This window comes from Danio rerio, chromosome 2 (assembly GCF_049306965.1).
Source record: "Danio rerio strain Tuebingen ecotype United States chromosome 2, GRCz12tu, whole genome shotgun sequence".
Lineage (NCBI taxonomy): Eukaryota > Metazoa > Chordata > Actinopteri > Cypriniformes > Danionidae > Danio > Danio rerio.
In genome coordinates this window covers 24,853,934-25,430,649 of record NC_133177.1, presented here as the reverse complement: position 1 = coordinate 25,430,649, position 576,716 = coordinate 24,853,934, and the positions used below count along the sequence as shown (strand labels likewise).

The window sequence follows — 576,716 nt, the reverse complement described above, 5'->3', positions numbered from 1 at the left end:
TGAGCCGTGTCTCTCTCTCCACTGGAGGGATGCTGGGACGTGGTTGTTGGGGTTCATTATCTGTCATCATTCTCGCTACATACCTCCCTCAGCAGCAAAAAGACTGCAAGTTTCTTCATCCCTTTGACTCATGCTTTCCTTAAGCAGCAGTTTAAGCCCAGCGCTTACAGCTGTGAGCTAACATGACATTTACCACTGATTTCCTCTCTCAATCTCCCTCTCTTTTTATCTTTCTCAGGCTTACGGTCATAACTGGCTGAGTGGGGCTTTTGTTTGTTTTGCTAGTGTTTCACTGTGACGCTGCAGTATTAATATCTAGAGATTCTTCCAACACTACAAGTGTGTTCACACTTTTACTTTTGTTCTATTTATTTGTCTGTACTAAAAAAAAAAAGAAAAATCTAGTAATACATGTTCACTAGGGTTGTACTGACAAGGAAATTTTTGGCTGTATATACTCCTTTATATTTGTAAGCAAATAACTGATAATTATAGGCTATAGGGGAGTGCAAGGCACAAAGTAACGCAGGGTTAAATGTAACACAGTGTTTTAAGGTACAGTATGTTAACCATGCCATGCTTCCTAGGTTTTGACCACAATGTTGGCAGATGTCTTCCTGCCAATTATTAAAAAATGTTGGCGAAATTTTGATGAGAAACAAAGGAGAAACCATTCTTGCTGCATAAAAGTTTTATATATATATATATATATATATATATATATATATTATTATTTTTATTTTTTTTTTTTTTTAAAGAAAATCAGTGAAAGTATGTACGTAAAATCGTATTTTGTTGTGATTACCGTCTTCTAGGCTAAAAGATGAAATCATTTTGAAAGATGTAAAAAACACAGTGACTGCTAGCCAATTTTGAGGAAAACATGACACAGCAGGGTTAGTTGTAACATGGTGTTACAATTAATCCACGCACTGTTGGACACCAATTATGTGAACAAAATAATTTTTCGAATTTTTAGTGTAATGTTGCCACCTTTTAAATAAAAAACGTTTTTAATAGAAACTAAAAAAAAAATGCTAATAATTGCAAATAAATGCATTGTATAATAATGGATAAATGGATTTAAATATGTTTATCCAATAAATAAATAAATAAATAAATTAAGTAGAATAAAAAAAAGAAATGAGCCAATTACTGAGGAAATATAGCTACTATTTAAAGTAAACAGAAATTAAATGAACTGTGAAATCTACCTTTTTAAGCATGTGTTACAACTAACCCCTGTCTGTTACAACTTGCCCCGCAGGTGGGGTAAATAGTAACATTTTTACTCCTAGCACTTTTGGCAATACTGCAGAGAAACCATAGGTCCAGCGATTATACAACCAGTGCTAAATATGGTTTGTCTAGCCCCATTACTTTGTTCATTATTTGACCTAAACCAAAAAGTGTTACTTTGTGCCCCACTCTCCCCTAAGACAAGGCTGCCCAGTGCTGTTCCTGGAGATCTACCTCCCTGCAGTGTTCTGCTGCAACCTTGATTAAACACACCTGTCTTTAATTACCAGGTGCTCCTTCAGATCCTACTTAGCTGGTTCGGTTGTTTTTTAATCAGGGTTGGAGCTGATCTCTACAGAAAGGTAGATCTCCAGGAACATGATTGGTCACCCCTGCTATAAACTGATAAATATTAATCTTATTATGAAGTTACTTGGTCACAAAATAATACACAAACAAATAAAATGGAGACCTCTGGAGAAGTAAACCAACTGATATTTTCTTTTCTTATTGAGCTAAAAACCATAACATTAAAAATAAGCATTTATGTTATAAATATGTTTGCATGTGATGTATGGGCACATTTTACATTTTTGAGTGGATTAACCTTTTAATTAAATTACATTTTAAGCACCTATACCTATCTAAACTGCCTAAACTTAATAAGTAAATGGGACATTATACAAGAAATTACAATACAATTTCACTTATAAACAAATGTGACAAAGCCTGGCCTTTAAGGTTGTCATCTTCAAAAAGCATATAATTGAATGATAGAACATATCCTTAATCACTGTCTGCTTCTTCTCCGTTAAATGATGTCACTTAATCTGAGTGATAGCCTTAAAGCTGTATTGCACGCATTTTATGTTGAACGATCCGAGAAATGGGCCTGGGCACGTTTTTGATAGCATAGTGTGAGTAGGCCCTTTAATTGCACTTACTTACAATTGTGAACTGAAGGAAGAAACTGATCTATGAGCTGTGTACCGATAAAGTTCCTGTTAAGCTCTGACAAAGTCCCATATATCAATAGTTTTTTCTGATCTTTTCTTTAACAAACAGCTTACGAATCCCCCATTGCTGGGTAGATTATTGCTTTAATCACCAGAACATTCACTCATACTATTCACTTATATTCAGTCAAGGTCAGTCCCACACACAGCCGCACTCTACTAGCTTGAAGGGAAAGGCGCTTTCACGTTTTACCTGATCCTGTACTTCATATTTGGTATTGTTTTCGTGTTGATGCCGATACGAACAGGCAGAAGATCAGGACGAACAACAAATCATTTAAGCGACTCTGAGTCAAATCTTTTATTAAAAATATCAATATTTTTAAACAAGGAGCTCTTTAAACTGATTTAAACATCAGCTGAATGTTTTCATTCACTTATAGCTTTGTTGCACACTGCATGGAAGGTCATTTTTCTAAAACCCATAATAGGGGCTCTTTAATCAATTGATGTGAATCATAACAACTTAAACTTGCTATTTCTGAAGTTTTTTTTTTTTCTAGATAACAGTTTTATCATAATAAAACTATTAAAGCTGTTCGTTTAATTGGACTGAGGACATTTGTAAAATGTTTTAATAAAGAACAAAAATCTGAGAATTCACTGTATTTATGTTTTTATGTCAACAACAGGTAGTGTACGTTTCTGATAGAATGTCCCTTATATCTTTTCATAACAGCAACAAAAGTGTATTTTTAATGTATTACAAGAACATTGGAACAATCCAGTTAAAGACAAACAAAGTAGCCTGCACATGTTTAGGTTGTTGGACACTGTGTTGACATTGGCTGGTAAGGCTACACTTCATCAAGTATTTGAACAATAGGAGCAACCTGTCAGAGTGAAAAATCATTACAAAACTCGAGGGGACTCGTCGTTAAAATTCCAGTAGCTTGGTAAAAGCTGTCAACAACCCACATTCTCTTGTGTTCAGTCAGGAGAGTAGGCTCTGTGTGCACTGAATACTCCAGAAATTGAAATTCAAATGGTTCGCTCACAGCTAACCAGCATCAATAGAGTCCTCTCTAGTCCCAAACGACCGAAGACACCTGACAAAAAAGGGAAAGTCCTGAATTCTAAAACACAAATTTGGGCTTGTCATGTGTACTGTAACTGAGAGGCTTCATGACCACCAACTGTAAATCATCTGATTGAAGTGGCTTTTTATTCTGATGGGAAATGAACAGTATAAGCTGTTCATTTCTGAATACCTTTTAATAGACATGAAAGTGAGATGACATGCAGATGTTGTAATCAGTGTGATGCACATACTGCAGTTCCCGCATGCGATATGAAATGATGATTAAGTAAAGCTTCTGCTTGGGTTAGATAGTTCACCCAAAAATAGAATATTTGAAGAAGGTTTTTATTTGACATTGTGGTTTCTTTGTAATTTCTGCAAACCCAGTGATGATAAACAGCCACATTGCACTACGAGTGTGATATTGTGGTTATAGAACAGTTCGATGGAGTAATTATGTGTATAAAAAAGAAAATCAAACATGGAGAGTCTCAAAATCCTTTTGTATGAAGAACTACTTTCTTCCACTATACATTCACATCTGCAGCTGACGTCAGAACAGCAGAAACACTTGCTACTTCACCAACATCATTTTAAAGCGAGTATTTGAATGATTCTCCAGTGTAATGTCTAAAGTGATTACAAAACAGATGATTTTGCTCACATTTTGAGATCATAAAGCTGAACAGCATAAAATGCCATCAGTCTGCAGAGATTTCCCAGCATTTCTCTATTGCAATTGTGAGGTCACAATAAATAACCCTAAAAAAGCCAAAACAACGCAAACACTACAAGATTACTCCTGTGTTTGTAACAAAGAAAAACGCTAAACATGAGGGCATTTTTTTTTCTTTTACTGAACAAGTCTGCTGTAACGAAAACAGGAGACTCATTAGAAACAAACAGATGGCCAACCATTATAGTGGCCAACATACTGATATGAGTCCCATCTCACACTCAATACACTACAATTACTATGGTATAAATGCAGCACTGCAACATAAAGAGAGATCCACTTAGAATGTCACTTACCAATTTTATGTTTTGATCACCTGTAGTTTGAAAACACAACATTTTTTTCCCTCTAAGGGCTTATTATGCGGTCTGTTCCCATCTTGTGGATGGGCACTATCCTTATAAATAAACTGCATAGATGTAATCTAAACAACTACATTCTCACCTGAAAATGCCTCAAAAGTACATTATGTTGTCCATCAGCTGCAATATCTGTTAAACTGTAGTGAGTTTATTGATCCGCTGTCACTCTATGTTGGTGGTGTAATACACAAGGCTGAGGAGGCTGTATATTGCTCTGATATTGCAGAATATTGCATAACTATCAGGCAATCAAATTCGAGAACCAAACAGAACTGCTGTATAAATGAATTTCAAGAGTTCACACATTTAAATATTACTTGATAATAATAGCAGGTTTGGCATGCTATACCGGGAGAGAACCCTGAGCTCGGAAATAATTGAACCCAGGGCTCCCGCCTGGTCAGTGAGCATGTAAGAGGAGTAGATCAGGTACTCTCTGGGAGATCTGGGAGCTCCCCCTGGTAAAGGAGGAAAAGGGGAGATGGGGTGGATGGGTGGTTTCTTCGGAAAATGAAGTAAAGGGTGTCGTTTTAGCTAGGCTACTTGTATTGAGTATGGATTAATCTGATTGGCTTACTAATGATTATAGATGAGAGACCAGCTGCAATCAATTATATCACGTGCTCCTCTCGAAATTAGTTTGTAAATCTACTTCGTGACTTTTACTGTAAATATATTAAAATAGTCTTTTGAGGGTGTCTTAATCTATACAAATAAGAAAAAATGTTTTTTTTTCTCTAAAGTCTAAATTCACCCAAGAATAAGAATTTTCCCATGATCTACTCACCCTAAAGTCATTGTCGGTATATATTACTTTCATCTTCATTTCATCATCGTGTCATCTGATCTTGAATGACAGCAGAGCTAAAAGGTTTAAGCTGCACAACATACTGATGTGAATACATGTTCTTCAGTTTCAGGCTTATTCATATCCCTTTTCTTTTTGGCATAAATTGCAATCTTTAGAATAAAAATAAACATGCAAGCCCAGCACATAAGAAAAAGTAATGCAAAAAACACTGCATCGCCCTCCATAAAAAGCAACTGAGTAATGCAGTTTTAGAGAGTAATGCAATACTGCGTTCAAAGGTTAATTAACATAGATTTGAAAGTTTCAATATTAAAAGGACATTTTCTTGCTCGTACAGTTTTGACCAAACAGTAATTTATAACAGAACATTAGTTAACAGAAATATGACAGATCATTAAAAAATTATATTTAACATAATCACTGTTTACACAAAAAGACAGAATAATAGGCTGAACCTATACAAACGAAAAATTACCCATAGTTGCCAGCTAATGCTAAATAATAATAATAATAGTAATAATAATTAAAAAAAAAATAATAATAATAATGAAGTAAAAAATAATAATACAGTTATAATAATAATAATAATGATAATGATAATAATAATAATAATCAAATGTATAATTATTACATCTTATTTATTAATAAATCGCAAGGATCGCAAATTTTCAGAACTGTAATAGAAATATTTCACAAAATCTATATAATGGATCCCATGTCAATGAGCTGAAAAGTTGCACATACAAGGTTATCATCTCAGGCACCCGATGCACAAGTAGGTTTGTGGTCACAGCTCTGAGGATGAAGGTCAGTCACGCAGGACCATAATTGACCTACAAAGCTTTCCTTTCAGTTCCCAGTCCTGTATCAAACTCTTGGCACACAAAGAAAAAACAGAAACCCTATCTGGATCAGTTTGTAATGAAATTAAGCCCTGGTGATATTGACACAAGTTCCTCACATTTAATACAGAGTGTTTAGTGCTGCAGTTGTGTGTTACTTTCTGTGGCGTTTCAAAAACAAACTGCGCTGTTGTTTATTCTAAATGCTCAGATGTCAGATGGCAACAGTCATTTTAGACCAGGCTGAAGGAAAAGTTGATCATGACGAACACAGACTGACCTCTAGTGGTGCTTTGTGCTTTATGCATGGGGATGAATCTCAACAGGTTTGCCTTTTCTAATTACTGTCTAAATTTGAATTCTAGTTACTGAATACGTGTTTTTAAAATACTTATTTTTTATGAAACCTTAAATACCACATGTAGCTAGTTGGGTGAAAATAAAGCTCGATATTTGGCTTGATTATGATTTTAATTCTGAAACTAGAATAAAATGGTCACAGAGTTTAACAATTTTAGCAACACGATGGCTCAGTGGTTAACAATGTCGCCTAGCTCACAGCAAGAAGATCGCTGGCTCGAGCCCCGGCTGGGTCAGTTGGCGTTTGTGGAGTTTGCATGTTCTCTCCGTGTTTGCGTGTGTTTCCTCCGGGTGCTCCGGTTACCCCTCACAGTCCAAATAGGCCTACATGCAGTATGTATGTGTATGATGCACCTGTAATGGCGTCTGCTGTGTAAAACATATGCGGTTCATTCCGCTGTGGCCCCTGATGAATAAAGGGACCAAGCCGAAGGAAAATTAATTATTAGTTTAACAATTTTAAACATAAAATTTATGACACATAAGGTCGAAGAGGGCAGAATAAACTCAGTGATGCTCAGGTATGAGCAATATACACGCCGTTATGTTTTAGTTCCTCACAAAACTCAAGCTTAAAACTGCAGCGTACTCTTCTGGCTATTTCTTAGGGAATGTACATTATGCACTAATACACATTTGAATTTGTCTTCGAACTGGATAGCTTGAGAATTAAAAGGAATTTTAACCAAAAACTGAGAATTATGTCAGCATTTACTTACTTATAACAAACCTGTATGAGTTACTTTGGTCACACTGTAACTTAATGCACAATTTTCGCTATTAAAAAAAAAACACTAACTTAATTTTTTAGCTTGATGAACTACTATTTAGCTGCTTATTATAGTAAGGTAATTAGGATTAGCTGTTGAGTAAGATTGTGGATGGTCATACTTTATAAAGCTAATAAACTAGTCTTAATAATTATTAATAATATCTTATCTTAATAAATAACAAGGGTCAGCATTTCTGTGTGTAGTTTCCATGTTCTTCCCATGTTGGTGTGGGTTTCCACCGGGTGCTCCGGTTTCCCCCACTGTCCAAAGACATGCACTATAGGTGAATTGAGAAACTAAAATGGCCCCTGTGTATGTGTGTGACTAGGAGTGTGTATGGATGTTTCCCAGTAATGCGTTGCAGATGGAAGGGCATCCGCTCTGTAAAACATATGCTGGAATAGTTGGCGGTTCATTCCGCCATTCTCATTCTCATCTTCCGGATGAGACATTAAATCTAGGTTCTGACTCTCTGTGGTCATTGAAAATCCCATGGCACTTCTTGTAAAGAGTAGGGGTATAACCCCCGGTGTCCTAGCCAAATTCCCTCTTGACCCTTAACTATCATGGCCTCCCAATCATCCTCATCCACCGAGTTGGCTCTATCCCTGTCTCTCCACTAGCCCTGCTGTGTAGTGAGCGCACCGGCGCCATTGTCCTGTGGCTGGTGATTGTGAAGTGGTGATCTCGAAGTGCTTTGCGTATAGCCATACGCAATAAATGCACTATATAAATACACATTACATTACATTCCACTGTGGTGACCCCTGATAAATAAAGGGACTAAGCCTAAGGAAAATTAACAAATGAATGAATAATAAAATCTTACTGAAACTAAAGTGTTTTTACCTTTAAACACAATAAAACAAATTATGTTGGAAATCTGTAACCTTTGACTTCCATAGCATTTGTATTACCTACGGAAGTTTATTTAATTTTTTCATATCTTCTTTTGTGTTTGACAGAATAGCAATCTTATAACTGTTTGAAACCACTTGATACGGAGTAAAACATTTTGGGTAAACACCTTTAGCAGCTGATCTGGCTTTTCGGGATCATTTCATAATATGCAGTTTGTGTGGACTACAATGTTGTCTTGTGACCTCATCAGAGTTTGATTGATGAAGCAAGTGCGTCACCACTAGGATTTTTTTAATTAGAGTGTAGGCCAATATTGGTTAATGTTTCATGCTGGAACTGGATCAATCAAATCAAGTGTAGTCTAGGATACAATATATCATATGATTTGTCTGAATATATGTTATATAGAATATGTTGACACATCCTGCCATGCCACAAATTCAATACGTTCAAATTACTAAATGCATACTTACAATTTCCCCAATGTAGTTGCCAAAAGGGATGTCCTGAGGCACCATAGGATTATGAGATACATGGGGAAGAGGAATTCACAGAACTTGGTTCAGGTATTTAAATTAGATTTTTTTTTTTTCGGCCAAAACCCCTACAGTTCATCATTAAATATGTATTTTACTGTACCCTGCAAGGCAATGCATAGAATAACAAATCAATTCTTCATAGTTTTTTTGCACATCCATCAAAAAGGCAAGGCAGGTTGATTAAAAATGCTAAAAAACAGAAATGATTAAAAGCAGATTAAAAGTATTAAATCAGGTCATAAAAGAATAAAAAAGACTCAATAGTGTGATCTGTCTGATGTAGCACAGTGCTCATTCAGTAAAGAAACAGCTAAACAGATGTGCTTTCAGTCTTGATTTAATTTTGCCTAATGTCGGAGCACATCTGATCACTTCTGAAGCTGAATTCAGCTGCGTTGACGCAGTAGCTAAAAGTGGATTCACCCTGCTTTGAATTCTTGTTATTTAATTTACTTGATCCCACTGGACTGGTGTTATGGTGTGGGGAAAATTTTCTTGGTATAGTCAAGACCTGTTGAACAGTTTGATATTTTCCAAACTCATATGATCTGAACACTGTTGATGGCAATATCAGTGTCTTTATACAGTGTAGCCATTTCGTGATGGTGACTTCCAGCAGAATGACACACCATGTAAAAAAAAAAAAGAAAAAAAAGAAAGAAAAGCTTCTTACAACAGAACTTAATTTGGACCTGCTTCACAACATGAATGTGAACAAATGCAGCAAATGCATCATATATGGAGCAGAATGTTGTAGAAAATCATATTTATATTTATGATCAACCTCATATTTACAGTCTAATTCATTCATTTTCTTTCGGCTCAGTCTCTGATTTTTCTGAGATTGCCACAGTGGAATGAACCACCAACTCATTCATTCATTCATTTTCTTGTCGGCTTAGTCCCTTTATTAATCCGGGGTCGCCACAGCGGAATTAAGCGCCAACTTATCCAGCAAGTTTTTACGCAGCGGATGCCCTTCCAGCTGCAACCCATCTCTGGGAAACATCCACACACACATTCACACACACACACACTCATACACTATGGACAATTTAGCCTACCCAATTCACCTGTACCACATGTCTTTGGACTGTTGGGGAAACCGGAGCACCCGGAGGAAACCCACGCGAAGGCAGGGAGAACATGCAAACTCCACACAGCTTCTTGCTTCTGGTTGCAACACACACACACACACACACACACACACACACATACACACACTACGGCCAATTTAGTTATTCCAATTCACCTATAAAGCCAATGTGTTTGTTCTGTGGGAAAACCAAGGACCCAGAAAAAACACACACCTATACAGGGAGAACATGCAACTCTGCACATAAATGCTGACAGACCCAGCCAGCACTCAAACTAGTGTCCTTCTTGATATGAGGTGACAGTCACCAAATAAAAAAACACCAAAATAAAGCTTTCAAAAATTTATACATTTATTGTCAAATTAACCTATCCATGGTAAGGTCAACACATGTGTAATGAAGCAGATCAAAGAGCTTTTGCAACAAAAATATTTCTCATTTTAAATGACAAATTCAAATCACTAACTTCAGACAGCTGCCAAATTGACATTCTGGACAACTTGATGATGAGGATGATGATGAGGATGATGAAGCTCTCCAGTTCAAACAAATACGGCTATGTAAAAAAACACAATCTCCACCTTCAATTAATTACTGGTCATCATATTAAATTGAAATGTATTTATCCTATTTTCATTACATAAACACATCACTAAGACACATGTTAACCCCTAGGGGTGTATGAATCAGTTTGACAATGGATTTATGTCTTTTTGAAAAAGGAAAACTTTCGTGAGAGAGTTGAAGTCATAAACATCGAGGATGGCTTGAGCATGATTAATTATGGGCTTATTTTAATTTTTGGGTGAACTATTACTTTAATGGGGGTGGTGCGGTGGTGCAGTGGGTAGTGCTGTCGCTTCAAAGCTAGAAGGTCGCTGGTTTGAGCCTCAGCTGGGTCAGTTTGCATTTCTGTGTAGAGTTTGCATGTTCTCTCCTTGTTTGTGTAGGTTTCCTCCACAGTCTAAAGACTTGCGTTATAGGTGAATTGGGTAAGCTAAATTGCTCATAGTGTAATGTATAAGAATAAAAGTATATGGTGTTTCCCATCCCATCACCACATTCATTTTCTGGATTAATTGGCGGCTCATTCCACTATGGCAACCCCTGATTAATAAAGGAACTAAGCCGAAAAGAAAATGAATGAATGAATATTCCTTTAATGGTGTGATTAAAATATTCAGATATCCTTGACTCTATGTGAATTGAACTCTGTTGACTGATAATGCTGTTGCTATTGGTAGCAATAAGAATACAAAACCAAGCAGCTATGACGCATACACAGATACAGCATTTCAAAATTTTCAATCTACAGATGAAAGTAAGAGCCATTTTTAGATGACAGAATACTTATTTTAATAAGCATTTACATATTTGTCATGCTGACATGGAACATGTATGAGGTGTTTGTCTAAGGTTTCTGAAACAACACATCAACATTAGGAGTTCTTGCACAGCCTGCTACATAATAAGAGCCATTTTCTACAAATAAAAGTTGAACATTTTAAAGTGGTCTTTACCGCAGTGCTGGGGTAATGCATCACACGTTATGTAACTGTTATGTTACAATTTTTTTTTCTTCTAGTAATTAATAAAGTAAGGCATTGCCTTTGCAATTCCAAGAAAATATTGAAGTCAAATTGTAAGTGCAGATGTGGGTAAAATTTGGCACCAAATCAGACCCACAGGTTATTCTGCTTGTTTCAGCAGACAAATAAGCGCATAGCAACAACTCCAAGCAAAGACTAAATCCCATCGAACAAGGCACATCTCTAGTCTCAAATTTCTCACAGTTCTAACAGCCTAAATAACCTTCACACAAATAAATCTAACTTTCATACAATGCTTTGGCAAGCCAACATTCAAAGTTAGCATTGACATACTTTTCTTTTTTTAGTTTGTTTGTTGCAGATTGTTCTGTTTGGAAGACTTGCAGCTGATAAAATGACACACTGTTCTCACATTTGGCAAATCAGCTCCTGCAACAGCACACGCTGACACTTCTCATGTTTAGCATACAGAGGGCTAACTGAATCCTACAGTGACACTGTGTTACCCTGAGGGACCCGGCTTTCTACAAAGAAATCCTATGAGGGACAGGTGGATGACAATCAGTAAACTTCAGACAGTTTGAGGAGAGACAAATTTGAGTGAAAAAGAAATCAGCTTGAGCCTCTTTAGTATCATAAAACCAGGTGATCTCTAAAAACAAATCATCAGTAATAAACAATGGTCAGATAGAATTAGACACCGGAAGTTACTTATAGGATTAAAATACAGAGCTGTGAAAGAACTGACTGTATACAGCTGATGTTGAGCTATAACATTATGACCAGGGAAAGAATAACAGGGGTGTTTGACCCCCCCTAATTTATGCTTGACCCCCTTCCCATCCTGAATGACTGTTGGTGTCAGCCCTTTATTTAGTGTGAAAAAGTTAGCTCTTTTCTATAACCATTATATCTTGTCTTATATTTCTCTTATTTACCTTATTCTTTGCGTACGAGCAGGCTCAGCCATTTGACTCTTTTTGGCTCGAGATTTCTGATCTCACTCAGTTCCATTACTTTTTATATGTTAAAAGCTCATTATGCTGCTTGATGTTGCAAACTGATATTTTCTCATTATATTATTTTGCTTCGTCTGTATAATCATGCAAACACTTGTTTGTGGAGCAAGTATTTTGACCGTTTCCTGCCGTTTATTATTCATAGTCATTTCTCCCATAGGCAACTGAATTGGAAATTCTAAAACAATCACAAAAATTGCGCGCTTGCCCACCGTTTCTACATGACTTTCTGCATGCCTTAATCTCCTCCCTCGGCTGCTTCAGACAATAGACAGTCTTTAAGGAAGCATATCTCATGTAGCACTTGTGAGAAATACTACAGTAAGAACTTTACCAATGAGTATTTGTTGTGGAGATGCATCGATCAGTCACACACAATGTCGTTACAAAGTTCACGCACACACACATACACAGAGCAGACACACACATAAACTTGTAAAACTCACTCTTCTTGATCACATTTGATGATGATTGATGATCCTAGCGAACTGAACAGACCTTTTATTCCAGGTTGCTTTGCACACGTCCTGTCTTGTTGATATGATTATACGCGTTACTATGGAGACATGTTAATACACAGCTGTCAATCAATTCAGTGGGCAGGGGGACCACACTCCTACGTCAAGTTGCAGTCGGTCTGAAAACTGCTCCAATTGGTCCACCGTTTTTATGTTGTTAAATTGAAGAAAAAAGAAGAAAAAAACACAGTGTGTGTTTATATCACCCCAATATGACGGTCTATACACTAAATCTACACATGTATGTCCAAACAGCTTGAAAAGTAGATTTTTCACCATAGGTGCCCTTTAAATCCTCAAAATGTATTTTGTATATTGTAAAAAATTGCGTTATTTAAGGTTGTTGAATTACAGACATTTACTGTAAAATAACGGATGGTAAATTACAGATATTTCCAGAAATTTGCATTTTTGGTAAATGTAATTTAATGGCCGTTATTTTACATTTTTTTGCTAGCACCCCAGCTGCTGGAGAAGAAAATTATGATTTTTTTTTTTTACAGTGTACGTAGGAGGAAACAACCTCATATTCATCACAAACTCAGAATTTCTGTTTTCCCTCATGTGGAGTATTTCATCCATGTTTAAGCAGAGGTAACCACTCATTTTTGATTTATTCTATAATACTTTATGTGTAAAAGTTTTTTTTTTTATTACTCATAAAAGTAAACGCAGCAGATTCTTCTAAATTTTTCATAATCATCCAATGTCAAAGTTTGTTTTATATCAAAAATAAATAATGATTGTGAATCAGATATCTGCTGTTGTAATTGGCCAATCAGAGGCTACTGTAGGTCAGTATACACAGATTATTTATTTTTCAAAACACTGAAAACTTAAATAAATGTAGTTGATCATTTAGAGGTAATTAAATTAAACATATGATTTTGGTTTAATGATGCATGGATATTACATAAACTAATATTACTGAAAAAACATATTTAGCCCCTGAGGCGAATATAGTTGAACATGTCATAACAAGACTTCATTTTATAATCTGGGTAAAAGAGTTCAAGAAGGTCTCATAATCTGCATGTTGAGTGCAGAAGAGATGCAGAGTAGCCAAATTATTATTAAAAGGTTTGTGGGTTATTTTTGGTCAGTAGTGCTGAGTTCAGTCATGGTCAGAGGAGAAACAAACACAAACAGTGACAGGGTTTTAGGTGCTAAATATTGCTTTATGTGGTGTTCAGAAAGGAGTCTGGTTTATCCTAATGCTTGTTTCTAATAAAAAATTACTGGAAATTTGATGGAATAGATAAAACTTTGATTACAAATAACAATTTTAGAAATTATATTCAAATGAATGAGTTAGCATTAGTAAATAAATCAACACAACACTACAAAAAAGTAGAAAAAGTATTATATTATTCTGTTCAAAGTATAGAAACATAATAGACACAAAATAATATTATGCCTAATATTTTATACCAATACAAATTGTTTTGTTTAGTATTTTTGTAATTTACCAAAGGCGACGCAGTGGCGCAGTAGGTAGTGCTGTCGCCTCACAGCAAGAAGATGGCTGTTTCGAGCCTCGGCTGGGTCAGTTGGCATTTCTGTGTTGAGGTAGCATATTCTCCCTGCATTGGCATGGGTTTCCTCCAGGTGCTCCTGTTTCCCCTACAGTCCAAAGACATGTGGTACAGGTGAATTGGGTAGGCTAAATTGTACGTAGTGGATGAGTGTGAATGGGTGTGTGTGGATGTTTTCCAGGGATGGGTTGTGGCTGGAAGGGCATCCACTGCGTAAAAACGTGCTGGATAAGTTGGTGGTTCATTCCGCTGTGGCGACCCCAGACTATTAAAGGGACTAAGCCAAAAAGAAAATGAATGAATGAATAATTGACAAATTTCTAAATAGCTATGAAACCTGATTAAAACCTGGTATATAAATGAATGGAGGTTCTATCAATGTTAAAGTTCTTCATGGCACCATCTATGCCAATAGGGATTTTTTAAGGGTGCATAAGAAATGTTCATTTCTGGAATATACACTCACCACCAGCCACTTTATTAGGCATATCTTACTAGTACTAAATTGAGATCTGGTGACCCACACCATTCCCCACACCATTACACCACCACCACCAGCCTGAACCGTTGATACAAGGCAGGATGGATCCATGCTTTCATTTTGTTGACGCCAAATTCTGACCCTACCGTCCAAATGTTACAGCAGAAATCAAGACTCATCAGACCAGGCAACGTTTTTCCAATTTTCTATTGTCTAATTTTGGTGAGCTTTTTGTAGCCTCAGTTTCCTGTTATTAGCTGAATGGACTGGCACCCGGTGTGGTCTTCTGCTACTGTAGCCCATCTGCCTCAAGGTTGGACATGTTGTGCATTCAGAGATACTCTTCTGTATACCTCAGTTGTAACGAGTAGTTATTTGAGTTACTGTTGCCGTTCTATGAACCAGTCTGGCTATTGTCTTCTGACCTCTGGCATCAACAAGGCATTTATACCCACAGAACTGCCGCTCACTGGATATTTTCTTATTTTTGGACCATTCTTTGTAAACCCTAGAGATAGCTGTACGTGAAAATGCCCGTAGATCAGCAGTTTCTGAAATACTCAGACCAGCCCATCTGGCACCAATAACCAAGCCACGTTCAAAGTCATTTAAAGCATCTTTCTTCCCCATTCTGATGCTCGGTTTGAACGGCAGCAGATCTTGCAGGCTTGACCATGTTTACATGCCTAACTGCATTAAGCTGCTGCCATGGGATTGGCTGATTAGAAATTTGTGTTAATGAGCAGTTGGACCTAATAAAGTGAGCGGTGAGTGAAAATTACATTTTGGTTAAACAGTCCTTCAATGAGGGAAAATAAATATCTTAGATTTGTTTAAATATTCAGTGAAATCACTCCAATAATTTGTTTATTTTTACAGTTTGAACTGATTTTTTTGTGGTATTTTAATTAGCCTATTATGAATATGTCTTTAATGAAAGGTAATCTTATCTTTCATTCTTTTTTTTTCAAGATAAGGCAGTTAAGCAAACACAGAAGTTGAGAGAGAAAAGGTCCAGGATTCATGATTTAAATCCCAAATTCATGTCCTCAGTCATTCCCACTGTGCTTCTGGCCTCATTTACCTTCCCTTCTGCATTACAGAGTCCAATCTGTGGATTAATTATGTGTGACATAACATGCAGTATGAATCATCCGACAGCAAACCTAATGGACTTATTGTGAATCCCCTTTCAATTGTCTCTATCTGTTCCAACCAGTAGTGACTGCCTGCTGAAAAAGAACGGGATTTAAACACAAAACTATGCTGTGATTAAGAAGTACATAACATCCAGAAAGTGCAGATACTGTGTGCACAATTTATTAGGACTTATCCTTGACCTTAAATGAGTTGAAGTCTGTTGACTGATAATACTGTTGCTATCAATAAAAGTAAAACACTACAGCAAGGCTATAAAGCATATTCAGATACGCTATTTTTAAAAGTTCAATCCACAGATGAAAATTAAAGATGCACTATATTATTTAGCCGAGTACATCTATTTTAATGAGACACTTTAGGGTGATTTAGGTGTTTTCATGATCACATGAAGCAACCAAATACAAGGTGTTTCTGGAAGGTTCAGGGTGTACAGACCAATCTTTTTTGAGCAATGCAGGGACATCTTGTAAATGCCAAAAAAGCATAATGTTTCTTTACAAAGTGACCTTTACTGCAGTGTTAGGGTAATGCATTACAAGTTAGCTAATTTTTATTCTAGTAACTAAGAAAGCAGTTTCCTTTTTTTTAAATTTCCATGCAGGAAATGTCTAAGTTAAAAAAGTGTTAGGGCAGATAAGTTCAGTAACTGCTTACTGTAGTTCTATAGCTTGCATGTGAGCATGTGTTTACTCATCTCACTCAAACAGTATTTCTTAAAATTAAAAAACTAAAAAACAATAACTTTGTGTAAGAAAACTTTTTTTAACCATACCTTCTATTCCTCATGCAATCCAGAGGGGCAGCACTAAAAGGTTTGTTTACACAGGAAATTGAAACAGACCTGAAACTTGCCTATAGCACTTATTCATTGTTGCTCTTACTGTATAGTTGTGTAAATTGCTTCCTTGTCCTCATTTGTAAGTCGCTTTGGATAAAAGCGTCTGCTAAATGACTAAATGTAAATGTAAATTACAAAACAAAAGTGTAGTTACTTAAAAATGAACTTTCCCAGTGGTTCATTCCGCTGTGGCGACCCCGGATTAATAAAGGGACTAAGCAGACAAGAAAATTAATGAATATTATATTATATAATATAATATAATATTATATTATATTATATTATATTATATTATATTATATTATATTATATTATATTATATTATATTATATTATATTATATTATATTATATTATGTTAAATTATTTTATATTAAATGTAATTAAATTATAGTATAATATTTTATAATTTATTATATTATATTATATTATATTATATTATATTATATTATATTATATTATATTATATTATATTATATTATATTGTATTATATTATATTATATTATATTATATTATATTATATTATATTATATTATGTTAAATTATTTTATATTAAATATAATTAAATTATAGTATAATATTTTATAATTTATTATATTATATTATATTATATTATATTATATTATATTATATTATATTATATTATATTATTTTATATTAAATTTAATTAAATTATAGTATAATATTTTATATTATATTATATTATAATATATTATAATTTATTATATTATATTATATTATATTATATTATATTATATTATATTATATTATATTATATTATATTATATTATATTATATTATATTATATTATAATATATTATATTGTCATTGCAGCTGTTGGACAATGTGATGTAATTTTAGCCTTTTTTAAAGACAAGATTGTAGTTGTAGTTGTTGTTTTTAAATATGTTGCCTATCTGAAAATGTGTTAGCATCATTTTGGAAATGGGACTTTCAGCCTGTTGGCAACCATCAACCCTTTTATACCGAGCAAAGACCAAAAAAATTGGCGGTTGATGTTAAAGTTAAATTGTTCCACAAATCATGATGTTTGCCATCGAACTGTTGTATAAACTCAATATCACACTGGGATATGGCTGTATAATGGCACTGCTAGGAGTCGCTAGTGGGGGGAAAAGGGTAAAAGAGTCCACAGGGCCCTGGCAAATTAGGGCAGCGGGGGACTTACATCGTCGCCCACCCCACTATACTGCATATATACACACACACACACACACACACACACTGTATATATATATATATATGATTCACAAATCATATCTTCAGTGTCCTTGTGTTGTGTAGTTACTTTTTTTGGAGGTGCACATCAGGCTATTGAAAAGTGTACGGCATAGAGTATATGAATATGCATGGGTTAAGAAAACTCTGTGTCCACAATGTAAAATCGACTGTCCCAGAAAAAATAAATAAAAAAATCAACCATTTAAAGTTTTTCTTAATTGATTTAAGGCAGCCATCAACTGGAAATTCACATTTTCAAAACTGTTAACACACAGGCTTAAGCAGTGGCACTCATAGTCAAAAGGACACATTTTGTTAAATGTAAATTACAAAACAAAAGTGTAGTTACTTAAAAATGAACTTTCCTTGACACTATTTACAAGAGCGTAAACCTGATCAGCTCAATGACTGAAGCTGCTGAATCACAACAAGGAGAGATCGTGGTAAAGTGTGACATCAAGGATTAATTAATAGGGCATCAAAGCACCTAGCAACATTATTATTATGCCTTTGGGACTGTATGACACTAAAGTCATCTGAATTCCTGCCACTCATGTTCAAACTTGATTCAGCCCACAGATCAGTCACAGACACTTAAAAAGATGATGTGAGTTAAAAACACTTTTACACAATAAAAAAAACATTAAAAACACATATTATATTATATTATATTATATTATATTATATTATATTATATTTTATTATATTATATTATATTATATTATATTATATTATATTATATTATATTATATTATATTATATTATATTATATTATATTATATTATATTATATTATATTATTCATTTTCTTGTCGGCTTAGTTCCTTTATTAATCCGGGGCCGCCACAGCAGCCTGCAGCCTCGTGCCAATACACGCCTCCCACCAGTGCTGATATACAGCCATAGCACACTGCTACTCTTGTGATATTGCTCATATTATATTATATTATATTATATTATATTATTATATTATATTATATTATATTATATTATATTATATTATATTATATTATATTATATTATATTATATTATATTATAAGAGGTGAAGCAGTGGCGCAGTAGGTAGTGCTGTCGCCTCGCAGCAAGAAAGTCGCTGGTTCGAGCCACGTCTCAGTTGACATTTCTGTGTGGAGTTTGCATGTTCTCCCTGCGTTTGCGTGGGTTTCCTCCGGGTGCTCCAGTTTCCCCCACAGTTCAAAGACTTGCGGTACAGGGGAATTGGGTAGGCTAAATTGTCCGTAGTGTTTGAGTGTGTGTGGATGTTTCCCAGAGATGGGTGGTGGCTGGAAGGGCATTGCTGCGTAAAAACGTGCTAGATAAGTTGGCGGTTCATTCCGCTGTGGCGACCCCGGATTAATAAAGGGACTAAGCAGACAAGAAAATTAATGAATATTTTATTATATTATATTATATTATATTATATTATATTATATTATATTATATTATATTATATTATATTATTATATGTTAAATTATTTTATATTAAATTAAATTATAGTTTATTATATTACATTTATATTATATTGTATTATATTACATTACATTACATTACATTACATTATATTATATTATATTATATTATATTATATTATATTATATTATATTATATTATATTATACTATATTGTCATTGCAGCTGTTGGACAACGTGATGTAATTTGAGCCTTTTTTAAAGACAAGATTGTAGTTGTAAGATTGCAGCTATGCAGTCTGTTTTTAAATATGTTGCCTACACTTGATACGGAAACTCTGTGTCCACAATGTAAAATCGACTGTCCCAGAAAAAATAAATAAAAAAATCAACCATTTAAAGTTTTTCTTAATTGATTTAAGGCAGCCATCAACTGGAAATTCACATTTTCAAAACTGTTAACACACAGGCTTAAGCAGTGGCACTCATAGTCAAAAGGACACATTTTGTTAGCAAAAGGCTCTAAAAGTGCCCAACAAAAGCAAAAGTGAAACAATTTGAAACAACACAACTTGCAAAAAAGTACTGTAACTATACTACACTATAGACAACAAACAGAACTCAGCGTGAATCAGTTCACAGGCCGATCTGATTTACAGTACAACAATACAGCAATTATACTCTTTACACAAGTCTAGAAAATGTGGGATTTAGGTAAAACAGTTCTTACTGGTTACAACAATAATAGAGAATTCTAAATGCATGCGTCAATGAAGTATTGTATCTAGCACCAGATATGGATGGCCTTAATGTGTGCGTCAAGAAAGAATTGTATCTAACTCCAGATATGGATGGTGACATGGTTCCTGGGGGTTAGGTCGACCCCAAGTTATTAAGAGCTGATCTCGGACCTGTGAAAAGCTAAACTAGGGACACAATAGACACAAGACACCATCTGTGTTAGAAACTCAAGGATGTTTCTTGTACGTTCAGCTGTGTTATCAAACTGGTTCAAGACCGTTTTCATCAACAGTCTGATACAATATCCTGACTACACACAGTGTTTCTCTCCATACAAAAAGAATTAATTTAATATTAATTATAATCAACAAACAGATCAATCAAACAGCTAAATTATTGTATACAATTTCAGGACACTAGAACAGGTGTTTTCTTCTTCTCTGCATCGGTACTCTGTTCAGGGGGGCAGAGAGAAAGAGAAAGAGAGGTTTCCATGACCTATGACCTGGTTTTGTGTGTCTCCTGAAAACAAAGTTAAAATAGGCAAAAAGAGAAACAAAGACACAGAACAATTTTACAGTAAGCAATGTTAACTTATTAATTACTTAAATCAATTCAAAGTTAAATACTCATTCATATATTCAATAATAATAATAATAATAATAATAATAATAATAATAATATATATATATATATATATATATATATATATATATATATATATATATATATATATATATATATATATATATATATATATATCAAATCAAATCAAATCAAATCAAAGTGATGGGAAACAGGATGTTGAGAAAAAGGATAAATGTTGATGGATTTGAAGGTAGAACTCCGACTCCTTCAATATACACACACACACACACACACACACACACACACACTGTACATACATATATTGACTGTATATATTCCACATATTATATATTGTAGGCTGTATGAATTTGACTATCTGCAATTGGATTGGATCCAAAATAATAATAAACAAATGTTGTTAGGCAATTCTTATTGAATCCATGACATTTTTTCCAAACTGTGGCTGAAAACGAAAATACTGTAAATATTCCAGATTTACATGTAAACCAAAATACAGTAAAATCTATTAGCGTATAATACATACATAGCCACTATTGACCTCCTCCATCTATTCTGGCAAAGACTGGCAACTGTTTTTATAAGGATTGCAGATGATTGCTCATTGAATATTTGTCAGGTGTGCTTCAACGCAATATAGTTTGCAAAATTTTTACTTTATTTTGCAAGATTTTAATTCATTTACTTACAAAAATAGTGTTAGCAATTTCATTCAATGAAAAACTATTGGCTTGTGCTTTTTTTTACTTTGTTTTGATGTGTTTATTCTTATTGTTGTTGAAAAATATATTTGCTTATTTGAAATAACTTGTCTTTGACAAGAATTTAATTAACTCGCAAAAAAAAAAACGTTATGTAACAGTGATAATCAACTGGTGGGTTGCCACATAAAATGGGCACAGAAAGGTTTGGGTGTGTCGCAAAGCGCTTTTGTGATGCACTATACTTTCATTTTGAAAGATGTGTGAGCTGTGGACGTTTCTGTCAGATGTGGTTCATGTTCATGAGATAGAAACAGACAGGATAAAAGAAATACTGTAGATAATATTGTGTTAGACATGAGTATCAGGCTAGACATTAAACACTCAGTCATTCACTAGGCAGTAACACATAAAAGTAACGCAGGGACAATATTTATCTTAGTCTTTATTAAACAAAATGTCTCTCACCAAAGGAAAAAAGTTAACACTTTACAATAAGGTTCATTAGTTAAGCATTTACTAACATGAACAAATAATGAACAATACATTTACTACAGTATTTATTCATGTTAATAAACGTTAGTTAATGAAAATACAGTAGTTCATTGTTAGTTCATGTTAACCCATGGTGCAATAACTAATGTTAACAAGCTTGGACTTAAATGTTAATAATGCATTAGTAAATGTTCAATTATGGTTAATAAATGCTGTACATGATTTGTTCATGATTAGTTCATGTTAGTAAATGCATTAACTAATGAACCTTATTGTAAAGTGTTACCGAAAAAAAAACCTGACAGCAGTTATACTGTGCTCACAGCACATTCTTCAATTCTACACACGAATCACTTCATCTTAAATAAAGAGCAAAATAAATGAACTGCATTCAACTTATATTTCTTAAACTTTGGTGTTCATACCACTTTACTCATCTTTACAGCTCTTTGTTGTTTATACAACACCCAGCATAAATGCTGACACCCCTCACAGATCGCTCTGTTAAATAAAATGTCTCTACATTTCTGTACATTAAATTAGCCTGTACTAAATCCTAAACTGGAAGTAATTTAATAAAATAACTTAAGATTGAAGTACAGAAACTAGTACACCCCAAACAACACATTCATTTAGTTTTCTCTGGATTAGTCCCTTATATATCAGGGTCGCCACAGAGGAATGAACTGTCAACTTACCCATTATATGTTTTACACAGCAGATGCCCTTCCATCAACAACCCAGTAAACCCAGCCATAACTGGGAAACACCCATACACTCTCTCATTCACTCTCATACACTACGGCCAATTTAGCGTATTCAATTCAAGTATATTGAAAGTCTTTGGACTGTAGAGGAAACCGGAGCACCTGGAGGAAACCCACACGAACACAGGGAGAACATAGAAACTTCACACAGAAATGCCAAGTGACCCAGCTGGGGCTCGACCTAGTCACCTTCTTGCTTTGAGGTGACAGCTATAATGGATGAACCACCATGCCGCTGCCCAATTTATTTATTATAGTATAAAAAGTAATAGTAAACAGGAAAAAATAAACAACTTTGCAATTTCTTTTTTCAAACACCTCATATGAATTTAAAAACATTCTGTTTTTATTACTATATTAGTTGACCACACGCTTAAGCATTCTATTTTTGCACTAAACTATATCTGTTTCTCTCAGAAATCAATGCTATCTCACAGCAATTCGTAACTTTTTCGTTTAGTGGCTAATTCGTATGATTTCGTATGATCTAATTTATACAATTTACTCATTATCCAAAGATAATTGGGTTCAGGGGGCAGGGTTGGGTGCCATGCCTCCTTTTTAAAATTGTACATTTCTGTATCTAAAGAATTAACCACTAAACTGACAAAATGTAGAATACTTGCATTTCCTCATTAGATCAGACTGGAGAATTTGATAAAAATATTAATTTTGATCCAATTCTTATTTATGCTGTGCACTGTATACTGTATGTTTGTGTACTGAAATAAAATGGGTCATTGAATGTCAAACCAGTTGAGAAGTTATATAACTAACAATTATGTAACTCTTTACAGTTATTTAAGCATCATAAATCTTTTTGAACTGTAAATACAGAATCCCTGCTGTCATGAGAGATTTGGAATATTAACCTCACCCCATATCCAACTTGCTCTTAAATCTTAAAACTAATGTCATCTGAGTTTGAATCACTCATGTTCAGACTTCACTTAAACCACAGGAGAATCAATAAAGCTTTCTAAGAAAATGCAGTCTGGGAATTGAATTGGTGGCATGAGACAACACCACCCCTCACCCCTGCAAAAAAAAAAAAAAAGAATGTTTGAAAAGGGACTTGTGTATACATTTATTTTACGGATGGGACAAGAAACACTGGCCTAGACGTTGGATTTAGGTTTTATTTTTAGGTTTACATTCATGAGTCTAAACTCATTTCAAACAGCGGTTTAAACAAATATTGGCATACTCTGACGTATTTACTGGATTATGAATTTAACATACAGTACAATTCTATCCAGGAAAAAAAATCAATGCTCAGGCAGAAACTCCCCAACAGTCCTTCTAACATGTCACTGAGTGCATGGAACTGAAAAGCAAACTAACTTTAAACAACACATGATATGGTTCTTTACAGATAAAGGATTGTTTTTAAGTTTGCACATTAGGGATTAAACAAGATATAATTAATGCTCTTTGTGGGTGCTGAAAACATACATACTCACAACTACTTGTGTAAAGTAATGAGTTACAAATACTCCAAATACTGCAAGACTTCAGTAGTTTTTTTTATCTGAAATTGTACAACCTCAAATCAATAAAAGTTGTGACAGTATATGGAAAACTCAAATAGAAATAAAAGAAGAGATTGCTAAATTTACTTTGACCTGTATTTTATTGCAGACAAAACAACAAACATTATTTAATATGTTTCTCATGAGTTTTTTAGTTTTTCTTTTTTTTTAATAAACACATATTTTAATTTTGATTCAACACTTAAAAGACATACATAAGACACCAAGTGATGAAGTGTTATAGGTGTAATTTTGTCTCATTCTTCCTGCAAACAAGTCTTAAGGTCAACAACAGTACAGGGTCTTTATTGATGCATTTTCCGCTTCAAATTGAACCACACATTCTCTATTAGAGACAGGTTGGGACTGCAGACAAGCCAGTTAAATACCTGTATCCCCCTTCTCTGCAGCCAGCACTTTGTAATGTGTGTAGAATATTGTTTTGCATTGTCTTGTTGAAATATGCATGGGCATCCCTGGAAGTTATATAACTAATAATTATGTAACTCTTTACTGTTATTTAAGAAATTATTGGATGGTTTGTTTTTAGGCTATAAACAACACATCAATCAAAATCTGCCTGATAGCACCATGCAACTGTGCATCATAAATCTATTTCAACTGTAAATACATAATCCCTGCTGTCATATGAGGTTGGGAATATTAACATTACCCCCTATCCATCTTCCTCTTAAATCTTAAAACTAATGTCATCTGAGGTTGAATCACTCATGCTCAGACTTCACTTAAACCACAGGAGAATCAATAAAGCTTTCTAAGAAAATTTATGTCGGGACTGCAGACAGGCCAGTTAAGTACCTGTATCCTCTTGTTCTGCAGCCAGGACTTTGTAATGCGTGTAGAATGTGGTTTTGCATTGTCTTGTTGAACTATGCATTGGCATTCCTGGAAAAGAAGGAAACATGTTGTGCTCCAAAATTTCCCCGTACTTTTCAGCATTAATAGTGCCATCACAGAAGTACAAGTTACCTTTGCCAAGGACACTTGTCCATGACATACCCTGACTTTTGGACTTGTTGCTGGTTACAGTCTAGATGATCATTTTCTTCTCTGGTCCACAGCACACAGTGTCCAAATTTTTCTGTTAAAATAGCTGATATACTAATTAATCTGACCACAGTACACATTGTAATTCTGTGAAGGTTACATATTCAAATATCTTCCTTTCTTTCTTTTAGGAACATTGTTTTTAAAAATGTCAATACTTTTCTCATGTATTTGTTGGCAAACTGGCGAGCCTTGGCCCATCTTTGCTCCTAAAACCTTTCTTAGATGCTGCTTTTGTATCAAATTATAATTACAATCACCTGTTTACATCACCAGTTTCAAATCACATCTTTATTATTTAACCAGTTTACCTGATTACTAGTCCTAAACTGCTTCTTTAATAACAGGAAAGGGTGTATATGTACAAATTAAGTGAAGTTGACCGGACAAAACATAAAATATTTTGTTGTTATATTTTCTGTAATCAATCTGGAAATTGCTTTGAAATGTACTTTTTTTTTAGCGTCTTCCATACTGTCCCAACTTTTTCTGATTTTGGTGTATGTAATAATGTTTGTTGTTGTTGGGGGAAGAAGACAGGGTCGGCGATTCAGGTAAGTAAATCTTTTTATTTTCAAATTCTAGCCACCACACGTGAAGCTGTGTGTGTGTGTGTGCTCTCTCCTCTCCCAACTGCTCCTCCCGTTCTCCTTAAGAAGGGAGTCTCTCCGGCCCAATCACTAAAGACAGGTGTTATTTACCATTTCTGATTGACCTGCTAATTAGCCGCCGGGCTCCTAGCATGCTCTCCCCCCTTATTGGGTGTTCGATCATGCTTACCTCTCCACATACCCCCACTTATACTTAGCCTACTCTTGCTGAGTTTGCGGCTAATGTACAGCACCGGCCGTTCCACTCCCGCCACCTTCTGCGAGAGAACCGCCCCCAGTCCCCGATCGGATGCGTCCGTCTGTAAAACAAAGGGGAGAGCAAAGTCAGGAGCGTGCAATAGTGCCCCCCCGCAAAGTCATCAATTTGGGGTTGCACCTGCCCTTGACCTAAGTTGAAGCCCAGATACCTTACCTCCACTCGCCCAATTGCGCACTTCCGTGGGTTGGCCGTGAGCCCAGCCCGTCTCAGCGCCAACAATACCGCCCTCAGATGTTGCATATGCCGCTGCCAGTCATTACTGTAAATTATCATATCATCTAGATAAGCAGCGGCATATGCTGTTGAAGTGGATTTTATATTCTTTAAAATGTGAAGTTAATCTATATATTCAAATTGTATGTGTATAATCTGCTTGTAGACATACATACCATTAGAGGAATACCATTAGAATGGTTAACCTAGGTGGAATTTGGGGTCAAGGGTTAAACTAGGGGGGTCTTGTGTGATATATGTAGAAATAAGGGAAAAACAGATGACAGAGGTGGAATTTGGAGTCAAGGGTTAAACTAGGAGGGATCTTGTGTGACATATGTACAACAAAGGAAAAAACGTTCGAGGTTACAGAAGTAACCCTTCGTTCCCCGAGGAGGGGAACGGAAGTGCCATAAGTGGATGAAATCCACAATGGGAGGATTCGGATCAGAAGCCGCTTGTCTGGAGAGTATTGAACGAGCCAATGAATGAATTAATTGGCAGCGTAAGCTTGCGCAGGTGTGCGGCATAGGCAATTAGCCCAGCATATAAGCGCACCTGAAGCCAGCAGACGCTATCCTTTTAAGCTGAAGATCCTTTCAAACAGCTAAGGGACAGTCATTATGGCGACGGAGTATGGCACTTCCGTTCCCCTCCTCAGGGAACGAAGGGTTACTTCTGTAACCTCGAACGTTCCCCTTCGGTTGGGGAACTTCAGTGCCATAAGTGGATGAAATCCACGATGGGAGAAGTATGGAAAGCGCCATAATGACTGCACCTTACCAACACCCCCGATGAGGAGATAGTCAAGCAAGCGTGACGCACCCACATCATGGGGGGCGCGGTCCTCCAACGTGTCCCTGGCCCTAATTTATCCTACTTCAACAGAAGTTTTACGGATTTAGATATATTTTTTGGGAAGTCGTGAGCATCTAGATAATTCTAGGAAATACGACAGTACGTTGGGAAGCGTGCAATCCCGATAGGGAGGACGCTGCGGAGGCCATCCGTTACCCAAGGGGGGGATAGATGGCAGAATTTACCTATGGACTAGCCCTAAAAAGGGGGAGTACGCATAGCAAAGAGTGGTTAGCGGAGAGGGAAGACACGGGTCCGCCCAGGGGGGGGACTTAACCGTGGCGGAATAAGCATATGGGATCGCCTAGTGGGGATCACGCATAGCAGGCACCTATACCCAAAACGCGGGCTGACCAGCGGGCAGACCTACAACGTAGTGGGCCAGCAAGTGACTCCTCCGCTGAGTCAGTGCTGGGGGCCACGGAGGAATCTGCAGGGCTCACCTGACGGGGAACTTTACTGACAGATAAAAAAGGCGCACGTACCTCCGTGTTAGGGAGAATGGCGCAGCAAGCGTGTTTCAACACCCTACCGAGTTGTCTCCTCAATCACCAAAGGGTTACCTAATACCCTTGAGGAAACCGGCTCCACTCGCAGATTGTAAAACCTTGCAAATGTGTTGGGTGTCGCCCAGCCCGCAGCTCTACAGATGTCTGTTAGAGAGGCGCCGCGTGCACGCGCCCAAGAGGATGCAACGCTCCGAGTGGAGTGTGCACGTACTCCCGGGGGACACGGCTGACCCTTGACTCGAATAAGCGAGTGAAATGGCATCCACAATCCAGTGGGATAATCTTTGTTTCGATACGGCACTTCCCTGCTGCCGACCGCCATAACAGACAAAGAGCTGCTCAGATGATCTAAAATTCTGAGTACGGTCCACATAAATGCGCAGAGCGCGAACTGGACAAAGTAAAGAAAGGGCTGGGTCTGCCTCCTCCGGGGGCAGCGCTTGCAGGTTCACTACCTGATCTCTAAAGGGGGTGGTAGGAACCTTGGGCACATAACCGGGGCGGGGTCTCAGGATAACGTGAGAGTAATCCGGCCCGAATTCCAGGCACGAGTCACTGACCGAAAATGCCTCCAGGTCCCCGACCCTCTTGATGGAGGCCAACGCAACCAGCAGAGCTGTCTTCAGGGACAGAAATCTTAGAGATACTGATTCGAGTGGCTCAAAGGGATCGGATCGCAGACTCGTGAGAACGAGGGCGAGATCCCAAGAGGGCATGAGAGGGGGGCGAGATGGATTAATTCGCCTAGCACCCCTAAGGAACTGGATGACCAGGTTATGCTTTCCCACGGTGCCGCCAGCTACCGCGCTATGATAAGCGGAGATGGCGGCCACGTAAACCTTGAGAGTGGAGGGCGACAGCCTGCTGTCCAACTTCTCTTGAAGGAAAGAGAGCACAACACTAATCTGGCAATTTCGGGGGTCTTCTCTGCGAGAGACGCACCATTCAGTGAATAGACTCCACTTCAGGGCGTAGGCGCGCCTCGTGGAGGGGGCTCTAGCCTGAGTGATGGTATTAACCACCGCAGTCGGTAGGTTACCTAAGTCTTCCTCGCGTCTAGGGACCACACGTGGAGGTTCCAAAGATCGGGGCGAGGGTGCCAGATGGTGCCCTGTCCCTGAGAGAGTAGGTCCTCTCTCAAAGGGATCCGCCAGGGGAGGGCCGTCGCGAGGAGTGAGAGCTCTGATATCCAGGTCCGGTTGGGCCAAAGGGGCGCAACTAGCAGAACCTGTTCCTCGTCCTCCCTGACCTTGCACAGAAACTGCGCGAGCAGGCTCACTGGGGGAAACGCATACTTGCGCATGCCCCGAGGCCAGCTGTGGGCCAGTGCATCCGTGCCGAGAGAGCCCTCGGTCAGGGAAAAAAACAACTGGCAGTGAGCGTTCTCGGGGGAAGCAAACAGATCGATCTGGGCCTCCCCGAATCGCGCCCATATCAGCTGAACAGACTCGGGGTGGAGTCTCCATTCTCCAGGGCGTAACAGCTGTCGTGAGAGCGCATCGGCTGCACGATTGAGCGTGCCTGGGACGTGAATGGCGCGCAGCGATTTCAGCCGCGGGTGACTCCAGAGGAGCAGACGGCGGGCGAGCTGAGACATGCGGCGAGAGCGCATACCCCCCATGCGGTTGATATACGCCGCCGCCGCCGCCGTACTGTCCGTCCTGACCAGCACGTGTTGCCGCTCCAGCACCGGTAAAAAGCGGTGGAGAGCGAGGAACACTGCCAACAGCTCTAGGCGATTAATATGCCAATGCAGCTGGGCACCCTTCCAGAGGCCCGCAGCCGCATGCCCGCGACACACGGCCCCCCAACCCGTGTTGGAAGCGTCTGTTGAAACAACAACATGGCTGGACGCCTGTCCTAGAGGCACACCGGCCTGTAGGAACGAGGGGTCGTTCCAAGGGCTGAGGGCGCGGCAACACAGCGCAGTAACCGAGACCCGGTGTGTGCCCGCGTGCCATGCGCGTCTGGGGACCCGATCGTGAAGCCAGTGCTGAAGTGGTCTCATATGGAGCAACCCGAGCGGCGTGACGGCGGCTGCGGATGCCATATGCCCCAGGAGCCTCTGAAAGAACTTCAGTGGGACCACTAGTTTGCTGTCGAGCTCCCTCAGACAGTTCAGCAACAGGCGAGCGCGTTCCTCGGAGAGGTGCGCTACCATGGTGATCGAGTCCAGCTCCATCCCGAGAAAAGAAATCCTCTGCACGGGGGCGAGTTTGCTCTTTTCTCGGTTGACCTGAAGCCCCAGTAGGCGGAGATGCCGAAGCACCTCGTCCCTGTGCATAATCAATTGCTCCCGCGAGTGGGCTAAAATCAGCCAGTCGTCGAGATAACTGAGTATGCGAATGCCCGCGAGCCGAAGGGGCGCTAGGGCACCCTCCGCGAGTTTGGTGAAGACCCGCGGAGACAGAGAGAGCCCGAAGGGGAGGACCTTGTACTGCCACGCTCGACCCTCGAACGCAAACCGCAGAAATTGGCGGTGGCGTGGAAGAATGGAGACATGGAAATACGCGTCCTTCAGGTCTATGGCTGCAAACCAATCCCGAGGACGAACGCATTGGAGAATGCGCCTCTGCGTGAGCATTCTGAACGGCAGCTTGTGCAGACAGCGGTTCAAAACGCGCAGATCTAGGATTGGCCGTGACCCACCGCTCTTTTTGGGTACGATGAAGTATGGGCTGTAAAACCCACTCTCCATCTCGGCTGGAGGAACCGGCTCGATTGCACCCTTCGCCAGGAGGGCAGCAATCTCCTCTCGCAAGACAGGGGCGGACAGGGGGTTGACCCTGGAGAAATACACGCCCGTAAACTTGGGGGGCCGTTTCGCGAACTGAATCGCGTAACCGAGTCTGATTGTGCGTATGAGCCACCGCGAGGGGCTGGCCCGCGCTAACCAGGCAGGCAGAGCCCTCGCTAATGGAGTCATCGCTACAATCGCTGACGTACCAGCGGTGGGGCAGCGCGGAGTGGGTGTGCTGATCCGGGAAGCACGAGGGTCCCGCGGAAGAGCTGGAGGTGAGATATTTGCTCTCACTCCGTACCCGAGCTCCGGAGGGGAGGCTCGAAGGGTGGGAGAAAGGAGACCGTCCTCCCAGCGCTCGTGAGCCACTGGCAAAACGCACCGAATCTGCAAGCTAGAAAGCATAGCGTCCCAGACTGGCAGATTTCTGGCTGTCACATCCGGGGAAGTGGAAAAGTGATCTCTCATGATATTTTCATGGCAGTAAAAAGTGCCGTTGGAAATGGGGCCCCGCCCTCCAGCGGGGAAAGAGCAAGTTCCCTCTTCTCCAGATGGCCTGTCCCAGGGGCGCTTCGCGGTCCGTTGCCGGACTTAGCGGCGTTCTGGGCAGGGGGGCTGCCTGCTTCCGAGGTGCCCGACGCGCTCGCTTCGCCGGAGGCGTGTGCGGGGGCGGAGCAGCTCTCGTAGGCGGGCGCCTTCGGCGAGGAGCAGGTATGAATGGCACGGCGGGCGGAGCGGGCTACGGACCGCCGATAAGACATCACCCACCAACTGCTCTCTCACCGCCTTGAATTCCTGGGTGAATTCACAGAGAGTGTCGCCGAACCTGGCTGGGGATATGGGGAAGTCAAGAAAGCGGACTTTGCCGACTTTGCGCATATCAGCCAGGGGTGGCGCTCCTGGACCACTAATGTGGACATCGTCCTCCCCAACGCACACGCAGCGGACTCAGTAATCCGAAGAGCTAAGTCGGCGGCGGTTCGAAGCTCGTAAGCCTGGGTTGGACCCACCCTCGTGCAGCTCGGCCAGCGCCTGCGCTTGGTAGCGCTGGTAGGTGGCTATCGCATGCAAGGCGGAAGCAGCCTGGCCCGCAGCTATGTAAGCTCTAGCTCCGAGGGAGGTAGATAACTTACAGGCTTTGGATGGGAGACGAGGTAGACCCCGCCAAGAAGAGGCGCCGCGCGGATTTACCGCCATCGTGCACTCAACCTGAGGAATCGCCACATAGCCCTTGGCTGTTCGACCGTCAAGAGTGGTTAGGGTGGAGGGACACGCAGCACGAGCAGAAAAAAGTGCTTTACAAGACAGCGTGAGCCTACTGTGCACCTCCGGGAAGAAGGGAACGCCCCTCTAGTCGGTCCGGCCGCGGAGCTGGGGGATAAACCATCTCCAACCCACGGCCGAAGCAGCCCGGGAAAGCACGGCTAACATGTCCGTTTCAGGATCCGTAGTGACAGCGCTCACCAGCCCGAAGGGGGCGAGCGGGTCTGGATCATCATCGGACAATGAAAGCCCACCCTCCGATGCCGCGGAGGACATCTGATCTCCGGTGTCAGCGAGTGTGAGAGGTACCATCTGGTTTGACGGATCACTCCCACTACCCGAAGCTTGGATGGAGCGCCGTGAGGAGCAAGAGGTCAAGAGGTCCGCGAGCCCGTGGGCGGCGGATTATCTCCCGCTGAAACCCTCAGATCTGCCCGAGCGCCCGCTGCTTTGAACAGGAGGCAACTGGGGTGGCTCGCTCTCTTGCGAAAGTTGGCCGCGATCTTAGCTGTGCAACGGTCATGGCATCGCAATGACGACATGAACCGCCCTCGAGCACCGCATTAACATGCTGGACCCCCAAACATGCAATGCAGTGATCGTGTCCATCATCCGGAGCCAGGAAACCCCCGCATCCAGAAACGCACAGTCAAAGTGCCATCCTGAAAAGGATGTGCTGCACGACTGTGTTGCTCTTTTAGGAAAGCTGCAACAATACGCACCGCTCTGGAGGACCGGACCCAAAGAACCGCAGGCAAGGGAGAAACCCAGCTCGACCGTCTGCCACCGCGAAGACCCACTCTGGACCGGGAGACACACTCGTTCGCTCTGAAGTGCTTGAACAGCAAGAGGAACCCTCATCGACTCACTCAGAAAGGATCTGAAGCGAAAAGGATAGCGTCTGCTGGCCTCAGGTGCGCTTATATGCTGGGCTAATTGCCTATGCCGCACACCTGCGCAAGCTTACGCTGCCAATTAATTCATTCATTGGCCCATTCAATACTCTCCAGACAAGCTGCTTCTGATCCGAATCCTCCCATCGTGGATTTCATCCACTTATGGCACTGAAGTTCCCCAACCGAAGGGGAACAGAGTATTTAAGCAGGCTAGAATTTGAGTTAGACAGAATTTTTCAGATAGAGATGCTACTGGGGGTCTCCTGAAAGTTCTCCTTTGTTGTCGACAATAAAGTATACTCTTCTGATATTCATAACCTCCAGACTGAGTTTGATTTAGGAAGAGAAAAACCAAGAAACCACTACACTGTGTGAGGGCCGAGTATTTTGTCCATCAGATGCTGAAATATCGCCGGTGCCCCGAACAGCCCGAACGTAAGTGTCTCAAATTGGTGTAATCCAAATGGCGTAGTGAAGGCTGTTAAATCCAATGTCGAGTAATATCGAGCAGCACCCAACCGGTCGAGCAACTCGTCAATACGCGGCATTGGATAAGCGTTGAATTTCGACACAGCCTTCACCTTGCGATAATCCACACAGAACCGGACCGAGCCGTTGGTCTTATGTACCAAGACAATCGGGCTGGCCCAGTCTCTGTGGGATTCTTCTACTACTCCCATTTTCAACATATTACTCAATTCGTCCTGAATCACTTTTTTCTTGTGTTCAGATAGGCGATATGGCTGGGTCCTAACAACCACGCCTGGTTCAGTCTCGATATGGTGCTGGATCAGGTTAGTACGACCGGGCAGGGCAAAAACACGTCAGAGTACTCACGTTGGAGGTGCCGGATGTCGAGGAGCTGGCTCGGTGAGAGATGATCACCCCCAGTGACCAGAATGCTCGGCCGTTTCCTCCGGCTCCCTCCACTACTTAAGCAGATTAACGTGATAAATCTGACGCGAGTCAGTCCTATCCGAACGAACCACCTCGTAATCGAGATCACTGACTCGTCTTGTGACCACAAGCGGCCCTTGCCACTTGGCGAGTAATTTAGAGCTGAAGTGGGTAGCAGTACAAGTACTTTATCTCCCTGTGAAAATTTACGGAGTTTAGTGCCCTTATCATATCGCCGGTGTTGGTCATCCTGGGCCTTGAGCAAATTCTCTGTAGAGAGCTGCCCCAGTGTGTGGAGTTTTGCTCTAAGGTCCAGGATATATTGAATTTCATTTTTACTTTTAGAAGGCTCGTCCTCCCAAGCCTCTCTAACAATATCCAAAACCCCTCTAGGCTGTCTGGCGTAGAGAAGCTCGAAGGGGAAAACCCCCTTGGAGGCTTGGGGAACCTCCCGCACAGCAAATAATAAAGGCACCAACCATTTATCCCAATTTTTCGCGTCCTCGTGAACGAATTTACGGATCATTGATTTAAGCGATTAAATCTTTCCACCAGCCCGTCTGTTTGTGGGTGATAGACGCTGGTGCGAACAGATTTAATGCCCAATAATCCGTAAAGCTCACGCATCGTGCGTGACATGAACGCGGTGCCTTGATCAGTGAGAATCTCCTTGGGGATTCCCACTCGGGAGATTATACGAAACAGCACCTCCGCAACGCTCTTTGCTGAGATGTTACAGAGCGCGACTGCTTCCGGGTATCGGGTTGTATAATCCACCAGAACTAATGCAAACCGGTGCCCGCGTGCGGATTGCTCTAATGGCCCGATGAGATCCATACCAATTCTCTCGAAGGGGATCTCCATAATTGGTAAAGGGCACAATGGCGCTTTTGGGGTGGCCGGTGGATTTACCAGCTGACATTCACGGCACGCAGCGCACCATCTGCTGACGTCACCGTGAATGCCCGGCCAAAAGAATCGGGTCTTGAGGGGATTTAATGTGGCCGCCTGACCTATATGTCCAGCCATAGGATTAGATTGAGCCGCCTGAAAAAGCATTTCCCGGCGGCTCTTTGGTACTAATAGCTGGGTTGTATCTTCTTTTGTCTGAGTGTCTTGGGTCACTCGATACACCCTATCATTAATAACCGCAAAATACGGATAGGAGAAGGGTCGATCAGGCTGGAGGATTTTCCCATCAATAACCTGCACCCTTTCGAGTGCATGTTTTAGCGTGTCATCACGCGACTGCTCCAGGGGAAAGTCCTTACACCGGGAAATTCCCAGCCCTTCCCCTGAGTCAGTGCGCGACGTCACCGCCTGGGATTCCCCCAGCTGGGCGACACGCCCCCTATCCGGCGATTTCTTCTTCCAAGAAACACCCGCACATAAGAATCCCAATAATCTAATAAATCCAGGCCAATTAGTTCCCAGAATTAGCGAGTGTTTGAGGTGCGGGTTAACTGCTACCTCTACGCTATGCTTTTTCCCCCGAAATTGAATATCTATTGCCGTTAGCGGGTAGCGAATTACATCCCCGTGCACACACCTTACCCTTACTTTGCAGCTCGTATCCAATGCCGGGTTTTGAAGCAAGCTTTGGTGGATGGAGGTTTGGTTACACCCCGAATCCACCAAAGCTTGATATGTACCCCCTTTTATACTCACAGGTATCCGGTATAGCCCGTCGCGACCAGGGGCAACGATTGGCGTGGCGGGAACGCGAATCAGTGCATTCACCTCCTTCACGGAGCAAACTTTTGGTGCTCTATCCTCGTGTCCGCGGCGCCAATACCTCGGCCCAGACTTTCTCACTATACCCCCTGGGCCAGCAGGATCAACCGATTGGACCGGAGAGAGACCTGTCAATGTCTGGGGAACCGCCAGGGGTCGTGGCTCCACCCCTCTGTCCAGATAGGGCCCTACCCCTCTTGGGACGTTCAGCGGATCCGCCTCTGTGCACCGCCGTCTGGGTGCTGGTATAGGCGGTCCCCGCAGTCTGGGCCTGGGAACAGGAGGAGAGAGAGAGAGAGGGGGGGAAGAGAGAGAGAGAGAGAGAGAGAGAGAGAAGAGGTTCTTTTGCCGACCCTGGGCTTCGCCACCAGGTGATCCTCCATCAGCCGGATGGCCGTCTCCAGATCGTTTGGCCGGTGGCACTGGACCCACTCCGATGTTCGGGAGGGGAGGCGGGTGATGAATTGTTCCAGTACCACGGCATCCACCAGTTGGGCTGTGGTTTGGCCATCCTTCATCAGCCATCTGCGGCAGGCGTCACGGAGCTGCTGGGCAAACACAAAGGGCCAGCCGTTTTCAACGAGCTCCATTGAGCGAAACCGCTGCCGCTGTTCCTCCGGGTTATGGCCGGCCCGCTGGATAATGGCTCGCTTTAAGTGAGCATACTCCAGGAGATTCTGGCTAGCTGCTGTGCGGCGATCTGGGCTTCACCCGAGAGCAACGGGATGACTCGTACCGGCCACTCAGCCCGGGGCCAGCAACACGCCTCATCCATCTTTTTGAAAAGATCCAGGAAAACTTCCGGGTCATCCTCCAGCGCCATTTTCTGTAGCGTGATAGATATTGAAGCGGGCTGGATCTCCTGGGTCAGCAGACTCCGGATTACCTTGAGGTCCTCCCGTTGGGCCTCCATGAGGACTTGGAAACGATGTTCTAGTTCTTTCTTCAACTCCACCAGCGCATGATGTTGTTCCTGATGGAGAACCGCGAGCGCCTGGATGACTTCCGCACATGGGTTAGTAGACGGAGTAGACATTCTGGCAGCGAAGTTTCTTCTTCTTCCCGGGCTTCGGCACCACTGTAATAATGTTCGTTGTTGTTGGGGGAAGAAGAAGACAGGGTCGGCGATTCCGGTAAGTAAATCTTTTTATTTTCAAATTCTAGCCACCACACGTGAAGCTGTGTGTGTGTGTGTGTGCTCTCTCCTCTCCCGACTGCTCCTCCCGTTCTCCTTAAGAAGGGAGTCTCTCCGGCCCAATCACTAGAAAGACAGGTGTTATTTATCATTTCTGATTGACCTGCTGATTAGCCGCCGGGCTCCTAGCATGCTCCCCCCCCTTATTGGGTGTTCGATCATGCTTACCTCTCCACAGTGTACTTCACCAAGTACTTAAAAAATGTGTACTTTAACTTTTTTTGAGTATATATTTAGTGCTGTATCCATACTTTCCTTCAATCAGCAGTCTACTTTACAACAGATTCTACTTAGAGTGGCTAAGAAGTTGTTCTCAGTACCGGAGCTCCCTATACGCAGAGTACCCAGGCTGTGTAGGGCCTCAACTCCAAAGGAGGGCACCATCTGAGTTTCTCAAAAAAAAAAAAAAAAACATTTATTTAATAATATTAACATAAACTGAATGTAAATAAAATATATATCGATAAGATGTTGTTAAATACATTTTTAAAATTAATTTTATGCCGAAGACGAACGCAAAAACAAACAAGTGACATAATTTTTTTTTCCCTTCGTAAAGGCTGATTTATACTTCTGCGTCAAACACCGGTGTATGCTACGGCGCTGACGCATAGCTCTTCGCCGTGGCCATCGCCGTCACTGACGTGTACCTCTCAAAAAATGTAACTACACGTCGCAACAACGCGTAGCGTAAGCTCTGTGATTGGTCGGCTTGGTAGCACTGACGAGTCAGGGTGGGACCGAGAGCTGCACGAATGGCGCGAACCTAATGTAGCGATTGTTTACAAGTGTGGAGTCCCGTGAAGGAGCTCTGGATGGAAAGTTTTGTTTTGTGTTTACCTCATAGTTAAAGTTGCTGCACGTCCGCTGGTTCCTGCCTCAAAATGAGCGAGTTTGAGCCACTTGTACATCCCGGAAGTGTTCAGGAAAAGCAGCGAAGAAACTCGACACAGAGGAACATTTACACCTGACTGCCAACTAGAGTTTCGGAAGTGTTAATGCAGACCAACAGAGACAGCGCGCAGAAGTATGAATGCACAGCCACGCGCGTTGCTGGTGAGAAGTAATATTTTAAATTCAATACGAAACTTAACAGGCAGCCAGTGTAAGGAGGATAAAATTGGGGTGATATGATCATATTTTCTAGACCTGGTAAGAACTCTGGCTGCTGCATTTTGTACTAGCTGAAGTTTGTTAATAGAGGATGCTGGGCAGCCAGCAAATAGAGCATTACAGTAATCAAGCCTCGAAGTCATAAAAGCATGGACTAGCTTTTCTGCATCTGAGATGGATGGCATATTTCGTAATTTAGCGATATTTCTCAGATGAAAGAAGGCAGTTTTTGTAACATGGGATATATGATTTTCAAAAGTTAGATTGCTGTCTTATATGACACCCAGATCTTTTATAGTAGAGCTAAAGCTAACTTTGTATCCCTCTAATTGTAGATTGAGTTGCGAGATCTGCTGTGTACAAGATTTAGGCCCAATAAGTAATCTTTTTTTTTTTTTTTGTCGGAGTTTAAGAGAAGAAAATTGTTGGTCATCCAGTCTTTAATGTCTTTGATACACTCAGTTAGTTTAGACAGTTCAGACGTCTCGTCAGGTTTAGTTGAAATATATAATTGAGTATCATCTGCATAGCAGTGAAATCTGATCCCATGTCTTCTAATAATGTCTCACAGAGGTAGCATGTAAATTGTAAACAGTAAAAGGGCTAAAAGTGATCCTTGAGGCACCCCATACTTTACTGGGCTGACTTGTGAAGGCTGTCCATTAATATTCACAAACTGGTAACGGTCAGTTAAGTATGACTTAAACCATTGTAGAGCCTGTCCCTGGACACCTGTAGACTTTAAGTGATTTATGAGGATATTGTGGTCAATGGTGTCAAATGCCACACTAAGATCGAGTAAAACTAATAGCGAGACGCACCCTCGGTCAGCAGCTAAGAGTAAATCATTGGTTATTTTCACTAATGCAGTTTCTGTACTGTGATGAGCCCTGAAACCTGACTGAAACACTTCAAAAATATTGTTCAACTGCAGAAAAGAGCATAATTGAGTAGAAACAACTTTTTCTAGTATTTTAGACATACATGGAAGATTTGAAATAGGCCTATAGTTAACTAAGTTGTTGGGGTCCAGTTGCGGTTTCTTAATAATAGGCTTAATAACAGCTAGCTTGTAAGAGTTTGGAACATGGCCTATAGATAAAGAAGAGTTGATAATGTTAAGAAGAGGTTCTCCTATAGCAGGTAGCAGCTCTTTCAGTAATTTTGTTGGAATTGAGTCCAGCATACACGTAGCTGGTTTAGAGCTATTTATAATTTTATCTAGCTCTTCCTGTTCTATGATTTTGAAGCACTGTAGGTTACATGGAGGTTTAATGCTGAAATTTGTCACAAAAAGAAGATGAGGTGGCCTGATCCGGCACTGTTCCAGAGACATCAGCAGCTGCACAGAAACAGACGCAGGATGCAGCACTGAGGATCATCCATCTCTACAGGTACAGAGAGGGCTTTATTTCTGACCTCTGTAAACACTAACACTACATTAACAAAGGGCATTCTATGTTTTCACATGCTTGGTATGCAGTGTCAAACTGCAGGACATTCAGCCACAACTCCACGCACTCAACACAATTTCTCAATCCAATTAGAATCGTCTTCTGTCACGCTATGTAATTTGGTAAGGAATCTTGGGGTGATCCTGCAGCTGTCCTTCAAAGAGCACATTGCGAACACAGCTTGATCATGCAAAATCAGACCCTTCTTAACAGATGATGCTATGCAACTTTTAGTCCAAGCCCTTGTCATTTTAAGGCTGGACTATTGAATGCTCTTTTAGTTGAACACCCATCCTGCACCCTTCACCCTTAAGCTCATCTGGTCTTCAATGAGCCAAAGAGAGCTCATGTAACACCTCTAATTATCTCTCTGCATTGGTTACCAGTCGAAGCTCAGATCAATTTCAAATCATTGATGCTTTCTTACAGAACAGCCATCGGCACTGCACCCTATCACCTCCATTTGCTCCTGAAGGTCTACATCACCTCCAGGAGCAAGCACCGTCTTGTGGTACTACCGCAAAGAGGCTACTGTATAAGTCACTTTCCAAAGCCTTTTCATTCAATGTTCCATGCTGTTGGAATAATCTTCACATTCCCATATGGATTCATCATTCAAACAACGAATAAAGACCCATCTCTTCAGAGATCACCTGAACCCCTGTGAGTACAACCAGGACCACCTGTCCCCCAATCCCCCTTAACACACAACAACCCAAACAGAATGTGCCCTATACAGGTGAGTGTGCTTGACAAAAAAAATTAAAAAATAAAATAAATCCTTTACTGTAGCATTTAATTTTCTTAGCACTATCATTTTTTTTTGTATAATTAGCACTTCCTGTGGGTACTGCCCCTTCATGTTGATTTGCTAAATGTCTCCTCAATTTTAAGATGCTTTGGATAAGGCATCTGCCAAATTACTAAATATTAATGTCAGGAGATGTAGTCAGGGATCTAAACTATATAATCGGTCACAGAAGGAGGACTGAGACCAGAACTGTGAGTAATGCAGTTTATTGAAATCAGTGGCGGATTAAATTTTATAATTGACAAGAGTCTAATGCAGCTTGGCAATGGAGATGTGGATCGGATGTTATGGAGGGACCGAAACAAATGGTGGAACTAGGTTCACGAAGGGATCGTGAGGCAGGCACCAAACCAGGAGGGAATCACGCTAGGAAGGAGACGAACGAGACAGGTAAGTAATTTTCAGGAAAAGCTAGACATCATTTACCATGAGCGTAGTCCTTCTGAATCTGTATATCCACGAGACTGGACCCTGAGTGAGCTGAAGTGCAGGTATTTATGGGGCTGGAGTGAATGGCTGATAATGTGCAGGTGCGGGACTAATCAAAACTCAGGTGATGGTGATCAGAGTGATTGGGGTACTGTTAGCGGGGAGAACCTGGCCTGGCTGTTACAGCTTAAAACTCACTACACTTTTTTTTACTCAAACTTTGGGTAATATTTACTGTAGAACAGATACCGTGAATTACATATTTGGTATGTAATGGTTCTTCTGCTTGAGTATGATTTCCCTGTACTCGTTACATATTCTAAAACCTAATGGGATGAATAAATATACAAATAAATGTACAAATAAATAAGTATAGTAGGCCCTTTTGCCTGATTTAGCATAGTTTTTGCAGGTTGCAGAAAGCAACTGTCCTTTTATCTCTACATTAGCATTGCTGCTTCAAGGTTATAGTTTTTTTTCTGTAATCTCTGGCTGTTTTCCTTTTATGGCTCAGTGAGGGGGTCATAGTGCATGTGCGAATGTACAGACATGAATAGGCATGGGGAATTTATGTTTATTCAGCCAACAGATGCTGTTGTCAAAAGCAACAAATCAGTTAAGAGAGGAAACAATTTATCATTTTTATTGTTTTGTGATCATTCTTTTTTTTATTTATGGAGAATATATATATATATATATATATATATATATATATATATATATATATATATATATATATATATATATATATGTATATATATATATATATATATATATATATATATATATATATATCCTTACATTTACTGTTGCTTAGTGAAGTGATTGTTGAATGTATGGATTTTTCCCAGTACTGGGTTGCGGCTGGAAGGGCATCTGCTGCATAAAACGTATGCTGAAATGGTTGGCATATCATTTTGCTGTGGCAAACTCTAAAATAGTGATTAAACTGAAGAAAAATGAATGAATACACCAGTTTACTCTAGTTAAAAACTAAAGTATTCTACAGTGTTTTTATTTTTATTTCTTTGTAAAACAGTCCCATAGTGGGTAATGTTTTTATTACTTTAGTATTTGTATTATCACAGCAATTATAAAACTACCACAACAGTTAATTTAAGTACTTTACTATATGGTTCGAAAATCTATATTATTTACTATAAATTACTATAGTATTTTTTTATATAGACAAAACTTTGTAATAACCTTCCTTTAATCAAAAGCTTTAAATTCTGTTTACAAGCTCAAGATTAAGTTGAAATCTTATTTTCTTATGGCCTTTTAATTCTTATAGATAAGATTATTGTTATGCATAATAAATGCATAAATGCATTCGTTTATGCATTTATTATGCATAACAAAATTAACGAGATTGACAACAGCCTAAAATGTGAATAATGTGACTCACATTTTGATGAAATTACTTTTCGGTTTAGCTGCGTCTGCAGACTTGCACTCATTTTATGAGCTTGGCATGACATTTTCGGATGGCTCATTATTATTACCGTATCTCTTTCATTTCATAATCTTGTCTGGCAGACAGCCATTCAAGTGACTGTTGAACGCAACTGTTATGGTTGGTTAAGTCTGGGTATATCTTTCATCTAACAACAGACACATGTCCATAACCATTTGATAGGACACACTTTTTATACGAGTAGGTGAAGCAGGTTCTGGATTAAACAAGATTATTCTGAAGATTTTTGTCTAAGAGGTATTACATGATGGTTCAGACTGCAGAATTTTGGCTTTATTTAGATATATAAATGGATATCCATCCTGGAAAATGGGTAAAATCTGGTGGTAAAAACATATAAATTGCTTTAAATATGTCATTAAAGGATTTTTCTTCTAAACATGTCTGACAATATATGCAATGCAATATTATATGTGTTTATGTAAAATTGCAATGTGCACAGTCATATGCAATGTTGAGTCTACAAAATTGTAGTTAATTTTTGTACTTATGAAATTTATACGATTTACTTAAAATTGTTTGTCTTGTTTCTAGTCCAAATATCTCCGTTTCAAAGCAAAGACAGGTTTATTTCACTTACCCCACTGGCAAATAATTTTACTTGAGAAAAAGCTCATAATTGTGATTTATTTCTTCTAAAGTTGAAAACAAAACAATGTTTTTACTTGATCTAAGAAGTTTTACTTTTACAGTATTTATACTAGAAATGAGACAAAGCATAATAAGAAAAGCATTTTTTACATTGTGATTATTTAATTTCTGTACCTGAATACTGTTAGACTGCAGAAAACCGTTATATAGTGCTATTCAAACTTTCTTGTGAAACTAAATTCATATCACAATATTTATCGGAGGAAAATAAAATATTACAATTTCAGTTTTATGCACCAATGTGCAGCCCAACAATATACTGTATATAACTATACACTATATACTGTTTATACTATACCGTTGTTTGTATACTGACATTTAAGGGAGTGTCTGCTGTTTATCGTATGATATTCGCTGTTGTTATTGAGAAAAAATACAATAAAACGACACATCGCGACACAAAAATAAAACAAAGCCATATTTGATCACTTTGATGTTTTAAAACCTCTTGTTTTTTTGTCCTTGACCATATATAAAATTATTCGTTGCCAGCAAGAGCTATACAAATATTTCACAGGTAATTTTTTGTAACTATGCATATAAACAATTATTTAACAGGCAACTGTCAATAATGTTGGCACCAGGGTTGATTCTGATGAATATAAGACTCACTAAATGTTTATTGCTGTTTATTTTCCATCAGCCTTTGGGGTAAATTCTTTACAATAATGTTACAACTCATCCCTTTTTGAACTCCCTAGACTTGCCTCATTTTTTAGAGTTATATAATTGTTTTGCACATCCAGCCAAAGCTCTAGGGAAAGTTTTGATAACACTCCCCTTTTGATCTGACTTACTTTTTAACATGCAAGTGAAAAGTTTTCAGATGTTATATAACAAATTAAATGAGTTTCAGATGATAGCAATTACAGCATTCCAACATTCAAATAACATGATCGTAAATCAGTTAATCAACTAATATGGAAATTTGCTAAATTTGTATAATTATAACATAATTATGTTTTTTAACAAGATCTCGTTTCTTAAATGGATAAACATTCTTTAAAGAACATTCTTTATTTAAAATAAACACATTTTTAAGCTTTTTATTTTTAATTTCTCATTCAACTGTTTCTTCAGGGATTTGTTCAAGAGTTTTCAAAGAAATTTATTCTACAAATAACCAGTATTTACCACGTTGGACGGGCACCATGTTAAGCATTCTGCTTCTTTCTCAATTCCTTAATTTCATCAAATTTCCGGCTCTTGAAAGACGTATAGTGAAAAACAAAATAATATGATCAACATTCAATTCAATTCACTTTTCTTTGTATAGCGTTTTTACAATGTAGATTGTGTCAAAACAGCTTCTTATGAAATACCATAGTAAATTGAAACAGTGTACTTCAGTTTTCAGAGTTTAAGTTCAGTTCAGTTTAGCCAAAGGTGACATTGGCGACGAAACAACTTCACCAATTGGCGAAAGTGAAGAAAGTGAAGAAGAAGAGAAATCAGGCTCAGTTGGGCACGGCAATACTGGCCAAACGTCTTGTGCAGAGCTGCAGTCTAGGCGCTGAAGGCAGGGAGCTGGACCTCAGCGAAGATTCGTCAGTCCCTGGAGCGTCACAGGAATCAGTCTCCTGCTCTCCACTCCTCCATGACCACCTACTGTGTAAATAGATAAATCAGTTTGATAGATAGATAGATAGATAGATAGATAGATAGATAGATAGATAGATAGATAGATAGATAGATAGATAGATAGATAGATAGATAGATAGATAGATAGATAGATAGATTAGTTTGAAAAAGGATAGATAGATAGATAGATAGATAGATAGATAGATAGATAGATAGATAGATAGATAGATAGATAGATAGATAGATAGATAGATAGATAGATAGATAGATAGATAGATAGATAGATAGATAGATAGATAGATGCATGCATGTCTGTATTAGTTAATTTATTTAATTCTTTGTTTGAGTTAATTTTTTTTTCATTAATTTGTTCTTCCATCCATCCATCAATCCATCCATCCGTTCGTTCGTTCATTCATTCATCCATCCTTTTATGTCTTTTAGTACTTAAACATTTGAATCAATACCTTGACCAATTCTGACATTTCCAAGTATTTCTATTTGGAGTTACAGCTAATGTTTAAAAACAAATGACTATAATAAAGCAGCTTTCTGGGAAATTTAGTTTTTGAAATCATGTGAAAAGTTACAGCAGCCATAAAGTGTCATGAATGGATTTATGCTAGGTGAAGCCCCTCACACATTTTATTGGTGTGTACATTTGTTTTCTCACACATGGTTTGTGAGCCTGACAGACTTAAGTAGGAAGAGGCTTTTTGGGGATACAGTTGGGAAGGATTTGATTGAAACAAACAGTTTGTTTTATCTGCAGTTTCAAGGTCAAATAAATGCCTGGCCATCACAGTGTTAATTATTAAAGCTGATGAACATGGCCTTCATCTGGACCTTATCAATGGAGGTAACTCATTTCAGCGAGACACGTCACACACATTGAGATTCAAACGCAGCATTTGATAAGATCGGCAGCAGATTGACACCTGAAGCTGGTTACTTATGTGTTGAACTGTCAATAATATTCATGAAAAGCATTTGATTCATTTGAATTCTAATTCAAAATTCTTGGAGAATTTAAAAATATATAAAAATAAGAAAGAAAAAAAAAACAGCGTAATATCTAAGCGCAAAGATAATACTTCTCCAGAAAAGGAAAGAGCTAAAACATGATGGGACAAGCCCTTACAATATATTTGTGCAATGTAATCCTTTAATTTTTTATATTTGGCATGCATTTGTGCTGCCTTTGTGTCTTTTAAGTGTGTGCACATATAGTGTAAGCGCCTATAGGCACATACTACTAGCACACTTATCAAAGAGATAGCTAACCCACAAATGAAAATTCTCTCATTATTTACTCATTCTTTACTTCCAACCCTGTTTGAGTTTCTTTCTTCTGTTGAGCACAAAGAAAAATATACTGAAGAAAGTTGGGGCTATTGACTTCAATTGTATTTTTGTTATGTTGTATTTTTTTTTTTCATTCTTTAGAATATCTTGAATAACAGAAGAAAGAAATTCATTAGAGTTTTGAACCACTTGTGTATGAGTAAATGATGTTTTCTGGATGATTTAAATAACAACAACAACAAAAAAATGGTGTAATTGCTTTGGTCAGTGGTGTAGTTTGTTCAGTTGCCTCAAGGGCTCATTCTAAAAGCGTAGCCCTGTATATGTTTCTGGAGATCATGAATTATGTAGCCAGAGCTACAGTATGTATGGCTGGAAACTGATCTATCTATTTATCTATCTATCTATTTATCTATCTATCTATCTATCTATCTATCTATCTATCTATCTATCTATCTATCTATCTATCTATCTATCTATCTATCTATCTATCTATCTATCTGCATGCAATGGAGCGGTATGATGCCATTCCTTTTGCTTACCTGCAAGTAGATGGCTTTTCTGCTGTTACCAGTTTGTCCAGTTGCTCAACTTGTATAGTATGTCTCCATACTTGAGATGCAAAGTGGAGTTGACCATGATGATGGGGTTTGAGTTCATTGAAGAACCCCGAAGAAAGCAGGTAAGACAAAAACTGAAGCCAAAAAGTAAAATAAACAAATAAAAAACACAGTGAGAATGTGGTGAAATCTGAACACATGGTAAAAATAAGGGGGCTTTTCTTTTTCTGGATTGCTTTTTAAAACACTGTTGTTTGTGTTTAGGGAAGAGGGTGGGCTCTAGTCAATCTGTGCTTTTTAAAATACTATTGGTTGGGTTTAGGGAAGGGGGAGGGTGGGGTGATCGGTCAGTCGATTGGTCAGTCAGTCAGTTAGTTAGTCAACAGCAGCATCTAGTGGATTTATGTGAGAACAACAGGCACAAATGGCACTCACAAGAGAAATTTGAGTTAAGAAAAAGCATACATAGCAGCTTCTGGCAGATTCAGGAAAAAAAAAAAAACTCGCTCCTGGTACATATTTTGCTCTCTCCAGAAATGTATAGAGAGAAATGTAATCAGAATAAGCCTGGGTTGAAACTGAAACATGCCAAGTGTATTTCAGCACATGAGAGCATTAATAGGCTTAAATAAGCTATTTAAACAACACCGTTAAGGATGTGAAAATGATAAATTTGTCCGTTTGAACTTGCTAAATTCTCTGTGCCTCTTGTTGTTTCAGGTCTATGATAGTGTCTATTGTATGAACTGACTGAACTCAAGATGCCTTTAAGCTTTAAGCAGAGCACCAGTTACCAACGATCAGTGACCGTTTATCCAAATGTGACCAGTCAAATTAAGGTTACAAGAGTATAAACCTCTTGTTGGACAAATAAACAATCTGCCAATTCATACAGCTTTCTGACCTCTCCTCAAATTCAATTGAGGGAGATTCTTTGAAATCTGCTGCTGAAAATGTGACTAATCATTTGCTACACTTGCTCGTCTGTCAACCAAAACACAAGCTGTAAATCATTTTAGACACACACACAGACAACCTTTTATTCAACAATACGTTTTGTGTTGCAATCAAAACAAAAGTTGTGAATTTCCTGTTTTTTCAAGGTTGTCTGAGCGACCTATGATGGTGAAATACAGGTTTCTGCAGAAATTGAACTGTCTAACACTCATGTTGCATAACTAGAATACAAATGCGCAGAAGTTTACTTGCCTAAGTATGCCTAACTCTTGCATCAATGACTTTAACTCCTTAACTTCTGACCCTTTTTTATGCAGTTTTAAGATTTAAGCTGAACTCATTTTGATAAACTATATTTCATATATCACTTTCAACTCAGAAAGTGAGGGGACAGTAAAGGGGTTAAGATAGTTTAACCAAAAACACACACAAATCAAAGACCTTGAAGCTGTTTCCCAACTTTGCAATGCTATCAAAGTACAGTCTACTAGACCTCAGGTGGAGGTGTCCATGGACTCCGTTCAAGGACACACACACACACACACACACACACACATACATACACACACCTATTGGGAGTTTTTTTTTTTTCACTTAAAGGCATCTGGCACGTTTTCAGCAAGTAGCGTGGTGGGCAGTCTTCAATTATGGAATTACAGTACGTCAGAGGCTGTGGCTTGCGGCTTGTGGTGAATCATATAAAAACAGTGCTGAGGGCATTTGTCTGTATCCTCAAAGAATACAGTCAAGCTCTACTTCCACCTGATTGTGTCTCACTAGCAGTCATGATCCTAACCATTTCCTTCATTTGGGCCATAGTGGTTGGTCTTTGCTGTTGTCTTTGGCTTATTACAGGAATACGCAGAAGGTAAAAACTCACAGATTTGTGACTAAAAGTTTTGTAAAGTTTGGGGATATCAGTGAGTTTATTGAAGATATAGAATTAGTAAATTTAACCTAGAGTATGTGCCTACAGGAGTGAACTTTGTTCTTAAACTGTGGTTTGTAATTGTTTAATGCTGTGTGTTTCAGACATCCTGCAGAGCCTCCATTAGAGAATGGCTGGATTCCCTTCCTTGGCTGTGCTCTTCAGTTTGGGGCAAATCCTTTAGAGTTTCTTCGCAGCAGACAGAAGAAGCATGGCCATATTTTTACATGCAAGATTGCTGGGCAGTATGTTCATTTCCTTTGTGATCCATTCTCCTACCATGCTGTCATCCGTCAAGGAAGGCACCTTGACTGGAAGAAATTTCACTTTGATGCCTCTGCGAAGGTAAATGAAATAACATTTGCTATGCTATGTTATATGCTACAGCAATATAACTTTTAGATTAGCATGAGATGACGTGTGTGTGTGTGTGTGTGTGTGTGTGTGTGTGTGTGTCCTTGTAGGCATTTGGTCATGAGAGCATGGATCCCAGTCAAGGTTACACCACTGAGAATTTGCATCAGACTTTCCTGAAGACCCTGCAAGGGGATGCCTTGTCTTCTCTAATCGAGACCATGATGGAAAACCTCCAGGGCACCATGCTGCAATCTGGAATGTTGAAGGCCACAACCTCTGAATGGCAAAGTGATGGTATTTACGCCTTCTGCTACAAGGTCATGTTTGAAGCAGGCTACCTGACCCTCTTCGGAAAGGAACTGGATGGGGACCAGAGCATTGCACGTCAGCAGGCCCAAAAGGCTCTGGTGCTCAATGCTTTGGACAACTTTAAAGAGTTCGATAAGATCTTCCCAGCTCTGATCGCTGGGCTCCCCATTCATGTTTTTAAGAGTGCCTACAGCGCTCGTGAGAAACTTGCCAAGACTATGCTCCATGAGAACCTCAGCAGGCGTGCCAATGTGTCTGATCTCATCTCCTTGCGCATGCTTTTGAACGACACACTATCTACCTTCAACGAGCTGAGCAAAGCCCGGACCCACGTCGCTATACTTTGGGCTTCACAAGCCAACACTCTGCCTGCAACCTTCTGGACTCTGTTCCACATGATCAGGTAAGACTCATACTTAAACTGTACAGTAGTCACTTTTAAGGGTTATCAAACAGCACAGATAAATATGTTAATTGTATTGGCGGAGATAAGAATGACCTTGAAGAGTTCTTTGAAAATACTACAGACTCGTTAGAATGATAGGTTTTCTCGAAGAATATGTATGACATGTACTTATTATGATGAATGTTCTGCTTGTTTGTAGGTGCCCTGCGGCAATGAAGGCTGCAAGTGAGGAGGTGAGGCGAACCTTTGAAAGTTCTAATCAGAAAGTTGATCCTACAAATTCTCGGCTTGTACTGACAAGGGAGCAGTTGGACAACATGCCAGTTTTAGGTAGGAAACACTTTGAAAATATTAAAATGCCTATGAATTCGAAATTCTTAACATAGCAAAAGGTCACGTGAGCTAAAGCTTCCCTTTAATTTCAGACAGCATCATTAAAGAGGCGATGAGACTGTCCAGTGCATCCCTTAATGTGAGAATGGCCAAGAGCGATTTCCTTCTTCAACTAGACAATAAGGAGTCTTACCACATTCGGAAAGATGATGTAATTGCTATGTACCCACCGATGATTCACTTTGATCCTGAAATTTATGATGATCCTTTGGTGAGTATTCCGTTCTTCGCTTAGCATCTTTCACCTAGAATTGTTTTATTTTATTTCACAGGAATGACTTTTCTAATAAATGTTTATGCACTAACAGGAATTCAAGTATGATAGATACATTGATGAGAACGGGCAGGAAAAGACCACCTTTTACCGTAATGGGCGCAAGCTTCGTTACTACTACATGCCCTTTGGCTCTGGGGTGACCAAATGCCCAGGACGCTTCTTTGCGGTGCATGAAATCAAGCAGTTCTTGTCTTTGTTGCTATCGTACTTTGAGATGGAACTTTTGGACTCTGATGTGAAAGAACCGCCGTTGGACCAGTCTCGGGCTGGACTGGGTGTACTGCAGCCCACCTATGATGTTGACTTTCGTTACAGACTCAAATCTCTCTAAGTTTCTTGCTTGTATTTATTGACTGTTGGCTTGTACTGTAAATAATGTATATTTTTGAAATTTCTTAGTAGACAATTGTAAATAGCCCTTGTTGTCTTTTCTTTCTTTTTAAAGTGGATTTGGTAGAAATGTCTGGAAGTTTGAATGTCACTTTACGTTTTCAGTATCATTTACTGCACCTTTATTATGTGTATACACAGTATTTCTCATAGTTCTTAAATTATAGTGTAGTTTTCATTCTTTTATATTGTAAATTGTTTAGGAAATGTAATAAACTACACGCATCTGTCACTGTCTGTTAAACATTTTGTAAAATAATGTGCTTTGTGATTGTACTGAACTTTATTTTCAAAGTACAGACTGAATTTTTTAAACCAAACATCATAGTTTGTCTTATTTACTGGCTGTAAGGTGTTTAATTGATCTAACATTGAATTACAAACAGAAAATGATTAAGTTCTTTACAAAAACATTGAAATGATGGTTCTCTCACAGCAACTTTAAATGATACACAACAAGGTTGCATTCGATGGAAAGTTCTATATGTAAAAATGCAATTTCTATTTGTAATGGCCAAACATCTTGAAAGGAATATTAGTTAACAAAGAAAATGAGACTAAAATTCGATAAGTACAAAAAAAGTCAACATCACTACACCTCTTTATCCCCACACTATGTGCAGTTTAACAAGACTGCAAACTTGTTTAGCTTCAGCTTTTTGTGACCAAAAAGAACATCCTAAATTGACATAAATTAGTCTGCTGGTACAAGATAGCTGATTTTATTATAATTTATTTTTTTTGGAAATAGATTTTTAGCCAGGTAGACCAAGTGAAACTTGTAGTAGATAAGTAAAACAAGACCAGCAAAATGGCTTAGGCAGTTTTTTTTAAAGATATGATAATATAACTTTAAACCAGTCTGTTAAGCCTAATATAAAACAACAGAAAATAGAAAATTAGTTCGAATACAATCTGCAATGGTTACTGTTGGCCTCTTGATCAGGTAATTACCCAAAATACACTAGAAACAATTATAGTGGTGGCGGCGCTGTGGCTCAGTGGTTAGCAGTGCTGCCTTACTGTAAGAAGGTTGCTGTTTGGAGTCCCAGTTGGGCTAGATGGCATTTCTGTACGGAGTTTGCATGTTCTCCCCATGTTGGCGTGGGTTTTCTTCATATGCTCCGGTTTTCCCCACAGTCCAAACACATGTACCAATAAGATTGTGAATGCGAAGTGAATGCGAGAGTGTATGGCTGTTTCCCAGTACTGGGTTGCAGATAGATGGACATCCACTGTGTAAAACTTAATAGTTTATTAGTTGGTGGTTCTTTCCGCTGTGGTGACCTTGGATAAATAAGGGACGAAGCCGAAACACAATGAATGAAGGAACAATTTTAATGGACTGGTAATTTTACAGATTAACAGTCATTGGTTTGTAATGCATTCAGTGGTGGAAACCAATAAAACATCTCTCATAGTATCTACTTTTTTATCAATAGGGAACCCTGTTTAAAAGTATTCCTTACATAGACCTAAAACTAACAGATAATCACATATAGTGCATAGATGTATGCCAAATTGATTGTGTCAAGGGCACCTGCTCTGTTGTTGATAAGCATGGGCACATGGAATGGAAGTATTAAAATGACTCTTAGTAAACCCAGGCTGACGATACATCAGCTGTCTTTAAAGTTCAGCGTGAGACTGTTCCTCTGTGCACTGATGTGCACTTTGACCTTGACCTGATTGTGTATCTAATCTGCCAACAAGAACTACAAAAGGTCACTCTGCAAAAGGACATTAAGTTTAGATTGAACACCACATGCAAAAACTTAAATCTTTAATTGATTATGATTCACATTCATATCAGTGAAGCCATGATGTGTCATAATACAGGCTGGGGTCATGTAGCGGATGTGCAATAGTTTAATGTTAATATGTATTTCTCTTGATTAGAGTGATTAGAATGTGTTTTTTTTTACAGTGAACCTGGTGACTGTCAGCTGGCAGATGCTGTTTGTCAGTGCAAATAGTAGATGTGAATTAGCTGTTTGCTTGTGAGCCGGATAACCTTATCTTTTATAGGGCTGTAGACAATGTTTGTGCAAGACAATAAAAGGAAATGCCTGTCACGATATTGAAAATTGTAAATTGTAACAGCCATGTCAAATATTCCATGTCAACTTTCTATAGGAATTTAGTCAAAGCATTAATTATTAGAATTAATAATCAAAGGCTGTAATTGAAAAGTTGAAGTATATTCACCATTTTACACTACCATCTTCTTAACTGCCTCATAAAGATTATCTCAAGGCCACTGTAATTTAGGGTAATGTTTCAGATATAGAGTTCAGATATATGGAAATAGACTATGGAGAAGCGAAGTTTCTGCCATATAGCTAAAGGCTTTTAAAGGCGATTTTTGCAGACTGTTTAATGAGTTTACTTGCCTAACTTTTTCAATACCTGAAGACAAACATAAATAATTTAAAATGCAAATGAGACTGAAGCAGTTAGAATGCAGTTGCAAAAAGGGATTCAAATGTTTGAGGAGAAAAGTCAGCCTCATCTGGCAGAGCCAATAGTCTTTTTGTTTACCATTGTCATGTATAGTGAAACAAAAAATTAAACAACACTTTATAGAATGCCTGAATAGAATGTTTTAATTGCTGTTTTTAAAATGAGAAAGAACATTTATCAAGTTGCTAGTGTTTAACAGTGTTGCCAGTGGTTTTAATGGTTCACAGCTGATGGTTTGTAATGTTTAAATGGTATTAGTAGTGGAAACCATTAAACAACCATATTGTTAAGAGATCTGTTGTACTGAATACTTCATTTAATAGATCCTGTTATTACAGTATTGTTCAGTATTACAAAAAATATTGAAACAAAAATGAGCAAACCTTTCAACTTGTTATTATCCAATTCTATAGTCCCTGAGAGAGCTTGAACAGACTGTAAGACAAGAAACCCCAAAATGTAAAAATTCTGGTTGCCTTATATTTTTTCAAATGAATCAAATTAACCGAATGACTCTGTTAACCTTTTATTATTTTAAACTGACTTAAAACAGCTTGCATAACTTATAAATTGAAGTTAGAACATGATTAACTTAGTTCAATAAGTTACAATTAGCTAAAACATATGTCATCATGACAAATTGATTATACTTTTTTTTTTCTTTTTACAAAGGATTTCCCATTCCTGATGCCAACACTGAGAAATCAGTTTGGCTGAAGTGAGGCCAATATAATGCATGTACAGACATTAAATTGGTAAAACTAATCTTTAAATATAGTCTGACACCTAGACTTTTGTGTGCAAGGCCAACCTCATCTGCATCCCGACACTTCTGCATTAAAGGCTGCACTGCACTTTTCATTTACAGACATGGTTTTCTGCTATTAATCATCAGTTTGATTTTGATTCAATTACATTGGATTTCCCAAGCATTGTTTTGGATGAGAATATTGTCTTTGTTTAGGGATTACCTATTTTCTATTTACTTATTACCTATTTAACACTTTAAAGACGTTTAGGATCTGAATACACCAAGTGATGAAATGTTTCAGGAGTAATTTTAAGTAGTTTCAAGGTGTGCAACAGTACAGGGTCTTCGTTGTCACATTTTGCGCTTAAAAATGTGGCACACATTTTTTTATTAGAGACAAGTCGGGACTGCAGGCAGGCCAGTCAAGTACCTGTATCCTCTTCATCCACAGCCAGGACTTTGTAATGTGTGCAGAATGTGGGTTTTCATTGTCTTTGTTGAAATATGCATGGCTGTCCCCGGAAAAAAAGCCAGCATATTGTGCTCTCTACTGTTTGTACAGTACTTTTCAGCATTAATGGTGCCATCACAGAAGTACAAGTTGCCACTGACACAACCCTATACCATGACAGACCCTGGGTTTTGGACCTGGATGGCTGCTGGTAACATTCTGGTTGATCATTTTCTTCTTCCCAAAAAATATCTGAAACACTGATTCATCTGAGGTGACTCTGTGGTGCAGTAAGTATGCTGTCGCCTCACAGCAAGAAGGTTCCCGGTTTGAGCCTCGGCTGGGTCAGTTGGCGTTTCTGTGTGGAGTTTGCATGCTCTCCCTGCGTTCACGTGGGTTTCTTCCGGGTGCTCCAGTTTCCCCCACAGTCCAAATACAAGCGGTACAGGTGAATTGGGTAAGTTAAAATGTCTGTAGTGTATGAGTGTATGTGAATGAGTGTGGATGGATGTTTCCCAGATATGGGTTGCGGCTGGAAGGGCATCCGCTGCGTAAAAACCTGCTGGATAAGTTGGTGGTTCATTCTGCTGTGGCGACCCCGAATTAATAAAGCAACTAAGCCGGAAAGAAAATGAATGAATGAATGATTCATTTGACCACAGTACACATTTCCACCCTGTGATGGTCTATCCCAGATGCTTTCGAGCCCAGAGAAGTCAATGGCACTGTTAACATAGGGCTTCCTTTTGGCACAGTACTGATTTCACTGGCATTTGTGGATGTAACATATTTTGGTATTTGACAAAGGTTTGCTAAAGTAATCCTGAACCCGTGTGGTGATATCGCTTCTAGATGAATGACGATTTTTGATGTAGTGTCAGCTTCGGTTTGCACCTGGGAATTCCTCCAGATTCCTTGAATCTTTTAATTATGTTATGCACTGTAGAAGGTGAAATACCTAAATGTTTTTCTTTGAGAAACATTGTTTTTAATCATTTCAATAATTTTCTCACATATTTGTTGGCAAACTGGCAATCCTCTGCCCATCTTTGCTCTTAAAGGACTAGACCTTTTTCGGATGCTGCTTTTGTACCAAATCATGATTACAATCTCCTGTTGACATCACCTGTTTCAAATCACATCATTATTTAATTATTTAACCAGTTTACCTGATTGCTAGCCCTAAACTGCTCCTGTCCCAACTTTTGTGGAATGTGTTGCTGGTCTGAATGACAGGAAAGGATGTATATTTACAAATGAAATGAAGTTGACATTAAATATTTAGTTTTCATATTATCTGTAAGTCAACGTAAGTTTAGAAATCACTTCTTTCTTTTTTATTTCTATTTTCCATGCTGTCCCAACTTTTTCTGATGTGGGGTTATAGTTCTCTATTTAAGAAATGCAGTCTAGAGAAATTAAAGTTACACTAACTAAAAACAATAAGTTGTGATAACTAGAAAAATTATCTTGAACTGACAAGAGAAAAGTTTTAAGAAATAGAAATATTAAACTATCTTTAAATTGGGGCTGCTAAAAATAAGTTGGGGCAACTAAATAAATGAAGTTATAAGAACTAGAAAAAAATTATTTGGGGCAACTAGAATACTTAAGTTGTAAGGACTAGAAAAATTAAGTTGGGACAGCTAGAAATATTAAACAATAAGAGCTAAAAAAAACTTTATTATAACAACTAGCAGAAAGTAATAAAAATGAAATATTTGTACAAGCCTTTGTTAGTGAAAATGAGTCAACAAATTTATTAGCACAAGATAATGTTAGAATAGTCAACAGTGACAAATAGTATAATAGTAACAAATTATTACTATAACTATTGCATAGTTTAAATTGATTACTAATAAGATTACACCAACAAAGATTTATTATTCATGAATAAATGCTTAGTATATTGTTATAGGTCATGTGATCGAATCCATTATCAAAAACATCAGTGTTTGTGTAAGTAAACATTAGCTAATTAAGCTGTAAAGAGATGTGAAGAGATGCATTACAATACATTAAAATGAACAAATATTATGTAACACTTAACAAAGTCATTGTTCACCATTAGTTCATAATAAATAATTCATTAACTATCATATTAGTACATGTTTAATTAATATTAAAAATTAAATAATGTTTAACAGATGTCTTGTTCATTGCTAATTCATGTTAACTATTAACTAAACTAATTAATTAATTGACTAAATTAACTAAGCTAAAGTAATTAACTGAAGTAAATTAACTAATTATGTAACGTTAATAAATACAACATTGTAAAGTGATACCAGCACATTATATATGTGTGTTTATCTGAAGAACACAGCATTTGTAGTTGTATTTATAAACTGCTCACTAAAGTCTAGACGTAGAGTTAATGCTCAACAAATGATGAGTTAACTACAGTATCTGGAAATGATTAATAAGAGTTTCATAGTGTACTGCTATTATAGTGTGTTTACCAGAAGTTCTATTTTATTTCAACCAAGAGCTGTTTAGATTCACCTTGTGTTATAAACTTGAGTAGTTAAAGGCAATGATTTTCCACACCATTTTCTAATAAAATCTAGTAAAACTATAGTGTTCTAGGGTAATGGCAACCTGCAAGATAAAAAAATAGCAGTTAATTAGTCATTTAGGGCTGCATGCACTGTGATCGACTGAGACGAATAAAAATGCATAAATGACATCAAATTGTTTGTTTATTTTTTTATTTCTTTATTTATTTATGTGTTCATTCATTCATTCATTCATTCATTCATTCATGAATTTTTTATTTATTTCATGAATGAATGAATGAATTTAATATGTGATGAATTTATTTATTTTTAATTTTTTAAATGTGATGCTCAAAGCCCTCTTGTCACATTTGACCTGGGTTTTCAAAATGTTTCTTACTTTTCTCATAGTTGAAGTAGTTTTCCTTTGTGATATAGGTTAAAAGCAATTATTTAAAATGTTAGTCTTTTGTACAATTTTACATGTCTTTAATGCATTTTTTATGCATCAGGGAATAAAAAATACAAAAATATAACACTAACTTCTAAATTGTAATGTTTATTGCTACAAGTTTGATCATGTGCATAGTTTTGATCATGAAAAATTAACTGTGTTCACATTTCATATGTTATTTGTTTAATATAAATCAATTTTATTACTAGACTGTCGAGAGCCTCTGAGCAGTTTGCTGAGAATAATTGGTTATCATCTTTGCTGGTCTTTCAGACCTGGTTTGGCCCTGTGGCTACAATTGTTCTCAGATGAACACTGTGTGCACAGCAACAAACCATATAGTTAAACTTTCTTATGTGAACATTTAATGAAGTGTATGTTTAGCAAGCGTATATTCTGAGAGCCCAAGCCAAATCATTGCTCAATTTAAAGATTTCTGTGGATTGGACACAGTGTTCTTGTATTTTGCGCATACATCATTGAGAGAGCATAGACGGAGAGCATGTTCGTCATCAAGAGAGAACAGACGTCATTAATGGAGCAAAAACATCATTTGTTCGTAAATCTTTTTAATACAAGAAAGTTTTGAGTGGTTGTGGGCAAACCCAGAGCAGATGCAGAAATCAAACATGATACATGTAGTTACCAGGTCATTTATTTTCTGCTTAATAGCACTAAAAATCATACAAAAGTGTAATGACTGATCTAACCAGTCTTAAATACTAATTTAACAATCAGCACTTTTGAACAAGTTTCAATTCAATTACTTTAATTGCTAAACTAATTCTCTCTCACACACGCAAAGAAGAAGCTATCTTTCGAATAAAGACTCACAGGAATTGCTATGCTTTCCAGTGACATTAAAATTACATGAAAAAATGCATTCCTGTACTGGGTTGTGGAAGGGCATCAGCTGTATAAACCATACTTTATATCAGAATAGTTGGCGGTTTATTTTGTTTTGGTGACCCCTGATAAATAAGAGACTATAGCTGAAGGAAAATGAATAAATGAAAAGATGCAGGGGTTTGATTTTTGCAGTAGTTTTTTCAGGAAAAAAAGACTTTCATACAATAAATTATACATTAAAAATTTTGGTAACACTTTATAATAAATGCACACTGTGAACCATTTATGCAGCAATAGCAAATAGTTAACTCATTTGTTAAGCATTGACTCTACATCAATAGACATTAGTAAGCAGTTTATAAATGCAGCTACAAATCCTGTATTCTTGACTTAAAAACAAATACATTTGTCTTTATTATATTTTTATATTTTATTAATTTTTACATTTTCACTACTGAATTAAGCTTAATTTATAAACTAATTATTAAAGGGTAGTTCACAAAACTGTATAGGATTTTGTTAATAAAGCCTTTTTAACAGAGTAACAATTACTAAATAAATACGGCTGAAAACGAATATGTATAAATGATGATTTGAATAGTTTCTTTATCATATTTGAATTCAAACAAATGGGCTATATGCAAAGCTTGTGTTTTTCAGCCAATGATGAACTTCCAGTAGAAACTTAATGTGACTATTTTCAATTTCATGAGGTTCCTTTAACAGCATGGATGTAATGTAATTCAAATATAATCAGTTAAACAGACGTAAGCTTCCATTTGGTTGTTAAACTGTAAAAAGAGACGAAATACTGTTTAAATGCAGGTGTCATATTATCAGCAGGCAGAAACTCCATTGAAAATACTGGGGTAAAATTTATTTCCATATTTTAAACACATGGCATATAAAAATATAATTTAATGTAGTGCTTCTTGTTTGGTCTGATTCCCACTTTATATTGTATCTCAATCAGGCAGTGAAAATCACTGTTTTTTAAAGAAATCAGATCTTAAACGGTGTGATTTTGTATAGGATGACAATTAACCGGATGCCCTAGGGCTTTCTGACTAAATTCAAAAGTATGTGTGCAGTGCATATACCCTATTAGCCACTAAATCAAAAAGTTACGAATTGCTGTGAGATCCAGCTGTAATGATTAACAAAATAGGATAATACACGCACATATACAATTGAAGTCAGAATTATTAGCCCCCTGTTTAAATTATCCCCCAATTTCTGTTGAATGGGGAGCAGATTTGTTACATTTGTAAACATAATAGTTTTAATAACTCATTTCTAATAACTGATTTATTTTATCTTTGCAGTGATGACAATAAATAGTATTTGACTAGATATTTTTCAAGACACTTCTATACAGCTTAAATTGACATTTAAAGGCTTAACTAGGTTAATTAGGTTAACTAGGAAGGGTTAGAGTTATTAGGCAAGTTATTGTATAATGATGGTTTGTTCTTGTAGTCAATAGAAAAAATATATATATAGCTTGAAGGGGCAAATAATTTTGACCTTAAAATAATATTTTTTTAATTAAAAACTGCTTTTATTCTAGCCGAAATAAAACAAATAAGACTTTCTCCGTAAGAAAAAATATTATCAGACATACTGTGAAAATTTCCTTGCTCTGTTAAACATCATTTGGGAAATATTTAAAAAAGAAAAACAATTCAAAGGGGGCTAATAATTTTGACTTTAACTGTATATATCAATAATACAGCATTTAGCTGTATTTGTAAACTGCTGACTAATGCATATTAATGTAGAGTTACTTAACAAATAATTGATTTATTTTATTATTTTATTTTATATAGTTTTGATACTGTGGCTGGAGCACTTCTGTATAAAAAAATTCTGTCTTACATAAATATGGCATTAATGCTCAAAGCTTTTAATCAACTTTACCCCTAAAGGCCTGGGTTTAAACGGTCTTTTAGCTGAAATTGTAGAATGAATTGTAATGACTGATATAAGGAAGTATCATCTTGCCACACTTGTCTAAACATGTACCTGTAATAAGGGTTTCCCCAGGTTAAATGACTGAGCTTGATGATGCCAAGATGTAAATGTAATTTTAAATATGACAAATACTGATTAAAAACTGTTAGAAGAACATCTCTCTTTTCTTGGCCATATCTCCATGCAGTTTATTGCACTTCACTGCAAGCTGAACGTTACTTCTCTGTATCTTGCACAATTCTCATAGAACTCATGGTCTGACATGATATCTCGCCAGCACTGATGACATCCACATTGTTCTTGGACGTCATTGTGATGTTGTCAATCCCGTTTTTTTCCAGACAAAGTAACAAGCTACTGGTGTTGTCTTTCTTGTACTGCGAGCATGATTGTTATTGTCTCATTAAGAGATTTCTAAAATCATTGTTCCTCATCTTATCTATGATGCAAACTCCATGTATTTTTCGAAGTGCTGCCAGTTCGAATACAAGTATCTCTCAAGGCTTCCTAAGTGTCGCTTTGCAATCATACAAGGCAATCAGGAGTTTGATAAATCTGTACAGCCTCATTTTGGTCTTGTTTCTGATGTTTTTGTTTTTCTAGATTCTAATAATAATTTAGATCACTCCTCAATTTTAAGACCACGGCTGTCATTATTCTGATGTTTGAACAGCACTCACAGTTTGCTGTCAAATCTACACGTTAAAGTTCTTCCCTGTCAAGAAGAGTCCTTCCTTTATTCTGTATTTGTGCTTATTCATTTCATTTTGAAGACATGTATTTCTTGCTCGTACTTTGAGCTGACTTTTTCAACTCAGTCCAAGACTGTCTGATTTATATTCCTGCCCAAAGAGCAGAAATGATTTGCATTTTATTTCATTATTAATGATTTATTAATCATTATTATGATCATTTTGTATTGTGATTAGTCATATGTACAGTATGGAAATCACAGAGTGTTGGAATACTAAAGCAATTCTACGCGTGTTCAAGAAAAAAGGTCAGGAGAGGTTTTTCTTCAATGTCAATAATCATAACAATTTATTGGATACAACTGAATAATTCGATTCACAGAATTTTGTTATCCTCAATGCAGTGCAGAAGTTACATTAGGAGGTGCACAAAAGTTTTCATTTCCTGACTTCAACTCATATAGGCAGCTGATGTTAACAGGTGGAGTTTAGTGAAATTCATCATTTGTCAATCGTTGTCCAGTCCTCCACTGGCCCTTCCCAGACATAAGTCCTCTTTTTCTATGAATTCTCTGCACAACAATAAAAGCATAAAACTTTCTGTGTTCTGTGTTCAGTTTTAACACCTTTCTTTAGACAGGAAGTTTCTGCAGAGCTGAGGTTATTTTTGAACCAGCATTTATCTACTTCTGCAAAAATGCTAATTAGTATGCACAGCATCTCACACACAACAGTAGAAGTTCAGTTAATATATGACTCTTAAATGACCAATATAAATAATTGTTTGATGAAAAGAAAAAGAGACAAAAATACATTCCTTTTTCCCAACACGAGTCTCCTAGATGGCACCAATTATAATGACTGAAGATATTAAATGTTTTGTCTAAAGAGACTAGTCTTTTACACCACACATTTTTTAGGTGGAATTTACAATAATTTAAAGAACTTTAATCTGATCAGATGAGCTAATCGATTACTGGTCAAATAGTTTTGGTCAAGTCAGTTAACTCCTCTTTTTTCAAAACCAGTTCACTTCAGTCTGAATAACTGTCAACCTTTTAGAGGACTAACCTTTAAACTCACATTTCACCAGATCTCTTTTAGGTCTGGTTCTAACAAGCAAGAGAGAATTTGTGTTAATGCAGTCCACACAGTATTCCTGGCTTCTTTCATTAGCATGGTTAGCCGCTGTAGAAATGTTTGGAACTCACTCTATACAATTCCCTCTCCTCACAGGTTATGCAAAGCCTATTTCACAATACAAACGGCTGCTTTTGCAGGTTCATTCCTGTGGGGTGAGTCTGCTGGATGTATTTTCCAACTCCATTCTATTACAAATTTGGAAACCCCATCCTCATATTCTGACCTCTGTAAGTTGTCCAAGAACAAGTAGAGCTTCTGCAGGGCAGGTCTGGCTCCTACAAAACTTTTTCCAGAATCAGGTCACAGCTTCCTCTGATGAGCAGAAGACAGTCTCCATTACCCTCAGCTTTACTTTCTTCCTCACATCATACTTCACTTAATAAGGTCTAAACAATTTCACCAAAATCAAATGGTCTAGATGCTGTTTGCTCTGTTGGTAGGCCACCCTTTATCTGTGACATGTTCTTGCTCTATAGCAGGGGTGACCAAACTCGGTCCTGGAGGGCTGGTGTTCTGTGCAGTTTAGCTCCAACTTGGTTCAACACACCTGCCAGGAAGTTTCTATTATGTTAATTAGAACTTGAATAGCTTGTTCAGGTGTGTCTTATTGGGGCTAATTGCAGCTAAACTCTGCAGGTCATCTGTCCTTTAGGATTTAGTTTAGGCACCCTTGCTCTACAGTTTTTCTGCATACTGTGGGCAATGTCTTTTTTTCCTCATTGAAGAGTGCTGACAGTGGTGCTTTGAAAGGTTAGTGGACAAAAGGCATCTCTTAATGTGTCGTCCCATTCTCCAAAAGTAAGTACAGCAAAGTTAAATGTTGCTACACAGTTTCTATCATCAGGTTTCACACTTGAGTCACTTTGCAGTGGACAACTCTGGGCTTTTTCCTCTTCACCTTTTGTCATTGCTTTGATGTTGTTTAAATTATTTATTTTTTATTTTTTTGTCTTAAGCCTCTGGTCAGTGCTGCGGAAAACGATTTCCTTTGTGCCTTGTATATGTCCTCTTGTATATGCTGCAAGTTTTTTGGCTGATATATATAATATACATTATTATTATTATTATTATTATTATTATTATTATTATTATTATTATTATTATTATATTTTAATCAGTTTTTGCAATCTCTAAATATACTGTATGCCCAAAATGTTTTATTGTTTTGTAAATTTAAATTGTTTTAGATAAAATCCTCATATGCTTATATCCTGTCGTTGATCCTATAGTTGACCCATTAAAGTCTTTCTTGAGACACACACTGACTGAGATGCACCTAAAGTCTGTCCCCCCCCTTTTTTTTCTTTCTTTCTTTCTTTCTTTCTTTCTTTCTTTCTTTCTTTCTTTCTTTCTTTCTTTCTTTCTTTCTTTCTTTCTCACAGGTACACCACTGGAAACACAACCTAACATGTTTCAACTCAACCACCACACTACACTGCCCCCTTCAGGAATTTAAATGAATGTTCACTGTTTTTTTTTTTAATGAAACATGTGTGACAACCTTGAGAATTGTCAGAATGACACACACACCAAGAGAAAGACAAAGTTTCATCTGAAGCCTTTTTGTAAATTACATTAAGTAAAATGATATACTACCTTATTTTTAAGGTCTTGCTATGTCAAAGTTATTGTACATCTAGTTGTTTGTTCTTGCAGAATAAAGCCTGACAGACTTAACAGGAGCTCAATGCAAAGTGAAAACAGCTGGCTAGGTGCACATTATCTGTCTAGCTGAGAGTAAAATGCCTGGAAAAATTAGAATCAAGTATACCTGACAGCCATTTGATAAAAGGCTGTTATCCCACCAGCAAGTGATGTTAATAGCTGAAGGCCTTGCAGAACAATAGAGCATACTCTATAAGTGTAGTATTCGCAAATTTTGGCTGATCCTTTTAGTTGGTCAATATAATTGAACATGTAAATTGTTGTTTTATTCAAAGACTCTTGTATAAATAGAAGACAAAGAATTTCTTTCTAAACAATTAGTTTGGTTTTACCTGTCAAATCTTCTCTAAATTTTGCATTTCTAACCTTCTGCAGACTCCTTTTTAATGTTTAAGCCAAACACTGACCCTCATATTTGCACATGCTTTATGTTATCAACCTTCTTTTCCCTATTAAAAAAATGCTGAATCATTGAGAGATCAAAGGGCATTGTTGACTGTGATGAATTTGTGATATATTGGTTGTGATATAAACGTGTGCGTGAACTTAGTGAACATTTAGTGAATACTGAGAGAGCAAGCCAAATCATTGCTCAATTTAAATACGGGATTGGATTGGACGCAGTGTTGTATTTTGAGTGCATACGTCATTAAGAGAGCGCAGACGCAGATTCTTTTGTGAAGCTTTTGTCTTGTACACAAATGTTTTCAGCAATTGCAGGCAAGCACAACACAAACATGGTAGGTTTATAGACATTCCTTTTTTTTTGAGGGGGGTGGGAGGGTAGGGTGATGTCTTAAAAACGATGGCTTGATACAAAGATATCTAGTTTTTCTTTCCCAATACTGGGTTACAGCTGCATAAAACATATGCTGGAATAGTTGGTGGTTCATGAATGAATCAAGGAAAATGAATGAATCAAATTTTTCATGATCATGTTTCTGTGAAACAAAAGTATTCATTGAGTGTTAATGGTCAAATTTGATTGCAGGTGTTTCAGTGCAATTACAGTATTTTCTGCATTAAAGTAGTGTTGCTGTGCTGTTTTTTTTTTTTTTTTTAGCAGTTTATATATTCCATTGCACTTTATCTCTGTAAAATCTACCAAAGTAAATACTGCAGGTTACATTTAAAATTACTTGTTCAATAAAATGAATCTCCTAATCAGATTTATTAATACTGTGACAGATTTTTCTTGAGTTTTAGAGTTGCAAGAAAAGCGGGCAGATTTGTACCTTCCCTCATTGCTAAGTTACAGATTTAAAAGTGTTTCGCAAATTTTGAAGCTGCTGAATTTTGCTGTGATGAAAACATTTTCATTATTGATGCAATTTCATGCCACCTTGTAGCCATTTGGCAACGCTCCTCTCTGCTCCTGTTTGTGGTTAAACTGCAACTATGGCATTATTGGCTGTGTTGAGTTGTTTGTTACATAAACTTGCTTGAAGATATATATGAAAACAGGCCAAATCTTTGCTCAGTTCAAACATTTTTGTGGACTGGACATGTTCTTGTATTGTGAGTGCTTGCATCTTTAAGAGGGCACATTTTTAAGTGGTTGCAGGCAAACACAGAGCAGATACACAGTACAAAATAGTTGATTTATGTTCATGTTTTTTTTCATAGTACTGAAAATCACAAGTTAAGGTACACTGTAAAAAGCAATTAGTTTGCTTTAATTAAAAAGAAAAAGAGAAAACTTTATTGGCTAAAAATTATTTAGTAAATAAAGTATGTGCATAATTAGAAAAAAGTCAACTAAACCATTCCAAATTACAACAGATTCACTCACTTTTTAAAATAAAATTACTAATCACTTTTTACTTTGTAGTAACTTTATACTACCTTAATATTTATTTTATTAAATAAGTAACTTTAATTTAGAGAGAAATGTCATTTTTATGATCATGTTTCTGTGAAGCAAAAGAATTACATTAGTTTGAATGTTCAGATTTGACTGCGGGTGTTTCAGTGCAGTTCAGTATGTCTTGCGTTAAGTTATTGTTCTTTCTGAGCTGATCATGCTTTATGACACTCAGATCTGTTGGGAAAATCACTGTTCAAATTGGTTAGATCTGTGTTCAGCGCATCAGACCATCATTTTTTTGCTGTGCTGTTTCTTTAGTTTACATTTTCTCATGTACTTCATCCTCATTTACATCTCTGCAGTCTGTAAATACTGGAATTTCTGCCGAAGTAAATATTACACACTGCATGAACTGTGCAATAAAACAAATCTCCTGAGCAGATTTAAGAATACTGTATAGCTGAATTTTCTAGAGAGACTTTAGTTTGCCAATCGCACCACAGATTTGCAAGATAAGAGGCCAAATTTGAGCTTTTTTCTGTTACTAAGTTACAGCTACACATTTTAAATCTGCGGAATTCTGCTGTTAAGAAAACATTTTCATTATTGATGCAGTTTCGTGCCACCTTGTAGCCATTTGGCAACGTTTCTCTCTGCTCCTATTTGTGGTTAAACTGCAACTATGGCAATATTGGCTATGTTTAATTGTGTTGAGTTTTCTGTTACATAAAGCTGCTTGAAGATATATATGAAAACAGGCCAAATCATTGCTCGATTTAAATATTTTTGTGGACTGGACATGTTCTTGTATTGTGAGTGCTTACGTCATTAAGAGAGTTTTTTTTTTTCAGATTTCTAAGTGGTGGCAGACAAAGAGAGCAAATGCACTATACAAAAATAGTTGATCTATGTTCAGGTTTTTGTTTTTAAATTCACTTCGTAGTACTGAAAAATCCTAAGATAAGGTGCACTGTAAAAAGTGATTAGTTTGCTTTAATAAAAAAAAGAGTGAACTTGTTGCCTTTAATTATTAAGTAAATTATGTGCTTATTAAGAGAAATTAAGTCAACTAACCATTCCAAATTACAATGTATTCACTCCCTTATTAAAGTAAAATAACTGATCGCTTTTCAATGTATAGTCCCTCACGATACTACCTTAATAATTATGGCCTTAGCTAGTTTTTACAGTTGGTACTGTTTTTTTTTTTGTTTGTTTGTTTTTTTTTGTTATGTCACTGGGAGTAAATTTGCATTAATTTAAATGTCATTTTGACATGCTTTATAATTATGCTTTTTGACACTCAGATCTGTTGGGAAAGTCACTGTTTATACTGATTAGATCTGTGTTCACCGCATCAGACCACCAATTTTGTTGCTGTGCTGTTTCTTCAGTTTACATTTTCTAATGTACTGTATTTAATCCTCATTTAGATCCTGCATCCTGCATACCGAAGTAAATATTGCACACTGCATGAACTGTGCAATAAAACGAATCTCCTATTCAGATTTAAGAAAACTGTAGCTGACATAGAGAGAGACTTTAGTTTGCCAATCACACAAAAGATTGGCAAGATAAGACGCCAAATTTGTACCTTTTTTCCATCCCTAAGTTACAGCTTTAAATTTTGAAGCTGCTGAATTGTGTTCTAAAGAAAACATTTTCATTACTGATGCAATTTCATGCCACCTTGTAGCCATTTGGCAACTCTCCTCTCTGCTCCTGTTTGTGGTTAAACTGCAACTATGGCATTATTAGATGTGTTGAACTGCGATGAGTTGTCTGTTACATAAAGCTGCCTGAAGATTTATGGACTACATGCCAAATCATTGCTCAGTTTAAAAAATTCTGTGGACTGGACATGTCATTGTATTATGAGTGCAAACAGTACGTCATTAAGATAGCACATACATAATTCCTTTGTGAATCTTTTTTTGAAAACAGTTGCAAGCACACTTTGCACTTTAAACAAAAATGGTTGATTTATATTTATGTTTTATTAATTTGCAGCATGGAAATGAAAATAGTTAAGTTAGGTACACTGTAAAAGTGGTTAGTTTGCTTTAATTGAAAAAGTGACTAAACCCCTTGCCTTAAAATTATTAAGTAAATAAATTTATTTGTATAATTACAAAAAATAAGTCAACTTAATCATTCCAAATTACAACGGATTTACTCACTTTTTAAAGTCAACTTGTTAATTTTAAAGCAATAGCTTTACTTTTAAAGCAAAATAACTAATCACTTTTTATAGTGCACTGAAATCTAACCATTCACATACTTTTGCTTTACAGAAACTTGATCATAAAAAATGGCATTAATTGAATTAAATAGAACTAAATTAAAGCAAATTTAGAAGCAAATGCCAAAATTATTGAGGTAGTATGTGATTCAGTATGTTCTGCATCAAATTATTCTTGTATTGCAAATGATCATGCTTTTTGATGTTCAGATCTGCTGAGCAAACCTCTGTGTATACTCATTAGATCTGTGTTCAGAGCATCAGACCATCAATTTTGCTGCTTTGCTTTTTTTTTAGCAGTTAATATTTCCTCATGAACTTCATCCTCTTAACCATTTACATCACTGCATTCTGTAAAGACTGTGGAATTTCTGCTGAAGTAAATATTACACAATACATGTCCAATTAATTGTCTAATAAAACAAATCTCCAAATCAGATTGAATAATACTGTAGGTGACTTCCCTAGGGAAAGAGAGTTTAGTTTGCTAATATTTGCATTAGAGAGTTGCAAGAAAAGATGCCAAATTTATATATCTCTTATCAGTAAATGACAGATTTAAATGAGTGAAGCTGCTGAATTCTGCTGTAAAGAAAATATTTTCAATATGGATGTAATTTTGTTCCACCTTGTAGCCATTTGACAGTTCTCTGCTACTGTTTTTGGTTCAACTGCATCTATGGCATTGTTGTCTGTGTTAAATTGTAAGATGTCTGTTGTAGAAATTTATGTGCAAGATTGTGTGAACATACTGAAAGCACAAGCCAAGTTATTGCTCAATTTTGTGGACTGGACACAATGTTCTTGTATTTAGAGTGTGTATGTCATTAAGCGAGCACATATGTTATTAACAGAGCGCATTTATCATCCTTTTATGAATAATTTTGAATGCAGGTGTTGTGCGGTTGTGGGCAAACTCAGAAGCAGAATTAAATCATGCATGGCAGAATTAAATCATGGTACATTTATGGTAATCTTTTATCTGCATTAATTGCACTGAATTTCACACAAAAGTGTAGAAATTTACAGATTTTGCAATAAGCACTGTTCAATAACGTGTTCTGCCACATTTAGAAAACTACTCATACTGTCTGCATTATATGAAACTTGGCCAAACACTTATCCTTACTGTACCTTAAAATCTCACCCATACAAACAAAACACTTCATGTTTCTTAAAATATGCTTGTTTCACAATATGAATGGCTACGTTTAGACCAGAGAGCATACATTTCATTTAACACATTGATTTAAATCAAATGAATCACTAAAAACAGGGAGCAAGTTCTCACTTTATATTAGGTGGCCTTAACTACTACATGTATTTGCATCAAAAATATCACGATGTGCTTTAGTGTTCATAATGTATTGCAAACACTTCTGGTGCTCTTAAGGTGGTGTACAGGTAGGGCTATGGACAGATTTGGTGGTATGGGTAGGTTTAAGGGTCGGCAAAGATCTAAAAGATGGTCAACAAATGTAACAGATATTAATTACAGATGTAATTAAATGCAGGTATTTAACCATTCATAAGTAAAAACATGTATTTACGCAATAGGTACATTGTAACAAATGATTCCTTTCAGTGCAAGTACAGTACATCAATAATCAATGTCAAAATGTTGGTACATGTCTCAATAGGCATTGTATTGTACTTTAATATGTAGTTCAGTTATCACCAAGGTACTCATCTAATACTTCTTCTTGAAGTATTTAGAATTTAGTTTGCACCCTCAGATCAGCCTGAAGGGCAGTTCCTGTTTTACAACATGGTCAGTAATTGTGGCCCTTACTGCACACTGTAAACCCTTACTGTAGATTATGCAGTAAATAACTGTAAAATAGCCAGTGTTTAGCTGTAATAAAAAGAAACAGTATTTTACTGTAAAAGGAGTAGAGTTTGTATGAAATTGTGTAGTGCAAATGATAAATTACAGTAATTTACTTTACGTACACATTACAGGTAGTAACTGTGACAATAAATGGCAAATTACTGTTCAACCATTACTGTCACATCTACTCTGATGCTTTTAGTTGCTAATTATAGAGACGTGCATTTTAAAGGCAGAAAACAATAATTTAGGCATCACCAGACACTTCCACAGGCTGTCTTATTCTTAACAAAAAAAGTTTTAGAAGTTTTAGTTTTCAGAAAATGCTGGCCCTTTAAGGGAGTCAGGTGTTTGATTTGTTTACTGCTGAGTGTGCTCTATTTTCTGTCCATCAATTCAGATGTAGAGTCTGATGTTTTAGGCTTTAAATAAGAATCTACAATGAGTAAGTAAAATGTGTTCAAATGAATTTTGAGGGTTTCTAAAATAAGGCTGTGTTTTAAGTTATATTGTTGTTATCTTGAACTGTGTAATTGAAAGCTACATTGTTAGCTAGTTAGCCTCTCCTCATATAACTTCTTACATTACTTTTGTTTAAGTATATTTATTTATTGGATATTGCATATTGCCATAATGTACAGATGCTAACAGTTTCATGTATCTTTCTGGCAAATAAGCAGATTTTATGCACATAAAAACCATTAAATTCCATCATCTCAGTAAGGTAACATGTGCACAGAAATCATCACAGGGAATCACAAAAATATGATACACATAACCATCCCCACACAAAAGCTCCACTGTCAGGTCCCAGGTTGTGAGTTTGTTGCTAAGTATTTTTCAGAGCTGTGTTTCCACCTATGCATTTATATAAGAAACAATAGAAAAGTTCGTTGTCATGAGATTTTTAAAGTAAATAAATAATAATTATAACAATAAAAGATTGGATCCTTTGGATTTTCGGTGTTGCCGACTTTATTTTTGTTTTTTTATAATTATTTAAAACTTTTTATTGAGAATTGACAGTATGTGCCTGTGTTTGACAAACATGTTTCTTTCTATATCTCTATCTATGTGTTCTTTTCATATGCTTATTTTTTAATTATTTAAAAAATAAAATAATTATTTTGTGTTTTTGCTGTTCTGTCAGCACTTTATGTGTGTGTGTGTGTGTGTGTGTGTGTGTGTGTGTGTGTGTGTGTGTGTGTGTGTGTGTGTGTGTGTGTGTGTGTGTGTGTGTGTGTGTGTGTGTGTGTGTGTGTGTGTGTGTGTGTGTGTGTGTGCGTGCATTTTTTATTGCATATGTGATTGTGATAAATGTTGCAAGTTGCTTTAAAAGTATGCTATATACGAGGGGTGCTCAATTCTGTTCCTGGAGATCTACCTTCCTGCAGATTTCAGTTGCTATCCATATCAAACACACCTGAACCAATTAATTAGGACCTGAACACCACTTGATAATTACAGGCAGGTGTGTTTGATATGGGTAGCAACCGAAATCTGCAGGAAGGTAGATCTCCAGGCACAGGATTGAGCACCCCTGCTATATACCATAGGGGTCAAACTCCAAGTTGCTGGAGAACTGCAGGGCTGCAGAGTTTAGTTCCCACCCTGCTTTAACATTACCTGTAGATTTCTAACGAGCCTTAATTAGTTTGATCAGGTGTGTTTAATTAGAGTTACAGCTTAAAGTCCCGGTCACACTGCATTTTTCTCCCTTTAGACTTCCATTCATACGCATGTGAATGCTGCAGACCTGGAATGCTAGCTCATGCAACAAATTTTACAGTTTGCAGCATTGGAAAGTTCAAGCTTGGAGAACTCTGACCTGCGAAATCACATCTTGTGATTGCTTGAGACTAATCAAAGATCAAACCATGACCTCTCTGAACAAAATTATGGACCAGTCGCTAGCTTTTTCAGTCTCTAATTATTTTGTTTAACCCCACTCCTTTTCGCAGTGCCATATGACAGAATTTCGCATGCTCAAACGTTAGTGTGACCACAGCCTTACTGTGCAGACCTGTGGCTCTCAGTAATATGTAACATGATATTTATATCTGCTGATTTCTTAATTTTGTTAAACATTTTCTGTTGTATATTTGTTTGCTGCCAAAACAATAAAATAAATTTGTCAGAATTTTTATGCCTTCTATTTTTAATAACAGGTAAGAATACAAATTAATTTTAGTAAAATACTATTACTAAATACTTAGTAATACCCTGACATACTATAAATGTGTATGCAGTATAATGCTGTGAGTTGTAACACTACAGTGCAGTAATTAACTGTACACAGTTTCCAGTTAGTTACCACTACTGCTTTATTACAGTAATTAACTGGCAACACTGTTGCCAGCTACTCACTGTATCGGTTCAGTTACAGTAAATAACTGGCAACACTGTTGCCAGCCACTCACTGTAATGGTTCAGTTACAGTAATTAACTGGCAACACTGTTGCCAGTTAATTACTGTAACCAAACTTTTACAGTGAGTAGCTGGCAACAGTGTTGCCAGTGTTCTACTGTAAAAAAGCCTGGTAAGGTCTAACAGTGCACAGTATCTCATCAGAAATCACCACCCTTGGTCTTCCTCTCCTTTGTCCTCCATGCACTCTAGCTCTTTTAATCTCAAACACTCTGTTTGCCCCACCAATGTCTTATTTGATCCATATTTCCAAATAAAATCACAACAAGATATCCCTATTTACAAAAAATGCTAAAGATACTCAAGCAGGACAAATGTCTTCCAGATAAAATTAAAATGAGCTCCTCTCCCTCATTCCCTAATCTCCCATTGTTCTACTTTTTATTCAATATAATATTATCATTATCACCATTGATACTGCACTCTTCCACCCCTATACCCAGTCACAGTGACGCATACACATGCACACACGCATGTAGTTTGTTAGAATTTGTCCTGGAAACAACGTCTTGCAGGTTGAGATGGATGAAGGTCAGAAGCGATTGACAAATTTTGTATCAAAAGAAAAGATTTTGAGAAATGTGCACATTGAATGCATTTTGTCTGAAAGCAAAGAAAAAATGATTCACAGTTTGTTTAGCATTTGTGTTACTGTGTGTGGAATCAGTTGTGAAAATGTGGCTGTAGTATTGAGCAATGCTTGCTAGCAATTGAAAAAATAACTAGAAACGGTTAACAGAACAGCAGACTTTAAAAATCAAAACATGACATTTGTGCAAATGATGATTATAATGTTAATTAAAGACTTGTGAAGTATGTAGGCTACTTTTAAAGACATGTGCATCTTTCAATTGTTTTATGGCAGATATAGTTAGACAGTTAAACAAATTAAACTGGCCCTCTTTCAAGAGGGATTAAACAAACACTGCAATTTGTTAGAAATGGGCAGATTAATTAAATTACCATATTTATTGTAGGATCAACCATTTACAAATACTTCAGATACTTTTTTTCACACACCCCTACAACACTATTAGCAAAATAGTTTTCAGGCCCAAACATTTGTTCAATAAATACAAATACTACATTTTAAAATGCTGAATACTTGTTTTCTACATATAATAACCAAAACACATATAATATTTAACTAACTACAGATTATATAAACTTGATTCAACCTTGAGCCATTCAGTCAAAACATAATCACTATTTTGTTCAACATGTGAATACAGTCAAATGCCAACAAGCAAATGCATTACAGAAACTGCATTCATGTTTCAGCTATAGAAAAATACTGTACAATATTTCATTTATTTTAAATAGTCAAAATAACTCAGTCAGCTGAACTTTACATTTTAGTTTAAAGTATGTATGAATATATAATTTTTTTTAGCATGTGTACATATAGTGTATTCATCTGTATATAATGCAATAGAAATGTATTAGAATAGCTGCAGTAAAAGCTTTATTAGCGTTATATACATGTAGCCCAGTGCCCTTTGGCAACAAAATGGAAACAAAAAAGAAAGAGAAATGAATTACAGCTTTACAGTAATAAATATGACCTGCAGGACTTGGCCACATGTTCTCTTTGACTTTATATACATTTGCTCCTTGAAAAGAAATGCTTGGCATGCCTTATCCACTTCAAGCAGTCTTCAGTTGAGATGTCTCTGTAGCATCCATTGCATCCAGGTGGGGCATATTTATGTGGTGAATGATCACAGACTATCCCGCTCAAGCAGGAAAAAGAATCTCTCAGTGAGATCGAAGAGAATGTGGAAGAAGAAAAAAGGGAAATTGACCATTTCTCAATGATGACCAATTAAAATGAATTTTATGTTCTGTTATTGCAAAAGTTTTCTCTACGCTACCTGACAAAAGACTTGTCATCGTTCCCAGATGTATGAGCAACAAAATGATAGCTTATTGACTTCTAGTTAATCATTTGTAAAAGTGGCAGAAGGTAGATTTTCAGATGAATCATAGGATTAACTGCATCTCAATGCATCACAAATATTGCAGAAAGCCTATTGGAACTCCACATGGACCCAAGATTCTCACAGAAACAAGTCAAGTTTGGTGGAAGGAAAAATTATGGTTCTGGGTTACATTCAGTATGGGGGTGTGCAAGAGATCTGCAGAGTGGATGGCAACATCAACACCCTGAGGTATAAGGACATTTGTGCTGCAAATTCTTCAGCAGGATAGCGCTCCTTCTCTTACTTCAGCATAAAGCACGAAGGAGGAAGCACTGAGTTTGAATCTAAATAATCTTGATGAACTCTGGGAGTCTTTCAAGAACGCTTTCTTTGCCATTCCTGATTACTTCATTAATAAGTTTTTTGAGTCATTGCAGAGATGTATGGATGCAGTCTTCTGAGCTCATGGGAGTCATACACAATATGAATTATTTTTTTCCACTGCACCATGGCTTTATAATGTACATTATTTCTGTTAAGTGACAAGACTTTTGTCTAAGTAACGTCCTAACTGTCTTAAGTAATTAAAAAAATCAAGGCATGATCATATTTTATTTTGGTAAAATAAGTGTAATCTAGAGGCCTTTGCCTTTCATATGAGCCACATCTGATACCTAATGAACGACTAAAAGTCAAGTTATTTGTTTTTCCTAAAACTATGATAGTCGACAAGAAGTTTGTCAGGTTGTGTAAAGTTTGGACGTTTAGGTTTTCTTCTCTGTCATGCAATGATAAAAAAAAAAAAAAATTAAAAAAAAAAAGATAGAAAGAAAATAAAAAAATAAGAAGAACCGTAATTTAACTATAGGTAATCTTTGTGTGAAAAGAAATTTGAAGTGTTTTAGAAACGTGCTAATTTACTGGATATTGTTTGAAGACAACATAAATTGTGTAAATGGGATAGTTCAACCAAAAATGAAGGGTTATTCTCTATTTACCCACCCTCAAGTGATTGTAAACATTCATGAGTTTCTAATTATGTCTGTTGAACACAAAAGACTACGTTTTGATTATACTAACCACCATTGACATCCATAGTAGGAAAAACAAATCCAAATTTCCAAGATTTGTCTCTCGTGTCCACTGAAGGTTTATGAGAAGTGAAGTCTGACAAGTGTGAATCAAAACAAAGTACCATGATTGATTTTTCATCTGCTTTCTTGTTTGCCCGCAACCGCTCAACATTTTCTAGTATTCAATAAAAGAATGACGAAATGATGATGTTTGTGCTCCTCTAATGACGAATGTGCTCTCTTAATGCCGTATACCCTCAATATACAAGAACACTGTGTACAATCCACAGAAATCTTTAAATTGAGCAATGATTTGGCTTGCGCTCTCAGAATATAGTTGACGTTCACTAAATGTTCACACAAGATATTTTATTACTGGTTTATAACTGTCTGGTTTGTTGCTGTGCACATGGTGTTCATCCGGGAACAAGTGTAGCCACAGGGCCAAACCAATGATGTGACGTCTGAAAGACCTGAAAAGACGATAGCCAATCATTTTCATCAAACTGCTCAGAGGAGCTCTCGACATACCAGCAAAAAAACACAGATTTTTTTTTATTTAGTTTTTTTTTTAAACAGTGTAGTTTAGGCTTTAAATGTGTGGTTTATTCATGCACAGCATCTATTTTCAAAATAATCTCTCATTCCCAGCCGAGACCATCCTTCTGCCGAAAGAACACTTATTCTGGACTCTGATGGATGTCTGAATAGAGGTCAAATGTGAAATATAATTCATTTTGGATGTCTAATGGCATTATTTGGATAAAAACATTTGACATAAATCAAACATACAATGGGAAAAGTGAAACTGCGTTTCATTCATTCATTCATTCATTCATTCATTCATTCATTAATTCATTTATTCATTCATTTTCTTGTCAGCTTAGTCCCTTTATTAATCCGGGGTCGCCACAGCGGAATGAACCACCAACTTATTGAGCCCGTTTCTACATAGGGGATGCCCTTCCAGCCGCAACCCATCTCTGGGAAACATCCACACACACACACACGCACACAAACACACATGCGCACACACACACACACTTTGGACAATTCAGCCAACCCAATTCACCTGTACCGCATGTCCTTGGACTGTGAGGGAAACCGGAGCACCTGGAGGAAACCCACACGAACATACAAACTCAGGGAGAACATACAAACTCCTCACAGAAACGCCATGTGACCCGAGGTTCGAACCAGCGACCTTCTTGCTGTGAGACGACAGCACTACCTACTGCGCCACTACATTGCCAAACTGCCTTTCATTCAAATTATATTTTTATTTTGGATTAAGTGGAAAAATTTGTTTCTGAAATCAACCGGTTATAAAAATAATAAATAATAAATTCATTATTATTACTTTGTAAAATGTCATTTTTTTTTTACCATTTTTCTTGACCAAAACAATTACTTTTTTTTCATGATTAAGTTTTACTATTTGAAGTTAAGGTGTCACGTTTGTGCAGTGGGTTGCACAATTGCCTCACAGCAAAAAGGTCCTTGGTTCGAGCCTCAGCTGGATCAGTTGGCATTTCTGTGTGGAGTTTGCATGTTCTCCCCATGTTCATGTCCAAATACATGCGGTATAAGTGAATTGGGTAAGTTAAATTTTCCATAGTGTATGTGTGTGAATGAGTGTGTATGAATGTTTCCCAGACGGGTTCCAGCTGGAAGGGCATCCGCTGGGTAAAACATATAAGTTGGTGGCATATAAGCTTGTGGCAACCCCAGATAAAAAAGGGATTAAACTGAAAGAGAATGAATAAGTGAATTTGAAGTTTATATATATATATATATATATATATATATATATATATATATATATATATATATATATATATATATATATATATATATATATATATAAACACGGTTGAATTATTAGTCAGAAATATTTTAAAATATTTTCCAAGTGTACAATATGTGTGATTAATATTTTTTTCTTCTGGATTTTTTCTGGAGTCTTATTTTTTTATTTTGGCTGGAATAAAAACAGTTTTTAATTTTTGAAAAACTTTTTAAAATCAAAATTATTAGCCTACATACATTTTTTAATATTATGCATAATATTTATGCTCAAAGCTTACTGCTTCAGCACAGTAGTTTTATTCATTTAATTAACTGTACCCCTAAAGGCCTGGTTTTAGACTTTATTATGACAGAAATTGCATATATGTAATGTCTGTTATGAGGAAGTAAAATCTTACCAGACTTGTGTAAACCTGTACCTGCAATTAGGCTGTGGCCAGTTACGAAAGTGAGCTTGATGTGGCCAAGTTGTAAATTTTATTTTATATACACTGTTAACCCTTGCTGTAGATTATATAACTTTTAAAATAGATTGTATATTGCTATAATCAACTGAAACTAAATTTTATTGTAAAACAAGTAACATTTGTATGAAAGAGCAAAGAATAACTGACAGTGAATTACATGATGCACCCATTACCGGCAGTGACAAATGGTAAATTACTGTTCAACATGTATTGTCTCATCTACTCTGATGTTTTATGTTGCTATTTTTATAGAAGTGCCTTTATCTTAAGGCAGAAAACAATGATTTAGACATTGACACAAACACAGGCTGTCTGTCTTTTACACAAATGTGTTGGCCCTTTAAGGGAGCCAGGTGTTTGATTTGTTTACTTTTGAGTGTGCTCCATTCTCTTTCTATCACTTCAGATGCAGAGTATGATATATACTAAGCCTTAAACAAGAATCTATAAAGAGTAGGTCAAATGTGATCAAATATTTATTCTGTGAATTAAGTTAATTTGATATCTTAAACTTTCTATTTAAAAAAGCTACATTGTTAGCTAGTTAGCATCTTCTCACAATTTCTTACAATTTTATTTTTTTAAACTAAATTTAATAATAATTATTATAATTTTTATATAGTGCTTTTCTGCTATATAAATTAGCAATATGACACGAGTAGCAGTGTGCTATGGCTGTATATCAGCACTGGTGGGAGGCGTGCGTTAGCACAAGGCCGCAGACCGAGTGCCTTAGCGCCCCACCAGTGCTGATATACAGCCATAGTACACTGCTACTTGTGTGATATTGCCTTCATACAAAAGTTCGACGGCACAATCTTGTACATAAAAAAGAAAATCAAACATAGAAAGTCTAAAAACCCGTTTTATTAGGATCTACTTTCTTCCGCCATTCATTCAAACATCAGACGTTGGAACAGCAGAAGCCATTACTAATTCACCAATGTCACTTTAGAGCTAGTATTTGAATGATTCTCTATAGCGGAATGTGAAGCGGCGCTTCTGGTGTGTGACCCCCTTACGGGGATGACAAAACAGCAAATTTTGCTCACATTTTAAGATTATAAGGCTGAACGTGACATGAAATGCCATCCGTCTACAGAGATTTCTCACCAGACTGCTGTTGTGTTTGCGATAAGGAGGAACAAGGCTGAATCCAGCTTCTTGTCCGCAGCTTCTTATTGACACTATCCGGTCCACCTTAAAACCACGAGGCCTCCGTTTTTCAGCCTTTTTATTCACGCTCAAATGAACACACTGAGCTGAGGCTTATGCAGTTCTGGCACCATCATGTGGATCGACAACGTCAACCGTCTTTGGCCGCCGACGAGCTCTCAGAAATTTTGTTTTAAATTGTATTTTAAAATAGGCACTATTCTTACAAATAAACTGCATAGTTGCAATCTAAACAACTACATTCTCTACTAAAAAAGCCTCAAAATTACATTAAACAGTAATATTTGTCAAACTGTAGCCTGCTTGTTGCTTGCTGTATGTGGGCAGAGTAATACACAGAGGTGAAGGGTGAAGAGGCCTTTGTGTGATGTTACTGGCAAAATAACGCAAGGCTATCAGCCAATTAGATTCAAGAACCAGACAGAACTGTTGTATAAATATATATATAGGTGCAGCATCCACCTGGATGACGCAACGGCATCCATTTTGCACCTCACCATACACAACACACCACACACCAGCTGTGGTTAAACCTGGTTTATACTCGACATGTCTGCTTGTTTGCTTGAGTGCGCGCGGCGAATGTGACGTCATCGCAAAGTTTGCGGAGGTTCGCTTTGGGTGGCCACGGCATGATTTCGGCTGGCGGTGCATTGGGCATTTTTTGAGACTCGAGCGATAAGTGCATGCGGCGCCGCAACTGATTTGAGTGGAATATAAACCACTTTGAAGAGATTTTGTCTGAAACAGTACGACTGTACACACATCTAATGACCTGTGATCAGAGAGATAATCTAATGATCAATAATTCTTGGCTAGAAATAGCAACAGCCGTGGGAAAGGAGAAAGTTTTTGTTAAAAGGTTTGGAAAAACCTGAAGAATAAATTTATTAAAACCAAAAGAGGCCATGGCAAAAGTGGAGACCAGGTACACAATCACAGAATATGTTTTTCCACCATTTAAAGGTTTTACACGGATGTATTTTGTTTAATTTTGAATTTAAAACAGTTTAATAGTTACAAAACTAATTAAGTCACAGAAGTGTTTCTTTGATAACTGGGAAGAAGTATTTTAACCTATTGGTTTACAATATACTGATGCCCTGTTTCTCTGGGCTTTATTGGTGATGATGATCTGTAATGTTGGATTATCACTGCCTTTTTAGCATAAGAAGAGGACAGAAACTAGCCAGACAATAATGTGTGAATTGTGGAGCGGACTAAACCTAAAAAATCTGTTTTTTTTTAGTAAGTGTGCTTTTTTTGCGATAATAAAACATATATTTGTACAGTAACTCATGTTCTGTTGTCATTGATTACAAATACAGAATATGTTTTTCCATCGGTAACACTGATTTATATATTTGTGTAGGGGGCTAAATCTGAAAAAGAATCTTTTTCTAAAAAAATTTTTCTTTTTTCGCTTCTATTCTTGCCATAGTAAAAATATATTTTTAAAGCAACTCATGTTCTCTTGTGATTAATATTATAACAAACTTTAAATGTTAAAACTGGCCGAGATATGAGCAAAAGCAAGTGATTTGATAAAAAAAAAATCTTGAATTGTTATAAAAATACTTATAATCATTAAAATAGTGTATAAAACTAAATGTAAAATTAATAGTTTAGAAATATTGAACTATATTATGATATGACTTAGTTCCGGAAACGTTCTACTTCTCTGTTTATCCGTCTGACTTTACGGTGGGTTTCTTTTGACCGCCCCTTGTCGTTTTAAAGAATATCACAACAGCGAACACAGCGAGTAAAAAAGCCTCTGCCGTTTCGTCAGGTGCGCGCGCAGTCAGCGGAGGTTTGCGATGCAGTGCCAGGCGCGAGTATAATTCCAGCTTTAGGAAGCCTTGATCGACGGAGACCAATAGGCAAATTTTGCCTAGATGACATATATATATATATATACTATATATATATATATGTCATCTAGGCCAAATTTGCCTACTGGTCTCCGTCGATAAAACGACAAGGGGCGGTCAAAAGAAACCCACAATCAGTGCTGCTGATTCTTTGTTTTAAATGAAATGAGGTAATTCATATTTTCATATTTTTTTATTGGATATGTGGTTGTGATAAATGTTGGCATTTGCTTTGAAAATATGTTACATACCACGGGTCTCAAACTCAGTTCCTGGAGGGCTGCAGACCAACAGTGTATAGTTCCGACCTGCTTCAGTACACTTCCTGTAGGTTTCAAACTAGACTGAAGGACTCAGTAAGTTTGATCAGGTGTTTATTTAGGCTTCAAGCTAAAATCTGCTGAGCTGTAATATGATGATATTTAAATGTTTGACACCTGCGCTATATACACTGCAGGTGTTGTTTATTAATTTAACTTTTTTGGTTAGATTGTAAATAGAAAATGTTTTCATATCTGCTGATACATGTATATTTAATTTTGTTGTAGACTTTCTGTTACATATTTGTCTTCTATCAAAAACAAAAAAAAAACATTTTTCTGAAGAAATGCATTTTAATACTGATTAATTTTAGTAACACTATAGTATACCTTTAATGTGTTTGCAGTATTATGCCACAAGTAGTAGCAGTTTCCAGTTGGTTACCGCTACTGCTCTGTAACAGTAATTACAGTACTAATTACAGTAAGAATACAGTAATGTTGCCAGTTACTCACTGTTAAATATCTCTTGACAGTGTTGCCAGTATTTCACAGTAAAAAAGCTTGACAAATACTGATAAAAACACTGTTAGAAGAACATTTGTCTGTTTTAAATCTTTGCTCTAAAACATTGCGGTAGAATTAGAAATAACGTGACATTACCTAATGTTTTTAAGTCAACAGCATCACGCAGAGGGTAAGTTCAATTAGTTAAACACCATATCTGTCACCTCCTGTGAACCCAGTCAAATACAGGTCACAGCATATGGTCTCATAACATCATATTTTAAAAGTAAATAACTGAAAAGTTTTTTAAAACCAGGAAGATGTTTGAATTGGTACATGTTTGAAATGTTATTTTTATGTATTTAATTATCATATACAAATAATTTTATATTTATTATATTTAAAATATTTTGTTATCTTAATTTATTTCATTGTTTTTATATCCTTATATACTTTTATTTATATCCTTGCCATATGAATTTGAAGCACAATTAGGGGTGATTATCCATTTTCTTTTAAAGAAAGTATTGTGGTAATATACAGTCAATCCCGAAATTATTCAACCCTTGGTAAATTAACCCCTGACTTCAAAAGAAAATAAAAGCTGGGAAATATATTTTTCACCACAATGATGCCTCTTGTACATCATCTTATTATCCTGTGGGAGAAGCCAGTGCCATTTCTGGTCAAAAGAACTTGCTGGTTGAATAAAAGTAACTTTAGGTTTAATTGAATAATTTTGGGCTTGACTGTATATAATGAGTGAAGAGCATGGTTAATAAAATAAATAAAATTAAGTACTCTGTTAAAATAGTTGGGTTAGAAATACCTCAACATATAACCTAACTATAGATTATTATAGCACCTTCTCAACTATGGGTTATTTTAACCCAATGCATTGGATTATATCATTTATCCCAATGCATTGGGTTATTTTAGTTAAATGTAATTTTTTTCATTCTGGTAATACTATTATGACCATTAATTGTATAATTATGGCTGTGTAAATAATTAATAAATAAATGTCTCAGCTGTGTCCTAAAGCTGAGAATGATGGCCAGATATCCCAAATATGTGTATCATTTCTTCTTCTTGAAAAAATAAATAAATAAATAAATAAATAAATAAATAAATAAATAAATAAATAAATAAATAAATAAATTTTATCCATTTCATATAGATCAGCTATGATGTGCGTACTTCATCAATAATTAAGAGTGCTGGTGAAACAGATATAAAAAACACGACACGGAGAGGTCATTTGATAAAACAAAAACAATATTATTGCGCTAGAGCTTAACTTTTATAACACAAAAACAAAATGACGCATGCATATTACAGCTGTTCTGTGTCAGTTGAAAGTTGTCAGTAAAATCAGTTGACTATTAAAATTCAAACTGTAAACCCAACTTATTGAGTTCTAATATAAATAACCAAATAAAGGTTATGAATAATCCAACAAAGCAACAAAATATTTAACCCAACCCAGATTAAATAAGGGACTAAGCCGAAAAAAAAAAATGAATGTATGTGATTGTCATCAAACCTCTGGATGTTGATGCAAATATTGTTAGACTTGAAAATCTTATTTTCAAGCTGACTTCTTCAGTGAGTTACACTTGGCAAGAAATTTTGCAGTAAGCTGTCATTTAGCAGATGCTTGCATCTAAAGTGATTTGCGGTATACAGTAAATATAGTGACAGGCCCCCTAGCATACTGAGGTTACAGACACACACACTTAATAACATATACAGTATATGCACATGCAGTAAATTAAATATAGGAATTGGATATGGAATGTGTTGTCATGTGCATTTATAGCCACAGATGGGCAAAAAAAAATTTTTTTTAAATGTATTTTAAAATAAAATATTAAGTTTCTTTGTAAACGTTCTATCAATAGGCATATTGGATCAATCTCTTAATCGTCAAACCACTTTAGTGAAGTGAACAATGTTTGACAGCACAAGCGTTTCTCTGAGCAAGTTTAAGCCAGCTTCTCCGCCAACTATTTCACTACTGTACATAAGGAGGTATTCATAAACCATGTGTTTCTCTTGGATTTTAGTATAGATTTTGTAAATATTTCATACAAAAAGTCCTGTCTTGAAGATGATCTCTTTAACTGCTGTAATAACCATTTAATGCAGCTAATGAGTTGAAAAAGTATCTCTCTTGATTTTTATAAATTACTTAAAAGTCTTATTTTTCAACATTTTTGCAATTTAAATCTTCAATACTCAATGTAAAATCACGATTTCTGAAAACTATTAAAATCTCCAGTTTTCATAAATTAAGTTTTTTTTGTTTCTTTTTTTTTTGCAATTGTACACTTCAAAACACAATCGAAACACAATCTCAAAATAAAAAAATTAATAAAAAAATTTAAATAAATAAATAAATGTGGCATTGTTTGACCAGTAGACTATTATTTAATATTTTTGTCTCGTACTGATTAATTGTCAATTAATGAAATATAAAGCGCACCTGCAGATCAGATACTGGTATTTGAACAGACAATGAAGTATTGCAGATATCGCCACTGTAGAACTTTTTAATGTTGTTTGTCTTATTTTTGACTTGTTCCCAAAGCTCTTTGTCTGTTACTTTCTTTATATGTGATGCATAATTTCCATCCATACTCCAATCATTGATCAACTTGTTCAATATTACACAATTCAGTCTGATCTCAAGCCTTGAAATTCCACTATTAAACGCCACATTTTTCAAGTCATCATGTTGACATCACATTTTAAAAATACAAAAATACAAGACGCAAAAATATTTTTATACAAAATATTCACCCATTTTCATAAACCTTATCAAATACAAATGACAAAATACCATATTTCTATTTAAAATACGTATTTGAAATACATGTATCATAAATGATGCCCATCCCTGTCTGTCCCTGTCTATAGCCAGTGTGATATTCTCATAAATAAGATCTCAATGCTGTGACTGATGAAAAGAAAAGGTTAAACTGATATTGTAAATGAAGTTGCAGCAGAATGTTTTGTAGTGAAAGCTGGTGCACATACACTAATGAAACCGCACATAAATGACTTAACATGCAGCTGCAAGCTCTCTGTTTTCTCCATTTAGGGAACTAACAACATTATCTCTTTTTTTTTTTTTTTAACTCGACATGATCAGAAGGTGAGCTCAAACTGGTTACTCACTATAACAGTCACCTCTTGTGAACCTAGCCTGATATCACAGCATTGGTTTCATAACATCAGATTTTAAAAGTAAATTGACAATTTAAATTAAGAGTATTTTTAAAGACATTTTATTTGGATGTATCAACAGTTGAATTATTTAGTTTTTTATGTGTTATATTACTATATTTAGAATATTTATTTTATATTATTGTATGCTTAATTGCCAAGCGGTTCCACAATTATTATTGGCTAACAATAATCAGGCATTTAACTTTAAAAAGCACTATAGTAAATTGGTATTATGTTTTTGTTTGTTTTGTCATGGAATATGACAATGTTATGAGCTAAAAAAAGACTTTCCTGCTTGATCAAACTACTTATCTAAAATTTGTTGATTTCTTGGAAAAACTTATTTGTTTTATGCTCAATCAACTTAAATTAGTAAAACTGATGAAGTTAACTTAATAGATTTGTGTTAGGACAACATGTTTGGAGGGGGTTATGGGGGCACAGTGTTTAGCACGATTGCCTCACAGCAAGAAGGTCGCTGGTTTGAGCTTTGACTGCGTCAGTTGGCATCTCTGTGTGGAGTTTGCATGTTCTCACCATGTTTGTGGGTTTCATCCAGATGCTCCGGTTTCCCCTACAGTCCAAAGATATGTGGTTTAGGTGAATAGGTGAATAAGCTAAATTGGCTGGAAAGGCATCCACTGTGTAAAACATATGCTGGATATGTTGGTGGTTCATTCTGCTGTGGTGACCTCTGAATAATAAAGAGACTTAGCTGAAAAGAAAATGATTAAATGAATGAACGAGTGGATTTCAGCTTTTTTATTGTGTAATTCAGTGTAACAGTGCTAATTATTAATAAATGATCATCACCAACAAAGTCATCATTAAAACATTCAAAATGTGTTGCAAACAGTAAATCATTGATTCATAAATATCTCAGAGGACATTTTTACTAATACACCAAACTAAGAATGCTATTATTCCCTCTTGTATTACAGTTTGCACCAGGAGCAAGGGCAGACACTTTAAAATGAGTGAATGTTGGTGAAATAGAGTGGACCCAATACCCAGTATGGTGTAATAACTAGTTTCTTATAGGTATGATTTCTGATATGATAGTAATTGTTTTAACAAGGTGTGAGCTAACATTTTTTAATAAGCAAAACTCATTTTGCTAAAATAAAAAGGGGCAAAAATGTTCCCAGAGTCAATCATTCGCTTTGTCACAAGCCTATAGAAAATAATCCTTCCCACTCATTCATTCATTCATTCATTTTCTGCCGCTTTTCCGGGAGTGCCACGGGGGCAGCAGTCTTAGGAGAGACTTTCCTCTCCAGACACTTCCTCCAGCTCCTCTGGTTGGATCCTTAGGTGTTCCCAGGCCAGCCGAAAGACATAGTCCCTCCAGCATGTCCTGGGTCTTCCACGAAGCCTCCTCCCGGTGGGACATGCCTGAAACACCTCCCTAGGTAGGCGTCCAGGAGGCATGCGAAACAGATGCGCGAGCCACCTCAGCTGACTTCTCTCGTTGTGGAGGAGCAGCGGCTCTACTCCGAGCTCCTATCCTTAAGAGTGCGTCCTACCACCCTTTGAAGGAAACTTCAAAACATTTTAGCCGCTTGTATCGAAGATCTTGTGCTTTCGGTCATGACCTAAAGCTCATGACCATAGGTGAGAGTAGGAACGTGGATTGACCGGTAAATTGAGAGCTTTGCCTTTCGGCTCAGCTCTTACTTTACCACATTGGACCGGTACATCGACCGCATTACTGCTGCCGCTGCACCAATCTGCCTGTCAATCTCATGTTCCATCCTTCCCTCACTCATGAACAAAACCCAGAGATACTTTAACTCCTCCACCTGGGGTAAGGACTTTCCTCCAACCTGGAGATGGCAAATCACCTTTTTCCGGTGGAGCACCCTAGCCTTGGACTTAGGTGCTGATTATCATCCCAGCTGCGTCACACTCGGCAGCAAACCGCCCCAGTGCATGCTGAAGGTCCATGTTCGATGAAGCCAACAGAACAACATCATCTGCGAATAACAGAGATAAAATCCTGTGGCCCCCGAACTGGAACCCCTCCAGCCCAAGGCTGCACCTTGAAATTCTCTCCATAAAAATTATGAATAGAATTGGTGACAAGGGGCAACCCTGCCGGAGTCCAACATGCACTGAAAACAAATCTGACTTTTTGCCAGCAATGCGAACCAGACTCCTACTCTGTTCATACAGGGACGAGATGGCCCTCAACAGATCGCCTCTGACCCCATACTTTTCGAGCACCCTCCACAGAATGTGGACTGGTTGGGCGTACTCCCATGAACCTTCGAGCACCCTGGTAAGGGTATAGAATCCTTACCATTCAGCAATAATACATAATTAAGCATTTTTTTAAAAACTGATTCCGATACTGAATTCATTTGTTTTTTATTAAGCTAAAACAAGAAAAAAGAATAATCATGATCAACACTGTGGCCATTAACTAGTTTGATCAATTGTTTATTTAAGTTAAATTTTATTGTTTTAACATTTTAATCAAAACGTAATACAATAACATAGATTGACTTAGTGAAATTATGCTGCATTAACCACCACTGCAGAAAACACTGAATAAAATTGATAAACCATTCTCTGCCAGGAGCATACAGACTTGTGATTATGACCAGTGAAAAATGTAGACCGGCAGTTCATTTCGCTGTCGTGACCCCTGATAAATAAAGAACTAAGCCAGTGGAAAATGAATGAATGAATGAATGAATGAATGAATGAATGAATGAATGAATGAATGAAAAGTGTCAGTGAACTAATCCGTTTTACATTTCAAATGCAAACAGATAATCTACACATTTGACAAAATAAACTGATGCACAGGTATATTGAATTACCCCCAGCTGGGCATTTCCATTTTTGTACAATGGAGGGGGACTTTTTTTTGCATTTTATTGACCAATGTCAAAAGGGTGCTCTTATTGTGAACACCAAATTGCATTTACGTTCTATATGATACGATATAGCACTTTCAAGAGTTCACATTGTGGATGATTGATTATATAGTGTGTTTGGCATGTTCTTCTTGGAGAGAGCCCTGAGCCCATAAAATCCTCGAGCCCAGGGCTCTTTCCTGTTTGCAGGGCAAGAGGGGAGTTTGAACTCAGGTAGATCTCGAGAACTTCTCTGCTGTTTGTAACTAATGAACAATTCGGGGTTGCTATAAAGAGATAACTACGTACTAAAAGCACGTCTATGGTGCTGATTTGGATTAGTCAGTTAACTTAAGTCGCATGTTTTTTTAAAGGTGGGAGAAAACTGGGGGGAAACCCATACAAGCACGGGGAGAACACGTAACTCCGCACAGAAGCAACGGCTGGCTTGGTAAGGACTGGAACCTGTGACATTCTTGCTGCGAGGCAACATTTGTGAGCTCTTGAGTCAGAGCTTTAGGGAGTGAGGGCCTATGCAGAAGGAAGAAAAGTTGTGGAATAATCAACACTAGAAAAAGAAAGATAACGGAGAAACTTGACGCTGAAGGAAGAAAATTAGAGGAGGAGCTCAATGCTGAAGTGAGAGGGGAGTGGGGTGGTATAGTGCAAGGAGAAAAAAGGAGAAAAGAGGAGAGATGGACAAGGGGAGAAAGGTAGTGGAAGTACCCAACGCTGTAAAGAAGAAGGGCCGTAAAAGGGCCCGAAAGGAGATGTGTGGGTTAATGGCGGATGGGTGGGAGGTGGCCTGTGGGTGTGCGTGCTTAACATCAACTGTGTGTTTGATCTGATGCAAAACGCAATTGTTCCTTCTGATGGCCTCAATCCAGTGGCCAAAAAGCACCCTCCTGTGTGGCGGGCGGTGACAGAGTGGGCCAGCCCCCCTCCCCCATTGGAAGGGTCTGCCTTGTCCTCCTGCCCTCAGGCTTTGCCCACCTGGGGAGGGTTTCCTGGTTGATCCTGCCAGTAATATATGCTTGTTTCAAAGATTAAGCCATGCAAGTCTAAGTGCACACAGTAGGTACAGTGAAACTGCAAATGGCTCAATAAATCAGTTATGGTTCCTTTGATTGCTCCAAGATTTAAAACCCATGCGGCTGCATGGATGGAACAAAGGGCTCATGCATATTATCTTTTAAAGGCCCTGGTGGTGTGCTGAGAAGATGATCAAACTCAGTCATTTAGAGGAAGTAGAAGTCGTAACAAGGTTTTTGTAGGTGAACCTGCGGAAGGATCATTAACGGGGTTGAGGGGAGTTTAAGTCTATTACTAAGCAGAGGAAAAGAAACTAACCAGGATTACTAACTGCGAGTCAGAGCGTGTCCTCAAGCCCCCACAGCACAATGAAGGTGAAGGTTGGCATGTACCAGCCCATCCTGCCAGCTCTGTCAGGGAGGAGGAGCTAAAGCATGCGCAATGGTACTTAAAAGAATGTGAACTATGCCTGTACAGGGCAAAGCCTGGGGAAACTGTGTTGGGGGCCTGCAGCAGTCCTGATGTGCAAATCGTTTGTCCGACCTTGATACAGAGGCAAAAGACTAATACTAATATACATCTAGTAGCTGGTTTCCTCTGAACTTTCCCTCAGGATAACTTGCACTTTCCATACAGTTTTATCTGGTAAAGCAAATAACTAGAGGCATTGGGGCCGAAATGACCTCAACCTATTTTTAAACTTTAAATGGGTGTAGCAAATTAGCTCAAAGTGAATAGAAGAATAATTTGAATGGGGTTTTAAAAGAATAGACTCTTTAAATCTAAACAGATTAATCATTCAGGGATCATTCAAACGGACAGTTGACTTCAATTATGGCTATTGCTATCCAAAAATAAAAACCCATTTATGTTTAAGCAGGATAACAAGGTTGAAGTTTAAGGCATTAAATTCATAAATAAGCACAGGCACCTTTCTTTATACAAAATGACACTTTATTGACTAATCTAAAGGAAACTAACACCTAACAAAATCCCACATTCATACATGATGTTGAGAAGAGCAAAGGAAGAGAAATAAGAATTTGAGAGAGTGTAATTATGCAAAATTCTCGAATTTTGTAAGCCCAAACCAAAAATAATAAATTAAGCCCTTCTATGGTCTCCATAGGGTCAGATTTAGTTTAGCCATTAAGCATGTGGCCATTAAGCATGTGGTTAGCTGGTGGTCAGTTTTCTGTCCTCGCAAGGCTTGAATGGGGTGGAGTTTGGATTTTCAGTTGAGGCGGCAAAACTGACTTTTGGTTTTACAGCACGCTAAACTTGAGCAGACTCTCGAAGGAAAGAAAAGAAAGTTATCGGAGATGTGTGGTCAACCCATTTTTGCCAGAGTCCATGTCTCTTCACTGGACCCGAAAAAAGCTGTCTTGAGGTGGTACGGAACAACTCTTTTTCCTCTGGGTGTTCTCTGGGGTTCTCTGGATTCTGCTCTCTCCTGGGGCGTGGCCTTAGTTACCAGCTTTATAAGGGTGGTTTTGTACCCACCCTCCGGAGCTTAGTTGACCAATGAGAAGTTATGAAGCCTGGTGATTTGTATAGGCGTTTTCTGTGTAAACTATTGCTTTTGCTTAGAAAGAAACATTAGAAATATAAGAAATGTTCAAGTTTTTTAAAATGTTAATATGTTGCATGCGTATTAACATAACATGTAAACAATCATTCAGTACACCAAATTAGCTTTGCAGGGACATCAAACATGAACCATCTATGATCTTGTTTAGCTGTGGTAGCGTTAAACATTGATTGCAGAAGCATTAGATCATAATATTAATACATGAGCAAAAGACTTGTTGCAAAGCACCTGATTACACATAAAGAGAGAATAAGGGTTTACATTACAAGAATGAGTCTTAAGCAAGGAGCTTATGGAAGTTTAGGTCTCTGCGTGTACATTTCTGAGCATTTCTTTGTGTCGTAAATACCTTAAAATCATATTAAACACTGACCCTACTGTCTTTTACTGGGTATAAGAGGTTGATGATGTATCATTTGTGGAATAAACCAAAATAATTATTTTTCTGATCGGCCGCAATCGTTAAATGGGTAAAAAGCCAGGCATGGAACGTGAGGCACCCAGTGGGCTATTTTTGGTAAGCAGAACCGGTGCTGCAGGATGAACCGAAAGCGAGGTTAAGGTGACAAACGATGACATTTATTAGACACAAGAAAAGGTGTTGGCCGAATCAACTAGCCCTGAAAATGGATGGCACTGGAGTGTCAGACCCATACCCGGTCTGCGATAGCAGAATGAGTCCTTCTCTGGGGGAAAGGGTAATGACGACTTCAAACAGGAGGACCACTATGATAGGGTCGAAACCCAGGGTGCGGGCCCGAGTGGAGTCGTCGTAGGTGCAGATCTTGGGTAGTAGCAGATATTCAAAAAAGAGCTTTGAAGGCCGAAGTGGTGAAGGGCAAACGAACACAGAGATGCCGGCGGGTGGGCCAGGATAGAGTCCTCTTTTCTTTGTGAAGGGCAGGGTGCCCTGGAATAAATTCGCCCCGAGAGAGGGGCCCGCGCCACCCTTCTGGTGGCTTCTGGTGAGCTCTTGTTGGCCCTTAGAAACCCAGGGGTGAAGGTGTCTCGCGCCGGGGCGTACTCATTTCTGCAGCAGGTCTTCAAGGTGAACAGCCTCTGGCATGTTGGAACAAGAGGGGTAAGTAAAGTTGGCAAGTCAGATCAGGAAAAGGATTGGCTCTAAGCACTGGGCTGGTTGGGCTGATAAGTGAAGCAGGCTTGGGCCCAAGTCGCGACAAGGGGAGCGCATCCCCTCCACTCCCCACCACCCCCACCCTCTCTCCTGCATCATTCAAGGTGCACGTACACCTCCGTAGCTATGGCCCTTTGCACGTGAGCTCAGCTCTCCTGGATGCGAGTGGCTTGGATAGCAGCCGGCTTAGAACCAGGAGTAATCCAACTGTTTCATTAAAACAAAGCATCGTAAAGGCCTTTGGTGGGTGTTGATGCGATTTGATTTCTGCCCAGTGCTCTGAATGTCAAAGTGAAGAAATTTAACAAAGCGCAGGTAAACGGCGGGAGTAACGATAGATACCACAATTGACACCTAGCAATGGAAAGTTCCAACACCTCACCCATGACTCACAAGCCAGAGACTGTGGGGTATACCAACAATGGCTCTCAGGTATTGACAAGTACACAAATTTGGGTGATGCGATTGGACAATAGGGTATATGCTGAGCTAGTGTTTTTCCCATACTAATAAACTTCCGGTGACCTGTTATTGTGAGTTTTTTCCATTTTATACGATTCCTTTTACAGCATTGATGTTGTAATGTCATTTAAATACATTCGGTTTGAATAAACTTTGGCATTAATTTAGTTGCTCAAGCGTAAAACGATACAAAAAGCCGTTTACTCGCACGCGACCGTCAGATTTGGCAGGCTAACTCAGAAGCTCCATTGAATATTCTGGGGTAAAATAAATGCTCATATTATAAAGACATGGCGGGGGAAAATGTAATTTAATGCATTGCTTCTTGTACAATCTAAGACCCACTTCATATCGGATATCACTCAGCTAGTTGAGATCGCTGATTTTTTAAAGAAAACAGCCCTTAAATGCACCGGTTTTTGCATTGGCATACAGTTCGCCGGAAGCGCTTAACCCAGGAGGATACTGGCAAATAAAGTCCTATTAGCATGCTTCGGCATATACCCTATTACCCTCAGAGTAGGTGATTCTCCAAACCATTTGAAAACCAAGACAAGTACAAATAAAGAAAATTCATACTGGATAGCACGTCACACAGCTCAAGGTGCCATGGGGGCCTCGAGGTTGAGTCCTTTGCATTAGAGCAAGGTCTCTCCGCGATCTTGGGGTCAAGGGTCGCGATGCCGGTTGCAGCCTACATGGCAATCGAACACTTCAGCCTCTGCTGAAACGTCCCAGACAAACAAGAATGCCTAGAAAACCTTCCAAACCCCCAGCAAACCCGCCAATTTTCTCTTCCCATTCTAATTTGACTGAAGGAGGCCTTCAGAACTGTCTCCGGGAGGAATTAGGCAATAGGGTGAGGGGGGGCAAGAAGCGGTGGTACGTTGATTGACAGCATCATCACAGCCTGGATGGATGGCAATGATCGGCTCCCCAAGCCGGACAAGGTGGCAATGCAAAGGACACTGCAGGGTTAAAACAATAACCAGCTACGAAAAGACCCGGCTTGCCTGGCCATGACCATACAAGAAGGTAAGGGCAATGTGAGGTGCCCGATCACAAAGGAATTTGTGTATGAACACATGAAATGTAAACTATAATCTTTAGATGCCTCAGAAATCACAAAATCACAGTTCACTAGAAAATATTAATCAGTAGCTACAGCAATGTATAATAATACTGATAATAAGTAATGCTTCTTGTGTATTAAACTGTTTATATGTTTAATAAATTACTTAACATCACTGCAAGCTCTGTGGTGTCTCTATTCAAAGTGGGTGAGCTCAAATTGGTTTCTTCAATAACAGTAAACTTTCGTGAACCGAGGAAAATGTAGGACACAACATTAATTTGATAACAATTTTAGAAGTAAATAAATGGACAAATGGTTTTAACAAGGGGAAGATGATTGAAATGATGTAATTTTATATTTATTATACATATTATTGTATTTATACTGTTTGATTGATTGCATTTTATGTTGGTATATTTTATTTGCTATTATTGTTGTTGTTGTTGTTGTTGTTGTTGTTATTATTATTATTATTACCAATTCCCTGAAATCCCAAGCAATTCTACAAACATTGCTTTCAAACATTAATATGCCATTCATGAATTTAATTAGGTTTTACCCTAAAGCACTACAATTAGTTGAAATCATGGTTTTGGCACGTCTTACGATAAAAATGACAAAGATTACTCAAATCATCTATCTGCTATTAGGGTTTCCCCAGACACAAAATTGAAATTTAAGGGACCAAAATGTGAATTTAATTTGATTTTAATTTAAACATTTATTATTTTAGCTAAATATTGTAAAAAAAAAAAAGAGCATTTGTTTGTTTTGTAACCATTACCAAACTATACATTTTCATATAAAGAGAGAACTGTTGTGTTTTTGGAAATTGAGAGCTTGGGGGAAACCTGTGACTGTTTCTTGTGTATCTTTTTCTTAAATTAATTTGTATTAAATATATTTAAATAAACTTTTAAACTGTAATAATACTTCACAATAACACTATTTGCTGTATTTTTAAACAAACACTTGCAGACTTATTAAGAGAAAAAAAATCATATTTTAACCCCGCTCACACCCCCTTCTTTTTATTACACAGTGGTTAAATCACCCACTGCAAGCTTGCCAGGTTTGGCTTATTGTTTTAACATGTTTATTTACACAAAGAGCCTGGGAAGCACGAGTCAACATTGATCATAATCTCCTTAACAGTTTATGGCAACAGCAACATTTTTGTGTTGTCCAGGATACATTTCACGAGTACAGAAGCCTAACTATTATACATTTGGTGAGAACTGATGGTGATTTAAAATGAAATGAGTTTGTGTGTAGGAGTGTTTCGTATGCTGTCTATGCAGAAAAGGGCTTGTTTCGGCTGTTCTCTCTCTTTGTTTTGGATGAAGTGATAAGGATCAGGCAGGGTTACATTAGTCACCTATTGCTCCATCTGCTAGCCCTTCCTAGTCACAACACAAAATCACTTTGTCGCTCATAACGACCATTTTCCTGTCAGCAAAACTGTTTTACCTGGACCACGAATCTCCATTTGACGGTGGAAAAACATATATGAGTATTATTTGTTACACAGACCTGTGGAACTCTTTATAATCTCGCCAATCTCTGATGTTGTTCTGCGTTTGGCCACGAGATGGCAATATTTTGCCATCACTAAAACTGAACTCCATTACAACGAATGTAACGAGTTTTTCAAAAAACAGCCAGCTAGCTTGAATACATACAGACAATTACTGAGATCTATCTTTAGCTTTTAGTGACACCCCTATAAAAAGTCTGTATGCTGGACATTGCTCAATTAGTGGTTAGGGTCAAAAGGAAGATTAGGCATTGCTTTACCTTGACAATTCAGTAACAACTGTACAGTTGTTTTTTGATTTGCAACAATTGATGATTGCAGATTCTCAAGGTTTAATAATTAACCTTCTACGTTCAGTCAATTCAATTTAATGGCCAACAATAAAAAACAGCGATTAGATAATTTTGCTAGGACAAGTAGGCTATTGCATTACTCGAGTTTAGTATGTAGCATGCTAGTATTTAAGTGTGAAGTAACTTTTACTTTATTGTTCTTGTTTTGTCTACTCACTGTAGTACTTACTACTTTATTAATAACAAATTATGCATAACTAAGTGCAAATAACATGAGCCAAACCTTTTCTTAACCCCATGCAGTTATGGAACAATTAGGAGATCACTTGAAAATTCTAGAAATGTCTGATGAAAATATTGTCATTTAGATCCTTTCTGTCACAGAAAATGACAGTTGTTCAGAATAACAAATGTTGTCATTTTATATTCTACCAAACATTCATTTTCTTTACTCTTTTCTTTTGAATTTTCAAATCCCTGCTGGAAAACAACAGCTTAAACCAGCCTAAACTGGTTGGCTGGTTTTAGCTGGTCGATTAGCCTGGTTTTAGAAGAGTTTTGGCCAGTTCCAGGCTGGTTTCCAGCCGTTTCCAGCCTGGTCAGGCTGGAAAATGCCCAGCTAAAACCAGCTAAACCAGCCTGGTTTGGGCTGGGCTTCCAGGCTGTCTAGGCTGGTCAAGCTGATTTTAGCTGGTCATCTCCCAGCCTGACCAGCTAAGACCAGGCTGGAAATGGCTGAAAATCAGCTTAGAAATGGCCAAAAATGACAGCCATATTGAAGTGTCATTTCAAACCAAGTGTTTGTATGTATAGAAGTGCTTTCGGAGGGCGATATGTCCTGTTTGAAATGCAACGCATATATTCATTGGCTGTTCCTCAATTACAAGACCGCAGGAAACATGCATTCTAGTAGAGACTGATTTACCCAGTTACCTTCATATTGGCTCATCCCTATGAGGTCCATCTGAAGGGTTTAGAGCATAGCGATGTGCCTTTCTCATCAAGCAACTTCCCTGCTCATTCAGTTGTATTTTTTTTTAATTTCTTCATTCCAAAAGCCTCATTGATGTGGCCAGTTTCGAGTACCTCAGTTTAAAAAGGAAGCTTGGAAATGGCCAAAAACCCTCTAAAACCAGGCTGGTTGGCCAACTAAAACCAGTCAACCAGCCTAGGCTGGTTTTAAGGCTTCTTATTTTTATATAGCTGTATATTAAACATATTTTGTTATTTGTTAGGATTTCTAGGTTTTATTTGCACATTTAAAATAGTAACCTAATGCTACTACTGTAGTTTTAAAGACAATATTCAGTTGTATGAAGTAAACTATTAAAGGTATGAAGTGACTTAAATGACACCAAGAAACCATTTAGAGTGAGTTTAATGTGAAAATGCTTATGTGAATTAGTCTAGAAAAGCCGTATGGTGAGGCAGGAATGTGCTTTTGACATTGCGAGGTTTATTTACGCTGTGTTCATGGTTGGAAAATGAATTGTTATTATTACACTCTGTATCAACAGCCCTGTGACCCAGTTATGAGATATGAGCGAGGAAGAGAATTAGCGTTCATTATACATAAACTTAAGACTGACCTTTCTCTGCCAGTGGAATTACGAGGTTATAAATGTTTCAGAAAACACTGAATACAAATATTTAGCCCTGAATTCCTGGTAATAAAACACTCGTGACACTCGCTGATTAATTACTGCACAAAAATGCAGGTTTGCCTTTATTTATTTTCAAACACAATAAAAACTAAATAAGAATTATTCACATTGTTGCCTGGATCAATTCTGTCAAAACAAATGAACAGAAAAACATCCCTGGAACTCTAACATAATTACTCAAAAAACACCTACAGTTATTTTTTTTTTCCTTCATAAATAGGCGCAAACAAGTACCATAAAAAGATCTCATATAGACACAGTGTAGAGGAATAGTAAATGATCAGCCATATGCCAGGGTTATACAGCAACTCTCCAATCTGCCACTGTTTCTTCTAATTAACACCATATAAGCATCTGACAGTTTCTTACACATAATTTGGATGACATTAATCAATATGCCAGAAGTGATACAAAAGAAGTATTTTGCGTAATACAAAATAAACTTTTCTTTAGCACTTTCCCTAACAGATCATTTCATGCTACCTCGCTGGTTGATGCCATCAACCTTAAACTTGGGGAAAGAATACGTCTTTAGTCTCTTTTGTCGGTCTAATCAACAGCGACTTGCCAAGAAATGACCCCTCTTGGCTAATTATCCCTTTTCGAGTTTTAAACGAACTGGTGTGGTCCAATTCAAAATCACATTGTTACTAGAAAAAAAAAAGAAGAAGAAGAAGCTGAATTCTTATACTCTAGGAGTAACACAGATTCTATTTACAGCTTGAAACGAGGGCTGTGGGAAACAGCCCATCCGGCCGTTCATAACGTTCCTGTTTTTATACTTACAACAGAACTCTGTTTCTAAGGCAGTTGACTAGAAAAGATCATTACAGAGAGGAAGAATGATACGACGAGAAAGGGCGTAAAGGAGGAGCGGAGCGAGACGCAGGAGTCATATCATTTGCATTCTTTATTTGTGGCTTTTTTTCACATTGCGATTTTTTTTTTCCTCTTTGTACACACACACAAAAAAAGAAGTTCTGTTTTGGTTTTCGTTCCGCCGCTTGTCAGTGAGAGCTTGGAGTCTCCGACACGCAGCGGTAAGTGCTTAGAAACCGATGGATTGACACAACCTTCCTGCAAATTGACCTACGCAATGTCTTAAAAACCATAAGCAATCTCCAATAAAACGCACGTCTACAGGGGGTTTCCATACACGGCCTCTTATTAGGTACGCAACGAGGACGCGGAACAATAGGAGGGTGTTAAAAAGTCAATATCATTAGAGAGGTGATTGCATTTAAACAAATTTTTAGCATATAATTTACATGTTCATGCTTTCGATGATTTAAACTCTATTTTAAAGATCCAAAATGTCTGAATGTCAGAAGCTAGAAGGAGATACAAATTCCAAAGCCACCACGATAGGGTGCACTAAAGTGAGCCATGAGAAAGAAAACATTCAAATGTTGTATAGCTGATGCGTGGATTGAGTCTAGTCTAAAAGAAGGCCTGAACTCTCAGGCCCTGAATAGCTGTACTGGGATGAGGAACTGCCTTGGTCCTGTGAGCGTGAAGGAGCGTGAGGTTGAACATGTGGATCAGGTCAGGTACAGGGCTTTATCCCTCTGCAGAGACCTGTTGGGGAGAGAAATAAAAGTAAGTCAAAATGGCGGTGGCAGAAATTGGCATTAACGAATGCGGCCCAATCCCAAATGGCACCAGCATCATTCACATTAGCAGTGACTTTGTAGCTGCATGTCGCTCTGAGAGGTGACCTGCTGCAAAAGCAGGTCTGTGTAGGTCTACAGCACAGAGAATACAACGGCCTCTGAGCAAGCTGAGAGAGGATCACATGAGCTCTACTGGTGCTCCTATTGGCTGTCACTCAAGAAAGTCGCTCTTCATTTGCATAAAGTTGAAAAATTCTCAACTTTGTCGCATTGCTCGATACGCCCACCTGGTGGCCAACAGTCGCCAATGGTTGCTGATGCTCGCATAGACGGAGGTCGTCGGAAGTCGCTCACTTTCCAATGAAACGAATGATGGCTTGTCTTTTTGCCGCTGCGAGTTGCTCGTAGTGTGAATTAGGCTTTAGGAAAGCTACTATAAAACTAGCTTGATAATCTACAAACTACTTTTCAGGAAAAGTAGATAAGCTAAGAGCAAACTACAGTCAACTTCTATAAAGTCACACTGTAATTGCACTGTAAAGTGCAAGTTGCACTGTAAGCTAGTTACACTTAAGCTACTTTTTAAGCCGTCTATTACAAAAGCATCAATAAATGTTAATTTTAAGTAAAATATTTGCTACTTAAAACAGTGCATAATTAAAAAGTCAAAGCTTAATGTTTTATTATACAATTTTCTACAAAAAAAAAAGTCTACAACAATTGTAGCACTACAATAACAACATAATGAACTTAGATTAAGCACAATGCAGCATTTTCTAAAAAACAAAGTGACATATGGCTCCATTTTGTTAAGAAATTCTATTGTAACGTCACAAGTTACAAGGCTAACTGCCAACTATCAGAATTAGGGCTTAATTTGTAATTTGTGATCTGGCACCCCTGAAATCGGATCCGGCACCTAATTTTTACCGATCCCCCTCCTCAATCGCCTTCCTTCTCTGTCCGCTGTTCACTTTCACTTTCTTCCACAACTTCCCAACCCTCTTCACTTTCATCTGTGACAACCCCCCGCTCTTCACTTTCATCCTTCGTCACCCCTCTTTATCCTTTACCCCGATCTGTTCCAGGAACTTGCAATTCACAAATTAAGCTCTGACTAGAATGGACTGAACATTTGAACTGTTGCTACTAAATAAATAAATGTAAAACCATGAAATGTGTGATTTAACAAGCAGATCATTCAGACCATTGCAGTTTCATGAAATTTAATATAGCTGATGTCAAGCTACTTGACAGAAAAAAGTAGCTAGCTACAGGAAGTTACATTGTATACTAAGGGTGCATTCACACTATGCTATCCAAACCATGCCCAGGCGCGTTTCTCGGTTCACTTGACAAATGTGAGAGCTCCGAATCGGGACCAGGCACGGTTCAGTTGGCCAGCCCTGGCCTGGTTAAAAGAGGTGTGCCAAAGTGTAGTTCGGTTGGGCTTTGGCGCACTACACTTGTAGTGTGAATGCAAAGCATGTCTGAGTGCAAAACTGAAGATGCAACGTCACTTTTAAGGGACTGTTTTAAATGGATTAATTAATTATTCTTATTTTTTAATGAAAGCGAACTGTCAGTTTATTAAAGACGCAAACCCCTAGCAGGGGTCACTGCACCTCAACGACTAAAAATAGTAGTCGCTATGTAGTGTACCCTAAGTAGCTGAGCCACTGTAAAGCTACTTAATATGTAGCTAAGCTACTATTCTTTGTTTGTTTTTTGTAGAAATGCTTCTTAGACTGCTGTTTACAAGTATTGAGCATTGACGATACAAGCGGTCCCAAACAGGGCCCGTACGCGTGCACTCTTTGAAGACAAAACCTGATGAATGGGACACCCTATGGTCTTGTGAATTGAATGAACATGGGCCATTGTACATTGACTGATAGGGGTTGGACTGCCATTTGGGATTGGACCAAAGATTGACCTGTCTGCTCACCCGTTGCCGCAGTAGTCAGGGGACCATTCCAGGCCCTGGGTCGGTCCATTCCTGCAGCCGGTGCGGTAGTCCATTGAGGGGGAGAGACCAGGTCCGGCGGAGGATGTGACATTTACCATGCTCTGATACTCTGCCTGAAGGGGGAAACCCTGAGAAGGAGAACACAATAGCAGATCACATATTAGATCTCGCAGAGCCACAGAGGTGAGAGAAGCTAAATGGAATTGTTATATAATATGTTTGTGCCAGACTAAATTATTTCAGCACAATATTCAAGAAATAGCAAAAAGCTAAATTCAGGCATTTATTTGAGTTCTTCTATGCTGTGTTGATATTTTTAACTATATAAAATGAATGTTCATATTTTTGATGAGCTTTTTTCTGTTCTGAAGCCTGAACTGAAATTCATTCCAAACATTAGAGACGTTTATGATGACATTTTTAATGCTTTCTTATGGTAATCATTACTTCAGTCTTCAGTGTCACATGATCATTTAGAAATCATTAGAACATGCTGATCAGCTGCATTGTGCTGCTTAATACATTTTTATACATGTCTTAACGATGATTTCTGATCAGTTTAATGCATGTTTAGTGTTTAAAGTATTAAGAAAAACATATTTTGGATAGTGATTACACAGAAATAGAAGGTTTTAACACTTTTGAACAGTAAAATGTATCATTTATTATATACAGTACGCATTGGTCATTGATGACATTCTTTATTTAACCAGGTAAAAAAAAAAAACGTTGTGATCAAGATCTCATTTACAAGAGTGACCTGGCCAAGACTTATGAAAAAAATAAAAAAATAAAATAATGATAATAATAATATTAATAATAAAGTAAAGATAATAAAAAAATACAGTTTAGTTATTCAGCTTTACCACATTAAAACATGTTAAAAACACAAAAGTTGAGAAATGGACTGTTGCTGTTTGTTATAAAGGATAGAGCGAAATGATTTAATTGGGATGAGCTCAGACATTTTTAGTTCAGACTGAAGAGTATTCCATGACGAGGGGGGGCAGCATGACTAAAGGCATTTCAGTTTCAACCCGGGGAACAGACAAATGATTAATTTCACTTGAACATAGGGCATATGCCTTCTTACATTCAGAGAAGTCCACCCAGCTTTGGCATACAGTTCACAACGGTGAGTTAGTCTACGACAGCCTGTAACAAACCTCAGAGTGCTATTATGATATACTGACTGTTAGAATGTCATTATTAAAGCTCGCTTTGAATATGATTTTCAAATTTGGGTGATGTGTCCCATTGTGACGGGTTACAGTCTGGATAACTGTCCCTCTTATTTCATTTATTGAATCATATTCGCCTCATGAGGAAACCAGAGCAAAGCACAAAGCAACTCGTCCCGTCTAATTTCAGCAAACATCCTACGCCATCTGAAGTGGACACGATGACAGTGTAAAGCAAGGAGCCTCAAATGAGCATTAATGAGGAACTGCATTCGGCGAGGCTGGTGGGGGTAGAGACGAAAAATAAACCAAGCAGATATTCTAATTTGAAGACTTCTTCTCTGTTCTTAGCCTAAGAAAGACTGCATGTGAAAAGGAAGTTAATCTCAGTGGTACACAAGAGAATCTGCCTGAAAGAGCAAGACAGCAGGTGGCTGCGTTTTTTTCCCCCTCCAGAGATTCTACCTATTCATGAATTGTTCCTCAAATTCTTCTCCTTCATTCGATCACAAAGGCTCCATCTGCCCCTTTGTGTCCCCACACCCCCCCATCCCAACACCGCCCCCCTCCCCCCAGCCCGCCTCGGCTCACCGAAAAAGTTGAACTGGCGTTTTTGTTTGCTCTCCACAAATATGCAAAAATGAACGAGGATTATTACTCCCCTTTGGATTTAAAAACTCTCCCATAAAGGCAGGATCTGCGGAACAGGCTTAAGAACTCCCCAAACGGAGGAGAGAAAAGCCAAGTTTAAGCATTCGTACTCTCCTCCGTGAGATTGACACAGCTATACAAGGAGCCCTGTGGTAATCTAAAATTGGACTTCAGACAAATTCACACTATAATCTGCATGAAAATTAGACACTTTTTTTTTTTTGCCTGACGACAACGATGATCATCCACAGCAATAGTTAATTTTCCTGCCGAGCAGTGATAAAAAAGAAGCACATGAAATTCAATCAAGTAGTTGCTCTTTTAAATACAACGTTTCCCAGAATTCCCAGCAGGCACAGGAAGAGAAACTTACAACAATGGGTTCTTTCATATTCAAATGTGCACGGCAAACTTTCTTCTTTTTTTTTTTTGCAGCAACAGTTTGAATTGGAAATATGTTTTTCGGGTCTCATCAATACATGGCGACGTAATTCAAACAGATCCCTCGGCAAAAGATCAAACCGCTGTCACTGGATAGCATGTCACCTGTTCTCCTGACCACCTGATTCATCTCTCTTTATGAAGCTAATCCCTGTTTACCCCAAGACAATGTGATTCTCCGCCCTCTCCTTCCCTCCAGCAGCAGTCAGTCCTGCCTTCCAGCTGATGCTCATCTCATAAAGAGCTCGCAGACACAAGGGTGCTATTCATTAGGACCTCATTACAACCTCATCTCAATCCCACTGAAGTTCCAGCACAACTCAGGCCTATTAAGACATGAAGTGGATCAACACGTTACTCTTAAAGAGATAGTTCACCCAAAAATTAAAAATGTACCATCCTCAAGTGGTTACAAACATTTACGAGTTTCTTAACTCTGTTGAACACAAAGGAAGATAGTTTGAAGAAAGCTAAAAACCTGTAACCATTGGCCGTAGGAAGAACAAATACTATGGAAGTCAATGGCTACAGGTTTCCAGTGTTTTTCAAAATATCTTCTTCATTCATTCATTTTCTTTTCAGCTTAGTCACTTGATTAATCAGGGGTTGCCACAGCGGAATGAACCGCCAACTTATCAAGCAAATTTTTTACGCAGCGGAGGCCCTTCCAGCCGCAACCCAACACTGGGAAACATCCATACACACTCTCACACATTCACTATTGCCAATTTGGCCTATTCATTCACCTATACTGCATGTCTTTGGACTGTGGGGGAAACCGGATCACCCAGAGCAAAACCCAAGTGAACATGAGGAGAACAAGCAAACTCCACACAGAAATGCCACACTGACCCAGCTGAGACTCAAGTTTTTTTGCTGTAAAAAAGTCATGCTACCCAAGGTTTAAAACCAGCGAAGGTGAAACAGAATTTTAATTTTTAACTTTTATTTAGCGTTATACTCTGTCTCTCAGTATTTTTTCATACACCTATTTTTAAGCACATTTTCAACTATGGCATGAAAAAATCTTGAAGAAAATACCAAGATGTGCATACATTCCGCAAGTGCCCATACAAAATAGATCCACACAAATGAGTAGGACAAACTTTTTAAAAGATAAGAAAAAGTAAGCATAAACTACAATGGAAACACATTTACTAAATAAATTCCAGCAGAAACATTAAAAAAAGCAACCCAGGTTCTCTGGAAAATGGGCCTCGGGCTACATCTTCACAAGGCATAAATTACATTGCTCCATTTACATTTATTTGCACGTTTTAGATGACAAATCCAGTAGAGGGCTTTGATTACATTATGAATCTGAATTACATTACCTAGGAAGTGTTTCGTTATATGATTCAGAGACACAATCTTGCACACATTGATTAGATGGTGAGACCTTTTAGATCACCTGGTTTTACCTTTATTTTACATTCATTTGACTTCTTTTTTGAAACAATGCTTTACAGGACTCAAACTAGGGCTGGGCAATATGGCAAAAATGCAATCTCAATAATTATTTTCTATATTTCACAATAACAACATATAGTTTGATATAAGTAGTTAATGCTTCCAGTTTAAAAAGAGTAAACAAACCATGAAGGTAGATACTGCTGATGCGAAAGTGAACAGCTAGCGGGAAAGTGAAACGAGCACGCTAAACAATACTGAGTGATGCAGCATGACTTATTTTTGGCAGATAATTTCAACCAAAATTTCAGTGAATCTCTAATATTAGAGAGGGTGCTCGCTGCAGAGCCATTTGAGGAGAGCTGAGCTCCAGCGAGGGGGAGCATGAGCTGTCGCTCCTCCTCCTGTAAGCTGTTTTAATGCGTACACCAACCCCACCCCTAACCCTACCCCCAGTGACATCACGCGTAGAAGAAGTGCAAAAAAGGTGGAGCTCAAGCTTAAGCTCCCCCCCGCTGGAGCTCAGCTCTCCTCAAATGGCTCTGCAGCGAGCACCACTTGTAATATTAACACAATTGTAGACACCTGTTGTTGCATATTTCTGCTGTGTGATTGGCTCTTAGAATCAATATTGAGTAAAAATGTCCAGAAGCTAATAATCGTTATCAACATAAATTGTATTGCGATATGATATCGGCCTAGCCCTAAAGCCTCCTTTCCACTGCACACGACAAACCGGAACAAAACAAAACAAACTAACAAAAACACTTCTGTTTATAAATGTAAGAAATATAGTAATAAAAATAGAACTTTTTAATGTTGTCTCCACATTCCCTCCAATATTTTCAGCGGTCTATGAGTTTCCGATATTTATTCATTCATTCATTCAACCACTGTGAACGCACAGAGAATAATGGCTCTTGCTTTTGCACTCCTTTATTTCGGACATTGCAAGAACAGCTTCTCTCCCATGGTGCACGTCAGAACTGAAAATACTGTGCGACTGCCACAAGGGGGCGTATTCCGACAGTCATGTCCAAATGTTGTGTGCAGTGGAAAGGCGGCTTAACTTAAACCTGAGCGTTCTGTACAACACTGTACAAACTGAGCTACTGATCTGATCATTCCAGAAAAGTTGCACACATGGACACAGAATAGTGAGGTGATTGTAATTGATTACAAATTATAATTAATGTCAATACTATGGCTCTTTAAAGACCATTAGTGTGAAAAGGAACAAACATTGTTGGTATAATACTATGCCACAGCAATCATTTTATCTATAAATGCAGTCAACTGTACAATATTTTGAAGTACGTTTTTGTGTTTTCCACAAAAATGTAGGCTAAAGTACATATTTCCAACCTTCATTCATTCATTAATTGTCCTTCGGTTTAGTCCCTTTATCAATCTTATCCAGCGTATGTTTTACACAGCAAATTCTGTTCCTGCAAACCAGTAGGAAATATCCATACACGCTCACACACACACTCATACACTACGGCCAATTTAGTTAATTCAGTTCACATATACTGCATGTCTTTCGACTGTAGGGGAAATTTAGAGCACCCGGAGGGAGCCCACGCCAACACGGGGAGAACATGCAAACTCCACACAGAAATGCCAATTGACTCAGCTGAGACTCAAACCAGCGACCTAGCATAACATTTTATAATGTAAATGGGCAAAAAGGGACGCCATTAATGGACAAAGCAGTGGACAGCCCACATCTGCAATGCTGATTTGGTTATTCTATAATCCCTTAGCTCCATTATCAAAGTGGTTTGGTATTATTACCTCCACAACAGTCTTGAGTGGCTGCGTTTAAAAAAATGGCTGTTTATTGCGTTTTGTCTTCACCTTCAGAGGCACAAGTAGTTTATTATATAAGAAAAAGGCCCAGCGTGACTTCTCCTTCTGTGGCTAATTCTTCTTTTTTGATATTTGATGCCAGTTTATGCCTTACATTATCCATGCTAATATTGATGCTAACTTTAGACTTTGTGTTTAATGTTTTATGTGATATTAATTTTTTTTTTTACATAAGTTTAATTTGCATCTTTGGATGGAAACATAGCTAGTGAGTGTATGGAGACTCACGCTTCAAACCTTTTTGTAACAGCCGCTGCTTGAGATCTTTATAAGAGGAACGAGGGTTTAATTAGCGCTGATGCTAATAATGAGGATGAGTGTTTAACATGGCACTGCAGTTGAAACTCCCTCTACCTCCTCACGTGGTGAAGCAGGAGAGGCAATAAACATGGTGGATGTGATATCAAAAGAGGTCGTTTTCTCTTTTAATTAGATTTTTTTTTCTTGGTTTGTGTGTGAACGGGTTTATTTGCTTTCTTTGCTTTTCTGTTGTCTGCGTCCTCAAAAAACAGCTTTCTCCTCCTATACACTTTAGCAGAGAACTAATTTCATTTCCTTCGGCCCAGTCTGAAAAACTGTTTTCATCAGATAGCTGAGGCGTTTTGTCTTCCACACTGATGTATTCATCAATCTCAATGTGAGATTTTTTTTTTTTTGGTGCAACCTTAAGTCACATCCAAATCCTAATGCATCTGTTTATTACAGAGAGAAAATTGAAAATCTGTCTGTGTGATATGCTGGGATTTTTTTTGCACGGTGTGGACATAAAACAAGCTGGCAGATATTAATGGTTCCTCTCTTGACCTCATTCGCTGGCGCGAGAGATAGGCTGAAGGGGCCGGAAATGATGAAAAATGAAACGGTGCAACATCTGCTGCATAAACAGCACTTCTTTTACTCTCACATTCATACACACATATATGTATTTATATATGCATCTATATATATATATATATATATATATATATATATATATATATATATATATATATATATATATATATATATATATATATAGAATAGATTTGAGAAATATCAGACAAGGTGGGTTATGAGTATAAGAGATTAGCACACAAGCAATACTTGTGTGAAATTGGCCTGACCTAATGTGTCTCTCTGGATTAAACTCAATGTAAACTAAAGCTCACAAACTATTTTGCTGCCAGAATATTTTATGTTAAAAGAAAAAATTTATTACAATCAACTTGATTTTATTGATTTAGAACTGACTAAATGGTCAAATTGCCGAAAGGACGAATTGTTTACATTTAATTTCTATATAAATATAAATATAAATTGAACTTTGTTTGAAAACAGTAATTTATTCAAGTCTTTCGATGCACACCAACAAACATATTTATCTTAAATGTATTTTGGGCGAGGCAGTGGCGCAGTGGGTAGCACGTTCGCCTAACAGCAAAAAGGTCGCTGGGTAGCTGGTTCGAACCTCGGCTCAGTTGGCGTTTCTGTGTGGAGTTTGCTGGTTTCCTCCGGGTGCTCCGGTTTCCCCCACAGTCCAAAGACATGTGGTACAGGTGAATTGGGTTGGCTAAATTGTCCGTAGTGTATAAGAGTGTGTGTGTGGATGTTTCCCAGAGATGGGTTGCGGCTGGAAGGGTATCCGCTGCGTAAAAAACTTGCTGGATAAGTTGGCGGTTCATTCCGCTGTGGCGACCTCGGATTAATAAAGGGACTAAGCCGACAAGAAAATAAATGAATGAAAGAATAAATGTATTTTGGCGCTATGGTAATCAATCAATCAACCACTCAATCAACTACTCAATCAATCAATCAAAACACCCATTTACTTTTTAAAGTCTGTGTAATTAATTACTTTCTTTCTTTCTTTCTTTCTTTCTTTCTTTCTTTCTTTCTTTCTTTCTTTCTTTCTGTCTTTCTTTCTTTCTTTCTTTCTTTAAACTAAAATAATAATTGATAACACTTTACAATAAAGCTGCTATTATTAATGCTAGTTAAAGTATTTATCAAACGAAACAAACAATGAACAAATACATTTATTACAATATTTGCTCATCTTTGATAATGCTAGTTAATGGAAATAAGATCTTTTATTGTTAGTTCATGTCAAGTCAGTGCAATAATTAATATAAAAAAGCACGTTGAACTAAAATTTATGAAAGCTGTACAAATATTGTTCATTATAAGTTTACATAAAGCATACATTGAAATATCAAATATTCACCTAAAAGAAAAAACTAAAAGTAATACAAATAAATATAAACGAGTAAATATAAAAAGTGTTTTTCTGTTTGTTTTTGGACTTTTTGTTTTTGATGAATAGCTCAATCAATGTTCCAAAGAAAAGCTTTTTTTTTTAAAAAAAATCAATGAATCTAACATATTAAACATCTTTAATGTCACTTTTAAACAATTTATTATAAATAATGTGATGGATATTTTAAAAAACTTTAATTTAATGCCACTTTTGATCATTTAAAGCACCTTTCAGTTGAGGTGTTAATATATATTTTTTACAGTTCTTAAATACTCTCCCAAGTATTCAGTTTAATGAATGTCCTAAGAAAGCCATATATAAAAGATTTGCAATACTTAATTTAATTTTTAATTAATTTAATGCACCCTTTAATAGATTTATTGATTAGTTTTTGAATGCTTTAAATACACTCTTCTCAAACACTTTATTTATTTATTTATTATATACTTTTTTACCTTTTTGATAAATAGTTTAATGAATATTCTAAAAAGACGCACTTTTATACATATACATATAAATATATTTAAAAATTATTTTTGATTAATTTAATGCAATCTTAAATAGAAGTATTACGTTTTATTATCTTAAATACACACTCCTCTCAAACATTTGATTAGTACTCAAACATCTGTAGTCCTGAATAAATGAAGACAGAACTGCATCAGGATGAGCGTTATATCTAACCTGGGCCATGGATGGCGAGTGCAGGGCCAATGTGTGGCTGCCGATCTGCTGCTGCTGCTGCTGGTGGTGGAGACTGAGGTGCTGGTGTAACGGTGGGCTGATCTGCAGTGGTGGAGGAGACGATCCAGTCATGCTGCTCATGCTCACTGCTCCAGGCCGGGATGCTCCACCTCGGGACAAGCCTGGCTGCATTGGGGGCAGATGGGAACTGAGTCCTGGCTGCTGGTGGTAGGGAGGAGCCATGTAGAGACCTGGATGAGTCTGGCCTGCTCCGGAGAACACTGGTGGCTTGGGCCCAAGCATCTGAGAGGCTTGGGACGCCTTCACATCACCCGGGTCATTATAGCTCTGGAGGATTTAAAATAAAGGTTAAAGAGGCTTTTCATTGGCATTTAAGAAAAATAGTTGAATTTAAAGGAGCAAACTTGATATGGCTGATTATGAGATATTTTTGACCATGTGTATCATTTTCTTTTGATATAGCTAAATAATATCATTTAGTTTTTATGAATGCTGTTTACATCTATTGAAAATATACAATACACACACACAACCACACAAATATATATATATATATATTTATATATTTATATATATATATATATATATATATATATATATATATATATATATATATATATATATATATATATGTATATATATATACATTATATGTATAAATCCTTTGAAAATATCATGCAAAAGTGTAATTATTTTAATTAAAAAACATTTATGTAAAAAAATAAGTATATAAAAACATTTATGATAAAATATAAATGCATGTTTTAATATTGAATATACATCTATATTCCATTCAATATACAGTTGAAGTCCAAAGTATTAGCCCCCCTTTGATTTTTTTAAAAAAACTTTTTAAAAATATTTCCCAAATGATGTTTAACAGAGCAAGGATTTTTTTTTTCTTCAAGAGAAAGTCTTATTTGTTTTATTATGGTGGCTTGAAAAGCCAACATACTGTTATCTCACTTAAACTTATTATTATTAGGCTGGCTTGTCAAAGCCAACCTACTGTTATGCTATTTAAACTTATTATTATTATTTTTATTTATTATTCTTCTTCTGAGACTAAAATTCAAAATCTATCTGCTCCTTGAACTTTCAAACTATTACCACCAAACTCACACCAGACCTCCAAACTGGTCTGACTCTTTATGCTATATCTTTTCCGACTGATCCGACTTTCGGTTTTCCGAAAAACGTCCCGGGACTGTCGGAAAAATCCCATAGACTTAACATTGGATCAAACTTTGTGACCTCATAACTCTGCGTCAGACTGTTGCACAGACTTCTAACTGGGCTCATTTAACTCAGACTATCAAACTGCCAATGACTGATCACCTTTAAACTTTCTAGCCACGCCCTAGCAACCACTTTTGGACCCTAGTAACTGTCCCATAGACTTCCATTCAATAGACTCTCATTGACTTAACATGGGATCAAACTTTGTGAGCTCATAACTCTGAATCAGACTGTTCTACAGACTAATGGCTGAGCTCATTTAACTCCGACTACCAAAATGCCAATAACTGATGAGCTTTTAACTTTCTAGCCACTCCCCTAACTACCACATACTGCACCCTAGCAACTGTCCCGTAGACTTCCATTCAAAAGACTCTCATTGACTTAACATGGGATCAAACTTTGTTAGCTCATAACTCTACATCAGACTGTCATACAGACTAATGGCTGAGCTCATTTAACTCAGACTACCAAACTGCCAATAACTGATGAGCTTTTAACTTTCTAGCCACACCCCTAACTACCACATACTGCACCCTAGCAACTGTCCCGTAGACTTCCATTACAAAAAACTCTCATTGACTTAACATGGGATCAAACTTTGTGAGCTCATAACTCTGCATCAGACTGTCATAGAGACTAATGGCTGAGCTCATTTAACTCAATCTAGCCAGCAGCCAATCACTGATGGCCTTTTAACTTTCTAGCCACACCCCTAACTACCACATACTGCACCCTAGCAACTGTCCTATAGAATGTAATTAGCTGTGCTATCAAATGCTTATAATTCTAACATGCTAATGACATGCCAATCATGCTAGCAACATGCTACTCATATGCTAATCATGCTAATGACATGCTAACTCATACTGGAAACATGCTAATGACATGCTAATTTGTACAAGAATCATGCTAGTAACATGCTAATTCATACTAGACTCATGTTAATAACTGGCCTACATGCATATCTTTGCTCAGCAGTGTCCTATTGACTTGGGGGATGGCTCATCTGACTCAGACAACCAATGAGCATCTCAATATGATAATGAAGCTCACAAGCCACGCCCCCAAATTGATTCCATAGACTTCCATTAAAATAGGCCAAGATGCATATCTTTGCATAGCAGTGTCATAGAGACATGGGGGTTGGTTCATTTGACTTAGACAGCCAACCACATTCAAGTGCACTCTGTAACCTCGCCCATAGCAACAAAACAGAGTACCCTAGCAACCATTCATCAACAGCTATATCTCAGCATCAGAACATCGTAGAGACTTGGAGATTGGCTCGTTTGACTCATGCTAGCAATTGGAACTTCCTAAATGCTACACATGCTAGCAGTGATTAGCTACATGCTAATATTGACTAGCCAAGTACTGTAACTTGCTAGAAATGCTTACTAAGTATAAATGTTTTATCAAGCATGTATGTAAGGCTTGCCTAGTAACCAACCAGGGTACCCTAGCAACTGCCTAGCAACCACCCAAATTACCCTAGCAACCGCCTAGCAACCACCTAGCAACGGCCTAGTAATGCCTTAGTAAGGGCCTAGCGACCACTCAGGACACCCTAGCAACGGCCTAGCAACGCCTTAGCAACCACTCAGAATACCCTAGCAACCACATAGCAACACCTTAGCAACCACCTAGCAACCACTTGGGACACCTTATCAACCGCCTAGCAACACCTTAGCAACCACCTAGCAACCAGTCAGAACACCCTAGCAACCGCCTAGCAACGCCTTAGCAACCACCAAGCAACCACTCAGGACACCCTAGCAACCACCTAGCAACACCTTAGCAACCACCTAGCAACCACTCAGGACACCCTAGCAACCGCCTAGCAACGCCTTAGCAACCACTCAGAACACCCTAGCAACCACCTAGCAACACCTTAGCAACCACCTAGCAACCACTTAGGACTCCTTAGCAACCACCTAGCAACACCTTAGCAACCACCTAGCAACCACTCAGAACACCCTAGCAACCACCTAACAACACCTTAGCAACAACCTAGCAACCACTTAGAACACCCTAGCAACCGCCTAGCAAGACCTTAGCAACCACCTAGCAACCAATCAGAGCACCCTAGCAACTGCCTAGCAACAACCTAGCAACCACTCAGAACACCATAGCAACCACCTAGCAACACTCTAGCAACATCTTAGCAGCCACCTAGCAACCACTCAGGACACCCTAGCAACTGCCTAGCAACGACTTAGCAACCACTCAGAATACCCTAGCAACCACCTAAGCATGCTATGTGACATGCTAATTCATACTAGAATCATGCTAGTAACATGCTAATTCATACTACAATCATGCTAATAACATGCTAATTCATACTAGAATCATGCTAATAACATGCTAATTCATACTAGAATCATGCTAGTAACATGCTAATGCATGCTAGAATCATGCTAATAACAGGCTAATTCAAGCTAGATTCATGCTAATTCATACTATAATCATGCTAATAACATGCTAATTCATGCTAGAATCATGCGAGTAACATGCTAATTCATGCTAGAATCATTCTAGTAACATGCTAATTCATACTAGAATCATGCTAATTCATGCTAGAATCATGCTAATAACCTGCTAATTCATACTAGAACCATGCTAGTAACAGGCTAATTAGGCTGGCTTGTGTAGCAAGCCAGACTACTGTTATCCTATTAAACTTATTATTATTTTTATTATTAATATTATTATTCTTCTTCTGAGACTAAAAATTAAACTCTATCTCCACCTAGACCTTTCAAGCTATGACCATCAAACTCGGGTCAGACCTCCGAACTATTCTAACTCGAGTTGCTATATCCTTTCCGACTGATCCGACTTTCGGTTTCCCGAAAAACGTCCCGGGACCGTCGGAAAAATCCCATAGACGTAACATTGGGTCAAACTTTGTGACCTCATAACTCCGCATCAGAATGTCACACAGACTTCTAACTGGGCTCATTTAACTCAGACTATCAAACTGCCAATGACTGATCACCTTTAAACTTTCTGGCCACGCCCTAGCAACCACTTTTGGACCCTAGAAACCGTCCCATAGACTTCCATTGCAAAAGACTCTCATTGACTTAACATGGGATCAAACTTTGTGAGCTCATAACTCTGCATCAGACTGTCCTACAGACTAATGATTGATCTCATTTAACTCAGTCTAGCCAGCAGCCAATCACTGATGGCCTTTTAACTTTCTAGCCACACCCTAACAACCAGATACTGCACCCTAGCAACTGTCCCATAGACTGCCATTAAAGAGGTTCAGACTGATATTGCCATGCTGCAGTGTGATAGAGACATGGGGGTTGTGTTTAACTGTTCATACTGGCAAGAAGCTTTGATACATCATCAGTCTAAGCTGTCAATCAACTCCATAGCAACAAAACAGATTTACCTAGCAACGATATGGCACCAGCTATATCTCAGCATCAGAACATCGTAGTGAGGCGGGGGTTGGCTTGTTTGACTCATGCTCGCACACCATCTATCTATCTATCTATCTATCTATCTATCTATCTATCTATCTATCTATCTATCTATCTATCTATCTATCTATCTATCTATCTATCTATCTATTTACCTTTATCTATCTACATCTATCTATCTATCTATCTGTCTATCTGTCTGTCTGTCTGTCTGTCTGTCTCTATCTATCATTTATCTATCTATCTATCTATCTATCTATCTATCTATCTATCTATCTATCTATCTATCTATCTATCTATCTATCTATCTATCTATCTATCAAACTATCTATCTATCTATCTATCTATCTATCTATCTATCTATCTATCTATCTATCTATCTATCTATCTATCTATCTAGCCTACTATCTATCTATCTATCTATCTATCTATCTATCTATCTATCTATCTATCTATCTATCTATCTATCTATCTATCTATCTACCTCTACCTATCTATCTATCTATCTATCTATCTATCTATCTATCTATCTATCCATCATGCTAACAACATGCTAATTCATGCTAGAATCATGCTAGTTACATGCTAAATCATGCTAGAATCATGCTAGTCACATGCTAATTCATGCTAGAATCATGCTAGTCACATGCTAATTCATGCTAGAATCATGCTAGTCACATGCTAATTCATGCTAGAATCATGCTAACAACATGCTAATTCATGCTAGAATCATGCTAATTTATGCTAAAATCATGCTAGTAACATGCTAATCCATGCTAGAATCATGCTAACAACATGCTAATTCATGCTAGATTCATGCTAGTAGCATGCTAGTTCATGCTAGAATCATGCTAGTATCATGCTAATTCATGCTAGAATCATGCTAACAACATGCTTATTCATGCTAGAATCATGCTAGTTACATGCTAAATCATGCTAGAATCATGCTAGTCACATGCTAATTCATGCTAGAATCATGCTAGTCACATGCTAATTCATGCTAGAATCATGCTAGTCACATGCTAATTCATGCTAGAATCATGCTAACAACATGCTAATTCATGCTAGAATCATGCTAATTCATGCTAGAATCATGCTAACAACATGCTAATTCATGCTAGAATCATGCTAACAACATGCTAATTCATGCTAGAATCATGCTAGCAACATGCTAATTCATGCTAGAATCATGCTAGTAACATGCTAATTCATGCTAGAATCATGCTAACAGCATGCTTATTTATGCTAGAATCATGCTAACAACATGCTAATTCATGTTAGAATCATGCTAACAACATGTTAATTCCTGCTAGAATCATGCTAGTCAAATGCTACTTCATGCTAAGATCATGCTAACAACATGCTAATTCATGCTAGAATCATGCTAGTAACATGCTAATTCATGTTAGAATTATGCTAACAACATGCTAATTCATGCTAGAATCATGCTAGTAACATGCTAATTCATGCTAGAAGCATGCTAACAACATGCTAATTTATGCTAGAATCATGCTAGTAGCATGCTATTTCATGCTAGAATCTTGCTAGTAACATGCTAAATCATGCTAGAATCATGCTAACAACATGCTAATTAATGCTAGAATCATGCTAACAACATGCTAATTCATGCTAGAATTGTGCTAATTCATGCTAAAATCATGCTAGTAACATGCTAATTCATGTTAAAATCATGCTAGTAACATGCTAATTCATGCTAGAATCGTGCTAACAACATGCTAATTCATGTTAAAATCATGCTAACAACATGCTAATTAATGCTAAAATCATGCTAGTAACATGCTAATTCATGCTAAAATCATGCTAACAACATGCTAATTCATGCTAAAATCATGCTAGTAACATGCTAATTCATGCTAGAATCATGCTAACAACATGCTATTTCACGTTAAAATCATGGTAATAACATGCTAATCTATCTATCTATCTATCTATCTATCTATCTATCTATCTATCTATCTATCTATCTATCTATCTATCTATCTATCTATCTTTTCATACTTTTTAAAACTGTTTAAACTAAATAAACTATCACCGTCAGGCTTTCACAAGCCAGCCTCAAAGTTTGTTCTCAAACTTTAAGAATCTAGTTCATACTAGAATCATGCTAGTAACATGCTAATGCATGCTAGAATCATGCTAGTAACATGCTAATTCATGCTAGAATCATACTAGTAACATGCTAATTAGGCTGGCTTGTGTAGCAAGCCAGACTACTGTTATCCTATTAAACTTAATATTATTATTATTCTTCTTCTGAGACTAAAAATTAAACTCTATCTCGTCCTAGGCCTTTCAAGCTATGACCATCAAACTCGGGTCAGACCTCCGAACTATTCTGACTCGAGTTGCTATATCTTTTCCGACTGATCCGACTTTCGGTTTTCCGAAAAACGTCCCGGGACCGTCGAAAAAATCCCATAGACGTAACATTGGATCAAACTTTGTGACCTCATAACTCCGCATCAGAATGTCACACAGACTTCTAACTGGGCTCATTTAACTCAGACTATCAAACTGCCAATGACTGATCACCTTTAAACTTTCTGGCCACGCCCTAGCAACCACTTTTGGACCCTAGAAACCGTCCCATAGACTTCCATTGCAAAAGACTCTCATTGACTTTACATTGGATCAAACTTTGTGAGCTCATAACTCTGCATCAAACTGTCCTACAGACTAATGGCTGAGCTCATTTAACTCAGTCTAGCCAGCAGCCAATCACTGATGGCCTTTAAACTTTCTAGCCACACCCTAACAACCAGATACTGCACCCTAGCAACTGTCCCATAGACTGCCATTAAAGAGGTTTAGACTGATATTGTCATGCTGCAGTGTGATAGAGACATGGGGGTTGTTTTGAACTGTTCATACTGGCAAGAAGCTTTGATACATCATCAGTCTAAGCTGTCAATCAACTCCATAGCAACAAAACAGACTAACCTAGCAACGATATAACACCAGCTATATCTCAGCATCAGAACATCGTAGAGAGGCGGGGGTTTGACTCATGCTCGCACACTATCTATCTATCTATCTATCTATCTATCTATCTATCTATCTATCTATCTATCTATCTATCTATCTATCTATCTATCTATCTATCTATCTATCTATCTACCTATCTATCTATAAACTGTTTTTATCTATCTATCTATCTTTCTATCTATCTATCTATCTATCTATCTATCTATCTATCTATCTATCTATCTATCTATCTATCTATCTATCTATCTATCTATCTATCTATCTATCAATCTATCAATCTATCTACCTCTATCTATCTATCTATCTATCTTTCTATCTATCTATCTATCTATCTATCTATCTATCTATCTATCTATCTATCTATCTATCTATCTATCTATCTATCTATCTATCGATCTATCTATCTATCTATCTATCTATCTATCTATCTATAAACTGTTTTTCTCTATCCATCTATCTATCTATCTATCTATCTATCTATCTATCTATCTATCTATCTATCTATCTATCTATCTATCTATCTATCTATCATCTATCTATCTATCTATCTATCTATCTATCTATCTATCTATCTATCATGCTAACAACATGCTAATTCATGCTAGAATCATGCTAGTTACATGCTAATTCATGCTAGAATCATGAAAGTCACATGCTAATTAATGCTAGAATTATGCTAGTTACATGGTAATTCATGCTAGAATCATGCTAGTCACATGCTAATTCATGCTAGAATCATGCTAACAACATGCTAATTTATGCTAGTAACATGCTAATTCATGCTAGAATCATGCTAAAAACATGCTAATTCATGCTAGTAACATGCTAACTCATGCTAGAATCATGCTAGTCACATGCTAATTCATGCTAGAATAATGCTAACAACATGCTAATTCATGCTAAAATCATGCTAGTCACATGCTAATTCATGCTAAAATCATGCTAGTAACATGCTGATTCATGCTAGAATTATGCTAGTAATATGCTAATTCATGCTAGAATCATGCTAGAATCATGCTAGGCACATGCTAATTCATGCTAGAATCATGCTAGAATCATGCTACTACATGCTAGAATCATGCTAGTCACATGCTAATTCATGCTAGAATCATGCTAACAACATGCTAATTCATGCTAGTAACATGCTAACTCATGTTAGAATCATGCTAGTCACATGCTTATTCATGCTAGAATCATGCTAACAACATGCTAATTCATGCTAGAATCATGCTAGTCACATGCTAATTCATGCTAGAATCTTGCTAGTCACATGCTAATTCATGCTAGAATCATGCTAGTCACATGCCAATTCATGCTAGAATCATGCTAACAACATGCTATATTATGTTAGAATTGTGCTAGTAACATGCTAATTCATGCTAAAATCATGCTAGTAACATGCTAATTCATGCTAGAATCACGCTAACAACATGCTAATTCATGCTAGAATCGTGCTAGTAACATGCTAATTCATGCTAGAATCATGCTAACAACATGCTAATTCATGCTAGAATCATGCTAGTAACATATTTCATGCTAGAATCATGCTAGTTACATGCCAATTCATGCTAAAATCATGCTAACAACATGTTAATTCATGCTAGAATCGTGCTAGTAACATGCTAATTCATGCTAAAATCATGCTAACAACATGGTATTTCACGCTAGAATCATGCTGATAACATGCTCATCTATCTATCTATCTATCTATCTATCTATCTATCTATCTATCTATCTATCTATCTATCTATCTATCTATCTATCTATCTATCTATCTATCTATCTTTTCATACTTTTAAAAACTGTTTAAACTAAATAAACTATTACCGTCAGGCTTTCACAAGCCAGCCTCAAAGTTTGTTCTCAAACTTTAAGAATCTAGTTCATGCTAGAATCATGCTAGTAACATGCTAATTCATGCTAGAATCATTCTAGTAGCATGCTAATTCATACTAGAATCATGCTAGTGACATGCTAATTTATTCTAGAATCATGCTAGTAACATGCTAATTCATGCTAGAAGCATGCTAATAACATGCTAATTTATACTAGAATCATGCTAATAAAATGCTAATTTGTACTACATCCCATGCTAATAACATGCTAATCCATGGTGGTATCATGCTAATTCATGCTAGAATAATGCTAATAACATGCTACTTATACTTTTTCAAACTGTTTTTAAACTAAATAAACTATTACCAACAGGCTTTGTCAAGCCAGCCTCAAAGTTTGTCTCGACGAACTTTACTGTCTAGTTCTGCTTCTTCTTCTTCTTTCTTCTGAGACTAATTTTAAAGTCTATCTCCTCCTAACCCTTTCAAGCTTCATACCTCAAACTTTCGTCAAACCTTCAAACTGGTCTGACTCGGGTTGCTATATCTTTTCCGACTGATCCGAGTTTCGGTTTTCCGAAAAACGACCCGGAAAATTCCCAAAATTCCCATTGACTTAACATTGGGTCAAACTTTGTGACCTCATAACTCTGCATCAGACTGTCCTACAGACTTCTAACTGGGCTCATTTAACTCAGTCTAGCCAGCAGCCAATAACTGATGACCTTTAAACTTACTAGCCACTCCCTAGCAACCACTTTTGGCACCCTAGCAACTGTCCCATAGACTTCCATTGTAAAAGACTGCCATTGACTTAACATTGAGTCAACCTTTGTGAGCTCATAACTCTGCATCAGACTGTCCTACAGACTAGAGTCAGGCCTCATTTAACTCAGTCTAGTCAGCAGCCAATCACTGATGACCTTTAGACTTACTAGCCACTCCCTAGCAACCACTTATGGCACCCTAGCAACTGTCCCGTAGACTTCCATTCAAAAGACTCTCATTGACTTAACATGGGATCAAACTTTGTGAGCTCATAACTCTGCATCAGACTGTCATACAGACTAATGGCTGAGCTCATTTAACTCAGACTACCAAACTGCCAATAACTGATGAGTTTTTAACTTTCTAGCCACACCCCTAACTACCACATACTGCACCCTAGCAACTGTCCCGTAGACTTCCATTAAAATAGGCCAAGATGCATATCTTTGCAAAGCAGTGTCATAGAGACATGGGGGTTGGTTCATTTGACTAAGACAAGTCAAGTTCACTCTGTAACCTCGCCCATAGCAACAAAACAGAATACCCTAGCAACCATTCATCAACAGCTATATCTCAGCATCAGAACATCGTAGAGACTTGGAGATTGGCTTGTTTGACTCATGCTAGCAAACGGAACTTCCTATATGCTACACATGCTAGCAGTGACTAGCTACATGCTAATATTGACTAGCCAAGTACTGTAACTTGCTAGAAATGCTTACTAAGTATAAATGTTTTATCAAGCATGTATGTGAGGCTTGCCTAGTAACCAACCAGGGTACCCTAGCAACTGCCTAGCAACCACCCAAATTACCCTAGCAACCGCCTAGCAACCACCTAGCAACGGCCTAGTAATGCCTTAGTAAGGTCCTAGCAACCACTCAGGACACCCTAACAACCGCCTAGCAACGCCTTAGCAACCATTCAGAATACCTTAGCAACCACTTAGCAACACCTTAGCAACCACCTAGCAACCACTTGGGACACTTTAGCAACCGCCTAGCAACACCTTAGCAACCACCTAGCAACCACTCAGAACACCCTAGCAACTGCCTAGCAACGCCTTAGCAACCACCTAGCAACCACCTAGCAAAACCTTAGCAACCACCTAGCAACCACTCAGGACACCCTAGCAACCACCTAGCAACGCCTTAGCAACCACTCCCAATACCCTAGCAACCATCTAGCAACCACTTAGGACACCTTGGCAACCACCTAGCAACACCTTAGCAACCACCTAGCAACCACTCAGAACACCCTAGCAACCGCCTAGCAACACCTTAGCAACCACCTAGCAACCACTTAGGACACCCTAGCAACCGCCTAGCAACACCTTAGCAACCACCTAGCAACCACTTAGGACACCTTAGCAACCCCCTAGCAACACCTTAGCAACCACCTAGCAACCACTCAGAACACCCTAGCAACCGCCTAGCAACACCTTAGCAACCACCTAGCAACCACTCAGGACACCCTAGCAACCACCTAGCAACACCTTAGCAACCACCTAGCAACCACTCAGGACACCCTAGCAACCACCTAGCAACGCCTTAGCAACCACTTAGAATACCCTAGCAACCGCCTAGCAACACCTTAGCAACCACCTAGCAACACCTTAGCAACCACCTAGCAACCACTTAGGACACCTTAGCAACCACCTAGCAACACCTTAGCAACCACCTAGCAACCACTCAGAACACCCTAGCAACCGCCTAGCAACACCTTAGCAAACACCTAGCAATACCTTAGCAACCACCTAGCAACCACTTAGGACACCTTAGCAACCACCTAGCAACACCTTAGCAACCACCTAGCAACCACTCAGAACACCCTAGCAACCGCCTAGCAACACCTTAGCAACCACCTAGCAACCACTCAGGACACCCTAGCAACCACCTAGTAACGCCTTAGCAACCACTCAGAATACCCTAGCAACCACTTAGGACACATTAGCAACCACCTAGCAACACCTTAGCAACCACTTAGAACACCCTAGCAACCGCCTAGCAACACCTTAGCAACCACCTAGCAACCACTCAGAATACCCTAGCGACCACCTTGCAACACCTTAGTAACCACTTAGCAACTAGTCAGAACACCTTAGCAACTGCCTAGCACCACCTTAGCAACCACCTAGCAACCACTTAAAACACCCTAGCAACCGCCTAGTAAAATGCTAATTCATGCTAGAATCATGCTAACAACATGCTAATTCATGCTAGAATCATGCTAGTAACATGCTAGTTTATGCTAGAATTATGCTAACAACATGCTAATTCATGCTAGAATCATGCTAGTAACATGCTAATTCATGCTAGAATCATGCTAACAACATGCTAATTCATGTAAGAATCATGCTACTAACATGCTAATTCATGCTAGAATTATCCTAGTAGTATGCTAATTCATGCTAGAATCATGCTAGTAACATGCTAATTCATGCTAGAATCACGCTAACAACATGCTAATTCATGCTAGAATCATTTAAAACCACTTCAAACTTTCAGATTCGGCTTTTCAAGCCACCATAAAGTTTGTCCTCAAACTTTAATATCTAGTTTCAGCTAAAATAAAAGCAGTTTTTATGATTTTTTCTTCTGGAGAAAGTCTTATTTGTTTTATTTCGGCTAGAATAAAAGCAGTTTTTAATTTTTAAAAAACATTTTAAGGTCAAAATTATTAGCCCCTTTAAGATATATATATTTGATTGTATACAGAACAAACCATCATAATACAATAACTTGCCTAATGACCCTAACCTGCCTAGTTAACCTATAGAACCTAGTAAAGCCTTTTAATGTCACTCTAAGCTGTATAGAAGTGTCTTAAAAAATATCAAGTCAAATATTATTTACTGTCATCATGACAAAGATAAAATGAATTTGTTATTAGAAATGAGTTATTAAAACTATTATGTTTAGAAATGTGTTGAAGAAATCTTCTTACCGTTAAACAGAAATTAGGGGAAAAAATAAACAGGGGGAGCTAATATTTCAGGGGGGCTAATAATTCTGACTTCGACTGTATATTCCATTGCATTCTATCGTTTATTTTTCATGCTTGCTTCATAATATTTCCACTCTTTTGCATGAGAAGAGTCTGTTTATTACAAAAAACTTCTCTAAACTTGAAATATCCCTTCACAAACGTATTTTCAAGTCAGTGACGCACCTGAGACACGAGGCTTGCTCTGTACGCAGCCAGCTGTTTGAGGTACTCCTTCTTTGCTGTTTCTGTTTTTTTCTTGTACACCTGCCAGGATAAAACAAACAAACAAAGCAAAAAAATATATTAAGAGGCCAAAGCTGTTCTTCATGTTCCTGTGCACAATTATTCTTAGAAATGGGATCTAATGGCGGTCCATTTATGAGCCATAATGCGTAATTGTTGTTGGAGCACTGAAATGGTGCTTGAGTGCAGCCCACTTTATCCATCGCTTGTTCTTCTGCCTTTATGGACTGTCCATATTTCCCCTTTCAGTTGGGGCATATGTGTAATTATTTGCCCATCAATACATCTGTGCTGTTATTACCTCGACCGATAGACCTCTACTAAAAAGACAAGAGCAAAAGAGAGACAAAAAAACAGCAGAGAGACATGATGTTCTTTTATCAGGCAAACATCCTCTCCCGAGCCAAAGTACTTTTAAGTGTTTTCATCAGCTTCAGCGGCTGAGTGTTTTACATAGTAAAAAGAGCACAAATCAGCAACTGCGGAAAAAATAAAAAGAGTTATTAAGCTTTTTTTATGACTGAGGATGCTGTCTGGTGGCTTTGCTGAGAGAAACGGGTACTTTCAGTTGTGTTTTTTCTGAAATCAGAAGCGACTCTTTTAGTCATGTCATTCTTCAAACACTCTTCCAAATTCACACACCCGATAAAAGAGTCGAGGTGTTTAAGTACGCGCTAATCCATTTCATCGCTACTGCTTTCAGTCTTAAACATTTACTAGGCTATTTACTGTATTACGTTGGGTGCGATATTGCTCTTTGAAAAACACATTTGTTGTAACGCACAAAGATGTGAAGTAATTGTTATTTAAATGCTTGACACTAACATATATCTTAAAAACGAAGAGAAAAACTGATTGTTGATGGCATTTAAGTGTTTTTTCTGAAACTATTGTAGTTGTTTTATTTTAAATGTCAATTTCTATATAAGGTGACGCTTTATTTTGATGGTCTATTTGAATGTTAGTAGACCATTCGATTATCTAGTAGATCTGTTTAATATCTGTTGATATGCTCCTTCAGCAGACATTTAACTGACTTTAAGAAACTTTGCAACTTACACTAACCTTGACCCTGACCTAGCAGTCTACTTGTAATTTAAAGAGAATTAGTTGGCATGTAGATAGAATGTAACTTAAATTCAACAAACGGACCATCAAAATAACGTGTGACCCTATGTAGATTTTATTCATCTTCATTTTAGTTAAACTTTTTTTAAAACACCGTCAAAATAAATAGAAATAAATCTTAGCTAAGGAAAAACAATGCTTGACTATAAACTTGAATTTGTTAACATAAAATCAAAAGCATTTATTAGTTGGTGTCAGAATAAAATTCGGCATTTTATTTAAAAATGTATTAGTGTATTATTTGTTTACATGAACTGCACTGTAAAAAATTATATGATCAATTTGATATGACAGCATATGTTTTTAGACCATTATAACTTATTAAACTACTTTAATCATGTTCTAACTTAATTGTATAAGTTACGCAAGCTGTTTTAAGTCAGTTTAACATAATAGAAGTTTAATGGACTCATAAGGTTAATTTGATTCAGCTTCAAAATTTAAAGCAACCAGGATTTTTTTACAGTGTGATAATTAGCCGACATATGTTGAATATTAAACAAGGATAATAAATGAATTCTCATTGTTAATGATATTTAATGTATTAAACAATGGACATTTTTTTTGTTAGAGCTTATTTTATTTAAATTAACAAGCCTTTTTTGTCCATAAGACAAAAGTTAAAGGGATCATTTCAAAAACTAAATGTGCTGCTAGTTTACTTAGCCTCAGGTCTTTCAAGATATTAAAGGAAACCTTTTTCAGTTTCAGATTAAAAATCTTATTTACTCTTCTACTGAACATTAAAAAAGTAACCTTCATTTTGGTTGCCCTAAGGTGAGTAAAGTAATAGCTAACTTTAAAGGGATAGTTCATCCAAAAATGAAAATGTACTCACTTTTTATTCACCAAATTTTTACACCAGCAAATTTTACTACATTTTTTCAACTTAAATTTTTTTAAAACATTTTTAACAAAAATAGTTCAAATATATCACTAAAAAAATATAAAAATATAAAAAATACATAGTCAAATATATAGTTCATAAAAAGAGAAAAAGAGAAAAGAAAAAAAGAGACAAGTGAAGTGTTAGAAAGTTAGGTTTAGGTCGAATATTAGTTTTTAAAAATCTTAGTGTGTATATTTTTAAATTTTATTTCAGCTCAAACTATCTATTTTATACAAGATAGTCTAGTGATTTCTCAATATTTAGAACTGTTACTGTACTTTACTGTAAACACTCATTTGGTGATTGCAGACACTAAACTCAACATTATGTTAAATATCGTGCTAAATATGTACCGAAACTTGATGAAGTGACAAGCAGACCTCACAAAATCATTGTTTGTTATCTGCCATTAAATACTTTTGACACATTTTTTCACACCTGCCTCAGACTTCCCCTTCATGCACATCCGTGCTCGCGATAGACCACAACACCACTGCGCACATACTGTTATTCAATGAATGCAGAGGGGGAAATCAGCAAATGATCTGACCAGCATCTGCGCCACCACATCTACTGCCACAACAAATCGTTATGTGGACACACTAGGTAATATATTATAGATAAAACCTTAGATAATAAACAAAACACGTGGGCTGTGTATATAGAAGCACTGCTGCATTACCTCAGTGTTTATCGCAAGATAAAACAGCACGATAAAGCAACTTATGCAGATTTATTAAAGACGGCACAAAGTGATTTGAAATGCACAGCTTTGTTTGATGTGTGGTGTTATTTCAACTGAAACATAAAGTAGCTCCTTCCACTTTAAAAAAAATAACCAGTAGAATTTTGTTCATGGCACAGCTCATCACTTTTATTAGGGTTGAATTAATACACATCGGCAAGCTCAGATCAAGTTTTTCAAGTACCGTTTTTTATTTTATTTAGTATTTATGTGAAGTTTCGGTATGAATAAGTGTTTGCATGTTGATAAGTGAACGATATCAGCATTTCAATTAGTCTTTGCTGAAATACTTCAGATACTAAAGAGCATTAGATTAGTCAGAAAATCTAACAAGAAGCTGTACATGATGATGTCAAAATAAATGTATATATAATGTGAATGCAAATATAGTCACAGTTTTGGAGCACAGCAGCCTACAGATATCGTTGAAACTAGATCTACAAAGGCAGCCATTTTGACTATTTTAAAATTAAAAATTTAATAACATTGTTAAAATAAAACCCATATAACTATAGTATTCTGACTTTTCTAAGGCCCAGTCCCAATTCTACCCCTTATCCCTTCCCCTTATCTCTAACCCTCATTTTACGCATTCATGTGAAGGGATAGGGATGTCCCAATTCTATTTATTAAAGGCGTAGGGCTAAGGGGAAGGGCTAGATAGCCCTTGAAACAGAGATTTATCAGGACCACACTCAAAACCAAGGGGTACAAAAATTCCCCAGAATACACCATCTACAGCAATGCACATGAAAGTCAGGAGATGCACATATTAGTATTTTTGTCATTATTATGAATTATGACAACAAACAAGCACATGTTTTAATATATTCATCACTGCGTTCAAGTTTTACTGTCATGCTTAAAAATTAAAAAAAAAAAAAAAACATACTTTCACATCTGACACTTAATAACACTTGACTACCCTGTCAGAGTAATCTAGTGGCTGGGAATGACATTTTTACAGTGTCTGATATAGGGTTGTAACGGTATGAATTTTTTACGGTATGATAATCGTCTAAAACAATACCACGGTTTGACGGTTTCGCGGTATACGGTATTAAATAGTAATTCTCATAGCAAAGACCCTGAAAAGAATAAGAACACGTTTTCTGACTAAACAAAGGTTTTATTTCAACAAACTTTTGAAAGAACCATTTTAATAGAACTATAGAAGTCTTTTATAAAAATAAACTGAAAAATTTCCCATTTTAATAAATTAAATTAGAAGGAATAAACAAGCAGGGTCTTTTAAGATTAGACAAAAATAAACTTAAACTGTCCTTCCTTATAAGCAGGATAAATGGGAGACCAAAAGTTCAATACCAAGTTTATGGCTGTAAACATGTATTTAAAGCGTTGTTTTTTTTCAGTCTAGGTTGTGATGAAGAAATGTAAGCATGTTGAGATTTTCAGGACTTAATCTTGACCGCTGAGGTGAGAGAATGTGTCCACTTGTACAATGAACAAATAAAAAAACAATAAATAATGTGTCAAAGTCCAAATAAACATAGTGCAAATCCTCAGTAAAAAATAGATATAAATATTTACTATACTATAAATAGTTACATAACGAAACTAGATTCAAATTTGGAACATCCTTAGGTTTTATGTGCCAGCATGGATATGGTTGTCTGTGGATATGGATTTGGATATGGTTGTCTGCAATGCAGACAAACAGCTGCACCTTCATTTGCGTCTTTTGAAAACAGCAAGAGCAGCAGTTTGTCTTTGCTGTGTCACTGTTTTGTCATGTTTCTGTGCTGCTGTGCATGCAAAAGTACTTAGTATGAGAATTATTTCATGCAAAACATTTTTTTTTTTGCGTTTTATTTAGCCGCGCAGAAATGTATGCCTATCTCTCATTCTGTGTTGTTCAAAAAGCTTGTTGGTCCACAAACAAAAGCGAAACCTATGCTTATTGGTTGTGATATAGCGAGTTTGAACCAATCTGGGCATGGAGGAGGGACAATGCATCAATGTATCGTGTCTGGTTTGTCCGGAGACACAGTGACGAGCGTTTCTTTGTCAAATCAGCGTTGTCAAATTTTGATGACGTAACTGCACTGATATGCAATTGTTCATGGTATGATAATCGTGCACGTTCAAATCGTGGTAAACCGTCATACCGGTATATTGTTACAACCCTAGTCTGATATAATGTTTATGTTGTTTTCGTGTGTTAAATAGATGAAAAAGCCACGGTGTAAATGCATAGCACAGTTATGAGCTAATTGCTACATTAGAAAGTTATGAATACAGGATGTTGTTGTCTTCTGTGATTTCCAGAAGATAAATACCCAAAAAACAATGCAATGGATGACTTATGATGACGGGTGCAGGTGCTGTAGTGCTGTCCCATTTCTTAGGGGTAACATTTGAAGCCCTTCCCCTTCACACTCAAGGACCAAAGGGAAAGGGAAAGAAAATAAAATTGGGATTGGGCCTAAATGTACGTTTGCTTTTAAATGTAGTATTTCAATGACAATAATGTTCAAATTGAGCGCATGAATTTCAGCTTCTTTAATTTTTTCCTGTGTATTCGAATATGCACGTCTCTGTTGCCTAGCAACTTTCTGCTGACAAAAGGTAACTTTCTGATTGCAAAAACAGTTTTACTTCAGTCATGCCTTTCAAACTTTCACAAAAACTGCATTTTCACTGTGGTGATAAACTTCAATGTTGTTTTACTAACTTAAATTATGGGCTATATTACAAAAAAAGTAATGTAGCTTATTTTTAGGGTAATGATTTATATGAAAATAAAAATTAAAAAAAGTTGACAGACGTGAATTCTGAAATGTCAGTAGAAGCGTTTAATGTCAATATTATGATGACAAAAAGTAAAGTGTGAAATGTATACTGTAGTTCATAATAAAAGAATTCTGTATCATTTACTCACCCGTAGGTTGTTGCAAAATAGAGCTGCATGATGTTGGAAAAAGCTCACATTGCTATATTTTTTTTTATTCAGTGATGAGAGGAATATAATTTCACTAGATTTGTTGAATACTTATTTGGGAAGAATTTATCATTTTAGATTGATTGGGATGATTCTGTAGGGGAGTGCATCTGCACACAATATAAGAAACAATCTACAAGCATAGACAAATTCAATAAAGAAAAGATAGTAATTAAATAAACAATGTTTTCAGATGAGTCAATCGGTATTCAGATATATACTAATTGAATAATCAAATATAAAATAATACCTCACTGTCTTTGTTTTATAAACAATTCAATAAAGTTATTAGCTTTTAACTGCCAATGTCAAAGTTACAAACGATACAATGTCTTATGCCTGATTGCTTCTAAAATCCTCAAACAGTCACAGGCCTCAAAAAACACTTTCAGAATGATAAGTTATAATTTAGACTCAATATTATGTATAGTGGTAATGTGACTTTTGCGGATGATCACATTGCGATATCGATGCTGAAATGATATATTGTGCAGCCCAATTGCAAACCCTTATAAATGTATTTGTTTGGCTAAACAGAACTGAATAAATTCAGAAGAATGTCAGCAACCAAACTGATCACGCCTCCATTTACTGTCACAGTTGGAAAAACAAATACCATGTCAGTAAATGGGTGGTGAGTAATTTTTGTGTGAACTATCCCTTTAAAAGGTGCATACCGATACTAACACCTAACAAAACCTTCATTGTGAGTTTTCACTGTTTTCAAGGGGACTTTAAAACAAGAAAATCACCTGTTTCTGTTCTTCGCCCAGGCCGTCCCACATGGAAGCCACTATTTTGGAAACCTCCCCGAACGTGGCGTTGGGGTTTTGTCCCTTAATGGCTGCCTGTGTGTCTCTGAAGAACAGGGCGTAGGCTGACACGGGCTTCTGGGGCTCGTTCGGGTCTTTCTTCTTCTTCTTCTTGGGGGTTTTGGGCTTCTTGGCCATGTCTGTGGCTGCTCTCTTTTCTGCCCCGTTTATCTGAAAGGAGAGCAGCTCATTATGGTAAACAATAGACATATCCAATTAGATTAAGCCATAATAACAGCTTTATGAATGAATCATCTTGCTGAAGCCAGTTAGTGAGCCTTGTGTCTGAAGCCTGAAGCTGTGTTTTAAATTTTAATGATTGCAGTGCATTATTAGTATATACTGGGTTCCCACGCAGTTTTACCCAAGAATTTCCATGACGTTTGGATTTGATTGTGATTGCTGTGTTTGCACTTTCAAACGCAACTTATAATCATTGATTTTCTGATCATTAATACAATTATATTGCCTACAGTGTGCTGTGATTATTTCATAAGTGGCTATTAATTATTGATTATTGATCAATGTATACTTCAATCAGTCAAATTACTCCCCCAAAAATCTTCCTTTTAAATTCATATTTTTAATAGGAAGCTATACAATATTATATTTGTGCATAAACATTAGATCAGTCAGTACCGAAGCCAAATCTGGAGCTTTTCTAACAAAATAACTGACGATAACGGTCCAAAACTAGTAGACCCAAATTTTTGTTATAGAAAAATATTAAATACAAATTTAAAAAGAAGAAAAAAATCAAGAGCTGAAAATTTGAGATGAAATTTTGTAGATAGTTTTTTTTTTTTTTTTTTGCAATATTTTGCTTGAATTTAATTGTACTATTTTTCACTTTCTTGTGTTTGGTGACTAAAATATTATTTTAATAAAATATATGTTTAATAAATCTGTTTTGTTTAAATGCCAACCAAAATACATTCCCTACATTCACTGAGAAATGGATAAAAACATTCATTTTCAAAGTGAAGTGTACTCAGTTATGCTGAGCACTGTATTTAGATTTAATTAAACTACTATTTATGCCATTGTCTGTGCAATATCTGTGATTGCAAGATTAGTGAATTAATGATTTAACATTTCTGAATATTACGTTTAGACTTTAACACTGTAAATTAACAAAACAGAAAAATAATTACTTGCATGACACAAAATCACCAACCCCATTATAATAAATATTAATACTTACATATTTTTAATAATTGAGCTTAAATCTAAAGTAATTAGGACTTAAATAAACCTGAAACTAAACATTTATATAATAAATAACATACATTTATTTTTATTTATACATAAATTACAAAGACATAAAAATGACAAATACACAAAACATTTGCTAAAACAAACTAAAATTTATAATTCAAAAGTAATGCAAAAAAAATGTAATTGATCTTTTTCCTCAACATTTATTTTTATTTGAAAAATACATATAAATACAAGTAGGTTAGTTGTTTTAGTTTTAATTCAGTATAATAACCCTGATTTGATCTTAAAGTCACATTTTTAAAATGTTTTCATGACAGACACATTACAATAAAAAAGTAGCTCATGATTATGATGATAATCATAATTATCTTTCAAGTTTTTGTCTATTTAACTACACTATGAACCTGTCTTTCTCTGCTAGAAAACAAGACCTAAAAATATCCCATAAACGGCCACACTTTCCAAAAAAAAAAAAAAAAAAAAAATCTGAGTTCTCGAAAAAAGTGTGCTGTATTTGAGCTGAGGAGCAGATCAGTGTCTCAGCAAATCTGTGTTTAAGGAAACATGGCAGTACAGCTTGCTGAAAGGTCAGCAATGACTCATTCCTTTTAATACACATTTCGCCAGTGCATAAAATAGTCTGTGTGACTGTGTGTGTGTGTGAGGAAGATAAGCTTTTATATTCATGAGATCAGAGAATGGGTAAGACTGGCTCACCTTGGCAGCATCATCGGCATCGTCCTCATGCACGGAGCTGGAGGGCGACGGTGTGGCAGATTTGCTCTCTGGTGGAGATGGAGACCCATGGGTGCCATTGTTGCCGTTCAGACCCAGTTGGGCGTTGAGCTGTGATTGGTTGATAGTGGTCAGCTGACCTTGAGGAGGACCCATGCCTGGCTGGACTCTGGGTCTGAGTGTGTCCACCTGAGGGTGACCACCGTAACGCGAGTCTGAGTTCACCATCTGCTGCATCTGGAAGAGTAAAGTGAAAAACTGAAGTTAAAATTAAAACTCTTACATTTTGAAATGAGCCTTTTGGATAAAGCAGGCCTTAAAACTAGAACTACCAGATTATTAAAAGTACTAGAATGGCCCTAGTGGTAATTTTGGTCATGCGTATAAGACCGTATTGACTTTTTTTGTCATGTCATATTAACATTCAAAGCTTAATTCTAAAATCACAATAGAATCTTTGAATGTTAATATGACATGACAAAAAAAGTCAATACAGTCTTATATGCTTGACCAAAATGACCACTAGGGCCATTCTAGTACTTTTCGTCAAATTTTATATAGTCATTAGCCGAAAAATACAATCATTTTGTAATATAGGTTATAATTTTGTACAAGTCCCCTCACTCTGTCTAGCAAGCAGGAGAGCAAAGTTTTTTTTACCACAGTGAAAATACTGTTTTTGAAAGTTTGAAAGACATTTTTGAAGTAAGGTTATGTTTTTACTTTCAGAAAGTTTGCTTCTGCTATGAGAAAGTTGCAAGGCAAACCTTTTTAATTTTATTACAATAACAATGTTAGGCTAAAAAATATACAGTATGCACATATAGAAAAGGCAGTGTGCTATAGTTAAATAGGATTTATTTGAACAAAGTTATTAAAATACATCATTTTAAAATGTTCAAAATGTCTGCCTTGGTAGTTTTAGTGTTAAGCTTCTAAATTAGTGCAAAGTTAGGGGAATGTTTGTAGTAGGGCTGCACAATATATTGTTTCAGCATAGTTATTGTAGTGTATGCATCCGCAATAGTCACATCGCAAATATATGCAATAGTAAAATAGGATTATATTTGAGCAAAAGCCCCCGTTTAGAACATGAGATTTGTGGAGTCACTACAGAGTTTTTGCTCTCACTGAGAGAGATTTAAGTATTCAGGTACAAAAGTTTAATAAAGAATACATGTATTGCATTATTTATACAATAAAGACTTTGCAATGTAATTTTTATGTTTATATTTACAAAACCACATTTGTAGTTTACATTATTAGGTTTTATGCATTATTCGCTTCCCTACAGAATCATCCCAATCAATCTAAATTAATTCCTTTGGTAACACTTTAGGGACCAATACTTGCTTATAAGCATGCATGTTATTAAGATATTGGCTGCTTCTAAATACATATAAACTAAATATTCTACATGATCTTATTCTACATCCCTAAACTATCGTGATGATTAAATAAAAAATGTAAATAACAAATATATTTATAATATAAAAAATATTTTTAAAAAGAGTGGGAATGGGAAGTCTATTTTAATTAAACATAATATTTAAAGCTTAGATCTTTTGAAAGAACTTAAGTATTAATTATTCTGCTACAACTGCATTGTTTAGGCTGTACAGCTGTTTAAATCATATTTTTTATAATATTTCTCATTTTTGTCTGCTTTAAATGGAATATAAAATAAATAAAAAATAAAATAAAATGTGAAGAAAGTCAAACAAACTATATATATTTACAGTTGAAGTCAGAATTATTATTAACAGAGCAAGGACATTTTCACAGTATGTCTGATAATATTTTTTCTTCTGGAGATAGTCTTATTTTTTATTTCGGCTAGAATAAAAGCAGTTCTTAATTAAAAAAAATAAACTTTTTAAGGTCAAAATTATTAGCACATTTCAGCTATATATTTTTTCGATAGTCTACAGAACAAACCATCATTATACAATAACTTGCCTAACGACCCTAACCTGCCTAGTTAGACTAATTAACCTAGTTAAGCCTTTGAATGTTACTCTAAGCTGTATAGAAGTGTCTTAAAAAATATCTAGTAAAATATTATTTACTTTCATCATGGCAAAGATAAAATAAATCAGTTATTAGAAATGAGTTATTAAAACTATTATGTTTAGAAATGTGTTGAAAAATATCTTCTATCCGTTAAACAGAAAATGGAGAAAAAAGTAAACAAGGGGGCTAATAATTGGATTAAATCAAAAAACTTAACCAAAAAGATAATTTAAAAACCGTCAAGTAAACCACTTATTAAAACAACATTATTGTTGCAACCAAATCCCCTAAACATTTGAACATTTACTACACAATTATGATGGGCTAATGTTAACAAGTACTATCAAGTGTTAACTCAAGTGCTATGGATGTTTCCCTTCCTGCTGTTATGAATGCAGGGCTGTAAAAACACTGTATTTGTAGCATAAATCACTTCCGACAAGCACAAGGCCTGTAGACTCTGACTCTAAACCTGATACTGTCTGAAGACAGGTGACCAGAAATGTCCTCCACGCCCACTATTGTCCACAGCACAAAGCCCTGGACAGGTGGAGCTGCGGGGTGAGAGGCCACGGGCACTTCTCTCCGAGGGACAGGTGACTGTGACCCTCCCCAAAACACACTTCATTATATAGAACAGGCTCAAGTAGTGAACCCAGGAGAGAAGGCAGTACTGCCACTGGGTCAAAGTCTCAAAGCAATATTTTAGTGTCACTAAGATAATTAGATATTATTTTTATTTTTAATTTAGCTTGATTGGTAATTTTGCTGTTTTCGACAGTTTCATTAGGTGTCATTTACATTAATAAACAAAAGTCTATAAAGTGTTTATAATTGTTTCAAATTTAAGGTTTTTATTTAAGTTTTTTTTTCCTTTTAAAAATAAATGAATCTAAAACCATACAAAACATTTTAAATTCAAGTTATTTGTTATTTAAAAATAGGTTGTTACTTTTAATTAAATATATGCTAAATTATAAAGTATTCTAAATTTGGATTTCAAGAAAATAATTCCCATATATTCAGCTTAAATTGAAGATGTCCCATTTTGGTGTCCAGTAGAGAAATATAAATATATATAATTTTTAAAAATGCATTACATGTACCATTCACACAATGTGTAATGCATTTACAAGTTGTGCACATCCATGCCAAAGTAGCTGCCATTTGTAAACAAGTTATTTAATTCTTATTTGCGTGTATATGTAACACTTAATTACTGCATTCAATTTAATTATTTAAATGAGCTTCAATTGAGTTTCATTTTTAGCGTACAACAACACCTCGATATGTTCAACAAAATCAATCAGTTGAATAAATGATCTTTGTGTTTATTCCATGTCATGGAGCATCTGAAAAACGGTCTATTCGTTTACGAGAACTCAGCAACTCTCCGAACACAGTTGATCCGAAGAACTAATGACGTGACATTACGAAGCAGTCGGCAGGAAAATCTCCAATCCATGCGGTTTTCGCGGTCAACTGACTAATCATAAACTGACACTGGTGAAAATGTCAAGTTCTCATGAAATGGCCAGGAAAAAATAGAGAAAAGATGACAGTGGAAAACTGTTGAGCTTGTCAGGGGTTTAACCATTACACTCTTAATGGACAGGAGCAGGTTTCATTTTTCAGTGAAATGCGTTCAGTATTAAACCACGTCCCACTCGATTTCTTCTGAAACATCTGTATCTTTTCTTGAGGGGGACTTTTTGGCTTGTTAACCAGACAATACCCACCTTGTGTGGGGTATTAAGACAATGTGGTCAGTTTTGTTACAGAAAAACTACACCCTCAGTTTGAAAACACGCTAATAAAGGTCACGTCTCTTTTTCTTGATAAAACAAAACTACCAAGACTAAGAGTGAAATCAAATGCGCAATGTTACATCGCACTGCTGTAGTTGATGAAATTTCCCAATGAGGGAAGGATGAGGATCAACACAACTGCAGAAACAAACTCCAGTGGCGTTTGTCAGAGCCAGCTTGTGATGGTATTTATCATCCCAGCTCACCATTAATCTCCACTACGCGGAGGACAAAGGCTTGAATAGAGGTCACGTGACGAGGTCACACACAAAAGCCCTAAAGGTTGCCTGTTCTGCACTTTTTAAGTTTTAAATAACAAATGGCTGCCTGGGCTGGCTGTTTTTTCATCAGATTTACTGACCCGTGCCGCAAAGGAGGTCATACTCATTTGATATCAATTTCCTTTAAATCACAGGGCAAATTGTAATCACACGTACAGTAGGAGACTATTTGCATGCTTATCTTCCTATACACTGCGCGACAGAGACGTATGAAAGGGGCAAGAGGAGGCCGGCTTTCCAATGGAGTCCAATGACATTTTAAAGGGAGGAAAATAATGTCTGCTTTACTCCGTCTGTCACTTCAGGGGCACTTTTCATGTCCTTCTGTTTCCATTAAAAAGGTATAAATAGCTTAAGTGCTGGACTAGATCAGAGCCAATTGTTTGCTCAGGGTAATAAAACCACAGCCCAATGATAAGGACTTTTTCAGGCAGAGTAATGAGGGTGTATTTCATGTCCTTGTGTTACTGTACATCTTTATAAGCTAAAATCCTCACCAGCCTATTTTTTTTTTGTTTGTTTTGTTTACCCTATTAGAACGAATTTGAAACATTTTCTGGCATAATCTCAGCTATTAATTTCTTTGCTCTCCAGTTAATCCGCTTGAAAATCGCTGTTATTTTTTGGGGAGGTAATAATAGCTTGTCACAGTCTTCAGCCAATATTTATGACGTGCAGGAGTACATATGAGAAGTGAGGTAATTTGGAGTATAAAAGCTTTAAGCCGCATTACAACATCTGTCATTTGGACAAGCCGGAGTTTAATTGCTCTCGCTTGAGTTTTACAAACCACACGCAAATACCTGCCTCTTATTAAACGTCACTGGAAATGATCTATGCAAAGGGCTATAATAGAAGCAGCTTTTCATTCTGCAATTTCAAAGTCTCAGATGGGCTGCAAACTTGAAGACTGACAATTAATGGAGATTCATGTTTTTATTTTTTACTTTTAGTCAACATCTAATATCCCGCAATATTATGTATTCTGGATAAGGTTTTACTTCTTTTAGTTTGACTGGAATAAAAGCAGTTTTTAATAAAAATTAGGTTAATATTATTAGCTCCTGTAAGAAATTATTACTTACCAATTAAATTTCAGCACTAACAGTTTAAGGTCAATACTAGTATCCTGCAAAATGACAAAAAAGCCTCAATTTTTTAGGCTGAATCAAATCAACAGTCCATTGAACTTATATTATGTTAAACTGACTTATAACTCACTGAAGCTGAGCAGGGCTGCACCCAGTCAGTACCTGGATGGGAGACCACATCGGAAAGTTAGGTTGCTGTTTCAAGTGGCATTAGTGAGGCCAGCAGGGAGCGCTCAACCTGTGTTTGTGTGAATCCTAATGCCCCAGTATAGTGAAAAAACAGTGAGTGCCGTCTTTCGGATGACAAGTTAATCCAAGGTCATTAAAAATCCTATGGCACTTCTCGTAAAGAGTAGAGGTGTAACCCCGGTGTCCTGGCCATATACCCTCTATAGGACCTTACCAATCATGGCCTTCCAATTATCCCCATCCACTGATTTGGCTCTATCACTGTCTCTCCACTCTACCAATAGCTGGTGTGTGGTGAGCGCACTGGCGCCATTGTCCTGTGGCTGCGGTCTTATCATTCTAGTGGATGCTGCACACTGGTGGTGGTGTGGAGTGCTTTGGGTGTATGGCCATACACAATAAATATGCTGTATAAATACACATTACATTACATTGCTTTCTTGTTTACAGTTGCTTGATTTACTATTTTACTAGAAGTATTTTTTCTTGGGAAATATTTTATGTGCACTGGTGTGGTGGTGCTCATTTGCAAAAACTGATTTTTGTGAATTTTCACTAATCATGTTTTTTCTTTGCAAACCAACTCTTCTATTCACAAATAATAATAATAACCATGAAAATCACTAAAAACTAGGAAAATGAACGTGTCATGTATATACAGTTGAAGTCAGAATTATTAGTCCCCATTTATTTTTTTCCCCAATTTCTGTTTAACGGAGAGAAGATATTTTTCAACACATTTCTAAACATAATAGTTTATTAACTAGTTAACTAGTAATTAAATTTGAATAACTCATTTCTAATAACTGATTTCTTCCATCTTTGCTATGATAACAGTTAATAATATTTCACAAGATATTTTTCAAGACACTAGTATTCAGATTAAAGTGACATTCAAAGGCTTAACTAGGTTAATTAGGTTAACTAGGCACTAAAAATATATATAGCTTAAAAGGGCTAATAATATTGACCTTAAAATGGTTTTAAAAAAAATTAAGAACTGCTTTTATTCTAGCCTAAAACAAAACAAATAGGACTTTCTCCAGAAGAAAACATATTATCAGACATACTGTGAAAATGTCCTTGCTCTGCTAATCATCATTTGAAAAATATTTAAAAAAGAAAAAAAAATTAAAGTTAGGCTAATAATTCTGACTTCAACTGTACATGTATATAACAGAAATTTTAATTATCAGCCAGAAACAACATGCTTGTGTATTTCAATTAATTACCCACTTCAATACATGAATTGTATGCCAAAAGCAGTCTGACAGAAACATCTTGCCAAGCTGCACTTTCAAGGTCTCACATGTGGCCGTTTTGCAAAGTGCTGCAAACTGTAGGCTTTGCAGCAAATTTACAATAAATGGAGATTTATGTCCATTACTGTTCTCTTTTTTTATTTAGGCCACTGCTGGATGAGGATTTAGTGGCTTTTGCGCTGATGATGGACGATCTCACTGCTCTCTCTCTCTCTTTCTCTCTCTCTCTCTCCTCCACTGTCAGCTCTGTTTAGATTTGCACATTTTACACACATCAACTTGTGCTTATTTAAGCGGACATGTGGCTTTCTGGAAACAAACCTTACCTGAGTGTTTCCGATAAATTCTCTGCATTTCATGCGAATCGCAGAGCTCATCAGAACAGCCGATGAGATCTTCTCCTTCATGTTGTATGTAGAAAAAGAAAGCCATTTATCTGTTCTGAGCTATATTTACTTCTATTTGTTTAAATGTGATGAGAAGAAAGCACGGCGAAGCCTTATGAGATAATTTTTCTTTTAATCCAACACTTTTTAAGGTGAAGCACATTTCACTCAACTATCTATCTGTGCTGGCTAAACAATGCCAGCTCTGAGACCTATAAAACCAATGCGAAATGTAAGAGGCACATAAATGCACTCTCTGTTCCACCAGAGAAGGCAGCAGCTCCAACAGGCTAATGCAGAGAGAAAATTAATTCCATCAGCGAGCTCTTTCATTCTCCACTGCAGCTACAAGCTCTCTGTCCCGTTGCCTGGCAACCATAATTCATAGCCGCTCTAAATGGATGTTCTCCAAGCACTGAGAACATTAAGGTGAAAAGAACAAATGCCTTTGTGAATCTCAATATCTTTCAGTGTGTGAATGTCACTCTGTGTTTGTATTTTTTTAGCTACTTGTGTGTATGTTTTTTCTTAAAAATCTCTTTGATGTAAGTTTAAGATTTAAGGTGGATTTTCCCAGAAGACCATTGAAAGGTATTGGAAGTATTGGCCATACCATTATTTCTCTTTTCTATCATTTCTGATAAAACCTAAATGCATAATGTAATCAAAGCAAGGTAATGATGGAAATAAGCATGATTTACTGTAAACAAAAATACGTGTTTATACAATATATTAAGGTGAAAAGAATAAATGCCCTTTGAAGCTCAGTATCTTTCAGTGTGTGCATGTCACTCTGTTTTATTTTAGCTACCAGTCTATTTATCTTTTAATGAACGTTTTGCAACGTTTACAGATAAACGTTTACAGATAAATTGTATATATTTTCTGTACTATTCTATCTCTTAGGGCAGTTTTAGGTTCACATCCAGCCTCCTTCTGACAATATATACATCTTAAATGTCAATTATTAGCCTCCCTTTTAATTTTTTTTCTTTTTTAAATATTTCCCTAATGATGTTTAACAAAGCAAGGACATTTTCATGACATGTCCGATAACATTTTTTCTTCTGGAGAAAGTCTTATTTGTTTTATTTTGGCTAGAATGAAAGCATTTTTTAAACAAACATTTTAAGGTCAATATTAATCGCCCCTTTACGCTTAATTTTTTATTCGATGGTCTGCAGAACAAACCATGGATATACAATGATTTGCCTAATTACCCTAACTTGCCTTGTTAACCTACACTGTACAACCAACGTCAACTTTAACAAATGAAATGAGTTTAGTTAACTCAAAATTGACTAAAAGTTATTTCTACTTATTTGAAAAGAGTTTTGAATGTTGAAGGTAATGAGGTAATGAAATACCTCATTACTTCAACTTAAATGGAGTAAGTTCACAGTACTCATATAAATTAGTTTTTTTGAACTCAAATAGTTTGTTGCAATCAGTTTCCTCAAACGGTTTGAGTTGCCTTAACTTACTGGGTTACACAGCACTCAGTTGGTTTAAGTTCTCTTCATTTATTGGGCTTTATGTGCTCAAATTGTGTTTGTTGCAATCGATTTCCCTTACCTAAATTTATTGGGTTTTACAGTTTAACTAATCTAGTTAAGCCTTTGAATGTCACTTTAAGCTGAATACTAGTGTCTTATCTAGTCAATTATTATTTACTGTCATCATGGCAAAGATAAAAGAATTAAGTTATTAGAAATTTTTTATTTCTTTAATTTCTTTTTATTAAGTTATTAAAAATTTTATGTTTAGAAATGTGTTGAAAAAAATCTCTCCATTAGACAGAAAATGGGGGAAAAATAAATAGGGGAGCTAATAATGTAAGGGGGCTAATAATTCAGACTTCTTCTGTATAAATAATGTAGATAATTTTCCTGCAAATTTTAAATGCAACAGTTTTCATTTAATTTCAATTTCTAAAAACTATTCTTTTGTCTTTGTCATGAAACTTGTAATTATTTTGCTAGATGCTAGTAGTTTAAATAGCTTTTTAAAGGCTTATTAGGTTAACTGGTTAATTGGGCAAATCATTAGACAACAGTGGTTTGTTCTGTAGTCAATCTGAAAAAAAAAACTGCTTAAGGGCGATAATAATACTGACCTTAATATTATTATGAAAAGGAAAAAAAAAAAACTCCTTCCAAAAGAAATAAAAATAGTATAGGAAATACGGTGAACAATCTCCTTGCTTTGCTAAACATTAACTGGGAAATATTTAAAAAACATTTAAAATGTCATAGGAGGGCTCCTAATTTAGACGTTAATTATATTGTTTCATTTTAAAACCTTTTCTTATATTTTTTTTTCCTGTATTTTATTGTTTATCCTTTGATTTAGACAACATGACACCAATGTTTTAACTTCAGAAGAGAGACAAGAAATCAAAATTTGGTGGAATAACTCTGTTTTTTTCTAACCCTCTTTCCAATAAAAGATGAATTTGAATATAATCAAAGAAAGGTCAAGATTACAATCAGCAGGGCTTTTCGTGCAGAAAATAACAAAACAAAAAAACTGAGTAACACCCAATATTTAGGTTTGGCCCCAAACGTGGAGTATATGAAAAACAATAGGTGAGAGATGAAGAGGGAAAGTTTCAGTTTGACTGGAGATCATCAACACATCTCACATTCATTTTCAACCACAGTTAGTCAGAGCTCACCAGCACTTCATAACATAATGAGGTTTCTTGCTGTTGACCAAAAGTTTGGGTTTCATTTTTGCAGAAGTGCCAGTGATTTGCAGATATTTGGGATCAATATTAAAGTAACCGAAAAAGACAACAGTGCCAAAATATGTTAAGAACTAATTAAAATGAGTGTATGATGTAATTGACTATTTATGTACATGTAAAATATAATAATTGATACTTGAAAAAGCAAAACAGTTATTTACATTAAACACTCACTAAAATGTTATTCAATGCAACCGTAGTTTATATTAAAAATAACTTGTCAGGTATTTTTAGAACAGGAATCATTTAATGACAAATAAAATATCATTAAAAAATTATCTAAACAAAATAAAGCATGATTAATTACTCTATTAGCAGATTTAATTAAATATTTAAATAAGTACAGGTCAGAATACGTATGCTGTTTTATTTCTCCATAAATCTCTTTCACTAAATGATGATGGAATAGTATTCAACCCATATTCTGACATTTTATTTTTATTTTGAAACTATTAAATGGATCCTTTAGTTGCATTTAATATGCAATACTACTAATACTGCAAGTAATCTTTGAAGTATGTTAGACATTACATAATTAAAGGCTGAATAAAAATATGATATTTCTGTTTCAGTTCATCGTAATCTTCCTATTTTCGAGAGAACATGCCTCAAGATGATATATTTGTTTCCTGTAAGTCTATCTTTATCACCATTTAGAGATGTAAAAATGTTCTGTTTTATTAATGGGATGATTTTATTTTTAAACAATGAAATATTACAAAGAAAACATTTTAAATCTATATTTAAACCTTTGTAAAATGTATATTTAAATATAGTTGGTCACACTTTATTTTGATGGTCCGGGTGTTGAATTTAAGTTACATTGCATCTGCATGACAGCTAATTCTCATAAGATTATAAGTAGATAGTTATTTTGGGGTTAGGGTTGGGGTTAGTGTGAGTTGACATGTACTTGCAAAGTTTCTTATAAGTCAGTTTAGCAGATTTTAAGCAGACAGTCTACTAATATTCAAATGAACCATAGAAATAAACTGTTACATATTTATTTATATATTTATAAGGAAACCATTTAAATCTATATTAAAATATTATCTTCCGGAAAAAAAAAATATTGTCAAATTTGATGCTTAATAATGCTAATTATACATTTATTTTAAATAGCTTTTATTTATTATAAAACAGCTTTTGCTGCTTATAAAAAGTTATATTGAGGATTTTTGTATTTACTTCTAAAGAATGGCAATCTGTGTAGTGTTAAAAATGTCATTACTTTCATTTGTGACATTTGTGTCTTGTCTGAATCAAAAAAAAAATAAAAAAAATAAATAACTAGAACCCAGATTTTTGAATGCCACTATAATCAAGCAATCAAGCAAACTTAGAAAACATCATCCACAGAATTATACACCATCACATTATTCATAGTCAACCCTTTCTTCTGATTTGTAAGACTTTCCTATTTTGTTAAGTTATCGACAGGTTCTAAACGTACTGTACAACTGTGTAGTGCAGCTTTATGGCAAGCAGAGAATGCATTAGAAGAAGTGCCTTGATGCTAAATTATATTTAATTAAGTTAATCCAATGGGGAATTTGGCATTGTTTCACTGTGCGTTAAATCACATTAGCTCTCATTTACTGCCTGCTATCTCAATCATTCTATATGCCGCTCCAACCTCTTATAATCTCTGTTGAGGTGTTTCATTTGTGTCAATTAAATCATTGTTTGGGCACTGAATCGACTTTGCTGTTGCGTAATGCCATCATGCGAAATGCATTAGAGACATCTCAAAGGAGACCGTGGGCATCTTAGGATCAAACACTAAAAACACAAATAGAAATTCTATTTTTGGGAACTTTCCAAACTAGATTATATGGAAGCATTTTTCTGAGTGAAAATGAAATAATAATAGCAATAGGTTGCTAACTTTTTTCCCTAATTTTGTGACTGTGCATTTGTTTGTGGCAATTGTTTTTGCATTTTGCATTTTTTTTTTTACAATTGTACAGTTTTTTATGTGATCAATGGACAATTTGTTTTGTAGTTTTAGGTTTATGTCACATATTTGTATGATGTTTTAATAATGTGTTTTTGATGTTTTGAAAGTCTCTTATGCTTATTAAGGCTGCATTTATTTTATCCAAAATAAAAATGTTTTGAAAATATTTTTATTCTGTTTTAAAACAATTTCAGTGACAAATGATCCCATTTTGCTAAATTCATCCTCAGTAACTCATTTATACATTCCTTTTACTTCAGCTCAGTCCTTTATTTATCAGGATTCCTTACAGCGGAATGAACCGCCAACTATTCCAGCATATGTTTTCCACAGTGGATGCCCTTCCAGCCACAACCCTACAGGGAAACTCCAATAGACTGTCGCATTCACACACACACACACACTCATACACTAAGGCCATTTCGTTATATAAATTCACTTAAACCGGAAACCGGAGCACCCAGAGGAAACCCACGCAAACATGGGGAGAACATGCAAACTCCAAAAAGAAATGCCAACTGACCCAGCCATAAACTTATCACTGTTAGGTGACAGTGCTAACCACAAAACTTTTTTTTTTTATCTTTGCCAAGATGACACTAAATAATATTTTACTAGATTTTTTTCAAGACATTTCTATACAGCTTAAAGTGACATTTAAATGCTTAACTAGGTTAATTAGGTTATCTAGGCAGGTTAGGGTAATTAGGCAAGTTATTATATAACGATGGTTTGTTCTGTAGACTATCGGAAAAATATATAGCTTAAAAGGGCTAATAATTTTGACCATGAAATGTTTGTTTTTAATTATTAAAAACTGCTTTTTTTCTATTAAACAAATGAGACTTTCTCCAGAAGAAAAAATGTTATTAGACATACTGTGGAAATTTCCTTGCTCTGTTAAACATCATTTGGGAAACATTTAAAAAAAAAATCTGGCATACAGACATACATAAATTCAAAACAGAAAAAAAAGTTATTTTAAATTGAAATAATAAAACCCAAAACATTAAAACAAACACAAAATTTCCAAATCGTTTTACCAATAAAATAAATTACTATTTAATTCAAGTCAAAATCTGACTTGATTTCATGCTGCAATGTCACTTTTTAAATTCTCATGTGACTTCTCATCAGTTCTGTCCACAATACTCTCTACAGCACATGTACTCACCACTGAGAGAGAGTTGGTGAGCAGGCTGCCATCTTGGCTCAACATATTAGGACTCAACATGCCGGGCAGGTCCATTCCTTGCAGGTGAAAGGGGTGCAGTCCATTCTGGGACACAGGGGGGCACAGGGGGTGGTATGTCCCGGATTCAGACTCGGGAAGGTGTGCCAGCATGTGTTCTGGGAGGGTTGGAGGGGTGATGGGTGGGATGTTGAAGTCTTCATCCCCAAGACTGGGCACTGGGTATGACTGCTGGCAAAAAACAGAGACACAGAAGACTGAGGTTACATGACCTGACAGAACACGTATTGACTGATTATATAAAACCATGTGCTCTTTCAAAAGATGATTGATTTATGACTGACTGGTCAGACTCATTAGTGATGAAGAGTACAGTGTCTACCAGAATTCTAATGGCCACAGTGGTCATTCTGACCAATTCCAGCAAACAATTTTGTGTTTGATAGATATCTAATAGACATCTAAACGTAGACAGCTTGGCTAAAACAAAGCTAAACTTGGGCTGTCAGTGAAAATATAGTAGACATCTAAGAGTAGCCCAAAACTAGACTAGTCATCAAATAGACAGGTTAGACAGACTTTATATGTGTAGTCATTCATTTCTGTTAATTTGATGACTTGTCTAGTTTTGGCCTATTCTTAGACGTCTATTAGATTTTAATAAGCTTTAAAAATCTAAGATTTTCACTCATTATAGCACATGTGTTCCTGATGATGTTACAATAAAACTGATTTGATTTGATTTTATTGACAGCCCAAATTTAGCCTTGTTTTAGCCAAGACGACTATGTTTAGATGTCTATTAGACATCTTTTAGACATCTTGTGAAATGCTTGCTGGGATCATATGCTCTATGATGGTATCCAACTGAATTTTTGTCACAATATATTTAGCTTCAATGCTTATAAGATTTTAAAATTAAGTTTTGAATGTCTGTCATCGTATTTTATGAAGTAATTACCTTAAAAGTACAATATTTTTGTAATATAGCTTATAATTGTGTTTGAGTTACTAGACCTTGAAGATATTTGTCTAGCAAGCAATAGAGCAAAGTTATTTTTGAATATTTGAAATAAAGATATGTGTTTGCTATCAGAAAAATACACTTTTCTTAGCTTAAATCTGCAAGGCAAGAGAGACAGGTATATTTAAAGGCAGTAGAGGATACTGAAAACTCATGTGGTCAATTTTTGCATTATGACCATTCACATAGAAACTCTTTTGTGTTTTGTAATTTGAATGAACATACAATGTTAGAATGAAATATAAAAACATTATAAAAGACAGGATAATATAGTTATTTGGATTAACAAAGTTATTTAATTGAATAATTCAAAAATGTTTTTAAAAAATGCCTTTGTAATTTTAGCGTTAATAAAATATTGTCAAAACATGCAGATTTTTTTTCTATACATATAATGTTGGCAAAATAATTTACAACATAAACCTTGAAAATGTATAATATATACAAAAAATAAAAAAAAGGTCAAATTAATCTTGCTTGACCAATGAATCATACTATCGCATGCTCAAGGAAGAATTACACTTAACAGGAGACTAATATGGTTTTTAGTTTAGCATGATGCACAGGAATGAGGTACAATACTCAGAAATAAGAAATACATCTAAGATATAACAGAAAAACTACTGCTAGCTAATTTGTGTTTGAACTATTAATTACACAAGCAACCCAGTCACTGTACATCGTTTCACATTACTAAAAATGTTCAACATCCAAATTTGTTAAGGCAGAGATCAAGTTATCATAATGCAAGCATAACACATACTGTACATAAATCTGCAACCACCCATGAACAGACTACAGATGATTTCTGTTAAAATAGTTCACCTGTTAATTAACATTTTGGTGCAGTGCATGGAAACAGCATAATTTTACTTTAAGCTCATGTGACTCATTACAAATAAGGCAGAAATGTTATTTTATTACATATTTCATACAATAATTATTTGCTATGCAGTGATTAGTGCAGCATTATAAATATACATAATCCTCATGAAAATACACAAGATGGCTTGCAAACACAACTAGAACACTAGACCTGTCAGTTCTTCAGCTGTTTTCCCCTCAAAATGTGATTTCACTGTTTAGGTGGAAACAGTTTGAGAAATTATGTATTGAAATGATATATTAAGAATGATATGATGTCATTATAACATTGCTAATAAATGTTTAGTTGGACTTTGGCATACTACAATGTACACATAGTACATAGTACACATATTTTTGTGGTGGATATAATCACTCTAATTTATAAGCTGATGGCCAACAATGCAATAAAATAATATAATAAAATATAATAAAATATAATATAATATAATATAATATAATATAATATAACATAACATAACATAACATAACACAACACAACACAACATAATATAACATAACATAACATAACATAACATAAAATAACATAACATAACATAACATAACATAACATAATATAATATAATATGATATAATATAATATAATATAATATAATATAATATAATATAATATAATATAATATAATATAATATAATATAATATAATATAATATAATATAATATAATATAAAACAATGTTATATAAATATATGGAGTCTGATTTAAAGCTAAATTGTATGACTCTGTAAATCTCCCGACACACATCAAAATCCACATTGTAACTTCAAAATGGAATAGCGAGTGAATAGACGGTGAAATGCAACGAGCATTCTTGTCATTCATGTCTCGAAAGGCAGCATGAAAAAGGCTTTCCAAACAGTTAGTTTGAAATACTGCACAATAGGGGGTGAACCGTAGGCTAGAACAAGGACAGACTGTCCATTTGATACTTATAAATAAGAGAATGAAATGGGTTAAGGCACGAAGAGAAAAAAAAGATCTTGTTGAAAAGCAACATTCTTTGATGTTCTATTTTCTGCCACCGAAACGATCCAGCGACGGCAATCTTTCACACTGTATCAATAACAGAAAAAAAGACTAATCACAACTATATAGGCAGCAAATGAAATGCTGAATAAAGTACATCAAAGCGCACTCACATTACAGTGATTCATTTTTACTATTGGAGCCTTTGAGGAAGTAAAATTATATGCAAATGGTCAATCAATCTCATTAGACTCTAACAAAAGGCTGCTTTTATGAGGCTGAACAGTCTCTTGCGTTTGGCTGTGAAGTTTGCTTTGGCTGCTTTAAAACGGGCCGTCCTGCGCTCTGCCTCCTCCAGCCTCTGTCAGTTTAGACTGTGATGAAAAAAATGTAAAGCAGATAAGGAGATGAAAGGCTGTACAAATCCAAGCAAAATCATAAATTATTCTGCAAAGGCCGCCTTGGAGGAAAATACTGTAGAAAAACATATACAGTTATCATAGGTTTATTACAGGGAAGCAAGAGAACACGGCAACCACAAATATGCCTCTGATTCGACTCGACGATCCCTTTTTTTAATACCTTCAAAAGGGGCTCTTCTTTTCTGCAGCTTTATTATCTCTAATACATAGCTTTTATTTGCAGCAAACTAAATGAACCTGTCAGACAGCCAACTACAGGCAATTAGGTATGAAATTGGTTCCAAATTCAAACTCAACTCAAATAACGGTCCAACTGTTACTTTTAAGGATTGCAATAATCGTTTTAATGAGCTTCCTACTTCTGCCTCTAAAAGCCAATGTATCATGCTCATTTGCATATTTGATTGTGTTGTGCCTCACAGATGTCTGCGTTTGTTTGCGGGGAAATATGCTGGCATAATTCATACAGTAAGGCCCTTAGAGGAACGATTTTACTGCCAAATTAAAAAAAATAAATCACATAAAACAAGACGACTGCGCTGCCGCAGCTTACGCTGCTGTTGATACTTGCGAGTATTTGTGTAATTATTGTCGAAGGAGGAAAAAAAAAGGGATGAAATTATTATATTCAGGTGAAAAGCAGAGTAATAAATAAGAGAAGGAATGCATGGCAGTTTCGAGTAGGGCTGCAATTAAGTTTATGCGGTGTACATGTGATGTTTCTTAGTATCCTGTCTTTCTTTTTTTACACTTGCGTAAACAGGCAGCCAAAAAAGAGAGCACAGGAAACAAATAAGCCTGTGCTGTGGTGTGCGGCTCTGGGGGAAAAAAAAAGTGAAATGCGCAAAAATTAAGAGCACTGCAAACTACATCTTGTGAAAAAAGAAGACGTTGGAATGAAGATGTGGGTACAAACATATCAAAACATGGCATCATCGGCCGCAAATCTACTTGAAACGGCGATGAAAATGTTCCTGCTAATCTAAATAAATACATTTTCTGATGCAACGTGTGCTGTTCAATTCAAACGTCTAAATTACATCTGCTAAAAACACACACACACACACACACACACAAAATGATTAAACATGCATCTCTAGTCAAGAAGGTGGTAATATTTTTGTATCATCTTATGAAGCCTCCAGGGTCAGAAAGTTCTGATCTGAATCAGATAATGAGCAATGAACACTTTATATTTTGAGTCAGGATTGTGGGAAATTACCTCCACAATATCTGTACGTTCTGTTCAGTGTTTACTATTCATAATCCAGTTACATTCGCTAACACAATTTAGGCGTGCGGTTTCCCTCTAAAAGCCTAGCTTTTCATTTATCAATAAACGAAAGACTGAAGACAAAATACAATTTCTGTGTAAATCAGGACTTCAGATGACACATAGTTTCCTTCACTCGCATTACAGCACATGCAAAAAAGGTGAATAAGGGGGGAAGAAAAGGCAAGTTTTGAGATTGTTCCACATTGTGGAAGTCCATTTCACGTGACATCATTGCAACTGGACAACAAATCTCTCAGGGAGGTGATTGCCTGTCAAATAGCACAAGGGTAATGGGACTGGTGGGAGATGAATGGCAAATGAGCAGGAGAGTCATTTAAATCTACTATCAATTACTGATGATGGTCATGATGGCTGTGTGGAGTCATTGTCTATGGGCGACTTCACAGTCAGCAGTCAATCAAAGCTTCACAGCAAAGGGGAAAGTGGAATAAACTGGATGTATCTGATGTGGTTTACACTGACAATAAGGAAAGAAATGATATGAGGAGAGCTCTCCTGTTTTTAACATAGTGTGCTGAGTGAGTGGCAGAAACGCTCCACCAGCAGAAATTACGCATTAAATGACTGCAGCCACACAATAGAGATGTAGATTGTTTATAAGCCTTCCATCTTGACAGGCGTAAATCAGCTCGTCATTATGAAAGAGGTGCACGCGTACTGAGGTGGATGAGAAAAACGTGCATTTTGAGATAAGCGGTACATCCCGTTATTATGCCACAATAAGCATTTATACTGATTTGCAAGATGGTTTTCTGATAGGACGAGAATTCAGAAACAGGGTTATTGCAGATAACTAAAACCAAAAAACACTAACTTGTTTACTTGAAATAAAGTAAACGTTAACTAAAACTTTTTTGTTTGGTTGCCAAGAAATTTTTAGTTTAGATTAAAACTAAAATACATAAAATCTAATCTTAAAACATATTTTAAAACACTGGGTAACACTGAGGCTAGCGGTCATGTGAGGAAGCTTATCTCAGTAATGGTATTTTAAATCAAATGTCTTCTTATCTCTGTTTGTGGTTTTGTATGTTGGTTTCAAACACCTCGTTCAAAACCAATGGCAATTTTGCTTATTGTGTCAATAGTGAATAATATATTTTTTAATCATTTTAGTAATAAAATACATAAATAAACATGATAAATGACATGAAAACTTTAAATGTAGAAAACAATTTCTTACATTTTATTTTATAAGCTAAACAATTCGTCACCTTAGATTTATAAGGTTCTATTTGAAATTTTCGTCAAAATTGAGTTATTGGCATATTCTTATAAAATGGCAACTTATTTACATTATGGGATGTTTTTTTATAAGTTGTTCACATTTTAAGACTTTTAAATTAAAAAACAAATGTTACACACATACTGTTTGCTATGGAATGCAAAAACTTTAAAGCTCATTATCTCAAAATCATTCAGAACGCAGATAGAACCTTATAATTCCAAGGAGACGAATTGTCTTCAGGAGGCAAAATTCAGGAAACACCAATTTATTCAGCAATAGAGAGGCATAAGGTCTGCTTAACTGTATTCTTTACTAGTTTATTGTATATATTATAAATATGTTCACTATCAGGCAACAGTTAGATGTAAACTGTGGAATATAAGTGTTTAATGCACTTTTATGCATCTTGTCATATCATGCAGCTCTTACTGTGTTATTTCTGGAGTCAAAGAATGTCTATTACCTTTATAAAACTCATCTGTTCATGTACAGGTTGATATTAATTCCTGCCTCTGTTTTCACATGCATTAAATCCACAAAATATAATTTTAAATACACCTCTGTGGGCTCATTTTGTCAAGTATAATTATATCTTTGGCCTATATTTCATGCACGACACTGCTCAGAAGCAAACTATTTTATTCTGTAGGCATGAATATATAGCATACTCCTTCTAGCTAAAATAATAGAAAAATGTATTCTGAAAATACAATATATCAAAAGAAAAAAGAACAGCTCTGCTCCAAAAAAACCTCCTCATTCCATTTTTATCAACACTTGTATGTTTCATAGAAAATAAATAGATAATGAATGTGTAAATAAATACAAACACACATAAATAAATGTTGAGAAATATTTGTAATCTTTGTAAACCAATCCACCTAATCATCCGATAATTTCATCCATACGCTTTTGAGTATCGGACGATTGGATTGTTTACATTTATGCTCGTTTATGATTCTTTTCCTGTTTGTTTTCAGTTGCTGACAGGTTGTACTATTTTTGAAAAAGTGCCATATAACAGTCAAAACATTGAAAGCTGGAAAGTTCTGATGTGAGCAAAAGAGTTAAATGTTGTGCCTGCTAATAATTTATTAATTATATATTTCTTTCATTACTGCTTAAATTTAGCTGAAAAACCCATTACTGACAATGTAATTGCATTTACATTTTCAACATTTATCCAGAGAAGGTGATGTTCCTTAGTATCAGGGCAAAAAAGTCAATGAGCATTAAACAAACAGTCTCTTTTCTCCCTGGCTTTAACAGTGTAACTATTCAAAAGCGTTTTAAGGCAACACTGAGGTATTTGCCTTTGCAGAAATTGACTTTCAGAAAGAAGCCTACTCTATTTAAATGATCACTCCAGGATTGGCTGTGGATCATTACCCAGTGCTCCATGCGCCATGAGGAGCGCTCCAACATGTTGTCATGCCCTTCCACCAATTAAATTGCCAAAGAACAGCAAAAGGACGCGTAAACAACGGTAACCTGCGCCCGCAGATGAAGCGGCTTTTTCATAACGTAATTTTGAATAATGAAGATGTCAGGTTAAATGCTACAGTAGTTAAACTTAATAAGGTGCCCTATTTTTTTTCCAACCTGCTTTTCATTTGCCATCTAGGCTGGGATTGTATATAAGAGGCAACGAAAGCAATTCAGCCTGTAATGAATACCTTTGGGACCCAGGGGTGGTGATCATTTGAATGCAACATTCTCTGGCCGAGCCCCCAAAACAACCTCAGGACCCGCTGAGCTGCCGATTACTGTTGAGAGCTTCTGTATAGATGCAAAATCACTCATCTGCCCTGCACTAGCATCAATGTCAAGCATTTTGGAGGAGGTTTTAACTTTGTCTAATAGAGATGACACGAGGGTGTGTGCATGACCCGGTGTGTCTTACAAACCCATCGGGACCAAAGTAGAGATCAAAGTATGATATTGTGAGTGGTTTAACAATGTGGGCGCTGCCATTATGCAGTATTTAAAAAAAAAAAAAAGACTTTTAGAATGCAGGTATAATGGTCCTATAATTTAAGTTATGAAAGCAAAAAAAGTTTTTAATATGTATGAGATAAAATATAGTTCTGCAAATTCACAGAAGCCTGAGTATCCTTTATTTCCTAAAAATCACCCCAAGTGTGCTTACAAATGAAATATTGATATTATTGATTAATGATGGACTTAAACCAGTAAGATACATGCAGAAAAAAGACAGACTGTTAACTGTTTAATTGTAGAAGATAATAAGATATGTGTGGTATACAAATGTGAAATGTGATATACCATCTACAACAGATCAAAAAACAGAGCAGGTTTTATTGTCTCTAGATCAGTTGAGGCTGATTCAAAGTTTACAGGAAAAGAAAGATTTACTTGATTTATATCTTTATAGTTTATTTTATATTTTATCACCTGTTGTCTGTATTGTGAGGGTATTAATAGGTATTGTGCCTGTGCTTGGACATTTAAGTTTGCTTGGTTTATGAGTTAAACTAAAATGTGTTGAAGTTAAAGCTTGTTAGACTTGTTTTTTTTTTTTCTCCTTTATTAATTTATTGATATGGTCGACTAAACATTTGACTAGTTTAATAGATTAAATAATACATTTGTTGAAACTTTATTTATTTATTTTCATTTGTTGAAACTTAATTCCATTTATTTATTTTAATGGAATTATTGGAGTAACTGTAGTGGGATTTTCTTCCCCTGGTGCCCACCCCATTTTATAAGTCAAATACTGCTGCACACTTGCTTTATTTCTAAATGAATCAGTGGTCTTAAAGAATCGTTTAAATGATTAATTATATCAATCATTCATTAAGATTCATTGTTGCTTCCTACTGGCAGATTGAGTGTCATAATCATAATTAATGATTAACCTAAATCATCAAATATCAAAACAAAAACACACTTAGTAAAATACAGTTTACCTGTATAAGATATAGGCAGCACAGTGGCGCACTGGGCAGCACAATTACCACACAGCAAGGAGGTCACTGGTTTGAGCCCAGTGTTTCCCAGTGGTGGGTTGCAGCTGAAAGGGCATCCATTGCGTAAAACATATGCTGGATAAGTTGGTGACCCCAGATTAATGAAGTATTAATTAGATTATGAAGTAGTTAACTAATATCAAAGCAAGAGTGCTGTTTTCTTAAGTGTATATACAGACTGTAAATGTGATATACGTAGTGGTATACATTATTTTCACCAAATAGTAAAACAAAACAGAAGTTAATATTAAGTAAGTTGCATTTCAGACTCAAACTTGACAGACTATTTTGCATTCAGTTCCTAACAAAGCCAGAGCAAGATTAATAAAACAAGCCACTTACTTTTTTTTTTTATTAATCAGCTGTTTTAAAGGGATAGTTTACCCAAAAATGTAAATTCATTCATTATTTGCTCATACTCGAGTGGTACTAAATCTTTCAAGTTTCAGAGCAGTCTTTTGTTAAACACTAAGAAAAATTATTTGAAGAATTTGAAGCTGAAAATTGACTTCTAAAGTAAGGAATTCATATAATATGGAAGTCAATGGTTACAGATTTACAATTTTTTCCCCAAATATTTATTCTAAGTTTAAAAGAAGAAACTCATAAAGGTTTGAAACGACAGAATATTGATCTGGGTAAACCATCCCTTTAAATGAATCATTTAAATGAATGATTCTATGAATCACTTAAGGCATTTCTTGCATCAGTCTTAAATCAGCCTTCTGTCTGATTTAGTGTTATATTTATTTTTATTTGATAGGTCTGAATCCACCCAAGAACCATCACAAAAGCACGCTCAGGAAAATATTGCTTAATTACCATATATTCTCAAAAATAACACAATACAGCCCTAGATCAAAGCAAACTAGCATAGTCCACAAGCAACCACTCCCTGTCCGGCACACTGCACCCATGCTTTCCAGCAGCTTAAGGCTCATGCATGCATGAATATGCAATTCATGAATATTTCTGAATAATGCATATTATAAGAAAAACAATGCTAGAGCGATCATTTTAAATCTAATTCTGGTGAAATGTCCTATACATATACTGCTCTATATATGGATGCTGGTTTGGCTCAGGAGAACACTTTTTTTTTAGTCGATGTCTGAAATATACTAAAAAGCACATGTTTTTTAGGGCCTCTTCAGTCCCAGGAGGGAGCGCAAGGTTAGTTTATGCATGTTTAAAATGCACAGCTTTCTCCAGGTCCCACAAGAGCTCTGCAACATCTGGGGGGAGGGGGGCGAGGAGGCACCTCTATACAAACCCACACACAAATCTGACAACCCCCTTCATCAAAGACCATATACATGTCAAACCATAGCACTGGGCAAATACAATCTGCACAAGAAACAAACAAATATCACACCAGTCTGTGCTGCGCTTACAATATTGACCTCAAATATATTCATATATGCTAATCTGCAATGCAGTTCAGACAATTTCGACCAGCCAAATGTGATGAACATCAGTCTTATCAGGTTTAAACAAAAAACCAACAGTTGTTCGACGAACATTGCTGGCTCTGTGAGTCAAAGCGAGCACTTTCATAAGTAGTGTCTTTGAGTGTAGTCCAGAAATATGAGAAGTGTGTATATTTTTAGTGTTCGGTGAGTGTGTGTTGTAGTCGGCTTTATCTTGCATCGCTGGCACGCGCTATTTCATCTTGCTGCTGCATTAAAATAAATAAACGTTGATACAGAGAGCTTGTGGGCTGACATGTGCTCAGCACTCCGCCATTTTGGGCTAATAAATGTGGCTTTTATTTAATGGCCAAGAAACACATGGTTTAGGTTGGAGGAAGGGGGAATGAGAGAAGGTGATTTGATAGGAGAGAACCTGTGTGGACAGACAGTGCTGATGTGCAGTCTGGACGATGAATGCGTTGTGTATTTTAACATCTCATCGATTCATTTTTTTTCCCTTCCCTAGGCTGTTATTATTGTTATGTCTCTCAGAGAGGAATGGATCTCCACATTCAGAGATGCTCGGATGGATAACAGTATCACATTTTGTCACTTCAAGCAGCTACGAGGCTTTCAAAAAGTGTTGTCGAGTCAGTGAGGATGTTTTGAAGGGAAAAAGTCAAGGTAGAACCAAGAGATTAACAGCACTTTTTAAATGTCAATTTATTTTAACTCATGCAAATAGAAAAGTCCCTCTCATCACCAGCTCTTATTTTCCAACCACAATTTTTCTTACATTGTTGGCAACAATCCTAAAATGAAATTCTAAATATATAAAATATATAAAAACTATTTTTATTAGTGACATGCATTGCTAAGAATATCTGGGCCATTTTGAAGGCAATTTTGTCAATATTTAGATTTCTTTTAAGCCCTAAATACCAAAATTTCTATTTGTTCAAACTATGATCTTATTTTACATCAATGAAAAGTTTATTTATTCAGCAATTTCATTTTATCCAGCATGTGTTTTATAAATTTCAATTTGTCTCATGACTAGTTTTGTGGTCCATAGTCAGATATGTCGTAATATAGTCTGCTCGTATAGGTCAAGGATTATTTTTATTAAACTATACAATTTTATATATCTATATATATATATATATATATATATATATATATATATATATATATATATATATATATATATATATATATATATATATATATATATATATATACTTTTTTTTTTTTTTTAGGCTGGGCGGTATGATGAAATAAATTGTCAACCATAACATTTTTTTTTATTATTCTGTGTGTATCGCTACATATAAATAAGTGAACGTGGCTATCTCATGTGCAGTGTCCGTGAGCCTGAACAAGACACTATCCATGAGTCTGAAAGAAATGCTGGACCATATGAAATAGTAAAATCAGGTCAGCAACCTGAGGTAAACGTTATGTAACCTATGATTTAGACGAACTGTTTGTCTTGAACTGCCAATGTGAGTACAGAATAACTCCATGTACAATATCCCCAGTGGTGGAAAAAGTAAGAAATATTATACTAAAGTAAAAGTACCATTACTTGGCCAAAAATGTAGTGCAAGCAAAGTAAAGTATCTGTTATAAATATTACTCAGAGTAGCCATTTAAAAAGTAGCCATTTTAAAAAGTACTCAAGAGTAGTGAGTAATACGCAAGGCTGATGCATTTACATGCAATTTGTGCATGTGAAAACGTAAAATTGTGTAAAGATTTTGGACATCTACTTAGACACTTTTAATGCTTCCAGACATTAAAAGTAATGCATGCTGCATTTATAACTCACATCATACTGAACAAACTCAAGACCTGGACGATTTGATTGGACAAGAAACATGGGACTGATTTTTATACACATCAAATCCTAGATTAGAAAAAATAATGAAGTGACTGCAGGTTGAGACAAAATAGTGCAGTAAATGTACCGATAGAGCACTATACATGTACTCAACGGAAAGTAAAAGTACACATTTTTAAAACTACTTAGTAAATTACAATTCCCGAGGTTTACAGTACTACCCAATTACAGTAATTTGAGTATTTTTGATTTGTTACTTTACACCACTGAATATCCCTTAGTAAACAGTCACTTGTGTAATGCAACCACCTCTGCTGACTAACAGCCTCCCCAGATCGTAATGCCTGGCAGTCCTTTTCATTTCTGAAGTATTTATTATAGCCCCTGTTGTTCATTTACTGTTATGAATACCTATTTGAATAACTATTGTAAACATTATTTTTATATATATATATGTATGAATCAGTACAAAAAAACCCTGAGAATCTAGTTATGAACAATAAATAACCCTCACAGCCAAATACTAACATTTTTTTTATCAGATCTATCAAATACTCAGGCATACATCTAAGCTGCTCCCCTTTTATACAATGTAATCCTGACATCAGTTTTTGCTTACTCCACTACACACAATGCCTAGTTTCCTAAGTTCCCCCCACTCCAAGATCCCATACAAACACTGTAGATGATGCTCTGCTCTCTCACCAGCACTCAGCAGCATCAGCGGCACTTCTAGTTCCTCAAAATTCATGTACACAAATAACATCCATAACAGTCCATCAACATCATTGATCTCACAAATCACTCCGAGGAGCAGTTTCTGAAAGCGGCAGTGCTGTTCATACCAACACACACGGCAGCCTTTAGATCTTCAAAATCAACCTAAAAACCATCAGATCAAACCCCGAGTACTTCTTCGAACCGTTCATGTAATAACCATGATCCTTGCGCCTGGCCTTGGCCGCTCTCCAGGTTGCCTTTGGTTCGTATTATAGAGCAGATTAAAAGACACTATTGCAGTACATGTTTTGCCTTCAGCGCTAGAGCCGCGGACGCTTTTCAGCTTGAGTTTTCGCTTCCTGAGTGTGAAGTTTAAAATAGGCACAGGGGTGCACTTCTCTCTAATTCGGTTAATGTGTGTTTAAAAGCGGGAGAAAGCTTTGTGGCTACGTACCACACACTGAGGTCAAGGTGAATTTAACTGTTGTTGCCAATAAAAGTAATTACCTGTTCCCAACAGAGGGAAAGAGAGAAGTGGAGAAAGAAGGAGAGAGGAGCAAGACGCAAGAAAACAGCAGAAAACAGAGAGAGCGCAGCTCATAAGCCAGAGGAAGTAATATCTACAAAGGGAGTTTTAAGATTCAAAGGGAAACATAAAAGTAGTGCTCGACTTAAAGCAGCCCTGAGATTACAGCAATCCTATTCATACATGTGAAATCAATGTGGAGCTCGATGGCAAATGAAAGTGTGATCTACACAACAATGGAGTGCAGGAGGCAGGGACAGACATTGATCATTTTCACAGACTTTGATGATGTGTTTTTCACTTTAATTTGCCAGCTTAGCATTTTTTTTTCTTTTAATATATGTCATTCAATGTATAGTTATACCAGTGCCAATTGTGCTATTGGAATAGCATAAAAATTGAGCTTATTAGCTACACAATGCTATAACACATCTTCAAACTTGCATTAGCAACCATGATTACTCATAACATTTCAGTTTGTCACACAATTCTGTAGAAATGTAGTTAGCTAGCAAGCATACATCTGCAAAAAACCTGATTTAAACACTCCCACACACACACACACACACACACACACACACACACACACACACACACACAAATGTAATAATGCATTTAAATGAAATCCATGGAAGAACTCAAAATAAATGAATGAATTGTTTTCATACTGTATAAATCTCATCAATTATGCTTTCTTTTCCACACCTTTTTAACATCGTAAACAGAAGGTACGGTAAACTTTATTTAGATACACAATTCTCTAGTTGGACTATTTTTTGGGTAAAATTAATTAAAAAGTGCACAGTAAAAAAAAGATTCAAAGCAGCTTCAGCTAATTATTATTTATGAACTAGTTCCACAGATTTAGTTATGTTCACTTATTTTTTAGCTTTAAAAAACTGAAAGGACTTCAATTGTTATTTTCAACTTGGCACAAACTGAATTACAACTTAATGAAGTTTATAATATTGGAGGGTTTGTGTTTATTAGTCCATCAGTCAGCTTTAGTCATTATAAATGTGGGCTGGATAAAAATGTTGAATTATGAAGAAAAATAGAACACATTGGACATTTTTTAATATATTTTAAGGACTTAATATGTCTTTTTAGCCCAATCAATAATATTCTCTCAAGGATATAATAATTCTATGTATTATAAAATAAAATTACGTTTACAGTTGAAGTCAGAATTATTAGCCCCCCTGAATTATTAGCCCCCTGTTTATTTTTTCCCCAATTTCTGTTTAACAGAGAGATTTTTTAAACACATTTCTAAACAAAATAGTTTTAACAACTCATTTCTAGTAAGTGATTTATTTTTATCTTTGCCATGATGACAGTAAATAATATTTTACTAGATATATTTCAAGAGACTTCTATACAGCTTAAAGTGACATTTAAAGGCTGAACTAGGTTAATTAGGTTAACTAGGCAGGTTATAGGGTCATTAGGCAAGTTATTGTATAACGATGGTTTATCATGTAGACTATCAAAAAAAATAGCTTATAATAATAATTTTGACTTCAAAATGGTGTTTAAATTAAAAACTGATTTTATTCTAGCCGAAATAAATCAAATAAACTTTTCTCCAGAAGAAAAAATATTATCAGACATACTGTGAAAATGTCCTTGATCTGTTAAATAGCAATTGGGAAATATTTAAAAAGGAAAACAAAAACAATTCAAAGGGGGGCTAATAATTCTGCCTTCAGCTGTAGATGAACTATTGTTTTGTTTTTCCTTCCATGTTTCCATGTGTTTTGCTTTATTTTAATTTAAAGCCTTTAATTTTTTGTCATTTAGACAAAATCATATTTTAAATATTAATAAACAGTGATTAACCATTTACAAATCCATTGGTGTAAAAATTATCCACATGTGTGTGATACACACACACACACTGTATATGACATTCAGATAGCATGTTTATCCCCAATATGGAGTAATTTACCCATGTGAGACGATGGCCATCCGTGTGTGTCTGGGTCTCTCTTTTCCAGTGTCCGCCGGCCTGTTTGTTGCTGTGCTGCGTCTGGCTGGGACTCGCAGGAACGCGGAACTACAGTGGGATAAAGGGCCAAGGGTCAAACGACAAAGCAGAAAAACAAAAAACAACAACACATGCAAGACTCCACTCAACTTTCATCACCCTTCAATACATTTTTTTCATGGCTCTGTTGCTTTCGATTCTCAATGCATTTTTCATCTCCAGTGGCATTAAAGCTGCAGCGCGAGCACCTTAAACACAGTGACCTGGGACATACGATGCAGATAATGCACATTTGAAATCAATTTCAGGCAGTGCAGAATGCAGCTTTTCCTGTTTAAAGAGGTATAAGCTCTACGAAGCAAACGAGTGACCTGTAATTTAGTGCACTTCCCTTTACATTCTCCTGAATGCATTTGCTACAGTGCACTGAATAATACATGAGTCAAATATCATTTATTTATTTTTCCTCTTTCTATTGAGAGCCGTGACACCACTGGGCTTTAGTCTCTGTAGCCTACAGGTTGGACTGTAATTCCCACTAATTCTTTATATCACAATGCTTTTTATGTTTATTATGTACTGCAGATTCCAATATTATTTATACAGTATATTAATTCAGTCAATTTACTCTACCTACAATTGTAAATGGCTTATCCAAAACGAATCACATTGCAATAGCATACATTTGATCAGTTTATGCATTTATTGTAAATAGTTAATTGTCTATGTATTGTTATATTATGTGATAATGATTACTATTATTATTATTATTATTATTATTATTATTGTTGTTGTTCATATAATAATATTAATAATAATAATAATAATAATAATAATAATAATAATAATAATAATAATAATAATAATAATAGTTGTTATTATTATTATTATTATTATTATTGTTGTTGTTGTTGTTAATAATATTTTTATGTTGTTGTTGTTGCTATTACCATTAAATTAGTATAGTATTATTATTTATAGTACACTCAAGTATGCATATTTAAATCAAATTTTTGTATCAAGATTTGGCAGAGCAAGCAAGCATAAATCTGCAGAAACCCTGGTTTAAAAAACACACAAAATTTGTACAACGCTGTTAAATGTTATGCACAGAAGAAATTAAACTAAATATCTATTGTTTCATACTGTTTAGATTAGATTTTGATTAGATTCAACTTTATTGTCATTACACATGTACAAGTACAATGCAACGAAATGTAGATTAGGTCTAACCAACAGTGCAATAGCAGCAAGTGTAGGATACAGGTATAAGTTATAAAGTGCAGTTATAAAAAATGATGGTGATATTTACAGATGGATGTACTATCAACATTTTATACAGGCTGTTTTAGCTATGAACAAATATTTACAATAAATAAATATATGTACAGGTTGCTATTAATAATCAGATGTGTGCAGATAGATAAACATAATGACAAATAACCATGTGCATTGGGTATGTACAGTTCAAACAAGTAAATCAGTGCAATGTAGTGCAATGAATACATACTGTTGTTACGTCCATAGACGTATAGTGGTTGTGTTTTTCTTCCTGTTTTTGTTTTTGCTCTATCTTTTGTTTAGCTTCACATTTGTCCCCTTAAACTTGAGTTGAACTAATATTTTTGTTTGGTACTTTCTTTTTGAACTTGCTACTTTATTACATTTTTTCATCATTGTAAATATTTTAGGCACGATCGCCTCACAGCAAGAAGGTTGCTGGTTCGAGCCACAGCTGGGTCAATTGCTCAATTCTCAATTGCATGTTCTCCTCGTGTTCGCATTGGTTTGTTCCAAGTGCTCCATTTTTCCCCACAGTCCAAAGACAGGCGGTATAGGTGAATTAAATGAACTAAATCGGCCGTAGCGTATGTGTGTGAATGCAGGATTGAATGTGTGTTTCCCAGTGTTGGGTTGCGGCTATATATTATATTATATTATATTATATTATATTATATTATATTATATTATATTATATTATATTATAATTTTTTATATTCCCAGTAGGGTTGCGGCTAGAAGGGTGTCCGCTGCGTAAAACATATGCTGGAATAGTTGGCGATTCATTCCACTGTGGTGAACCCTGATAAATAAAGGGACTAAGCCGAAAGAAAAAGAAAGAATATTATATTATATTATATTATATTATATTATATTATATTATATTTAAACTAAACTCCATATATTCAGATTTTTTTTTTACTACTTTTGTCAGTTTTCAAAGAGCTACAACTTTGTCAAACTGCAAGCCAAACGTGTTTCATGATTAGATTTAAATATACAATGTTCGACTTGCGTGAGAAAGGTGTGAATTGCACCTTCACACATTTGAGTAGAACAGAGACCTGTTAAACGTTACTTATGTCAAACTAAATGACAGGAAGATGTTTTGAGCAGGTTGCCAAACCATATGGACAGCTTTTTCTTCAAACGTGTTTCATTATTAAATTTACTTTTGCAAATGGAATAATTATTCATAACACTTTTTTTCAACATGTAATGAGAAAAACACAAGTGCGACGGGGAGGAAGGGGAGTTATTTTAGAGCGCATTACACCCTGCATCTCTTACAGTACATTAAAGGCCAAACTCTGTGATCCACAAACAGATTGAATTCGCTGCTTTTATTGTGTTTACTGCGTCAAGGCGCTTTGCAGAAAACTTGTTTTTAACCTTGAGTAATATTTCAGCATCCCATTGTGTATGGTGTTCGAAGTTTGAAATGTCAAAATGTAGCTTGCTTAAATTTCATGGAATGCAAGCGCATATTTCAGATCAATGCGTCTATGAAAACAGGCCGAACCCAAACAGCTCTTGACAAAAGAAGGAAGGAAATGTTTTAATAGAGCAGCAACATCACATATAGCCTGCAGCTGCCTGATAAAATGAACACGCAGAACTAATGTGGGAAAAATCCTAAAATGCAAGCCTACAGTCAGTAAAGGTGCGCCGTCTACAGCCGCCTGTCACGTTCGTTTGCACACAGCAGCACATGGCAGGTGTCCTGGGGGCCGCTAATTAACCCGTGGCCTTAATTCATTAGGCAAACATGTAGAAGGTCCCTTAAGACAAGCTGCTCTCCTCAAGCAAGCACGTTCACCCCTGACCTTAATACGCCCAAACGGCATGTTATAGTTTCAAATTTTAATCAAGCTGTGCTTTTTATAGCAAGACGCGCTATCTAGTGAGTCACTGATGAAACAGCCTTTTATCTTGGATGTTCGAACAAGCACAAGTATCCTGAAATAAACTTCCCTCGGTGTGTAACTAGAAGAGCATTGCTCAGAGATGCTGCAGTCTGAGGCGACGTTTACACGACAATGATGTAGCCAAAAAGGAAAAGCATTTCTCTTCATGTTAGCACAACAACAATTTCCACATTTACACATATGTAAAAATGGGCAAAAGTGCTGGATTACTTGTGCCTGGTCAGTATTTGGTGCTCTCACCTTTTTAGTAAACAGTACCTACTGTATAAGGAAAGTGATGATGTGCTGTTAGCAGCTCAGTGTCGGTGCGTATGTAAAATTTAAAGAATATATACATTACACACACTCCATTTTTTGGAAATAGACACCTAGTCTAGTCATAGTCACCTAGAGTCAAACAGTTGAGTTTTACCATTTTTTAATCCATTCAGCTAATCTCTGGGTCTGGCAGGAGCACTTTTAGCTTAGCTTAGCTTAGCATAGGCCATTGAATTGGATCAAATCATTAGCATCTTGTTTAAAAAAATAATCAAAATAGAGTTTCGCTAAATTTTCTATTTAAAGCTTTACTCTTCTGTAGTGACACTATGCACTAAGCACGACAGAAAATGAAAAGTTGCTACTTTTAGGTTAATGTGGCTAAGAAATTCTCTCAAATTGGCCTTGTTGCAATAGCGGTAGGCCATGGTAGTTACCTAGCTGTGGACTCCTTTTAGGAGCTGCGCACTGTCATTGAGACTTCTGCAGCATGGTACAGCAGCAAATGGATTATTTGATTATAGCCATGTTGATTATTGGTCTAATCTGATTCAATGATATATGCTAAGCTAAGCTAAAAGTACTCTCAACAGACCTGGAGATCAACGTTTTAACTCTAGAGGAGTTGCAAGCCTATTTTTAAAAAATTGCAGTGTTGATTTAATGCATGTTGCATAAAGTAAATCCATGCTTTGCTGATACAGATATGTGAATGTGATATATGTGAAATGGAAATATATAAATACAGAAAATGTAAATGAAAACTGTAAATGAAAAAGCTTATTTATTGACTGTCTTATTGCTATCACTTTAAAATAACAAACACTGTACATATCTCTATATTAGACTAAAACACTGCTTTATTTATTTATTTATTTATTTATTTATTTATTTATTTATTTATTTATTTATTTATTTATTTATTTATTTAGTTAATCATTTACTTATTTATTTGTTTATTTATTTATTTATTTACTTAATAATTTACTTATTTGTGCTTGTTTGTATGCTTGTACTTTTATTTTAGTTGCCTTTTTATTTGTTTAGTTTTAATTTCCAAAATGAATCCTCATTGAACCCAACAAGTTTACAATGATAAAAGCTTGTTAACATTTTTTTAACGATTAATTAAGAAATTATAATATTTTCTTTTGTTATTTCATTTTCATTCATAAGCAGCAGGGTATTTACAGCTACTGTATATTTCTGTCCATTCGCATCCTGTCCCTTTGTGCCCCCTGGAGGCATTGTCACAAACTGCTGTTACACCTAAAAACACGTTCTTAATTTTTTAGTGTAGCGGCGGTGTCACTAGCGGCGGTAATGGTCCTTTTGAAGTGTCACTCACTGTAAGTCATTAGCACAGATTTGAGCAACAACAACAACAATTCTATGTGCTCCCCCAATATAGTTTATGTTTGATTGTGCTTGCCTTTAATCTACACCTCTCTAAACAAGTATCATGACATAATAATTATCAAAAACTTTCATTTTGTAACCCGTTATCAGATTCATTCAGAGTTTTCAGTCGTTTCAGTTGTCATGTAAACAAACAAGCAGTTATTGGCTGAAAACGTTGTCGTGTAAACGGCCCCTGTCTCTTATAGGCCTTGTTTTGCAGTCTGTACTGGCTGTAGTTTTTAATGAAAGTGTAAATGGAGGAAATGAAAGCCGGCGACAATATGCATTAAAGCTTCATTTCATTAAGCTGAGACAAAGCTTTAAATGCTTTGTTTACATGTTATAATAGCCCCTGATTATGGTGGCGACTGATAGCGGCTCTAATTTGCGATGCGCCGGCTTAAATTTGTTTAATTACGACTTAAAACAAAAGGAGTGAGCAGTAATTAACCCACCTGGTTCCCTGGCACAAAGTCCTGGCCGGGCTCTGGCATACTCATGAACATGTTTTCACTGTCGTACTGCAAACAGATAGAGAGAGAAAAAAAACAATAAATAAACCGTCAGAAATGTTCAATTGACACACAATACGAGAAAGTCACAGAACATGCGGTTGGTATTTCTGTTCTGTGTTTTTCTTCCCAAAACGTGGTGCTCAAAGACAATTAGTCTTTGAAGTCCCTGCCGTATCAGATGGAGATGTCAGTGATTTGATTAGTAATTAGTACAGTGGTAATTAAAGTTGCTGGTTGAGGGGGATGAAGGCATTGCTTTCATGTTCGCAGTGGAATAAAATATGATTGAGTTTGATGAGCCCACACAAGGAAAGACCTGAGACTGTTGGACAAGCATCTCACTGTTGATATAGATGCATACAAATCTTTTAAAGCAACATTTTGAGTTATCAGGATGAACTGTACAAGCTGAAGCAACAAGATTGGCCAACAATTAAATAAAAAAAAGCTTTTTTGATTAGGGTTTTTGATGACTGACTAAACACAATTAGGACAAAATGAACACGAACAGTGCATTTATTAACACTAAAATTATTGTTGCACTGCAGAACAGTCATGCTTCGCCTGTTTACACATTTGTTGTTCAGTTCTCTTGGAAAATGGAAAACAACAGGCATTCACGCTGTTTTTAAGATACAAACCTCCAAATAAAAGCTGTAAGCCAAGCTAAATGCACTTGTTAAATTTGTTAACAGATTATAAAATGTGCAAAAGGAGTCAAAACAGCAACAGGAATTTCCTCTGCTAACAACAACATTTTTTTCAACCACTGTACTGAACTGCAACATCCCAAATATGTCAAGCTGTTTCATCTTGTGACAACATTTTTAGTTTGTTTAGATGTGTTTTTCGATGTGCTGAAATAGGGCTGCACAATATATTGTTTTAACATCGACATTGCAATGTGTGCATCCACAATAGTCACATCGCAAGATCTGCAATTTTGAATAGGGATTATAGACCATTTCAATGTGGTTATGTCATTGGCCCGTGAACATTTCCTGCTTGTTATCAAACTATTTTATAACTGTAACAAGATGCAATTCAATCATAACTTCTTGTTAAAACAGCTATCATTATTAATCAATATGAGGCTCTTTTTAGATTCTCGAGGTTATATAATTCAAAAATGTAAAACTGGAAATATGTTAGGACCATTGTTTTCATTTACATCTCTCAAAATGGTCTATAGTTGACCAGAAGCTGCAGTTCAGAAGAGTCATTGAAGATTTTTACCATAAACAAAGGGGCAAAAGTATATTATTTGCATGTGTTTTTAAGGCCTTTGACTGTATAAGTATATAGAGAGAGTTTAAAGCATTCAAGCAGTAAGAAATTCTGCCATTTGTAAGTTTAGTAAAAGTGATTTTATTTAATTATTTTTACATGAAGACTATGCAGTAATATTTAACATTAGAGCTATGTAAGCAGGGCCGGCGCGTCCATAGAGGTGACCTAGGCGGCTGCCTAACAGAAAATGAAAAGCTGCTATTTTGTAGGTCAATGTGGCTGGGTACTATGCTATCAATTTGGCCTTGCTGCTATAACAATGGGTCATGATAGTTACCTACTGTAGCTGGGGGCTCCTTTTAGGATCTGCACACTGTCATTGAGACTTCTGCAGCCATGGTAAAGCAGCAAATATCTTTGACTATTGGTCTATTGGTCTGATGCGATTTGATAATCTATGCTAAGCTAAGCTAAGCTAAGCTAAGCTAAGCTAAGCTAAAAGTGCTCTCGCCAGACCCAAAGATTAACCATAGTTACCCCCCCTAAAATATTCAACATGTCAGGCTAAATAATTAAAGCACTTCATTGTTGACTTATGCTGTCTTCATTAGATTCAAAAACACAATTTTATTTTTGAAGATAACTTGCCCTAATAAACTTAATTAGATTTATAACAATAAAAAAAAACTGTACATATACCGTAGGAACGGTAACTAAAAATCTTTGCAGTTTTAAAACCTTGACTTTTCCAAACTGCGGTAAACCTTGAAACCTGTTATCATCCCATGCTTAGCAGTAATATTTAATATTAAGTGCTATTTAAGCCATCCAATGAATTAGTACTCATATTGCAGAAAAAAAAAAACAGTGCAATGTCAGATTTTTACAATATTATGCAGTCCTGGTTGTAAACATTGTCTAGTCCAACCTCATTAGTGTGCATTCAGAAGCGAATTAAGAAAAGACTCAATTTTAGATACTAAAAAAAAACACGTTGAATAGTTTATTTTATGATTTAGTTTTAAATACTTGGCATACATACAGCAAAACAGTTTTTGAAAACAGACCATTAAAATAAATCATGTTAAAATCACATGGAAAACAGATGGTGCACATGAAAATATTCCAGAACCACATGTTTCATGTGTGTTTCACATGTGATTTTTCATGATGCTCATTTGGTTTCTCTGTAAGAGAGAGATTTATGCATTTTGTCATAAAAATGTAATAAAAATGCTCTGCCTCTAAATCATCTTACATTTTGACCTGACATATTCCCTCATACTTTATTAAACCCCTCCCTTCCAGCAATACGGCTCTATTCTGGCATGTAACTAGCACATATATTAATTCCAGATGGATGAAATCAAGCCTTTTTCTCTCAATTAAATATCCTGTTGCAGTCAGAAAAGTATCATATTACAGAAGTAAAATGGGTTGCACATGCTCTTTCACGTTAGCGAACCTTTCCAAGGCAAGACTCGCTAATCTACACCTACATGGCCAACAGAAATCAATCGGATGGAACCCGGTGTGTCTTTTACAGTACACATGCAGCTTGTGCAATCACCTGCTGAAGATGCTCGAAACTGCTTCAGCTGAGTCAGTGCAGGTTAACTGTGTGATGAAGGAGAATGAGCCTGTGACCCAGCTGTGCAGCACACCTGGGAAATTACAACAGCCCACACTTGCAGCCTGCCTGCTACAGTCCACTCAGCAACACGCACACATACACACAAACACGCAAATTCTGCTGACACGCCTGCCTGACAAATATCCGCCAATTTACATCCGCTCCACTCCTGTACAGCTCAGGGAAAATGGCTGATTAATATCAAAAGGAAGAATCATATGTGTTCAAAGTTCCTCCGCGATAGGTCCTGGACAGGGCTGTCATTAACACAGATTCATGACACTTACTTGAGTGCTATGAAAAAACTGAGCGGGGTGTCATGAAGACGAGGCGACTGGCTGTCACTGGCTGAATGTTTGTATTTCTGTTCATCCGAGCAGCACATCTCATTTCATTATGCCTGCTCGAGATAATTCTATGGAAATGAAATGGCAATAATCCTAATGAAAGCCTATCACATTGCGACCTTTTAAGTGCGCGAGTTGATGGGCCAATCTGATTGGTTTTTGCACACGGATGACAGTTAATTTCATGCTAGCTTATTGATTGTGATTAATGTGATCAGGCTGATCTAAGATGTGGCTATTCTTAAACTATGAAATGTGCTGCTTTATGAAACGCCACCAGTATAGCTGTGGCTTTACCGAACTTGATTCGTAACAAGGAGAAAATGTTTGCCAATGTTGAAAGAGCTGCATATATTTTTCTTGAGGGTAAACTGCAGTTAGATGCTTTTTGATTACAATGGCTCTGTTCCAAATCCTAGGGAGCTGCCTTGCTGTATGTTTTCTATAGAGGAAGTAGCTAAAATAGCACTTAGTGAGCTGACCTCATAGGCAGATCCTCGTCTGTATAGTCAAAGACAGTATATACTGTATACTGTACCAAGATGATTCACTCAAGTTACTATTAATGGGAGAAACTGAGGCTCACAATATGGCCGAATATAAAACTTGGGTCCCACTTTATATGAAGTGTTCTTAACTACTATGTACTTACATCAAAAAATTAATACAATGTACTTACTGTGTTCATAATGTATTTGAGAACACTTGTGGTGCTTTTGAGTTGGGATAGAGGTTGGGTTATGGACAGGTTTGGTGGCATGGGAAGGTTTAAGGGTGGGTTAAGGTGTAAGGGATGGTCAACAGTGTATTTACAAATGTAATTACAAAAGTTAATTACAGATGTAATTACATACATGTATTTAATCAAGCATAAGTACACAGTAAATACATGTATTTACACAATAAGTACATTGTAACAAACTATTAATTCCTGTGTAAGTACATATTAGTTAAGGCCACTTAATATAAAGTGGGACCAAAACTTGTCTACTAAAAAAGAGCCAATCGCCAATTCGTAAATCGTCTCAATTAGAGATGCAAAATATATCGTCGACCCTATCAAAATTGATATTCGAAATGTATTATTAGCATTATCATTGAGATCACCAAATTAGGCCATTATCTATAGACCATTTCAATGTGGCCATGTCATTGGCCCATGAACATTTCCTGCTTGTTTTTAAACTATTTCATTACTGTAACAACAGGCAATTCAATCATAACTTAATGTTAAAAAAATCAGCTATCAGAACATTATTTATGAATATGTGTGTTGTTTTGTATTCATGGAAGCTATAGAAATTAAAAATGTAAATCAGGAAATACGTTGGAACTATTGTTTTATGTTTTATGTTTACATTCCTCTAAATGGTCTATAAGACAATGATTTATGGATTATTTCCTAATTACTTAATTTAAGGTAAAATAATGACAGTTGCTCACTGTATGTGTTTGCCTTTTGTTTTTGCAATCATACAGAAAAATGCTAAAGATATTCATTTTTTATTTTATCCAGGCTATGTTTTGGTATCGGCCTCTAAGCAAAATAGTTTCCATTTCAGTGAAAAATTCTACATGGGTGCGTCCCTAATCTCAATCATAGAAACATTTGAGGTTATATATGCTTACTGCAAAGTATTTTTTCTATTCTTTGTATTAAAATAAACCTGAAAAATAGTTTCAACTCAACATTACCTTCAATTACAATCACACACACTTCAGTTTCATTATAATGCAGTGTTTTTACCGTTGATATCTTAATTTTATAATCAGTCAGAAACAGGCATGAGACGATAACCGTTTTCAAGGTATAGCGCGGTTTGATAAAGTCAAGGTTTTAAAACCGCCTAAATTTTCTGCTATACTGTTTTTAAGGTATGTGTAAGATTTTTTTATTGACATTTTGTTATAAGTTTTGTAGTTAAGTTTCGGATAACAGTATCTCCAGCAGAAAATATATTTAAAAAAGCTGTTTTAAATTGTAAAGAAATCTGTGTTTTTGAAACTAATGAAGACTAATAAAGTCAATTATTTAATTTGATGATTTAGCCTGACATGTTTACTGCTCCAAGATATTATAAATCTTTCAAAAAATAAATTATATTGTGTTCAAAGGGTAAAAAAGCTTTTGTTTTTTACCCTGACATTCAAAAAGAATATATTTTAGAGCACAATACTGTGATACCGTGAAACTGTGATATTTTTATCCAAGGTTATCATACCGTCAGAATCTTATACCGGGCCATGACTAGTCATAATCTTAATCAGTCATTTGACCTCAATGGCAGACAAAAGAAATTTACCCTACAAATTTTAAAAGGCGGAGCTTCATAGACACACCTACCTATTACATAATCAACAGAGGTAGTTTTTTTTTTTTGAATTTTTCAGCTCCTAAAACAAACAACATATTAATTTAATTTAATTTAGGAAAAATCTACCATTGTGATTTTCTTTTATTTTGCAATAAATATTCCGATATGAATACAATTTCACCAAATGACTTATTATTTGGAAAGAATTTACAATATTAGATCGATTAGGATGATTCTGCAGTGGAAGTGCATCTCTATGAAATGTAATAAAAAAAATAGATTTATGAATGAATGTTTACTTTTTGCATCTCAATAAAAGCAAATAAACAGTCTATAAATTTTTTTGGGTCCCCTGACACATTTTTGCTGTGGTCTGTGCTATTTGCAGTGCATTTCTGTATTTGCATGTGTTGTGAGTATTTTCACGCATAACAATACAGAAAATCATACAATTGGAATAAAGTGTTTCATCATATCCCGAATCTAACAGTATTCAAGAAAAATTATAAAAATAAAAATAATGAAATAAAATAATGGTAGTTAAGGTCACACATTGTACAATTTCTTGTACCTGAATGTTTTTAAAGTCATTATACAATTACAGGCACTAAAATGCGTGCAAATGATAAAGTATAATGCAAACTCAACATTGCACATCCTGTGATGTAACTATTGCGAATGATCACATTGCGATATCTATACTGAAATTATATATTGTGCATCCCTACTTGAAACAGTAAGCCTAAACAGTAAATATAGTATTACAAAACAGCCTATGTCTGTTTTACTTCTAGTTTAGTTGAAATATAAGTCTCATGTCAACAAGACACCTAGATGGCAGTCAGTTATTAATAACAGAAGGTTTGAGATGCAGCCACTCACAATACATCCATTTTTATAAAGATTCTCTGTAGTTTCTCTCTTAGTGCAGCGACCTCTCACATGTTTCTCTCAGTGTCCGTGCACTGCTCTATCTGCTTAGCTCTTGCCCTCTATCAGACACTATTTGCATATGAATGTGCCTGTGGAAAGTGTGAGACAGCCGTAGCTGAAAAAGTGAAACCTCAGAGCTGAACCCATCAAACTGACACCAAATCCGTCCAGCAACAGTTGGCCAACACCCTCCCTCACCTACACGCCAAATGTGTCATCGTGCAAACTCCATTTTACGATCTGTACAGGCCATTTATGATTGAGGTTTTGCAAACTAGCATTTTTCAATCTTGTGGCAAGCTGGAAGCCATTTTGTGTCACTGCAGAGCTTGAGGTGCCATTGTGTGACCAATAAAACCACACCGAGTGCAGATTGAACATTTTCAAATCTGACAGGCCGACAGCATGCGCTACTTACGCAAATGATTACATTATTAGCAGGAAAGGCACCACAAGAGTCCATCATCAAACCGTAGGGCCGCAGGCATCAGCTACATCCTAAAATAAACAGCCGTTTTAGTTTGTAAAAGCCAGAAAGTATCTGTGCAAGCAGGTCAACAAACGACTACAATGTGCGTTCGGCAGCTGCCACGCGGATGCAAATGAGCTATCAAATAACAAAAACAACAAAAACAAAACAGGGCCTAATGGCTGCGGGACTGTAAATCGATCCCTTCCACACTCCGCCCCGAGCGTCTGGCAGCTTCATAGAAAGCTTAGGTAAAAGAAATTGATCCCAACTGACATGACCACATGCTAACAAATTCCTCATTATGATTAATAGGACGCGTTCCTCAGGGGGAGGAGGGTAATGACATGCTAGTGTTCTCCCAGAATAATATTAGAAAGTCTGTGGCAACACTTATTAGCTCGGTAATTAAACTGTTCATCCTTAAATGACTCCCCTGGTTCAGAACGATGAGGCCTACGGGCCAAAGTGTGTGTGCGGGGACTGAACTGTGGCCAGGGATGTGTTCATCCGCTAATGCCTGTATTTATCTTACAAGGGGTTTTCTGTTAATTTATTCTAATTAGTGTCACTGGAGGGTCTTGGCGTTGACGCTCGATCGGAACGAGGTGTTTAAGAGAGCTGCGTTTGATTCTGATCCGACACTAGTTTCAGAATTTCACAAATCAATTAACGTCTGTGAAAAAGGCTGAAGGGGAAACTGAACTGTTTCTTGAGATTTCTTGTAATTCATGCTTTTGCATGAATTAAAGGCACAATATGTAGCCTTTTTACATTCAAGTATTGAAAAAACACTAGAACAATGTTATACAGTGCTCTGCATATATTAGTACACCACCCACAAATCTCTAATTTAAATTAATTTTTACTGTAGGATGCTTTACAGTGTTACTTTTTTGCATATACATTAGATTAGTCTGTATTGAAGCCAAATCTGGAGCTAATCTAATAAAAAATTTTATGATTACGGTTCAAAAATTACAGCCAAATCCATTTTGCTGCTAGAATGCACTTCCAATTCTGCAGACTGAAATTTTATGTTTTTTTTTTTATTATTATTATTTAATTAAGAGGTCACAGTTATCTTCTATTGGTTATGGATGTCATTTTGTAATACAATTTTTTTCACCAAACTTGAACTTCAGAATGCTGTAAACGTGCGGATTAAGTTATTTGGGAGCTCTAAGCAATTACATCCATTGGGTCCTTAGTATTTTTATTTAGTTTTTAGTTATTTGTTTTTTCTTATATCCTTCAATCTTCTTTTCTACATTTGTGTCTTAATGCAAGCTCTACATTTTAATTGATTTGTTTTATATATATATATATATATATATATATATATATATATATATATATATAATTTTTCCTGGTTTGACTGCTAGACTGCTCCATGATTGATAATGGGGGACATTTTTGCACGGATGTATAACTATCTTAAAATTTTATTTGTTAGAGCCTCAATAGAAATGTTGTATCATTTATAGAAACTTCTGGATATTTATTGGGGGCCCCAGATTTCTTGGGCCGCTTACCTTGCTTATTGGTTAAATCCTTCCCTAGCTGTGATAGTCACATATGTTTGCATTTGTTTTCTGTCGCAAAAGTCAGATTAATTTTGTTACATGTCTGTTTAATAGCTGGAAAGCGGCCAACAAAGGTTTTTCTTGTCATTGTTGTAGCTGTTATTGTTGCAAAAAGATGTATGCCCATGGCCTTTATGGCTAATGTGCTGATCTAGGTACAGTGCCTGATTGAGATGCACCCGATGTTTCCTGTAACTAACTCTACAGCAACATAGGGATATTATCTCAAGAGTATTTGTATGTCATTTACATATCGCATATATATTTACATACATTTTCATAAACACTGAAATATACAATGCTGATGTTTTAACAGCATCTAAAGATGAAATACTGACAACATCTAAAACATAAATGATTTACTTATGAGGAGCTTAGCTTAGACAAATATGAATTGAAATATGACATTAACCATTTACCTAAATTTTAAAATTGACTTCAAAATCATTAAAATTACCAACATTTCTGTAAATATTTAAATATTTTTGTAAACTGTAATCAAGTTTTTAAGAAGACAGAACAGGAGCAGATTCAATCTTTTATTCAACACCCTCATCTCAGTGTTTAAAAGCAAATGCATGCATCAAAAGCTGCACTCATTATAAATTTAAAAACTGGCACTTCAATTTTAAGTTTTACTTGTGAAATCAAATGTTCATTGGCTCTCATCACATATTGCGACATGCCATGTTTTGGTTGCATCTAAAAAAGAAATGTCTGCCTTCGTGTATCAGGGTTTTATTATTAAAATAATATATTTTTAATCTATCAATTTATCTAAATTCTATTGTATACTAAACTATCGAATCCTGCCATTGTAGACTGTCATTGCAACACAAAATTTGCTGGACAACCTTTGGCAGAATTCTTAACTTTACTGCAATAAATTATTGTAATTAGGACATACATGTATATCAACTCAAAATGCTATGCTAATAATATATTATTAACATCAAAACTTTCCTGCACATTTTTTACAGTACATGAATGTTTTTAAAGTGCACGGGTTTTGTTTAGGGTTTAGTGTAAGTTTAATTTATATGGTTTAAAAGATTTGTAAATATAATTTTGTATCTTTAAAGACACTGCAACAAATATCTGTATATTAATAGTTTTCCCCATTTTGAGATTCATGTTTTCCGTTATATTCTTTTCAATTGCATTTTATGGCATCTTGATTTTTCCTAAAGTGACTTATCTTAATGTTTGAGATTTCTATATATGAGTTACTATATATTGCCTGTGTACACTATATTGTCTGTATATAATATATATATATATATATATATATATATATATATATATATATATATATATATATATATATATATATATATTTATATGTAATATAATGTAGTGCTGTAAATAGTGCTACAAAAAACTTCACTGAATAAATTGCACTTAATTCTTTAGTATTTCCTACATAATACATTTCTTCAAACTACTAAAATGTCAAAAAAGTCACTCAGTTAAAAAGCAGAGTACAATTTTCAATATTAAAAGTTAACATAGCAGAAATCAACGTCCCATAATGCAATTACATAACCTTAAATAAATGGAAAATACCCATGAATAATTTGGAAACTGTTAATTAACAGATTTTTACAGCCGATTTGAATGTTATCACTCGATTGAATGGGCATTATCAGTGGTTATTAGCTGATAGATATAGCTGATAGATATAGGCCAGCAGGGACCTTCTGCAGGGACTGCAGGGACCTTCTGCGTCTACTAGTAGGCTCAGAAGGCTGTAATCATGCATCCACATGGTTAATTAGCTATAGATCACATACAGCTGCCGCCAGAAGTTAACGAGGATTATTTATATAATATTTATTAAATTTCCCATTAATTGTATTTTATTAACATCTACCCCTACCCCAACCATCACAGTAATGTAACAACATATCTGGAGTCTTTTTTTTAGAATAGCTGATTCACCACAAGAATTATTTATATTATTTATTACATTTCCCATTAATTGTTTTTAATAACGTCTACCACTACCCCAACCCTAAACCCAACAGTCACAGTACTGTAAAACAGATCTGGGTCTGGAGTTTTCTCTATTAGTATAGATGATTAACCATGCGCATAACCACTGATAACTGCTGATAACCATTGATAATACGCATTTAATCGAGTGATAACTTTCAAAGCGGGTGGATTTTTAACAAGGTTTATACTAATGTATACATTTTAGATGTTCCTGTCTTTAAATTGTTTTTATAAATTTATTTAAAAAAAAAATTTTTTATAAATGTTATGTACTAATACCTGTTCATTCTTAGAAGAAAATAGCAAAAGAACTATGCTGTAGCTTAGTTGAACTGAACAATAACCACAACAAACAAGCAGAACAGCCAACGCAATCAGATCCTCACAACATTTATGAGCCTTTTCAATAAACGTCAAAATAGCTTAAATGAATCAAAATCGAAACCAAGAACTGTTTATGTACATGATCATAATTAGATTAAAATCAACATAACCACGCAGTGACTGTTCATATGGCAACATGTAGGTAAAAATAACCATTCAGAACAGACTTCGGCATAAACAAAAAGACAATGCAATTAGAATCAATTATCCGGTGCTTCCTCGACGGAACCCAGAAACCGGAATCATTAAGCGAAATCGGAACCAGAATCGTTAAATCCTGAGATTCCCATCCGTAATCAGGAGTGTAATAGCTTTCAGCACCTGCAGTTTGAGAGCCGCTGGTATCAGTGCATTGCTCTCGGAGCTCTCCAGAGGTCAGCGGGATTTCTGCAGAGCCCCCCTGCCTGGCCCCATCATCCCACCGTACACACAGATCAAATGGAAACGTTCTGGCTAAAATCTCCCCTCCTCCTGGCAAACTCTGTTTCCTGGCATACACCATTATATAAGAGTACCAGCTATTGAAGAGGAAGGTACCAGGGCACCCTGCCAACCTCAACCAGCTCTGAACAACTCTCTATTAAAATATATGAGCAACTTCTGTTCCTCTAATCTTAAGTGTTTGCCACTTAGCTGGGCCGGGACCGACTTCTGAAAGGTTCTGGGATGAAAACAAGCTGTGAAGCCGGGATGATGTTAAACCCTTATGTTTTATGTTAGGACCAGTCTGTGCCCTTGAGCGAAGTACTTGGCCACTCTAGCTAATTATATTGTACTGTGTTCACAAAAAAACTCCCCAAACAAGCATATCTGACGGCGTGCCACTGTTTTTCCAAAGCTAGAATTACGAGATATGATATCAACATGATATGCTACTGATTTATGTGCAGCTGTAATTTGAAAAACAGAAGCAGATTGCAGCACATTTGAAGAAAAGTGCATTTGGTTTGTCTTTATAAGGGCTGTGAAATGTTGAATTTGTTATAGGAGCGAAATGCAAATGTAAATGAGTGTATTATGCAAAAGAAGGTGTAAAATGTATGCATCTGTGGAATTATGCAACGGCTTTATTGTGCAAGTGCTAATGAAAAAGTCATCCTGACTGAAAAGTGTCTACATTTTCCAGCTATTAAAATCAGATATAGGTGTTGGATTTCAGCTTACGTTTCCCCCCCAAAAAAGTGCCATTTGAGGCAGTTTTATGTAACTCAAACCTAATCTTTCTCACCGCCAACAAACCCCAAAAATTGAATCCAATAAGCTGTTGTTACTGTACATGTCTGTCATTCCTCTTTATAGAGTACATCTTTTAAGGAACAGTTATGAGCTAGGAGATTCTGGCTCAAAATATTTTAGCATTCAGGTGTATTATGTTTTCACTGTGAAATGGTTTTGTTTAAGCTTGTGGGTTCGCTTATTTTAAATAAAAAAACAATATTCGTACAAATATCTTCATGATATAAAAAAATTGTTAACATTTAACATGTTTATCTGTATTAGGCGTCACGGTGATGCAGTGGGTAGCATGATCGCCTCACAGTGAGAAGGTCGCTAATTCAAGCCCCAGATGTGTCAGCTGGCATTTCTGTGTGGAGTTTGCATGTGATCGCATGGGTTTTCTCTGCTTTCGCCCACAAGTCCAAAGACATGAGCTATAGGTGAATCGAATAAGCTAAATTGTCCATAGTGTATGTGTGTGTGAATGCAAAAGTGCATGGGTGTTAAAACATATGCTGAATGAGTTGGCGGTTAATTTCACTGTGGTAACCCCAGAATAATAAAAGCGACTAGGGACTCAGCGACTAGGGTTGTGTGATATGGGCAAAACAAACGGATTACGATAGTCTTGAACAATGTTGTGATTTCGATTTTAATCATGTTTTTGACACACACACACACAGTGTGAATCTGAAACATATTTCCTAAGAAAATCAATTAGATCTTTATCCAAGACCAGTAACATGCCTCTAAAACAGACATAAGGCAAAAAATAAAATAAACACTAAAATCACATAAGAAGATGCAACAAATTGTCTCCAGTTAAAAACTTGTAAACTTTTTGCCACACCGCAAGTCATGTAATCAGCTTCATACTTTGTACACTCAATTTATTTTTTTTACTTGTGCAAGCTACTATTTTTAAAATGAGCTGAAACAACACAATTCTTGAGATTTCATTGGGACAACTTAATTGTTTTTATGGTGAATCCACACAAATTTGTTAAATGTTAAGTTAATTTAATTGATTTGTGTTGGGACAACATGAATGAATTGTGTGGAAACCTGCATTTTTTTACAGTGTATAGAATATACACATTTTGGTCGACTACCTCAGACAAACACAGAACACAAAAACACTGCAGTGCTTTTTATAGTTCTCCATATATGAAACTTGTATCAGATCTGCAGCAATGTTTTGTTACTTTGTCATCCTCTGAGAAAATGGTTGATGGTCACCTAGCAACAATAAATGACAAAGGAGCGTGAGCACAAAGTGAGTTAAAAATCCTGAAGGAAGTGACACTTCCCACACGCTTTTAGACACAATAAGTAACTGACAGGTTACAAATTACCTGGTTCTGTGATACATCAGCCTTTCTTTATCCAAAGTAATCCCACACCACAGATGTAGACTTTTTTGGGCACCAAGTGCTCCTGTGCTGAACCGAAGAGCATAGAATCACCAAGAGGCGACACTCTAGTGCAATTTGGGAAACAGTCACTTGATAGCGCAGCGGCCATTTTGGAATGAAAATTCTAGTAGAACAACAGCATATTATTAGTCTGTAAAATAAACTATTAAAAGTGCTGATGATTGTTATTGTAAGTGTTGTATGCGCTTTTAAAAATATATAAATAAAAAACAAAGCAGCGGCTTGCCATCGCGACAGCAATAAGATCCAATGAACGGCCGATCGCTTTCACTCCAAAATGGCGGAATACGGGGCTGTTGCTGGGCGCTACTGTTGCAAAGGAACGTTCAATTGAGTGTCGCCTCTTGGTGATTCTAAGCCCTTTGGCTGAACTCATCATCCTCATGCAGGCTATTTGCAATTAAGCTCAGTCTCCTGATCTCGTGGTCTGTTTAGGCATGCTGTGTTATGATTTTTTCAAATAGCATACTGCAGGAAAATCATGCTGTACGGCAATTTAGAAACCGTGCATGTCCAAATCACAATTTTGATACAATTTCATGTAAGCCCTAATGTTAAACTTTTAAATGTTTCAATACATCCTAATTGTGTTGCAGAATCATTTAAAACAAACAAAAAAAGTTTCATAACTGTACATAATATGCTTATACCTACATATAATAACAATACTGGTGTGCCACTATCTTCATAATACCATCATATGCTATTGATTTATGCACATCTAGATTCTAAAAAACAGATGCAAAAGACTTTTGTGATTTCATATCGCAGTTAAATATTGCATTTGTAGCAAAACTGCAATCTGGTGTGTTTCCATAATATAATAACAGCTATGAAATGTTGCATTTGTTATATGAGCAAAATAGATCTTGGGTGAGGATTTGTAAATGAGCGTATTATGCAAAAGAAGGTGCAAAATATATGCACGTGCGCACTTCTGAAGCAACTTCATTTCGAAAGTGCTAATGATGATAAAGGTCTTCCAGTAAAAGTCATCCTGACTGAAATGTGTCTAAATATTCCCTGCTATTAAAATCCGATTTTCAGGTGTTAGATTTCAACTTAAGTATCATACATTTCACATTCCAGCCAATTTGATGTAACTCAAACCTAATCTTTCTCACCATAAATGAACCCAATAAATCAAACCCAGAAAGAAACGCTCCCTCTGCCTCAACGAGAAGCATAATTTTATGCAAATGTTATACAATAATCTGTATTCTATATCTGAGCATGGTAATGAGATTGGTTGCTCTACATTATTCATATTGTACAGATCCAATATAAACAGATATCATAAGAAGAGGGGGAAGGGAGGGAAGACACATGATGCAGTAGCAGACATATTGGTGACAGAACACATCACAAACAAAGGACGTTTCCAGGCCTTTTTTCAGTGAACCTGCGCAGATTATTGTGCATTTCCTGTGCTCTCCTGTTTCAACATGACTCTCTCCGATCAAAATGGCCGACGTTCAGGAAGAAAAGTAATGGGATATGAGAGCAATGGAACTCTTTGCGCCGAACATAATCATGCAACTTGCGCGCAATCAATGAGCCCCGCATCATCTCTGGTGATTGCCTGTTGTACAGACGCGGCTAATGTTTCGCCCAGCGCCATGCATCACGTTTGACTTCTACGACTTTGTAAATGGCAAAAAATATAAAATGATCCCAGAAACAAATAAGAAAAGAGGAGCCAATTGAATATATTTGCTGAACAGTGGGGCCATTATTTTGACGTTTATAGCTCTTGGCAGATCTTGTAGATTTCTTTTTTATTGGATGCTGTATATTGACCCCTTTGTCAAATTGGCTTTATGCATTTGCTTCTCTGCCACTGGATGATATGTCTAGAAGTGACATCTCTGCTGCTCAGTGATACATACTGTAATCAAATAGAACGAATCCTATTTCTGGCGTTGCACCTGTGCTCAGACTTTATTGCTGCGCTGTACTCATCATTTCATGTGACGCAGATGTGAATGGCATCATGTTTTGTTTTGTTTTTGCACAAATGTTTTAGTGCAGCTCTCAGTCATTAAATGCAGTTGTTTGGCAGGAATGAGGCATTGGTCTTGATTGTTACTGTGACAGTTTTTCACACTGTCTGAAAGTAAGGAACCATTTTTGCTGCACCCACTTGGACATTTTGAGCGTTTGTGTGTGTATGTGTGTGTCTGTCTCTCGCTCTCTCTCAAATGTCCAGATGTGAATCAGAGCTTTTTTTGTGTGTGTGAGACTGGAACCAATTTCATTCCTCATCAGTTTCTTATGGAAGGTCAGAGTATGGGAAAATCAAACTGCGAGTGTGTATTCTTTCCACACCCTGTGGTTTAAATGCACTCACTACTCAGCACCATGCTCATTTTCGTACCCTTTTATGTCGGGCTCTGAGCCGCTGGAATATATGGGCCCCCTAAAATATCTATTATAAAACCTCTTGAACTGACAGAAATGGATATAATGCATTTTTCAATGCTAATGTGCTTCTTAAACATGAAATACTCCATGGCTGTGTTTTATCTTAAGCTTTTAGTTTTTAGTTTTTATTTTGAACATCTAAGATGCTCAGATGAAGTAGTCTTGTATAAATTATAGATAAAACAAGATTGACCAATAATGAATAAATAATAAAGGGAGCTTTTTTAAATATTTTTTTTTCTTTTGAGCCACTGTAATGCAGATAAATATGTGAATATACTTAAAATACTTCCAAATCAGTGAAAATTATTTTTTCACAATTTTAAATATATTAATGCAACATGCCACCATTTGTTATGCAAAAGGCGTATAATGCATTTTTTATTGTTAATGTGTTTTTTAGCTGTTTTCTCTCAAGCTATTTTGAAGACAAACATCTAAAATGATCAGATGAAGAGGTTTATCAACAAATTTAAGAGTAAGATTATTAACTAATAATACATAATTGATTAATGCCAAAACTGAGAATACTCAGCCGATTTGAATGTGATCATTCGATTGAATGGGCATTATCACTGGTTATCAGCTGATAGATGTGGGCCAGTAGGGGCCTTCTGTGCCAACCAGCAGGCTCAGAACTCCCTTATCATCCACCCACATGATTAATCAGCAATATATTACATACGGCTGTGGTTGGAAGTTAACGAGAATTATCTATATAATTTTTTTTTAATTTCACACTAATTTTATTTTATTAAAGTTTACCACAACCCTAAACCCGTCACAGTAATAAAAAAAAGCAGATCTTGATCTGGAGTCTTCTCTATTAGTATAGCTGATTAACCATGTGAATGGATGATAACAGCCTTCTAACCCTGGTAGAAGGCGCAAAAGGCCCTTACTGGCTCATGTCAATCAGCTGAAAAGCACGGATAACGCCAACTTAATCAAATAAAAACATTCAAAGTGGGTGGAATACTACTTGAAAAAATATTCTTTAAAAATAAATATTCATGCAGTTTGTTGTTTATAAACAGTTATTTAAGAAACCGAATCTAACAAAACATGTTACTTTTGAGTTTTAGCAACATTTTACAAGAAGGTTGCATTAGCTGATGAATTAACTAACATTAATTAACAATGAGCAATATATGTGCTAAACCATATTTCAGTTTTTACTAACATTAGTTCAGTGCTGGTTCATATTATGTCAGGTCAACTAAATAATACAATGAAACTTTCCAATAAGCTTCCATTAGGTAATGCTATAGTTAATGTATATACTAGCATTGTTTAAAAAGGCTATGTGGTTTTCAAGATTATGCATGGTTTAGCTACTCCCCTTCTCGAGTGACTCAGAATGCAGCTAGAGCTGATTGCTTTATTCCACTTAGAAAAACTTCTTTTGGTCAAGCTTGTTTTTCTTTTAAAGCATCACATGGAATAGTGGAATTTGATACCACAATCTGTTAGAGAATCTTTTAAGACATTTAGGTATCCTTTTAAGAAATTAAATCTTACTAATCAACATTACTGTTGTTGTGGTTGTTTTCTGTTGTTTATTTGAGCATTGTTTTTAGTTTGAATTAAAATTTTATTGGTATATGCCTTAAACATCTTACTAAGGGACCACAAATAAAAACTAGTCTTTCGGCTAATTTGGGTACATTTATGTTCTTAGGGAACGCTGATTAAAGTACATTGTCCTTTGTTGTAAAATATAAATAAACTTAACTTAAAACCTAAACCTAAACATGAACAAATAAAGGACAATACACATCTTTATCTTTGTTAACAATATTTAATGACAGTAGTCATTCGTTGTTAGACATTGTTAATTTTATTAATAAATGCTGTACAAGTACTGTTAATTCTTAGTTTGTGTTAGTAAATGCATTAACTAACTTTAACTAATGGAACCTTATTGTAAAGTGTGACCAAAGTGTTTGTGTTACTAGTGTAAGTACTGTACATGCAATTTCTAAAACAATATGTAAATCTAACATCAGGTAGGGCAGAGAAACATGCAAATGTTTGACAAAAATGTATTTTTAGTATCAAGGCTAGTCATGCTCTTAGCTTGACTCTGCAAAAACCCAATCTGCTGTTTATATTATTCAGTTGATCTTCTTTTTCAGGTCCATACCATACATCAGATGCTATATAAATATAATTTGCTCCATCTGTATGTACATGACTGCCTGTTGGCAGATTGAGGGAAATAGTTAATCCTGTCATCTTGTTATCAGCCTCTCCTCTCGTATCAACTTGAAGGTACATCTGGCCTTTCAGACCTTCTGCCGACCTCCCTATGTCAACATGTTGTGGACCCTTAAAAGCAGCAACATGTCAGGTAATAAAATATATTCCTCAGCCTTCTCGCAAGATGCTAATGCTGTCTTGGAGACGAGCCAGAAATGCTCTCCGTTTCACTTCTGATCAGCAGATGCTCGAGCGACGAATAATATCAATATCCCAATGTACACCTTTGCTTTCCCCAGCGTAATTAGTCACCGGTGAAACTTCACTTTCTAAACATGTCAACGTTTATAAAACAACCGAGACATGTGAGCAGCAAAGAGGAGGAGGAGGAGGACGTATGGGCGAAAAGGAGGAAGGTTTCCTCGTGGTTTCATTTCAGATGAAATCTAAAGGTCAAACGCTGTTACTAAAAGCAGTAGTTCACACTCAAAAAGCTTCCCGTGCAGAAAATTATAGCTTATACGCCAGATATGAGTACATTATGATTTCTTTTATATCGAAATAAAGAAATAAGAAAAATTACTCGATACGAGCCGCTGTCGATAGCAACCACTTCTCGGGAGAGGAACATGCAGGGGTTTGTTGTCAAACCAAATTACACACATTCTTTCCATGGATAAACCGTAGCCTGAATAATAAGCAGCCACAAAAGTGGGTCAGGGTCGTCATGGAGAGAAATAGAGGCAAAGGCAGAAAGAGAGAGAGAGAGAGAGAGAAGGGGGGAGTGTTTCTCTCTTTGCTCCCTAGCATTCAATATCAAGAGTGGCAGTCATCTTTGACTTCAAATCATTCCTCTGATGAATAACCTTTGTCTGTACTGCATTACGGCACAAAGTGATTTCTTTTTCCACCCCCCATTCCCCCCTCCTCCTCAAAATGGCAATTTTCTGAGAGCCTGAAGCTGAACTGAAAGCGTCTTCATTCGTGTTCCACCACTGTAATTTATTACAGTGAGCTAGAGTGACTTTCATGACTACCTATAGAGGCACTCTGATATTAGGCCCAGAGATGAGGATGAAGTATAAATCACTGGCTGGCTCTTATTGAATTGGTACGATTTCATGTTGAGCCCGAAATACCGTGTTGGGCTTTTCCTTTCGCATTTTGCCTCCGAGCCGTCGTATTTCTGAATAAATCGCGACGTAATGCGCATATTCATTTCTATCAGTTGATTGGTGAAAGCCCCACACTGAGAACGAAACCAGCTTCCTATGTTGCAATTATCTTTACAATGGCTTGACGTGGATCTGTAAAGAACGGCAATTTGTATAAAAGTGGCGAGGGGGGGGGACTAACGCGATGACGCAGCTCAGTCCAGTCTGTGAGAAGACTGGGAAACATTTTGACTGTATCGGTTTAATGATTCGTGAATGGTGACATATTGCTTTTCTGCTTTTTTTCCTGACATCCTTGGCCTGTACAGTTGGCGTGAAGCGTTTTATTGGTTCCTCATGGTTTTTGGCTATTGGCGCAATTAGCTTAAATGAAACCATTAGCGAACTTTAATGTCTGTTTCCACTAACCGAGTCTTTAGATATGCTTCAACACTGACTGAATCTCATCTAAAACAGAGCTGACCTGAAGAAAAAAGAAAAGACAGGGGATAAAAATGATTAAGTTTCAGAGTGAGCAGCCAGTGGCTTGTTAAATATCCTTTCACAGTGAGACAAAATTACAGTGTATCATAATTTACTGCCTCAGGAATCCCAATGGAGGTAAATGAAGGCATATTTCACTGGAGACCAATAGATGGTGACACGACCACTTAATTGCTTTATTTTACGATTGGTTGAGGGGAAAATTTGGTTTGATAAGGCTGTTTGAAAAAGTGTTTTCTAGCAGCAAAAGCAACAGCAAGAACAACATTTATTCTCCTTGTTTGTCTTCGGTGTCTGTTTCATTTCTGTATTTTGATAAATGGTGCAGATTTTGGTGCAGCTGTGCGGGGTCAACAGTGTTTAACTCGTGTGGGAGAGTGTTTAAGTGTATCTGCTCACTTGAGGATGTTTGCAGCTGAAAGGTAGGTCACGTTATTTTTATCTCAACAGGAGCGGTGTGTGTGTGTGTGTGTGTGTGTGTGTGTGCTACTTTTGGTGTCTGGGATGTAGTCCGACATATGTCTGCACCAATGTCCCACAATGCAATTCACCCATAGAACAGCTAGTTAAAGACATGAAACCTTCTGCATCACATGGTGACCCTTTGAAAAAACACAAGACCACTGTCACTGTCACGCGCTACATATAAACAGTGCAAATAATCAGGTTTGGACATGCACGTCAATTCAAAAATGTCAAAAGAATCAACTTAATTTTAATAATGGCAACATACTCACTGCTAATAAATTTGGTTGTCAGTTTACCCTTTAGTGCCTAATCCTGTTCTGCGCACACACAGTATAGCAATTAACTAAAGAGTGACAACTGCATTCAACATCCAAATTAACTCTTGAAAAATGCATGTAGTGGCAACGACATTTATGAAATTGCTACGCAGTACGCACGAAATTGAACTTAACAACTGGTTATTAGTGAATTATTTAAATCCGTCAGAGGTGTCTCTCTTTTTATATACGCACACAACAATAACAAACTGTGCTGAGCAAAAAATCACAGGGAAAGAAGTACAGTACCATATATATATATATATATATATATATATATATATATATATATATATATATATATATATATATATATATATATAAATATATATATATATATATAAATATATATATATATATATATATAAATATATATATATATATATATATATATATATATATATATATATATATATATATATATATATATATATATATATATATATATAGCTCTACAAGCTACTGGCTGATGTGCTTGGTAACTGGCAGCCGTTCTCTTAGCCCATAAGGGATGAACATGAGTAATTTATGTAGGGTAGTGTTTCTGAGACTAGGACCCTTGAGAAATCTAATCACTCTCAACAGAGTCAAAGAATTTGTCCTGCTACATCAGAAAATGAACACAAAACCCCTCAAAACACTCTGGCTGTCCTTGTTTTAGGGAGGTAAGCTATATTAAATCATGCTAATTGCAAAACCGATAGACCCCAAAAATGTCAACAGGTGCGACGGAGTGAAAGGATTAACATTTTTCTCCCTGTATCTTTATACAGAAGGGGAAAAAAGAAACAAGAAGAAGCAGGAGCCGGGATGACCTGGGTGGACGGCTGCCAGCAGCCAGCTGAAAGGGCTGCGATTTCAGCTATTGTGTAGGGGGAAAAAACCCGTGCCAAGTCCTATTATGTGAAATTGAATTTAACCTCCAACGCGATTAATTCAGATGTTGGGTCGTCTTTTTTTCTTACCCCATGGCTGCATGCCACACGTGGTGGCTTATTAAAATATGAATCCGCCATTCTTAAAATTAGGAAGTGCCCTCGTCACACCTGATTGACACGGAGAAGGTAACTCGCTGCATTTGGCCACAATTAACGAGCTATTTTTATCAAGCGCAGGAGCTAGTAAATGAAAGCTTAATGAACTCTGCTGTTTACATTCATTTAAGTCCACCTTACAGATGTAATCAATAGCAGAGCTCCTGCCATCTGGTGAAAACACGGAAAGCCACAAAGAAAGTTGTGTTCAGTCATTTTCCTGCTAATTTGCAAAACATCAAAGACAATTAAGTGGAATATCCGGAAAAATCAATCCGTTAATCCATCATTTATCCTGACACCACGATGACAGAAGGGCGAAGTGAGGCTCATCACAGGACATATAAAAAGCTCCATGTTCATTGCCACAAGCTCCTCCCACAAAAACGTATGTATTTAAGGGAGAAAGCGACACCCTTGAGTGCTGACTCCGTTTGACAAAAGCTCCCAGCAGGAGCCCGGCGAACTCACACATCAGGCTCTGTATGTGAACGCAGCACAATGGGCCAGTGTGTTCTCATCCTCAGCTCAGTTCAGTCATCAGCTCAGCAGCGCAGCACGCACTGTTACAGCGACACCACACAAGAGACTGGGAATCATATCAGGACATGCTGTAAAAAATCCCCCCTACACTTGTACCATTCGATCTATAGCTTTGAATTCATACAACTGCACTATTGTATTCTCTTTGTGTGTGTGTGTGTGTCAATAATGCAATGCACCACAAAACAAGACAGTGTGTTACAGTGATTTAACCAGTGCTTGATCGATACAAGCCTTGAAATAACCAGTATAGCCTTTAATAATGTACATTCAAATTGTACACTGTGAGATAATTCATAGCTGTGATACAAAATGCTTTTATTAATATCAATACAATAATATAACAGCAATAATGTTTGGATTCATATATTACGTATTGTATATTGTTGATGTTGTTTTATCGTCATTAATAGTAATAATAGTATCAACATGTCTGATAGTACTGATATTTACAATACAACTGTAACATTAACAAACTATATTCTACTGCTATTATTGTCATTAATATTAATTTAAAATCAAATATTATATTATTTATTATTATACATCGGTTTAACTGTCCCACTGATCACACTATTATGACTTTCTTTTTGATTGCATTTCTTTAAAACATGTTTTGACACATTTTAATATGTTTTTAATAATTTTTATATCGTTTAATCTTTTTTTCTTGTTTCTTTTATTCTTGTTTATGTAAAAGCACTTTGAATTACCATTGTGTATAAAATGTGCTATATAAATAAACGTGCCTTGCCTATTTTCAACCAAATAATCATTACTAATGCTACTACCATTATAATAGTATTCTGTGTTGCCATATTGTCATTAATAATAATAATAACAATAATAAATAATGATAATAATGTTTTTTAATCAAGTATCAAGTTATTATTATTAGCAGTATAGGGGTATAGTATTATTTTTTAATGTTTGCATTGAGGTTTACAATAATACAATATATATTCATATAGCCACATAATCTGTCGTTGTTATTATTTTTATAATAATAATAATTATTATTAACAATCATATTTTAAATCAAGTATCAAGTTATTATTTTTAACAGAATAGCAATATAGATTTATTATTAATGTTAGCATTTAGGTTTACAATAATACAATATATATATTCATATAGACGCATGATCTGTTGTTATTATTTTTTAATAATAATTTTAATTATAATAAAAAACTGTAATAATCAAGTATTAAATTATTATTATTAACAGTATAGCACTACAGTATTATTATTTTTGTTAGCGTTGAGGTTTACAGTAATACAAATATATATTTATATAGCCTCCTGAGACCCCGCCTATTGACTTGTGTCCTCTTTAATGGACCTTGTATTTTCATAAATTTTCTTTTAATTTTTAGAGCTACTATGTTAAGTCCTGTTGTACTGTTCAGAAGACATCCTGGGCTTTCTAGTGATGTCTTTGATTGGCTGGCATGCTAGGAACCACTTTTTGCATCCAAAATGGCCGACATACAAAAAAGCACATTTTATGGGAAGGAGAAAGGTATGTAAAATTTAGCTTTTTAAATGCTTTTTTTTCCATTATTATTACATATGTATTTGTTTATTAAAGTGTCCGAAACAATACATTTAGCTTTCAAAGCTGTTAACTTGTTTGTGTTTCAAAATATCATCCTTTTTTTAATGTCCACTATAGTGGACACCAGGACCATCTTAATGTAATTAATGACTGCATGTTGTAGGAGGCAGAACTGAAGCAGAGCGGATTCTTTATAATATGATTGAGGGAGACTGATTTAGGGACTGACAATCAGACAATTAGAGAATTTGAGAAAATTGGAGAATGACAATCCGTTTTAAAACGCTTTTATGTTAAATATGTTTTGGATTAACATTACTTCCTTTTTTTTTTTTGCTCTTTTTTTTTTTTTGGCTCTCTTTAAGACTAAACTGTTTCAGGAATTTTAATAAAAAAGGAAAAAAGGCTTTTGTTTTGTTTTTGTTACATTAATATTGGATAAAAACCTTTTACAGCCATATCCTATACAGTTTTGTTGTCTGAGTGGCGGTCGTTTAGAACTAAAATGATCCTGTGGTCCACTACGGTGGACATGCTGTAAAATTAAAAATAAAAACAAAATGTAAAACTCTAAATTGTAGATTTTTTTTTTAGCCCAAAGGATGTAGGAAATCACAGAAAAAAAAGAAAAAAAAATATTTGGGTCTAAGGGGGATAGATTCACATAATATGTTGTTTTTATTATTTTAAATAATAATAATTATAATAATAATAATTGATAATAATCATGTTTTTAAACAAGTATCAAGCTATTATTATTAACAGTATAGCAGTATAGTATTATTATTAAAGTTAGCATTGTGGTTTACAATAATACAAATATATATTCATATAGATTCACATAATCTGTTGTTGTTATTATTGATAGCAATAATAATAATAATAATAATAATAATAATAATAATAATAATAATAATAATAATAATAATAATAATAATAACAATAATGCAATATTATTGAGGAACAAAATTATTGGTGACATTAACATAATCCACAGTCACAAATGTACTTTTATAGTGATTTTACAGCAAGCTTCAAACATGCCTCCTCAGAATTTTGACAATGCTGCGTCTGCACCACTACAAGAGAAGCTGTTGCAAAAGACTAATTTCACAGCGCTGTTTCTGTTTCGTGCGGCGCTGAACATGAGACATTTTTCCGTGGGCTTCAGAGTGAATTCTTCTCTCTGGGCTGTTGCTATGGCTCTGTGTGCTTCCTCTGCAGCTGCTGTCCTGGTGTGGACGGTGATAAGCATCAGGGATGCTGGGACACAAGCTCTCTTATCTGGACGCATGACCACAATCACTTCCTGTTCATTACCTCTCCTGCTAGCAAAACACATAGGAATTAATGCGGCCTGACCAATGAGCCGCTGCTAAAAACATACACGGAAAAACAAGCTCGGACAAACATCCCATTATATGTCAATCATCCATGCCGGTTGTCTGCTTTGAAACATTAGCAGCCGAATCTAAAGCTAGCTGGAAAGCAGATTTTGCGTTGTGACGCAATAACAGCCCCTCCATTAGAATGCAGGTCTCGTTCCCTGTCAGAAAATAAAGATTGCTTTATTGATACATGCTGTTGCCATGACAAGCATCCACGAAATCCGTTCGGTGCAAGATTTCGGCATCCTTTGCAATCGCACAAATTTGGCCCGGCTAATGAGTTTCAGTCTGATCAGCAGCATCACACGGGTCTCCATGGCTTCTTTAGATGTGCCCTGATCCTGCATTGCTATTAGTCTCGCCGGCTGCAGCTCCTCACCATTGTAGCTCTTCTCTTCACATAAAACTATTGATTAAGGAGTAAACCTGAGAACAAAACTCACTTTTAAGTCTCATTCTTCTCTTGCTTGGATAATGCTGGCTTGGATGTTATCTCTCCAACTGTAGTCTGCAAATTGCAAGCATATTTGCTAAAGGACAAAAATATCTCGATCGTATTACGGTATTGATTGCGGGCGAACATGAGCTGCAAATTTACTTTGAAGTTTCCTTAGGAAAACATGACGTGTAGTGATATTAATGAACTAGAGTGATGCTGCACATGGATTTGGTGATGCTACAAAGACTAAAAATATAAACTTGACCACGTAGTATTTATACTCGCTGCAATGCAATCATAACCATAACCAATTCAGAAGTAATTTCATGGCAGGATTTTTCACTATAAGGCAGAACAGATTTTTTATAACACATCATTGTTTAGCTTCTTCTCAAGTGGTTCCAAAAATGTATGAATACTGTTTTTTTTTTTAGGTTGTACACACACAAATAATTTATTTTTATGATATTATGAGTCAGTATTAAGTCAGTTTGATATACTTTTATATACACACCCATATAAAAAATATCAGTAAAAAATGTAAAACAAATCAGTCTAGGATTCTGGATGCCAAGCTCATTATTTACACTAATTTCCAAAAGATATCAGTCCTCCATCAGTCCACCCACTACAAAACAGTGACACTGTTCAGGAAACAGCTGTGACCAGCTAGTTAGTTTCTCCAACAATGCATTTTACTATGATTAATGTTATGCATTTCTTAAGATATTGCATAAAATACTCTTAATGGAAATAGCGGGATGCACATAAATTAAAAATATATACAGTTGAAGTCATAATTATTAGCCCCCCTGTTTATTTTTCCTAGTTATTTTTATTTTCTGTTAACACATTTCTAAACATAATAGTTTTAATAACTCATTTCTAATAACTGATTTATTTTATCTTTGCCATGATGACAGTAAATAATATTTGACTAGATATTTTTCAAGACACTTCTATAGCTTAAAGTGACATTTAATGGTTTAACTAGGTTAATTACGTTAACTAGGCAGGTAAGGGTAAATAAGGCAAGCTATTGTATAATGATGGTTTGTTCTGTAGACAATAGGGAAAAAAAATTAAGCTTAAAGGGGCTAATGATTTTGACCTTGAAATGGTTATTAAATAATTAAAAACTGCTTTTACTCTAGCCAATATAAAACAAGTAAGACTTTCTCCAGAAGAAAAAGATATTATCCGACATATTGTGGAAATTTCATTGCTCTGTTAAACATAATTTGGGAAATATGCAAAAAAAGAAAAGGAGAGGCTAATAATTCTGAGTTCAACTTTATGTGGTAAAAGCATATGCACTTAACTGAATCTGTTTAATTTTTTAACAGATAATAAGATATGCGCATAAAATATGATAAGAACACATTTACCAAATAAGTTATTTAATGCACATCAAAACAGTCATATGGTTTTACCTGATGGACTGATCTCATCACGCCATCTCAAATTTTGTTTTAGTAATTCTGCAAACCCCTGAGTGAAAGTCAAAATCTTCAGAATGATTGTGTATTTCTATAAACCAAAACACTGGCCAAAATCCTTTTTAAATGAGGCTCGCTGTAGTCCAGGGGTGCCTAAACATTTTCATATGAAGGGCCAAAAGTCAAACTTGATTGAAGGTTTGATTTAACAATGATTTAATGATTTCCAAACGTGATTTAACAACATAGTTTACATGCCAATTTGCAAATAACAGCTCCACATATAACATTGTATATAGTAATACACCTGTACATGCAGTCACTACTTACTTCTATTTTTAAAATATATTTATTATATGTTTTTTTGTCCTGTCTCTTTAATTCTGTTGAACTGTAGAAGCTCTGTCAAGAAAACAAATTTCTCGTATGTGTGAACATACCTGACAATAAAACTTATTCTGATTCTGAAGGCTGTGGACCAAAGTTGAATATACCCAACAGTATGACATTAAATTTGCCATGGGTAATTTCCTAATTTATTTCCAAATATTGAAAAAATAGGCTTTATGCATTTGATGATTTTTTTTTTACAATTTATAAAGAAAGAATTATAATAAAAACAAAAACAAATAAATTCATAACACAATGAAGTTCAATGCTAAATGCACTAGTCAAGCTGCACCTGCCTTTGCCTTGTTTTGCTCGCTGATGTCTTCTGCATTGTCCTCTATCCATCAATGTCAATGACACTACATGCATTTTAAAAACGCATTTAACATCATTTAACAAACGATTTATTTAACATTTAATTTGTCTTTTTTTACAAAAAAGTTATGTTAAACTGTAAATGACAATCTGTGTTGAACGCATTCCTTCATTCCTCCAATTCTCAATTTCTTCTCAGGTGGGCCAAATCAAAGGTTCTAGTCAATTATGGGTACATTTAAGGGATGTCCAAATCCGAGTCATTTGATTTTGAGTATCTACCAATACCAAAACCCAGTGCAATATTCCTATAGTACGTTAAAAAAAGAATTAAAGAAGAGCGAAGAAACAGATCCAGGATGTTCCTTATTTTAACATTCAACAACTCTGTTAACAAACAGAACACTTCTGTGAGGTAGCTTGAACAATCAAGTAATAAATAACAATTTGCAGTAATTTGCAGTAAACTGAATGGTTCTTCAGGTAAAATAATTACAAATGCTTAAATGTGATACTGGGATTCTGTTACTAATTGTTATTTAAATCATTGTTAATCTTTTCAATCCACTAACAGAGCTGACAATAACAGAGTTGCCATTTTCAACATTTTGTATCTAAGTTCAAGATGCTAACCCCAAACCAGGTAACACACAGCATCATATTATTTTTTTTTTAAATGTGAATGAGAAACTATTGAGACAATATCACAATAACTAATTTGACAAATATGTATTCTAATATTGGTGTGCCTTAACCCCTTCAGACCTGAATTATGTTCCAAATTTCAGAAAAATGGGATGTCATGTGATGTCTATTGTAATGGAAGCAGGGTCTGAAGGGGTTAAACATTGTGTAGAAATTACAAATATTAAGCAGACAGTCAATAGTCAAATGAGAAGTACTTGGCATGTAGTTGCAATGCAAAATTTAACAATATGTGCTATCGGGACCATCAAAATAAAGTCTTACCCTAAGTTAATATTATTAATAATACTATATATAATATAATATAATAATAATATTAGCATTCTTGTAATCATGTTGCCAGTTTAAGTGAAATGCACATAGTTAATTTTTTTACCTTTCTTTCCTTCAGTCAAAACATAGATAACGTTAGAAAATGTATAAATGGTGTTCTTTAGTTTAGCTTTGAAAATCTCTCCCCACACAACTGGGGTGAATTATCACATTTTAGGAAAACCGAAAATGAATATTCTCTCATCAATGTCCTTTCCTCAAACTGTTGTAAACAAAAACTTGTTCAGCCAACTCAAAATAAGACTTTCTGTTTAAACTTTTGCCTTAAAATGTATTCTCTCATCTGAATGACTAAGATTTCAGTGTGTTTTTCTCATAAGTTTATTGTGCTCAGAATCGCATCAACCAAAGACCACATTTATTGTCTTTTTATGATGTTTTTTTTTTTTTCCTTTTCGAAACTTGACAGATGTGGTTACTGGGAAGTAAACATTTGAAATATCCACTTTCATTTTCCCTTAAAACTCATATTAATAAAAAGACAAACAACATGAGAAAATCATTAAAATCATATTAACTTTCTTCTCTTTAATCTCGTTTACATTTAACAATCAGTGAATTACAATCAGCACCGTTTACAGCTAAGTGGAAATGCTTTGATTGCTATTTCTTCTTGTATTCCGTTCATTAAACCGTCATATTAGTGTGATAATGCTTTAAAATAATATTTGGCTTAATCTCACTACAGTTTCCCCCCCAGTGAAATGTGTCAAATGCGAGTGTGGTTGCCTGATCTCCGTTAACAGCACTAAAAGCATTAACTTCCTATCTGACAAATTTAAAGGGTGCTTCATTTGTCTTCCAAGAAGCAATTCAGTGTTTTAACCACCTGTAGGAAGCTTTGTGAATCTCTCTCTCTCTCTCTCCCCTTAATGTGCCTCAGGACCTACGGCTGTGAGGTTCATTTGTTTGTGTAGTTTTCTTTGCCCATGTTTAATTACAATGGTGCAGCTGTTCCTCATTTACACTGGGGTCATATATTTGAATGTGTGTGTGTGTGTGTGTGTGTGTGTGTGTGTGTGTCTCACTCTCTCTCTCTTTATCACTCACTCTTCAGGGCCTTGTTTGCAGAGAGCAAAAACACAGTCTGTCCACCACTATCAAACTCAGACGTACTGAAACATGGATGATTTTGTGATTCCACTTACAAGCCTCGACCGTTTAAATTGTAACAACAAAAAAATCTTGTTATTAAAATGACAAAGGAACTATTTCCATCTTTTAAAACACATATAACACCTGTGTTATACTGATTTGCATTTACACGAACAGGGAAAGCATGAAACTGTATGCCCTGGGGCTTCCAAAAACTCATGAATTGTTTTATAGATCTGGTGTAATATTTGTGATGACAGACTCATTTGCACTCTTATCCAGAATAGGCTAGAAACTTGCCCTTCCAGACAGATTTTTAATATACTGTGCCTTTCGTCTTTCGAGCGGTGAGAATTTTATTTCAGCAAATCGGGGCCATGGGAAGCTGCTTCAATTGAAAGCTGCATGTGCCGAAATGAACATTTTAAAGCTGAAATTTTAATGTTTAGTGTTTAAAATAATGGAGGTGGATGAAAGGCGGTGGATGAAAATCTAATTCTAGCCTCGACCGCAAAACTTTTCAAAAGCATTTCTATAAAGCAAATGGGTTTGGAAGCATTTTTGACTCCATTTTCTATCCTTTCAGCGAGAAATCATGAAGAAGGTATGACTAATACAAAACAAAATTGAGTATGACTTTCTGCTGGTTTCCTGTTGAAATGAGCTCCTTGTTTTCTCTGTCCACTGCCTTTCATTTCCATTTCACTTGTAGCTATCCTGATAAGGTTTAAAGTCTCTTTGAATTACCTTCTCGTTTGCTTATGAACAGCATATGCACTTGCAGCGCTAAAATTAATTGCTCTCTTGTGCGCCGCAGTCAGAGTAACGCATATTTTCATGCCTAATTTTAGACTCATGAGTCGAGTAGAGTTGGATGAATGTGTCCTCTAAAAGCCTGAAAGTGTAAACACCCAAAATATGGAACATCGATCAGCCTCAACCCCTCAAATAATAACTTGGGTAAATGACTTGCTTCAAAGCTTTTCAGCAGACCATGAACAAGTACTGAGGGGAGTTGCTCTGAAAGTCAAGCGTGCAATTATAACTTTAAGTCTGTTATTTTGGGTCGATTTTGACCTCAAACACAGCTGCTCGCAGTGAGGACAAAAAAAAAATAATAAAAATAAAAGACATGTTTGTTCAAAACATCTTTTTTCATCTTGCTCTTAAATTTTGCAGTTAGGGGAAACGTCCAAAAGACTTTCAAGTACAGTATACACATACTGCCGTAAAACTAACTTTTTGCATGTGGACATAAAAAACATGCATCATTGCTTTTTAAAAAGGCTAAAGCAGGAAAAGGGCTTCATTTCAATGCAGTTCTAAGAAATTAAACATGGACAATACATTCTGGGAAATTAAGTATTTTTCCTTCCTGGTTGGCACCTACGCTCAAAAAAATCAGCTTGGTGTTTGTTCAAACTATACAAAATGAGCCAAAACCACACACTTTTTGAGTTTTTTGGGAGGGCAATTGAATTGTTTTATGTTCAATCTACTTATATTTGTAAAAACGAATAAGTGAAATTAATTCTTTCATGTTGTCTAAACACAAATCAATAGTGTGGAACCCAGCATTTTTTTACAGTGTACGTCTCCATCATTATACTTTGTGATAGCCTCTCTTGACAAATTTTGTTACAATTTAAAGATATATATATATATATATATATATATATATATATATATATATATATATATATATATATATATATATATATACTTCCTAGCTATCAAATATATAAATTCTTTGCGGGTGTCCTGTTTTCTTTGTCAATTCAAATCTCAACTCAGTATAAAAGGTTTCCAGTTTTCAACTGCTTACAAAAATCCAAATTTGCTTTAATAATGACAGCAATAAACAGAACAACACACTGTACTGTATATTACATTACAATAAGCTAAAAAAGCAAATATTTGTAACTTTAGGTCACAATTCACATTAACAAACCATTCACTAACACTACAAGCTTAATAAACGACTAATTAGCTGTTTATTAATAGTTAGTAAGGTAGAAGTTGGGTTTAGGTTTTGGGTGGGATTATGGATGTAGAATAAGATCATACTTTAAAACTAATAATGAACAGTTAATAACTTAATAATAGGCGGGTAATAAGTCAGTAATTAACAGCATGAATTGTGACCTGAACTAAAGTGCTACCCAAATATTTAGCAAGAAGAGGCTCTAGATCTACAGTAAGTTACCTAATTTGTAGAGTTTGAGACTGGCAGGGTTGAACATGTATGGTTCTGTAGCCAAAAAAGACACTAAAATGACCCATAATTGAAATAGTGGCTCAAAAACACCCCTGTACAATTCAACTAAACTCTTAGAGCTGTTGTAATCAAAGTGAAAAGTGTCAATTTGCTACAATACATTTAGCATATTTTATGCATTCGTTGTATTTCACGCAATTATCGGAGTGTGGAGAATACCAGTCAATCACATATTATACATTCCTGTTATACAAAAGGCATTTACATGAGTCATCACTGAAAAGAGTATGCATGCTTATTGACTTAATTCTGTATGCATATAATGTAATCTAAAACATGAAAAAATTATTAGATAAATGTTAATTTTATTGAATATTCAAATGCATTTTAAAATAATACATAATAAACCTGACATTATTTTGACTATTATCATTATTAAAAACCCTTATTAAGTATTTAAACTGTGATATTATAACCAAAAACTCTGTTTAAAGGCGCAGTATGTCAAGTAATGTTGAGTCAAGCCGAGTTTTATTGTCATTTCGCTACATGTGTGGACATACAGAGGAATGAAATGTTGTTTCTCGCAGGACAACGGTGCTACCTAATTAATCATAAATACAAACACAACACTGGACAAAGGAGCTATTTTAAAAAACCTATGCATAATTAACATATACTATAAGATACTAAACTATACACATAAGACAGGAAATAAAGTTAAATTATATGTAATTATTGCCACTAGAGCGCTTGTATTCACAACAAACAAAGGCGTAGTTTGATGACGTGACTGACTGTAGATTCATGGGAGAACTGTAAAAATTCCTGGGTTCCACTCACTTCCTTCATGTAATCCCAAAACAATTGAAAGTTAATTTAATAATTTTAACACATTTAAGTGGATTGATCATAAAACAATTTAGTTGTCCTAAAGAAAAACAACGAATCATGTTGTTTCAACTCTTTTTAGATAAATAATTTGAACAAGCAGCAAATGACATTTTTGTTGAGTTGTTGACTCTTCATGGAAGAGCTAAAGTTTTTTGAACTTATTATTATCTTATTATGGTGTTCCACACAATTCATTCATGTTGTCTCAACACAATTAATTAAGTGAACTTAACACTTTTAACAAATTTATGTGGATTGAACATAAAAAATAAGTTGCCCCAATAACATATCAAGAATTGTGTTGACATATCAAAAATAACCGTTTTTAAGGTTTACCGCGATTTGGAATAGTCAAGGTTTTAAAGTATTTATAAGGTATGTCTAAGTTTTTTTTTTTAATGTTTTGTTTTATGTTTTTAAGGACGACAGTATCTCCTGCAGAAAAAAAAAAATATCCAAGAGATTGAAACTAATGAAGACAGCGGAAGTCAATGATTCATTTGAATGATTTAGCCTGACATGTTTAGATACTGTCTCAACATACAAAAAGCACAAAATAGTTGTAGTTTTTTACCCAGACATTTAAAACAATGTCTTTTAGAGCAGTAATCACAATACCGTAAAATTATTATCCAAGGTTATCATACAGTCCAAATCTTATACTGACCCATGCCTACCTCATCCAGCCACAGGCCTCAAAAACACATGCAAAGGGTCAATCATAATACAGAATCAGCATGGCTAATCCTGCGATGTGACTGTTGTGAATGATCACATTGTGATATATTGTGATATATTGTGCAACCCTAGGGTGTATGATGACATTAGCATGTCGGCACAGGTCACAGTGGTTAAAATTGCTTATTTTTCTGCATTTGAACATTATTAAAAACATTTAGGATAATGCAAAAGTGCAAAATAAATAACCATGTTCTAGTAGTATTTGGGTATTTTAATAATAAAACTTTAACACAAAAACTAAAACTCTTGATGACATGGCTGAATGAAGAAAAAAATGAAGATCCTAAACATTTCACCCATTCTGTACATCAGTTCTATTCAATAACATAAAACTAGCAGCAAAACACTTTCATCACGATTAGTGCAGTACTGACGTTCTGCACACCACCCTACTTTTTTGCGCTTATAGGTTTTGATTACAGCTAATGATAAGCTTCAGAGCGTGGAGTCCATTTTGATGATTATGTTCCAGCGGAGAAAGGTGTGGGGCCCACCTGTTCAGGAGCTGCTGAAACACGATCTCACACTTGTCACAAGACAGCGATCGGGAGCTCGCAACATGTCCTTCCTGATCACAGGAGAACAGAGCGGCCAGGCATCAAAAGGCTGACAGGTGCCACTTAAACACCAATGGGGAAACGCAACAGGCCATTAGTTCACCTACAGACGGGTCCACAAAGGCCAGGGTTTGCTCCTTCACAAAGCCGCTGTGTGCGTATGTGTTGCTGGAAGTCCCTGCGCACAATGGAGCGGGTGGCGCTATTGTCGAGGCCAAGCATGCAAAACAAACACACAAATGAGTGTTTAGCAGATGCTGGACTCATTGAAAGCGTGCGCATGCCATGAAACAACATTGAAAAGTTTGTGAATTAAATTTGAAGATGCGCCTTGCTGTTGATGACACACGCACTCAAATACTACAAACAGCGGAAAACGAATTATTATGTCGAGAGTCCTTTGAAAATATTAGCAATTAGACTTGATGGCAAAAGAGGATGTTTGGGATATTTTCAGACTGCTCCGAAAATCCTGGATCCGCACCATAACTTTCATTACATTCAGCGAGGAGGGGGGAGAGAAAAAGCCTTTATGTGAAAATGATTGCAATATGTTTCATAGTGAGATTAAACCAAACAATTAAGCTATTCTGGATTGGTTTTCACTGAGCCATCTGTTTGGATGTTTCCTCAAACTGGGGAGCCTAATCAGCTATTCATATGTAGACTGTCATTGGGCAAAGCAGACCCAAAAAATGAGATGCCTCCAATGAATCGCAATCACAGATTTGTGCCAGAGATTTCTCGACGCGCATGGCGGCCCAAAAAAAAAAAAAAAAACACCATTCCCCCAGCCAAAATAAAGCGAACACATGTCCAGATTTTATGATCATTATGTTCAGCTACTTAATGAGTTGATCTTTTGGCATTTTCTGCATCACACCGCACTGGCTGATCAGCAAGCAGAGATGGAAGCTAATTATATTGAGAGAATCTTATTCTGTAACAAACAGGGCTGTGTCACATTTGTTTGAATTACACTCAAAGACTGGAGAGGGCTGAATGACGACGGACGACCGATATTGTAAACACAGACGCAGACGATGTAAACATATCACAAAATATTCGAGGCCGCAAACTTGCAACTGAGTGCTGTCTTTCTCACAGGAATGCTGACATTTAAGGCCTTGCGCTTTTTTTTTCCACAGTGACAAAGACAAAAAAAAAAAAAAACATACCAAGCAGGCAAGAATTCTCCTTTTTCATCCCACAAAATAACGTCTTAGCACTTCAGCGCAGGTCCCTTCTGAGTGACTATGACAAGCTCTTTTCGCTTCTTTTACAACATACTCCACTTATGCAGATCTTTCTTTGTCATTTCGCATTTAATAGGAGCACTGATAGATTTCCCAAACCACCTCGGCTGATTGCGGATAGCACATTATTTTCCTCGAATCTGTTTTTCAGGTTTGGCCCTCTGGGTCTGTGGAACGAGCAGTGACAACAATAATCATTCTTCCAGCATAATTAACAACACTTCTGTGGGCTTGGAGATCATGACCGGCAATCATTCTGGACTAGAGGTGCACTGATTACACTCTCTCTATCCAGAGAAACCATCCAGTGCCAGGGATTTTTTTTCCAACTGTACACCTCACTGTAGGGAAGCGACTGAGGCATGAAACTACACATTTCAAATACATTTGAAGGAAAGCAAATGGCTAAGACTAACACAAATGTGTACCTTTACGGTTAACTAGATCAAGGTTTTATTTTTTTATTTATTCCACTGATATGGAATTTAAAAGAAAGGATATAGTTCGGTCAGATATGTGATAGTGAGGGGAAGTTCGGATCGTTTTACTGACTCGGATCTTTGAGTCTCATTCAGTGAGATGAATGAATCTTTTTATGAGTCATTTCGTTTAATTTGCCAAAATATTATTCAAATTATATGAGTTGCTTTTTAAACACATCTACAAATACACAAAACATTAATCATACTACAAACAAGTCTTAAAGAATGCTATAAGAAAGAAAATAATAATTTTTTGTTTACTTGGTCTTTCGTCTATGATTATGTCAGCCCACCTCTTCTGACAGGTCTTCAAATTTAATTGGGTTAATTCATTTGGTTATTTCACGTCACACAGTTCCATATTAGCTTAACCAAAGCACACAGTCTGAGACAAAAGGAGCCATGATTAGTTTACCTTTCGAGACTTCTGTTTTTTGAGTCATTCGTTCATCACGTGACAGCATGTAAAGAGAGATGACTCAAATCCGAGAACTGAACAGATCCAATCTTTTTCCAGCTCTAAATGCATACGATTGGCTTCTGTCATTCACGTGATGAAAGAACGACTCAAACTGAGGACTCGAGAGATGAACGAATCAAATCTTTTTTCGGCTAAAAATGCATATGATTGGCTTCTGTCTTTCACAAGATGAAAGAACGACTCAAACTGAGGACTCGAGAGATGAACGGATCAAATCTTTTTCCGGTCTGACTGCTTAGAATTGGCTTCTGTCTTTCACGTGATGAATGAACGACCCAAACCCGATAGAAGGCTTGAAAAAGAAACTAATCTTCTACTCCACTAACACAAATGTGTGCATGCGCAAATAAACGAATCACTCCCTAAGAGGACTCATTGTTTTCAAGTCACACAAAAAATTTATTCAAAATGAACGACTCATCACTAAAATGTGACACTCTACCAGTTACATTAGTTTATATATAAACAAATTATTAAAATATTAAATATAAAACTAATTATGTTATATAAACGTACTGTTGAAGGCAATAACTCTCCCGTGAATTTTCTATTTCTAGCTGTTTCCTATTATACAAGTTTTTCTTCAAGAGAAATCGTATTTCTTTTAGTTTGGCTGGAATAAAAGATGTTTTTATTAATTTATTTAAAAATGTTATGGTCAATATTATTAGCCCGCTTAAGAAATGTCTTTTTTTCTTCCTCAATGGCCTACAGAACAAACCACTGTTGTACAATGACTTGCCTTATTAACTCAACTTGCCTAGTTAACCTAGTTAAACCTTTAGCCCTTTAACTGCCTGCCCCACCAAATGGTTAACCATTTTCGGACTGTTTTAAATGACGACTGTTAAAGTCATTTGAAGAATGATTGTTTTAAAGAATAGATTAAACTACACAGCATTGTTCATTCATTCATTAATTTTCATTTCAGCTTAGGCCCCGTTTACACTAATGCGTTTTAGTTTGAAAACGCATAAGTTTTGCTGCGGTTACGCCATCCGTCCACACTACGCCGGAGTTCTCGAGCGCCGAAAACGGAGCGTTTCGAAAACGCTGGAGAGGCCGTTTTCATTCTAAAACGCTGCTGCTCCGTCTCAGTGTGGATGGGGAAAGACGGAGACATCTGAAAACGGAGGCGGGGCTGCAGACATTCGCCTCTCTGATTGGGGCTTTTCCTCAATATTAAGTAGCCTAACACACAGTTCAGTCCTGAATCTTCTCCGTGTAAGTTCAGACTTCGCAAGTTTGATCAAGGCTGCATCTCTTCTTCTCAGTTTGATATGGAAAACATACCGAGGACACGCGTCAATCTTCACAGGGAACAGTGTACTTTATAACTTCATTCACATCACCTTGGCTACGTTGTTTCACTTTCTCAACAATAAAATGTAAACTTGATATAAGGAACTGCCTATTTTTATTTTAATATTAACAACTAAACAGACAGCAGAAATGTTGAGGCGCCGTGCTGTATGAGCGTCATCTTCACTGTGTGCATATTTATAACAAAACGGAGCCGATAACAACTGCCTCCTTTCAATTTCAGTGAAAATACGAAACACACCCTCTCTTTTGCTGAATATCAGTTTTAATAATCGATAATGGCCATTATAAAAGTATAACATACAATAAGTTTATACATTATAGGAAATAAAGGCAAGCGATCAGTCAATATACAGAATGTAGGCTACGTGGTTACATTAATCATTAACTTATCTTTGCGCTCAGCCAAAACACGTTACCTGAGAACAAGTAATAGATTCCAGTGACCAAAGTCAGGGAATATGTCGACAAGATGAATGAAATATCACGTTTAATAAATATAGTGAGATTAGATCCAGCGGGAGATGCTTGATGAGAAGTCCGACTAGCAGAGCTCTCATCTGGGTAGATGGGCTCCAGCGATTGCCAAAGTGTGTGTGTGTGGTCACGTGATGTGCGTTTTCAGCGTTTTGGTGTGGACGGAGAGCAGTTCAGAAACGCTGGGTAAAACGCGAGTGTGGACGCGGATCGTTTTCATTCTAGAACGCCGTTTTAAAACTAATACGCACTAGTGTAAACGGGGCCTTAGTCACTTTATTAGTCTGGGGTCACCACAGCCTGAATGAACCACACACACAGCATTGTTGGTTTACAAAATAAATTTTTAAACATAATCCTGTTGCACTACTACACTTGATTTTGGTTTTATTGTATAAAAAAACAAGAAAACATGTTAAATAAAAACCGAAATATTTGATGGCATACTTCAAAAAATAAAGATGATTTAGTGTTCAAAAACGTTTCATTTTGATTGTTTTTAAATAAATTAGGTCTTGCACTTCATATCTTCAGATTTTTCATAGTATATGTATTAAGTTGAGTATTTTTACCATAAACCGTCATATCAACCATTAGGTAGAGATTGATATTTTAGAACTTATAAGATGTGAAAGTGCATTAAGTGTGTTAACTAGCCACATTAGGAGTTAAGAAATGCAATCCATTTTTTTTCTTGGTAGGGCAGTTAAAGAGTTAAGTTGCATGCTTACAAATGTCTCTCTGTTAAACAGTACTTGGGAAATATTTGAAGTTGAATTCAAATTTACCAGGAGGGCTGGATATAAAGATAGATACTAATAACAATTATATTAACAATAATATTTTAATATTTTGTTTTATAGAATTTATTTCTATAAATTATTTATAATTTTGTAAAACATTCTCTAATCTTTTTTTATTTAAAGATACTTTTTACATTTAAAAATTCGTGTTTATTTAATTATTTATTGTTATTTTATTTATATTTATATGAATTTGAAACATTAGTTTGAATCATGAGAAAAAAAAAGAGGAAGATCGTCTGATTAACAACTTCAAATTTAGCTTGTTTCACACAAAGCTAAATCTATCATATGACAGTAAATATGTGAACAAAGTCATATTAAAGGATTAAATATATGTTAATGTTTGTTTGTGTTGCTGTTTTTTGGAGCTAGGCTTGATCAGTCATGTTGGGTATCCAAGTATTAGAGACCAATAAAAACATGGCTGGAGTTTCATGATATCACAGTTGAGTTGCTGATAGAGAGCACCATTTATGATCTGCAAATACACTGGTGCTGAGCTACAGTTCCTGTTTGGACAGCATATTATGTATTTAATATCCACATGCAGGCAAATTATACGTGGACATGTCTGTAAAGTCAAAGCAAACAAACTGAGCAGATTTTCTACCACCACATAATGGAAGTGCGATGAAACAAGCCCACACGTAATGGCCTTATATAATGAGTGTGTGCTTGTGTTTATCGTTGTGTAGTTGAGTTGTACGTTGACCTGTAGTTTGGTAATGAACAGTAGTCCGAGCCACAGAGCCTGTCTCTTTAGATATGCACACATGATATGCAATTAAAAACTCCATTCACATTCCAGTGAGGCTGTCAATCAGAAGTAAATCCTTTTTGACAGTAGCCAGTGAAGCGTGCCAGCTAGCCACTGAACAGGAACTCAAACAGTAATGGCTTTTGTTACCAGCAAGACCAAATTTGGATGCAATTAAGTTGACCTTAAATGAAAATATATGGATATTGAGGAGACGAAACAATAATTGGATCTCGCCGTGTACATATTTTCCTTTCAGCAAGTGTACATTTCACTTTATTAAAGCTGACAACTGGATTAGCGTCTGATGCAAAGATAACAGTAAGTTACTAGAGATGTTAAGACTTCAGCCTGAAACTGCTCATAAATTGCTGCAGTGACTATGAAAAATCATGGTAACACTTACTAAAAAGCCAGTACTTATAATGCTTACATTTTATCATTCTTAATGCATTATAATAAATACATAATGTCTCATAAACAATATTGTAATATGCTCTGTAATTTGATAAATATTCACAACAAGTTACAACACAAGTGGTGGAGGGTGCTGTATTCAAGCTAGAAGCGCCACTCATTTTAAGTGAAATATTTAATACTCAAAACAATTAAATAAGGATGTCAAAGCTAAATTATTACAGATAGTTTTCACATTTCTGTCAATAATTAACAACACACGTAGCATTGCAATAACAAAATAATTCAATTAGATTCAGCACATGGTAGCATTTTCTCAACAACTACAACAGCAAAGTGACATTTTGCACCATTTTGGTAAGAAAATTTACTGTTAGAGTACTTTATGGATTTACCTCTTGTTATAAAATAGCAGTAATAAATAAAAATATATATATGTAAAACCATGAAATGTTTGATTTACCGATAGATTCTGTCTATGCTGTACTGCTTCAGACCATTGCAGGATGTCTAAATGAAATGTAGCTGTTGTCAAGCTATTCCTCTACTTGCTGAAAAAAAGTAGCTAGCTACTTTGTATCATAAGTAGCTGAGCCACTGTCAAGCTACTGAAAAATGTAGCCAAGCTAATAGCTGAACTTCCTGTAGGTAGCTACTCTCCACCACTGCCTATTTGTGGTTGTAACAGTTTTTACAGCTATTTGTGGTTTAGCAGTATGGTGCATTATAACACCGTTATTACAATGCTCTTTTAAGGACTTATAGCATGTTGTACCATAAATAAACATTACACCAATAAACCTTTTTTGGTGTAACTATGAAGAGTGTGAAGATTTATCCCTGCAGGCACAGGAAGTCAACATGATGTCATATTGCTATTGTACCCCACCATACTCAACATCTTGGGTACGTTGGATTCAGTTTGGAAATGAAAATCAGGTTGACATCAGAATCTAACATCAGGCCGACATCAATTTTCATCTTCCAACCTAAAATCAACCCAAAATCAACCAAATATCAAAGTCTAATCATGTTACACCTTGAAGTTGTGTGGACGTTACCACTATGACATCTTTCAGACATTGGATTTTGGTAACTTTCCAACACAGCCTAAAATCCATTGTTATTGGACGTCAAAGTAACGATGTCCTTAGATGCTGGCTAGACATTGAATTTTGGTCACCTGACGTCATGACCTAAATCTAACCTAAAAATAATGTCTTGTGATGTTGTGTGCCTGTTAGGATATCTAACAACCACTCTAACAACAGGATATCCATAACCCACTGAAGAACAAAGTGGAAGTCAAGTAACGGAAGTTTAGTATTCTTATAAGATATAAAGAAGTGGTCCTAAAAAGTTTCCCTTAACATAAAATTAGAGTTCAATTTTACAAAGCAAATTAGAGTTCAAAAGTACAAAGCATGATGAAGTAAAATACTGTGCAGACCTTACATAAGCAGTCTCCATCTGGTGTTATAAAGCATTGCACTCTTAAAAGTTATAACAACAAATCCTGTATGTTAGTATTATACCATATTGTCACTGGTGTTTTAAATCTTTATGGATATTACAACATATTATAAGGTTGTTTACAAAGCTTATTGAATTTATACAGTATCCACATAACGAATTATAAATACAGGGTTCATTGAAAGTGTTACCAGAATCATAAACCATGATTCTCAAAGATATCTGCCAGCATGGCTGGTGTAAAGACGTCATTATAGAAAAGCATGAGGAAAACAAAGTAACGTTAATGATGGCAGCTCTGCTTTGTGTTGTGCTTGGAGCTTGACCTAGGCACAACACGAGCAAAGATCACAGCCTATGTAAACATCTCACATTTATGACAATCCATCCATGTGTGGCCGGCTGGTGTAATGTTGACATACGCTGTTGACATAGGAAAAACTCCCAGCCATCCATCAGTGGAAGGACATCTCTCTTTAAAAGGGAAAAGCGAGCCATTTTGAGAGTAACACGATGCTTTTAAAACTATTCAAACATAGAGGTGATAGAACCCTAAACGCTACTTTACACATGCTTACATTGAACATAAATTTTATTAATGCCCATAATTGGGCAAAAGACTGAACAGGCGTGTGATTTTTTGGTTTGATGTGTTTATATTTCATAACCACCTCTGGTAATCAACAGATTAAATGTTAAATGTAACATGAACATTTTTTAAATAGGGCTGGGCGATAAGGCAAAAATGCAATCTTGATCAATCTGTTGATAGCAGCTGGTTCCTCATTAGCTAACGCACGATCCACCAATCAGACCATTCCTGAATCACTATAAATAACCAGAGTATCTTACCTTAGCCATCTTTGTCTTAAGGATCTCATGAGCTCAGGGCTCTCTCCCAGGACAGCATGCCAAACACACTCTATAATCACTCATCAGCTAAGGGAGAACTCTTGAACGATATATATATATATATATATATATATATATATATATATGATGCCACAAATTAGAGGGTCCATTAAATAACATAACCTATTTTCGGTGGCCGATACATTTTGGTGGCTGAAAATTTTGTGCATCTCTATTATCAATACACTTTAGAATTTCCATTGTTGTTCTATTCCATCTGCTGTGTGATTAGCTCTTAGATCAATATCGAGTAAAAATGTCCAGAGCCTATCATTGTAATCGACATAAATTTTATCGCAATTTGATATAATATAGTTTATTAGTCCAGCCCAATTTTTATATAATATGCATTTTAAATGGTTTAAACAATTATAAAATTTCCATTCTTCTTGTCTCAGAATTGTAAGTTTGAGTTTAAATGTAGTCATTTTAACTTTACTTCCTATGAACAGTCATGGGGAAAAGAATTTGCAGATATCAACTCAGCAATTCAAAAATAAAAGTCAGATTTGTAAGAGAAAACAGTCTTTATACTATATCTCTGGTTCCCAAAGTGGGGGTCAAGACAATTTTTTGGGGTGGTAGGGGGGTCGCTTGGTGATTTCCAAAAATCGAATTCATATTTTATCCATAACCCACTGAAGAACAAAATTAGTAGTAGCATTGTTAACATGTTAATAGTAAACATGAAAAAACATGCATATAAAAAGCCATCAGCTGTGCAACTCCTTGGTGATTACGTTATATTAAAGGCACAGCAAAACCGTTGGATGCAGCATATTGTAACACATTGCAACACTTTCTGACACCTTTACGGCATTCACGTACATCAAAAATAAATACAGGCCACAAATGATATGGAGGATGGTCTCTGAGTGATGTTCTCCAAAATTAAAAAATGAATAGACTTGGGCTTTATGGTATTTGTGCGCCGTTGTGTGCAAGGTTTATATATTTATTACCTCCTCAGAGGATATTGGGGGTTGCGAGTCACTGGCATTGTTATTTTGGGGGTCGTGGGCTGAAAAATTTGGAAACCCCATGTGCTAGATATTAATAATCAAGTCATCAAAATGTATGTTTAAATCATATTTGTGAATTGTGATTTAGTAACTAACATTAAATATTACCACTAGCATTAAATATACTGTGTTTATTTAAAACTATTTACTTTTTCTGATAAGTTAATTTTATGTTCGTTCACCAGCCATATCTAAAAGTTCTCAAAAGAAAGACGTATGGTTAGTTTTATAATAAAAGTTATAAAATAATTAACTGCAAAAGCTGAACTATCATTCACAGTCTATAATTAAGCTATGAAATATTCAACTCCAGTAATCATACTACTAAACAATGATCAAAACAGTTGGATATAAAGTTAATACCCAACCTAAAGAAGCATTAAAGCATTGTAAAATCAAAGGTGGTGAAAAGAAAGCCACATGAAGAATAACCACACAAGCTGAGGTAAAGAGTAACATTCAGAAAGTCACATCGCCATACACACAATAACAAAACACCATCATAATCCGTCAAAGGTCCCGCATGATTTATATTTATATTCTCCAGTCTGAGCCAAGAACAATAACCAACCACTTACCATCATGGCATCATGTGAACGATACAACAGCAGATACAAACAGACTGCTGCCCGCATTGATTTCCTCTCACATTTAGGACTGTGGTTTGATCAGTGCTCTAAAGGCCGAGGCAGGAGGGGGGCACCAATGAAATGCCCACTCAGTCTCACCCTGTCATCACATCACACTTTCTGAGAAGCACTGACCTGGTAAACAGAGATTACCAGCGCTAGCTCCTCTCCTTCCACTTTCAGTGCTCTGATGATAAGTCCGTTAGCTCCTTTGTTAAAAATGCACATGCGTGTAATGATCATTTCAGCTAAAGCAGAAGCACTGTTGTTTTGGGAGGGGGGCAGTTTTAGAGAGGGGTTTGAGTACTGCTCTTGACTAACAAACACAATAGACAGCGTATTATGTCAGGGTCGACATCCTGGGACCCTCTGACATCCAGGACCACCAAAGATCTCAGTAATTTCTGCTTAATTGAAAATGCCTGTGGCTAAGACACGCACACAGAAGACTTTATATTACAGAGCGTGGCCCATGACAGCAATACATATTTGGGATATCTCATTTCTCATCCGTTTTTAATGTAATCTCCTTAAGAGCAGAATCACATTTGGAATGTACTAACATTTTTTTTTCACAAAGACTTAAAAACCACAGAAGATTCATGTGGAGACTGTAGTCCATAATTTAAATCAAAGAGCTTGTATTTAATTTTGTCAGTTTCCACTGACAAATGTTTATAGGTGTCTGTGTCTACAAAACGGGAAGAGAAAAAGCCGAAGCCATCTGTTTGCTGGGTATTAAAAATGTGTTTCAATAAAAATCCTCAGGCCTGGTTTTCTATTATTTGCAGTTGCAGAGGCAATTAAATAATCTTTTAATGAGCCTAATGCTTGTATCCTCGAAAAAAAAAAAAGTAGAAGAAATATTTAGGGTATGTTTACATGTTGGTGATACACTAAAATGGAAAAGCTTTTACTTCGCAGAAGAGAAAATTGTCAAAACAATCACACAGATCCAAGAAAATGACTAAAAAGGCTTTATCTCACCAAACAGGCAATAGTACTGAATGCCAAACAGTTATTGGAGGCACTAAATCCCATGAATATTGGTGAGCCTGATTAGAATATGAAAATATACTAAAAAGTTTACTATTTCACTTAACGCTCTATTGTTTATTTCATGGTCTCACAAAATAAATTGTTTATAGCAATACCTTTTCATCATTTGGATGACAGCAATCTTACACATCACAACAGGGTTGCAAAAGTGATTTATCATAATCAGGATATGACATGACTTACATCTTGATATTACATTTTGTCATATTGTCTACCATTAAAAAGGAACTATGAAGCCACTTTTTACAAGATGTAAAATTTGTATCTGATGTTCCTAGATCAAAGTACCCCATAAATTATTTTTTTAACTCTTAGAAACTGTCCCTTTTAAGTTTTGATCCAAATTGTGACATTTTGGTAACTTTAACTTTAAATTCAAATGAAATTATGTACTATTATTCAAAAGATGGTGGAGTTACAGACGCCTATGCATCATCAATGTTATCAATGAAAATGTCAAAAGAAGTGGCTGAGAAGACAGTGTCCATTTCATTCTAAGGGTGCTTTCACACCTGTGAATCGATTAATTTGTTCCAAAACAGGGTTTAAAATTGTTACAATGTTGTGCTTTGATCTCGGTGCGGTTCGCTTTCACACTGAAAAGATTCTAAATGGGCCAAAATAGCTAAAACAAGTCACGTGCGAGTAAACTCTCCTCACATTGGTCAGTTTCAGGGTTTATTTTGCAGAGTCCCGCTCAGCTGTCATGCACCCTTATTTTAAGTTATAAAGATGAGCAATAAAGACATCATAATCGAAAAGCTGAATCAGAGATAAGACTTTGTCACACATAGCAGTTGGCTTATGCATTATAGGGTTTTAAATGAAACGCACATTTATCGGTAGAAATGACCTCCTGCCCTACTCATAATTCTCTCTTCATATAGCCTTATATATGCCTAGACATATGCATGATACACTGTGATATAGCCGGGCTCGATTCGTATCGCTTTCTCACTGCAATCGATCCGCTCCCGAGTTTGTTTCAATCAAGGTGAGACCACCTTATTCAGGCAATCTCAGACCGATTGCTGGATTCACATATGCCAAACGAGACAGGCTTCGATGTCTAGGTGTGAAAGCACCCTAAAACTCAACATTTATAATGTCTCCTAGTTTGCTCACATTATCTTTAGCGAAAACTCTATTGCCGGACGACTTCTTCTCACTCAGAGCTGTCTATGCTAATGAGGGAGAGATTGTCACTAATTGGCGGGACTTTCCCCTCAGATGAAGTGAACAATCAAAGTGTTTCTGCAGACTGTTGTTATGACTGTCTGAATTAATTAATTTTCACCACTATAGGCTATGGGCTATAGGCTAGATTATATTCTTCCACAAAACTATGCTTAAAACTTAAAAAAGTGATTTTTGCATAAAAGGTCATAATAGGTCCTTTAAGTCTGATAGTGGGGAGACATCAGGGGTTGTTATGGTGTCCTGGGGTGACTCAAGATTATAGTTGACTAAAATAATCGTTTGATGACTCTAGACATTACACTGTTAGACATTTCTGTAAATTACACAGTTATTTACTGTATTTCACCCAGTGTAATACTGCAAATTCCTTTTACGGTAAATAACTGTATTTACCGTTGCATTATGGGAATTTAGTGTGACATCGAACAACATATACAGCGATGTACTGTATTTGTAAAAATTCGTGTATTATACTGTATTTTCCACAACTGCTTCAACGCCACCTTGCGGCGATTCGACTACTCTGCACCACATTTTGCCTGAGGACCCTGGAGCAATTCTGGAGGACAATTTATTAGTGTGCCTGAAGAACATACTGGATTTAACAAACTTTACTCTGGTAAGCTGAGGCAGTGTTTCATTTTACAGAATGTGTTGTGGACGAGAATAGAACAAAGTAAAGTATAAAGTTGGCTATTATTATTTTCTCTGGCTTGGCGTTATTTCGCCCATTTGAGAAATATATCATCTATTAAGATGTTACCTTTATTTAATTTATTACATTAACACTACTAATACTTTAAATAAGACTGTTTATGACTATTAGCCATTGTTCTCGTCATATCTTTTTATTTATTTACATAGGAACCGGTGTTGCAGCGGGTTTTGGTTTAGGAGGGAACCAGAGGTATGCAGACAGTTTTGGAGGACACTTAGCACGAGACAACGGTCCGGCAGAGAATGTTTTCCCCCAGAAGAATATGAATGAAAGACCATCAAATAATCCAGGTAAAAGCGCGTCTGTCTGTGCTGACAACACTCGACATTGATTTGAGCACCTCTATTAGCATTTGTTTGCTCGGCAACATTGGCTGAAGCGATCTTAAAATGGTAATGTTAACTGTTAGCTAAACTGAGCTAAGTTTATACTGAATTGGACTCAAACTCATTTTAACGTGCAACGTTTAACTTATATTGATTTATACTATATATATTAGATGTTGTGAACTTATTTTTCTCTGGTTTAGAGTAACTTATAACGTTAGCTTGAGAAAATAACATCGCGACGTAACCTATAAGAACGTTAACGTAAATCTATACAATATGCATAGAGGTAAAGTTGGTTTTATATTCGCACATTCGTTCATTTAGAAGACTCTATACTGTTTACCATGTTACTTTGAATATTCGATCAGAATTAGCATGCCAGTATCACTTGAAATCAACATTAACACTGTTTATTTGACCGTGAACATGTTGTACTTTGATAGTCATTAGCTGCTAAAATGATTTCGCTATTTAGAGTTTGCAAATAATACTTTTATGAAATTAAATTATTAAGGGGGAAGTCTGAATCTGCTAATATAAAACCAATTTTACCATGCATTATGCTAATAACCACGTTTTTGCTATTTATTGTTTGCTAATTATTTCTTTATCACAACTCTTGACATTTGGTTTAACATAATTGTTACCATTATATTTTTTTCTGTTTAGATATGGCACTGGCACAGCAGCAGGTTTTGTCTGAAGAAACAAACAGCATTTCGGAGGAACATCTTGATCAGCACAGCCTTATGCTTAAAAAATAAGCAAGACCAGTAAGCAACCAAGGTAAACAAATAAAAAAAAAGTTGTGTGGAGGTTGTGGATTGTAGCATGGTATTCTTATCTGTATTTTTGGCTTTTTTATGGTCTCAATATAGAATACTGGGAGCCTGCCTGTGCAAACTGGACCTCATACAACAGTAAGTACTGTACATCTATTTGTTTCTCAATATAGTAACGTTACTTTTAATACAAAATGTGTCACATGTTTAGTTGCTAGCTAAATAAAAAAATCTTTTTCCCTTTTTTATTAAACCATTTAGTAGGGTTTTTTTTTTTTTTCATCTTTGTTTATAATATTTTTGAGCAGATTGAGATCTGTCATGGGTCAGACATTTCAAAATACAATAATTAGTATTGGGATACATGCATTTGTCTATGTATTAAATGTCTTTTTCCCCATTTCATGTTGCCTAAATATTTTGTAATAAATAAAATAATACAATTTTTTGTATAAATAATTCCAGAGGATGAAACAAAATGCACAGCAACAACCAGAGTGAGCCAGAAGAAGGCAGGAGAAGTAGTGAAGAGAATGACAACCATGAACAACAGTGAGTTATCCTTCTTTCACCAGCTAACTGAGAACTTGGATTAGGTGAGACACTCTCAATAATTGTATCAGTATTCAGTCAGTTTTAGTTTATTAGGAATACATAAAACAAATAATCTAATCTTTCCTGCAGTTAATCAACCCATCACAAATGCTACAATGTTTTTGTAAAACCTTGTTAAGGAAAAAAATAAACAGGACATTCTGGTTAGTTATCTTTTAAACATGGTAGTGAGCAGGTTATGAGCAGGAGCCAGTTGCTCAGTACCAGCTGAAAACTACCCCAACCTAGCTGCCATGCTTCAAAATAATTAACCAGTATATGATTTATTTTTTTAAACAAGCATCTTCTATGCTTATGTTAGTCTGTTTGTCCTTATCCAGAGTTCTTCATAATCCTGGACTGGGCCAAATCCTGACCAGATGCTGTGGTGGTCATGGAGGAGTGAATCCTAAAAGACACACGCGATCAATGAGTTTCCGCATTGATCCAATGGGCCAGCCTGACCACCCGCTGGTGAACTTTCAAGCCTCCGGTGCCTAGACTGCGGCCTTGCACAAGTTTGGCTAGAGGAGAACTGGTCGTGCCCAACTGAGCCTGGTATCTCTCAAAGGATTTTATTCTACACTTTCGTCAGTTGGTGAAGTTTCTTCCATGCCACTGTCGCCACTGGATCGCTTGGCTACGATTGGTGGATCGGTGGATTTGCTCTTCAGTGTTTGGACTTTCAGCAGTGACATTTACTGCTTCAATTCTGAAAACTGGACTGAAGCAGCTTCAATTTACAAGAACTTCTATGTTAAGCTGCTTTGACATCATTGATATACATTGTAAAAGTGCAATAGAAATAAAGATGAATTGCATTTGAACATGTGAATTCAGACCTTGTTGAGCATTTGACACCAGAACTAGTAATATTTTAAAGTTGGGTTGTTTCTGAGTCGGCTAATAGTTACAAATATTTATTTTTCCAACAATATGCAATTCAGAAGTTTAAATTTTTATTGTACATGTATGTTCTAGTGCTTTGTTTGATTTATTTATTTTTAATGTGTTGATTTTATTGCTTAATGTAATTTTCACACATTTTCCTTAAATGCTTTAAGCATTATTAATGTTTTAAAGAATGGAATATTTTGTAATTGTGTCTGGTTTAATGTCTGTAGTACTTAGTACAATTGGTTTTTATTTTCTCAACAATATGCAGGTCAGACACTTAAATTAGTTTTGTACATGTATGTTAATGTGCTTTGTTATTTTCAATGTTTTTTTTCTTAAAATAAAATATTTTGAATGATTGAAATGTAATGTTTTTACACATTTTTAAGCTTGTTTTAAGCATCTCCAATGTTTTAAATAAAGAGTGTTTATTTTGTTAATATTTTGTAATTGTGTCTTTTTTAGGTCTATAGTATTAAAATAATATTAATAAAATTATATTATAAAATATTTAGGACAAAATTAAAAGGTTTACAGTAGCTAACTGTTAACTTAGGTTTTTACAGTAGTTAACCATTTTTAGACACTACGGTAACATGCTGTAAACGGATTTACAGTTGTATACTGTAAATCTAAAATACAGTAACTTACTGGCAACAGTGTTGCCAGTAAGTTACTGTAAAAACCCTTTGAAATGTCTAACAGTGTACATTGTGAGGAAAGTGGTATAACACAGTCATATTACACATTTTAGACATGTAAAAACAGTAGTTATGTGCATGGCTACATTTGACTTGCTGGTAGTTTCATACAATGATGCCAGGCAGTTTAACACTGGAACTACCAGAATTCTAGTCATATTGACATATTCACATTCAAAGCTTCTATTAAGATATTACAATTAAGCTTTGAACATCTGTCATCAAGTTTAGTTTTGTCATCACCCTAAAAATCTTTTTGGTAATACAGCCTATAAATGTATAGTTAGACTAAGTTAGACCACCCGTAAATGTCCACAACTCACTTTCATTTTCACTTTGTCAAGCAGTAAAGAAGGCTTTTTTACAGCACTGAAGATGCTATTTTGAAAGACATATCTGAAGTAAAGTTATGTTTTCGTCAACAGAAAGTTATGTTTTTGTAAGCAGGAAGTTGCTAGGCAACAGAGTCACGCATATTTAAAGTCACGGGGAAATGCAGCAGACAACTGAACTGCATGCGGTCATTTTTACCACTATAGTTCTAGGTACAAATAACCATAACTCTTTTGTAATTTTAATAAAATAACAACGTCAGAAGGAAATATATGCATATTTAGTAAAAGTCAGTGAATTATAGATATTTGTGTTTTATTTCAACAACGCTATTAAATTACAAAGATCATATAAAGGTCATAATGACCACCTTTGTAGTTCTTGTGTTAAGTGGAAAGTAGGCTTAGGGCGCTAAACGATATTATATCAAATCACAATAAAATGTATGCTTATGAAAATGATAAGCTATGGACTTTTTATTCAATATTCATCCTAAGAGCCAATCGAACAGCAAAAATTGAATTGTGTAGATATTAGAGGCCGAATGATTTTTGCTGCATCACCCTGTATTGCAGAAAGCAGAGAGTGTGTCGTGGTCAAAGTTTACAATAGCTCAGTAAATTTAAAATGGTATTTAATGAAACCTGTAATTTTTGTGGACTTGTTGGGATACTTTTTTAAAAAGTGGAAGCATTAAAAACTTAAATTGAAATATAAATCGTTATCGTTTAATATAGAAAATAATTGTGCAGTTTTGCCATATCCCCCCAGCTCTAAAATTAAATATACTGTAGTCTAAAACGTTTCATTTACAACTATATTATGATGACCGACCATTCAAATTATTGGTAATATCTAATTTTGAGGGTGCTATTTGGACAGAACTGTCAAATCAAATAATAGCGCACGTCAACAACACAGCCTGCAATGTTTAAGAATTAGGTCAGCGGACAGAGAGAAAGTGGTCTGTTGTGGCTGATTGAAACTCAGCCACAACAAGTGATTTGACCATATGTGCATTCACACTACGTTTTCGGCTACATTTGGATCTGGTGAACCATTTATAACTTATTTAGACCTGTATTTGTCGTTTTCGACTTGTAATTGCATCATCAAAACGTATCTGAACACCAGCTATCAACAGGACCTTAATTAAATTTGGACTTTTATATGACACCGAGTCCATTAGCTAAACTGGACTACTGCCATCCCATCACCTGACAGCACTCAAGACTGCAGACCGTAAACAAGCAAAAACATGTCACGTTTGGGAATGTACAAGCTATCACCATCCTTTAAAACCACATCAACGATGGACTTACAAGACAATGAGTCATGCGTAGTGTTAACAGCTTGCTTGCATTATCTCATTGGCTGTAACAACTTCGAGCCTGCAAACTCCATTAAAGCAGCGACTTGAGCACCAGCTGAAAGTCATTAGGCATGAAATAAATCATTGACTTTGATATAGGTCGGCTTCAGCAGAGTAGTTTTGTTGGCCATTAATGGTCAGGGGCTGCATCTCTGCCGGTTTTCATAATCCTAAACAGACTGTAATCCAATCCTACCCATGATGCCACACTCATTCGCTTACTCTCTCTCTCTCTCTCTCTCTCTCCAGAATACCCCTCAAGACCACTCTTGACTTGCTTAACAGCAACGCTTATGTATTAAAGCACACATCCAAGGTGCAGATTCAGATTCAAAGAGTCCTCTACGGGGTCTTCAAATTCAAATTTAATTGCTTCTGCGTTTATTTGCTCAGCAAACATTTTCTCAGCAAAAGCAACACTGTGTCTAACAAAAATGCCAGAGTGGGTACCACGATAAGCACCAAGCACAGGAAGTGTGGAGCATTAAGTGTGTTCAAAGTTCCCTCTTTTTTTTTTCCCCCCTCACAACTCAAAACATGTACCTTTCACTGCACAGAAAGCATCGCGCAACACGAACACAGACCTTCCTGCAGTTACACGTTTTGCTGAACTGCAGAAAATCCACAACAAAGTGCATTGCAACTGAACGCTTATTAAACCAGCATAAGTCTCGGGACTCAAATCCATAGCTGTAAGATACAGTGCTTGTTTTGATATCTTTCCGTCCACATCAAACAGAAAGAGCGCAGACAGCAGTCTTCTGGGATCGGAGGAGAGCAGGTAGGGAGGAAGGTAATCAGGTGGGGGACTATGTGCACAGACTGAATCAGTCCCACTGGCAGCGTGACCCCCGTTTAGCCACATACCATCAATTTCTGTCTATTTGTTCTGGAGATACCACACACCACTGTCACAATCTCACTTGTTTGCTCTGCTGTGTACCCCACCACCACCACCAACTACCACCCCCTCTCTCTCTCTCTCTCTCTCTCTTTCTTTCTCACTCCTCCAACTCCAGCTCCCCTCCTCCCTCTCTTTCTGAATTGCTAAGATGAAAAATCTCGAGTGGAGTTGATATAGGCTGACTTGCCTCTGCAGTAAAATTACACTATATAGATTATATCTGAAAGCCCTTCCCCTCCCTCTTCCTTTCCTTCCTACCCCCGCCAACCTCTTTTCTCTCCTCTCTGGTTTTATAAACTCAGCAAAGATATTAACAATTTACTGCCGCACATCAAAATTACATCTAACAAATGAATCACTGAAACAATGCAATGAAACAGCGCTTTCAAGGATTTCTTTTTTTAAATAAGGCCTGTCACTAAAAATGTGATTCATCCATAAAACATTTCACTGTGCACTTAGACATGGATATGAGACCTATGGCAGTGAATCAAGAAGCATTGAAAGGAATAATACAACCCCAACCCCCACTCCATCACCCCACAGTAACCCTACCCCCTCCTCATTCACATACACACTCTCTCTCTCTCCCTCTCTTTATCCTGCGCACATGCACTGCACACACACACATACACAGTAACAGCACCATCATTAGGAGAAATAGAGGAATACAAACCCCACATATTTCTGTTGTTCCTCAGGGACTTGGAGGATAAAGTAATGCCGGAGGTGTAAAGTATACAACACGAATATGACGCACACCACAATAACAAGCATATACACACACTGTACATGTAGTTTGTGGATGTTCTAACAGTTGTTGACGTCCTTGAGTTTGGTGATGAGCAGGTGTATTTGAGTAAGAGCGCGCGCTGCTGCTGTCTACCAACTTTATTAGTGGCATCTAATTATTTGCATGAAATGTAGCCTGCACTCCGCGCGCGGTCACTGTGACATCCCAAAACAACGATCTTTAAAGTTTGCTATTAAGCTGCCGATGTTAAACTTGATTATGTGTGTTGAGAAATTAACTGATGAACTAAGTCACCCGGTTTGAACGCATTAAGTGGTCTGGCGCTTAATAGCTTCCACTTTCTCCGACTCACAGTGACAGTCGAGTGAAGTGCAAACTTTAAACAAGTAAGTCGAAGCATTCTTCATTCAACTTCATCCAAACGAAAAGTCAAATAAAACATCATTTAAAAGCATGCATCAAGAAGTAAGCTTTACCTTATTGCAATACGGAGAGTCCGAATAGTGCGACTGTCCCAGTCGGGAAGGATCTGTTGCTGATGGTGGTGGAGGTTGTGGATAAAATCTCACGTCCATTTCAGTAAAAACATCAACCGGCCCCTATTGCCTTTCCACTAGAAAACGTGTTCCTCGCTTACTCAGAATTCGCAACGCAAATAAGAGAAGAAGGTGCAAACTGAAGACTGAAAGAGGCTCTCTATTGCGCCTCACATCCGTTCCGCGGTTTTCGCAAAAACTTTTATATGAACCTCTACCTCAGGCGTCTTACAATTGAGAATTACCGCGGAAGAAAGCGCTCAGGTTTGGAGAGAGCAAGAGCATCTGGTGAGTCTGTGTTGACTGCTGTGAGTAGAGATGTGTATCTTCTTGGTGCAGCTGTGGCTCAGTGTAACTGCTCTATGGAGAGAAGCGAGCGCTTTGCCAGTGTTCACACACAAAAGACTCGCAGGACACGCGGCTGTGGCGCTGAGCGGCCGCAGGGGGCGCTGTGAGGTGCGCTCCTGCTTCACCATTTGCATCGCTTTGCCTATTTTACTGTATGGACATATGCTGACGGAAGATTCCGTTTAGTTGCTCTTCAGTATGAACATATTTTGACAGGAGCGTCTTTCACCACATTAGAATCGCCTATATTAGCTTGGTAAACAGGTGTCTACAGCAGTTTCAAATGCTGGGCTTGCCATGGGTGGGCTTAGCAGCTAACTTTAAATTGAACTACAACACTACATTTTTAAATATGTCTCCTTTAATGTATATATATATATATATATATATATATATATATATATATATATATATATATATATATATATATATATATATATATATATATATATATATATATCATGCTGAATACTGAATTGTTTTAATGTATTGACACCTCTTGTTTGGTCATAAAAGCAGAAAACCATTAGTCTACTGATAGAAATGGCAATCAAGTATTTGTATTTAAATGAAAAAATTAGTTACATGCAGTCAATAAGCCCATTCCTTTTTTTATTTATTTTCCCTTTCCTATTTTGTGCCTGAAGCACTCCAAAAACTCTGGTCTGGAGCAATATAAATAAAACAGATGGAGTAAGAATATTGCTGATGATTTTAAATGTCAAATATAACTACAGTATTCATATTTCAGGAATCATATCCAACATTGCGCATAAATTTTAATGCTTTCATATGGTCTGTCATTATTGCTGCATTAATTCCAACTAATCCAAAACAACTTGAAGCTTTAAAAAAAACTTGGAGCTTTTTAAATAAAAAAAAATAGCCTACATATTTAAGAAAAAAACAAAGGCTAAAATACACTGGGATGTAATCAAAGGAACAACTACTAGGTGTATACTAATTAGGTAACATATTAACAAGGTAACAACAAACAGGGTAACATGGTAAACATGTTAAAACCAAACATGTAAAAAAGATAGGACAGCTTACTGAATTCCATTGCTCTTAGTATCAAGCTAAAAAACAAACAAACGAAAAACAATATGGTCATTATTAGCAAGTCTTCAAATTTGGAAGAAAGACCGCTAGGTGAACAACTTCACATGACCCCACCAGCTCACACCATGTCATTATTTATTTGGGAAAAATAAAGTCAAGATAGAAAAGCAATGGGTGACAAACTTAGGACATCCTGTGATCCAGATGCCTGTAGAACCACTTTTAGCAATAATTACCTATAGTAATCCTTTTCTGTTTGACCTTTTCCTTTTCAATCTCTCAGATCATTCTGGAGGAGTTTTTTTGAGGTCTGGATTTTGACTGGACTATTGTAACACTTTGAGTTTTATTTTGTTTTCTTTTCCAGCTTTTTTATTTTCTTTTTTCTGTTGTAGATTTGTTTGTGTGCTTGGGATCATTGCATGGTTGAATGCTGTTGTACAGGTATTGTGTTAACACACAGACCAACAAACTAAAACTTCTGTTGATTATTAATTACATTATTTAATTAGCAGTGTCTGAGTTATTTTTGTTAATGCTATACTAGTATGTGGTTGTTGGTTTGAGGGTTAGTTTTTTCAATTTTAAGACCTGCAAAAGAGCATATTATTTTTTTATGTCTTGATATAGAATTTGGAATTGAATATGGTGTACTACCTAATCTTTCTTTTTCACATGACTGTATGTGTATGACAGAATATACCTGTGACAGGGTCTTTGTAAAGTACTTAGGATTTTTAATAGCATTTTTTGTCTTTAAATAGATCTAACAGCTTCTAATTCTTTCTTAAACAAGTTACATGTAGAATTTAGAAAAAATAGTGACTTTGGTGGCCCACCATATATATATATGTATATATATATATATATATTATATATTATATAATATATATAATATTATTATTATTATTAAATATTATATATTATATAATATATAATATTTATTATATATATATATAATAAATAGATTAATTATTTTCTTACTGTTCTTGTCTTGTTTCTTGTCCAAATATTTGAGAATTTATAAGTCAAAATTAAGTGGCTTTTCCTTAAACCAAGCTAAATAATCTGCCAACAGGGCAAGTAAAATAATAATGTTTTCGGAGTTTAATATGATAATTGTACTTACCCCAATGGCAGTAAATTTTGTTTGTTTTAGGGAAAAACTCTCTTAATTTTGACTTAATATTCCATCTAGAAAATGCTTTAAGAATTTTTAGATATTTGTACTGGAAACAAGATAAAAACTCTAAGAAAAGTGCAGGTATGCGAACAGAAATAGCATGATTCAATCATGGACTTGCAAAAGAGCTCAATATACCCTTAGCGTCTTTTGCATTTTAAAAGTAATTGGAACATAACCCTCTCCAGAAGTAAAATGCAGGCAAAAGTCCAAAATAGTGGTATGTATCAAATCACTAGTCAACTTGGTGGGTTATGTTTCACAAATGCTAGCTAAACTAACTAGTAAAGTTTATGTAACCCATGTGGATCTACTGCACACATTCAACTCATTAGTCAATATGTATATCAAAAATGACTCTCTGTGGTCATTAAAAAATCCCATGGCACTTCTCGTAAAGAGTAGGGGTGTAACCCCGGTATCCTGGCCAAATTCTCTCAATCGGCCCTTACGATCATGGCCTCCCAATCACCCCATCCACCAAATTGGCTCTATCATGGTCTCTTCACTCCACCAATATCTGGAGTGTGGCAAACACACTGGTTCCCTTGTCATGTGGCTGCCGTTGCATCATCCAAGTGGATGCTGCACATTGGTGGTGGTGTGGAGAGACCCCCTTCATGATTGTGAAGCGCTTCAGGTGTATGATCATACACTATAAATGCGTTATATAAATAAACATTACATTATGTTATTAATAAAAGCTGATTTATGGTATTTACTGCAGACTTGCACATGCAAGATGAGACACATTCTCAGACATGCAGTCTCAGACACATGCACTCAATGGAGCTAGTGACGTCACTTTGAGGGTTGGCGGCAGGGTTAAAAGCATTGCATGCAGCTCAACTAACATGTGCCCCAAGTCTGCAGCCAGACCCTTCTCCAATCATGCAACATCTGCACATAACTGGATTACTTCATCACAGCAATCACTAAACAGCAAAAAGAAAGGCATGCTGAATTCTTTACTCTGAAAGGAAGAGCTTAGATCAATAAATAATAATGTGTAATGATGTGCTGATTGCAGACAATTGCTGAATTATTCTGAATAATTAACGTTAGTGATTATTTATTTAAAGACAACTTTATTGCATCTATTACTGTAGATATACAGAAAAACTGGTAAGCAAAAATATGATTTCAATAGGGATGTAACGGTATTGTAAATACCGTCATACCGCAATATTAATTTTTTTCGATATTACCGAAGTCGCATGACTCGGTAAAACTATAGGTCTTCTGAGAAAATTTGCTCAGGCGAATGAAGCAAACGGGAGGTAGCGAAAACTACAATTCCCATCAGCCCATGCTTGACCATCATCCCTTGCGGTCTGTTGTCGCTACAGATCCAGTAATGCGGAAATGGAGTGTGCTGCTAGAAGCGGGGATGAAAAAGAGCTGGAAAACTCTAAAGCGGGTGTTGTCGCCGCGCGCGTACTGAATAGCGGTGTTGTCGCGCGAGTTCTTATCAGCTGTGTTGTCGCGCGCGTACTGAATAGCGGTGTTGTCGCGCGAGTTCTTATCAGCTGTGTTGTCGCGCGAGTTCTTATCAGCTGTGTTGTCACGCGCGTACTGAATAGCGGTGTTGTCAGCACACTGTTCAGATTGATGCAGACATCATGAGACCGCTATCTTACTCATGGTTTGTCCTCTCAAGTGGAGGAAAGACAATGCACAACGTTACCCACTGCTGTCAACCTGGGCCAAGTCATATCTCTCTTGTCCCAGAAACCTCAGTCCCAAATGAGAGGTTTTTTTTTCTGTTGCAGGGGACATTGTAAATACCCAGAGATACCAGCTTTTACCAGATTATATTTATATGATAATTTTCCTTTAAACCCATCTCTATCTAAGTGAGTGAGTGATTAAATGTTGAATGTGATGAGTTTTCAACAATACTAAATTGAAACTTTATTTTTTTTTTACATGGTTTAATATTTTTTTGTTATTAAAATTGAAGTTCCTGTTTCAAAGCTTACAGATAGATGACTAATTTGTATGTCATTGACACTTTTGGCACTTTTTTTGGAGTATTTTCATAAGTTTTGTTTTTTCCTGTAAATGATTCAATAAATACCGTACCGTGACATTCATACCGAGGTATTACCGTACCGTGAAATTCTGATACCGTTACATCCCTAGATTTCAAACTTTGCTAAAGGGGAAAAAAATGCAAGTTGGAAATATACCTTTGCAAGGATATACAGTACTAATAATGAAAATCCAGACACTGTACAACCATTATAACAAAAATAAACAAAGAAAAATGACAGCTATGTGAAAACAGCAGCTAAAAAAAGATCTAATCATAGAAATGTGGATTGTTTTCCACAAGATCTACAATACACCATCACTGTGTTGAAAGATGAAATAATTAAACTTACACTATATTGTAGTGTGATTATAAAGCGAAGAGTTTAGCTGTGCCATCTGAAATGTTCTTTTAAAGTAAGTATTTTTCTCAGGCTTCTGTGTTTAGGTTTAATAATTGCTCTTTTATGTTTCTTGAAGTGTGCACAAACATCAAGTCCTTTTGACTGACAATATAAAAAAGGGATTAATACATGAAAATTCCCTTTCCCTTTATTTAACCAAGCAAAACTAACGTGACTCCTGTTTTTATGCATAAACAGAGATTTTTCCTTCAGAAGACTGAAAACATTTCTGAACGGTTTATGGAATCATTTATTCTCCTGTAATCAGAAGTCTGAAACGCCAGGCAATCTAGAAATATGTATAATCAGACGATGAAGATGAACCTAGTCATTTCATAGCAGCTAGATGCAGGTTTTACAGAATTAAAATAGAGTGCTGACAGGCTTCGCTGTACTCGCTCCAGACCTCAGCACACAGTCTATTAAGCAGCTCTGTGCACAAGCATGAGATGGGCTAGAACCATTCTTGATTATTCGTTTTTTCTTGCTCTGAAGATTCAGGATATGCATTCTTTGAAATGTTCTGTGCTGGGTCATGTTGCAAAACAGCACCATGTGAAAAAGGCTATTAGGAGGATTTCAGGAGGGAAAATACAGTATGTACTTATGAAGATCTCAGAACGAGGGTTTACAATGGTACAATAGAAGAAGCATTAAAGATTCCCAAAGTCTGTCTGTCTGTCTTTTTTATCTGTCTGTGTATTTATGTGTCTGTATGTCTGTCTATCAGTCTATTTATCAGTCTGTCTGTCTATTTATCTATTTAACTATCTGTCTATTCCTTTGTCTGTCTGTCTGTGTGTGTGTGTGTGTGTGTGTCTATTTCTGTTTTTCTGTCTGTCAATCTCTTTATTTATATATCTATCTGTATACAGTATCTATCTGTTTATCTCTCTGTTTATCTGTATGTATGTCTTATCATCTGTCCTTCTATCTGCCTGTCTGCTTGTTTATCTGTCTGTATGTCTGTTTATCAGTCTGTCAATTTATCTGACTGTCTGTCTTCTTATATATCTGCCTATTCATGTCTGTCTGTCTATCTGTCTGTCTGTCAATTTATATTTCTGTCTGTATTTCTATCTGTCTGTCTGTCTGTCTGTATGTCTATTTACGTCTGTCTTTCTTTATATCTGTCTGTATATTTGTATGTCTGTCTGTCGCCTATTTATCTGCTATCTGTATGTTTATCTGTCTATTTTTCTGTCAGTCTATTTATCTGTCTGTTTATCTGCTTTTTGTCTATGCTTGTTTATTTGTCTGTCTTGTCTGTCTGTCCGTCTGTCTGCCGTATCTGTTTGTCTGTCTATTTGTATGTCTGCCTGACTATCTGTCAGTCTTCTGTCTGTCTGTGTGTTTATTTATCTGCTGGTCTATTTGTCTGTCTGTCTAGATACCTGTCTGTCTTCCTGCTGTGTCTGTTTATCTGTCTATCTGCTGTTTGTCTACATAGCTGTCTGTTTATTTGTCTGTCTGTCTGCTTTCTGTCTGTTTATTTGTCTATGTATCTGTCTGTCTATCTGCTTTCTGTCTTTCTGTTTGTCTGCTTTTTTGTCTGTCTCTTTATATATCTGTCTGTCTATCTGCTATATGGGTTTATCTGTCTATCTGCTTTCTGTCTTTTTATCTGTCTATTTAACAGTCTGCCTATCTGCTGTATGTCTGTTTATCTGTATCTCTGTTTATCTGTCTATTTGTCTGTCTATTTACCTGCCTGTATTTCTGCTGTGTGTTTATCTGTCTGTCTGTTTGTCTGCTTTCTGTCTTTGTCTATTTATCTGTCTATCTGTCTGTCTGTTTGTTACTCTGTCTGTTTATCTGCTGTCGGTGTGTCTATCTGTCAGTCTGTCTGCCTTCTGTCTATTTATCTGTCTGTTTTATTCGTCTGTCTGTTTATCTGTCTGTTTGTCTGTCTGTCTGTCTGTCTGTCAATTTATCTACATGTCTGTCTATTTATCTGTGTCTATCTGCTTTCTGTCTGTATGTCCGTTTATATGTCAGCTTATTTGTCTGTCTGTCTGTTAATCTGTCTATTTATTTATCTGTCTGTTTATTTGTCTCTCTGTCTATTTATCTGTCTTTCTGTCTGCTTTCTATCTTTATGTGTGTTTATCTGTCTATTTATTTATTTATCTGTCTGTCTGTTTGTCTCTCTGTCTATTTATCTGTCTTTCTGTCTGCTTTCTATCTTTATGTCTGTTTATCTGTCTGTCTATTTATCTATATGTCTGTCTATCTATCGATCACATTTTTCGGCAACTAATTATCAAAGCTTGAAAGAAACACAAAAACAATGCCATCCATAATGTCTTCGATGGAAAAATGAGCAGCCCACATTCTCTTCCGACAAATGGAAATGAAGGAGGTGCAGGTGGTCCTATTTCTTGTCAATTACACTGGAGAAATTGGCATTATTCATCATTTCTCATCGATGATTATGATGATGATGGTGAGGTTGATGATGATAGAGATACGCAGCGCTGATGTTGATATAATGTTTGTGGTCGATGAATGCACCAAATCAGAATGTATCATTACAGTGGCTTTTCTGCATCAAAAGCCACAGTTAAAAGAAAGTCTGCTCTAGTTCTGTTTGGATACGGCCCGCTGAATGTTGAATGCTAGTGCACACAACAGCCAGCTTTTTTGTGGTCAAAGTCATGTCAGCATTTTTTTTCAAAGGCTGTTAATCTCTGAACAATGTGTGACTGGCAGCCAAAAAAAAAAAAAAACATTCTGGCTTCATGACAGTCACAGCCATAAAATCTAACTTTATTCTTTTATTATTGAAAGGATGGATTACAATAGCCTAACATCTGCTTCCAAGAGACAAAAGTTGAGTTGCCACTTCCACAACAACACACATGCCCGTATGAGTCTCATATATGAAGTCTGACGAATGTGGCAGAACAAAATTCAGACCTGGAGAAATTTGAGAAATCATTAACATTTAAGCTACGCTGACATTTTGTTAAAGAACAATATGGTGCCCACATCGGGTGAATAAATGTACAATGAGGTTTCTATTCCATTAACCTTTGAGTATCAGCTGGCATTTGAAGCATTGTGTTGGCAGACTAACACTCATATCACTTCATGAGAAAACTCACAAATAGACTCGATTTCAGTTGGCTGACACAGTGTAAACTAGTTGCAGAACTTGTTCACTTGCGCTATTTTAAACTATGTGCATATGAGGCTTTCGTTCGTGAAGGGTGTCTGGTTGGAGGTTGTGTCCATGGGGAAGTTCCATTTTAGTCGATATGTTATTTCAACGGATGTACACAGAACCAAAAAATCAATGGAATTTCACAATGTGATACATCTGATAGCTACAAATATCACCACAAATGTTGAACCAACTTCCCCAGAGCTGAAGTTCAGTGATTTAGGCGATTTATTGCACGTACATCAATAATACATTAAGTTCAAAATAACATATACAAATGTGGGGTTGAACAAAGACTCAGATTCTTTTAGGTAGTTGTGTATGAGTGTTTCTAATTGCACAAGCAACAGTTAAGTTGATTGCCTATTGTTTTGTCTGTTGTGTATTTGAATGAGCACGTGCCGCCGGTGCGGTATATACTTGAATCATAACTTTACCTCAGAAACAGGCATCTCCTGAATGTCAACTTCCCTTCCCCCACCATATTACCTATTAAGTACATTCAAACAACCCCCTCACACACACACACACTCAGACACACACACACACACATACCCTTCCCCCATAGAAATGTACAACCTCCCCCATGCACTCTGCAGTTTGATTTGAGTGAATATATGTATACAGACACAAATCTATATCTAGCACACACCGCAGACACACACTCTCATGCTGGATTTTATCGAGCTTATAGGAGTTAAACTTGATCAAATTCCTGAAAAATATATATGTTCTGTGTAACTTGAAGTATTCAGGTTGATTAAGTCACATTAAATAATATTAATAAAACCAGATACTTTAAATATTACCACTAGAAGCACATTTTATTTAGGCAACCTGACGAAACAGTTTTTACAGTGTACCTGCTGTCTTAAACAGTACATGGACTATCTCAGAGGAAATCTTTCAATCGCCCACACACTCTCGAAAACATGTTTTCCTTTAAGAAATCACAAATTCACACATTGTGCATATCTGTTTGATTACAAGAAACAAACTTTCTTCTTCGAAAGCTTTTTTGAAGGTTTACTTTTAAAATGATCTGTGAGATGCATGCAGGGGAAAAATTAAACATTTATTAGTGCTGCGTGGAAAAAGTCAGAAAACCCTTACAAGCAAAAAAAAAAGGGTCAATAAAATGATTTTAGGAGCTTTGTAGTATGCAGGTATTACATATAATCATTGTATATATCTGACTGATAAACTAATGTTAAAGGTGCCATAGGATGAATATCTAAATGTATATACACAGTCATAATAGAATAACAAGACTTCAGAAGATAGAAATGTTATACTGCAATGACATTGTCTCCTTAATTTCATGTTATACACATCAGTGTAAAATACTGGTGGAAAACAGGCCAATCAGAACAAAACACCAACTCTGACGATCCACATGGGATCATTGATATGCCACCCCCAGGAAACATTTCATTGGCCATGTTTATAATTAAATTATAAAAACAAGAATTTTTCACGCTTATTTTTTTTTTAAATCTAAGCTTGTATTATGTGTACAGTATGTGAGACTATTGTTTTGAGCAATGAGACCAGCATCATAGAGCTCTCAGTTAATGCAACCAGACATGGAGTATCTCATCTCATCAGAGCTCGTTGTCAGAATGCAAAATTCAAGGTTTACATTTAAATGACCAATTCAGCGAACAAAGAAGATGTTTAAGTGTATCTTTTGTTAGTTTAGCATCTATATTATAAAATGTGATGCATATTTTTGTAATGAGGCAACAAACACATGTAATCTGCACGCTGTTGTTGTGAACTGCAAGTGTTTAATGCACGTTTATGCATCATGTCATATCACTCAGCTCTTACTTTAATAAACTTCAAAACCTCACTTGTTTATGCAGATGTTGATATTAATTCCTTCCTGTGCTTTTATATACATTAAAAACTTAAAAACAAAACTGTAACTACATCTCTGCTCCTTTTGTTGAGTACAATTATAATTGAGCCAATCTAGGCTCATTATTGATATGTACTCCTATATACATTTCTGGAGATCGCAAAATACGTCACAGGAGCTACGTTTTTTTTTAACAAATCCACTAGCCGCTGTCATCTGACTGACTGAATGTCTGAACGACTGACTGAACAACCGACTGATAACTGATAACCCTGCCCACCCCCTTCCATAAACACAACTGATAGTGTTTTCAAAATCACTCATTAACCCGATCACCCCCTTCCATAAACCCAACTGCAATCGTTTAAAAAGCAATCCAAAAAAAACCCTTATGGTCACCTGATTTTACCACATTTTCAGATCTAACTACAGTCTCACCCTGTTATTTACTTATTTATTTTCTTCGCTGTACTCAAACCCTGTCGTCGTGGTTAACTCTTCTCTGTCCTCCAACAAATGTAGCGAGCTACTGGGCAAACTGGCAACAGCGGAAAAACCGTCGATACAGAGGTAAGCGGTCAGCTGGTAGTGCAAAAATAAACCGCCATGTAGCGTTAATTTTAAAGACAAATGCAGCCATACATAGCTCTGGATACATAATTCGCACTCTCCAGAAATGTAAATGAGGGTACGTTTTCACAATGAGCCTGTGTTACAACCAGCCTGTTTTTAATCTACAACACAACTCAGGAGCAAACTATCATTTAATTTCATTTACTTACTCTTTTCAGCTAAAATAAACCTCTCTAACGCTTTAGTTGAAAACATTGCCATTTAAAGGTACCTACTACTTTTGCAAAAATATTTTTTGAGAACTGAAATATGGTTATTTCGCACATGTATATTTCAGAGTACATCGTGCAATGTGTGTGTGCGCATCAGGCAAAGACACGCTAATTAATATTCATAACCGTTCCAATATGCTAAAAAAAAAAAAGCTTTTCATTCAAGGGGTATTCTGCAATTATAAATGAGTGTATAAGAACATTTCTGGAGAGTTTTTGCACTTACTTAAGCCACATTCCACATTCTGTTCCCCAAACCATTAGGATTTGTCAGCAACATGTTTGTCTGTAACACGTAAAAAGACACAGTTCACCCATAAATGAAAATTTGAGGTTCATTTAGACCATTCTAAATGTAGATGACTATTCACCTACAAACTGTAGGTAAATCGCAAACTGTTTTTAAGCTAAAACTGCTCATGTAGAGGCCAAACAAAATGAATACATATACCTCCTCATGACATTGCCCAGCAAACAATTTTGTGTTTATTAGACATCTAATAGACATCTAAACATAGACAGCCTATCTAAAATGAGGCTAAACTTGGGGTGTTAGTGAAAATCTAAAAGACATAAAAGAATAGCCCAAAACTAGACTAGTCATCAGAAAGACAAATTAGACAGACTTTGTATGTGTAGTCACTCATTTCTGTTTATTTGACCACTAGTCTAGTTTTGGCCAATTTTTAGACGTCTATCAGATTTTCACTGACAGCCCAAATTTAGAATGTTTAGACGTCTATTAGACATCTTTTATAAACAAAAAATGCTTGCTGGGTGTGGTCTAATGAAGCATAATGGTTGGTCTTTGTAAGAAACAACATTATTTGAAACAGCTTATTACATATAGCATTACCAACTTTGACTAAAATTCCACCATATATTAACATAATATGTAGATTAGCAACCAATTGATATGTAATTTTTAACAACTTTTCAAAATATTTCAAGTTACTTTTAAATATCCCCAAAATATTGAATATTTGATAAGATCTATGCTTTATATATGCCGCAGACTCCTGATGTAAGCATAAATCAATGCTTATGAATTTCTACAGTGCCTTTGATCCGAATTAGCAGAATCAGCATTTTAGCCCTCAATCACTGACAGCTGAAATTTCAGCCTGGAATCCCAGAATGCCTGTCGCAGAGACCCAATGTAGGGTCATGTTTTCACACTGACAGCGTCTTAATCCAGTGAAACATTGCGTGCATCTCACCTGCAGGCTGTGGCTGAGGTATCATCACTGCATCTGGCTGAATACATCATATCATGCATTCAAATTTATTCTCTCCTTCCTTTTTCTTCTGTTTCACCCTCTTCCTATTTTTGATGAGCTCTGTTACATCAAAAAAAAAAAAAAAAATGTATCTAACACCAAATGTAATCATCCCCCACTGCTCAACCACCCACACATAAACACACACACATACACACACTCTTGCATGGTGATCTGTCTGTCTTTCAATAGATGAATGTCAAGTAGTGTACATTGAATACATTTGCACTTTCATTGCTCAGGGGCCATTCTGCATTCAGGGTTTCTTCCATTTTCCTTCTCCATAAATCTCATCATTATTTAATGCATTTGTTGCCAGCACGTTTTCTTGTAAATTCAGGGACGCATTTACATCAGGCTGATTTGCTCCATTTCCTGAACACTCGGCGTTAACTTGCTGAATGTCTTGTTAGTGCTACACCAATTCTCTCATTCAGACATGCTAAATGCATATGAGCCTTGTATTGTGTTTGAGGCCGTGGGAGAAGTTCCCGACAAAATGTATGATTATTTTTTTGGTGGAGATTAATTTTTGTTTTTCAGCAGCCAGAGTGTTTAGTTGGAGCACATGTGTGTGTGTTTTTTCTGCACGTGTGTCAGATGGAAACTGATTGTGCCAGGAATGACAGCCTGTCCAGTTCTCTGTTGATATCAAGCCTTTCTGACTCCCCTGCTTCTGATTTTCACATCCGTCACCAAGTCAACCAGATTATTTTGAATCTATCAGATCAAATTCAATTTCGCTTTTGATTTTGGATCGGGAAGTCTCTTGCCTGTCACATACTGTAAACTGGAAACACTGCCTGGAGACGCAAGAATTTGACAAGGCTGCTATTTTACACCAGACTGGAAGTTCATTTCTGGGGTCCTCTTGTTTTTTTTCCCAAAACCTGAGGCCTAGAACGCAGAGTCAAACATATACAGAGTTAATGGTTTTCGAAAAAATAATTCAAAACAGCAGCAAGGAAGTGGAATGTGAAGAGTGCAACTTCGGCTATTTAATACGCCATGTGTTTGCAATATTTTGGTGATTATTGCTGGGTTCTACAGCATTTCTGGTGCCGTGCTGCTGGTCATATTAATAGATGTTGCTCAGATGACACTTTAAAGCTTGTGAGGCTTATTTTGTTCCGTGGTATTGTGTCGTTGACAGTTTTTGGGGACTGACTTATGTGTGCACAGCTGTCTGCACAAATGTTTGTGTGTGTGTGTGTGTGTGCGCGCGCATGTGTGTCTGTGCACCTCCTTAAGAATGGGTGTATTTGTGCATGTGTGACCCATTCCATATGAAATTTACAACTTTTATTATATTATATCTATTTTTTTACTTATTTATTTACTTATTTTTATGTTTGAAAAGTCAAATTATATTATATTATATTATTTTATATTATATTATATTATATTATATTATATTATATTTCTTTAAAAAGACAAGCCATTTTAACCCATATCCAAGTATTGTATTACAAAAACAAACGCATTTGCACTGTATAATTTACATTTTTATTTTTACATAAATATTATATTATATTATATTATATTAAATTATATTATATTACGTTATATTACATTATATTATATTATATTTTATTATAATATAATATATTATATTGTATTATATTATTTGACAAACAGTAACTAAACAATAATCTAAAAATCAACAATATAAAAGCTAATGTACTAAACTACTATAAACAAAACTATTTAAAAATAATCATATACCAAACATTATTCATTGTTCATATTTATAAATATTATCTAATATCATGTTACATTCTTACAACAAATTTTTAGTCCACATCCCATCACCTTATTAGAAAAAAAACAATAATGCATAATTCTAAAATACATTTAAGATTATAATATAATATAATATAATATAATATAATATAATATAATATAATATACTATAATATAATATATAAGATAATATAATATGTAATTTATACAGTATAAATAGGTTGAATTTTCTAATATAATAATGGGATATGGATTACCATGGCTTGTCTTTTTTAACAAATATAAAAAAATAATATAATATAATAAATTAATAATAATAAATAATATTATATATTATAATATTATATAATATAAAAAATTAAATAAAATAATATAATGTAATTATATATAATATAATATAAAATTGTATAAATGTTCTCAAATAAAATACTATAAAATGATATAATGTAATATAATATAATATACTAAAAAATGAAATAAAATAATATAATATTATATAACATAATAAAATATAAAAGTAAATAATATAATATGATATAATATAATACAATAAATTGGAAGATTAAAATTAATATTATATTTATAATATCATATAAGTTACCTAATGCTATAATAATCAAAAATAATAACAATAAAACAATATTTTAATAATCATAATATTAAACAAACAATATGATAAACAAACAATAATAAAATATAATATAATATAATATAATATAATATAATATAATATAATATAATATAATGAAATATAATATAAGATAGGTGACGCAGTGGCGCAGTGGGTAGCATGTTTGCCTCACAGCAAGAAGGTCGCTGGGTCGCTGGTTCGATCCTCGGCTCAGTTGGCGTTTCTGTGCGAGAATTTTTATAAACATTATTTGTGTCAGTCTGATTATCTAGGCTGCGTCCGAAACCGCATCCTTCCATACTATACAGTACGCTCAAATCAGTATGCGAGCCCAGTAGTATGTTTGAATTCATAGAATTTGAAAATCAGTATGCGAAAAGTACCCGGATGACCTACTACCTACCTATTAGTTGGTGGTTTTGGACACAGCATTAGTTTATTCTACTTCGTCTTCTATGGATTTACTGGCGGGTCGAATACAAACTTTTTGGGTGCTGTGAGGTAAACGTACAACCCCCTGCGCCACTTGAAAAATTTGATGTGCTTTATTTTTCAAAACTTAGAAAGTAGAGATTAGACCAAAAATTATGAAGGTAAATGTCATAATAAAAAAAAAAATCATTTATTTTGCACTAAATGGAAACAAGGGCGAGGCATTGGCACAGTAGGTAGTGCTGTTGCCTCACAGCAAAAACGTCGCTGGTTCGAGCCTCAGCTGGGTCAGTTGGCGTTTCTCTGTGGAGTTTGCATGTTCTCCCTGCGTTCGCGTGGGATTCCTCCGGGTGCTCCGGTTTCCCCCCACAGTCCAAAGACATGTGGTACAGGTGAATTGGGTAGGCTAAATTGTCCGTAGTGTATGAGTGTTTGTGTATGTGTGTGGATGTTTCCCAGAGATGGGTTGCGGCTGGAAGGGCATCCGCTGCGTAAAAACTTGCTGGATAAATTGGCGGTTCATTCTGCTGTGGCGACCCCAGATTAATAAAGGGGCTAAGCCGACAAGAAAATGAATGAATGAATAATATAATAATATAAAATAATAATATAAAATAATAATGGGTGGCATGTTGTCCCCAGGGGTTTCCTCCGGGTGCTCCGGTTTCCCCCACAAGTCCAAAGACATGTTGTACAGATGAATTGGGTATGCTTAAAATTGACCGTAGTGTATGAGTATATGTGTAATATTTTTTAAAAACATTACTACAACCTATTTTTAACCCATGTCCCATTTTTGTATTAAAAAAACCCAAGATATACACTGTAAAAGTATGCATATTTATATACATACAATTTGCATATTTATTTTACATTAGTATTGTATTTATATCATATATTTGCTGGCATACAACAGTGAAATCAATTTAAATTTGAATAATTGCTGTAATATAACCACAGACATACAGCACTCAGAACGAGCCATCATTATATACAGTATATAGGTATAAAGGAGCTTCTGTTTTTAACATACAGCAACATCAGAGCCCCCCTGCGCTCTCTAACTAGAGCTGAAGTTTGTCACTGGTTCATTAGTTCTTATTAGAGAGTGCACATTATCAGCCATCGCTCTCCCCGGCAGTTCCTTATTCATACGTATATTCATAAAAGCCCCGAATATGTCGACACAACCAAGCTAATTTGGAATTCCTGCATGTGATTTATCTTCTATTCTAAAGATATCTGGCAATGAAAAGACAATGAAAGTATGCATGAGGTGTGTGGGTTCAGTATTGATGTATTATGGCCAGTGTTTGAGTTATATGGCGAGGGGGAAGGGAAACGCGAACCCTCATCAGCAGTTTGTTCCACTGGGTTTCATTCCAGTCTCTACACACTGATTTGACCCCATTGTCACAAACACACACGCGCACCAAAAATATCAGACCGCAGTTCAAACAGCAAACACTGAGCTAAATAATTGTACTGCACATATGTATACACACAAAACATGCTACACACAAATACAAACACCACAAAATTCAGACCGTAGCTCATACGCCATACACGCTGAGTGAAATCATTGTACTACACACATGTAGACACAAATAAATGAACATGCTACACACACACACACACACACACACACACTCAACGCTTGAGCGCTCTAACACAATGACACAATGAGATTGATTCAGCCTCTTAAAGCGGGCACATCATCATTAAATTAAATAATGTCACAGGGACTCATGGAAAATAGATTCTCTCTGGCATCTTCTCTTCATCATTCACAGTCTCAGACCAAACACATTCCTGCTCTCTCCTCTTCTGCACACAGCTCTGTATAAATGTGAAAATTCATCCAGAAAAGGCCTTTTTCCTTTTCGGTGAGGAGATTTTAAAACAGATTTCAGCATTCTGTTATAACACGTGGTAACACATTGATTTGTGTCATCTCAAGATGAATGTATCCATTGTTATATAAGCTAAGATGTATTTTTGAAGGTTATATGGCTTGTGGGATGAGGGGAGGGTTTTATTGTTTAATTTGACAGGAAAAGTCTTGTGTTTAAACAGAGTTAGCCTCCACAAATGAGACCTAATAACTGTACACTCTTAGAAAAAAAAAGTACAATGTGGTACCAAAGAAGGTACAAACAAACCCTTGTCACTAGGGCATTACCTTTTTATGGAAAAGAATTTGACCTTAAGACCAAGAAACAGATTTGTACCTGTGCAGTTTGTACCTTTAAGGACATGATTTGTACCATGAGAAACCCAAATGTACCTTTGGTTTTTAAAACCTGCAGATACAATATTGTGCCTTCATCAAAGGTACAAATCTGATCCATGAAGGTACCACTACAGTGACAAGACACTTTGTACCTTAACAGTGTCAAATGAGTGCCTTCAAATACGATTTAAAGGCATTTTGCTACTGTATATCCAAAATGCGTAAATTTATTTTCTGTAAATATAAAACATCAAATACATTTTTAAACAATGTTTTTTTTTTTTAAAAAGGTTCATTTTTATGTATATACACCGTTTCATTTACAATAAAACATAAAATACCTCAACTTAAATAAAAAAAATCTCTTTTTACTAAACATTTCACAACAGTTTTCAAAAAAATGTTACAGCAGTAAATGTTTCTCCACTTTCACACAATACCTTTGTAATCTCTTAAAAAGTTCTTTTAATTTACTTAATTTTAAAATAGAAATAGAATTGTGCAAAAGTGTTGTTACGAGATATGCAAAATGTTTGATTCATTTTACAATACTAAAATGTTTGCAGGAACATTTTGCACATACAAGGTTTTTGCCAGCTCATGTGCGTAGTGAAAAGCAAATGCCAAAATGTGCAGATATCATTAATAAAACTGTATGTATCAGACAATGTTTACCAAATGTCTATTAAAAATGCCTCAAATGCTTAGTTTACTATAGTTTTATGCTTTACCAGTTGTTTTGTATTATAGAACTTAATAATGAATGTTTATGCATTTATTGAAACATATGCTTTTAAATTATGATTTATGTTTTAATATGGAAATTATTCATAAATCCACTTTGCCTTTCCAGTAATATTTATTTTCACAGATATTGTAATAAAGAATTTGTCCAACACTTAAGTACCCTTTTTATGAGAACAATTGTGTACCTTCATTTTAATTGTACCATAAAAGGTACAGAAAAGTATCAAGAAAGGTCTTTTCTGTACCATATAAGGTAAAACTTTTACAAAGGTAGAAAACTGCTTCTTAAGGAACATTATTTGTACCACCGTGTGCCTTTTTTTTCTGAGAGTGTAGTATAAAACTTCAACACTCATTAACTGTAATCTCAATTGATTGCACACGTTGCACAAATGTTTTGGCAATATACAAAATTACACTGTATAAGACAAAGTAATAAATTTTTATTTTAATGCCAAACATTATTAGAATAATAAATAAATATCATGTTCCATAAAGAGAGTGTGTAAACTTCCTACTTGTAAATATATCAAAATTACATTTTTGACAAATAATATTCATTCATTTATTTGTTTTACTTCAGCTTAGTCCCTTTATATATCAGGGGTCGCCACATCGGAATGAACCGCCAACTTATCCAACATATCTTTTACAGAGCAAATGCCCTTCCAGCTGCAACCCAGTACTGAAACATTCATATATTCTCACAGACTCATACGGTCAATTAAGTTTATTGAATTCACCTATAGCGTATGTCTTTGGACTATGGGAATGACCTAAGCACCGAGAGTAAACCCACGCAAACATGGGGAGAACATGCAAACTCCACACAGAAATGCCAACTAAACCAGCCAAGACTTGAACCAGCAATCTTCTTGCTGTGAGGTAACAGTGCTAACCACTGAGCCTCCATGTCACCTAATATGCATTGCTGAGAACTTAATTTGAAAGGTGATTTTGTCAGTGATTGATATTGTTTTAAAAACATCCAAATTTTGTCCTTTCCTAATGAACCTTTAACACATTTCTGAGTTTCTCAGCAGCAGAAGTTATTTTTACTTAAGTTTACTAACTTAGTTGCTAAGAACACTAAATTTAGCACAACCATTTTTTACAATCTTGTTTACATTATAATAAAAAACCTCAACCATAGTGTTATCAAAACATTCAGAAAAAGGAAAAATAGTGTGAGACTGATAATGGCAGCCAGAAAAGAAACTTTAATTTTGCTGATGTTGCATTGCAAACACCTTGATGCAAATTTGATCATGTCATTTAATAGAACATACATATATACATATAAATGTACAGATACTTATTTAAAAATATCTCAATATGAAAAGCTTCTAAGATGTCGATGACTGCTAAACGCGTCATAACACTTTTGTGAAAAAAACATAACATAACATAAACAAACTGTTTTCAATTTCAGATAATACATGAAGCTAAGAATCAATGAAAATTATGTGTGCTCCTGTGTTTCAAATGAAGTGCTGCCTTTTTAGTTAGTTAGTTAGTTAGTTAGTTAGTTAGTTAATTTTTTTTTAAAATGACCCTTACAGAAACTCACTGGCATTCGAGTGCACGACAGATGTCCAGTTTAATGAAAAGCAGGCATTCCTAAAGATAGATCGACTTGCGCAACAACAAAAAAGTAGCAGCTCATTAACAGTCATTGTAACAAGTTAAAACCAACAATATATTGTTTGAAATTACTATTTGTTTTAAATGTCGAAAAATGTAACTCTGTTAATCTTCAGAATTAAAAGCTGTCAGAGTAGAGGTCAAGGTCATATAACACAAATTTAAAAGAGGAAACAAACAAAAAAAAAACACAAATTACAAGTTATAATTGCTATTATTATTAAAGAGTATTCACACTGCCGATTATATATATATATATATATATATATATATATATATATATATAAATATATATATATATATATATATATATATATATATATATATATTTATTTATTTATTTATTTATTTATTTTTGAGAAGCAAATATAAATGAGACCTTATGCCATATATTCGATGTCCTGGCGGTATTTAACAGGGTTTGGTGGAAAAACAAGCTTAAATGTAAAATGTATGTATGACTGCTTTTTCATGCACTAGTTTGTGTTCATGGAACTCTATTAGCACTGCAGTTCACTCAAACAAGATTAATACCGTGAAACACAACTCATAAAAGAGTACTTGCAGTTCGCTTGCTAAATATCTCGGGTTGTCAGATGACAGTCAGAATGACAGTTGACAGATGAGCACTGTTGAAATGAATAGATCTATTTTCTTCAGAAAAGATTGTATTTTAAGTCAGATTTCTGTTTATCTTGATCTTTTGGTTGAGCTGGAGTGAACGTCCAGGTTAATAGTCTCATAAATGCGCAGTCATGCAAACAGTCAAGGTCAGATTTTGTTAAATAATACATTAAACTTCACTATGTTTTCCCACCAAACCCTAATGTATGCCAGAACATTCTGAAAATATGGCATGCATCACTGTGCATCATTCTGTGATTTGTTTTGCATGTTCTGCCATTAATTCTTCTTTTTATATGAAACATTAGAATATAGTAGTGTGAGAACAGGGTGACTAGGCGAGGCAGTGGCGCAGTAGGTTTTGCTGTCGCCTCACAGCAAGAAGGTCGCTGGTTTGAACCTCGGCTCAGTTGGCGTTTCTGTTTGGAGTTTGCATATTCTCCCTGCCTTCGCGTGGGTTTCCTCCGGGTGCTCCGGTTTCCCCCACAGTATAAAGACATGCGGTACAGGTGAATTGGTAGGCTAAATTGTCCGTAGTGTATGAGTGTGTGTGTGAATGTGTGTGTGGATGTTTCCCAGAGGTGGATTGCGGCTGGAAGGGCATCCGCTGCGTTTAAAAAAACCTTGCTGGATAAGCTGGCGGTTTATTCCGTTTTGGCGACCCTGGATTAATAAAGGGACTAAGCCTGATAAGAAAATGAATGAATGAACAGGGTGACTAAGTTTTCATTTTTATGTGAAACGCCCCTTTAAAAACCTACTTTTTAATTATCATTGGTTTACTTATTATTGTCACAAAAACCAGCAATCTAGTCTGTGCAGATTGCAAGCGAACTACACACATGCCACTGATAAGAACTACAAATCCCATCCCAAACACACCAGTTTCAGTTCTGTTCCTGATTGCACTCACACAACTGGAAGCTCATGATGAACAGATCAGATGGACCATTTAAACAGCACACATACACAGACTTTGCTGAGTCTTGTTCACCTCTAACTTTACGAAGCGTTATTCCATTCCACTCCATTGTCTTGCCGTGTTTCCTGACCCTTGCCTTGCTTATTGCTTTTATGTTGTCTGTTACTTGTACTGATCTCTTCGCCTGTGATCTCGACTGTTCTTTTGCATAACCTGTATGCTTCAGTTTGCTCCTTTTTGACCACTGCCTGCCTAAGCTGAAATTAAACTGCGTTTAATAATATCATTGGTTCCGACTACAATATTTTAAAGGTCCTGTAAAGTGCTTTGAAATGTGCATTTTAATTTGATGTTTGACATAATCTCAACCGTAACACGAAGAGAGGGTGGGACATGGTGAACTTCTCCACCTTTTTAAAAACAGTCAATACCATTTTGTTTTATCATAGCTTTGCCGGTAAGAGTGGTTGAGCTCAAGCGCATCAAATTAAAAGCAAATGAGAATTGTCTTGAAGGGGGCATGGCATGTCAAATACCAGAGAGCATTTGACTACTATTGGATGAGAAATTGTAGTATGAGGTAACGTAATTAAAATAGTTGATCCATTTAGGCGGAAGTGACAAACTACAAGCTTTATGTGCTTATATCAGTTTTATATCTTTTAAATGTGAATTGTTTTGGGGCAAATAAGCTTAAGAGATATCTTAAAAACTAAGAATACTGAATAATAATGAATAAATAAAAATAAATAAACGTTATTTTAATTTCATGGGACCTTTGAAAGAGTTGACATTTTACATTTTACAATTCCTATTGACAAACATGGAAAAATGGACAAAGGATTTTTTGAAAACCTTCTTCATGAGAGGTGATGTCAACAGATTATTTTTTTAACCAATAGATGTTGTCAGCTTAAGAAAGAAATGTTTAGTTTGAAATGTTTTGCCTGTACTGCATATGTTAGAGCTTGTGTCATTATTCACTGTTTATGTTTTACAGATATGTATATGAACAACACAGATGGCTCCAGTTAGAATTACCTTCAGCGTGAGATCATTCATACTACTACTACATACATGTTAGATGGCAGTCATCTGAGGTCATTTTGTTTTAGTATAGGGCAAATGTTATTAAAAAAGACCTACAATACAGTCTTCTAATCTCAACTCATCAGCAATATCTGCAATAGAACAAATAAAAGCATTTCCAAATAAGGTAAAATCCTTTTAGTAATTAGATCCAGCAAGCTTTGATAACGAATGATGTGACCATGGAGACGACAATTAAATAAATAAGTGTACTTGATTATGTTGCCATTCACACACATCCATCTGGTCATAAAATAACGCAATGACTGACAGAAAGCACCATTTTATGAAATCCAAATATGGGGTGAAATGGGGTATTTCAGTAGAATATTAATATTTGTAAGATTTGGGTTTTTGAGGTTAATTGTTGAAATCTCGTGTTTACAATACAGTTCATGTGTTAAATATAAGCTGATATACACTGAAAAAATGATTCATTCGATTTAATTTATTTTTAAGTTAAGTGGTTGCAAACAATTTATGTGGGCTGAATTTAAACAAACATACTAAATTCAGTAATGTTCAGCTTTATTTGTCTAAATGCAGCAACAATTTGCAATGAGCTAATTTTTCCCAGTGTATAGTAATTAATGGGTTTACTTTCTAGTACTTCCATAAAATAAATATTTTTGCATTTTATTAAAGCTTGTAGTTTATTTGAATAAAATCATCATTTAATTAGTATTCTTAGTAATGCTTGTATTAGAGGCATCTTTGATGAAAAATTAAATGTATAAATATTCCTACTCCCATGGTTTATATATAAACATCAGGGGCTTCCATCCTAGATATAAAGCTATATAACCACCTTTGAATAGATTGTCTTTATTAAACTACACTGGCTGATTGCAAAATGTATAACTAAATATGGGGTGTCATGGTCGGTGGCGCAGTGGGTAGCAAAGTAAAGTAATTCCAATCACAGTGCACAGAAATACAATTCAGAATGTGAAATATATGAAGAATTCAGATTCAAAAGCCGATAAATGCCACTTCCGCCAAAAATGAGATAATTGTATTGAGTGAATACTTTAGGCACGTGGAACACCATCAACAAATGGATTTGCTCCAAATCATCAAAATCTCAGCGTTAGCGCATTCAGAAATAACAGTTTATTGGCAAAAGCCGCTAAATGCTGCTTGCCTTTGACAGCAAAAGCTTCTATATCCCGAGAACCAATAAGAAGCACGAATCGAATCATATGTTTTCAAAGTGGCAGCGCGCTGATACACCGGCTTCTATGAAGAGACATATTGCGCTTTCGATTTCGTTTTTAAAAGACGGAGTTAAGACTGGATGAGCCTGTCCGACTGTCAGTGAATGGCAAATGAAAATGTTCCTTACCTCAAAACTCTGTGCATTATAAGAAAAAGAAAACACGATGTGCAGTCGGAAGTGTAACATGCATTCATAATGTTTGTTTGAATGAGTCCGATTTACTATACATTAAACTGCAACTCCATTTCTCGAAAGACAGAGTTAAGACGGTGTTATTTTATCCCACGTGGAAGCTATGAGGATTAACACTGGACCAAGACCTTAAGTATGGTGAAAATGAATGAATGGCAGCTTCTAAAAGTGTCTGAAATGACAACAGATTTTTAAAATTGAATTAATGTCAGTTTAAATGTTATTGATTAATGCACAACAGATTTCATTAATTTACTTTCCTTCTGCTTTTTTCCTGGTTTATCACAGTGGAATGAACTGCTACTTACTTGACAGATTTATATATTTTTAATTTTAGGTCTGTTTAATGTGTTTTATGTTTGGTAATTTCAAATGGCATCTTCATTTTCAACTAATTACACTGTTCTGTCCCAATAGGGGGATTTACCTGGTTTTTTAGTTTCCATTATGCTTTCCTTGTTTACTGTTGGTTAGGTTACCACTACTATAGTCAGAAACTTGATGGAAACACTCCTAATATGCATGTGTGATTTTTTTTCCATTTCTTGCAAACTTTGAAAAGATTTGCTTCGTGTTAAGATGGAAACCCAGCTAGCGGCAACAATGACAGAACACATATGTGTGTCTGTGTGTGTTTGTGCTGCAGAGCAATTCCATGCAAATGCCAACCTTGATATTGTAAAAAAATAAAAATTATCACCAAAAATTCACCAATTTACATTTTTCACCCCTTTCTAAGTTGTTTGTAGGCTTGTATTTTACAGTACCATAAATGTATCAAGATGTCTCTGTCAAGATTTTCAAACTTTTCTTATTTGATTTTCACATTTGTCACGTACGTGATGGAGAGATGTCATATTGATAAAGTGGATATTGTTGTTCCATATAGAGCCTACTCTTATCAATTTGATTGGTATTTTTTTTTTTGTATTGTGCAGTTAAGTTCACAGAATTTTGACAAAGTATGTTGCATAATGTAAATTTGCATACTGTGTATGGTCACATCCATAACGCATGCTAGTCCTCTTATTTAAAAAATAAAATCCGTTTCATTTAATAATTAATTTTCCCTTTGACGTAATACCTTTTTTTATCAGGGATCACCACAGCAGAATGAACCGCCATCCTTTCCAGCATATGTTTTATGCAGCAGATGCCCTTACAGCCGCAACCCAGCACCGGTAAACACCTATACACTCTCGCATTCACACACATACACTACGGTAGAGCTGTAATTGGGCCATAAAAATTAGGCCCGATGGGGCCTGAGCCCGACAGAATTCAGCCAGAGCCCAACAGGTACATTTTGATTGACAGCTTTATAAAGCCCGTACACGTTTATAGCCTGACATTATTTAAGTGTGCACATGCACAAAGCTCTTTTGCCTTTTTTTCAAGAGCAAGTCACTTATATGTTTAACAAAATTTATTCGTAACAAACATAGGCTATAGGCTACTTGGAAATTTTAACAAAGAAATAAAATAAGTCCTCTGTAACATCGTAACATTTCAGCACTCTAAATAGACCTGGGTACATACACTTAGCCTTTAAATTGGCCAACGCACCAATGAAAAGAAGAATTTCTAAACAAATTAAATAAAAATAAATGCAAAATTATGACGGGTATTTGGCAATAACGAAATTAAGATAAAGGCTGTGCAATATTTGTTTCGCCAATTCTCTTCACAACCTGGCATTAAGGCGACGGTGAAGCTGAATAATAAAATAATTGCCTAATGCCTACATTAGTCTATATACTCTGTCTACATAATGATCTTTAATTAATATTTATTTATACTTTAAAAACCCATTACTCACCAAGATATGGCTAATTCCTCCTTTTGTGGAGGAACATTAGCCTATTGAATGCACTGGCTTCAGCGCAGTCCTGCGCTCAGGATGGCGCATCCAGCAGCACCGAACCTTTCATTGCTGCTACAGGCCGAGATGCATAGTTCTGATCTGGCTATTATTGCAAATTTTGGGTAGGATTGTTTGTTCATCTTCTACCAGCCAGGAACATCCATTTAATTTTCCATGACAGCTGTTTCAATGTAGCGAGTGACCTCATCTTTTTACCTGTCAGCTTGTTGTTTAGCGTTCAACAGTAATACGCAGTGTATGAGTGACCGCCGAAATACCTTGGTGGCTAGAATGACCGTTCCTTCTGAACTGGTGACTGACTTGTCCGCAGTCAAAATTAGCTCTTTTGAACTTCTCCGTCATCATTTGTTTCACCTTTGCAGGGATGGATTTTAATGTTACAAACGTTCTGATTACTTTCTCGCGCTAATCGAAATGCATCACATGACTATTAATTTACCTGCGCAAGTCAAGCCCGGCCCGACCCCGTCTAAAATGATAGAAATCAAACCAGAACCCACCCGAACTCGTCGGGTCCCGCCAGGTCCCGTCGGGTTCGGGTAAAGATCTTCAGCTCTACACTACGGCCAATTTACTTTATTCAATTCACCTGTACCACTTTGGACAGCGGGGGAAACCAAAACACACAGAAGAAACCTATGCAAACACAGGGAGAACATGCAAACTCTACACAGAAACAGCAACTGACCCAGTCATGGCTGGAACCAGCGACCTTGCTGTGAGGTGACAGTGCTAACCATTGAGCCACAATGCCGCCTTAAATCTCGTTTACAGGTTGATATTTGTCTGATCACTTAACTCTGTGGTTAGCAGTTTTGGAAAATATAAACAGATGGTTCAATAAACTGTTAATATATACTGCACATTCTCTGTAAAACTGCACGTCACATCCAGAACACTGAATCTGCTAAGAAGCTAGTGAGCTTAATTGCTTTACCAACAGCATTCGCCATGTTCACTTGTTGGTTTGTATACAGCGCACAAAGTTTATGATCTTGCTCCAAGTCCTCTTTTCTTTTTTTTTTGTGTATCTCTATGTAAGAACTACAGCGCCACATACAGGTCTGGCTCCTATAATTTATGATTTAGTTAGTAGGGTAAGCTCTGGCTTTGTGTCAATGTAGCCTAAGTAAAAGTAACACGTAACATCTGTAACCAATACCTGGAGCCATCAAGCCATACAGCTCATTGACTTAATGACCTCTGAAGTTGAACTGGAGAATCTGTTGAATTTAGCCCAGGGCTCCAGAAGCCAATCTCTCGCCATAACAAGACCTGCCTGTAGGCCAAAGACAAGCTGGGTGGTCACGAATGATGCTGTTAAAAGTGACTAGAATATCTGGGTCACATGAGCTTTACTACTGTGGTCAGCTAGATGTGACATTTCTTGACTATGGAGAAAAATCCAGGTTCATGGACAATTGCAGTCAAAAAATGGACAATAAATGGAAAGTCCATTCATTAAAAATTCAAACAAATTTCAACTAAAATGTTAAACTTTCTATATGTTTCATTCATTTAGATCACAACCTGGCCCATATGAGGTCACAGAGGTTTGGACCTCTGTAAAACTTTCATGTTAAAAAAAACATTAAGTTCTGAGAATGAAAAATTATGTCTCTGAATAAATTCACATCCCTGACTCACAGCAGCTCTTATTTTGGTTGTTATTTTTTTCAGGTTGGATGGTTTTATTTGTGTGCTAACAATATCTGGCAACACTGAGAGGCTGTACAAAAGAAGAGGAGAGTAGACCACATTCAATAATACAAATGCAATGATATCTGTATTAAACTGTGTCAAATGCTTTCAATAACATAATAATCTTTGTGCAACACACCTGTAGAACAACAGAAATTAAAACACTGGCCAGGACATAGGCCATGCTGTTTCATTAAGTTAAGCTAACCATTTACAGTTGAAGTAACACTCTGCAAAGTATAAGTTACCACTCATCATTCATTTTCATATTCATTTTTAATTTCTCACTTGTTTTCATACCTTGGCTTTGGCCATGACCACAGAAGCATTTTGGGGTCCGAAATATAGAGTTTTGTTTTTTTAAAAGACCAAACATTTTGTGCAAGTTACTTATTGTATAATCGCACATTAGTTACATTTTAAAATCAAGTAAGCATCCTCTTAAATACTGCGTGCTGCATTGTACATGTTTTCATGAACTCACATTTGACCAGCATTACCAATCAAAATGCAGAATTATTCATTCATTCATTTTCTTTTCGGCTTAGTCCCTTTATTTAACTGGGGTGTTAACAGTGGAATGAACCGCCAACTTACCCAGCATATGTTTTAAGCATCAGAAATGCCCTTCCAGCTGCAACCCATCACTGGGAAATACCCATACACACTCATTCACAAACATACATTACAGATAATTTAGCTTATACTCAATTTAGCCCAATTCACCTATACCACATGTCTTTGGACTTGTGGGGGAAACATGGAGCACCCGGAGGAAACCCACATGATCATGTAAACTCCACACAGAAATGCCAACTGACCCAGCCGGGACTCAAACCAGCAATCTTCTTGTTATGAGCCGTTTGTGCTACCAATTCCGCCACTGTGCTGCCCAAAATGCAGAATTGTTACAGCACAATATGCAGACTTTTAGAGTTCTTACACATTTTGGAGTTGTTGTTTTTTACCCAGACATTTAAAATAACTTATTTTAGAGCAAAAATCACAATACCGTGATACCATATTTTTATCCAACGTTAACATACTGTCAGGATCTTATATTGGCCCATGCGTACTTACCCCTTTAGTTGGTTATTTTGCTTATTTTAAGGACAAAATCTAATTTTAAAGCTATTTTGACATATTCATTCATAAGTCATTTTCTTTTCAGCTTAGTCCCTTTATTAATCCGGGGTCACCACAGTGGAATGAACCGCCAACTTATCCAGCACGTTTCACGCAGCGGATGCCCTTGCAGCTGTAATCCATCTCTGAGAAACATCTATACACACACATTCACACACACACTCACACTCACATTTTACCTGTACTGCATGTCTTTGGACTGTGGGGGAAACCAGACCACCCGGAGGAAACCCACGCGAACGGCACTACCGTACTATGCCACTAAGTCGGCCTATTTTGACATGTTATTTCTTAAAACAAGACAATTTTTTTTTCTTTTCTAGAAAATCCTTGCTGACTTAGGAATATTTAGATATTTGAACTATACTTAAAAAATCATTTTGTTCTTGTTCAAACTATTTAAAATGAGTTGAATCAACACAATTATTTTTGGGACAACTTAATTGTTTTATGTTCAATCCACTTTGATCGTATCAAAAGGATTAAAGGTGCAGTAGGTGATCTGCTAAAATGCTAACCGCTTAGCATATTATCTTTGGACGGCAGGGAGGGACTGTGATTCAAAGCCACACCCCCTGAAATCACAGCAGACAGACAACCCACTAGTTCATGTCATTCGCCTGTTAGTTAGTGCCATTGATGCCAGGAATTACATTTATTACTTAGCCACACTTACATGCTATTTCAGAGCGAATATTCAGAGTAGCGGTCAACAGTATAGGAAGGCTGTCATTGTTCAAAATTGACTTACTGTGAATATAAAACCCACTTCAGCTCAATAAAGCAGTTAGGCAGAATAGCGCTATTTACTGATGTTTTGTTGTTTAACTAAATATAAATCTACATTATAGATGCTGTCAAAGGACCTTATGAAACTGAAAATAATCACATCAATCTTTCACCAGGAGATTGTAGTGGCTGAACAATATGGAAGCATATGAGTAGCATAATTCAATTCAAAATGTAATATGCAAAATGGCAATGCAATATGTTAAATGGCAATGTATTTCTGTATTTGAATTTGCATTTTCCAAGACATATGAGTAATGTTTGGTGCAGAATGAAAATGTAAATTAATTTACATTGTTTGCATTTCTCATTTCAAACACTGTTTTAATATGTAAATTGTATCCACATTTTAAAGCTTTATAAGTAGCAAAATTAAATTGAAAATGCTATACACAAACTTAATTTGATGTGAATAAAGTACAAGCAGAAACTGTAGCAAAATGATAATTTAAATGTTATTTGTCCTAAATGCATTTACGCTCGCGTCTAGGAAACGCAGGATTACATTTTCAGCATAACAGCATGGGATGTGTGTAGCAAAATTAATTTTGAAATGTAAAATGCAAAACGATAATGCAATATGTAAAAGGCAGTGTATTTCTGCATTTCAGTTAGCATTTTCCAAGACATATGTGCAATGTTTGCTGCAGAATGAAAATGAAAAATAAAAAAAACATAAAGCATTTTCATTTAACACATCGCGACGAATGAAAGCCAATTTGAAATTGAAAATGCATTCTGGCCTGGCCACGCCCACAGACGGCCACCGTTGCTGCAAGGCGGGTTTTAGGTTATGTCGTCACAGCTGCCGCGAGGACTATTAAGGACATTTGGCAACATAAACATGGCGAAGTCTGTTCCTCAGCGGCTTCGTGAAGCTGCACGAGCCCTCGAGCGTGAACTGGGAAATACTTTAGAAAAGCAATCACTTTCTAGCTCAGTAAAGTTGGCCTTAGGTTTGATATTCGCGCACGCAGTTTTAGGGATCATCTGCGATTTACATCAACAGAACCAAAACGCACAGTAACGCAAAGCAGAAAAAAATTGAGGAGATTCCAATAAATGGTTAGAGGCCAGACTGATTTAATACAGGTAGCAATGCTACTATACCTCTAACTATATGGTACATACAATGCAGAAATAGGCAATAGCTCTTGTCATAAGCATACAGTACACATCAGCTAAAGCCCCTTTAGGTTCTGTCGATGTAATTTGCAGATGATCCCTAAAACTGCGTGCGCGAATATCAAACCTTAAGCCAAGTTTACTGAGCTAGGAGGTGATTGGTTTTCTAAACTATTTCCCAGTTCAAGCTCGAGGGCTCGTGCAGCTTCACGAAGCTGCTGAGGAACAGACTTCGCCATGTTTATGCTGCCAAATGTCCTTAATAGTCCTCGCGGCAGTTGTGACGACATAACCTAAAACCCGCCTTGCAGCAACGGTGGCCGTCTGTGGGCGTGGCCAGGCCAGAATGCATTTTCAATTTCAAATTGGCTTTCATTCGTCGCGATGTGTTAAATGAAAATGCATTATGTTTTTTTTTCATTTTCATTTTCATTCTGCAGCAAACATTGCACATATGTCTTGGAAAATGCTAACTGAAATGCAGAAATACACTGCCTTTTACATACTGCATTATCGTTTTGCGTATTACATTTCAAAATTAATTTTGCTACACACATCCCATGCTGTTATGCTGAAAATGTAATCCTGCGTTTCCTAGACGCGAGCGTAAATGCATTTAGGATAAATAACATTTAAATTATCATTTTGCTACAGTTTCTGCTTGTACTTTACCACATCAAATTAAGTTTGTGTATAGCATTTTCAATTTAATTTTGCTACTTATAAAGCTTTAAAATGTGGATACAATTTACATATTAAAACAGTGTTTGAAATGAGAAATGCAAACAATGTAATTTAATTTACATTTTCATTCTGCACCAAACATTGCTCATATGTCTTGGAAAATGCAAATTCAAATACAGAAATACATTGCCATTTAACATATTGCATTGCCATTTTGCATATTACATTTTGAATTGAATTATGCTACTCGTATGCTTCCATAGAACAACACGTCTGTGCATATAAGGCATTCATAACAACACAATCTAACATAAGCTTAGCCTGACTAAGTTTTAAAACAACATTACCTGTCTAACAGTGATACTTCAGCCATGGTGTCTTCCTTCCTCCAGCGTGCTAAAGTAACTCCAATATTGATTCAGGTTTTTAAAAGTTTCAACACAGCATTTGATTTTTCCCGGTCCGTCTCGTGACCGCTTTAAAGGCGAATTATACTCGCGCCTGGCTTTACAGTAATCGGCCCGAGCTCGTCTGTCCTTCGGCGCCTCCGGCTCCGAGTCGGCATTGGCGAGCGGTCCGCAGCTCGCTCGCGCGCATGCGTTTGTGATGCACGCGGGCACGCGCTAATGGCGGATCTGCGTGAACAGATGCGCAGAAGTCCGAATCTACATATGCTGACAGTCTGACCTGCTTATCGGAATTATGGGAGATGTCGGACCGACTCTATTTAATTGGATGAACGTTTTTTAGTTTTATGCTTTACCCAGAATATAAAAATACATACAAACACATTTAGATCATTTACTGCAATCATTCATTACTATTGGACTGTGAAGGGACTTTCAACCAGCACAACAAAAAATGTTTCTGAAGACAATCACCTACTGCACATTTAAGTTAACTTAATCAATTTGTGTTGGGACAACATGAAAGAATTGTGTGCATTGTGTGCAACCCAGCATTTTTTCAGTGTAGAAACCAGACTAAAACTATATGTAAGGAAAACATTTTTTTAGCTCTTTTGAACTTCTTCGTCATCATTTGTTCCCCCCCACCCCCCACCCCCAATTCCACTGTTTATTCAAGTGCATGCAGTCCAGAGTTAGTTACAGACCCAGGGTTAAACCCCCAAGTAGACAAAGAACATTTATATCAAACGTTGTGCAAGCAACTTAACCTGATTCTAACCAGGTAAAATTGTTTTAGCTACTGTATGTTTGGTAAGCAAATTCTTACCAAAAATACAAAGCTTTTTCCTTCACTTTTCTAAAGCATGCCAGGCCAGTAGCTAGTTATGTCACTGTGTAAAAATACAGAATGCAGTAAAATTCAAGCTGGTTTCATATTTCTTGAGTCAGAATGGAGTGTGGAGAATGTTTGCAATATAGTTGTGTTTACAGGTATGTGACTGCTACAATGATCGTAAAAGCAAAAAACACTTATTGGATTTGTTTCAAAGAGTTCAAAAGAGTTTTGTTTGAGCCACTAAGTGGAAACTATGTGAAACCAAACAATAAGCTGAAACGAGATCGAGGCAAAGTGAGTTAAGATGAAAGATGCAATTATGCTTAAAACAAAAAAAAAGGCTCACTGATGCAGCGATAACACATAAAACAAACAGCGCGAAGACTAACGCAATAAAGCATAACAAGAAACAGGTGTGGCCAAAACCACAAATAATGGCAACATAACTAATTTCAGTTTAGATGAGCTTACTTTTGCCAGCACATGTTTTATTTTCCACTCACCAAAAGTATGTATATAATTATGAAGTAAAATCTCATATTTAAGTACATAGAATCATATTTCAGCAGACTAGCTACTCTGTTCTTAGTGGTTTCCAAGTCTTGGTGCTAAAACATTATCTTAGTTAAACTCTGAACCATGACTTATTTTAGTCGTACTGCACATAAGGTCTTCATTAAGATCGTTTCAGTTTCCTTCTTAAAGAACAAAGTTGAGAGTTTGAGAATTACATTCAGAGCACTACTGTAACTTTAATGAACTTTACGTTTTTTTTTCTTTTACAGCCAGATGACAGACTTTTGGTGGAGATTTTTGATAGTCTCTCAAATCCATTATAGAAATGCATGTCTCAACACTTTTTTTTCCCTTGTATTTTGTCATGAATGTTTAAAGAACTGAGCTTTATCATTCCTTGAGTGTAGAAAAAAACAATTGCCTCATGTCTGAGGAATGCACAAATGCACTCTGTGGCCCCATTGACAATGCAAAGAAAATATGCCATGAAAATTACATCAGCCGAAGCACTGCATTTTTTGCATTGCACATTGAATATAAAGACATAGGTGTTATTTTTTGGGGGCGTGTTGATAGTAGATACCGAAGAATCTCATTCTGATCTCCTAGTGTACAAATGGCACATTTGCATAAGAAAAAAGTCAACTTTTATCTGTGCACCTTCAAAACGTTACTCTGGTGTTGTGTGTAAAATCATTACTTGACTCAAAAATGGAAATGCATTTTCCATGCTAGTGTTCATGTGTCAGTCACATAACCCACTGAGATACAACTTTTGAAAGCAAAATTTCAATTTAAAAAGCACTCTGTCCACAAAAGCATATTAGAAAATAAACATTTTCTAAAAGTTGCTTGTCAACACTGAACAGTGCCAAAATCATCAGCGAATGTTATATTTACTAACATGAACAACTATAAACAATACAATTGTTACAGTATTTAATCATTTTTGCTAATGTTAGTTAATGAAAATAAAGTCATTTAATTGTTAATGTTAACTTACAGTGCTGTTAATACTTATTTCATGTTAGTAAATACATTAACTAACATTGTCTAGACAAAATGGATCATCATTTTAAAGTGTTAGCGGATGCTATTTTTTATAGCAATTCCTATACAGTTTCTTGGGAATTAGCAAACTATATCAGTGCTTAATGGTGTGTCCAGTTCACATTCATCACAATTACATGAATTGTCTTAAATGCAATTGCAAACAAAATCTGATGCAGGACAACAAATAGAGCTATCTTGACAAATGTCTATCATCTCCAAAGGAACGCAATATGACTGTACAAAATACTGTAGCACCTTTAGAAAGGTAATAGCATGTAAAAGTCAAATGACTAAAGAACTGTTTCTGATGTTCTGGAGCTCTTTTCAATTATACTTATTGTGGTGTTTACATGACACCATTTTCTTTTTAGAACATACAAGTGGTATGGTCATTTTGGGTGTCTGAAAATGCAAACCTTTGAAAACAGTTCTGTTATTGTTTCTAAAGCAGGGTTGCCTAAACCTTTTCTTATAAAAGGTCAGGGATTTCCTAATTTATTTCACTCATTCATTCATTTTCTTGTCGGCTTAGTCCCTTTATTAATCCGGGGTCGCCACAGCGGAATGAACCGTAAACTTATCCAGCAAGTTTTTACGCAGCGGATGCCCTTCCAGCCACAACCCATCTCTGGGAATCATCCACACACACATTCACACACACACACACACACTATGGACAATTTATCCTACCCAATTCACCTGTACCGCATGTCTTTAGACTGTGAGGGAAACCGGAGCACCCAGAGGAAACCCACGCGAAGGCAGGGAGAACATGCAAACTCCACTCAGAAACACCAACTGAGCCGAGGTTCAATCCAGTGACCCAGCGACCTTCTTGCTGTGAGGCGACAGCACTACCCACTGCCTCGCCCCTAATTTATTGTATAATATTTTAAAAAATAGTTAGAAAACATTGCTTTATATTAACGAATATGCTTTTACACATTTTATAATGAACTTATAAAAGTAAAAACAAAAACAATCTCATAAAAAATAGAATGTAGATACACTAATTTTAGCCGTGATTTGCTCGCCGATGTCTTCTGCAAAGTCTGCTATCCGTTAAGTGACAGTATTTACATGATCAAAATCAGATTCATTTACATTTAATTAAAACATTAAACAAAAGCAAATTGTCATGAATAAACTACAAAAGCCCCCCGAGATGAAGAAGGCATGAAGGCAGTGGTTTTTATATTTCTGTAGGTTAGAAAATTATATTTTTTGTGACATTTTAATCCTTTAACTCTTTTCCATATGTAAAAATATTTGCGTACTGCTGTACATCCTGTGTGTTTTAATCAATATTTAAGCGAGGTGCTGAACTTTAGACCAGCTTTGATCTGGTCTATTGTGCAGTCTATTAAAGTTCCTTAAAAATAGCAATGTGCCAGCAATGCGCCTCAACACGTCTCCTTTTTAGACCAGAACGCCTATGGCCGTACATATGAGTGCAAATGCATTTGCTATTTAAACAGCGTGGTGAAAAACCGTCAAAACGACTCTTGCGCCGAGCTGAAACTAGCAAACAAAAATTTCGTCACGACTTGCACTGCATTGCACCGGGTGTATGATAGGGCCTAATATCTGTCATAACAAATAAAATACTTCATAGTTAGATATGCAAATAAAAATTCTTAAAATTTTAAGAAGGAAATATACAGATTTATCATAAAACACCTCCATGAAAAAACATAATTATTTACAGTATTATACTAGGGTGTTTTTGAACCACACATTAGGAAATACTTTGATTAATATGTTGTGGTGATTCTGTAGTTGCTGTGGTAATACAATAACTATAATAATATAAACAACATTTTTTTAAATTAAGTATATTAAACAACAATGCACCACAGTTTACTGTAGTGAAAACTAACATATTCTACATTATTTATTACAATGATATTTAATATATAGTAGCAATAATGAAGAAAGTAATGCAAATATTATAATATATAAACAGTACAATACACTTAACTAGTATAGTTCAAAAACACAATAATATCTATTCTAAATGACTAATGAGTATTTAATAATAAGTATATTGTCATGCGAGTGTGGCTTAATTGCATGGTCACTTGGTAATGTACAAATCATGTTTTTTTTTTTTTACATATTACACAATGTATAATATGGACAATGTATTATTCCACTAAACTATACATGTAAAGTTTGCTCACTCCTGTCATAAACAAACCCTTAAAATGTCTCAGCGTGGAGTGGACAGGAGGTCAAAACATACAGAAAAAAAGCTTGTTTCTTTTTGAATGAACATATCTGTTATTAAAATCTCGCTGTTCCTCCCCAAAATGGTGGTTTGAAATGTGCCATATGGGCTACTTTATGGTGCCTGTTATGTTTTTAATTGCCGCATAGCAGCATATGTCCAATGCTCACGTGCTCGTTGAATTATACATTCACAAAATTCAAACCCAACCCAATCTGTAGACATTTTGAGATAGACGTCTTTCACATTGGCCTGCTTCTAAAACAAAACGAATATATAGACAAAAATGACAGTATGATACCGTCATGACACTGAAAGGAGCATCTGCTCTTTTATACCTCAGCTCTCGCACTTCACACAACAAGTGCATATCTAATTACTGTACGACTCGCAAAGTTCCAGAAGCACACTTACAAATAACTAATTCTAGCACGCATCCACTACATAACCCTATTTCAAGCTGATCAGATTTTCATTATGGAGAGGAATGGAGTTTTATTGGTGAAGAATAACCGGCTGCTGAATTATTGTCAGAGTAATTGGGTGTCACACTTTTAACATTGTTGGTGAACAAATAGTGGCAACTCATTCTGCGACTGTTATTTTCATTTCTGCCCAAAAGCCCAATCTCGCTGACATTTATGTGTGACCTGGATGCTAATAGACAGCAAAATTGTTTACCCAGGATGCAACTGGAAAATGTGTTTGAGAAAGATGAATCCATTGATGTTTGTTTTATACCCAAAGAGTATGTAAACAGAAAATGTGGCATGTTATTAAGCAGGAGAACTTGGTTATTTCCTTTGCAACAACATCTCATAAACTATTCTGACAGACTAATAAACTATATGAAGCTGCTGCGGAGAAGAAAAAAAAAGAGGGGAAAAAAACAGCACAGGCTTTGAATCTTACAGCCATACAAAGGGGAGAACGCAAAAGAAAACATCAATCATGGGGATTATTATTTCAGTTGCCATGGAAACATCCCTCCAAACCCAATATCTCCATGTCTCTGCTGCTTATTATCATCTGGTTTGATTGTACATCATTGAAACTATAGTGATTACACTCTTAGGATGAAAAAATGCGCGCTGTCATGGCAGCACAGTACAGTGTTCTTAATCATTTCACCTCCTCAATCTGAAATGTAATAGGCTGTCAGCAGTAATGGTTTGTGAAGGATGCTTCTGTGAAATGGTTATCTTCTTAACTATCTTGCAAAATTATTCCTCCTGTCCTGGAGACGGCAAAGACACTACAGGGCAGCTTTTGTATCTGCCGTGCCTCTCCATATCTCAGACTATTCATTTTATTGCTAATAGTTCTTTATGTTCCAGGAAATAAACTAGATGGTTTTATGTTTTACTTCTAACATAAGCAGGGATTTTATTCTCCTAAATTATAATATTAACGCAAAAACATTTCTTAACTGTTTTAATATTTTAGATTTCTGGGGCATTTTATGTTTTATGTATTTCAATTCAATTTATATATATTTCTATAGCACTTTTACAATGTAGATTGTGTCGAAGCCGCTTAACATAGAAGTTCTAAAAATTTCAGAGTTGAAGTTCAGTTTAGTTCAGTTTAGTGTGGTTTAAATTTCACTTTTAAGAGTAATTCCATCGATGCGCAGCTCCACAAGACCCAAACCAAGCAAGCCAGTGGCGACAGTGGCAAGGAAAAGAACTTTACCAACTGAAGTATGCGTAACGAACACAAATCACACAATGAAAAGAAAAAAACTAGTAAGAACAGTAGGGAGAGCAGGGAGAGCAGGGACAAAAGTAACAAATCGATTTTCTCGAAGCCCAAACAATATTTATTTTCCAGGCTATAACAGCACATTCAGCATGCAACTCTTGATGGAGCTGCCAAATATCAGCTGATTTCGAGACCGTGTCTCGCAGTTAGCTCCAAATTTCAGTCAAAAAGTAAATTATTGCAGTTCTTTCTTTCTTAATAGAAGTTGTGTTTCACTTTTCATCAGTGATGGAAAAAGTACTGAAAGATCATACTCAAGTAAAAGTATCATTACTTGCCCAAAAAATGTAGTGCAAGTCGTGTTTGGTGTGATGTGTTGCTATTTTCAGACCAAAGCAACCCTAGTTTTTCCATTTTGTGCCACATTGTTTAAATAATGTGCCATTTTGTGGACTCATTGGAGTGCTGGTCTAGAAAAGAGGTGTGATAAGGCGCATTGTTGGTGCGTTGCTATATTGATGAGCTAAAATAGACTGTGTAGAGTTAGTTGTGCGCCTTGAACACTTACACATTGCTTAATACACACAGGATACAGAAATACACTAATATCTTTACATATGAAAAAAAATAAAGGATTAAACTTTTACAAAAATGATTATTGACTGCATAAATATAAAAAACATTGTCCCCATACCTTCCTCATCTTTTAAGGAAGGCATGGGGGTTGCATGAGTTTTTTCATGCAACTTGCTTTTGTAAAATGTTATTATCAATGGTATTATTTGCATAATTATATTAGTCTTATTAAAAACAAGCTTAAATGTGTCCTGTCCAAAATGATTAAAAACAGGATGATATGCTAACTCAGTTGATGTGACAAGAATATCTTTATAAGTAAAATACAATAATCAACATTGCATAAATAAACAAAATTATGTTAGCTTAACAAAAAATTGTTACTGAGAAAAATAAAAAAACAGTTGTTGAGACAACTCAAAGTTTGAAGTGAAGTTATATTGTAGTTGTTCTACATTCATACAAAATAACACCTGATTTTGATAGAGCACTGTTATGAGTTAGCAACAACAGCAATAATGTATCTCTGCTAAAAACATTATCTTTTAAATTTAGGTTTTTATGAAAAATGGTACTTTCGTCCCCAATCTCCCCTAACATTTTACCAGTAAAACTACTCACACATTACAAAAAGAACAACACATAAAAATAACTGAACTGATACTGTATCTTTCAACTATTTAACCCTTTTCATAAATACTATAAACATATTATAAACAGCCTTGTCATTTTTTGAGATTTATTTAAAAAATGTTGTGCTGTTGTGAATTTCAAGCAATAAAGAATGACACTAGCAATGTCAAGAATAAAAGTTCATAATCTTCCAGCAAAATGACCATACTTGAACCAATAAAAACCCACACCCTTGATGCTTTTTATAAATGTAAATAATCTCAGAGGTTATTGCAAAATCTGATACACAAGCTTAAGATGTATCATTGTTTAATTTGAGCTTGTGGGGCAGTCAATAAGCATGAAACTGCACCCCTAGAACATCATAAACATAACAAATATTGATATATTTAAATATTATTTCAGAGCATCAAAAACTACAGACATGTTCATGACCCTAAATGAAAAAGAGTCATAAATGTATTTTACTGAGTCAAACTGAGCAGCAACATAAGGGTTTGAATGTGTACTCATATTAAATAATAACATCCAGAATAGCAAAATAAGGTCGCAGTGGGTAGAGATCACTGCCAAGAAGGTTCAAAGACATGCGCTAAAGGTGAATTTGGTAAGCTTAATTGTCCGTAGTGTATGTGTGAATGAGAGTGTATTGGTAGCTCCCAGTGATGGGTTGCAGCTGGAAGGGCATCCACTGTGTAAAATATATAATGGATAAGTTGGCGGGCGGTTCATTCAACTGTGGTGACCCTGATTAATAAAGGGACTAAGCCGAAAACAAAATGAAGGAATAAATAACAAAATAAATATCCACACCAAGTCCAATACAAGTTGGCATGAACATAAAAAAGATATTGTGTACATTAGTAATATGAGCTCTACTGTACTTGAACATGTGTTTTTTGAAGCCATTTATATTTTATATGGACAATTAAAAAATGAACACAAGGTTTCAAAGCAGTTCATAATTGGAAACAATTAGGTTAAACAATTAGGTTCAAAAAGGGTCTTATTCTGTGTGCTTTTTCCAAAGTAAAAATGTAATTAGCACAGACTGATAAAGCTGTCCGCCATCACTTGCATAAATGCATGAATGTAAATGAAAACAGCATTAGAGGCTAGATAAGCAATTAACATGAGAAAACACATATATTTTTGATGGTCCAATATCCATGTTTATCTATTAATCCTTAATTAAACTTAAAGGTAATCCACATGACCCCAGTCAGAAAAGAAGAAACCTCTTAAACAATAACGAACAAAAATTAAAGTCCTTTACATTTCAAATAGGAGCAAGTGGCAACCTCCCGCTCTCCCTCTTGAAGCAAATACGGAAGTAACTGAAACTGCAATTCATTGAAGTTCCACTAGTTCTGGCTCCACAATAGAGCACATTTCTATTGAGCCCACTGTTAAAATGGCCAACTTTACAGCAGAAAAAAAAGGTGTTTACAGGCTGGTACAAAGAACGATTTTGGGTTTTATAGCTAATATTACCCTTCATGACAACTGTAAGGGGGGTGCATTTTTTTTATAACTTATCTGTTTTGTTTATATTAGGTTATATTAAATCTGCATAATTAAGGGTGTGGCCAGTTTAGTGATAGCTACGTCACGTTGGTCGCCGTCACTTCACCTCTCAGCTGATTCCAGCCGATTAGCCGCTGAACTCGGCATAAACATCATATTTTAGTTTTGTTTTATGTGGCTTTACACAGTCAGTTGCCTTTTGGAATTATTTCTTACAATTAGCAGATGATATGACAAACTGTGTGCACTATATTGTGCTCACAAACCATTCACGGGCCTCCATTTCCCCGGTGAGTGAAATAATACATACTTATACCATCTCTATAAATGTATTTGTTTTACTTAAGATCGTTTATCATTTATAATTTTCTTTAGAACTGTGATGCACTCCAGAATCTGACAGATTTATTAGTTGTAGGCTATTAAACAGTCATCTGAAACATTGTCATACAGTGTTATGCCTGGATTTCATAAATAGCCTTGCATTTACTAACACAGACTATTAAAGTGTTTAAAAATTATTTGCTTTTTTCTCCTGTAGAAAAATGCCATGAGAACGATTTTTAGTGGCTAAATGTTTTACAGCAGTGTTTTAAAAGACTAAACACTTTATTTATATAGTATATAGTCAGGCACATGTGGTCGGAACACAAACGAATCACAGGTAATGAAGTATTAAGCATTTCTCCCAAAGAAAAGCCTGTCTAAGCAAAATGCTAGCAGGCGTCTGTGGCTCGGCTCAAGCTCTGCCTCTTTGCCCTTGTTTGATATCCCCTGGTCTGTGCGATGATGCACACACAAAATAGTTGGCTACGCCCACTTGTAGCTCCTTATGCATTCTTCAAAAACCTATGGGTGACATCATGGATACTACGTCTATATCTTTTACAGTCCATGGACACGAGTTGAGTATTTGTGGTGTAACTTTTAGAGAAATAGTCCTTGATGTTAAAATAAATGACTATTGAAGCTGTGCAGGTAAACTGGTGTACTGTATTATAGCCACATAGCAAAATTTCTCTGGTCCACACAATCAGCTTTAGCTTGGCCAACATGCTGCAGTAAACTATGGTACATGATTGGACCAAGTCTGGCTTCCACACAAGGACCAAACATAAACCATATCATGGACCAAGTCTCAGCCAAGTTAATAACCCATAACAGGGCATGAACTAAGCCAGATATGTTGGTGTCACAACTGCAATGATTTTGATAAACCCATAAAGTATTTTGCTTTATGCCTGTGCTTTTGCTTGAAGCAACCTGATTGGTAGAGTTTTTTCTGTACTCCAAAATGAATGATTAATGTATTTAAAAAGTGGATCAAAACATGGCCCACATATAGAATTTTAACATCTGGTCCAAAAACTATATTTCATATCTGGCCCAAGTCTTGTGTGCCACCTTAGACAGTGCCACCTCTGCCAAACTCGGGCCATGTTTGGCCCACATGCTGTATACCAGTGATGGACTAAAGCCTGCTGTGCCAGCTTTAAGCCAAATCTAGGCCAGAATTCTTTGCTACCTAGTAGTAGTTACTATCATGTATTTTAGCACTGTAAAACTGACTAACATCACAACATTCAGGACTAGAACTTTCCATTTATTTGAAAAAAGCAACATAAAGTGGGCCGAAACTAAACTTTAACAAATGTCAACGCATGCAAGAAACTGCAGTCATACAGTCGCTGGTAACAGAACAACTGGACATTAATAGCCAATATGATGAATTGCAGTCGAGGTGTGCTGAGAACTATTTTCTCATCAATAGGGCAGCCACATGCTCTCGCTTTTATTGACCATCTAAACAAACACACAAGTTCATGTGATGCACTTTGTTTTTATTGCGAGAGGTCGATATTTATTTATATTTCTCATAACAAAAAGAGGCAATTCTGCTTGTATAAATTGTCTAGCTCCGGGCTCCTGCATCGGTTCTGTTGTGATGAATCTACTACAGAAGAGAAGAGAAGAGAAGAGAAGAGAAGAGAAGAGAAGAGAAGAGAAGAGAAGAGAAGAGAAGAGAAGAGAAGAGAAGAGAAGAGAAGAGAAGAGACATCAGGAGTAGTGTTTTAAATAATGAAAGAGCTCCACCACAAACCTGTGCATTAGAAATAAATCATTAACACTCAAATTACCATATTGCTATTTTTGGAGAAGTGTAAAAACAGAAATGCAAGACATTTACAATTTTTAATAAGTTCAGGAACTATATTTTACATCATTAACAGATCTAGTGAGAAATGTTTCCCTCGGGATACACAGGAGATTTTGTATTTACTTTGTGACATGAATTAGAAATGAGTTCACAATAAAATATATCTCTCTGAAGCTTTTTTTCTCCCTCCCTGTAACATTATGAGTCCAACCAACAGATGTGCTTTGTTACCTTGTTGCTAGTGTGGCGACAAATACTACATTTTGTTTAAACTGGCTTTAATGTTGTTTAAAAAAAGTCTATATATGCTGGAAGTAGTAGATGATCTGGGTATTTCTTCCCAGCAAGCTTTTCTTTCAGTGTGTGTAAACGTCTTGGCTAAAGCTAAGCTAAATTAGGGCTGTCAGTGAAAATATAATAGATGGCTAACAACAGTCCAAATATAGACTAGTCATCAAATAAACAGGAATTAATGACTATACATGTGAAGAGTTCAGATGAGAAATCTTCGTAGTGTTGTCTAAAATGTCTTCTAAAATTAGCATTTTTTTTCAGCCCCCAATGTTTATGTTGAGCTGTTTCACTTTAGAGGCAATAAAAATAACATACTAATTGCCATAAAGTGAAATTACTGAACTTACACAAAGGGGAAAAATGCTTATCTCTACATCTGATGAATAGTCTATTTTTGGACTATTGTTAGATGTTCATCCAATTTTGAATGCCCGAAATTACACGTTGTTGTAGCCAAGCTGTTTATGCTAAGCTGCTTTAGCACAATCTACATTGCAAAAGCACTCTAGAAATAAAGATGAATTGAACTGAATGTCTATGTTCATGTCTATTAAAAACCAATTGCTTGGAGAGTTGTGAACTGTTTTAAGAATTCAAGCATACAGCTAGTACTTGTATATGATTTTCCAGTGTTGGGTTGCAGCTGGACGGGCATCTGCTGCGTAAAAACATGTGCTGGATAAGTTTGTGGTTTATTCCGCTCTGGCGACCCCTGATTAATAAAGGGAATAAGCCACAAAGAAAATAAATGAATAAATGAACTAGTTACAATTCTTAGTTCATAACACTCTTTTTGCTTTTACAGTATGAGAGTTAACCTATTCGGACACGAGAACTCACATAGTGAGGATCTAAACGGTTTGTTGTGATTATCCTCAGCACTATTTAAACGAGATTATTTTGGAGCACGGGGTGGTGCGATGGCACAGTGGGTAGAGATGTTGCCTCACAGCAACAAGGTCGCTGGTTCGAGCCTCGGGTGGGTCAGTTTGCATTTCCGTGTGGAGTTTGCATGTTCTCCCCATGTTCTCTAGGGTTTTCTCCGGGTGCTTCAGGCCCCGTTTACACTAATGCGTTTTAGTTTGAAAACGCATAAGTTTTGCTACGGTTACGCCATCCGTCCACACTACGCCGGAGTTCTCGAGCGCCGAAAACGGAGCGTTTTGAAAACGCTGGAGAGGCCGTTTTCATTCTAAAACGCTGCTGCTCCGTCTCAGTGTGGATGGGGAAAGACGGAGACATCTGAAAACGGAGGCGGGGCTGCAAACGTTCGCCTATCTGATTGGGGCTTTTCCTCAATATTAAGTAGCCCACACACAGTTCAGTCTCGCATCCTCTTCTTGTAAGTTAAGACTTCGCAAGTTTGATCAAGGCTGCAGTCTCCCCCTTCTCAGTTTGATATGGAAAACATACCGAGGACACGGGTAAATCTTCAAAGGGAACAGTGTACTTTATAACTTCACTTACATCACCTTGGCTACGTTGTTTCACTTTCTCAACAATAAAATGTAAACATGATTTAAGGAACTGCCTATTTTCATTTTAATATTAGCAACTTAACAGACAGCAGAAATGTCGAGGCGTCGTGCTGCATATATGAGCGTCATCTTCACTGTGTGGATATTTATAACAAAACGGAGCCGATAACAACTGCCTCCTTTCAATTTCAGTGAAAATACGAAACGCACCCTCTCTTTTGCTGAATATCAGTTTTAATAATCGATAATTTTAAAAGTATAACATACAATAAGTTTATACATTGTAGGAAATAAAGGCAAGCGATCAGTCAATGTACCTGGATTAATCATTAACTTTGCGCTTAACCAAAACATGTTACCCGTGAACAAGTAACTTAATAGATTCCAATGACCAAAGTCAGGGAATTGGCCTATGTCGTTAGATAAAGACAACAACATGAATGAAATATCACGTTTAGCAAATATAGGGAGATTAGATCCAGCGCGGAGATGCTTGATGAGCAGTCCGACAAGCAGAGCTCTCGTCTGGGTAGAAATGCTGGAGCGCTTGCCCGAGAGTGTGTGTGTGGTCACGTGATGTGCGTTTTCAGCGTTTTGGTGTGGACGGAGAGCTGTTCAGAAACGCTGGGTAAAACGCGAGTGTGGATGCGGATCGTTTTCATTCTACAACGCCGTTTTAAAACTAAAACGCACTAGTGTAAACGGGGCCTCAGTTTCCCCCACAAGTTCAAAGACATGCGCTATAGGTGAATTAGGTAAGCTAAATTCTCTGTAGTGCATGTGTGTGAAAGTGAATGTCTGGGTGTTTCCTAGTGATAGGTTGCAGCAGGAAGGGCATCCGCTGCATCGAACATATGCTGGATATGTTGGTGGTTCATTCCACTGTGGCGACCCCTGATAAATAGAAAAAACTAAGCCGAAAAGAAAATGAATGATTGAATGATTTTTTTAGCACTTAGCTTCATGCAGTTTTCATGCACTTATTTCATGCAATTTGATTGGTGGAATATTCTGTACAGCAGAATGTAGTTTTCCACTATAAAACTTGACAGTTTAAAAAATATGTTGAAATAATGCAACGAGGTAGTTTTAACGAATTTATATGTTACTGACAATGTGTAAAATCCCTGTATTGTATGCCTAGGAAATGTATAGAATGATGGTTTTAGGCAAAGTATGAAATATCAGTTTCTGTAAAGATTTTGCATACTTTTCCTAGGCATTTGATACAATTCCTAGGCATGATACAGAATGACGAGTATCATTTAGGAAAAGTGTCAAAAGAGCTACATTATCTCCCTAATTTGAGTTTTTTACAGATAGGTGAGGTCATTTTATGTGTGCTTACTATTTGCTCTAGTGAAAAAATACTTTAATATCTGAATATTTAAAAACAAGTCTGAATAAATGTTGGAGTAAGTTCATATGTTTTCAGTTTCTTTTTTTAACTAACACTCTTCATTTTAACATTAAGAAGTTTCGATACAGATTATTAAGCTGAAGCTTAACTACAAAATTCAATCACAAATCAAATCACAGTCGCAATATCTGTCAAGCTAATTGCAATTACATAATTTCCCCAAATCGCAGAGCCCTAATGCCGGATTTCACACATTGCCAGTAATATACAGTATACACTATTTCGGTCATAACAGCTCTTGGAGAAACTTAGTATGGTAATGAATATGTATATGCCAACGTTGATGTGTTTGGTCTTCTTTTGAGATCTGCTGTTGCTTTAATTATTAGTGTAGATTAATTACTGTCACTTGCTACTGCCAGGATATTCATAGAGATGCAGTCTGAAAATAAAACACACTGCTTCTGCTAACATAACAAGCATTTAACCCCTGTAGCAGATCTGCGCAAGTGAAGCTCATTAACTACTGAGGCGACAGCAACCAATCACCTACCCAATAGATTTTCATAACAATTATTTATTTTTTTATCTTTGTACCTTTAATATTTATTCATTCATTCATTGTCATCTGCTTTTCCGGGGTCGGGTCACAGAGGCAGCAGTCTTAGGAGAGAACAGACTTCCCTCTCCCCAAACACTTACCCCAGCTCCTCCAGGGAGATCTCGAGGCATTCCCAGGCCAGCCGAAAGACATAGTCCCTCCAGCGTGGGTCTTCCCCAAGGCCTCCTCCTGGTGGGAAACGCTTGGAACACCTCTCTGGTAGGTAGGCATCCAGGAGGCATTCAAAACAGATGCCCAACCCATCTTGGCTGGCTTCTCTCAATGTGGAGGAGCAGCGGCTCTACTCCAAGCTCCTCCCCGGTGACAGAACTCCTCATCATAAGGGTGCTGCCCGGCCAACCTGCGAAGATTACTCATTTCAGCCACTTGTATCCGAGATCTTGTGCTTTCGGTCATGACCCAAAGATGATGACCACAGGTGAGAGAAGGAACGTAGACTGACCAGTAATTGTTGTCTTAAGTTGTATGTAAAATACTTTGAGAAAGTAACCCCTAAAGGCATCATTAGTGTTAGTATTATTAGTATTTACTATTATTATTATTGTTGTTATTATTATTAAAATTATAATGACAGAATTTTGTATTGATTAAAAAACTCTGAGCTTTTTTGTTTCCTTTTTAAAGATCTATTTGGGGTTCCAGAACTAGACTATTAGCTGCTGAGATCATATGAAAGGTAATGTGATATGAATACCTGCGTCACATTCACAGAATCAATGTGGTGAAAATAAGTAGGCAATGAAATTAACATTAATAATCAATCTGTTGTAGACTTTTAAAGTCAAACAGTTAACTTGAAGGCGACGCAGTGGTGCAGGTAGTGCTGTTGGCTCACAGCAAGAAGGTCGCTGGTTCGAACCTCGGCTGGATCAGTTAGCTTTTCTGTGTGGAGTTTGCATGGTTTCCTCGGTGTGCTCCGGTTTCCCCTACACTCCAAGGACATGCTGTACAGGTGAATTGGGTAGGCTTAATTGTCCATTGTGTATGAGTGTGAATGACTGTGTGTGGATGTTTCACAGAGATGGGTTGCAGCTGGAAGGGCATCCGCTGAGTAAAAATATGCTGGATAAGTTGGCGGTTCATTCTGCTGTGGCGACCCCGGATTAATAAAGGGACTAAGCCGAAAAGATAATGAATGATGAATGAACGAGTTAACTTGCATTGGAAGTGGAAAAAACAGCTAATATTTTCTCTATAATTGTTATTGACGTTATGTGAGAAAATGCCATAGCGTCATGCTTAAACATGACATCTCACTCACAATGCTGTGATTATGTGTGGAAGCTACTTAGTTAATGGTCTTTAAAGTTTTATCGCTTAATGTGTTTTATTACTGATATATCTCCAGTACTTCCCACACACATAGATCCAATACATTTAAGACATTTTAGGTTTCAGCATCTTCGCTCTGCCAGTAATACTGCCATTAAACATTGGTTGTATTGAAAGAGAACACATAAAAGACAAGGGGAAAATCAAAATGGTGACTTCATGTGAATATAAGATGTTTAAAGAGGAAAAAGAACATCAGCAGTATAATCAATAGCACATGAATGAAGCTTCCTCATAATCCAAATGGCAATCATACACATTCCCTCTTCAAAACTCGACCACAAAATTGGATTTGAGAAATTCACGAATGGTCGGTTCATTACTTCAGCAGGATTTATTTTGGCAATGTATTTTGCTTTTTAATTGATTTCTGCCTTGATGGTGTGCTGCGTATAACCATGAAATGGCTTTTTTTTTTCTATTTAAATCATTCCGGTGAACATCAAGGAGTTTCTCCAAGCTCTTGAAAAAGCTCTTGAAAAAGCTACAGGACATGTTTATATATCTGTGGGTCTCGAGCTCCAGCCATTTTTATAGGTTACAGTGGTGGACCATAAGGCAGAATATTTATTTCACTATACTTATGTTTCTGTAATTTATGGGTTTTAACCAAATTTATATTTGGTTTTTAAAACCTCCAATTCCTGAGCAAAATATGGTAATTTTTACTCCACAACTGTACATATCACAAAAGCATGGCTGCAAAATTACTTGTACTGCTCTGTGCTCTGCTATACAGTAGGTGTGAGAAAATAATTATGGCTTAATATGAGTGCTGAATGTGGTCCAGATCTCATTTATACTATATATAGAATGCAGGATACTTTTCTAGTGATTGTGATTTAACTATTTGTTCGAAATACAAACCTCCAGAGAGAATATGTGATTTTGGGTACAGATTATTTTCAGTTAAATCTGTTTGTTAATCACACTGAAAAATTCATTTTTGAATTGAACTAATCTGACTTTATACAGTATGTCATAGTGTATACTGAACCACTTTACCTGACCACAGTATTTCAGGCTTATTTTAGCCTGGCAGGACTAGTACCATACTAACGGGGCACAACATTAATTGCTAGGAATTTCACCTTTAATGCGTCATCCTGGTGAAATGACTTGCCTATAAGCATCTGGGATTCTGGACATTTTTAAAAAACTGATAAAGATGCATTTTTTTCATCAGCACTAAATTCTTAGTAATAATAATAATAATAATAATAATAATAATAATAATACCTTTTATGTAGAGGCACCTTTCAAAGCACTCAAGGACACCCTAAATTATATAGTGAACAGACTGCATATTGAGTCAGCAAATCAGTAAAAGCTCTCTTGAACAAGATTCTTCACTGATTCTTCATGATTAACTGATTCAAAAAATAAACCGGTCAGAACGAGTCTCTCGTTAACGATGCAATAATCAAAATAAGCCAGTTAGAAGGAGTCTACATTAAACAATTAAATGCAAGTCTCCATTTAACTATTCTCTGATTGAAACGACCTGGTAAGAGCTGATTCGGCACCTCATTTTACCGATTCCCTTCCTCAAACGCATCCCCGCCACGCTCTTCACTTTCTTCCATGACTCCCCAACGCTCTTCACTTTCTTCCTCCGCGGCTCTCCAACCCTCTTCACTTTCTTACGTGACCCCCACCACTCGCTCTTCACTTTCGTCTGTGACATCCCTCCCCCCCCCTTCACTTTCGTCTGCAACACCTCTCCCTCCTCTGCTGGATCCATTACCCCGATCTGTTCCAGGACCTCGCAATTTACAAATTAAGCACTGGGTAAGAGCAAGTCTCTAGTTAACGGTTCACTGATTAAATGAGCCAGTCAGAATGAGTCTCCATTAGACAATTGAATGCAAGTCTCCATTTAACTATTCTCTGATTAAAATGATTTGGTCAGAGTGAGTCTAGTTAATGATTCACTGATTCAAATTATCCAGACAAAACGAGTTCCCATCAAACAATTGACCGCAAGTCTCCATTTAACTATTCTCTGATTGAAATGATCCGGTTAGGGCGAGTCTCTAGTTAACGATTCACTGATTCAAATGATCCATTCAGACTGAGACTCCCGTTAACGATTTGCACATTCAAATGAACAGTTAAGAACAAGTCTCCATCAAACAATTGACTGCAAGTCTCCATTTAACTATTCTCTGATTAAAATGATCCGGTCAGGGCGAGTCTCTAGTTAACAATTCACTAATTCAAATGATCCATTCAGACTGAGTCTCTCGTTAACGATTCACTGATTCAAATGAACCGTTAAGATCAAGTCTCCATCAAACAATTGACTGCATATCTCCATTTAACTATTCTCTGACTGAAATGATCTGGTCGGAGCAAGTCTCCAGTTGACGATTCACTGAATCAAATGATCCGTTCAGACAGAGTCTTTAATTAACGATTCACTGATTCAAATGATCCATTCAGAGTGAGTCTCTAGGTAACGATTCACTGATTCAATGATCCGTTTAGAGCAAGTCTCTAGTTAATGATTCACTCCCTGCTGAAAAAAACAGCTTAAACCAGCCTAGGCTGGTTGGCTGGTTTTAGCTGGTCGACCTGGCGGGTTTTAGAGGGGTTTTGGCCATTTCCAGGCTGGTTTCCAGCCATTTCCAGCCTGGTCTTAGCTGGTCAGGCTGGGAGATGACCAGCTAAAACCGGCTTGACCAGCTTAGCCAGGCTGGGAGCCCAGCCAAAACCAGCTATGTCCAGCTTAAACCAGGCTGGTCAAGCTGGTTTTAGCTGGATTTAGCTGGTCATTTTCCAGCCTGACCAGCTAAGACCAGGCTGGAAATGGCTGGAAACCAGCCTGGAAAGGGCCAAAACCCCTCTAAAACCAGCCTGGTCGACCAGCTAAAACCAGCCAACCAGCCTGGGCTGGTTTAAGCTGGATTTTTCAGCAGGGCTGAATCAAATGAACCTTTCAGAACGAGTCTCCAGTAAACAAATGACTGCAAGTCTCCATTTAACTATTTTCTGATTGAAATGATCCAGTCAGAGCGAGTCTCCAGTTAACGATTCACTGATTCAAATGAACCGGTCAGAACAAGTCTCCATTTAACTATTTTCTGATTGAAATGATCCAGTCAGAGTCCCAGTTAACGATTTGCTGATTCAATTGATCTGTTCAGAGGGAACCTCCAGTTAAGGATTTACTGATTCAAACGATCCAGACAGTGCAAGCATCCAGCTGCCGATTTACTGAGTCAAACGATCCAGTCAGAATGTTTTATGATTGTGTGTGTCAACCACATTTATACACATTTTGTTTGTAGCATTTTTATAGTAGCTGTAACGTGGCACTTTCTGTTATCTGTCCATTTTAATTATTAGCAGTACTGGCTTAAGTAAGTTTGGTATAGTCAAACAAAATCTTTACTTGCAAAATAAAACATTGATTAATCATTACTTTTAGCGACTGAATTTTTAACTAGTAATTAATGAGTATTTTTGTTTGCCTACTTTCACTTAAGTAAAATTAAAAAGAAGTGCTAATGCTTTTATTTGAGTAATTTTTTATTACTTATTTTACTCGTGTACTTCATCCACCATTGTTTACATTGTCCACAGCATTTACCTCAACATTCAAGGCCATATTTGCAATTAACCTTCTACAAATCAACCACAATACTCCAGTTTTGAGTTTATTGTTGTTTTTATTGATTGTGATTTAGAAATAAGGTTTACGAGAGACTCATAGTAGCTTCTGAATGCTATTCCAGTGTATCGCTGCAGTTATCTTTCTGCTTTATTCTAGATCAGCCTTACAAGAAGAGAATGAGAAGCTAGGATGAACCGCAAAACTCATCCTCCTCTCAATCTATTCCATCTGTCAGTACCAATGAATTGTAGTCTGAATTTTCATGTTGGCAGCAGTCATGTCATTACAGAGAGCCCTGAATTGCTGAACGCCCTGGGCGAAATTTCACGGCTGTTAAAACGAGTCTGCGTATTAACCCTCATTTACTGAAGTCACCACTTTCAACTTACAGTGAATCTTCAAAGAATTATGAGGAATAACGCAACACTGAGATCTTACGCTGGCTTCTGCTTTGATTGGGAGAGATGGTGAACAATAAAAACAGAAGAAGCCGAGTGGATCTGTGCTTCTCGACGACCTGTTGTCGACAGGCTAATTTCGGTTTCTCATTCGTTTTTTTCATCTCTGGTTCTTCCCTCTCAGACAACACATTTAGATAAAAAAAAAATTGAGATAGATGTTTCCTGTGCGGGGTGTCTGTGCGCTTGAACCCCAGACGGGGATGTTATTTGAACGATCCACCTTCATCAGTGCATATATATTGTTTGCTGAGTCTTGGGTTAAGATTGGGCTCCTCAGTTTGTTGTGTCGTGTTTTTTGGAGAGGAACGGCTGTAATGCAGTCCTTGTCCCTGAAATAGGATACACTGGCTGTACGTGTCAGAGATTTCACATTCACGAATCGGTTTGTTCTTTGATCAATGACGCTAACCTCCCTGTGCAGCCTCCAGGTGTGTTCAAATGAGGTGCATTCCACCCCGCTTCTCTGAATAAAAAAGCAATCCTCCCTGTCACTCTTTTTCATTAGAGTGCATTGTGGCACTAAAAGAGAATATTCTGAGTCTGGTGGAAGATGTAAGGAATAAAGATGACTACATTGCAAAGAGTTGATGTTTTATTAATACCACCCTCTCGATATGATAAAAATTCAGCTTTTTTTTTCCTCGCTTGAAAAGGAAGGGTCATGTGAAGTTAGAATCTGCATTGATAAATAATTAATTGCATTTAGAGGTAATGAGGATGCGCACTCACTTCTCCTTTCGCTCTTCCTCTTTGGAAGGGTTAAACTGGCAGCATATTCGGCTTGCACACATGCTACTGCCAGTCATGGTGCAGATGAGCTCTTTAAGCCCATATGAACACAGCTTAACATTAATGTTGTGAAAGCACTTTTTAGCAACATCTGTTGGCAATGTAAGTCATGAAGGATGCAACTGAAGGAAATATAAAGCTCAAATATAGTAATATTTTAATATAAAATCAGGGCAAGTTGTAGCATGTATATATATTTTACAATTGAAAATGTGTTAGTAGCTAGGCATGGGATGTTAACTGTTTTCAAGGTATACCATGGTTTGGAAAAGTCAAGGTTTTAAAACATTAACATTTTTTGCAACACCTTTCCTAAGGTATGTGTATGATTTTTTTATGTATATATATTTTTTATTTTACTTTTTATGACAACAGTTTCTCCAACAGAAAAGATAAATTGTAAATATTTTAATTGTAAAGCAAATCAGTGTTTTTGAAACAAATGAAGACAGCAGAAGTCAATAATTCATTTAGCCTGACATGTTTACTGTTCCAAAATATTTTAAACGTTTCTCAAAATAAACTATACTGTCTTCAAAAGGGAAAAAAGTTTTAGTTTTGACCCAGATATTTAAGAAGAATATATTTTAGAGCAGTAAATCACAATGCCGCAAAACCGGGATATTTTTATCCAAGGTTATGATACAAGCGGAATCCTATACCGGCCCATGCCTCTTTGTAGCTGTATTGTTATATTGACCAAGCACCTTTTGTGACATTGAGTCTATGACAGCTTAGAACCTTGGTGCTTTTGCACCACATCTGTTTTGGAGTCTCTGACCCAAACCCTTCTAGTGCCACCAGCTGTCCACATTTACACTCACATTTCTGTTTATAACTCTTGAATCAGAAAGTCTTAAAACAAAATTACAATTTGACTTTGTGAATATTTTTAAACTTCCCGTAAACTGCCTGATTTTCACAAAAGAAATATGACTCAATCAGGGGTGTGTTTCCGAAAACCATCGTTAGCCAGCTAAAGTCGCAAGTTCCGTCATTACAAACATAGTTTGTTGATTTGGTGATCGTTCTAATGAACATTAGCAAACTGCATCGCAAACTTGTACACTTGAAACTACACCTCTGGAGCTGTAGTTAGAGACATAGTTCCTGGCTGTGTTCTATTCCCAGTTATCTCCCCTATGTCCTAATCGTTTAGAATATTCTAACGTTTAATCTTGGAATGATTTTTTTAAAGCATTAAAGTCATCTTTTTGATGTGTAATTTGCTTTTTAAAGTATTTTTACAGTTCAGCTTTAGCGATCTTCATGTTTACAATTGCACTCTTTTCACAGTGCACTTCGAAAACATTGATGTCATTTTGAACACAGCCATGGCTTATGATGAAAGCTATAGGTGACTTATATTTTAAAATCGGAAATTACATACATCTCCAAAGGTTGTGAAAACAAAAAACATAATATACATTAATGCGTTTAATTTACAGTAGGTTATTTATTAAGTATCTGTACTGTATATGACATAGGCCTGTTGGTTAGAACATTTCTGCAGTGGTTTGAATGCGTCAAATTGTAAAAGTACTTTTCAAAAAATGTAAAACAATATCCTACTTAATATTAATAACAATAATATTTTTAATAATAATAATAATCATCAACATCATCATTAATATTGTTATAATATTATTAAAGATTATTTCATTTCCTAATAAATAATAAATTTTAAATGAAAGTTTTTAATAAATAGCCTCATTATTTATTTATTTATTTATATGATTTATATATGAGATTAGAATACGTGTTAGCTTTTGTAAGTGATTTTATGTTTTAGAATAGAATATGTAATGTTCTCGAAAATTTTTGTAAAAGAAACACAGGCCATTATATGTGCCATTTACATATATTTCAATTAATATGGAAAGCGAGTGCATGTTCTCATCAAAACTAATGTTGTATTTTTGTAATGCATGTGCGTATAAAATAATATAATTTGCACAAATAAATTATGGAGTTCTTCTCTACAGAAGTTGTCACTCCAACCCATTTAGAGCATCATTATGGGCATTTTACGCTATAACTGACATGGTTCAAACGATGGATCAGCGAAAGAGCAACTATGGTTTTGGGAAACACTCGTCACTTTTTCATTCTTTTCCCAAATGATGCATCATACTATGATAGTTCATCTACGAGTTACAACGTTGTTTGGGAAACACATCCCAGTTTAGACATGGCCATGGACCATGTCGGACATTTTAAATGTTGGTCACTTTTATACAATACTAATTTTACATTTTGTTACAAAACTCATTAGATGTCTTTGGCATTATGTCGTAAGTTATTCAAAAAGATCTAAAGCTACAATGAAATTGTTTTTAAAAAATGCTAATGGTAATGTGTCTGGTCTTTACAGATATCATGAGCATGCAGGCAAGATTGATGACAATTATTGTATGCTATAAATGGATAACCTTCTCTTCATTATTAGTATAATTTGCACTTAAGATCAAGTTGACAGATGAAAGAGCTTTCATTTACTGCATCTGTAAAGCTGAAAAAAACTGCATCAAAACCTGTCTCTTTGCAAAACTTTGACTCATTTTCAATAATAGTTCAAATTAGGTAAATTAAAAATGTGAACAGAAAATATGCCTTATGACAATTCTGCAAAAACTCTCACATATTAGAAAACATAGTTCCCCCTCAGTTGATCACTACGAGTTTATGTTAAGTTGATCGATTAGGAGATTTGCCAGTTGATCAACTCGACATAAAAATCTCTGATTCCTTCGTCTTTCACTTGCATCTCAATTTAACATCTTACTTTCATGTGCTTTAGGAATTTTGCAGAAACAATGCTTAATGGTAATGCCAAGAAAATGAATACATTTTGAAAACGTGCATAAAAAACATCACGCACATTTACTGAATAATTCCAAGATTTGCATCTAACAAAGTCTTGCTATTTTGCTTTAACAGATCATGTAATAACAAAAAATAGGCGCAATGGAACAGGAATAATAAACAAATCTGCGCACTGACCACACTGCACAACATCTGAAATGTTTTTGGTCTTTTTAAAATCCTTTAGCCAAAATCTGTCATCAAAATTATCTGGTAGTATTACCAAACATTAATTTGACTCAGTCTTGTGGCTCCAAACACTGGTTATGACTGAATTCATTGTGTTTCATCTTCTGAAGCACAAATCATTTATTACAAAATAAAAAAGGTACAACGTGGCTTCTCCTACAATAGCAAATTCCATTTTTCTTTTTGTTATTCGCGACGAGATGATCCCAAGGTTCCCATAATCCTGGACAAGGCTGTATCCTGAGCAGCTGCTGTGGTGGTCATGAGTGGAGAGCATGAGACTGATTCCTGTGACGCTCCAGGTACAGATGAGTCTCGCTGACATCCAGCTTTTCCAGTCAACAGCGCCTAGACTGCAGCTCTGCACAAGATGTTTGGTCATATGAGAAATGGTCGTGCCAAACTGAGCCTGGTTTCTCTCAAGGTTTTTTAATTCTTCACTTTCACCAATTGATGAAGTTTTTTCCTCGTCACTGTAGCCACTGGCTTGCATGGTTTGGGACCTGTGGAGCTGCTCATTGAAGGATTTGCTCTTCAGATTTTTAAACTCTGAAAACTGGACCAACACTGAATACAATTTACTACAATCTTCAATGTGAAGCTGCTTTGACACAATCTACATTTTAAAAGCTCTATAAAAATAAAGGTTAATTGAATTGAATTGAATATTTGGTGCCAGAATTTCAGGAAGTGACGATTGTCTTCTCTTTGACACATTGGGTTAATATTAATATTTTTATGCAATATTCCAGTTTTATGTATAAGTCTAATTTGCATCCTTGGATGAAAACATAGCTAGTGCTATCAGGCTAACATCAGCATTTTTCAGTCAAAAGTGATAAACCATCAAATTACTAGCATTTACTACACTGTAAAAAATTCTATAAACACTTAGTCATGATAACATATGTTTTAGGTTATTGTAACTCATTAAGTTAACCATGCTCTAACTTATTTTAAATTTTAAGCAAGCTGTTTTAGGTCAGTTTAGCATGATATAACTTCAATGGACTCATACGGTTAATCTGATTAAGCTTAAAAATTTAAGGCAAGCAGGAGTTTTGTACAGTGAACTTTTACTTAAATTATGTTATGCCTTTATTTTAAACTCATTTTGCCTTGCAGCTTAAGGCAATATCATTTAGAATATATTTGTATTCTTATGTTTCTATGTGGTGGAAAGAGTACTGAAAAATCATACTCAAGTAAAAGTACCATTACTTGCCTAAAATGTAGTGCAAGTAGAGTAAAAATATCTGTTGTAAATATTACTCAAAGTGTAAGTAAAAGTAGCTCTTTTAAAAGTACTTAAGAGTAGTGAGTAGTGAGTATCACACTGTGAAAAGCTGATGCATTTACATGTAATTTGTGGATGTGTGTAAACGTAATATTCTGTAATGCATTTAGTTATTGCCCAGAAGGCACACAACGTCATTAGACGTAATATCAGGTTAGATTTAGGTTGTAATGTCAAGTGACCAAAATTCAATGACTAGCCAGTGTCTAAAGACAATGTTATTGGATGTCCAATAATGTCTTCAAATGACATTGATAATTGGTTGATTTGGTTGTTAGAAAATTACCAAAATCCAACGTCAAGGCAACATCTCAAACCAAAGTCATATTGATGTCAAATACTGACATTTATTCATCAGGTATGGCAACCAAAATCCAACGTCTGATAGACGTCATAGTGGAAATGTCCACACCACGTCAAGCTGTTACATCATTAGACGTTGATATTGACCTTATTCTAAAATGCGGAAGTGCGCCTGTTTTCGCGATTGTCTTAGAACTTCCGATTCAGTCGCCTATGGGAGAAATGACTAGGAATAATAAACGGCAGAAAATGGCCAAACTACTTGCTCAACAAACAAATGTTTGCATGACTACACAGACCAAGTAGCATAATATAATAAGAAAATATTAAATTGCAACATCAAGCAGCGTAACGAGCAGTTGTTAACGTCAAAAAATGAATGGAAGTGAATGTGACCGGAAGTCGCGAGACAAAAAGATTCAAATCGCAGCGCCCGCTCGACAGCTGAGAATAAGGTGAATATGGTTGGTCATTAGACATTGATGTTGCCCTGACGTTGAGTTCTGACATTTCGTTTCCAAACAAAATGCAATGTCCCTAAGAAGCTAGGGTACAACGTCAATCTGACGTCATGTTTATGTTTTGTGCCTGCTAAGTATTTAAGGCCATTTCGGTCATCATACAGTAAACATCTGTCATCTTCTCATCAGTGACATGCATCTAAACAGTCTCCAGGTCAATGCGCGTAAAGATTTTGGACATCTTGGACACGTTTAATGCTTCCAAACAGTTTGTTGCCATTATAATGCATCCATGTGTTGAGGTGGTTCATTAAGATGTGTTTTACTTTCTACAGTATGTGCGATTTGACTGGACAGGAATCACAGGACTGATTTTTCTAATCCCCACAGACAGGAAAAAATAAAGTAGTGACTGCAGGTTGAAGGAAAGTAGTGGAGTAAAAGTACAGATACAGGACTCAAAATGTACTCAAGGGAAAGTTAAAAGTACACATTTTTAAAACTACATAGTAAAGTACAATTCCTGAGAAAAACTATTCAATTACTGCAATTTGAGGATTTGTAATTTGTTACTTTACACCACTGTCCCAACAATGTAATTGTGCTCTGCCAAAAATAGCTATAAAATCCAGAAATACAATAATGTTAAGATAAATATATGAACCTATTACATAAATGAATCCCATATAGCCTATATACAGTATATTCATGCATTCATCTCAGAAATATATAGCCCAGTGTGTCTTTTAACAAACAGTCAAAGCACTGGAGCACCAGCACAGGAGGAGAGGAAATATACTGTCCAAACATGCTCTAAATATCTTGCAGATCAGCTTGAAATATCTGGCCTCTATATTTATGTTGAAAGGCCTTCACAGTTTTTCAAATACCTTGTACCTTTCCAATCACAGAGTTGTAATCCTAATTCCTTCTCCTTTTAAAACAGACAGAAAGAGAAAGTGTGTGGTTTCGCATTCCTCCAGGATTTCTAATAGCACACTGCTCTGCCAAACCCAAAATTGGTGCTTTACTTACATGCCATTGGGTTCAGCTCAAATGATGTCCAAAGGCTGTCCTATATACCTCACTGTATCCTGCAATTACCAAAGATTAATATATGACTTCATTTTCCTCTTTTCTTTCTGGGTAATTCTGGGACCAGAGCCAGCAGCACAGTTTCCTTTTGACTCAAAGACATCATTCAGTCTCTGTTTACACTTGTTTTATAAGGGGAAAAAAAAACCTTCTCAAAGCAGCCATCCCTCTCTCTGCATTTTTCCCTGCTCTCTAACATAATTAATAGAAAATTGCCTCTATCTATCATTTGAATGTAATCGCATTCATGGGGGAATTTTCATGAAGATAAATACAGAAATAATTCACAGTTGATCTCAAGGTCAGTCAAAATGACTTGGAGGAAACTTTGCAGGCAGGTGAAATTGGCCTTAATTTGCTGTTGTGCGTTGAGGGCTTTGTCTCGTGGTCATTTTCAGTAGCCACACGTGTGATATTATTACAGTAGACAGAAACATTATGGCCATGGAGAGCTGTAATTGTATACGGCAGGGTGTGTTTGTAACACAAGCTTACTTTGCATTAGCCGGAATCAAAGCAGACAGCTAAAGGTGACTCATTTGCAAACAGTGAGACACAGACTGTCACTGACTACTGGATACAACACATTTTTACGATAATAATTGGGTACATGTGTGTGGGGGGATCACCTTTTTTCCATTACTAATAATGTCCCTATTATACCAATATACATTTGAACACACACTGATAAAAACTGTTTACGTAGGTAAAAGGAAATCCAACTACAACTGCTAATTTTAATGATTAAACAGAAAACGCAAGACTAATCACTGGACAATTGTCCTGTGTCCTTCCTACAGATTCTATGTATTATATATACAATTGAAGTCAGAATGTTTAGTCCGGAGAAAGTCTTTCTATTATAAGTTATTGTATAACGATGGTCTGTTCTGTAGGCTATTAAATATATATATATATATATATATATATATATATATATATATATATATATATATATATATATATATATATATATATATATATATATATATATATATATATATATATATATAGCTTGAAGGGGCTAATAATTTTGTCCTTAAAATGATGTTTAAAAAAATTCAAAACTGCTTTTATTCTAGCCAAAATAAAACAAATAAGACTTTGTCCAAAAGAAAAAATATAAAATATTATCAGACATACTGTGAAAATGTTCTTGGTCTGTTTATAATCATTAGGGAAATATTTAAAAAAGAACAAAAAGTTCAAAGGGGGGGCTAATAATTCTGAGTCAACTATATATATATATATATATATATATATATATATATATATATATATATATATATATATATATATATGGAAACATTTTGGCCATGTATATATATATATATGGAAACATTATGGCCATGTATATATATATATATATATATATATATATATATATATATATATATATATATATATATATATATAAATTTCTTATATGAGACTATTTACCTAGTAAAACTTCATAATAAGTATAATTTTTTGTATTAGATGATGCTTCGAAAGTGAACTAATAATGAAAAATGTCTAAACATTACATAACCTTAGAGTTATAAGGTTCTACCTGACATTTTTTCTGAAAATGTAGTTATTGACATATTCTTATTAAATGACTTATTTACAATATGGGATGTTTTTTATAAGTTGTTTACATTTTAGGACTTTTTATTAAAAAACTAATGTTACACACATACTGTTTGCCATGGAATGCAAAAACTTTGTAGCTCATTATCTCAAAATCATTCAGAACGCAGATAGAACCTTATAATTCCAAGGTTAGTGTAAGTTCATTAAATGTACTGTTCATTTATAGTACCATAACTAATATTAACAGGTACAAATATCGAGATTAAACATAGTTGCTCATTTTAAATAATTAGTAAGGAATAATTGACAACATGCCATTGAACTATTGAAAAATTATCCCCACCTTGAAGTAATGCTTATTTTCTAATAATTCAGCAGACTAGAGTACCACACTACCATGTTTAAAGACATTCTCTACATTATTTATTTGAATTTAAAAGACAGTCAGGTTTTCAATACTAAAAATGCTCATAAAAATATACATTGCTACTTGCTACAGTAATGAAGGCTTGAAGCAGTAATAGGAGAGAAAGAGACAGATAAGTGTCTGGGAGCAGTTTTTGTACTAATCCAAAAAAATTAATTTACAGTAACTGCTTAAAGAACTGTGATGTTACTACCTCGATACTTACAGATTTGCATGTAGTTTTACATATCTATTTAATGAGTCACAGGACAAAATATAGATTCAAAAATAGTTTTAGTACATTTTCACTTCCGTGTTTGTGCAAGTTGGTGTCTGTAAATCTGGCCACACTTAAAGCAATGCATTTACTAACATGAACCAAGTATGAACATTACTTGTACAGCATATTTTGCGCATAGTTCAACATTTATTTATGTAATATTAAACTGCAAATTCATCCTTGAAAATATTAATGCACTGTGAGTTAACTAATAAACTAATGAACATTATTTTCATTAACTAACATGCTGTAATACATGTTTTGTTCATGCTAGTAAATGCATTCACGAACATTAACTAATACAAACTTAATGTAAATTGTTATCTAAGAAATCTAATATGTAATATAATATTTATCTTTTTGCTTCATTTTCTGTTATCCTGAAATCATCCAGTGCAGTAATATGAAACTGTACTGTGGTCAAGACCTGCTATAAAGTACTTTAGTTGATCGTTTCCATAAAAAACTAATTGCACAGCTTAGAATGCTCAATCAGTCAATCAGAATTAAACAATCAACAGCCCAAACCTGTTGATAAGGAATAACTGATTCTGATCTAATGAAAAAAAACAATGCACACCCAATATGACAAAGTCACAACACAAAGGCCAGAATATTTTTTTCTAGGTGAATTATCTTCTAATAAACCAACAGACTGGAATATATTATTTTGCTTATGCTGTACTTTCCACTGATTATATGTTGCATTTCAAAACATCTGTCAGTTCTTGCTCCTTCACGTAGGACTATTTATTTTTGTCTAATTTAAAGCCTCCAAGATAAATTCCAAAACATAATTTTAAAGCTAATGACAGACTAATGCATTTACTAATGCACTTATTATAGAGATAGGCTGCGTCTGAAATCCCATACTTCCCGACCATATAGTATTTGAGCGGAGTAGTGTCCGAATTTATAGTATTTTAAAAAAGTACGCAAAAAAATCATGTGACTTCGAGAAACGGAGGTCAAAACATGACCTCTCTGTACAGAAATGTATAATACGGACCAATTGCAAGCTTTTTTTTTTAAAAGTCTAATCATCCTCTTTAATCCCTTCCTTTTTCGCAGTACCGTACGTCAGAATTTTGCATGCTCAAACAGTGTGACTATGGACTGGAGTCTCTGCTAATGAGCTGATGATCTGAATTAGGTGTGTTTGGTTAAGGAGAGTTGGTGGTGCTCCAGCAATGTGGTTGAGAAACACTGCTTTACATACTTTTCTAAAAGTAGTAGATTCAAATTCAAATGTAGTGCCTACTTGAGTAGTATGCGGTTTCAGACAGAGCAATAATGTCTTTATTTTTGGGGGCTGTTGTAGGATGTAAAATAATTTGAAACATCTAAAATAATGGTGTAGTGATATGGAACTGTGATGTGGTCAAGACCTGCCTGGAACCAAAGAGCATAGAACCACCAAGAGGCAACACTTTAGTGCGATTTGGGAAACTAAATGTAGCTAGTGTCACGCAGCAGCCATTTTGGAATTAAAATTCCAATAGAACAACAGCATATAGCATCAAATAAACTATTAAAGGTGCTGATGACTGTAATAGTAAGTGTTGTATTGTTGTCTTTCAGGTTGTATCTCAATTTTAATGTACTTTTTAAATAAATAAATAAAAGACAAAGCAGCTGCTTGCCATCGCGACAGCAATAAGATCCAATGGATGGCCGATCGCTTTCACTCCAAAATGGTGGAATCTGCTGGGCGCTGCTGTTGCAATGAGACATTCTATTGAGTGTTGCCTCTTGGTGATTATAAACTCTTTGCTGGAAGTACTTTAGCAGTGCATTTATCAAAAAAATAATTTCAAACAAAAACAAAATTAACCAATCAGAATCCAGCATCCAACAGCCCCCTGGTATAGTCAAGATGAAAACATGTCTTCACCTTGGAATTTTAAGTTACTGTCTGCATTCTAAATAGTTTTGAGATTTTGAGCTATACTCTAAATGTAAAATATCAAAATCCTCTTAACTTGGCAAATTGGGGTAAAATAAAAACAGCGCAAATGCAGATAGAATCTTCTAATTCCAAAGTCATTTTCCATTTGGAATTATAAGGTTCTGTCTGGCAGATCATTAATTAAGCATTACTTTTCAAGAAATACAATCAGTTTGCTTATAAATGTAATTAAAAATAAATAAATTGATGTTGTAACAAAAAGTTACAGTTTTGCTACTTATAACATTTATTTAATGTTTTAGGATGATTTTCTTTGGTTCAAATTAGGCAAATGAGGCTGTGCTAAATATTTTGTCAAGTGCAGCTGTTAATTCTATATAATTCATATGTTTATTGAATTATATGCTTAATATTATTTATTGTATGCCCTATGAATTCAAGGCTTAATATCAAATTCAAAGACTTTCAGAGAAAACAGACAATGAGCAAATGAGTTTAATAAACACTGAAAAATGTTTCATTGACTATATATACACAAATAAAAATATTGCACATTTAATATATTACATTTTTAGTTTCTGTTTTTTTTCAACAATGTAAAATTGAACATTTCATATCAGAGTCAAAAATGCTTCTAAATCATCACATTTACACAAATCTATTCCGTTTCAGGCTTCATCTCAATTTTGTGTGGTGCGGCATTATTTAGTCGACTCTGATTTTGTGTTTCTCTCTGGTCTTTCCTGCTGTCAATGAAGCAGTCAGGCAGATTGACAAAGAAAGCTGAGTCTGATTGGTCCTCATGCATGCATTTGAAATGCTGTTTGGCTGACAGAAAAGACCTTGTAGGGCCAAACTAGAGTTTGAATTTGTTGATAAAACCTTTTTGTTTTTTGTTTTCATAAAAATGTTTAAACTGTAAACAACTTATAAAAAGAACATCACATAATGTAAATCTGTCATTTAGTAAGAGTATGTCAATAACTCAATTTTTACTAAAATGTCAGAGAGAACCTTATAATTCTAAGGTGACGATGTGGTATTTTTTATTTTCTGTTTGTGTAAACAACTTTTTAAAAAAGCTTTTACAAATTGTGTTACATTTATCTTAGTCTATATTGAAAGAAACATATAATTTTTAAAAATACATTAAAAGTCAGTATTTTCCTGATTTCATCACTTTACATTCATTTTAATCCAATAAAAATGTGTTTTTGCACAAACAACAACATGCTGCCTTTTCTCAGTAAGGCCTTTTTTATGAACAATATAAAGCTGCCTTTATGTTTTATGAAGGGGCCCGTCCTATGGGGACTGAAACCCCCTGGAGTAACACACTGCAGAGACCACCGTTACCATGGTAATTTCCCTGCAACTCTACCTGTACTTCAGAATTAATTGTGCAGTGCAAGAAATCAATTTGCAGATGTGCAGGTTTCATTGTGCTTTCATTTCATCTGTACTTCATCAGCATCAGCAAAAACACTGAAAGACTCATTCTGATCAAACTTCCAAGGACAAAAAAATAAAAAGCTAAATGTTGTGTCACTCTTTCATTAAGGGTAAAATTAGCTTCATAGGACAAGAATAAAAGGCTCTTTTTTATAACATGGGATGGGCAAAATGTATAGTCAAGCAGTTTCTGAATGAGCTACAGAAAATGAAAGGTCATGTGCATATGTCACTGATTCATTCAAAACGTCTATTTTTATTTGCCAGCTCTTATATGGGCCTTTATTAGCTGATCATATTGGGAATTATCTCCAATGATGAAGTGCACATTATAAATCAGCACTATCTCTGTCATGATTACCAATATAATGGACCATTGTACATGAGCCGTGCCTGCAGTAAATGATGACTGTGTTTACAAAATCAAATGTAGTTTTATTTTAATGAGTGTCTTCAGAAACAATTTTTGTTATGCTAGTGGAAAGTTTCCTCTCATCCTGATAGCAATCATTAAATTAAGTGATCTAAATATATTTATATCTATGTGTTTATACATATATGAACAAATTATGATATATTTTTTTCTGGCATATATTACAGTTAGAATCGTTAACCCTTCTCACTTATTATTAGACTTGTCATTGATCATAGTTGTAAGAGCAACAAATAATAACTTGACTTCTAGTAGATCATTTGTAAAAGTGTCAGTGTTGAGCTGCATCCCAATCATCACAAATACTGCAGAAGACCTATTGGAACCCACATGGACCCAAGATTCTCATAGAAATCAGTCAAGTTTAGTGAAGGAAAAATCATGGTTTGGGGATACAGTAAGTATGGAGGCATGCGAGAGTGGATGCAAAATCAACAGCCTGAGGTTTCAGGACATTTGTGCTGCCCTTTACATTACAAGCCACAGGAGAGGGCAAATGCTTAAGCAGGATAGCGCTCCTCATACTTCAGCCTCCACATCAAAGTTCCTGAAAGCAAAGAAGGTCAATGATCTCCAGGATTGGCCTGCCCAGAAACCAGATTTGAACATTATTGAGCATGTCTTTGGTAAGATGGAGGAGACATTGAAGATGAATCCAAAGAATCTTGATGAGAGTCCTGCAAGAACGCTTTCTTTACCATTCCATTAATAAGATATTTCAGTCATTGCAGAGATGAATGGATGCAGTCCTCCAAGAGTCATACAAAATATTAATTATTTTTCCACTGCATCACGGATACATTACAAAGTCAGACCTTACTTTCCAAATTAAATCATTAAAAATCAAGGCATGATCATATGTTATTTGGTTAAAATAAGCGTAATGTAGAGGCCTTTACCTTTCATATAAGCCTCTTTAGAGAGCAAATGATCAACTAGAAAAGACTACTAGTACTAGCTAAAACTTGAGACAGACGATAAAACTGTCAGATATATTTTACCAGCATACATGTGAACATACATGTTTTATACGCATATGGACATATTTTACAGGCATATGTGAACATGTATGTTCATATATATATGAACGTTTTTCTGGCATATATGAACATATATTTATCTGGCATATATGTGTATATGTGTTTTATACATAAATGAACATATTTTTCTGACACATTTGTATACATATATGTTTTGCAAATATTTAAACAGTTTAATGGTTTAATGTACATGCATATGCAATATATATTTATGTATATTTTAATATTCTACTGAAGTCCAAGACCAAGAAAAGTTCATTCAATCATAATATTCAGTATAAAAATTACAATAGGCTGTTATAAATGCCAGAATAGTTTTTTTTATTTCATAACTCCTTCTTGCAGAAAGGATTATGTCATCGGAACGTTCATGGATGCGGTTCAGACAGAGAATTGCAGGCAATATCAATAATCTACCTTCTTTTTTAAAGTTAGGTATTTACAAACACATTACAAACAGTTCTATAGAGTTTCATCTATGGTGAATTTTATGTGGTGTGGTGATGGTTTCTAACGTACGTTTATGTGTTCAAGGGACATGGTTTTGAATGGCAATTTGCATGGGATGGGACATTTGTGCAGGATGGGTTTTCATTAGTTATGTTTCCATCCACCTATTTTTGTAATACTGCATAAACAAATACTTAATTGAAATGCAGAGATGCAAAATGTGCATAAAAAACTATAATAGTAGAATTTCAAATGAGAAAAAATGTGCCTAAACTATGATGGAAATACATTTATTAAATAAATTCCAAATATGCGCATCAAAGAAGTCATGTGATTTTGTTTGAACAGATCATGTGATAAAAATAGGCAAGAGGGAATGGCATTCATGCACAAATCAGCAGACTTAGCACATTGTAAAAATATATAATATTTTGTTTTGGTTATTCCTTTAAAAAAGGATACTTCAAGATTATTTTAAAAATGATGTAGACTATATTTATTTATTAAAACCAATGTGATTCTCCCCAGTTCATGGCTTTGGAACTGCTGAGATCAGCCCGATTTAAAATCCTGGATATTCAGGATAAGATCCTGGGGTTCAGATATGTGTTCTAAAAGAACGCAAGGTGCGAGATTCTATCTTTAAATGGCTCACATTACCAGATAATCAGCGCCAAAAATCCGAACTGAATGCAGTACTCAACAAGATTTCATCTCTGATTCTCGGGAGGTGAAAATCGGGCATAAATCGGGCTAAAACTCCTGTAGTAGGAGCCTAGTTTTAGCCAGTCTGTCCTCAAAGTGGTTTGGTTCTGATACTTTCTTAAGCAGATAGGCTAAAGAGCGCGAGTCAATTTTTATATAAGAAAAAAAGGCCACAGTAGCTTCTTCTACTCCATTCTCCATGGAAAACTCCAATTGATTTTTATTAGGGTACTCTTTTATTGTGTATGACTCATTAGATAGAAATTGTAATTTATTTTTTATTATTTTTAAAAGGTTCTATGCTATATTCTAGTTTTGTGCTTATATCGAATTTGCATCTTTGGATAGAAATATAGCTTATAAGCTAGCATTAGCATTTTTCAAGATCCTCTATTGCAGCTTTAACAATATACTCAGCCTGTGACTCAGTTTGTTTGTTGTTCATTGAAACATTAATGGTTTCAGACTGTGATTCCAACTAAAAAATAGTTTTAGCGTTACAAAAATCCAGCATTTATTGCATGCTGTCAAATTTCTTATTTTTACAGTTCTCTTCTCAACCTTTCAGGGAAAAGTACTGCGCACGTACATGCATATATCATCTCAGTGTTTGAATAGACTTAGTCAGAAATGGAAATGAGTGAGTCAGCATTGTGCAAGAAGCTGTTTTTCTGCCAGAGCTTTTTGAATATCAGTGAAGAGCGATATAAAGAAAATTAGCATGTTGAGGGAACATTGCATCTCTTCTGAACAGACTGTATCGCTTGGAAACAGGGAAGGACATGCTGAAATGCGGCTGGGTCATTGCTGTTATAGAGTATATTCTGAGCTCTGCAACTTTCATGAAAATAAATACACTTGTGCTATGATGTAGAGAAGTAGCCGTATATAAAAGACTTAATGTGCCAGACTTTTAAAAGCTCTGGTCAAACTCCATGGCCTAGATTTTATTCATTATAACTTATTTGCTCAGTGGCGAGATGGCAAGAAAAAGAGTGGGATGTCTTTCAGGCTGGATGTTAACTTCATATAAAGAGCTAAAGTTAGCAATCGTTCACTGGGGGATTGAGCGTTAGCTTACATGAGGGTGGCAAGTTGATTTTGATATTTTTAAACCGTCTTTGTAAATGACTGGTAACATTTCAACTGACTTTTCTTGTTACACATTACATGCACTTATAATAAGAAACACTTTATTGTAATTACCAATTAGTGTCATTTTACCTTCCTATTATTAAGATATTGGCTGTTTATTTGTACATAAAAAGTACATTTTTATTTCATTGTGTGTGGGAGTGTTCTAAAATCAGTTGTTTTGGGGTTAAAATACTGAATATGGTAAGTCAAATCATTGGTTAAGTAATTCCTCTTGATCCCAGCTTGTGTATGCTGCATATTTGTTCACTGAAACTTACTGTGACCAAACATGTAAGATTGCTGTTAATTTTGGAAGCTAAACATGTAATTACGTGCTCTTGGGAAAAAAGACGACACTCCTGGGGTCCGTTCTTCGTACCTCGCTTAAATGATCCAAGATGATTTGGCAGATCCTGGATCTGTTTATGTTGATAACTGATCTCTGGCTAATTCGGTTCTTTAAACAAGTTTGTGAATCAGATTAAAATGTCTGGATGAACTGATCTGTGATCGCTGCGTGTGTTGTGATAGACTAATCTGTTGATCCTCGAAATCATGATCAGCAATGTAACGATTGGCTGACGGCACAGCAACGTAATGACATCATCTGATTGATATTTATCCATGTGAGCAAAATTACATCAAATTAGCAGTAAACAGTTTGTTAAATATTACATGCAACAACTTCCCACGTTTGTTGTGAGCTGCATGCTTTACACTTTCATGTGTCAAGAGTATTCATCATGTATTTCAATGCATATCAATGTATTTAGTTCTACATTTAGAAAATATATTCTTCATAGCCTAGGCCTACTCAAGTTTTTTTTTAATTGCTGTAAGGAATCACTGTATAAATTAATTTTTATAAATTAATTAATCGGTAAAGGTATCAATCATCGCCATATTAGTGATCAAAACACATGCTTGACTGCATAAATTTTTATCCTTTTTTAAAAAAGTCTAATATTGTGCATGTACGCGTTTGCATTTATAAAGTTCATATCAATAAATTTTCTCTTTGAACCACTAGGTGGCAGTCTTTTACTTTTATTTCAGAGTGCAGATTATACAAGTTTTATTAATATATATATATTTAAACTTTATATATATATAGGTAAAATATATGTATATTTGCTATTTTCACGAGTGTATATTACTACTGTAAAAAATTATCAGCATTTGGTACATACTTTCAGTATTATCTTTGCTTGAACTGACCTAATCTAAACCTGTTTATATGAAATGAACCTGCTCCTATGCAGGTTTGAGCTACCAGAACTGTTACTATGACAACAAGTGTCAGATCAATTTTGAAGATCAAAACGATCCTGGATCGTGTCAAATCGTCAACATCAACATCGAGCTAATTGAGTAATCCACGTACTCAATCTATATTTTTGTTTTTTTATTTTGGTGTTTGTATTTATTGTTTTATTTTTGTTTGGGTACTCCATTTTATCAAGATGTGACATTTTTTATTGCGTTTGACTCATTGGATAAAAACTATACTTCACAAAATCTTTATGCAATATTCCAGCGCATAAATCGAATTAGCATCTTTGGCAGGAAACATAGCTAGGGCTATCTAACATTAACAAAAATTAAGATATTTTGGTCTGTTTGGAAAGTATTCTATGACTCCTCAGAGAATATAAATGGTGACTTTTTTTTAACTGATGAACATTGAAAGTAGATTGGGTAAATATGTTGTTGTTGTGTTATTTAATATTATTATTATTTATTTATTTTTCCTTTCAAATTTTTTAAGTAATTTTGAATCTATATCATTCTTTTTTTAATTTTGTATTTAATTATTTATTTTTATTTGGGTACTCCATTTTATCAGGATGTGAAAAATTAAACCTTTGTAAATTTTTATGCAATGTTTAAAGTAAAAATTGTTAAAAAAAAAAAAAAAAAACAAACATATTTTGCATGATATTATTCAATATCTGTTAACCAAACACTTCATATACTTACTACCTTAATAAACATTAATAAGCAGCAAATTAGGAGGCAAAAGTTAAAGTTAATAGTTTATTAATAGCGAGAATTGTATCCTAAAATTGTTGTGACCCAACAAATTGTACATACAGGAATTTTACATTAGAAAATGTAAATCCTTATCCTGACTATTACCATACAGCTAGTTTATGCAGTATATATTACTCAATACTCACATGTAAAGTTACAGTGTGATTAAAACTTCATGAAACAAACTGTAATCAAATGGTTTACAGTACAGATGCCATAAAACTACTCACTCATAATTGTGTTTTAAAAATAAAAGAAATTAAATAAAATGTAATAATGTTTTTATTTGATAATATAAACTGTAAGAACTAGATATACAAAGTATATGGAAACTAGAGAAACAAAATATATATATTTATGTTTTTTTTTCAATAACTTTTAATTTTAAAAGTTTAATTTTGAATGTATCATCTTTCTATTCTTTCAGTTGTTCAGTGACCAAACGCTTATTTTGATGGAGAAAACTGTTTAGTAAACTGTTTTGTTTAAATGTACCAAAAATAATTGGCTATATTTACTGAGAAATGGATAAAAATATACATTTTATTAAAATGAGGTGTACTATTTTATGCTGAGCTCTATGTACATATGCATTGTAAAATGAATTTGTTCAAACATACCAAAAAAAAAAAAAGAAAAAACAGATTAATTATCTGTCAGCATATGTAATGTTTTTTACTACTGGCAGTGAGCTAGATGGTAAGAGTGGGCCAAAATTGCCCAGAGGATGTTTGCACGTGCTTGCAAGGAAGAGAAACCCGAGCATATGAACAAAAGTAAACAGTGTAGTTAGTTCAGTATGCCTGTTTTCTGTCTGTCAGTAAGGCTCTTAGCTCTCACTGTATTGTGAAGTGCAGGTGCTGCTGGCCATCGTGCAGTATAACCCATTAGCATGTTTTAGCAATCCGATGATACATTTATAAAATAATAAGAAAATGTATACAATTTTGAAATTTACTAAAGACCATAAATGTTCTGTTGTATGTATATAGAGAGCTCAAAAGTCAGGGAAGGTATAAGAGAGTTTTGAACGGAAAAAATGTTAACATGACAGTTTTCGTGGAAAGTCTTTGTTTGTTTGTTTGTTTGTTTGTTTGTTTGTTTGTTTGTTTGTTTGTTTGTTTGTTTGAAATGAAAAGTCACCTTCCAAATATAAATTAATCATAAATCATAAAGAGGTTGTGAATGAGTATCATTCCAAAGTCTGCTGGGGCAGTATGGATTACTTCAAAGCTTCTTAAATATAGATTTTGAAACATTAAAAAAGGGTCTTCATCAATAGTTCTCTAAGTGTGTGGCAAAAAATATATATATATCATAAACATATCATTACAACAGCATTCCAGAGCATGATTGCTGACTTTTTATGAAGTGGAACACAATGCCAATTCTTCTGATTATTTTTTTTTTATATACTACTAACTACTAACTTTGCTTTATCTTAAAGGTGCAGTAGGTGATCTGCCAAAATGCTAACCGCTTAGCATATTATCTTTGGAAGGCGGGGAGGGACTGTGATTCAAAGCCACACCCCCTGAAATCGCGAGCGTGCGCGCACCGCGTCACAACAGCAGACAGACAACCCACTAGTTCATGTCATTCGCCTGTTAGTTAGTGCCAGCGCCGTGCAGGAATTACATTTATTACTTAACCACACTTACATGCTATTTCAGAGCAAATATTCAGAGTAGCATGGTAAACAGTATAGGAAGGCTGTCATTGTTCACAAATGACCCAATGTGAATATAAAAGCCACTTCAGCTCAATAAAGCAGTTAGGCGGAAAAGCGCTATTTACTGATGTTTTGTTGTTAAACTAAATATAAATCTACATTATAGATGTTGTCAAAGGACCTTATGAAACTGAAAATAATCACATCAATCTTTCACCGGGAGATTTCAGTGGCTGAATAACACGTCTGTGCATATAAGTCATTCATAATAATAACACAATCTAACATAAGCTTAGGCTGACTAGTTTTAAAACAACATTACCTGTCTAACAGTAATACTTCAGCCATGGTGTCTTCCTTCCTCCAGCGTGTTAAAGTAACTCCAATACTGATTCAGGTTTTTAAAATTTTCAATTCAGCATTAGATTTTTTCGTGACCGCACGGCCGCTTTAAGGGGGAATTATACTCGCGCCTGGCTTTACAGTAATCGGCCCGAGCTCAATTGTCCTTCGGCGCCTCCGGCTCCGACTCAGCATCGGCGAGCGGCCCGCAGCTCGCTCGCGCGCATACGTTTGTGATGCAGACGGACACGCGCTAATGGCGGATCTGCGTGAACAGATGCGCAGAAGAATCTACATATGCTGACAGACAGTCTGACCTGCTTATCGGAATTATGGGAGATGTCGGTCCGACTCTATTTAATTGTATGAACATTTTTTTGTTGTATGCTTTACCCAAATTATAAAAATACATACAAACACATTTAGATCCTTTACTGTAATCGTTACTATTGGACTGTGAAGAGACTTTCAACCAGCACAACAAAAAATGTTTCTGAAGACAATCACCAACTGCACCTTTAAGTGACACGTATAGAAAAGTGTCCTACCTAAAAAGCTTCAGTTTGGCTTCAGTTAAGTATTAAAACCAATCACAACATATTTTTGTTGAGCCTACAAAACACAGTGGTTGTGGCCCATCAGATGCATTAAACTTGCTTGTGAGCTCAGTGATTAAGCATCTCCAGGCAATGGTGGACTCTGTACAACAGGTTCAGGGTGGGGTTTATGCTAATAGTGTCCATCAACATTTCATGGGTGGGGTCAGATCAATGTGACATCACATTGTGCAGATTGAGCAAACAGCTTGCTCTGAGACACCGCTTGTGCTGATGGGGATATGGTGGCGGTGAGTGCAATAGTAAAAAAAAATAAAATTTTTTTTAATTGAAACGCGTTGATTGAGAAAACATTTATTCATTCATTCTCCTTCGACTGTGTCTCTTATTTATCAGGGGTCACCACAGTGAAATGAACCGCATACTATTCCGGCATATGTTTTACGCAGCAGATGCCCTTCCAGCCACAACTCATTACTGGGAAACACCCATACACACTCATTCACACACACACACTCATAAACTACGGCCAATTTATTTAATCAAATTCACCTGTACTGCATGTCTTTAGACTGCGGGGGAAACCGGAGCCTCTGTAGAAAACCCAAGGAGAACAGCTTCACACAGAAATGCCAACTGGCCAAGTCAGAACTTAAACCAACAACCTTCTTGCTGTGAGGTCACATTGCCAACCACTTTGCCACTGTGCAGTGCCATTGAGAAAACCTTAAAAAATAACACACAAATTCACAAAAGCACATGCAAATACAGCAATGTGCTGCAAATAGCACAGACCACAACAGAAATGTGCAGGGGACCACAAAATATGACAAACACAGCATGGTATTGTCTGAGAACTGAAGAGGTGTGCTTTCTGTTGTTGTTGTTTTTATTTTATTTTTTGTCCAAATTTAATGGACCTTTAGCGCTAGTAATTTGTATCATATGCAGACTCATCGCTTTTTGGGGTCCCCAGGTACAATTCCACTGCGGTCTGTACTTGTTGCAGGACATTTCTATACTTGCATGTGTTGTTCAACAGTTCACATTTAGCTGATGATTGATTATAAAGCTTGTTTGGCATGCTGTCCCAGGAGAGAGCCCTGAGCTCATAACATCCTTGAGCCTGGGGCTCCCTCCTGTTTGCAAGGCGAGAGGAAAGTTTGAGCTCATGTAGAGCTCGAGAACTCCCCTGCTATAGTAATGAACAGATAGTGATTGCTCTTGAGAGATAACTACTTAGGTGCATGTCCATGGTGCTGAATTAGATTAGTCAATTACCTTAAGTTGCATGTTTTTGGACGGTGGGAGGAAACCGGGGAACCCGTGGGGAAAACCCACATGAGCACAGGGAGAATGTGTAAACTCAGCACAGAAACATCGGTTGGCTTGGTAAGGACTAGAACCAGTGAGGTTCTTGCTGTAAGGCAACAGTGCTAGCCACTGGGCCACCATGTCACCCATCTAGAAAAGGAGGACGACTAGGCGTGGAAGGGGGAATTCTTCAAAATGAAGATGTTATATGGAACTTAGGGTATTTATAGTGGCTTAGGAATCGTCTGATTGGTGACTTATACATTGGATAATGAGGGACAGGCTGTGATCAATCATAAACACATGATCCTCTTGAAATTATTTCATAAATAAACCTCACTAAAATTGATGAAGACATATTTACAATGTGTTAATGTTTTTCGATTTGCATACTGTATGTTTTCTCAACTTGGATCTTTTTCTGCCACCAAAGATTTAGGCCTTATTCACACGACATGAGTCATTTCAAAGAGTCCTGTGGTATTTTTTCAAAACTGCATCTTTTTCAATGGCAGCTTGGTCATTTGTTCATATATAAATACAGAATCAGGTCACTGCAACCTAAACTACTGTATATGTACATATGTTCCAGCCTGATCTCACAAGAAAACGTCAGTATTTTACGTTTTATTAGTTTAGTGGCTAATTCATATGAATTCCTAGAATTCCTACGAGTTCAGTCGTACGGAAATGTACGATTTTAAAAAGGAACTGTGGCACCTAACCCCACCTCTAACCCCAACCGTCATTGGGTGATGAGCAAATTGTACTAAATTGTACAAATTAGATCGTACGAATTCATACGAATTAGCCACTAAATCTAAACGGTACTAACTACCGTGAGATTGCATTGGATGTTCTGAAATTTTGGAGGCAGTTTTGTTGTATAATTGGTGAAACTAAAGATTTCGGCTTGTACAAGTCAGTGTGCACTCTGTTGGATGTCAATGATTGGCTAATGTGGCTTTATGGTTAGGGTTATTTCAGCACTTGCTGGTTTGGTATGCTCTTGGCAGCACTTCACATTCACTTTGTTGCATTTTCATGTGAAAACAATAAAAATGGAGAATGAGAGGAACCCTTAAAAACTTATTTTAAAAAAGTAGATGCGGGTGAATTTTTATCATTATCGAATGGTCGTGTACACAAATTATTACACATAATTACATTGTTATTTTCTACATCTGTTACATCTCTTTTAGTGTTAACATTTTTTGTTTTGTTCAATACTTTACGTTTTCTATTGTTTAAAGTGAAATTATTTGTCAGGGTACTATTTGGGGCACCAGATTTTTCAAAGATTTAGAAGGGGGCACATTCAGAAAAGTCTGTTCTACACTGAGCCGACTGTGTCAGAGTTGATGTTCATGTTCTTCAGCATGATTTGAGAAAGACTCAAAGAGCATCTTGCGCTTCAATAGACTCAAGAACATCTGACCTTTTGAGTTCACATCGGTTGACGTCAGTGTCACAAATTTGCTTAAATTTGCTTATTGACCTAGAAATAAAAACCTTTTTCATTTGACGTCATCGCTTTTCACTCTTTGTTTTGACTATACACGTTGTTTGTTTCTCATTTTACATTGGGAAAAAATCCAACTCTCAAACTACTTTTAAGGGATATCTGTAAATCCATGTCCATGGCTATAAAGCCGTGTCACAAGTGAAATGATGAGATCATGCCAAATGACCTATATTGTGTTGCTGGCTTAGCTTGTACCACATTCGTTTAGCTGATATCCATCCTCTTAAAGCTCCGGGGAATCAAATCCACAGCCTTACCTTATTAGAAGTGTTGCATGCACGGCATCTGTACTGGAATCTGCTTCAAAAAAAATGAAGTTGGTTGAGTGCTGAGCTGACGGCGCTGCAAATCTGTAAACACCAATGTAAATCAATTACAACAGGAAAAACACAGTCCCATGTATAATTTGATCTGATTATGCTGTTGACAGCAGCGGCGTAATCATTACTTCCACACAACAGAAGCAAGGCACGTTGCAGGCTCCAAGATGTGAATGTATTGTATTATCAGGCCAGAAAATCTTTGATTTGATTTGTCAAGTTGTTAGGGCACCACTAGAAATTCGATTTGATATTAATTAAAGGGAAATGGAGAAGGACAATAAAATGAATGTGGTAATAGCCTGTGACGACTTCAGAAAAAGAGTTCAGGTGCGTGAGCTTTTTTATGTTGGAGATCAATATTAGTGTGCTCGTTTTGATGAGAAGAAACAGTGTGATTTGATCAGTGTAGACCTCAATCTCTTCAGCTCTTTATTGCTTCTGGAGTGATTGCACTCCCACTCCACCTGGGCTCACTCTGCCCATGCATCTGATATCCTCTGTTCAGAATCTTATAGAGCAAACAATGTAAGATGAGTTTTTGGATTTCAATTTTTACCTCTTTTTTTCTGTGTGTGTGTGTGTGTGTGTGTGTGTGTGTGTTTGTGTTTGTGATGGATGGGGTGGGGTGGGTTGCTGTTGCCATGCAAAGCGCTTGTATAATAGAAAATGAGTAAAGATCTGACATGCTAAATTTTGATGAAGGAATGATTTGCTGGGATGGTGTGGTGCTCTACTTTTTATACTTATTAAAAGTGAGACAATTATATAATTAAAAAATATATAGATATATAATAAATTCATGGGTAGTTGAAAAATATGCATGTTCTCCCTGCATTTGCAAGGGTTTTCTCCGAGTGCTCCGGTCCCCAGAGAATTTTCTGCTTTGAACACAATGTAGCTGTTTTTGTTGCCTGCGCCTTAAATGCTAGTTTTCGCCGTCCACTATTCCTACGTCACTCTGTGTCTCAATCTCTGGCTGTGTGCATCAGATAAACAGCACAGTGACAGACATGAAGGAAGCAGATCTCAAGTAAAATTTGTTGGAAATACTACAGTAAGAACTTTCCCAATGATTATTTAATGTATTTGTTGTGGAGTTGCAATGATGAGTCACACACAATGTCGATACACATAATATCCACTGCTGTATAGATCTCAGCAGTATATAGATAAGTCAATGTACACACCTAATTTAACGTCCACAAACCGAGATTGAAGCGTCTTCTTTTATAATTGTACTGACATGCAGCTGTGGTGATAAAGTAAAGTGGTAAAAATCGCTGTAATTACTTTCAAACATGCACTGTTTTAAAAATGTTTTAAACTTGTAAAACTCATTCTTGATCACATTTGATGATGATTGATGATCACAGAGAGCTCTACAGATCTTTTAATTCTAGTTGCTTTGTGCACATCCTGTTTTGTTGATAAGATTATACGCGTTACGACGGAGACATGTTAATAAGCGGCTGTCAATCAATTCGATGGCGGGGAATCAGCACTCCTATGTCATGTGGCAGTAGGTCACTAAATGGGAAGAATTTGGATTCTATTTTAATGTCAGAATATTTAAAAAAGAGAGTTATTGTGTTTTTATCACCCCAAAATGACTGTGGACACACTATACCTACACACAGTTCTGATCATAGGTGACCTTTAAATATGCCATATGGTGTGACAGCAAAAAGGAAGTAAAATAACTCCTAATAATATACAAATAGCATGAGAGTGATTGCTGGACACTTATCTTCACGTAGTGCTTATCTTTATTTACTTTATATGAAATTATGAATGTTCCAGGTTTTTTAATCACACCGAAGGACAACAAAACCAAAAGCGGTTTCAGAAAAATAAAATGTGAAAAATTCTGTGACAAAAACTTTACATGTGCATGTCATGGGTTTTAGTCACATGATCCCGAATGAAATTTGTCCATGGAATTAGTATATAGTGTCACACAGTGAGACTGTCACACCACATAACAGTTTTGATATTTGGCTCAAATAATAAAAAAAAAAAAAAAAATATATATATATATATATATATATATATATATATATATATATGAGGTATGTATATATATATATATATATGCTCTCTGTACCGGTGTACACATTACTAGTACCGGGTTGGACCCCTTTTTGCCTTCAGAACTGCCTTAATCCTTCGTGGCATATATTCTACAAGGTACTGGAAATATTACTCAGAGATTTTGGTCCACATTTTCATGCCAAAGCATCACGCAGTCGCTGCAGAGTTTTCGGCTGCACATTTATTGTGCAAATCTTCCGTTTCACCACATACCAAAGGTGCTCTATTGAATTGAGATATGGTGACTATGGCCATTTAGTTACAGTAAACTCATTGTCATGTTCAAGAAACCAGTCTGAGATGATTCACGCTTTATGACATGGCGCGTTATCCTAGTGGAAGAAGCCATCAGAAGATTAGTACACTGTGGTCATAAGCCCCTTTCACACATACAGAAAATAATCATCGATGAGATGCTTATGATAAGCCGTTGTTTGTTTACCTTCAAGCTTTGCGTGCACATATGAGCGCCTGCACACGCACATATTATAAACATCTCGACATGCGAAAGTGATCCTGCGAAAGTTGTTCACAATATTGATCATCCACAGAGTTTGTAATTTAGTCAAATGTTTACAAATACAAGCGCAGCCGTTTAAAGCTCATTTGTGGTGAATGATGTCAGAATTTACCGGTATTTTGGAATGGATGTGTGAATGCTCTTTTCCGGAAAATTTCCGTAACGTCCTCGCCTGTGTGAACAGCGCTTTTTTTCAATATACTGGTAAAGTCTTTCCGGAAATTTTCCGGAAATTTTCCAGAAATTTACCGGTATCACTGTGTGAAAGGGGCTATTAAGAGATGGACATGGTCAGCAACAATACTCAGGTAGGGTGTGGCATTGACACAATGCTCAATTGGTATTAATGGACCCAAAGTGTGCCAAGAAAATATCCCCCACATCATTACACCACCACCACCACCACCAGCCTAAACCCTTGATATAAGGCAGGATGGATCCATGCTTTCATGTTGTCGAAGCCAAATTGTGACCCTACTTAAATGCATTAAATTGCTGCCATATGATTGGCTGATTAGAAATTTGCATTAACGAGAAGTTGGACATGTGTTCCTTATAAAGTGGCCTGAGAGTGTATTTCTACAATGCAATGATAATTGAAGAAGTCACCATGCAAAACTGACAGTTGTTTTGATCAATGAAATGTAGAATTAAGTTTTATGACATCTCTTATCTGTTGATGTGCTTTCTTGTGCAGTGTTGTGAAAACTTGTCAGTCCCAATGATTCACTAATAACAATGCAGCCATGCAGAATCAAGTCCTGTCCTACATTTTTCTTGTTGGAAAAGCTATTTGACTCAAACATACTGTACGTCACAGTAGGGAAGAAAAGCCCATCACAACTTCCATTTGATGCCAACTCTCGCTGCGTTCCAAATGCAATAAATCTTCATCTGAAGGGCACTTATGTATATAAGTCTTATTGAAGGGTCATTTTAAACTGAAGTGTTCAGAACTGACAACTACAAAGGGCCCTTTGAAAGTGGGTGAGTTACATAAAAAATGGCTTCAGAGGCAGTTTCAGAACTAAGATATGAACATAAATCAAGTTGTTTAAATCTAGCAACACTCTGAAAAGTTTAATCATCGTTATCACCACTTTGATGATTCAACATTTGATTCTGTAGCATTTGTATAATTTGCATTTGAATGCTCATGGCTGTGTTCCAGTTCATCTTAATGCCTTTCCTTCACTAAATAACCATTGATAATGCTACAAATGCTACAGTGGATAAAATAAGTATTTTACCTGCTAAATGTTTTTCTAAAGGAGCTGTTGACATAAAATTGACCCAGATTTTGGTAAAAAAAAACAAATAAATAAACAAACAAACAAACATTCCAAACTAAAATATTATTTGTGTAATAACAATGTGATGACACAAGAAGAAAGTACTGAATAACTTAAATGTACCTAATACTTAATATAAAGGTTTTTTTGTAATGAAAGCTTCAAGATGCCTCCTGTGATTGCCTCAGGCATTGGTCAGATGTGATTTTCCCAAAACTTCAAAATATTGATGCTTCTGTGGGTCTTTTTTTATGAAATCTTTTCTTTATTTCTTATTTTTATTGGATTCAGGTCATGTGATTGGCTGGGCCAATCTAGCAGCTTTATTTTCTTTTTCTGAAAACAAGTTGTTATGGCTATGTTTTAGATCATTGCCTTGCTGAAATGTTAAGATTGAAGCAGCTAATATTCATTTACAATGGCAAGAGGTAGGATTGCATTCTAGCTACTTAGAGATTTCGGATTTTTGCTGTCTGGGCATTCCATGCCTTTTTAAACCTCCCTTTCTGCATGAGTTCGATACCTTTTCCATGTGCCATTTCATTATATTAGTTAGTTGTGTTTTCTTTGTATTTCTGAATTACTTTGGTTGTAACTGACATTTTTACTGACAAATGTCAAGTCAACAGCATCTTTCTGAGAAAATTGTTGACATGTTCAATATTATTTACCCACTATATACTCCCCCTCTGGATATGCCACATTCAATGCTTATACAGTATGTACCCTTGGGCTGTTTTTAACATTTGAAAAATAATTAATTTATCATTGAACTGTTTTGAGGTAGGGGTAAACTAAAGACCACCTGCAGTGATGTCATGATTGTGTTGCACTCTGGTATATGGGAGCAGCGTGAAGTGAACATGCTGTATGATACACACTGCATCCTATTCGGGTGTCCTAATCTCCTTTGAAGAAGTGACAGCTTGAGAGTGACAGCTTTAAAGGGGTTTGGGAATTGAGATGAGACCTTCCAAATGGAACACAGTGTAAAGTATCCCTGAGCAAAGGATCATGGGGGCCCAAAGTGTCCATCAGTTGTGCCCTTCATTCTGAAGGGCCCTTCCAAGTGGCCGGTTTTGAGCACTTTGACTTGGAACAACACTTCAAAATGGTGGCCATGATTATTTTCACTCTGAAAGGGCCCCTCTGAGGGCAATATATCCCATCAGGAACGCACTGATAAACTGACTCCATTTGTCAAAAGAATGAGCTCTTCAGAATTGAACAGCTTATGGCTGCCTTTGTTTTCATGTTTTTATATACCCACAAACACTAGGTGTCAGTATAAATTCAAGACAAAGCCATTATGGTCACCGCGACATAAACAAAAACAATACTGAGGTTACATTTAAGCAAACTTTCTAAGAAATATATGGGCTGAATCCAGAATAGGATACTAGCATACAGCTATTTCTGACATTTGGGAGAAAAAAAATAGTAAGAGCAGTAAGCTAGTATGCTATTACAAATTTAGCCATGCTCTTGAGGCTTCCAAACCCAGACATGCCTATATCTGAACCATCTTTTCAACAGATGGACATCTAATTATGCGTTGTGGTCTTTTAACTTCTTTCAGATTTTCAGACTAAGAAGGAACATTGTTGAGCACACAGTAGTTTGACCAAACAATATAAACATTCCCTGAACGGATTTGTTTTCATGAACTTCCTGACCTAGATTTTGCCAAATCGTATTTCTATCTCAAATATTTATCTTCGCTCAGTGGAACCGGCTTGTTGTGTTCACCGAAAACTTGCATTCTTGCATATCACTCACTTTTCGAAAGCTTTATGTTATTGTTACTGAAACATCAATGACATTTATAGACCGAGAGAGAGTGGAGAACAAGCAAACAGTGTAATTTTTGATAAATGGGGAACGTCATAAGTAACCGCTTTTAATGATCATTATTTACTAGCGAACAGAGAGCCAGGGCTAAATCCAGCCTATGATGAATTGCTGATCAATACATTGATGACAAGCCAGCAGAGCCTCGGAGCGTAATGGGAGATTGTGTCTGTTCTGAATATGTTCAATCAAGCTGTTGTCTTGCTGGAAATGTTACTACACAATGCATGTTATTTGACTTGGCGCAGCTAGCTCAGTGTGGCATGTGGTTTGCAAAACACAAGGAGGGTTTTATAAGGGGCAGCTGTGATTACATTCCTCTCTTCCATTCCTTCTCATTATGAATGTGAAACAGAATACAGACCAAGCATAACTTACAGCACTTACAAGAGGTGTGAAACTCCACTAAGGTACAAACCACACCAAATAAAATACACATAATGCTGGTGGAGTTTCATAGTCTGGCTCTCCCGTGTCTAAAGCACTTGTGCTGACTTTTCAAAATGAAAGGAGAGTCTGTTACAGTGAAGCCATGTAAATAAATACGAACATTGCACAAGACTGACTTTTTCGAGAAGCAGAAAGCTCCATGAAGGACATGATATGATGTAGATACATATGACCACCATCTATATTGTAAAATCATCATTTTTATAAAGCATGGAATCTCCAGCACATAAGGAAAAAGCATGCTTTGGTAAATCATATGATGGTATAGAAAGTTGAAATTATGAGTCATAATTATAAGATAAAAAGATGAAATGATGACATGAAAAGTTACGTGGAAAAGCCATAATTATGACATAAAAGGTCATAATTATGGCATAAATATAAAACAAGTCAATTATGTATTTTGGGTTTATACTTTTTTTGTCATAATTTGACTTTTTTTCCTCTATGTGATTATAATGATTTACTATGATATTTTTTTCTGATGTGGTGGTTTCATAATAAGGAAATCGCCTGGAAATGGCAGCATTCTCAGCCAAATGACTCCTATGAGTTGTTTCTTTTTAGTAAATCAAAAGCACATGAATAAGTTTATGTCCTACTTATTTAATTCTACCTCATTAATTTAATATACAGCTAACATTATCATTGCAGGACTTGGAACAATGTTTACTTAGTCAAAATTTCAGTCAGTATTGTGGAGACAAAACATTTATTCAAGTGCAAGTACCTATTTTACCCCTTTTATAAGATGTAAGATACTAATACTAATAATAATAATAATACTAATAATAATAATAATAATAATGCATTTTATTTAAAGGCGCCTTTCATGACACTCAAGGTCACTGTACAGGACATCTAGAACAATCAGTTCAAATAAAAACATAATAAAAGACAATAGACACAATATAAACATTAAAAATGCATTTGGGTTAAAGACAATAAGCTGTTCTAAACTATTCTTTGAGTTTGGATTTAAATTTGAAAGAGAGTCTAAATTATCGAGACAAAGAGCTTAGAATGATAGAATTCAATAGAATGTTCCATTGCAACAGCAGCGCCCAGCAACAGCCCGGATTCCACCATTTTGGATCTTATTTCTGTCGCAATGGCAAGCAGCTGCCTTGTTTTTTTTTTTTTTTTTTTTTTTAAAGTGCATTAAAGCTGAGATACAACCTGAAAGACGACAATACAACGCTTACTATCACAATCATTAGCACTTTTAATAGTTTACTTTACAGACTTATAATATGCTGTTATTCTATTGGAATTTTCATTCCAAAGTGGCCACTGCGCCATCTAGTGGCTGTTTCCCAAATCACACTAGAGTGTCGCCTCTTGGTGATTCTATGCTCTTTGACGGAGGTCAGGAGGAAGTGAATTCCAAAGCTGAGCAGCAGAGTGGCTGAAAGATCTGCTCCCCATGGTGACAAGGCAGACAGAGGGAACAGTGAGGTGAATGGAAAAAGACCTGAGTGTTCAAGAAGGTGTGGTGATATGAACAAGATTAGCAAGGTATAGAGGAGCGAGATTATGGATGGCTTTAAAAGTGAGAAGAAGTATAAGCCTTTGGTGTCTGTTTCAGGTTAAAATACCCGTTAGATTATTTATAGCCTCCAGAATTTGCCCTTTTTAGTGTCTGAGTACATTGTAGTTGTTTTTGTAGCATGTGGCTTTAAATCCGAATGAGCTGCTTCTCTCTGCACATGTGCGTGTCTGCTTCTGATCATGCATTACGTCAGATAAACAGCACAGTGACAACGACAGACTCGGATGAAGCTGAAATACAGCTCATTAGTCAAAAATACAAAGTAAGTTTATTTGATGTATTTGTGGAGGAATTTATTCAAGCCTTTCTGAAATGATGAGTCTCACACATGCCGTTTGCAGTACCCACAAACATATTAGCATTTACTGACAGTGTTGGGGGTAATGCCTTACAAAAGTAATGTATTACAGTAATGTATTACATTTTCCTGTAACGCAGTAGTGTAAGGCATTACTAATACATTTTCAGTAATATTTTACATGTTCAGTAACGCGTGCGTTACAACACACTTTTCGGCCGCAAGACATTAACAAATAAAAAAAAACGCAGTTCTATTTCCTGTTCGTGGCTAGAGAATATATGCGCGTGCTGTCGTTAATCTCCCTCTGGCTATGGGACCTTTTTACTTTGAACGCGGAATGATTTCAGCTTCTGAGCTCAAGGGCCGGTTTGGCTCAGCCCGGTTCGCAGTACGCGCAGCGGAAAAGCGGCAAATAGATGAAAATGGCATAAGACAGTGCATTTGCGAGACGGACGTAAGTGCATATGGCGTTATTTCACTGACAAATGTCGTAAGCTCATTCATGTAATACGAGCGAGCGAATGAACGTGCCGGTTTCCTCTGTGGACAAAACTCCTCGCGTTCACTCAACACTGGCTGGGCTGCTCATGTGCTAACGACCTGCTCTCGCTCCGACAGATGATGCAGACTCACAATCTATGCCGTGTGTTTCCTCTTCCTTTCGTTCTGTTGGTCTCCAGAGATCCTCCTATTTAATTGTTATCCCAAGAATTTTTATATGGTTTATTTATTGCTACACTATTTACTTACAGGTTAAGATAAATTCTATAATAAATACTAGTGTTTTTGAGTGTAAGGTATACTGCCTATGTTTTAGGCTATAGTACTTACAATGAATGCTTAAGCATACTGTCGTATTAAGAATAGTGAACTCATAAAATTAAATATAAAGTGTAGTTTTACTACAGTAAAGTGTGGTGAATTGTAGTACAATCTACCCCATATTGTAAAAAAAACTACAGCACTGGATCATTTGTTTATATTACACTTCTTGTGTTACCATAGCAACTATAGTATTACCACAAAAAAGTAATTACAGTACTTAATGACAATATGTGTGTTCAGGGGCCCTGTGGAACAGCTTCTTCTCAAAATGAAGATGATGGCAGGGAAAATGTCCTCCACAATCTCATCAACAATGTGGAAGACAACAGACACTAGTTCACTTTATTTTAGTTGCCATAAAAAAATGTGATTGATAATGAGATTTATTTGAAGAGTTAAATGTATAAAAAGAGTTAAAACAAATATCTTAATCAGTTCTTAATTAAAATGCTCTGTGGACAAGTGTATACATATGATTAGGCGCAAGTCATTTATTAAATGAAGAAAAGATTAATGCAGCTTCTCACACTGCAGCAAATTCCATTTTTACTGTTGATAATTGGCGCAAGGTATTCAGGAAGTGACAATTTTGTTCTCTTTGACTCATTGGTTGGAACCACGGCTTTATTTGCACGTCTTTTACTCATTGGCCAGATATTGTTGAATAAATTTCCTAAACTGCTTATCAATTGGTCAGAACTCACGTGTGGGTAAATGCCAATGAACTCTCGCAAGTAAACAAACTGGCAGACACAAAATTTCGTTTTTTACTATGGAAGCACGACTGCGTTGACTGATTGTATCCCTGCTTTAGACAAACTATACATTTCAAGAATTTTAATGCATTGCTTGTCACTTCAGGAGGAGGCGTGAATTCATTTAGCTAAACTGCAACATGTATTCCATGGAAATATTACCAACTATCCATCAGGTAATGTTTTTCCCTCTCTATCTCTGTTGGTAAAGGGCTGTCAACAAATATTTTTTCCTCCATATCCTATAATGCACAGCGCATCAGCCTACGGCGGCTGGATTAGTCCAAAAGGCGCAGTGCTTTTTGCGGTTGGGTCTGTTTTAGTTCGGATCATATTCTCACCATAAATTAACCGCTCCAGGCTTTGTTTGAAATCGTATCGAGACCACCTCATCAGCAGGTCTCAGTACGCTTTTTTGGTCCACTTTTGGTGCGCACTCGAGTACGACTGCTGCATTCACACCCTCCCAAACGAACCACACCAAGAGGGAAAACGAACTCTAGTGGGATTCAACCGAACTAAAAAAGGCAGGTGTTAAAGCACCCTTAATTTGTGTTTTTGGATGAAAACATAGCTAGTGAAATCATTCTGTAGGGATATTTGTTAGGAGCTACTGCTGAGCTAGTGGTTTCGGTGGATGAATGGACTGTTTTTAGGCACAGATCATCATTTGGCTTTAGCACTCTATTTTGTTTCTTGAGTCCTGGTGGTCTGACAGTGGACTACCGATCAGAGGTTGTTATGAGCTAATCAGTGGGTTCAGTGATGCTTGGTCAGTTCCGGAAGCTCAGCTTTAGCAGAAAGAACACGTAGTTCAGGGACGGTGGAGAATCTTATACCACTCTAATAGTCCTTTGATTTCACTGTCACAGACCACTTGAGGGGCAACAGACCTAGTTTGCTCTGATGATCTCTTTCTGCTGGGTCATTGCTTCTGTTAGAGTACGGTTTGCAGTGACCCCCTTTAGCAGGGTCCTGTCAGGACCCCATCATTTTCCAGCACTCTATGTTCAGACATAAAGCTTTGATCTTCATTTTAAAATTTAATGCAACATATGTCTAGAAACATCAATTATTCCTGAGTGATGTTTAATCAATGCACTTCTAAAACAGTTGAAAAATCAATATTGATTATCCTCCAGTTGTACTTAAATGACCCTCATTGGGTTTAATTACGCCTGACTGTCTTTCAAATGCTCTTCCATAATGAGGTACGTTTGTTACTGCTGTCTTTTGCCATTTATGCGTAAAGGACTTTAATCTGTATGGGAACGTTAGTTAACATGGAAACCTGAGCCTAAGTAAGCTCATAGTCTGATGAAATTCCAAACTTGGGAGGCTCCACGAAGCAAATTCCATCGTTTCGAGTCTCTCTCTTTCACATTTCATCATCAACACTTGTGTCACATTCACCAATTGAATGGGACATTGTCCACCCCTCAGAGCCCAGTCTCAATAACTGCCCATTTTCTGGGTCCCTGCCCTCACACAATCACGTATCAACTCCAATCTGTCCACATAATGCTCTGCTGCCTGCCTGGAATGGCTGCTAAAACCTAGTGCCACTCCATTTGCATCCACTGCTTCTGGCCAGGGTGCGATTCCCTGCAATAATAAACACCCCCTGTCGAGAAGGTGCAGGTTTGATAGATTTTGTCACCAGAAGAAACTAATATATGCAGCATTGCATATCATTGTCTAACCATGTTTCCAGAAGCAGCAACTCAAGAGAGTGACTCAAAAAGGATCATTATTATGGCTTATGTCTAATAATATAATTCTGTGGAATAATGTTGTTTATAGTTTTGCTAATTAAGTGTGCAGAAGTCAACTGCTATATCTGAGCAACTCGGCATAACATTCTTAATGGCAGTTTTATTTTCCACAGACCTGATATTCTAGACAAGATAGTTAACATGACAAAGAGGCTTCTAATGCAACTTTAGATTTAAAGATTGATTGCAGATTAGTCGGTGATGACAAAGGAGGAAAGACATCTGATCTGCTGTTTGCTTAAAAGGGTCTTATACTTGGTTTGTACTATACAGCAGATAGGACAGTTGCTTGAATTTGATTGGTCGGCTATATTACTGCTTTATTCCAAAAAGCTTAAAACTTGGATTTATCATTTTCCTACTTTTATAAACTCATCTCTTTCAGTTGAACTTTTGACCTATAAACTCATTTTTATGCACAAAGATACCTGAAGTGACCATCAGACGTGTGTACTGGCTTTCAGCTCTGAGAATAAGAAGTTTGGAAAGCCTGTCCTTGCTTATTGTGGTCAAACAACTCGATTAAATTAATCAAAGTGAAACTGAAATGTAACAACTCGTATAAATAATTTTGTCATTAACAACGAAAACTGTTTAAAGTTGGCTACTGGTTTACTTCTGGTCATAAATGTAAGAATAAGATCTTAATTGAAACTGTGAATTTTTAATTTTATTTAACAAAACAGTTTGCCTTTATTGTGACAGAGAAAAGAATAAATAGGATGCACTATGAGGCACAGTTTGTCACACAGTTCTTGGTTTTGTTAATGTATGAATTATTTAAACTAAAGATATTTTGTTTATGGGATTTAATGGATTATAGTAAATTATATTGGTCATTAAATCAAACTGAACAATCTGTGTATTCAGTTAATGATCGTTTAATGAGCATCAGCTGTCATTCAAGTAAATGACCGAAATGAGTATCTTCAAATTCTATCGAAGTGTGCACCCTGTGTGTACGCCACTAGATGCAAGACTGACTGGAAATCACTGAGCTCTAAAATGGGAGATTTTAATTGAGATATTCCAAATATGTCCAAACTGTATTCAATTTAGGATGTGGCCACTGTCTTTATGTCAACTATTCACAACATTATCCTAATTATCATTATTATTATTATTATTAATAATGATAAATAAATTAGTAATAATTTATTATTATACTTTTGTTATTATTATTGTTATTATTATTATTATTATTATCACTGTTTTGTATTATCACTTGGCAAGGCAGTGGCGCAGTAGGTAGTGCTGTCGCCTCACATCAAGAAGGTCGCTGGTTCGAACCTCGGCACAGTTGACGTTTCTGTGTGAAGTTTGCATGTTCTCCCTGCCTTTGCGTGGGTTTCCTCCGGGTGCTCTGGTTTCCCCCACAATACAAAGACATGAGGTACAGGTGAATTGGACGCAGGGAGATCATGCAAACTCCACATAGAAACGCCAACTGAGCCGATGCTTATGCGCATTTTGGATATATAAAAAAAATTATGAATAAATATGTTGATGGAAACGGCAAGATGCGCATAAATTTTTTAAATGTGCATAAAAAACTCATGCGCATAACTGAGTAGGATAAACTTTTTATTCGATAACAAAAGATGTGTATAAACTTCGATGGAAACACTTTTACCTCAAAAATTCCAGTATAAGCATTAAAAAAAGTCATGAGATTCTGTTATAAGAGATCATGTGATGATAAAAATGTGTGTAAATGGACAATTCAGCAGGCTGAGCACATTGTAAAACATCTGAAGTGTTGTTTTGGTCATTCTAAAACACCTTAATCATTTCACCAGTAGTGTTATTATATTATTAATGACCTTCAGAACTGTAAAGAGCGTCTGTGTTCTGCGTCTCATGGCTTCAAACGCCACCAGGTGTTCATTGCGTAGCATCTTCTGAGTTGAAAGTCATTTATTAAATAAAGAAAAGATTTCCACAGCTTCCCCTACTGCAGCAAATTCCGGTTTTACTGTTGATATTTGGCGCAAGGTAATCAAGAAGTGACAATTTTGTTCCCTTTGACTTGTTGGATGGAAACACTGCTTTATTCGCACATCTTTTATGTAATAATCCAGTTTTGCGCATAAATTTAATTTACATAGAAACATATTTATTGACACTAATTCAGGAACTGAACAAGTCACTTTTAGAACCATTTAATAAATCACCCAACCACTTAGATCATTTAGAGTTATTTTCACCAATGTAGTGACAAAAACGAAGACGCCGGCAAGTGCTGCACCTAAAATAGAAGTTAATCTAAGTCAATTCTGATTAAACTACAAGAGCTGAATCTCAGCACTAGTGTGAAACGCACTAATAATGAATCTCTGCGGAGCTTTTCTTTTATATCTCATCTGCCCAAAAACGCTCACTGATGTTCTCAACAGCCTCATTTGCACACATATCCGATGAAGCCCGCAACTGTTACAAACATAAAACATTGTGTGAAAACATAACAGCGCTTTGTTTTTGTTTTGCCACTGCTAGATTCTGACAACTGTGTAAACTGCCCACACAATCTAATTGCAGAGCAAACGGCAAAAATGATTTGAATATTCTCTTAAACCCAATGTTGTTCTCTTCGGAGCCTGTGGGCAGAATTACAAGGCCATGTTCTTGTGCTCCCCAGTCCTGTGTTGTCAAGCACACTCAATTCCATTTGGCAGTGAGTGATCAATATCTCTCTCTCTCTTTCTCCCCATCCCCCTCTCTTCTTCCATACTGCACATTTATATCTCCCTCATTGGCATAAAGATATGGACGTTATAGCAACCCACAGCTCATTGGTTAGAAATGGTAGTTATTTTTAGAGCAGCTTAATGGAACAATAGTCATTCCTCTCTCTCTCTCTCCCTCTCTTTCTCTGCACACATTCTCTCTTTTGGGCACAAAGGTCATGGTGAAATGGATTAGATTTTGTTGTTTGATTTATATCTGTTGTTATTATGTCCCTTTCAGAATCCCATTCCAGTAAAATGCTGATCCGCAGCGCATATGAATTATTTTCTGCTATATACAGAATGATGTGTCCACAAATAGAGCGTACTATGATTGTGATTTCTCCGTGTAGTCCTCGTTCTCATTAGAATACCCTATCATTAAATTCTTTTTCTGTAATACTTCTCCATCTGAGTGTCTGTGAAGGTGTAGTAGCCCGGGGCATTGGGGACCCTTGGGATTTACTACTCCATCCGAGGAATTTCTCTCTCTCTCCATTTATTTTTTTTTTAACTATGGTCCTTCTCTATTCACATGTGAGAGGAAAAAAAGAAAGAAAGTAGTGATTTGATATCTGTGCTGAAGGAATGTAAAGGGACCCTCTGTCTCCATCGTGGCATACAGTATATTTTTGTTGCTAAAATGAGTAGTAATGCGGATGGGAATTGCACTCGGTTTACAAGGGCGTTGAGTTGTCCCTCGGCCCATGAAGCAACCATCTGTTTGGGCTTTAAGCTCTTTTGTATTAAAGCTGTAATAGCAAAAGGTCATTCCGGGAATGACATCAATAAACTTGTGAATTAATGCAAAACAAAAGGGGGAAGCGATACCTCTGTACTCGAGGGTACATCTGGGTGCACCTAATCTTCTGCTATGGAAACAAATCAATTAGAGCCACTGCAATTACGTCTGATGTGAACAATGCTGAGTTTTACAGAGAAATGTTTTAATGTTCCAGCACAATTAAAGGGATGCTTCATGCAAAAAGAGGAAAGAAAATTCAGTCATCATTAATGAGTCTCCACTTGTTCCAAACCTGTTTAAGCTTCTTCTGTTGAATGTACAAAAGAGAGATATTTTGAAGAATGTTGGAAAATAGTACTGTTTACTAATAGTACTTTGTTCACTACTGTAAATGTCGATGGCTGACAAAATAGTAACCAACATACCTACAGTTTCCAGCATTCTTCAAAGTGTATTTTGTGTGTGTTCAGCTTAGAAGCACCACTTCTGATGGTGAATAAATGGAAAGCATTTTGTTTTTGGGTGAACTATCCTTTAAACTGAAATAAATATGCATACAGCATGTTCCAAAGATCAAAGTGTACATTAAACTGTGAATCTACACAATTTGTCTCTATTATATTTTGTTTCAAAAGCTACTAAATAAATAAATCTTAATTAATCACATGTGAAATGCTAGCTCTATTGCTTTTGGCAGAAAACAACAACTAAACTATGCATGTGGATGTTGAGAGGAGACTAATAGAAATGTCAAATGGAATAATGCTTTGTCACTGATATTTCCCCCTTGACCGAGAAAGGTCATGGCAGATCACTCAATTAGATGGCCTGTGGCCTGAAACCTTTCGATCTAACGAGTGTACAGAAATAATCGCATACTTAGAGCTCCCCCTGCTGTTTCTATATTGCAGCTACAAGTGTGCCATCAGCCCCCTGGTGCCAAGATTCATGTCGGAATGAGCAGCAAAATAAATATGTATATTAGTTCTTCCTCAGGATGAAGCCTTTAAAACTGGGGTATTTGGAAATGTTTGGAGACAAAACAAAAATAACGGTTTGAAATAATGCAATAACTGTAACAGCTCCGAAATAATAAATGCAAATATTTATTAATAAATAATTAACAAATAAATTATAATAAAATTCAATTTAAATCTATGAATATAAAGTGATACTAAAATATACAATTAATTAAAAACCAAATACAAACTAGGTTAAACTTAATAATAGTAAAAACTTATAAAACAATGAGTTTTGTAATAGGCGTAACGGTGGTGCAGTGGGTAGCACGATCAGCAAAAAGGTCGCTGGTTCGAGCCCTGGCTGGCTCAGTTGACATTTCTGTGTGGAGTTTGCATGTTCTCCCCGTGTTCGCATTGGTTTTTTCCAGTTACTCCGTTTTCCCCCACAGTCTAAAGACATGTGATAGATAAATTGAATAAGCTAAATTGGCCCTAGTGTATGTGTGTTAATGCAAGTGTGTGGGTGCTTCCCAGTGTTGGGTTGCTGCTGGAAGGGCATCTGCTGATAAAACATATGCTGGATAAGTTGGCGGTCAATTCTGCTGTGGCAACCCCTAATTACTAAAGGGACTAAGCCAAAATAAATAAATGAACGAGTTTTGTATTTTATGATAGGACCCCTAATGTGATGATGATGATGATGATGATGATGATGTAATGATATTTGGGGGTCCATAGCACATTCAGTTTTGAAAACCCCTGAATTAAAGTGACCAGATTTCTGAAATGGTAACCAGGGACATTTTCTAGGTCAGTGGTCGAAAGAAGAACTGAAATGTCACTTGCTATTATCAACAAACAACACATTTTCATTTATTTATTGATTATTAAGTCCCTTTAATAATCTGGGGTTGCCACAGCGGAAGGAAAGATATCGAATTAGACATTTAGAATCTATCATTGATCAAATTTTTCCAGGTCAATTTTTTCAATTACTTTCGCTACTTCATGTGTAGACTTGTGACTCCGCTCCGCTAAGGCTGATTTATACTTTTGCGTCAAACGCACATGTAAGGTCATTCGCAGCCTGCGTGTGGTCGCATACACGTGCACCTTTCAAAAAAATATAACTACACGTCGCACATTTGCATTACATTGACGATGATTTGAAGCTGTGCCAGGTATGCCTTGTGATGGCATATTTTCTATTACGATAAAATTATTCACATTGAAAATTAAATTTTCTATTTTTGACAACATTGAAAATAATAAATTTTCTTTCCAAAAGGGAAATTATTTGTTTTTACTTTTTTACAAGAAACAGTGAGGAGACGTTCAATCAATAATCATAGAGAGCAGGTAGTAGATGTTTCCTTCAATTATTTTAAAATCAAGTAATGCACCTTCATTCAGAAATCTCTCAATTGTAATAAGAGAGCACATTTACAGTGCAAAACCTGTCAGTGAACTGTGAGGACAAAAAAAATAAACTGTGAGGACAAAAAATTAAAATAAATTTCATTAATCGTAATTAAGTTAAAATGTTCAATTATTCCAGATTTAGATTTTAGGCAGCTCTACTTGAAATTCAGTAGTCATCTTTTTATACAGCATACAAATATAGGTGCATTACTTCAAGATATTAATATTCTTCACTAATGAGGACAAAGCTATATTATTAAGATAAATCTGAGAAATCAGAGTAATTGATTTTGGTGACCTTGATGTACTGAAACAGTGTTTGGGCCAACTAACATTTAAAAAATCCAGTTAATTCATATTAATAATCATATAATTTATGAGTAATTAGTCATTTCTTGTTTACACAATTCTACCTTGGAGTAATCACTTTTCTTTGTAATCTGATTTAGTTAAGATTGTTGTCATTGTTTTTGGATTAAATTCTGTTAGATGCCAGATATCATGCATTCATAAAGCAAATGTCTAATTACATTTGTGCAGTAAACTAGTCAACCATTCTAGTGTTAACAATGTAAGCTATTTAATCTTTTACACAAAACATTATTCAGCTAATTAGTAAAGCACAGCCTTTAGCCAAACTTTAATGAAGATAGACATATCAACAGAGTGACCTAATGACATTATGTGTAGATTTCCAATGTATTGTTTGAATACATTTCACCGTTTCTGACTGGAATTTAAAGTGTTGCAAAAGCATGTGAAAATAAAAAACAATCCCTAGTGGTCTAAAAAGGAGGAGGAGGGGGTCTTACCTTTTTATTTTTTACTGCAATTTTTAAATCTACATGTTCATACCCACAGTGGTGCCATTTTTTGTTAACTCAAACATAAGCAGCAGGATATTATGTCTCCACCAAGAAAATGTTTTAAAAATGTCTAGTTGTGGGAAGGACCAATGAACATAAAGAGTCTATAGACTGACATCCAAGCCACTGAGGACTTATGGCCTGTTTCCATTAAATGGTACGGTACAGTTCAGTATGCTGTTATGCCCGTTTCCACTGTCAAAAGGTACCGAAAAGCAAACTGTACCATACCACTTTTTGGGTACCCTTTCCAAAGGTTACCTAGCACAACAAAAACATACCAAAAGGCAGAGCGAGACACGCAGCTGAACGTATTTGGTTAGAAACGTCACTAGCACGTGCACAAGCAGGAGAATGAAATCAAAGAAAGTGCCATTTTTAAATACACAGCCGAGACATTACACTGTAATAATATATACATATGATATTGACCCATGGTCGACCCAAGCTCAAACAAACCTTGTCGTCTTGATGAACAGCCACAAAGCCAAGAAAAACTAAATCTGATGCATCCTGTTGTTGTCTACAAAGCCGTCTAATCGCAAGCGGTTTTACTTTCTACATAGAGCTTGTGTGCACTCACTGTGCGTCTATATTTCAAATAACAAACTTGAGCTTAGAATAATATTGTGTGCATGACCATTGAAGTGCTTCTGACATCCTTTCAGAAATGGACAAACACGAGAGGGAAGCATGAAAAAAGAAAAGGAAAGCCGGAAAAACCAAGAAGCAAAATGATTCTTAACCAACCTAAACCATAAACAAACCATGTTTAACTATTATCATCACCTTTTGGACTATCATGAACCCTGAATGACGGAATGACTTCTAACAAGAGGTTCCATGTGCTGCTGAAGATTAAAGATGCAGATGAGAAGTTTGCACTGACTCGGCTATATGTTGCGTATTGTTTTGAACTTAAATAAGGCCTAAATGTATGCTGTGTGCAGTTGTTTCTGTAATTAGTAACATATTGGAGGCCGTAAGGGTCTGTATGTGTTCATAGATGTTGATTTTATTTATTTATTTTATTTATTCGCAGACGTTACAGTAGGCTATTTTGCATCATTGATCTGCAGTTATAATCAAATTGTGTTCTTAGAAAATTAACATTTATACACAAGTTTGTATGTGTATAAAGCATCTGTTTTTTGAAAGGTTTTTCTCATATGATATGTGAACGACCTATACATCCGAACGAGAATGGCGTCGGTTGCAACTTGGTTAAACACCACGCCCACCAAAAGGATACAATTGGTGATGGAGACACAAGCCTGATAAAGGTGACCCATACCAAGCCATACCATAACACTCAGGGACAATAATAGTTAAACAAACAAGGATCAGTTGAGTTCGGTGTTGAGTTTTGTCTGTTTGGGTTTTTATTTATTTTGTTTTGTTTCCTTGAATGTCAGAGCGCCGCCCTTACTCTAGCTCATTTGCATTTAAAGAGATGCTGCAAAAAACAGCACAAATTTGCTGACACACAGGCCCCTGTCCACACGGCAATATTTTAGGTCAACGTTTCAGCCTTTCGTCCACATAACGCACAGCGGTGTCCTCAAACTACAAGTTTGTTCATTAATTTTCCTTAGGCTTAGTCTCCATTTCAGAGGTTGACACAGCTGAATGAACTGCCAATTATTCCGGCATTTGTTTTATGTAGTGGGTGTCCTTCCAGTTACAACCCAGTATTGGGAAAAAACTAGTTACAGAGTGGACATTTTTTAAAATGCTGCTGCACATATCACTGAACAAAAATTATTCATTCGCTCAGTTTTTTAAAGGAAACTGATTGCAAACCATTTTTATGGGCCAAATTTAAACTAATTCAATTTAGTAATGTTCATTTTAATTTGTTTGTTTAAATTTAGCGCATATAAATTGTTTGCAACCACTTACCTTAAAAAAATTTTAAAAATCCAACCAATTACTTTTTTAGTCCAGCCATGTAGATAGGCGAATTGCCACCGCCATCACAGTACCATGTGACTAGAAGAATTCGAATCCTATCCCACATGTAACAACAACAATGGTAGATTACAGATCTATGTATGTCCTGCAGGTGCTGCTGAGTGTATTAGCATTACTACAACAAAACCTGGTAGCCTAATGCTAACCTGACGAACCTGACAGTTACCCCATTTCCATCTAGTCGCAGCAATTGTATGGATGAGAAACATTTATAATCTAACAAAGAAAAAAATTGAGCTGAAGCTTTACAGAGATTTATTGTACATCTTATAAAAAGGGACATCATAAATCCTTTTTAACATTTAGTAACATTTAACACATAGTAACATTTAACACATAGTTGGTGACTACCTTAAAAAGTAATGGTGTCTCTCTTAAGGCTGTTGTCCAGGTTTAGCTCCTCATGGGTAAAATGGCATTACGGTGTCACTAGCTCACAGCGCCCTCTATTAGTGAAAATATTCACTACACAACTGCTCTGCCAACCAGCAGGAATGTGTTTGCTGTGCATTTTGCAGTGTATTTTCTGGCTGTTTTAAACATGTCGTAAAACTGGAACATTTTGCTGGAGGCACACGAACAAATGCTAGGTCTGTGTCCAGAAAACAGGCACAGTTGAAGGTTTTGATGCACAATTTAAGGAGAACACATAATAGAGCGAGCAATGTCAAGCATCATTTGAGCTCTAGTTTATATCCAAGTATTTGCTGATAAAAACTAAACAGTTATTTGTTTTCCTGCATGGAAGCACAATGTTTGATTAAAACAGGTTTGGGCAGATTTGGACAGTGACATTCACGGTGAAAGGCAGTGTGTGTGTGATCTCTCCGCATCCCCCTCTCTGTTCACAATCACTTTGTTTACTTACAGGTATATGCTGCACAAAAGAGCCCATCGACTATTCATACAAAGGGCAACTGTACAGAAGTGTATTGACAATCTATGTTTATTTAAAGCACGTCTTTGTGAAGCCACTGCAGTGAGTCAAGATTGTGTAGGATTGGTCAGACAGAGAAGTCTGTGTAAATATGTGTGTGTTGTCTAGGGATGAACTAACTGGTACTTACTTGTACTTAGGGGGTAACTACTGGTAGCATTATGTTGTGTCTGATGTGAGATTTTATTGCTATAGTATGAGGTTGAATAATTTATTGTACATGCTCATTTACATTGTTTTTTCATTTGTATTATCATTGCCCTGCTGAAAAATCCAGCTTAAACCAGCCTAGGCTGGTTGGCTGGTTTTAGCTGGTCAATCAGGCTGGTTTTAGAGGGGTTTTGGCCACTTCCAGGCTGGTTTCCAGCCATTTCCAGCCTGGTCTTAGCTGGTTAGGCTTGAAGATGACCAGCTAAAACCAGCTTGACCAGCTTAAACCAGGCTGGTCAAGCTGGTTTTAGCTGGATTTAGCTGGTCATTTTCCAGCCTGACCAGCTAAGACCAGGCTGGAAATGGCTGGAAACCAGCCTGGAAGTGGCCAAAACCCCTCTAAAACCAGCCTGGTCGACCAGCTAAAACCAGCCAACCAGCCTAGGCTGGTTTAAGCTGGATTTTTTAGCAGGGTGCTGTCTTATTTAAAATGTAATCTTTATAACTGTGAATAATTTAACTGTTAAATGTGTGCAAGCACATTCGATGAACATGAATTCCACACATTATGAATTACTGGCTGATTCGTTTTATTTTAACATTTGGATTATTCAGTTCTTTCATATAAACTTATTTATTAAAGCATTAATGCAGTAAGGGTTCATTTTTAACAGCATTTATTACTTAAATTCATTTCCAAATTGTACCTTTTCTTGTATTTCATTTCATGTTTTGTCTGGTTAACTTAATTTCATTTGTAAATATACAGTTTAAGTCAGAATTTTTAGCCCCTCTTTGATTTTTTTTTTCTTTTTTAAATATTTCCTAAATGGTGTTTAACAGAGCAAGGAAATTTTCACAGTATGTCAGATAATATTTTTTTCTTCTAGAGAAAGTCCTATTTGTTTTATTTCGGCTGGAATAAAAGCATTTTTTATTTTTTCATGAACTATTTTAAGGTAAAATTATTATCCCCTTTAAGCTATTTTTTTTCAACTGTCTACAGAACAAACCATCGTTATACAATAACTTGCCTTATTACCCTAACCTGCCTAGTTAATCTAATTAAACCTAGTTAAGCCTTTAAATGTCACTTTAAGCTGTATAAAAGTGTCTTGACAAATATCTAGTAAAATACATGTTAGTGTCATCATGGTGATAAAATAAATCAGTTATTAGAGATGAGTTATTAATACTATTATGATTAAAAATGTGTTAAAAAAATCTTCTCTATATTAAACAGAAATTGGGGAAAAAATAAACAGGGGGGTATTAATTCTGACTTCAACTGTGTATCCTTTCCTTTCATTCAGACCTGCAACACATTTCAAAAGAAGTTTTACTAGTAATCAGGGCTAGTAATCAGGTCAATTGCAGGCATGCGATCAGCCAAGGACAAAAAAGATGGAAGACGAGACCCACCCCCTTAAAAAAAAGACTATAGATGCTTAAAGGAACTATAATCTGAATACAACTATCTGGCAAAACACCTAGTAAAATATTATGCACTAACTGGGAAAGATAAAGTAGTTATTAGAGTTTAGTTAAACTACTACATTTAAAAACATGTATGAAATTATGTGTTTGAAGCCTCGTGCCTTGTCACTACTGAAATCAAAAAAGAATGAAGGCAAAACTAAACGAGTTGAATATTACTTTTACATGACCGTGACTGAAAATGACATTTGATCAATGTGTTATATCTGTTCTGTACTTGCTGACTGCAAGTTCAAGACTGCATTTTCTAACTTAAACTATGTGCACTCAACTTAATAATTGCCTAGCTGAGAACTTTCTATATTAAAAGTTTTAAAATCGCTATTAAAAAGTAAAGTCTAATAAAATCAACAGTGTACATTTTGATAGTGTTTCACAACACGAACATGACTGAAGTTGAATCTATTACCTGTGTCAATTTGGGGGTTAACTTTTGACGAATGTGGGAAACTGATGCACACAGCACCGTCACTCACAGAGAGAGCGAGTGCGCACAACACTGAGAGCGCGTGAGAGAGGCCTCAGTCATATCTCCGCAGTCTGCCACTGATGGTTGATCTCGCTTCTCTGTGGCATTTTCACACAAAATTATAAGTTCAAATTTAGATGGGACAAATGGAGCAGTGCAAGCTTGTTGACACGGGAGCACTGTAGAAGTGTGAATATAGACGTGCAGGCATTTAAAACAATTTCATGATCAGCGGCTTCCTCATGCGTGCACATTAAAGGACTACGAAATATCAATTTACACAACAGCCTAGGTAGGTCTACAATTGCATCCTTGAATGACGTCCAGAATAAAGCAGTTATTGCTCCTTTTTGTGCACAATGACCACTAAAGGGGCAAACCATCAGGTCATCTGTTTTGATGACAATGAACCACACAATGACCCCCGCTCAAAAAAAAAAAAAAAAAACTTCAGATTTGCGCAAATCACAGGGCTCACCCCATTGAGCTCGGAAAATACAGAAATACATATTTATAAAGAAGAATCACATCCCTGCAATTAGTAAAATGATGTGATTTAAATTAGGTGATGTAAACAGGTGATTGTAATTATGATTTGGTTTAAAAGCAGCATCCAAGAAAGGTCTAGTGCTTTAGAAGCAACAATAAACATCAACAAATGCCAGCGAAAACTGTACTGAGCAAAAAGGAAGCCCTATGTTGACAGTGTCCAGAAGAGCTATCGACTCCTCTAGGCTCAAAGGCATCTGGGATGGATCATCACACAGTGAAAAAATTTACTGTGGTCAGATAAATTAGTATTTCAGGATTTTTGAGGGGAGAAATAGACGTTGTGTGCTTCAGACCAAAGAGGAAAAGGATCATCCAGACTGTTATAAGTCAAAAAGTCAAGGTCTGCAATGGTATGGGGTTGTTTCAGTGCCCTCTCTTTAAATAACAATTTATTCAAATAAAAAAAATACATGTTAACATTAATATTAATAGTTTTGATCATAATTTATTAATTTAATGAATAAATAAACCTGTCTTCAAGCAAAATAGCTTTAGCAGGGACACAAAATAATTAGCTCAATATAAAAACAATAACAAGTCGTGATATCAGGGCAGAAAAAACAAATGTGTCTGACGGTGTGTGCATGAATGCATGCTGTTGCTCATGTTTGTTGTTCCATTTGAGATTGATAGGATTTGTGAATGATTGCTATAATCTGCCTGTTTCAGGCCCGAGGGAGAGCTATTAACATATTAACATCTGTATCTTGTTTATTTGTCATGCTATAATTTCCCTCTAATCAACTCTTAATAAGGACAAGAGGATTGAGGAATTAGCTGTCTGATGGGCATTGTGCGAATCTTCTTGCTGATTACCGGAGCGAAACACTTCATTTAGCGTGGCACACTAGGTTGACTAGCTCAATTAACCATTCAGCGTGATGTCAGAGCTTGAAGGTTTGCTCGTGAGTGTGTTTGAAGATGAAGGCCCCTCTTGTGCACTTTAAATGAGGGGCCCTGATAAATATGCTCATCCTGACAATACACATTGATGATCCTCCTCTCTTATGTCACACTACTATCTCTATCTCATCTATGATATAGTAATTTTATTATATAAATGACATTTTCTACTGACCTCGCTGGTGTGTTGGTGTCGCGAACTTCGTGACGCGTTTTAATCGCGCTCATTTGTGTGATGATGATGCATCTAAATTAGAAAATGGGTGTCTGCCGTCTTCTCTTTCACAGACAGCAGAGGGCGCTACAGCGTCTTTTTCTTTCGATACAAACTCCTTTATAGATGTGTTTTGATAAGAGCCATCTAAAAGTCATAAAGTGATTTGATAACTGCATGTCTTTATACAGCCGTTACTATTGACAAAATCCAGCAAATGTGGTTCAAAGTCCAACCTTTCTTATGAGGTAAAACACAACCTGCAGAACAGACATAAACTCACTCACTCTAAAATATATGCCCCTATATATAGAGAAACCAAACAGTTGGGTTTACATTTCTATTAAAAACTGAACCAACTGTCAAGTTTGTTTATATTTTAACCATATTTGTGTTAAAACAAACAAGTAGTTTTTAAATGACCATTTGTAGTAACATTACATTTACTGTTAGCAAATAATGGTAAAATATCTGTTTTGGTGACATATTCACAAAATAAGGCTAGGAGTAGTTTGTCGATTTAGGAGAAAATCTTAAAAACTACAGGTGTGTCGGTGTTAAATTTAGGACTCATACATTTCTGCTCTAAGAGAATGTTTTAGCACTTAAAGCTAAATCAGTAAAACATTAGTGAAGAGGACTCTTAAGTCACTAAAATCAAACCCCAAACTGTCCTAAAATGGCTGTTGCCATAAACATTTGACTCCATTAAGTGTAAAAATTGGCCCAATTGCCGGGTATAGCCATATGGTTAAAATGTGATTTAATCTTAAATGTACATCAACAGACACAAAAAAATGCCAAAAATATACGTGTGCAGAAAATATCAGTTTTTGAGCTTTATGTGCCTTTTTTTATAGTCCTATTTGTTAATGGTTGTGTTTTGTTTAGTTTTTTTCTTAAGTTGTTTCTTACATTTTTAATTTCAATTTCTGTTTTATTTTGAGACCATAAATGACCATAACTGGCTAATTCTGTTGTTTATTTTCAATAACTGACAGTTTATTAATAAGCATTGTTCCATAAAATAAATAAATCATAGGGATATCAACTGAAGATTTTTTTATCTTAATAATTACACAATGTTGCAATGAATTAATTGCTAAATAATTTAATATTAAATTTAACTTGTAAATTACACTTCAAATGTTTTTTTTTATTAAATCCAAAAGTAGATAATTACTAAAAGCTTAAGATATTAATATTTTGATTCTGCATAAAATTTCTTACACCTAAATTTCAACAAGACAACGCAAAACCACATTCTGCACACATTACTAAGTCCTGTTCCGGAGAAAAAGGATACAGATACTTGACTGGACTGTCTGCAGTCCCGACCTGTCTTGCCTATAATAGCAATGCTTTGTTTTTTTTTTTTGTTTTTTTTTTTCCAAATATTTAATTTTAATAAATGATTATATTAATATATTTAGATTTATTAAAATTCCAAGACAGTTTGCAAAGTAAAGAAATTCATACTGGTTTGAAATGACAAACAGGTGAGCATAGTACAATCACTTTATTTTAATATCAATTTTATTACATACGCAGTTTTGTGTATGACAAAACGATTATGTCAGTAATAAATAAAGAAAGATCCCATTTTGAACTTCTATTGGTCATACAAACAATGTATGGGGCAAAAAATGTAGTGACAACGGCATAAGGAAACACTGAGAACACAAGTGAGACACCTGAACTAAATGTTCATAGTAAACACTGAGGGAAAACATATATACAACAACAACAACACAAGCAACACACAGGGTGACACAGAGATCCATGGGCGCTTGGGTGATGCATGTAGCACTTGGAGCCAGACTGGGAGAAAAAAATGTTGACAGCATAAACTATAGTTGTCTTTATACATAAAATGTATCATATAGGTTTGACGTGAAAATATTTAAACTTATAGTAAATTCATTTATAAAACTTATAATAGAAGTTTGATATTAACAAAACATTTTAAGAAAACAACAATAAAAAGATGCTAAGTAAATTACTCAAAATAATAGCAAACAAGTTTTCATTCAGCATAATATATATTAAGCTGTAAATTTTAACATAGCAGACAAATGTATTTGCTCTGAAGCTATAATTACAGATAATTGCAAGCAAATATTGCCTTTAGGTACACCCAAAAGAAATAACACAGTAGACCAATATACAATGTACTAACTGTATAAATAAAATTCATATTTGCAATATAAACAATTAGAATCTCACTTTTAAAAAGACGTTCTCTGCTTGGCACAGATAGGGTCAGGGATGGGCAGTATTTATGATGCAAGTATTTTAAATACACATTTTAAATACAAAATAGTATTTTGTAATTTGTATTTGATAGAGTTTTTAAAAATGGGTTAATATTTTGTATAAAAATACTTTAAGGTCTTGTATTTTTGTATTTTTAAAATACTGTAAAATACATTGTAAGAAGTATATGACATCTTTCAAATGCAGCCTCAGATAGATGCTTTCTGTTATTTGCCTTAGCTTGAGGTCAGAACAGAAAATTGATTATGAAGATGGTAAACGCTTGTAGAATGGATGGAAGTTATGCATCTTCGCTTAAGAAATGAGGTGGAATAAAACAGCAGTCCTTAAGAACAGGATGTGGAGCCTTCAGCACATAATAATTCTCAGTCTCAGTGCTGCAGATGCAAATTCAGACGAACTTTAGAATAATAAAACACCTAAAGGTGGTGTACTGGTGCTCACTAACTGAAAAAATCTTGGGACAATGCGTAAACTGTTTTGGATAATTTGTTCCAAATTAAAAAAAGCAAGATGGTCGCTGGTTCGAGCCTCGGCTAGGTCAATTGGCGTTTCTGTGTGGAGTTTGCATGTTCTCCCTGCGTTCGCGTGAGTTTCCTCCGGGTGCTCCAGTTTCCCCCACAGTCCAAAGACATGCGGTACATGTGAATTGGGTAGGCTAAATTGTCCAAAGTGTATGAGTGTGAATGAGTGTGTATAGATGTTTCCCAGAGATGGGTTGCAGTTGGAAGGGCATCCACTGCGTTAAACGTGCTGGATAAATTGGCGGTTCATCCCGCTGTGGCGACCCCGGATTAATAAAGTGACTAAGCCAAAAAATGAATGAATGAATGTTTTTTTTCTTTACAGAGTCAGTTTAATGGTGAAGGAATTAATCGAATATGCCTAGGTTTTGCGAAGAAATGTCATGCTCGCTCGTAAATGTATTTTGTAGTATTTTCAAAACAAAATAAAGTATTTTATTTTGATACATATAAAATTGAGGTAATTGGTTTTTCATTTTAAAATACATTTTAGTGTATTTTTGCCCATTCCTGGATAGGGTGATACACATGAGTTAAGATGCTGAAACAGTGCTGACAGTAGACTATCCAACACAATCTCACGGCAATTCGTAACTTTTTGATTTAGTGGTTAATTTGTATGAATTCGTACAATCTAATTCATACAACTTAGTACAATTTGCTCATCCCCCAATGACGGTTGGGTTTAGGGGTGGGGTTATGTGCTACGCCTCCTTTTTAAAATTGTACATTTTCGTACGACTGAACTCGTACGAATTTGCCACTAAACTGGCAAAACGTAAAATACTTACGTTTTCTCGTGAGATCAGGCTATAAGCCAATCACATTTGAAAACAAAACAAAAAACAGTTGTATATACATTGTTTGATACACTTATGCACTTATACACTCAATCTACACTGTCTTAAGTGGAATGCTAACACTTGTTAACCAACTGGAATCAAAAATTTTATACACAAAGATTTATTCACATTATTATGAAGATGAAAAACTGCGATGGTCAACAGGGCCGCCACAACAAAGAAAATCCCAAAGGATTTTCTTTGAGAATGACTTCATTTCATTCTCTCATATCAACTAATGGTGGTTAAGGTTATTGATATAGGCCAGTTACAGAACAGTTACAGTATATGAAAGCCCTAGGTTGATGTCAACAGAAGCACCGCCACTCAAAATACAGAAACAAATGGTCAGACTTTGATTGAAGATTACCAAAATAAACGTTCATTTTTCAGTAGATTAACTTGCATGGATGAATTATGCACTTTAAGAATAATAATAATGTGGATTACACTCTTTACAGAATAGCAGCAAATATTGCATAGTCACAGTATGCAATTCAGGATGCACTTACAGTATAAGCAACATACGTAAATGTCTAGTAAATATTTGAGTATCATTAAGCTAACTTTACCAAGCTGGATTTTTGAAGTAAAATGTCATCGATGTCATCATTAGATAAAACCTTATGTATTTGTACTTTAACAAAGAGCCATAAAAATGACAAAACATGTAGCCTATGTGTAGATGAATTTAGGCATTGTAATATGTTTATTTATTTATTTTTATTATTGCCAGTTGCATAGAGTCATTTTTAATAGTCAAAAACACAAGTGTTTAATCCATTGACAGCCCTAATTAAATATGAATGACACATAGCCTTAACAACATATAACATAAAATGCCTTAAAATCTTTAACTTTATTTAAAACACAAGCCTAAGCACATGACAACGTAAGTACTGCTGCACAAAATGTACAGTGGAAATCCCAGTGAGCAATGACGCTGTGATTTCTGTTATAAATGCCAGGCTGCAGATCCTTGCTCTTAGATGTCAATCATTATCATGCAAAGGGGATTTCAAGGTACGCAACAGCAGTTCTTTTTATCTGAACGTGGTTTCCCATGAGAACTGCACAATCTGTGGCTCGTCATGTTTTTTAAAAAATGACATACAGACACACATATCTCTCAGTGAATCATGTTTCCTTTTTGCAGCTCTACAAATGGGTAACCTTGCTAAAAAGTTGCGTAAAGCAAGATAATGACAGAGCAAAAGACCAGTTGAAATGCTGTATGCCACCTTCTTAAATATGCAGATGTGAGCATAATAACAAGTACAGACCATCAACACAGATCTAAAGCTAACACTAACAGAGTCTACTACATACATGGTCCTTCATACTCTGTTCATCATAGCACAGGTAAAGAAAAGAAACTCATCAAAACAATGTTTGGAGCTTTAGTCAATCAGTAAATTAAACAACAATAATTAATTTCAATTATAACATTTGAACGCAATCAATGCACAGACATGAAAACATCAATAAATGGTATCTGCTCATGTAATATTAAGTTTGTCAGTAATGTCTACATCACACATCAGTTATGAATATTGTATGAGATTCCTATAAAGCAGCATTTATAGGATTACACACGTGCTACATATTGTTAAAATTCATAACTGCTGAATATTCTTCAAGCGTTAGTCCTTCTTCATACAAACGTATTACAGAGTGTTTCTTCATGCTCACTGTAGCTTCTGCACACATCGGGCCGCACTCAGGACACTGAAATAGAAAAGGATGCCCAGCTCTACAGGAAGTGATGAACTTTCACATAGCCAGGATGTTGTTCAGCCTTTATCTTGATTTCTTTGTCATGTCTAATAGCTGAAAGGTAAAAAAAAAAAAAAAAGTGTTTAGATCAGACTGCATGCATGTTTATTGTAGCTGTCTGATAAAAATAAAGAGGACAATATAGGCTGGCTATATATGACATATAGTATATGTAAAGAATAATTAGCAATTGTGGCTAAAATTAAACATTAAGAATGAAACATTAAGATTGTCAACGTATAGGCCTAAATATTGCAACATAGGCTCATTCTGAAAACATAGTTCTATATACATTCCTGGAGATCACAAATTATGAAGCTAGAAGTACATATGGCTGCACTTCGTCTTTAAAACGAATGCTTCAGGGTGGTATGGCACAATTCCTTTTCATGCTTACTGGCTTTCCCGCTTTTACCAGTTTGTCCAGTAGCTTGCCATGTTTGAGTCTGGTGAAAAATGATTCTAGAAAGCAGGTAAGATAGAAATAAAACCACCAATCAGCTGGTGTGTGGTGTGCGGTCTAGTGCAAAATGGCTGCCGTCACGTCATCCAGGTGGATGCTGCACACTGGTGGTGGATGAGGAGATCCCTCCTTTTTAAAATTGTCAGTTAAGTTTAAGGAAGTGGGTGGTGGGTCAATAGGGGCTTTTGAAAACACGATTGGTTTGGTTTAGGGAAGGGGTGGGCTCTGGTCAATCGGGGCTTTTGAAAACACTATTGGTTGGGTTTAGGGAAGGGGTGGGCTCTGGTCAATTAGGGCTTTTGAAAACACTATTGGTTGGTTTTAGGGAAGATGGAGGGTGGGTCAGTTGATCGGTCAGTCATTCAGTCAGTCGACAATGGTCTCTGGTGGATTTTTGAGAGATCAGCAGGCAAATGGCACTCGCGAGATAATTTTGAGATCTAAAAATGCATACACAGCAGCCTCTGGTGGATTTGCAAGAACAAAAACTGCAAAAATGTAGCTCCTTTAACATATTTGCTGCTCTCCAGAATAGTATATAGCAGTACATTTTTAGAATGAGCCTGGGAAAAATTGGCCAATAATGGCACACTTTAAAATAATAAAAACTCTTTGATAAGTGTTTCATTAACTTACTTTAAAATTCTGTGTAATCTATTATTAGTGGATGAGCGTGAATGCAAATGTGGTATTGATTTTGTTGATTAGTTCAACAACTAACAAGATAATTGTTATGTTTTTGTTGGTAATTAATGAAATGGCGGTCCAAATGCAGTCCAGAGGGTTTACTGTGAAGTGCAGAAAATCAAGAATGAGTATGTTATCATGGATTCGAATAATCTGATTTTATTATGATTAAGATAATACTCTGATTAAGACTCCAAGTAAACAGTAAGTTTTGATTAATTTAATCAGATTATAACGAAACTAAACAGAAATCAGATTAAGATGTGGAGTATGCTGATTTTAATTGCATTATTAAGTGCAGTACAGACAAGTAAACACTGCAATCAAACTATTACCGTCATGTAGAATTTTTAGATTTTGCGACAAGAAGTACTACAGACACCTGCATTGTGAAATGCGGAGGTATTTTTCCCATACGGTGTGCGGTATCAAATTCCATTAAAACTACACTCTACGAGCAGTTCATACTAGCATCCAATATCTTGAAACACACAAAACTACATGAAACTCCAGAGTAAATGTGGATAGCAAGGTGATGCAATGACATCAGTCCAATTATGTGCTATAACATGTAAAATGAGATCATGAAAGGAACATTCAAAAAGCAAAAACTCATGTAAACACCTTAATCATATTATTGTCTTATTCAGAATAAGGCAAATAATTTGATTGCTGATGTCCATGTGAACGTAGTCAGTAATGGAAAAAAAACATAACAAACAAATACAAGCTAAAGGACAACAAAGCCAAACTGGGACACACACACACACACACATCACAGGGGTTACTAAGAAAACTACTGATTATAAAGGGCTGACAGAACCGGGAATAAACACCCAAAGAAACAATTAACTAAACGAGCTGATGACTGGGTGAAGGCGATTAATATACAGGACACTAATAAAGAACACATGGAGAACTAACAGGGGTGTGACATGAATTAACCAAAATAACGCAAAAAAACAGACAGGGTTACAATAATGTTGAGTAAGTTACAATCTAAAACACAATTTTGTTGTTTATATCCAAAAATAATTTAAACAACGCATTTGTAGTTTATTGGAGTAGTTAAGGTTGAGTTATTGGTGATGTGCCCCTCCAAGTAAAGTCATGATATAATTATACATTAACAGCTTAGTTTGTACAGTAATATTTTCTGTAGTAATAGTACAGTAGATGTATTATATGAGAGACTTGCTTTGTTTACCAAATAAAGTGAATCTAATTGGATTTGCATTGTAAACAGTAAATAAAAGTTAAAAAGATAATATTTTTATTTTACATTTTAAAGTATTAGTTATAATACTCCAAAATTAATTCAGCAGAAATCCGCATATTTTTGCGAAAACTCTGCAGAAATAGCAAAAAACGTACCCAGATTCCGTCTGGCCCTACTCATGAATAACATTTAGCTTAAACCTGAATGTTAATTAATACAATAATTAACAACATGTACTAACAAGTATATGTGGAAGCCGTTATTTACACATCAACTCCTGTGACTCGTGTTGTAATTAAAGTTAGTTTATAATTAGCTCATCAATAATTCACAATAAAGTAATTTTTTGTATACATATTAACACAATTACTCATGTACTGTTATTGTAAAGTGTTACCACATTTTGTCAGTGTCTGACCAAATTTCCACATTTTATCAAGTTTATAAATCATTAAAATGCAATAATGTAGATATATAATAATTTAATTATATTTAAAAACTTTGAAAGCTTAAACCTTATTTTGTGGTGTCCTTGTATCTGTGTTATTACTGTATGTACTTAAGTACCGGATGAAAATAATTAGGGTTAGGATGAGTATTACAATTAACAAAAGGGTTACATTCCAACGTGCGGGATGGTAGGTATGACACGGCTCACTTTGCTTTGGTTTGGTTTGCATGTTTAGTCCAGTTTAGTAGCTGCTGCTTTAAGTGGGAGGGGTCATCACTATAGTTTCAGTGTCATACTGTCATGACATCATTGAAAACATGACATAAACAATTGCACAGCACAAATGAACCCAGAGAGAGGCAGAGGTAATGGAGCACATCATGGTTTTGCCAAGTATAATGCGATCCTGGATTAACATCTATGTTAACATAATTTGTGTTCAAAAATGTAATCCATATCCTAAACCCAACCATAACTGTAAATTATTCCCAAAATCAGAGGAGAATAATGGATGGATAGCAAATATGTAAAATTGCATAAACCTTATCGTAAGCCTAAACTTAACATAAACTGTAAACATATTCCTTAGTTCTGATTGGCTGATTGGAAAGTTTTTCCGATCTCAACATAGATGTTATTCCAGGAACATGCATACTTGGTGAAATCAGCTTGGCGGGTAACGGATGCAACAGACAGAGGTATGGAATACAATGTAAAAGCCTCAAAAGTGAACCAAACCATAGCATGCACTGTAAAAATACATTTAGTAGCATGTCAGTTTGATTATATATTGTGCCCACTATATGAACTTAATGGAAAACATGCAACAAAGACACTGTAATAAACGGGAAATCAAGGCATGACTGATAACGTGTTTCTGTCTGTGTGTTGGTGCTGTATTGTTTGTGTACATCTGAGGGTGGACGCAGGGGATTATACTCTTTATATAATATAGCATAATTACACAGGGAAAAAAGTTCATATTTTTTCATATTTATATGATTGCTATATGATATTATGAAGAAAAAACCTAAAACTAAATTGTGATATGGGATTGTAATGAGGTCATGACTTGCCTGGAACTACTTTAGCTGTGCATGCTGGAGAACCTTGGAATGCTCGTCAGCCAATCAGAATCAAGCATTTTACAACCCCAAAACATAAACTAGAACAAAGATCTTATCAGTTGTTTAGCTTGGTTTGTGGTCATAACCACATGCATGGCAGACAATTTCAGGGGTCTTATGATAACAATGACACTTCTCTCATATCACTTACTTGATCATTTAAACAGCCATCAATACTTAAGTGAAGAAATCTCATTGGCTCTAATTTTAAGATGTTTGAGAAATGCACTGGAATTGTGCCAAGGGCATCTGAGCAGAAATAAAACTATTATAATGATGTGCTGCAAGATAGCTTTTTATTATTTAATTCTATATTATTTTATTTATTTATTTATTTATTTATTTATTTATTTATTTATTTATTTATAATTTCATTATTTATATTTGCTCAGACATTTTTAGAGTCAGCTATAAACCTATAGACTACATAACCTCCCACACGTGAACACAGCAAATCCACGCACCGGAAGAATGCTAAAATAGACAAACATTGTGCAGTGTGTGTGTTATGCACAAACAAATGCATTCATAAATGCAACCTATTCAGTGGCTATCACATATTGTTCATTAAAGCACTTATCCCTTTCATAAGAACTATACATTCATAAAGCATAAATAAAGCTTGAATTAATTAAAAAAAACATAAATTAATGTAATGTTGTTATAAATGTATAATCTCTTTCCATTACTACATGACATGTAGTTAGCATTACTACATGTTTGTAACATTTTTATATTTTTCTGGGAGCTGAAAATGTGTTTAAAATGAGACTTGATTTAGTGTTTGGAAGAAGAAGAACGCATGGACCCTCAAATCTGATGCCGACAATACATTTGTGATTCGTGAGGCAGTCATGTGACCGTTAGATATCCATTACACCTGAACAATATCTCCCTGTGTCTCCATCAGCCTGTCATGCATGTGCTCTCTGTTGCCTAGCACAGAGGAAGTAGTGTGTTCGTTCTATGTGTGTGTGTGTGTGTGTGTGTGTGTGTGTGTGTGTGTGTGTGTGAGAGAGAGAGAGAGAGAGAGCGAGAGAGTAAGAGAGAGAGACTGAAAGAAAGAGGTGTGGGGTTAAAGACAGGTGAGAGTGATGGAAAGTGTATGTATGTGTGATAATAATGTGAGCTAAAAATACATGTGGTGGAAAGGTAAGCAGTTTTAACATCACTAATTTGCTTAGTTATACCTATAGGAAATCCTTAAATTTCAACTAGTGAATAGATTGCCTAATCTGTTGCCCAACATCAGTTTTACTGATTTATAGTGCATAGTACTGATCTAATTTGCATCCTTATTCTGCTTTATCGGCAGTTTATGGTCATGTATGGTTTGAGGACAAATGTTACTTGACCTAGTTGAGTAGGAAGTGGGAAATGATGCTTACTCCACTTTTGAAGGGGTTTTGTTTATTTTGGTGTTTGTACCTCCCGGATTCATGTTCTATGAATCAAATCTGTAGTCAAAAGTGACTCTAGGCCAAAGCATACTTCCTGTTAATGTATAATTATGTAGTGACTTTACTTGGAGGGGCACATCATCATTACCTATTCTTAACTACTCATGAACTCCTTGTGCATGTCCAACTAGTGAGTTTACACTGAATAACAATAGAAAAGTGTTCTGTCAACATCAACATGAACAGGAGTTCATGATTAGTTAAGGATGAGTTAATATAGTGATGTGCCCCTCCAAGTAAAGTCATGACATAACTATACATTAACAGCTCATGCGTTCATCTTGGTTACATTTAGCTTAAACTTAAAATGTTAATTAATACATTAATTAACAAACAATCCTGTACTAACAAGTAATTAAGGTAGTCGTTATTTACACATGAACTCATGTGACTCATGTTGTAATTAAAGTTAATTCATGATTAGTGCATACCTTAACTCATCATTAATTTATAATAAAGTAATGTTTAGTTTACATAATAATACATCATTATTCATGTACTGTTATTGTAAAGTGTTACCCATACTTTTTAACGGCAGTTAAGTACGTTTTAATTCAAATGCAGTACCTACTGTGTAGTAGGCGGTTTCGGACACAGCCATAAACTTTCAGTCATTTATACCCACACACTGAATCCCAATTCACATACTATCTGTCCTAAATAGTATTTGAAAATAGAATTGGTATGTCCCAAATCTTAGTAGACTATGTTGAAAAGGGTATGTCAAAGGTTCCTGGATGGTTTCCTATTTCCAGTAAAAAAGTTTAGTGTAGAAGTGTCCATACTCTAACCGCTGATACTGCTCACAATACATTGCGCGTTGGGCATGAATTCGATTAGAACTACAAATGCAGGTGAAAAGTGTAAATAAACTACAAGCGAGGTGGACACGCAAGACCAACAGCCAACAAAGTGGCTTCGGTAAAGTTGTTAGAATGACTGTTAATAACCAACAACAACACTGAACATATATAAACACGTATTTGGACATTAACGACTGAATGCATAATCATCCAAAGACGTGAGGAGTTTTCCTTGCATGACAGACTGTTGAATGGGAGATTATCCTGCTGCTGCTTCTCCAATAAGGTAAAGAATTAAATATGACAGAAATGTGGATGATGTGTGTATGATTGACAGGGCTCTTTACTAATCAAAACAAAGATCCGTTAATGAGGAAGTAGTATGTCCCAAAGCTTGCATACTCTTCTGTTATACACTCAAAAGTATATATTTTTCCTTCACAAAAGAAGTACATACTTTTAGTGCGTAGTATAAGTATGTGAATTGGGACGCAGCAATAGTTTATACAAAGTTCATCGTAGACTCAAATCAAAAGTGTACAGACACAGGTTTACTCTACAATGAACCCTTTTTTTCCACTAATTCGAGGTGATTTCTGAAACCTACTTTTGTGGTTTTTCGCCCAAACAAGTGCAAAACTTTTCTTTGGACACTGAATATCAACAATTATCCAAAAATGTTACAGTACACAAAAAAGTACATAAAAAACTTGTTACTAAAACCAGAAAGATTGAACAGAGGCGCTACATTTTTAACAGTTAAAGAATTCATAACGAAGACGGCAACAGTTAAATACTGGGTTAAAATAAATCTCATATTTAATAATAGAGATTATTGAAAGACATATCTTTCAACAAAATCTTACATCAAGACAAAATCTTCATCAAATGACAGAAAACATGGCTCTCCATCTTTAAGTTCACAACCTTTACAGGAAAAGGCACATGTTTTGGCTAATTCGTCATCTCGATCCATGCTAACACAATGCTTCACATTTACATGACCCTATTAACTTCCCCAACAGTCAAAGGCTGTTCAACATATTCATCATCTGCATAATTTTCATCCACACTACATTGCACTACCCTACACAGTATTAAATCTTTCTGAAGCGATCGGCTAGCTTCTCTACATAGAGAGCTGCTATATCTGACAAGAGGATGGCTGGATCAATTGCATGCCTGTCAGTTTGAATCGTGGCTTCCCTTTGACAAATGCGTTTATTTCAATGTTTCTGTACATTTATAAGCTTTTTGATCAGTATTATACAACGTTTAACACCAAACTGACATTTTACGGGACACCCAGAGGGTTGAGAAAGTGACGAGCGGAGTTGAGATTAGCAATGTTCATTTCCAGCTAGGTTAGTAAAATATTGTCCTTTTAAATAGTCATTTCAATATCTTTACTTTAAAAAAAATTAGATTTTTCATATTATCAGCCTGCTTTTAAAGGGGTGGTCCACTGTGTATTTTAAGGCTTGGTACTGTGTAAACAGTAGTTGAATCAGACAGAAAATAAAGAGCATACAGCTGAACCTCATGCCTGCTCTCTAAAATAAAATCTGGCAAGCGTCTTTCACATAGATTCGGAATAAGTAATACGAAACGTTCACATATCTTGAGGATTTTAAACTTACCTAAGCCCCAAACCTATGTAGACATCTGAGAATTTAACAGATTGAATCATTGCACAGTTAACTGAAGTGTAGTACAGAAACAGTAGTGCTAAAGTAACACTATTTGATTGCTCTGATGACATCATAGGACTCTTTTAGGAGCACTGCATCATCATGGCCTAAATTAGCCAGCTCGAAGTGTCATTTCAAAATGAGTAATATGCAGGCAGACCCAGGTGTCCCCTGGAGAGTCCCCGAAATAGACAGATCTTTACACAATGCTGCAGAAAGTCCTAGATCAGTAGGAATTGGGTTACTGTTTTGCTGGAACCCTTGAGGCAGTCTTTTGTGTATTGATGCTAATGTTGCTAAGAAAGCTTGGCCTATTTCCATTAAGCTACTACTGCATACTAAGCAAGAGATTTTGGTCAGATTCATGATCATATGGGGAGGAAGTCTTGAATTTTAGTTCATTTTATGAGTAGTTTGTAAATCCGGCTGGGCTCTGTACACAGCTCAGACAATGGGACACTCAATCAGCTAATGTGAGAAGCCTAATCTAGCTTCTTCTTTACAGAGATCAGCCAAAGCCAAACATAAGCCATCACATTATGCTCAAATAAGGCTGCTCCGCTTGAGTAAACAAAGACTCCTGTAAATTTACCCATGGCAGATTAAAATGGTCCCGCTGCGGGGGTGTTACTGGAAGGCTGCCCTGACCACCCTGTCACTCAGTGGTTGGGTCGGTCTAAAGTTGTCCCCCAGCATCCCATCATTGCCTTCTGGAAGCTCTGCTCCTTTAACATGGGACCTAAGGCGACGAAACTCTTCAATCTAGGTGAAAAAAAAAACGTGTTATGCTTTTAGCAGATGCATTTATACAAAAATAAAGACAAAAGCAATGATAGCAATGAGGGTCTCTAATCAGACCTCATGTTTATATAGAGCAGGCTAAATTATAGGAGCACCAAAAATATTTTTTTTCCACTGTTGGCACTGACAAATCAATTGAGTGATTTTAACCGGCCATAAGTCTCACTCATTTGAAATTGATTTATTTAAGAAGATAATGCATTAATTAAAATATTAATAATAAATAAAGTTATACAGTGTTTCATGCACTATGTTCAGTATATTCATCCTTAACTGCAGACTCTAAGCTATATTGTCCAGTGTCATTTTAAAATAGCATGTATTACTTTGGGCGACGCAGTGGCGGAGTGGATAGCACGTTCGCCTCACAGAAAGAAGATCGCTGGTTGGTTGCTGGTTTGAGCCTCGGCTTAGTTGGCGTTTCTGTGTGGATTTTTTTTCTGTGTGGATACACTATGGACAATTTAGCCTACCCAATTCACCTGTACTGCATGTCTTTGGACTGTGGGGGAAACCGGAGCACCGGGAGGAAACCCACATGAACGCAGGGAGAACATGCAAACTCCACACAGAAACGCCAACTGAGCCGAGCCTCGAACCAGCGACCTTCCTACTGTGAGGCGACAGCACTACCTACTGTACCACTGCTTCGCCCATCAAGAAATTCTTTATGTTTTAATTTACAGTTGAAGTTAGAATTATTAGCCCCCTTCGAATGTTTTTCTTCTTTTTAAAATATTTTCCAAATGATGTTTAACAGAGCAAGGAAATAAAAATAAAAAAAGTCTAATTAGTTTTAATATGGTTAGAATAAAAGCAGTTTTTAATTTTTTAAACACCATTTTAGGGTACAAAATTATTAGCCCCTTTAAGCTTAATTTTTCCTCGATAATCTACAGAACAAACCATCGATATACAATAACTTGCCTAATTACCCTAACCTGCCTAGTTAACCTAATTAACCTAGTTAAGTCTTTAAATGTCACTTTAAGCTGTATAGAAGTGTCTTGAAAACTATCTAGTCAAATATTATTTACTGTCATCATGGCAAAAATAAAATTAATTAGTTATTAGAGCTGAGATATTAAATTATTATGTTTAGAAATGTGTTGGAAAAATCTGCTTTCCATTAAACAGAAATTAGGGAAAAAAATAAACAACCAGTCTAATAACTCAGGGGGGGCTAATAATTCTGACTTCAACTGTAAGTACTTAAATGTATATTATTTAAAGGTTCATGTAATGTATAATTTGCAACTGTGTATACATTTTCAATTAGTAAAAGTTAATAGGAGATGGATTGGTCTGAAAAATACACATCTCTGATATCAGCAAATCTATGACTATGTTTCATACTATTCATTGTAAATGACCTATTAGGCAGTGAGTAACTCTGTTCAGTTTATTATTTGCACTTTTTTGGTCAATTTTAGTGTGAGTGTTGAATTTGAACCCTAGGTGTGAGCTTTTCCAGAAACATGAGAAAACTAAATTTTTATATTTTTACTTTTCTCTCTCTATAATGCTATTATTATTACTCTGTTGTCTGTTATCATAACTACCTTTTTCCATAGTATGGTGTATTTGTTTTTAACGTGATAACATAGGCTGAGTCATTTCAGCATTCTGTACAAATTCAATCTGGGAAAACCATATCCATTAATCAAAGAAGGAAACTATTTATATAGAAAATGTTATTACAGTCATCGAACACAGGCAAGACCCTGACTAGCTTTCAAGTCTGACCTTTCCATAATATTCAGTATATGACTGGCCTTTACTTGAAAGTATTGTGCTCTGCCAGTCACTGAGATCAAAGATGCAGATAAATGCCATATATTGTTCTTTACCGTTACATTACTGTGGTAAACCCCATTCTGTGTAAGACACGTCAAAGTCGGGTTCTGATTTCCCCTTCTGTGTACTCGAAAGAACTAGTTAGATAGGACAATAGGACCATCATATATGCAGTGTGTATACCGACAGAGAGAGAGAGAGAGTGAGAGAGAATTTAGCAGAGTCATAGACTTTTGGTAATGTCAGAGACACGTATATTCAGATGAAACCATCTTCAATTAAGATTTACAAATAGAAAATGTAGACACATTTATTCATTCATTCATTTTCTTTTCAGCTTAGTCCCTTTATTAATCTGGGGTCACCACAGCGGAATGAACCGCCAACTTATCCAGCACATGTTTTACGCAGCGGATGCCCTTCCAGCTGCAATCCATCTCTGGAAAACATCCATACATCAAACTGGCAATTCTTTGCATGGAAGTTGGTTGCTATAACATGGAGACTAAAGACCATGGCGTCTAGCATCTGTTGCTAGAGCACCTTTAGAGGTCAGGAGTGAGGTTTACATGTATAGCACTTCTCTAGCTGGCCTCCGTTACACTTACCCCCTAAACCTCACTCCCATCCTATGCTATGTGTTACCCACCAGTCCTACAGCTTCCAACCCAGTCTGAGCTGAGATTGAACCAGCGATTCCTCGCATCGGAGTCAGTTGCTCTAACAAGGAGGCTAAAGACTATGACCTCTAGTGTCTATCACTAGGTTTACCTGCATAGCACCTCACTAAAAATGATGAGTCACTAACTTCATCTTTTTTTTCTTTATTAGATTCACTTTTACTGAATTGTATCTTAAATATTCAATACGGTGTAACATAGCAAAAATGAAGAAAAACAACTCTTTATAATGTACAAATATCATGAGCGTGACTTATCTTTACTGTTGGACACTTATATCTTCATATAGTGCTATTTGTTTTACATGAAATTAGCAATAATATTTTTCTCAGTAACATGATGAATTTGTTAGATTTGTTTTAATAAAAGGGGAGTCACACCAAAGGACAACAAAACATTTAACTTTTTAAACAATTTTATAATGGTTCCAAAAAGTTAAATATGTGAGAAATTCTGAGACAAACACTTAACATGTGCATGTCATGGGCTTCAAAGGAGGTCACATGATCTTAAATGAGGTCCTACAACTAAACAAACAATATTTTCAGTGGAATGCCAAAGATTTGGCTCAAAAATGTACAAATTTTCAAGTTTTCATGCAAGAAAATGATCGCAGTACTAATTACATTCATTTTTTTCAAGTGTGACAGTGAAAATGCAAAGTCAAGTCAACAACCCAATAATATTTGTATAGGCATCACCTGCATCTGAGAGATGGTCAAAGGGTAACGGTACAGAATCCAGGTGACGTTCTCACTACAGGGCGGGGTGGTTAAAGAGCCCTCATACACCCAGTAATCTCTTAATAGAGGATCTGAGTGTGTAAACATAGCAACAGAGGCAGTCAGATACAAACTGATAAACTTTAACTAGTCAGAAAACATCAAGAACAAAAACATGCAAAAAGATGCTAATACCACTATCATGGATTATTAATGAAGAAATCATTTACCAGGGAGTAATGTGTTGGGATTAAAACATGGAATTATTTTAGTCTTCCCCTGTACAAACAAAAGAAACATTTTAGGTCACAAGGGGATGTGTTGTGTTTACTAAAGCTGCTCTTCTGCTTGCCTTATACTGCAGGTCCTGCAGGACGTCTGTGATGGCCTTCAGACCAAGATGTTCCTTCCCAACCTGAAAAGGGTAAATTAGAGCAGCCGTGTCAGCTGAGCAGGACATATGGTCAGTTCAGTTTCTCCTAGAAACAGTATTTGTTTCCATAAATTCAAACATTAAACAGGATTTTTACTTCCCATCAACAGAATGATTCATAACAGTGTGCAAAGTGTGTTTTGTTAAGTTTTTGACTTTTCTAAAGCATAAAAATAATATGTTTGCAGATATTTGACAAACATGCTAAGTGAACGTTCTAGCTTATCTGAAAAACAATGCTAAAGTCAGAAATTCGGCTTTGAAAATGTGCATTTTGTGCCTGTCTTTGTTTGGAGCAATCACTCGCTTTTTTAAATGTCTAATATTCTTGTTTAATCCCGCCCCTTTCCGCAGTGCCGCACGTCAGAATATCGCATGCTCAAACTCTAATGTGACCGCAGCTTCACAGTACAGCACTGTGAAAAGGGGCAGGATTAGATGAGTAGACATTTAAAAAAAAAAAAAAGCTAGCGATTGGTCCATGTTTTAAATTCCTGTCCAGAGAGGTCATGTTTTGATCTTGGATTGGTCTCACCCAATCATGTGATGAGATTTCGCAGGTCCGAGTTCACCAAGCTTGAACTTTCAAATGCAGCGAACTGCGAAACTTGTCGCACAAGCTTGTGTTCCGTTCCGCTCTGACGCATTTATGTGCGTATGAATGGAAGTCTATGGGGAGAAAAGTGCAGTGTGACCGCTGCTTTACTAGGCTTCTAGAAACATCCTTGCAGATGTTTTGAGACAAGTTGGAGCTAAAATCTGCCGGACGCAGACCCTCCAGGACCAAGGCTGTTTCTCAATTCCAAGAACGCAGAGAACGGACTTGTGTTCTTGTGGAGACCGGTCTTGCCAGGTGTCCTCGGAAGAACGAACTCAGGAGACCGTGAGGGAAGAGAACGCGTCCTTTGAAAATTGAAATGCTGCGTTCTTCCTGATGGTCACATGACCTTCACGTGTTTTAAATGGTAAATTATTTAAACATTACAGCCTTCATACAACGATTTCATACAACGATGCGTTCTTCAGCGGTCTTGTGTCCTCGTGCAACGTCATCATCAGCTGCCTAAGTTTAGTTCCAATACTCAAGACCGCAAGTACGGAGGACGCGTGAAACTTCCCGGATGTGATCATGATTTCGAGGACGCTCTGATGCAGACTTGAGCACCGAACTCTCTCTGGAAGTCCCAGAAGTCATTGCGAATGGAGGTATGAAGCGCAGCATTTAATTTAGATTTATTATTAAAGTTCAGAGATATCACTTATTTACCTCAGGAGTTTTCCTAAATGAAACTGTGAAAATAAACATTAACGTGAATATCTTAAAAAAGGAATAAACACATTAAGGGTGTTTGTTTGCTGAAATTCGTTTCAAAAAATTTTTTTATTTATATTGTGCAGAGTATATTTATAATGTTTTTATGCAAAGTATATATTTTGAAGAAAAGGGAAAACAATAAATCGTTGTATGAGTGCTGTAATGTTTAAATGATTTCCATTTAAAATGCGTGAAGGTCACGTGACCATCAGGAAGAACGCAGCATCCCATTTCCCAAAGGACGCATTCTCTGTCCTCGCGGTCTCCTGAGTTCATTCTTCCGAGGACACCTGGCAAGACCGGTCTCCACAAGAACGCTTCGTTGGATCCAAATGCAATTTTTAATGAAAAAAGATTATTCGTGCAGGCAAAAACAAATTAGGTCAAAAAACAAGAACTCAGGTATCATGAAGGGCATCGAAAAATGCAAAAACAAAGCGATGATCAAAGTACAAAAAGTTACGAAACAATCATCAAAACATAACTAGACAAACTAAACAGGACGACACTCACTGAAACCATACAGGTACTGACAAACAAAGATTCCACATTGACTGGTGTGTGCAATGTGTATAAATAGTCCAAACAAATTGATGATGACGATATTCAGCTGTGTGTGATTAATGGTGACTGGTTTGTGCAAAGGCATGCTGGAATATGTAGTTCATGAATGTCATGTGTAGTATGCCAGCAATCTTTCAGGAACAGATTGCTGGTTATGTAACAAATGCAAGTTCGTTCTCTGCGTTCTTGGAATTGAGAAACAGACTAGGAATCTAATTTAAGCTCTATGTTCCAAACCATTAGATGAAATTAAATTCTAATTTTGCCATGCATTCCTTTGGCACATGCTAAATTTGGTGTGTATGTACACCTGAGTATTGAGGGACATTTAGGACCATCCGGCCATTTTTGATGTCTCTATGACTTACAATTTTGGTCAGACACTCACAGGTCAGAAAACAAACACTAATTTGAAAATCAGAACAAATACAATAAAGTTTCAAAAATCTGGTAATCAAAGAGCACCGTTTACATGCTAGACTCTTAATAAGAGTATATCTTAATCATATTAAAATCTAATTATTAGTGTCCATGTAAACATACTCATTGTTTGAACTTCTACATTTCCATGTCATTCAACATGGTTCCTTACAACATGCCTCAGTTCTGAGACCTGGGGCTTAAAGCAAATCTCACTTCCTTCTTGTAATTACAACTCATAAAAATACAACCGGACATGACTTGAACACACCAATACAAATCACCAGTGACCATTTCATCTTTTTATATTTAGACCATGATTAACAGTTTTTTTATAGCTTGTTTTTTTACATATCTGCTCAGGCCATTCAGTGTGATACCTGCACAAACAGGGCGATGATGAGAATGCCTCTTTTCTTGCCCATGGCCTCCTCCACGCTGTTGAATAATGTAGAGTTCCAGTGTATTAGATGAAGCTGTGAAAGATATTGATTACTCATTGAGAGATTTGCACTGAAACTGAACTCTGAAATTAACATATGCAAAATTATGAAGGTATTGATTATCTACATCCTGCTAAAGGACTGGTTTGACTCGAAGTTGTGCCAACAGCTTAAGGAAACGTGACATGGTAACTGGTTGACAAACATGGTAACACATTGAAAACGGGCTCTTATCTTTTTCATTGTGTACAGAAGATCAGGATTAGGAGAGCAGGTGCCAGGGGCAGGTGATGGGAATAGATCGCTTGATGGCAAATCCCATATCAGAGTGTGTGCTGTTACTGTTTTTGACAAGGATTGAAGTGCATTTGTAGCTAAAAATCAGACATGCAGTAGCAGACATGCAGTCCAATTTTGTGGTAACATGCAAATCAGGAAACGAGGCTCATTGTATCAAGGATATACAATTGTTTCAAGTTTTGCAGCACATTTTCAGCATGCTGTTTGCTTATGCAGTGTGAAAATTGGTGGCGTGTAAATAGGGCTCTCTAAATGAATATGTGCTTTGGTGTGTAGTGTGAAACTAGATTGTTTTAGAGATCAGGATGGATAAGTGACTGATGAGGTGACAGAAATAGCGGAGTGACACTGACCTCCATTGGAAAAGCCTTGAAGTTGACAGTGTGTTCAGATCCTCTCTGGTTTTCTTTGCCCCAGTGAAAGCGCACCTCGCTCAGCTCATACTCATGGTCACTGGGGAGAGGACCTCCAGTAACAACTGACATTACATACAGAGAAAAGACAGAAAACAAGCTCAATACACAGGCAGCATATATGGTTTCCCACACACAGCAGATTTATGTCTTTTAACCATTCTGTATAATAAAACTATATAAGGCTATTAGAGTAAAATAAAGTCAAATCATTTCATTTACTTGACACTTCCTTTATGAGAATGAGTAAGACTATTTTAAAGTTATTGCTTATTTCTAGTACTCTTCAATTGGATGCCCAATATAGACAAGATGATATTATACATCAGGGTCTCAATGAAAAGTCTAGCTGCATCTGAAATCGCATACTTCCATATTATATAGTATGCTTTAAACAGGATAAGAGCCGAATAGTATGTCCGAATTCATAGCATTCAAAAAACAGTATGTAAGGAGTACCCAGAATGACCTACTACAAGCTCATCACACACACAAAAAGTGAAAAGAATGAGGAGGCATGTGGACATCTTCACAACGCCGGGCTTCACTAGTGGGCTTCACAATGCCGACTCGCTTCAGCAGACAACGCAGAGAGCCCGCATTGTGAACTTGTAGTGGTCTCATCCAAACGGATTTATCGGTGTTGAAACAACATCTAAATCAAGTAATTTTAACATGTCATAGTCAAATTTATGCATATAAAAATATAATTTCCCAACAACAAAAGTGTGGCTAGTGAAACTGACAAGTGGCTAGTAATGTTGGAAATCTACTAGCCACAGTGGCTGCTGATCAAAAAAGTTAATGTCAAGCCCTGCCTATAGGTATAGCTGCATCCTTTACATTTAAGAGTTCAGCTTCAAATTGACTGAGGTCATAAGGCAGTCCAGCAAAGAAAAATGTTTTGCACACATTTTTTTCTCTTCCTGGGACATTACTTTTACATTTAATACTGATCATTTTCGCTGTTGCCTCTTCTGAAAATGGGATATTGTGAGCATCTTCATCTGGGCATGGTTTGCTGTCTATTTACAAAACCTGGTGGGTGAAGTTTAGATAGCTAGCTATTAAGGCACATAAATACATGCAGACTGTTTATAACAAAGTGTTACAGCATAAACATAACCAAAATTTTTTTTGAGAATTTTGAAAATTTCATCTTCTTATCACCTTTAATAAATAATAGCATAACATAATCATAACATAATAAAAATAAAACGTTTTAAATTTCTATTTAAAAAATCTTTAATGTTTTTTTCATTAAAAAGAAATCATTCATTCATTTTTCTTTAGCTTAGTCTCTGATTATCAGAGGTCGCCACAGCAGAATGAACCGCCAACTATTCCAGTATATGTTTTACACAGCCATTCATTCCAGCCGCAACCCAGTCCTGTGAAACACCCATACATTCTCACATTCACACACACTCATACACTAAGGCCAGTTTTGTTAACCCAATTCACCTATAGCGCATGTCTTTGGGGGAAACAAGAGCACCCAAAGGAAACCTACGCCAACACAGAAAGAACATGCAAACTCCACACAGAAATGCCAACTGGTCCAGCCGGTACTCAAAAAGTCCAGTGAGCTTTTTGCTGTAAGGTGACAGTGCTAACCACAGAGCCACCATGCCGTCCTTAAAAAGAACTGTCTCTGAAAAAATACTCTATCAAACTTAATCTTATTCCTGGCCTCTTTTACCTTGTATCATCTGAAATTGAGATTTATACATCATCTAAAGTCTGAATAAACAAGCCTCCACTGATAATATTGACAATATGTGGACAAGAAAAAAAATGGAAATTCAAAATTTGAGTGTTAAAAAAAAATCACATTTAAAGTGTCCAAGTTTACAAAGGAAATGTATAAAATATCTTAATGGAACACAATCATACTTAATATCCTAATGACTTTTGGCATAAAAAAATTAATCGATTTGAACTATATAATGCATAATTACGCACACGCGCATACACTAAGATATTTTTTCATGGAACATAAATGCTAAACGTGTATTATTTTGGGTGCAATATTACTCATCAACCTTCAAAAATAAAACAAACTAAACAATAACAACATTTAAGATATTTCAATGCAATCATTCATCACTATCTTCACTCTCAAAGTCAAGCATAAGCTATGCATGGGCTGCTTTTATAGCCCTTTTTTCATTTTTCTGATCATGGTCAACTGTTTCTGGCATTCCAGTGTGAAACTACTGACACCTAAGAGTGTTGAACAACATGAGGGTGAGAAAATAGAGTCACTCAACTGCTCTCTAACATTCAAAAACACACACATAGGTTTCAGCATGTCATACCAGATTTGGATTTCAGCATGATCCTCACAGTGTGACCATCATTAATGACTTCACAGTCGCGGCAGACCACATAGTTTGGGTTGAGCCCCACGTCCAGCAGCTGCGGGTCATAGCGAGCCTCGCGTGAGTTGAGGTTTATAGGGGACTGGTACTCTCCATTGGCCTCAGGAAACAGAAGACCCCATTCAACACCTGGATTCATTTATAAAAACCCAAAACCAGTCATTCAATCAGCTCTTCAATGATGATGATGATAATATTTGATTAAGAAGCAGCAATCAAAGAATGTTTATCTTGCTTGTAAACGTATGATAAGAGTGTCCTTGCTATGCTGCTCAACCTTGAATCGAACTTTTGAATAGTGTTACTGAGTGTCGGTTCAGTTGTGTGTAGCTATATGAAATATTTGGTGTTGCTAACAGAGGTTCATTTCTTCATCCGTGTTAAAACTAAAAGCAGGCTGCCAGAGCTCCAGTGCCTCAAAGTCATTACTGAGGGCTCCAGCAGGAATAGCAGACACAGGGGGATACAGGATGTGCTCATTTTTTTTTTCTTCACTGCTTTTCTTTCTCTCCATCTGTATGTATTGCACTGTCTTCCTGTCCTCGCATGTGTGTGCATTGTTATCTGAAAGCTCACTATGTGAAGAAAACTTTACAAAACTACCAATATTAGAGAAAATACATGGCCCAAAAATGTTTTAGTTTAAAACAAGTGCTTTAACTTTTTCATTTTACTGAATTAACTTTTTGATGCTGTTTGGAAAATAGAATGACTTGAAACGTAACTTACTTAGATCACTTTACTTTAGATTTACATCTTCTTTTGTTTTCACAGTTTTAAAATTAAAAACTACTGGAAAATGTTTTTTTTTTTTTTGGGGGGGGGGATCTGAAAGTACTGGCTTTATATGGTGGTTTATTCTACTGTGATGTCTAATGATGAAGGAAGGAAAGTAAACGTGATGATTTTTTTTATTTCATCTTTTTAATCCACATCTGTAATAATCTTCCAAGTGACATCTTCAAAAAAAAAAGGCCTAACAAAAACCTGTGTTCCAAAGTAAAGAAGTATTTACAACAGTCTGTTTTAATTTTAAGATCTGCTCAAAAGTGGTTAATATTATATAATGGATTACTGATTAACTACAGAATGAATGTAATAAATAAAAATTGAAATACAGTAAACTGTTAAATGTGCAATAAATACAGTAAACGAAATATGTACACTAAAGTATTCAACATTTAAGTTTTATTTTTCAGATCTATATTCAGATAATGGTTAAAATTATATAAATGGACAACAAAATAACTGCAGAATAAATATAATTGATTAAATTGATAACAATTCTCTAAAATAATAATAACAACACATTTAAACACAGTAAACTGTTATATGTGCACTTAATACAGTAAACTAAATATGTGCACTAAAGTGTTCAACATTTACAACGGTTTAAGCTTTTACTTTTTAGATCTATGCTCAGATAATAGCTAATATTATATAAATAGATTACAGAATAACTACAGAATAAATTTAAATGATTAAATTAATAAAAACGCTATAAAATAATAATAATAATAAAATACATTGAAATACAGTAAACTGTTATATAGTTGAAGTCAGAATTATTAGCTCTCCTTAGAATTTTTGCTAATTTTTAAATATTTCCCAAATGATGTTTAACAGAGCAATGAATTTTCACAGTATGTCTGATCATTTTTTTTCCTTCTGGAGAAAGTCATTTGTTTCATTTCGGGTAAAATAAAAGTAGTTTAATTTGTGTTAAAACCATTTAAAGGTAAGAATTATTAGCCCCTTTAAGCTATATTTTTTGATAGTCTACAGAACAAACCATCATTATACAGTTCATTGCCCAATTACCCTAACCTGCCTAATTAACCTAGTTAAACCTTTAAATATCACTTCAAGCTGTATAAAAGTGTCTTAACAAATATCTAGTAAAATATTATGTTCTGTCAAGCAAAGATAAAATAAATTATTAGAAATGAGTCATTAAAACTATTTTGTTTAGAAATGTGTTGAAAAAACAGAAATTGGGGGGAAAAATAAACGGGGCGCTAATAATTCTTTCAATTGTATGTGCACTAAAGACAGTAAACTAAATATGTGCACTAAAGTCTTTAACATTTCCAACAGTCTAAACTTTTATTTTTTAGATGCTCAGAAATTGGATAATATTACATAAATGGATAACAGAATAACCACAAAATAAATATAATTGATAATATTAATAAATATGCAATATAATAATAATAATAATAATAATAATAATAACATACATTTAAATACAGTAAACTGTTACATGTGCACTAAATACGGTAACTAAATATGTGCATTTACAACAGTTTCTCATCACACATTTACAGCAGTGCACAGAAAGTGGTTATATATATATATATATATATATATATATATATATATATATATATATATATATATATATATATATATATATATATATATATATATATATATATATATGAGTAATATCACACGAGTAGCAGTGCGATATGGCTGTATATCGACACTGGTGAGAGACGTGTAATAGTGCGTTAGTGCCCCCACCAGTGCCGATATACAGCCGTATCGCACTGCTACGAGTGTGATATTGCGTTTTTACAACAGTTTGACGGCATAATTGTGTATATAAAAACAAAATCAAACATGGAGAGTCTCAAAAACCCTTTTGTATGAGGAACTACTTTCTTCTGGATTCAAATCATAAGCTGACAGTTAAACAGTTGAGTGTGCATCTTTTAAACTTTAGATCTGTAGTGTCTGTTTTTTGCTGGCTGTATGTGGGCGGATTAATACACAAAGGGTAAAGAGGCTGTAGAAGTTCTGATATTGCAGAATATCGCACGGCTATTAGCCAATCAGATTTGAGAACCAGACAGAACTGTTGTATAAATATATATATATATATATATATATATATATATATATATATATATAAAAGAGAGAGAGAGAGAGAGAGAGAGAGAGAGAGAGAGAGAGAGAGAGAGAGAGAGAGAGAGAGAGATAATGGCATAAATAAAGTAAATATAAATAACAAAAATAATAAAAATGCTTTGAAATAATGTACTGTTATATGTGCACTACATACAGCACACTACACATGTGCATTAAAGTATTCAATTTTTACAGCTTTTTAATTTTTATTTTTCAGATCTATGCTCAGATAATGGCTGATATTATATAAATGGATAACGGAATAACTACAAAATAAATATAATTGGTCACACTTTACAATAAGGCTCATTAGTTAATGTGAATTAATGCATTTACTAACATGAACAAACAATGAACAATACATTTACTACAGTATTTGTTCATGTTAGTTAACGTTAGTTAATGACAATACAGTAGTTCATTGTTAGTTTGTTACCTCATGGTGCATTACCTAATGTTAACAAGCATGGACTTGGATGTTAATAATGCATTAGTAAATGTTCAATTATGATTAATAAATGCTGTACATGTGTTGTTCATGATTAGTTCATGTTAGTAAATGCATTAACTAATGAACATTATTGTAAAGTGTTACCAAAAAACTTATATAATTAATAAAAAGGCTATAAAAATAATAATAACATAAATTTCAATACAGTAGACTGTAAAAAAAATCTTGCTCTACTAATTATAGCTAAGTTAATTTTAGTTAGTTAATAAATAAATTTTTCTAGTCATCTCAACTTACATAAATCAAACAAAAAATATTAAGTTAAAACATTTATATATTTGTAAAAACATTTATAGTCATTACTTTGTCATATCATTTTTTTAATGTACAATAGTTTCACTTAAATAAAATCTTTTTTTTTTTGACGACTACACAAACAGCGATAGAGTTAATCTGGTTACTAAATTTGTATTTCTGAAAATATGAAAAAAGGCCTTTTTTAACATAAAAACTGCTTATTAAATGACCATCAGTGTTACCTAATATGCTTTATGTATTTATGTATTCAGTAGGGTACAATATTCAACCACTTACACTTCTTTTCATTTAAGCCAAACTGAGACAGGTTTGTTTATAGACTAATTCCTGACCATGGGTGTAACAATAAAGTTTCATATTTCACAGAGAGCAGATTTAGGGACTAATTCTCTCAAAGTCCTTACCTTCTTCATATCCCCAGTCCAGCTCATCCTTTCCAGGGTAATTACCGCTCTCTTCAATAACATTATCAGCCATGGCAACTCAATCTTCTCTCCACGGCTCACGTTCTGTCCAGATGTCAAAAACTAATTCTTTCTGACCCTTCCTCCTCGTTTGCTCACCTCCCACCCATAAAACATGAAGAAACTGATGTATCACAATACAAATGGAAGTGATTGATCTCAATAGCTTCAAAGGCACACCAACCACACTGACTCAGGACAGAAACTAGTCGTCATTCCATTGAAAATAATGAGTTCTCCTCTCCTCTTGTCTGAGTGAAGAGCTCTCTGTCCTCCTCCCTGCAGCAGCTCCACAGCAAACCAAAAGTAAGTTCAGCAACTCACTCTCTCAACCCACATGCTCCCACACGAGCCGTCTGATTGGCTGCTCTTTGGCCTCTGATGTAGCACCATAGAAACAGTTGTGGTTTGCAGTCTGGCCACGGGACGCACAGTGCAAACGGGCCAGGAATGCAGTGATGTTGCTTTTGGAAAGATCCTCCCACAATGGAGGAAGTGGGTGTGGTTATAAAAAAAAACACCCACCGGGGAATGGGTGAAGAAGGAGAGAAGGTCTGTTATTGTTTGCCATGCACATTTACTGATAGGGTTTTGGAGGTAAGGATGCAAGGGGCCCACGCGGTGGCCGAGGATCATTGTGTTGCTCTAGTGTGTTCTTTATTGGGTTTGGAGTGAAAAGAGTTGGCTGAAGGTTTCTTGACTGACTTTAATCAGAGCTTTGATGGCCTTGTTGTTTGTGGCTGCAGTTAAATCTTATCAGTGTTAGTTCAACAGTGCTGAAAGTTGTTTTATATCAGCTGGATAGCAGTATCTTGTGATATCAAGAACAATTTGAACTTCTGTTTGATGGATGCTAGAAAGTCTGTGGAAGCTTGTATGGGTCACCCAATAAAAAAAACTTAAAGTATTTTTGATTTTTGATTTTCCTTTTTGAAGTTTGAAAAGGAAAAAGGGTGAGAATTAAAATGCAGAAAAGACAAAATAACGAAGTAACAAATTACCAAATGACAAAGTTGAAGATTTGAGGACAAAAGACAAAATTGCAATTGTGATGATAAACTCGCAATTCTGAGAGATTTGTGGGGGGGGGGGGGGGGGGGGGGGGGGGGGTATGGGGGGGTGCTTTCTGTACCACAGTTCTGACATTTTTCTCACAACCCTGTGTTTCTCTGCCAAATATAAACTAAGCTAACATTTCACTGTTGTGTGAAAATGTCAAAATTGTGAAATATAAACTTTAAAAAAGTCTGAATTGTGGGAAAAATGTGAGAACTAAAATTGTGAAACTATAAGTGGAAAAAGTCAAAGAACGTCTAATTCTGCTGAGTTAACTCATACATAATGAAGTTAAAGTGGTAGTTCACTCATAAATTAAATCTCACTCACTATTTAACCGCTCTCAAGTGGTTCCAAACTTTTATGAGTTTCTTTATTCTGTTGAACGCACAAAAAAAGATATTTTGAAGAAAGCTGAAAACCTGTGACTAACATAGTAAGAAAACCAAATACTTTGAAAGTCAATGATTACATGTTTCCAGCTTCCTTTAAAATATCTCCTTTTGTGTTTAACAGAAAAAAAGACACTCGTAAAGGTGTAAAACAAATAATTGAATAAAATAAAATAAAATAAAGACACTTGTCAAAATAGTAAAGAAGCTCGGTATTATAAGGGAAAAAAGTGTTGGAGAGATGTCTAATTTTGACAAAAACAAAACATAATTGTGATAAAAGTTGTTGTTATGGGCAATGGTTATAGGCAAATTTGCAAGAAAAAATATCTGAACTCTGAATTGTCAAATAATCTTCAAGTCAGGTAAAAAGTCAAAATTGTGAGATAAACCTGCAACTCTGAGAATAATGTTCGAGTTGGATAAATTGGGAAATATAAACACAGAACTGCTAAGATGAAACAGATTCCAGTCAGTCATCTAAGAAAAAATCCTGTTTCCTTTTTTGTTAGTTTGTCTATTCCATGTTGGAAATAAGCTTCAGTGAGAGTCTCATGAATGCACTGACTGTCCTAGATAAAAAAAAAGTAACAACCAAAGGCACTGAACTCTATTGCGTATTGCCATATATGCTATACTAAGAAACTAATTTGACCCTGATTGTCTAAAATTAAAGATAGCACATTACACAAAAGACAAATCACTATCTAATTAAGTAAAAGTAGGTTGATTTAATCCCCAAAGCTCAAGGATATAACGAGAGCTGTCACATGACCTAAGCATCTTTAATCGACATATTAAAAAATCTGAATTAGCATGCATCATAAACATGTATCAGACTGGTCTGCATTGTCTAGTGTAATGATTTGAATTATTATTTTGTTGAAACCTAAAGCTCTTGTGTAAACCCAGGTTTAGCAGATTACAGCACTGTCCTCTAGTGGACTATACAAGACATCACAATGTACGCACATTAAAACACCACACGTGGTTTGTTTAAAAAAAAAAACTAAGTAGAACAATGTGTTCATCTTAACTTATCTTTGAACTTGCTTATGGAAGGATTTGGGACAAATAAATCGATTGTATGCTTCTGTATACTGTACTCATACAAATTAACAAAATAGGTTGCCTCACAGCAAGAAAGTTGCTGGTTAGAGCCCGAGCTGGTCCAGTTGTCATTTCTGTGTGAAGTTTGCATGTTCTCCCTGTGTTCGCGTGAGCTTTCTCTGTGTGCTCTGGTTTCCCACACAGTCCAAAGACATGCGGTATAGGTGAACTGAATAAAGTAAATTGTCACAGTGGGTATATAATTGTCTCACAGCTAGAAGGTCGCTGGTTCGAGTCCAGGCTGGGTCAGTTGGCCCCTTGTTCTCGCTGTGTTTGCGTGGATTTCTTCAGGGAACTCCAGCTTCCCCCACAGTCCAAAGACATGCAGTATAGGTGAATCGAATGGGCTAAACTGGCCGTATAGTGTATGTGAGTGTGTGTATGGGTGTTTCACAGGGTTGCAGCTGAAATAGCAACCGCTGTGTAAAACATATGCTGGATAAATTGGCAGTTCATTCCGCTCTGGCGACAACTGATTAATAAACGGACTAAGCCGAAAAGATAATAAATGAATGAATGAATGACTATCTTTTAAAGAGATAATTCACCCAAAACTGAAAATTCTGTCATCATTTACTCACACTTTACCTGTTTGAGTTTCTTTCTTCTGTTGAACACAAAAGAAAACATTTCAAAGAAAGCTGGAAAGCTGGCTGTAACTATTGACTAGTGTATGCAAGGAACATTAAGGGTAGGTAAATAGTAACGTTTTTTTCTGTAAACTTTTCTTTTTTTGGTCTATGTGTCTCATTAGCTTGTTGCATATAATATAATCAAAATTAGAGAGTAAACTATAATACATTACTACTTAATCCTGTTTGAATGGATAAAAGCCCCCCTGAAATCAATATTATTTTTTTATGGTTTTATTATTAATACGTTAGCCTAAATGTTATCTATAGGCAGTGTTGGGGGTAGTGCATTATAAGTAACGCAAGTTATGTAATAATATTACTTTTCTAAGTAACGAATAAAGTAGTGAACTACTTAAAAAATAAGTAATAATATTTGAATTACTTTTTAACAATTTTTACACTAGTTAATTAATTCTATTTAAAAAATGTATTGCTGAATTCAAATTAACATTGAACATGCACTAAATGCGAGAATTTTCTCCCTGCAGAAACAAACAGAAACCAAGGTGACAGAGCCTTACATTTCTGTGTTGGAAGTATTCTCATTTTTCTTAATGCATGGAAGAAAAGTAAAAAAGGATTGTCTCAATGCTCATTTTACTTCACTAATAGGATAAAAAAAGTATAAAAGCATCAAAAACATTTATTTGAACTTTCATTAGTCTATATATATGGCATGTAGAGCTCTGGGCTCAGGAAGTACTCAGAAGATAACATTATCCAAATTATTAAGGTAAATAAAGGTTATACAGTTTGTTATTAATTGCAGAAAAAGGTAAGAAAGAGTAACGCAAAAGTAACGTGGTAATGCATTAAGTAATGCATTACTTTCCATTAAAAGTAACTAAGTAACGCAACTGGTCACTTTTTTGGGGAGTAACCCAGTTCATTTATTTATTTTATTTTCGGCTTAGTCCCTTTATTAATTAGGAGTCGACACTTATCCAGCATATGTTTTACGCAGCAGATGCCTATCCAGCCACATCGCAAATCTGGGAAACCACAGTTTAAACACACTCACATCCACTATACAGCCAGTTTAGCTTATTCAATTCACCTATACCGCATGTCTTTGGACTGTGGGGGAAATTGGAGTGCCCAGAAGAAATCCACAGGAAAATGGGGAGAACATGCAAACTTCACACAGTGAGGCCAACTGACCCAGATGGGACTCGAACCAGCTACCTTCTAGCTGTGAAGCAATAATGCTACCCACTGCACCACCGTGATGCCAGTAACTCAGTATTGTAATGCATTAATTTCAAAAGTAACTTTCCCAGCACTGTCTATAAGTGTGCTGCAAAGCAAAGAGAATTTTTAAATTAAAAGATATCTCCTTATGCAGCTTCTCATTTCAGCGTACCCAGATCAACAGTTTTTATGACATCAGAGTAGCTGCTCGTGAAATATTCTGACCAATCATGTCTCTTAACACACCTAACTAGCTCGTTAAAAGAGTGCACCGAGAAGTAAAAGTATTCAAATCGATGTGTTCCCTAAATGGAGTCACTGATCTCTACCCCTTGCAAACAAGAAATTGGCTAAACTGTTTACTTCAACTTGTAATTTTGCACTGCACTGTTGCAGCGTCTTCAGCCAAAACTTATTATAGAAGCGTGAAGGGTTACTTAACCGCAATCATCACGCTTGCATACAAATCACGTCTTGCAAGGTTAAACTTTGAATTACACCATGAAAGAATATCTTGTGATGTGTCCACTTCACAGAGCATATTGTTGAATAGAACAAAACCTCATGGTAAGAGAGCAGGGGTGCATCAGGACCGGGTTTGAGAACTGCTTATGTACAGGAAACACAGGGCCACATCATACACACTGCAAGTTTCATCCTGACACAGTTATCATTTTCACTACATTTACATATTCTCCGATTATTGGTGTTAATCTGGCACCTGGTGGTAAATTCCTGTAATGTCTGACAAACCATATGTAACTGGCTTCTTGCTGAGTCTTCCTGTTTTCATTGAGATTGAGAGATCTCAATCTCTGACTTCTGTGTCTGTCTAAGTACACCCATTTTCTGTCTAATGGATAGGCTTTAGACATAATCACTTAATAGAACACATTATTACTTATGTGATGAAATATGAGGATTTATGCACTGCTAAATAAATTCACATCTATCAATTCAGAAATGGAAAAAGAATAAAATCAGGGTTATGATGAATGCAGTACTAAGAACTTCTAGAGATGACTCAATATTTATTGAAACTATGTCACAAATGTCTAAAAAGGCCCCGGGGGAAGACCCAGGACATGCTGAAAGGACTATGTCTCATGGCTTGCCTGGAGATGCCTTGGCAAGAGCTGAAGAAAGTGTATGAGAGAGGAGTCTAGGGTTCCATGCTGAAACTGCTGCCCCTGGAACCCATAATTATATTATGTAACAATATAAATGAGCTTTAAATTCAATAGATAACGCTGCGATATATTTACATATAAGTTTAGATTCAGTTTGAGCCTATATAACTATTATCAACTTTAAATAGTTACTTACTTACACTGATAAAGTCAATTGCTTTATTAGTTGTCACCTTTTCCTTTTACTTCATGAATGTGTTTAAATAGCTTAATTGTCCTCAATCTCTCAGGAGATGTCAATCATAGTTTCAAGGCATTTGATTGGCTCTTTAATAATGATGTAACATTCATGTGCAGGCTTTTCCTGAACACAGAATCAAAGCTTGAATTCACTTCTAATGGGTTCCAAAACTGCAACAAAAAAGCACTTTTTGCTCCATTGACATGTTTTACCCCGCTGTACAACAGAATTGGACATGCTCAAAACCCAGTTTGACTGCGGCTTAAGTGTGTTGTAGCAGGGTTGGAATTTAACTCTGTAGGGCTCCAGTCTTCCAGTAACTGAGTTTGACTCCCTGGATTAGAGCATAGGTATGAGCCCTTCTGAAATGAATGCAGTGTGGGACACCAAATAACTTCCCTGCTCAAAGCATCCATCAGTTTTATCCCTCAAAATCCTTCAAAGGGTCCTTTGAAGTAGCCAGTTTTGAGCACTTCAATTTGGATAGAAACTATGGCAGCCATGATTGTTTTCTTTCTGAAGTGCCCTTTGGAGGGTGCTACAACCGTTTGGAATACACACAGAAAAGATTGATAATCAGCGTCATGGTACCAACCAGGCCTGACTGATTTGGTTTGGGTTTTTTTTTTCAAATCAAAACTAATTCTGAATTTGTTCATAATGACTGACAAGTGTAAATTTCATAATTTAAATATATCAAATCCTTTTTTCTTGCTTAATGTGCATTAAACACTACATTTAGAGAACTTTTTAGTTGATTTTCTTAATGTTTAAATATTTTTGAACCCGCATATTAATAAATGCTTTTCTTGTTAGTTCCAATATCTAAAAAATAAAATAAAAAATTATTTCCTAGACAAGTAAAAAAAAAGTATCGCCTTGTTTTCAGAAATAATTTCTAAAAATTAAGTGAGTTTTTCATAAATTAATCTGGCAGTGGGGTAAGCAAAAAAAATGTAAAAAAATGAAAACACTATTATTTTGATTACACCATTGGCTGATTATTTTGCTTGTTTTAAGGAAAAGTTTTTTAAATTAATGGATTTCTTGCAGGTTTGAGAGAGAGGATGAGCAAATATGACAGTATTTTGATTTTGGAGTGAGCTTAATCTTTAAAGGAATCCTATTGCGCGTCTTTACATTTTGAATGTATGCAATATGCAATATACACTTACTGGCCACTTTATTAAGTACACCTTACTAGTACCAGGTTTGACCCCCTTTGCCATCAGAACTGCCCTAATATTTTGTGGCATATATTCAACAAGGCACTGAAAATATTCCTCAGAGATTTTGGTCCATATTGACATGATAACATCATGCAGTTGCTGCAGATTTGCCATGCTCTTATGTTGTTGAAGCCAAATTCTGAGCCTGTTGCATCAGAAATCAAGACTCATCAGACCAGACAACATTTTTCCAATCTTCTGTACAATTTTGATAAGCCTGTGTGAATTGCAACCTCAGTTAACGGATAGGCACTTAATCAGTTCACCCAATATGGCTTTTAAGATATCAGTACAAGGCTTGAAACTTTTAAAATGCTAATAAATCCTTTTGATGTGTTTAGAGAAAAATAAGCCTCCTTAAACATCACAACTAAAAACCCAAACTGTCTCTCTGCCCTGAGGGCGAACATTGACCTGACACATCGCGGTGAGGTGAGCCAACTTCCGGTGAGGTCCAGCAGATCCTCTTCTGTTCTGCGTGCGTGGCGAAGGCGGGACGTGTGACGTAGGCCGGCTGGAGCTCGAGGTGTTTATTGTTCCTTCCCGTCGAAGAGAGAAAAGGGCTGGCTTAGCGGAGGCATATCTCGCACACACGCTTTCCCAGCGGTTTTAGCTTCACGGAGCCATTTTAGTAAGGCCAAAACAGGTTGATCCGGGAGCGGTTGGCCATGGCGTACGCGTATCTCTTCAAGTACATCATCATCGGAGACACGGGTAAGCAGCGGCCGAGACTCGCTTATTTCCGCAGTGTTGGACTTAATGACGTGGTTCAAGCAGAGGCGCGAGGGGTGGGAGAAACATCTGACAGCCTGTTTTTGTCTCTCCATCTGCCTCATTAGCTCCTGGGCTACGTTTTATCGCACACTTTATGTCAACTTCCAAGCGTGTGCTTTATGTCACGACAGCGGCGTGCAGTTAAAAGGCTGTCACGGTCTTTTGTTTTCCGCTGGGTGGGGGAGTTAGCAGACAGGCTAAACGCTGCTTCATATCAGCTGTCCGCCTCGATAACGACTGCAGAATCTCTGCTTTCTGTTAGCATGACACGTTGAGCGAAAAAGCAACATGCTGTGTACCTGTCAGTGCGTCTGACGGAGAGTTTGCTTCCTTCACTTACATCTTTCTTGAGTCCAGCTAATCTAAAGGCCAAAAGCAGCCTGGCTAGCTATAGCCAACATCGCTAGCAGCTATTTACTCTTTCTGAAAATGGCGTTGATTCCGCTGCATTTTTCTTCTTCAGAACGTTTAATAAGTAATGACTGCTATAAAAGAAACGAGTTTGTATCATTAATAAAAGTGACACGTTTATTAGTCAGGGCCATATAATGTCTGTGCATATTTGTGGCCTGCTAGTGTTCTCATCAGATTTCTGTCACTGAAGGCCTTTCCTCAAGACATACGACAACAACAGTCAATGCATTTCTGCCTTAGTATAGTTTTTTTTTTTCTCATTACACAGATGATTCTGATTATTCCCATAAACATTTTTTGGATTATAGCATAAATACTGCGTTAATAAGATGTCCACATGATTTTTGGTATTAGTTGGTTCCAAGTTATTAATTTTTGTTCATTTAATCAAGTGTAATGCACATTAATAATACACAAAACAAAATAACATGGTAAAAATGGGTCAGTTTTATCCAAACTGGCTCATTTTTATTAGTAGTCCCTTTAAAGGGCCATGAAACCCCCTCGTTTCAGCAGGGTGTTTTCACACCTCCACTTTCGAAAAAGTCAGAAAAGTGGGCGTGTCCAGCTCTGTTTAGGGGGGAGTGTCGGAGGAACTAAAGTGGGATGGTGTGGGAGTGTCTATTTGTGCACGCGCGAGTTTCAGAGTCAAAATACACACCCACACAGACAGGAGAAAGCGATGGTGTTTAACCTACATGGACATCTGTAGTCGAATTATTTGCCAAATTATTAAATGTTGGACTTTAACTGCAGTTTGGCTCTTTCATTCAGGGAATTCATTCATGCCTCTCGCGACAAACGAGATATTTGATTCGAGGATCTGCTCTAAGCGTGTATTTTTCATGCAATGTTTGATACCGCACGGCGAATGAGAGGGAAAAAAAACTCCGCATTTCCCGGAAACTTAGATGCACACGGCAGGCAGCGTCAGAAAGCCGCGTGTGTTATTTCGGTCACTAAATGCGGTGCTAACATTTCTGCACTCAGTGCTATAGTTAACTTAATTCGATATGAACAAACTGAATAAACAAAGAGCACTGGTCGCTCACTTACCAAATCTGTAGAGACAGGACAATCACCAGCAACTAGAGCCGCGTCTTTATGGAGAGAATACTACAAGCAAATCCAGATTTCAGCGTTTGCAGATGAGAACAGCTCTCAGGTAAACAATAATCCCCCTTAGACACGTAAGTTATTGTTGTCGAGCGTCGCGTACACTGTTAATCCACACGTGATCCAGCTGAGCTCTCACAGAGAGAAAATGAAAACGAAACTTAACGGCAGCAAACTATAAAAGCAACACTTCACGCTTGTTTTGTCAACACAACGTGGCGTCTTTGTGGTGTAAACACGGTGACACAAATGAATATTAATGAAGTTGCACAATAGAGCTCGCTGATTGGTTTGAACCAAGCCTTACTAATGCATTAATGCATCACACTGTAAGACGTAATAAGACTCACTCAGGCACAGACGCCCAGTCTGCATGCTGGAATACACGCTATTATGTCATGACCGTGACGCAGCTTCAAAAATTCGTTTCAAACAGGAAGTACGAATTTGCTTGAAATAACGCAAAAACAACCAATTTACACTTTTTAGTGAAATATAGGTGTCCTAATAGTGTTTTTAGCAGTGTGGGACACATATACGACTGTCAAAAGCTCAAAAAATGTGTTTTGGTGTTTCGTGACCCTTTAAAGGCTATATTTTGCATGGAGCCTATTTAAAATGAGTTTTTTAAATATGCGTCTACTAGCATTTAAATTGAACATACGGTGTAATATTTTTGGTGGATTAAGTACCGTTATCTTGATGTTATTACATCTGTCAACATGTGTCTTTATTTGTCCTACTGACTCTTTAACTTAAACTACCCTTTAACCTTAAAACATTAAGCACTAAACCTGTCCTCAACTTAACCACATCCCACCTGTATAGCAGCAAAGGTGTTTAGCAATACAATATGACAGCAGTAAGTACATTGTACCTGATGATCAAATTTGATACAAGTAAAAAGCGCTCTATAAAGTGGTACCTCGGTTTTTCCCAAGTGTTTTTTGCCTCCGCTATGAACTGTCCTAAAGTAATTTTATGCTTTTTTTTTTAAATGATGACCAGATGTTAAGGATTTTGTTGTTCTGAAACCCATTGCAACAAATGATGTGGTACTCCTTTTCTCGTGTTTTTAAATGATAATCTTACCATCTCCTTGTGTTGATCCATTTTGCTTTAATTTTAACCTTGTTTTCATTGGCAGGGTAACATGTACATTTTATCCACTGACTGAGAAATGTCTTTCCATTTATGTGGAGATGTGGTTATGACTGAACAACGTAGTCTATTTAATTTACATGTCTTTAATTTTGATCTGTCACATTATGTACACAACGTGTGTGTGTGTGTGTGTGTGTGTGTGTGTGTGTGTGTGTGTGTGTGTGTGTGTGTGTGTGTGTGTGTGTGTGTGTGTGTGTGTGTGTGTGTGTGTGTGTGTGTGTAGTTTACAGGATCCAGTTTATCCAAAAAAAGAAATCATTATAATCCTACCTTGCTTTCACCTGCAGCATGAAAACAAATATATTTGAAATTTTGATAACCAAACAGTTTAGTAACCGGTGACTTGCCTTATGGAGAAACAAAAGATCGTCTCGCATATTCAGCAGGTGAAATTTTGAAATGTTTGGAACAACTTGGATCGTTAATGACAAATTTAGTTTTTGGTTGCTATACATTTATTCTTCATAACTTTGCCTTAGGCAAGTTTATATCAAAACATCTGGCAATCATCATTATGGCATTTGCTTGACACTTCTACCCTCAGTTATTTAAAGCTGATACGATCCCCCAATACGATCATCCTCATGGGATGGACACCATCGTAAAATTGAAAAAGGCATAATTTTCTTATAAAGACTCTTTAAATTTATTCTGTGAATGTATTCTGTTTAGATCTTATTTACTATAATACTGTTAATTCACAGGTTTTTTGTTTATTTCAATCTAATCTATTTATTTATTTATTATTTGCATATAATTTGAATGTTATTAAATCCTCCTAGTATTGTTTTATTATTATTTTTAATCTTTAGAAAATATTTATTTGTTTTTAATTGGTTGCTTTCATACAAATGTTTTTAATGTATTACTTTTTCATTTTACTTTATTCATTAATTAATTCAATTTATATATAATTTTTTGAGTGCTTTTCTTTAGGTATTTACACCCCCCTGGCACGACCTTGTGATCCCCCAAGTTTCTGCCTTTGTGTCAGGATTTGGGCTGTTCATAAATCAAAAGCAGCCCTCATAAATTCTAATAATGCATTGCATTACACAAGATGCTAAACGATGGGAAAATGGGTTTGTCATACTTACTCACTTTCTTACACAGCCATGTAAAAGTGATGTGTAAACAGGCTGTTGCAGGTTGCTCAACCCAGGTCAGATGATGCTCATCTGAAACTCAATCTAGCTAGTCATATCTAGGCTAGGCATCATGAGATTGCATGTAGCCTAGTCTGTATTCACAACGAAGGTGTAAGGACAAACCTATATTTATTTAATTAGCAGTTGCTTTTATTTATATCAGTACCAGCTGAAAATAATATAAAGTCTAAATGAAAAAAGGAGGAGCAACTATACAACTGTGCTACTTTGGATTGATGGATGGATGGATAAATGTATAGATAGATTCAGATATATAGATATTCAGAAGATATATGCAATGTTGAGTTTGTGTTATAATTTATCACTTGCATGTGTTTTTACTGCCTGGAATTATATAATTTTAAAAGCATTCAGGCATGATAAATTGTTCCATGTGTGACTAACAACGATTCATTTTATTGAATTATTCAATTACTGTACTTGAATACTGTTACTGGATACTCTGAAAATGATAAAACACGTGATTGTTTTTATAGATTTTTATGCATGAAAATATTCGCAATACATACAAATACAGAAATGCAATGCAAATAGCACAGACAGCACCTAAAATGTGTCAGGGAAATTTATAGATTGTTTATTAGATTCTGTGGAGATGCACTCCCTCTGCAGAATTATCCCAATTGATTTAACATTATAAATTCTTTCCAAATACAGATATTAAGTCACCTGGTGAAGCTGCATTCATTTTGCAATGTAGATCGCAAAGTAAAAAAATATCGCAATGCTAGATTTTTCCAATATCATGCAGCCCTAATATATATATATATATAAGTGATGTGTAGAAAAGGCATTTGAACACACACCTAGTGCTTTCTAATTTGAATGAGTTTGGTATCATCTGCTTACCATGCCTACATTAGCATACATATAATACTACAGCATTAGGTTGAATCATAGCTTCCAGCTGTTAGCAGATATATTGTCTCTATTATTCACTAGAGACTAAACAACAGGCCACAAGAGTTTTATGAAACCTGTTTTTTTTTTTCCTCTCATAAGGTTAAAGGGATAGCTCACCCAAACATGAAAATTCGAACATTTACTTACCCTTCATTTGTTTCAGACCGGTTTGACTTTATTTTGTCTGTTGAGACTAATTGTATAAACCTGTTACCATTGAACTCCATGGTTTGTTTGTTTTTTTAGAATAGAAATCAATGGTTACAAGTTTTCAGCTTTCTTTAAATAAATCTTCTTTTTAGTTCTTCAAAAGAATAAAGAAACTCATAAAGATTTGTAACCACTGGTAGGGGAGAACATAGTGAGTCAATTTAGGGTAAACTGTCCCTTTATGTATGTATTTTTATCAGTTTGTTAAACTTTTACAAAAATAACAAGATAGTTGTGCAAGAAATTTGAAACGAATATTGTTCCCAACTATTCCCTATGATGAAAAAGTATATAGCAATTACGCACAAATGCTTAAATAAAATAAAGAAATAAACAAAAGGCCATCTAAAAAAATAGTTACAGTGTTGTGCAATTTGTAAATTGTTCTGTAGGTTGAGTGTAGTGTTTGCGGTAGGTGAGGCTACACACATTACACATTGTATTTTCGTCATTGTTATGTTGTCTCCTCTCCATACATTTCTCTTGTGAGCCCTCTTTGAATGCTGCTTGCTCGCCTAGCAACGGCTGTTGCTCATGGTAACGCCTCCTCCTAATGTCATAAGCATTTAACCTGTTTGTGTATCATAGCAGATCCTCTGATCTGATTTGGGCAAATGAGTTTATTCAGTTACGCCGGTCGTATAAAATCTCTTGAACTACATTAATTGAGTGAAATCGTCAAGTGACATTTTGTTCCTAAAAACAAGTAAGCTGTTTGAAGTGCGCAGAAAGTAAAATGCGGGATTGCTTTTCTCATTTTATTTGATTTGATTCACATTAAACTGTGAATTGTTAGATGGAAAATTGAATAGGAGATGTTTTTACTATCAATCCATCATGTTATTTGTGTGACATTCTGTGGTCTAACTCACCTGCCCTGATGTGTCCCATTTAAAGTCTTTTTCTGTTTATCTGATCTTGATCTCAGTCTACAAGTTTTCTTTTTTTTTTAATAATGAAAGCATAATGAAATGGTCCATCAGTGGCTTTAATTAAAACATGAATGTTGTATGTCATATTGTTGGAGAATGAAGTGAGAGGGAAGGCCAGCTTATGCTCATGTTACAGAAATGAGCTTAAAAACTCAATTAAACCAGGAACAAATGATTTTGATGTAATGGGATACAGCAGATGTATAGACCTGAGGCTTATTCTGATCATTCACGTGTGACCCTCTGTGTTTGCTTTGCAGGTGTGGGAAAGTCGTGCCTATTATTACAGTTCACAGATAAGCGCTTTCAGCCGGTGCACGATCTCACTATTGGTAAGACTCTTTTATTTAACCCAAACACATATTCCTCCTTTAATTAAAACAGCAGAAATTAGTGCCATTAGCACAGGAAGCGGGCTGGTGCCATGCTTCATTTAAAACTAGCCAAAATGATTGCCACAAACTTTATTTTGAATTATTTGAAGAAACTGTAATTGTTTATAATAATAATAATAATAGATTGTTTATCTTATATTTTGTTGCTTTTCAGGGAAAAAAAAAGTTTATTTACCAGATTTTAAGTAAAATTGTCCCTTCTTCATTTGTGGACTTGCTCAACATGTGATGCTTCATTTTTGTTTATTTTTGTGCTGTGCATAAACTTAAATAAAGGTTTTGTTAAAACCTGTATTATTTATAGTAGTATTATATGTTGGGGTGCATATATATGTATATTTAGCCCAATGGTTCTTTAAACAATGCATTTGCCAAATATATCAGAAATGGCTATGTGCTGAAAAAGTTCCAGATCCCTGATCTATAAGCACATTTCACCAAGACTGATTAATAAATGAATTCAATTTCATGTAGGGATGCCATTTGATTACTATATTAAGCTTTATATCAATAAAGGAACGTTCCACTTGTTTTGGGTTTTATCATTTTTCAATCTCTTCAGTCAGTCTTCGGGGATGGCAAGAGCTCTTTTAGCTTGGCTTAGTAGGCCTTTCATGAAATCTGTTTTTTGTTGTACAATATATTGCACCAAAATATATTGCGATAAATGATTTTATTTTATTGTTATTTTAGAATCGTTTTATGCCACTCATTATATATAATGCCGGAAAAACAAGACAATATCATCACAATGCAAGTACACTCTTCCAGGAAACACATCATCTTTTATTCTTAAGCATATTAAAATTTTAGTCATTTTAACTATTTAATAATTAGGCATTGTAATCAGAATGTGATCGGATATCCTAAATAAATAGTAATAAATGCTTACAAAAAAAGTCCAAGGTAAAAAAAAGTAGCAGAGACTGCAATATCTGGTACCAGATCTATTTTCAGTTGTCTGGCACCCACTTGAAAGTATACTAAAGTAGTTTATAGTTAATACTATAGAGTTTTTATTAATCATACTTGCAATAGAAATGTTGTTTATATGCATCACCAAAAATGATTGATGTCATGTCCATGTGTTGTGCGATAAGTCCAAATATAAATTTTTATGACAGGTTAGCATAATTCATTAAATTAGACCATTAGCATCTTCAAAGTTTCAAAAAAATGTTTATTTTTTTAATTTGAAACTTTATTTTTCTTTATTTAAAGACATTATGTACTAATACAGATTAAAAATGAAATCTTGCTGTTTTCTAGGCTGATGTGGCTAAGAACTACCATCCTAGTGTAATAATCAAGGAACTTTGCTGCTGTATCATGGCATCCAATGCAGCTCTGTTACCTATTCTGTATCTGAAATCGCCCAATACCCTTATTTACTATTCCCAGGAATTTCACTTATTACTAAGCCACACTTACATGCTATTTTAGACTGAATATTCAGACTAGCGGTAAACAATATCAGGAGCACGTCACAGGCTCTCATTGTTCAGAAATGACCCAATGTGTGTGAATATAAAAGTAACTTCAGCTCAGCAAGCAGGCTAGGCTGAATAGCGTTATTTACTGATGTTTTGTTGTTAAACTGAATATAAATCTACATCATCGATGCTGTAAAAGCTCCCTTCTGAAACCAAAAATAGTTACATCTAGCTTCCACCGGGAGATTTCAGTGGCTGAACAACACGTCTGTGCATAGAACCCATTCATAACTCAATACACTCTACATCAGCTCTGTGTGACTAATATAGTTTTAAAACAGAACAATACCTCTCGAACAGAAATACTTCAGCCATGGTATGGTGTCGTTCTTCCTCCAGTGTGCAAAAGTAACTCCAATACTGATTCAGGAGTTTAAAAAGTTTCAATTCATCATTTGATTTTGCTGCAACTGACAGTCTCGCGTGCACGTGTGGCTCATCTAGGCGTGCACGCGAGGCAGGCATGCACATGCTAATGGTGGATATACATGACCAGACCAGACCATGACCAGAGATGCGCAAAAGCCCAAATCTGCATTTGTTGTCTGACAGCTTGAGTTACTTATTGGAACATCAGAGATGTTGGTCCGACAATATTTAATTGGATGAACATTTAGTTTTATGCTTTTCCTAGAAATATAAAAATAGATTTAGATCATTTACTTTAATCATTACTATTAGACTGTAAAGAGACTTTCAACCAGCACAACAAAAATGCTTCTGAAGACAATCACCTACTGCACCTTTAACAATTAGTGAGCTGTCTATTAGTAATGGAACAAATGAGATTTTGGTGTCTGTCATACAAACGTTACTTTCATTAAAATATCCATCCATCCATCCATCCATCCATCCATCCATCCATCCATCCATCCATCCATCCATCCATCCATCCATCCATCCATCCATCCATCCATCCATCCATCCATCCATCCATCCATCCATCCATCCATCCATCCATCCATCCATCCATCCATCCATCCATCCATCCATCCATCCATCCATCCATCCATCCATCCATCCATCCATCCATCCATCCATCCATCCATCCATCCATCCATCCATCCATCCATCCATCCATCCATCCATCCATCCATCCATCCATCCATCCATCCACAACAGTTCTGTCTGGTTCTAAAATCTGATTGGCTGATAGCCGTGCGATATTCTGCAATATCAGAACTCCTACAGCCTCTTTACCCTTTGTGTATTAATCTGCCCACATACAGCCGGCAAAAAGCAGACATTACAGATCTAAAGTTTCAGAGATGCATGCTCAACTGTTTAACTGTCAGCTTATGATTTGAATCCAGAAGAAAGTAGTTCCTCATACAAAAGGGTTTTAACACTCCCTGTTTGATTTTGTTTTTATATACAAAATTATGCCATCAAACTGTTGTATAAATGCAATATCACACGAGTAGCAGTGCGATATGGCTGTATATCGGCACTGGTGGGGGCACTAAGGCACTCGGCCTGCGGCCTTGTGCCAACGCACGCCTCCCAATATATAATATGTTGAAACTTTCACCAAAAATCTTTTAGTGGTCAGATCCAGAAATTCATTTGACATGCAAACTCTTACAGTGCATTTTGGATATTTTCTAGAGGTTCAGTGTGCATAAGTTGTAGACTCGCATTTTGGAGTGCATTATGGGGTTGATTAAGCGCACTTCAGAATGTCCACTGTGGTTTTGGACACCACTAGAAACGGCTGCTCCCTTAAATAGTGCATAATCCAGTGTTTCCTCTAGGATTTTTTTCCAGCTGTGGCGGCAGACTCTGTTGTGCTTTTTACACAAATTTACCAACTACCTGTGGCGTTATTTCAATGACAAATGTAGTGAATGCAGTATTACAAGTCGAGATCGCATTTATGTTACTCAAGTATGCAAATCTCTTTGCTTGCCCACCGATTTCCACTGTTCGTGAACAAAGCTTCTTGCATGCCCTCATATACACTTCTCAAGTGCAGATTTTCTTGTGCGCCCTCAAATAAACACTGCTGAAGTGTAATTTAGTGTGATTATGTAACAAGTATGTCTTCAACATTAATTATATTTGCTAGGAGTATTTATGAATGTTTCCAATAGACTTACTGAGTGACATTAATGCATCCTCAAGTAAAGTAAAACTGCCATAAACTCCAGCAAGATAAAGTCATCTATAAATTTTAAAGTATTATAAAGCATTATCTGTTATCTACAAAGTATAATTATGGAAACCTTGTTCATCTGAACAGAAAGCTAATGCCTTGTTTGCTAGCCTCATGCATCATGCACCTGTCAGTCAATCAACATGTCACCTTATGCTGAGTTCAGACTGCATGATTTTAGCCCTGATTTTGACTCGCCGACAAATGCCTAAAATCACAGGCAAATTGGTGCTTGTGCACGTGAGTGGCAATCACACAGTATGAACTATCAAAGACGTGATCCGAGAGAATCGCAGATAAGTCGCCGTTGCCTGTGAGATATTAGGCGTGCTAAAAATCTGGAGCTGTCGGCGATTCAAATCATGCCGTGTGAAATGAGTTTTGACTGAGAATAACATCAGCGATCACCTACAGCCAATGAGAGAGCTGCATTCACTAGACTAGTGTGTGTGTGTATCTGCAGGCCAGCAGGAGGATGGGGAGAAGTAAGTGCTTATTTTCAGTTAATTTGGAACCAGAAAATGGAGTAAAAACGAGTGTAAATTTGGCAGGAGCTCCCGTGTCTGTTTGATGTGTCATGTTAGCAATATCACAACAGGGTCAAAAAAGAAAGTTGAGGAGAAATTGCTAATTCCCCTCAAACCCAGGTGAGCAAATATGTACATACTACCCCATTAAATGCTTCTTTCCCATTATGTAGTTAATAACAAAAGATGTACTACGTGTTGTTAGTTGTGAGACATAGTTTGGATGAAGTTGTCTGCGTTTCTTCCTATTGTAAAGTCATGCAATGTGAAACCACCTGGCGCCGATCTATCTTGCTGTGTAAACAAAGCAGCGACAAAACGCCTGCCTAAATAGTCATGCAGTGTGAAAACATCTGTGACACAACTACTTTAAAAAACATGCAGTCTAAACTCAGCATTAAAGGGTTAAACAAATAACGCACAGCACTACTACGGTTACAGGGAAGTTCGGGCTGTTATAATTTATTTACATTTTAACACGTTTTGGTCCGATTATAACCTGCTATTTAAAAAAAAACAACAACGGCTGAATGTTTTGAATGAGTAGTAATGTAGCAGTGGCAGGGTGAATTTTGGCGTGGTGCCCCGCCATGGAAGAATAAATGTAGTGGACTCCATGCTATTTAAGGGATATAGTGGGCATTTTCGAATTCAGCCCCTTTTGGCTAGCTGGGCATTGTTTTCAGGTACTGCGAAGGATTGCACCTGCTGCAGCCATGGTCAAGTTCCTTGATTATTACGCCAGAATGAGAGTATACAGTGTATCCACCAGTTCTTCAAGTATTAAAAGCTGATAAGTCAATTTGGAGAAATTTAAGGCCCTTAAAATGTATTAAAAGTCTTAAATTCTAGTTTAGAAGGCATTTCATTTTGTATCATTTTTGATTTACAGTGTATGCTAAAGTTTGCTTGCATTTAATTTGCAAATGTATCAAAATCCTGCTAGATTTGACATCAGTTTAGTGCGGTTATCATGACAACACCATTATTTATGCAGTTCTAGAGGCACCACCTAGTGGATTAGCATTTGTATTCAGTATATGAATACTGTTTTTATTTAGGATTAGTTCTTACAATCAGTGTTTAGTAAATAAACTGTAAGTTAAAATGTTGCCAATGTTACTGGCTGAAACCATAAGTGGCTGTAAGGTCTTAAAACATGTGGAAAGAGTCTTAAAGAAAATAGTAAAATTATCAAAACTCTTATGCTGTGTTCACACCAGATGCGGAACGCGCAGATAAATCATGTTATTCGCAAATAAATAGCTGCGTGAAGATTTAAGTTTACTCGCTTCATTTGCGTGTCAAAATAAGCTTCATTCACACATCAGATCCGCTTCATTTGCGCGTCAATTTCACTTCACAACAAATGCAGATTTGCGTAATGGGCAGGGCTTCTGTCTGCCCAGTGACTCTAGTTTCGTTGCTAAATGGCTTTACATGGATTTTATTGAGAAAATAACTGTATTTATGTGCTTTATGAAGGCTGAAAAACCGGTTGGATTTGTTTGGAGCAGTGTCTGAGTCAACTAGATCCTTTCAAAGGTGCACCCAGCTCATCATAAACCCCTTCTGAAACTTAACCTGGATGATGGAAGCATTCAGCGTTGCTTCTGATAGAGCCAATCCCAGTTTGATAAACTGTTGTCGGTGTGGGCATGAGGATTTTCCCCTGGGACACCAACAGTATGCGATACATCATAATTACGTCCCACAAGAGCAAGCTCCTGATTGGTTAACATCGTGCGAATGTCAGCTGAAGTTGAGCAATTTGCGACATTTGCATTGCCCCATTCATGTGTATCGTGCCGCAGGATGTTTATTCGTGCCGTTGCATTGATTTATCATGTAAAGCACTCACGCTTGACGCTTCTTCTGCATCTGGTATGAACACATTAGGCTGTGTCCGAAATTGCCTACTACTCAGTGGGTACTGCATTTGAATTTAAATGTACTACCCGACCGTCAGTAGTATGAATGTTACTCGGATGTACTACATCTGCCATTTTGTCATTACGTGACCTACCTGTTTCAGTTGCATCGCTTCACTACCATTCATGAATTCTCTCGCGGTGCATGATGGGATAGCATAATATCCGATGTGTGCTTTAGAATCTCGCTGGAAGTAGTAAGTCATCCGAGTACTTCTCACATACTGTTCTATAATTCGGACATACTACTCAGCTTGCATCCTGTTTACGTACTATATAGTATGGAAATATGCGATTTTTGAACTCTGCTTTATACTTTTTGAAATTTGATCAATATGCTAATGGTCTAATCCAGTTTAATGACTTATGCTAAGCTAAAAGTGGATTTAAAAATAATACTACTTACTTAACTGTTTTAACTGTAGGTGACTTGTAAAGATGTTTTCCAATTTCCCAAAAAAAGTGTAATGTCCCTTTAACGCTGAAATGAAGAAAAAAAATCTGTTCACAAGTGTTGATGCAAATCTGAGGTGATGTGTTCAGTTTCCTGTGTTGTCGCATGAGTCATGAATCAAGGTCTGCTTTCATTTGTCTTGACAGGTGTTGAATTTGGAGCGCGAATGATCACTATAGATGGCAAACAGATAAAACTTCAGATCTGGGATACGGTAAGATTTCAGTCATGTTTTTTTTTTTTTTTTTTTTTTTAATCATGCACGTTTTGGGTTTAAGTGTTTGGCTGTTTGTTTATTTTGATCTCTGTTTGATCATTCAGATTGGTTTCATGGCTTTAGTAGATGATATAAGAGTCTGTGATATGAAACCGATACAGTAGAGACAGTGTTTGGGGAACAAGGGTTTCCTGATCAGACAGATTTGGTTGTATGAAATGCCAATGCAGCAATATGCTTCGGTCTGCTCACAGAAGCACAAATCTGCAGTCCGGTTGTTTTGAGCCAGTCATGTGACACTAAAAGTGTCATGTGACTGATGTGTCTAGAGACACAGGAAGTAAACACACCGCCACAAGCACTTTACTAGTGAATATGCAGACATTTAAAAGCCCTCTAGAAAATATCTACACTAAGTAAATAATTTTTTTTTCTTCTTCAAAATGTAGTCATCTTTTTTTAAACAGCTGTCAGTTGATGAAGTTTAATGTTCTATCAAGTGCTGATGTGGCTTTATGTACCTGCCTCCGTTTAGCCACATTCTGTATTTTCAAAGCCTTGCCAAATTGTCAATATTGCAACAGAAACCAAAGTTTTAAACTATTTTTAAAGTTATCAGAAAATAATTTTTATCTGGAGAGACTTCTTTTTAAGGAGGAAATATTTTTAAATGAGAATCCTTCAAAATAATAAAATTTTTCATTAAAGGTAAACATTAAACTGTTTTAGATTTTTATTTTATGTATTAAGTATTGCTGTTAATGAAGTCTTTTTTTATCGTTGAATAGAGAAAAGTATTATTTATAAAAAATGTTGCAAATTTGATCTGGTTTTGCCATGAGAAGCTGATAAATTGGGTAATAAACTAAAAACTCTTTCTTCAAAGACATGTCAACAATCCTTATATCAGGTGCATAAGCATTGATGGGTAGAGATTATTATTATTATTATTATTATATCAGAACAGGTTTGGTTTTCTCTAGACACTTATATCTATTAGCCAATACAGCTAGACATGTAGTACTTGTACTCATGTTTTAGTTCCGCTTAAATGCATCTTTGAATTTGCACTTTGATGGTTTGTTCCTATATTCTGTCTGTAACATGTGAAAGAGACAGTTTATCCAAAGATTTAGCCAGTTACTCACCCTTGACTTTTTCCAAACCAGTTTGAAGTGGGAGCATGTAACTGTGGACTTTCATACTGGTTTGTCGTACTATGGTTGTCAATGGTTTCTTTTGTGTTTAACCTCATAAAACTGTAGGTAGTTTAGAACAAGTCATTGAATAATAAATGATTACAGATTATACATTTTTGGGTGAACGGTATTTTTTTAAAAAGGGAAATTGTATCACATTTCATATTCCCCAGGGCTACATTTATAACTCTATTAACTCAAAAAACAGTAAAGATTGTATTATTATGAAATATTACATAAACTTAAAATTGCTGATGCTTGGGTTAAAACACTTTCTTTTTTGGAATTACTGGATTTATTAGATATGAGTTAGATTTTTAAAGGCTAACATTTTATTATTTGTCAACATTTTTTAATAAGATCCTAAACATGAAGACCAGAGTGATGCAAAAAAAATATATATATATTAGTATAAATTATATATATATTAAAGTTTGGGGTCATTTGGATTTTTAAAGGTTTTTAAATAAGCCTACCCTGCTCACCAAGGCTGCATTTATTGAATCAATAATACAGTACAGTTTAAAATTGTGAAATGTTATTGCACTATAAAATAACTGTTCAAAAATAAATAATCATTTAATAATTTATTCCAGTGATTTTAATAATGAAGTTTCAGTTTCATTACTTCAGTCCAATGATCCTTTAGAAATCACTCTAATATTAATTATCATTATTACTACTATTATTACTATTCATTATTTTTATTAATGGTAATAAAAGCAGGAATTACTGAACTGGAGTAATAAATTCATTTAAAACTACATGCAATAAGAAAGCAGTTCTTTAAAATTAATAAATATTTTACTATTTTTTAACGTTTAATAAATGCCACCTTAAACGGAATAATTTTCTTTAAAAAAAATTGGAAAGAAAACTGACCCTAATCTTTTGCCCGGTTGTGTAAATATGTCTATATACATCTCATATTCTCACTATAGCTTTTTCTAAATTTTTACAACGATTTAATTAAAAATAAATTATAGTTACACATTTAAGAACTTAATTTCTTTACCTTTACTGACCCCAATAATTTAAATAATTTTAGCTTTTTTTGTTGTTGTTGTTGTTGTTTTCTTGTCATTTTTCAGCTGCAGCTCTTTTTAATGATAGACTCAACCGTTTTTGTTAAACATGCATATAAAAATACCTTCAATAAAGCCATATTTCTTTTCCTAAGAATTCATTGTTCCAGAATGTATGTTTGTTTAAATGACGGCATTCTATTTTTTTTTTTACCTTGTCTTGTTTGTCTTGGATCGGTGCTTTTGTCAGCATGTAAACGTGTTTTTACAGTACAGCTGTCAATATTTACAGAGAATCATGAGCAGACTTGTAGATGAAATGCAGACATTTCAGCCAGCAGAGGGAGACAGCGTATCAGCCTTCATCATAATAGTGTCAACCCCAGAGATCGTTTTATATTTCAAGTCTTTTTATGTTTTTAAAATACTTTTATCTTCTTGTGTTCAGTTGTGTTCTTTTTTAGAAAGTACTTAAAACATCATTTACGTAAAATTTGTAAATACATCTCTGCAAGTTGAATACAGCCACATTAAAAACACGAAAAGGGCTGGTTTCCTGTTTATAGGCGGTTTGCGATGCATGATCTCATTAAAAAAAATGTAATGTCTGGATAATTATGGGTAATCATGCAGTGATGCTTCTCTGTGGTTTCTATGCAATGATGTCACCCTTGCGCCGTGCCTTTAAATGCTCCATAAATAATTAACTTCAAGGTTGTTTCATCAAGCTCTGATAAAACTGGAGAGGATGGATGAAGTAATAGGAGAAATCTGCATGTCTGGCCTTCCTGTAACCTTTCACTCCAGCAGATGGCAGGCATAACGGTGTCATTCATCATTTATTCACAATGGGCTCCATTAACTCTAATGTTAACAGCTGCCCCGGGGAACGGCTTATTGAATTCAAATACGGGCTCCTGGCTTATTTGCCTGCTGTCAGAGGGACTGGCTTGACCAGAGGGCCTCTTATACTGAGACATACCGTTGAGCGGTGGCCATGCACCGGGGGCTCGGTGATCAAACAGGCGTCAGAGAAGCATTGTGGGACCGTGCAGAGGAAATCATTGTGGTCAAACACTCGCCTGGAGGGTTTGTGGTGAAGATAGGTTGCGCACAGAGTGAAAATGCAATGCATCGAGTGGAAACCGCTGGCACCTGGATGTTTTCTGGTGGTGTAATCATTGTGTGTGTGTGTGTGTGTGTGTGTGTTTCAGGCTGGACAGGAGTCCTTCCGCTCAATCACCAGGTCTTACTACAGAGGTGCAGCTGGAGCTCTGCTAGTTTATGACATCACAAGGTGAGATCAGACTCCTGTTTCTGTTCTCCTAGCTAGAAGACCACTATTATAACACTTTTTTTATATTATTGGAATGTGTAATTTTAAAGACTACTTGACAAGATTTCTGTACTAAAAATGCTTTGATTGGATGCTTTTAAAAATGTATCCCCAGTAAGAATTTTATGTTGTTTATCATGTATGGAAAAAAATCATATCTAAATGTTTATTTATTTATTGTCATCTCTTATTGTATTGTGAAGTTGTCATTATTATGAAATATGTTATCTAAAATAGTTTTGGCATGAAATAGCCTTAATTTCCTGACGTGGCAATAAATAAACATATCAAAGATTATTTTCTTTGTGTGTGTGTGTGTGTGTGTGTGTGTGTTACAGAAGAGACACTTTTAATCACTTGACAACCTGGTTAGAAGATGCTCGTCAACATTCCAACTCTAACATGGTCATCATGCTCATCGGAAATAAAAGGTCAGTGCGTATTATTGTTTTTGGTAGTTATAGTGTAGAATTGTTTTAAATATGTTGGGTTTTTTTGTCTGATAATTTAAGGGCAGATATTTTTGCACATAACATCAATTGTTTGATAGATATTGAGATGGAACTAAAGAGAATATATGCAATTTGTCATTTTTACCTTATCATAATGTAAAATGTCTGATGTAATAGAACATGTTTTGGTCTGTTTGATTGTTGTTGGTTTTTATTGTATGCATTAGGTTTCTATTATTCTAAATGTCATACTTTTGTGGTTTTGCCAATGAAGCTTACATGGCAAATTATAAAAGATATGATACTATATACCACATTTTCTTTAAATATGGAGTAACCTTAAAATATGGTATTAAATATTTTCAAGCCTCCTCTTGGACACAATGCAGTCTCAATTTCAGTTTTCTTTAGTGCTTAAACATTAAGGTAAACATAGTATTTCTTCATGTAAATGGTCTGTTATGTCTTATAAACTGAGAAAATTTCACGTGAAGGCATTATATTAGATTTGTGAATTAGAACAGAAATATTTTTTATTTTGAAAAGATATTTTACAGATATTCAATAAGCAAATGCAAAAAAAATGTGCATAGTCTTAATTCTATTAATTACACATTGAATTATTAATTATTATAGCTACAGATACATTGTCTTCTCTTTAATAAACATTGACAGATAGCAGATTTATTACAACTTTCAAACAAGCATCATTATTATTAATAATAATAATAATTCCTAACATTTATATAACGCTTTTCTGGACACTCAAAGAGCTTTACACAATGAGGGGAATCTCCTCATCCACCACCAGTGTGCAGCATCCATCTGGATGACGCGACGGCAGCCATATTTTGTTAGACCGCACACCACGCATCAGCTAATAGGTGGAAAGGAGACAGAGTGGTGAAGCCAATTATGATATGGGGATGATTAGGATTATTAGCATTATTGGCTAATGCTGTTGATGCCAAGTGGCTAAACATTACTAGATTCGTTGTCTTGGATAATAGTGTTAGCTATTTAGCATAGGGTTGCTATGTAGGAAATGCTGTTTGAGTTTATTTACATTACCACCTTGCACTACACTACTATCTAACACAGGGTCCTTTGTTCCTGAAGATTTAACCTGCGGTCACACTGCACTTTTCGCCCTATAGACTTCTGTTCATACGAATGCGAATGCGACAGACCGGAAACGCAAGCTCGTGTGATAAGTTTCGCAGTTTGCTGCGTTGGAAAGTTAAAGCTAGGTGAACTCTGACTTGTGAAATCGTGTCACATGACTGCATGAGACCAATCGAAGTTCAAAGCATAAACTCTCTGGACAAAAATGTAAAATACAGACCAATCGCTCCCTTTTTAAATGTCTAATCATTTTGTTTAATCATGGCCCTTTTCGCAGCGCCGTATGACAGAATTTTGCATGCTCAAACTCTGTGACTGCGGCATTATCTGTTTGCAGAGTTTAACTACAACCCTGATTAAACACAATTGAACCAATTATTTAGTTGACCAGGAGCTACAGAATTGTATTAAATCACTGTATTTAAATTTATGCAACAAAAACAAAAAATGTTTTGCTTGCTTTGAATTTTTTTCTTTGTTCCTATTAACAAACCTTTAACTAACACTACTAACCTAATAAACTACTAATTAGCCGTTTATTAATAGTCAGTAAGGTAGAGGTTTGGTTTGGGTTTAGGTAGGATTAGAATCAGATTATACTTTATAACTACTAATGAACAGTTAATATCATCATAATAGGCAGGTAATAAGCCAGCAGTTAATAGCATGAATTGTGACCTAAACTAAAGTGTTATCCAAATTCTACACTTCAAACCACAAGATTATTTACTTACCCCGCTGGCAGATCATTTTGCTTGTTTTAAGGAAAAACTCTTAATATTGCCTTTATTTCATCTCAATTTTTAAACAAAACAATATTTTTACTTGATCTAAGATATTTTTGTAGGTATTTGGACTAGAAATTAGACAAAGAAAAGCTTTTTTATTTTTATTTTTTATTTATTTATTTTTTTTGCACTGCGATTTATTCAATTTCTGTACCAGAATACAAGATACTATTCAACTATCTTGTGAAACTGTATTTACATTAGGGTTGGGCCAATAGACCATGCCATCGTCCATCGCCGATAGCCAATAGACAACACAATGCTGAGCCGGCATCACCGATCCTCTGCCCCGCCTCTGTCGCAAACATGCTTGCAAAAATATACACACTTAGGCCATTAACACTAAACGTCTTAGTGTTAAAATTTGATTTATTTATGATTTGTTTATGGATAAAACAAAGACCATGCGGGTCAGGTAGTTGAAAATGTTGGCTCGAAATAATTAACTCGTTATGAATCAATTAATTATTCATAAAAAATGTATTCACCTCCACCTATGACGATGATGCCATCGTGATGTTTCACATTATACAACGTATGATGCTAACTTGGTCGACATCGCTCAACCCTAATTTACATTTCAATATTTATCGCAGAAAATAAATATCACAATATAGGGCTGTGCAATATGGCAAAAATGCATTCTTAATTATCATCATTCATATTGAACAATAACGATATATATTTCGATATAAGTTGTGTGTGTTGTACCCCTGCAATGACTGAAGCCACAAAATTAGATGGTCCATTAAATGGCATAACGTATTTTCGCCCGATAATTTTTCTGTGCCCGAAAGTTTGGTGCATCTCTAATATTGACACACTTCTAGATTTCCATTGTTACACATTTCTGCTGTATGATTGGCTCTTAGATCAATATAGAGTTAAAAAGTCCAGAGCGTATTATTGTCATTGACAAATTTTATCGCGATTCAATATAATATCGTTTATCGGCCCAGTCCTATCACAATGTCAGATTTGGCCAATATTGTGCAGCCCAATGTTGTTAGTTTATATATATATATATATATATATATATATATATATATATATATATATATATATATATATATATATAGTGTACTAAAGAATCTGTTGCTGAATATTTTTGTGGAAACTGTAATTCAGTTGCTCATCTTTTGATATGGCAAATTTAAAACAACCATTTAAAAAAAAAATCCCCTGTCCCATTTTTTTAAGGACCAGTTTACATATTTCAGTCATATTTCAATAATCTAGCAATTAAAAACCAATCTGCTTTTTTCCAATGCCAGTGATTTGGAGTCACGGAGAGAGGTGAAGAAAGAGGAAGGAGAGGCCTTTGCCAGAGAACATGGCTTGATCTTCATGGAGACTTCTGCAAAGACCGCATCAAACGTAGAAGAGGTAAAACACCACCTGTGTGACTCCCCAGTCTCCAGTGCCTGTGTCGTGATTTATGTTTGGGTTCCCGTGTGAAAACACACACACACATATAGATAACACCCTAGGGACATGCAGACTGGGGAGAAAAACACTGGGATCTCTGCGGCAGAAGCCAAGAAGCTAAAGCAGGGCTTAGGGATGGCTTTAAAAAGATGGGGTGGCGGGGTGTTAAATTGAGGAAGTCCCTCCCCCATCCATCCATCCAACCACCCACCCAAAGTCGCCTCAATGATTAATTTGTCTCATTAGTGTCGTGTGAATTCTCCTGACCCTTCCCCCCACCCCTTTATGACGTTTCAATCTCCTATTTAGGGTTCATGCATATTCATAGATTCCCTGCCACACACACACACACACACACACATCGGATGATACAGCGCACACATCTGCAGCGCTTGCTCAGCCATGGTTTTCTCTCCCGGTGGTAATTGAGCCGCAGAGGACTGATTGCTCTGGAGAGCAGAGAGGCAGTTGCACCAAAAAAAGCAAAGCAGCTCTGTTAATTAGGCTACAAAGTGCCAGTGGCAGGTCTTAGCACTTTAAAGGTGATCCGCGCACACGGCCATGTTTCTTTTCAACGGGTGACCAGTGTGTGTGTGTTTGATTGGAGAAATAGTAGACCGTCATCATCGCTTTCAGCCAGATGGGGGCACCAGCCTTCAGCTGTGAGAAATCCTGACGGTTTGGACTTGCAGAGTTTTTCCAATCTATTTTATTTCACTCATTTATTCATGAGCCACATTGATTGCGTGAGGTATTGTTTTGTGTCCAGTGTTGCAGTGAGTTTATCTTGTTTTGTGGATAAAATATCTCTTTTTGTGTGCGTTTCAGGCATTTATCAACACAGCTAAGGAGATTTATGAAAAGATCCAGGAGGGAGTCTTTGATATAAACAACGAGGTAACCTATATAACAATGAAGCACATTGTTTGTTATTACAGGTTAAAAATAAATGGGTCAAGAGGACTTCCTGTTGCATTACTGTGAAATCTGTTGTGCATGGTCTTGTGGGTGGATTTAGAAACTCTCAGCATATTGATTTTAGTTTTAGATGCCTTTAGAAACCTATTTAGGAAAGATAAACTTTTTTTCATTTGTAAAATACTTTTTAACTGTTTTATTAGACTAAGATAATAGAAAAAAAGTTCTTCAAAAAAGTTCTACAAAGGTAAAAAGAAACAGGTAGACAGTGGTTTTAACCAGATTAACCAATGGAGTCCATTTGGGGTTGGCATAATGACTTCCTGTGAACTGTCTTTCCATCACAAAATTGTCACGGTTATAATCTGATTTCTTTAAAAATCAGCGATCTTCACTGCCTGTTAGATGTACGAAGAAATGGGACTCATTGTACAAGAAGCACTGCATTCAATTTCATTTTCCCCGCCATGTCTTTAAAATATGACCGTTTATTTTACCCCAGTATTTTTAATGGAGTTTCTGCTCTATTCTGTTGATACTGGCAGCGCTAGCAGATACAACAGTCTTTCATCTTATTTAACGCTTGAACAACTAAATAAATGCTTAAGTCTTTTTAACTAAGTGTATTATAATTACATTACAACATTGATGCTGTAAAAACAAGCTTGTGAAATTGAAAATAGTCACATTAAGCTTTTATCATTGGCTTTAAAACTCTAGCTGTGCATAAAGCCAATTGTTGGTCCAAACTTTTTTCCCCATTTTTTTTTGTATACATTTCTTTCCTTATTTATTCAGTTTGGAGACACTAGCGGCATTGAAAATGTGCACATACGTATGTTGTTTATATGTTCTGTTGCACTAGTGGTTAACAAATAAATTTTTAACCTGTACCTCTTGTGGAAGATTGAAGCCAGAGTTAATTCTCTTTTTATGGATATTACTAGTTACATGGCTACTAGATCTAAAACAATCCCACTAGGGTTGTCGCGATACTATTAATTCTTGTTACGATACTATACCAGCTGAAGTATCATGATACCAAGTAGTATTGCGTTACTGTAATTCATAACTCTAATTATAAAGGTAATTGTCAGAAATACTATATTTATATGTTGTGATAGGCCTACTTAAAGTTGGTTCATAATTCCTTTATTATTGAAAAAAAGTATTATTTGCATTTAACTTCACCTAAAATGTATTCCTTTTTTTTGGTAACACTTAATTTTGATGGTCCATTTGAGTATTAGTAGACTGCCTGCTCAATATCTGCTGATACTGCTCCTTCAACAGACATTTACCTGACCATAAGAAACTTTGCAAGTATGTCAACTTGCACTAACCCTAACCATAACGGTCTACTTATAATCGATTGAGAATTAGTTGGCATGTAGATGCAATGTAAATTAAATTGAACAAACTGACCAAGTTATTTTTTTAGATAACTGACAAACAAATACATTTAGAATAAAGATACAAATTATACCAAATGAAATTAGTTACAAAAAGATCATTTTTACAACACTACTAGGCTATATGAAATGGTCAAAAATAGTTTCAAAATTTCCTGTTGCTATTTTGGATTTTTTCCATCCTTTTTTTTTTTTTTTGGTCTGTCTTATTAGATGACGAGTCATTGAAAAATTCACTTTGCGAGTGGTTTCTTTTTAAGAGATTGTCTCGTTTGTTGTAGCTACTAAATCATATTGAAAGGAACAGAAATGAACCGATTCAGATATGTGTTCGAAACATCACAAAACAATCAACCTTAAAGGGTTCCAGACACCATTAAAACAAAGTGGTCCATTGTTGCACGAACATGTGAGCATTTTAGTGACTTTTCCACATGCAGCAATATCTATTGTAAATTGACAGATAATGGCGATACTACCGTTAACAAACTACTGCTGCACCCCAGTATTTTGGAGCCTTAGTATCGCGATACTACCATAGTACCGGTAAACAGTGCAACCCTAAATCCCACTATAAAAGCACTCTACATTACATTAATTAAAAACATTTAATTTTAGACAAAATTACTTTAATACAGCTTTCATTTTATGGTAAACATCTGCTACTCGTATGTCAGACACTTTAATTATTTACATCTTCGAAGTAGGTTAACAAATTAGGCCTCACATTAGATGGTTGATACCCTTTGTACTCTGGTGACGTTTTCTCACAGCAGCCACATTGTGCATCCTTAAATCTATGCAAATTTTCATGTAATATCCAATGGAGTGTAGCTGATATTATTGTACTGGTTTGCATGTGATGCAGGCATTGTAACAGTTGATTAAAATGTTTGGGACTGTAATAGTGGTGACCGTTTTGACAGCGATATTAATGTACAACTGAAAAGAGAGGTAGCAGAAGGATCATGGACGCAGATGTTCTCCAGAGGAGAAGCTCCACACAAGCCCTCCGGCCCTTCAGTTTCTCTCCATTGGCTGCTGGCCAAGACATAAATTCCTCACTTCTTGTAAGTTACAGCCGGTTTGATGGAGGTGAGGCCACTGCAGCTATTTTATTGCGGTAGTTGGAAAAGTAAAAAAAAAATCAGTTAAGGCACACGGTCCAAACCGCATCAGCTGATACAGATCCTGGCCAGGAACCTGAAGACTCGCATGTGAGCTCACCCCAGATCACTATAAATCAGATTTGGCGCAACGTGGAGTTTCCTGAGAATGTTACAAAAGCACAACCTCGCTACGACGTGCCGGTTTTGATCGCGAGCCCGCTTAAGGGAAAAGTTGGCTCGGTGGTTGCCTTTTGTGTGATGAATGAAAGTGCCACCAGCTTGGGTGTGCGTGCGTGTGTTTTTAAAGCTCTGGCAGGTTTCCCTGTGTAGCTGCTGGAATAACACTCCAGAGGTTCTCCCGCCTCAGCGCTGACAAAAGCAGCCCACTAATTCAGGCCTACAGGGGCTGGTATTTTCTGCTTAATACAGCGTTATGTGACAGTACAGAATCACCATGCTTTCACACGAGCTCTTTTTACTTTTGTGAGGTCTTGTCTTCTGAAATGGAGCAGAGTGTTGAAGTGTGATTTTTATTTGTGTGCGCAGGCTAACGGCATTAAGATTGGACCCCAGCATGCTGCCACCAACTCCACGATGGGCGGCAGTCAGGGAGGACAGCAAGCCGGAGGGGGCTGTTGCTGAGCTCTGGCCTTTACCCTCCAGTCTCCTCCACGTCTCCCTCCGCCCCTTACGTTTCTACTGGACTGGTCGGGCTCACTAACATTTTCTTAACCTCCCACAGCCCAGGCCCCGGATTCAGATCATATATTAGATGGCTGTCCAAAAACAAAAACGACAAAAAAAAAAAAACAAGTATATTTATAAAGTCCAGGTCCTCTTCAAACCTCCTGACAAACTCCTGAAGCCTGTTTGGGCTGCAGCAGACATTATATGGTTACTAGTAAGGAAAAAGGCAGGAGCTTTGGAGTTAATATGGTAAATCTATTCATGTTTGTTTTTTGTTTTTTTTCAGCAAGTTGTTTGTTTTGTTTGTTTTTGTTTTTTGCCCGTTTGAACTGTATTAAACACTACAAAGTCATCTATAGTATTTTAATCAGTTGATGTGGGTGATCTCAATGAAAACTGTGGTAAACCCTGAAGTCAAAATAAAAAGGATCGTAGAGCTGGTCTAAAAAAATCTAATAAAAAAGGAACGGGTGTTATCAAAGTGAAGAAAAAGAAGCAGGACTGTTTTAAATCTGTATTTATCATTCACATTCTGTATATATAGTTATCATTTCTTGCTTTGGTGTACGTTGACCGAGCTAGAATTCTGTAATGAATTTGCTTAAATTCTATACTGTATGAATAGAGCTTGAAAAACTGCAACAGTATTGCGATATTTCCAAAAACCTGCTTTGACACCATTTTAAGGTAATCTTTTACTTCATTTGTTTTAGTTTGGTCCTGCCATCTGCCTTGACCCCTCGTATTCGTGCCCCCTCCGAACCTCCTCTCTGTATAGAAACTATGGCTCTATATACCTATTTTAATGCCAAATTTGTGTTTACCTGTGTTCTAAAAATCATGGCTCCAGTTATGGATCACCTCTCCAGAACTAGATCTGCTGTTTGCCTTAAAAGGATTTTGGGACGTCAACAGAAATAACATATTCATGTTCCGCAGGATCATTTCAGTGATTGACGTGCAATCGCATATTGCATATGATAACGCTAGACTCACTTATCCATTAGACAGACACTCACGCATACATACCTATGCCTATACATCCATACAAGTCGTCACGTATGCATGCATCTGTATGCATATAAAGAGTTTTGTTTTTCTTTCCTGTCTTTAAAGTTCATTTTTTCTCCAATTCAGTCCGCAGTGTAACGTCAGTGCAGATCCACATTAATTTAGGTGTCTGAGTGATTGTGTAAAGACTTGCTTTCTCTTGGCACTATGTTGTTAATAAATAAATATATGGTGAACATCTTGTCTGTTGTGAAAGGGGTGTGATAAAGCCAAACCTGGAGTAACTTTGTGACCCTCAACTTTATTTGCTGTGTTCTCAAAATTAAATGCTATCACGAAAAAAATATAATAAAACCTTCTAAACTCAGCGTGTTTTTGCTTGCTTATGTATGTGTGGGAGTTCATTTATTATGAAGATGACATTCATTCATCATTTATTTTAACTTAATTTATTTTACAGCAATTTGTTTTAGACGCGTTGATTTTTAGATGACAATAAAAATACCTGGAACTTAGCTGTAAGTCAATATTAGATGGAATATCGCTGATTAAATCATAAATTAAATTATTATTTTAACCAATGATCATTGTCTGAACTTTCTGAAAGAACTTTCTTTCATAGCTGTCTGGAACAACTAAAAGCATTTAACTTAATACTAATTATATTTTTTACCAAAAATAAATATTCATAGTTGTTTAGAAAATGGCGTTACAGTTAAATAATCTTACAAACACAACTCCGCAACGTGTTACATTTAATGTCAAAACATGTAATGGCGCCAAAGAAATGCTCAGTTTATTACGGTCTGCAGGCATTTAGATCAAGGACAGGCCTGAACATCCGGGCTACAGGCGCCAACAGGGATTGGTTGCTTTACGCTTCAGGTAAATTCACCTTGTTTACGTATGGCTTTGATGCCATTGTTTATCAACGGTATAGTTATTTGAGCTGTAGAGTAATGAATGTAAATGTAGTAAGTTAATCAGATTCAAGAAAGCAATTTCATCATGCTGTACCTAAATCTTTTTAAAATGTGAAACACATTCACTCACTACATTGCAGTAAAACACACTTTTTCGTGTTTTAACAATACATAAAGATATTTACATGACTTCTTAAGTCAGCAAACAAACATTCCCCTGAACCTACAACATTTCAGCAAGTGTGTATATACACAATGTTTATTTTCCTTGAAAATTCTTAAATATAATATAACGAAGTCTCAAAACAACATTTATAGAAGAAGCCCATTCATAAAAGTTTATCCGAGACAATTATTTTCAAATAAATGCTTATAAAGACCTGTAAAATAAAAGAAAAGGCACTTGCGTCACAGCCCGGCGAGGTCACTCACGCGCACGCATGTTTATCCAGTAAGAGTCATGCACGCGCCCCCTGCCTGTGGAAGGTGAGCGAGCGCGAGTGTCTAGAGGAGAGGACACGAGAACGCGACTGCCCGGATCGATCGGATTAAACTCGAATTGAGTGAAATTAACACAAAGGAGAGAAGCAGAGTCAGCGAGGACGGGACGCTGAGACGCCGACTTCATCGGCACTATTTGAATTTCGACAGTTATTCGCGTATTTAAACGGATTTTCTGGATATACGAAGAGGAGTTAATTGGCGAAAACCCTAAACTGACCCGCGTTGAGTTGGGTAAGCATTTGCCTTTCTTTCTAACGATACGACACGAATCCACAAACTTTATCAATCGCACACAAACTTATTAGATAGTCCCAGGCGTTTGTTGCGTTTTTGTACAATTATACATGTGCTTTCATTGTGAGAAAACTGTTTTTGAGTGCCATTTAACTTGTTTTCAGCCATGGTGGTGCTCGCGGTGAAAACGGTGTTTTAAAACGGCAAAAAAGTTATTTCAATTAAATGTTTCGCTGGAAGAACACACACCACACGTTGGCTTTTTCGTTTCTTGGCATTTTAACTTCTCGAAGAATCTCAAACTAGCTCGAGCACATGCTAACATTAGCTCATTTAGCTCACGCGCACTGCATTGTATAGAGCCGCACGGATCCCTATAGGAGTGGAAGCGATAAATATTTGAGATAAATTGGATACAAGGACTTTTTCCTTTCAAGTTGTAAGACAACATTTGTACACTTCATATTATAACGTTAATGGGTAAAACTATTTTTTTCAAAAGCGTATAAAGTAAGCGTTCGTTAGCTAGCTAATTGTTGAGACACGAGGTGGTTTGAACGTAACGTTAGAGGTGAGTCATTGGCCGAGCTGAATGAGGGAGATCCCCGACCCCTTCTATCAACAATTACACTTATTAAATAGTTTTCAAGCGCACAAAACTGCAAGTAAGAATCACGCCAAAGTTGCTGTAATTGTGTTTTTCCTTTTATCGCTCGATGATGCTCGAAATAGCGTGTGGAAACAGCAAAGCGTGTCGGAAAGTGCGCTTGTCCGAAGGACAATATAGATACCATGGAAGGTTGCTTGAGGCCAGATGGTCAACCCCTCGTTTTCTTTTTTTTATCCGTTTATGAAAGTCAAAACTTCAACATACTTTGATAAACACACTTCACGTGTGCTGCTTGTGCTCTGGATTCGGCAATCTGTGTTATTTTGATCGAGTGCTCGGCTGGGAGAAGTGCGTTCAGAGGCAGGCGTGCGCTGGGGTAATTAGCTGCTTGGAAGTGGCCGATCTGCTAAGAGACGGACAGCGTCGACTTCATTGTCTCACAACAAGCTAACTAGCTAGCTGGACACAACTCATCACACGTTTCTTTTGTCCCTTTGGCCCCTCAACAGGTAGACGGTTTAAAGGGAGGGGGATCGGGAACTGGGGGAAAACGCACCTGGTTTATTATTGGACATGTTTACTTGTTTTGAAAAGTTTACATTTTGTTTTCTATCAAGTTAAAATTGCCTTTATTAGCTAATCTGCGTAATAAATACGCGCAGAAAACTTAAAAAGCACCTGTTTAATTTACAGCGTTTAAAAGTCACGAAGAGTGGAAAAAAATTTACTTTTACTCCAATATAGGGTTTGATACGAGTTTTAACACGCGTGCGTGTTTTGTTGTTAAAAATGAACAAAAGTACACGACTTGGCGTTTTAAAGTTGATTTAAATGTTATTTAAACCTGAAACTGCAACAAAGAATCGTTTGAAGATCGTATCGTCGTTGTCTCGCTCCCTCTCATGTCTTTAACCTAAGATGGCAGCTTTTAATGTGTGTAGGTCCACTCAATGAGCAGATATGAAGCCGGTATGGCGGAGCAGATGTGAGGCTGCTTTGTAGTCGCTTTAGGCTTTTCATCTCGCTTGCCTTTTCTTGTGGTTGCTGGGGCTTGTTCACTAGTTGCATCAAATCGAAAAGTCAAGTGCCGGTTCCTCTTTTGTCTTTAGAGAAAAGTTTGAGTACACTTTAGTATCGTCAAATCCTGTAGTGATTCGTGTTAAACATTATTTGTAAGTTGTGTAAATTAATGTTGCAGTTCGTTTGAATACAAATAATTGATTTAGTTAGGCTTTTTAATGAACTAAAGTGATTTCGTTTGTTCAGTTTTGTTACTTAAAATGAATTGTAATTGTGTATACGTGCATTTTTAATTGGTGTCTGAACTCTTATAGGATAATTTGACAAATTTTGTCAAATCTCACCTTATATTTTGCTAAATTTACTTTAAGAAGTTCATGGCATCAGATAACTGTACACAATCCAGCCGGCCATGTTCACAAACCCATGTGAACTAGTGTAAGTTGGTGTTTAAAGGCCATAGTAAAGCATGACCCAAACAACAAACTCTTCACCTTTAAACCTATTAAAATGTGTTTCTGTATCTATAGTATGTGCCTGAATGAAATTCAGAAAAAAAGGGGCTACAAACCTTGAAACAATACAGTGCATATGCAAATCAGTTCTGTTGTTGTATATGGAAAAACACTGTCCATTTATATCTATTATTTGCAGCTTCTACAAACCCTATTGATACCATCTACCCTGGGACTGGCATTGAGAGTGCTGCAGAAGTGGGTCAGGCACCCCCTGCACATGTGCACACTAACACTGGTATTGGAGGGTGCTTTCAAAGCTGGTATTCCAGTTATCTGACAACATGCTTTCAATCTACGCCAGGAACCGCACCGCTGTGTCCAGGCCCTTTTCCTCCAACCCCTCCTCTCTAGCCATGGGTTAGCAGGAGGGCTGCAGTGGCCTGTTGTGCTGCAAAACAAGCAGGCTTTTTTTCCCTTTTCGCTGACCATCCCCCTCTTCCCTGCCACATAGAAGATGGAGGAACAGTTTCAGATGAATAGCTTGCAATAGATGAGTCTTATAATATTCAAATGAGAGACGCTGGCCTTTAATGGCTGAATCTGTTTCTCAATGAGATTCTAGAAGTTTTTAATGTGTTTGCTTGCTGCGTATGATTCCCTTACTGTTTTTGTCTGCGAGAAGACATTTTTTAGAAAGTTTTTATGATCTCTAAGCAGCAAATCTAGTGGTGTTAAGTCATGTAGAAATGTTAAATCTGCACTGTACCATGCTACTATCTTTGGTAGTGCGTGTTTTAACAGACATTTCAAAATACCTTTTAGCACTTTCATAATCACATCCTCTGTTAATGTTGTGAGGCATGCGATTCACTCTTTGTGTTTATGTGCCATTTCCCCATTTTTCTTTTTCTTTTGGTTAAACAGAGCAGCCTTTTTCCTTTCGTACAGCAACTTGCTGATTCTGAATCCTTAGGCACATGCTCTGAATCCTCAGGCTTTTTGATAGTGTATTTAATGTAGTAATTCCCTTCAGGTCATTTTTACGTCCCTTGTGGCTATAGGCAGAAAGCAGAGCCCCAGGATGTACAACCTTTAAATCATCGGCCCTCAGGGAATGTCTAAATCATTGGTACATACTACCGTTGACATGATGTTATGATTTTTAAACTTTTTTTATTTTACATTTAACACCCTTTTGCATCACCATTTTTCACATGTTAATGTTAAAGTACCTTTTTTAAGTTTTTTTATATATATATATATATATATATATATATATATATATATTAGGGCTGCACAAAATAAAAAATAAAAAAAACTGACATTGAAATATTTTCATTCACTGCGATTTATATATTGTGATATAAATGCAATTTCACCTGATGAATAGTTTGTAACGAATTCATAATTTTAGATAAATTGGGATGATTGTGTAGGGGAGCACATCTGTGTAAAATATAATTAAAATGACAAGTATAGTTAAATACAACAAACAAAAATATTCAAATAAACAATGATTTATAATTTTTTTGGGGAGTCAAACAGTATTCAGAAGCAGAGCTTAAATAATCACTGTATAATAACAATAATATTAAGACTATATTGATTTAATTGAGTACAATTAACCTTTAAGCTACAAATGTTTAATTGATTGTGCCCAAATGTTTAAGTTTGCTCAATTTTTTTACTTTCAGGGCTTAAACTTGCAAATAATAAACTTTCACTCAAAGGTTAAAATTTGAAATGACTCAACTATGTTGGTAACTAATGTCTTGACAACTATAATCCTGACTAAATTGTAGATCCCTACGATGTGACTATTGCGGACTCGCACATTGCGATATCGATGCTAAAACGATATATTGTGCTGACCAGATAGTTCGATAGATGGATAATCAACCAATATGTTTCTTAAAAAGGACCATCACTAAAACTTCTAATAGTGAACAGCCATGTTTTACTGTTGCATAAAACAAATTTTAAGTGTAAATAAACATTTAAAAGTTAAGTTGTAATAGTTTAATAGTTGTAATAGTCTAATTTTCTGTCTCTTATAAAATCAACCCAAAAGCATCAAGAACAGTCAGATAAAACTAATAAAATACTTGAAACAAAGTGGAGTTTTTTCCAAGCAAGGCTTAATTGCTTGATCATGTTTAAACTTTCATACTAAAATCTTTACAGATTTGTGGATTAAAAACAGCATATACACTCTGCTTCATTTTAGAGAGGCAAATTGACATGTAGCACTAATGCCTGTTGTGCTGAAATGTCTTCAGTGTGTGTGCTTGTGACAGACACACAGGTATTTCTGTATCAAATAGTCACTTATTGCAAAGCATTGCAATATACACACTTGCGATATTTCGATATGTAGCATAGGCCTAAAAGTTTATCTAGAAAATTAGGAACAGCCTTTATTTAATGTAAATGTATTATTATAACATCTTAAATTTCTTTAATGTCACTAACTTGGCAAGGATAGATGCCGGTGATCTAAAGCAATAATTCCAAATACCACCACCAGGTAATGGATCTGCTAAGACTTCCTCTGTGCAATGAAATGTCATTGTTGTGTTGATTGCTTTTAAATGTTGAACTGTGTTCTGCTAGAGGAACAAGGGAGTTTCATGGCTTTTTGCCCCAGCTGACCCTTCTGCAGGTCCTCAGCTGGTACGCAGACAAGTGCCGGAGGCAGACTGGGTGACAGCAGGTCTGGAAGTGAAGGTCAAAGTTCCCTCTTCCTCTTTTTCCAAATCTGCTATCTCCGACTGTCTGTGACTTTTAACTCAGCAAGCTCTTGCGTTCATCCATACAACAGAAATGCTGCTGTCTAGTTTTTTCCTTGTAAAAAGAACAGCTTTATGTTTGAGGTGAAATGACTTGTCTTAGATGCAACAGATTTGTTCCCTGTATGGGTAAGCTTACACTAAAAAGTGTGAGGAAAAAACTCTTCCCTTTATTTACAGCCGTGTTGTGTAAAAGCACCATTTTGTGCAAGTGGAGCAGATCTGCTGCTCTAACCCCACTCGCTCTCTTGCTCTCCAGCTACCCACCCATCTCATCCTGTGTCACCCTCAAAACGTCTTTGTGCTCAGAGTTACTTGCCACAGATACACCCCCTCCAACCCCCCGCCCATGCATATAATGTGGAGGAGCACAGATATAAATTATGCCCAGCTGCAGTTAAAGCTTCTAGTGGGGGTTGTTGAAGAGGGAAATAAAATAAAAGGAATTCTGCTGGAGAGCGTTTGTGTAGGGAGCTTGTTTTGAGTGTGGCCCCTCCTTTTTGCTGTGATGCAAACCTCGTGTATGCTAAGCTTAAACCCAAGAGACAAACCACAGGTGGCCATAGACCTGCCCTCTCTTAACAGGGTTTTAAAGCTCCCTGTGAAATGGGAAAATTGGGGAGTTAGGATTGGTTAATCAGTGACTTGCTTGCCGAGTGCATTAAAGAGACTGTCGGTGTTAATGACTGCAATCACACGCACTTGGTGGGCCTTTCCTCCCCTGCCTTTTTCCCCCTTGAGTCTTTTTTTTTTCCACTGCTAGTATCACCATGCATTGCTCTTTTAGCAAGGGCACATTGGTTGGGTTGGTTTGGTTTGAGAGAAAAAAAAACTATGCAGGTTGGTGCTCTGACACAGATGGCTGGAAACTGGCTCAGACTGCTTTTATGTTTATCACTTGTGTTAAAAGATAATCGTCGAATGAAGAATGTAAGATAGCATGAACTTGTTCACCTTATAAACGTGAGCTTATGTTATCTCAGGCATATTATCTTTTTGTGGCACTCATTATTGATGTATTTTGCCACTTTTGTTTTTCCCCCCACATATTTTTCCTTTGTTGACCAGATCTCAGACTTTAGTTTTAATGTACTACTGTTTATGCAACATGAATAGGCTGTCTGTATGACCTATAATGTTCATCAAATATGCATTCATTGTATAAGGCTTTATCAAACTTTAATGGCAGTTTTGTTTATCCCATGAATACCAGGTGCACCTCTATATTTTGCATGTAGAGCAACGACAACCTCAGTTAACTGTTTGTTAGCAATGCCATGTGTCATATATTCAGCTAACAGTGTGACTGATTGGCTCACTCACCTACTCTGTAACTTTACTGTTGGGAAACTGATTTTGATGTAGATGATGAGTTGCACAATTCATCTATTCACAGCAATGTTTGTTTGCAGTAATGGTCTGAAGTATCATATTTTCAAGTTCAAGGGAAAAGCAAAGGCGTCTGCACGAGTCTTTTCATTCTTTCACATACATTGCTCTGCGACATGGACACCTAAATGATGTTGAAAGAGTCACATACTTTATTTATAAAGTATAATTCACCTAAAAATGTTATTTTTGTCTTCATATAATGCTGTATTCGCGGCCGGGAAATCACACGTGACGTGAGCTGCTGACCGTGAGCTGTAATGCATGCGCGCACCCTACTTAATGATAGACTTGCACGCGTCTCCTTTAGTGAACAGAACCTGCTGTGAGTAACAGGTAATAAAGTTGTAAATAATATTAATTTTGGGTTATATTAAGTATATAAGTTTGGGTTATATATGAGTATTATTCGTTTGGGTGCCGCGCGTGAAGTATGAACAGCACTTAGCAGTGAAAATGAAACTGAAAGCGTGCACATTATTTAAATATTCATATAGCTTTTTAGAGTTAGGACTGCCACCAGCATTTGATATGCTTTTTTCTTTCATAGCGAATACACAGTTGTGCATGAAAATAAATGTTTACAGTGTCAGTATACCTACTCTAGCCTATATAATGTTGGCTTTACTAGTGAATTAAATGGTCTAATAATGTTGTCAATGATTACAAGCATATCTCAAACATAGTTTAACATCAGAAATATTATAAATAGAATAGAATAATTTATAGAAACCAGTAGACATACACATATTATACACATATTAGTATTGTTGTTTCACCATATGTTTGAGAAAAAACAATAATAATTGCCCACTCAAATTAACCTTTATTTTACATCTACAGAATCGTGAGAGAATCGTGATCTTTATTTTAACCCAAAAAAATTTCGATTCTTATTTTAGCCAGAATCTTGCAGCTCTAATATATATATATATATATATATATATATATATATATATATATATATATATATATATATATATATATACACACATATACATACAGTGTTATATTTTTTGGGGAGCTAGCTGTCTGTATAAACGCACACACATAGACACACAGCACCACGCTGTCTTTCATTCACACACATACACAAACATAGACAGTAGGGCTGTGCAATTAATCGAAAATGCGATTTCAATTTTGGCTTCTAACGATTATGAAAAACCATTCATTGAAATAAACGATTATTGCACCATTTACCGCCCCCTTTCCAGTTGTACATGTGTTGCTCTTAAAAGCGCGAAAAGACTGCATGATTCTGTGTGTGAGGCACACACACACACAGAACAGAAGCATGCTGTCAGCATTCAGTCTCATTCGCACACTGAGACGAGCAGAGCGCAGTCAGCGCACGCATCTAAAAGGCTGATTTATACTTCTGCGTCAAAAGACGGCGTATGCTACGGCGCTGACGCATAGCCCTTCGCCGTGGCCATCGCTGACGTGCACCTCTCAAAAAATGTAACTACACGTCGCAACGACGCGTAGCGTAAGCTCTTTGATTGGTCGGCTTGGTAGCGCTGACGAGTCTGGGCGGGACCGAGAGCCGCGCGAATGGCGCGAGCGATTGTTTATAAGTGTGGAGTCCCGTGAAGGAGCTCCGGATGGAAAGTTTTGTTTTGTGTTTACCTCATAGTTAAAGTTGTTGCACGTTCGCCGGTTCCTGCCTCAAAATGAGCGAGTTTGAGCCACTTGTACATCCCGGAAGTGTTCAGGAAAAGCAAAAAAGCCGCGAAGAAACTCTACACAGGAAACTCAACCTCACTGCCCATTAGCGTTTCAGAAGTGTTAATGCAGACCAACAGAGACAGCGCGCAGAAGTATAAATGCACAGCCACGCGCGTTGCCTGCGCCGTGGGTTACACCGGTCACTTGACGCAGAAGTATAAATCAGGCTAAAGTCATCTTAATGTGAGTGCTTTAATGGTCAAATAGGTGTCAAAACACGGCGTTTAGCGATTATTCATATCAACCCTCGTTTGTGTAATAAACAAACGAGTTGAGAATCAAAAGACACGCCAAAGAGAAACCATTAAAGAGACAGTGCGCGATAATCCTTCTGCCGCCTGTTTTTTATGATTAATAATCAAACAACAAATGGAGAACATGCCTCTCTGCTCTTGACTGAAGGACTTTTGTACCTAAAGTGTTTTTCTTACAGTCTTGCTTAAAGCACAGTTTGTTTCATATTTTTGTTCTATTGTATTTATTTCTCTTTGCAGGGTGGAAAATAAAATTTGCAGTTGAAGTCAGAATTATTAGCCCTTCTGAATATTAGTAGCCCCTTTCCTCCCCAATTTCTGTTTAATGGCAAGAAGATTTCTGAACATAATAGTTTTAATAACTCATTTCTAATAACTGATTTTTTTTTATCTTTTTCATGATGACAACAAATAATATTTGACTAGATATTTTTCAAAATACATGCATTCAGATTCAAAGTGCGATTTAGTGTAATTAAGCAGGTCATTGTATAACAGTAGTTTCTTATGTAGACAATCTAAAAATATATTGCTTAAGGGGGCTAATATAATATACTTTAAAATGGGTTTCAAAATATTTAATATATATATTTAATAATCGTGATTACAATTATGACCAAAATATTAATGATTATGATTTTTCCCAAAATCAAGTAGCCCTAATAGACAGCATCAAACAAGCAGTTGCTTGCTCGCTCGAGAGCGATATTGTGAAACTGCCCGCTCCTGTTAAAAATACACCAGAGTTACCGACCGCTCGCGCGCTTTATTCGCAAATTTATTCCCGTGCCGCATGAAATCTAGTCTGGTCCCGCGACAATGCACAGGTACAGCCGCAGTAATGCAGACCTATATCCAGAAGTGTCGCTGTAACAGCCGACTGGAAAAGAGAGGCGAGGTAAAGTCACACCAGCAGGTGAAATTTGCCACAGAGAGAGAGAGAGAAATGTTCATTTTCATTCCCTCAATCGCAGAGAAATAAGGGCTTCTGCTGTGTCAGTGAAAGACTCTCCAGAAAACACACACACGCAGTAAAATTGTGCACAGTTTCTGCATTTTTAAGTAGTTGGCACCTGGATTGTTGTAAATAACCGCGCTCACCTTCCTCGCGCCAGAGCGCATATGAGATCAGCCTCTAGGATTTTTTTACACAGATCTACCGACTTCCTGTGGCGTTATTATTTCAATGACAAATGTTGTGAGCGCAGTATTAGAAGTCGGGATCGCATTTATTTAATAGCCTACGAGTATATGAATCTGTGTGCTTGCGCGCCGATTTTCTCTGCTCGTGCGCTAAACTTCTTGCATGCCACCTCAAATATAAGCCCATACTTTACAAGTAGGGTTATTACAGTTCACTAAAACCTTACAACTAAAATCAATTGTTGCTTGAAATAAAGTCAATAAGTTATGTTTATTCCGTTTTATTTAGTTGCCAAGAGTTTCTTGTTTGTGTTTGATGTAAAGTAAAAATGTAATAATAATAATTAATAAATAATGCACATTAAACATCCAGTTTTCAATTTTTTGAATTTGAACTTACAAAATATTGAATGTTTTTGTATGTGTCCATATTAATTGGACTACGGTGGGCTTTGGTCCTGGGCACTGTAACTGAGGTTTAACTGTGTATTTGTTAGTATGTTTGAAACTAGTATATTGTTTTATAAATTGACTGAAAAGTCTAAACTGACTGGCCGATCACATGATCTGTATGGTGACTCTCAAAAATATTCTGGTTTTGTTTTTCCCGCATGAGTTATTCTCAATGAGGGGTTGAGAATTGTGGCAATAACTTGCCCCTAACTGGACCTTTATTCAGATTTATAATGCAGCACAGTGATCACACTTCTCATGCACTGGGCTTTTTAGCCTATATAACTTGGGCCATGAATCACTGGAAATGCTGAAGGCTGATCTTGCAAGTATTTGTTACCCACCAAGTAGGCTACATTGCTTGTCCTTGTGACATTGAGTACAATTTTAAAACAGATTTTTTTTTAATAGTGTTGTTTTTCTTATTGATGGAATTGCAATTTTTTCCTTATGATGTTCTGGTATTTCTAATGTTAATGTCAAAACATTTAATGAAAATGAAATGCAAATTTTTTATTATAATCTGCTCAATTGTTATTTATGTTTTGTTTGGGTAAGCTAACTATTTAACACCATTCCCTGGTTGTGAATGTGAATGTCTGTGTTTTCAGTTCTTTTTCTGCCCTCTGGTCAGGGGCAAGCCTGGCCACCCACTCGCATCAGTTACGCTATGAGTAAGTGAGTACGTCACAGTGCTTTTGCTCTATGGCTTGTGCTCCTCCTGAGGGGTGTGGTTCTCCAGAAGGAGCTGTTCTGGCACTCAGCCACATCTGTCACTCTCCAAAGAGAATTGGGTGAACGGTCAGCCTGCCGGCTTAGACGCCAAATCTGATCATAGGGATTCAAATTTGCGGCTTTTGGCATGGCTCTGTAGGATCTCCCACCATCCCCCGCCATTGCAGCAAGAATAGCGTAGTACTCTGGTGAATAGGGACTGATTTATGACTGTGGTGTTGAGACTCCTCTTCCTGCTCTTAACTAGAGCTGTGAAGAGATTAAAGCTGTGGTGCTGTCACCCACAGGCAGACGTATCTCCTCCTTCCGATCACTCCTCTCATTAAGATTAGCTGTGGTTGTAATGGTCAGCCTGTGTCACCACCTTCAGGTCTTCAGGACAACAAGAAGTGGAGCGTTTAGTTTAATCCAATGCAATAGGATAGCATGCTCATTTGATAGGCTATTTCTGATGTTAGTGAAGGTTGTTTGTGCTGGTCTGTTGGTTTTGGTGAAGTTGTGTAAGTGTAACTTTTTTTGTGTGTGTGTGTGTGTGTGGTTTGTAATCAAGTGTCTGCGCTGTGATATTACCTTACAGGAAGTCTTGTCACCTCTTGCCACAGTGCATGACCACTAGCCTATTACAATTGTGAAGTAATCTTGATTTACACATTTGCTCGTTTGTCACTAGTTTTGTTGGTTTGTTTTATTTGTTGCCATAGTGTTGTATAACAATTAATTGACAATTTCAGTACATTTGTGGCTATTTATTTCCCCATAAAGAATGTTTAAATTACAACATGCTGAAACTTGTTTTTCAGTGTGGCTCTTTGATCCTTAGATTAGCTGGGTCAGTGTAGATTTTCACCAGGATAGTTTTAGCAGCCATGTGGAGAGGCCTAGAGAAAGAGGAAAATTGGGGGTTGGGTGAATCAGGACTAAAGGAGGAACCATATGGGAGGAGCTTTGTCAGGGGTGGAAAATTTTTTTTGTGGGGTAGTTGGAGTTGAGGCAACGCATTCCTTGCCCACCCGTCTCTTCTACATGTTTAAAACCCCCCATATGTGCTTAACCACAGCTACATCTGCGTATGTGTGTTGGTGAGTAAATGAGTAGGACATCTTAACAGGTTATATTTGCCCCCACCCTTGCCTGGTTTATCTCACATCTACATAATTCCCCCTGCTTATCTGATTACTTTGCACTTGGGGAAGACTGGTTAGTAATACTCCTGCTCCAAAGTGCTTCAGAAACGCACATTCAGGAAGCAATGTAGATGGTTTAAAGACTTGGCTTCAGCAGGTGGGCCGCCTGCTTGTGTTCCTACATCTGCCTGCCTGGTCTGGCAGCTGCTGTTGTTTAACAACCACTGCTTCCACTGCTGCCTCACTCCAAACTCCTTTGTTCTTTCCCCACCATCAACGAATTGTAAAGAATGAATGAATTTAGGCTTGTGGTGTGTGTGTGTGTGTGTGTGTGTGTGTTGGCCCTTTTGTTTGGAAGCAGAAGGAACGGGGTGGGGGCTGGGATCAAAGGTTGGCAAAGAGTCAGTTACAACTGATTTAACTGCAAAAAAGCCCCAGTCTCACCACCCTTCAACTGCTCTTATATCTCAAAAGTTCTGACTCACTTGCTAAAAATTTAATAAAGCATGCTTAAAGTGAACAAAATGCAAAAAGCTTGCTCTCACCTAGCGATATTTGTTAATTCTCTCTCTCTCTCTCTCTCCCCCTTTACAGGTCCTGTAACCTGACTTCGCCTGACGCTGCGTTCTCTGAGAGAATTAAGGAAATATGGAGTGACATGTTGCAGATTAGTTAGCGGATTAGCGGATTTGAGGACATCCACCTCTGTGTGAGCACACATTCCCTGTCCTGCTTCTGAAGCTTGGCTGCACAGCAGGAGCACTGCAGCCATGGCTGACCCAGGCATGATGAGCCTCTTCGGAGATGATGGGAATCTGTTCTCTGATGAGTTGGAGGGCCTAGGGGACTGTGGCTACCCTCAAGGTCAGACAAATCCTATGAGTCAACAGATGCCCCATGAGCACCAAGGCTATGGGCAGCTTCCTCCTTCTCTTCACCTCTCCTCACCTGCAGTCCCTGGACAGGCTAAGCTTGGCCACCATTTTGACCCCTTTAATCAGTACGAGCAACCCAAGATGCATCCAATGGACCAGCAAGGGGGTCGGATGATGGGGAATGGACCAGTGAATGGCATGTCCTCCCCACATTCCCGATATCATGGTGCTCAGGCAGGTGCTGGAGGTGCTGCAGGGCATCATGTTTACCCAGGTGCGCAAGGAGATGGACGGAGCCAATCTTTCCCAGACAGCGGAAATACATGGGGTGCTCAACCAATGCAGGTGCCTGAACAAACTAGACCCCCCTTTCAGCAGCAACCCCCTCAAGCCTCGTCTCATCAGCATGGCCCTGCTGGACCACAAGGACATGCCCACCAAATGGGCCCTTTTATTGGCCGTGGTGACTATGCCATACAGGGCCACAACCAGACCCAAACACCTCCCAGAATGAATCACTTTCCACAAGGCCTCCCTCAGGAAGCCAATCATTTTTTGGGTCACGTGGGTATGACTCAGAATCCTGGCATGTCGGGACCCCCCATACGTCACCTAGCACAACCTTCTCAGCAGCATCAGCAGCCCAATCAGCAGTTTCTCCACAGGCCTGGCCAGGGTCCGGTTCATCCAGATTCTGTTGCGAGCCACAACCCCCAGTTCCCACAAAGCCCTTCACGACAGCAACAGCAGCAGCAGCAAGTGATGGGTGGAAGACCCCACCAAAACATGGGATTTAACATGCACAACCAGCAAGTTCCTTCCAACACCGTAAACAGCTCAGGGCAGTACCCTCCCTATTCTTCATATGGCAACCTTAATCAGGGATTAGCCAACACATCAGGGATGAGTCCCAACTTGAGCCTTACCACCAGCAGTAACAGCAACCCTAATGCTCCTGTGACCCAGGTGCAGCGCTACCCTGCTCCGGCAGGGCCTCAGCGCTACCCTACACCTGGGGGTCAACAGGGACCATTGCACCAGCAGCCCATTCATGTGAACCAAATCAATACCCAGCCTATGCATCCAGCTCAGAACCAGGCTACAGCCCAGCCGAAGCTGCAGCAACATCTACCACCTCCACCTCAGGGATCATACTCCTCCCCTCCTTCCATGTCGCCCATGAGGAATTTAGCCACCCCTGCAGGCACTCCACCTCCCCAGCAGGTACGCCCTCCCAGTGCAGGTTTGGCTACCGATGTGGGTGGTTACCCCGGAGTACCACATCAGTCTCAAGGCCCAATGGCTCATGCCCAGAGGGGAGCTGGCCCAATGAACGCAGCACAGCCACTTCCCCACCAGCAGCTGCCATCACATTCTACACACCCTCATCCTCCAACAACCCAGATGTACGCTGCTTTGTCACCCAATCACAGAGCTACAGCTGCACAAGGAAGATCTTCAACAACACCGGGTGGAAACCACACAGAACCACCAGGCCCACAGGACCAGAGGCTACATGCCCAACAAGCACAGTGCCAGCAGCTGCAAAAGCCCCCATTGCCTTTCCAGCAGCAACAGCTGCAGCAGGTGCACACCCCTCCTTCAATTCCTCCATCACAGACACACCTGGCTGCACACCACCAGAGCTCCCCTCCGTCTCAGCAGGCGTGGGCACCTACTCACCAATCACCTCCACCCATGCAGAAAGTGCCTCACATGCTGGTGAGTAGTGTAAATTAAGCATGTCTTTTATCACCATAAAAAAAAAAAAACTTTTAAAGTTCCCGTTGTACATGTGGGTGGCAGCAGTCCCATTTGAGGGTTTCTCTTGCCGGCCTTGGTGCCGTCTGTGACCCACAAGTGTGGAAATGGATTTTTACAGCTGTTTGTTTCCTCCTCGCTGCATATCCTGGCCCTCCCCAAGACACAGGCGCCACAGTGCTAATCTCCTAACCCCCACCCCTCCCCCCTTCCCACACTGAAGGGGAAATGCTCCCTTCCTGCTCGCAGTAAGCATCACTCTCCTCCCCCGTCTGTGCTCCTTCCGTTCCCCTCTCACTCTTGCTCGCTCTGTCTACATCATTTCTCTCTCTCTTTCTCTCTCTCTCTCTCTCTCTCTCTTTCTCTCTCTCTCTCTCTCTCTCTCTGTTTGCTTTGCCTGTCTCGGAGGACTCATGCGTGAGTTAATGGCGTACAGCAGGATGCGTCCTGTTGGGAGGGTGGAGGAGGGAACCAGTGGGGAAGGGAGGTTAGCAGCTCTCAATAGCTGCATGTGTCACGTGCTTCTGATGCCATTAGCTTGTTTTGCACTGAAAGCCTCTTTCTCTGGTGACCCATTCACACACAATGGCTGCTGTTATTCCAGTATGCACATCCTGCACATAGAATTTTTGTGACTCTTTATCTCACTCAAACCACTGTTGACAGCAGTGGCTTAATGTCAGGGATGGTGTCTCTTTGATTGTGTGTGCTGATATAAAAGTTTTGGTGTTGACATTTAAGATCAGTCAGTATTCGTTCATTCCCCCTTGTGATCCAGATGAAATGCGTTTAATTAAATTATAATAAATTATAAATAAAATAAGCCCTTTTTGTTTTAACATAATCATGAGTTGTGTAAAGACATTCGGTCATGTTTTCTTCTGATGGTGTGTTCTGATGTAAAGTGGACCTTAGAGCTGGATTTCAGATGGCCTGATTCAATTTGATTTCGATTCACAAGCTTTCGATTCGATGAATACAATTACATTTTGTATAAACCACAGTGAAGTTTCCAAAACTGACTATGGTGAACTTTATTATAAAAATGTTAGTTAAAAAAATAGAAAAAGCTTTTACACATTAAACAACAAAACCCACCTCGGTAGCCTAATAATATTAATATGTATAGCCTGAACGAGTGGTCAGATTTTTTCTTTAGAATAACAGCTCAATTTTACCCAACCAAAAAGTTGCATGTGTAAACAGGATTAGGATATTTTATATCGAAGATAAAACGTATCCATTTGATCTACAATTTCACTTCATCGCGGCAAATCATTTAATATGCACTTGTTGTAATTGTCTTGCTTATGGCTTTGGACACTGAAGTGTGACCTGCCGATGCAAACCTTTGCCTATTGTGATTTAATTTAAAAGATTAATAATAATAATAATAATAATAATGAGAATTAAAAAAGAATAATAATAAAATTTAACATCAGTTTTTCCCAAACTACATTAACAACACAAAAAATACATGTAGTTTCCCACACAGTCCAAAAACATGAAGAACATGGAGAAAAGCAATGGTGGCCGTTCAAGCCTTCACATTGTTTTACATTCGTTGTTCAGCCACGTGGACACCTCCAAATGGTGTTGATAGTCACATGCTGTATTTAAAAGGTATAATTAACCTAAAAAATGTAATTTCTGTCTTCATGTAATGTATTTGCGACTGCAAAATCACACGTGACGTGATCACCTGGGTTACCACAGGGAGGGAGGGCAGACGTTTACACGTGCCTCTAAATAAAGTTTACTTTAGTGAACAGAATCTGAAATTCTGAAAACCGAAAGTGCACACTGTGTTGCCAGATGTAGCTGACGGATTCCAGCCCAAAAAGTCTAAAAACCCGCCGAAATGCAAAAATACCCACCCAGTCTTCTGTATTCACGAAAATCATGTCAGTGACAGATTTTAAACAGAAAATTACAGATTGTAAGCATGTCTCAAACACTATAATTCAACATCAGAATTATCATGAGCATTAATGACCAGGACAAATGTAACGTCTGTTTAAGTCCACCATTCTGAGTCTATACAAAATTTTGCATTTTAACCAACAGTACAGCTACACAAAGCCTATTGCCGTTTCACCACATGTTTGAGAAAAACAATAATAATAGCACACTCATGTTACCCTTCATTTCGTAAAACATATGCTGGATAAGTTGGTGGTTTATTTCGCTGTGGTAACCACAGATTAATTAAGAGACTAAGCCGAAAAGAAAGTGAATGAATACACATACTTTTTACAATTGTTTTATCTTGTTTTTGCCAAGCGTTGCTGACAGCTTCGACATGACTTTTTTTTTTTAAGAAAAAGCTTAAAAGAAAAAGCTTTTACATGACTTTAAACTGTTTAATGCAGCATTAATCAGTCAAATTTTGTTTGCATCGCTTTCTCTTCTCTGAGAGGCGAGATTGCTCTGTACCTGATTAGAGGAGTCAAGCCCAAATGTTCTCAATCACAATTGACGAATAATGAACTTGAGTTCACAAAAGATGCAATGTAGTTGACAAGTATGACATTTTTCTTCGAATGAAACTTACGTTGGTCACAAGTGTACCGTTGGTAGTGTAAATGAAAGCCTGATTGCAGTTATCTGTACTGGATTGGACTGAACTGTACAGCTCAGTGAAAACAATTCTTAGGCCGTACTCGTACTATGTACAGTTGCCTCGAACCGGGCCGAAGCACGCTTGTCCCCCCTCCCGTCTCCCCCGTCGGCCCGCACTCACATTAAAATAGTGCCTGGGCACGCTTGCGTCATCGATGCTGCCCTGTTCAGTAAGCGCTTTCGCTCAGCACAGTGGAGATTTCTTTAGTTGAATCGTTTAAGTCCTTTGATATGCAGTGACATGCAGTCAAATATTTCGCCAAACAGTCCTTAGGGATGCGGTGACACGCAGTCAGATATTTCGCCGAACAGATCCGCTACTTTTGATGCTCATAAACAGTCATAAAGCCCTCATGCTGCAGGAATGAGGAGGTTTGCTAAAGGTGCGCGGCTGTTGTGCAGTGAGGGGTTTGCATATTTAATAAACTACGGCAGTTTGTGTTCATTGAAGAGTAATATTGATTAATAAATCCATATGAAACAGTCCCTTAAAGAGCCCATATTATACATGAAATAGGGTCATATCCTGGTTGTAAGGGTCTCCAACAACAGTCTAATATGCATGCAAGGTCAAAAAACACTTTCATGGTCTTATAATCTGCATTTATTTTTAGCTAATTATCCCAGCGACTCCTGTATGAATCGTCCAGTGATTCATTTGTTCCCAAACCCCTCCTTAGCGCGGAGCTAATCTGCGCTGATTGGACCGATGACAGTCTGTCGCGATTGGTAGACTGCCTTCAGTCAGAGAGGGAAATGGCCAATAGCTAATCAGCAATTTAAAAAGTAATCACAGTTCATACACGCTCGATAGTGTAGACATGGATTTTAGCTGCCACACTATGGCGAGTGGATAGTGCCACGGATAACCGAACGAAGGAGACAGTCGTGTACTCGCCATACCACACACACACAAAAACACACACACACCTCCGGATGACAACGCTCCCGCTTCCGCCCGCACCCGCCAGGTTTTAGCCTGAGAACCCGCTCCGTTTTCTGCCCGCCGCGCCCGGTCCCGCTAGAGCGGAGAACACAACCAAATATCACCCAGTATACAGTCCAGACAGCCAAGCTGTCCAAAGCTCGTTCGTTCGTTCGTTCGTTCGCTCTCTCTCTCTCTCTCTCTCTCTCTCTCTCTCTCTCTCTCTCTCTCTCTCTCTCTCTCTCTCTCTCTCTCTCTCTCTCTCTCTCTCTCTCTCTCTCTCTCTCTCTCTCTCTCTCTCTCTCTCTCTCTCTCTCTCTCTCTCTCTCTCTCTCTCTCTCATACGCGCGCGTGCGCACTAACACACACACAAGCACCACGCAGACTCTCTCTTTCTAATTCGCATAGCAATATCCGTGATATTGCTAGACAGCCCGCTCCCGTCCCAAATTAAACCCGTTACCGACCGCTCCCGCGATTTATTCGGAAATTTATTCCCGCGGCTGTCCCCGCGCCAGATTTCTGCGGCGCGGGAATAAATTTCCGAATAAATCGCGGGAGCAGAACTCTAGTACGGAGCTCCATAAACAAACAGCACGCGTTGCGTTTTTAACGTGACTTTGCACGCGATAAGATAATATATCCAGTTAACCTGATACAGTACACGCGGTTACAAGTAACAAATCACAACTAAATACATTTGCAAGCTAGAGTAAACGAGGCAACAACTTTAACCGCACGTACTTACACTTGAGAAATGGAAGAAACCCATCCTGACGTCCATCAGTTACTCTTTACTGATCCTTCCTTTAACAAACTCAGATGAAGTATTCTTTGTAGCATGTAGCTTCCAGAAGTTTCCAACTGCTTGGTTATAATGCTGATGTTTCATCTTTGGGTAGAGACTCAATATAATGTCCATCTGCAGTGTTACTTCAATCGACCGGCATGTTTGTGTGCGTGTGTTTGTGGGTGTTTGTGGGTGTGCGTGTGTGTCTGGGTTTCTGCGTCAGAGGGCGGGGCCTCAGGTTTGAAATCTCCCGGGTTTGCGCGTGCACGTCAATAACTTGGTTTCGTTCGTACGTCATGGCGAAACACCTAATGAGTCGGTATCAAGGCGACTCGTTTGAAGCACTATGAGTCGACTCTTTTATAGATGAATCAACAGTTTTAAACACTGTATTCTTACAGATTTAAGCCTTAGCTGGATACTTCACTTCACTTAGAGCTGTGTTACACACTACATGGAGGGGAATTTTCAAAAACCCATAATATGGGCTCTTTAAAAGTCGAGTCTTTCAGTTTCGGGCTTTGGTGCGTTTTGCACTCGCACTACAAACATACCACTCCAAAGCCCAAGTGAACCGCGCTCAGGCCCACCTCTTCCAACCAGGCCAGGGCCAGCCAAGTAAACCCTGCCTGAGCCCGATTCAGCACACTCGCACTTCTCAAACTATCCGGGTAATGGGCCTGGGCACGGTTCTAATAGCATAGTGTGAGTACACCCTTAGGCTGTTTAAATGACAAAGATGTAGCCAAAAAAAATGTCTCTTGCTTTAAAAAAAAAAAAAAACATTCACATTTAAAAAAAAAAACGCTTTACAAGTCTTTGAAAATGGCCAAAAACACTTGTGAATGTCAGACCAGTATTTGGAACTGCCACCTTGTTAGCAAACAGCTTTTTTGAGGATGTGATGTTGTCGATGGCTTGGCACTGGTGTATGCTGAACTTACTTTGTGAATGCTGCATCTTTGGTTGTAATGTGAAGTAAATCCATTAGGGGTGTCAAAATTAATTGTTTTTTAGGTGCACCGCGATGAACCGAACCGGTTATTATGAACGGACGTCATTTACCTCATATGCACTTCGTCGCGAGGCCGGTGAGCGTGGGTATTTACAACACTCCTGACGCCAACTGTGCATAATTTCACTGCGTGTGTGATTTCTGTACAGTCTTTCACTGACAATTGCTGAAGAGGCCCCTATTTCTCTGCGATTGAGGGAATGAAAGTACTCCATTTCTTTCTCTCTCTCACTGTGGCCCATTTCACCTGCTGGCGTGACTTTTCCTCCCCTCTCTTTTCCTCTCGGCTGTATGCATTCCCGCGGCTGTACCTGTGCATTGTCGCGGGACCCGACCAGATTTCATGCGAATACATTTCTGAATATACCGCGGGAGCGATCGGTAACTGGTGTAATTTTAAAAGGAGTGGATATCGCTCCCGATCGAGCAAGCAAGCGCGCCTGGCGTGTGTGTGTGTAGAAGTCTTTGTTTATGAGTGTGTGTGTGTGCGCGCATGTGTGTTGGTGTGGTATTTGAGTGTATGTGTCTGTGTGTGTGTGTGTCCGATTTGTATGTGGTTGTGTGCTTGTGTGTGAGACTGACCATTTGTGGATGTAAGTTTGAGGATGTGTGTGTGCGTGCGTGCGTGCGTGCGTGCATGTTTGTTTGTTGCTGTCTATGTTTGTGTGAGAGACAGTGTGAGTGTGTGTGTGTGTGTGTGTGTGTGTGTGTGTTTATACAGACAGCTTGTTACAGCCACCCCCTAAAATACAACACTGTGTATGGAAAGCATGGTCAATGCACCGTGATGCACCGAGATATCGAATCGAACCGAATCGATGGCATGATAATCGTAACCGAACCGTGAGACCAGTGTAGGTTCACACCTCTAAAATCCATACTTTGCTGATAAAGAGCTTGGGAACACTTGAGCCACAACATTATCATGTTTTTTTTGCAATTGTGTTTGTTCTTACTTGCCTTTAATGTACACCACTGTAAATGTATATCATGAATGTGCTTGCTGTAACCGCTTTCTTAGACTCTTGTTTTTGGGCGTTTAGACTACATGACTACAATTGCATTAAATAAATAAAAATGGAGCTTTCCACAATGTGGTGTATGCACAGCTAGTGTTTTCAGCCAGTGATAAACTTCCGTTTAAACTTTAATGCGACTATTTTCAATTTTATAAGGTTCCTTTTACAGCATCGATGTTGTAATTCAGTTAAACAGACTTAAGCATTCGTTTAGCTGTTCAAGCGTAAAATGAGAAAACCATGTAACTGCTAGTGCCATCAGTATCCACAGGCTAGTGCAAAAACTCCATTGAAAATACTGGGTTAAAATAAATGGTCATATTTTAAAGACAAGGCAGGGAAAAACAGGATTAAATGCAATGCTTTTTGTCCAGTCGGAGACCCACTTTGTCATATATCTACGCGGCAGTGAAGATCACTAATTTTTGAAGAAATCTAACCTCAAATGGGGTAATTTTATATTCAAAAGACAGTTCACTGGAAGGGCTGAGGCTGGCTGGCTGAAGTCTGTGCATATTCCACATATTCTTCATGTTGTCTTAATACAATACAACAAAGTAACTTAATTGTTTTAACCAATTTAAGTGGATTGAACAAAACAGTTATTTATAATTTACCTTTGTCAACCTGAAAAAGTATTGTGAGTGTAACTCTACCCCTGAGTTGATATTTGATGTGTATTTGTCATGTTGTACAATAACTATTTTTAGCATGATACTCTGAAACTCCTTAAAACAGATTTTGAAGACGTTTTAATCCATCCCCGATCGAAAATCATCACATCACAGACCCCTAATTATATCAGCTTCTTCTGTCACATTTCTGATACCAGCATTGAGTGTTTACATGGATACCAATAATCTGATTTTAATACTCTGAATACAAGTCTATCATGTTTTTTATTTATTTATTTATTTTTACCTTAATCTATCTAAAGTCATAATCAAACTAAACAGAAATTGATTAGGACATGTGGGGTATGCTTTTTAGTGCAGTACAGACATGTAGAAATTTAAAATTACTTGAAAGTCCAGAGGAATTGTTGATAGTGTAGCGTCATTTTGACATTAATCGATCTATGTGCTGTAACATGGAAAACGGGATCTTGAAAGAAACATTTAGAAAGCAACTCATGTAAACACCTCAATCATAGTATTGTCTTATTCAAATTAAGGCAAATAACTCCATTACTGATGTCCATGTAAATGTTGTCCGTGGCATTCTGTAAAAAACTTTAAATTATTGCTGAAGTCTTGCTTTGATTCTCATAGACTAAGTTTTGTTTGAGGCTGCTGTGTTGTTCACTTTCTTGCACACCATTATTAAAGATAACACAGCCTCTTTTTACTGCTCAAAGTACAGCCCTCACCTCTCATGCTATAAAAACCCCATAAGTGTGTCACTTGTGGAATATTGAGAGGTTTCATGAGAAATAAATGAGTGTGACCTTTAAGTAGAGCAGGGCTTCATCTAAGGAACAGACTCTTCATTGTGGCTCTAATCAAACTGGTACCAAGCGCAAGTGCTCACAGCATCACATTAGGCTTTGAGAACTAAGAAGTGCAGATGGGAATGCTTGCATCTTAATGCAAGTACAGCCATGTTTATAATTCTTAATTTCCTATTTAGCAGTGTCTACAAAGTGCTAGCCTGTTAAAACTCTCTGCTGACAGCAGTTGCTTGTCATCATTCTCTCTAGTGCAAAAGGGACAGTACTTGCACCTTAGTGTACTATAATGTGCAAACAAAATCCTGTAAAAGGAAGTTTCAAAACAGAATGAGTAAAATGGCAGATGTCTAAATGTTCTAGTGTTTACATTTAAAGTGCATAAATAATTTAAACCAAAACTTCAGGCTTCTTGGGTGCAGGGATTGAGAAGCATTTGCTATCCTTTGGCATCTACAAGTTTTTATTCTGTGGGAGTTTTCTTTAGAGTAGTTAGCTGCTACTAAGTAGCTTATAATATTTAGGTGTTTCAGAGACATAAATTTGTAGCTCATTTAGATTTGCTCTCAGCTAGAAGCAGGCTGAAGTTCAGCAGCAGAGAGCAATGAATCTCGAAGATAAAGTTTAGCGAGGGTTAGTTTCTGTGTCTGGGAGCCAGCTTTTCATCAGATGAATTGGGTGTTAACTCAGTGGTTCGCCCTGCAAAAAGCCTGCCGTGCTGAGCTGAAGAGCAGTGCTCCTTCAGGGAGTATTTAGCTCACAGAGTGAGCACTTTGCCTGCTAGATTAACTGACACGTCAGTCTCCCCCTCCGAGAGATGAAATCCTATATTGAACATATTGTATTCTGGACTGCTGCTGTCAAATTAGAAATGCAGAGAGCGCGTGCAGTAGGCCTATTGTCATTCATGCAATTGATTATTGGGTAGGCTTGGCAAGAGGAGAGACATTTATCCGTTAAAGCAACGACAGAACACTCGCTGTTCCAGCTGCTCTAATGACCATCATTGCGCTGGGTGTTGGGCATTTTCTGTGACCTTGCCACTGTTTGCATGCACTGTGCACTCTTATTTTTCATGCCGTTGTTTACAGGAAATATGCATTTTATCACCACATTGATGTGGTTTGCAAAGTCTTTTGTTTTAAAGTAAAGCGTGTTATGTAATAAAACTCTAGACTAGGGTTGTAACAATATACCGGTATGACGGTTTACCATGATTTGAACGTGCACGATTATCATACCATGAACAATTGCATATCAACGGTTTTAACCCTTAAAGACCGAGACAGCCACCCGCGGCTAAAAATAAGTATTGCTCTTAAATGTTTAATAACTTTTGATCCGCTGATCCGATTCATACAATTCAAAGATTGGCATAAAGAAGAGAATCTCAGCTTTCCAGTGCCGTATCACATAACATTGGACTTTCAGAGGCTCCGGAATCAGTGCGGTTACGTCATCAACATTTGACAACGCTGATTTGACAAAGAAACGCTCATCACTGTGTCTCCGGACAAATCAGACATGATACATTGATGCATTGTCCCTCCTCCATGCCCAGATTGGTTCAAACTCGCTATATCACAACCAATAAGCATAGGTTTCGCTTTTGTTTGTGGACCAAGCTTTTTGAACAACACTGAATGAGAGATAGGCATACATTTATGCGCGGCTAAATAAAACGGCAAAAAAAAAAGTTTTGCATGAAATAATTCTCATACTAAGTACTTTTGCATGCACAGCAGCACAGAAACATGACAAAACAGTGACACAGCAAAGACGAACTGCTGCTCTTGCTGTTTTCAAAAGACGCAAATGAAGATGCAGCTGTTTATCTGCATTGCAGACAACCATATCCAAATCCATATCCACAGACAACCATATCCATGCTGGCACATAAAACCTAAGGATGTTCCATATTGAATCTAGTTTCGTTATGTAACTATTTATAGTATAGTAAATATTTACTATTTATCTATTTTTTACTGAGGATTTGCACCATGTTTATTTGGACTTTATTTGGACTTTGACACATTATTTATTATTTTCTTAATTTTTTATTTGTTCATTGTAAGTGGTGTTGTTTATAGTAACTAAAAATATATTATTTGGAAAAAGTCAAATTTGCTTCACTGTTCTATTATTTTGTAACATTTGTAACATACCGTATACCGCGAAACCGTCAAACCGTGGTATTGTTTTAGACGATTATCATACCGTGAAAAATTCATACCGTTACAACCCTACTCTAGACTAGAACCAACAGATGGATTATAGAATCCATACACCATATTCTTTTCTGTGTTGTCAAGGGGGAAACCGCTTTCACCAGGCCAGTTTTTTTCTGCACATGTATATGCCCTTTGAAAGCTTTAGCATATTGCATTGAATTTGCTGACATCTAAAACAGAGGCATTCATGAAGTATAGATATAATTTATTAGTGTCAGAATGCCTCAGTCCCATCTGCTGTTGGGACTCTGGGAAGCTGGACGCTTAGCACAGCTGCCAACATGTTTCCTGTCAGTCTGTCTTTGCCATGAATGGAGAGTGAAATGGAGATAACAGCTATGATAGAGGCAAAATCGTTGCTGCGGTAATTCTGCCGAGCTACAGTTATCACTGGCACTAACGGGAGCAAATGGATTCAGACCTAGTAGTAACATGGCACGCCTTGAGGGTCAACAGCAACAGGGATAGCTGTTTGAGTATGTTAAAGATAGTTTTATTCAATTCCCCCACTTTATCTTACTTGACTAGGGAGATAAATACATCTACGTTTTATTATATTTCTTAGTTATTATTTAAATGTACAATTCCCCTTTTCTCTCTCTCTCTCAATTGCAGCATTCTCCACCAGACCCTTCCCTGGAGATTATAACATCTAGTAAGACACCTGCCATGGGCCCAAACCTCCAACCAGCCAACTGTGACCTACAGCAGAAGGAGAGCGAGCTCAAGCCAAAAAAGAAGAAAAAGAAGAAAGCCAAGGTGAGTGAAGGCCAGGAGTGTAATAACATTAGCAGTGAGGCTGGAGGAGAGGTGACTGCTCTGATGAATGAGGGAGACTCCCTTATCACTCCTGTGGAGAAGCCAGCTGAGAAAAAGAGTAAAAAGAAACCAAAGGAGAAGGAGCCCAAGGAACCGAAAGAGCCCAAGACTCCCAAAACTCCGAAGACTCCCAAGACACCCAAAGAACCCAAGGAACCTAAGGAGAAAAAAGTGAAGACTGCCACGCCGAAGCCTAAGAGCTCCAAAAAGCCCAGGTACGTGTAGAGTATAAACGAGTTTTTTATATATATATGTATATATTTATATATATATATGTATATATGTATGTATGTGTATGTATGTATATATGTATATATATATATATATATATATATATATATATATATATATATATATATATATATATATGTGTGTGTGTGTGTATATATATATATATATATATATATATATATATATATATATGTATATGTGTGTGTGTATATATATATATATATATATATATATATATATATATATATATATATATATATATATATATATATATATATATATATATATATATATGTATGTATGTGTGTGTGTGTGTGTGTGTGTGTGTGTATATATATATATATATATATATATATATATGTATATATATATGTGTATATGTTGCAGTTTTGCATAGTGTTAAATTTGAATGACTGTTTACAGGACTATTTCTATTTTTTTTGTTTAGATGATACATGTGCAGTCAGAATCCTTATGCTCTTCTGGTTCATAGAACTCTAGATCTGTTTAGTACAGGTGATTTTGCTTGGTTTGACACAAGCTGGTGTACCATATCAGAGTTCATTCAGTACAGAAGTGTCAGAGTTGTTGTGTATTATTGCATTTGAGACACTGAGAACTTGATATTGTCTTCAAACTGTATAGATGTTGAACTTTTTTTCTTTTCTTTTTTTTTTCTTTTTTCTTTGAACTTGCAAGCGCTAAACCACAAACTTGACGCCTTTCTGAGGAAACCTTTGCTGTTACCTAAACTTGAAGTGGCTTGTCAATGCATCTCATTTTTGATGGTCACTTGTTTTGCAAAATAGTCAGGAGTCAGTTTCTGAAAATCATCCATTGTCATAGCCACACAACATCCATCTGTCTTATGAATACATGGGTGCTTATCACATGTAAATGTCCTACTATTTTAATTTTTTTTTTGTTCCTATGCCACCCTCAGTCACATTCCCATTCACCTCATAATAAGAAAGAAAAAAGCATCCATCCTGGATATGCAGAGTAGAAGGGCTGCATGGCCATTTTTCTTCTAGCTGAGGTAGTAATATGATCTGGCTGAGGAATGTGTCAGCCTTCCCCCATAACCACCTCCTCCACCCCCACTCAGCCGAAGCCCCGTCACTCCATCGCCGCATCTCTTTCATCCAGAGGAAAAGGGCCGGGCCAATGCAAGCACTCAGCAGCGCATCTGCAGCACAGTGCCAGAGCAGTAGGTCATCTGAAGGGGAGGAGGGACGCATGTGTGTTTGGAAAGGAGAAGGGGGATGTCTCCATTCAAAATGGCACCTAATGCTAGTTGGTCCACAATGATGTCTCATTAATCATGCCGGCCTGAATTTGACCAAATCTGCTACAGTGCTGGATGTGTGGCATTGGTGAGCCCCTGTGGATAGTTTTTAAACTGTGACCCCATTTCTCAAAGTGGGCTACAAATAGCACGTTCCTGATTTTATGAGTGTCATTCATTTCTTCCCCCCATCTAAAGTTGTTTGTCTGATCAGCTCTTCATGCTTTACTTGTTTGGTTGCCCATTTTGATCATGCAAGTGGAGTACAGGAAACTAGGTTGGACATTAAAAGTTTTGGCCTCATATCTGTTTACGCTCTTATCTGACAAAGAAAGTACAACTATAAATAGTCATTCTCTAGCCGCACCCAGGGTAAAATGTGAGCATCTGTGTGCCCAGGTTTGTTTTCCATATACACACACAGGCATCAAACACTTCAGAAAGATCCCTCCTCAGTGCTGCACTGCATGTGGATCTTTCCCCCCACGAGAAGACTATTTTGCATTGCAAATGCACACCTCTCACCTTCAGTTTATTGGCAGGTTCCCAAGCAACTATAGCAAAGCCCCCGTTTTAGGCGGTGGGGTTGTTTTCTAACTGCATAACGCCCTAACCTGGGTGGGCAGTTCCATCTGCCCTTTGATTTTCATTTCATGTCGGAGTGGAGTCTTTCTTTCACAGATTATCTTAGCTACATCCTGTGCACTCAGATACAAAAAACCACAACAGTCGCGGTTGCATAGGAAGTGCTGCAGTGTGTGTACTCAAAGCTCTTTGCTTGCGGGACCAGCATGCCTGTTCGCTTGCGAGTTGTACTACAACACCTTTATGCCAGACTGCTTGCTTATTTGTCCTCAAACAAACACTGCGCCTTGTCTCCCCTCCAGGCTCCAGTTGAGAAAAAAAAAGAAAGTTGGATTCTGTGTGACATTGAACCTCAAAGACAAAGTGCGGAGAGGTGGATGGCACAACAGAAGGAAAGGGCCAAGTAGCTCACTTTGTCATCCCCGTTTATTTTTTTTTTATACTTGCAAGGCTGGCAGGCCTTAGTTCCTGTGCCGACTTGTGTTTACTGCTTTGGTGATCAGACAGGCCACTGCCTCAAAAGAGTGAGCGAGTGTGAAGGTGCAGAAAATGGATTCAAGAAGTGTGCTGAACGGTGAATGCGCAGCCACTGGGGGACAAGCTCGCATTGCTGGTGGTACTCACTTCCATCAAAGCCTCTCTTGCTAAAACAAAGAGCCACATCCAGTGCTGGGTGCATAAAAGACCTGTTTTGACTCTGCATTTAAAAAAAAAAAATTTTTTAAGTGGTTTAAACTGCTTCTTGACAATTTTAGCTCCTAAAAAGGATTTTTAGGGTTTTTATGTTGCGTATGGCTGCACTTCATATAATCAACCAGCCTTCTCAGTGATTCAGAGTAATTAAATTGCTTGCATTTCCACTGCTAAAGGGTACCAATGGTACTATTTTGGTGGGCGGGGTGTATGACAGGAAGTTTTGGTCAACGCCACTTCCGCTCGAGAAAATGCTGTACGTTCACATACTATATGAGAAGCACTTCTCACAAAACAGATGCTTTATACGCATAAATACTTCTTTATAAATGTTTATTACTAACTTTTCTATGAACATTCACTGCAGATCAATGATAGTACGAAATGGCCTACTGTAACGTCTGCGAATTATATAGAATTGATAAATTACAGTCTGCGATATGTTACACTCGCAGAAAAACTACACACATCAGAGATTTAGTCCTTATTTAGGTTCAAAAACAACACTAAATTTAGCCCACAGTAAGTGCAAACCTCTCATCTGTGTCTTAAATTTTTAGCAGCACGTGTTGCCTCTTGTTAGAAAGTAGTTCCTTCATTCTGAGTTTATAACAGCATAAAAGGTGATGTTAATAGTTTAACATGGCAGTTTTTCATGTTTTAGGTTGCAGATGCATCATTTGCTGCTGTTTTTTCTGGCTTCACTCTTGCGTTTGTCCCTTTCTGGCTGGATCGGATATCAGAGCACTTTAATGATCACGAGCACTTTATTAATATGAACTCAAAGTTTGTTATTTCAAATATAGACGCATTCGCGAGCTCTATGGACAAAGTGAAACCGCTCACACTTTTAAGATGGGGTCGTAAAACAACAGCAGGGAAAAGCAGATTTTGTTATTTTTGGCGTTGTGGCTGTTCATCAAACATCAAGGCGAGGTTTGTTTGAGCTCAGGTCGACCATGGCTCGTTATTATATGTATATTATTACGGTATAATGTCTCGGCTGTGTATTTAAAACATGGCAGCTTCTTTCTTTTCATTCTGGCTTGTTGCGGGAGCGAATGACGTATCTCTGTAAACCAATAGCAATCGGCTGCGTGTCTAGCTCCGCATTTTGGTGAACAAAAAATGGTGCGATTCGTGGAACCGTACTATACCACTCAGTGGAAACGTGCCATAGAACACAAGACCTGACACTGTTGTCTTCCCCCTGTCTTTCTTCCTGTGTATCTCCTCGGCTGGGCCTCTAACACTTTCACACGCTATTGCATGCCTACACTGTCCTTTTCCACCTATTATCACATGCTCGCATGCTAGCGATCCTTCTGCTGTCTCTGTCTCTCTCTCTCTCTCTCTCTCTCTCTCTCATACTCCACGGCACAGTTTGTGTTCCTTTTCTCATATATCTCAACTCACCCACTCATATCCTCTTTCCACACGTTCTCCCTCACAGTTCGCCACTCAGGCATTTCCCCTCCCCTAGTTTAGGCATGTTTAAGTGCAAATTTAATCATGCCACCTCTTTTGATTCCAGTCACTTTGACTAACAGGGTGTGTTGGGGGCATGTCCCAATTTTAAAAAAGGTGACCCTGTTTTGTCTTTTTTTGTTCTTAATTAGCTGGTGCTCTGTAGAGAATGCAGACTCCTGTTTTTGTTTGCCTTTAACTTGTTGTAGCATGTTTGTTCTGTGTTTTATGTCCTTGTTTATGTACGTGTGTTTACGTTTACGCCTGTGTGATGCTGCAAAAGAGCTGTTGAGGGTAAACAGTCATGTGTGTACGTGTGAGCAGCTGCTGTTAGAGCAAGCAACGTGTGGGGGGGTCCAGCTGAAGATGAGTCATCTCACTGGCGACGGCAGGTGTCCCATTAACCCCCTGGCCCTCTCTCCTCCTCCTGAGTGTCAGCACTGGAGTACTGTGGCTCATACAAACGTGCAGCGGGGCCTGCGTCCTCCCCCTGCTAATGCCAATTAGCCCCTCTCTCTCCCTCTCTGCCAGCTTGTCTCAAAGACTACACACGCCATGGCCCACCCCACTTGCCCGTTCATCTGAATCTACAGTGCATGTCCTGCATCCTATAGCAGCTCTTTGGCTTTTATGATTCGTAAAGGTCAGCCATCTAAAGGAAGGCTGTCATCCCTCCCCCTGAACTGAGCGTTCTTCTTGCCCTCGTGGCTTTTTCCCCCCTCCTGTCTTTTTTTTCTTTCTTCCTTTTGTATGTGATTTTTTTTTTTCCCTTTTTTTTCCCTCCGCTCTCCTTTCTGGCTGTGTTTGCTGAGCAGTGACAGTATGAAATCCAAAGCCATAGAGTGGTGCGGCTGCAGGTGCTTGAGGAGTGTTGGAGAGAGAGACTCTGACTGAGGCAAGCAGATGGCTTTAGCCAGTGGCGTCCAGCCAGAGGAACAGGTGCGGGTCACGTGACCGCCGGTTACCAGGGCGATTTGATTGCTCTTGGCGTGCGAATGAAAAGAGAGGGGGGCCCCAGAGCGAGTGAGCGCGAGAGCCTCCAGGGCATTGTGTAATCTGTGGCAAGGAGAGAGCGCGCGACTCTGTGCTGGAAGTGGAGTTAACTAGCTCTTCCTTCTCTCATTCCCTCGATTTTTATTTTTTTATTTTGGTAACCACACTTAAGAAGGGAAAGACATTAAAGCAAAAACCAGCAGGTAAAATGAAAAGAGAAATTTAAAGATACAAATATGCACTTATAGATACACATGACATGTGTCTTGGGATTTGAGACATTCCGCCGAAATAGCTTTAAACTGCAATTTTCTAGTTATTGTGCAAGTGTGTTTTTATAGACAGAAGTTCTGCCTTACCCTGCAGCCTAAGACCGATTACTTACTGAAGCTAACAGGGCAGAGCCTGGTCAGTACCCAGATGGGAGACCACAGAAAAACTAGGTTGCTGTTGGAAGTGGTGTTAGGGAGACCAGCAGGGGTGCTCAACCTGTGGTCTGTGTGGGTCCCAATGCCCCTGTATAGTGAAGGGGACACTACACTCTCAGTGAGCGCTGTCTTTCGGATGAGATGTTAAACCGAGGTCTTGACACTGTGTGGTCATTAAAAAAACCATATGACATTTCTCATAAAGAGTAGGGGTGTAACCCTGGTGTCCTGGCCATATTCCCTCTATCGGCCCTTAGGATCATGGCCTCCCAATCATCCCTATTCATAGAATTGGCTGTATCTCTGTCTCTTCACTCCACCAATACCTGGTGTGTGGTAAATGCACTTGCGCCATTGTCTTGTGGCTGCCGTCGCATCATCCAAGTGAATACTGCACACTGGTGGTAGTGTAGAGAGACCCCCCTCTCATGATTGTGAAGCGCTTTAGGTGTTAGACCATACACGATAAATGCGCTTTAAATGCACATTACTTGCATAGAAAGTGTATCGTTTCATATTAGACAATTGTTTATTTGGTGTCACTAAATACATTGTTTACGGTAATAATTTTTCATTATTGATTAGCACAGTATTACACATTATGGGGATGCAGAAAGAAACATAACTAACAGTATCTTGAGAGTTGCAATCTTGAAAGTAAAATGGGGGGTTAGACGTGGGTTTGGGGGGTGTTAGTGGTGTAAATGGTAGTATGTTTTCATACAACTGAACAAAATAGCCACTAAACTGAAAAAAACGTAAAAGTTACATTTCCTCGTGAGATTACCTCAGTGTGCAGGGCTTAGCGCAGGTTTAAAATAAAATATACTTCCCACAGCACATAAATGGTCAACTATATGCGAGGAAAAAATTATGTAATTTTTTTTTACTTGATTTGTATTTATAATGACACTTATACACCTTTTCTTTTCAGTGGGTTAATGTTATTTTAAAAAAAGGCTGTTAAAATAATAGAAATCCACTATTTCTCTTACTTTTATGCTATTTAGGAGCCATGTGCACCCACTGACAGAGTTCTCTCTCTCTCTCTCTCTCTCTCTCTCTCTCTCTCTCTCTCTCTCTCTCTCTCTAAAGTTGCTATATTGGAATGACATTTACAGTATTGTCAAAGCATTTTAGATTTGAATAATGTGATATATTAGCATCATTAAATTAACATATGCGGCAAATGAGAAATATCAGAAAAAATATGGCAAATGAAAGATGGCAATACAACACTTGCTATCACAATCATCAGCACTTTTAATAGTTTATTTTACAGACTTATATGTTGTTGTTCTATAAGAATTTTCATTCCAAAATGGCCGCTGCCTGAAACTAGCGGCATCTAGTGGCTGTTTCCCATATTGGATTTATCATAATTATCAGATTCCTTCTTGCAGTATATTCAACATTATTTATAGGCTAGGGTTGTTATACTGACACAGTAAACATTTATTTTCATGCACAACACTTTGTGTTCGCTATGAAAGAAAAAAACATCAAATACTTGTCGTAATCATAACTCTAAAATGCGATACGATCATTTAAATGATGTGCGCACCGGTTTCGGTTTCACTTTCACTTCCGAGTGCGGCTCATGGCTGCTGTCACTGTGAGAAACAACACACACATCCAAATCAAACCTTCCGCACGGCCCTCAAAGGATCGCTCTGCGCAACAAACTGAACATTATTTACAACATCATTACCTGTTATACACAGCCTAAGCAGGTTTTGTTCAGTAAAGTAGGTGTCATTGTCGTGCACACGCTCATTCTCGGAAGTAAACAAACAGCTCACGGTCAGCTTACCTGTGATTTCGCGGCCGCGAATACATCATTATACATCATTACATAAAGACAGAAATTACATTTTTGGGTGAATTATACCTTATAAATACAGTATGTAACACTTTTAATACCATTTGAAGGTTTCAATCTTGCTGTGAAGACTTGTGCGACTGCCTTGCTTCTCTCCTGACCTTAAAAATATAATTGGCTAAATCATAGAAAAGCTGAATTAAGATCGTGTGTAGGGTCGAATCGAGATTGTGACCTTTTTTCGATTAATCATGCAGCCCTATTTACCCATGTTTTGTTTTTAAACTTAAAATAAAATCTACATTATCACTACTGTAAACGGTCTCTTATAAAACTGAAAATAATCACATCAATCTATCGCCGGAAGCCTTCTGTGCATATAGCCCATTCATAACACTCAATCTACATCAGCTCTGCATCACTAAAAGAGTTTTAAAACATAACATAATCTGTCTAAGAGAAATATTTCAGCCATGGTGTCGTCCTTCCTCCAGCGTGCAAAAGTATCTCCAATATTGATTCAGGATTTTAAAAAAGTTTTGATTTAGCTTGTTTTTACCCCTCTCTCTCCCATGAACGCGCATCACGTGTATGCACAAACGGCAGAGCTGCGTACAAACAGGTGCACAGTAGCTCAAATCTGAGTTTGCTGACAGACAGTTTGAACTAATTTTCGGAATTATGGGAGATGTCGGCCCGACATTATTTTAATTGAATGATAAATTCATTTTTTTTAGTTTTATGCCTTACCCAGAATATATATATATAAAAAAAACATAACACATTTAGATCATTTACTTTAATCAGTACTATTGGAATGTGAAGACACTTTCAAACAGCACAGCAAAAAAAATTCTGGAGACAATCACCTACTGCACCTTTAAGTGTTTTATATTTTATTGAATGTATATATTACTACCTTTAAATTTCTACATTTTTAATCGAACAAACAAAAAAAACAATGATGTAAGCCTTTATAATTTAGTATCCTGTTTATATCCTAAATAATTACATATTTTGATAGGCACATTGATTGGATGAACTTTTTTTTTTTTTTTTTTTTTTTTTTTTTTTTTTTTTTTTTTGGTCCACAGATCTGAAGAAAATCACAGAATATTCTTGCAATTTAATGACTGATATCAGGATGTAGAGAGACCAGCATAACAAAAAAGACCAACACCTATTGCATCTTTAAATTCTTGTGCTTGACATCATGTTCTTTTCTAAACTAATCAGAGTAATGGTTTTACTTTTGCCCCACACAAATCTGTGGTTTATTTGCTGTTGCATTAACCAAACCCCCCTGTTCACCCACAGTGCTAAAAAGTCTGACTCTGAGTCCGGTAACAGCACCAAGAAAGAGGCAAAGCGTAAGAGAGAGCCCTCAGTCACCTCTGATGTGGAGAAAACACCACCACAGTCACCAGAGGAGGAAGATGATGATGGTGTTCAGGTAAACTTGCTTGTAATCAGATTCTTACAGTGTAAGCATTTTTATTGTCTTTGTCGATCAACTAATATGGGTTTCTCTTAGGCCTAAAGCAATACTTAGAGATTGACTGATAATGCTGATGTATTAATGTCTTCTTTTTAGGGCTGCACGATACTGGGAAAATTAGATATTGTTGCTGACTATTGTGATATAATTTCAGTAGAGAAATTCTATTTTTAAAAAGCATTTGTAATGATTGCGCTAAAGTAGATACTTTTTGATAAAAATAAATATTTCAGGCACAAAAACTGTCAAAGTGCAAACATTTAGACTTTGTAACACTATGACTAAGGCCCAATCTAAATTCTGTTTTTAAGATTTTTAACTGTACTGTGCATTTACACCGTGGCCATTTTCATCCATCTAAACACATGAAAATAACATTATTGTTACTTTACGCCTTGACATCAACACGCAAAACGAGGGGTAGGGGAAGGGCTAAGAGGTAGAAATGGGATTGGGCCTAAAAGTCTTGCAGATATTATCAGAATATGTTGTAATTTCTTTGGTTGTTATTTACCTAGCAATTAGTATACCTACTGCAAGTTTTCACACCTCTATACGAAACATGTTTCATGTAAAATTATATCACAATTATTTTTTTTTAACATTGCAGTAAAATTTCCTTGAGTTAGTTGTGCATACTGTTCAAAAATATCGTCATTGCCATTTTTTATCTTTCTCTAAAGTAATTGCCTTGTAAGACCTCAATGAATATACTTTTGCATTTTTGCCATTGTGTAATTTGGGTGTATGTGTGTGTGCTTGACTACAGAAGAGACGATCTAGTCGGCAGGTGAAGAGGAAGCGATATACTGAAGATCTTGAATTTAGAATTTCAGATGACGACGATGGAGATGATTCTGCAGGACCAAAGTCTCCAACTACATCTGAGCAGCAGGTCAATATCACGAGGACTTATGGTTGTGTGTGTGTGTGTAAAATTGTTTATAATTGTGCTGATAGCTGATTAACAGTCCCCACAGTAGAGCTGGAAAACTGCTGATGTAACCTGCTGTTTGTTATGCATGATGGATGTTCTCACACTGACTCTGTGTCCTTCATTCCCCTGTGTGCTGTAGGAGTTGCCGGATGCGGAAGGTCCTGTGGTGGAGAAGATCATGGGGATGCGAATGGGAAAGAAAGAGGTGAGCTGAGCCGCTGAAAGCCTCTCACACCAGTTTAAACCGCTGCTGTCTGCTGGATCAAGGCAGATTACACCTAACAGCTGTCTCAAATCCTGCCCCAGACCCTGTGATTGCCAGGACGATGCCTGAGTGGGCTGATATTGTCTTCAGCATGACAGTGGTAGTATTAATCCAGGAAAGGCCATGGCCAGTTCAGAGTAAAGCCGTTGCAAGGTCTTGAGATGAAGCCGTGTAAGAATAAACTGTCTCTCAGCGTGATAAATCTCAGATCCTTAGTTGCAGGCCGTGGCAGCGCACAATGTTACTCCTTTGAAACCGCTCCACAAAACAAAGCCTGGCCAAAAATAATACGCCGTGCATGGCTCTTAGTAGCACAGCTGCAAATGGGCTCCCGCCCGAGGAAATGGTAGGTTTGGCGTCTGCCGTAGCGCTGTGGTTTTGGCAGGAAGCCAGGCCCTGGGTCAGCTCCCTGTGAATGGGGCTGTGTGTGGTAGAAGAGCTGAAGTGATTCATGACTCAGCCGCACAGCGTACTACTAGCTGGAGAAAGAGAATAGGAGGAGGATTGCTCTTGCTTTTTTTTTTTTTCATCCCCACCCAGTCTGTCTTGTCATTGCTTTTGTCCTGGGGCATTAAATTTCAGAGCAATGCCAAAATGCAGAGTTGTTTTTCACAGGAAATGGTTTACGCTTCTGATGTTGTGATGGATCAAAATTACGCTAACTAGTTATTTGAACGCTCCAAGCATGGTATAAATGCACCCTTTTCAAACAACTAATTAATGTTTCTGCTTATTTTACAGTTGGCGTCTGGTGAAGAGATAGAAGTCGAAGAGTTTTACGTCAAATTCAAGGGCTTGTGAGTATTGCATTAAAACTATTGTCTAATCTGACTGTGTAGCATGCAAATAGAAAACAATTGTTGATCTCATTTGTCAGTTTTTGCAAACTAAGCTAAAGGTCATTGGGTTTTCTCATCATGTCAAATAGACATGCTTTAATCCAAAGCATAGATTAAACTTGCTTAAACATGCTTAGTCTTGTTTATCTGACATAAGCAACTTATTTAATGTTATTTTTTCTAAGTTCATTCAATAAGTAAATTTAATTGTCTTGTTTTTTTTTTCAGCTCTTACTTGCATTGTCGCTGGGCAGACATTGAAGAGCTGGAGAAGGATAAGAGAATCCAGCAGAAGATCAAGAGGTTCAGGGCTAAACAGGCCCTTAGTACCTTCGTAACTGAGGTTAGAATTGACCCTCCATTTTCTTTGTCATCCACCATTTTGTCTTTTTTTATTATTCTGTTCTTTCTACTCCTGTTTTATGGCTTTCACTGATAATGGTGGCAGTATGTATGCTCAGCAGTGGTGTTGTGCTGGTATTATGGTGCCGTTTTGAACAATCTCATCCATGCTAAGGCAATAAAACGCCTCACTTCAAGCCCTTATCTCTTTTACACGCAATCTCACAGCACATGCTGCTCAGTTAACTTCAAGTTAAAGTAATTCAAGCAGCTGCACTGAAATGTATTCCGAGAATTTCATTTGTGCTGTGCAATTCCACACTACATTTGAAAGGGCTTTTCAGTCTATCAAAACCAGGTGGGGTTTTCCCAGAGAGGTATATGCCACCCACATCATAAAAGCTCTGAAAATATTCCACCTGGTAGATTCTCATTTAGAGGCTTGTAGTAGTTGCGGCTCAAGCACCAGTGTAATTGGCATTCTGCAGTGCTCCATCTAACCAATCAATCACACTCTTATTGACAGATGGATGATGAGCCCTTCAACCCAGATTATGTGGAGGTGGACAGGGTTCTGGATGTGTCTGAAAGCACAGATGAAAATGGAGAGGTATGACTTCTCTCTATCATCAATCCACTTCAATCGTTCTCAAACCATCTGTCTCTCAAAACAACATGGGTTACCTTGATTGAAGCTCTTACTCTGTTGCAGCTATGAAGATGTCAGTCACACCGCCCCCAGAAAATTTAGAAAAAATTTGAGAACCATCGTTTAGATAAGTTGTGTTGTGTGTTCCTACAGCTTGTGACTTTGTACCTGGTAAAGTGGTGCTCCTTGCCTTATGAGGACAGCACGTGGGAGTTAAAAGCTGACATAGACCAAGTGAAGATTGAGGAGTTTGAGAGAGTGATGGCGCGTGAGCCGCAGCTGAAGCGCGTGGTAAGAGCTGGCACTCTTCTAGCCTTCTCTTTATTTTCTCTTTGGAGTGCTGAGCTAGTGAGGGGAGAGGGCCACGTTCTTGCGGTTGCACAGAAACCACTAACGGGAATTGTTTTATTTGAAACAGGAGCGACCTCCCACCAGCGACTGGCAGAAATCCGAGAGTTCCAGAGAATATAAAAACGCCAATGCGCTCAGGGAATACCAGCTGGAGGGAGTCAACTGGCTGCTCTTCAACTGGTACAACACGTATGTATGCAATTACCCAGCTGTCCAGCCGCACCGCTTGCACATATGTGTGCTAAACCATGGTTTTTGATACTATTTAAGTGTTAAGATGCTTTGAATTTGAGTTGTTGTTTTTTTTTTTTTTTTTTTTTCCTCAGACGAAACTGCATTTTAGCTGATGAAATGGGACTTGGTAAAACAATCCAATCCATCACATTCCTCTATGAGATATACCTGAAGGGAATCCACGGTCCTTTTCTTGTGATTGCTCCTCTTTCCACTATTCCCAACTGGGAGAGGGAGTTCAGGACATGGACGGAGCTAAACGTAGTGGTCTATCATGGTAGCCAGGCCAGCCGAAAGACCATTCAGGCCTACGAGATGTACTACAGGGACACACAGGTAAATAATTCCTTTGTCATTTTATATGCATTGATTTATTTTCTCATTTGAGTTGTAGAAGATAATGTTTCACAATATTTCTGCTGGACTATATTCGTAGGGTTGTTTATCATAAGAAATTTCTCTCTTCCTGCAGGGACGTATAATAAAGGGAGCCTACAAATTCCATGCCGTCATCACCACATTTGAGATGATCCTGACAGACTGCCCTGAGCTACGAAATGTGCCATGGCGCTGCGTGATTATTGATGAGGCTCATAGGCTCAAGAATAGGAACTGCAAGCTGCTTGAGGGCTTAAAGATGATGGACATGGTTAGTGCCAGAAAATAATCTGCTATAACCTAGGTCAAGCTTACACTTAAGTATTTACTGAATGTGACATTTACACCGTCCTGGTAAAATCCTAGAAATATCTGAAATTATTATGTTTTTTTGACAAAGTCCATTAATCATTCTACATTTGATATTCCAAAATGTATTTACTAGACTGGAAACGGGAAGGAAAAGTTGTAGATGAATTGAATTTTGTTCATGTCGCTTAATGAGACTCTTCTATGTTCTATAGGAACACAAAGTCCTGCTGACAGGGACTCCACTGCAAAACACAGTGGAGGAGCTTTTCAGTCTTCTCAATTTCCTGGAGCCAGATAGGTTTCCTTCGGAGTCCACCTTCATGCAGGAGTTTGGAGATCTTAAGACAGAAGAGCAGGTATGGAATATTAGCTGCTCTTTAAATCATTGCAATCAATCTGTGAAGTATACCTGGATGTAATGATAACACTATGGGTTCAGGTGCAAAAGCTGCAAGGAATTTTGAAGCCTATGATGCTACGCCGACTGAAGGAGGATGTAGAGAAAAATCTTGCACCAAAAGAGGAAACTATCATTGAAGTGGAGCTAACCAATGTGCAGAAGAAATACTACCGTGCCATCTTGGAGAAGAACTTTGCCTTTCTGTCCAAGAGTGGAGCAGGCGGAGGCAGCGGAGGTGGAGGAGGATCCAATGTTCCCAACCTGCTGAACACCATGATGGAGCTGAGAAAGTGCTGCAATCACCCCTACCTCATCAATGGTGAGCAAGTGGCACAAATGTAAAAAATAAATTCTAAATTAGCTTTGTTTGCTAAGGTTTTATACTTCAGTACAGCTGATTGTTTATAGAAACATTTGCAGACTGAAAGTTTTGTCTTTTCTCTCTGTAGGAGCTGAAGAGAAGATAATGGAGGAGTTCAGGGAGACTCATCCTTTAGACCAACCAGAGTTTCACCTCCAGGCCATGATCCAGGCTGCAGGAAAACTGGTGCTGATCGACAAGCTGCTCCCCAAACTGAAGGCTGGGGGTCACCGTGTGCTCATCTTTTCCCAGATGGTGCGCTGTCTGGACATCCTGGAGGACTACCTCATCCAGAGACGGTAGGATCCTTACAGCACTAGCTAATTTAGATAAATACTTTTAATAATAAGCCGTAGTTTAACATATACTTAATAAGAACAAGTGTTGTTGTTTTTTCATGGGTTTTTATTTATTTTTTAACATTTGTATTACTGCAAATCAATGTTTGCCATGAAGAAAGACTTGGACCTGACTATCATTGTAAAGGATATTAGCAAATAGATGTTTATAGTTAACCTACGGCCTATTTCCTTCATTGTAGGTATCCATATGAGCGTATAGATGGCAGAGTTCGAGGGAATCTCCGCCAGGCAGCTATTGACCGCTTCTCTCGACCAGACTCTGACCGCTTTGTATTCCTGCTGTGCACAAGGGCTGGTGGCTTGGGTATTAACCTAACTGCAGCTGATACATGTATTATATTTGATTCTGACTGGAACCCTCAAAATGACCTGCAGGTAAGCATGCTAGTTTCATGATCACATTATTGCAGTTGGAAGTAAAATTGTGCTGGACTTTCAGTGGAACTTTTTTTTTTTTTTTTTTAAATGTTCTTTTTTTTATAATCTTATGACTGCATTTCAGCTAGATTCAATTGAAAATACTCTATCACATTGTGCAACCTTAGTGCTTTATAGTGTTTGAGTCCTCAAAGGCGGTGTATGTGACCGGTTTGTGCTGTTGCCTCCAGGCACAAGCTCGATGCCACAGGATAGGACAGAGCAAGTCTGTGAAGATTTACCGCCTGATCACCAGAAACTCCTACGAAAGAGAGATGTTTGACAAGGCCAGCTTGAAGTTAGGACTGGACAAGGCTGTGCTTCAGTCCATGAGCGGCAGGGAGAATGCTGCCAATGGGGTATGAACTGCACACAGCGCCACCATTTTGTGGTGTTTCACTGAAACCGTATTCCAGATGGTTCATTAATCAAACATACTTTGCACATGTTGGCAGTCAGTGGAAAGACCTCTAATTCCTGTGCCCTGAGACTTATTTTCCTTTTTACCATGTGCCTAAATTTGTCCACCCTGTAAAATACCCAAGATGAAAAAGTCAAATTTATTGAGATTTGTATTTTGTGAAATGAATACATTCCTCTCTCTTTATTTTAGGTTCAGCAGCTCTCTAAAAAGGAGATTGAGGATCTCCTGCGTAAAGGAGCATATGGAGCTCTAATGGAAGAGGAGGATGAGGGATCCAAGTTCTGTGAAGAAGACATTGATCAGATTTTGCAGAGACGTACACAGACCATTACAATTGAATCAGAAGGCAAAGGCTCAACATTTGCTAAGGTGAAGACATCACCCTCCCCCTTGGCTGTTGTATTAATGATTTTAACCCAAAAAATTGACCCATTCATCAATGTTATTGCATAATTGGCTTTATAGAAGCATACTCCCCATTTAATCTTGCTCCTAAAATAGAGCAACCTAAAGGGTAAGTGTCTCTGATCTGACCATTTATATAATTTTTTTCCCTTACCAGGCAAGTTTTGTGTCCGCTGGGAACAGAACCGACATTTCTCTGGAGGACCCAGATTTCTGGCAGAAATGGGCAAAAAAAGCAGAGCTGGACCTGGATGCGATCAATGGCAGGGTAAGCTGTGACTTAACAGAGAAAAAGGAGCTCTCTTGTGCCGTGTCTCGCAGGAGATGCTGCATGAATTGAGGCACTAATCTATAGCACTTCTCTCTTGTGTAATTGTGCAGAGCACTTACGGCTGACTATTATTCATTGTTTCATTAATGCCAGGGTCATGCATTAGCAGCTTTTGACAGGTATCATAGTCATAATTCTCTCTGACAATTGATAACTGAAGATGGTGTGAATCCAAATCTGGGTAGTTTCCACCACACTCCGTGGTGTCACTCCTCATAAATATGCTATCTGGGCATAATTAATGAGGCTGATTTCCCCAGGCTAACAGTGCGTGGAATGTAGCCGTAATTGAGCTAAGGCTAAATTGTTTAAACTTGGCCACGGGAAGCATTTTCTGTAATTACCACTGTTCTTTGCACTCTGGAGAATTGGAGGCGCTAAGCAGCTTATATCTGCTTGAAGGGAAGCGTCATGTTATGTCTAAATAAAAGTGCTTTATCACAGTACTTTTTGCATGTGCCCTTGAACAGAGGTCTTCCGTTCTGCAGTCTAGTGGTCATCTATATTATAATGCTACCATGCAATTGAGCTAAAGGTGCTGAACATGCAGAATCCTTTTCTGCTTATTTAATTCTCGAGGGATCGTTCTAACCCTTGTGTTACTTGTCAGAATAATCTGGTGATTGACACTCCTCGGGTCCGGAAGCAAACTCGTCACTACAGTTCCATGAAAGAGGATGACTTGATGGAGTATTCAGAGCTTGAGAGTGACTCTGAGGATAAACCTATTCAGAAACCAAGGAGGCCTCAGGACCGAACCCAGGGGTACCCCCGCAGTGAGTGCTTCAGAGTGGAAAAAAACCTGCTGGTATATGGGTGAGTGCAGTCTGGAAATGGACATATTTAAGTGTTTTGCTGATTTTTATCTGCTTTGTGCTCCTTTTAGCTGTCAGTGCTAGCCCAAAAAAATCTACAGAGATGACAGTTGTGTGCTATATTACCATCTTGCACTTGAGCAGTCCCGAGGGTCTATCCCTATAATTAGTTGCCATTTAGCAGATGCATTTTGCTCAAAAGCACCTTTGAGTGCACCAACTACACATGAACCCACAGCAAAGCATGGCACCCCATTGAGAGAAAAAAATCCCAACTAATTTCCAACATAGAAATATACATGTTCAAGTGCTCAAGTAATTTTTTTTGTCAGACTTCTTCCATTCCTTGTACCTCATCCATAGATTTCCATTTGCCTCAACTGTAGCTTGTCATGGAAACTGGCTTTAGCAGGAAGTCCATCCCAGTGCCATGAGACAGGATATTCAGCTTCCTGCTTTGTTTTAGCGACATCCAAATTTCCCTTGTCTCATCTTGTTTTTCATTTGGAATAAGAATATCTGGTAGCTCACAGCCCACCAGTGCAGTGGCCGAGTTTGTCACGCTTGCTTGTCCCGGGGCAGTGGCAGACACGGCGCTATCTAACGCGTACAGTTAATTAAGAGCCAGGCCTCAGTGCACTCAGCACTAATCATGGCTGGCTGCACGCACCGTGTCTGACCAGTATTTTTTTTCCTTTTCAGTCAGACGCGTCTAGACCCCTGGGCTATACGGCAAATTAGATCCATCAAGTCTGAGGGCTTTGTCTCTTCTGATGTGTTTTTTTTTTTTTTTCTTTTTTGGAAAAGCAGTGCAAGGCTGTGAAACCAGAGCAGACCTTCCCCCTCTCTTTTCAAAAAAAAAAAAAAAAACCTTTAGGCTTGTGCTTAGAGAGTGCTTGAGTAGCCTACTCCATCAAATAACAAGGGCATTGGGTCTCCCCATGGTCATGCACCATGCCAGCAAGGCAGTGGTGCCACCCTTCCTTCTCTGTTTTATGAGAACTAGCACAAACATAGAGCAATACAAAGCTTAAAGTTCTGCCACTGAGCTAGATTATTCCCCATACCATACAAATTCACATTTTGAATTAGTTTAACTGATTTATTATACAAGTTCTATGTAAGTTTATAAATAAGATTTTGCAGAGCTGCAGTTCAACATGTCTATAATGCTTGAAAGAAACTATGGTTTTATCTAGCTATATTTGCCCTGGCTAACTCTTCTTCTGTTTTGCGTAGCTGGGGCCGCTGGGGTGACATCCTCTCCCATGGACGCTTTAAGCGCCCGCTGAGGGAGCGAGACGTAGAGACCATCTGCCGTGCACTTCTGGCCTACTGCCTGCTCCACTACCGTGGAGACGAAAACATCAAGGGCTTCATTTGGGACCTCATAACCCCTACTGAGGATGGCCAGAGCCGCACACTGACCAACCATTCTGGTAGGACACTGCACTTGTTTCCTCTGAGCTTTTTTTTTTTTTTGCATCTGGCTCTTTACATACTAAACAATGCCATTTCTGTCTCTTCAGGATTGTCTGCTCCTGTTCCCCGGGGCCGTAAAGGGAAGAAGGGGAAGTTGCCGGTTGCTCAGACACGCATGCCACAGGCAGACTGGCTTGCTGACTGTAATCCTGACTTACTCCTTCAGGAGGACAGTTACAAGAGACACCTGAAACACCACTGCAACAAGTATGTAACATATCTTAAATACTGAACTTTTGCAGCTTTACTGAAGAAACTAATGTTTATGTCTGCAGTGTTACAATGGTTTTACTTTAACTGGAAAAAATCTATTAAATACATTGTTTTTGATTGTTTAACTCTGCTGATAAGGCTTTATTTTTTCTTTTAAATAGTATTTGGGGATTAAATCTTGTTGGCTTGTGTTTTAAACTTCTACCCATTGGTTGATGACAATAGTCTTGTGGTTGAGTTCAATTCTCGACTCGGTCCTTCCCCTCTCTCTGCTCCCAATGTTTTGAAGTCTGTAATCACCACTATCCTATCCTATTCTATCTTAATAAAGGTTATTTGGAAAATAAAAATAATCTGCCTGTTGAAAGTATTATTTAAGCCTAATTTATTATTATTATTATTAAGTGCACTTACAACTATAAAGATCTGTGAAAGATCACTGATTAGTACGCTCCATGTTAATAAAAATCTTCTCATCTTTATTTTTATAATTAAAAGGTCCTTATGCAATGATCGTCAATGGAAATGGAAATCCCTTTTGCTATTGTTCACATAAAAAGTGAAAATACTGCCGTCATTTGCTCCTCTTTCATTTGTTCCATACCTATATGAGTTTCTTTCTCACTTGGAAGGAAATTATATACCTGCAATTGGCTTTCTTCAAAAACTCTTCAACAGAGCAAGCAAACTAGTAAACGTTAAAATTATTATTATTTATTATTATTTTTTTTTCATGAACTAACACTTAAGTGTTGGTCCTGTTTTAAAATCTCACTTTGATAGTTGAGAGTTTTTTTGGAAAGCAACCTTTAACTTCCAAGCCTGATATCATGAAAGCAGGTGCATTTAAATACTTGAGGAGCTTTTCAACTTGAAAAAAGTAATTGAAGCAAACTTGTGAATTTAGTTGAACGTGTCCAAAAGTGAGTTAGCAACATTACCTTGTGGTGCAGATGTTTCATTAAGCTGCTTGGCTCCTCCATAGTTTAGCTTTGACTAATGAATGTCAGTTAAAAAATGGCCAGCTGTAGAGAATCTGGCAAAAGAAAGAGTCCCATCTTTCTGGCAGAGGCTTCTGCCAAGTGACTGAAATAATGAATGACAGGCCGTGAGGAATCTTTTTCATTGCTGAAATTAAAGATTTTAAGATCGCTCAATAATTCATCGTTCAGCTCAACAGGCCGCACATGATGATTTCTCCTCTCACCCCACACGTCCATTATGGCCCGTGTGCCGCCTGTGTGCGTCTTTTGTTTTTTACAGACTCTCTGGTTTCATTTGATAAATAATTTCTGTTGCCAGGCCGGTATTGTTGTGTCCTGGCTAACACTAGGCGGTGATGGGGGAAAGAGAGAAAGGAAAACAAGGTTTACACTGCTGGCTCTGATGTGCATCCAGAGAAGGGGAACAGAGCAACAGCTGAGGAAACGTTACGAGACGATAAATGCGAGGTGCTTAGACCGCCAACCATCTGCTCGCCGCACTGCAAACTTCTGCCTCTGTACTTTGGAGGCGTCCCGTTAGCACCTCCCCAACTTCCCTAACAGCATTAGGAAGGAAATGAAAATGAGAGGATGAAGGTGCTGAAAGTGTGTGTGTGCACGGAGGAGGGGGGTGAGGGTGGGTACGGGCGGCTCCCCAAGCGCAGCGGCGCGGTGCCAGGCCAGGTGCCAGGCAGACCTGTTGGAAGCGGGTGAAAGGCGGCACACACAGAGGTGATTATGTGCAGCCATCTGTCAGGCGTGGAGGCTGCCGCACAGCGTGGCTAATCAGCCCTGGCAGCATGATGGATGAGCTGTGGCACATGCCAAAGAGCTGCTGCTGCCGCTGCTACTGCTGCTGGCACAGCTCGGAGCTGGCCAAACTTACTCACTCTTTTGTTTCTGCCTTTTCTCCTTCCTTTTGTCCTTTTTTCCTTCCTTTCAATCGGTGTGTCACTCCATTAACCCCCAACTCATCTTTGTTCTTTTTCTGTTGTTTTTCTCCTGCCCTTTTTAATCCTCTCTCTCTATCTCTGACAGAGTGCTGCTGCGGGTCCGCATGCTCTACTATCTGCGACAAGAAGTCATCGGAGACCAGGCAGACAGAATCCTGGAGGGAACCGATTCAAGGTTGGCATCTCCCTCCATTCCCTTCTACCGAATCCTGCCTGCTGTTATCTTTCCTCTCCCTCCATCACTTTCTCCTCCTCCTCCTCCCCCTATCTGACAACACCCCCACCCAGATGTGCATGCATTTATAATGTGAAAACGTGCTTGCCATATTGATACTCTCAAGGACTCGACTGAAGTTCTAATGACTGCGAGGGCTCGCGTGTGCGCACCAGTGCAGAGGGTGAGATAAGCGAGCGGCTCAGATCTCTGGCCGTAATCAGGTTGGCCCTGAATAAACAAGATGAGAAAAATGGGCCTAAATGAGATGTGGCTTGCTAATGCTTGCATTTCCTACCAGATGTCTGCAGATAGACATTAATGCTGCGCTCATTAGATTATGTGCCGCTGTGGCCATCTCCTGGTTTTAATCACTCTTTCCTGTGTTTGTTTGTCTTTCGCTTACAGTGAGTTGGATATCTGGATCCCACAACCCTTCCATGCTGACGTTCCCACTGATTGGTGGGACCTTGACGCAGACAAGTCCCTCCTTATCGGCGTCTTCAAGCATGGTGAGCTCCACCTCTTCACAGCTGCCATTGGTGCTTTCGTGGTGACAGTAATTGCTAACGTTGACCTATTGTAATATTGCCTAGAGATTGATTGGTGATATTTTCTGAATGGCTGATCTGGGACTAGATAGAGAGGCAGGGGGAGTTGAGATCCTATCCATCAGAGGCAACAGGCACCTCTCAGCACATTTTATTAACATTGACCCACAGTGTTAAGAAGTGTTCTGGGAGAACCTGCTAAATTCCCGGTGTGGGATGTGATTGTTTTCTTTTGTAAAGCTGCGCAGCTGTCCCAATTTATCTTTTGGGGGAAACGGGGCCAAAGCAGTATTAAAAAAGACAGAGCGAGATTGAGAGGGGTTTCTCAGCTGCCGACTTTTAATTGCATTAAGTATAGTAATAGCCGCTTTATTTAATAATGTCTGCTGATCTCGCCACCGATATTAATCTTGGCGAGGGCCTTTTATGCTTCTCTCAGATTGGTCTTTTTCCTGAATGTGTGTACAGAGAGCTCTCTCGCTCTCTGGTCTGCCCCGGTGCGCTGCGCTACCTCGTTAACTCAGCTGGCCTCTATACACGTGCGCGCACACACACACACACACACACACACACACACAGGAGCGTGTATATAACACAGGCAGCCTGTTCTTAATCATAATCCCAATTCAGTAGGGAGGTCTGGGGAGGAAAGGTGGCAGGCCTGGACTGCACAGGAAAGAGTGATGGCCTATAAACCCCCTCATGATTACAGTTTGGCTCGGGGCGCGGCAGCAGTTAGGAACAATGTGTCACCGCATAAATCCTAATTGAAATGTGATGTTCTGGCGGGGGAGGGGGTGCTCGAGCTGTCTGATCAGCGGCTCAGCTGAAGTGGGTCCAGCCTGCCAATCGCCTCCCCTGTTGTGCACTGTAGGGATCCGCAGGCTCAAATCTGTTCTGCTTGGACAGTTTCAACGGGCATTTTCCTCTGGCTCGCCCTTTTGTTTCTTCAAATTTTTTTATTTTTTGGTTTGATGTGATCTTCGGATAGTTTTTAAAAGGATTTTATTGTGTATCAAAACATAATTTTGACAATTAACATGTCAGCTGTCTTTCTAAAATCTGTCCACATGGTATTTTCCAAGGACTTTTTCATAAAATGTTTTAATCATAACTTAACCTTTTCTTTATTTCCTCAAATCTTTTGGTATTTTGAGGATTGCTTTTGCTATATTTGGCATTCAGTATATTGGCCCATTTTTAAACCTCTTTAAACACATTACATAATTTCATCACACATAAACCTTTTAATCTTTTTTCCATTTTCTTTTTCCATTTGACACACCAGTAATACTCTTTTCTGCTTTCACATCACTAGGGGAAATAATAGCTTCCACAGCTCAGCCTGTAATTATGCATATTTTATGTTTGCCACTGCTCTTTTTCTTCCGCTAGGCTACGAGAAGTATAACTCTATGCGTGCTGACCCCACCCTGTGTTTCCTGGAGAGGGTGGGCATGCCTGATGCCAAGGCCATCGCTGCTGAGCAGAGGGGAGCGGACATGATGGCAGATGGTGTCGAGGGGTAAGTTTGGCCCAAAATCACAGCCCCAGCAAGAGGGACTCCTGCTCTTTCTATCTCCCTTCCTTTATCCTTCACCCTACTTTTCTTTTGCTGCTTTTCTTTGTTTTCTGTTGCACTCAAAGCATTTTTTTCTTCTTTTTATAGAGAGGAAGAAGACCCAGAGTACAAACCACTTCGAATGTCTTTTAAAGACGATCTAGATGTAAGTTTGAAAATGCATTTATCTTGAGTGTATCCTTTTTTGTTAAAGATCAGATAACATTATTTTCTTTGTCGGCAGGATTTTACAAACTCTCCTTTAGATGATAATAATGACGGGATGGATGGCGAGACGGGAGAAGGTATTTATCTTTTCCAGTTCACAGATGTTGGCCATTTTATTTAAGATTTTAATAGTCTCTGTTTATCATTACTGTTTGTCCACACTCAGCACCTAAGCTTGGTGAGAACGGGAAGCCAGGCAATCTGTACTGGCCACCAGCCTCTGCTCTGACCGCTCGATTGCGCCGCCTCATCACAGCCTATCAGCGCACTCACAAACGTGAGCAACTAAGACAGGAAGCCATGGCTAAACCTGATCGGCGCCGGCGCCGCCCGCGTGATGACATCCTTGCTATGGTAACAGAAGGAGGAGCTTATGTCCCTGATGGAGCAGTGGCATTCATGGCTGATGGAGGGGCCTTCATGGCTAAGGGATCACCTTTCATTCCAGACAGCGCCGCCCTGCTGGCTGATAGTGCAGCTTATTTCAAAGAGCGACGACAGAGGTTAGCTTTCATTTTTGTTTTAGAATGAACAAAAAAATGTTTTTCTCCTTTTAGTTACATCACCTCATTTTAAATTTACCAACGTCTGTTTTCCAGATGGACAAGGCGTGAAGAGGCCGATTTCTACCGTGTGGTATCCACATTCGGTGTAGTTTATGATGTGCACAGACAGTGCTTTGACTGGTCCCAGTTCCGTGCCTTTGCCCGTCTAGACAAGAAGACTGACGAGAGCTTGGAAAAATATTACTGTTCATTTGTGGCCATGTGCAAGCGGGTGTGCCGGATGCCACTTAAATCAGAGACGGGTAAATGTTTTAATATCTTTTGTACATCTCTTGAAGCCTCAAAGAAGTTGTCCTAGAATTTTTTTTTTTTTCTACCGCTTTTTTACGTTTTTTTAGTTGTCCAAAGCTCTATTTTCCTATTTCATAATCCATAGAACGCTAAAGTATAATGCACACTATATTAGTGATAATTATTTTTCATCAGCTAGAAACACTGTTGAAATTTTATATTTAATTGTGCTGTCAATTATATTTAGCACACCTGTAATCTCAAAATGAAAATCTAATCTTCATATTGCATGTTACAATATTGTAATGCCTATATTGATGTGTAAAGTTTTTTTTTCTTGTATTAGTGCTATAGATTGATAAATAGATGGACAGTATTTATTTTTATCTTTTTTTTTTTTTTTAATTTTTATTTATTTTTTTTTATAATGCAACTGGACCTTATCTGTCTGCTTACAGAACTGCCGGACCCGACCATCATCATTGACCCTATTACGGAGGAGCGGGCTTCACGGACACTCTATCGTATTGAGCTGCTGCGGCGGATCAGGGAGCAGGTGTTGCCGCACCCTCTTCTGGAGGAGAGGTTAAGCCTGTGCCAGCCCAGCCCTGACCTCCCGGCCTGGTGGGAGCCTGGACGTCATGACCGAGACCTCCTGCGTGGAGCCGCAAAGCATGGTGTCAGCCGTACCGACTACCACATCCTCAACGACCCAGAGCTGAGCTTCTTGGAGGCCTATCGGAAGTTCACACAGGGCAAAGGTGTGGAACTGCCCGTCATTGTGTCTGATCCTCTCACTCCTCTGACCCTCCCCAAAGACGAAGAGGTGAAGGAAGAGCAGGGAGATGTAACGCTACCCAAAGTGGAGAATGGGAGCATAGAAGATGTTAAAGAAGAGAAATCTGAAGCCTTGTCTCCTAAAAAGGAAGTGAAGAATGAAGAGGACGAAAATGGTTTGGGTCCTAAGCAAGAACCCAAAGAGGAAAAGATGGAAGTGGAGGAGAAGGATGTGACTGAGTTTAAGACCGATGTGGAGCAGGTTTGTCCTGTGGATGGTATGGTTGAGAAGAAGCCAATGGATCAGGAGCCCACAGACACTCTCCCTTCCTCTGAGGACAAGAATGCTCAGGATGAGAAAGAGCTACCCACTGGGAATAAACTGTCTACCGAGAAAGCCTCAGAAGATGAGGAAGAGAAAATGGATGAGGATGACAAATCAGAAAAATCTTCACAAGCTGAAGGTGAATATTAGACCTCATTACTACAAGGATTTTTTTATTACTCCATTTTCATGAAATCCAAAGTAAAAAGGATACATTCTGTGAATGATTATTTCACAAGGGAATATGCTGGAATATCAACACACTTCACCTTCACATAATTCTTGGTAGCACCTCATAAACCTTTAGACCACAGCTCTGCAGAATTTAGCTCCAACCACCTTCAACTCGCACCTACTTAACAGTATCTAGAAGTCTTGAACACCTTGAATAATTGGATCAGCTGTGTTTGACTAGGATTGGAGCAAAACTGTGCAGAGTTGTGGCCCTCCAGTAACGAGTTTGGCACCCATGCTTTAGATCATGGGTCCACCAGTCTCTGTCCTGGAGTGCCGATGTCCATACAGGGTTTAGCTCCAACTTACCTCAACACACCTGCCTGGTTGTTTTAAGCATACCTAGTAAGACCTTGATTAGCTTGTTAACAATTTTGGTGACTCCTGCTTTAGATGGTCAAGTTTGTTTCAGTTTTGTGTGCTAAAAGATCATTTTAATTTGCAGTCGGAGCTTTATCTGAAAGGAAGAACTTTGATGAGGAGAGCAATGCCTCCTTGAGCACAGCCCGTGATGAGACCAATGAGACTAGAGACTGCTTTAGTGTTGATGATGTGGAGCCATCGGCCTCTCAGATGTTCAGTGAACGCTCACTCTTCTCTTTCTGGCCAAAGGTTAGACTTTCTTTTTTTCATTTTCAATTAATTTCTTGTCTTTGTGGTCAATTAAATGTCTTTTAGAAGAAGGTTTTACGTGTATACATGTGCTTGCATTTCCCATCTTTATCAAAGGAATATTGGTTTGCCACAAAAGTGATTAAAAGATGAATCAAGTCAAGGCTGGAGCTTTGAGCAAACCAAGGATATAATGCATGTGAAAAGACTACTGATAGCTGCCACATGTTTTGTCATTATTAAGAAGGCAAAACTGCTAGATCCTTTACACATTAAACTGGAGCTAAAATGGAGAAAACAAGTTACCGAGTGTACCCTCTAGCTGATTATGCATGCATACACGCGCACACGCCTGCTTACACTCTTCTGTGTTTGTACTTCAGGACAGGGTAATGATCAATCGAATGGACAACATCTGTGAAGCGGTCATGAAGGGCAAGTGGCCTTCCAACAGGAGGCAGTTCTTTGACTTCCCAGGCCTGTTGCCTGGCTACAGCTCCATGGCGACAGAAAGCCCCCTACAGAGGCGGAGTTTGGGTGATCTCTCACTGGTGGGTCAGACCAGCTACAGTGGAAGTGAAGACCTCACCATGTCACCACAGGTCAACAAGGCAAGTCCCACCCTTAACCTAAAGTGCTTCACCCTGTGACTCTCTGAGTGTCAGAACATCCTTTTGTATTATGTATTATTAATGATCAGTTTTACACAGTTAAAAATTTATCCCTATTAAACACATCCCTTCATTCTTTAGGATGATGCTTTGAGTCTGTCAGTTCCCCGACAGCGCAGACGCAGGAGAAGGAAAATAGAGATTGAGGCTGAGCGTGCTGCCAAGCGCAGGAACCTGATGGAAATGGTTGCTCAGCTGCGAGAATCTCATGCAGAAGGCCAGGCTCAGGCCATAGATCTGACCAAGGCTCTGCACAGCGTGTCCTCCTCGTCATCCGCCTCGGCCTTCCCTGGAGCCATGGCCTCCTCCGCAACCCTGAAAGCACAGATGGAGCTGCTACAACCGGGTGCTTCCTCCAGACCCAGGGCCAACGGCTCACTACTTGACACTGAACTCCCCAACCGGAGAAAGAGAGGTCGCAGGAAAAATGTGGAGGGGTTGGAACTGCTCTTTATGGGGAACAAGAGAGGACAGCTCAGTGCGGTTCGTATCCTGTTCAAATGTGATATTTGTGTTGTGGCGTTATCATTGCATTTCTTTTTCTCATTTCCTGCTCTTTTTCTTTTTGCTTCAACAGGAGCTTTCTGACGGGACCAAAGCTTTTGTGGATGGACGGACACATTTAGCGATGCCGTCTCCTGCACAGAAGGCCTCTGGTGAAGGTCTAGATGAGGGAAGTCTTCAAGGAGAAGATGGATCCAGCACTAAGGACCTGCGGGAATGGCTTAGACAACACCCCACATACACCATGGATATGCCTGGATACGTACCAGTGAGTGCAGTTCTTTGTGCCATCCAGCCTTTTCTGTTGGCTGATGTGGGATTGTCCTGTGTCATATGCAAATTATCTAACAGAGTTCTCTTATCTTTTAGAAGAATGAGGACCTCCTCCTCTCGCAGTTTGCCAAGCCTAAACAAAAGAGGCACAGATGCCGCAATCCCAACAAGATCGACATTAACACGCTGACCGGGGAGGAGAGGGTCCCTGTTGTTAACATAAGGAATGGAAGAAAGGCAAGTCTTAATTAGAAATTTACAGTTTTTTTTTTTTTCACTTTTTATATTGTTTATACTGACTGTAACCTTTATAACTTGTTTGACTACAGATGGGTGGAGCCATGGCCCCTCCAATGAAGGATTTACCACGCTGGCTAGTTGAAAATCCAGAGTATGCCATAGCCCCAGACTGGACAGATATTGTGAAGCAGTCGGTGGGTCTTTTTTTTTTTTTTTTGGATGTTTTTTATCTGAATTTCATAATGTATTGTATTAGTAAAATTAATGTACACATCTTAGTCTTTGAACTCTACTAATACTTTAATTGTGTTTTATTTTTGTCTATAGGGTTTTCTGCCAGAGTCTATGTTTGACCGTCTTCTGACGGGGCCAGTGGTCAGAGAGGAGGGTGTCCGCCGCAGGGGCAGGAGACCCAAAGCAGAGATCGCCAAGGCCACAGCAGCAGCGCAGGCAGCAGCAGCAGCAGCGGCAGCAGCCACCACGTCCGGTGTTAATCCTCTGCTGATGAACGGGCTGTTTGGAAGTATGGACCTGACCAGTTTGCAGGGTCTGCAGAACCTCCAGAGCCTCCAGCTGGCAGCTGGCCTTATGGGCTTTCCTACTGCTCTTGGTGGTGGCGCAGACGCCAAACATGCAGCGGCCATGCTTCCCCTCATGCTTCCTGGAATGGGTGGCCTCCCTAACATGTTCAGTCTGGGTAGTCTCTTTGGAGGAAACCTGGCTGCAGCGGCGACAGCCACCAATGGTGCTTCCAGCACAGAACAGGCTGAATCTGAGGAGAATTCCAAGCCGAAGACAGACGAGGAGACCAAGGGAGAAGGAGATGAGAAGGAAGAAAAGCAAGCCGAGAAATCGTCTGAAACTGTAGAGTCTGCAGATGCTACTGGTGATGCTGCAGCGCTCAATGCAGCCGCCGCCGCTGCTGCTGCTGGTATGTCTACAGGGACGCTGGCCTTCAACCCTTTCCTGCTGTCCACTATGGCGCCAGGTCTCTTCTACCCATCCATGTTTTTACCTCCCAGCCTCGGTGGCCTGGCCATCCCAGGCTTCCCTCAAGCTTCTCTCGCTGACCTCCAGAGCGCTGTGTCCGGGGCCTTAGGAGCCACTGGCGAGGACAAGGAGTCCGACAAAGGGCCCCGCACAAATCAGGACCCAAATGCCTCAGTGGCTGATGTGGAAACTGCTGACAACACACTTGAAGACAGTGACTCAGAGGAGAGCCAGAACAAGACTGCTGATTCATCAGTACTGGATGATGACCTGGCAGGCCCAGCAGAGGAAATGGACTCCATGGAGGGTGGAATGGATGATGAGGACGACGACGACGACGATGATGATGATGACCCTGCTGATGAGGATGACAAAAGTGACTGAATAAAAAAAAAAACTGAATCAGGCCTTCTAACATTTCCCCAGGGCTGAGGAGACGCTGACTGAACTCTGACAGGATGTTAGTCCAGTTGTTTACATGCCAACACTATCCAAAACACTTTGGTTTTTGTTGACAGGTAACGTTAAGAGGGAAGCAAATACGCTGTCTCTGTAACCATTAGCATAGCCAGGGATGATGCAAACCGACGTAGAGTTGTGCGGCTGTCAAAAGGGTGTTTTTTGTTTTATTTTATATTTTCCATGTTTCTTTTGTTGTTGTTTTTCTTGAAGTCTTCGGCACTGTGTGGGTGCCTTCTAGATGAGATGGAAATTTCCTGAATATTATAGGAATTAATCGTTCCGATAGTGCTATGCTGCTCTCTTTATTTTATTTTTTGTCCTCTCTCTCTCCCTCTCTCTCTCTTGTTGATATTGTAACAATGAGTAGCATCTCGTAATATTCAGTGGTGTACAATTTAACGGCATTAAGACTCTCCGCTGCTGAGGAAGAATCGTGGTTTTCGTTGTACTGTTCTGCTGAGAGGAGCGAGCAAAGTTCTCACATATCATAGTCTACACTCGTACTGTTCCCAGTCTCTCACACTGACAATCCAAACGGGTGAGGAGACCTCTCAACCTGTGGAGACAGCAATAACGAAGGCAGCTTTTGAATGTTCAATTTTACTCTTCTGGACTTAACACCGGAAAGTGTGAAAAAGCGATATGAAATAAATTACTGCAGTCAAATTGTCTCATTGTATCCATGTTAATGCACTGGTGTAAGAATAAAATCAGGTACCTTTATCTATTTGAATGGACTTTTGTTACTTTAGCCACAAAGCTGAACAGCATTACCTCAATTCTAACTAGCCTTGAAGTTTACAAACATAAATGTTGTAAATTGTTTTGTTTTTTTCTTTTGTGAGTGTCTTTTTTTTTTTTCTTCTTTTTGGTTTTTATTTTGAAACCATCATGTATGATGAACTGTATAAATTGCTGCCAACTGTAGTAATGATGCTTTTAATAAAAGTGACTCACAATATTCGCCTAGGAAACCAAAACCTTGTTTGTGTAGCTCTGTGGGGGATGTCGGATAGCATTTTTTTTTTTTTTTTTGACAATTAAACTTTTATATATTTAACACAATAAATTCACATTTACATCTGTTTGATCTCTCAAACTATATGAATTGGCTCGCCAAATGTGAACTACTGTACTTCAGTTTCAAACCTTAAAGCTAAATACACTTTTAAAAAGCCGAACTGTGTGCTAGAAGTGTCGTACAGTAGCACTGCATGACCTGGTTGCCGGGGAATGAGTGGCTCCGACAGGCCTGTTTACTCTAGCCATCATAAACACCATCAGTCCTGTGGAGCGGCTGACATAACGCGCTCCGACAGGACGAGAGGACATGGCAGGGGCTCTCTGTCCGCTCCAGTAGCCAGCCATTATGAGCCTAACGCCTGGAACAAGCCTTTTCCCCCCGCCTCTCTCGACAGACATCTTTCATAATTGCACTTTCCGATGAAGTGGCTCGTGAAATCCATAGGTCTCGTGTGCACCCAGCATGCCGCTCTTGGCAGGAGTTGGAGTTTGAGATTTGGACAGGAGGTGCTCGTGCAAGGAGTTGTCAAAATGATGCCTTTTATTGTTGCCGTGGAAGTCCTGAGGTGTTAATGTACGATAATTGACTATTTGGATGCTGGAAATGTTGTTTCCTTGTAAATAACAGGCGAACTGCTGTTGAGTAGATTTTGGTAGCTTCCTGTTTTTAATGAAGAGCGAGTTCTGGTGTTGTCAGTGCGGTTTTTGTGGCAGTGCAAATCGTCTGCGGTTCCTAGTCATTATGTGCCATCTTGACACATGGCGCAGTCGCTCGCGGAGGGCTAGTCATCGTGCCGCCCCAAACCACTGACTGCTGGGTGTGAAGTCTGTCATTGGCGAGGAGGCAGGTTGTGGTTCACCACTGAGCGTCAAACATGGCAACACAGCACAGTTCAGTAACGCTAGGCCGCTGGGATTAGAGCTGGCAGATTCCCCCTGGGAGAGGCCCTTTCGTGGGAAGGCCAGACTTGATGCTTTCGTTTGCCAATGCTGTACTTTTGTAGACCATCCCAACAATGAAAGCGTAAAACTGTATACGAGCTCATATCAGAAAACTAATGTACTGTAGGTTTTCCACTGATTCAACAACTCTGCGCTACTTTTTGCGATGTTGTTTTTAATGATCGCTTTTTTAAAAAAAGTAGTTTTTGCTTTATATTTCACTAAATAAGGGTTTATTTGTGTTATTAGCCATTCATCCACATTTCTCATCTTCCCCAGAGCAGTGCTTATTATGCTGCGGATATTATAACACTATGCAAATTAATGTTTACATGTGGGGCGACAATGTTAACGCTTGTTATGCACTTTGAACCCTTACTAGCCACCTATAAATGTGCACAAACAAAGCTTGAGCACACCTGATAGAATGCATGTAATTAGTATTGAAAACAGAAATTCTGTAGTTCATTTAGGCTGCGTTTATGCTGCATGGTTCATGACCGAATTCTGTTTTTTTTTTTTTTTTTCTCCTATGGGGTCAAAAATCTGATACGGCCCATGTATGTGTAAGAAGGAAAAAAAATCGCATAGATTCCGATTTACTCAAATCAGATTTAGACCTTATTCATATGTGGAAATTTATCCACGCATCATTAAAAACCATAGCGAATGACATCAACTCTGACGCTTTCATTTCAGAACAGACTTTAGCAGAGTCCCAAAACTTTAATCCCATACTGTAGGATTACAAGGCTTTTATATTGTCAAGTAGCACAAGTATTTACACATGTTAACGAGAGAGAGCTAGAGCGTAACATATAAACTTGCATACATCACATGCATAAATTAAGCCATGGACATCACACTAAGATGCCTACTGGTTTAAAAAGACCTATTTTAAAAGAAGATGGCAAAATGAGAACTTTTCTGTCATAATTATAGTAAAACAACTCAAAAAGAATTTAAAAAATGAAACCCTGCTCTTTTATTATCAGCTGTAAGTCAGTGCCCGCTCTTTTTTTTTTTTTTTTTCTTCTTCTTTTCTGGTCATTGCATCTTTTTCATGTGCTGTGTAAATGCAGACAATTAGATACGATTAAAGAAGACGTAAGCTGGTCATCAAACAAAAAAAAAATGGATACAGTTACAATATCGGAATTGACCATCAAGATATGCAGTGTAACTGCAGCTTTGGTTAGTTCTCGTTTTTGGGCCGTTTGGTGACTTTTCAGTCATCCTTTTCAGACATGTCTTTCAGCCTATTGTATCCGAGATCTTGTCCTTTCGGTCATAACCCAAAGCTCATGACCATAGGTGAGAGTAGGAACGTAGTTTGACTGGTAAATTGAGAGCTGGAACAGCGGGCTGGAACATTGACTGTATTACAGCTGCCGATTCGCCGATCTGCCTGTCAGTCTCACCTTTCATCCTTCCCTCACTTGAACAAAACCCCAAGATACTTGAACTCCACCTGGTGTATGGACCTGTAGAGATGGCAAGGCACCTTTTTCTGGTAGAGCACCATGGCTTCGGACTTGAAGGTGCCTTTTCAGGCATCCTTCATCTTAATAGTGACATACAGTCTAAACAGTCTCTTGGCCCCAATCCTACCCCTTTGCCCTTATCCCTCCCCCTCGTTTTGCGTGTTCACGTAAAGGGGCAGGGGTGTCCCAATTCACCTTAGCTTGAAGGTGTAGGGTTAAGGGGAAGAGCTAGATAACCCTTGAAACAGATTTTTCAGGGCCACACTCGAAACCTAGGACAAAAAATTCCCAGAATACACCATCTACAATGGCAGCATGGCTGCACACGAAAGTCAGGAGATGCACAAATTAGTATTTTTTGTCATGTTTCAATACATTCATAATGGTGTTCTTGTTTTGCTGCCATGCTTTAAAACAAACGCTAAGATAAAAACAGCTAAATTTGGTTATCTATAATCCTTAATATAATAACTCTTGTAAGTTATAGCAGTCCAACAACATACTTTTACATCTGACACTCGAATACCTTGTCAGAAAAGTCTAGTGGGTGTGAATGACCTATATACAGTGTTTGGTATAACGTCATTGTTGTTTTTGTGTGTTTATAGATGAATATGGCCACTGTGTAAACGCAAAGTACAGTTACGATCTTATTGCCACATTATATCGTTGTGATGTATATCACCTTCAGTGATTTCCTGAAAATAAATAACAAAAAAAATGCAACTGGAATAACTACAGTGATTGTCAATCTCATATGAAGCAAGAGTATGCGATGACATAATGATGACGTGTGCAGTTAAGTGAATGTAAAAATAATAGATTTTGTTGATTGTGTGCTTTTGTAACGCTGCCGGTCCTACGCCACCCAACCCGCTCCGAGCTGGTATCGAATCGGCGACATTTCGCATGGGAGTCGGTTGCTCTACCAAGAAGGCTAAAGACTGTGGCCTCTAGCGTCCGTCACTAGAGCACCTTTAGAGGTCAGAGGAGTGAGGTGTACCTGCACAGCACCTACTAGCTGGCCTCCGTTACACTTTCATTCAATTGAAAGCGTAAACAAACTGTAATTTAAAGGATTAGATTCCTTTAAAATGTTTTAGTTATTTATTGGTCGACTAATACTGGTAAATAAATGTCTGTGAAAGCTGAAGGTTATATATGCATATGTGTGTATCTTTCCTGTTTCTTTCGATCTTTTATGTAATTAATTTTTGTTCTTAATCTCAACTGACATTTTTAATTCATAAATAGCCTATAGCGCATTGGGGGCCGTTTTATCTTTAAAGCCAAACGATTAATCCTATTTTGGCCATGTACAGTATGTTCGGGGTCTGAATCGCAGACCGCAAGAATCAATGACCCAAGACATCAGGGTGCGACTAATCAAAATGAGCTAATATTACACAATTCAGCTAATTGGTCGAAGCTCTGTAATGAGAGCAGTTTATTAGCAATCATGACAGTTTTTTTACTTTTTTTTTCTATAGTTTATTAACAAGAACAAGCATACAGTTTCGATAGATAGATAGATAGATAGATAGATAGATAGATAGATAGATAGATAGATAGATAGATAGATAGATAGATAGATAGATAGATAGATAGATAGATAGATAGAATGAATCATGTAGTCTGCAGATTTGTCTACTGCACATCAATGATGCAAATCTCACGAGTCTGGCCATTCTCTGGCATCAACAAGGCATTTGCGCCCACAGAACTGCCACTCACTGGATATTTTCTCTGTTTCCGACCGTTTTCTATTAACCCTAGAGATGGTTGTGTGTAAAAATCTCAGTAGATCAGCAATTTCTGAATTACTGAGACCAGCCCGTCAGGCACCAACAACCATGTCACGTTCAGTCACACATTTCTTCCCTATTCTGATGCCCGGTTTGACCTGCAGCAGATTGTCTTGTCTAGTTACTGCCATGTGATTGGCAGACTAGAAATTTGCTTTAAGGAACCAATGGACAGGTGTACATAATAAAGTGGCCAGTTTATGTGTATATTAAATGGATATCATTTCTAAAAGTATATCGTGAGTTTTTGAAAGATCCTCTTAACTTCCCGTACATTTACTAAGCACTGTTCAGTTTCATTCCTACGTTTTTTTTTTGTATGATTTATATATTATATTTTTTGTATATATTCAGAGTAGAGCCTGCAGGCCTTTAAGCACGTGGATGTCGTACACCGTATACAGTTTCCGCGTTCATGATTCCAGGAGTTACAGATCGTCTCTCCCTCCGGCCTCCCCGTGGAAACCACCCAGCCAGAGAGTCTAAAACTACTGTTTTCTTCAAATGTCAGCCTCTGGCCAGCTGATCCTCATTCGGAGCCAATAAACATGTCATTTCCAGCTGGAGTTGGCCGGACCGCCTGTCGCTGCTGCTTTCCGATAAAGAGCGATCTGCGGTCGCCTTGACGACCCGGTGCCTCGTCGTCTTGGCTCCATGATTGATCACAGTGTCCCGCGCCGGTGACACCGGCAGGAGGAGGGACGCGGTCAGATGCGGCGTCGATGTCCTTCTCCTCGGCTGAGGGGGTTTAAAACTGTCAGGCGCGCTTACACCTCCTGCTTCCCCCGGAGACGGATGTGTCGTGCGTGACATTGAGGCCGAGAGCAGAGCATCAATCGCGGGCTGGGTGATGAGTGTCATGCCGACTGCGCGCCCCGTCGCCTGGCCTGCTTCTGCGGCACTTGTGCTCGCTCTCACTCACCAGTGCAAACAGATGTCAACTCAAAACTAGCGACAGCCTCAAGTGGAAACGAGCGAGGAATAAAAATATAAATGTACTTATACAGGGAGAGTTCTGCCCAAAATCATACGATTTAGTTTGGTTTCCTTCACGGGCTTCAGCGGCTTATACTGAGGTAAGAGCTCCATAAAAAACCCGCTGTAAAATTCCATGAATTATTGTCTGTCTGTGGAGATTATATTGACCCGAAAATCATTTTCCCTGATAGCATTTTATGGTTTTAATCATCTGTTTAGAGTCAGAACTAAATGCCAGATTTGCGAATGAAGGAATCTATGATCTAATTTGTCAGACGGGTTTGCAGAAAGGTCTGGATTCATTTAGGCAGTTTTACTGCACCAAAATGACCAACAGATTAGTTACAATTTACCCTGATGTTGCATTTGCATAACACTGTGTCCACTCTTTAAAACTGTCTGTTCCAAAAAATAAACCTAGGTTCCCCAAATAAACCTTTATTAATTTCTTGTAAGAAACATGTTCAAATACAATTTCCAGTCTTAAAGGAAAAGTTCATCCAAAAATACAAATTTACTCACCCAAGTGGTTCCAAACCTTTGAGTTTTGTCAATCTGTAAAACACGAAAGAAAATATTTTGACGAAAAATGAAAACGTGTTACCCTTTTGGAAAAAGAAAAACCATGGAGGTCAATGTTTAGGAAGAAGTAAAGGGTGAGTAAATGATGGCAGAATTTTCATTTTTGAGTGAACTATCCCTTGAACCTTTTGAAAAATGAAAAGATTACATTGAAAATAAGAGACCTTTATGTTTAAGAATGTCACTGATTGTTTTGTTTTTTAACGCAGTTTGGGCATTCATTTACATGCCACTCTGGGGCATGAAAACATGTTTTTTATGTTTATATCATTAGAATTTCTAAGTAAACAACAACAATAATAATGTTGAATTGCACAAGTGTATGCATTATTATATACAGGGATTGGAAAATGAAAATGAAACGCCTGATTTTTAGGGTCTCCTCTTGCAGCCAATACCGCAAAAATTGGCAATGAAATATAAATCCTACACGGTAGCCAGAGAGATTTTGACCTATCCTTTTTGAAGAAAAGTGGCCAGGTCACTGCATGCTGTTGGTGGAGGTAAATGTTTCTTGACTTGCTTAATAATATTTAGCCCTGGTGGCTGTGCAGGCCATGGGAGATGTTCAACTTCACTTTCATGTTTATCAAACCATTCTGTCATCAGTCTTGCTTTGTGTATTTGTGCATGATCTTCCTGATATACAGCAACACCTGTAGGACGTCTGAACCATTGGGTGCACATGCTCCTCCTGAATGGTCCTGTAGTTTTTGGCAGTGACTCACTCATCTAACACAAGTATTTGGCCTAGGGAATGAAATGATATTGCAGCCCAAGCTGATCCACCCCAGACTTCACACTGGACATGGAAGTCTGCGTGGTTCCGTTTTTTGGGGCTTCTCCACTGTGATTTCCCTGGATGTGGGAAAGACGGTGATGGTGGACTCATCAGACAACAATGCATGTTTAACATTATCCACAGCGCAAGATTTTTTACTTCTAGAACCATTGAAACTGATGTTTGGCATTGGCACGAGTGACCAAAGGTTTGGTTGTAGCAGCCTGGCTATGTATATGCTCCTGACGTACAGTTTTGGTGGAAACATGAGAGTTGAGGTGCACGTTTAATTCTGCAATGATTTGAGCAGCTGTGGTTTTATGTTTTTTCGAATACAATCTGGGTTAGCACCCAGACATCTTTTTCAGACAGCTTCCTCATATACTCCTGTTGGACGTGGTTCATCCTTCTTGGTGGAATGCTGACATTACCCTGGAAATCGTGGCTCTTGATAAATCACAAAAGTCGCTTTTCCACTATCGTGCTGAACCATTCTTTATGCTGAATCATTCCTTTTTATGCTAAGCTGGACCAGACAGCATGGATACGGTTTCATTTTCCACTGTTGTGCTGCGACAAAGCTCTTTGGAACGTTACATAAAACGCATCAGCAGTTGTCTTGGTAACGCAAAGTAAACAGCTCCCTTTGTTGTTCATTTCAATTTAAATAAAAGCCAAAACTATTTTTTTCATGTTCATGTGCAAAAGTAACCGTGTGACTAAGCACTGTTATGCCGTTCTCTCGTATAGGGGTGCTAAATATAGCTTTAAGTCACAAAATGTAATGTGATTATTGAAAATGATAAGAGGGGAAATAAATAATACATTTCAAATTTCCGCACAACAGAAAAATAAACAATGACAATGCAACAATAATAGTGTATTTGTATTATTGTGGCAAAAATATATTTTTGGACAGGCCTTGTCAAAAGTAAGCTTCTTCTTCTGGTAAAAGCATTTTCACTAATACAAAAACATAGAACTTACTTTTTTTTCATTTTTAACAATCAATCAAATTGCACAGCGGTTTTATATCAAAAGTTGATCATGATGTAAAATATGCTACATTTTGACAGTAAAATAACCATTAAAGTGATGGCTGTTATTTCTTTTAGTGTTGAAACATTAAATAAGGAATGCATCAAGTGAAATAATAACGAATATGAAATAACACACCACATATCAGGATATAAGGCATAGAAGTGAAGTTTATTCATAAACTAATTTCGAGAGGATCACGTGCTTATGATTGAACACGGCTGGTTCCGCATTAGCATGTATGATCCACCAATCAGGCCATTCCTAAACCACTGTAAAGAACCAGGGTTTTTTTTTCACTACAGTCATCTTCAATTTGAAGAATCCCCCTTCCACCCCTACCCTTTTCCTCCATAGGGCGGCACGGTGGCCCAGTGGTTAGCACTGTTGCCTCACAGCAAGAACGTCACCGGTTCTAGTCCCTTAACAAGCCGGTGGTTGTTTCTGTGCGTAGTTTGGATGTTCTTCCCCTGTTTGCGTGGGTTTTCTTATGGGGGGGGGGGTTGAAAAGTCAACTGAGTCGAAGTTGAAAAGTCAGTAAATCACGACTGAGAGCAGAAAAATCACGTCACTTCAGTTGTGTCTCTTTTGATTCTCAAATCAAATGAAAGCAGAGGCGGGGTTTCTGTTGCGGTGACAGCAGTGTTTGTGTTGTCAAGACAACTACAGAGACTTTTGAAGATAGAGGAGTGACTAGCGGTCACTGTTTTGAGTAATCCAGAGCTTTATGACTTTACAAATCTTGAATATAACAATATTATTTAATATTACAATTAAATTAATATCAGCAGTAACACTCGCACACAATACGCATCTGATTCAGTCATTGCCTAGTGACATAAAAAGCGCACCACACTTTTTTCTCTTGTCAACAAAAAAGGCATTGCGGTGCACCTTGCATTATTGGATCGTTAAATCGCGTTCGGTGTGATCGGCCCATAAATACTGCAAGCAAACACAGCGCATCCAAACACTAAATTTTTACTTTTCTTTATAAACTTGTATCAGAGCTGCAGCAATGGTTTGTCTGTTTGTCATCGGTTGATGGACGCCTAGTTACGAGAGACGGCAAAAAAAATGTTGAAGGAAACCCTGCTCTCCCGCTTGTCAGGTCAGAAAAACAACACATGTGAAAATGAGTGCCGTATAGTGGCAGTGAGGAGATTGTAAATAAAAAGGATGTAAGGTTGTCGCCAGAGTGGCTTTTGGTTTATTCTCTTGTGCATCTCAGCCACTAGCTCCCCATCTGAAAGATTTTTTAGCATCGGGGAAATGTAGTCATTAAGCTTCACAATTTGTATTGTTGCAATACTTATTTGAATAAGGATGGTTAGTTCTTTTACTTGAAAGCTTAGATTTGGTTATTATAATTTGTCTTGTTTACAGAGTTTGAGGTTTACTGTATCATTATTTGTATCATTATGGCCATCAGGCTGCTCAAATTTAGCCATGAAACCAACAGCACTTTCAGTTTCTTTCATGGATCCATGTGAACAGAGATTGTTTTGACAATGTTGTCTTCTGCAAGTGAAAATATTCAAATATGCAAAAGAAAAATGCTTCAGTAAACGTAAATGGAACCTGACAGTGAAAACAGTAAGGCCTAAAAATGTTAACGTTTTAAAATGGTTTTCATAGTGTAAGTCTTTGGTAACAATAATGTTATTATTGCCTTATAAGCTACAAAAATGAAAACAGTGATGCCATAGCCATGCATTTTATGTGTTCAGTCGGCATCAGCAAGTATTTGACAACAAAAACAACAGTGTCGGACTACGGAAGCGTATGTGTGTAGTGTTATTTTACACTGTACACAAAATGGAGAAAATTGTTCTAGTAGATATAAAAGATGACACTCAAGCCCCAGACTTCTTTTACACCTGTGCATGTAAAAATGCGCATTTTCAGTAGAGGTGTCTTGATCCTTGTTGCTTCCCTGTGCTTGTCACACACTTGAGATGAAGACGGATTGCTCTGCTCAGTTATGACTCATCAGAAGCCTTGTTGACCGAAGCCAGTGTCTGTGAGCTGTGTGGCCCCAGAGACGGGCAGTATTTCACTGTGAAATTAAATGCTCCTGCGCTACACAAACACCTTCATTATGCCTCGTTCACCCAAGAAGATTTGTTGCAGAATGTTTTGCTTTACTTCGGCTAAAATAGGGGTGAAGGAGAGAAAGGAACAACCTAATACATAGCATTTTCTCATCTCTGAGAGAAATTTGATAAAGGGGTTATCCAGAGTGTTTTTAAGGCTCGATTGTGCATATGGGCTACGAAACAATGCTCATGCTTTATTTGTAAGAAAAAAAAAAACACGTTATTAATAATTTTTAAATTTTATACTGCTACTCTGCTAACATGAAAATCAGATTTCACGGTCTCTCCAAAGGCCCGCCCTCAGTGGGCTCTGATTGGTCAGCTTACCTGATATTTTTGATTTGCAGATTAACTCCACATCACCAGGAAATGTCATGCCTCTTACTAGCAATTCGGCATCTAGTTTGAACATTTGGTTTCTAAAATACATTTTGATGAGCTTTTTTCATTTATATTCGGGTTATAAACATGCAAGTAATATGAAACATGTCTTTTGTGAACTTAAGTTCATTATTTCAAATGTAGAACGCACAGAAAGCGGCTACAAAGAGAGACATTGTACGCTCTGGTGCAGATTGTGGGTGGTTTTTTGAGGTTTGTTTATAGCTAAAATGTTAACAGTGCCAAAAAATGTTCCACATTGTTTACACCTTTACCAGGGATGTAACGATTCACGTAACAATTCAAATCGCTAGAAAAGTTAAATGAATCGCAATTACATGTTCTGGACAGAAGGGGGCGCTGTGCCTGCAGGCTCAAACTCGCTTCACCTGCACAACAGCAGGAAGCAAGAGGTGGGACAGCAGAGTAAATCGACAGCGGTGAAGTGCGCCAGACAAAACAAACTGTGCAAAAACTGCAAAAAGACGTTTACTTTAGTGATGTGCGGATCGATACTAAAATATCGATATCTCCGATACCAGCTTTGTATGTTCTAGAATCGATTACCTTATCAAAATATTGATATTTCAATAATTTGGAGCAAATTTGTATTTTATTGGAAATAGAAATACAGCGGAAAGTAACCACAATTACCCTAGTTTCTCTGAATAATGCCAACTTAGTCGGACTACTTGTTCTTCCGCCTGCAAAGTCATATGCGTAATATGGCACTGTACAACTGCAGTGCACCCTAGCTAGCCACTCAGTCCGCTGGCCTGGCACATGCGAAGTTATGAGCTACTTCACATCCATAAACTCAAACGATGCATTTGTGATACGTGTAACAAAACAGTGAGCTACTGTGGTAATACTACAAACTTAATCAAACATCTACATATAAATCACAAGACAGAATATGACAACATCATGACTAGGCGGTCAGACGAGGAGGAAAGGAGAGGTACAGGTGCTGCTAGGGTGAGACAGACATCGCTTTCAGAGTCCTTAGGTGCAGCAGGCAGGCACCATCCAGGTACAGAGGGAGAAAATGCGGCGATGTGGTTGTATAAGGAGTCTTGGGTTTTTTGTAACAATGATAAAACAACAAAAAAAGGTTCAAAACACTTTCATGAGAACCGGATTAACATGTCACTAAATGTAGAAGTGTGAATATGTTTTTTTTTAAGATGTTCAGGCAGGCGTTTTAAGATAAACGTGCTCAGATGCTGTCAAAAAATATGTTAGTTGGCTTTTTTTTTTGCATGATAATTCTTTATCAAAAAACAATAATAACCCGTAACATGGCTCGTATTCAGTATAAAGTGACACTTTTTAAGTTCACTACATGTAACTTTAATTTCCCAAATAGTCATTTTCGGGCAGTATCGGAATCGGATCGGTATCGCTGATACTCGCCTTTATTTTACTTGGTATCGGATTGGGTAGGAAATAAGCGCACATCACTAGTTTACTTACACTATTAGAACAACAAATATGAAAAAACGAATATGAAAAAAAAAATATTAATAAGCCAAACCACCTGAACCGGATATTTTGCAGCTCCGCTTGCTCCGACGAGTGCTGCAGAGATCACACAGTGCATCTGTGTTTTTATCGCAAAAGTGTGAAGATGTTTTTCAGACTAAAAAAGAAAGTTGTTCTGTTACAGAAGCAGCTATTAGATTATTTTTACCCTCTCCTTTACAAATTAGTTTGTGCGTATTTTAATAATTTGCTTATTATAAGTGGATATTAAAATGTTCAAGATGATATTTTCTTCAGTGTATCAAACTAATACTTACAGTAATTAATTATACAAGAAATATTAATTATTCACCTTCATAATCATGTTCATAATCATCATAATCATAACTCCTGTCTCTATCCTATTATGTAATTGGTCTTTTTATAATCAGTAATTTACGCCAGTGGCCAGTCGCCTGGATCAGAGGGCCTATTGACCACCTCTGTACACACTGCTCTCTGGTTTTGGAAAGGCTTTCCCCTCCACACCAGCCATCTCAGTCCTCAGTGAAAGAGTTTTTTCATCAGCAGGTGACATTGTAAGAGTGCAAAGACCTCAGTTATACCGGAAAACATAGATGTGCTGATATTTCTTTTGAAAATGTCAAATTTCAGCACAGTCACAGTTTTGGTTTGTTTATATTAATGAGTCTTCTTTAGTTTGTATTATTATTATTATTATTATTATTATTATTATTATTCTTTGTTTTTAAACAAGCAATTGGGTTATGTCAGAAAGTGTATTATTTAGCAAAAAATGCAGCATTTAAAAAACATTAAAGCCTTTTTTATTTGTTTCAAATAAATTTTTAAAGAATTGTGACTAAATTGTGAATCATGAGATTAGTATCGTGAATCGTATCGAATCGTGAGTCAGGTAAATCGATACATCCCTAGTCCGTACTACAACATACTGTTAACGCTTGAAACTGTGCATGTAATTGATCAATTTTAACAAATAAAAATACTTGCAGGTTGTGGCTCACAATCCACAGCTTCTTCTTGTATCGTTGAAACAGTTTACGGCCGAATCCAGCACTGAGCTGGGAGAGATTCTACTGAAGGGTTTATGACATCATTAATCCAGATGTATTTTAGTGTAGTCCCCAAACTTTGTTTGCTGTAAGCTTTGCAAAGCTATCTCTGTAAAAGCCAATGCCTCTCTTTGCATTGAACTTTGAGCATCTTACCTTCAAAAGATATTGTTTATATTCACACAGCTACATTACACATCAACTCGAGTTTGAATATGATATCGTAGTGGACCACCTCTTTAAATCTCATAGCAGAAAGTGTCTGTCAGTAACAAGACCCTAAAGTTGATGGTTCTGTTGTGTTGAGTGTTCGTAAATACGTACAGAGTGCATCATTTCTAAATGTGAATAATAAAATAAACAATAAAAGAATTATCTTTAGTGCCTTGCAATTGAGCAGAAGTACTGTAGATTTAGCATAGGGTTAATGCTGATGCTGCAGTCTAGCTTTACCACATTTGAGTGGATTTAATCGTTTTTTATTTTAAAGAAACTAGTCAAATGCTCATATGAAATGATTATTGACAAGACAACGCTCTTAAAATGCGTTAACAAAACAATCCAGACTAAAACGAAACATTACTTTTCCCAAAAAAGCCTTCTCAAGTTTCAAGCCTGTATGACTTGTTCATCTCTGAAAGGCAAAAGATGACATTTTACCCTCTGAAAATGAGGTATGGTTCTGATTCTGATATGGTTGAATTTCTGTTTACCGTATTTGTTCTACTCAGTGTTTGCATGCTGATTAAAGTTTGTATGTATGTCGGATATAAATGTTTTCATATAATGCAATCATGTCTCATCAGAAGATTTGGATTAATCTGCTCTATCCCATATTTGTTTTACAATCTCTTTATAAGATTTTTTTAAGCATTAGAGTTTGCTCTGGTTTGTATTAACATAATTTTATGTATGAAATATACACACACCAGCCTCTTTAGGGAAGAAATGTGATATATGTGATTGAACGTGCATGGTTGTTGGTGCCAGAAGGGCTGGTCTGAGTATTTCAGAAACTGCTGATCTACTGGAATTTTCACACACAACCATCTCTAGGGTTTACAGAGAACGTCTGAAAACGAGAAAATTTTCAGTGAGCGGCAGTTTTGTGGGCACAAATGCCTTGTTAACAGAGGTCAGAGGAGAATGGCCAGACTGGTTCGAGCTAATAGAAAGGCGACAGTAACTCAAATAACCACTCATTACAACCAAGGTATGCAGAAGAGCATCTCTGAACACACAACACATCCAACCTTGAGGTGGATGGGCTACAGCAGCAGAAGACCACACTGGGTGCCATTCCTGTGAAACTAAGGCTATTTGCACAGGCTCACCAAAATTGGCCAATAGAAAGATTGTAAAAACATTGCCTGGTCTGATGATTCTCAATTTCTGCTGCGACATTCGGATGCTTGGGTCAGAATTTAGTGTCAAAAACATGAAAGCATCCTGTCTTGTATCAAAGGTTCAGGCCGGTGGTGGTGGTGTAATAGTGCTCGGGAATTTTCTTGGCACACTTTGGGTCCATTACTACCACTTGAGCATCGTGCCAATGCCACGGCCTACCTGAGAGTTGTTGCTGACCATGTCCATCCCTTTATGACCACAGTGTACACATCTTCTGATGGTTTCTCTGTACTCAAATGGCCTCCACAGTCACCAGATAGATCCAATAGAACACCTCTGGGATGTGGTGGAATGGGACATGGGAAGAAAGTGGAATTAAGTGACTTTATACTGAAACAGAATCTTGCTATGCAAGTTGTAATGCAACTCCTCAAATAAAACATCCTAGTTTTTTAGTTTTTTTTACTGCTTCTCTCTTGACTGCGTTCATCTGTTCCTGTGTTCTGGCATCATCTTCTGCTGTCTTTGACCAAGTGATGCTGGTTTCCCTCCAGCTGCATCTCTTATCAGCGTGACACACAAACCCAGCCGTGAGTCTGGACCGTGTCTGTGCCCTGCAGTTTTGGCTGCTGCCTGTGCTCAGACATTCTACTGAGATGCTTGAGAATCACCGTCCAAAATCTACCGAGAGCTGACAACGACAGCTCCACATCGAGCTCATGTTTAAAGAGACAGCACACCGAAAAATTGTTTCAAACCTTTATAACTTTCTTTCTTCGGTTAAACATAAATTAAGATATTTTGAAAAATGTTGGAAACCTGTAACCAATGACTTCCATTCCAAAATTACTAAAAATATATCAAGTTTATTCATTCATTATTTACTTTTTGGCTTAGTCCCATTATTAATCGGGGGTCGCCACAGCGGAGTGAACCGCCAACTTATCTAGCATATGTTTACGCAGCAGATGCCCTTAAAAACTGGGAAACATTCATACACACTCATTTACACACATACACTACAGACAATTTAGCTTACCCAATTCACCTGTACTGCATGTCTTTGGACTTGTGGGGGAAACTAGAGCACCAGGAGGAAACCTATGCAAACATGGGGAGAACATGCAAACTCCACACAGAAACGCCAACTGACCCAGCTGAGGCTCGAACCAGTGACCTTCCTGCTGTGAAGCGAATGTGCTACCCACTGCGCCACCGTGCAGCCTAAAGTAAATTATATTTTTGGGTGAACTATCCCTTTAACTCATTCCGCAACCGCAATCCTAAAATACCTTTGAAAATCACAAATGAAGTTCTTGGGGGTGTCTGCTGCGTGTGGTTGGATGGCCCAGCAGCTCTTGGAGGACTGGAACAGCAGGTGTCTGTTGCTGTGCTGCCATGCTGAGCAGTAAAGGTCACTTTTGATGGAGCTGCGCACAAAAAATATTACATTTACTCTTTGCAGTCACGCTCACAGCGGCGGCTTATAGAAATCTAAATATAGACCTGCGGATCGAAAGCTTCCTATACGTAGAACTGACCAGACAACATGATCCTAATCTTGAAACAAACCCAGCCATATATCGTTTTAGCATCGATATCGCAATATGCGCATCTGCAATAGTCACACAGCAGGATCTGCAATGCTGACCCTGAATTATAGCTGAGCAGGAGCCACGGTTCAAAATACGTCATTTGTGGAGTCATTGCAATGTTTGATAATAATAAACCATATTAAAATAAGAATAATTGTATATATTTGTTCATACGATGAAGTCTATAGTGTTATTTTACATTTGATTATTTAATTACCTGTAAACTGTGACTCCACAGAAGACCTAAAGCACTGTTTAATTCATTTGTCTCTTTGCTCTACTGTATTGATCTGTGCTTGTGAATTGTTCATCATATTATTTATTATATGTAGATCCTACAAAATCAATCCAGTTAAATTTAAATATTTTTTTTTCTAAAAAGACCTGTTCAATTAATATGGTGAAGTTGTTCATATAGGGATATTAGGGGTGTAACGATTTATCGTTGTACGATTTAATGCGAAAATGTCACAATATGCATTGTGGCGTTAATACGATTTTATTACGTTATGACATTTGTTTTCTCTTATTGGTTGAGGTCTTTGCATGTGAGTTACGTTCCACCTGCTGTCGCACGTAAGTTCAGATTGCTTGAACTAGCAGCAGTAACGTTAGCAGGCCAAGATGAGTGGAGTTGAAATAGATGCCCCACCCTCTTATAAGTCGGATGTCTGGCAACACTTCGGTTTTACAGTCATTGCTTCAGACTCGTCTGCTTTTTGACACGCATACTGGGTCAAACATAACCGAAGTTTTAAAAGCACCTATTCATGAGTAGGGACTTGAAAGGGCTAATCATAGCATTGCTGTCGTTACTGACAACGCACGCAACATGGACGTAGCAGCAATAGAAGTTGGATTGGCACCTCACATTAAGTGTTTTGCTCATACACTAAAGGTGCGTCCGAAACTGCGTACTACTCAGTAGGTACTGCATTTGAATTTAAACGTACTTCTCGCCCGTTAGAAAAGTACATTCTATACCTTATGAATGTGAGTTGTATGAATGGAATTCGGATGTACTACATCCGCCATTCTGTCATGGTCACGTGACCTACCTGCGTCAGTTGTGTTGCTTCACTACCATTAATGAATTCTCTTGCGGGGCATCATGGGATAGCGCAGCGTGCATGGAATGCGCATTTCAGAATCTCGCCGGAAGTAGTGAGTCATCTGCCTACTGCTTGCATACTGATTTTCAAATTCTATGAATTCGGACATACTACTCTGCTCGCATATTGATTTTAGTGTACTATATAGTATGGAAGTATGCAGTTTTGGATGCATCCTTAATCTCACATCGCAAGCAGGTTTAAATGTTCCCTGTGTCGAATGCTTGGTCGAGTAAGAAAAGTAGTGGCAGTGCCACTGCAACAGCTGTACTCGCAACAAAGCAAATGATGCTTGAGATTGCATCATGCAAGCTTATCTTGGATGTTACAACACGATGAAACAGCTCAATAAGATATGCTTGAGCGCTACATCGAGCAACACGCTGGAATAACGGCAACTCTTTTGAGCACAGAGGTACGCAAAAATGCACGTCAACTTGATACACTCGATAACGCGACATCAGTGATGTCAAAGAAATAGTAAACCTGCTTAAACCACTGAAAAAGTCCACGACTGTCCTGTTTGAAGAAAAGACGTTCACCCAGTCACTCATCGTGCCCTTAAAATGAATGGTAGTACAGAGAATGACACGCGATGAGAAGGATTCCACAACTATAACCAACATGAAGACAGATATTCATAAAAACCTCTCAGACAGATACATGGAAGTTCAGGATTATCTTCTAGAAAGTACTGCAGACTACTTGAAAATGTAGAAATTTAGATTTTTTTTTTTTTTTTTGAAAAAAAAAAAACCTGCAAATGAACAAGCAAAGCCTTAAGCTCTACTGTTGTTAAATTCACTTGAATAGAATGCTATTTTTTGCACCTTTACTTCTTTAAGAAGTTGTCTCTTAATTTTGTCTCTGTCATTTCAGTATTATTTTATAAGTTTATAATTGTTTTATTTTCCAGAGACGGGTCTATTCAATTTATTTTCTTAAAGAAGGTTCAGTTTAAATGAAAGAAGTTTAAACAAAAGAATTACATAGATAACTTAGAGATAAATTGGACATAAATTGTTAACTTGGTCATTTTTAAAATAAATCTTTTATTTGCATTTCAGTTTCATTTTCAACTTTTATTCCAAATATTGTGATACATATTGAAGTGTGAACATTATATCGTGATACACATTGTATCATGAGTGGAGTGTATCATTACACCCCTACTCCGATACAAAACAAAACATCACAGTTTTTTTCCATCATATAGTGCGGCCCTACTACCCATCTCCCCCTCATTCTCCAGAGCAGGAATCATTCATTTACATGTGTTATATACCTTACCTGCCCAAACCTCTAGATTACAATGACAAAAGAGACCCCCCGGCCCCCCTATAGAGAGATTAGAAACTTAACTCTGTGAATCCTCCAGCAGTCATTTGGCCTGTGATGGAGGACAATGCAGGAGGTGGTGGGGCTGTAATGTGTGGCACTGTGTCCTGCTGTTCTCCTTTTCGCCATGCTGACTAATGACCTTCCCCCCTCCCCCAGCGCTCACCGCCTCCTCCTCCTCCAGCGCTCCTCCCCCGTGCCCTCTCACGCGATGCCCCATCCCCCCTTGCTCCTCTCTGGGGTGGAGACCATCGGCCTGTGCCGCCGCCACAGAGGCGTCCATCACAGGTCTTTAGATTAGCCACAACGCCGCTCGGGACAAAAGAGCTCCTCCCCCCCTATGCCTCCCTCCCTCCCTCTGCCCCCGTCCTGATGGCTAATGGAGGAGGGGATGCGTCATGGAGAAGAAGTTCACGGCTCTGAACTGATGCCTCCTCAGCAGATCAAGTGTGGATCTGAAGTGTGCCTGTTTCAGAGAAACACTCTTGGATTGACAGGCTGTGAAGACTCACAAGACAAGACCAGACGTACAGTTTAAAAAGCACAGAAATTAAACTGAGTTTGGTTCATGTCACTAAATGTCTTCTTCCCTGTGAGAGAATCCATTTATACAATTATCTCTGTATGCGTTTCTGCTTAAATTCATGAAATATCCATAATCAGTATTGTGTTTGATAAAATCACTAGCTGCTTTCAGAAAGTTTGGTGGGTTTTGGATATGCTTGCAACGATAGTGGATCACCAACACGACTAAAGCACTGCTTTAATATAAAATTACGTTTTACTATGAAAGCTGATCTACTAAGCAGAGGTTAACAAGTGTCCAGCAAACAGTTTAACATGAATCTTTGTTTTAATATTTGTAATTTCTTCTAGTAAATCTAAATGCAGTCAGGTTGTTTTCCCCCCTCCATGGTCAAGAAAAATGTCCAAAAAGTCAGATGAAGTACTCCATTGAGTCCAACAACAGGAAGCACATGGTCAGCCAGATTTATAGTTGTTACTGGAGGGACCTCTGCTGGAAATTAATTGTAGTGCGAGTGTAGATTGAATAGAGAAATTAAGTGTTTGGACTTTATTCATTCATTTTCCTTTGGCTTAGTCTCTTTATTCATCAGCGGTCACCACAGTGGAATGAACCGCCAACTTATCCAGCATATGTTTTACGCAGTGGATACTCTTTCAGCTGCAATCCAGTACTGGAAAACACCCATACACTCTTACATTCACACAGATACACCACGTCCAATTTAGTTTATTCAGTTCACCTATAGCGCATGTCTTTGGACTGTGGCGAAAACCGGAGCACTCCCACGCCAACGCAAAGGACAACTGAACCAGCTGGGACTCAAATCAGCAATCTTCCTGCTGTGAGGCGACTCTTGGACTTTATTTTGTTTTTAAATCAATAAATGTAGGACCGTAGAGGACATTTGAGTGAACTCACTGTCATCTTTAGGATATCAGCTCTGAGCTTTCTTATGCATGCCTGATGTCCAGCTGTGTTCATAAGAGATTTTGTTTCAGACTATTCTCTGTAAACACTAGAGTTGGATGTTTATAGAAGAGCACAGTATCAGCAGTTTCTGAAATACAGAGAATTCATCCCATGGTCAAAGTCACTTAAAACCCCCTTTCTGTCCTATTCTGAAGCTTGCTGTGAACTTCATACATGCCTAAATGATTTGAGCTGCTATCTTGTGATTGGCTGATTCATTATTGGTATTAACAAGCAGGTTTAAGTAATAATGTTATTTTTACTCACCATCATGTCATTCATTCATTTTCTTTTCGGCTTAGTCCCTTTATTAATCAGGGGTCGCCAGAGCGGAACGAACCACCAACTTATCCAGCATATGTTTTACACAGCGGATGCCCTTCTAGATGCAACCCATCACTGGGAAACACCCATACACTCTCATTCACAAACATACACTACGGACAATTTAGTTTACCCAATTAACACATAGCACATGTCTTTGGACTTGTGGCGGAAACCGGAGCACCCGGAGGAAACTCACACGAACATGGAAAACATGCACACTCTACACAGAAATGCCAACGGACCGAGGCGAGACTCAAACCAGCAACCTTTCTGCTGTTAGGGGATCATGCTACCCACTGCACCACCGTGACGCCTTCACCCTCGTGTCATTTAAACCATATGACATTCTTGGTTCATATATATTTCAGAAAGGAGTCGTTTTGTCTATGAAATGTCTAAATTTGTGATTCTTTTGATTTATTTGGAATTATATCAGTACTGTTTAGATCATCTCCCTGCCATTTTAATCGTTTCTGGCAGATCTAACTGACAGTGTTGTTATTAGCTATTGTCAGTTGACATTTTGGTGGTGGGACAAATCCTTGACTGACATTTTGCACATAACCTTCATTGTTGAATTGCAAATGAACATTATCTATTAAATCAATATTCAGAAGTGGAAAAAATGTAAAGCAGCCACACACACACACACGCACACACGCACGCACACACGCACGCACGCACACACACACACACACACACACACACACACACAGACAGCCAATGCCAACAGAATTCAGCATCAATTCAGTTTAGACTACAGTAAATAATTATATACACCACTGTATATGCTACTATGTCGGAAACACAATCTCAGAAAAAGTTCTGCCAGTATAGAAAATGCAAAAAAAATAATAATTAAGAAAGAAAGAAGTGATTTCTAAATTTACTTTGACTTGTATTTCATTGCAGACAATATAACAAACGTTATTTATTGTGTTCCTCGTGATGTTTATAGTTTTTGTTGTTTTCAAAATAAACACGTATTCCAGGTTTTGGATCCTGCAACACTTTTCAAAAAAGTTGTAACAGTAAAGCATTCACCATTTTGTAATGTTGCCATTCCTTTTCACAACACTTTTAGGGACTGAAGACAGCAAATGATGAACAGTAACAGTACAGAGTCATCGTTGTCGCACTTTGCACTTCAAAAAGCTCCACACATTCTCTATTGGAGACAGGTCGGAATTGCAGACAGGCCAGTGAAGTACATTTTCCTCTATAGCCAAGACTTTGTAATGTGTGCAAAATGTGGATTTGCATTGTCTTGTTGAAATATGCATGGGCTTTTCTGGAAAAGAAGGCAGTAGGGCTGTGTGATTTGGGGAAAATATCTAATTGCGTTTTTTTTTTTCTTTTAACAGGTATTGCAATTTGATTTGCGATGCAATTTTGTAGTCAAGCTTTAGCTCAATAATTTGTAAAATGTAGCAACAATTCTGTGACCACTCTTAAAAATGACCTGTTTTTGTTTGGTGTCTGTGACTAATAAACCAAAATAATCCCAAATTACTAATGCTGTTTTTCTTTGATAGTAATTTGTCTATTAATGCTTTTGAAGCAGCAGATGCCATTATCCCACTTGTCCACACTTTCCTGATTGTTTTCTTTTTTTTCCGCATAGTTCATGTGTGCAATTCAGATTGGGCAGAACAAAAGTGTGCTCACTCAATGGGCTAATGGTTGGGGGAAATTAAAAAACACATATATTTCATATCACAGCCTCTTGCTATTAACTAATTGCAATGTTTCCTATTGCGATTGCGATTCGAGTAATCGCACAGCCCTAGAAGACAGCATATTGTGCTCCAAAATTTCTTTGTACTTTTCAGTATTGATGGTGCCATCACAGAAGTTGCTTTTTCCAAAGGGACTGACACAATCCATACCTCAACAGATGCTCATTTATTATAAAAATCCAGAGGAACACATTAAATAATGTTTGTTCTATTGTCTGCAATAAAATACAAGACAAAGTACATTTAGAAATCACTACTTTACTTTTTTATTTCCGTTTTCCATAATGTCTCACCTTTTTCTAATTTAGGGTTGTATACCAAAGTGTGGCAATTTTTCCTTGTTCCTTGTTAAAACTCCAAAAGTTATGTTGTCGCTCAGCTCACTGATACTATCCCCTTGCAGACGGACAGTTCATCATCCTCATAATATTCATTATTTCATAGTTCATGATGATTACTACCTGTTCTCCAGCCCACCCTCGTCCACCCTGAACCCACAAGTGCTGCACATATTTCACCAACACATCAGATTTTTAAACAGATGCCACTGCAGCCCTCTCTAAACTAACCTCTTCACCTCGCTAGCCAGGCATGCATGACTGATTGTTTAACAGCAAGCAGTTGAACACATGTGACCTACTTTGCTAATAGCTTATTTATATTTTTGTTTTTAAATTAAGTAATGTGAATGTAAAATTGAGCTTTCTTCAAAAAACCTTCTTTTGTCCTAAACTGAAGAAAGGAACTTATAAAGGCTTGGAAGCACTTAAGGGAAAGTAAATATGTATGTTTTTATTTAGGGTGAACTATCCCTTTCAAAAGCATCAAGTAATTGGTAACTGTCGATATCCATAGCATTTTCTCTTAAAAATGGTAATGGCAACTGGTTATCAACATTCTTCAGAATATCTTTTGTGTACAGCATAAGAACGACACAATTTGGATCCACTTGATGGTGAGAAAATTAGTACATTTTCATTTTGGCTTGATCCATATGGAAAATAGCGTCCTGGTTGAATGTTTAACAGAATTGCCCTCTGTTGGCTGAGCAAGGCTAGTACAACTGTAGATCTCGGGCCGTTTTTCATTTATTGTTTTGTTATCTTCAAAACGCATATAATTGTTTTGTTAATGGTTTCTGGTCTCCTAAAATGTTATATTTTCTTGCTCGACAAAGCACTGTGCTGCAGGGGTGTGTTTGCTGTCGCTTGCGTAGATTATAATTAATCATTTAAATAAATGTTTGTATTTGTTAATTGTGAATTTGTTCACATTGATCAGTAAATGAGTTTAACGTTAATGGAAATCAAACAGAAAGCAGTCGCTTGTGAGGGCGAAAAAGTATTGCGCCCAACGTGGGGCTCGAACCCACGACCCTGAGATTAAGAGTCTCATGCTCTACCGACTGAGCTAGCCGGGCTGATGATTCGCTGGTTTATAACAGGGTATAAGAAGGAGGCAAGCACGACATGGCTCATGTATGGGTCTCACGAGTGAGTAATTCATGGTAAATTACATTCTCATTTTAAAACTAACACATTCTTATACACTCGTATGTTTTTTTGTGTTCAATATGAATTTTCTCAATTCTTTTATTTTATCGAGGTACGTTAGGGCAGCAGGTGGTGCTCAACCCTCACGTCGGAAAACGTCTAACGTTAACTTGCTAACCTATGTAATTTATAACGCGTTTATTTTTCTTTTTCTGTCTATTTGGTTTTCTGAAAGCCAATTCTACTTATCTTCTGAAAGTTTTGTTGATACCCGTTGATACGTCTTTCAACGTCTGTAAACGTAAGCACGTCGAGATTAGTTACGTTAGACATCTCTGAATTTGTGTGCATGGTATGGATATTATGACTATTCTAGTGATTATATTTTCAGATTTTAATATCGCGATTACTGTAGTATTTCACTCTAAAGGCTACAAGACTCACTTCTGTGAGGGAATATCTTTTTAACTACCCTCAAACCTCATTTACTAGCTCTAATTTGACATTTTGCAATTAAATCACAGGTACTACACATGCTTCAGGTGTAGTAAAAGTAATGTAGTTTTAAAAATTATTGGACAAATAAAGCTTTGTTTTGTTTACATCACCTTGTATGTATTTATTCTGTTAACTCAATGGTTTTCATTTGATTTCTCTAGCAGTGGGGGAGCAGCTGACTTTCTAAGGAATGAACGTGTGTCATGACAGTTTTCAGACACCAACAAAGACAAAGAATATTTTTTTCTTTTTGGAGTGCCTTTTTTACACTGTACGATGTAATATTGCCTATTATTATTATTATTATTATTATTATTACTATTATTATTATTTTAATATGAGACATTTTTATGAGCTATGTTAGTCGGGGACTGTAGTAGTTTTGGTAATTGTTTTAACATAGGCATACTCTCCTAATAACTTTTCCCCTCACAGTGTCTTCATTTGCTTAGTGCATGAGTAAGTGTGCATGTGCAAGTCTGCAGTTCTTGATGTTATTGCTTTTTGCTGTTGTTTCTGTACTGAACTAGAGCTGTACGATATTGTAAAAATGTTACATTGTGCGATAATTTTTTTCCCTGTGATGTCAATACAATTTGACTAGATGACATAAATAGCACTATGTGATGTGCATAGTAATTCCTTTAGACTGATTGTGAGAGAGAACGTAAAACAACACTGCATGGTCATATAAATAGTTCAATAAAATTAATGTTTATTAAACTTTTTTATTTCTTTACTAAAATGCTTTAAACTCTCTTAAAACACAGTCTTACACAGTCACATCACATGCCTTAAAAACAGACGATAAACTTTAATGATGCAGACATGGTTTAATTTTGCAGTGTCTCCACAAATCTCATGTGTTTTGGTTTCTGGACATCTATAATCCTAACTCAACATTGTATATCTTGCGATGTAAATATTGCGATACTGATGCTCAAACAATATATTGTGCAGCCCTATACTGAACCACAAACAATCTCACCCTTTTGCCAAAAGCAGCAGATTTGGCCACAAGATCTGTTGCTCATATCTGTTTGGATGTGTAAATCCATATCTGGGTAATGTATAAAAATCAACATGATGGTTTAATAAAGCATCGTTGTCATCGTGTGATTGTACATTTACACAATTTATTTGTGCACCCTGGAAAAGGCCTTCAGACCAGAGGCTGCCTCTGTAGAATAGTATACTATTTTTGGTATATCATTTTTGGTATACACAGTATGGTACTGTGTGCAACACTAGCTGAACCATGCTAATTTCCCTGTCCATTATTATTAATTGAATTGTGATCATGCATTTGTTCACTGTAGTATAAATGCTAAATGACATTGTATTGAAACTGAAAAATTCTAACTCCCTGTAAAACGTGGAGATTGTCATATTTGGGGATTTCCTTAACAATCTGGGAAACTCTTGTTCTGTGTACTGCTGTGGGCTGTGATGTTAGTTGGCTCGGCTGTACAGTGTCTGTTAGCCTGGACAGTGCTGCTGCTCTGGGATGTAATATTACACTGGAGTTTGCTGCTGTACTCTGCTGTTTCATCACTGGGAAATAGAGTCAGACTCAAATGACTATAATTACATTTCCTTTTGTTTTCTCACAATCACCTGGCAAACTTGCTGTGTTCTGTGGCACCCGACCAAGGTGTTAGCGGTTAAATGATAACTAAAACAGCTTAACATTAAAAGGTATTCTTTGTCAGAACAGCTTAGTTTGCAATGCCGCATTATAAATGATACACAGAAATCGTACAATACAGCACTTATTTAATTAGATGCCTTAAAAAAAAGATGTGGTTTTCTGTCTAAGATACCTAGATTGTTTTCCTCAACCATGGCCGATACACCAACAGGCCAAAACAATATGACCAGTTAACACATGGCCCTCCATTGACAGCAAGGATCGTGATGTTCAAAGTCCACTAAAAGAATCAAAAACATTCACTGTAAAACCCAACAATCAACTTGATCAAATGAAACGAGTGTAGTTACCTCAAAATTGACTGAAAGTTAATTCTACTCATTTGAAAAGAGTTTTGAACTCAGTGTTGAAGGTAATGGGTTAATGAAATACCTCATTACTTCAACTTAAATGGAGTAAGTTCACAGTACTCATATAGATTAGTTTTTAACTCAAATGGTTTGTAGCAATCGGTTTCCTCAAACAGTTTGAGTTGCCTTAATTTATTGGGTTTTACAGTACTCAATTGGTTTGAGTTCTCTTCATTCATTGGGTTTTACTTTACTCAAATTGCTTCGTTTATTCAAATAGATGGAGTTCACAGTACTAATTAGGTTCAGTTTTTGAACTTAAATGGTGTGTTGCAAATGGTTATTTTAAATGGTTTGAGTTACCTTCACTTATTGGGTTTTACAGTGTTGTTAAATGTTAATTTGACGATTTGACTGTGGTAAACACATAGCAAAGAGCTTAGAATCACCAAAAGACGACACTCTATTGCTATTTGTGAAACAGCCACTAGATGCCACTTATGTCACGGCTCGGCCATTTTGGAATGAAAATTCCAATAGGAAATCCGCACACATAAATAACATTAGACAGTCTGAATTAAAATGTTAAGTTAAATATGAGTTAAAATGAGTACATCCCCTTTGAAGAGTAACATTCTAAAACAATATCGCAATGAAAACAGACAAATTCGAACATGTTGGCAAAACTAAGTTTAATTCATTCATTCATTTTCTTGTCGGTTTAGTCCCTTTATTAATCCAGGGTCACCACAGTGGAATGAACCACTAACTATTGCAGCACGTTTTTACGCAGCAGATGTCCTTCCCGCCATAACCCATCTCTGGGAAATATTCACACACACTCATTCACACACACTCATACACTACGGACAATTTAGACTACCCAATTCACCTGTACCGCATGTCTTTGGACTGTGGGGGAAATCAGAGCACCCAGAGGAAACTAACACAAACGCAGGGAGAACATGCAAACTCCACACAGAAACGCCAACTGAGCCGAGGATCAAACCAGCGTCCTTCTTAATGTGAAGCGTCAGCACCATTTACTGCGCCACTGCGTCACAAGTAAAATACATCTGATTTCTATTATACATATGATATACTTCATATATAACATAAAAGTAAGGTTAACAAAATGACTTAATTACTTTTTTTGTTTTACTCAAATTAGGGTGAAGGAAAAATGAGTATGCACAACAAAAACTACATTATCTGGTAGTTTGTACGGCCTCCGTGATTTTTAATATGTATTTAAACATATGTGTTTAATATATATTTAATATATATATATATACATTTTGGAGAAAGTATCTTTTTTTAAATAAAAACGTTATTAGTCTTTTTAAACAGAGAACACTGGAAACAATACTATGTACTATTATAATATAATACTCAAACAAAAAGTACGGTTAATCGTTATCAACATCCCATTTTAAACGTCATGTTAATTTAATTTAACATGTCAGTATTATATATTATGCCAGTGCTTAAACTATTAAATTAAAGCAATTTCACCTAAATGTGACAGTTTCAAGAAAACATTCATTCATTAATTTTCTTGTCAGCTTAGTCCCTTTATTAATCTAGGGTCGCCACAGCGGAATGAACTGCCAACTTATCCAGCAAGTTTTTACGCAGCGGATGCCCTAGTTTCAAGAAAACAAGTATTGTTAATATATTAAACTTTAAGTCAGTAAAATAAACTATTAAAAGTGCTGATGATCACCATTATATGATAGTAAGTGTTGTATTGTCGCCTTTCAGGTTGTATTTCAGCTTTGATGCACTTTTTAAATAAATAAATTAAAAAACAAAGCAGCTGCTTGCCATAGCGACAGCAATAAGATCCAATGGACGGCCGATCGCTTTCACTCCAGAATGGCGGAATTGCTGGGCGCTGCTGTTTCAATGGAATGTTCTATTGAGTGTCGTCTCTTGCTGATTTTAAGCTCTTTGCGCATAGCCTGAAATGAGATGAGACAAAGTCATTTATACAGTTTTTATTTTGTAAATTTTTGTGCACAAAGTTGTTCTTGGAGCTTTTGAATGATCACAGTTGAATATGGTCTGTTTTGATGATATTGTTGGTTCCTTTTCTGCACTTTGAATGTCTCACATCCATTGCTGTCTATGGAGGATGAGAGGGGTCTCTGATTTCATGTAAATATGTTAATTTGTGTACCAAAGATGAACAAAGATCTCCAGAGTTTGGAATTACATGAGGTTGAGTAATAACAGATTTTTGTGTGTGTGTGAACTAATCCTTAAGATCTGGGTAGATCAGATGGTAAGCAAACAATCAGGTTTCATCAACATGCTGGATTCAGGGAATGAAGGTATCCTGGTTGCAGAAGTAGGGAGAAATACTTGAGTGACCATGACTAAGGCTAAATTATTATGACAACATGACTTGGTCAGAGTATTTCTGAAATGGATATGCATTTCAGTTGTGCTTGGTCAGCAGTGGTGAGAACAGTGGTCTGAGGAGGGCAAACCACAATCCGGTCACAGGAGTTGGTGATGCAAGGCTCATCAATGCATGAGTATGACAATTTGGTCAATCCCATTTAGTTCTAGCCAATAAAAGTTCTACTGTGGTATGGTCACACAATATCTTGATGATTATGGGACACATCAAATGGTGCATTGCACTTTTCTGCATATGGGGCTGTGCAACCATAGGCCAATAAGAGGCCTATGATGACCCCTGTCCCCCATCCTATGCATCTACAATAAGCATGAGAGTGTCGAAACTAGACATTGGAGCAGTGATAGAGTGTTGCCTTGTATAATGCATACTGTTTTCTTTTACATCAAACTTTCCAACCACATATTGTTATGCACATTTTGGAATAGCGCATACAAATATGCTTGATGGAAATGCCAAGATGCACATACATTTTTGAAAATGTGCATAAAATACTTATGATCACAACACATGATAAACTTTCTGGAGGATAAATTTTCTATCTGATAAGCAAAAAAACAAACCTAAACTATGATGGAAACAATTTTACCTAATAAATTCTAGTATGCACATAAAAAAAAAGTTTATCTTGTGATGATAAAAATGGGCGCAATGGGACAGCTAGACAAACTAATGGATATAAAATGTTGCTTGGTCATTCTAAAATGCCTTATTCAATGCTCATCATTAAATTGGTTCCACATTATTACCTTCAGAACTGTCTTGAGTGGCTGCTTTTTGATATTTGATGCAGGTTTATCAGGAAGGGACAATTTTGTTCTCTTTGACTCATTTCGGAAGGATGTGCTGGGAGACAATTACTGCATTGCCACTGTCATGCCTAAAATGAGTAAGTCAGTGCGTGTGTGAAGACTTGCGTTTCCAATTAAAATCAATTCAATTCATCTTTATTTCTATAGCGCTTTTATAACATAGATTGTGTCAAAGCAGCTTTAACATAGAAGCTCTAGTAAATTGGAACTGCTTCAGTCCAGTTTTGAAGTTCAGTACTGTCTCCACAATAACTTCCAGTGCCCTGTTAGGGCTTCATTGAAGCCAATGGTTGGGCTTTTGCCAATTTCCTCAGTTTTGCTCGTAATAAGGATGGATTAAAATACATTGTTACTAATCTTGGGAAGCTACAAATTCAACCCACAAATGGAAAAAAGGTGCAGGCACATTAAAAAAGCTACCAAGATTCACAATGGTCAGAATGAAAATTCCCTTGGTTTGATATTGTGGATAACATGAAGAGTCATTGCCCCTTCATTAGAGGAGAGACCACTCGGGACACAATGCCAACTGTGTAAACAGATTGATAGAAAGATAAACAGATCGAGAAATAGATAATTTAATGCTGTAGAGTTACATGTAATTTGTTTGCTTCCATTGTCTCCATCTTGATTGTTTTGTGATAATGCAATACTTTACCTTTGTGATTCTGATTTGACCTTCTTCCTGCTGAACTGAATGGGTTTTGTGACATTTGATTTAGGGACATACTTAATTCGGCATGATTTTGGCATCACTGCTTAAGCTCTGGGGCTATTGGCCCCAGCCAGCCCAATGAAAATCTTGGCTTGCACTGGCATAACAGAGGAAAAGTGGCTGTTGACAAGCCAGAAGAGGAAGTGTAATGCTCTGGCCAATGTTTTGCTGGATAACCCTGGGTCTGGACATTGAAGATGTCATTTTGACACATAGAAGCTCCACAATTGTTTGCAGACCAAGTGCTTCTCTCCATAACAATAGTGTTTCCTGGTGGAAGTGGCCTATTTTAGCACTGCACGCTGCGCATATTGAGCAGGAATTGTTTGAAGAACAGGATGGACAGTTTAAGGTGTTGGTCTGGCATGCTATTCCCAAACAAAGCATCTGCGGAACATGCAGGATCAACAAGATGATGGGTCTACCTCAAAACTTACAGGGTCCTTAAAGGATCTGCTGCTTATATATTGGTGCCAGATACCACAGGGTACCTTCAGGGGTCATTGTCCATTGTCATACTGCAAGAAAACATACATACAGCAACGAAGTTCGCAACTCAAAAGCCTCATTCCCACTACAAACGACTCGCAGCAGCAAAGCGACAAGCACCGCTCATTTGAATGTAAAGTTAGTGACTTCCAGCAATCTCCGTCTACGCGAGCGACAGCATCCATTGGCGACCAGGTGGGCGTGTCGAGCAACGCGACAAAGTTGTGAATCCTTCAACTTTATGCAAATGAAAAGTGACTTTCTTGAACGACAGCCAATAGGAGCACCAGTAGAGCTCTCGTGATCCTCTCTCAGCTTGCTTAGAGGCCAGTTGTGGTCTGTGTGCTGTAGACCTGCACTAGTGGTGCTCAACCCTGTTCCTGGAGATCGACATTCCTGCAAAGTTCAGCTCCAACCCTGATCAAACACGCCTGAACCAATTAATTAGGACCTGAACAGCACTTGATAATTACAAGCAGGTGTATTTGATATGGGTTGCAACTGAAATCTGCAGGGAGGTCGATCTCCAGGAACAGGGTTGGTCACACCTGACCTACACAGACCTGAGTTTGCAGCAGGTTGCTACCTAGAGCCACAGGCAGCTACAAAGTCGCTGCTAGTGTAAATGGGGCGTCAAACCTCCCGCAGCTAACATTATGTAGTTCTATATTCAGTTATAATAAAATAATTTTAATTTTATGTTGACATTTTAATTAAAGGCTTGAATTAACAAGACATTGCAGTACTTTTCTGGCTGCATCTAATAGGTTGGCTGTAATAACATTGTAGTATTTTTTTTCCATTTACACATTCCAGCTAATGTAGTTTAGAGAGATAAAAGCAGACACCTTCATTTTTTTTAATATGGCTTAGACCTCTTTAATCCATGGTCGTCCTCCGTTAGTTAAACACCTGAAATGGGCCTTATTGGCCATTACAAAGGTGAACGTCACAACGAAAATGGCACTGTTTGGTAATACTTCTCGGTAATGAAACCAGAATAGAAACCTAAGATATTACATGATGAAACGAAGCAAAACATTCAAAACAGAGATGTCAAATGTAAACATCAAATAATCAAACCGTGAACAACTTCTGCAACAACAAAAAAATGAAATTAAAAAAGTGTTGAGTTACATTTCTGGTTAATGTCACTTCATGTAATCCTCTATGTGTCAAATTGCATTCACGATAAATCATTTACACACGTTACACGTAATACAATCCGACAAAGACAAGATGAGTAATCAAAAACAAAATGATAAGTGAATAAAAATATAAATAGATGGATTAAAAAAAGTTAAGATTTCTCCCAACCATGCAAGTTAAATACAGAGGTGCAGCAGTGCAAATCTCCACTATGTTGTCCAGCAGAGACATCACCGGCCCGGGTCAAAACGAGACTTCTTCTCAAATCTGTCCGCACAACCTCTCAGAAAAAGGCTGGATTGGTATGTTCGATGATGCAGCGTTTGCAGTGGCGTTTGACGAAGCGCAGCGCCTCCAGTGACACGTCGCAGTCCTGTACATTCAGCAGCTGAAGGTCGAAGCAGTTGGCTGCCACCACCTGTAGCCCACGGCCTGTGATGCTCTCGCATGACTTCAGGCTTAGTCTTTTCAGGTTGAAGGAGTTCAGTGCAAGCTGCTCCAGGCCAGCGTCCGACACCAGTGGGCACTTCCCAATGTCTAGAGATTTGAGCTTGAGGCAGCTCTTGGCCAGGTGCTCGATGCCGTGGTCTGTCAGGCCCTCGCAGCCTCGAGCGTTCAGGTAACGCAGTCTACTGCAGTACTTGGCCACGTAACGAACACCCACGTCTGTGATGCGACTGCAGTGCGCTATGCTGAGGTACCGCAGGCGGCCCTCTAGTTTCGCAATCTCCCGCAGACCAAAGTCACTGATAAAGCGGCAGTCGCTAACGCTGAGCTCCCGCACGCCGGGACAGTAGATGACCAGGAATCGCAGGCCCTCATCGGTTAGGCGCACGCAGCGCCGCAGGTACAGGTGGGTGAGCTGAGTGCAGTGGGCTGCGATGGTGTGCAGCCCTTCATCTTCCAATGCGAAACAGTCTGTCATGTCAAGAAAGCGGATGGAGATCTGCTGGCCGTGAAGCGGGGAGAGTTTTACTGACACATCCCGAGTCAGGCTGATGCAGGTCACTTTAGAACAACCTGCAGAGAGAAGGATATCAGATCAAAGTGTATCACTGAAGAAAGGGAGATATACATGTTTGTATTTAAAAACTATCCCTTTTAAAGAATGTTTCATTCAAAAAAGAAAATGTCCTCTCCATTTAGGCCCAATCCCAATACTTTTTTTGTACCTCTACCCCTTCATCTTGGCCCTTGAAACAGAGTGTGAGGGGGAAGGGCTTCAAAATTTACCTCTAAGAAATAAGACAGCATAAAACCTTCACACGTCATCATATGTCATCGCGATCTCTTGTTCATATGAGATTGACGATCATGACTGCTGTAGTTTTTGCAGCTATATATTCATCTTCAGGAAATCACTGAATATATCAAAACGATATAACTTGGCAATAAGATCGTAACTGTATTGTGCATTTACACAGTGGCCATGTTCATCTATGTAAATACACAAAAACAACATTATAGCAGACACTGTAAAAGGTCATTCCCAGCCACTAGACTTTTCTTACAGGGGATTCGAGCGTCATTGAGTGTCAGAATGTTGTGGGACTGCTGTGCAGGAGTTAATGTTTTGGATTATAGATAGCGAAACTTAGCGGTTTTAATTTTAAACAACGAACATGGTTATGAATTTATTGAAACATGCTTATTTGGTGTAAAAAATTTTAATAATGACCAAAAATACTAATTTGTGTATCTCCTGACTTCCGTGTGCAGCTATGCTGCCGTTGTAGATGGTGTTTTCTGGGAAATCTTTGTATCCTTTGGTTTCGAGTGTGGTCCTGAAAAATCTCAGTTTTGAGGGGTATCTAGCCCTTCCCCTCAGCCCTAAGCCTTCAAGCTAAAGAGAATTGGAACACAACTATCTCCTCACGTGAACGTGCAAAATGAGGGGCAGGGCCTTACATTTTTATTTGTAGGGCCAAAAACCTATTGAAACGTATTAACTTGATTGAGAGCAGTGAGCTAATGTTAAGCCAAACTTTATTAAAGTTGCCATTGGTGATTTCCTAATTTATTTCATATTTAAAAATGTAAAAAAATAAATAATATATATATTTTATAATTCGATTTATAACAGAATGGAGTTACATTAGTCAAGCTGCACCTGTTCTTTGCCTTGATTTGCTCAGCAATATCTTCTGCATTGTGCTCTATCCATTGTGTGAAAGTATTTATATTTTTAAAAATCAGATTCATTTACAGCATTTAAATGAAGCATTTATTTTTGGTTTGCTTTTTTGTAGCTCAGAAATAAAAGAAACAAAAAAGTTACGGTAAATTAGAAATTATGATCTCTGTTAAAGGCATTCGCCCCTACCCTCACCATAGCTCTTACTTCTCATGTGGGATGGAGGGCCAAATCAAAGATTACCATGAGACAACTTTGGGCCCTAGTTTGGACTTCTCTGTTCTAAATGTTTATAAATTTCTCTCTTTTCTGTTGAACACAAAACAAGATATTCTGAAGAATGTTTGGATAAATTTGACATCCACAGTAGGAACAAAAAATACTAAGGCAGAGAAAATGTGAGTGTTCTGTATACTGTTTATTATACTGTTTCATTTTAATATAAGTGCCTATAAATTAAATGCCATAAAAGCTATTAAACAACTTTTTAAATATTTAATTTATAGGCGTTTATATCAAAAGTAAAAATATAATTCATAATTCAATAGGTCATTCAATTCAATGGTAATATATAGTTTCACGAGTATATGATAGGGGGCGCTTTTATGCATTTTCTGTAATATTACAGGACCTCAGTATACAAAATCTTGCAAAGAAGAAAACAGTGTCTAAGGCATTGCTTGTGCACATGCATGCTAACGTGATCGAAAGAGGAACATGACTGTGCCAGATTTGGGTGTATTGATGAGGTCAATATACTCAGTCTATGTTTTGACCATCAATCTGTATCTGTATTGTAGTTTGGATTTTTGGAACTTTTTTCCACAAATTGTTATTATATTTTAAAATGAAACCCATTTAATGTGTTAATAAACACAGATGAGTCTGTTGATATATTTAATATCTTGATATAAAGATCAGGTGTAAGTGTATCATTTTCATTTGTAACCCCGCCGGTCCTACTCGAACTGGAATTGAACGGGCGACCTTCAGCATTGGAGTCGGTTGCTCTAACAAGGCAGCTAAAGACCATCCGTCTGTTGCTAGAGCACCTTTTAGAGGTCAGAGGAGTGATGTTTACCTGCACAGCACTTCAATAGCTGGCCTCCATTACACATACACTCAGAATATGTTTTTGGTGCCTGTTCAAACTAGTTTAAAATGAGTTGAATCAACACAATCCTTGAGTTCTTTTGGGGACAACTTAATTGTTTTATGTTCAATCCACTTAAATTTGTAAACACATTTAAGTTAACTTAATCCATTTGTGTTGGGACAACATAAAGAAACTGTTTGACAGTTCCCAGCACTTTTTGTACAGTATAAATAAATAAATTTATGAATGTGAAGTTATAACAGATTAGTATACAATTATTAACTAGACAAGTAGAGTTCGTAGACTAACTATATCGTGTCTTGAGAAAGCCTAGTCTGAAAGTTTACAGTAGCTTTATCGTTTAAGTAGTTTGACATTGAAGTAGTTTTTAAAAAGCTTGAAACAGTCATAACTACATACAGGTTAGCATGTTTCTAGCACGGATTGGGATTTTTCTTGCTAGACCAGAGGTGTCCAAACTCGGTCCTGGAGGGCGGTGTCCTGCATAGTTTAGCTCCAACTTCCTTTAACACGCCTGTGAGTGTCTAGTATACCTAGAAAGAGCCTGATTAGCTGTTTCAGGTGTGTTTAATTGGGGTTAGAACTAAAATATGCAGGACACCAGCCCTTCGGAAACCGAGTTTGGTCACCCCTGTGCTAGGCTGTTGATAGAGGGTTTTAAGTGGTTGCTATGATGTTCTGAGTAGGGATGTCCTGATCCGATATTGATATCAGAAATAGGTCCAATATCAGTCCAAAAAACTATAACGGACTGCGTTAAAAAATCTCAAATATAAGCAGTCCGATTCAGCTATTCTATCCAGCAGAATATCTACTCCGTTACAGCTATTATATTCAGTAGGCGTCCAGAGCCAGCGTGCAAAGCCCACGTGATCACAACACTGCTTGCTAGCAAAGTCCCTTTAGGATTTAACATGCTCTTCACACTAAGTTATGGTGTATTACGTTGGGAATCTATTGTGAGGGTAGCACACGCTGAAGCTATTAACAACGGCACATTTTTACAGGTTGATTTAATATCGTAATATTTGTTCTTTGATTATTTTTTATATATTCTTATGTAAAATTTATGCAACCAATAGTTAATAAATTGGTCGTTTATTTTCGTACTTGCTGTTGCTGACTTTTGTTCTCAGTTTGATCTAGCCGTTAATACATTTTACTCAACGAAATCGGTAAAAGTAAAGTATTCATGATTTGTGCTGATATCGGATTTATATCGATATCGGTTGTTACTGAAGGCTGCAATATCGGTATCGGAAGTTAAAATGTTGTATCGGGACATCCCTAGTTCTGAGTAGTTGCTTAGGTGTTGCTAGTGAGTTGTTAAGCCTCCTTTCCACTGCACACTGCGGCGGCCCGGTTCTGTGTGCGTGAGAAACTCCACAGACTCGAGTTCTCTGCTGCTGCCCACAGAGACGCGCTGGACATCTGACTTTGGTAGTAGCTTTGAGAAGAGCGCGAGGACACGCGGAGAAGAAAAGCCTTCTACTAAATAGACTGATCTGCTCATTATTTAAGGTGACAATACATCCTCTTTTCCCGGTCATGTGCTCTATGTGAGACTTAAAAATGCATTCAGCCAGGATTTCTAAATCACCTAACATGTCCCGGATTCTGCTTTCGCTTTCTATAGCTGTCATGTAAAAGGTGTTAAATGCTAAACATTTTTGGTATTACTTTCGAGCAGAAGGAAAATTTAATTAGAGGCATTTTCATATTTAACTCTTCTTTAAAAAGCCCAGAAAGATAAAGTGCTCTGATAAACAGTGGCAGCTTTGCACATGAGTTTGCAGTTCTGTCTTTATTTACATAGTCATACTTTTCCCATGTGGGCAGTAAGGTGGAATCTGTGCAATATATTATGCATATAAAGTGAATTTTGATAAATAAAATAATTCTTAAAAGTCACAATATTTTATTTGCTGTGGAGAAAATGTGTGTTTCAAAAAAGCTACTGCAAGTATATTTATGTTAAAGATAATATGTGCAATATATATTATTATAAAATTAATAAGGTTTTGTTTGAGAATATTGATACAGCCATAATCTTCTTGATACAAACACAGATTAAACTGCTCTGGTCATGTGAATGTTTGTACTAACCATACTGTACATTTTTTAACTTAACAATAACTTATAACAATAACTCCTTACTTCTGCTGCCCAGTGTGAAAGATATTTTTAAGCTCGAAACTGGATCTAAAATTCATCAAAAAGCTGTGTGTGAAATTGAAACTTTGGACACTCAATCTTTAGCAGTTATTCAGTTAACAATATTTTTTTCTTATGTTCCTGCTGTCAGCTGTTTCTACCATTTGCTGATGGTAAAAAATAAATAACTGAAGTGACCTTTAATTAGTATTTTGCACTATTTTTCAGGGTCGTAATATTTGTTCTTTAATTATTTTTTATATATTCTTATGTAAAAGGTTCACATTTATGCAACCAATAGTTAACAAATTGGTCGTTTATTTTCGTACTTGCTGTTGCTGACTTTTGTTCTCAGTTTGATCTAGCCATTAATACATTTCACTCAACGAAATAGGTAAAAGTAAAGTATTCAAGATTTGTGCTGATATCGGATTTATATCGGTATCGGTTCTTACTGAAGGCTGCAATATCGGTATCGTATCAGAAGTTAAAATGTTGTATCGGGACATAGTTCTGAGTAGTTGCTTAGGTGTTGCTAGTGAGTTGATAAGCCTCCTTTCCACTGAACACGACAAGCGACAAACCGGAAGTCATTAATTTCCAATAGAGAGTAGTCCCAGAGCTGCGTGGAAATCCGATCATCTCCGTATGCGGAAAATTCGGCTCTGAATTGAGCTGTGGATCCATTGAAATATTAGAACTTCTGTGTCTTGACTGCTTGCGACCGGATGTGATGTATTTCAATCAGGCAGGTCTGTGCATGTGACATGAGAAAAACTATTTTTTTAAATATTTTTTTAATGAGAAAAAGTTTATATATATATATATAAAAAAGCATTTCTATTTATAAATGAGGAATAAAAATATTTTTTGTTGTTGTCTTCACATTGTCGGTCTATAAGTTTCTAGTATTCATTCATTCACCCATATAGAAATATAAATTTCTATCATCTAATTCCAAATGAGCAATAATCTACGTATAACTGAAAAGTTATATTCTTTGGTTTTTAATTATATAATTTAATTAACATCCCAGCTAGGAGGGACATTAACCTTTTGTCTTTCTGATTACAGGCTAAGCCAAAGTAATGCAAATTGTTATTTTCACAGCATGGTTGTGTCTATTGTTTTCTCTTTTCGATCAAATGGTCAGGCGGTTTCTGTCTCCAGAACATGATGAGATTAGACCTGAAAAAGCAGTTTACCATGCCGACCACAACTCTTAATTTGCATGCTTTGTTTAGCCATATCCACTCCTCCTAAGAACACAATATAGCCATGAAATCTTTGTCTTAATTGAGACTTGTGACAGACTTGTGAAAAAACTTGCAGACTGCGGACCTCTAGTAGGCTTTTGCAGACACATGGACATCTTAAAGACGCTGTATGACTGCAGATTAACCAACACGTCTCAATAAAGGAATTCTGCTTGTTTCGAGTCTCCTGGACTGGGTTCTCTCTTCTTTTTACTCATTTATTTTTTTACAACAAACCATGGTGAACACATGGAGAATAAAGGCTCTTTTTTGCACTTTATTTTGGACACCACGAAAATTAGCTTTTGTCCCATGGTGCACAACAACACTGAAAATTCTGTCGTTGTTCTGTTGCTAACACAGTTGCTAAGGTGTTGTTAGGGTGTTCCAGGTAGTTGTTAAGGTGTTGATAGGTGGTTGCTAAGGTTTTGCTAGGGGGTTGCAAGTTGTTGCTATGCAGTTTCTACGGTGTCCTGAGTAGTTGTTAAGGCATTGCAAGGGTGTTCTATGTGGTTGCAAGGTGGTTGCTAGGCTGTTCTGAGTGGTTGCTATGGCATTGCTAGGCAGTTGCTAAAGTGTTGCTGGGCGGCTGCTAAGGGGTTCTAGGTCATTGCTAAGGTGTTGCTAGGATGTTGCTAAGGTGTTGCAAGGTGGTTGCTAGGGTGTTGTGATTGGTTGCTAGACAGTTGCTAATGCGTTACTAGGTGGTTGCTAAGGTGTTGCTAGGCAGTTGCTAAGGTGTTGCTAGGCAGTTGCTAAGGTGTTCTAAGTGGTTACCAGGCAGTTACTAACATAAATTACCATGTTTTAACAAATTAGCATGTTGTTAGCATGAATTCAGTACAAATTAACAATCTAGTATGTTTACATTATGAATTAGCATGTTGCTAGTATGTTTATATTTTGAATTAGCATGTTGCTAGTATGTGAATATTTTGAATTAGCATGTTGGTGGGGATGTTTTAGCATTAATATGTTGTTAGTATGTGCAATGTAAAGTCAATGGCAGTTTTTTACAATGGGAAATATATGGGACAGTTGCTAGGATGATGTAAATGGTTGCTAGGGTGTGGCTTGTAAATTGAAAGGAGATGTTAATTGGAAGATTGGTAGTCTCAGTTAAATGAGCTCAACCTTAAGTCTATATGACAGTCTGGTGGAAAGTTATGAGGTCATAACGTTTGGTCCAATGTTAAGTCAATGGGACTTTTCCGAATTTTCCAGGACAGGGGAAAACCTTAAGTTGGATCAGTTGGAAAAGATATAGCAACCCGAGTCAGAGCAGTTTGGAGGTTTGGTGTTAGTTTGGTAGCTGTAGTATGAACGGTCTAGGAGTAGATTAGAAATTAGTCTCAGAAGAAGAAGACGGAAGAATAAGAAGTTTATGTAGTATAACAGTGTGTTAGCTTTCTCAAGCCACCATAATTAAATGCTTTTTAAAACAATATATTTTTGTAACTTGTACTTCCAGAGCATGGAAAGATTTTTCTCTTTTTCATTTGAATACCAGATGCGTGTTTAAATTTTGTATAATTGTTTAAAAGAAAATGACACATTTCAGCTTTAGTCTTTGAAAAAGATTATTTAGGGACTGTTTCAGCCATCCTAAAAAAGTCAAATCCCTCCCCAAAAAATGCCTTCACAACCATGTGTGTGCCATAATCCCGAAAGTCCAAAGACTTTTCCATGTTGTCAGATGCACTTGAAAAGAAGTACCAAATGTTTGGTTTTAGATCCGAAATCACAGATGAAAGACTTGATAAAAACCTTGCCGTCTGAGAAACGTATCTACTCTGCTGTCCAGTCTTCATCTCGGTCATCTGACTCAACTCCTGAAACATCAGACTCAACAGAAGGAACGAAGCTGAAGGTTATTGCAGAATATGCGAAGAACATGAAAATGGCAGCGCAGGGTTTGATTTAAGCCCCGGAGAGGCATCTGAGTTGAGTTATATGAGTTGCGGTGGGGGAAGGAAAATGCAGAGCTCCAGTTCAACAGCAGAGGGACGACAACAACACACTCTGACAGGAAGAACAGCGCAGGAAGCTGGAGGTAAAACACCAGGGAAGGAACTCGAGGACATGAGGAGGAGGATTTTCTGATGTGCTTGTTCACTAAACCCTGAATTTGTGAAGATTTCAACAGGACTCACTGTGTGATAAAGCCTATAAAAACAGTCATTTTTCCTGTAAAATTTAAGATAGCTAGGCAAAAAGCATGTGTTTTTTTTTGTCTGCTGTTTATATCATGAAATAATTAAGAAATATTACAGGAGCAATAAGCTCAACATCACATAAATGTGTTTTTTGTCCTGAATAGCATGGATTCAAACGTTATAGACAGAAAAAGGCAAACTGCCGTGTCTTTCATTCAAAGTACAGTTTTATATTGGGTTAAGCAAAAATGATGGTTTCTGATTATAACCTGATTTATTCAATTTACCCTAAAGGAAAAAAACGAACCCTCTAGCTAAAATTAAAAGCATTAGTTTTTCCTCAAAGTAATATTTTTTATTTAAACTAGCAGTTTTCATGTCACGTGACCAAATGACATCATGTTTTGCCATCTGGTATTGCTTGATTCAAATGTGAAGACGGTCAGTATCCAAAATAAACTTTGTTTAGACAAGGTCATTTTTGTTTAGACAATGTAATGTTATCTGAATTTTTGTCATAAGCATTCTCAATGGCAACATATCTTTTTTTAAAATATGTTTCAATTTCTGTTATGTCGAGGCTAGAACCACACTAATGTAAGAGTAATAGCATAGCTTAACAACATGACATCTGCTGTTTGTTCAAACCACTTATTTAAAAAGAGCTGAAACAGCATAATTCTTACAATCTTTGGGGACAACTTATTATTTTATGTTCAATTCATTATTATTTGAAAAAACTAATGTCAACTTAATTTCTTTATGTTGTCCCAACATTAATTGTGTTGAACCCAGCATTTTTAACATGAAAAGTTACATGTACTTACTATAGTTTAATCCATAGTTCAATTTTGATTTAATAGTAAATTTTAAATAGCTATAAACATATTTATTTAACTTGAACCAACTCAATTAATTCATGGTTTCTATATAAACAATATTTTATCTTTGAGTGAATGTATCTTTTTCCTTGTGCAGAATAAATACTTTTGATTTAGACAAAAAATAACTTTAAGGCAAAAGTTTAAACCAAAAGCTAATTTATACTTTTAGAAGAAAAAAAAAGTTGGTTCAAAGTAAAATGTGCTTCAGTAAACTGATTTCTTACTACATTTAGTAAATAATTAACTGTGTACACAATATGTCTGTTTATGTCCATTTTCCTAATCAAAATAAACAGCAGGACTGCGTCTCCGGTCTACAGTGCATCCGGAAGGTATTCATAGCACTTCACTTTTTCCACATTTATTTATGTTACAGCCTTATTCCAAAATGGATTAAATTCATTTATTTCCTCAACATTCCACACACAATAGCCCATAATGACAATGTGAAACATATTGAAATTGTTGTAAATTTATTAAAAATAAAAAAGTTGAAAAATCACATATAAATAAGTACATAAGTACATTCACCATGAAGCTCTAAATTGAGCTCTGGTACATTCTGTTTCCACTGATCATTCTTGAGATGTTTCAGCTAATTGGACATGCTTTACACACACCTGTCTATATAATGTCCCAGGGTTGACAGTGCATGTCAAAGCACAAATTAAGCATGAAGACAAAGGAATTGTCTGCTCCGAGACAGGATTGTCTCGAGGCACAAGGCTGGGGAAGTTTACAAAAAAATTTCTGCTGCTCTGAAAGTTCCATTAAGCACAGTGTCCTCCATCAGCCGTAAGTGGAAAATGTTTGGAACCACCAGGACTCTTCCTAGAGCTGGCCGGCCATCTAAGCTGAGTGATCGAGTGAGAAGGGCCTTAGTCAGGGAGGTGATCAATAACCCAATGGTCACTCTGTCTGAGCTTTAGCGTTCTTCTGTGGAGAGAGGAAGGACAACCATCTGTGCAGCAATCCACTAATCAGGCCTGTATGGTACAGTGGCCAAACGGAAGCCACTCCCTACCTGAAATTTGCCAAAAGGCATATGAAGGACTCTCAGACCAGAAAAAGCTAAATTCTCTGGTCTGATGAGACTAAAATTAAACCCTTTGGAGTGAATGCCAGGCGTTACATTTGAAGAAAACCAGGCACCGCTCATCACCAGGCTAATACCATCCCTACAGTGAAGCATGGTGGTGGCAGCATCACTCTGGGGATGTTTTTCAGCAGCAGGAACTGGAAGACGAGTCAGGATAGAGGGAAAGATGAAGGCAGCAATGTATCCTAAATGAAAACCTGCTTCAGAGTGCTCTTGACCTCAGACTGAGGTGAAAGTTCATCTTCCAGCTGGACAATGACCCAAAGCACACCAACAAAATATCAATGGAGTGGCTTCACAACAACTCTGTGAATGTCCTTGAGTGGCCCAGCCAGAGCCCAGACCTAAATCCTATTGAACATCTCTGGAGAGATCTGAAAATGGCAGTACACCATCGCTTTCCATCCAACCTGATAGAGCTTGAGAGGTACAGCAAAGAGGAATGGGCAAAAATTCTAAATAAAAGCTTGCGGCATCATATTCAAAAAGACTTTAGGCTGTAATTGCTGGCAAAGGTGCATAAACAAAGTATTGAGCAAAGACTGAGAACACTTATCAAGTTTTTTTTTTTTGTAATAAATTTGCAACAATTTAAAAAAAATCACATTGTCATTATGGGGTATTGTGTGTAGATTTTTGAGAAAATTAATGAATTTAATCCATTTTGGAAAAAGGCTGTAACATAAAAAATGTGGAAAAAGTGAAGCGCTATGAATACTTTCCGGAATCACTGTATATAGAACCATGATTTATTTCTGAATGAAACTGCGTTTTGAAGGAATCATAACACAATTCAAAGGAATAAATGAGTCATTATGATACTTAGCGCCACAAAGTTGCAGAATTAATTAGTTGAAGAATCATTTCATTGGTATTACTTATTTTAATAGCTCCATATCAAGAAAAAGAGATGGTTCACTAAAAACTAAAAAAATTTTAATTCAAATTATTTTACTTCCCTTCATGTCATTTTCAACCTGCATTTCTTTTGTAAAAGAATACTTGTAAAACTGTAAAGACAGTTTGTAACCAAACTGTTTTAGAGGTTAGGCAAGCATCTGCAAATAAACATATCTAAACACAAATCAGACGGAGCAAATGGAGATGCTTGTAAAGTTGTCTCTGGTGCTTTTTGCATTGAACATAATAATGACTTAAAATTTCCCTTGGGAATAAATTCTCAGCCAAATTTGAATCGCAATTAAAAAATAATAATTACTATTATTTAGATATGAAACAAAATGAAAGTGTGAAACATTTTGTGGTGAACTATTTGTTTAATTTAATATTTTTAATGAAATGATCCTCAAAAATACAAAGTAAAAGTATTTGTTTGGTGCGTCGCGGTAGCACAGTGGGTAGCACTGTCACCTCACAGCTAGAAGGTCACTGGTTTGAGCCTCGACTGGGTCAGTTGGTATCTCTGTATGGAGTTTGCATGTTCTCCCCGCTTTCGTGTGGGTTTCCTGTGTGTGCTTCAGTTTTCCCCACAAGTCCAAAGACATGCCCTATAAGTGTATTGAATAAGCTAAATTGTCCTTCAAGAGTTCACACTTAGCTGATGATTTATAAAAGCTTGTTTGGCATGCTGGCCTGGGGAGAGAGCCCCGGGCTCAAGGGCTCCTCGAGCCCGGGGCTTCCTCCCATTGGCAGAGCGAGAGGGGAGCCTGAGCTCGGTGGATCTCAGAACTCCCCTGCTGCGATAGCTAAGGGAACACAAGGGGTTAGACAAAAGCTTGATTGTTATGTATGTTGAATGTCTTTGGATGGTGGGAGGAAACCGGAGAACCCGGGGAAAACCCACGCGGACACGGGGAGAACATACAAACTTCTCACAGAAACTCCCACCGGTCCTGTGGAACCAGGGCTGGCAGTGTTTTTGCTGTGTGGCTCACAGTGATAACCACTGGGCCGCTGTGCCGCCAAATCAGAGGTAAAGGAGGAGAATAGGGGAGGACGGGGGTTTCTTCCAAACGAAGATAAAGTGAGCTGAAAACTGTGGCTATTTATAGTAGCTTAGGGCTCATATGATTGGAAGATTTTGATTAGCAAATGCGAGACCGGCCGTGATAAATCATAAGCACGTGATCCTCTCGAAATTAGTTTATGAATAAACTTGTGTGACGTGTGTGAATGTGAGCGTATGGGTGTTTCCCAGTGATGGGTTGCTGCTGGAAGGGCATCCGCTGCATAAGAGGTGTGCTGAATAGGTTGGTTCCACTGTGGCGACCCCTGATTGCTAAAGGGGCTGAGTCAAAGAGAAAATGATTGATTGAATGAATTATTCATTCGTTCATTTGTTTTGTTCAAAAGGCTGAATCAATTATTGACTAAGAAAAAATTTAGTTATTTTTTTTTTATTTACTTTAAATTACACCTTTTAAGCCAAAGGTTGTGTTTGTCTATATTTGACCCAATGTTTTTTAAACCCAGCATTTTAAAGAGTGCTTTTATCAAACTGTTGTTAACATTTTGTAAATGAGCTATTTATGAAAAAAAAGGCCTTATTTGATACTCCTTAGTCTACTAAATATCATAATATAAATAAGAATCATACATTTTTGTCCCAATATCTTGAATATATAGCTGAATATAACTGCATTCTAGAGACTCCATCACACAATATTATGTCGGCCAGCATCATGTTCATCATCTGCTGTACAAAATGTAATGTAGGTTTGGGGTGGCTGTGTTAAATCTAGACACATGGACAAAAGCTCTTCTATATGATTTACAGTTATTTGCACATGCAGTAATTTACCTTTATAGTCATTTATTTTATACAAAATACAGCTGATCATTGATTCCCTAAATTAGGGTAGCAGATTTTCCCAAAGCACCTTGAAGTCAGAGGTCCTGGTTCTGCTTGGGCTTATGTTTCTTTTGGGAAGTATAGAGAGCGCAGACCGAATGCCAGAGCTATTAATACCTTTTCCAGCTTTTCCAAGAGGAAGTCCTGGACATTTCAGCATAGTCTGAAACTGTCTTCTGTGCCGGACAACAAAGCAGGTGAAGCTCAGGCTGTTTGGCTCAGAGTCAGGAAGTCATTCATAAAAGCTGAATAAAAATCCTTCTGGGCTTTCAGAGAGTCTGTGGACCCGACACATCCACAACACCGACAGGTTTTCTTGAGATTGTCAGAGAGAAGACGACTGTGTTAAAATACTTCAATGTTTCTTCTGTTTATACTGAATGTCAAAGCTAAATTATTATCTTGAAAAATAAAAACATACTCCTGTCTCATAACTCAGTTTATATTTTGAAATGCAGGGTTTATATCTCACAATTCTGGATTTTGGTCTTAATTTAGTATAATACAGCAATTTAGAGTTTATGGGCCTTATCGACGTGTTTGCCATGATTTGTTGATATTTTCAGACCAGCGCACAACCCTAATTGTCATGTTTTCCACCACATTGTTTATATAATAAATCTATTTGCAGCGCTTTGTGGACTCATGGGTGTTCTGATCTAGAAAGGAGATGTGCTAAGGTGCATTGTTGGCGTTTTGCTCTTTTGAGGAACTAAAATAGAGTGTGCAATAGACCAGCTGAGAGCAGGTCTAAAGTTTGGTGCAGAGCACTGTAAAATGTTACAAAAAAATTATAATTTTCTCCATAAATATAAGAACCCCTGCCCATGCCTTCTTTATGTTTTTCAGTTTATTCATGACAACTTGCTTTTGTAAAATGTTATTATTAGTATTATTTTTTATATGCATATTTATATTGGTTGTATTAAAAACAAGCTTAGATTTGTCTACCTGTCGAGTTTTGGACCATATTGGGCATGTGACATGTGTTTGGATATAACTCCATAACAAATTTTTTGACCACACTTCATTATTATTGTTCATTTATTTGTTTGCTGGAAATTAAAACTGAATTTAGAAATAGTTTTGAAACAAGTCTTTGCGCTTAACAAACAAAATTAAATATGTAGGATAATGGATGTCTTCAGTGGAGTTCGTACAACAGTTTCCTTATCCAGGAAAGTAAAGAGAAAGTAAAGAGGCTGAATGGAGGGGGCTCGTTCTTTATCCTCGTGCTGCAGATGGTTTCTTTTACTATTTTCTTTTTGTGAAGCTTTCAGTTTTTACACTTACAAAGTCTGTCATGTAAATAGCAAATGGGCCACAGCATGAGCCAACTGTTACTCTAAAAGGGAATGGGAGATTAAGAGAAAAAGAACAACCCAGTTAGACCATGCACCAGGGCACAAACCGTAATTTTCTGTCCCTAAAATAGCAAAAGTGGATTCGGACATGCCCTTTATGGTTTTATATAAACACTTAATCAGACAATCTGGAGTGCGAGGATGAAGAATGAGCCTCCTTCATTCGGCTCTTTACTTTCTCTTTACTTTAAATCTTTATTTTACTCCTTTACTTTCGTGGATAAGGAAATGTTTTTTTACGCACACAACTGAAGACATCCATCAACCTGCATATTTAATTTTGTTTGTTAGGCGCAAAGATTTGTTTCAAATCTTTTTCTATATTCAGTTCTAATTTTCAGCAAATAAATAAATGAACATGAATAACGAAGTGTGGTCAAAAACTTATATCCAGACTTATATCCAGTGTTATATCCAAACACACATCTTATCCTTATGCCCATATGGTGATGCATACGTCTCCAAAACCTGACAGGTGGACAAATCTAAACTTGTTTTTATTAAAACAATTGTAAATATGCATATAATAAATAATACTGCTAATAATAATAACATTATACAAATGCTGATTGTCATGAATAAACTGGAAAAAGTCCCTTGACATGAAGAAGCCATGGAGGCAGTGATTTTTTGTAACATTTTAATCCTTGAATTTTTTACATATGTAAAAATATTTGTGTATTGCTGTACATCCTGTGTGTATTAAAGGGTCACGAAACACCAAAACACATTTTTTGAGCTGTTGACAGTCGTATATGTGTCCCACACTGCTAAAAACACTATTAGGACACCTATATTTCACTAAAAAGTGTAAATTGGTTGTTTTTGCGTTATTTCAAGCAAATTCGTACTTCCGGTTTGAAACTAATTTTTTAAGCTGCGTCACGACCATGACATAATAGCGTTGTATTCCAGCGTGCAGACTGGGCGTCTGTGCCAGAGTGTGTCTTATTACGTCTTACAGTGTGATGGATTAATGCATGAGTAAAGCTTGGTTCAAACCAATCAGCGCGCTCTATTGTGCAACTTCATTAATATTCATTACTGTCAGAGTGTAGACGGCAGAGACGCCACGTTGTGTTGGCAAAACAAGCGTGAAGTGCTTTTATAGTTTGCTGCAGTGAAGTTTTGTTTTCATTTTCTCTCTGTGACAGCGCAGCTGGCGTCACGTGTGGATGTACAGTGTACGTGACGCGGGACAACAATAACTTACGTGTCTAAGGAGGATTATTGTTTACCTGAGAGCTGTTCTCATCTGCAAATGCTGAGATCCGGATTCGCTTGTAGTCTCCTCTAAATAAAGACGCGGCTCTAGTTGCTGTGGATTGTCCTGTCTCTACAGATTTGGTAAGTGAGCGACCAGTTCTCTTTGTTTATTCAGTTCGTATTTTATTCGTATCAAACAAACTATTGGACAGAGTCTTAACAAGTTAGCATTAACAGTTACAACCAAACTATAACCTCGTGTTGGATTTTGTCAATAACACACGCGGCTTTCTGACGCTACCTGCTGTGTGCATCTAAGTTTCCGGGAAATGCTGAGTTTTTTTTTCTCTCATTCGCCGTGCGGTATCAAACATTGCATGAAAAATACACGCTTACAGCAGTTCCTCGAATCAAATATTTCGTTTGTCGGGAGGGACATGAATGAATTCCCTGAATGAAAGAGCCAAACTGCAGTTAAAGTCCACCATTTAATAATCTGGCAAATAATTTGACTACAGATGTCCATGTAAACACAGTCACATTGTCCGCTGTGGTTGTGTGTTTTGACTCTGAAATTCAGCGTGCCCAAATAGACACTCCCACACCAAGCCTCTTTTCTTCCTCCGACACTCCCCCCTAAACAGAGCTGGACACGCCCACTTTTCTGACTTTTTCCAAAGTAGAGGTGTGAAAACACCCTGCTGAAACAAGGGGGTTTCATGGCCCTTTAAGCATTTGAACCCACATAGGCGCATAACTAACGCATTCTGTTCTGGACTTTAGACAAGCTTTTAGTTGGTCAATGGCACGGTCTAGTTCAGTTCCTCAAAATAGCAACACGCCAACAGTGCACCTTAACACAACCCCTTTTTTTAGATTGAAAAAATAAAGTGGTGCAAACGAATTTGCTCTTTAAACAACGTGGAGCCAAACGTGAAAATTAGGGTTGTGCTTGTCTGAAAATCACGCTAAATTGCGCCGTGTGTATGATAGGGTAGTCTCAGAAGTCTCAGTATATTTCTCGTAGTTCAAGGTTTGTATCTCACAGTTCTGGCTTTTTAAAAACAGAATCCTGAGTTTACATGTCACGAGTGGGTTTATAGCAAGACCTTTTGTCTCGTTGTCTCGTAATTTTTGTACAATATATTTATTACTTTTTTAATTTGCATATCACAACAGATTACACAATTACAGAACAATAATCATGAAAGCACAGCAAACTTTTTATTTTGTCTCATAATTAAGTTTATGCTGCAATTTAAGAGTTCATATCTCACAATTCTGATATTTTTAAACAGAATTTTGAGTTTATATCTAACAGTTGAAGGTTTGTATCTCACAATTCTGAGTTTTTATCTTATAATTCTGGCTAAATATCTAACAAACTCTGAATTTTTAAATTTTTTTTTTTTTGGCCTTTTGCCATTATTAGATAGGACAGTAATCAGACAGAAAGCGAAGTGGGAGAGAGAGGTGGTAAGGACGGGAAATGCCATCGAGCCGGGTTTCGAACTTAGGACACCCTGTCAGCGCACTAACCACTAGGCTATTGTGCCAACAATTCTGACTTTTTTTTTCAGAATTTGGTATATATCTTGCAGTTCAGGATTTCTATCTCACAGTTCAGACTTTTTAACCAGAATTCTGAGTTTATATCTTACAATTCAGAATTAATTGCAAATATTTCTGACGTTTTGTTTCATAATTTAGTTTATGCTGCAATTTAAGAGTTTATATCTCACAATTCTGACATTTTTAAACAGAATTCTGAGTTTATATCTAACAGTTGAATGTTTGTATTTCACATTTCTGAGTTCACTTCAGAGTTTCTATCTCACATTTTTGACTTTTTAAGCAGAATTAAAAGCGTAATTCAAGAAACAAAAATCTGTTATTACTTTTTGTCTCAAAATTCAGGTATTATCTCGCAAATTCAGGTTTGATATCTCACCGTTTTGCCTTTCTTTACAGAATTTTGAATTTGCATCTCGCAATTCAGGCATTAGATTATACAATTCGGACAGCTTGCATTTCTGAATAATTGATTGTAGGTTTTTATCTCACATTTATTAGAAAATATGTTGTTCATGGTATTGCTTTTTAAATATTCATGGTAAAAAAGCTTCAAGGCTTCCATACCTACTTGCATTAATTAAATAAAAAATTATTTCTATTTAATAGAACTTTAAGTTCTATAAAATCGAATCATTCTGATCTAACCATTTTGACAATCAGGTTTTGTAGCTGGATACCCTCACCCAATGTGAATTGATAAAACAATGTAACAACTTCTGAACAGCTGAAATTGAAGTATATCCATTCAGGACAAATAAATACTGTAAATCAAATCAAATAGTATCTCTGGAACTAAATTACCTGAAACATCCAGATGTTCCAGGTTGGGGCAGCGTGACACCACCTCAAACACGGCCTCATTGGACACATTATAACAGCCAGCCACCTCTAGGCGCCGTAGTTCAGGGCAGGACTGTGCCACCGTATACAGTCCTCGATCAGTCAGCCTCCGACAGCCACTGACCATCACCGTCTCCACCGTCAGACACACATTTGGGGTGTCCTGGCACAGTCTGCGAGTGAGAACCCGAAGTGCTCGATCCACATGCAGCACATCTCCCGTCAGCCGAATAGTCCTCCATAGACGGGGGTCCCACGCCAAGTTGTACCAGCGACGACATACGCGGGCGCATCGGCACAGCTGGTTGGTGGGCAAATGGGTGAAGATCTGTAGGAAAGCATGGTCGGGGAGGATGTCAACCGGCGCCCCCTGCTGGTCCCTCGGCTGGCGTAGGCATCTTTGAGGATGGGTGAGGGACGTAGGGGGCATGTGGACCATGGCGATGGTTTCCGTCCCAAATGTTGAAGAGGACGTTGAGGAGCCATTTAGTACAGCTGAAGATGAACGAGGTGGCAAAATCAGAGCTGGACTTGGAGTACTCACTGTTCGCATGCTAAGGTCCGAATCTGGGAAGAAAAGAAATCAAATAACAGACTTGAAAAGGGAGAAAGACTAAAGCACGCTATTATACTGGGTAGAATTTTACTCCCAGGGGGTGTTTAAAAGATGTCATGAAGACTTTATAGTCATAGCATGACATGTCATAAATATATAAAGAGGAGTTTATGCATGTTTGTGACTGTTATTAAGTGTCATTAGTTCAGTTATGTCGTTTTAAATGCAAAGGTGACATTGTTTGAGCTGTCTTTGTTATGACAACTTGACATAAACAAGTACATTGCAGCCTGTCTTTGTTTGGTCATGACAACTTGACATTACCAAGACAACATAATTGTCTTAAATCTGTCATAAACAAAGTAAAGTCTAGATGGAAAACAGCTGTGCATTAATATAACATAATTTTTGTGACACAGAACAGTAATAAATAATATCGTACTGTGGGGGGAAGGTTTAGGGTTGGGATGAGGATAGGAGTTAATAAAATATAATTTAATGGGTAATTTAATAAATAATGCCAATAATATTCAGTATAATTACTGTTTTTACATTAGAGTGATGGTAGGGTTAAGGGGGTTAGGGTAGATGTTAATGAAATACAATTATTGGTAATTTACGGTGGCCAAGAGAGCTGAACATGCTGCAATTTAAGAAAACACGTGCAATTACAAAAAAATGCCAGCAAAATAAGGAAAGACCTTCATCCGTTTAAGAGCACACGTGCTGCAAATCCTCACAACACATACACTTTAAAAAACGTGCTGCATTTTCTGACAACACTTTTAAACCCAACAGAACACAATGAAAATGTTTCAAGAGGACCCAAAAACATGACGGACGCTGCTGAGCCGTGACTATAGCCGTGTCTCATTTCAGAGGATGCAGGATGCATTCGAGCATTCAAAAAAATTTGAAGGCTCCTTCAAATGCCTCCTTCATTTCCCAGGTAATGAAGGACACAACCGGTGGATCCTTCACAGCCTTGAACGTCCCAAGATTCGTTGCACACTGATAACGGGAGGACGTTTTAAAAGAAAACTCCGGTTTAAATGTCTTATGAATTAGGTTTATTTTAAGTGGATATTAAAACACATGTTAAAAAACTAATACGAAAGAGTGATTTTATAGACAGTCTACATATTTATGTGTACATGTATGGATATGAGGAAATATATTTCCAGCTTTTATAAACATTGTTTTGCCTTCAGATTGCTTAAAACAAGTTTTAAAATCACTTTAAAAAAGTCACTACAAATTTTATCAGCGCTTATCAACAGCAGCTGTGACGGTTGCCTGGTGATGAGATCTGTCCTCTGTAGGTTTGATTGTCTCATTTTAAAACGCTCGCTTCAGCCTGTGTGGTTTTTGAAGGACTCACCTTTGAAGTCTGCATCCTTCGGAGAATGCAGCCTCTGAAATGAGACAGCTTATTGCTCAGTGAAGTTGTAGGTGATCTTTGAAAGGTGAGTTTTTTGTTTGTTTGTTTTTTACATCCGGATTCTCTTGTCTTTAGTATTTATTAGCCTAAATAACCATAGCCTAAATACCCGGGTCTGTCACATTTTAGGGTCCTCTTGAAACTTATCCGTGGTATTCCATGCTATTTGCATGTGTTGTGAGATAATCCAGCATGTTTTCGTAAATTGTTAGCACTGTGTGAAAATGCAGAGCATTTTTGAAAAATGTGTTAGCACTGTAAGCATGTATGAATACAAACCAATGAAGATGTTTTCTCACATGACTGCCTTTTTGCAGTTGCATCTGTTTTCTTAAATTGCAGCACATTAAGCTTTCTTGGCCACTATAGTAATTTAGACAATAATATAATAAAACTCTTGTTAATTTCTGGCTGCAGCTGTATTCCTTCTAGCAACAACTATACCAATGATTGTCATGAGGCCATTATAACACTTTCTACAGTAATGCATTACTGTATTTTAAATATATATTTGGGGAACGCAGTAATGTAACGAATTGCATTTTAAATTTGTGTCATTTGATTACAGCTACTAAAGTCAGTGTAATTGCATTACTTTTGTTACAAATATATATTTTATAAAACAACATTTTCTTTTTTTTTAATCATGTTTTCAGCTGCAACGCCACACAAGCTGAAAACACGAGCTTAAAATAGCTGTTGACGAGTGCTTGCTTCTTTAAATGGATGCAGACATTACTTTCATTTCATTGAGCGTAAAAACAACAGTAATACTGTGAACTGCAGTCTGCACTACTGGTTAAAAGTTTGGGCTCAATTTTTTATCTTGGCTTTTTATGTATTTTTCATCAAGGCTAAATATTTTTTTTAAATATAAAAAAAATGTAAATTGTTAAATATTTATTATAATTTCAAACAACGGCTTTTCTTGTTGTATGTAGTCTCAAATAAAATGATTACTCCAGTCATTATTGCTTTTATTACAATTACCATTCATAATAATAATAATAATAATCATAATCATAATAATCATAATAATTATAATAAATAACAATAATAATTATTATTATTGGAGTGAAGGGTCATGTGACTGAGGACTGAAGTAATGAAGCTGAAAATCCATTTGGTAAAATCTGGATTAAATTATTAAATTAAATGATAAACTACTTTTGAACAGTTATTTTAAAGTGCGATAACATTTCACAATGTAACAACGTGTTCTTTATTTTGATTAAATAAATGCAGCCTTGGTAAGCAGGAGAAACTTATTTTAAAACATTTAAAAATCATACTGACCCCAAACTTTTGTCTGTGTGTGTTTGAACAGTCTCTAAAGACCTTACAACGGTTTTTAACTCGGCCAGCAATCTTGAACAGAAAGTATTCTTTGACAATACTCGTCACCAAGGAGGACACCACCACCCAGAAACACAGCGGCCCAACTCAGCCTAAATTAGATTTTTGTGCAGGATCAGGAGTTAAGGTAACTTCTGGGAATCTGAAGAGAAGCATAGCTGCTTATGAGGCCATGTAAATATCACATCTTTTGCGCACCCAAGTACATTATTTTTCCATGGAGGCGTGCCTCTTGTACATGCATATTGGGAGCGATACGCACATTTGAGCGTTTACAGTTTGTCTGCCACAGTCAAGAGTTACAAGTATCTATTTTTTTTTTCAAAATGTCTTCTTCGTTCAAAAGAACAACAACAAAAAAAGACAAACAGGTTTGGCACAAGTGAAGATAAAGTAAATGATTAGATAATTTTAACTTTTGTACAAACTATCTCTTTAAAACGTTTGTGTTTGTCAAGCTGCTGGGTCCCACTTTACATTAAGCGTCGCTTATACACGTGAGCTTACATGGTAACTATATGTGTAAGTAGTATGTAACTACAGTGTATGTATTCACTTGTACAAAGTATTTACTTGTGCAATACTGGTGTAACTACACACATGTAACAACACACTGAATAGTTTGTGTAAGTTCATATGTGTAACAGAGTAACAACACTAAGAAAGTACACATCTGTAACAAGATTTCAGTGCATTGTACATTTATTAACAACAATATGTACTTGCAGATGTATTCCCACTTCCACATCTGTTTGCATACCATGTGCTTCTGAACACTGTATTAGAATAAGAATGGCAGAACTAATGCTGCATTAGAAGGTTTCATCTGTGATTCACCAGTGTAATTACAGGGTAAATCATTAGGAACTGTGCACTCAATATAAAGTGTAAAATTGTCATAAATTACTGTGTAAGATATGAAATCTAAGCCTTTGTGCAACTGTTTAATAACAGCAAACTTCTGTGTATATAGAAATATATAAATACATTATCAGGGACCGAGCACCTATGGTGCGTAGGCCATTTTGGGATTGCTCTGTTTCTTATTATTCTGCTTCTTCCACTTCTTCTCTGGAATGAATCGTGATTTTGAGGGTTTAAACATGCCCGAACACTCACGAAACATTGCACATGCCCCAGTAGTGGCAAAAATTTACGTTTGTAATAGGTTTCAGAAGTGACAGTGGCAAAATGACTCGACAGCGTCACCTATGCACTTTTGACGGACTGGCCTCCAAGCTATGAATCACGCACACATACGATAATTAGCATACACGTCAAACATGCCAAAACCTAAAAAAAGTCCACGGGTGCAAAATCTCAAACCCAACAAAAAGTCGGATATTTTTAACTTCCTGCGCCGAAAAAAGTGCCGTTTTTACTACTCTTAGGGATTTAATCGGATCAACACCAAAATTAGGTTTTTTCATTTAAAGTCCTTGTCAATGTTAAATTGCAAAGATCTAGAGTTTTCGTTGGAGGGTGTGTCCGTGGTGGCCTCTCAAACTTTGACGATTTGCCACGAAACAGGAAGTTGTTATTGTAAATTGTGCAGCTGTTGTAAATTGTAGAATCACATCAGTAATTCACATTAAAGGGGTAGTTTATCAAAGATTGTGTTATTAATGTCCTGTTACACATTTGAACTTACACATACTATTTAGTGTGTTGTTACATGTGAGTAATTACACCAATATTACACAAGTAAATACTATGTACCAATATGTACATACACAGTAGTTACATGCTACTTGCACATCTAGTTACTGTGTAAGTTCACAGGTATAAGAGACATATAAAGTGGGACCTCCAATGGTTCAATAGTAATCAGTAACTTGCAATCAATTACTTTTTACTGGTCATGAATTTTATAACATTTTATATTCATATTTTTCTTGACCTCAACTACAGTGGTACAATTCAAATTGATCTTTAAATTGGCATAAAATAATAACGGCTATTATATGATTGTTGACACTTGTTGTTCCTCTAACAAAAGTGATAAGAAATGTTTTCACAACTTAATTATAACAGCGTCATCACAATCATGTTTATGACTGATTTATGACTAGTTATGTTGTCTTGGTAATGTCACTTTGTCAAAAAGACATCTCAAACAATGTAACCTTTGCATTTAAAAGAGGCATAACTAATCAAATGACACTTAATGACAGTTTAAGTCATAAGCATGCATAAAAGTCATTCATATTCATAACTTGTCATGTCGTGATTAAAAAGGTGTCATGACAGTCTTATGAACACCCCTTCATGTAAAGTGTCACCTAATATTGCACTCATTATGCAACACAGACAAGTTGTTGAAATAATGCAAACAAATGGCAGGCTTTCCTTTCCAAATCATTTCCTCAGTTAATGCATTGTCTTTCTGCACATGCAATGGGCTTGGCTCTGGCCCGTGATGACGACTAAGGGAGAAAGTGTTTCATAGCTTGTGGAAAAATGACTGTTTGGCAGTGTTGTTGAGATCTAGCATGTACACGCGGCCTGCAAAAGCCATATTCGCAGACTAATCTCCGGTGAATTTCCTCTGCTCTAGGATCTGGAATGGCCTTTGCCTAATATCACTGAAAGCCCCGATATAATGTGTCAGGCTTTATTCAGTGTTTCCTGAACCATCGGGGCAGTAATGATTGGATGAGAATCGGGGGTTAGCAAGCTTTTATTGTTCCATTTGATTAAACTTCGAGAGCTGCTTAACCGCAATATGTATTGTTCAGCAGAACCCAAGCCATAAGTCTGTTATTTCCATTTATTTATGGGCATGATGACCCTATTGTTCCCTTTGACAGATGTTTTTGTCTCCTACAGTTTCACAGTGTGCTGTGTTGAGTAATGGGAAACAGCAGCTCGTGATCAGATCCCACATATGGGGAATATGCTTCCACTGAGGAGAATGTGAGATTCAGCAAGCTGGCACGCTCATGGGTGCTATTCCAGCACTACCTTTTGTAAAGGACACGTCTCTATAAAGTGTCACAGACATGACACAGTCTATTGATTGACACAAAAAAGTGGGAATGGGTCTGTGGAGAAGGGAGCTGAGAAATGTATATATTTGAGATAGAAATTATATAGAATTTCAGCATTGAAAATTAATAAATATAAATATTTATACATGATATATTTCATTGGCATAATTAATTTCTTATTTATATATTATATTATATTATATTATATTATATTATATTATATTATATTATATTATATTATATTATATTATATTATTAATTCATTTTCTTGTCGGCTTCGTCCCTTTATTAATCCAGGGTTGCCACAGCAGAATGAACCGCCAACTTATCCAGCTAGTTTTTACGCAGCGGATGCCCTTCCAGCCGCAACCCATCTCTGGGAAACATCCACACACACACTCATACACTCATACACTACGGACAATTTAGCCTACCCAATTCACCTGTACTGCATGTCTTTGGACTGTGGGGGAAACCGGAGCACCCGGAGGAAACCCACGTGAAGGCAGGGAGAACATGCAAACTCCATACAGAAACGCCAACTGAGCCGAGGATCAAACCAGCAACCCAGCGACCTTCTTGCTGTGAGGCGACAGTACTACCTACTGTGCCACTGCCTCGATCTATATTATATTATATTATATTATATTATATTATATTATATTATATTATATTATATTATATTATATTATATTATATTATATTATGTTGCTCTCTGGAATGTTTGATTCTGATTGATCACTCGCAACATTCCACAAATGCTATTCCCAGATAACCACCGCTGACACTAATAACACAAGCTCATCCAGGAACTTAAAATCAGCTTGACTGTTAGCGAATACGTTCACATCTATATACATTTCTCTACATTCATATTTATATGCTTGTCTAGCTAGTCATCCAGCTATTTTTGACTGTTTGGGGTCATCTTGTGACTTACCAATACGTAGGTTACATATGCTCCATTCAGACATTTTTGTTTCTGGCAGCTATGAGTTTACTTAAAGACTAAGTATGGCTCCCAACAGTGTTTTGTGTCTAAATTTTAAGTTTGGTTTTTGTGCAAATAGCTCTGTAATAAGCCGAATAAAGTAGATCCAGGTGGTTGTAATTGCAGAATAAATCCCTTCCTGAATGTACATTATCCCTTACTTTTATACTTTTTTTATACTTATATTATAATATTACCAGTGGTGGAAAGAGTACTGAAAAATTATACTCAAGTAAAAGTACCATTACTTGCCCAAAAATGTACCGCAAGTGTCTGTTGTAAATACTACTCAAAGTATGAGTAAAAGTATCCCTTTTAAAAGTACTCAAGAGTGCCAAACTTGCCATCTTTAGATTTTCACAAAACGCATCTTCTCTCCCTCAAACAGTGCAAGGCATGGTGGTGGCTAAAAGACTATTGCTTAATAACTGGAAATCACCGTTACCCCTCTCATTCCAGAACTGGATTTCTGATATCATGTCTGTTATTCGAATGGAAAGACTCAGATTTTTACTGACTAGCTCCACTAGAAAAGTTTTGGCTACTTGGGGTCAATTTCTTGATTTATTTGACAAATCTACATCTCAAGAGCAATCCACTGACCCTTCCATAGTTTAAGCTATACACCCTCTCTAGTTTTGATTGTATGTTTTTTGACTATGATGTGTCTCTTTTTTTGTTGTGTCTCTTTTGATTTAGTGGCTAATTAGTATGAATTCGTATGATCTAATTCATACAATTTAGTACGATTTGCTTATAACCCAATGATGGTTGGGGTAAGGTGCCATGCCTCCATTTTAAAATCCATTTTAAAAACTCCATTTTTGTACGACTGAACTTGTACGAATTAGCCACTAAACTGACAAAACGTAAAATACTTACGTTTTCTTGTGAGATCAGGCTGCTCTTTTCTTTGTTGTTTTCTTTTATGTCTTCTTTTATCCCTTTATTGTTACATCGTATGTTTGTGTAAAAAAAAGCTTGCATAGGATCCGATGGCTTCTGGTTCAACACAACAAAGACACTGTCACTTGAGTTTAGGGCAGTAGGTGGGCGGGTCAATCTGTGCTTTTTGAAACACTATTGGTTGGGTTTAGGGAAGAAGTGGGGGAATCGGTTGGTCAGTTAGTCAGTGGACAGTGGCCTCTGGTAGATTTACGTGTGAAGAGCAGACACATATGACACTCGCGAGAGATTTTTAGATCTCAAAAAGTGTACACAACAGCGCCTGGCGTATTCGCAAAAACAAAAACTGCAAAAAACATAGCTCCTGAGACATATTTGGTGCTCTCCAGAAATGTATATAAGGGTACGTAATCAGAATGAGCCTGGCTTGGATTAAACTGTTTGTTTATATATATTTATTCAAAAGAAGCAGCTCAACAATTCTTGTTCTGGGCTGAGACTTCATGTTTCTGATTCTCTTAAAAAAAACTGCTCAGTTCATTCCAGAATTTAACTACACTTAATATTGTATGTTTCTAATTTGATCTGAATATATACGGTCACATGGTCTATTCTGCATAATAGAATTAGTTGCTGTGCTGTAGTATTTTAGGACGCACCAGTAATAAAAGTCAAAGAATGCATGTAGTTTATTTTTGCTATTCCCAAAAAACTAATCATCTTCAGAAGCATTTTGTATTCCAAACCCTATATTTAATAATAAAAAAGCAAATACAAAATGCTTGAGGACAAAGAAAGCAGTAAAAACAAAAGCCCCACACAAGTCAAAGTGCCAGAAGGGAATCTAGAGAGTGAGACATTTAGCTTTATTTGAATAGTTACAGCCACCACATTCACAAACTTAGTCCACAGAGAAGCCAAAGTCCCGAAATGTTACGAGGAGCCACTACAGTTGGCAGAAGAAGCAGAAGCCAATTACGATTTAATGTCACCACTAGAGAGGAAGAATTGGAAGTGGCTGCTCAGGCTGGACACGAGCCCTGACTCACACGCTAGATCTGTGCCCTTAGTACCAGCCCAAAAAAAGCTGCTTCCTCAGTTAGAGCTTTGCAAAATATATTAGATCCTAATAGAACAATCGGGTTAGAAGAGCTGGTGGTGGTCATTTTCAAAGGACTAATGCTAAAATCCAGCTTAAATTTGCTTAAACTAATTACCTGATTTTACAAGCTTTTATTAGCTGGTCCAAGCTGGTTAAATTAGTAGCTGGTCAAATGTTCTAAATGTCTAAAGGCCCTCAAGTGGAATCTAAGAATGAACTTGTGTGTAGTTATTTCAAGCAGAATTGGTGCAAAGTTATTTTAGAGTTAGTGTGAGTTTGAAACAAAGAAAACCTTACTGGAAAAACATCCAGTTGTTGAAGTCGGCATGAAATTATCATTTACTCTTCTTTGTTTATATTTATGTACACACCACCTGACTAAAGTCTTGTCGCCTATCCAAATTTTAGGAACAACAAATAAGAACTTGACTTCTAGTTGATCATTTGGTATCAGAAGTGGTTTAGAAAATAAAATACGATCATGCCTTAATTTTAAATTATTGAATTAGTACAGTAAGGTCTTCCCTTTCTTCATCTTACCCCAGACATGCTCAATAGTGTTCATGTCTGGTGACTGGGCTGGCCAATGCTGGAACACTTTGACCTTCTTTGCTTCCAGTACTGATGTGGAGGCTGGAGTATGAGAAGTAGGGCTATCCTGCTGAAGAATTTACCCTCTCTTGTGGTTTGTAATGTAATGTGCAGCACAAATGTATTGATACCTCAGGCTGTTGATGTTGCCATCCACTCTGCAGATCTCTCACATGCCCCCATACTGAATGCAACCCCAAACCATGATTTTTCCAAACTTGACTGATTTCTGTGAGAATCTTGGGTCCATGTGGCTTCCATTGGGTCTTCTGCAGTATTTGTGATGATTGGGATGCAGCTCAACAGAGGCTTCATTGGAAAAATCTACTTTCTGACACTTTTTCAAATAACTAGAAGTCAAGTTATTATTTGTTGCTCTTACAACTGGAATCGACGACAAGACTTTTTTTTTTTTTGTCATGGAATTTTTATTCTTGCAAAAAGCATTTTACATTTTATAACAATCCACAAAACAATCCCTAATTAAAACAATCAACATTTACAAATGAATAAAGAAATAAATAAAATAAACAAAATAATAATAAATAAAATAAAATACAAATACAAAAAAAAAAATTATATATAAAAAAAATTACAATTACAAACCATATACATACATACACATGTACCTTTACTCAATCCACATCTAAGGTTTTTAAATGATTAAAGAATGCAATAAATTGTTGCCATTTTTCAAAAAAATGTTCTCCCCTACCTCTGATATTGTATTTAATTTTCTCAAGTTTTAAAAAGAAGACCAAATCTTTGAGCCATAATGAAATAGAGGGGGGTTGTGGGGAAGTCCAAGACAAAAGTATTCTGCGCCTAGCAAGAGATGCAAAAGCCACAATGTCAGCGTGTCTCCGGTTTAAAGGTTGACACTGAGAGGGAACACCAAAGATCGCGATTAAAGGGCAAACAGCTAACTTGACCCCCAGAATATCTGAAACAATTTGAAGAAAGTAATCCAGTAATTTTGCAACTTGGGACAAAATACGACGAAAAGACTTTTGTCAGGTAGTGTAGTAGCTTGTTATAAATGATGTAGCTGTGATCTTTATTACTTTATAAAAATACATTTTGCCTTCATAATTTTTACCATAACCCCCTTCAAAAGACCAAAAGTCCAATTCTGGTCACACAAAATAGCCTTAGGGTGGAGCTATTAATCAATCTTCCTCCATTTTACAACCAATCCAATTGGTTCCCAAAGGACTAAATCATGCACCACTAAATTGGACCCCCATTTCGGGACTGTTTCAATTGGATGTACTTCTCATTATGTGATAAAGGACAGGCTTACGTACCACGCTGACTTCATTATAACAAGTAAATAACACGGTGAGAATGTTGTAAAATCAGGCTGCCACAAGGGCTTTTCTTTTACTGGATTGCTTTTCAAAACACTGTTGGTTGGGTTTAGGGAAGCGGGTGGGTGCTGGTCAATCTGTGCTGTTTAAAACACTATTGGTTGGGTTTAGGGAGGGAGGTGGGGGGATTAGTGGGTCAGTCAGTCAGTCGGTCAGTCAGTAAGTTGACAGCGGCCTCAGGTGGACTTATGTGAGAACAGCAGGCGTGAATGGCACTCACGAGAGAAATTTGAGATCTCAAAAAGCGTACACAGCGGCCTCTGGCAGATTCGCAAAAACAGAAACTGCAAAAAAAGTAGCTCCTAGGACATATTTGGCGCTCTCCAGAAATCTTTATAAGGGTACACAATCAAAATGAGCCTGGGTTGGGTTAAACTGTATGTTTATATATATTTATATGAACAAAGCAGCTCAACAATCCTTGATCTGGGCTGAGACTTCATGTTTCTGATTACATAATATGTAAACGTATGGTTATAACCTATTTATTATTCAGTATAGGCAGCATTCATCAGTTTTTCTTTTTGCAAGCTTTTTGTTTAATAAAAAATTATTTAATGTTCATCAATGTTTTGTGTATAATTGTTCATTTTGTGGATAAATAGGCAGTTGTTCTAGGAAAATTAAGTATTTTGGTCTTATATAACAACAGTCTAGATGTCAATTGTCACTTATTTTTAGCCCATGTCATATATAGCTGAGTAATATCACAATATATGAGGCCAAAATTCCCCCTGGAGTGATTAAATAATAGCTGCGTCCCAAATCGCATACTTATGCACTATTCTACGCCATTCCGTAGTATAAATAGTGTAAGTAGTGTGTTCACACTGAAAACTCTAAAAATAATAAGTGCACTTTAATTACCCAGACGATGCACTTATTCAGCTGCTAAAATGAAGTGTCTTCACTTAACAACCGCAGTTTTGCTCACGTAGCGGAGGGGGCGGAGCTATGGCATGTTGGATAACTTTATTTTGGATTGTGAAAGCAAAATTCTCCTATGAGAGTGATTATAGCGCCTCCCGCTGGCGAATGCGGTTTTACTCATGGCAGGTGTTACTTGATTGTTTGGTCATTTATTTCACTGATTTGGCAACCATCAAACGTCATCAGCGAAACGGTTTGAATTTCCACTTAGTAGGAAAACATTAGTGTGCCATTTGGGACAACACTACATACATTTACTATGCGGTTGAGTGTGTAAGTGCATAAGTACATAGGGCATGAGTGCATAGTGTATAGTGTGCCATTTGAGATGCAGCTAATGTCTTTTAACTGTTAGATTTCACTTATTAGTGGTTGAATTAGAGGCTTAGACCTAGTTAAGTGCAGATATATTTTCATTTGTCTGTTCCTTCTTCTGAGTATGTATAAAAATGATTTAAACTAGCCTTTAAGGACAAGCAGAAAACACTGCAAAAATGATGGTATGGTTAACACACACACACACACACACACGCACACAGGCACACACACTCGCGCATAACACATAAAATAATTCACTTAAAATTTTCACTTTTTTTGTTTATAAATTAAAGTAATACAATTATCTGTTTAATTAAAAAAAATTGTTCAGTTCTTTTAAACAAGCTGAAAGTAGGTTTATAACAGAATCTGTTAGTCTAACTAAGAGCTGCACTAACAACTTTTTATGTTTAAAACTGTACTTGCAATAAAGCAATTGACTAAAGTGCTTTGTAAATCAACTTAACATGACTGCAATTCTGTTTTTAGCATTAAACTTTGACAGAAAAGAAAAAAAAAAGAATTTCCCAATTTTTCCCGTTTGCTTCAATGAGAAGTCCACACATCGATGTCAAACCCAATAATCCAATGAGCATCAGATCATCTGTTAATTGATATGGTCAGCAGCATCACATTAATAATTAATATGAATTGTGTGTAAGAATATTAGCATGCGTGCCTGAAAGTTGTTTATGGGAGCATCTTGTTCAGTTTATCTGGCTAAACGCTAGTGTAAATCTGCTTATTGTCAGAACTCAGCTAGAGACGAAATGAATCTTTCCTGAGTTAACAGTTTACACACTCGCAAACACAGATTTTTTGCTTCGACAGACTGAATAAACAGTAAAGCAGCAACTGTATTGAAGGTGCCAGTGTCCGTTTAACACATTCATAATGCATTACTCAAGAACACAATGGGATTTCAGCAGCTTAAATCTCCTGGCTGGAGAGCAGAGGACTGATACTGAAGTGTGTCAGGCTGCTAAGAAGAGGATTAAAAATCCACTAATCCTCCATTAGTGTTAAATCAATGGTTCATCTGCACCTCCACAAGCCTGGCTCCGCACAGTCCACTGACCATAAGCATATTGAAACCTGCTTCTGGTGCTTTTGCATTTTTAAATAGCTTTGTTTGGTTCTTTTTAAATATGGACAAATTAAGAAACCAATTAAAAAGTTTCAGTTTTTTTCTGGATTTATTAGACATTTGATATGTGATTAGGTTTGAGATTTAAGGTTTGATAACATTTTGTTCAAATTTCAAATAAATTGGCAAATATTGGCCAATAAAAACATTGGCATTGAAGTTAAACGGTTAGTTCACCCAAAATGAAAATTCTGTTATTAATTACTCACTCTCATGTCATTTCAAATACCTATGACATTTGCTAATCTCAAGAACACAAATAAATATATTTTAAATGAAATCCAGTAACTCTCTCATCTCTCAGTCCCAATCCTTGCACCCCACTGTGCTGCACATTAAGCACGTTTTCTCTTTTCACTTCAGACATTTCTTATAATCAACCATGCCATCCAGGAGTCGACTCCACTGGATTTTCCATAATAATTTTAGTTTAATGGGAGCATATATTTTTCATTCATTTTAGTGTGTGTTACGCAAATTTGAATTTCATTTATTTATAGAGATGTATTATGTCTAACTTCACATTTCTCTAGTGAGATGCTACAGGCAGTGCTATTGTGTAAATCCCTGATAAAACATTATAAAACATTCTATTTTTTGTAAGGTTTCTTGTGCTCAGGTAAAAGGCAATTGAGGAGAAGGGAGTAGGGAGCAATGCACACTGAGTAGGGACCTATCAATCGGAATATAGTTCAGCATAGGGCTCATCTAAAGAGCTGGCCATTTTAATCAAGTGTGTTATATAAGAGAGACATGTGAAATATGCAGAGCGATGGGGCGCAAGGACCGGGATTGAGAAACACTGATATACAGCGACAGTCCTGAAAGTCCATAAAAGGAACCATAAACACTGTCAAAACGGACCATGTGACTCACTTTTGTACACCATGAATATAAAAATGCCTTTGTTGGTCAATGTCTCAATGTCTACAATAAACCGTTTTTTTTTTCTTTATGAAATATTTCAAACCCAAACGTCAAATAGTTCGTTAATTTGACGTTTTTCAAATCAATCGCTTCAACGAACATTCGCAAACTGCTTTACAAACTAGCTTGGAACTAAACCTCTGGAGCTGTACTTAGAAACATAGTTCCTGGCTGTGTTCTATTCCCAGTTATCCCTCTTATGCCCTTTTCGTTTACAACACTCTAACATTTAAACTTGGAATGATTAAAAATAAAAAAGCATTAAAGTCATCTCTCTTAGGTGTGATTTGTTTTTAAAGTATTTTTACAGTTCAGTATTAGCCATCTTCATGTTTACAGCTGCGCTCCCTTCGCAGTGCACTTTGAAAACATTGATGTCATTTTGAACACAGCCATGGCTCATGACGAAAGCTGTAGGTGACCTATTATTCAAAGTCTCGAAAGCTTGTGAAAACAAAAAAACAGCATACGTTAATGCTTTTAATTTATAGTAGGCTATTTATTAAGTGTCATAAGCCTGACATGGGCCTGTTAGTTAGAACACTTCTTCAGTGGTTTGTATGTGTCAAATTGTAAAAGTAGACTTTTCATAAAATAAATAAACAACATCCTACTTAATAATAATAATAATAATATAATAATAATAATTATTATTATTAATATTATTATTAAAGTAGTATTTTTTTCATTTCCTTATAATTAATAAATATTAAATTTTATTTATTTATTTATTCATATGATTTATACATGAGATTAGAATACGTGTTAGCTTTTGTAAGTGATTTTATGTTTCAGAATAGAATATGTAATGTTCTCAATATTATTTGTAAAGAATACACGGGCCCTTATATATTTACATATTTAAATTAATATGGAAAACAAGTGCATGTTTTTATCAAAACTGATATTGGATTTTTTTAAATGTGTGTGTGCGCGTGTGTAAAACAATATCATTTGTACACAGAAATTATGGGGTTCTTCTATAAAGAAGTTGTTACTCCACCCCATTTAGAGCATCATTAAGGGTGTTTTACGTTATAACTAACATGGTTCAAACGATGGATCTGCAAGAGAAACGTTCGAGGTTACAGAAGTACCCTTCGTTCCCCAAGGAGGGGAACGGAAGTGCCATAGAGTGGATTGATTGAAATCCACGAAATGGGAGGATTCGGTTCAGAAGCCGCTTGTCTGAAAGAGTATTGAACGGGCCAATGAATGCAATGAATTGGCAGCGTAAGCTTGCACAGGTGTACTTCATTGCCAAATATCCCAGCATATAAGCACACCTGGAGCGAGCAGACGCCATCCTTTTAAGCTGAAGAGACTTTCAAACAGCTAAGGGACAGTCATTATGGCGACGGAGTATGGCACTTCCGTTCCCCTCCTCGGGGAACGAAGGGTTACTTCTGTAACCACGAACGTTCCCCTTCGGTTGGGGAACTTCAGTGCCATAGAGTGGATTGATTGAAATCCACGAAATGGGAGAAGTATGGAAAGCGCCATAATGACTGCACCTTTCCAACGCCCCCGATGAGGGGATAGTCAAGCAAGCGTGACGCACCCACATCATGGGAGGCTCGGTCCTCCAACGTGTCCCTGGCCCTAATTTATCGTACTTCAACAGAAGTTTTACGGATTTAGATATATTTTTGGGAAGTCGTGAGCATCTAGATAATTCTAGGAAAATACGACAGTACGTTGGGAAGCGTGCAATCCCGATAGGGAGGACGCTGCGGAGGCCATCCGTTACCCAAGGGGGGATAGATGGCAGAATTTACATATGGACTAGCCCTAAAAAGGGGGAGTACGCATAGCAAAAGAGTGGTTAGCGGGGAGGGAAGACACGGGTCCGCCCAGGGGGGGGGGACTTAACCGTGGCGGAATAAGCATATGGGATCGCCTAGTGGGGATCACGCATAACAGGCACCTTTACCCAAAATGCGGGCTGACCAGCGGGCAGACCTACAACGTAGTGGGCCAGCAAGTGACTCCTCCGCTGAGTCAGTGCTGGGGGCCACGGAGGAATCTGCAGGGCTCACCTGACGGGGAACTTTACTGACAGATAAAAAGGCGCACGTACCTCCGTGTTAGGGAGAATGGCGCAGCAAGCGTGTTTCAACACCCTACCGAATTGTTTCCTCAATCACCAAGGGTTACCTAATACCCTTGAGGAAACCGGCTCCACTCGCAGATTGTAAAACCTTGCAAATGTGTTGGGTGTCATTGAAACCGGCTTCTGTAGGAACCTTGGGCACATATCGCGAGCGGGGTCTCAGGACGTGAGAGAAAGCCAGCCCAATTACAGGCACGAGTCACTGACCGAAAAATGCCTCCGGGTCCCCGACCCTCTAATCGATATCAACGCGACCAGCAGAGCTGTCTTCAGGGACAGAAAGATACTGAGTCGAGGATCGAAGGGATCTGCTTGTGTAGCGAGGGCGAGATCCTAAGAGGGCATGAGAGGGGGCGGGGTGGATTAATTCGCTTAGCGCCCCTGAGGAACCGGATGATGAGGTTATGCGTTCCCACGGTGCTGCCAGCCACCGCGTTATGAGAGCGGAGATGGCAGCCACGTAACCTTAAGTGTGGAGGGCGACAGCCTGCTCTCCAGCTTCTCTCGGCGTAAAGAAAGCACAATGGTGATCTGGCAAATTACGGGGGTCTTCTCAGCGAGAGACACACCATTTAGTGAATAGACTCCACTTCAGGGCATAGGCGCGCTCGGGGAGGGGGCTCTAGCCCGAGTGACGGTATTAGCCACCGCAATCGGAGGTTACCTAAGTCTTCCTCGCGTCTAATGACCTCCAAAGATCGGCGAGGGTGCCAGGTGGTGCCCTGTCCCTGAGAGAGTAGGTGCTCTCTCGAAGGGACTGCCAGGGGAGGGCTATCGCGAGGGAGAGCTCTGACATCCAGGTCCGGTTGAGCCAGAGGGGCGCAACCAGCAACCTGTTCCTCGTCCTCCCTGACCTTGCACAGTAACTGCGCGAGCAGGCTCACTGGGGGAAACGCGTATTTGCGCATGCCTCGAGGCCAGCTGTAAGCCAGTGCATCCGTGCCGAGAGCACTCGGTCAGGGAAAGAACAACTGGCAATGAGCGATCTCGGGGGAGCAACAGATCGATCTGGGCTTCCCCGAATCGCGCCCATATCAGCTGAACAGACTCGGGGTGGAGTCTCCATTCTCCAGGACGTAAGGCTGCCGTGAGAGCGCATCGGCTGCACGGTTGAGCTTGCCTGAATATGAATGGCGTGCAGCGATTTCAGCCGCGGATGACTCCAGAGGAGCAGACGGCGGGCGAGCTGAGACATGCGGCGAGAGCGCATACCCCCATACGGCTGATATACGCCACCGCGGCCGTACTGTCCGTCCTGACCAGCACGTGTTGCCGCTCCAGCACCGGAAAAAAACGGTGGAGAGCGAGGAACACTGCCAACAGCTCCAGGCGATATGCCAATGCAACTGGGTACCTTTCCACAGGTCCGCAGCCGCATGCCCGCAACGCACAGCCCCCCAGCCCTTGTTGGAAGCGTCTGCTGAAACGACAACAAGACTGGACGCCTGTTCTAGAGACACCCAGGCCTGTAGGAACGAGGGGTCGCTCCAAGGGCTGAGGGCGCGGCGACACAGCGCAGTAACAGAGACTCGGTGTGCGCGCGCGTGCCATGCGCGTCTGGGGACTCGTTCGTGAAGCCAGTGCTGAAGTGGTCTCATATAGAATAATCCGAGCGGCATGAAGCGGCTGCGGATGCCATATGCCCCAGGAGCCTCTGAAATAGTTTCAGTGGGACCACTATTTTACTGTCGAGCTCTCTCAGACAGTACAGCATCAGCTGAGCGCGCTCTCCGGAGAGACGCGCTGCCATGGTGACCGAGTCCAGCTCCAGCCCGAGAGAAGAGATCCTCTTCACGGGGGCGAGTTTGCTCTTTTCTCGGTTGACCTGAAACCCCCACAGGTGGAAGTGCCAGAGCACTTTGTCTCTGTGCATAATCAATTGCTCCGAGAGAGGGCAAAAATCAGCCAGTCGTAAAGAAATCGAGTATGCAGATGCCCGCGAGCCGAAGGGGCGCTGAGGCACCCTCCGCGGGCTTGGTGAGGACCCGCGGAGACAGAGAGAGCCCGAAGGGGAGGGCTTCGTATTGCCAAGCTCGACCTTCAAACGCAAACCGCTGAAACTGGCGGTGGCGAGGAAGAGTGGAGACATGGAAATACGCGTCCATCAGGTCTAATGCTGCAGACCAACCCAGAGGACGAACGCACCGGAGGATGCGCTTCTGCGTGAGCATTCTGAACGGCAGCTTGTGCAGGCAGCGGTTCAAAACGCGCAGATCTAGGATTGGCCGTGACCCACCGTTCTTTTTGGGCACGATGAAGTGTGGGCTGTAAAACCCGCTCTCCATCTCGGCTGGAGGGAGCGGCTCGATTGCATCCTTCGCCAGGAGGACAGCAATCTCCTCTCGCAAGACAAGGGCGGACAGGGGGCTGACCCTGGTGAATACACACCCGCGACTTGGGGGGCCGTTTCGTGAACTGAATCGCATAGCCGAGTCTGATTGTGCGTATGAGCCACCGCGAAGAGCTGGCCCGCGCTAACCAGGCAGGCAGAGCTCCCGCTAATGGACTCATCGCTACAATCGCTGACGTACCAGCAGTGGGGCAGCGCGGAGTGGGTGTGCTGATCCGGGAAGCTCGCGGGTCCCACGGAAAAGCTGGAGGTGAGATATTTGCTCTCACTCCGAACCCGAGCTCCGGAGGGGAGGCTCGAGGGGTGGGAGAAAGGAGACCATCCTCCCAGCGCTCGTGAGCCACTGGCGAAACGCACCGAATCTGCAAGCTAGAAAGCATAGCGTCCCAGACTGGCAGATTTCGGGCTGTCACATCTGGGGAAGTGAAAAGTGCCCTTTCATAATGTTTTCATGGCAGTAAAAAGTGCCGTTGTGAAATGGGGCCCCGCCCTCCAGCGGGGAAAGAGCAAGTTCCCTCTTCTCCAGATGGCCTGTCCCAGGGACGCTTCGCGGTCCGTTGCCAGACTTAGCGGCGTTATGGGCAGGGGGGCTGCCTGCTTCCGAGGTGCCCGACGCGCTCGCTTCGCCAGAGGCGTGTGCGGGGGCGGAGCAGCTCTCGTAGGCGGGCGCCTTCGGCGAGGAGCAGGTATGAATGGCACGGCGAGCGGAGCGGGCTACGGACCGCCGATAAGACATCACCCATCAACAGCTCTCTCACCGCCTTGAATTCCTGGGTGAATTCACAGATGGTTTCGCCGAACATGGCTTGGGATATGGGGAAAGTCAAGAAAGCGGACTTTGTCGACTTCGCGCATATCAGCCAGGGGTGGCGCTCCTGGATCACTAATGTGGACATCGTCCTCCCCAACGCACACGCAGCGGACTCAGTAGTCCGAAGAGCTAAGTCGGCGGCGGTGCGAAGCTCGTAAGCCTGGGTTGGACCCACCCTCGTGCAGCTCGGCCAGCGCCTGCGCTAGGTAGCGCTGGTAGGTGGCTATCGCATGCAAGGCGGAAGCAGCCTGGCCCGCAGCTATGTAAGCTCTAGCTCCGAGGGAGGTAGATAACTTACAGGCTTTGGATGGGAGACGAGGCGGACCCCGCCAAGAAGAGGCGCCGCGCAGATTTACCGCCATCGCGCACTCAACCTGAGGAATCGCCACATACCCCCTGGCTGTTCCACCGTCAAGAGTGGTTAGGGTGGAGGGACACGCAGCACGTGCAGAAAAAAGTGCTTTACAAGACCGCGTGAGCCTACTGTGCACCTCCGGGAAGAAAAGAACGCCCCTCTAGTCGGCCCGGGAAAGCACGGCTAACATGTCCGTTTCAGGATCCGTAGTGACAGCGCTCACCAGCCCGAAGGGGGCGAGCGGGTCTGGATCATCATCGAACAATGAAAGCCCACCCTCCGATGCCGCGGTGGACGTCTGGTCTCCGGTGTCATCGGGCGTAAGGGCTACCATCTGTTAGACGGATCGCTTCCCCCGCCCGAAGCTTGGATGGAGCGCTTAGAGGAGCGGGAGGTCCGCGGGCCCGTGGGCGACGGATTATCTCTCGCTGAAACCCTCAGATCTGCCCGAGTGCCCGCTGCAGAGCAGGGGACAACTGGGGTGGTTCGCCCTTTTGCAAAGGCTAGCCGCGATCTTTACTGCGCAACAGTCATGGCATCCCAATGACGACATGAACTGCCCGCGAGCAGCGCATTAACATGCTGGACCCCCCAGACATGCAACGCAGTGCTCGTGCCCATCATCCGAGGACAGGAAACCACCGCATCCAGAAACGCACATTCGGAGCGCCGTCCTGAAAAGGACGTGCTGCACGACTGTGTTGCTCTTTCTGTGAAGTTTGCAACTTTATACGCACCGCTCTGGAGGACCGGACCCAAAGAACGCCAGGCAAGGGAGAAACCCAGCTCGACCGTCTGCCGCTGCGTGTACACACTCTGGACCGGGAGAATACTCTCGTTCGCTCAGAATCGCTGGTCACAGCAGGAGGAACCCTCATCGACTCAATCAGAAAGTCTCTGAAGCGAAAAGGATGGCATCTGCTCGCTCCAGGTGTGCTTATATGCTGGGATAATTGGCAATGAAGTACACCTGTGCAAGCTTACGCTGCCAATTCATTGCATTCATTGGCCCGTTCAATACTCTTTCAGACAAGCGGCTTCTGAACCGAATCCTCCCATTTCGTGGATTTCAATCAATCCACTCTATGGCACTGAAGTTCCCCAACCGAAGGGGAACTAAGGGTTTTTGGAAACACTCGTCACAACATCGTTCTTTTCCCAAACAATGCATCGTACTGTGATAGTTCAGCCGCGAGTTACGTCATTGTTTACGAAACACATCCCTGATCGGTCAGTTCTTGTCACAGGACTAGCAGTGCGCTTGTGGCAGTCTGAAAAGTTGAGATGTTTTCAACTGATGCGCCTGGAATACGTGAGAAATACAAAGAAGTAACGAACTTGCATGCAAAAGACACAATGTGTGAATGGCCCATCAGGCTGTTTGAGAACTTACATCATCAAAATCAGATTAGTTACCTTCTCAAACTTTCACTGCATTAGCATGTTTATTTCTGTATTAAACCCTGAGTTAACAGAGAATGTTAATATCAACTGTTGTGAAACAAGTGAACCAGGAGCCTGTACTATGAAGCCAGATGGCAGGCCAGTTAACTTTTAGTTTAGCTAACACTAATTCTGGGTTTTAGGAACCATTAAGGTAGCTCAGCTGCTCCATAATACCATGACAACAAAGAGTGATTAAAGTCAAGCTGCCTTTATGTTACCTAAAACCCAAGATTGGTGCAAAGTTAACTGGCTAGCCAGCTAATCCAGCTACATGGTACAGGCCCCAGATCTAAGCCAAGTTGTATTTATTTGATTTTGTCAACTTTAAATCTAATCAGCAATGTAAGAGTTCAGCCAGCTTTATGCAGCAGGCCAAGATTTCTTAACTTATCTGAAGTTACAACATTACTCTCTAAAAAAAGATTTATATTTTTTATCCTCTTATTTTATTTTATATATTTTTTTTTATTTTTATCCTTTTATACACTGTTTCAATTTAGTATGATCTTCTATGTGAAGCTGCTTCGACACAATCTACATTGTAAAAGCGCTATACAAATAAAGGTGAATTGAATTGAATATAAAAAGGGCTGTAAACATGGCTTTTTTATTTTGACCTATTTTTATTTTATATTCTAAAATCAGCATTTTTATTAGTCAAAAATGAAAAAAAAAATGATACTACACTCAAATACATTGAGAGTAACAGAGAATTTTCAAGTCCTTTCTTACTTATTTCACAGTTGTATGTTGTTTAACTTTAAAGAATCTGCAAGATAATGTTTGTATTAAAGAAAAAGCCTATTTTGTTTCTCTCCCTTTAAGCTGCCAAGTTTTATTTGCTCCAGTTACTTTCTTCTGAATCCCTGAAAACTTCTGGTTTAAAGAAGTAACTTTGCCAAATTTGACCCCAAACCACATATCATGCCACAGGAGCCAAAATTACCTCAAGCCACGAATTGTATCTCATTATTGCATTTATTTTAAAACTCTTCCATGCCTGTTCCGCTCGTAATCTAATGAAAATGAGGTGAAAACATGAAACTTGAAGCTAAACTAAAATGCTGTTAATGTCAGTGTACAACTTAAATGCTTTTCCCTACAAATCATTGCTAGTCAAACCTTGATAAATGAGAAATACCTTTTTCTGTTTGAATTGTTCAAGGGTGGCCTTCTTCCTCTTTTCAAAGTCTGTCTATAGAGCATAATAGACTGTGGATTGGTATTCCAGGCAGGTGTAATGAGGATCTCAGACATAAAACTACTCTAGAGACAACATGTCAACTAGCCTTTTAATTCACTGATTAATGGCCGCTCTGACAAAAAGTGAAAAGAAAGCAGACAAAAATCAGCCCCCGATATTTCAAAGCGAGAAACACTGTTTGAATAGGGCTGTTTGAATCAGGTTTACAACCGGATATGCAATGTTACCTTTGCCTGCTTCTCTCAAGAACAGGAAGCTGGGAAAAGTACCTTAAAAATGCTTAGAGCAACGATTTTAATATAAAAATTTATTAATTGAAATAAACCAATAGGAAAATAAATATTTTTTACCGTGAAAAATGAGAAATGGTATGCACCATGTTGAGTTAAAATGTAATATAATGAAGTAATGAAATGCATAAATACATTAACTATATATATATTTAAAAACGGTGTAATTAAAAATTATTAATTATTAACTAAACTTAATTGCTAAATTAAAGGAATAGTTAATCCAAAAATGAAATTCACCCCATAATTTACTCACCTTTAAGCTATTCTCTGTGTATAAGACTGTTTTCTGTATAAGAAAAATCCAGTTAGTTTTATATCTAAGCCCTTCCATGCTGTATAATGGTGTTGGATTGTGGCTTTTATTTTGAAGCTTACATCTTATGGTCCATGGACCTTATATTGTACAACACACAAGAACCAGAATAAAATTTTAAACAACTCCGACTATGTCTGATTGAAAGAGAAAAGTCATATACACTGAGAATGGCTTAAGCGTGAGTAAATTATAGGGTAATTAAAATTTTTTAGTGAACTATTCATTTAAACACAAACACTAAAGCAGAAATACTGCTGTCTTCACATGCTTTCATGCTTCAAATTTCCTGTTTTTGACTTATGACGTCACAATGATGAGCTTGTCACATTCATAACCCTCTATACAGATAGTCAGCTTGGTTACCTTCTGTAATTGTGATCAAAAAGATGTTTATAAAGCATAAGGTTTATTTTAAATGGTTATATATGTATTTAATAACAACAGGTTATATAAATGCTGTAGTAGGAGCAAATACTTTATTAGTACTTAATCTAATACTTAACAAATATTAGGAAATATTTAAGTATTAGGAACTATATACAGTTGAAGTCAGAATTGTTATATCCCTGAATGATTAGCCCCCTGTTTATTTTTTCCCCAATTTCTCATCTCTAATAACTGATTAATTTTATCATTACCATGATGACAGTAAATAATATTTAAATAGATATTTTTCAAGACACTTCTATACAGCCTAAAGTGACATTTAAAGGCTTAACTAGGTTAATTAGGTTAACTAGGCAGGTTAGGGTAATTAGGCTAGTTATTGTATAACGATGGTTTGTTTTGTAGACTATCAAATATATAGCTTAAAGGAGCTTATAATATTGACCATAATTTTTTTTTTTTTTAATTGAAACTGCTTTCATTTTAGCCGAAATAAAACAACTTCTGGGGAAACAACTTTCTCTTGAAGAAAAAATATTATCAGACATACTGTGAATTTCCTTGCTCTGTAAAACATCTTTTGGAATATATATATATATATATATATATATATATATATATATATATATATATATATATATATATATATATATATATATATATATATTAAGGGTGGAGCCGAACCCGAATACGGTATTCGGAAAGGCACGAATAGCGTGTTTTTACGAATACTTAATTCGAACAAATACTTGAAAAATTATTTGTATTCGGGAGCAACAAAAACACTATATCAAAAAGCAGCGTTTCCTCATGAGACCACAGTGCATGCCCGCGTGAGTGAGTGAGTGAGTGAGAGAAAGAGAGAAAGAGAGAGAGAGAGAGAGAGAGAGAGAGAGAGAGAGAGAGAGAGAGAGAGAGACGCTCAGTCAGAAGTCGGAGGGCGCTTCTCCACAGCAACAGACAGAAGGCTCGGCTGAGCGAAAAAAATACTTCACTGCATCATTATTCTTGTTTAATAGATTTTTGTACCTTAATTGGGTTCCAAAGGCAGTTTATAAACTTGTAGCGGAGTTGAAGCGGAGTTTGATCGGACGTCTGACGTCTGCAACCGGGTGCTCTGTTTACGCAACGTTAGCTTTGTTAGCGCGGTAATTTAGACAATAGACTGTTGACAGAGTAACGTTAACGTTTGTTTATAAAGGTTAAAACGATGCTTGTGCAGTTGTGTCGAATAGTATGCACTTATGGGAGTTATATGGTACGTCTACATTACTGTCTTTTGCAGACAGCAAGACATATGCTATAGGCTAGTTAACCTTAGCATAGCTTCCCGTCACTTTTTATTAACTTAAAACAACTCAAATACATTTGGGCACTATAAAAAAATGAGACTGCTGCTGAGCCATTTCTTGGTCCTCCACCAGTCAAAAGAAAAAAAAAACATTCAGGTTCTGTGTGGAAGCATTTTACAGTCAGTGGAGCTGCAGATAAAACAAAGTGATAGTGTATAATGTGTGAAAAAGTGAAATCAGCAGAGGCAGAGATATTAAATATCTGTCAACATCTTCTATCCATAATCATTCATTCATTTATTTTCGGCTAAATCCCTTTATCAATCTGGGGTTGCCACAGTGGAATGAACCACCAATTTATCCAGCATATGTTTTACACAGTGGCTGCCCTTCCAGCTGCTACCCAGCACTGGGAAACATCCATACACTCTCTTTCACACACATACAATAGGGACAATTTAGCTTACCCAATTCACCTGTATTGCATGTGTTTGGACTGTGGTGGAAACCGGAGCACCCGGAGGAAACCCACGCCAACATGGGGAGAACCCAGTCAGGGCTCGAACCAGCAACCTTCTTGCTGTGAGGCGACAGTGCTACTCACTGTGCCACCGCGCAACCTTCTATGTAATGTATTATCACATGCACTAAAAGCATCCTCTCCTGATACTGTCTGTGAACCCCCTACAAGCATCAATCCCCTCAATCAGCACAGCTATGCTCTGATAAACCCTCCACAAGCACCAAACCATCAACACAGCCACATTCTGCCCCAGCAAGTCAGTTTCAAACATAAAAAAAAAACTTTGTGTCTGTTTTGTGGCAGGCAGATGGCAATAGCAGGGCTGTATCTTTTAGTATTATATAGAATACTTTTGTTCTGCCAGATCTCCCAGGCAGGGTTTTATTTAGATTTATTTAGTTAATTTTAGTTTTTGGAATTTTGTGCATTGGAAAGAAGTTCTTTCAGAAGAAGAACAGTTTTATTTGTTTTTATTCTGTCTATTCAGTGTCCTTCAACAAGAACGGTGGTGGTGGGGTTCATAATATTCACAATGGTATTTTATTAGTTGTTGGTTTACCTATGGATGAGATAATGGCTTCTATGTTATTTTCTTTTTAATGACATTTCTTGTCACATGTTCAAAAACAACAGCCAATATTGCAGATCTATAATTTATATAATGGGTATAATTAAACAATACTTTCACTATAACGTAAATTAGAAGTGTAATAGAAAAAATATATATTTTTGCGCCATTTTGAATTTTACTCGAATACAAATACAAATACAAATACTTTCCCCCCCTCAACAAATACAAATACAAATACCGGCTGCTCCGCACATCCCTAATATATATATATATATATATAAATAAAAATCAAAAAGGGGGTAATAATTCTGACTTCAACTATATAAGTATTAGGAACTAATATATAAGTATAAATAATAAATAAGTATTATATATAATGTTCATTATATATATGCACAGTGACAATGAAAAAGGTATTCTATTCTATTCTATTACTAATAAATATGTTTACAGCAGCAATCGTTTTGTCTGGCAAACTAAGATATTCGGACTAAATACGACTTGAGGGGCTGTTCAGTGCTCATGTTGAATTCCTGACTATGAAACTTATATTTACGATAATTCTGACAGCATGTGAAGGCAGCATAAACATAGACAGTTGCAACTGTTTTTATCCATGTAATTAAAGTCAGCAGAGTCTAAAACAACACTTTACTCCACTGACTGTCATTGTATGCTAAAACAGTAGCAGCATTCTATGTTTACAGCAACAAAGTGAATTCAGGACAATAACATTTTAAAGCATTTATTTTAAAAATCTTTTATGATTCAGAGATGGTGATCTATCTATTTAAGTAACACTCAACTTAAAAAAGGCTTATTTTTCACTTCCCCTACAGAGTTAAAGAGTTGTATAATTTTTTTTTTAATCAATTCTGACGATCTATTGGTCTGGCAGGAACACTTTCAACTTAGCTTAGCTTAGCTTAGCATAGATCATGGAATTGAATTAGACAATTAGCCTCTCACAAATAGTCAAAAAGTGTTTTGATAATTTTCCTGTTTAAAGCTTTAATATTCTGAAGTAGCATTGTGTACTAAGACCATTGTTTAATGATATTACAAACTGCCTGAAAATCGGCTAACTTCCATAAATATAATCAAAGCTACCAGTACTAAGGAACGCACATAGCCATCGCTACACAGCTAAATCCAGTCACTTACCAATTTGTCAGCTGCAATGTTAGTGCTGGTCAGGAATTTATATATCTGGGGACTATTTCAGGTGCTGCATAATATCATTGTGCCAGCTACAGCCATGGTACAGCAAACAGCAGCAAAGTTCTTTGATTATTACGTTGAAATAAGAGTATCGGACGATTTTTAAAAAAACATCAAGATGCCTCCAGTAGAATGAGAAAAGCTGAGAATAATTTCTATGTCAAACAGAAAAATCTGTCAAGTGCATGTTAATATAGAAGACCTTGTTGTAGATTATTTGAACAGTTCCTTAATGTAAATTCTTAACTATGAATATTTACCAATGTTTCTTCTATGTTATGAATGAGTTTATCTACATGTTTCATAATTGAATTGTACTTAGTTTTGGCGTAAATCTTTGTGCAAACAATTATTTTATCTCTATTATTAAAAATGTTTATTCACGTATTATGAAATTGTGCAAAAATATAACTTTGTTTAAATATTTTTCTTCACTGAAAGTGCTTCTGTAAAACTAAACATAAAATTGAGACAGAAATTTGTAAACAAAAAATAACAAAATCAGGACAACTATCCAAAAAAACTCTCAAAAAAAAGGACAGTTCATCCAAAAATGAAAATCTGCTGTTTACTCAACCTCGAGTGGTTTTAAATCTTTATGAGTGTCTTATTTTTTGTGTTGAACACAAAAGAAGATATTTTGAAGACATTTCCAAGACAGCTGAAAAAGCTGTACTTTGATAATGGGTAATATACTCATATACTGTATATCTTTGCAAATTTCTAATCAGCCAATCACATGGCAGCAACTCAATGCATTTAGGCATGTAGACATGATCAAGACGATCTGCTCCAGTTTAAACTGAGCATCAGAATGGGGAAGAAAGATGAATTAAGTGACTTTGAACTTGATAGGGTTGTTGGTCCCAGACAGGCTGGTCTGAGTGTTTCAGAAAGTGCTAATCTAGGATTTTCACGCACAACCATCTCAAGAGTTTACAGAAAATTGTCCAAAAAAGAGAAAATATCCAGCGGCAGTTCTGTGGGCACAAATTCCTTGTTGATGCCAGAGGTCAAAGGAAAATGGCCAGTCTGGTTCGAGCTGATAGAAATGCAACAGTAACCCAAATATCCACTTGCTATAACAGAGGAATGCAGAAAAGCATCTCTAAATGCACAACACGTCCAACCTTGAAGCGGTTGGGCTACAGCAGCAGAAGACCACACTGGGTGCCACTCCTGTCAGCTAAGAACAGGAAACTGAGGCTACAATTGAAAACTGTGTCCTGGTCTGACGAGTCTAAATTTCTGCTGCTTAATTCGGATGGTAATGTCAGAATTTGGCATCAACAACATGAAAACATGGATCCATGCTGCTTTGTATCAACGGTTCAGGCTGGTGCTGGTGGTGTAATGGTGTGGGAGATTTTTTTTTGGACCCATCATTAACAACTGAGCATTGTGTCAATGCCACAGTCTACCTGAGTATTGTTGCTGACCATGTCCATCCCATTATGACCACAGTGTACCCATCTTCTGATGGCTACTTCCAGCAGTATAACGCGCCATGTCATAAAGCACAAATCATCTCAGACTGGTTTCTTGAACATGACAATGAGTTCACTACTCAAATGGCCTCGACAGTCACCATAACTCAATCCAATAAAGCACCTTTGGGATGTGGTGGAACGGGAGATTACCATCATGAATGTGCAGCTAACAAATCTGCAGCAACCGCATAATGCTATCATGTCAATGTAGACCAAAATCTCTGTGGAATATTTCCAGTACCTTGTTGAATCGTTGCCAGGAAGGATTAAGGCAGTTCTGAAGACAAAAGGTGGTCCAACCCGGTATTAGTAAGGTGTACCTAATAAAGTGGCCAGTGAGTGTATATACATAATATAGTTTGAAAGAAGAAAATGATGACAGAAATTTCCTGTTTGACTGAATGATCTATTTAATGACAAACAAACTGAAACCAGTCTGATAGTAGCAAATTCGATATTCTGAGTTACAGCAATTTTTAAAAATCTAAATCAAAGAAATACCAATTTATAAATAAAAGCTACAATAACATTATTGCACAATACCAGGTGCACAATGAGCCTGATGGGCTCCATGTATGATCATTAATCCCTATTATCCCAATTAAAACCCCCATTTAGAACACAACAGGCCCCAATGAAGAATCTGAACCATAACCAATCCAAATTGCAGCTGCAACATTTAAATAACTCAATTTGCAAACAAACCAAACACAGCATTTTTGAAACCCATTCAACGACACGCTGCCAAAAAGCTCCACCACAAAGCATGTGATTCATTTACCCAAAGTATTGAGAGCAAATGTTCAGTATCGGTCTTCCCATAATAACCAGGCCCTGAGACGTAGGTGTAGGTGAAGGCCTTTAAATACACAGAGCGATAATCGACAGACGAGAATGCGAAGAATGCCATTTCAGCCCAAAGCTCACTTGAGCAAAGCCTGCTGCGAACCCTCAGACTCATCGCTCGTCCAGCTGTTCAGCATCCCATCACTCACTGACCTCTGAACAGCGTCAAGCGGGAATGTTTTCCTGCACACCTTCGTAATCCCAGACGCTGCTGCTCACGAGGCCCGACACAACCATTATTAATTACCCGGCTGTCAACTCTGGGATTGATTAAAGCTTCCTGCTGTTGAACTTTCAGACCTTTATTCATCCAGACTACATCGTCAGCTTCTGAATAATCACATCTGATCTCAAGGACACGCTACGTTCTCATAGGAAAACTCCAACTGGAACAAAAAAAATTGGTTGGGGAGGGAATCATGGTTGCAAATTTGAGAACAACAGTCCTGTTTCATCTCAGGAGTGTTCCAGGGGTAATTGCTCGCAAATATGCCTAATGCAGATTGGTGCTTATCTCAAGACGCAACCCTTGAAGCGTAATCTCAGGCTAAATCTTCTACCTTTTGAAGGATGAAAACGAGATGTTTGGAGTTGAGGCCGGTTTCCATGTTTTGAGCAGACTCCAAAGGGTCTGGGTTGAGGGTGAACGGGAGGTCAGAGCCGCTTGCTGGTTTTGTTTACTCATGCACAGATGACTGCTCGGCTCCACGCAGGACACTATCAGGGGAATCACTACTAGCCAAGGCGACTAATTCGGTTTCGGCAGTTAAACTGCACATGCCACATCAATCAAAGCTGCAAATGTGTTGTTATATAATCCATCACATTCACGTTATATTGTGGGCTTTGGCGGCACGCTTCCTTTTTAAAATCTTGCATTTTTATAGGTATTAATAGGGCTAGGCGATTTGGTCTAAAATCAAAATCTTGATTAATTGAACATTTTAACTCGATTACAATTAATGAATGATTATTTTGTTTATTTATTTTTGTCCTCACAGTTCACTGACAGGTTTTGAACAGTAAATATGCTCACATATTACAAGTGAGAGATCTCTGAATGAAGGGTGCATTGCTTGATTTTAAAATAACTGAAGGAAACACACTATCTACTATCTATGATTATTTATTCAACATCAATGTTGAACAAATGAAATTAAACGCACATCACCTAAAATAAACATTTTTATAATTTTTCTAATAAAAAAGTGAAAATGAATATCTTTTACTTTTGGAAAAAAAAAATATTATTTTCAATGTTTTTCATATAGAACGTAGAAAATAAGCAGAAAATACTCTTTAATAAAACAACTCTTGCATATCCTGTAAATGATACTTTTAACAGTGCATTTCTTGCAACTTCTGTAAACAAATATTTTATTGTAAATAATCATTTTAATGTAATGGATAATATGCTGTCTCAGTGCATCTCTATAGCTTAAAGGGGCTTATAATTTTGGAATAAAACAAGACTTTTTTTCTTGAACAAAAAATATTATCAGACATACTGTGAAAATTTCCTTGCTCTGTTAAACATCATTTGGGAAATATCAAAAAAAGAAAAACAAAATTAAAAAGGGGGGCTAATAATTCTGACTTCAACAGTATTTAATCATTTTTATAATTAACTAATCAATCTATTCGACCAAGGGTAAAAATAAAATCCCAATTTATGAACAAAAAGTAAGCCAATCTCAATCAATCACTCTCTAAATCATTTTCACTAAACTTTTAATATATGAAATGATTATTTTTAACTAATTACAACCTTGTATTATTTTGATTGCTAAAAGCAATTAAGTGTGGTAAATCAATGCTTCCTTATTTAAAGGCCCTGAATACATTAAGCTCAGGATTGTGTACTTTTATTGATTTGAAAAAAACAACACAGACACTTCAAAATGAAGCTTCTCAATCCGTGTGAACTACTCACATCCTCTGCTTGGAATGCAGTTTCATGACCTCAGGTCTTCAATCTCACCATCGATTCATTGTTTTAGTTAAAAGGAACGAAATGCGACATCTCCTCTACACTGACACAGAGCATGACCTCTGGCAGCAGACAGAAATCTGATCTTACATTGCAAGCAGGGAACTTGTAACACTGTGGTGTTGGAGGCCAACGACCATAACTTTGGAGTTTGCATCAACAAAACTTGCTTTCTTAAAGTTTCCATGAATTCAAAATCAAAGTTTTAGATGTTAGCATCAAAATGTTAGTCTTAAGGATATCAGTAATCTAGCGTTCTTCAAAACAGTTACAAAATTCGCTTTTAAAATATATAAACATCCAAAGCTTGCAGTTTGTCACTTCTGCCTAAATAACTCAACTATTTTTTGACATCACAATTCCTTCATGTTGTCCCAACACAAAACGATAAAGTTAACTTAATTGCTTTAATAAATTTAAGTGGACTGAACATAAAACAACCATCAAATAAAAAAAAGCTTAAGAATTGTGCTGTCTCAACTCATTTTAAATAAGTAGCCTGAACAAGCAGCTGAAGTAATATTTTGAGTGTTCAGTTTTCTATAAAAAATCTTCTGACCAATCAAATGCTGCCTAGTATCTGACTTGTCCCGTGTCCTTCAAGACTTTTTGCTTTTGCAACTTGCTTTTTATTTGATGCACTTGATCTCAACCCCTCACTCTGGCTAAAATATGTCCAGTCCTGTCTTCATGTTTCTTCGAATCCCTCACTGCACCTCCACCGACCCTTACGCATGAAGCTCAGTTTGGTTTTCTCACCGATACTAAGAAGTTCAGTTAAAACATCACCTTGTGTTCCTGAAATTTTACAATTCCCATCTCTCTGGCTGCCTGTATCACTCTCTGCCGATCACGAAAGTTAAGAAATTTCATGACCAGTACTTGCAGGTATTGTTGTGACTTTGCCTGGAAGCTGCTGATTCTATGCTCTCTTTTAATAATCACTGTGCTGGGAAAGATAGATGCTCCAAACACATCAGTAAGCCAGTTTTCTAAAAAGTTTGCTGCATCTGTCCCTTCTGCTTCCAGGTCGCATCCAGGTCTGCCCTGAGAGTTACAACTCGATTTTCCAGAACCTTCACTGTTTTCTGTAGCTTTTTCACATTATCCTCAGTTTCGCTAATTCGATGTTCAGCCTTTGATAATCTGCCGCCAAATTCAGAAATTTCATTTTTATTAACTTAAATAGCATTCAAAATGCCTTCAAATTGAGATGTAAAAAGTTCTTTATATCTGTGAGAATCTTCACGTCATTCTCATCATTGTTCATTTTAGTGTCACCTGTTAGCTAGGTGCTAATGTTAGCTTCATTGCAATTAGGATTTTTCTCAGTTGTATCCAGCCTCTTCCGTGTGATTTTTCGATTTGCCATGGGGAAGCAATATTCGTCATGACCATGGATGAACTCGAAGGCTATTTCCGCAGTTAAATATCTCAAAGTGTCCTAATATCTAAAATCTGGCTGTCTGTGCTAGGAGCGTTAAGTCGTATGTCCGTCTAGCTCGTCGCCATGTTAGAACTTCCTTCTTCATGTTTCAGTTGAAATTATGTCACACATTGAACAAAATGCACATTTCAAAGCACTTCACAGAACCTTTAAGTATTAGAACGTTTAAGCTCAAACATCACATTGAGAAATGAAATAGTGAAATGGTGTAACCTACTGGTCCTACTGCATCCAACCCGGTCTGAGCTGGGATCCAACTGGTGATTCTTTGTATGGAAGTCATTTGCTCTAACAAGTAGGTTAAAGACCATGACCTTTAGCGTCTGTCGCAAGAGCACCTTTTGGGGTCAGAGGAGTGAGGTTTACCGGCATAGTGCTTTACTAGCTGCCCTCCATTACATTCACCCTCCTAAACATCAATCCCGTGTGGGTCACCAATGTAACCCCAATGGTCCTACACCACCCAACACCCTCCGAGCTGGGATTGAACCGATGGCTTTGCATGGAAGTCGGTTGCTCTAACAAGAAGGCTAAAGACTATGGCCTCTAACATATGTTGCTAGAGTACCTTTTTGAGGTCAGAAGAGTGAGGTTTACCTGCACAGCACTTCGCTAGCTGCCCTCTGTTACACTCACCCCCCTAAACCTAACTAACATCCCATCCTACTGCACCCAATCCATTCTAAGCTGGCATCAAACCAGCAATTCTTTGCATGGGAGTCGCAATTGTCACGAAGACGCTAGCTGGCCTTCCGTTACAAAGGTAAATACAAAACTACACTTTTTTTCAAAAAAACAAAAACAGAGCATCAGGTAACTGGAACCAAAACATTTTTAAAAATCTGGCCAGGATGAAGATTTTCCAAAATCCCGGGCACAGTGTGGTCTAGTGGATAAACACAACAAACTGAGTTTTTGCCTCATGAAGTGCACGCTGCTTTCTCCTTACAGACTGGCCAAGAGAGCTGGCTTCACACAAAATGTGGAAAATGCAAATGAGGCAAATTTCACATGTTTGTGGCAAATGCATCGCATATTCTTCATCGTTCGCACAACAGGATGGCATCCTCTGTTCTCATGTTTGCATCGACTTGTATGCAATTTACTCGCAAAAATACGTAATTCCCGTTTGGTGTTAACCCAGCATAAAAGTGTCATTATCGCAGTCTGTTGGTTTGGCGTGCCTTTAACATGCGTCACAGTGCGTTTTGACATTTTCATGTGGATAAAAAAAACAAAAACAAAGCTGGAATATTCTGTTTATAAAAATACGGGTGCACATGGCCTAAGACAGCATGACAGCAGAGACGGATCTCTCCATCTGCAGCTTCAGCACTGGAGTGCTTGGGCTCTATCAGAGGTTGTTGACAGACCTGGCACTGCCTGCTCTTGGCTCATCTGTCAGTCTAACCACAGTTCCTGACAGACGCTGGTCCTGCATATGTCTCAGCTATGCCCCTTCCAGCTTCCAGAGGGGCATCTTGTTTTGATTAAAATGCCTTCAGAGCTTCTCATGCGAGGTTGTGGGCCTCTGCAGCGCTTGTGCTATTAAGAGCAGCTGCACTACCAGCAAAACACATGGACTAATCGCTCACGTTATGCCTCTTTATTTTGACACTAATTTGTATATTAATAAGCAATTCATACAGGTTCTGTGATATCCTTCATATCTGAACAAAATATATTGGGAAAAAATCCAGCTTAAATTCAAACCAGCCTCAAAAAATTATTTGCTTGTTTCCAGTATTTCTGCAAAATGTGTATCATATTGCTTCACGCATGATTAGCTACATGATTAGCTGAAGTGAAATGTCCACTAAGTTGATTAATAATAATAAAAAAACATAACTACAACTCGTGACACTTTTATTACAGTTTTAAGACATCAGTTTGGAAATCAAAGGGTTGATGAATGACACTAAAGAAGGCTTTTATAAAAACAAATAACCTAGAGTAAATCTTACCCTAAACAAGGTGTGTCCAATGTCGATATAAAGTGTCATAAATATATATACTCAAATATTATTCATATTTAAATAAATAAATAGTACACTAATAGGCCATTTAAATGTTGCATGTAAAAGTGTGGAATGTACAAGTTGCACTGTTTCCTCTTGCAGATGTTTGAATGTGCTCCGGAGTATGGCGTCTGCAGTTGCTGAGCAACTTGCAGCTGTGCTCTCTGAGGAAATTTCCGATAAAGCTCTGCTACAATATTTATTTATGGAGAAAAGAAAAGTGCAGCAGTGTTTGGCTGCATTTAATTTCATCAACTTATCCATGTGCTCTGCTTAGACAACAGGAAATTCAAAGAGTGCACATGGACCAGCGCTTATGGCATGTAAAAATGTTGAACTGTTTTCCTCTCGCCGCACTGTGGGCATGCCTGGAAAAAGCAGCATGTCAAACAGTGTCTGTGTCACCCCCTATTTGCATCATTATTTAAAATAAGGAATTTGAGCATGCAAAAAATATCCAGTGATATTCGAATGGCCAACTTAAACAACTATTAGGTGGCAATAAGCCCCATTCTTAAAGGCATAGTTCACCCAAACTGAGAGTTTACTACATTTTACAAACTTCTCAGCATGCTCGCAAGTGTATGCTAGGACGAGCAAGTGTAGTTTAGTTGCCACATCTCAGACGATCACACGTATGATTCATTTAGAAAAAACGTTCATCCTCACTCACTTGTCAACTCATACCTGAGAGAGCAAGTGCACGTATGCAACCAAGTGACCACAAGCTCGTGCTTTAATGCTTTATTGAGGAAAAAAATCAACAACATCTCTTTAAGGTGAATTAACCGTCAGTTTTTATTTTTGGGTGAACCATCCCTTGATTTACTGAATAATTCATTCAAATGATTCATTTAAAATGGCTGTTTTTTTAGAAACAAAAAAGTGAGACACGTATCTGAACTTAAATAGTTACCTACATTATAACTGCTTGAATAAAAGTACAGCAAAATAGTATGATTACATTCATGGTATTTAAAAAAGTACACTTAAAAACTCAATGCACCATAACTTTTAGCAAGATTCTGAGAGATAAGTGAAATCCTATACTATCATATAGGCTAGATATGTTTTATGATTGACAGTAAGATAATACTACAGATGATGCTGACAGGTCTTGGTGGATGTTGTGTCTTTATTCTCCTTCAAACTAGTCTCTTTATTTATCAAGGGTCCTCACAGTTGATTGAACTGCCAACTTATACAGCACATTTTTTACACAGCAGATACCCTTCTAGCTGCAACCCAGTACAGGGAAACATCCACACACTCTCACATTCACACACAAACACTATGGCCAATTTGGTTTATTAAGTTCACCTATAGCGCATTTCTTTGGGGTAAACCGGAGCACCTTAGGGAAACCCATGCAAACACGAGGAGAACATGCAAACTCCACACAGAAATGCCAACTGGCCTAGCCGGGGCTCAAAAAAGCAACCTTTTTGCTGTGAGCCAACAGTGCTAACCACTGAGGCACTGTGTCGCCCCCATTGAATGATTCGAACTAACCATATTCATACTATATATAAAAAACGTTTTTGGAAACACTAACTTTTAACGGATATTCGAAGCAATGGCTCACTCGCTTTGTTCAAAAGCAGATTCATTCAGGAACATTAAATTGTAGTGTAAAATGCACAAATGGCTTAATGCAGTGAATGCATGTTTTTGAACTGTCAAATGTCTTTGTTTTTGGTTTGTTTTTTTGCAAAGTAAATAAAATACCTGTAAAGTAACTCACACGTAATCTAAACAAACATAACTTATTGTTCACTGTTAACAATTTTTGTAAATTACACAGTATTTTACTGTAATATGACCTCTATTTCACTGTAGGGCAGTTATGCTGTATGTTACTGTATTTTAAAGTTGCGTTGTGAAAATGTACTATTTATTTTACACTAAAAAATTAAATTCATACTGAAAATACATATACACTACCTGACAAAAGTCTTGTCATTAATCACAGTTGTAAAAGGAACAAATAATGACTTCTAGTTAATCATTTGGCAGAAGGTAGATTTTCAGATTCCAACTTTTTCAAATACTGCAGAAAACATATTGGAACTCGCATGGACCCAAGATTCTCACAGAAATCAGTCAAGTTTGGTGAAGGAAAATCATGATTTGGGGTTACATTCAGTATGGGGTCGAGCGAGATATCTGCAAAGTGGATGACAACCTCAACAGCCTGAGGTATCAAGACATTTGTGCTGCCTATTAAATTAAAAACCACAGGAGAGGGAACATTCTTCAGCAGGATAGCGCTCCTTCTCATACGTCAGCCTACACATCAATGTTCATCAAAGCAAAGAAGGTCAAGGTGCTCCAGGATTGGCCAGCCCAGTCACCAGACATGAACATTATTGAGCATATCTGGGGTAAGATGAAGGAGGAGGCATTGAAGATGAATCCAAAGAATCTTGATAAGCTCTGGAAGTCCTGCAGAAATGCTTTCTTTGCCATCCTACATGAATTTATTAATAAGTGATTCGAGTCATTGCAGAGATGTATGGATGCAGTCCTTTAAGCTCATAGGAGTCATACACAATATTCATTCTTTTTCCACTGCACCATGACTTTATATACTGTACATTAGTTCTGCTAAGTGACAAGACTTTTGTTTAAGCAGACCTTACTGTCCTATTAAATCATTAAAAATCAAGACATGATCATATATATTTTTATAAAATAAGCGTAGTCTAGAGGTTTTATTATATATTTTTTTCTGATACTAAATGATCAACTAGAAGTCGTTATTATTTGTTGTTCCTAAAACTTGCATAGGCGACAAGACTTTTGTCAGGTAGTGTACAGCAAGATAAATGGTGCTGTAAGTGTAAATACAGTATTTTTGCTGTAACTGATTTACAGTAAGTTACTGGTGAGTTGCTGTCAGTAAGTTCTTAAGTAAGTTCAATTCTTAACAGTATAGATAAAAAAGGAATGATATTTTATCTTGTTTATGTTTTGTTTTTGTCAAACAGTATCAGGTGCAGGAAAGCATGTTCAGTTCCGGCATAAGCGTACAATTTGCGCTTTGTTTGTTTATCTTCTTCCGTGCATTTATTGTAACAGCTTACAGAGAAGTCAAACCGCGGCGTGACTCTTTGATGTTTTCTCTCTCTAATTATCATGTTAAAAAGAAGTGAAGTGACCGTGTCATCATAAATATTGTTCTAGAAGTATTCCTCCGTACGGCCGCAGGATTCATCATATTTAATCAAAAACATCATAAAGGAACTATTGGAACATCTGGTGTTTAAACCAGGCCTTCGCCACAGTAAAGGAGGCGAAGGAAAGGCATTTCATGTTCCTAACCAGCCTGCCCTGTTCTCATTCTCTCCCCTCCCCAGTTTGGTGATGCATAAAGCAGAGAGGATCTGGAGAAACAGTCTGAAGCCTGATCACCCTCGTCCTGGCCCGGGCCCCTTTACACAAATTAACCACATGTACACTCTGCCTGCACACAAATTTCGACATTAGCAGATGACGTGCGGAGAAAATTGAATACTCCAAACTGAGTGCAAAGCAAAGCTATTTCGTGTGAGTTGTTCCGTAAAATGTTTCTACACGAATACAGAATTAAGGATTAACGGATTAAGTTCAATCTAAGAAACTAGTTCTGCTGTTTGATTGGCTGCCACACAAAATCTTACAGTGGCTTTCCGATGCCAGGTCGGATGCGAATGATCCCTCTGCTTTATCCATGAAGCCCAGCCAAAACACGGGCCTCAAAGCTCATTATTCACAGATTCTTATTAGCACTGCGCTGATCTAATCTCCCAAACCTGAAATAGCTAATCTGGAGACTGAGCCGCACGTTTCATGATTAAATGGAAACATATTGTTAATCCAGAAAAGGATTGGAGTACTTCTGCAGAGATCCTGTGCTCTTTCATATAGTCTGGATGAAATATTGCAGGTTATCTGTCTTCCGCTGGTCCATACATGTGGAAAAGAAAGTTTTTTAAATAGCATTGAAGGAGTATAGTATAGCCAAAAGATTCTTCCATTAGTTATTCACCCGCATCAAAGAAGACAGAAAGTCATACTGATTTTGAGCAACATAAATAATGAAGGTTTTATTATTTTTTTTAAAGGGGACATCCGTTTAAAATTACTGATTAACTTTTCATGGTTCCTAAAAGGAAAGGATCATTGATGAAGACAAGAAAATTTTTTAAAAGTTAAAATTACGCCATTATTTCCGATTATAACTGGTTGTACGATTATAGTCTGAGGAATAATCGCCGTTTCATGATTATCATGATTATTATTATGCATTAATTAATTTCAAAACACGACTAGTTTAGTAAATCACATAAAAACCCCTTCTATTTTAACTTGTTATTTATTGCTGCTCAGTAACCAATTAATACAGCAGGAAATAATAATACAAAACAAACAATAGTCCATTTCTTTTTGGACTTAAAAATAAGTAAAAATTTAATGACTATAAATAAATTAATAAAAATTAGAATAAATAAAAGATAGTATTTGTCTAATGTAAATCAAGGCAAAATATTATCTAAGTATTTCCCTTTTAAAGACAACAAATGTAGTCTGCTGAACCTCTGTCTGAAAAGCACTTTTAATCAACTACTGTATATTACAAAATTGTTTGGTATTTTCCTTTTGTTAGTTTTTTCTCTTTGGAGTAGAAATATGTGTATTCAATAAAAAGTATGAAGCTGATTGGTTAGTTCTTGTCACGCAGTGCGCCTGGAAAGTGTGAGCTGTAACTAAGTGCGCTTGGATATTAGCCTTTAATTCAGTGTGTGTGCGTATTGTGTACAAGCTCGGAACTTTAAACTAGAGCACAGTTGGCATAGCTTTGTTTAGTTTCAGCAGTTTTGTTCCGTGCATTAATTTACTGTGACAAAGCACGGTTAATAGTAAAATTGCTTAATCGATGCATCACTAATAGCTGCTGGCCATGAATATCAGACCAATTTAATTCCAAAACTGAAATTCATATTTTTGTATTTTATTGAAATCGAAAACCTCTGAATAAATCAAAGTAATCAATAATTGGCCAAAGGCCTCTAGATTAAGCTTATTTTACCAAAATAAAATATGATTATGCCTTGATTTTTAATTATTTATATTTGCTGAGACAAAAGTCTTGTCACTTAACAGAAATAATGTACAGCATAGAATTAAAAAGAATTAATATTGTGTGTGACTCCAATGAGCTTGGACAAATGCATTCAGACATCTCGGCAATGATTCAAATCAGTGATTAATAAAGTCATCTGGAATGGCAAAGAAAGCGTTCTTGCAGGACTCCCAGAGTTCATCAATATTCTTCGGATTCATCTTCAATGTCTCCTTCATCTTACTCCAGACACTATTGAACAACATGATGACAGAATTTAAATTTTTGGTGGAACCATCCTTTTAAATGGTCACCGACAATAATTTACAGGCATTCAACTCAGAGTTTTATTAGTAAGTACATTTTATTTTTCAAATATTTGTATTCCCCAACCAACCAAAAAGTTCATATAAAATATTCAAATATTATTTCACATTCACACTGCAGATTTTGCATCTTATAAAGTAGCTCTTGGCCTCCTGAAAGGAAGCAATGACCTCAGCGGGGCAGTTGGGGCACAATGGAAATAACTGCCTACTGACTTCCTGTTCTCCCTACTGTTCCCCATTACAGGAAACAACCATGAGGGACAAACGTCTCCGTGCTCCAACAGTTGACACTGTGCATTCCACACACAAACACACACACACACACACGCACAATGCAGAATGACATATAATGATGATTCTGCTTACTGCCATTTTGACTGGAAATGACAACTAAATTCTTAAAGGGGACACATTATGCTCCTTTTCATAAAATGTCAAATAGTTTCTGCTCAAAATATCCCTTAGCTAATTTGTTACACTCCCCTACACTCCCCCGAAAACAAAGAACTTTGTTCTTTGACTAAGCGAAAGCGTGTTTTTTCTTTTGTGTTTTAATTAATAAAGTAAATATCAGATAAAGGGGGACACGGTGGCTCAGTAGTTAGCACTGTCGCCTCACAGAAAGAAGGTCGCTGGGTCAAGTCCCAGCTGAGTCAGTTGGCATTTCTTTGTGGACTTTCTATGTTCTCCCCGTGTTGGCGTAAGTTTCCTCCAAGTGCTCCAGTTTCCCCCACAAGTCCAAAGACATGCGCTGTAGGTGAATTGGGTAAGCTAAATTGTCCATAATGTATGTATGTGAATGAGAGTGTATGGGTGTTTCCCAGTGATGGGTTGTGGCTGGAAGGGGTTCCGCTGCGTAAAACATGTACTGGATACGTTGGCAGTTTGTTCCGCTTTGGTCACCCCTGATTAATAAAAGGACTAAGCCGAAGGAAAATGAAGGGATGAATAATTGTCAACAGCTTGTCAAATTTGCCCTTATTTTGAAATGAGTAAAAACACACCTTTCTTTAAATGTAAATGAGCTGCTGCTTTACAGAGGAGGACAGAGCCTTTAAGCACACTCTTCTGACAGAAACAATAAAAAAATCAAATCTCATGCTGCCATACTGACGGAAATGACCATACGTGAATTAAGGCCTTTCAAGTTCTAACAGTAAGTAAGACAGTGATGAAGAGGAAGAGGTTACTTCATAAAAACAAAACTTCTAGATGCATCAGGATGTGTTAGTTGATGCATGCAATGTTAGTTCAGTCATGACAACTCTCCGAATGATCAACCAGCTTTTTGTAATTTATTTCAAAAGTGTCAGTTTTCTGTTTTTGGGACTGCTTTTTATCTGATATGATTCATTCATTCGTTTATTTTCCTTTCACTTAGTCCCTTTATTTATCAGGGGTCACCACAGCGGAATGAACAGCCAACTTATCCAGCATATGAATCCAGCAAAAATATCCAGCATATCAAATGGAAGCCCTTCCAGGAGCAACCCAGTACTGGGAAACATCCATACACACTCATTCACACACATAGACAACGGCCAATTTAGCTTATTCAATTCACCTACAGCGCATGTCTTTGGACTTGTTGGAGAAACTGGAGCACCTGGAGGAAACCTACGCCAAGACGGGGAGAACATAGAAAGTCCACACAGAAATGCCAACTGACTCAGCTGGGACTCGACATAGCAACCTTCTTTCAGTGAGGCGACAGTGCTAACTACTGAGCCACCATGTCGCCCTTGATCTGATGTTTTCTTTATTAAATAAAACACAAAAGAAACCACACGCGTTCGCTTAGTCAACTATGGAAAAACTGGTAGCCTGGAAAAAGAGTAGCGAGTAGAATTCCATGATGGAACAGCTTGTAATCGTGCCACACCGTACCAGGCTGACATGGAAATACAACTGGAACCATATCTGACTGTTCTTCAAACAATTTGACACTATAGTAGAAAAGCTGATGATTCTCAAAATATGAAAACACATACTTGTTTTAGTTAGAAAGTCAGGGAACAGAATTTTGATTTTGACCCATGCCTGAGAAATATGTTTGAAAAGAGCTAGTGAAATAACCCATTACTCACATTCTTCAGCACATTTCCTTTGAAAATGTAAATCAACACAATGTCCTCAGTAGCTCGCATATCGAGAGTTTATGGACACTTAAGTTTGTCATGTTAGATTGGTGCAGACATTGTAAATCTCAAGCTGCTACAGCGAGTTTACAGAAATGGTGACTCCTGAAGTGAAGCTGTGGGTGGAAACGTGAAGATTAGGTTGAGGTAATATCGTCACCTTGGAATTTTAAGGATCTATTTGCGTTCTGAATGATTTTGAAATATTGAGCTTCAAAGTTTTTGAATTCCATAGCAAACAGTATGTGTGTAACATTTTTTTTTTAAATAAAAAGTCTTAAAATGAAAACAAGTTATAAAAAACATCCCATATTGTAAATAAGGTGTCATTTTATAAGAGTATGTTAATAACTCAATTTTGATAGAAATTGTCAGATAGAGCCTTATAATTCTAAAGTGACCATATAATAAAATCTACTATCAGTGTCAGTAGAGCAGCAAAATAAGAACAGTGAATTTTTACATGCTTGCAGAAAAAGACTTACCAAAAACTGAATTTTTTCCAGTGTTATGAGAGTCGAGGAGCTCATTAAGGCTCTCAAAAAAGGTCAAATTTTCATAATATGTCTCCTTTAGGATTAAAACCATCTTGGGGAACAGAAGTCATGCAACCAGACCTACACTCAAATAATGGTAGTTTAACAGTAAAAAGATGGCAGGCTAGGTATCTACATCAATGCCACACCAAAGAAGCTCGGCATCAGCTGGTCCTGTGGGGGTCCTGTTTACTCTTTCTCCACATAAGAGAAGCATGTTTCTGCCCTCACATAATTTCATCTCACTAATCAGGGGTGCTGCGGTTGCTCTAATCATCCTGTCATTTGGCATGAAAGCTTGAGTCTATCGAAGAGTCTGCAAGCGTTTAAAGTAGCTGGCCCAGAATTCTCCAACATGTTCATCACTGATCTGAAAAGCTCTTCATTGCTGGTCTGATCTGGTCAGAAATAAGCCATGAGGACTGGCTAAAAAAAACGTTCTTTTTAAAAAGATAGACTCTTCTGTGGTTACATTGTGCACTAAGACCGATGGAAAATGAGAAGACAATACTTTCTTGGCTGATATTGCAAGAGTGAGATGCTAATGGTCTAATCAGATTCAATGAATTATGCTAAGCTAAGCTAAAAGATCAGCTTAATTGATTCAAAAATGGTAAAACTCAACTATTAAACTTTTGGAAACTTGCAAAATGAGCCTACTTCTGAAAAAAAATGTGTATCCCTTTAAAATGATCCAATTATCCATTATCTATATGTGAATCCTTGTTAGTTATAAGTCCATTTGCTTTAGTTTGCAAGAAAATATGGATCTAAACTTTATAAATAGCATGCACACATCTGCCTTTATATATTAATGCGCTATGTGGGAAAAAATAGCATTAGAAGTATGACTCAAATATTGAAAACCTGCAGCAGTGCCATTACCAAAGCTCTCGCAGACCTGTAAAGACTTGAGCTCTGTGGAAAGAAAAACAGTGTGGTTGAGTATGGGAATCTTTGAATGCCGAGCTCTGCCAAGTGTCTACAGACATCAAATGAATTTCCTCTGTTAAACTTCTACTGCTGAATCTCTTCAGCAGTGAAAACAGGCAGACAAAGAAAATACACCTACGGCTTAAAACCCAGGGTCTGGATTGGATCAGACTTTGCTCTGTCGTGTCACCTGTGGCCAAACTCTCCTCACAGACACATGACACTCTGTCTAACACTTTAACGTGAGACATCCAAAGCCTACAACAAAACAGCAGTCCAAATTCATCTGTTAAACAACCTTGAGTTGGGAAGAGTTGTAACCCAGGCACCTGCAGGACATTTCCCTTGAAAAACAATCACTTCCTTTTGCTGCTGAGCTCCTTTCAACACCACCGGTACTTAGGTGAAACCAACTAGTAGGACCAATCTGCCGAATGGAGAAATGTATTTTTCTATAGTCATTCTCAGAATACTTTTTTGTCAAAAGATGTGGGTGTGCCATATATTGTAATAGGTGTTTTAACAATGTGAAAGCTGATATTATCAAGTAAGGCTGGGTAGACACTAAAAGGTTTGGTTACACTTTATTGTGATGGTCCGGTTGTTGAATATAAGTTACATTGCATCTACATGCCAACTAATTCTCATAGACTATAAGTAGACTGTTAGATTGGGGTGAGGGTTAGTGTAAGTTGTAAAGTTTCAGTCAGTTAAATGTCTCAGATGTATAAACTAATAAACAAAACAAATGACAGAAAATTGGCTAATTTGTACAAATGTACAAGATTTTATTAGTATGAAATGTATGATTTTAAAAAAAAATTTAAAACCCCACCCCTAACCCTACTTCAGCAATGCATACTAACATGTAAGAATGAGATTGAACAAATTAATACAAATTAACCAATAAAAAAAGGGTTTTGCCATGAGGTTGCATTGGATATCTGCTGTCCAAATCTATTTCGCATTGTACCATGTGCCATGCCTGCAGGCACAGGAAGTCAACATGACGTCATATTGACGTTGTACCCTAACATACCCCAATGTCATGGGAACGTTGGATTTTGTTTGGAAATGAAAATCTGGTTGACATCAGAACTCAACGTCAGGCCGACGTCAATGTCCAACCTAAAGTCAACCTAAATAAACCAGATATCAACGTCTAAACATGTTACAGCTTGATGTTGTGTGGAAGTACCACTATGACATGGATCAGACGTTGGAATTTGGTCACTTTTCAACACAACTTAATATCAACCAAATATCAATGTGTTTGACGTAATTAGACACTGAATTTTGGTCACCTGACGTCATGACCTAAATTTAAACTAATATTAATTTCTTATGATGCTGTGTGCCAGCTGGCATGACTGTGTTTTGTATGTTTTCGTATTCTGTCTGTTTGTTTGACATTGTATGTCATTTGACATTATAACTCCTGGCTCACATGTGTATTTGTCCTCGAGGTTGCCCACACATTAGGATTTCTCATCGTAAATTTTTTAACATGCGGAATATTTACAATTCACAATCAGATTGCCTCTGATATTCACTGTTTGCCTTGTCTAAGCACAATTCTGCGTTGTGGAACCTATTATAATGCAATTACGGCCCTATAATAAAAAAATGTTCAAAATAAAAAGTGAAAAAAGTCTCTCTTTTGGGATTTTGCATGTATACAGTATATGCATGGATACAGTTAAGCAATGTTAAGCAAACAAGTAGTTTTCCTGAACATCAGCATGAGTCAGATGTGATATTGGTTTTAAACAAGATTTCAACAAACAAGTTAATACTCAGAAGATACAATTTTATAGACAATATTGCTTTATTTTTTCTGTTTTTAGTAATTAAAATACTTTTGAACAAATCTGGAGCAAAACCTAAGGCTGATTTATACTTCTGCGTCAAGCACCGTGACAATTTGGTGGGCGGGGAAACCGCACTTCTACGTTACGCTGCAGTCGGCCTCAAAATGGAAGGGATCCTATTTTAACATCAGGATATTTTTTTAAAGAGACTTATTGTCTTTCTATCACCCCAATATTACTGTGAACACACTACTTTTACACAGTTCTGTCCAAACAGCTTACAAAAGATGATTTTCATCATAGGTGCCCTTTAAATCTTTTTTTTTTCAATAGTCTAAACCAGGGGTTTTCAAAGTGTGAGGCGCGCCTCCCCTGGGGGGCGCCAGAGCATGTCAGGGGAGGCGCGGGAAGAAATATAATACTATAAAAATATAATTATTAAGTTTAATTATTATATGTATTTTTTATTATATTTAAACGTTTTAATTAAATAAAGCAAAAAAAATAATAATAATACGACAAATATAAGAAAACCTTTTTTTACCCAGAAGGCCATAGCTGTGAATTCGCTTCTGTTTGGCAAGCCCGCCAATACAGGTATATGCCAGCTAATACAATGGGTCGGTTTCTGAGACCCCCCGATTCAAAGCTGTAATGAAGTTCACAGCCCTTTGGCCGCCGGGAAGAAGGAGGCGGAGAACCGACGCAGTTTTAAAATGATTTATTAATAACAGTGACGGCAGCTCCTCACGGAGGTTGCCGTCAAACTGAAAGCAAAAGTAAAATATGTCCGGCCCGGTCCTCTCTCGGCTTCCTCTGCCCTTGTTCCTCCTTTTATGATCCAGAGCTCCTTCCGTGGGATCTGAGGCAGGTGCGCACCTTACGCGGTGGCCTCACTCCGTTCCCACGGCTCTCGGCCACGCCCCCTCGCCACAAAAGCCTTCAAGTTCAGGGCTTAAACCCAAAAGACGACAATATGATGATCAGTATTTGAGTTTAGGATTTACGTGGACAGGACCAGCTGATGAACCACGACCTTTATGTGTGGTTTGTCAAAATATTTTGGCTAATGACAGCATGAGACCCGCTAAACTTCGACTGTTTTGACTGGGATGGACAGTTCTTGGATCTGTTCTATTCATATTGAACCATCATCCTAGTTTTAAAAACATTATATTAAAATACTTGTTATTACTCTAAATAATTGCACTTTCATGCAAATGATGATAAAAGTGAGTTAACAGTCTGACATCTGTCTGTGTCTTTATATATAATGTATGTATGTATATATATATATATATATATATATATATATATATATATATATATATATATATATATATATATGTGTGTGTGTGTGTGTGTGTGTGTGTGTGTGTGTGTGTGTGTGTGTGTTTGGGAGGAGGGGGGGCGCTAATGTATAAGTTGTGTCAAAAGGGAGGCCCTCTGTCTTAGACTTTGAAAAACCCTGGTCTAAACAATCTTCCTGACTTCATTACTCAACAATGGCTTTTGCAGGGTAATGAAGTCACAAAAATCTTGAAGAAATAAAAGCAGCTAAGCAACATCTCTCTCAGATCTTGTTTTATCCACACCATTAATCCAGCTCTGGACTCGTAAATCTGACTGGCCTGCACTTGGAAGAGCTGTGGATGAGTTCAAAAGACTGTTACATCTCTTTCCCACCGCAGCTCCGAGGCTAGATGAGGCGTATTATTCAGCACACACTTCTGAAGGCCATCTTCCGGGTGGAACCTCACAAATCCTATCGTGTTGCACCGCATACCTCCTTACCAGCAACTTCTCTCCAACACCCACTCTGTGTCACGCCAAAGAAAATGTGTCCAGAGCAGGCCGTCCAGAGCTCAGATAATAAAACTTGGCCTTGAACCGGAGTCTTGCAGGAGAAGTACAAGCTGAACCGCACTTTTAGGTTCAAATCAGGTGCTTAGCACCTCCAGAGCAAAGAAAGGAAATCAAGAGAGAAGAGAGACCTGAACAGACTGAGCAAAAGCTGTAAAACTCTGGGCCACAGACTAGGAAAGATCACTGATTATGATTGTTCATGTCTGTAATGGAAGAACTGCTTGATCTGACAGTCACGTCACACTCAGAAAAAAAAAATAATAATAATCTTTTCCCCAATGAATTTAGTCAATTTTTATCTTTTTTACATCCTTTTGACCAATACATTTACCATTTTCTAGCATTCCCTATTCTTATGGCCAATGAATTTAATCCATTTTTAGCATTTCCACTTATTTTAATCAATACATTTACCATTTTTGTGTACCCTTGCCAGTCCTACGCCACTCAACCCACTTCGAGCTGGGATCAAACCAGTAACTTTCCGCATGGCAGTCGGTTGCTCTACTAAGGAGGCTAAAGACCATGGCAATGCATGACCATGTCTCTAGAGCACCTTAAGCGGTCAAAGTAGTGGGGTTTACCTGCACAGCACTTACTAGCTGGCCTCTATTACACTCACCCCCTAAATCTCACTCCCATACGGGTCACGGCACCAAAGTAACTCTGCTGATTCTACACCACCCAACCCACTTTGAGCTGGGATTGAACCGGCAACCTTCTGCATGGGAGTCGGTTGCTCTACCAAGGAGGCTAGAGTTACACCTGCAATACTTTGCATTATTTTTTTATCAATGGAGTAAATCCACTTTTTTTGTTCTCACATATTTTTTTAAATCAGCATTGCCTTTTTTTTACCAATAAATTTACCTTTTAAGCAATCACTTTGCTTTTTTTACCAATTTGGCATTCCTTTTTCTTTTAGCCAGTGAATTTAACCAGTTTTCAGCATTCCTACTTCCTTTGAACAATTAATTAACCATTTATGTGCATTCCCACTTATTTTAATCAATACATTAACTTTTTTGCATTCCCTTTTCTTTTTTTAATCAATAAATTAAACATTTTTAGCATTGCTTTTTCTTTTGGCCACAGAATTTAACCTATTTTCCGCTTTCCCACTTCCTTCCACAATTCATTTACAATTTATTTGCATTCCCAGTTCTTTTCACCATTATATTTAATCTATTTTTAGCATTCCCGCTTTATTTATTCAGTGAATTTACCTTTTTGGCATTTTCTTTAATTCTGACTGATGAATTTGCTCTACTTTTAGTGTTCTCACATCTTTTTTAGCATTCCCTTTTCTTTTTTTACTAATAAATTTGTCTTTTTAGTATACTTTTTCTTTTTTAACTTATAAATTGGCCTTTTAGCATCCCTTTTTCTTTTTTTACTGATACATTTGTCTTTTTATTATTCTTTTATTTCTTTTTTTAATTAAATACATTTGCCTTTTTAGCATTCTCTTTTCTTTTGGCCAATGAATTTAACCAATGTTTAGCATTCCCACTTATTTTTCCAATGAATTTTACATTTTGAGCATTCATTTTTCTTTTTTGCATTCCCTTTTCTTTTTTTAATCAATAAATTAAACATTTTTAGCATTGCTTTTTCTTTTGGCCACAGAATTTAACCTATTTTCCGCTTTCCCACTTCCTTCCACAATTCATTTACAATTTATTTGCATTCCCAGTTCTTTTCACCATTATATTTAATCTATTTTTAGCATTCCCGCTTTATTTATTCAGTGAATTTACCTTTTTGGCATTTTCTTTAATTCTGACTGATTTAACTTATAAATTGGCCTTTTAGCATCCCTTTTTCTTTTTTTACTGATACATTTGTCTTTTTATTATTCTTTTATTTCTTTTTTTAATTAAATACATTTGCCTTTTTAGCATTCTCTTTTCTTTTGGCCAATGAATTTAGCATTCCCACTTATTTTTCCAATGAATTTTACATTTTGAGCATTCATTTTTCTTTTTTTACCAATAAAGCTACAATTTCAGCATTCCCTTTTCTTTGGCCAATGAATTTAACCCATTTTCAGCATTCCCACTTCTTTCGAACAATTAATTTACAATTTATTTGCATTCCCACTTCTTTTCACCAATAAATTTAATCTATTTTTAGCATTCCTGCTTATTTTATTCAATACATTTACCTTTTTGCCATTTTCTTTTTTCTTTCGAACATGCAATGAATTTAATCTACTTTTAGTGTTCTCAGATCTTTTTTCAAATTCATTGGCTTTAAGGAAACAGAATTGGAAAAATGGTAAATTCAATGTCAAAAAAAAGAAAAGCGAAAGCAAAAGAGCAAATATATTGGTAAAAAAAAAAAAAGGGAATGCTAAAAATGTTAAATTTATTGTTATAAAAAAGAAAAGGGAGTGCTAGTTTAACCCATTTTCAGCATTCCAACTTTCTTTGATCAAATGAATTTACAATTATTGCCATTCCCAAATGGAGTTTAATCCATTTTCAGTATTCCCATTTCTTTTTGCCATTGAATTAACCATTTTGGGTGTCACGGTGGCGCAGTTGGTAGTACAATAGCCTCACAGCAAGAAGTTCGCTGGTTCGAGCCTTGGCTGGGTCAGCTGGCATTTCTGTGTGGAGTTTGCATTTTCTCCATGTGTTTGCATATGTTTCCTCCGGGTGCTACGGTTTCCCCTACAAGTCTTAAGGCAAGTGGTACAGGTGAATTGGGTAAGCTAAAATTGTCCGTAGTGTGTGTGTGTGAATGAGAGTGTATGGGTGTTTCCCAGTAATGGGTTGCAGCTGGAAGGGCAACCGCTGTGTAAAAACATATGCTGTATCAGTTGGCAGTTGATTAAGCTGTGGCGAACCCTGATTAATTAAGGGACTAAGCTAAAAAGAAAACAAATGAATGAATTGACCATTTTAAAAATGTACAATTCTCTTTACCAATGAATTTTGTCCATTTTCAGCATTCCCACTTCTTTTTACCAATGAATGTACCTTTTTTGCATTCTATAATCAAATTAATTGAATCTATTTTCAGCCTTCCCATTTCTTTTTACTATTGAACTCACCAGTTATTTTTAGCATTCCCACTTTTAGGCTGAGAATTTAATCAATGCCTGGCATTCTTTTTTGTACTGAGATTTATTTCTATAAATCACAATAAAAATGTATGATTATCATCTTTTTTTTTTTTTGCGTAGTAACTCTGTATAACACTTCCTTTGCGTTTATGGATGATATATATGATATCAGCCTGAGTATTGTCAAAGAGTACCAACAGTGTCCTTCTTGGGCAGGCTTTTCTTCATAAGAGTCATTCTCTGCACGCTCTGCAGATTTTGACACAAAGCCCATCTGCAAAGCAATAAAGCTGCCTGGCAAGGAATGCAGAAAGAAAACATGTCTTGTTGTATCTATTTTATGCCTCACTAAAACAACTTGCAGCTTATTTTAAAAATTGATGTGTAAAGCGATTTACTTAATATTAAAAGCAAAGTTCACTCTAAAACTAAAATTTGCTATTGATTTACTCTTACTCAGTCTATCTAATTTGTGACTTTTTTCTTCAGTATCATCAGAGATCATTTTAGCCGAAAATTTGGCATTTCGGGATTAATAAAAAAGCAGTCAATAGATACAGGCACTTTGAGAATCGAAAGCAATGTGAATACATGTTCCTCCTGATGGTACTCTGACATCTGGCCCTATCATGCACCCGGCGCAATGCGGCACAAGGTGGAGGCGTGTTGAGGCGCATTGCTGGCGCTTGCTATTTTGAGAAGCTATAATAGATTGTTCAATAGACCAGAACGAAGCCAGTCTAAAGTCCAGCGCAGAGCTCGTTAGTTGTGCGCCTCGCTTACACATTGCTTAATGCAGACAGGAAATAATATATAATATTAAAATAATAAGGATATATATATATATATATATATATATATATATATATATATATATATATATATATATATATATATATATATATTATGGATAAAAATGTAAAGGATTAAAATATTACAAAAATTATTATTTTCTTGCCTACATAAATATAAAAACCATACTTTCATGCCTTCTTTATCTCGGGGCGCTTTTCAGTTTATTCATAACAATTTAATTCTGTATAATGTTATTATTATCAGCAGTATTATTTATTATATGCATATTTATATTTGTTTTATTAAAAACAAGCTCAAATTTACCCACCTGCAGTTTTTAGACCATATGGGGCGCAGCATGTGTATTGGGATATAACTTATTGTTAACACACTTATTGTTACTGTTCATTTATTTGTTTGTTAGAAATTTGAACTGAATTTAGAAATAGTTTTGAAATAAATATTTGCGCTTAAACTAAATTAACTATTTATAGGCAAATGAATGTCTGTGCGTACAAGAAGTTTCCCTATCCACGAGAGTGAAAGTGAAAGTAAATAATGAGGAGGCTCACCTCTCATTCTCGCGCAGTAGATGCTCTGTTTAACTGTTTTCTTGCTAGTGAAACACTCAATTTTTCCACTTATGAAGTCTGTCATGTAAATAGCAAATGCGCTATGGCGCGACACAACTGACTCTTAATGGGAATGGGAGATGAGACTCTGATTGGTTTAATCTCAAAACACACCTATAACTCATTAAGAAAATAAGCTCAACCCTGTTAGACCACAGATGCGCAACGATGCAAAGCGGATTTTTCTGACACTAAAATAACAAAAGTGGATTCCGACATGCCCTTATTGCTTTTGCGCCCTGCGCTTTGCACATTGCGCATGGATTGTCAAAATAAAGCCCATTATCATTATAATTGTTAATATTATTATCATCAATCAACAGTTGTGCCAAACGGCGCTGAGTTTGTTCATGGCAATATCATCAGGATTAATTCAAAGTGCCGTTAGCCATTGACTTGCACATTATGAAACAGAAAACACAAGATTTTCCAGCTAAAAATCTTCTTTAATCTTCTACAGAAGAAAAATATCTTGGATAGTCTAAAGACGAGCTCATTTATTCTCCAAAAAATCTTTGGATTTGCAGCCTGTCAGATCTCTGTTCACCCGAAGCAACATATTTTTAAAGATTGATAAAAGAACTCCTGCAGATCACTTTTAATGTCTTCTTTCACGTTTCAACCTCCTAGCCAGAAACTAGCTCTTTTCGCATGGAAAACAAACCACAAATTCACCTTTTTTTTATTTAAATGCACATTTGATCCAGCTAAATCAGAAAAGTCTTAGCGAAACATCTAATGTAAACATCGGAAAGCAAAGTCTTCATATTTAAGCTAGTATTGTGTGCATCAACCATCCTTCACGAAGCAGAAAGATGTTATCTGCTGTAGTGGTCATTATACAGTGAGTTTAGCCAGCATCAATACATTAAACAGATGGATAGATGTGTGTGTGTGTGTGTGTGTGTGTGTGTGTGTTTGTGTGTGTGTGTGTGTGTGTGTGTGTGTGTGTGTGTGTGTGTGTGTGTGTGTGTGTGTGTGTGTGTGTGTGTGTGTGTGTGTGACCTCTAGACACCTCTACAGCATGCAAACGAATCTCTCATTGTGAACTTCAACTCAACCCTGACTCCTCTCGTCGTCTCTCTCCTGCGCTTCAAACCAACAGATCAGATTTCTGCTTGAAAACAAGACAGACGAACCACACTTTGTACAGCAACATAAACCCTTCCATATCAGATCACTGTTAGGAAGAAAGACATTTTAGGATGGAAGACCACCTAGCTGTTAGCATAGCACGTGCGAACAGCTAAACAGTGTTTAGTGACTTTCCTTACAACAGGTCCATATACTGGCATTTAAAGCTGTGTAACAAACAACCAATATTTTAGTGACTGATAATTACAATTAAACCATAAGTTAACCATATAGTTTGTAGTATATTGGCCACTTTATTAGGTACACCTTACTAGTACCAGGTTGGCCTCCCTTTTGCCTTCAGAACTGACTTAATCCTTTGTGGCACAGATTCAACAAGGTACTGGAAATATTCCAGAGAGATTTTGGTCCATGTTGACAAGATAGCATCATGCAGTTGCTGCAGATTTGTCGGCTGCACATCCATGATGCAAATCTCCTGTGAATTGTAGCCTCATATTCATGTTCTTAGCTGACAGGAGTGGCACCCGGTGTGGTCTTCTGCTGCTGTAGTCCATCTGCCTCATGGTTGGATGTGTTGTGCATTCAGAGATGCTCTTCTACATACCTCTGTTGTAACGAGTGGTCATTCGAGTTACTGTTGCATTTCTATCAGCTCAAACCAGTCTGGCCATTCTCCTCTGACCTCTGGCATCAACAAGGTCTTTGTGCCCACAGAACTGCCGCTTACTGGATATTTTCTCTTTTTCGGACCATTCTCTGTAAGCCTTAGACATGGTTGTGCGTGAAAATCCCAGTAGATCAGCAGTTTCTGAAATACTCAGACCAGCCTGTCTAGCACCAACAACCATGCCACGTTCAAAGTCACTTAAATCATCTTTCTTCCCCATTCTGATGCTCGGTTTGAACTGCAGCAGATCGTCTTGACCATGTTTACATGCCTAAATGCATTGAGTTGCTGCCATGTGTCTGGCTGATTAGAAATTTGCGTCAACAAGCAGTTGGACACCTAATAAAGTGGCCAGTGAGTGTAATTTATAACATTTAGTAATTATATATTAATTATTTGCACACTTTTTATTATTATTTTTCAAATATTTGAAACTAATATAAAAATATTACGTAAAAATGTGCGATAAGTAAATTGAAATTTAAAAGCATGAACATTTTTTTACAGCATTTCTTATTATATTTCTCTTCTGGCACAATTTTTTTGTTTTGTTTTGTTAGCCCTCTTAAGAAATAATTTTTCAATTTATCTTCAATAGTATGTATGTTTACTAGTTAGGTATGTAACATAAAACCATTTTAAGGTTAAATTACATAGAAACATAAACTGTAACACTGTAACTGTGATATAAAATGATATATTGTTATACTACATACCCCACATTCAACTCACCAAATAAGTGCATTTATATTTGTAATATATAACGATACACTTGGTCAATTTTTCTGTAAATAAAATATAAAACACAATAATAATTTAAAAGATTTACAGATGTTTCCCAGTACTGGGGTTGCAGCTGGAAGGGCATCTGCTGCGTAAAACATATGCCGGAATAGTTGGCGGTTCATTCCAGGGAGAACATGCAAACTCCACACAGAAACGCCAACTGAGTCGAGGCTCGACCAAGCGACCTTCTTGCTGTGAGGCGACAGTACTACCTACTGCGCCACTGTTTCGACTGGGTTCATTTTTTTGCAAAAAATTTTATATAAAACAATACAAATGAATTACCATACCAAATATGTTTGCAGCCCTTGCATCTGCTTTCCAAATTGAAGAAACTTTGCCTTAAAACGCAGTGTAATGGTCCTAATATGCACTCAACAGGACATAATTCAGCAACATCACAAAGTGTTTACATAGACCGACTGATATATGAATATGAAGCTAATAAAATGTCTACCACTGTCCGATTCCCAACACCATATAGAACAATTTTCTAATCTAATAAAGAGTCCTCCTCCTCGGGGGAGCCAGACTGCACTCCCTTCAGTCCTGAAGTCAAGAAATCCGAATTCCTCTGGCCTGACGTGCATTTGCACTTTTCACAGTCTTTCATAAAGGAATTCAAAACTATTTCAAGAACCCAAGTGTATTGTCAAGGGAAGGGATGGAAATCATGGACCTGGATGACTGTTTCAAACACCAATTTCAAGGTTCGACCCGGAGAACAAAAGATATTAGATGTGATGTCTAACATCTGTCAATGCTAATAAGTTAACAAACTGTAAAAAAATAAATAAATAAGCCAACTCTACGGTGAAAAATTCAGATGTAAGAAAACTATGTTCCCATCGGCTCATTTAATTAAAAACAGCTGAGCGTGCCCTGCTTCGGAGTAACCTTGACATATAATTTAAAACAAACTCCTTCTGATAAATCAGCATGATGCTAGCCAAAATCGCAAGCAGCATCCAAGTGCACTAAGAAGCATGCAGGCTTGTGAAAAGCTCCTTGGTTCATCTTTAGGAGTTGTAGTTTACAGCTCCGGGATTAAAACAGAGAACATATGTTTCTTAAAGATGTAGCTGTAGCAAGAGGCTAATGATTACTTCCAGCAGGACTAGCAGAGCATGCTAGGCTAATTACATCTGATAAAATCAATCCAGCTTTTGTCCATACTCTCGCTTGGCCCGACTACAAACTTTAAAATAGGAGAGCTCACCTTCAACAAAAGATCTTATCGATACACATCTACATTTTTCTGCATTTTTGGCAACTTCTCATGCGTAACTTTGTGTATTACTTATGAATAAAGAACTGTCAGTACTGCTATCAGATGCTTAAAACAGGTTATTTTAATTTACTCTAAAGTTCAAACATTTAATGTCAGTGAGAATGGGTTTTAAAAGAAGTCTCATGTGCTACGTTTATCTGATCAAAAATACAGTAATAACGTGTAGTAACAGTCCAACCCAAATTATAAAATACCTCCAGCAACTTACAAACCAATCATGCAAATAGTATATATTTTTGTATATGTGATAATTGACCAATCAATGTTTTGGAAATTGAGATTTATACTGATTAGATAACATTTACACTGATGATTGATAGGACAATATTTGCCCAAGATACAACTATTTGAAACCCTGCAATCTGAGAGTCAAGAAAAATCAAAATATTAAAAGATTACACATGTTAAGGTTTTAAAATTAAGCTTTTAGAAATGCATATAACAAATCGTCACCTTGGAATTATAAGGTTCTATCTGCGTTCTGAATGATTTTGAGATATTGAGCTTCAAAGTTTTTGCATTTCATATAGCAAAACATTACACATGTAACAGTTCTCTTTCATACATTAACATGACAGAGACCCTAAATGTACTCTACATGTAAATTATCAAAGGTTTCATACATTTGCAAATTGGAGTAAATAAAACACGGTAAATGCAGATAGAACCTTCTTATTCTGAAAAGTAATTTTCCATTTTGAAATGAAAGCTTTAGCAATAGTTCTACCAGGAAGACTGAGATGTCACGTCATTCATAATAATTATCTCGTCAGCCTATAACAACCAAGCAAGCCATGTATATAAGCTCATCTAAACAATCTGTTTTGCTGGATTCATTCATAACGAACTGTCATTCATGCAAACAATTCACAATAAATGTTCAAACGTTTATCTGCCTCCTAAAGTGTTTCTGGTAGAATTATAAGGTTCTATCTGGCAGATCATTCATTGAAGCATTACTTTTCAAGAAATACAATCAAAAAATATATATAATTTGGTTGTGTAACAATATGTTGATGCTTGAGAAAGTGACAGTTTTGCTTTCTATAACATTTATTTCATGTTTTAGGATCAATATTTTTTCTTGTTTAAATTAATTATACAAGGCTGAGCTAAGTATTTTGTCCAGTGCAGATGTTAATTTTATCTAAATAATATGTTAATATTTATTACATTTTATGCTTTATATGAATTATTGAATTATTTACCTTATGAACTAAATTACGTATTTACCTTTCAAGGCATATATTAAATTTAAAGACTTTAAAAGAAAACAGACAATGAGCAAATGAGTTTAATAAACACTGAAAAGTGTTTCACTGACTATATATATATATACACAAACAAAAATATTTCACATTTAATATATTACTTTTTAAATATCTGTTTCTTTTTTCAAAAATGTCAAATTTAACATTTCATCTGCTAAATCATCACATTTACACACATCTTTTCAGTTTTTGTGGTTTCTTCTCAATTTTGTTAGGTGCATTATTAGGTGCATTATTTAGACTCTGATTGTGTGTAATTTTGTCTTTTTGGGGTTTCCCGCTGTCAATGGAGCAGTCTGGCAAAATGAAAAAGACAGCTGATCCTGATTGGTCCTCGCGCGTGCATTAAAAATGCTGATTGGCTCACAGAAAGAAGCGTATAGAGCCAAGCTAGAGTTCAACTATGTAGAGAAACCATTGTATTTATTTTTTTTATAAAAAGTCTTAAAATTTAAACAACTCATAAAAAAAAATCACATAATGTAAATTAGTTGTCATTTAAGAAGAATATGTCAGCACCTCAATTTTAACAAAAATGTCAGGTATAACCTTATAATTCTAAGGTGACGAAATCACAAATTGAGTCTTGATATACACAAAAAGACATTTATAAAATGTCTTTATGGAACATGATCTTTAATTAAAGGGGTGGTCCACTGCGATAAAAATGCCATCCAAACGCTGATATTTCCACAGAGCTTGATCTGTTTCTGTATTTGGGCTTTCAAAGGACACGACGCAAAGAGAGAAGCGCTTACAGTTTAATTTTAATTATGTTCCAGAGAATTATAAAAAATATAGCTTCCAGAAACTCTCCTAGTTCAGTGCTAGATTCGACTGAAAACTCCTTAAAGGAGCAACTCCAAACATAATAGAAGCTGTGGATTGTGAGCCACAACCTGTAAGTATTTCTAAATAAGCTAGTGTCTAGCGTTAAGGGTATGTTGTAGCAAGGAAATAAACAAGGATGTAAACAACGGGCACTGCTAACAATTTAGCTACAAATTCATATTTATCAGTCTAACCCCAGTAAACACCCCCAATCTTCACCAGTACTGGAGTGTCTCTCTATGCAGCTGCTTTCTGTCCATTCTACATCTCAAATAATGAACTGCAAATCCGAACACATGCTAGTAGAGGCATGATGCTTCCTGGTGACAGTGAGCTCAAGATCCGCGAATCACAGCAGATCATGTTAGCTCACCAATCAGAGCCTCTTGAGGGCGGGACTTTCAGAAGAACTGGGAAATATGACAGTCATTTTCATGTTAGCTGAGTGGCAGTAAATAATCAAAGTAAGATAAATGATTATGTGATTTTTTTAATGAAGCATGAGCACATATTGCTTTGCATCTTATAAACACAACCAATCCTTAAAAATACATTCTGGACCACTCTGTTAATATTTGAATGATATATATGGCATAAAATAATAATGTTGACGCATATAATGAGTTTTTGGCACTTGTGAAAAAGAAAATTTTATTGTCTTTATTTAGACACTTTATAGTTATTATTACTGTTATTATATAAACAAAAGCATTTATTGTCACTTTTGATGAGCTTAATGCTACTTTATTGACTAAACTTTGAAAAGAAAATACCAGGTTTGTCACAGTGGCTGTTTTTCAGTCATATTCTTTAAGCACAGCCAATATAACTTTAAAGTGGTCATGAATTGAGAAATCCAATTTTCCCTGATCCTCTGACATATACAAGATCATTGAACCATAAAAACATCCTGCAAGTTTCAGAACTCCAATCTTTATTGTTAGTCCAAAAACAGCTCTTATTCAAACAAAGCTGCCAAAACGATTCATTTTATATTTCCTGTCAGTATGATGAAATAGTTCAACAAAGAACGTCTCAGCAGTTGATCAATGTGTATTTCCCAACATTACCACTTTAACCTTTTGCAAATGGTTGAATGTCAGTACAATGGCATGTGAGTACAATTATAAAAGTAGATGCTTTATTCCTGGCTTGTGGACTTAAACCGGGTTTATTGTGTACATTAACATAATGGATGACCACAGCAGTGGATATTACCATATATCCTTTCACATTTGCCGTGCACAAACACGCTGTGTGTGTGTCTGCTGTGTGTGTGTGTCTGCTGCATGTGTGTGTGTGTGTGTGTATGAGTGCGTGAACTCTGTAACGACATTGTGTGTGACTCATCGTTGCAGAAAAGCTTGAAATAACTCTACAGCAAATACATCAAATAATCATTGGGGAAGTTCTTACTGTAGTATTTCTCACAAATGTTACATGAGATCTGCTTCCTTCATGTCTGTCACTGTGCTGTTTATCTGATGCAGCCGAGATGGAGATTGAGGCACACTCTGACAGGCACATGGGAACGGTGGGTGGGGAGAACTAGTATTAAAGGCACATGCAACAAAAACAGCTACAGTGTGTTCAGAGCAGAAAATCCCAATAATTTAAAAGGTGTAATAAATAATCTGATGGGTGGTTTGAGCTAAAACTTTACAGACACATTCTGGAGACACTAAATACTAATCTTAAATCTTGAAAAGGGGTACAATAGGTGAAAAGCATTTTCTTTAAAAGAAAATGAAAAGCATACAAAAATATTATTTTCTCTTACCTGCAAAAAACAAACAAACAAACAAATGCATCAAGTAGCCTACCATTTTTGTGATGTGCTCCCCAAGTTCAATATGATGGTATAAAGCACAACCTGTATGCTTTCTTTATTTTACCTATAGGATGCCACTTTTCACTTCTGTAAATTGTAGTTATTTTTTACAGCTCAATTGTAATTATTAATTTATAGTGTGCTTGCCGACAGCTAGCTCTCTGCAACTCCCAGATGGTCGCCCACTGAAGGTAAGCATGGCTGTGCCCGGTCAGTACCTAGATGGGAGACCACATGGAAAAGCTAGGTTGCTGACAGAAGTGGTGTTAGTGAGACCAGCAGGAGGCAGTCTGTGTGGGTCCTAACGCCCCAGTATATGGATGGGGACTCTACACTGCTAAATATACTATACTCAGTGAGCTCTGTCTTTCTGATGAGACATTTAACCGAAGTCCTGACTTTCTGTGGTCGTTAAAAATCCCAGGATGTCCTTCGAAAAAGAGTAAGGGTTTAATCCTAGCCATTAAGATTTTTCGCAATATGTAAAGCACTTTGGCTGTTCAGAAAAGCTTTATACAAATGTAAGGAATTACATTTTTCAGTATTAAACTGCAGCACAGTTGTAATTGTTAATTTGGAGTGCACTTGTAAATATGACAGGATTACTGGAAACCAAAATTGCCAATAATACTTAACATATTACAGCTATTTTTTATAGTGTACTTCAAGTTAATTTAATTAAGTAAACTTAAGTAATGTAGAAGTACATGTGACTGCAGCCTAATAAAAATAATAATACGTAATAATAATAATAGCATTATGCAACCCGTGATGGAGCTCAGAGGTTCCTCAAGATCAGGTCGATAAGGGTCAACTGCAACATTCCAGGTAAAGTAAGTTATCTTTGAGCGTGTAAAACTGAACTGCTCACTGTAACCCATTTAATCACACTTGGAATGTTCAGTGGAGCAAAGCGGGGGGCATAAACAACAGCTTAAGACCACTGTAAGGCCCGCTCATGCCAAATCTGCCATATAAATAGCTTCAAGAAGGATTATTCTCAAATGAAACTATACAGCATTGACAATTTTAAGCTGACATATGCTTTTACTCGGCAATAAAAACACAGAACAGCAGGAGCATCAGGGCTCAAGCTCTTGTGGGGTTATCAGGGAGGAAGTGCTGGTAGGAAAGAGCCGTTTCTCTGAACAATGCTATCTGACAGCTCTAAAGCCGCTCTGCCCACTTCTAACCAGTCAATCTTACTGAAGGCCGTTTGATACACCATACGGCTAGATGACTCACTATGGAGCAAATGAGAGCCTGCACTTTTCCATCCCTCGAGTGGCAAACAATGAGAGCCACATATGCGCTTTCAAATGAAATAACTCAGGAGACAAAAATGTAGTCGGTGCTAATCTAAAAAAAGGACTCCCAAGTTTGTCCACAATACACTTCACAAACGGCCCTTGTAAAATGCAAGCATGTCGAGAGTGACTGACCACCCGCAATTTATGTGGGTTTCCTTTCAAGCTTTGAATAAATTGAGACTTTGTTAATTTGGTTCTGACGTTTCTAAATCATCAGTTGTAAATATGTCACGTGTAACACGCCATTTAAAAGGAAAGCGTGTAATTTGTCTGATGTTTAAATATTTTCTCCTCTCCAAGTTTAATATTGGAGTGTTTGTTTGAGAGGTTCAATGTGCCGAATTGTGGCCAAGCAAGTTGTGTCAGCAGCATTTACTCAATTTACAACCATAAAAAGAGCACTTTTGAAGGGATAGGTTACTCAGAACTGAAAGCTATTTTCACCCTCATGTCATTGCTTTTTTTATTAAGATGTCATTCCATGTCATCTTTCTTCTCAAAAACACAAAGCACAATTTTCTGAAAAGAATTTTGAATACAGCATTGTTTTTACCCAATTCACTGTGTATTATACTCAAAAATGACTTTTGCTGCTTGTTCAAACTACTAGTTTTTTTTTTTTTGGGGGGGGGGGGGGGGGGGGGGACTTAATTGTTTTAAATTCAAACATTCATTTAAATTTAGCTTAGTCTCATTTATCAGAGGTTGCCACAGTGAAATGAACTGCCAACAATTCTAGCTTATGATTTATGCAGCGCCCTTCCAGCCGCAACCCAGTGCTTGGAAACAACCATACACTATCATTCACACACACTCATACTCAATGGCTAATTTCATTCTTTCATTCATTTCTTTTCGGCTCAGTCCCTTTATCAATCAGGGGTCACCACAGCAGAATGAACCGCCAACTTATCCAGCATATGTTCTACACAGTGGTTGCCCTTCCAGCCACAGTCAAACACTGGGAACCACTCATAAACTCATGCATTCAAACCAGAGGACACCCACAAAAACAAGGGGAGAACATGCAAACTCCACACAGAAATAACAACTAGACTAGCCGGGACTCAAACCAGTGACAGTCTTGCTGTGAGGTGACATTGTTAACCACTAAGCCATTGTGCTGCCCTTATATAAAGGAAATGTGTGAAACCCTGCATTGTTTATAGTGTGGATAAAAACAGTCCTTCAATATTTTTTGTTCTTCAGAAGAGAAAGTTATATGAAGATGCACAGACTAGCCATAAATCAGTACTGGCCGTTCCTTGTTTTATTTTGGCCGATGTCTGTTCTGGATGTGAACACAAACTGAATTGCTTTGGTTTTCCAAATTGTCATTTGTGTGGAAATATTACAAACTCGGAACACAGGATATTAACAGAACCCAAAGATGCTGACAGAGCACAGATGCAGCAGCAGGCAAAATACTGTATACGTAAGAATCTCTTGTTTCATTCATTTTCTTTTTGGCTTAGTACCTCCATTAATCAGGGGTCGCCACAGCGGAATGAACCGCCAACTTATCCAGCATATGTTTTATGCAGCGGATGACACATCATTGGGAAACATCCTTACACTCATTCACACAGTTATATACAGTATACACAGATTTAGTTAATCCAATTCACCTATAGTGCATGTCTTTGGACTTGTGGGTGAAATCAGAGTACCTGGAAGAAACCCACGCGAACACGGGGAGAACATGCAAACTCCACACAGAAATGCCAAATGACCCAGCCGAGGCTTGAACAAGTGACCTTCTTGCTGTGAGGCGACGGCACTACCCACTGCGCCTCTTGTGTCAAATATTTTTATTTCTTTATTTCAAAACAAGGGACGGTGTACATTAATCAACATTCCTCAAAAACGTAAATGTACCCAAAGTAGCCATCAAATAATGTTCTGGGGTGACATTTTCCTGTATTTGATGCCACATTTGACAATGTGTAATATAAGGCCCTGGTCTTCCCACAACATGTCAGTGAAATTTCAGCTTAAAATACTCTACAGGTCAGTTACTATAGCAAGTCCAATTTGGCTCTATTTGGGTGAGTGTACCTTTAAATGAAAATGAGCCTAAATCCAAATGTAAATGCAAATGTGTGTGAATGAGTGTATATGGGTGTTTCTTAGTGATGGGTTGCAGTTATAAGGGCATCTGCTGCGTAAAACATGTTCATTCCACCGTGGCGACCCCTAATTAAAGAAGGGACTAAGCCGAAAATAAAATGAATAAATGAATCAATATAGCAATTTAATATTCTGCTTTTCTGCATATCAATGTTTCATCCAATAAACTCAATGGTGTCATTAAATAGATGTAACTTGCGGTCATTTTGCACCTTCGAGACACTCACTTTGCTCATGTTGGGATCATGTTTGACATTTTTGCTCAAACTTTTCAGCCCACGACAGCCAAAATAACAAAGCCCATGTCCCCCACAATTGTCAGAGGTGGACATGAACATACAAATGTAGAATGCAATGCCTCACACACACCAATAGGCCTATATAAACATGATCATACTGACAACACAAAAAAACTGCAACAATCTATTATAGTCATTTACATATTTCTTTAATACAGTATTAACTACACCTAATGAGACTGGTCGGTACAATGTTTACAGCACAAGTCTGTTCTTGGATTAAGTCACCTGTATTATTTTTTTATGTATTTGAGTGCTTTAAATGTGTCAGAAAGTTTAAGCTGGTGTCTTAAAATCAATCTTTTGCAAATGACACTATTGTTGTGTCAATAATCTAATGTAAAACCCCAGGAGTCACAATCCAATGGAAAACAAATGTATTACTTAACTTATTATTTGCATGTTGTGTTTTAATTTAACATTTTTTATGTTCTGTAGGTTATGGATACAATATAGTAATTTTACAGTTTATTAAAATGTATTTGATTTTTGAAAATCACCAAGCGACCCCCACTTTGGGAACCACTGCTTTAAACAATTACAATATCAAATATCTGAATGACTTTAAAAACAATACTTTGTGCTTGATCTGAAAAAATAAAAATACATCACTGAACTGACAGTTTTTTATGATGACACAATTTACTGTTAAAAACAAAAGTAAATGTCTAACAAATGTCCATATAAAATCTATTTTACTATGCTTAAAACTTGTTCTGGATATGAAACACTTTGTATTAAGCTTTACTTTTAGTAGGCCAAATTAAGTGTTCCCACCAAAAACTCTGCATTCCCACAAAATGGCACCAACAACACAAATGCCATTACCGAAACCAGACCTTCTTTCTTTGGGGTGGCATTATGCAAATATTTCTACATAGTGACGTAGATATGCGAGAGAAAATTCAATTAAGACATTTTCAGCAGGTCTGGATCATCTTGCTCTTTTAGACAGAAAAAAATATATATATTTTGTTAGGGACTTTAAACTGTAACTTTGCAGCTACATGGCCAACTAAGAAAAACGTAAGGATGAAAGTGCATCAATTGACCGCCTTCAAACCTCAAGACCAAATTGTAGCTGAAAAGAGAGAGACAATGGCTTATGCACTGTGCGCTGAGCAGTGGCTGCAGCATCTTCTCATCAGCAGTGTTTAAGGCGGAGCTGGTGTAAATCAAAGCCGCAGAGGCAGCCATTGGAAGAACCGCTCTGACATTACTGTGGACAGGCTGAGGAGAGACCAGATCTGCTCTCAGCGAGTGAGGGTTGGATATACAGCAGGCCGCAACCACACACACACACCACAGGTTGGCTCGGAGGACGTCCACACTTGCATGTCTACTTCATGTTCCCATGAGTCCATGTACTGTACAGTCACAAACATTGAGAAAAGCAGACGGCTGCCTGCTCTTTCTCATATTATTTTTTATTTACCTTTATATTTATAGAGCATGTTTCCTTCCTGTGTTGATATATTACTTCCTATTGAAACAGGAAGTTTTGGACAGGAAACTTCTATTTCTGGCTATTGTTTATGAAGCTGATTTGATGCTTGTTGGTTGTTTGCAGAAGGTACTTGGAGGAGGGACATTCTCATTCTAGAGCACATCTGATTGGATAATATATTGTGTAGTGTAGGATGAGTCATCAGTTATATTAGTCGAGTTCTCCAGAAGATAGATACTGGCAATTTTATACGTTTACATCTGATAATGGGTAGTTTGTTTGAAATGTTTTTAAACAGGTTTCTATTGTCTTCACTGAAGGATTCATTCTAAGGCTAAAAGGCTGCATTTACTTAAGCCAACACAAAGCAAACAGATGTTTTCTGTTATTAACCATTGATGGTAAGTTATTCCTGAAATGGCAAAGCAGTATTTCTAATCTTCAGTGTCACATGATCCTTCAGAAGCTATATACAGTTGAAGTCAGAATTATTAGGCCCACTTTGAATTTTTTTTTCTTTTTTAAGTATTTCCCAAAAGATGTTTAACAGAGCAAGGAGATTTTCACAGTATGTCTGATAATATTTTTTCTTCTGGAGAAAGTCTTGTTTGTTTTATTTTGGCTAGAATAAAAGCAGTTTTAAAATTTTTATGAACAATTTAAGGTTTAAATTATTAGCCCCTTTAAGCTAATTTTTTAGATAGTCTACAGAACAAACCATCATTATACAATAACTTGCCTAATTACCCTAACCTTACCCTAACCATATTAGTTTACATCCTGTGTTTTTCTGTCAATATGGGGTGCTGTGTGTACATTAGTGAAGAAAAAAATTGCTTGAACGATTTCATTAAATGGCTGCAATATATCAAAGTGTGAAACATTTAATGGGGTGTGAATACTTTGCATACCCATTGTATGTGATGGTATTTTTATCATTTGAGCCTATAAGATGCGCAAAAAAGTCAAAAGACAGGAGGGAATCCTTCCATCACATTTCCGATGTCTGTATTGAATCATAATGACACTATATAAACACAGAAAAAAAACAGGAATGCCTAAGCTTTCTGTCTATTATGTTCGCATTTTGTGACATGTTTTTAGTTCGTTTATATACTTTTGGTATGCTGTTTCTTTTGAACCACACCGTTTTAAAGCATCTTAACAGTTTATTTTAAGTCTCAGTCAGTCCAATTATATTAGTTAGAAATTGATCAGAGTTTTAATAACTGTTGTTCACACTTATTCTAATGAACAAAAGTAACAGAACAACAATTCCATAGTTTTAGTTTATCAAACCAATGTGTTTGTTACATGTAGTCAGTGTTACAGTGCATTACAGTAACTGCATTACTTTTGATTGTAACTAATACTGTAATGCATTACTTTGTAAATGTAGTAACTGCGTTCTCATTACAATATGATGCGTTTGTCTGTTACTTGGTAAGTTAATTAATTTTGGCTGCAGTCTAGCCCACATCTTACTGTTTACAGCAGCGACTCATTGTGAGATTGGTGGATGCCAACCAACCACCGTAAAGAAGACGTGTGTATAAGGCACTAGACTGGACAAAAGTCAAGTGAAAGCAGAGATCAAATGCACCTTAGGTACAGCAAGCGTGTGCGCGAGAGAGACTGAATGCGCCTGAGGCAGACAGAGTGTGAGTGCGAGAGAGACAGAGAGACTATTAACATTACTACTGTTAATTACTATTACTAATACCATTATGTTTGTTGTTTCAAATAAATAAACACACATTTGTTTTCTGTATAACTACATTGATTAGTTTAGTAGACGCAGTGACACATTTTTTTGTTATATTTCAGAACACGTGATTTAAATGTATAGTGTTTTATTGCTCAGAAAAAAGGCTGTGATTTATTTTTTATAGTTTTATATATTTTTATATTATTGTTATACAACAGCAGATTTTGCACTTTTGAATACACACAGCTTACTTTCAATTCAAGAGTTCACACTTAGCTGATGATTTACAAAGCTTATTTGGCATGCTGTCCCGGGAGAGAGCCCCGAGCTCAAGGGCTCCTCGAGCCCGGGGCTTCCTCCCGTTGGCAGAGCAAGAAGGGAGCCTGAGCTCGGTGGATCTCAGAACTCCCCTGCCGCTGTAGCTAAGGGAACGTAAGGAATTAGACCAGCTTGATTGTTAAGTATGTTGAATGTCTTTGGATGGTGGGAGGAAACCGGAGAGCCCGGGGAAAACCCACGCGGACACGGGAAGGACATACAAACTCCCCACAGAAACACTCACCGGTCCTATCGAACTAGGACCGGCAGTATTCTTGCTGTGTGGTTCACAGTGCTAACCACTGGACCGCCGTGCCGCCCAATTACAGGTAAAGGAGGAGAATAGGGGAGGAGGGGGGTTTCTTCCAAACGAAGATAAAGTGAACTGAAAACTTAGACTATTTATGGTGCCTTAGGGCTCATATGATTGGAAGATTAGTGATTAGCAAATGCGAGACTGGACGTGATAAATCATAAGCACGTGATCCTCTCGAAATTAGTTTATGAATAAACTTCACTAAGTTGTTGACATAATATGTTTAATTTGTGGTTAGTTTGAAAATTACTCATCGATTTTGTTTTTGAGCAGCTGTTATGTTTTTGTTTTGTGTAAAATGCATCAAATTTATGGCTCTATAATAGAAGGTTTTTGGTGCTGAGATTCACCAAATTGATTCTGAATGATAATTCAGTGTATTTTCATTTATTTATTTCATAAAGGTTTTGTGTTTGTTGTATATTGTTGCTATTTTGTTGTATATTGTTTTCATACTCAAGCTGTGAAAGAACATGTTTAAATACAACAACTTTTATGACGCTGAAGCAACTGGAAGGGAGTCACACACCAGAGGCGCCGCTCGGCGACACGCTTACGCCTGTTTCACACCGCAAGCGTCAGCGGCGCGTGAGCAGAGCGTGAGCATCGCGTGTGTTTTCGGCGTCCATGTTAACAGATTAGAGCTTTCATACCGCACGCAGCAGCAGCGCGTCAGAGCGAGACGTGAGCGTCGCCGAAGCAGCAGTGCAGCGATAGTTTCGGCGCTGGGTCTATTTTTGACGCGCTTCTCACGCTCAAATAAAGTGACAGTGCATTGATAATGACCAAAACACATTGAATGACAGTAAAAATTAGCAATTTTACCCAATAAATGCGTTAATAATGTCAAATGGTTTATATATAGTCATTCAAATGAACTTAAAATGATTAAAAACGGCAACAAACATTTATTTAGGCCCGAACTACAAAACCAAATGTAAAACAATTTTACTATCAGTTTTGCTTAAGTTGCACACTAGTGTTGTAGGAGAGGGGAAATGGAATATTTACAGGATTTGTAGTCCATAGCGCAGTGTATTGTGGGTAGTGTAGTTCGACACGCATGCTGGATTATGTGAGCTCGCTGTGTTTTGTGCAACTGAGCAGAGCAAGAAAGTTTTAATCGGCTTTGTTTTATGTTCACTCGAATTATTCCTACCGGGAGCTGTTTGCACTGTGAACCTGACAACACGAAAATAAGTAAAAGAATGGCATGCATTGGTTACTTTTGTCCGTCTCATCCTCTGCACGAGCATGAATTAACGAGCTGTTATTCTGCCGCTGGACATCACTGAAGCGGAGAAAGTAACACTAGTTTGTATAAATATCATTATTACTATATTGTATAAATATGATTATAACTAGGTCTACAGCAACCTGATAATCAAAAAACAAATGACATGATAGAACTGGCGATTGTCTTCTGACTGTAGACACTTCTCATATAAGTTAGCTTGAGAAGCAGACAGCACTATTTGATCTATAAAATTTGTAAAATAAACATTTGCAGGTTAAAGAAACAGCATAGGAAGGGCCTTGGTGCAGATGAAAAGTTTAAAAAGTGTATTTGTATATAGAGAGACATGGGCAAGTAGATAGAATAGACAGAGATAGGTTGATCTCTGCAGCAGCTGTCGAAGAGCTGCGCGCTGCAAACGCAGCTGGTGTGAAAGGCAAACGCCTGCGTGCTGCTACTGCTCGACATACGCGCTGCTCACGCTCTGCTCACGCGCCAATGACGCTTGCGGTGTGAAACAGGCGTAAGTCTGCATGCAGCGGCATGCATTTTAGAATTCTAAACATAGGTTTCTATCAGGGTACACACACCGGTGCTGCAAGTCGGCAGCTGTCCGCAGTGCCCGACCACGACTCAGGACACTGTTCATATTTCTGCAGCACCACAGAGTGCCATCTGAATAATTTCATTTTACTGTAAATAGCGTGCAAATGTGTGCAACTGGTGTGCAATACTTTCAATTGTCATGTGCGGGTTGTGTCGCGGCGCTGAGCAGCGCATCCGGTGTGTGACGCCCTTTAGTTTTAGCTTTTTGTTTCTGAATATATTATTCAGCTGGTTTATCACCCTGTGATTGTTTAATTTTTGAACTCCTGGCCTGACGTAAATAAATTAGTGTTTAAAAATTACTTTTTGTTTTAGTCTGTCTTATGTTTTAGTTGTTAGAATGCAAATGAATTAACTGTAAAGCTGATCAACAGTGTATTCTCCATGCAGCACTGAAGTGACATTATAAAGGCCTTAATGGGAGCATTAAAAATGTTCTTTGGAAAAGTAACTTAAAAATTACTTTTAACAGTATCGCTTTACTTTTTGGTGTAAGTAATCGATAAAATAATTGAGTTACTTTTGAAGGTAAATAGTTACTATTTTTTAGTAACTAGCACAACACTGCGTGTAGAGTCAAAAACATAACAATGAATTTGTTCAGATAAACCAAACTCAGTTAGAATGCCTATAAAAAGAAAACTCAAGATCACAACTTCACTGCACGTCATTTTGTTTTCATTCACATTCACACAATGCACCCAAACACACCCAGTCAGATTCTTCCCCTCAAGGCACGCTCTAAACACCACTAAGGATTTGGACCAGATTCGAAGACTAGATTGTAAAAAAGAGAAAGGGGATATAAAAAGAAACCCTGTTCTCCACAGTGTGTGCGACGGTGAGTTTATTTTCCAGTTTTTACAGCCTCAAAATAAAAAAGCTCCACCAAAATAATCAAGAAGTCAAAAGGAGCAAAACAAGTAAAGCGAAGGGGCTTGCTAGTGATGGTTAATGAGGACCATATGCCTACCTTCACTGGTAGCTGCATTCTTTGGAGCTTTGGTTGATGTCTGATCCGTACTTGAACTCAGGTCGGAGGAAATACTGGAACTGCCTTTCCCTAAAATCACAGAGAACACCCCAGGACACGTCAGGACACCCGCACAATGCAGAGTCAACATTCATCTTTAAAAGCCAATGAAAGAGTAAAATAATACACATGCACTCAGCAAAACTCAGTGTCTTATATATATTTGCTCACAGTTGACAAAATAGTGTATTAATAATCAGTAAAGAATGTATAAATAAAATAAAATGGATGATTGAAATGTTTAAAAGAAATGAATGCCACAGAATTCACAGAATCACAGGATAAATGCCGGGCATTCTCTTTCTGTCCATCACAAACTTAAAATAACAAACCAGATGCCTCCCACAGATACTCCCCAATGGCAGAGGCTGAAAACTGAAGCTCTCTACAAATCACATTACAAGGAAAACCGAGGCCAAAGAAACACAAAACCAGCTAAACTAAAAATTAAGTGTACAAGAGGTACTATTTGATTGAAAAAAAAACGACATATTATATAAAGACTATTAGAGTTACTAGAAGAGAACAAGAAAAAGAAGTTTTTTTTTTTTTTTGAGGGGATGATGACATTATTTGGAAAGCTGAGAAGCCTTTTGTTTTACAACGTCTGAAAGGTTGATTCCAAATTAGGAAAGATGTATCGTAAACCCAAGACTCGTGTTTCTTCCAATTTGGAATTTGATTAGCGTGTAACGATTGCTGTTTGTTACTGATTTATCGACACAGCTGATTAACCAGCAGAAAAACATTTTTTAAAACATAATTTTACTGAACAAAAACTAAAACTAAGAGTAAAACTGTTTGGTAAAAATTATTTTAGTAAATGGATTTTTTTAATAATGAAAAACTAAAACTAACAACATCCAGCAAACAATTTTGTGTAGACAGCTTGGCTAAAGCAAGGCTAAACTTGAGCTGTCAGTGAAAATCTAATAAACATCTAATAATAGCCCAAAACTCTACTAGTTGTCAAATAGACAGATCAGACACAGTTTATATTTGTAGTCATTAATTTCTGTTTATTTAATGAATAGTCTAGTTTTGGTCTATTCTTAGATGTCTATTAGATTTTCACTGACAGCCCACATTTAGCCTTGTTTAAGCCAAGATGACTATGTTTAGATGTCTATTACACATCTATTAGACATCTTTAAAAGCAAAAAATGATATCTGGGCAGTCGCTGAAAAATGGACCAAAATAAAAAAAGCAATCAAGCAAAAAATATAAGCATTTATGGAATTATTAAGGAATCATTCTGTGGTGAAAATCTGACCTGTGACTATTTAGAGATACATTTGTGTGCTTTTAGGTTAAATGTCTGTTCAATAATTATTTTAGATTTAAAGGGCACCTATGAAAATTTACTTTTGTAAGCTGTTTGGCCATAACTGTGAGTAGGTATACTGTTATATTGGGGTGAAGAAACACAATGAGTCTCTCCTTTAATATTTTTATTTTGAATGTATTTAGCTGTCTCCCTAGTAAAGCGTATAAGTATATCCACAAGACAGAACACGTGCAAAGCAACAGGGATAAAAAGATCTGTTTAGCTCTCTGTGATCATCTGCACCTCAAGAATGAGCTTACAAGAAAAAAAATTAAATCAGTGCAGGTTTGTAATAAAGAAAAGACAGTAAAATTGCTATGTAATTCATCACCACAGCATCATAGTGTCAGTACAATGATAAAAGAAGATGCTTAAATGCCAGTTTCAGGACTAAAAGCAGGTTTATTTTGTACATTTAGATTATGAATGTCCATACACCAGAGTATATTAACGTGTATCCTGTCACATTTGCTGTGCAAAAACAGTGCAAGGCTAAACGTGTGTGTGTGTGTGTGTGTGTGTGCGTGTGTGTGTGTGTGTGTGTGTGTGTGTGTGTGTGTGTGTGTGTGTGCGTGTGTGTGTGTGTGTGTGTGTGTATGTGTGTGCGCTTTCACATGTGCATACTTTATAATGATACCGTGTGTGACTCATCATTGCCGAAAGCTTGAATTAACTCTACGACAAATATATCAAATAACAATTGGGAAAGTTCTTACTGTAGTACTGGAGATTCATTCTTGTCTGTTACTGTACTGTTTATCTATGTGGGACACAGTAGGAGAGGCTACACACATCAGAGCGATCTCAATGGCTGTTTCTCAATTCCAAGAACGCGGAAAACGGACTTGCCAGGTCACCTTGGAAGAACGAATTTGGGAGACCGCGAGTACAGAGAACGTCCTGTGAGAAATGAGATCTTACTGATGGTCACATGACCTTCATGTGTTTAAAAAAAAATATTTAAACGTTAAAACATTCATACAATACTTTTTATATACTATACAATACTATACAACAATACTTTGGACAATACAAATAAAACAAATTTTAAAACGAATTTCAGCAAATACACACCCTTAATGTGTTTATATTAAGATTTTCATGATAACGTTTACTTTGTCTCTTTTAGGGAAACTCCTGAGGTAAATAATTTATATCTCTGAACTTTAAAAATGAATCTATATTAAATGCTGCGTTTCCCACCTCCTTTATTCAGTCACAATGACTTCTGGAAGCAAGTTCGATGCTCAAGCCTGCAACGTTGCGTCCTTGATACCAAGAACACATCCGGGATTTTTCACGCGTCAACGTTTTTGCAGTCTTGAGTCCGAAATTTGCTGGTTGTTGATGATGTTGCATGAGAACACGGGGACGCAAGATCACTGAAGAACACATATTGATAAACGATGGGCGGAGAGAACCAGCTCATTTGCATTAAAGGCACAGGCAACAAAAACAGCTGTCTAAACAGCTCAAATTTTCCAGATTCTGAAAGGTATAATTAATAATCTGATGGGTATTTTGAGTGGAAACTTTACAGACACATTTTGGAGATACAAAAGACTTATCTTACGTCTTGAAAAGAGGGTAAAATAGGTGTCCTTTAGTACTAAGAGATTTACATAAGAGTTGATGTAAGCTAGCAAACACTAAACATTGCTCTAGTTGTCTTCCTTTAACTCTCGTATAAACTAAAATGACTAAAATTGAAAATAAAGAATAAACAAAAACATGAATGACCTAAAGTAAAGTTGACATTTTTTAAGATAAAAACTGTATCAAAAACTCAACAACTATAATAACCATGTGGATAACTCAAGATGTAGTGGTGTGAAAGTTTCCTAAACACTCCTATTTGTTTCTCTGGCACTTTAGGTCATACACGAGGCATGTTTACAGGCTCCACGAGAGAGCAAACACAAGCAGAGTTCGCATCAGCTTTGATTTGACCATAAATGGCCTGACCGATGGAGCTTCCACATGCTGAGAGACAAAATGTGTTTTGCTCTGTAAACAAACCTGTTTTTCACTAAATAGTCTCCTAGTGATATCACTAAAGACGTTTCAGGCCAGGCCTTTTTTATAAATGATCGGTGGACCAAAATGGAATCCTGCTCCAACACCAACACTAAATGTGACGTCTGATTGCATCACAAGCATTGTTTATTGTTCATTGTCTGTGAAGAATGTGCTGCGCTGCTGATGAGATTAATTGACTGAAGAAACATTACATTGCTGAAATTCTACAAAAGACTGAATGTAAATCAGAAGATTGCCAAGAAAACACAATCATTAAAGATAACAGGCACCATTTATGTTTATGGTAAAAACAATGAATGCAGGGCCTATTTATGAGGAGCAAGGTGTTCACAATAAAATCTGCGTAGTTTATTCTGTATTTTGTACTGTCTGGAGCCAGCACCTAAGCTTTTCACTCATCATAGCACACGTGCTGCTGATGATGTGACAATAAAAGTGATCTGATTTGATTTGATTATATGCGAGGTGAAAGACTATCTAAATCGATTCAAGGGTTGTGATGGTACACCAGTAGTAGGGTTTGAAAGTGTATGGTTTTCATACCGTTAACATTTTTATATATACAGGTTGATATAAAAAAAAATTGCATGTTTACATGGACACCAATAATCTGATTTAAATACGTTTAAGACAAAACTCTGATTAAGATACTACCATATAAACTTTTTTAATTAATTTATTCTGATTAAAGTCATAATCGAACTAAACAGAAATCGGATTAAGTGGAGTATGGCGCATTTTAGTCGCATTATTAAAGTGCAGAACAGACATGTAAACACCTTAATTGAAGTATTACCGTCATGTAGGACGTTAGGATAGTCTAGACACACAGCTGTTTTACACTACTCTCTGCACCTACCGAGACAATGAAGGACCACAGACACCTGCATCCCGAAATGCGGAGGTGTTTTTCCCATACGGCGTTCGGTATCAAATTCCATTAAAACTATCCTCTTGCAGCAGTTCATACTCGCATCTAATATCTCGTTTGTCATGGTGGCATGCATGAAATTTTTCCGAATGAAAGTGAAAGTACCAAAAAATTCCGGGAGACAGAACAAAATGGTAGATGGGTCTGAAATACGGTAGACTCCCGAAAAAAGAAAAAAAACAGGATTTTTGGCAGGTATGCATATTATTGTCTTATTCAGATTAAGGCAAATTATTTGATTATTGATGTCCATGTAAACGTAGTCATTGTGTGTATATGAAACTGTCTGCTTGTTGAAAAGGCCAGGTATAATTGGCGTTCTGATTTGATGCTGGTTTGATTGACAGCTGGGTCTGGCTCGCCCAGAAGACGCATACCATTTCCGTTCCTGTAGCCGGACATTGCAGTTCAATACATTCTGGCCAACAGCTCAATACAGTGGCTTATTGTGTGTGTGTCACGAGAAGTAAGTGTTCATGTCTTCTGACTGTGTGCTTCTAACACTTAGTATATGGGTTTAGTGTTGTAACGCAAACTTTGAATGACGATCGGACCGCATGATTGCAATTACGTCATCAACGCGGGTGATGCGCGATTCCGAGCAAACGCCATTATTAACGACGCACGTGTTATCCCCGCAAGTTTATATACCATTGAATTGTTTTGATATGTAAATAAGTAAAGTATTAAGCAATGCCATGTTTACTCAGTATTTGGGCATTGGATCTGTCTCACATGTATATGTTTACTCATGCATATTTAGACCTGATGCCCTGTTAATCTTTACTTATATGCCATAACTGATGTTATATATATTATGTCATGTTATATTGTTCTGTATATTATACAAATTGCAGTTTAGTCATTGTGGTATATTTCTCTCTTGTTTCTAGGAAATACCACACACACGCATGTGCCTTTCTGACTGCAAATAAATGCTGTAACAAATCAGCAAACTACAAAGCCTGACTTGTGCATTCTTACCGACGCCGCCTGGTGATCACATCTTAAATAGTAAAGCCAGTGCCATTTAACAAACTCACCAACACTGCTTCTGTTGTTTGTTTAATACAAATGGTGAAATTGCAATATTTTTTGAGACACTTATCATACTGTGAAAATCTCATATCGTTACACTTAAAAAAATAAAAAGTTGACAACTTCAAATTATAAGGCAACTTGTCTGAGTTGACTCAACTTTTAAATTAAGTAGTTGTCTCAACTTTTTGAGTAACGTCACATGTCTCCTATGTTTTTATATCCACATGTGGTTACAATGGCCACTAGTGATGGGTCGTTCTTGAACAATTCATTCGTTTTGAACAAATCTTTTATGTGACTCAAGAACGATGAGTCCTCTCAGGGAGTAACTATGTTCACATGGACATCAATAATCATAATATTTACCTTAATCTAAATAAGACAATAATATGATTAGGGTGTTTAAATGAGTTTCTTTTTGACTGTTCCTTTTATGATCCCGTTTTACATGTCATAGCACATAATTCGATAAACGTCATCACAATATTCACGTTTCCTCCAGAGTTTCATGTAATTTCAGGTGTTTTACTTTTAGTTTGTCAACTTTAACTGCAGTTCGGCACTTTCACTTTCATTCACATTTCATGCATGCCCCTATGACAAATGAGATATATTTAATGAGTGTAGTTTTAATGGAATTCGATACAGTGCCGTATGGGAAAAAAACCTCTGCACTTTGTGATGTGGGTGTCTGAGGTAGAGGTCTGCATTCCGAACTAAAAACCAAATTTCCGAATAAAGCGGGGGAGTGGTTAGTAACTGGTTTAACAAGAGGGCGGTCTAACAATATCACACCCGACTCCCGAGCGAGTGAGCACGCGCATGTATGTGTGTGAATGAGACAGCGTGATACTGCGTTTAGCTTGTTTGTTGCTGTGTGTGTGTGTGTGTGTGTGTGTGTGTGTGTGTGTGTGTGTGTGTGTGTGTGTGTGTGTGTGTGTGTGTGTGTGTGTGTGTGTGTGTGTGTGTGTGTGTTTATACAGACAGCTTGTTATAGGCGGGATTCAAAATGTTAGTCCCGTGCAGATCTCTAGTCTGAGGTCCTTCACTGGTCTTGGTAGATGCAGAGAAGTCGTTAATAGTCTTCATGAAGAGACAGCCATGTGCAGGGATCACCAAACCGGTGTCCTGCAGATTTTATCTCCAACCCATATCAAATACACCTGAACAATCTTAACAAGGTATTACTAGGTGTACTTGAAACACCCAGGCAGGTGTGTTGAAGCAAGTTGGCGCTAAACCCTGCAGGGCACTGGACCTCCAGGAACAAGATTGGTGACCCCTGGTATAGACTATCCTGTCACAAAATGCGGCAAAAACCCTACACCACGGAAATAGTTTGATTTAGGTGTTTACATATCTGTACTGCACTTCAATACTGCGACTAAAATAGGCATACTCCATGTCTTAATACAATTTCTGTTTAGTTCGATTATGACCTTAATCGGATTAATCAAAAATCACTGTTTACATGGCAGACTCTTAATCAGAGTCTAATTTAATTACATATTAATTGAGTTTCTTTTTTTTTCTTCCTTACATTTCATTACAGTTCATTAGGACATGCCATCTCTTCATTTTTTATCTGAATCCCTAATATTTTGCCAGTGTTTATCAATGTGGCTTTTTAGTGCTCTTCCTACATTTTTTTCCCCAAGGGAAATCTCATTTTTTACTAAGATTTAGCTTCTATTGCTAGTTTGTCTGTGATTTCCTAGATTTCCTATGAGATGTTATCCAACAGCATTGCACATATGTAGTTTTTCAGGTTTAGTAATACTGTATATATTTAGACTAAAATGTCATGCCTGTTTATTTCATGTATCACAATTGGGCCAACATCTGAAACAGAACAGTACTCATGCGCAAACTTCCTGACCAACCTCCATTAATGTCAACTTGCATTTCTAAGTCAGTTCAACAATCACACATTAGTTGACCCAATAATTGTTCAAACAACTTATTTTTATTAGTCCAGATGGCTTTGTCATGTTTTTTTTTCATCCAGATATCTTACAATTACAATACTCATTAAGCCATAATTTTGCTGGTTGGATTTTCACAGTGTACAACCTTATAGTTAGTTCTGAAGTTCAAAGAAAACTACACACAAAAAAAAGCCTTAAAATGAAAAAATACTTATTGAACAATTTTAAAATAGAGGCCCTTTTGATATCAGTGTGCTGTAGAAAAGCAAAAATCCCTTATTAGGTTTACATTTAGATTTATAATTCGCTGTAAATTTGACTGAATAATTGACTGAATCTCTTTAGATGACTTGTTTGGATTTAATAATGGTTGCACTGGAACTGATCCAGGACATTCTGGTTTTATTTTGAGCCCAAAAATATGGTCTTTGACAATGACTTCCTCTGTTGAAGGTTCAAATAGTCATCAAATTAAACAAGAGCAAACATTCACTTTAATTTATCCATGATGCACTAAAGGCTATTAGCTTTTGTTCGTAAATGAACAACCGGTACTCTAACAATGAATGCATAAGTGACACAGGAATAAATATTAGCATTTGACTGCATTTAAGCCAATAGCCCTGTCACTGGATTAAAGTGCACATATATAATTTGTTGGCTTACAAACTGCAGTTTTAAAAAATGTATAGTGCATATGAATGCACAGAACCTTAAAATTTCATTTTAACACTTCTCCAGACAGTCCAACATAGAGCAATCATATTTTATAGTAAATTGCAGCAGTAAATAATATCTGTGAAATACTGCTGAACTAAAATACTTAGTTATTAATGAATAGTAATAATTCTGAATTATATAAAATAATAAATTATGTTCATATTTTTTACACTTCATTTTTTAATTGTTATTTATTTTTAAAATTGATAATTATTTTTATTTTATTATAAGAATGATAATAAAGTTATACAAAAGAAATCAACAATAAACTCTAAAATACAATATAATTAAATTAAATCATAATAGAAATAATTTAATAATAACAAATTATTTATATTTTTTAATAATTTGTAGCCCTGTGAATACAACCGAATTCATCTCATCTTACTGTGTTTTACTAAATTAAGTAAAGTGAAGGCCTAAGTAGAAGTGACTCATCTAACCAGTAATAAACTCATCTAATCAGCTTCACTTTCTGAAAACCTCAGCTGCAAGCGATAACAGCAAACAATGCAAAAGTTGATAATATGTGAAATATGCTAAGTGTAGAGTTGCATGTGGGAAGTTCTTGGTTTTCTCTCTGAATGCCAGTCTTGAGGGCCAAACCTTGACCTTCCACAGAAATCGGGTGTGCTTTAAAAGACCACAAGCCTCTCACACAGCCAAGAACTCACTCTGTGAGAGCGAACTCTCTGGCATGAATGCTTACGGTTATTAGAAAATGATCAGCAACAACCTTCAGCGTCCACAGTTTAAAAGGACAGAACCTGCTCTGCTGTCTGTTCACTGCTGTTGAGACCTGCGTGGCAAATATTGCTGGATGAAAAGAAAAAACATCTAGAGATTTGCAGACAAGCTAAGATGATAGTATGTTATTCCCAGTTTATTAAAGTACACACACCCTCCATTGATGGTTTGTTTAGTCAAAACCGTTCAGCTTGCATTGTGCACAGTTGGCACACACTAGTTTATTACTAGCTCCAAATCAAAACCTCTCAAGTTCTTATAAAGCTGCTTTAGGCACCATGCTCTTAAAATGTGCAAAAATAAATACATATTTTATCTGTGATATAGCATCATTTTCATGTGCAATTATGTTTAAGCAGGTTTGCTTAATAATGATAATAATACCAATAATAATAATAACAACAACAACAACAATAATAATAATAATAATGGGCTGCACGGTGGAGTAGTGGGTAGCACGTTTGCCTCACAGCAAGAAGGTTGCTAGTTCAAGCGTCTCGGATGGGTCAGTTGGCGTTTCTGTGTGGAGTTTGCATGCTCTCCCCATGATGGCCTCGTTTTCATCTGGGTGCTTTATTTTCCCCCACAAGTTCAAAAACATGTGGTAAAGGAGAATTTACTAAATTGTAAGCTAAAATGTCTGTAGTTTATGAGCGTGAATGTGTGTGTATGGATGTTTCCCAGTGCTGGGTTGCAGCTAGAAGGGCATCCGCTGCATAAAACATATGCTGGATAAGTTGGCGATCCATTCCACTGTGGCAACCACTGATCAGTAAAGGGACTAAGCCGAAAAAGAAAATGAATGAATGAAAGAATAATATTAATACTAATACTAATACTACTACTAATAACAATAATAAAAATGATATTAATAATAATAATAATAATAATAATAATAATAATAATGTGTATTTAAAATATTAATGGTCATTTTGTGTTGTTGTTGGCACTAACTTATCTCCAACTTTTAAAAATGTAAAAGATAGATATTTACTAAAAAGTAAACATTACCTCATAATTTATTCTAATTTAAAACCTTTATGAGTTTATTTATTCTGTTGAACACAAAAGAAGATATTTTGATGAATGCTAGCAGTTTTACAGTCCTGTAATTTGATTGGGTTAAGTATCAATACCAAAATCCTCAACCACTGAAAGCAGTAAAGCATTGCGAAACCATACACAATTTTAGAAATGTACAATTGTTTTAGTATTTTTTTATCATAAAGTGTTTTTGTACAGCCAAGTTTAAGGTGCCTGCTCAAATATTAGTATGATGAAATAGTTTTTCACAAAAAGCAAGACTAAATTATGCATGCTCTGACCAACTTCAGCACTTGGTGTCAAAGTATAGAGTTGTAATTAAATGCATTCATTCTGAGCTGCATTCTAAGTATAGAAGGAAACATCGGTGCCACTTCAAACAAGCAAGCATGGCACTATAATCCATTACTGAAAATCAATAGCAAAATCCATGAAGGAATTATGACTCTGACCTAATATAGAGCCTGTCCTTACTTTATACACACTCAAAAGAATGACTTGCTGCTTGTTAGAAACAAAATGAGTTGAAACAACACAATTCTTACGTTTTTTTGAGGAGGACAACATAATTGTTGAGCGTTAAATCCAATTATTAAGTTAACTTAATCGATTTGTGTTGCTACAACATGAAGGAATAGTGGAACCCAGCATTTTTACAGTGCAGAAACGCCATAAGAAAGTCTTTAACTCCCCATGTTTAAAGGGTACTACCTTTCCAAGGTCTCGAAAGCTCACGCTGTGACAGAAAATGACAACTATGAAGTACAATACAGCAGAGCTCTCTGTAAGGCTACAGTTGCCCACAGAGAATAATGGGGAATAAGTGACGTTGACACAACTATGGCTGCTGTACAGCGAGATTTAAGAGTGGAAAAGGCGCATTGTGTCTGAGAGAGAGTCTGATTCTGGCACTCACCTTCACTCCCGCTCTGTTTCCCATTGTTCGCACCCATCCTGAGGAATGCATAATCTACCGTCTGCGCTCCGGAAAAGTATCCATATGCGTAAAACACGTACGGCTAAAGAACAGAGGTGATGAATATCCGCTAAAGACTGCGTTTAAATACAGTTCGCTCCTGTAGTGCCGCTATAAGAGGAGGAATAACGGAAAAACTACAGCGCAACTTTTAATCAATCGGTGAAAACTTAACGCGGCTCCGCAAATGGCTGTTTAAAAGCTGAATTACTTCAGATAAAGTGTCGGTTATGCATTTTCTTCATGTTAGAAGCTCTTCGTCTCCAGACAGCGCGTAGTCCTCCAGAAGGAGAGACTGGAAACCAGATACTGGTTGCGTCAGGATCGCGCACACGCTCTTGCTGAATCTGTTACCATGAGTTACTCCAGCGTCTGCCGCGAGCGCGAGCGCTTTGACCCTATATCCTCCTCTTTCCCGTACAGTAACACCATGCCTGATGTTGTGGCAAGCTGCTTTAACATGTATTCCTTAACAGTGAAATGTTTGATCTTTTTCATTTTAATTGCTAGTACTTGATATAATGTAACAGCAAGTCAATTAAGTTTTTTATATGCCTAAATTCAGAGCTGTACATAAAGTGATTTTAAATGTGGCCTACATCTCAGAGATTAAAAAAACGACTTATTGCATAATATTTTTTTTATATTGATTAATGTTTTCATTTAAGGAATTAATTATTTTCGATTCATTATTTCAGCAAAAAAAAAAAAAAGTTTTTAAAGGTATAGTTCACAAAAAATATTATTTCTGTTAATTGTATACTTACTATCAGGTCTTTTTAATCCAGAGTTCTTTATTTTTGGAACACAAATTAAGATTTTGGATGAAATCGCCGCTGCTTGATTGTCCATATGGCAATGGTCCCAGCTCATTCAAAGTCCATAAAGAACTTTACAAAAACATCCTCAAAATAGTCAATGTGACTATTAATGTGGTTAAGTCAGAATATTATAAAGCTACAAGAATACTTGTCTGTGCATTTAAAAATAAACTTTTCTTTACCTCGTGGATAGTGGCTGTGAAAGCTTAACATGCTGCAATTTATGAAAACACGTGTAATTGAGAAAAGATCTCCATCAGTTTAACAGCACATATGCTGCAAATCCTCACAACATTTTAAAAATAATGTGCTGAATTTATACACAGCGCAAACAATTTAATAAAACGTGCTGCATTTTCTCGCAACACAATGGAAATGTTTCAAGGAGACCCTAAAATGTGACCAACATATAGGCTCATTCTGAAAACGTAGCCCTTTAGCCTTTTTTGGAGATCCCGAATTATAGGCAGAGGAACGTATGGGAGCATTGCTAGGGGGTGATATGATGCCGTTCCTTGTCATACTTACCAGCTGACCGCTTACCTCTGTGTGTATGGGTTTTCCACTGTTACCAGTTTGTCCAGTTAGCTCGCCATGTACGTCGGCGGACTTGAGACGCAGAGAGGAGTTGACTTTGATGAGAATGTAGTAAAATATGAAAACGTGGTAAAAATCAGACATGTTCTTTTGAAAACACTATTGTGTTCCGATGTTTTTGTGTTGTGAGAAAATGTAGCGCGTTTTCGTAAATTTGTTTGCTTTGTGTGAAAATAGCAACGCAATCTCACGGCAATTCGTAACTTTTCGATTTAGTGGCTAATTCGTATGAATTTGTATGATCTAATTTGAACAATTTAGTACGATATGCTCATCACCCAATGACGGTTGGGGTTAGGGGTGGGGTTAGGTGCCACACCTCTTTTTTAAAATCGTACATTTTTCGTACGACTGAATTAGCCACCAAACTGACAAAATGTAAAATACTTACATTTCCTTGTGATGTCAGTCGGGAAAACGCAGAGCATGTTTTATGTGTATGTGTTGTGAGGATTTGCAGCACGTCTGCTGTCAAACGGATGAAGATCTTTTCTTAATTTTCTGGTGTTTTTTGTAATTGCATTTCTTAAATTGCAGCACTTTACTATAAGATATGAGATGCTTCACTATGAGATGCTTCACTCAAAAACTTTTTTTTGCTCGTTCAAACTACTTATTTACAGCTGAAACAACACAATTCTTCAGATTTCATTTCATTTCACTTAATTTTTTATGTTCAATCCACATACATTTGTTAAAAGTTGTTAACTTAATTAATTTGTGTAAATACAACATGAAGGAATTGTGTGCAACCCTGCATTTTCTTACAGTGTTGTTCACCAACACAGAGTAAAAAAAATAATAACTGAAAACATCTTAAATGAAACTGAATAAAGTTGCTATTTTTGTTTTATGTGCACACAAAACTATTCTCTATATCAGTGTTTCTCGTCCACATTCCAGGAGGACCACCAACACTGCTTGTTTTGGATGTCTCCTTTGTTTGTCACACCCATTTCACACCCTTTCAGTCTCTGCTAATGATCTGATGATCTGAATCAGGTATGTTTGGTTAGGGAGAAATGGAAAATATGCAGAGCTGGTGGTTCTCCATGCAGGAATGTGGTTGAGAAACACTGCTCTATATAGGTATGCATGGAGGATAAGAGAGCTCTCAGATTTCATCTAAAATATTTTAACTTGTGATCAATAGATGAACAAAGATCTTTTTGTGATGACATGAGGGTGACTGAGTAATAAACAACATGGTTTTGATTTTTGGGTGAACTAACCCTTGATGAATTTCTGATCCAAGTTCATCATAAGGTCATCCAAGATCTAAATTGCGTATTTCTCTTTAGGACACTAAAATTACAGGACACTTATGACACTTCAAATTCGGATTAGAAAATCTAGGAGTGTTACTGGGGTTTATGACAAGAATTTGACTTTTTTTTTTATTTTCTTGCTTTTCGGCTTAGTCGCCTTGAAGAACACCACGCAAACACGGGGAGAACATGCAAACTCCAAACAGAAATACCAACTGATCCAGCCGAAGCTCGAACGTACTACCCACTGCACCACTGTGCAGCCCTAACTGCGATTGAATGTATAAAAAAAAAAAAAAAGCAAGATTAAAATGTGTGGTTTGTTTTGTCTTGCTTTATGAAGTAAAATGATCAATCTGTGCAAGAAATTTAGCATTTTTCATTTAACCTTATTAATAACTTATAGCAAACTATCATACTACAGTAAAGTGCATTATACTGTATATATTATAGTATTTTCCACACTTTGATAATGAATGATACAGCATACTGTATTAGCTATATAGCAAATTGATAAACTGTAATAAACACTCCAGTATACTTAAGTTTTTTACCACAGTATACTGTGGTTTATTGTTGTATAATTTATAGATATGTTGCAGCTGAAAGTGCATTCGCTGCGTTAAAACATATGCTGGATAAGTTTAGGGTTCATTCTGCTGTGGCACCCCATATTAATAAAGGGACTAAGTCGAAAATAAAATTAATGAATTTATAGATATTTGCAAAAAATTGGGCAGCACGGTGGCACAGCGGGTAGCATTCTCTATGAGGCGCCGTGTAGGATTTAAATTAAACTTCGCTTATCAACACACTCAAAAACATGTGCATATACACCTATAAATTACTCGCATATACACCCATACTATTGGATGTTGAAAACAACATATATGAAACTACACCCACATACACACGCACATACATATAAACTCAATCCTTGCATAAACACCCACATTAACACACGCACATACATATAAACTTGCAGCATGCAAACACACCTGTACACACTCGCATATACATATAAACTCGATCATTGCACATACACCCACCATAAACTCTCACATATTAATGTAAACTCGATGTGTGCATAAACACCCAAATAACACCCACGCAAACATACAAAATAAAATTCACAATCATATATACAGCTAGTTGTGTATATACATAAATGCAAGTGATTTCATATGTGTATATGCATGAATTCTCAGTGCAAAAGGAAGTTATTTCACATTAAAAGGAAGTAGTTTAATTTCAACCTAAAAGTCATTGAGCATTAATGAACAAGATCATTATTTGTCATCAATCTGTACTGTACTGGGTTGCAGTGGGAAGGCCATTCGCTGTGTAAAACACATGCTGGATTAGTTGATGGTTCATTCTGCTGTGGCAACCTCTGATAAACAAGGGATTAAGCTGAAGGAAAATGAATGAACGTAGAAAACTTTTACAGTCTATTATTGGTTAACAGTAAGAAATTAATCCAAGTACAGTATGGTTCAAAAACACATATTTACAATATATTTAGTATTTTTCTATATATGGTGATACTTTGGAACATAATCTTCCAGTCATGATGATATAAATCAAAGATTTGTAAGCATTGTGAAAAAATTGTAAAACGTTTATCTTCTCAAATGAAATCATGCATGAGCACATTAGCACGAAACAATACGATGAAGAATTCAACACACTTATCCTCTATTCCACTGTAAACAAACAGTGTCACATACACTCATATACACAGAATGCTTAGACTGTGAGGAATGCACTAAAGACCATTTGAAAAAAGCTGTGGATTAAAGTCATCTCATACATGGCGAAACAGATTTGGCAAAAGCTCCCATATGTATATATTTTTTGGCACATGAAAAGCATCAAAGGATTCTGCTACAGTCTGTTTTTACAGTGTTGAGCAACGTAGCCAAAGGTACATGTTGAACTCTTGAATGCAACAGACAAATTAATCAGTGGTGTTTAAATTAGTATCCACTCAGACACACGCCCACGCACACACACACGCACGCTTGTAAAAACATTAGTTCAGTGTTAAATTATGCATGCGCACAGATCATGTTTATGCAATAAAACTATATTCATTGTAAAGTGTGGAGAGTTTGATTGATTATAACTAGATCTTTTGTAATGTTGCTGTGAACTGAAATAAGCCTTTTTACTGTTTATAAGCTGTGTGGTGTGCCTTTTGCATGCTTTCTTGGCAATGACCAATCAAATTTCAATCAGAAGACGTTGCTGTTCATTTACATTCTGCAAATATTATTTTCACTTTTGAATAAAAAGTAATTTATAGGCTTTTTGCTGTTTATGTTGATTTGTATAAATAAAATAAAATAAACACAAATAAAATAACAAATACACAAATAAAATAAAAACAAATAAAAAATAGACACAAATAAAAGAATAGAAAATAAACGCAAGTAAAATAAAAAAATATGCACAAATAAAATAAAAAACAAATAAAATAAAATTAATAAAATAAAAACAAATAAAATAAACACAAAATAAAGTAAAACAAAAGAAAATAAGCACAAGTAAAATAAAAGTTATTAAAATAAAATAAACACAAATAAAATAAAATATACACAAATGAAATAAATATACACTAATAAAATAAACACAAATAAAATAAAATAAACACAAATAAAATTAAATAAAAAAAAGAAAATAAAATAAAAACAAATAAAATAAACACAAATAAAAGAAAACAAAAGAAAATAAAAACAAGTAAAACAAAAGTAAATAAAATAAAATAAACACAAATAAATAAATATACACAAATAAAATTTTAAAAAAAATAATAATAATAAATTAAAATAAAAACAAATAAAATAAGCACAAAATAAAATTAAATAAAAAATAAACAATAACAAAATTAAATTAAATAAATACAGGTAAAATTAAATAAAAACAAATAAAAGAAACACAAATAAAAGAAAACAAAAAAGAAACACAAGTAAAATACTAGTAATTAAAATAAAAACAAATAAAATAAAATAAACACAAATAAAATAAACAAAAAACAACTAAAAATAAAATAAAAACAAATTAAATAAAAAACACAAATAAAATAAAACTGAATTAAATTAAATTAAATTTAATAAAATTATTAAATCAAATCAAATAAAATCAAATTGAATGAAATTAACAAAAAAAAAAATTGTTTGTGTGTTTTTAATGGGCACAGACATAAATTTTGCTTTATGGCCTCCAAATTCACTAAGTCCACCATTGATTTCTGTGCTATGTTTTCAAAGTCAAGTCAAAATCAGATTTATTGTCAGTTCAACCACACAAGACATACAAGAATCAAAATCGCATTACTCTCAGATCCTAGGTGGCTACAAATAATATTAATACAAAAAGTAGAATTTTAAAAAGAAATTACAATAAAAACAATTACACATATAAAATAATCTGAGGCGACACAGAGGAGCAGTAGGCAGTGCTGTCGCCTTACAGCAAGAAGGTCGCTGGTTTTATCCTCAGCTCAGTTGGTGTTTCTGTGTGGAGTTTGCATGTTCTCCCCTGCGTTTGTGTGGGTTTCCTGCGGGTGCTCCAGTTTCCCCCCCAGTCCAAAGACATGCGGTACAGGTGAACTGGGTAAGCTAAATTGTTCGTAGTGTATGAGTGTGTGTGTGAATGTGTGTGTGGAAGTTTCCCAGAGATGGTTTGCAGCTGGAAGGGCATCCGCTGCGTAAAAATGTGCTGGATAAGTTGGAGGTTCAATCAGCTGTGGTGACCCCGGATTAATAAAGGGACTAAGCCGACAAGAAAATGAATGAATGAAAGAAAATAATCTGAAAATACAAGTAAAGATGAAATACAAATGTTGTGCCCCAAAAACAGGTGACTCAAACTGATAAATATTTCTTTTATGCCCAAAATCATCATAAACACCATGTTTCATGAAGATGTTGTGAACATTTCCTACTGTAAATATATATCAAAGCTCAGTTTTTAATATTTATTTTTGAGTAACGTGTATTGTTAAGCAATTATTTTAGATAGCTTAAAGTAATATCTGAAATTGGCACATATAGCTTCATTTACTGTTCACTAGTCCACTAACAGAGTCCACTTGAAGGAGTGAATGAAAAGGATTGAGTGAGTTTAAGGACTCAGTGGGATGCCATTTTGTTTGTGCAGCTAGTTGAAAAATCCCTCAAATGGATTAGATTTTTTGTCAGGGTTGTAGACTCGTTATTGCAGTGCATATTACACTTCAAAATGTTCACAATGGTTTCATATACCACTACAAATGGATGCGCCCTCAAACAGCACACTATTTAACAAGGGTGATATCAAATGCAGACTCAGAATTTTGTTTTATTTTTCTGAACTCTTTTCAAATATTTAAATCTGTATATCTCAGCCAAATATTCTCAAAAGGTGAGGTTTAATCTCAGTTTGAATAAAAGGACACTTATTACTGATTTTGTGGTCCATGGGCTGCATTTCATTCTTACACCAAATTGCTAAATTTTGTCATGCATTCTATTATGAATGTAATATTAATGATATAATAATAATAATAGTATATCTAATATTATTCATATTACTTAAATATTCCTTAAACCTTTGGTAGTAACAAGTACATATTTTTAATGTGCCATGAGAATAGTTGCTGTATACATGTTTTATTATTTATTATTAATTCACTCAAGGGCAGCATGGAGGCTCGGTGGTTAGCACTGTTGTCTCACAGCAAGAAGGTTGCTGGTTCGAGTAACGGTTGGGTTAGTGGGGATAGAGTTTCTATGTTCTCCCTGTGTTCACGTGGGTTTCCTCCTGGTGCTCTAGTTTCCCCCACAGTCCAAAGACATGTGTGAATTTAATCATTTTTCAGTACTGGGTTGCAGCTAGAAGGGCATCCACTGTGTAAAACATATTTAAGTGCATGTTATGTAAGTTACATGTAAGTATGTAAGTTTATGTAAGTTGGCGGTTCATTCCACTGTGGCAACCCCTGATAAATAAAGGGACTAAGCCAAAGAAAAATAAATGAACTCAAAAAATGACTTTTGATCCTTTGTTCAAACTTCTTAAAATAAGTTGACAACGCCAGTTTTATGGTCAACCCACTTAGGTTTGTTAAAAAATGATTTAAGTTAACTTATTAAATTTGTGTTGAGACAACATGAAGGAATTGTGTGGAACTACAGTGTAGGCTATATATTAGACACTAATAGTACATTCCAGTAGGTTAAAGAGTCATACATGTCAAAGAAAAAAGCAATTATAACCAATAAACTGATAAACTCAAAAAGTATTGCTGAAATTCTACATATTGGTTATTTTAAATTAATAAATGTTAAAATGGTTTGCTATTGTCGTTTTTACAACATCAAATCTCTAGATAATATAATATACAGGCAAATAGCCTATGTAATGAAACCTGCTTATCGGTAAACCTGCTAAAAAGATTGACCAGAAAGTCTTTTAATACCTTCAGCATATTTTTTTCTTTTCAATAACAACAGTCCATTACAACAAATACAAAGTAGTACTATCAATAGAGAAATGTAACAATTTTAAAACAAATATAATATAGGTAAAACAAAAGAAAGACAAAGAGAGAGAAAAAGAAACAAAAAAATAAAGAAATAAATGAGGGCACATGACAAAAATTAAACAAATAAATGCAGAATATTAAATAAAGCACATGTTGTATAAGTTTTAATAGCTTTCTTGTTGTGGGAGTCTTTGATGGTTTTTAAATAAAGTTTCAGTTATCATTTAAAAAAAATTAGATTGAGAATATTTGCTTTTGTGTATAAAAAACTCTCCAATAAATAATTAGGTTTATGCAAAAATTTGAATTAAGGTTTTTCTTTCATATAAAACCCCAAAACAACTTGTCTAAAGCTTAAAGAAAAACCACCACAAACCACAAACCTTTTGGACAATTAGAATACACATCAGATCAGAAAGATTTAACAAAGGGACATTCCCAGAACAAGTGAGCAACAGATTCAGAAGTCTCACAGAAAGAGCAAGAGAAGTCAATGTCATTTTTGAATTTTTGTAAAAATTGTTTAACTGTATAAAACCTGTGAATAATTTTAAAAGATATTTCTTTAATTTTATTTGTTAAAAAAATCTGCGGGAACCTTCAGGGTATAATGTGAACGTAATTAGTCAAATGTGAACATGAACGATCATCTGTGTCACTGACTAGCAATTCATAACCTCCAAGCTAGGGGGCAATATAAACTCTCCGGCATTCTGACAGCGCTACTCTCTACTTCGTGGTCAAAAAAGCGTCAGCCCAAAACAGAAGAGGCAGAACTTGAACTTGTAAATGCTGTAAGTATTTCACGTTTCCTGATAACTTTTCTTAACCTAACGGTCTGTTGTTGTTCTTATATTACTTAAAGTAAACAGCAAGAAATTTGACTGGTATGTAGAAAACCATGGCGTTAACCAGGCACGTTGACACGTAGTTATTAGCCGGCGAGTTAAAAAAACGTGACAATTTCGACACTGATTGATATTTGTCGTATAAATGTACATAAAGCTTCATCTTTGTATATATGTTATCCGGTATTGGCTCTTTAAACAACGCCCTAGCGAACTTATTCATCAGCAAGATCCTCTTTAGTGCTTATATAAGAAGGCTAACGTTACTATGTTTTTAGTTCACATTGCTTAAAATATAACATTACATCCTGATTTTGATAATATGACAGACGTTTTTTTTATTTAAGCTTATTTCCTTGGTCATGGAAAATCTAGCATTTTATGTCCATAAAAATTGCACAAAATCCAGAACATTCTAGGAAGCAAAGGTACATAATGATTAAACAATGTTTTAAATGTATTTATAAGCATA

The 576,716-nt window shown here is 37.0% G+C and overlaps 7 protein-coding genes, 4 long non-coding RNA genes and 1 other non-coding gene across 30 annotated transcripts in view; 7 read left to right on the top strand and 5 right to left on the bottom strand.

Annotated features, from left to right (window-relative positions):
* Window positions 1-47,555: 47,555 nt before the first annotated feature.
* On the top strand, window positions 47,556-50,213 carry cyp7a1 (cytochrome P450, family 7, subfamily A, polypeptide 1). Its single transcript, NM_201173.2, has 6 exons — window positions 47,556-47,701; window positions 47,866-48,106; window positions 48,226-48,830; window positions 49,033-49,163; window positions 49,259-49,437; window positions 49,535-50,213. Exons 1-6 carry the CDS (start codon window positions 47,619-47,621, stop codon window positions 49,832-49,834), a joined length of 1,539 nt encoding a protein of 512 aa, NP_957467.2. The 5' UTR covers window positions 47,556-47,618; the 3' UTR covers window positions 49,835-50,213.
* A 44,931-nt stretch (window positions 50,214-95,144) lies between these two features.
* Window positions 95,145-318,099, bottom strand: tox (thymocyte selection-associated high mobility group box). 14 transcript variants are annotated; one of them, XM_073920269.1, is made up of 14 exons: window positions 318,050-318,099; window positions 293,194-293,286; window positions 263,775-264,034; window positions 229,433-229,552; window positions 228,439-228,498; window positions 162,766-162,831; window positions 157,404-157,511; window positions 142,119-142,364; window positions 129,188-129,442; window positions 127,190-127,420; window positions 120,654-120,734; window positions 107,174-107,521; window positions 98,678-98,826; window positions 95,145-96,694 (listed from the first exon to the last, which is right to left on the bottom strand). In XM_073920269.1, exons 6-14 carry the CDS (start codon window positions 162,814-162,816, stop codon window positions 96,658-96,660), a joined length of 1,506 nt encoding a protein of 501 aa, XP_073776370.1. In that variant the 5' UTR covers window positions 162,817-162,831; window positions 228,439-228,498; window positions 229,433-229,552; window positions 263,775-264,034; window positions 293,194-293,286; window positions 318,050-318,099; the 3' UTR covers window positions 95,145-96,657. The 14 variants fall into 14 exon arrangements, with proteins under 14 accessions (XP_073776370.1, XP_073776365.1, XP_073776379.1 ...); XM_073920264.1 differs by lacking the exon at window positions 263,775-264,034 and adding an exon at window positions 230,266-230,389 and having other exon boundaries at window positions 142,119-142,367; XM_073920278.1 differs by lacking the exon at window positions 263,775-264,034 and adding an exon at window positions 230,266-230,389.
* LOC137487812 (uncharacterized) lies at window positions 209,679-213,146 on the top strand. Of its 2 annotated transcripts, none has more exons than XR_012391493.1 (6): window positions 209,679-210,005; window positions 210,251-210,394; window positions 211,103-211,219; window positions 211,312-211,353; window positions 211,681-211,811; window positions 212,151-213,146. It is a non-coding gene; the product is annotated as an uncharacterized lncRNA (long non-coding RNA). The 2 variants fall into 2 exon arrangements; XR_011006554.2 differs by having other exon boundaries at window positions 209,683-210,005; window positions 211,681-211,767; window positions 212,151-213,145.
* A 4,462-nt stretch (window positions 318,100-322,561) lies between the features above and the next one.
* On the bottom strand, window positions 322,562-353,559 carry ca8 (carbonic anhydrase VIII). 4 transcript variants are annotated; one of them, XM_073917086.1, is made up of 9 exons: window positions 353,225-353,559; window positions 341,618-341,809; window positions 339,237-339,361; window positions 338,521-338,616; window positions 335,761-335,823; window positions 335,639-335,687; window positions 335,388-335,500; window positions 332,001-332,170; window positions 322,562-323,561 (listed from the first exon to the last, which is right to left on the bottom strand). In XM_073917086.1, exons 2-8 carry the CDS (start codon window positions 341,634-341,636, stop codon window positions 332,036-332,038), a joined length of 600 nt encoding a protein of 199 aa, XP_073773187.1. In that variant the 5' UTR covers window positions 341,637-341,809; window positions 353,225-353,559; the 3' UTR covers window positions 322,562-323,561; window positions 332,001-332,035. The 4 variants fall into 4 exon arrangements, with proteins under 4 accessions (XP_073773187.1, NP_001017571.2, XP_073773188.1 ...); NM_001017571.2 differs by lacking the exon at window positions 353,225-353,559 and adding an exon at window positions 345,767-346,252; XM_073917087.1 differs by lacking the exon at window positions 338,521-338,616.
* Window positions 353,249-379,521, top strand: rab2a (RAB2A, member RAS oncogene family). The gene is made up of 8 exons (NM_201454.2): window positions 353,249-353,524; window positions 359,753-359,824; window positions 366,594-366,661; window positions 370,103-370,185; window positions 370,563-370,655; window positions 373,864-373,975; window positions 374,846-374,914; window positions 378,003-379,521. The coding sequence occupies exons 1-8, from the start codon at window positions 353,479-353,481 to the stop codon at window positions 378,096-378,098; spliced, it is 639 nt and encodes a 212-aa protein (NP_958862.1). The 5' UTR covers window positions 353,249-353,478; the 3' UTR covers window positions 378,099-379,521.
* LOC141378050 (uncharacterized) lies at window positions 354,340-358,164 on the bottom strand. Its single transcript, XR_012391490.1, has 2 exons — window positions 355,696-358,164; window positions 354,340-354,479 (listed from the first exon to the last, which is right to left on the bottom strand). It is a non-coding gene; the product is annotated as an uncharacterized lncRNA (long non-coding RNA).
* Window positions 379,522-380,558: 1,037 nt separating the features above from the next.
* chd7 (chromodomain helicase DNA binding protein 7) lies at window positions 380,559-435,902 on the top strand. Its single transcript, XM_692864.9, has 38 exons — window positions 380,559-380,812; window positions 393,116-395,118; window positions 405,822-406,240; window positions 414,850-414,985; window positions 415,800-415,925; window positions 416,107-416,172; window positions 416,974-417,029; window positions 417,300-417,414; window positions 417,940-418,023; window positions 418,216-418,353; window positions 418,481-418,602; window positions 418,740-418,983; window positions 419,120-419,296; window positions 419,550-419,693; window positions 419,777-420,056; window positions 420,187-420,397; window positions 420,640-420,835; window positions 421,069-421,236; window positions 421,491-421,670; window positions 421,864-421,974; window positions 422,648-422,853; window positions 424,092-424,291; window positions 424,382-424,541; window positions 426,569-426,658; window positions 427,106-427,209; window positions 428,644-428,773; window positions 428,918-428,975; window positions 429,054-429,114; window positions 429,204-429,540; window positions 429,637-429,845; window positions 430,293-431,075; window positions 431,616-431,782; window positions 432,166-432,393; window positions 432,535-432,936; window positions 433,031-433,225; window positions 433,327-433,467; window positions 433,560-433,664; window positions 433,798-435,902. The coding sequence occupies exons 2-38, from the start codon at window positions 393,292-393,294 to the stop codon at window positions 434,842-434,844; spliced, it is 9,423 nt and encodes a 3,140-aa protein (XP_697956.4). The 5' UTR covers window positions 380,559-380,812; window positions 393,116-393,291; the 3' UTR covers window positions 434,845-435,902.
* A 4,508-nt stretch (window positions 435,903-440,410) lies between these two features.
* Window positions 440,411-531,714, top strand: LOC141378051 (uncharacterized). Its single transcript, XR_012391491.1, has 3 exons — window positions 440,411-441,252; window positions 483,270-483,457; window positions 527,860-531,714. It is a non-coding gene; the product is annotated as an uncharacterized lncRNA (long non-coding RNA).
* Window positions 458,897-458,969, bottom strand: trnak-cuu (transfer RNA lysine (anticodon CUU)). The gene has a single exon. It is a non-coding gene; the product is annotated as a tRNA-Lys (tRNA).
* fbxl7 (F-box and leucine-rich repeat protein 7) lies at window positions 466,839-567,557 on the bottom strand. Of its 2 annotated transcripts, NM_001080042.1 has the most exons (4): window positions 567,121-567,479; window positions 556,366-556,455; window positions 485,693-486,298; window positions 466,839-468,154 (listed from the first exon to the last, which is right to left on the bottom strand). In NM_001080042.1, exons 1-4 carry the CDS (start codon window positions 567,155-567,157, stop codon window positions 467,418-467,420), a joined length of 1,470 nt encoding a protein of 489 aa, NP_001073511.1. In that variant the 5' UTR covers window positions 567,158-567,479; the 3' UTR covers window positions 466,839-467,417. The 2 variants fall into 2 exon arrangements, with proteins under 2 accessions (NP_001073511.1, XP_073776288.1); XM_073920187.1 differs by lacking the exon at window positions 485,693-486,298 and having other exon boundaries at window positions 567,121-567,557.
* LOC141378052 (uncharacterized) lies at window positions 494,006-524,068 on the top strand. The gene is made up of 2 exons (XR_012391492.1): window positions 494,006-495,461; window positions 523,839-524,068. It is a non-coding gene; the product is annotated as an uncharacterized lncRNA (long non-coding RNA).
* An 8,563-nt stretch (window positions 567,558-576,120) lies between the features above and the next one.
* The window catches only part of zgc:55781, a 5,300-nt gene continuing 4,704 nt past the window's right edge, over window positions 576,121-576,716 (top strand). The window contains exon 1 of the mRNA NM_214694.2: window positions 576,121-576,190. The gene's annotated coding sequence lies outside the window, so the exon portion shown is untranslated. The remainder of the gene's footprint in view (window positions 576,191-576,716) is intronic.

What these genes read in the sequence shown, in the direction of transcription:
- cyp7a1 (NM_201173.2), top strand. Translation starts at nt 47,619, where the DNA reads ATGATCCTAACCATTTCCTTCATTTGGGCCATAGTGGTTGGTCTTTGC. An exon ending in ATTACAGGAATACGCAGAAG is followed by an intron (nt 47,702 to 47,865) that starts GTAAAAACTCAC and finishes TGTGTGTTTCAG; the next exon opens with ACATCCTGCAGAGCCTCCAT. An exon ending in ACTTTGATGCCTCTGCGAAG is followed by an intron (nt 48,107 to 48,225) that starts GTAAATGAAATA and finishes GTGTCCTTGTAG; the next exon opens with GCATTTGGTCATGAGAGCAT.
- tox (NM_001256694.1), bottom strand. Translation starts at nt 217,345, where the DNA reads ATGGACGTGAGATTTTATCCACAACCTCCACCACCATCAGCAACAGAT. An exon ending in ACTCTCCGTATTGCAATAAG is followed by an intron (nt 162,832 to 217,246) that starts GTAAAGCTTACT and finishes ATCTGTTTGCAG; the next exon opens with TACGACAGTGAAAACATGTT. An exon ending in ATGGCCATCGTCTCACATGG is followed by an intron (nt 142,368 to 157,403) that starts GTAAATTACTCC and finishes GTTTTTTGCCAG; the next exon opens with CAGTCATACCCAGTGCCCAG.
- ca8 (NM_001017571.2), bottom strand. Translation starts at nt 345,839, where the DNA reads ATGGCTGATAATGTTATTGAAGAGAGCGGTAATTACCCTGGAAAGGAT. An exon ending in CATGCTGAAATCCAAATCTG is followed by an intron (nt 339,362 to 341,617) that starts GTATGACATGCT and finishes ATGTAATGTCAG; the next exon opens with TTGTTACTGGAGGTCCTCTC. An exon ending in TCAAGGCTTTTCCAATGGAG is followed by an intron (nt 338,617 to 339,236) that starts GTCAGTGTCACT and finishes TATCTTTCACAG; the next exon opens with CTTCATCTAATACACTGGAA.
- rab2a (NM_201454.2), top strand. Translation starts at nt 353,479, where the DNA reads ATGGCGTACGCGTATCTCTTCAAGTACATCATCATCGGAGACACGG. An exon ending in GGTGCACGATCTCACTATTG is followed by an intron (nt 359,825 to 366,593) that starts GTAAGACTCTTT and finishes TTGTCTTGACAG; the next exon opens with GTGTTGAATTTGGAGCGCGA. An exon ending in TCTTTGATATAAACAACGAG is followed by an intron (nt 374,915 to 378,002) that starts GTAACCTATATA and finishes TTGTGTGCGCAG; the next exon opens with GCTAACGGCATTAAGATTGG.
- chd7 (XM_692864.9), top strand. Translation starts at nt 393,292, where the DNA reads ATGGCTGACCCAGGCATGATGAGCCTCTTCGGAGATGATGGGAATCTG. An exon ending in CTCTTCAACTGGTACAACAC is followed by an intron (nt 418,603 to 418,739) that starts GTATGTATGCAA and finishes TTTTTTCCTCAG; the next exon opens with ACGAAACTGCATTTTAGCTG. An exon ending in GACTACCTCATCCAGAGACG is followed by an intron (nt 420,398 to 420,639) that starts GTAGGATCCTTA and finishes CCTTCATTGTAG; the next exon opens with GTATCCATATGAGCGTATAG.
- fbxl7 (NM_001080042.1), bottom strand. Translation starts at nt 567,157, where the DNA reads ATGGGTGCGAACAATGGGAAACAGAGCGGGAGTGAAG. An exon ending in GAAACAGAGCGGGAGTGAAG is followed by an intron (nt 556,456 to 567,120) that starts GTGAGTGCCAGA and finishes CTGTGATTTTAG; the next exon opens with GGAAAGGCAGTTCCAGTATT. An exon ending in GAATGCAGCTACCAGTGAAG is followed by an intron (nt 486,299 to 556,365) that starts GTAGGCATATGG and finishes TTTTCTTCCCAG; the next exon opens with ATTCGGACCTTAGCATGCGA.